Source organism: Pseudochaenichthys georgianus, chromosome 13 (genome assembly GCF_902827115.2).
Source record: "Pseudochaenichthys georgianus chromosome 13, fPseGeo1.2, whole genome shotgun sequence".
Lineage (NCBI taxonomy): Eukaryota > Metazoa > Chordata > Actinopteri > Perciformes > Channichthyidae > Pseudochaenichthys > Pseudochaenichthys georgianus.
In genome coordinates, this window is record NC_047515.1 from 15,444,446 (window position 1) to 15,990,311 (window position 545,866).

At 42.0% G+C, this 545,866-nt stretch overlaps 8 protein-coding genes across 13 annotated transcripts; 4 read left to right on the plus strand and 4 right to left on the minus strand.

Annotated features, from left to right (window-relative positions):
• Nucleotides 1–14,365: 14,365 nt before the first annotated feature.
• Nucleotides 14,366–44,103, minus strand: foxo1a (forkhead box O1 a). Its single transcript, XM_034097036.1, has 3 exons — nt 43,075–44,103; nt 19,107–19,298; nt 14,366–18,514 (listed from the first exon to the last, which is right to left on the minus strand). Exons 1-3 carry the CDS (start codon nt 43,762–43,764, stop codon nt 17,327–17,329), a joined length of 2,070 nt encoding a protein of 689 aa, XP_033952927.1. The 5' UTR covers nt 43,765–44,103; the 3' UTR covers nt 14,366–17,326.
• Nucleotides 44,104–44,912: 809 nt separating this feature from the next.
• slc25a15a (solute carrier family 25 member 15a) lies at nt 44,913–51,493 on the plus strand. The gene is made up of 7 exons (XM_034096722.2): nt 44,913–45,225; nt 46,208–46,286; nt 46,719–46,977; nt 47,646–47,786; nt 47,877–48,052; nt 48,159–48,317; nt 50,177–51,493. The coding sequence occupies exons 2-7, from the start codon at nt 46,226–46,228 to the stop codon at nt 50,296–50,298; spliced, it is 918 nt and encodes a 305-aa protein (XP_033952613.1). The 5' UTR covers nt 44,913–45,225; nt 46,208–46,225; the 3' UTR covers nt 50,299–51,493.
• A 13,935-nt stretch (nt 51,494–65,428) lies between these two features.
• stoml3a (stomatin (EPB72)-like 3a) lies at nt 65,429–68,186 on the plus strand. The gene is made up of 7 exons (XM_034096849.1): nt 65,429–65,474; nt 66,172–66,275; nt 66,650–66,722; nt 66,857–66,939; nt 67,096–67,299; nt 67,780–67,914; nt 67,998–68,186. The coding sequence occupies exons 1-7, from the start codon at nt 65,429–65,431 to the stop codon at nt 68,184–68,186; spliced, it is 834 nt and encodes a 277-aa protein (XP_033952740.1).
• Nucleotides 68,187–70,222: 2,036 nt separating this feature from the next.
• Nucleotides 70,223–108,058, minus strand: mtus2b (microtubule associated tumor suppressor candidate 2b). Of its 2 annotated transcripts, none has more exons than XM_034096842.1 (15): nt 107,945–108,058; nt 102,074–104,052; nt 97,141–97,330; nt 96,242–96,400; nt 92,732–92,839; nt 88,742–88,834; nt 87,555–87,751; nt 73,618–73,684; nt 73,051–73,265; nt 72,838–72,943; nt 72,678–72,751; nt 72,496–72,594; nt 72,241–72,360; nt 71,650–71,747; nt 70,223–70,728 (listed from the first exon to the last, which is right to left on the minus strand). In XM_034096842.1, exons 2-15 carry the CDS (start codon nt 103,889–103,891, stop codon nt 70,521–70,523), a joined length of 3,552 nt encoding a protein of 1,183 aa, XP_033952733.1. In that variant the 5' UTR covers nt 103,892–104,052; nt 107,945–108,058; the 3' UTR covers nt 70,223–70,520. The 2 variants fall into 2 exon arrangements, with proteins under 2 accessions (XP_033952733.1, XP_033952732.1); XM_034096841.1 differs by having other exon boundaries at nt 71,650–71,750.
• On the plus strand, nt 78,789–80,918 carry LOC139434966 (transcription factor Adf-1-like). The gene is made up of 3 exons (XM_071205241.1): nt 78,789–79,061; nt 79,635–79,788; nt 79,954–80,918. Exons 1-3 carry the CDS (start codon nt 78,929–78,931, stop codon nt 80,582–80,584), a joined length of 918 nt encoding a protein of 305 aa, XP_071061342.1. The 5' UTR covers nt 78,789–78,928; the 3' UTR covers nt 80,585–80,918.
• Nucleotides 108,059–108,691: 633 nt separating the features above from the next.
• Nucleotides 108,692–144,483, minus strand: LOC117457402 (high affinity cationic amino acid transporter 1-like). Of its 3 annotated transcripts, none has more exons than XM_034097473.1 (12): nt 144,306–144,483; nt 116,175–116,582; nt 115,931–116,089; nt 115,665–115,836; nt 115,440–115,573; nt 115,138–115,360; nt 114,119–114,258; nt 113,315–113,417; nt 112,603–112,808; nt 112,366–112,517; nt 111,108–111,216; nt 108,692–111,014 (listed from the first exon to the last, which is right to left on the minus strand). In XM_034097473.1, exons 2-12 carry the CDS (start codon nt 116,542–116,544, stop codon nt 110,842–110,844), a joined length of 1,941 nt encoding a protein of 646 aa, XP_033953364.1. In that variant the 5' UTR covers nt 116,545–116,582; nt 144,306–144,483; the 3' UTR covers nt 108,692–110,841. The 3 variants fall into 3 exon arrangements, with proteins under 3 accessions (XP_033953364.1, XP_033953365.1, XP_033953363.1); XM_034097474.1 differs by lacking the exons at nt 114,119–114,258; nt 144,306–144,483 and adding exons at nt 113,646–113,782; nt 129,372–129,465; XM_034097472.1 differs by lacking the exon at nt 144,306–144,483 and adding an exon at nt 129,372–129,465.
• A 6,561-nt stretch (nt 144,484–151,044) lies between these two features.
• On the minus strand, nt 151,045–245,311 carry gbe1b (glucan (1,4-alpha-), branching enzyme 1b). The gene is made up of 16 exons (XM_034096973.2): nt 245,009–245,311; nt 235,992–236,161; nt 233,532–233,647; nt 231,303–231,428; nt 229,927–230,062; nt 227,247–227,337; nt 225,248–225,457; nt 214,835–214,950; nt 213,671–213,798; nt 213,276–213,374; nt 198,817–198,927; nt 198,563–198,734; nt 186,670–186,854; nt 178,105–178,235; nt 165,910–166,027; nt 151,045–152,118 (listed from the first exon to the last, which is right to left on the minus strand). The coding sequence occupies exons 1-16, from the start codon at nt 245,104–245,106 to the stop codon at nt 152,056–152,058; spliced, it is 2,070 nt and encodes a 689-aa protein (XP_033952864.1). The 5' UTR covers nt 245,107–245,311; the 3' UTR covers nt 151,045–152,055.
• Nucleotides 245,312–356,127: 110,816 nt separating this feature from the next.
• LOC117457898 (cell adhesion molecule 2-like) lies at nt 356,128–530,424 on the plus strand. Of its 3 annotated transcripts, XM_034098162.1 has the most exons (11): nt 356,128–356,420; nt 482,456–482,482; nt 499,810–499,959; nt 508,758–508,910; nt 509,496–509,633; nt 521,672–521,830; nt 522,128–522,218; nt 522,428–522,606; nt 526,469–526,495; nt 528,353–528,475; nt 528,586–530,424. In XM_034098162.1, the coding sequence occupies exons 1-11, from the start codon at nt 356,360–356,362 to the stop codon at nt 528,702–528,704; spliced, it is 1,227 nt and encodes a 408-aa protein (XP_033954053.1). In that variant the 5' UTR covers nt 356,128–356,359; the 3' UTR covers nt 528,705–530,424. The 3 variants fall into 3 exon arrangements, with proteins under 3 accessions (XP_033954053.1, XP_033954055.1, XP_071061343.1); XM_034098164.1 differs by lacking the exon at nt 526,469–526,495; XM_071205242.1 differs by lacking the exon at nt 482,456–482,482.
• The last annotated feature ends 15,442 nt before the right edge of the window (nt 530,425–545,866 follow it).

Genomic DNA, 545,866 nt, shown 5'->3' on the forward strand with positions numbered 1-545,866 from the left:
GAATTCCGCAGGCTCCCACCGTCGCTGCTCCTTCCAAAGCCTCCGACATCCACTACCCTGATGAGGTACTGGGCATCCACTACAGCCAGCAGTACCAAGGAGTGGGTGGACTTATAGTTGAAGTACAGGGACCCAGAATTTGCCGGAGCCTGGATCACCACGTGCTTCCCATCAATGGCACCAACGCATTTCGGAAAGTGTACACAGCGGCGTGCGTTGAAAGCTTCATCATTCACTTTGAATGGGGTGACGTTTCACCGAACTGCATTGTGGGAAGCGACGCAGAGCTTTGCTGGCGTGGCTCACTGCAAAAGTTGAGAAATGTTCAACTTTTGAAGCCTTGGCAGAAGCGTCAGCCAATCGAATCATATGCCAGTACAAGCTCTAGCCAATCAAACCGCTGCTTGTGTGTCAGGGGCGGGAGATTCATGTGATTGGTTGTTGGTCGAGTTTCAGACACACCCGCCGGCAAGCTTCAACGCACGCCGCTGTGTAAACTATAGTGAATAGAGAACCGCAGTGACGCGTCGTAAAACCCGGAAGTAAACTTCTTCCGGTTCTTTTGTGAAAAACCAATGCAAATTCTCCATAGGATTTTGGAAAATAGCTCGAAATAAGGTCTGTGGTTGACACACATTTAAGAGAGGGATCACGTTTTGTTCAGCCAGATAATCTCCACATGTCTACCCTACTTTTATAATTTTTGAATCATAAATCTAGTCGCCAAAAGCGAAATACTAACGTTATGCTATAAACGAACTACAAGCCAGTACAGCAGCAGGGTCGCACGACTTCAACGTCACGCCAACTTAAGATCGTTTCAACTGACTTGCACTGAAACTGCACTTTGAACACTTTAAATATATTAACATTTTAAACTGTATACCCCGTTTATCTAGGCCCTTTTTGTTTTGTTTTATGTATACATGTCACACTGTGGGAAACGATATTTCGATATTTCTGGATGTATAACACATCTTTTACAATAAAGCTGACTTTGACTTCCGCGCGCTTGCATATTTTAACAAAGCTTTTCATTTTAGCCACACTGAATTTAACTAGAAGTCATGGCTGTGTCAATTACCAGTCTGATATCGTTTTACAAAGATGACAAGAAGAGTGTAGATAGAGGAGAGAACCACTACAAGTCAGGACACGTAAAACAGTGCAGCCTAGATGAAGGTGTGCTTACCGGTGTTGTCAGGGCTAGCATGAGGGACAAGGTTTATAGAGTGTCGGTGAGTAGTAGTGATAGCAAGAGTACCGTTAACCTAGAGTTAATTTATTCACATTAATTCCCATCAACAAATCCATTTTATGTGTCACATGAAATCTTTATTAGGCAAGGCAAGTTTTTTTATATAGCACTTTTCAACACAAGGCAATTCAAAGTGCTTGGCATTTAAAATTAGTCATTAAAAAGAAAAGCTAATAAAATAAACATTAAAAGAAAAAATACATGGATAAAAGTTACAGTGCAGTCTAAGATATGAATAGTTCAATTAAAAGCAGCGACAAAAAGAAAAGTCTTCAGCCTGGATTTAAAAGTAGTCAGAGTTGCAGCGGACCTGCAGGTTTCTGGGAGTTTGTTCCAGATATTTGGAGCATAATAACTGAACGCTGCTTCTCCATGTTTAGTTCTGACTCTGGGGACAGAAAGCTGACCAGTCCCTGAAGACCTGAGAGATCTGGATGGTTCATAATTTAGCAGGAGGTCAGAAATGTATTTTGGGCCTAAACCATTCAGTGCTTTATAAACCAGCAGCAGTATTTTTGAAATCTATTCTTTGACACACAGGAAGCCAGTGTAAAGACTTCAGAACAGGAGTGATGTGATCCACTTTCTTAGTGTTAGTGAGGACTCGAGCAGCGGCGTTCTGAATCAGCTGCAGCTTTCTAATAGATTTTTTAGTGAGACCTGTGAAGACACCATTGCAGTAGTCCAGTCTACTGAAGATAAAAGCATGGACAAGTTTTTCCAAATCCTGCTGTGACATTAGTCTTTTAATCCTATATATATTATTTAGGTGATAGTAGGCTGAATTAGTAACTGTTTTAATGTGACTGTTGAAACTCAGGTCAGAGTCCATGACTACACCTAGATTTCTGGCTTTATCTGTTGGTTTGAACATTGCAGACAGAAGCTCAGTGCTAACTTTTAAACGTTCTGCCTTGGCTCCAAAAACCATTACCTCAGTTTTATCTTTGTTTAATTGGAGAAAGTTCTGACACATCCAGTCATTGATTTGTTCAATGCACTTACTCAGTGTTTGAATTGGAGCAGTCTCCTGGTGAAATGGTTACGTAAATGTGTGTGTCATCTGCATAGCTATGGTAACTTATTTTGTTGTTCTTCATTATCTGAGCCAGTGGTAGCATGTAGATGTTAAAGAGGAGAGGCCCCAAGATTACAAATATTACACACCAGAAAACACAGAAATATCCATGAAATAAACATACAGTAGGCTATAAACAATTAAAGGGATAATTGGGAAGGCATTACAAATGTAAATATAATTTAAATAATAAAACAATCCCACCACCACCACAGGTATCTACAGGAGAAGAGGGAATTCTCTCCACAAAATGTGAATGCCCATGTGGAGAATGGAAATGCAGTCATGCGGCTGCATTAGCCATCTTTGCCATCCACAATTTCAGCCACACTGACACCCCCTGTCAGTGGAAGAAGCCAAAGGCAGCTAAACGTACGCATTCAGTGGAGGAGCTATTTCCTCCAACCAATAACTCATTCAACCCGCTGACAAGAGAGCCCACCTCCGAAGGCTGGGGGCTGAGGGACAGACTCAGGGGTAGGTTCTCAGGAATTTCTTGGCTTCTCTCCCCCGAGCCAGAAAATCAAATCAAATCAAATCAAGTTTATTTATAAAGCACATTTTAAAACAACTTTCGGTCGCGCCAAAGTGCTGTACATGAACAAAAAATATACGGAACATATTGCAATTTGTAGCATTTAAGAAGAGGAACACTACACACTACAGCTTGGAAACACTTACTGTTCCTGAAATTCTCAAATCTGTTGGGCATCAGGGACCTGAGGCAATTGTGTTAAAAAATTGTGAATTGTTTTTAATTTACATTTACTCGCCTTTGCAATGTTGTGGTTATTAGAGTGTTAGGCTTCCTGTCAGCTCGTCTGTTGGGAAGATATAAAATATTAGTTTCATGGAAGTCATACCGTCACATATAAGAGCATTAAGACTTTCAGTACATAGGCTAAAACAAAAACATCTAAAGATATAACCTTGCACTTTGTCTCGTGAACATTTTCACTAGAGATGTCCCGATCCCCGGATCGGATCGGCCCCCGATACTGGGTTTTAAGGTGGATCGGCAGATCCAATTAAATGTCATGGCCGATCCATATTTAATATTTCCCATGATTCCATTGTTACGTTGTTTGTCGTTGTTGTTCTATTGCATCAGCCGCCATTATCGAGTTGGAAAAGTGGAACGGACACATATCGTTAGTTAGTTAAAATGTCTGCAGTTTGGCATCATTTTAAAATAACTACAAGTGAGTCGCCGACTGCGACATGCAAAGTCTGTGGTGTGGAAGTCTCACGAGGTGGTGCTAACAGGGTCTCCTACAACACCACAAACCTAATAAAACATCTTAAAAAGCACCACCCCGACGAACACGCCGCCTACTGTAAAGCGACAGCGATCCCCTGGTGTGTAATGAAAGACTAAAGTGAACCTGACAGAGCTGCTTACCGCTCGCAGTGGGTCTTCTTCTGCGGCTTTTGCGGCTCCGCCACCTGGCTCCCGGCTCCAGTGGACACACACACACACACCTTCTGGATTGGAGTTATTCTCCCCGTCTCTGGATGGATTTTTCAATGGTTTACAACAAATCCCTGGATTAGGATATGGAGTGATTCACAAAAACACAGGAAGTAAAGCTGCAGACACAGCTGAGGCCTGCTTCCACCTGCCCTGCTGTTAGCTACCTGCTAGCTAACCAACCTGTTAGCTTGCTGGACTACGGACTGCTAACCTCTGGATAACCACGAACTATCGATATTATATACTGATACCAAGGACTGTTGACCTCTGGGTGAGTGCTGCTTCCTACCTCACTGGACTAACAATGGCTAATCTCAAACTGTAGCCTACTGCTTTTTCTTTGCGTTATTCGCCGCCTCCCCACCCCCTCCTGCACATAACAAATGCAAACCGACGCACTTAACATCAGCAGTGCTGCCCACCTGCGTAACAAACTGTATCCTTACAGTAGGCAGAGACTATGACTCGTTGCTGATATTCAGGTTCCTTGGGCTAACACCAAACATAAACTCTGACACCATGCCACTACTATCTTGTGTGATTATGAGGTCTCTACACAAGATGATTACATTACATTCCACTGTCATTGTGCGCACAAAACAAACTAGACATTGTGACTCACTGCTAGCTCTTGGCCGTGCCCTGATTGTATTATTACTGATGATATCGGGCAATGTGCATGTTCATCCTGGACCTTCTATTGTATGTAGCCCTAGTTCTGACCTGTGCCTTGATGTCAATTTTTGTCACAACGATCTGAGTTTCCCTGACTTCTGCTCTCGTAAAGCTTTAGGTTTTCTACATGTAAATGCTAGAAGCTTACTGCCAAAAATTGACCAGATAAAAGTACTCGTTCACAGCTCAAATCCGGAGGTGCTTGTCATCACTGAGTCTTGGCTGAAGAAGAATATCCCAGACTCTGATATCGGCATCGCTGGTTATAATGTATTTAGGCAGGATAGATCATCTAAAGCTGGTGGAGTAGTCATATTCACAAAGCAACACCTCCAGTGTTCTGTCGCCACAAGTAAATCTGTCCCCAAACAATTTGACCTACTTATCGTAACCATTAAACTGGCAAATAACTCTACACTGACAGTCGCTGGCTGCTATCGCCCACCCTCTGCCCCAGCATGTACCCTACCTACTCTCAGCACCCTCCTGGCACCCCACACTCATTCTGAGATTGTACTACTGGGGGATCTAAACTGGGACATGCTCAACCCTCCTGCGCAGGTCCAAAAACAATGGGACTCTCTTAATCTCTCGCAGATTATCCTTACTCCTACACGTATGACACCAAAAATCCAGAAAAAGCCACCCTTGATGTCATCCTCACAAATAACCCTGACAGGTACAAAACTGGCGTCTTCTGTAGCGATCTCAGTGACCACTGTCTTATTGGCTGCATTCGTAATGGTGGCATAATTAAACAGCCAGTTCTTACCACTCACAGACGAATACTGAAACATTTCGACGAACAAGCCTTCCTCTACGACCTGGCTGCTATCAAGTGGGACAGAATTAGCTTGATCCCTGACATCGATGCTGCATGGTCCTTCTTTTATGACTCCTTTAGTATGGTAATCAATAAACATGCTCCCATAAAAAAAAATGAGGATAAAAAACCGATGCAGTCCTTGGTTTAACCGAGATTTAGCTGAACTGCTTCACCTCAAGAACTCCACCTGGCGCAGGGCTCGCCACTCAAAATCCCACGACGATTGGCTATCATTCAGGAAAATTAGAAATAAATCTATACAGGCTATCCGCAAAGCCAAGGTTGATTACTTCCATAATCAATTCAACCTCTGTGGATCCAATCCAAGGACATTCTGGAAAACAGTGAAAGAGATGGAGAATAAACCCCCATCCTCTCATCTCCCTAACTCCCTCGTTATTGAGGACACAGTAGTCACCGGTAATGAACGCATAGCAGAGCTCTTTAACCAGCACTTTGTTAAATGTGGGAACCTATTTGGCTCTATAGCGCCTCCTAAGCCCCCCACCAACACTCTGCCACCCAGCCCCTCTAGCGCAGCCCCACGTCACAGCTTCTGCCTACAGGAAGTTAGTGAGAACGATGTGCTGGAGGTCCTTAGCAAACTTGACCCCAACAAACCTGCAGGTCTTGATGGGCTAGACCCCTTCTTTTTTAAAGTTGCAGCCCCGATTATTGCAGAAGCTATCTCCCACCTTTGTAATCTGTCCATACAGACAGCAGTGCTACCTTCTGCCTGGAAGGCAGCTTTAGTGCAACCTTTGTTTAAAGGGGGAAACCATGCTGACCCCAACTGCTATCGTCCAATATCCATTCTACCCTGTATAGCGAAAGTGTTCGAAAAGTTAGTTTGCAAACAGCTAACATGGTTTCTGAAGACTTACAACATACTATCTGACATGCAGTCTGGGTTCCGTGCAGGACATGGGTGTGAGACGGCGACTCTCAAAGTCCTAAATGATATCATCAATGCCCTTGACTTCAGACAATACTGTGCTGCCATTTTCATCGATCTTGCCAAAGCCTTCGACACTGTAGATCACCAACTGCTTCTGGGAAAGCTTAGAAGCATTGGTGTCACTAACCAATCGATAGCCTGGTTTGAAAACTACCTGTCCATGCGCACCCAGTGTGTAAAATCTGAAAATCTGATGACACAGCCCCTATCCATCTCTAAGGGAGTACCACAAGGCTCTATTCTAGCACCCATCCTATTCTCAATATATATAAATGACATGGAGAAATCAGTGGGCAACTCCTCTATCCACCTATATGCTGATGACACAATTCTGTACACTGCTGGCCCTTCCCCGGATACTGTCCTGACAACTCTTCAGGATAGTTTTTCAGAGAATCCAGTCACATCTCTCTGCCCTTGGCCTGGTCCTGAACACCACTAAAACCAAGATCATGTGGTTTGGCCGCAGTGGTGCCTCCCAAACTGGCACTATTGTGACCGCCGATGGCCGGGACCTCGAAATAGTTAAATCTTATAAATACCTTGTATTTTGGATTGACAGTAATCTGTCATTCTCAGAACATCTCTCCAAAATTCAGACCAAGGTCAAAGCTAGACTCAGCTTTCTATATAGGAATCGCTCCTCATTCACTTCATCTGCTAAACTCTCTCTGGTCCAGATGACTGTCCTTCCTCTGTTCGACTACGGTGATACCATCTACCGCTCGGCGTGTAAAGGAGCTCTCGATCATTTAGACGTTCTATATCACTCCGCCATCCGCTTCGCCCCCTACAGGACACACCACTGTGACCTGTACTCTCTGGCTAACTGGCCCTCTCTTGAGACCAGACGCAACATCCACTGGCTGATGTTTGTTTACAAAACACTCCTAGGCCTCACTCCCTTCTACCTCACACAATTACTGCAACTCCGCACACCCCCAACGCACAACACCCGGTCAGCTACAAGCATTCTGCTAAAGATCCCCAAAGCCCATACATCCTTTGACCGCTCCGCCTTTCAGTTTGCAGCGGCAGATAGCTGGAATACCGTTCAAAAAACATTAAAAATTAAAACCTTTGTCTCCCCCCGCACCTTCAATGTCACTATTATTGACACCCTGGTACACACATGTAGCTGCTTTGCCTGATGCTGATTTTAATGACTGATTGAACCACAGCAATATTGTTTTAGAGTTTTTATATGTTTAACTGCTATGCCTGTCATCTTTGCTCTATGTGTTTGTGTTGTCTCCTGGGTTCTGTAGTGCCCGGAGTGTGTCTTTTTATTTCCTCCCAAACCCCATCCCCTCAGGAAGCCTTTGCCTCCTGTCAGGTCATCATTGTAAATAAGAATTTGTTCTTAATTTTCCTGGATAAATAAAGGTTATACTACTACAACTACTACTGCGACTGATGGACTCCACAACAAACACTGCGGGACAGCTTGAAACGAAAGGATTTACTTCCTCGAGACTCCGAGAGATTTCGCAAGATTACTGAGCTGATTGTGGAGTGCATAGCAGGGGACGACCAGCCAATTTCACTTGTGGAAAACTCTGGTTTTTGTCGTCTAATAAATTATTTGGAGCCGCGCTATGGGATGCCATCCCGCCATTACATTTTTGAAAAAGGCATCCCAGGTACACACCAAGGTTGCACACCAAGGTGCGTGAACAAGTGCAGCGGCACCTAAAGGAGGCTACATCAATCGCCCTCACCACAGACCTGTGGAGTTCAGGTGTAGCCCCGATGTCGCTCCTCAGTCTGACCGCCCACTGGATAGACTCCAGTTTTACTTTGCACAAAGTGAGCTGCGTGGCTCTCACACTTCAATGCGTATCCGGAATGCTATAGAAGAGATGCTCGCCAAGTGGGACATCGATAATGACAAGGTGCATGTTGTTATGAGGGACAACGCCGCCAACATGAAGAAGGTAAGCCTTCTTGTTATTGACCACTGATGTTTAGCTACGCATTACCCACGTCAGTAAAGTTCATGCTAATTCCGTCAACAGCATCTTTTAATAAATGGTCATGGTAAATGTTCCCTATTCCCAATTATAATTATGTGTGCCCTGGATTTATTTAAAATGATGTCTAGATAACGTGTCTTTTAGACGGCAACCACGTCAACAGGCTAGCAGAAAAGTTAGCCTAGCTTGTTGTCAGCTAACTCACGTCAGTTTAGCCACTAGCACTAGTTGTTATTGACTGCGGTCAACTCAGCCGTCTCTCGCATTTGCTTGGTCAAATGAGCAGCGCTTCATTTTTGAGTGCGCGATTAATAGCGTCTTTACGGTAATCGCCGAGAAGTGGCGTTGACGGTAGTACAAGTGCTTATGCTATATTTGATCAATCAATCAATGATATTTGATGAGGGATAAAATGATATTTAGCCATAAGTTCTTAATAAAAATAAAAGTAGTCCAAGTAGTACTGAATCCAACAGTACCAATTGCATGAAGAACTTATTGCACGAAATCATTTTATCTCATCAAAGATGGCAGAAAACATGCATTATTGTACTCTGGAGGGGAGTTTGACAAAGGATTACTCAAAAAGTACACAGTAAAAGTACTTGATTGATTGTAGTCTAACAAGTACTGAGTCCAACAGTATCACTTTTATTAAGGATGTATCGCTAAAAATCATTTTATCTCATCAAATATAGCAGAAGTTGCATGATTTTGTTCTCTGGAGGGGAATTTGAGAGTATTACCCAGAAAAAAGACAGTAAAAGTACTTCATTTTATTGTACTGAGTCAAACAGTGTTAGTTTTTTTAAGAACTCATGGTAAAAATAATTTGTATCGCATGAAGCAGAAAAAAACATGCATTCTTTTACTCTTGCGTTAGTGCCGCTTCTCAGCGATTACCGTAAAGGCGCTATAAATCGCGCACTCAAAGATGAAGAACTGCTCATTTGACCAAGCAAATTTGAGAGACGGCTGAGTTGACCGCAGTTGTTATTGCGACAGCAAAGAATTAAAACGAAACATTAATATCCTGTTTTATGTCTTATCTAAGACTACAGGCTTTCAATACGTGTGTTAGACTTGGAAGTAGCCTACCATATTAATGACAAAACAGCTAGTTTTGAGAGGCTACCTATCAACAGGAAAAATATTCAGTGCAACTTTTGAGATGTTAAAATCTCAAAAGTCCCATCAGATCATAATGGTTTGGAGGTATCATGCAGATGGTGGACCATAGTGTATAAATTACTCACAAATGTTATGGACATTTCCCGAGATTTGTTTAATAAGTTAAGGAAAGTCCAGAAATGTATGTAAGTCAATGAGAGGTAAAGACGTTACCTCTCATTGACTTACATACACTGCTATCAGTTTTTCAACCAGCAGATGGCTGCGCTCTATTTGATACTATTGTGACATCGACTGCTTATTTTCCTCACTGACCAGTATCAATAGGCTATTGATATTCATCTATCTATCTCTCGCCATCATCCTCTCTCCCAATCTCTCGACTGTAGGCATTTGCAGACATGGGGGTGCAGAGCCTGGGCTGTTTCGCTCACACACTCCAACTCGTGGTCATCCAAGGCCTTCTCACCTAGCGAAGCATCATCGATGCTGTCGCCAACGCACGGAAGCTTGTGGGTCATTTTAAGCATTCCCCAAAGGCCTACTCCATCCTCGAAGACATTCAGGTGGTTATCATTTTATTATTATTATTAGTAGTAGTAGTAGTAGTAGTATGTTATCTTTTTAGTAATTGCACTTTCCCCCCTCCCTGTCATGTCATTGTAAAGCAATCCATCATTAGGCTACACTAGTGTTGAAAGGATGTTAGCCAACAAATAATTAACCTAAATATAGAAGCATTTTGAGTGGCCTACTAGAAAAGTGATACACACAGCGGATTTATTTTAATTATTATCATTATTATTACTTTACAGAAAGACCTGCACATGCCAACACAACGACTCCAGCAGGACGTGTCAGTCAGATGGAACAGTACTCAGTACATGATGCTGGTAGGCTATACGGATGGAAGGAATGAATGCAAAGAATGAATAGATTTTTTTACATGTGAATCAGCCTAAATAAATACATTTAGATGCGAGGTATATAGTTCTACTTGTATTTTACACATGAATGTTAAACTAACATTTATTTACTTATTTTGCAGAGCCTTCTTCAGCAAAAGAGGCCGCTCAGTGTCTATGCAGCGGACCACGACCTTCCATTCATGCCCTCTGCCAACCAATGGGCGCTTATGGAGAAGGCAGTTGTGGTATTGAGTCCATTTGAAGAGCTGACAAGGGCAGTGAGTGCTGCGACTGCGAGTGCCGCGGATGTGATCCCTGCAATAACTGTCCTCAAGCGTCATCTTTCCCGTGAAGAGAGCACAGATGCTGGAATCAAGACTATGAAGAGAACACTTCTTGAGGCTGTCACTGAGCGCCTCGACTACGCTGAGACTGAACCAATCTACTCCGTTGCTACATTGGTTGACCCAAGATACAAAGATAGGCAAGTCCTGTTTGATTCAAAACTTATTTTGCGATATATAATTGCTCAGGCCTAATCAATTCACCACTTGATTATTAATTATCAAATAACATCAAAATAAATGTTCCAAATGTTGTTCTGACATTGACAACAATAACTTTGATATGCTAAGGGAACGACAAAATATGTTACGAAACAAATAATCCTTTTTAACTAAATGAAATTCTATCCATTTTCAGATTCTTCACAAGTCCAGACCACCAGGAGCTTGCCAAGGAGGCTCTCATTAGAGAGGTGGAGATCATGGAGAGAAAGAAAGGCTGGCAGTGAGGTGTCTGCAGAAGAGCCTCCAAGAAAGTCACCACGTCGAGGTGGTGTAGGCTGTGCAGCTGCAAACAGCAGCTTTGTCAGTCCATATGACGAGATCTTGGAGGGGAATGTGGTGGAGTCGAGGCCTGTGAGTACGTCAGCAGTCGTCACTCAGGTGAAGGCCTACCTGGCTGAACAAACCATCCCAAGGTCAGAGAATCCTCTACACTACTGGCGGGCACATGCTACACAGCGACCCGCACTGGCTGATACAGCCATGACATTTCTTTGTGCACCTTGTACATCGGTGGACAGTGAGAGACTGTTTAGTGCAGTGTCAAATGTCCTTGATGAAAAAAGGAACCGGTTGACAGCCGATAAGGTGCAGGTGTTGGTTTTCATTAAAAAAAACCTGCACTACACTTTGAAGAAGTCAGTGCAGTAGATTAAGATGGAGGAAATAAGGAGCTCTATTACACTGTAAAAATGTTTATGTTTAAGTTTAGTGATTACATGTCTCTGAGATCCCTTAATTACCAATACTGTGAAAAATAATAAGTTCAGTTTACTTGAAAAAAGGATGGAAACTTGTTGTCTCAAATAAGTAACCAAAACTTTGTGTATGTTATGTTTACTTTATGTGTACAATTAATGCAAAGATTTTTAAGTTATGGTAACTTACTTCCAAGAAGTAACGTTTAGTGAAGCTTACTTGTATTTACTGCTGTTAAATGAGTAACCTTTTGAGTTATTACCACTTATTTGTGGTAGTGATAGAATAAAAGCTATTGAGCACAGCTTGGGTGCCTGTCTATTTCTTAATGTATACGAAATTAAATGCTGTTTGCCAACACAAAATGTGATATCGGAAATCGGTATCGGAAAACCGGTATCGGGAAATATCGGGATCGGATCGGAAGCTAAAAAATGAGATCGGGACATCCCTAATTTTCACTATTTCTGACATTTTTATAGATGAAAATTGAACTAAAGAAATAAATGGTAGATTAATCCATATTGAAAATAGTTGTCAGCTGCTACACTAATTATAATAGTTATATTTCTTAATGAATTAAGATAAGATATTACTGTATTGATCCCTATTTGGGAAATGTTTGTGTTGCAGCAGCATAACAAGAAAAACAAAATATAAGTTATTATATATACAAAAGTATGTGAGGGATGGAATATTAAATTGAATATAAATGTAAAATGTACATGTGATTTTACGTCCAAGAGAAGCTATGGAGCAGAGAGTTCTCTGCCAGCCAGAGGTGATTTGTTATTAGTTCAATATGTCAAACTGATTTCCCTGACTACAATCTTTAGTTACATGGTGAAACGTTATGCTGCTTGTACTAATTAGACTTATCATATAAGCCACACGGGTTTTAATAGGATGTATTCATTATCTTTACTTATGTTGCGGTCTTTTCAGCAGCGCCATCTCTAAAACTGCGATACAGTCACTACCCATAATTTACATTTCACCGTGACATGGACAACAATGTAACGTCAGCTTACCTCATGGCACGAATCCCGACTCTCCTTTGGAAAACATTGGGAAACGATAGAACGAGCACGTTTCATGGGAAGACCTGTGGCTGCAACCCAGAGCAAAGCAACAAACCATTGCGTAGCTAACTAGTAGCGTTAGCTTTAGCTAACGTTAGCTAACGAAACGAACTGCCGAGTAAAATTGGAAAACACTGGTAATTAATTATTCTATAATTTGTAAAACTACGGTGTTAAAAACGACAATTTCAAAAATACAGATTATAATGGTCAGATATAGATATACAGATACTAAAGACAGGCAGGGGGAAACAAACTTAGCGGGAGTGTTTACGTGTTAGGCGTAATGACGTACAACGGCCTCGACAATTTCTGTAGTCCTATTCAGCCACTCGGTAACAACCATCGTTTTTCAGACACGTAAACTCTTCAAAAATCACCAGTGGGGTCACTGCTGATGTATTTAATGTCGTAGAACAAAACGTGATTTATCTCTTAAATTTGTGTCAACCACAGACCTTATTTCGAGCTATTTTCCAAAACCCTATGGAGAAAATGCATTGCTTTTTGACGAAGGAACCGGAAGTGCTAAAAATGCTAACTTACTTCCGGGTTTTACGACGCGTCACTGCGGTTCTCTATATCGGCCGATAATGACCGGCGGGGCTCCCCCCGTTGACAGTTCACTGTCTTGCACTGGCTTCGTAGTGCACTGATCGATTAGGCTAAGCTAACCTGTAGCTACTCCCTCCACACTCACAACAACAACTTCATACAGACATAAATAAAGCAGCTGTATTCGCCATACAGGAAACACACATCTAAAACGGTTTTGCCTGCCGTTTTTGTGTACACAAGCATTCATCAATGGTTCGGAAAGTGGCGCTGTACCTTAATAATATAAAGGCTTGTATTTGCGTGCATTTCCTGTTCGGAAAGTGGCAATGTACTGAGAGTGGAGGTGTCCTGACATTAGCGCCTGCAGGCAGGCTCCATGGACCTGTCAGCTCCGGACAGCGCAAAATGCGTACATGAAGCGCTACGTCATGAACGCAAGAAATCATACCCCAGAGCCCTGGGCTCTGTCATACCCTCGTGGGGTGCGCTCATGTGATTGGCTTAGAATTGAGGAGATATTTGATTGGCTATATATAGAAAAAATTACAAATACGAACCGGCTGACCGTCAGGGGAGTCTCAAAAAACCCACACACAAATGCACAGCGATCCGTGCACAGAAAGCGGTTTATGTTTGCAGGTGCAGAGGTTTTAAACGGAAAACAAATATGTGAGGATCAAAAATACATACGTAAAACTTTTTTCTGTATTTGGATTTTATTTACATGTATATGAAACGGAATACATTTGTGTGTGCATTGAAAAACACAAGTGTGGATCCGGAAATACAAGTCTGAATCCTTTTGCGGATCATGAAATACAAGTGTAAATCCTTCTGTGTGCATGTGTGTATTATGAGACTGTTCTGAGTGAGTCCATATTTTTACACCACCGCTGCTTCCACAGATGATTTTTTATTTTTTTTAAAAATGTATTTATTGTCAAAGCATTTAATGTATTCATTGCTATCGGGATGTTAAGAGCATTCCATGGAAAATAACAAAAACTGTTTCTGAAGTGAATTACCTACCCCACCTTTAATTAGAAAAAGTACATGTTATATATATGTATGTATCATCTATTGAACATATTTGTAGCAAATTGAAACTCCAATGGACCAATAGAAACTTTTGCATGCATTATTTGTGTTGTTTTTGAATGAGAAATCTGACGCATCTTTAACACAGAAGTACATTTATTCAGGTCTTAATACATTAATATTGAACAAGTTACATATTCTTATTGATTGCAAATCACACAGCAAAATTCAAATGTACTCCTGTATATGAGTTCAATGTAACAGAGCTTTATTTTAAAATATGTATTGGGAACACTTCCTCTTTTTACGAGGATATGTAAGTGACAGTGTGATATCTCTCTATCATAAAATTACAAAAAGAATTGTCCAGAATTTTCTCTGACAGAGTAAATGTTTTGTTTTTCATTTAAACAATTCAATATCTCTTTCCATTTATTTTAGTAATTTGCTTTTTGATGCTATTTTCTAAAAACGTTATCTAAATACAAGAAATACAACAATGTCAGTTTACAAAAGCTTAGCATATTAATTACTGCATCATCTATTTTCTAAATAAACTTCATTTTTTCCCATATAACTATTTGGAACATAGAGTTTTGACAACAACAACACCATAATATCTCACAGCGCTATGTTACAATAAAATATCTCTGTCATAAGTTCAAAGAAAATGAAAAATATAACAATAGCAACATAAAATTAAGGAATACAATGCATAGATTCAATCATTTAAAAATGTAAAGATATAATTTACTTAGTACAGCTCTTTAACTTTAGAGTGAATCCTGTGATACTGACTACATGGATTCATTACAGTTTATCCTGGCTTGAGTGACCGGCACAAATATATATAAATCATATCACATGATAAAAATGATCAATATATCACTATGACTTCAAAGGCAAATTTGGCTATAGTACATTATGGCATGTTTGGGTAAGAAAAGGCAACACCTGGCACAAAGCCAAACAGCAGCTTCTTAAAACAGCCTTTTGAAATGTTTCAAATAATATCTATTTTTTCTTCTTAAACCTGCCCCGCTCGCTAGCTTTCTTAGAAATCTACGTCAGTAGTGTAAGATCAGGTGCCATTACTGCTCTGGAGTACACACATTTTCATTTCAATCAAACACTCAAACTAATTAAAGAGATTTCCCCTGGTCATTACTCCAAGTCATTAGTGCTTGAATGAAAAATCGCATACTCAAGAGCCCTTGGCGACGTGATCAAACACACGCTGATAGATGTGGTTTCTGGATAAATAATGCAATTAGCATTAATGTAGAGTAGGCAGATTCAGTTTGTTATTTTTAAACCAGCAAGACTTCATTAGGAGCGCTCATGTCATCAGACAGCATCTTCACAAAGGTAAGCCACGATCTTGTACACAATTTGTGACTCAGCATAAAAGTTCACTGAAAGGCTGACAAGCTCATTGTTAGTACATCAATAAGTGGGAAAAGCAAGTCAGAAAATGCAAATATACACGCTCAATAAAATACTTAACACTTAGTGGCGCTTTTCAGGGGCAAAAAACAATCAAAATAGACTTGTTAAGATGATTTGAGATATGAAGTCACATGTTATATTTATGTAATGAGACTTGTAGATGGGTAGAGGTAGGAGGGGCAGAGTGAACGTGGAGTCTCATAAAAATCAGTAAAGCTGATCCAACTTATAGCATCAGACAGCTTTTTGGACACAAAGGAATCACATTCCACTACTTTAAATCAGTCACACTGACCTTATGAGACAGAAAATGTAAAAATAAAATAAGTTCTGAAAATGAACAGGAGACAGGCTGGATACTGTCTTTGAGGACAATCTCTGGCAAGTCTTGGACTCAGCCCCGGTATGAAAACAACAGCAGCACTGACAAAACATTTTACCCAGCGACCTGCCTTGACCTTTAAACATTCACAGAGCTGCGAAGCGTTCAGGAAACCTTAGCGATAACAATGTACAGTCCCTCGTTTCTTCATGACTTTTAAAATCAGAAAAGTGGGAGCTTAAAAAAAAAAGAATGCACCATACTTTTCTTCAAAACTGCTGGATTTGAGTATCTTCTGGACCGTAGACATTTACAATATAAAACCCTTCAAGCTGCAGACGACATCTCCTTTGTTAGGCACAATAAATAGGCCCCTGTGGTATTAAGGTTCAGAGTGACAGAGACTCAGAACAATTCTAAGTGCAGGTTCTGCACCAGCATATATCTATAATAGCCACAAATAATTTAGGTCTCAAATATATACTAAATCCAGTAAACATCCACTACATCATTTTAATATACATTCTTAATGTATGTACAAGAAATCTAAAAAGTGTGTTATCATTTTTACAGCCTGATAGAGAAGAATCTTCAAGCACAGATCTGTCCACACAATGTGTTTGAAAGAGTCCGATTCAGTTTTCAACGTTTTCAACGTTCTGCTGCCTTGACTTGTTTCCGCTCTGTAAACAATATTTACAGTCTAAAATAAGAGGCCTGATTTTACAAACTGTATGATGACATTAAGTATATTCAGGCAATAACAAAGTGAGTCATTTTGTAACATCATCCTTGAGAAGTCTCTCTCTCAGTCCACAAACCCATGATCCAGATTACCTTCATAATTCTTCTGTAATGGTTATTAATTATCACTGCACTGTACATAGAAAAGTTTGATTGTGGAAACACAGTAAACATCATGGGTTGAGCTTGTGCACTTCTACAGATTGTGCTGCTGCTGATGAGATGTAGTTGGCAGTGACAGAGACACAACCACAGTATAGCATCTGTGACCTTGAGTAAACTAGAGAGGTGTGTTTCAGTTTGGCTCTTAGTTTAAGGCAAAACATGTTTGGCACTTAGTTTGTACAGGATATTTTATATTTCAAAAAAATAATTCAGATATTATCTTCACCAGTTCCGGGGTTCTCACGCTGATCACGGCCAGTGTCAGTCTGCAGAATTTATCACAAAAGTGTTTTTCGAAAAACAGAAATGTTGATGGTAGAGCGGCTGGAGTTAGGCTGAGGATGAAACATCCTGACATACACTTGTTTTGTGTCAAATTAGTTCTGGGTGTGCCTTTTACCAAAAGAGCAACAGCACATCTACCCTGACACCCAGCTGTGTGTGGTGGTCTTCACTCCGTGGGGGAAACCTTGCTGGGTCACCATTGGTTCGAAGTTGAAGTCCAGGGAGTCCCCATCCATCAGAGTGTCATGGAGCACCGTCTCCATGTCAAACTCAAACTTCTCGATGGACATGTCGTCCAGGTCGCTGGGCAGCTTCTCCGGGTGCAGGGGCTGTGGCATTCCCTGTCGGCCGTATCCGTTGGTGTTGAGGGGGCAGAAGCCCCCCGGCATGCCTCCCACACTGAGGTGGCTGGAGAGACCGTAAGGCATCTGCATGGGGCTTTTGATTGTAGGCAAACGTGTGTTGCCCCCACCGTGGCTCAGGGACATGAGCAACCTGCCATTCATAGCTTGTGACGTGACCGGGGCCTGGCTGTGCACATTGTGGGGGTGAGGGTGAGAGTGACCGTGCGGATGTACACTCCCTCCTCCCATGAGTTTGGCTGCATGCTGGCTGCTGCTGTAAGGCGGCAGCATGCATCCTCCGCTGGACTGAGACACCACGGTGTCCACTGACGGCATGAGGTCTCCGTGCTGGTCTGTGTCTGACGTCAGCAGCTCCTTCAGGAGCCCTGCGGGGCAACTGTACTGACCCATACTGGGCCCGAAGCTGGGCTTACTCTCAGGCAGCGTCTGCATAGACATGGACGACATGCTGTTCATTCCTGCTTGGCCGTACACACACTTGCGGTAGTCCTGCTGAGGCTGCGCGGCCATGCTGGGGGAGCTGTAGGCGGGGTACCCAGGGCTCGGCTGCATCATCGGAGAGGGGGAGGACTGGGAGGATCCGGGGGTTGTCACCCCGCCTCCAACCTGAGAGTTGTTGGGCGAGAGCAAGTTAAGGTTGTCCAGAAGGTTCTCCATGACGTTCGCAGAGCTGTGTCCCAGAGAGCCCGTCATCTCTGTGAGACTGGGCAGCGTGGCAGTCATCTTGGCTCCGGCGGCTCCTGGGTAGCCCATGTGTACGTCTGCATCCCCGAGCTCGTCCTCGGGCATGAAGGGCGACAGGCGGCCGCTCAGAGTGCTGGCGTTGGAGCTGGTCCGAGGCCTGAAGCTGTTCCACGCATCAAAGTCGTCGTTGCTGTGGGAGTTGGGGCTGCCGGGCCACTTGGAGTAGGAGCCGGGGCTGTCTGCGCCTCCGTCAGGTCCTCCCTGAAGGGACAGCTGGGGGGGGGGGGGGAAGACTGTCAGTGTACCGGATAGACATGCTGTATTTTATATGCCAGAGACGTGTCAGCAGTGTCACATATGTGTATGTCAGACGTCATTTGAAAAAATACATACTAAAAATAATCTTAAATAGACAGAGAGAGAGTGTGGAGACAGAATGTAGTCTTGTTAGATGTGCCAAGAGCAAGGACTGTCTTCGGTAAGACAGCTTTTATGTGCGCAGCTCCACTTGCTTGGAACAATCTTCAGCAAGAATTGAAACTGAGCAATCTCATTCCTCTGCATGTTTTTAAAGCTAGGGTAAATGAAATGCTTGCTGATACAATGGGCACTTGTAAATGTCTATAACTATGTATCCTGTAAATATAATATATAATGTCCTTTATTGTTTTATGTTTCATGTGGAATCTATATGCTGCAGGTCTCCCTTGAAAAAGAGATCTATGATCTCAATGGGACCAATCTGAATAAATAAAGGTTTGAAATGAAATGAAATGAAAGAAATAAAACTAAATCCTGGTTAAAAAAGTTAAACATCAGCTATGTAGTACCACAAAAGCCTGCGCTGGATTCTCTATGTCTTTACCTTTTTCTTAGCTGCTCTTCCTCTGCTCTTGGTGAACTTGCTGTTGTTGTCCATCGAGGCGGCTCTGCGCCGCGGGGACTTGCCGCTCTTCCCCCCCTCTGGGTTCAGCATCCACCACGAGCTCTTTCCCGTCCCCTCATTCTGGACACGAATAAAGCGGCTGTGCAGTGACAGGTTGTGTCTAATGGAGTTCTGAAGGAAAGGGAGAAAGCGAGAAGCAGGGTGAGTACAAGCAGGGAGATGTGTGTGTGTGCCCTTTTTCAAAAACACCTCAGATCTGCTTTAGCATACAAGTACAAATCCATCAGTACAGGTGGCTCTCTTTAAAAAAATGTGGCTTGACAGTTAAGAAAGGGGGGAATTTAAGGTCACTCAAACAATCGAAAGCCTAATAAACTCATGTGCACTCACATACGCAGTACTTTTACTCCATGAGCAATACATCCAGAAAGAACACAGTGTACAGTAAAGTATAATCTTATCTCCAAATATACTCTATATGTGGGCCTTTGTTTCCTTTACAATAACAGAGGGGCCCATTGTAAAGCACAATTAAACCAACACTCACATTCCACCTGACTACGTGTCTTGTCTGAACCAGGACTGAATCAAAGGGAGGAAACAGACTAATCTTTCCTCCTTACAGACACATTAATAGTGCGCTCTAACGTTGCTTAGTGACGCCCCCAGTGGAAAAACTCATTTTTGTGCAGGAAGCTAGTGAAGCATTATTAAAACACGGCAAACAAGAGCGGGAATATTGGGCAAACGTCTGCTAAGCAAACCACAGAAAGTGAGACACTATTTCTGTCCTACTTTACTGGAACACTTCATTTGTTATCATTTTCAAAATAGAACAACCTGTTATTAAACGGACTATTTACGTAATTTACACTGTGGCTCTGTATCGAGTCAGGGCCATAACATGAAGTAATAAGCCCTTTGTCAGCACATTACTGTGCATACGTAAAGCTTGTTGTTTTGGAAGAAAGTCTGGAACTCCCAGTGCACACACATGCAGAGCGTGCATAGTGGCCAACGTCATCAGGCCTGTTCCTGCTGTGAGTCACTGCTTCACATCTGGTTCCCAGTCTGCCCTCTGCTGTGCCTTCACCTCTGCTTCTCTTCAACTCTACCACCTCTCATTGATAATTATTTCTCGACTTTAATGGTTTGTTTAGTTTATTTATAGCCTACTTTTCCAAGTAATTTCTTCAAACTTCAAAAGAAGAGCACATTCTTACACATGAAAAGATAGAAACAGTGGTGGCAATGTAGCCTTTTTTCCTAATAAAGAAGGAATTACTGTACTTCCATAACATTGGTAGACCTGCATGAGACAAAACATTTAAAAAGAGGAAGAGACTGGGATATCCAGCTTTCAAGTCTCTGGTATTCAAACTCTTGAGAAATGACATCCTACATTTTCAATAATAGAGCTTAATATTGTAGTTTATCATATCCCCCTGTTAAATGACGACACTTTTAATACCCCACAACCTCTCTGTGTGTGTCAATTGTAAGTGTCATTTAACCCTAGTGACATGACGATGACATCATCAGGGTCATTTTCTCAAACTATGGAAAGCTCCCTCTTGAGTCACAGAGGACATTATACAACTGTTTGAGGAGAGCAGTCACGAGTATCTGGACCATGAGTGGATGCATGTGTCCTACTGTGTGCTGCAACTACTTTCTTCGACCTCTTACTGCTTGTCACTGGAGGACCTCAGGCACTAAGGCACCTGGGGGCTGTCTGAAAACTGGACCTTCATAAATGAATGACACTCTGACTCAAATGACCTGACTGCCTCAGCCAATCGTCTCGGGGCTGGTTTGCATGATCTGAAGGACGTGACAGCCCTTACCTGATTACCCCCCCCCCACCTCCTCGTGCACATCGGTAGCTATGACAAAATGCAGGGATAAAAGTCTGGTCATGAGCCTCTCTTTCCCATGACTGGTAAGAGTGCTGGCAATTTCAGCTGTGCTGCAAAAAGGAATGACTGCAATGTGAGAGCAGACACCGGGATGTCCTGTAACGGCCCTATATCTTCCTGATGACAGGAAGGAGAAACTTGCAGCTAAAGTCACTTTAGAGGGTCTGTTTTCTATGGCTTATGTCACAGGCAATACACTGGTTGTTGTGATGATGCAGAACGTTTAAAAAAACAGGTTCAAGTCTTTATTTAAGTGTAGGGTCATCAAAACTGTTCTGATGGGAAATACCAAAACCTCGGCAGAACTCCGTGTGGGGAGTGTGGCTGAGCGTGTCTAGTTGGGCCAATGGAAAAGCCTCGTCTCCCACTGTGTGTGTGTGTGTGTGTGTGTGCGTGCGTGTGTGTGTGTTTAAGAGCCAGCTCATGTTTTTAGATCAATGGCAGCAGTGGAGTATGGTTTTGATTGTGTTGCTCTCTCTACTGCAGCCAGTCCTATCGACACGCGATTTGAAATGAACACACGCACATGAACACAGTCATACACTGAGTGACACTAACACACTCTTGGACATGTATGAATGAAAAGTTAGGATAATAGGCCTTATATACAATAGGTGCTTCTTTAAATTAATATATGATTTAAAAGTTTCTTCTACAAAATACTTTCTTTCTTTTGGAAGCGGCGACTTTATGTGACATTGATATATCTCTGGCCACAGTACACAGGAATCTTAACATTCCAACTAATCACTGTGTGCAAAGTTCAATCGTAATCAGAGCCGACTTGTTAGTATCTCTTAGGAAACAGTAAAGGCAGGATTCCCAGCCAGGCAGCCATCACAATCAACATTCTTCAGCAGGTTACAAAATCTCCTTCTACCGTGGCTCGAGGATGGTCCTATCTGGTGTTGTCTAAAAATATGACGACATTGTCCCATCTTAAAAGTAGAGTTATTTTGTTTTTTTAAACAAAGAAAAGACAGTAATACAGTGTTGGAAAGAAAACAGAAGATTGTGGACAGACAGTGATAACTTTTTGTTGCACTGAGGAATGTAATCATAAAAAATGTTGTGAAAACAGGCAGTAACTTGACATTACTCTGTCTCTGAAAGCCAGAGGTCATAAAAAAAAATGTTTGCTCTGTTCTGCCTGAACCCACCACCAGGAGCAGCAGCTCCGTATTCTGAGTCAGTAGAACAGAGCAGCTCTGGGAAAACATGAGGAAGTGACCACATGAAAGAGGACTGTGACAGGAAACAGAGCTGACTTCCTGCCTCACAGGAAACGCGGCGGTCGTGAGGCAGAGTAAAAAGGCATGGAATGCGAAAGCCGCAGCGCTGTGGGCCAAATGGATACCACAAACTCAACCCCCCTCCCTCGCCCCCCACTAGCAGAGAGTTTATGTTTATCTCTGATGTCATGCATACTATATTTATTAAATGGAAGTAATGTTCGCTTTGCCGGGGGACTGCTGAAACTGAAATACGTGACTGGATACGTCATGACTCAACAAGTGGCTGCAGTACGGACGTCTGGGTGGTGTGTTAGGCAGAAGGAGAATGTGTTTTTGAGTCTAGGCTATTTAAGAAATAGAGAAAGAGAGGTTGTGTGTGACAGAGTGGGCATGGGTCAGTACACACTGTGCTGGTATAAAGTCCCTTACTGGCAGCACTGCTGAAAGGCCACAGTGTTCAGTGCATCACCCTCTCCTCTCCTTCCTTCTCCACTTCTATTACTCCTGTTTTTTTTCACCTCCTTTCATCTCCTCTCTGCTATTCTCTCCTCTCCTTTTATCATCTTGTTTCCTTGTCTTCTACCAATTTCAACACCTACAGTATATCTCCTCAGCCTCGCATCCTTCCTTAAAGTATCCTCTCCTCACACATTTTCCGTAGCAAAGTACCTGCAGAAAACTAGAGAAACAGACTGATGTCGACACATGTCTGCAGGGTTGTCTCTTAAATGTCAAATCGGATAAAAAAATCCCCCAAAAGAGAGCTACACCTCCTACTTGCAGGGCTGCTTTCAATCGAGTGAAGCCACAAGTGAAACCTCATCTGCACAGCCTGTACAGCTATAGGTATGAAGCATCTGCAACAATGCTCCATCCTCACAGACTGAAAGCATGCAGCAGGTTTAAACTCACACGGCAGCAGTTCTCTACGAGGTTTCACAAACATTTACCAGAGATAGGGAACCAGTGGAAGTGAACAATGTGGTTTCCCTGCACTATTTCCACAGAACTCATTAGAGAACCGGTGCTGTCCTCAACACACTCCTTCACCTTTCATTAGCTATGTTTTGAAAGTAGTTAGGTAGGTGTTCTGTTCTAGCACTGTAACTAGCTATTTTCTGTGTAATGTCTGCGGCTATGAAGAGAACAACCTATAGAGCATAAGGCGCAGCATTTCTAACCACTAAAGTAAGTAGCCCTAAAGCTGTTGCATGGTCATGTCTGGAGCTTTGTGCTGAGTCTGGCTGAGTTAGAGCAATGTGGTTCAGACAGAAGACCTGTAAACCTGTTATTAGCCTAACACCAGCTCAGCAGGTCTGCCAGATTAACAACAGCATAAGGCTGAGCACACAGCTCCAGGTGAGGTGGTGGGGCGACAAGTGACAGGGAGCTACTACTCACTGGGATCAGAGAGTATTCAAAACACACACACTAGCAGGGTTTTCCCCTTCATGTCAGATGCACAAAGTATTCTGTGATCCAGAGAGCGACAATAGATTCCAATAGATTATGAAAGCAGGTTTACCTAAGGCGGCACATTGAGGTTAACAGGCAGTAGAGGCCGATCAAAGTGATAACACCTCCAGCTAGTGAAAGCTTACATGGGCAAGAGGGAGGATGTCATATATCTTTTATATTGTCAGTTCTGCCTGGTTGTTTAATGGTGGGGATTTCTTATTTATTGGACATAAATGGTCAATGAAGACAAGATCAAAGGTCTTTCTGACCCCAGTTCCCAACATGTGCCGAATTATAGGATGTTAAGACTTGGGTATTATGGTTGAAGCTGATTTAGCATAAATAACAGTATTTATACAGGGGGATTGTTTTAGTGTTGTGTTTTATGAAAATGAAAGTTGACTGTTGTATACTAACAAACAAACAAACACACAGAAAATATAGCATTACAACTTCGCATTACCAAATTCACAGAGCAATCTGAATAGATTGTGATGACTTCATGTGTTTGCTGTTTGATAAGTTATCATCAGCACCAATATTGAACTGGTCGGGGATAATCACTGACCTATTTACTAAAGTCAATACAGCAATGATCATAAAAGGCAGTGGATATAAAGAGCAGAGCACAGGAAATGTGAAGCCTCGGGCATTTTATTAAATTATTTATACCCTTGGGTTCATTAGGCAAGGCAAGGCAAGTTTATTTATATAGCACCTTTCAACACAAGGCAATTCAAGGTGCTTTACAAAAATGAAAGACATTCAGACAAAGGCATTTAAAAACAGTCATTACAAATAAAATAAAATAAAAAACATTAAAAGACTGTCAAAGTGTTCCCCAAAACTAAGAAAATACCCATAGACGTACCTAGTAACCCACTATAAGATAGTCGTACCTTGTATCCTACTATACAGCTCACAATAGTTTTAGTAAAACTAAGAAAATGTACATATAGTCCACCCTCGAACTATAAGATCCTTTAGTTTTTTCCGAAACTAATAAAACTGGCCTCTAGTTTGACCCACAAACCATTTAAAAGTACTATAGCTAAGTTTACCTGTGTCTTTCTAGGACTCCATTAAAAGAGTACGGAAAAAATAAAATTATTGTTGTCATTCATGTTGCGTAGCAGCGAGCAACACAGCACAGCGCCGCAGATTGTACTGGCTGTGAACAGATAAATGTGTCACTGTTAACAGTGGTATACAAATAAGCCTCTTTAACCACAATTTCTATTTTTTTAAGCAGACCCAGATTAAAATAAAAAATTGACATGATTCAACCAGAAATAGACCATCGCTGCCCTTTCTCTCCATCTCGCCCCATTCCTAGTCTTCTATTCTTCCCTTGTCCTTTTCACATGCTCCTCTGGGACATCGTGCACATACACTTCTGGCCACAGCTGATCACACACTCATGTTGCAGCAAAAACTGTCCCTTTCTTACCGGCTGACGTCAACTTTCAATCATTCAAAATGGCATAGAGAGTTGAGAGAGGAGGCCAGGACACATGCAGAGCGCTTAGAGTGGAGTCCTTCAAATTCAATTCAGAGTTCTACTGTATAAGCCCAACTAGGAGTCTTTGACCTATAAGAAAGAACCTTGCCAAAATGACCATTGTGACACGCTGAGTTATATGACCATCATAAAGCACAGATGGAAAGGCAGAAAACACCCGTCATGCAGAAGCAAATCTGTCTGCAAATGTATTTACTGACGGCCTCTTGGCAGGACTCCTTTTCACAATCCTTTGCAAGGAATCTGAGTGCAACCAACCGCCCTCCCCCTGAACACACACACACTGCTGAACTTGGAAGCCTGAGCGGATGATGATTGGCTAAGCTTAAGATTGCGCGGTCTCACAAACGCTGCAGACAAATGATAAATAGTCTGCGAGTTAGTTTAGCGCATAAGGCGAGAAGCAGCAAAGCTACTGACACTCCAGGATCATTCATCGCCGTATGATAGTGTGAAACGAGTGGTGGAGTGGAGGGGCTATTAGAGAACTTCCTGCTGCATTGTATCCGCACAGGAAGAGCTGGCCAGTCCTGATACTGATCCCACTGATGCCTTTGGTTTCTCTGGTGCAAAACACAGCAGAATGAGGCCATGCTTGGTGCAATGCAAGGGACTGGCTGAAGCAAACATTGGGTTAAGAGCCACCACTTCCTAATCAAAACTCTGTAGTCTGACTGGGCAAACAAACGGAAAAAGGAAAGAGGGGGCCCTTGTTCAGTTAGGCTTTTCCAGCAGGATTACAATGGAGGATAATGTTCTTACTGTACATTTTAGTACAGTTCCCCACTTATGATTTGTCCTCATTATGTATCCAAGCAAACACAACTTGGTAAGAGAATAATGAATCGTCTGCCATTTCCTCTGGCTGGGCCAAGGTTTGACATTTGGAGTAATTGCTCAGAGAAAACATTGCTATTATTGATTGAATAAAGAAGGCAGAGTTGTTTGTGTTTGTTAGCTGCAAACCTTAAAATCCAATATGGCTTTTGCTTTTCTACTTTTTTGTGTCGTCAGGCCATGTAGAGAAGGCACATTCCTTGGCAATTACCATTTACTAGAGTGTTGCAGGAGAATTGTAGGCATCAGTAGTTATGAAAAAACAAAACAATAAAGAGTGTATCGCTGATTTATCCTATTCTCAAGCTATTGACAGGCTAGGTAAGCTTGACCATAACTAGACAAAACGATATATGTTTATTTCATAACAACGGCCAAGTTGTATTTTTAAAAATGTGACCTTTTTCATGAAGAAAATGTGGGATGTAATAACTCCTGTCTTCAAAACATATGTTTTTTAAGGTTTTGTTTCATTGCTCACCTGAAACATTAACTTATTTTAATGCTTAAACTTCAAACACCACTTCATCTTCAACTAAAACTCTCAAAACATTTAAAGATATTTGAGGATTCTTAGTAGTTCTCTTTAGGAAAATATTGTTAAATGCTAAAGGGAAAAACATGCATGTTGTTATATTGATGGATTTGCACTCTCCTTACTGTCACCTACACTGCTCGAAAGGTTGGCTGCATTAGTGGCGAGTGACCTACTGAATGATTCACATTACATTTTCTATTTTCTTCAGACTATGCATATGCTGTTTATGATAACTGCTACACATACCTTCAAATAATGTCCCAGCAGCATGCTAACGGCAATCTGTGTTTACTAATTTCCTGATTCAGAATTAAGCAGCACACAGCTCATGTGTACAGACAGGGACCGGGTTGTGCTGGCTAAGCTTAACATGCTGAAATATGTGCATGTGTTGCTATGTGCGACACAATGTGAGTCTGTAAGTGCACAGAGCTGTGTCTGTGGAGCTGGGGTATTTTCTGCCTCTGATCAGCAGAGCGGCTGGGCTGGGCCTGCTCTGCTGGGATAAAGATGCAGTGTGTGGAGCACTGCTGGGTGCCTGTGTAACGGCCTGAGCCCACCATGGGAGGAGTGTTAGGGGGGTTATATTTAAACGCCTGTTACCCCAGTTCAACCTGGCAAACATGGGGATATCCCCGGGCTGTTTTTATGGTTGTGTGTTGATTCCATCAATAAATCTCCTTACGGCTTCAGAGCTGAGAACATTTCTCATTAGTTCATTTATTTGATGTGTTTTATTACACTGCAAAGCACTGACATAAATAAGTGCAATTATAAACTGTACTCATGAAAAACGGCCAACACTGTTTGTAATTGGTTAAAATTGGCAAATTGAATAAAAACGACCACCCACGCTTTGAATACGGACTGTTTTCATGCAGCTCTTAAATGCCTTTTTCTGAGATCCTCCCTATATGAATCCACATGATATTATTTATCTTTTTTAACCTTCTTTCCTTTAAACTCTCCCTATATGCATGATGTCCATGAAGCCATTTGTACGTGTGCACGTTGGGCTGTAATGCACTTACCTGTTTGCCGGCTCTGAGCTAGCATGACTCACGCTCTGCCACGGAGAAAACAACTTAAAAGAAAACCTTATGAGATGTAGTAGAGCCATTACAGTCCTTTTATCACAAAGTAGTTTTTTTCTCCTACGATGGGCTCATTCAAAAAGATAATAACATCAATCATCACTACAAAGATATACTGTATATGTGAAGGAGTGCCAGGGGACTTTATTCTAGTAAACTAGTGTTTTAACAGAATCTGTCGACTAGATAGTGACTTGGCTCCCTTTTTCACATTTATCTCAAATCGCAAAACAGAGTTTGTTTATAGCAAAAGCATATTATTCTGTTTAATAGTTTAACATATCTTAGTTTTTAATATTATCGCCCGTGTCCTTGTTGTATAGCATTGTTGCTATCACAAGTCACACAATCAATATATTGTTAGTGTGTTACAATGTTAAATAAAACGTATTTTGTGAGAGTACAGCTGCATTGTGCTACTGTATTATCTATACATCTATCCATCTATTATTTTACAGGCTTAAACAAGTCCAGGGATTACTTAGATAACAAAATGGTTGTTGGTGTTATGATTTTGAACTTGTAGATTGAGCTGTATGAGCCGCACAACATCCATATCTCCTCAAATTAATTCAATATCAATGGTGAAGGACAGTAGATATGAAGTGTGACATTATACAAGGGCACCAAGACCTGCACTTGGCACCCCAGAGGCGCTACTATCAAGCTGGCACCAGTACAGGACAGGAGCCACACATGAGTAAACCAAAGTCTCACTCCAGCATTTACTTTGGCTCTATTCATCTGATGTCATGCAGTTTTATTTAGCTGATAACGTCATGTGAAAACCACAATATTTCAAATGACAATTCAGAGAATATATAAGAACAATTTAGAGGAACGATAAACAATCACACCGATTCCTTTTATTTCCCAGCCCTGAGTAATGCAAAGCGGATGAATTTAAAGAAATTAAGGATATACTGAAAGAGGAAGAAGCCACAGAATCTGCCATTATGCTCAGTGTTGCTTCCTCCGCTAATGACATCAGTACCCTTCTGCTGCATACCTTGTACTGCTTTCAAAGCACCCACTTCCTGTCAGTCATGGGCATATATTTGCATCTCTTGAAAGTGTGTGTCGCAAGTGGAGGAAGAGAGAAGTAATAGATTCTAGAGAAGAGATAATTAAAGCAATGATGGCAGACAATTATATCATTAACATAACTAATAAACTAGACAGGGAAGGCAAAGGACCATTTGTTTATAACATTCATAATGTGCTACATTAAATTAACAATTTTTCATGAGATCCCATGATTCAGGTTTTTTCTCTCAAGAAGGATGGATTGTATCAGTAAGAGTTGGGATAGCTACAGTATGGCGATGCAAAATTGTCACTAATTGTAATATTTCTGACATTTAGGTAAACCTCTGATAATTACAAGTTAAGATTAATCTGAATGAAATTCCAATGCCAGTATCTTTAAACAATGAGAATATTGATGAATGCATTCTCAACATGACCTCAAAAAACCCAGTGACGCATTTCTTTAGCTCTTTATCTCGCCTGTCTATTACTTCAATCAGAACATGAAAGACTCCTTGAGAGAAAAATGAGACGACATGTAGTTACATGTCCGATCTTCCAGATTGGTACTGCTGCACTTCCAAGAATCCAAAACAGCCACTTGGAAACTTAAGATGCCGATCCCTGAGTGTACAGGACAATATAGCAGTACCACGAAGAAATATAAATAATCTCAGGAAAGCTACATTTTGTCTGTCCCAGCTATCAGTCAGGATGATAAAATAAGAACATCCCAGGCTGAAGCAGTTATCTTACACTGGTACGCACTTTGACCTTAAAACAAACTATTAGTTCCCGTGACAACAGGAGCAGGGGACCAGCTGTTTGACGCACAGTCATAACCGTGCTTCTGATTAAAGTGCGCATTTAAATTTCCACCCATGCCAGCCAGCTACAGGGCTCTCGTGAGCACTCATGGATGTGAACACAATCACACATGCCTGAATGCATGTGTGATTGTGTGATAATGCCCGGCCAGTCTGACAGGCACCGTGCATACTCGCTTTAGGGCGGGAATTGCACAACAATGTGGGTCTGGGTAATGCTTGTGGTCTGGGGCCCTCGGCAGTGAGCAGTCCCATAAAAGTTTTGCTCTACTCACTCCCTCGTTTTTTAAGAAAAATCTTTCTTTCACTTCTCATTTGAATGGCGAAATGATTCAAAATCAACACAGTTAGGCTTCTCACACTGTAAAACAAAGCTGCGTTCTTCCTGTTAATCCCAAAGGGATCATTTTCAAAAGGTTCTGACTGACAGGAAGTTGTGTTGGCAGAGAGAGCAACAGCGTATTCTGTGAAACAAACTTCAGCGCCTGAGCAAACCCTCTGCCAAAACAGACCACCACGTGCTCTCGGCTCGCTACTACCAAATCCACACTGAGGAAAACAAAACAATCTGACTCATCCCCAATGACTGTTTACCTGACCGTGCCGCTGGATGTCAACTCAATTTAGTTCTCATTCATAACACTTCGTTCGATGTCTCACTATGGGATGCGCCTCATTGCGGAGCAAACAGAAGCATCAATCTCATTACGCCAATCCTGATTGGCTGGTGATCTTGACGTCAGCGTCAGGGAATCCACCCCCTATAAGTAGCTTGCGCTACGTCGCATGCGTCATTCAAACACCTCTTCTCGCTTCAGAGCACATCTCGATGGTAGCCGGGCTAGCTTAACAGTCCACAGACTGAACCCAAAGCTAACTTTCGGTCGACGGGCGCTCACCGGCTACTCTTCTGCTTTGCACGAAGACTGTTAATGCTAACACACCAATTAGTATTATAATCGACCTCGCCGTTTCTTTCCTCGGAAATTAAGGTAAAGGTTTTGATTTTTTCAAGCTAACAACACACCTGTTGCTAGCTTGCTTTCCCTCACTACCGACACCACGGTAGCGAGGACGTTTTTTCTTTTTCTCTCACAGAGGAGGAAAAGATTAAAAAATATTAACGAGAAAAAAGATCTACACCGTTCTTTTTTTCTCCGGATACCTGTTACGAGCGGGTCCTCTTCACACCACGCGGCGAACAAGATGGACGCCTCTCTCCCTCACACCAGAGGAGTCAGGAACTTGGAGGCTCGGCTCTGCGGCTGCGGGTTGAAAATATCAGGCACAGACTCACACCAGGTCTGCTCGTCCTGCCTCGGGCTGGAACACGCCCAGGAGGCTATTGACAACCCCGGCTCGTGCGGGCATTGTGCCCGCTTCACCGTAAAGAGCCTCCGCCGACGGTTAGCACGTCAAGCTAGCTTGTCGGGACAGGACCCCCTCATGTCAGTTGATTTGCCGGCTGGTAATCAAGACGCGGGGGCGTCCGCCGCAGAGATTGAGCCCCGCACTGTGTCGGTCTGGGGCTCATCAACAGCGGCAGCTGCAGAACCGGAGTCCCGCGCCGTGTCAGGCTGGGACCCCGTGGCGGCAAGAGACGCGGGAACGGAGCCCCACGCTTTACCAAGCTGGGGCTCCCGGCTGGACCTCACCATGGTTTCGCCTGCGGAGGATGTCCTGGAATTGGATTATATGGAGGACGAAGAGGGTGCCTCTGAGTTCCTCCTGTCTGATTCGGATGAGCAAGAAGACGATATCTTCATGTCATCGGCTCAGGCTGCAAAGCCGGGAGCGATGGCTGCTCTCCCGGGCGATAGCACACCAGCTTCGCCCTGTCTGAGCATGGACCTGCAGGCCGTGTGTCAGCGTCCCGCTTCCAGACTAGACATCCCGTGGCCCGAAATGGCCAAGGAGACCTCCAGGTCCCGTTACGAGGGGAAACATTTTCCCCAAGCAACGAGGACAAAGAGGCAACTCCTTCCGGTCTTCCCGGAGATGTTGGATGAGGTGTCGGTCTCGTGGAGAGACCGGCCCTTTAGCAACAAGGCCCCAATCCAGGGTGCCTCCTCCCTAGACTGTGACGGTATGGAGAGGCTCGGCCTGCTCCGCATCCCGCCTATGGAACCGCTGGTGGCAGCCCACCTACTACTGAACCCCACGCTGCCAGCGAAGGCGGACCGATTCCAGTCGACCATGACTGAACGGTCCTACCGAGCCGCGGCGTTGTCCGCCAGGGCTTTGAACGTTTCCTCGCTGCTAACCGCATACCAAGCGGAGCTCTGCGAGGATCTGTCAAGCAATCCTGGACCGGCCGTTCTGGACGAAATGGCCGCGATCACAGACATTTGTCTTCGTGTTCAACGCTGCGCCGTCCAGAACACGAACATTGCAAGGCAATGGGGATCATGGTGGTGCAGGAAAGAGCTAGATGGCTCAACCTCACCAACCTCCCAGACCGGGAAAAGGAGAATGTGCTAGACATGCCCATCGTTCCCGAGGGGATTTTCGGCTCTGCTCTCGCCTCCATGCAGAGGAGATGCGAGTCGAAAAAGAAGGAGGACGAGGCCCTCCACCTCGGTCTCCCTCGAAGGGTCCAGCCGCTGCCTTCACAGCGGCAGTCCTACGCCCAAGCTGCCTCGAACCCTGCTCGGTTCAAAGTACCGAAACAGCAGAGGTCGCAGCCCGCCCCGAGTCCCCAGCCCAGGCAGGAGACGAGGGCGAGTTGGCCTAGAAAGTCTCCGGTTCCGGCTGCAGCCCAGGCGCAGCCAACCCAGAATTTCGGCCAGCAGTCGAGGAAGAAGAAGCGGGTGGCCTGACAGCCCCTCCTTCTCCCCTCTGTGACAGAGCTGGAAGTCCACGGTTCCCCAGCTCTAGATGTGTTCCCGCTGCCTCGAGAGATGCCTCAACACCATCCTCAAGTCCGCAAAAAACACATGTCACAATATTGTTGTTGTTTCTCACATAAACCATTTTCCGCTGACGCATCCAGGCTTCAGGCCAAGGGCGCAGCTCAAAAACATGAAAAGAAAAACAATAAAAACAATAAACAGTCTGTCAACTGTTCCCCTTCTGAGAGCAGCTACGGCCTCTCTCAAAAGGCGGATAATAGACGGGTCTGTGAAGGCACCACAGTCACGCGCATGCGCAGTGCCGGCTGGGGTTGTGAAGGCACCACCGTCATGCGCATGCGCAGTGTCGGTGGGGATTGTCGAAATGGGGTACCACCGTGTTCAGACACTAGAGGGCCCCATAACACAACAAATAGAGACCCAGAGGGTAAGAGACGTGACATCTCCGCTGGCTCTAAGGAGCATACAGTGGAAGATGCTCACAACATCTGCTTGGGTTTTCAAGACAGTAACACGGGGCTACAGACTCCAATTCGCTGTCACCCCCCTTCGCTTCTCGGGCATTCTGTATTCACAAGCCCGAGGAGAGTCAGCCCATATTCTTGAGAGAGGGATCCTCTCACTTCTAGAAAAGAGGGCTATATCTATAGTACCCGCCGAGCAGAGTCAGAGCGGCTTTTATTCCAAGTATTTCCTCGTTCCCAAACGGGGAGGGAACGGAATTCGGCCAATACTGGATTTGAGGGTTCTGAACACATATCTAAAAAGATACAAATTCAGAATGCTCACTCACACATCTCTGCTGCGTCTCGTGCGACAAAACGACTGGTTTACATCAGTCGACCTGAAAGATGCGTATTTCCACATCCCAGTATATTATCCACAAAGGAAATATCTGAGGTTCGCATTTCAGGGGATCTGTTACGAATACAGAGTACTTCCCTTCGGTCTGTCTCTCAGTCCAAGGGTGTTTGTACGGTGTACGGAAGCCGCGATAGCCCCGTTGAGACAACAGGGCATTCGCCTGGCGACCTACCTAGACGACTGGCTGCTTCTCGCACAGTCGGAGCAGGAGGCTGTTACGCAGACAAATGTCCTCGTAAAGCACCTGCTCAACCTGGGTTTCATAATAAACACAGAGAAGAGCATGTTGTGCCCCGCGCAGACTATACTCTTCCTGGGTTTACACCTGAACTCTGTGCCCTTTACAGCCCGCCTGTCAGCGGAAAGAGTGAAAGCTTTCAGAGCTTGTCTCGCTCATTTCCAGCTGCGCAAACATGTTCTCTTCAGATCATGCCTGCGGTTACTGGGGCTCATGGCGTCAGCCATCCTGGCCGTATGACTGGGACGCTTACACATGGGGGAGTTTCAGCGCTGGATAGCCGCTCTAAAACTAAACCCAGAGTAAGGGTTACTGCAAAATGCGTAATGGCACTGCGCCACTGGCTGCACCCGACTTTTCTAGTACGGGGCGTGCCTATGGGTGCTGTCCTTTCACGGAAGGTGGTCACCACGGACGCATGTCTGACAGGTTGGGGAGGTATTTACGAAGGTCGTCCGGTGAGGGGTCTCTGGAGCAGAGACCTCCAGCGGGCGCACATAAATTACCTGGAGCTTTTAGCGGTGTTCCTCACCCTAAAACGCTTTCTGCCTTTTCTCAGAGGACAGACAACACGACCACAATATCGTATATAAACCGCCAAGGGGGTTTGCGTTTTCTCCAGTTATACATGCTGGCACGCAAACTGATCTTATGGAGTGGCGGACGTCTCCTCTCTCTGAGAGCAACGCACGTACCAGGAGTGATGAACCTCGGGGCGGATCTACTGTCCAGAGGTGCACCACTATATGCAGACTGGACTCTACATCCAAGGATTGTGAGTCAGCTGTGGGTGCGTTACGGCAGAGCCCCGGTAGATCTGTTTGCATCGAAAGAAAATGCTCAATGTCAGCTGTTCTTTTCAATGCGCGATTTAAACGCTCCGTTAGGCGTGGACGCGCTCGCGCACGTTTGGCCTCCGGGCCTTCTGTACGCGTTCCCACCCCTGGCTCTGATACCCCCAACTCTGGCCAGAGTGAGGGAACAACGCCACACACTTATCCTGATAGCTCCGCACTGGCCCGCAATGTACTGGCTGGCGGATATATATCAGCTGCTGTGCGGGCAGCCATGGCAGCTCCCACTACGCAGGGACATACTGTCTCAGGCGGGGGGGCGATCTTTCACCCACACCCAGAGTGCTTGGCACTATGGGCCTGGCCCGTGAGTGGTACAATCTGAATACAGTGGGGCTCCCTCAGAAGTGCGAGAGCTTCCTCCACCAGCTCTTTCTATGACTGTAAGTGGAGGGTGTTTGAGGAGTGGTGCCTTCAAAAAGGACACATCTCTTTTCAATGTCCTGTCGGGGTGATTTTATCATTTCTACAGGACTTGATTGATAAACACAGAGCTTTCTCTACGATCAAAGTGTACCTGGCTGCTATTGCTGCATGCCATGTGGGCTTTGAGGGAAAGACGGCTAGCCAACATCCTTTGGTCTGCCGTTTTATGAAAGGGGCTCGCAGGCTCCTCCCTGTTTCCAGGTCACTGGTGCCCTTATGGGACCTGGCAGTGGTTTTAGATGGACTCACTCTAACCCCATTTGAACCCCTTGAAGAAGCTGACATGAAACACTTGTCACTCAAGACAGTGCTGTTACTGGCTCTGGCATCTGCCAAGCGAGTCAGTGACATTCATGCACTATCTGTACAACCTTCATGCACTCAGTTCGCCCCAGGGCAAACGAGAGTGTTGTTGAAGCCCAACCCTGCCTTTATACCTAAGGTGGTTGGTTCATGTACCCCAATTGACATTGCGGCATTTCCTCCGCCGCTGTGTTCCTCCGGGGAACAGCAGCCGGATTTGCTGTGTCCAGTCCGTGCTTTACGCACCTATATGGACAGATCAAAAGAGTTTCGTCATAATGACCAACTCTTTGTGTCCTGGGCTAACCCTCAGAAGGGCAAGCCCGTTACTAAGCAACGGCTTATACGAGTCAGGGTTTGCAGGCACCTTCGGGTCTGCGTGCTCATTCGACTCGTGGTCTGGCTACATCCTGGGCTTTGTTCAAGGGTGTTTCCATCCAAGACATTTGTGCAGCAGCGAGCTGGTCCTCGCCGCTCATTTTTGTCCGCTTTTACAGGCTAGACGTCTCTGCTCCTAGTGTGGCCCGAGCAGTGCTGGGCACCTTGTTGAGTCAGAGCTCTACCTGTTAAGTTCTGGTTGGTTTGGTGAATTTCGAGATAAGCTTGTCTGGCAATACGGGAGCTACAATATCCCATAGTGAGACATCGAACGGAGTGTTATGAATGGGAACTATAGGTTACTTACGTAACCCCATTCCTCAGAGTAACATGTAGTGAGATGTCTCACCAGACGGCCCTCCTTGCTATGGTGAAGCGAGAAGAGGTGCTTATTTTGAATGACGCATGCGACGTAGCGCAAGCTACTTATAGGGGGTGGATTCCCTGACGCTGACGTCAAGATCACCAGCCAATCAGGATTGGCGTAATGAGATTGATGCTTCTGTTTGCTCCGCGATGAGGCGCATCCCATAGTGAGACATCTCACTACATGTTACTCTGAGAACTGGGGTTACGTAAGTAGCCTATAGTTTTCTACTCCAGAGCCTGCGTGGGCACCTCTCATCTGCCCTATTAAATTAGGCTTTACTCTCTGCTGGTAGCTTTTCTGCATATCACTTCCACCGTCTGTGCAGTCACTGGACTCTAAACTCACTGAATGATCTGTCCTCTGTTGCACAGCCAGAAAAAGAACCGACAAAACACTGGCAGGAGTGCTGCACGGTTGTGTGATGCCAGTATTTGAGGTGGGTGGAAAACACCCGTGTACACTCTTGACATGATTTGTTTGAATTCACTAAATGAAAGAGGCACTTTATTGTGGTTTATCCTGGGTTCTTTCCCGATAGTTAAAGGCTCTTTAATGGTGAAGTAACCAGCTGTTGAACCAGCTGTGACACTAAGTTAAAAAAAACTAAGTATGTTCAACTTCATTTTCATCTGTTTTAGAGAAATAGTGTAGAGATCTGACAGTGTGTTTCATTTGGGATTTGTTTCCAAGCCCAAGCTCTGATCCAAGCAATTTAAAATTAAACTGATAATGTAGAATAGTGTGGATAACAATGATCAATATCAACTCTGAAAAGATTAACATTCAACAGCTGTATGATGGACCTAAATGTTATTTTTCTGCAATAACAAGTGCTGAAAGTCATTATAAGGCATTTATAACAATCATTAAACGTATGAATGAAAGGTGTTCTTGTTTCAGCTGTCTAAAATGATCATTGGTGGCTCAGATTGGTGGAGGCAGAATGTTATTTGATGCACGAGAATAATGTTTTGAAACAGCAGAGACCAGAAATCTGAACTTGTAAAGACTTTTAAACTCAGACAGACAGACAGACAGACAGACAGACAGACAGACAGACAGACAGACAATCAATAGTCAATACTTGTTTGAAGTTGGATTAGTGTGGCTTTATAGTTACGACGTGGCTAGATCCGTAAATAAACGTGTGCCACACACAAGCAGAAGTCAACATAATTTGATATCTCAGCTGAGCCACGTTGACCTGCTTCTTGCCTCTTTTTTATTTCAGTCTGTTGAGGTTTGAGGCGTTAATATTCTAACATTTTCTTGGCAGTGGGAATGAGAGACAGACAAAGACGAGACGTAAACAAATGTGGAGCGGGTCAGAAGGACAACATGACGTTGTGAAATCATGTGTGGGGCTATTAGTTTCACACGATTGCCAAATCAAAGTTTGGAGGGGCACAGTAACATCACTTCAAACATGACAACAATTGTAGGCTGTGTAACAGCTTATGGATCAGCATAACATGATGATTATTTGAGTCATTCATAAAAAAGACAAACATTTAAAGTCACTTCGCAAATTCCAGAAATGTATTTGTTTTATATAAATGAAAATGTAATAGTCTATGTGTTTTAAAATTTGAAGATGTCACTTTCGGTTTTGGAATTTCAACTCAAAATGTGTCCATTTAAGGAAATAAATAATCAATATATTTACTAATAATAAGAAAATATTCACTGTCCAAGTGTCTATCAAGAAGTCTTACACAGAGAGTTTACCAATACTCACAGCTGCTTTATGACACTGTGTAGGAGGCAGGGCCCTAGTTCATCCCTATGGCAGTGGCTCATTGGCACATGAAGCCAAACATTTTTGACTTCTGAGTATAAAATGACCAGAGTGTTTCGCATTCAAGAACCCATAGAGCACACACACTGGCGTTTACTTCAACCCCTTCTCCCAACAGTTCTGCCTCAGGCTCCATCACATGTGAACGACAGCACTAACACTTGTAAGGAGATACTGGATTAAAATCAGATGGGGAGAGAAGGAAAGTCATGATATCACACCGCATAACATTTTTTAAATAAAGTATAAAAGCCTGTGCAGGAATGTTCCTTGTGTTGGCCTGTCTGTCTGTCTGCCATCGTGTCTATGCATCTGCCAGCAGCAGGGCTTTAATTATGAGGCCCAGGTTACACACACACACACACACACACACACACACACACACACACACACACACACACACACACACACACACACACACACACACACACACACACACACACACACACACACACACACACACACACACACACACACACACACACACACACACACACACACACACACACACACACACACACACACACACACACACACACACACACACACACACACACACACACACACACACACACACACACACACACACACAGGAGACTAGCGTCCCACATATCTCTCACACAGTGCCTCACAGTTCCGCTGACTAACCAGTGGCACCAGACTTTGGCCTGCGGCTCCTTGATTCCAGTAAATGTCGTGTTATGCAACTCCTAACAAGTGTCACCCAGTCTGAACTTAGAGCATTCTGGGTCTCTGCAGCTCTCACTCTTTTTCTTTCTTTATCTCTTAATTTTTCTCGGAAGACAGTAAGTGGTTAGCGCCTTGGAGTTTGACTGAGAGGGGGGGAGGCAGTGACTCTACACAACACTAAGTGTGCCCTGCTTTGTGCACAGGCAGAACACCAGGAATGGAGAGGCAGGAAATGGGGAGGCGGGTGAGGAGAGCTCCTCCAGCTCTTTGCCTGAGAAACACAGCTGCCCCTCATGTCTTGGGGCAATGCCAAGGTTAGAGTCCTCGAGGGGGGTGAGAGGTGTGTGTGTTGGACGAGTAGGAACAGGAGGACTGATGTTCTTTTCAGTTCCCTGTCCTTCTTATACACAGTCAGACACAAAGAAACTCACAGTTTCTGATCGGTAATTAAGTACAACAAGCTTTGTGATAAGTAAGGAATTAAACGTCTCAGCTTCTGTATTTCTTTAAGATTTATTCCTAGAGTTTACAGGCAAAAAACATTTAAGATAACACACAGCAATTACACCTCCACATGTATAAAGAACAACAACAATGTGTCAAAAAGGTACACCATCTCAAAATAAGCTAATAAAACAAAAACAGTAGTCTTATGTGACGCGATGTGGCGCTATCTTTGATGCCATAGCACAAGAAAGATTTCTCACAAATATGAATGCAACACGATTTGTATTCTGAATATAAATCACCAGAGAGAATCATAAGAGCAATTTCCTGTCCAGTATCCCACACCCATCTCGTATCCGGACCCTTTCGGTGATACCTGCAGTGTTTACTGTAAGACTGAAAGGGATTGGAGTCATCGGGTGCATTTACATGGTAACGACCCCGGTGTCACTCGCTCTACAATCAGCTCGGACCTGCGTGTTTGTCTGTACCGGCACAGTTTGTTTTGAGACCCGTGGGAGTGTTTACCAGTGGAGATTGAGGAATGTCAGTTCAAGAGAGCGTCATGTACAGAGAAAAACCTCCGACCAAAATTGATCCCGACACTGACATCAAAGAGCACCTGAGCCTGCAGCTCCACTGGCTGAAACCAAATATTTATCTTGTGGTGACGTATGTATACTACAGAAATACAAGGAAGAACTGATTTTTGGAAGCTATGCAAGGAAGTGTGCATAGTATATTATAATGCAAGGGTGATATTTGAACCACATACAGTAATGCCATCTTATGGAGTGAAATAAGGAAGAAACCAGAATGGGACAAATATAAATAACAGCTCCGCAGAGAGGTTTGATGATACAGAATTTAGGCCATCTGTTCTTCTTCCAGTTGGACGGGCGTTCTGTCCAGTCCACTTTGAGAGATTCTCCAAGCTGGTCCCACCTGGCACAACTGTCCTCAAAATTCACACTGTTGCAGACGGCCTGAGAAGTGTGGAGGCTGTCATGACTCAGTTCAAACACGACCGACTGCGGAGGACTGCCTCAAACAATTACAAGCAGACAGCCTTAATCATAGATTAATGAAAACGACATGTGCTTTAGCCCGTTCCCTTCAGGAGAAGGAGACCCATCTGTTCAGAGAGATCAGTCACATGGACAAATGATCCCTGGTTAACTTCAAAAAGACTGCACTTACTGTTGAACAGTCAGAGGTGCCTGGAAACCTAGAAAGCATTGGTGTTAAGACTTTTGTCATCCTGATTACCGTGTAACAGCACAGAAGAAGCCACAACATAACAATTACAGAACATGTATGGTTTTCTTTCTATTTGTTTTTGTCGTCTTGAAGGTTGATGGAGTTAAAACCAAAGGTGGATTGTTTTTTTGGTTTTGAATATTTTTGTCATTTTTGCAAAGTTGTCTTTGGAATGAGGTCACATTTTGTGTTTCCAATAAGTCATGTTGTCTTAGTCGAGTCAAAATGTAATAATGCAGTCAGAGATGTAAACAATCTATCCTTGAGAATTTCAAAGAATATAGATGTCTCATCAAATATGAAATGGAGAGATTTAAGCATATTACTACTGATTGATTAACTGTCTGTAGGTCATTCAAGAAGAAACAACTCAACCAAAAACACATGTCTGGCCACTAAATTACCATTTCACATTGTTATCTTTCCTCACCTTCTCTCTTGCCTGGCTCATAAGTAAATCACTCCGAAGAGACAATGTGTGATAGCCCCCCTGTGTGGAACCGAAGGGAGCTCTATGAATAACTCCCCTCGCAGCAATGAATGGCACTTTGCTTTCCCACAGTATTACTCAGTCTACACCCCCAACATGGCAGGATAAGCAGTGAACCCAGGCGGTGGCTGAGCGCCTCTCTCCAAGCCGCCAATCACACAATAACTATCAAGGGATTGAACAATACTGAGAGACTTCACTGTTTATTAAGGAAGCCATTAATTAGGCCTTAATGAAGACTAACCAACATGTTCACAGTGTTTGAATCTATTGCATACTTGGCAAAATATAAATATGTACTAGTGTACATAATAATGCAGCTTGACTCACAGTTAATGATCTACATAATATATAATAATAATGACATGAGTACAGGATAATCATCCTATTTTTAAAGTCAACATCAGTTAACATTGTATTTATATGCTGCAACCTCAGACGCTACTAACCCTCTGTAGGTGTTTTTTGCCTGTGATAAAATGTACATTTATATTTGTGTGAGTTGATATGGGTATAGAATCTCATTTTGACTTTAAGAACTCAGCAAATATATTGTTGTCCAAATAATCAATTTAATATGGTATCATGATGACAATTGTGAAACTGTACACCACAAGCTACATCTTGGGATAAAGGTCGCTTCCCTTTTAAACGTACCCTAACCCTTATCACTGACCCACAATTGGCTTTTATCCTCAATTGGACAAGCCGTCCACCATGATTAACTGGAGGTTAGTCAACAATGTAGTCAGGAACACACACACACACACACACACACACACACACACACACACACACACACACACACACACACACACACACACACACACACACACACACACACACACACACACACACACACACACACACACACACACACACACACACACACACACACACACACACACACACACACACACACACACACACACACACACACACACACACACACACACACACACACACACACACACGTAATGTTGTGATCAGAAAGGACAATTCAAGTTAAAAGCACCATACACAGAAACCTGAACCTTTTAAAGTATCAATGTAAATCATGATATATTAACTATATATAGTATCCACTATATGATTTATCCTAGAGGACCTACTTGAATAACATCACCGCCCTAGCAACACATTTATCCAGTACCTGCTTTGTTTATTGTGGGTATTTCACCACACTCAAGGGTTTTTTCCTCTCATTTTTCTGAAAGGGCTATTTGACAGCTCAACATGAGTCTTGGGCTTGTTGTAAACACTGCAGTCAAATTGATGATTTCAGAGTGGGCATTGCTGTTGTGCTCTGTCAACTCTAAACCAGTGTAAAAAAAAAGCTTCTTATTTTTATAGTTTTTTTTAATCTATCTATGTTATTCAATGTAAAAAAAAAAGTCTCACTTGAAATCCTGTCACCTCTCAGCACATGACTCAACCATGGGAGCCTGCTCTGACAGGGGAAGACATAACCCCCCCACAACTGCTTTACATTTCATCGGCAACCCAGACATACTATAACAGAGGGAAGCCGTAATAAATCTCTCAATGTGTGACTACAGGCTCAATATAATTTCTCGCTGAGAGAATAGACTGTCATCAATTTATTGTCAGACACCACTGAAACTATTTGTCTCCAAAGGGAGGTGTACGCCCTTCAATAGTGTTCAGTGGGAGGGCCTGCCACACCACATCAGACATTTTAAGTCCCTTCTTGTGTAACACTTTGGACTGTTTCCAGGGAACATGAATGCTTCTGGTATCTCCTTACGACATAGACGTCCAAACACAACTTCATTCAAGAGTCTAATGTGGAAAACTGTGATTTAGCCTTAAAATCTATCATACATTTTCTAGTGACAGCTGACAGAGGGGAACTTTCTTGAACACAAAACTCACAGCAGTTTTGAAAAGCACACGAGGGAAGCAATGAGGCAAAGAGGGTAGAAAAAAACCCTGTTGAGTCAGCAGACTCATATAAATCACATACAGCAGGGAGAAGTCAGATGACTCTCTCAGGTCATGGTAGCAACTGGCCAGTTTAGTCTAAATGGCTATTAACTGGATGGATGACAATGCAAGGGGGGGGGGGGGGGGCATGGTTTCATAAGGCCATGCTGGACCAAATGATTAGCAACTTTACAGATACTTAACTCCTCATGAATTCTTTTTTGTAAAAATACTTGTGGGGAAGACCCTGTGCAATAACAGTGACAACCATAGATGATGGTGATAAACAATAAAGCTCTGATAAAAAAAAAAGCTATATATTCACAGTAGACTATTCAACGCCACAGAAAAGTCAGCAATCCCTAGGGGAATATTACAGTGATACCATAGTAGATACAAAAAATTGCATAAAGAACAATCAATACCCTGTGAGAACTGCAGACACACAAACTGGCACAGGCTGCTGTTTTATCAGGCACAAGCAGCAGTCATTCGCCATTCATGCTATAGATGACAAAGATTTACGCACACTGTATCTCCTGGATAAAAGTGCCAAAAAAGAGAAACGTACCTTCCAGCCTGCAGAGCTGTTGCTGTCTCCTTTGTCCTTGAAGTAAGGCACACTCTTCACCATCCAGTCGTAAATCTGAGACAAAGTTAGTCGGTTCTCAGGGGAACTTTCGATAGCTTTGGTTATAAGGTCTGCATATGACATATTCCCCCATGCGTTTCGCCGGGAGGAGCTGCTCTTTCTCTGGGCAGCGGCGGCAGCTGCGGCTGCGGCGGCCGAGGACGAGGAGCCTACCGGGGAGGAGAGCAGAGGCACCTGCTGCTGCTGCTGCTGCTGCTGCTGCTGCTGATGCTGCTGCTGCTGCTGCTGCTGCTGCTGCTGATGCGGGAGTTGCGGGTTCTGGTGCTGCTGCTGCTGCTGCTGCTGCTGTTGATGCTGCTGATGCTGCTGATGGAGCTGCTGTGGAGGTTGTTGGTGGACACAGTTCTCCTGACATTGGAAATCGCTGCAAAGGATGACAGGCTTCTGCTCCGTGAAGTCCTCGGTCTCCTCGAGCAGGCTGAGGTTGTTGATGAAGTCGTTGCCGGTGGGCTCCTGCTTCACAGACGGCACCGGGGAGGACGTGTTGGAGTCGCCCGGGTTGATGAACTCCGGCCGGGGCAAAGGCCAAGTGCATGAACGGGGCCGCGACAGGGGCTCAAAATCCGGGTCGATTTCCACCAGGTGTGGCTGCTGGGCCGCTTCCGCCATGGTCGAGAGGTGACGGAGCCAAGTGTTACAATGTCAGGTAAATGTGACGAACCTGTCGCCTGTAAAAAGTTGCAACTTTGCCAATGAAATTCGATCGAATACAGATCAATCTGTCCGGGGAAATAGTCCTCCGCCTAGGCGCAAAGTCTGCATGAAAGTCACATCCCAGCCGGTTAAATTTGTGTTAAAAATAATACAAAGTTATGTTTTCTAAAAATGATTTTCCTTTGAGCAAAAGTTCTCTGAGTGTCCTCGGTGTGTAAACCTACTGCTTTGTTTTTGTTATCCAGTCGTACTAGTGATATTACGTCTGCGCCCCGTACAGCCTGTTGACTCTCTGCGTTGTACATGTGAGGACTTACTGGAAGTATCAGCTGACGCCGCCCATATTGGATTGACACCAGGAGAGCGCCAATGAATGGCATCGAAAGAGTTGGAATACAAAAAGACCTTGTTTTCATTCTTTCAACAGCCCATAATCACAAAGTGTAGTAATCTAAAGTATAGTTTATAAGCCTATAAAGTAAAAACAAATACCAAATTAAAATGTTCTCAAACATTAGGATAATGCGTAGATGAATAGGGAAACATTTGAAAAAATACGGATATCAACTTTGTATAATATCAAAGGGAAATATATAAGAATATGTCTATTTTTAAAGAAGGGGAAAGGTGTTTTCCTCTGGTAAATGAAATGATTCTGGCAGGATCTGTACTACTTGTTGGGCCAGAAGTTGTTTTGGTTTTTTCAGCCAACTATGGGCTGTATTGACATCTTGTGGCTATTGTGAGGTATGACAGCATGACACAGCCTGTATGCATCAGCCAGCATGTCATCTCTTCCGCGTTAAACTGTATTCATAGAGAGCATTATTTACTAGCTGCCTAAATGTATCATCTATCTCAAAAATATTGAGTGACTTTTTTTTCTTCCAACAGGACAACAGTCAGTGTCAACCAAGTCCGAGGTTTTAACATTTAAAACTGTTCAGCATTGCCAACAGATTGTACATTATATTAAAGTCAGGAAGTAGCCTACATCGATGTAATGGTCTAATGATACACATAGGCCTACTTGTCATGTTTTAATGTTATGGGGTATTTCTCCTGTTGTGTTGTGCCGTCCTCTAGACAGCTTGATGCAACTCCTTTTGCGTAAAAAGCACACTTTTACGTACAGCAGGGTCGACCGCCAATGGATTTAACAAGATGATGCTTTGAGTGCGGAAGTAAAGTAACATATTACACTCCCACTGTAACGCCCTGGTATTACTGGATTGAAAGGATTCTGAACACTGTCCTGCCTTCCCAGAAACAGGTTTCATTTTGCGAATTTAGATGGTTGTTTGGGTGTAGGTCTATGGGAAAATACCTCGTATAAAGGCTCATCTTGTGCCCACTTGGACTCGCCTATTTTCAAAGTTGCTGTCTTGGAGAGAAACAAAGATTAAGAGACTAAGGGTGAGTATGCATGTCTGTCTGGATTGGCTTCACAGAAATGTGACATGTTCTTTCTTCCTTCAAACCCACATCTTAAATTCAGTGATGGAAGAAGTATTCAGATGATTTACTTGGGTAATAGTACCAATGCATTCGTGTCAAAATACTTCATAACAAGTGAAAGTCCTGCATTTATAATCTTTATAATCTTAAATACAAAAGTAAAATTAGCAAAATTTACTTAAAGTATAAAAAAGTGAAAGTAGTCATCGTGCAGAAAAATTGCCTTCATGTGTGTATATAATTGTATTTATATGTGACATTTCTAGATTATATTGTTGCATCAAGTATAATTGTTGTGTTGTAGAGTCGACAAACACATTTCTGATGGTCTTTTTGTAAAATATTAAAATATTTAAAAAACTTTTTTAAACTTCTCCGACTTAAAGGTGGGGTAGGTACATTTGAGAAACCGGCGCGAGATCGCGAGAATTTGAAAATACACAACCGCAGAAAATCTGCCACTTCCTTATAGAGCCCCTCCTCCCTACTTTTTTTAAAGGGGCTTTTCAAAAAGCTCTTTATTTTTCTCATACTGTCTGTGCTGCAGCACCTCTTTTCACCCTCTGTCTGAAACTAGAGCACTGTCTGCTCTGATTGGTTAGCTGGCCGGCTCTAATGTGATTGGTCAACATTTTTTATATGGGTCCCCCCTTATATTACATTTAACTTTTTTGATAAGGGTCCCCCATTATAAGAATTATACTTTTTTGATAAGGGTCCTCCCTATTATAAAATGTAATTTCTTTGATAAGTGTCCCCCCTTATAAAAATTGTACTTTTTTGATAACGGTCCCCCCTTATATAAAATGTAACATTTTCTAAGTGTAGCACTTGAGTAAATGTATTTAGTTACTTCCCGCCTCTGGCTAAATTATTACAGTTAATCAATTTCTATGTTGAAGAGATGATGCCACGGTTGATAAATAGATTCAATTTTCAGTTTTACAGAATCATATAAATGATCATGGCTCCACATCCTATAATCCAGGCCATCATCGACTTCTCAGCTGGAGCAATGGGTAATGTATCTTCTGCATAATCAAACATGCTGTGTGTGTGTGTGTGTGTGTGTGTGTGTGTGTGTGTGTGTGTGTGTGTGTGTGTGTGTGTGTGTGTGTGTGTGTGTGTGTGTGTGTGTGTGTGTGTGTGTGTGTGTGTGTGTGTGTGTGTGTGTGTGTGTGTGTGTGTGTGTGTGTGTGTGTGTGTGTGTCAAATAATGGTATACTTTCATTTATTTGACATCATCATTTAACTGTGATCCATGGTAATACAATTATTATTTATAGAGTAGTGATGGTATGGTAGTTACATTTCTGAAGGTGCATCTTACCCTTGGTGGGTCTGTGTGCTTCGACACTACGATGCATGACAATAACAAAGTGTTCAAAATGCTACAACACCCTGCTCTGATGAGTCATGTCTTCTCTCTGATTACATAATGTGTTCCCCAGGGGGTACAGCTTGCGTGCTGAGCGGTCAGCCCTTTGACACAGCAAAGGTGAAGATGCAGACCTTCCCCACCCTGTACCGCGGCTTCATCCACTGCTTCACATCCACTTTCAGACAGGTGGGCTTACGTGGTCTCTACAAAGGAACATCCCCAGCCCTTATAGCCAGCATCAGTGAGAACGCTGTGCTCTTCCTCAGTTATGGTCTCTGCCAGGATGTGATCCGATTTGTGTCCAGTATGGAGAAAGGGGCCCATCTCAGGTTTGACATTGACATTTCTGTCTATTTGTTTGTGTTCACCGCTCTCTGTGGTGAGCAATATTTTCTATAATTCAGTGGTCCCTCCAGCTACACCCTGCATGTCACCTTGTACTATTGAAAATTAACTGAGAGATAATCTCTAAAAAGATAATCCTTGGTTGCACACTAAAAAAGAACTTCATAACAGTGGTACTGCATGTACAAACATAAATGTTAACAATTAACCTTAAACCAATACATTGTTCTTTATTCTGTTAACCAAACCACTTTAATATTCTTGATTGCTGCGACTCTGCATGTCAAACTGTGAGCAGCATGAGAACAGATAGTATAATATGACAAGGAATGCAGTGCTCATTGTAACTGGATGCAACAATATTACTCTCAGAAACTTTGTTGGAAAGTCATATCAGGTATGTACCCAGTAGCCAGTCCCTTGATATTTAATAACAGGTTGACTTTGTGTGCTGAACACTTTTCTTCGATAAGTAAATATAACCCTCTTAGAAAATTATCTTAGGTACATTCCTAAGGCCCTTCTCCATTTAATGCACGTTGTTTTCAAAAACATACTGTGTATGAACAGATGATTTGATCTTAAAAGGACCTGACTTATCCTGAAGACCAAGGTTGATTGTTTATTATTCTTATTTTATTTCTTTTCACAGTGATATTCAGAAGGCATGCGCAGGGTCTATATCCTCCATCTTTTCCTCCATGGCACTTTGCCCCAGTGAGCTGGTGAAATGTCGCCTGCAGGCCATGCACGAAATGGAGGCATCTGGCAAGATAGCAATCGGCCAGAAAAGGTTGGTGTGAAAAAAATGACATATTGTAGAGAGCACAATATATATTTGAAGCCAATACCCTGTTGAGTGTTTTTTTTGGTGTGACTTCAGCACTGTGTGGACAGTAGTGAAGACTGTGTTGAAGACTGATGGCCCCTTGGGTTTCTACCAAGGATTCACATCCACCTTAGTGAGGGAGATACCAGGTTACTTCTGCTTCTTTGGGGCCTATGAAATGTGTCGGACTAAATTTGCGCAGTATAAGGGCACGGACAAAGATAGTATAGGTATGATAATTATTGGTCATTCATCTTTCATGAGTTGTTTCATTATTGCTGCATGTCCTTTTGTTTTTGTGATCTGCCCCCATGAACATAATGTTGGTCTTTGCAGGTATTCTTCCCCTCATGTTCAGCGGTGGATTTGGAGGAGCTTGTCTCTGGTTGACGGTTTATCCCATTGACTGTGTGAAGTCCAGGATCCAGGTTTACTCTTTAGCTGGGAGGCAAGAGGGCTTCATGAAGACCTTCATGGGTGTTATACGCACTGAGAGTAAGTTTTGAACGTACATACTCAAATAGAAATCCTTCAAGTTGGGTATGATTCTGAATGGCTGAAAAGTTATTAAATTCTCCCATTGATCTGTTGTCTTCTTAAATATAGGTTGCAAAGCTGACTGTTTTACATCATTATAATCAGTGTGCAAAAGAAAACAACTGTATCATTTGGCTTTTTGTGAACTACCGGTTCTGTAGAGAAAAGTGTTGACTCAAACACAAAACAGACTCTAGACTCTTCTCTCATTCGGTTCATAACCAGTTTAGAAATTCAAATCAGAAACAACCTCTTCAGAGACATAATTCTGCCCTTAAGAGGACAAAAAAAGGATTATCGAACTTTTGTTTTAATGCTGTTTCATTCTCTTATACAGTACCTCTGGGAAAAACAATGTTCTTTAAACACAGTGAGACTTGTGGTTTTACATTTCCAATATGCACTTTATTTTCTATACTGATAGAATAAACCTTTCAGGGAGTTGTTTTAGGTTGGCATTTTTGAGAGAAACGACGGAGTGACCGGCATCTGAAAGTATTACAAATTATTTACGCAGTATCTGTTCATGGCTGTAGTGTCTCATGTTGCAAGTAGATGTACATAATAAGAAAAAAGCTATCTGGAAATATTCAAATCATCCAATTGACACACATCAGATTTGTTAGACTTGAAAACGACAATGAAGACACCATTGCATAACAAGTCGTAATACATGAATATTAGTATGTATAAAATAAAGGTTGTCCAGCATAAGAAGAGAATAGCTTGCGGATGTAGAGATTTGAATATTCTCCATGTACAACAACATTACAGCTGTAAAAAAGTGAAAAACAAGTAAACAAGAAAAAGGTAAGATTTATGAAGGAAGTGTACATGCTTAATGCACTTAGTCACAACCACATGCACTACCATCTGCACCATCTGTTGCCATGATGTGGAGGAAAACTTGGCGTCAGAGTGTATGAAACACGTCTAATAATTGATTTAGTACATTTAGAAGACAATACATTAAAAAGGCCAAAGCTTGACACTGTCATGATTATTGACATGTCACAAATGAAACTACCCTTACCAATCACATGGATGGAGCTATAGGGAGGGCACTTCAATCAAATGTCACAATTTCTATGTGGGTTTTTGCAATATTGTTCGGGTCAAATCTGACCGTTTTACTACTCTCATCAATCATAAAAATATTGTGTTTTACACTTAATCGATTAAAGGCTTTATGATGTCCTCCACAGTAGGCCTTTGGACATGCACAATTGCTGATCACCACTTTCACAGAATTTTGAGTGGTTAAATCAACTTTCTTAATCCTATTGTGTCAGAAACGACAGCCATAGGGAATAAATTATGTTCATCAATCAGATGGTACACACCCACAAATCGACAACCATGTTCATTTTGGAATACATTTTCAGTGTCTATTCTATGTATTTTCACTGCAGTTGTTCGTGTAAACCAGTAGTCGGAGACATTATTCACAGCTTTAAAGGTTGTTAAATAAAATGTAGGGATGGTTATTTTTATTTTTTTGTTAATCTCAGAGCAGTTGAAACAGACAGGTCAAATTGGACCGGTCACCCCCAGAGGAAGGGTAGAGAAACGAACACAACAGGAGAGTTAAATAGTGGCAAACGTTTACACTTCAAGCCTCTTTTTGTAAGCAAAAACTATAAAACTAGCTCTGAGTGTGTTAAAAGGAGAGCTGAAGAGAAAGGCTCTGAATGCACCACTGCTGGTATAACTGACACACTGTAGATGAATCTTGTTTCTAATTGGCCCGATTTGGGGGCCTGACTCCTCAGCGGGGAATGACCCGTGTGGCTGCTTCTCTCTCTCCTGTCCCACAGGCTTCACTGCTCTATACTCAGGCCTGACTCCCACCATGATACGCACCTTCCCTGCCAACGGAGCCCTCTTCCTGGCTTACGAGCTCAGTCGCAATTTTATGATGGATACGGCTGGTTACTGATGTGTCTCCACACACAGAAAGTATTGTGCTCAAACACTCTCTCGTCCTTATGTCTTTTTTTTAAATGAAATGACTTAGATTGTGTCTTAATGTTTGATTAAATGTCACTTAAAAATACTGTACTGAATATGATAAACACATTTTGTGCAGTGCTGGCCACAGTGATTTAAAAAAATAAAGCTTTAATCAGTATATCCACATGTGTTAATGTAGTACTTTCCCTGTGAATATGTTTCAGTGAGGCCTGGTTTATACCTCACCACACATGATGACCTGAAGGCAGTTCAAGCCGTTCAGCTGTTCTGCTTGGCCATATTAATGATTACATTTACTCTAGAAGAACTCTGTTAACCTGACTAAAAGCTCATTATTTTTCACCTAATGTTGAGTTGGAATTCTATGGAAGCCCATTTCCGCCACTTTAAAAAAATAAAATCACCATGAAAAGTCATAATAATGAGATAAAAAGTCATAATTATGAGATAAGGAGTGCGCATGCGCTGCAGTGGCGCTGTCTTCAAAGGTCCCTTCATCACCTTGCTGCTCTCCACCATGCAAATGGCATCTAGTCCTAAATAAGGTAACTATTACAGGTGACTTTTGTAAATGTTAGATGTTACATAATAGCCTATATTGCAGCTAAACTACAACAATGCAGTTCAAAGCTTTGACATTACCTGTTATGAACTATAATGTATATGCCTATAGTTTTGTGGTAACGTTCACGGGTTAGAGTTAGGCTAGCAACTCACAGCAGCAGTATGCCTACACTATTGTCATTAGTGGCGTGAACGTTCGACTTTCTTATCTCATAATTATGACTTTTTATCTCTGTGACGAAAGTAACTTTGTCACTGATGGCTTCGGGCCTTGCATATGTGCACATGTTTATACAGTTTATATTATTGATTGATGTAGTGTTTATTGTATTTTATTTTGAAATGGGTTCCCCTTTCCCATGTCTGTTGCCATTGATTGTGTGCACCTGGTGCTCTGTGGTGTCTCCTCCCCCCTCACCTGTGTCCTGTTGGGTTGATTGGGTTGGGCATTTAGGCTCTGGGGTTTTGCTGTTTGGGAAAGAGTGTGTGTGAGATCCTTGTGGCTGCAGGCTGTGGTCAGGGAGAAACAGCAGGATTGAGGCTGTGTGTCATGTGTTCCTGACGTAATAAATGCCCACACCGGGTTGTATTTTGGACGTTCTGCCTCTGCCTCCTTACTTGGTCGGGCCGCTCAATTATCAGCGTCACAATCTCATTATTTCGACTTTCTTATCTCATAATTATGACTTTTTATCTCATAATTTCGACTTTCTTATCTCATAATTAGGACTTTTCATGGGGATTTAAAAAAAAAAATGTAAGTGGCGGAAATGGGCTTCCATAGAATTCAATACAAAACGAGCAAAAAAATGAGATGCAATACAAATCTGACTAACAATGAAAGCATGTGCACACAATCTCTTTAGCATTTCTTCTTGTTTTAACCTTCTGTTAAAAAGACTTCCTCACCACAAAAGGGTACTGTTTGCACTAACATGGAGACCTCTAGCAACAGGAAAAAACATGCATGCATGTCAAATATCTGTTCAAAACCATACCTTTGTTACATTAATTGTAAATTATATTAAGTTGTATTTTAGAGTTTGGAATAAAGACAAAAAGCTCTTAAACGAGGCTGTGGCCTGACATGAAGTTTCGTAACAGTAAAACTACGAAAAATAGGAGTAAGTGATATTCTTTCTGGAAATAAATGCAGCTGCTAAGAAATGATGGTGAAATCTACAGTATAACACATTTGGCTTGAGAGCTTTATAGTCTTTATTCAGCTTTTGTTATTTTTTCCCATTTAAAAAAAACTCACAAATTGATCAAGATTGCACCAAACCCATACACTTCCATACATTTTACAAGAGGTCAAAGTGAGCCTGTTGTCTATTGTGGTGAACAACTGAACCAGATTCACATGGGCTGAAGTCGAATAGTCCATTTAGTTTAGGAACCTTCCTAAAGGAATGAAATGACCCGGAAGTAAAGAGTAAAAGATGTTTGAATGGTGCTATACACAGTGATAGATGTTAAGGACTAACGTTTATAATAAATACATTTGTATTGATTTTAAGATCTTTAGTTCATACAATCATACGTATTGGGATCATTGGTATTAATGTGGACCGGAGGGAGAGGGTGACGAGCATAAGTTTCACTTTCCTTTTTTATTTCAATTCCAACTTTGGTCATGAAGAATATGTTTCTCTGTTGTCCACGTTCATAAAGCAAAGCAACAGCATCAGAGCACGGTGCAGAGTCTCTAGATGAGTTTACAGTAGTCCCTCGTTCTTATTAAACATCCATGTTGTAGTCCGCTGTATAGAAAACTGTAGTTTCCATAGTTCCCCCACAGCAGCAGACGCACATTCATGACGTCCGCTGGCGTATCATAAACACGTCGGATAGTGAAAGTGCATTCGGATTCTCTAAAGTACCGCAGTCTCTTCTCCTAAGTCCTTTTGAATTCTCCTGTCCACTATCCCTTAACCCCGTGACGTTTCACTCAGAGGTCAAGGAATAGACGATAGGGTTAGAACTTAGGAGCTGATCTTTGGACTATTCGACTGCAGCCCTGGACTCATCATAAAGCCTACTGCAGTGTGTAACTGTCATGTGATGAAGTATCATGTGGTGGTCCTTTAAAGACACCTCACTGAGAAATGATGGTAACCAGCCAACCCAGTCTCATGGCATTTCGTGTTCACCAACACGATTTTTAATCTATTGATTCGTGTTCACCAACACGATTTTCCCTTTTTTTTCGTGTTGCACAGCACGATTTTAAAAGCAATGTATTTCTACTGGTAATGTGTTTCGTGCCTGCAGGCTGCAGCATGTCTTTTTCTCCGGTCGGGTCGTGGAAGACCGGAAGCTGTGTGGTTCATAAAAACATGTTCTTACTCAATATCAAGCCACAGTTATTGCTTTTATTTTAAATCGTATAATTTCGGACTTTTGTTGCCGTCTGTGAGGAAAATAAATGGGGCTCAGAGCCTCAGAATACTGAAATCTGTATTTTTTAAATCTTTTTTTCCTTCTAATTTGTTATTCTTTTCAAAATAACACACTGTTATTTACTCACCAATAACACACAATTATCCTTGCTTTTATTTATTGGTTTAATTCCATAATCTCTGGCTTTTTTGGCGTCCATCAGGAACTGAATTTCAAAATAAAAATAACCGGAAACAGACGTAGGCATTTCGAGCGATTACCCAAGATCCTCAGCTATGGTTTTAAGCTCGCTGATTGGATGTTTTAGCCGCAATGCATGCTGGGATTTGGTGTTTATATGATATGAAATCCGGAAAACATTTTAAAAGAATAAAATAATAATTAATTCCGAGTGCTCTTGATTTTCTCTTTGAAAGTCATCACATAACGGCATTGTAATACACGGTTCGGCTGCATTACATATTACAGATCTGCCGTAGTTCTTTATTTATAGAGCCCTGATGAGAAGACCTTTGGAAAAACTGGAAGAAATGCCGCCGAAACTGAATACTTGACGTGGATCATAAATATATCAACAATTAAACAACATCTTCAATTTCTCTTCACACAATACGTCTCCTTGCTGTATCAACACTAATTCGGCTGACTTTTACATTTGATCTAATTCGTAGATAGGCTATATTTACACCATAACGGTGCACAGCTGATATAAAAGGGCTGTAGTTTTTAAAGATATTACTGATTTTCTTTGAATGTAAGAATGTAAATACTGAGTCTGAAATAGTATAGCAATATGCTGTAAAATTATGTGAAAGCATGCATAAAACTACACATCTTCAGATGTTGTACATACATAAGTGTCCTACACCAATAATACAAAGTTATTATGGCTGTGTGTACCTTGTGTGCACCTCCTAGTGGTTAAAGCACGTTATTGAATTATTGTTTTTATGTGTTATATTTGATTAAAAAAATATTAAGAGTACATACTTTCATGGGGGAAAGTATAAATATAGAAATATAGAATATAAAAAATCAAGAAGATACTATAAGTGATCTCTACAATAAAACAGTTTAGTGCAGGATGTACAAAGATATTAATAGGAGGAGGTGCAAAACAGAAACACGAATTAACCTTTATTTAAACATTAAATAACAGATTAAGGTCTTCTTTTAAATAAGAAAAAAACTTTGGGGGTATCTATCTACAGATAAATATTAAGCCTGACAAAGTACTTAACGTCTAATATATTGCTTTCCTGCAATGTATGTTGAAGCACTTATTTTAACTGATATTACACATATTAATTATACTCTTATGTATGTAGATAGAATAAGAAATGTGCAGAATATGACAGTTTAATGGTGGAGGTACACACATATTGATAGATGTCTTGTAATGCACTGTTGAGGAACCTGTGACCCAAGTTGTTCATTCATTGCATAACTACACTGTAGTTGTGTATATGATAAGTCAATGAACCTTTGAAAATCTTGAAAGGAATGTGCAAAATAGCCATAATATACAGTCTTTAATTAACTATTAGTAGAGAATAACGAGTAATGAATATACTTTATTACTCGTTTCCATTCATGTCAATTGCAGATACATGTTTAGTCTTCTCAAGCACCAACTATCAAATATCTCTCCTGATTGTTGGCACTTGACAATCACCTTACCTGAATTTTACTCAGGTGTAACTAAAGTATGATTTAAGGGTTGTTTATATTTCACATCATTAATCAGAATCTGCAAAGTAACTCAAATAAATGCAGTGGAGTAAAAATACCAGGTTAACCTCTGAATTGTCGTGGAGTAGAATTACAAAGTAACAATGAGCTGTCATGTGGGTATATATTAATGCTGCGCATTATGGACACAAGCGATTTTCACCCATTTATTACGTATATGTTTTACCTTTGATAACACCAATGTGTTTAATACTGGCAACTTCTAATTGTGGGAAAAACGAAAACGTTCAGTAGAGACGTCCCATAGAACATTTTCCGAAACACAATAGCCAGCATGTGTAGTTCTCGGGGGGCGTTCGATTCCAGTTTTGGATAGTCTGGCGTGGTTTCGTTCCATTTCACACAGCTGTTTGACGCTCTCCGTAACCTTACGGGGACTGTAGTCCTAAACGATAGCTGGGGATTGTGGATAGTGTAGTGTCTTCGGCCATCCTAAACTCAGAAATGTTGACAATCGCAATGATGCTCGAAATGTCCCTTATAGGCCATGTCTGTTTCCGGTTATTGTTATTTTGAAATTCAGTTCCTGACGGACGCCAAAAAAGCCCGAGATTATGGAATTAAACCAATAAATAAAAGCAAGGATAATTGTGTGTTATTGGTGAGAAAATAACAGTGTGTTATTTTTAAAAGAATAACAAATTAGAAGGGAACAAATATTTAAAAATACAGATTTCAGTATTCTGAGGCTCTGAGCCCCATTTATTTTCCTGACAGACGGCAACAAAAGTCCGAAATTATATGATTTAAAATAAAAGCAATAACTGTGGCTTGATATTGAGTAAGAACATGTTTTTATGAACCACACAGCTTCCGGTCTCCCACGACCCGACCGGAGAAAAATACGTGCTGCAGGCAAGAAACACATTACCAGTAGAAATACATTGCTTTTAAAATCGTGCTGTGCAACACGAAAAAAAGGGGGAAATCGTGTTGGTGAACACGAATCAATAGATTACAAATCGTGTTGGTGAACACGAAATGCCATGAGACTGGGTTGAACCAGCAGCTCACATGTCAGTTGTTATGTCTCCACAACTCCATTAGTACAGTACAGCTTTACATCAGAGAAATAAGTTATTTTGTCTGGCTGTTTAACATCCTTTATTTAAATATAGACATTATGGAAGGAGGGGCTCCAATGTTCTGCTTCCTTTTCTGGGGAAGCTCTGCAGCAGCAACAGCAGCAGGGTGTCAGCGCTTTTGGGTTAAAGTTGGCACCTGGAGAAGGACAGCAACACATGAGAAAAAGTCAGGTTCCAGTAAACATCATTAACATACTTTTATAAACTCAAAAGAGGAGCATTTACATCAGATACTCTGCAGAGGATTGCTTTGTCAAAATAAAAGGATCTTAAGGAGTGCATTGAGAACAATTAGAAAAATGTAATGTGTCACCTGGTCATCTCTGCAGCCTGGACACCGTCTGGAGGCTGCTGGTGGATGTGGTCGCTGTTGAAGGCTGAAACTGGAATAAAGACTTTTGGACTGAGGCTGCCGTTACTGATTAAAAACAAAATAATTCATCAAATATGTGACATCTTAAGAATAATGTCATACAGTACAGATATCCTTCACCTTAAACAACAATACTTAAACTTACACCACGAAAAGGAAACTCAACAAAACATAAACTACATTATTTAAACCTTAAAGGGGACCTATCATGAAAAATGCACTTTTTGATGTCTTTTATACATAAATATGTGTCCCCAAATCTCTAACAACGGGGGGTACAACGGAGCTGATATAGATTTGCGTCCGATATGACGTAATATCGGAAATGTGGACCCACGGCGCTATCAGAAACTAAGCTATCAGAAACAATGCCCAACGTTTTTTTTGGACGTAATATGGTCTTTGTTTACATTAGCAAGCATCACTAACACTCAGAGCTAACCTGTACTGGAGATAGTATCTATAAAAAGCAGAAAATAAAAAAGGAACTCACCTTGTGGTAAACCTGCAAGAGAGAAAGCATTTGAGCTCCATACTGTTTCAGAAATAATGTGGTTTGGAACATGATATGGCGTTTAACACTAGAACCGCCAGAGGTCGCTGTATACCTATATCCGCCAACGGGTAAAGTTTACCCGCTATTGATTTCCAATGGTACAATGTACCATACAGAACGGTGAGTTTTGATCGCACAGGGATGACATGTATACCAATATAATCTGTGGACTCTCAGTTTTTCATATTATATGTGACCCGCTCTATCGAAATCAGTCGGAAGTCGCAACGGCTCATTTCAGAATAAACGTGGATTTACGTAAAAAAACTATTTGTTCAGGGTTCGGGTGTTTTGTTTGATTTTAAACAAACAAAGTCTTGGCTTTCAGAATATGAAACTTTTATTTCCAAAATCACACGATAAATACATTTTTGAAGCTTGTAAAGGTACGAAGACAGGCACCTCTCACTCGCACCCTGCTCTTCCAGCAGCGCCGTCCCCCCTCCCTCCGGCTGAAATTATGAACGTAAGAGTATAGTAATCATAGATAACACGGCAGGGTCCGTTACAGTTTGTTTTCATCTGATTTAAATTAAACAAAGTCTTGGCTTTCAGAATATTAAACTTGTTTCGGCAAATTCAGATGATAAATATAACTTTGAAGCTTGTAACGGCATAAATACAAACGGAGAACGGAGTAATTTAACATCACAGCAGGCATAACAACAGCCGGTGTTTCTTGTGAGGGTTTTCTCTGGGAAACAAACACAATACACACAAACGCAAAAATACACAAACACACACCTATACACACACACACACACACACACACACACACACACACACACACACACACACACACACACACACACACACACACACACACACACACACACACACACACACACACACACACACACACACCACACACACACACACACACACACACACACACACACACACACACTCGCGAGCTTCCACTCCAAACGAAAATATCTTCCCTCCGTAGTATTTTGATCATTTTGATCGCGAAATCAATAGCGCGAGGAGCGCTGCATTTCTATGAGGTAAATATTACCCGCTGGCGGAAATAGGTATAAATATCAATTTTTTTGGCGATTTTTTCAATCTGACTTCATATTGACAATTTTTAACAACACAGGGTGTTACATAACACACTTTCAGGAAAAGTCACGGACTGGGAGACGTTAATACTTTATTGAAAAAAAGTTACATACAATAAAAAAACAGCTGCGGGTAAAATTTACGCGTTGGCGGTTCTAGTGTTAATCACGGCAGCATTTAGCTGTATCTCGTCAAATTCTGAGCAGGCACAAGCTCCCCTTTTCTTTCAAGCTAAGGACCCAAAATCAGCGTTTCTCTAACAGGGCTGAAATAGAGGGATATGAGGGATGTCTAAAATGCATGATCTGTTTGGTATTATGAGCAAAACACATCATAGACATGTTTTTTTATATATTTGTATATATCTGAGAACCATAATATATGCCTAAAAATAGCATGATAGGAGACCTTTAAAACTATAGGTTACTTACGTAACCCCAGGACTCGGAGTAACATGAAGTGAGATGTCTCACTATGGGATGCGCCTCAACGCGTATGCAAACAGAAGCATCAATCTCAATACACCAATCCTGATTGGCTGGTGATCTTGACGTCTACGTCAAGGAATCCACCCACCCTTTAAGTAGCTTGCGCTACGACGTAGCGTCATTCAAAGTAAGCACCTCTTCTCGCTTCGCCTTAGCAAGAAGGGCCGTCTGGTGAGACATCTCAATTCATGTTACTCTGAGACTGGGGTTACGTAAGTAACCTATAGTTCTCATTCATAACACTCCGTTCGATGTCTCACTATGGGATATTGAAACTCCCGTATTGCTAGACATGCTTATCTCGAAAATCACCAAAAACAACCAGAACTTAACAGGTAGAACCCTGTCTCAACACGGGGCCCAGCACTGCGCGGGCCACACTTGGAGCAGAGACATCTAGCCTCTAAAAGCAGACAAAAGTGAGTGGTGAGGACCAGCTCGCTGCTGCACACATGTCTTGGATGGTGTGATGCCCCTGTGGGTCCATCAGTAGAGAGGGTGTGGCTGTTCTGTCTGTGCTGCATTGGCTCCAGTGATTGCATTGATTACAGTAACTCAGGGCACCTGGGTCTGGTGTTCTGCAGCTATTTGAAGCCTCTCTGCTCCTCTCTGTTCTCGCTCTGCTTTCCCCTGCAGACACCTGGGTTTTGGTTGAGTATGAAGTACGGGTTTTCTCAGTTGCTCCACTTTGTTGCACTCTATGAATCTGGCTAATTTGAATGACTTTCTTTAATAAACATATTTTTCTACCCGTTGACATGTTGTGTCTCCTTTTTGTTGTGGCCTTTTGAGCCAGGTCGCAACAGATGGAAACACCCTTGAACAAAGCCCAGGATGTAGCCAGTCCACGAGTAGAATGAGCACGCAGGCCCGTTGGTGCCTGCAAACCCTGACTCGTATAAGCCAGAGCAATCGCTTCCACAATCCAGTGGGAGAGCCGTTGCCTGGTAACGGGCTTGCCCTTATGAGGGTTAGCCCAGGATACAAAGAGTTGGTCATTGCATCGAAACTCTTTTGACCTGTCCATATAGGTGCGTAAAGCACGGACTGGGCACAGCAAATTCGCTGTTTCTCAGAGGAACACAGTGGTGGAGGAAATGCCTCAATGTCAATGGGGGTACATGAGCCAACCACCTTAGGTACAAAGGCAGGGTTGGGCTTCAGCAACACTCTCGTTTGCCCCGGGGCAAACTGAGTGCATGAAGGATGTACAGAGAGCGCATGAATGTCACTGACTCGCTTGGCAGATGCCAGAGCCAGTAACAGCACTGTCTTCAGTGACAGGTGTTTCATGTCAGCTTCTTCCAGGGGTTCAAATGGAGGTCGAGTGAGCCCATCTAAAACCACTGCCAAGTCCCATAAGGGCACCAGTGACGTGGAAAAAGGGAGGAGCCTGCGAGCCCCTTTCATAAAACGGCAGACCAAGGGATTTTGGCTAGCCGTCTTTCCATCAAAGCCCACATGGCATGCAGCAATAGCAGCCAGGTACACTTTGATCGTAGAGAAAGCTCTGTGTTTATCAATCAGGTCCTGTAGAAATGATAGAATCACCCCGACAGGACATTGAAAAGAGATGTGTCCTTTTTGAAGGCACCACTCCTCAAACACCCTCCACTTACAGTCATAGAGGGTCCTGGTGGAGGAAGCTCTTGCACTCTGAATAGTGTTTATCACCTTCTGAGGGAGTCCCACTGTATTCAGGTTATACCACTCACGGGCCAGGCCCATAGTGCCAAGCGCTCTGGGTTTGGGTGAAAAATCGTCCCCCCCGCCTGAGACAGTATGTCCCTGCATAGCAGGAGCTGCCACGGCTGCCCGCACAGCAGCTGACATATCTCCGCCATCCAGTACATTTCAGGCCAGTGTGGAGCTATTAGGATCAGTGTGTCGCGTTGTTCCCTCACTCTGGCCAGAGTTGGGGGTATCAGAGCCAGGGGTGGGAACGCGTACAGAAGGACCGGAGGCCAAGCGTGTGCGAGCGCGTCCACGCCTAACGGTGCGTTTAAATCGCGCATTGAAAAGAACAGCTGACATTGAGCATTTTCTTTTGATGCGAACAGATCCACCGTGGCCCGGCCGTAACGCACCCACAGCTGACTCACAATTATTGGATGTAGAGTCCAGTCTGCATATAGTGGTGCACCTCTGGACAGCAGATCCTCCCCGAGGTTCATCACTCCTGGTACGTGCGTCCCTCTCAGAGAGAGGAGACGTCCGCAGCTCTATAAGATCAGTTTGCGTGCCAGCATGTGTAACTGGAGAGAACGCAAACCCCCTTGGCGGTTTATATACAATATTGTGGTCGTGTTGTCTGTCCTCACGAGGACATGATGTCCTCTGAGAAAAGGCAGAAAGCGTTTCAGGGTGAGGAACACCGCTAAAAGCTCCAGATAATTTATGTGTGACCGTTGGAGGTCTCTGCTCCAGAGACCCCTCACAGGTCGACCTTCGTATATACCCCCCCAGCCCGTCAGACATGCATCTGTGGTGACCACCTTCCACGATAGGACAGCACCCATAGGCACGCCCCATACTAGAAAAGTCGGGTGCAGCCAGTGGCGCAGTGCCATTACACATTTCATAGTGACCATAACTCTCCGAGCGCCATGACGCGCGGGGTCCAGTCTGAGGGCAGCTACCCAGCGCTGAAACTCCCTCATGTGTAAGCGTCCCAGTCGTACCACCAGAATGGCTGACGCCATGAGCCCGAGTAACCGCAGACATGATCTGAAGAGAACATATTTGCGTGGCTGGAAATGAGCGAGGCAAGCCCTGAAGGCTTTCACTCTCTCTGCTGACAGGCGGGCTGTAAAGGGCACCGAATTCAGGCGTAGGCCCAGGAAGAGTACAGTCTGGGCTGGGCTCTTTTCTTTGTTTATTACGAAACCCAGGTCGAGCAGGTGTTTTACGAGGACATTCGTCTGTGTAATAGCCTCTTGCTCCGACTGTGCGAGAAGGAGCCAATCGTCCAGATAAGTTGCCAGGCGAATACCCTGTTGTCTTAACGGGGCTATCGCGGCTTCCGTACACCGTACAAACACTCGCGGGCTGAGAGACAGACCGGAGGGAAGTACTCTGTACTTGTAACAGACACCCTGAAAGGCCAATCTCAGATATTTCCTGTGTGGATAATATACAGGGATGTGGAAATACGCGTCTTTCAGGTCGACTGATGTTAACCAATCGTTTTGGCGCACGAGACGCAACAGAGATGTGTGAGTGAGCATTCTGAATTTGTATCTTTTGAGATATTTGTTCAGAGCCCTCAAATCTAGTATAGGCCGAATCCCGTTCCCTCCCCGTTTGGGAACGAGGAAACACTTGGAATAAAAGCCGCTCTGACTCTGTTCGGAGGGTATTATAGATATAGCCTTCTTGTCTAGTAGCGAGAGGATCTCTTGCTCTAGAATATGGGCCGACCCTCCCCGGGCTTGCGAATGCAGAATGCCCGAAAAGTGAGGGGGGGTGACAGGGAATTGGAGTCTGTAACCCCGTGTTATTGTCTTGAAAACCCAAGCAGAATCTGTGAGCATCCTCCACTTTTCGCTTCTTAAAGCGAGTGGAGATGTCACATCCCTGTCGTCTGCCCTCTGTGTCTTTATTTGTTGTGTTATGGGGCCCTCTAGTGTCTGAACACGATGGTACCCCGGGTTGACAACCCCGGTCGACACTGCGCATGCGCGTGGCGGTGATGCCTTCACAGCCCCGTCCATCGTCCGCCTTCTGAGAGAGGTAGCAGCCACTCTTAGAAGGGGGGTAGACGTCAGACTGTTTATTGTTTTTATTGTCTTTCTTTTAATTTTTATTGACTGCGCCCTTGGCTTTAAGCCTGGAAACGACAGTGGAAAATGATTTATTAAAAGACAATATTGATGACATGTGTTTGTGTGACTTAAACGAGCAGCGGAGCTTGCTGTCGTTGATGTTAAGTCCATTTCCCTCATGGCGCGAACTTGAGGATGACGTTCTGACATCACTCGATGCGGTGGGAAGATGGGGGCATGGTTGCACCCTGGAAACACATGAGCATCTAACACTGGAACGTGCTCTGGAGCTGGGGAACAGGGAACCTCCAGCTCTTTTATCGAGGAGAGGAGAGGAGGCTGTCAGGCCGCCCTCTTCTTTTTCTTCGTCTGGTGGCTGAAAGTCTGGGCCGGCTGTGCCTGAGCGGCTGCTGCCGGAACCGGAGACTTTCTTGGCCAGCCCGTCCTCGCCTCGTGTCTGGGCTGGAGACCCGGGGCGGGCTGTGGCCTCTGCTGTTTCGGGATCTTGAAACGGGCAGGACGTGAGGCAGCCTGAGCGAAGGACTGCCGCGGGGCCGTTGAAGGCGGCGGCTGGACCCTTCGGGGAAGACAAAGCTGGAGAGCCTCATCCTCCTTCTTTTTGGACTCACACCGCTGCTGCATCGAAGCTAGAGCGGAGCCAAATATGCCCTCGGGAACAATAGGCATGTCCAAGACGTCCTCTTTTTCCCGGTCTGGAAGGTTCGTCAGGGTAAGCCACCTGGCTCTCTCCTGTACCACCATTATCCCCAGTGCTTTGCCCGTGGCTTGGACTGCACAGCGCTGCACACGGAGACAAATGTCCGTGATCGCTGCGATTTCGTCCCACACGGCAGGTTTGACCGACCTGTGCTCGCAGAGCTCCGCCTGGTAGGCGGTCAGCAGCGTGGAGACGTTGAGCGCCCTGGCGGACAAAGCTGCGGCTTTATAGACTTGTTTGGTCATTGCCTACTGGAAGCGGTCTGCCTTTGCCGGTAGCGTGGGGTTCCTGCTTGGTGCCGAAGCCAGCCGCGGTTGGAGGTGGGCTGCCACCAGCGGCTCCATGGGCGGCATGCGGAGCAGGCCGAGCTTCTCCATGCCGTCACAGTCCAAAGAGGAGGCACCCTGGATTGGGGCCTAGTTGCTGAAAGGGCGGTCGCTCCACGAGACCGACACCTCGTCCAGCATCTCTGGAAAGACTGGGAGAAGCTGCTTCCTCATCCTCGCTGCTTGGGGCAAGTTCTTCCCCTCATAGCGAGATCTGGAGGTCTCCTTGGCCACTTCAGGCCAGGGGATGTCCAGCCTGGACGCAGCCCGTTGGCACACGGCCTGCTAGTCTATACTGAGGCAGGGCGAAGCTGGTGTGCTTTCGCCCGGGGGAGCGGACATCGCCTCCGGCTTGGCAGCCTGGGCAGATGAAACGAAGATGTCATCTTCGTGCTCATCCGAGTCGGATAAGAGGAACTCAGAGGCATCCTCTTCATCCTCCTCCATAATCCAGCTGTAGGACATCCTCCGCGGGTGGAATCACAGTGAGGTCTAGCTGGGAGCCCCAGCTTGACACGGCGCAGGGCTCCGATTCCGCGGCTACCGCCGTTGTTGAGCCCCAGCCTGACACAGCGCGGGGCTCAATCTCCGCGGCGGTCGCCACCATGTCCCGATTGCCGGCCGGCGAATCAACGGACATGAAGGGGTCCTGTCCCGACAGGCTAGCTTGGCGCGCTAGCCGTCGGCGGAGGCTCTTGATGGTGAAGCGTGCACAATGCCCGCACGAACCGGGGGTATCGATAGCTTCCTGGGCGTGTTCCAGCCCAAGGCAGGACGAGCAGACCTGGTGTGAGTCCGTGCTCGAGATCTTAAACCCGCAGCCGCAGAGCCGAGCCTCCGAGCCTCCGAGCCTCCGAGCCTCCGAGCCTCCGACTCCTCTGGTGTGAGGGAGAGAAGGGTCCATCCTCGTTTGCCGGGGTGTCGGCGCGGAGGACCAAGCTAGTAACAGGTATGTTACAGAGAAAAGAAATCCAACCTTATCGTTATTCCGAAAGGAAAAAACGAGGGGGTAGATTTTTTTCCCAAAAAATATTAACTGGTGTGTTAATATCTTTCTTATCTCCGTCTCCTCTGGTGTGAGGGAGAGAAGAGTCCGTCCTCGCTCGCCGTGGTGTCGGCGCGGAGGGATAAACTAGCAACAGGTATGTTACTGTTTGAAGTCAAATTCAAACCTTACCGTTATTCCGAAAGAAAAAATGGCGGGGCAGATTACAATATTAACTGGTGTGTTAATATTTGTTCAATTCTTCTGCAAAGCAAAAAAGTAACTGGCAAGCGCCCGTCGACCGAATGTTAGCTTGGGTTCAGTCTGTGGACCGTTAAGCTAGCCCGGCTACTGATATTCGAGATGTGCTCTGAAGCGAGAAGAGGTGTTTGAATGACGCTGCGTCGTAGCGCAAGCTACTTAAAGGGTGGGTGGATTCCCTGACGTAGATGTCAAGATCACCAGCCAATCAGGATTGGCGTAATGAGATTGATGCTTCTGTTTGCATACGCGTTGAGGCGCATCCCATAGTGAGACATTGAACGGAGTGTTATGAATGAGAACTACAAAACGTAAATAAATAACAAAACCATGAGAAAGTAGGAGAGCATGATCACATCTCCTTGTGCCTGTACATGCGCTCATGTTTCACGACTTCGATGCTACTTATTGTTTATTCATAAGCTGCACTCAACAGGTGTCCGACTCAGACTAGGCGTGAAGGTTAGAGTATAATGGAAGAGCACAGGAGCTAAACTTTGAACTTTCAAACACAGGAGCCATAGACTGGTTTGGCTCTGTGGTTCATGTTACCAGTTGGCACTACAAGGTGAGTCCAAGAGTCACACACCAAGTAGGTGGTATGAGTTTACGTGTGTGTCAGATGATGAGGGGAGGGGCCAGGCCACACCCAGCAGGGAGAACAAACAGGTAAACAGGCGCTGCGCTGTTTCACTTGATCCATCACTCCGACAACAAACTCACTAATGACCTCAACAACGTCCAGCACAGCGGAGATGGTTACACAGGGTAAACTTCAGATTGCTGTGGAGAATGTGGAAGGTAAATACTTTTTATTATCCATCAAAAAAAAAATGAGTCTGTGACTGTCATTAAATGAGGATTAAAATGCCAGGGATAGCATATTGTGCTGTATAGGGATCAAGGAGGGATGTCACTGTTTATTAGATAATCAGAGATGACACAATTCTTTGGCACAAAACTAACTTCAATTGTTTAGAAAGCGTTTAATTAAGTTAAATTCCATTTCCCATTATTATTCCAAGTCTTTGTTTGTATTGGTGTTTCTATATTTTGTCTTTTTGCACACATTTGCAAAATGTTGATGTTGAATGCAATTGAATTGTTTTGCATCTACTGTTTTTTCTTTTTAATTAATAAATTATATATCAAGAAGAATATAATCATGATACTATAGATTATTAAAATGAGTGTTTGTTGCAGCCCTATACTGACTGAAAAATCTACCCTCAGACTTTGAATGCTTCCTGTAATATCCCGTCTGTAACTAAATGAGACAACTACACCACAGTGTGATTATCAGGATGGTACATCAATAGTTCAGCAGCTTACCCTGTCACTCCGCTAGATAAGAAGTAACATGACTTCCGCTCAGATATTAATTACATTGTTAATGAAAAATGAGAAGGGTGGAAATGACAACAATACATGAGGAACCAAGGTGCCATGACAACTATGCAAAACACTTTTCCTCTCCTACTTTTTTCTCTCTGTACAGATAAAAACTCAAGAGGTTTGGGATGTTTCGGCTGGCTGTTGGTCCTCATATTCCTCCTCTTCGTTACAGCAACCTTCCCAATCACATTGTTCATGTGTGTTAAGGTATAGCATATTCTCAGTAATGTACACTAGTTTAGAAAATGTCAGTTGTGTAAAAAATGTTGGTAGGTCAGAAATCCTAAAGCTAATGCTTAGTTGATGACACAACTCTAGTAAATGTGTAATTTCAGAATATCCCTCCTCCATTTTTGTATACCAGACACTGAGGGCACCTAAATACATATACTAGCTAAGACAGGGTGACTGACTAACAGCATATTTTTTTTTTTTTTATTATTAATCAAATGTGAAGATGGTATGTGTTACTGTAGCTCGGGAGAAATCATGATTTGATAAGATATCAATTCTACCTTTACGCCAATGGTTTTTCCCTTTGTTATGTTCTCTATATGGATGGCTGTGTTTCTAACATACAGATAGTGAAGGAGTACGAGCGAGCCGTCATTTTCCGACTCGGACGGATCACAGACAGGAAACCTAAAGGGCCAGGTTTGTCACTACATGAATACACAATATGGGCAAAATGTTCTTAAAACATTCTTAAAAAATAGTTACCTTGCTATGATCTAATATACTTTATCTACAACCTTTACAAACTGAGCATGGTCTTTATTTCCTTCCAGGTCTGTTCTTTGTTCTACCCTGCACTGATACTTTTGTGAAGGTTGATCTGAGAACAGTGTCTTTTGACATCCCCCCACAAGAGGTACGTTGTTTTGTTCCACTCATGACCAAATGTGAGAATATCAGTTGTGTCTCTCCTGTATCACAGCTCCTCTCCATCATTAATGAAATCTGTCGACCATCTTCCTGTGTGATCAACTTAGTAGCCGCATCATAACTGCAGCTTTGCACCTCTCAGATCCTCACCAGAGACTCAGTGACAGTGTCCGTGGACGGTGTGGTGTACTTCCGCATACACTGCCCCATCTCCTCTGTGGCCAATGTGAGCAACGCACACTCATCCACACAGCTGCTGGCTCAGACCACCCTGAGGAATGTACTTGGGACCAAAAACCTGGCAGAACTGTTATCTGACAGAGAGGGCATATCACTCAGTATGCAGGTGAGGAGTGAGGATTTTACATAGTCACTCTAAAAAGATATCAAAGTAATGGTTGAAAGAAATGGAAAATAGTCATTTATGTTCTTGTGGCCCCTATATTAGGTAAAAGAGACAAAGTAGGCCATTTCAAGTATTTAAAAAAGATGCCATTAATGAAATCATAAAACATACTTAAAATATCATTAGGATATCAAAACATTTACAGTGGCATAAAGAACGTCGTAAAATATGTATTTAAAAACTGCTTATATAGTAAGTCAGAAAAAGGTTACAATTTGCCTTAAAAAAATCAGAGGATATTATTTCATAAAACAGATTTTGAAATAACAGATACATTAAATACAAACAATCAGTACAATAGTATGTTATTAAAAAAAGTTGATAAAAAAACATAACTAAAATAATTAAATAACTAATTTCTGGAGCTAGCAATATTTAGCAACGTGGGCCAAGTATTTATTATTCTTTATTCCTCTGCAGGGATCTCTGGATGATGCCACTGACGCGTGGGGTATTAAGGTGGAGCGAGTGGAGATCAAGGATGTGAAACTGCCCCAGCAGCTGCAGAGAGCCATGGCAGCCGAGGCAGAAGCCAGTCGGGAGGCCAGGGCCAAGGTCAACAGGCGGAAGATTTATTTTCAAATGTTCCTCTAACCGTGAAACATTTGTAGAACTAATCTTGTCTGTCTGCGTTTCAGATCATTTCTGCAGAGGGAGAGATGAACGCTTCCAGGGCTCTGAAAGAAGCCTCCCTGATAATCGCTGAGTCACCCTCTGGTCTCCAGCTGCGATACCTGCAGACCCTCAACACCATCGCAGCGGAGAGGAACTCCACCATCATCTTCCCTGTGCCCATAGATATGCTGCAGAACTTCATGAAGAAGTAATATTTATATCACTACTCTAGTTATTTTGACTGTTATAAGCTTTAGTGGTATCTCTTTCAGATACTGTACACTTCGTTATTACTTCCTATTGAAATGTTCCCTTTAAGATTGGCAAAATATAGAAAAGAACGTCATGCAATCAAAGATGTATCCACACTGGAAATAACTTTTAAACAAATGATGTTCTTATCGTGATTTAATACTTAAATACAAAGTGCAACATATACAGTGTAGACATACATTTCTCATCACTAAACACAATATTTTAACCAGCTAAGCTACAGTTGCGGTTCTGAAGGAGGTCAAATAAATAAATAAATAAATAAAACAAAAGCACAAGAAAAGTAAAACAAAGAACAATGCACAATGACCTTATAAAGACATGCTTTCATATAAACCAGAGCCTCAGTTTCTGATATACTGAATACAATCTTAACCGTAAACAATCAACAGAAGTACCCACATCCACGTGAAACACCAACTTTTCTATAAACTGTAAACAAAACCTCATATCTAGTGTCAAACAAACATTCAGTAAATGTGTAAAAGGTCATGTCCACGGGACACAGAGGCGATCAGTGCAATCGGAGAACCTGATGGAAGGCCATTTCCACTCCACAGAACATAGTAAAATTAATTCTATATCTGCCTTGCTGCTCATACATAACACAAGTCACCTGCAAACATATCACTGCATATTTCCACATGTTGGGGGCCTAGGGGATCTGATTTTTGTAGTATATTATAGTATTAAAGCAACATTTCTTCAATGTATTTGTACATATTTGCTGATTGCACTTTGTATAACATATTTATACATATTCTGTACATTCAAATCATATCATTCAATGGACTTCCTGCAAAACAGACATTTGAGCTTGGTGATTATGTAAACATGAGCAAAAATAAAAATGGGATTAATACCAACAGAAAAAGATATGGCAGTTTCTTCCCTTTGCTGATTAATTATTCTCCACAATACCTGAGATTATAATCTAAAATAATAAATGAGGTAACCGCTTGCAGTTTTCGAGGATTGTTCTAACTACTTTAGATACATTTGCTCCCTAGATAAATGTTGGTTTTTACCTCTCAATAGGGTTTTTGCCAATTTTGAAGGTTCAAAAAGAGACATTTTGTATAAATTAGATTTTCACTTTATACAGTATTTGTTCGCAAAAAAGTGTACAGCAACAGATAGAGCAACAATTCAAAAGGGAAATAAAAATAACTGTACAAATTCAACATGATGAACATATATTGGATATATGTGTTCAGGTCAATACTGTACATTTTGACAGCCATCAATTATAGACCACAATACAAGGTGGACTGCTGTGCTTAACGGCTTCCTCTTTGGTGGTATCTGCAGATCCTGCACTTGTGTGGGAAATCATTTTCTTTTCTTAACCTAACTGAAGCCAATCTCACATTCAAAAAAACGTGTATAACACCATGATATATTTTCTGTCTTCATTTGAATACATCCTGGTGAGTTTTATTAAGAATAAGAGGTTACTTGTGTTGCCGTCTACACATTTCCTGCCATATTGTCACACTCTAGGTGACCTTAAAATAAAATGCATAACTGGAAGACAGAACATGCTTTAGAGAGAGCAATACATTTACACGCTTCTACAAACTTATAGTCAATAGTATAGTTGGCAGTTCAATGGATTTACGAGTTGTAATCATACATTTCAGGGTCATCACTGATATCTAGTTTCTAGGAGAGAGAGAGATAAGGTAGGATTGGTAGTCATTCATACACTCCTGATATATGAAATATTTCAGAATGAAAATGTTAACATACCCCAGAGAAGAATCCACACTTTGAGAGTAACCAGGTAGTTCTGTGATTTTACTCAAAGTATTGCCTGTGCCTAGATAGAAGTTGCTGGTTGGAGAGAATGGACGGAGAAGGCGCTTCTTGTGTTTGTCCTTGCACTTGTGATGTTGGAAATGTCTTGTACATACATCATCCTGAGCGCTGGATGAGAAGGTGGTGATGTGGGGGGTGGGGGGGGGGGGCACGGTACTTTTATCCTGCTCTCTGAAGTCTAGAATGACTAAAATCCCCTGCAGTCCCACAGCACGTCTGTTCAGTCATTTGGAATAGAGAAAGAGGATTCCCTTCTGATCGTTTATACAATTCTTTAGGTCAGAGTTTAAAAATCCTCGGGGTTGACTTTGGAAATGCACCACACCTGTCATCATGTCCGTCCATCAACATACTGGTAAATCCTTTAAACATTCAGGAAGAGTTTTAAAAAATCATGGTTTCCGATGCCAGAAACAAGAAAGCGTTTGATACGATAGCCTCCCTGAAGGGTGTCATTGATGGTAGGAGTGAGGGCGGGCCGGAGAGCCTGGTCCAGAGAGGGGGCGATGGAGGGGGGAGGCGCTGGGGGACATGTGAGGGCTCAGTTCGCCTGTCTGAAGACGCCACAGCAGCTCCTCGTTGTTGCGACTCAGACGTTTCTTCTCGTTGCTCTCCTTCTCCACGTTCACCTGCAGGTGAGCATTATCCTCAGAGAGTTGCCTGAGGAAGAAAAGCGGTAGGAAAAGGTCAAAATACAAAAGACTAGCAATGCAATCCTTTCAAATGCAGGAGTCAGAACTTTCCAACTGCACGGTCACAGCTTTAACAGCTTTTCCCACTACTGTGTTTGTCTAAAAAGGTTCTCTCTCTGTGCACAGACTGTATAACCCTTGAGCACTATATTGTACATATACATATTTCTAAGTAACATTTGGAGAAGTTCAACAGTTTTTATGACAAGATGCTGAATTTTGGCAGCAGAATTAAAGATTTCTGTAACTAATGTGCCATCTTAAGTCCACCTACATTCACTTCTACAGGTTAGAACTAGTTTTAAACATGTGTGGGAATTAACTAAGTACATTCACTCAAGTACTGTACTTAAGTAGAATGTTGAGATACCTTTACTTTACTTGAGTATTTCCATTTTATGCTATTTTGTACTTTTACTCCACAACAACTCAGAGGTAAATATTTTACTTTTACTCCACTAAATGTATTGTGTACCTTTAGTTACTTCTCGGATTTGGATTAATAATGGGAAATATATTCAACACTTTAAAAATACTTTAGTTACACCTGGAGTAAATTCACAAGCTACCCTGCACTATACAAAGTAAAAGAAACGGCACCTTTACCAAATTTAATACACACATTAATGCATCAATAATTATAATCAAAAGATAAAATATAAACTATTCTGAAATGGAACAATATGCATAATGAGTATTTTTACTTTGGGTACCTTAAGTATATTTTGTTAATACTTTTGTATTTTTACTTGAGTTACATTTTGATTGCAGGACTTTTTACTTATAACAGAGTATTCCTACACTCTGGTACTTCTACTTTACTCAAGTACAAAATCTGAGTTCTTCTTCCACCTCTGGTTTTAAATATGCACTGGCATGCTTATCTGACCTGGACATGGCAAGGTTCTTGTCAATTCTCTCCTTCAGGTCCTCGTTCTGCTGCTGTAACACTTGTACTCTCTCCTCCAGGTACACATTCTTTTCAGCCTGCTCGAAAACACAGGAGAAAGGTGCAGCACATTAAATTCTTTAAATGAGGTATGACATTATATTTCAGGTGTAACATGATGAAATGACAATTCGAGACAGAGACATTTATATTTGGGTTTATAGTAGACTAACAGCCTATAGCAACAAATTATATTATATTATTATATTATATATATTATAATATCATTATATTGTATAGTAGGCCATACAATGTCATAGTGTAGTATGTCATAAAGAAAGTTACAAGTATATTATGTGATTCAATGTATTATAAAATGTTGTCATACAAAGTAATTGTATAGTATGTCTTTAAATATGGTACACTATATGGTATATAGTATAGTATGTCATACATACAAAAAAGTCATAGCAGAGTATGTCATGACGATGTTTTCCGTCATTTGATATCTTTATCTTAAACAACATTTGATGTGTTATTCATAACTACAGCTAAATCAAACAGAAGCTAGACATCACATTTGAAGCCTACTATTTTCTCCAGTTCTGAAATCTTTTGTTCCTGTTGATGGATTTGTTGATTCTTCATCTCCAGCACTTCTTTCAGACTCTTCAGGTCCTCATCAATATGTTTATACGGGGCCAACGCATCCTGACAACAGCAGACAACATGAGTCAAAACCAATACCAGTCTTAAAAACCACTTTACAACACCAGCAGCTCTTATTCAGCAAATGTGCTCAAAGCAGTCAGCACATGGTCCTGTACTGTTTAATGCAGCGGTTACCAATATCTGCTCATCGGTGCTCTTGCGTAGAGCTTCTTCAAATCGCTTAGCTCGATCTCTCAGGCTGCGATTCTGAAACGTCAGCGTGTCCACCTGATCCTGGTGACCAGACACAAATTAAAAGGTTAGTTACTATAAATAATGTATTTTCCCAAACGTTTTTTTTAGGGAGGCCTGTTTACCTGCAGTGACAGTCTGATCTTGTGAAAGTCTTCTTCTAAAGATTTGGTCTGCTGTTCATGGGCCATCTTCAGATCTGATTTAAGTAAAAAATATGATATTATTTCTTTCAGCAGTGTGATTCAGTAGAGGAGATCAACAGGGTTAAAACGTGGCGCTTACTCTTCACAGTCCTGGCATGCTCCTCCTGCAGAGTGGCAAGAGTGTCGTCGTGAGCCGTCTCCATCTCCATCAAGGAAGCCTCGTGATCTTCACTCATCTCCTCAATCTAGAGTAGGCACATGAGGAATTATCTTATTTTGGAGATTAGGTTTTCACATCACATTTAGACACAAGTGTCCATCTGATATCCAGTCTTTATCTAAGCACACACACCTGCTCTCGCTGTTTTTTCCGCAGCTCCTGGAGCTCGGCCCTCTGATTGGCCTGCAGGCTCTGGGCCTCGGCCTGGTGCTGTGCCTTCAGCCGCTCCTCCAGCACTCCCAGCTCCTTCTGCTGCTGAGCCCGCAATCCCTGCAGCTCAGATTTGAAGCGGCGCTCCAGTTTCTCCTTCTCCTGCTGCAGTTGCTCCCAGTGTGCAACACTGAAAGCTGGAAAACAACATAGAGCTTCAGTTCGTTTCACCAGATCCAAGTTCAGATCACAAGTGACAAGAATATAAAATAGGTTAGAGATTTGTGCTATTCCTCCAAATGTTTTCTCTGTTTGCCCATATTTGAAAAATGTTGGTAAAATAATTCAATTGAAATCCTGTAACATTCAGAGTTTGTTTAACGTTTGATATGAAGCAATGATAACAGGGCTATATTTCACAGTGTCTGTTTTATGGAGTTATGGTTAGCCTTCCATGAGCAGAGCTAATTCCTCCCTTCCCTGTGTTAGTATACTGTATAACACGCCATGCAGAGAGCAGTGAGTGAGTCATTGCTGTATCCCACTTACCCACTTCATCCCGGATTCTGGCGAGCTCCAGGGACAGTTCCCTCTCCTTCACAACGGCACTCTCACTCTGAAACACATAAAGTATTGAACATCTCAGAACTGTATGAATAAATGTACGAACACCTACAGTTACAATGTAAGCCTGACAGCTTAAAATGTATGTAACATAATTAACAAGAATGTTTTGGTTGATTATAATTAGTTAACAGGTTTGTGGTACTAGTTACAGGGATGCAAACTCATCAGGTATGAAAAAGGTGACAAGGACCCGAGCCCCCGACCCCACGGAATATCGGCTTTAAAATGAGGAATAACAGAGGATTTTAGCAGTCAGAACAACTAAAGCAGCAGTGTTAATAATAACAGAAACGCCAAAGAGTCACATCTAATAGATATATATAAAAGCATTTATTTGAATTGTGTAGCAGTCAGTTTATAATTTTGGCTGTTGAGCATTTTGAACAATTATTTTCATGCTTGTGCAAGGGTTAGTCTTTCTATCTGTATAGCCTCCACTACATGTATTTAATACCTTTAGTTACTTTACAGATGTGGATGAATGATGAGAAATCTAATCAAGTGTTAAATCAGACTTTAGTTCCACCTGGAGTAAATCCACAAGCTATCCTGCAGTATACAAAGTCATTCAAACTAGCTGCACCTTTACCAGCTTTACTGTCGCTACTTTCACTATATTTTGATGATAATACTTTTCTACTTTCACTTGAGGAACATTTTGAATGCAGGACTTTTACTGTAACAGAGTATTCCTACACTCTGGTACTTCTAGTACAAGACCTGTGTACTTCTACTTTTACTCAAGTAGGCTACAAGATCTGAGTACTTCTACTTTTACTGTCGCTATTTTAACTATATTTTGATGATAATACTTTTCTACTTTCACTTGAGGAACATTTTGAATGCAGGACTTTTACTGTAACAGAGTATTCCTACACTCTGGTACTTCTAGTACAAGACCTGTGTACTTCTACTTTTACTCAAGTAGGCTACAAGATCTGAGTACTTCTACTTTTACTGTCGCTATTTTAACTATATTTTGATGATAATACTTTTGAGGAACATTTTGATTGCAGGATTGTTCCTACACAGGGTCGGCTCTAGAACAAATCGAATGGGGGGGGCAATCATTAACCAAGGGGCACACACTGCCGTCAACAACCAACAGACAAACACCAACGCAACTTCAATTTAAAAAAACATGCTGTAAAGTCTATTGTCTTTCGCACACATTGCAGGAGTGTAGTGCTATTTTATAGCGCACCTATGACCTGTGCATGCATGCACGGTTGTGGCACAACCACCAACACAGAAACATATGGACAATCACTGCTAAATTAGATAAACTCACACAAACGTTTGAGCGCTTCCTGTTTCTAAGATGATTCACCGCTCTTAATCTATTACCTATCAACACAGATATCGGCAAAGCTACTGGCAAGCAGGGCCCCGGCATATCCTGGAAAGAGTTGAGAATGCCATACGCCCTTGAGCCTGGACCCAGCACATATCAGTAAGAGTTTGTTTTGTTTTGTACACACACATCCTTATCAGGCTTCGGAGACTGCAGATGCTTTCTTGAAGGGAGGGGAGGTGGTTGACGTAGGCACGGTGATGGAGACGGGGGAGATGGTGCGGGGGTAGAGGACATGCTGCCAGGGGGGGGAGGTGGTTGACGTAGGCGCGGTGATGAGGACGGGGGAGACATAAATGGTGACCAAACCGTTTGAGACCCACTGAGATAACTTACACTAAAGTGAACTATCTAAACACTGAGAGAGTCCTTACCCCACTGAGCTGAGGTTATACGATCCTCTCAGTCTGACAGCAGAGGACTCTCCTCCATATCCGTTAGCATAGCTAGCTAACCAGTTGCTAACAACATTCCACGTTACCGCTCGCGCACTCACAAAATGCGCTCGTGCCACACACACACAGAGCCGAGCTTGAATGAAACACAGAGACCCAGAAGTAGGCTACTTGTACTGTACTGCATATCATATTATTTTCGATAGCTTTACTGTATAATCAGTGTAACAGATGAACAGATCGCCACTGGGCTTTCATCTAAACACACAGCCACGTAATGATAACAAAACAAAAGTCGGGGGTCATTGGTCAAGCAACACACTAATCAGAGAGCAGCAGTGAGCCCACCCAGGGTCGGCGTCATGGGGGTAGTGTAGTGTCTTCGGCCATCCTAAACTGAACACATATTTGTTTCTCCGAATCGAAGGGGAAAATTACAAAAGCATTGTACACAATTTAAACCAATCAATGTTGTGTAATCAACAAGGATAATCTGGTGTTTTTGAGTTGATGAGTAGTGCAGATAGCACTGTAAAATCAATCGACAGTAAGGAGAATACTTACTTCCGGGGTAAAATCCTCCGTTATCCAATGGGAATGGATGCTCACATTGCTCTCCGTAATACAATAAAGGGGACATGATCAAATCGGAATATAATGTTCTTTTAAAAAACGTTAACTAAAAGGGAACAATCTATGTGGCACAGCTGAAGCTCTGGCCTTCCTTAAAAACTAACTAATTTAATAAAAATCACAGTTGTATTACACACAATGCACTGTTTTTTGAGAACAAAAATTCGTAACTAATGCACCATAATACATTCTGACGAAAAATTTAAATTATTATGAATACAAATAAAATAAAAGAAGCCTCCCGTGAGTTACTACAAGCTATAAAGTAGATTTTAAAAACGTTTTATAGAATAAAAGCTCACTGCAGGACGTTGTAGAAATGCGTGTGTGCACCACGACAAAAGAGCCTCATTCACTTTACATTGGGGTTGTGTGCGTGGTGCAGACACGTACATGTAACAAAGTTCGTGAGTCCACCACGCAATGCGGTGTTAAGGAGTCGTGGTGGAATCACGCATTCTGGTGAGATCAGGTTGCACTTTTCTGGCCGTCTCCGTAACAGACGCCTACTTCAGCCCGAGGTGGCGCTGGATCTGTGTCACCCACGCGGAAATCCTCGCCTGGGAGACAGTGACGGATGCGCACAGAATGAGCGCCGTGCTGGCCGCCTTGCTGATTTCCTCTGCCTCGGTGGTGGACCGCTCTACCAGTGTTCTCACCCAGTTGGAGAGCCGCGCGATGTTATTCGCCACCGCGCTGTGGTGACGGAGAGGGGGAAAGCATGTTCGGCCGCCAAGCTGGCACCCTGCTCCGACTCTGTCTCCCCCGTCCGGGGGAGAGGAGGGAGGGGAGAACCGAACGGTGAACTGTGGAGGGAGGTGGGGCAGGAGTTGCCTTTTTCCTCGGACTCCTGCCCGGCACTCGGCCCCAGGGACACGAGGCCCGTCCAAGGGCTCGTAAGCCTGGACGGGCCAATCGTCCTCCTCGGTCACAGCAGCAAGAGCGTCCGCTCTCCGATTCCCGTCGCCCGAGGGGAGACGAGCACAGTGTGTGCATACCTGCTGGTTTAGAGCCGCGTACGCGTGCTCTGACCCCCGGCAGGATTCGCATACTGCTTTTATCTCTGCTGCTCATAACTCATCGGCGTGCGTTGCCGCTTGGCGGTGGGCGTGTCTTGAGCTTGGGGAGTCAACGCGAGCAACGCGACCAACAACCAATCACATGAATGTCCCGCCCCGGACATACAAAGCAAAGCATTAATGCTACATCCATGCTGGCTAAATATACTGTCTATGCTTGCTAGCTGTCCATTCAAACGAAGTACACTGGATATAAACTCCCCAAACAGGCGAAAACCTACCAGTTTCACCCACTGTCTCTGCCTCCTTCCTCCATGCCTGGCTCCTCCGGTTTGTATCCCTGTATGTAAAGAGGGACTGGTCATAGAGTACCGGGTGATTCCCTACCGCCACGATCATTTTCTCCTCCATTTTTTGACATATGGGAAATAACTGCGGTCTGGCTCTCCCAACATACACACGGTTTGATTGGCTAGCGCTTGTACTGTCAGATTTACATACGAGGGATTTGATTGGCTGACGCCTCCGTCGAGGCGGCAAAAGTATAACATTGCTCTACTTTTGCAGCGAGCAACGCGAGAGAAGCTATGCTTTGCTCCCACAATGCAGTTCGGCGAATCGTGACGTCACCCCATTCAAAGTGAATGGGCAGAAGCGTTGAAGCGGCAATGCACGCCGCCGTGTGTAGGGGCCATAACAGAGCGTCCACACGACAGCTTCAAAAAAAGCTTGGAGCTGGGCGTGTCTGAAGCTTGGGGATTTTATTCAAGCAACGCGACCAACAACCAATCACATGAATCTCCCGCCCCCGACATACAAAGCAAAAACCACCGGGGATTTTATGGGAGCAATATATATATAAACTCCCAAACAGGCGAAAACCTACCAGTTTCCCCCACTGTCTCTGCCACCTCCCTCCATGCCTGGTTCCTCCGGTTTGTATCCCGGTAGGTGAAGAGGGTCTGGTCATACAAAACCGGGTGATTTGCTACAGTGATAATTAGTTTCTCCTCCATCTTTCTTTGAAATATAGAAATGAACGGCGGGATATCTCTCCCAGCTTAGACGCGGTTTGGCTACGGCTTGAGCTGTCAGATTTTCCGAAATGGGATTTGATTGGCTGGCGCTGGCTACTCCGGCGTCTCCGGCGGAGACGGACCGCTATGCTACCCACAATTCAGTACGGCGAAAAAGCGAGGCAACGTGACTTCACCCCATTCAAAGTGAATGGGCAGATTGAAGCTGTCGACGCTGTAGTGTGGACGGGCTGTAACTGTGCTGGTTGGTTAAGAAAAGAGGTAGCAGATTGCCGGGCCCCCTTCCTATTTATACCGGAAGGAGGCCCGAGGGTGGGGCCCACCTAGCGGGTGGGCGTGTACTACAAGTGTTTCAGTGCTGCGCGGGGGCGCAGAGGGATAACCCAATAGCGATAGCCTTACCCCCTAAACGCACCAGGAGCGTCTGCGCCGCGTTACGGCCGCGTTACGGCCGCGCCGCGGCGGTCGTAAGGATCGCGGCCACTCTAGTCAATGGGTGCTGTTCCACCACACGCGCCGCGTTACGGCTCAGACGCGTCCCAGAAGCGGCTCGGCGCAGCGGCTCGGCGCAGCGGCTCGGCGCAGCGGCTCGGCGCAGCGGCTCGGCGCAGCGCTTCTCTAAAATTAGGATGAATCCTATTTTTGCCGCGGCGCAGCCGTAAGGTAAGGTCGGGCAGGCAGCCCCCCCCTCGCAGGAAGTGGAAAGGTGAGCATCCGGGCCAGGCCCATCCCGCGTATATACTAATTTAGCAGACCCCCCTCCTTCATCACAACACCTCCACTACGATACGCACAATGGACGACGAGGTGTTCATAATGGAAGTGGAGAAACACACAATTTTATACGATGTAACCAATGCTTTTTACAAGGACAACATCAGAAAGGACAAGGCCTGGTTTTTAGTCGCTGCAGTTTGTGGAGTGGAAGGTAACAACTACATATTAATGTTTTAAAGTTAATTAATACTTGTAGGTACAGTACAGAGCCATTCAGTAGTTTAACATCTTGTGAAAGTCGTTAAAAAACTGTTCAGTAAACTTGCATTTCACAATAAAGTAAGATCTTATTTCCTATATCAAGATTATAATATTATTATATTATTATTATTTTGTATTTATATTTTTATAAATATTGTTTTTTTAACTATACTTTATCTTGTGAATTTCGCCCAGGGATCAATACAGTTGTGTTTAACTCTTTATAATGATATTATATTTTTGTATTATAATTTGTTTTTATTCATGTGTTATAACAACTACCCAAAATACTCTCAATAATGTTTAAATACAGTATGCTGTGGTGGAAAATCTTGCATTTATAGTCAGATAAATTGTGAGGACAGACAAGAATAATTTGGCAGTCATTTGTCAGACAAAACCATTTATTATAAATTGTATTACATACACAGTAGCGCATCCTAGGCGATAGCTGAATGCTAAAAAAAAGCAAAGAAAAATATGTGAAATCATGTTATTAATCTGAATCTATTCTTTGTTTCAGTCGACATTTGCAAGGCACGATGGAAGTCACTCCGGGATGCTTTTGTTAAAAACAGGAAGAAATCTCTCCCAAGTGGATCTGCAGGCGGCACGCAAAAGGGCTGGAAGTATACAGACATAATGTCCTTCCTTTTGCCCTATGTACAGCAAAGGAGGTATGTATGCACATATTTTAATTTATATAATTTTGTAATTTGTGATGATGTATTGCAAAGGGTATGAAAGACTTTATTTTAAATTACATAAATATGTTCCTATTGCATAAATTAATCCCCAGAAAAAAGGTTTTAATTGTTTTCATGTTGTTTCTTTTCATATAGTTCAAAAAGCAGCTTGAGCAATCCTTCCCCTGTAGAAGACATGGAGAGAGCATCTACACCCCTGTCATTGGAAACAGAGGAACATGCCAGGACAGCATGTGGATCTCCAGCCCCACCACCTCTGGTACCCACAACCTCTGCAGAGAGGCAAAGGCCCTCTAGGTCCCGTAGCCCCAGGGATCCCATTTCCACACCAGCAGCGGCCCAGCGTTCCACACGGGACACAAGGAGGAGGCCACAGAGCACAGACCTTGGAGAGCAGCTGATATCTCTACTGCAGGAACCTCCAACTGCACCACACATGCCAGACTCAGAATTAGAGGAGTCATACTACTTTGCTCTCAGTCTTGTGCCCATGTTGCAAAGACTGGACAAAGACAGAAAACATCAGGCAAAAATCTCTATTTTAAACACCTTCCACAACTTGGAAAGAGACACCCAACACCAGCAACATTGGCAGCCCATTGACCATCCCCCCGCCACTCAACATTCCATTCACACCTCCAGGCCAGTAGCCTTTCGGCCAAGTGTACCCCAACCCCCACGCGCCCAATCAACACCTACAGGGCCATCAGACATGCTGTCCTCCAGCAGTAGCTCAGCTTGGCAGGAGTCTTTTTACGAACAATAGTTGAGCAATTGAGTTCATTGTTTTTTTTACTGTAAATAGTTACTTTTTTTGTGTTGATTGTTTATATTTGATGTTTCTGTTTAAAGTGTTGTTTGGGGTGAAATTGTTAAAAAATAAAACCTTTATTAAATTTGTGGTCAGTGATGTATTGTCTGTGAAATGGGCATTTGACCTAAGTGCAACAGCCAGTCTCTGCTTGGGTTCAATGGCAGCTCTGTAATTTGTGGATTGTCTGGTCAGTTCAGGGCCCAGGAGGGACAGCAGTTCATCCATCTGCTCTGCACTCATCCGAAAATATTGGTGATGTCGTTGGCTGTCCAGCCTCAGCTCAGCCACGAGGTGATGAAAATCACCTTGTTGTCTCCTTTGCTGGTTGAGGGGGTGCACCCAAAACCGGCGCCCCCCATCCCCCCGTAGTCTTTCAAGTAGGAGAATACATGCCAGCGTTCTCCTCCGGTTTACAGGCACTGTAAATTATATATATATAGAATAATTATGATGATGAATGCATATTTTTTTACCACTAAAATACAGCAACACATCTTTGATTCATGTCGTTTATAACTGGAATATTACAATTATTATTAACTGTGTCTGTAGTCTACAACACAACAACATAGGAAATAACAACAATAAACCCGATTTAAACAGACACAAACATAAACTATTTAACTACGTAGCCTACTTACTTGTAGAAGTACAAATGTCCAGGAAATATTCCAAAATCAACAACAACTGCGAGGCTAACATCAAAGACATTTATACCAGATACAAAGGGAAGTGGGAACAGGAAGCACTCGGGGAGTAGTAGAAGAGAACAGAGCATTAACAGCAGGATAACATTGGGTCACTCTGGATTAAACTCATCACTGCATCTGATTGGAAAACATCCAAATGGCAATTGTGATGGTTGCCAACAACCAGAGACAATACATCATGTATTTGTTAGCTTCCCGGAATATACAAGGCAAAGACTCATTCTGAAAACTGCAGTGGAACAACTCAACATCAAGGACATGGATTTCAAGTCAATATATGTAAAGTAAATCAAGAAATGAAGCAAACAAGCTGATCTTCAAATTCCTCAAAAGCACTAGTTTGAGGATAAGGATTTAATATGAACATTTAATAACTCAACAGTAGGTGGCGATATATGCTCCAAGTGGAAGCGATTCGCCATTAAAGAGAAGAAGAAGAAGAAGAACTGCAGGCTGCACACACGACGCTCCGCTTCCGCAACGTTTTGAAACGCGCCTGGTGTGTTAGGTCGCAGGAGGAGGTCGTAGCGCGGCGCAGCCACAACGTAACGCGGCGCAGACGCTCCTGGTGTGTTTAGGGGGTTAGAGGGCGAAGCCATATACGAAATAGAACAGGCTGACATGCCACACAAACAATGATGCCGCGCCCGCGGCCCAGAAAATCTCACACACACGTGCGAGAATTGTGCCTGCCCTGTCAACTGAGCGGTCCTAGTGCCCTTCGTATACAGCACACAAACACACAGGCACGCAGCCAGACACACTGCATTGCGCGCAAACAGAAACATATATTTTTATTTTTCCCTTTACACGGGAGTCCGCGACAAACAAAGTCCCGTACGGGACACGCCCCTTTTGGCTCAAATACGGGACGTCCCGGCTAATACGGGACGGTTGGCAACCCTACTGGACACAGAGCCACTGTGCTACACTTTAAATAATCCAGCATGAAGAAAAGAGAGAGTCTGAGATACGGTATTTGGAACCCAATATGTAAGCAGGAACATGTGCATTAAACAGGACTAAAGGTCACATACAGCTCCGGTCTACTGTACTTTTGATAAGATTTAGATAATTAACAATGTTGTGCTGTCTGGTGCTCGCAAATCATAATTGAGCAAGACCCATGAGTAATGACAGCAACATGGTTTGTATTATTTATGTGTATAATGAGACCTGCATACAAATGACTTTCTCGGAAACACCACAATTTGACATCAGTGTATCATCTAGTTCACCACGGATCAAAACAGTTAAGGGTCTCATAATTCAAGGCAAGTTAGGATTGTTAAAAGTGAGGTTGTTTAAGGTACTTTTCCATAGTAAGTGTATTAAATACAGTAGATGACAGTTGGCATGTTAGAAGAAGCAGACAGTAGGAGCAGGGAAGCAATGCACTACTGTGGAAGTCACCAGAAAGAAAGCCTAGCAGCCGGAACACGGTTGCTGGTCTACTGCTGCCTCAACTGGTTATTTTCTTTGTTATTCTGTGAATTTGATGTTTTAAAGAGTTACTTCAGATGAATCAATGTCACACAATAACACACACACACAAATGGATTGATAGATCGTGGACGTTTAGTATTCTTTGAAGGAATATTACTATTTTGTATCATGGCTTCTGTTCCCTGTCAGATATGACTTCCAAACACCAATATAAAGCAATGAAAATATTCTAAATATAGCGTATAATTAGTGTACTATACTGCTGCCTCCATTTCACAGCAGTATGCTGTTTTGAAACCGTACTTTGGTTTGTGGGGCGTGCCGTACTGACTGTGTAAAAAATACTTCATACAACCCCACTTCAAAACATGCAAACTATCCCCCTGTGCTTACAATACATGCTTTATGGTAGCCTGTAGGAGTCAACTATAACATTGTTGAAAAATGATACTCTGAAAAAACCCATTATACATGATTTGCACCTCACAGGTGTACACTGTGGACTCGTAATATGTGACACCCTCAGAGCACCTATTACTCACAGAGGAAGACACACCATACACTAAATGGCTATTGATCTTTTAAGTTATGCACACTGTTGCTCAGTGACAGAGCAGTGCATACGAGAAACAAAGAAAGAGAGAAACAGAGAGCAGAGGGTAAAATATGTATGAGAGACTACACAGTATGTCTCAGCAGTAATGATGTCATCCTTTAAGAGGTTTTACTTGGAGCATACAATCATCAGGGAGAAAATGCCATGACCTCATGAGGGATGAAGGATGGTCAGTACGTTTTTTTCCATGTATTACTCCTCAGCTCCACCTTTGCTCCTACCCACCATTCCCTCTGTCTGCAACGCCCCTCCAATTTAGTTCTACAGGGAGTTGTGTGACATAAAATCAAATGTTCCCATCTGATATTCAGCCCTCAAAGAGGTACCTAAATAAATGATCAGGGCTGCAACAGATTATTGTTTCATTATCGATCATCTTGTTGATTATTTGTGTGGTTCCCGATCAATTGTTAGTTTAGTTAATGTTCTAGCTAATGTTTCTTTGATTCATCACCAATTATAAATGGCTTGTCAATAGTGATGTTTATCTTTTTGTGTCTATTGTCTAGAGAGATTTGAGTGTCACTTTCTGGACAGCAATAAACATGGCTTTTTATTCTAACGGTGCTCATTTTCCATGAGATAGTGTCATGAGTTAATTAATACATAGATCCAGTTTCAGTGGAACCATAAAAAGCATCCCAAAAGTGCATTTGCTTTTTTGTTTGGACTTAACAAAATTCAGGCTCCAGTGAACAAACAGGAAGCTGAAACTACATCATTATTCTAAAAAGAGAACCTGAAAGATGATTTCCTGTAGAGGATAAATTCAGCAACTTCAGGTAAACATGTCACTTAGACATCGAGAGGATGAGCACCCCTATACATTCAATAACATGTAATCACCCAGACTACTCCAGCACATACAGTTAAGACACAATGTACACAGCGAAATAGCAAACAAGTGTAAGGTTATAGCAGAGCATTAATAACATGTTATGTAATGCCTCAAACTCTGAGGAAAAAGATAGAGGGACAGTGTGACACACAAGCCTGCTTTGACTCAGCATAATCATGCACAGCTTTACTCTCTGTTCTCCAGCTCTGTCTCTAGGTAACAACTGAATGTAACGCTCACATAGACAGACTACTCAGATCCCCCCCCCTCACTAAACACACATGCCCACAACCGCAAATATAGAAAGGAATCCTCGGTGCTGAGACTAGCCTGCTGCCTGTAGAAGATGTACTGACTTTACCGTTCGGTCCAGGAAGCACAGAGGGAGGATAGGGAGCCTACAGCAGCAATGGCCCATTCCAGGCTAGCAGACAGCAGCATCCCCGAGCCCAGTGAGGAGGAGGCAGCAGTGGCAGATGCGAGTGCCAGAAAGATACAGAAAGAGAGACATAGGGGAGGTAACCAGGCAAGGGATGGGGAGGGGAGGAGAGAAGGGAAGACCGAAGCCTCACCTCGTGTCCTGGTTTGCGACCAGCGTTTATCCCTGCTGGAACAAAGACTGCCAGCCCTGCCCAGATCTGCCTGCCCTCCCCTCAAACCCCCACCAACACGCCCAGAATTACATTTACTCGCATGGCAGCGAGCAACACACACACATGCAGGCTTTTGCATCTTTGAGAAAAAAACAAAAAGAGTGGAGCCGGAGAAGCAGGGGGAGGGAGATGATCAATAAGTGACCAATTATCTGCACTGTTACTCAGATTGGAGAACACAGCTGCACGCAGACATTTTGATACATACAGAAAACACGCTTAATCAATATCAAAGTACGGACTGAAGCAAAGTGTAGCTTTGGATGAAATGTTTTTGTTGCAACAAGAACACTTCCCATGTATTAGCAACATATCAATACTATAATGATAGTGTGATATGAGACTTAAAGGTGGGGTATGTAATTTATTTCAGAAACACTTTTTGTTATATTCCAGGGAATGCTCTTAACATCCCGATAGCAATGCATATATTAAATGCTTTGATATAATACATAAAACAATTTAATCTGTGGAAGCCGTAGTACTGTAAAAAGCACGACCAATCATTTTAGCCGGCCCGGCTAAAGTAACTGGATGGCCTACCTGCCTGTCAGCCTTCCATCTGTGCACAAACTTATCTCCTGCCCTCATTGGTCATGTGCGCGTACGGGTGTGTTGGAGGAGGGGCTCTGTAAGGAAGTAGCAGATTTTTTCCGGTTGTGTATTTTCAAATTCTAGCGCACTCGAGCTGGTTTCTCCAAAATTACATACCCCACCTTGAATGTTGTCTTACATTTCGGATATCGTTATGTAACATAGTGTCTCTGAAAAGCTGCATTACAGTAAAGTGATGTAATACAATGAACTGTACATACTGTCCTAGCTGTTATATCATTTGCTTTGAACCACTTAGTCATTTCATCCACATAAATACAATTAAAATGGTTTTGTGTTAGTATTTTGTGAAAGCAAAAGATGTTGAGGTATTTGATGTATTTGATACTATAGAGTATAAAGCTATTTCTTTGGTATTCTATTTCTCTTACACACTGAACCTTCTAAAGCCTCATCAATATGTTATCACTGCTTGTAAACATCTACAAATTCTGAACAGAGTCAACCAGTACTGATAAATAGTGGTGCTGGAGGAGAGGCTACAGGAAGACATTGAATACATTGGAAGACATTGGACAGTATTTAAGGTCAATACATATAAAAGACCATCTACACTGTCCTTTAATCATTATAAGGGATTCAAAATCCAATTAAAGGAACATTTTAAAGGGGAGCCTAGCTGTCTTCCCCCTCCGACCTTAGAGTACTCTTTCCATTAGACAATCACTCTCAGTCATAGCACCGCGAGGCACAGGCTGGTAGCTCTAATCTCATATCATCTCCTACTGTAGAGCAGAACGCGTGGGTGGTGCTGGGAAATGGAGGCAGAGGACCAGGAAAGGGCAATAAACAAGAGCTTCATCCATACTCTAGATCAGTGATTCTCAAACTGTTTTCAACTCCCTTTGAAAAAAAAATAACTCTCACGTACCCCCTGCAGTACTCCAACGTACCCCTAGGGGTCCACGTACCCCCATTTGAGAACCACTGCTCTAGATGCACAACACACACCAACAACAGAGATCATCTTATACAACAGCAACAGCAACATACACTTGAGACGTACCAATTCAGATATTATAAATGTGTTTGTTTCCCATTCACTAGACAATTCAGCAGTTTTGGGACAGACCTGACATGAAAGGCCAGCCAGCTCTATTGAATACATTCTAATTTACTCAATGAAGATATGAAAAGCCATTGTACATCAAACATAATTTCCCTTTGAATGAAATGGAAAACACCATTTGTATTTCCCCTCATCTTCCTCACACATTTTACTGACACATCCTTCTGCTTTGTAGGTATTCCCAACGTATTAAAAGTGACAGGCTATGTGAACAAAGTAAAGCTGACATCAAAAGCTAGATGCTTCAGGTGTACTTGGTGCGTAGTGCTTTGTAGTTGCATTCTGACGCTTGCAACAGCTTTCCCTTCCGGGTGTATTAGCCCAGAACATGTCTGCAACAGCAGGATTAACTAGCATGCACATTTTTGATATGGACAAAAGATAAAATATAAATACAGGATTCTGCATGACACTGCATGACATTTCTCTACCCTCTGTAAATAAGACATTCCTTTATTCTTTATTCTAGAAGCTTCACTTCAGTGAACCCCTTATGTTATTCCTTGTGGCATGAAAACCAACGAGTAACCAACCAGCAAAGATCCATCCATCATGATGCATGTCAAATTCAACTTATCAAGTTATGCTTTTGTTCCACAAAATGTAAATGCAAACAAGGGCTGTTTTGACCTTGGCTAATTACAAAATAATTGATATTAAATATCTTTAAATCTCTCAAAATGCATCCTTTCTGAACCTCCAACTTTCTAATCTTGGAATTGATCAAATTCATGACATTAATGAGTTAATTTTTCAGAAATGAAAGCCTGATTAATATCTTATAGCCCTGTGAATGAATGACTTGTCATAGCTTCCTTAAACAGAGCTAAGAAGGAAGGGGACTGGCTGTTTTTAATGTAGGATTCATTCAGATTTGGACTTTAAAACATTTAATGGGGCTCTCAAAGTGATGGCAAGACCAATATTGCTTACAGGTCAACCCGGTGGAGGTCACAGAGCTCTGCTGTAGCCTACCTTGATACAGAAATGCTGGGTAGTGATGCTGAAAACGTCCAGACACAGAGAGGCTTTCTTTAGCTGGGCCTGAAGGCTCTGAACCTGCAGGTCCTGCTGCTCACAGCGCTCCCTCAGCTGCTGGATCAGAACCTGGTCCATCTCCTGGGCCCGCTCAGTCCGAACAGCGCCGTGAACTGCTGCCGTCCGCCCCCGAACTAAAGAAACAAAGAGCAGGAGGACAAAAATAATATGATGAAATATTTTCACTCATAACAAACTTAATGAAATACAGACACAATAACCAAGTATACCATATGTATTTTATTAGAACTAATCAACCATTTCTTCTTAAATAATGAACCAGCAAGTAAAGATCGAGAGTGAAAATTACAGACATTCCAATAAGTCATGTAAAGGCCAATTATTAGCTAGTTTCATTCAGAGTGTTGTGTTATTGTTATTTTTATATCAATTCAATTCAAATATTGTGTTTTGTTTTGACTAATACTCCACCTCTTATTTTTTTACCTTTAGTAAATAATTAATAGACAAAAACAACATTAACATTGATCAATATCCAATAGCAATACTAAAAGGCAGATTTATACTGCAGATACTAGCAGTTGGTACTCTCGTAGCTGTAGCAATAAAGCGCTGATTGGTTGGAGCCACAGTGGTTTATATCCTCCCACCTGGTGGAAAATGGTCTTTCTGTTACTCAAGTCATCTCACTGCTCATCAATGAGCTGCCGTTTCCTCCTCATATCTTAACAATCATAGTGGGAAAACACGAGTGCATCATGTGAGCAGTAGAGAAATTGAACTGTAACTCTACCCAGCTGATAATCTGTCTGTGTGCTCTCTGGGAAAAGGACAAATGCTGACTTGTTGTGGTAATCTGACCCAGCAGGGTTTTCTACTGAAAGAGCCATCCCAGCATTACTGCTCCTGTAGCTTGTTGCTATGACAACAGCAGGCTGCCATGGGTCTTGTAATGAAGCGTTGAGAGAGAGAGAGAGAGAGAGAGAGAGAGAGAGAGTGAGTGACTGTACAATTTAAAGGTACAGTAGCAACTGATGGTGCTGCATTATTGCGACTGCTGCTTTACTCCCGATGTAGCACTAAACTAAACATACCATATCAGATACATACTGGATGAGCATACAATTTGTATTCACATTAACATTAATTATTGTAAGACTCACCAGGGGACTGTGGCTTTGGCGAAACCACAGCAAATCTTTTAGGAGAGGACTTTGGTGCAGCCTCCATGTCCTTCTGCATCTCTCTCCTAGAGGCTGTGCAGTAAAGAGACAGGTTCATATGTTATATTATATATTTGAAACAGGAGAAATACACTTGTTTTCTCTCATAAAGATTTTTTCATAGATAGATTATTTGTCACATGAGTTACAGTTGAGGTATTTAAAGTTATCATTATAGTATTTTCTATTTCATGAACACCCTTTTATAAGACGCCATAGACATTTAGGTCTTATCTCACATTTAAGATAACATGCAAAACATGAAGGTTTTAGAAGGTCTCCCTTGAAAAAGAGATCAATGATCTCAATGGGATACACCTGGGTAAATAAAGGTTTGAAATGAAATAAATGGTTTCCTATGTCTACGATTATTTGTTGCACCTTTTCAAAGAAAATTAAATTAGGTTCCATTTGATCTGCTGCAGAAATTCAAATGTTGCTTAAAATGAAAGGGCCACACATAATTGTTATTCAGTAAAACATGAAAACAAGGTAGTTTTTGTGCTATTTTGGAAAATTAAAGTATTTCTTAAAAAATCGTATATACGTATATAAACAAGATAAAGATGAGGACAATATGGTACTGTAATAATCATAATATGGTACTGTATGGCTACCATCAGTGTGGTAGCCATAATGTACACACAAGATTATTTCATGTATTACTGTAAATCGGTATGAAGATGAAAAACATGATATAGTAAAACAAAAAGCTGTTATTTTTTAAACTTTCCAATATTTGATTTCGACCAGGGACACATACACATTCTTCTTGCCTTTACAATATTCTATTGAATTCATCTGAGAAGGTGAAATCAATCTTTTGTCTCAAAGTTGAAAACCAAAAAAGGTTGGGAACAACTGTAACCCACAGTTGGGGAAGGGTCTGAGTGAGGAGCAGTGTGTAGTACTGTGTACAGTCAGTGACCACCAGCTGGAGTCGCTGCTCCACTTGTTCACACAGGCTCTGTGGCAAGAGGCTGAGATGCTCCTGGCTGGATGCTCCTGGCTGTACTGTATGAGTGTACTGTACTGTACTGTACTGTGTGAGTGTACTGTACACACTCTGTGCCACTGGATGGTGCTGATACTCTACATTCACTGTAAAGGTGCTAACCATACAGTCTATGGTGCTAACACAGGCCACAAGGTGCACCAACCAACAACAAAGACGCCTACATCAGCAGAGAGGGAGTACTAGATGATACTGTATCACTGATGTGTTGCAATACAAAGCAACAGTAAAATACATTACAGCAGGGCTCACTTTTATAGGTTGATGTTGTTTCATGTTGCATTGCTTTTTTCAACCTAAAATAATATCTCTCACTGGGAAAGGGAAATGAACACTGGGTGTGACGCGCCTGTCAGGAGGAACAATCAATCATGTTGTGGTGCTATAAAATCTTTATCACCATGAAGATGCTTTGTGGTTCCACATCAGCTTCAAATTCGTCCAGCTCATTTTAGAGGTTTTATTTATTTATCAAAACACATGGGGGGAAATAAAAAGAGGATTCCTGGTTTTGTCTGTAAAGTCCTTTAATGACTATTTTGTGCTAAGATACATAATTCTAATAATCATGTTTAATTACATGCAGAGACAACCAGGCTACTAATTACATTACATGACATGTTACTTGTTAGACGCTTTTATCCAAAGCGACTGTTACGTGCCGCAGTGTTTGTGTGTGTGTGTGTGTGTGTGTGTGTGTGTGTGTGTGTGTGTGTGTGTGTGTGTGTGTGTGTGTGTGTGTGTGTGTGTGTGTGTGTGTGTGTGTGTGTGTGTGTGTGCTTCAGTTACAGCGACCTCTCCTGGCAAAGTGCAAGGCTGCAGTGGGTTTAACGTATCTTTGCCTTGAAAAATATTCGATGCACACACACACATACACACACATACACACACACACACACACACACACACACACACACACACACACACACACACACACACACACACACACACACACACACACACACACACACACACACACACACACACACACACACACACACACACACACACACAGGAGGACAGTGCTGCATCCTGGGCACCGGCTCTATCCACTGGGCTATCTATTCTTTAAACTATTGAAGTGTTTTTATAGTAATTATTGTCTTTTTGTTCACAACTTCTCCACATTTCGAAGTGTTTCACGAGCCAGAACGACCTATCTTTCTTCCTGGCTTGCTCTATAATGATCCAATTAAAATGCAATACCAACAACTCAACACAACAACGCAAACTACGACAACAACCCACACATTGTGCATTGTTTAGAGTGGTTATGAAGTGTTGAAGCGCTCAAATTCGAAACCGTTTCAACCTGTCACCTGTCAGAATCGAGACGAGGCAGTGCATTGAATCACCTGATTGGACGGCAAACCAGTGAGTTGATTCATTCAGGAAATGAAGCAGTTGCTGCTTCGGACGTCATATGTCACGTGATTTGAAGCAAGCTTCGAAGCACTGCTTCTATGGAATAGAAGAAGTCCAGGGTTGAAGCTCCGTTCGAAGCTTCAGTGTCAAACTGCCATCACTAGATGTGCTCCTGGATATGGGACACTAGTTTAATGTGCAAGTTAGCTGGTGAGCAGCCCGTGTTCTTTTTTTGACTATTAAAAGGCCTGTTCGTGACTCCAGAGAATGGTTTCCTCTCTTTTTTCTCATGCCTGATCAACATTGTGTTTTGTTACTTCCCTTGGTACCCCTAGATTTAGAGGGAACGTAACAGCGACTTACATTACATTGCATTTAGCTGATGCTTTTATACAAAGCGACTTACAATAAGTGCATTCGACCAAGAAGATATAAACTTGAAGAAAACATAATCATATAAGTACATCAGGTTTCATAGAGCTAAAACATTTCAAGTGCTACTCAACTGGCTTTAGATAAGCCAGTCCTTTGTTAGTATACAAGTGCTTTGATAGTAATTATGTCGCTCGAAGTGGAGTTGAAAGAGATGAGTTTTCAGTCTGCGCCGGAAGGTGTGTAAGCTTTCTGCTGTCCTGATGTCAGTGGGGAGCTCATTCCACCATTTTGGAGCCAGGATAGCAAACCCACGTGTTTTTGCTGATGGGAACTTGGGTCCCCCTCGCAGCGAGGGTGCAGCGAGTCGTTTGGTTGATGCAGAGCGGAGTGCACGTGCTGGGGTGTACAGTTTAACTATGTCCTGGATGTAGGAAGGGCCAGATCCATTCACAGCATGGTACGCAAGTACCAGTGTCTTGAAGTGGATTCTAGCAGTTACTGGAAGCGGTATGGTGTGGGAACATTTTGGAAGGTTGAAGAATGCAGCTGCATTCTGGATGAGCTGCAGAGGTCGGATGGCACATGCAGGTAGACCAGCCAGGAGGGAGTTGCAGTATAGGCGTGAGATGACGAGAGCCTGGACCAGAACCTGCGTCACTTTGTGTTACATACTCAATACTGTGGGCAATCCCCACAGGAGCAATTTGGGGTGAAGTGTCTTTCCCAGGGACACAACGACATGCTGACTGCAGTGGGACTCAAACTTGCTATCCTCTGATTCAAAGATCAGCACACTACCCCACTGTGCCACAAGCCTCCCATAATTCTCTGAACGATTCTCAGGGAGGCAATTAATGAAATGATGAACACAAATTAAAATGCCCTGACAAAGACCAAGTGTGTTCGATTTTCGTAAAGGGTGCAAGACTATTTACTTTTCCCTCGTGGTTAGAATCTCACAATTGTATTTTGAGAATAAATAACATACAGATAAGAGACCTTGGAAAAACTCACGGCCATTTAGGTATCATTTGTCAAGGGTCATGTGATCACAGGACAGCATAACCTTGATTTGGGTGTTGTTGAAACAGCAGCATAAGGATGTTATCTTTAATATTACACATCCACACACATAACAATTGAGAAGCGGACCCATGTTTCCAAAGGCTACGTACCGAGCGGGGAGCAGCCCTGCGGGGGCAGACTGCGGCGCTGCAGGCTGGGGGCGTTGGGAGGCTGAGGGGCGTGTTGGTGAGGTGTGTCATCGCTGCCACTGCCATGATCTGAAGAGCAGGAAGGGTGTGAGGATTTTTAAAAGTTACCAATTACATTACATTTTTCAGTTTGGTGCATGAGAAAATGGGGGTATAAAATGTTCAACATTAGCCGACATCACAGTGCGTTATTGAGAAGTGAAGCATTTTGAGTATTACTTGGCTGCATACTCAAAAGACGTTCCTTCTAACGGTACGTGACAACACATCAAATGTATGTTTGCAACTTGGCTTGCATTATCCACATCATTATTCACATTCTCATGAACAAAGCTTGGTTTGTTAAAACCCCATGGGATGGAAGCATTGTGGCATTAATTAGTCATGTTTTTTGTACATGTGTTGTTCAATTAATTTATATAGTAAATCGCTTTTGGAAATTTAAAATATATACTGTATATTTTGTCACTGTTATTGACACCCCTGGATCATCGGACCTTTACTCCTTGCATTTACATTTCCAGGATCAAGGATGGGCACGTTATCGACTTTCCTTAGAGAGTTTTTCTTTCCTTAACTGCAGAAATTAATTAAGACTAGCAAAGCAGCGGCATGTTGCAAACATCTCAATTATTCATAACAGCTGTTATCACACCCCAAGCTTTCTGAAAAAATGAAAGGCTTTGATTCGTAGAAAAACTGAGGCTGTACAAGGGAGAAGTCCAACAGAAACACATCACCAAGATGAAAGCTTTCCATCACGCGTACAGTACAGGGAGATCCTTGTTGTCATACATTGGTGTTATATTTGATAACATTCCGGATAAACTCTGGATTCAAGTACTATTTAAAAAAATCTGCATTTAGCTCTCCTTTGTCAGTAAGTGAAAGTGGATCGCTTACTTTTCATGAAATATTCAGCTCCTCAATCGATAACACTGCTGCTGACACATGCTGCACCTACAGTATAGGTGCCTCAGCACTCTCAAAGAGGAAGGAAGGACAGGTTTGTGCCCTTGAAATAAAATATATATTGTCAAAGGATGAATAAGTCATAGGATTGTTTAATGATGCTGAAATCACAGATGAAACAATACACTGTTGTAGCAATATATAATTAGACTTCAAATAAATGAAGTCATTTTTGATGACAACATGCCCAGTACCTGTGTGAAACCTCATGTGGGATCACTGTAGCTCTCCTCTCTGCAGCATATTCACCTGGGAGATTCAGATGATGCTTTTTTCCAAAGGCGTCTTACTAAAATGAGGCTGAGCCAAGAAGTGGTTTGTCTGAAGGACACGGCTGGAGGCTGACTCACACTGCTGAATGCTTCTTTTAACCTGCATATACAGTACAAATCCATCCCTGCTGCAAGCCTCCTGAGATCAGTGTTACACCACCAGCATGAAGCAAGAAGGACATGCTCTGCTGGTGACTAACTCAAGTGAGAACAGACATTTTAAGTGGATTGAATACAGGCATTTTGCTTTGGATTTGCAATCATGCTTACCTTTATATCTACTGTGCACTTCTCATTTATCATTTCTCAATTATTCCTCTCAATCTAATTTAGAATAAGCTTTTTTTTAATTGAGATGTCTGGCCTGTGTTGTGCAGTTTCAGATTGATATTACAGGAATATCAAGTGATTAGTCGTTTTTATCATGTTGTCAGACAACATTATTTTTGTTTTTCAGTGACAAAACAACTGAGTACCATTGACACACACACTGTAGCGCAAACACAGTCAACATAACTATTGTATCTTTCCTGCAGTGTAACTGCACTCACTGAGCTAACTGAACATTTCATTTGATACGTCACCAGCATCCTGGTGCTCATAATGGAGGGATGTACTCACTCTCAGTCAAAATATTTTGTTAAAGTGCATCTCCAGTTAATGTGGCTTCATTCAAGGCATACAGTGGCATTATAATGAAGCATCTCAGTCTGCAGCTATACCTGAAGGGGAACACCGCCGTGCAAGCTGCCAGTCTAATATCAGGTACTTCCATCTATTTACTAAAGCAGCTGATAACAAGCAAATCTGTACCCAAGATAAAACAGAAAAAAATGGCAATAAAAACTGAGTAGGCCACATTTACATGACTACAGGTTATCATCTTACGCTGTGCTTGTTTTATGACGAATCAGTGTTAGAAAAGTACAAAAATAACCCAGTAAAGTATACATTGGAGACTTGAGGGGAATCTAAAGCAGAAAGACCATTATCTCACTTGACTTCAATGAACGTTTGTGGAGGAGATCCATCAGCAAGAGAGAGGTTGGAAGTGTTGGAGTAAAAACAGCTTTAACAGATTATCCTGTCATACCCTGCCTCTCTCTTTTTGACACATACTGCAGCTGCCGCTGCTGCCGAAACATTTTAATTTCAGAGATTATACATAAGGAAATCTGCTACTCGCTAGGGGTCTGCATCGTGCATGAGACACCATCGTTTATATTTCTTTCCCAGTGTAAGGACCCTACCTGAACAAGAAGCTGAAGGAGTGTCTGAATCCAGCAGTTCAGAATGATACAGTAAAAGTGAAGGGCAGGAATGGCAGCAGTCAGCGGTTTAAGGCTGAAACAAATGTGGTGACACTCAAGCGATGACTGCAATAACTCATCATCATATCAGCACAGTCAGTACAAATGCCACCGGGACACTTAAGCTTAAACAATTGCAAGCTTATCTAGACAATGTTTTGAATAAACTTTGTCTTGTTCTTGTTTCTTTGTACATTTGATATTCATAGTAAAACCAAGGTAGCAGACAGTAATTAAGCAAAGATTGAATCAGTACAGCTGTTAGAAGTGTCACTTTGTGTGGGATCATGGGATGAATGGAAAAATGAAGGAGGGAAACACTTTTTTCAGATATTGCTTGGTACAGTATGAGTCAGCAATATGAACAAATGATTCTGCAGTAGCTCTATGTTGTAACATAACACATTTGGACTTCTATACATATAATCATTAAAAGCTGTAAGTAGCTGGAAACTCTTCAGCTTGTTTTGAAACATTTCTTACATCTCGGTCAAACTCAGAGATAGGCCTATAAGCTTATCCAGTGCATTTGAGCAGCAAAGATTTCCCTAAATCAAGAATAAAGTATATTGAAGGATAAAATGTTGCAGTGTGCAGCAGGGGGGGAGAGCAACTTCAATATTTCTTCATCGCAGCTTCGGTGGTGCAGCAGCTTTCAGCGCCTACTTGTGATAAAATGCATGAAAAATGAAAGGAAGTGAGCGGTGGTTACTATAGTAACAGAGGATAGCAGAAGCAGCCTTGACTTCTGGTAAACTAACGAGGAGATGTAGACGTGATAAAACCTAAACCTGGAAAACCCGGCGGAGCACTCTCTGACGTCCGAAATATCTTTGTGTGGATCACACAATTTAAAATAAAGTAGTGAAAACGGTTTAGCCCTAATTCATATTCATAATATGTTGAGTGTGACTCACGCTCAGACGGTCGGCAGGGATCGCTTTGATTGCTGTCGTTTGATTGGTTGCTGGACACAGATGAGGCACTGGAGCTACGGACAAAGCCGAGGGTAGCCAGACGGGAATTTGGCAGGGCGGAGAAGCCTGGAGGACGGAGACCAGACCTCTTCTGATCTCCTGGAGGTTCATGAGGAAATATGCAATATTAGTGGGGGAGCCTTATGAGATATGGTACACACATTCTGCGTCTATTACAAACTTACACATAGGGAATGTAGAAGTAAAATTAGAAATATGATTTTGTCAAATTCAATATTGAAACTGATATTCCATGAATGACATTACACTTGGCAATTGTAGGTTAAATACTTGTGCCATCCCTGATTTGTTAGTGTTACTAAAGTTCTTGACAGACCTGAATTAAAATAACTGACTTGGGATCAGGATTATTTTTCACAGATGCAGATGGTGTAAGAAGACCTTTCTCATTGTTGTGAGTGAAGAAAATATGATTTACTTACATAGCACCACATTCAACACACATATGACAACTATCATTCTGATTAAATTGGACATAATAAGAGACACCATATGTGGAAGCTGACTATGTATGTGAGAAGGTAGAAATATGCAGTGCAAGTGGGTAGGATGTGTCTGTTACATTGCTTTCAAATGGTTTGCACTTCAAAGAGTTTAGGTGCAAAAAGCCAAGCCTCATCTAACGCATCACAGGGGGGGAAATAAAATAGGTGAATCACTCAGCGTGTCAACATTTTTCTCTGCAGCTCGACTAGAGGAGGATGGGACGGCACAGAATAGCAATGTTTGCAGATGAAAAAGCTCTAATTATATATATTCCCACAATGGTCTTTATGTTAAACATGTCCACCAAATTGGCCAACAGACCACCGTCTCACCTGCAGGGTCCTGGTTGCCTTGGTTGGACGCTCCGGCTGGCTGAGCAGACTGGCCTGGGACTGGGGCTGACCTCTGACCCATCTGAACTCTTGTCTTGGCTGCAGGCTGCCTGGTGACCGCTCCTAACCCCAGCTGAGGCCTCAGAGCTCTGGGTGAGCGAAAGACACTGCATCCATCCTGGGAAACATTCTGAGGAGGAACATTATAAATGTCACTGTCATCACATCAAATATTTAATCAGACAGGAAATATTATGGTTATGATGCAATTATAAAGTAGATTATTTCACTCATTACTACATGAAAACATTGCAAATGTGTGAACAATGTTGGCATCCTTAATCAAAAGATGAGGCTGCATAGGCCAACCCGGTATCACGGCAAGACGTGAACATGTGACGATTTACCATGCTGGGAGACGTGAAGATGTCACGATTGCGTCCCTTCAAACGTGACAGTTACACGGTATTGTTAACATTTGTTTAGTAATGGATATTGAATATGGAATAAAGGTTTTGATAAGACCTGGTGTAACAATAATCAAAAAGGACATTAAAAGAGCTCCAGATGTTAATTATCTGTTTTTGCAAAAATAAAGTATACAAAGTTGATTCTTGACTCTTTAAACACTGAGGTGATTATTGTTACACCAGGTCTTGTCAAAACCTTTATTCCATATTCAATATCCATTACTAACCAAAACAGCACACCTGAAATGTATATTTAAATACTTTATTAAGGGTAGTGAATACATTTTTTCTGTATGTTTTTCAAATCAGTGTTATAAGTGTCATAGCTTACATTGCTATTATTATCCTTAAAATATATGTAAAACAAAACCACTTATGATCTTTTTATTTGAGTGGTTTACTAATGACAGTTAATTCTGTTTTTGCTATTGATGGTTTCATTTTTGTCCATCCATCCATCTTCTCCCGCTTATCCGTGGTCGGGTCGCGGGGGTAGCAGTTCCAGCAGAGAGCCCCAAACTTTCTTTTCCCTGGCGACATCAACCAGCTCTGACTGGGGGATCCCAAGGCGCTCCCAGGCCAGCGAAGAGATATAATCCCTCCACCTGGTCCTAGGTCTACCCCTTGGTCTCTTCCCAGCTGGACGTGCCTGGAACACCTCCCTAGGGAGGCGCCCAGGTGGCATCCTAACTAGGTGCCCGAACCACCTCAAATGGCTTCTTTCGACGCGAAGGAGGAGCGGCTCAACTCCGAGTCCCTCCCTGATGACCGAACTTCTCACCTTATCTCTAAGGGAGACACCAGCCACCCGGCGGAGGAAACCCATCTCGGCCGCTTGTATCCGCGATCTCGTTCTCTCGGTCATGACCCATCCTTCATGACCATAGGTGAGGGTAGGAACGAAAATGGCCCGGTAGACAGAGAGCTTTGCCTTCCGGCTCAGCTCCCTTTTCGTCACAACGGTGCGGTAAAGCGACTGCAATACCGCTCCCACTGCTCCGATTCTCCGGCCCATCTCACGCTCCATTGATCCCTCACTCGAGAACAAGACCCCGAGATACTTGAACTCCTTCACTTGGGGTAAGGACTCATTCCCTACTTGGAGTGGACAGTCCATCGGTTTCCTGCTGAGAACCATGGCCTCAGATTTGGAGGTGCTGATCCTCATCCCAGCCGCTTCACACTCGGTTGCGAACCGATCCAGTGAGTGCTGAAGGTCGCAGACCGATGAAGCCATCAGAACCACATCATCTGCAAAAAGCAGTGGTGCAATCCTTAGTCCACCGAACTGCAGACCCCCCCCCCCACGACTACGCCTCGAAATCCGATCCATGTATATTACAAACAGGATTGGTGACAAAGCGCAGCCCTGGCGGAGGCCAACCCTCACCGGAAATGGGTCCGACTTACTGCCGAGGACCCGGACACAGCTCTCGCTTTGGGAGTACAGAGATTGGATGGCCCTGAGTAGAGACCCCCTCACCCCATACTCCCGCAGCACCTCCCACAGTAACTCCCTGGGAACCCGGTCATACGCCTTCTCCAAGTCTACAAAACACATGTAGACCGGATAAGCGTACTCCCAGGCCCCCTCCAGGATCCTTGCGAGAGTAAAAAGCTGATCCGTCGTTCCACGACCAGGACGGAATCTGCATTGTTCCTCCTCAATCTGAGGTTCGACAATCGGCCTGACCCTCCTTTCGAGTACCTTGGAGTAAACTTTCCCGGGGAGGCTGAGTAGTGTGATGCCTCTGTAATTGGCACACACCCTCTGATCCCCCTTTTTGAAAAGGGGGACCACCACCCTGGTCTGCCACTCCTTCGGTACCGTTTCCGACTTCCACGCAACGTTGATGAGACGTGTCAACCATGACAGTCCCTCAACACCCAGAGCCTTCAGCATTTCCGGGCGGATCTCATCCACCCCCGGGGCTTTGCCACTGTGGAGTTGTTTGACGACCTCAGTGACCTCCCCCCGGGAGATTGGCGTTGATCCCCCGTCATACTCCAGCTCTGCCTCTAACATAGAGGGCGGAGTTGTCGGGTTCAGGAGTTCCTCAAAGTGTTCCTTCCAACGTCCCAACACTCCATCAGTTGAGGTCAACAACGTCCCATCCTTACTGTACACAGCTTGGATGGTTCCCTGCTTCCCCCTCCTGAGGTGTCGGACAGTTTTCCAGAACAACTTTGGTGCCGCCCGAAAGTCCTTCTCCATGTCTTCTCCGAACTTCTCCCACACCCGCTGCTTTGCCTCGGCCACGGATGAGGCTGCTGCCCTTCGGGCCTGTCGGTACCTTGCAACTGCTTCGGGAGTCCCCCGGGATAACAAATCCCTGAAGGCCTCCTTCTTCAGTCGGACGGCTTCCCTGACCACCGGTGTCCACCAGGAGGTTCGAGGGTTACCGCCCCTTGAGGCACCTAAGACCTTGAGACCACAGCTCCCCACCGCGGCTTCGGCAATAGAGGCTTTGAACACCGACCACTCTGGTTCAATGTCCCCAACCTCCACAGGAATGCCCGAAAAGCTCCGCCGGAGGTGTGAGTTGAAGGCCTCCTGAACTTGGGCCTCCTCCAGACGTTCCCAGTTCACCCGAACTACACGTTTGGGCTTACCAGGTCTATCCAGAGGCTTCCCCCGCCACTCGACCCAACTCACCACCAGATGGTGATCAGTTGACAACTCCGCCCCTCTCTTTACCCGAGTGTCCAAAACATACGGCCTCAGGTCCGATGATACGATAACGAAATCGATCATGGACCTTCTGCCTAGGGTGCTCTGGTACCACGTACACTTATGAGCATCCTTATGTTCGAACATGGTGTTTGTTATGGCCAATCCATGACTAGCACAGAAGTCCAGTAACAAACCACCACTCCGGTTCAGATCAGGGGGGCCGTTCCTCCCAATCACGCCCCTCCAAGTGTCTCCATCATTGCCCACATGTGCGTTGAAGTCTCCCAGCAAGACTAAGGAGTCCCCTTCAGGAGCCCCATACAGGACTCTTTCCAGGGTCTCCAAGAAGGCCGAATACTCTGAACTGCTGTTGGGTGCATAAGCACACACAACAGTCAGAGTTTTCCCCCCCATAACCCGCAGGCGTAGGGAGGCGACCCTCTCGTCCACTGGGGTAAACTCCAACAACGAAGCACCTAACCGGGGACTTGTGAGTATCCCCACACCCGCCCGGCGCCTCACACCTTGAGCAACTCCGGAGAAGAATAGAGTCCAACCCCTATCCAGAAGTAAGGTTCCAGAGCCGACGCTGTGCGTAGAGGTGAGCCCAACCATTTTTGTGAAAAATAATAAAATGTATTGTGTGAAAAGAAATGTAAGAAGTTGTTTAATTGCTGATATATTTATGATCCACGTCACGTTTTCAGTTTTGGCAGCAGTCTTCCTGTTTGTCTAGAAGTCTTCTCATCAGGGCTCTATAAATAGAGAACTACGGCAGATATGTAATATTTAATGCAGCCGAACCGTGTATTACAATGGCGTTATGTGATGACTTTCAAAGAGCAAAGCAAGCACACTCGGAATAAAGTATTATTTTTAACATTATTTATTTCACATCGCATACACACCATATCCCAACATGCATTGCGGCTAAACCATCGAATCACCGAGCTGAGGATCTTGCCTACGTCTGTTTCCGGTATTGTTAATGACGGATATATTTTGTTATACACACATTCCTTCACATTTACAATTTAATTTACATTAAAGTATTTCGTGAGGCCTTCTAACATGTTTTTAAATATAACTACGGTTGTAGTTGAAGAGTTTGTAAATTAACATGAACCGAAGCTGTTGCCTGGCAACGCAATCGCACAACGTCACGTCCGTTAATTCTACATCCACACACATGGATTAACATCGATTTAATACATTAATGTAGCCTTTGTTTCTGCTAAAAGAGGTGTCGACCAGCTGGGGCAACAAGAAAATCGGCGTATCGAAAATCGAGTGTGACTATTAAAAAATAAATCAACAATAACAACCGACCGTCGGGGTAGCATTTGCTTGGCATTTCCGGTTATTTCTCCACTGGTTAACATGGGTTAACAATACCGTGTAACTGTCACGTTTGAAGGGACGAAATCGTGACATCTTCACGTCTCCCAGCATGGTAAATCGTCACATGTTCACATCTTGCCGTGATACCGGGTTGGCATAGACTGTATAGAATGTGTTAGCCACATCAAAAAAGATACAAGCAACCTAAAGAGATTTTATCAGCATTTAGCAACTGTGACATTTATCGTTAGCATTACTGTTTGGTAAGATAGTAACAGACTGTACAGAACTTGTTTATTTACTTTCAGAGGGTTAAGGAGAGTTCCAAATACGTTTAAGTTTACTTTTTCAAGCTTTTGTATTACTTAGATATTTTGTAATTTGCATGTTATTTTAATGTATTGGTTTCAACAACTAATAGCACCTGTTCTTCTTATCAATGACTCACCTCCTGGAGTGTTTTTTCTGGAATATCCTCATTAAAACTGCCCGACTTCCCACTCAACCTTTGAGGAGCGGTGTTGCCTGGAGGTTTTACCCCAGCAGAAGCCATGCCTGGAGGATGGTAACCTGACTTCGGCATCTCCTGTCGATATTTGTCAAACAGCAGGTTGGAGGAGCATAGCACCGGCGAGGATTTAGGTTGAGTACCAACCTTTGCATCTTTCTGAGCTGGTGGGCTGGAGTAAGAGGATATTCTTTGTGGGAGTGTAGAGCCTTCGATTGGTACTTCTGTCCCTTGCGGTTTAGCTTGAGGATTCTTTCGAACATAGGTGATTATTTTGGGTCGGACATTTTTAGGCTTCTGGGGAGGAGAAGACCTCCTGGGTTCAGGCTCTTTCTGCTGAGAAGAGACAGGTTTGGGGATGCAGCTGCTCAGACCTGTCTTACCTGGTGGTCTGACAGTTGGACCCAAACCTCTCTGAGGGGAGTCGCTGCGCTCGAAGCTCAGAGACCTGATGCTCTGGACCTTCGCTGGAGACCCAAGCAGTCGTCTCTTGGGGGAACCAAAAGTTATTTTAGGGGAAGTAGGAGTTGCTGGTCGACTTGGGCTTCCCCATGGCTTCCTCCTCTCCAGACTTGAAGAACTGGAAGGTACTGTGTTCTCAAAAGAGCCCTGCTTGTTGAAGGTGTTTTCAAATGATGGCTGCTTCTTTAAAGTAGTTTCAAACGATGGCTGTTTTTTGTAACTCCATTCAGGAGGGTATTGTTTTTTCAACGAGTTGTCAAATGATCCTTGTTTCTTCATGGCTTTGGATTCAAAGGATGACTGATTCCCCTTTGTACCTGTTTTTGACGGGCTGAAGTTCACATCTGGGGCCTCGTCAGCTTGTGTGCTTTTATCCATTTTAATGTTGCTTTGTTCGTGTGCTGTTTTTGTTGTGGGTATACCCTTGTGCTCAGTACTTCTCCTTTTATCAAATTCTCCCTCTACAAAAGCATTGCCTACTTTATTTATCTGGTTATTGTTCTTCCTGTGTTCATCAAAGGCATCCTTACACATAAAAACTCCATTGCTGACTTGTGCCTCTGATACCAAATCCTCAGATTGAACTGTTGAATTCAAATTCATGTCCACATCTATCCCGTGTATTATGTTTTCTCCTGAGGGGAGGGGATGCTGATCAGCTCTCTGAGAGACCTCGCCTCTCTCGGGGACATTGTCAGTTGTCAGAGTCAAGTCTTCTGAGATGGTTGAGTAAGGCCCAGAGGCAATGTGCCAGGAGTCTGTTGTCTGGGATCTGACAGTAGTGTCCATAGCAGTGTCCATGCTTGAAATGGTGGACAGACAGGACACAAAGACATCCGTTTCTGAACTTAACTCAGCCTTGGACAACTCTCTGCTCTCAGATTTCTGAGAGGCATTGGTGTCCTGCTCACCGGCTTCATGCAGAATAGTCTTTATCTCTCCCCTGCTCTTATTATCCGTCACATGGTCAGCTGAACCTTTGCTGCGGGATGTATTCGGGTCTTGACGCCTTTTTCGCTCAGCAACCCCGGCAAAGTCCTTGCCATCCTCCACCACGTAGGCCTCCAGCTCCTGACACTCCAGCATCTCGAACTCGGCCAGGTCGGGGTCCTCACACTGCGAGTCTGTACCCCAGATGATGACTTTGTCCTGCTGTACTGTTTCAGTCATAGTGCCAGATTCAGCCATCATCCGGCCATCTTCTGTCCGGATCTCATTGGCGTTGGCATCACCGTCAGCCTGCTGGTTGCTATTTCTCAACTCCCCCTCACGGAAGGGCTCTCCTCGACCGCTCATTTTGGAAACAACTCTGAGTTTAGAGCGCCACAAGAGCACTTTAAAAATCAATCCTCCATGGCATCAGCAACAAAACCTCTTTCCATTACATCAATAATCGGAATGTTGAATATCATGTCTAATTCGGAAGACGGATCTTCATGACATCTGTGGTCCTTATCCTGTATAAAGACAAAAAATTACATATTTAAATATCAACAAATGAAAGATGACTTGAACATTTTCAGGGTATAATACATGGGATTTCAATTGTCTGCTCTCCTGCCATACATGTTGATAGACAAGCTTCAGAAGTTGATTTACAAAAGGAAGCTCAACCCCAAAAAAGCGTTTCTTTTCTGAATTCAAGCTTGCCGAACATACCAGGAAAATACAATAAATGTAGGTTTTTAAGAACAACAACATTGTATTCAAGAGACAAGAGAGGAGAAAACGCTGCAAACGCTGTCCTACTGTATATTCTGACATTCCAATTATACCTAATGTTTCAATTCTAACTGAGTTCCTCTGTTTAAATAATCATCTTTGAATAATCATCTTGCAGCAGTACTGGACTGCCTTCAAATGAGCAAGAAGTATCTGCCTTAGGAAAGGATTTGTTCCATAGCCAAAACAATGAATTTCCCTCGCAAAACTGTGAATAGTCTCAGGGCACAAGCAAGTTTTTTATAGCACCACATTTACATTCTGCAGCAACTGTGATTTGGCCTGCTAGATTTCCCCCGTCACTGCTTACGGTTGCCTTTGCTGCTTTAAAAAGCCTGTAAACTCATAAATGTTACCAATCCCAGATCATGTTCTCAACAGGTGACAATGATACAACAACATGTCACTATTTGACATGAAAATAAGCATATTTTTGTAATTCTTGCAGAGGAGCTGTGTTTGGGGGGGCATTATGACAGCATGCTGTGCTGTGGGGCATTTACGTCTGTTTTCAACATTTGCTATGAATGGGTATGGGTACACAAGTGTTGAAATGATATATCTGTAATACAACGTGGGATTGACTTTCACTATTGATACCATCGCAGGGAGTTTAAGACTGTCAAATAAATGTAAGGTTTCTGTGCAGATGGCACCACAGTATGGCTGTTACTGATTATTATAGCTGTATTTACTGTTTAACAACCCAACAATTGTGACCTGTCAGCAGATGTCTTCACTCTTCTCTATTTATCAGATTAGGACTTAACTATTAATCAGAATAATCAATTTGTGGTACAATGCTTCATCTAAGCTGTTTACCTTCATGTCTTTTGCAAAAGCACATTATAAAGGTCTGCAATTTACCTATTTTACCTATAGTGGCTTTGCACTTGTAGAGTTCAGAGAGCTTCAACAGACCCTCACAGGAACACGTTCAACTAGGTACCATGAAAACACTTTTTTTCCACTTAAGTAGTCTTTTGTCCAACCCGGTATCACAGCAAGATGTGAAAATGTCACGTTGGTCCACACTGGGAGACGTCAGGATTCGCGATTAGTATATTGCAGTGATACCGGGTTGCTTTTGTCATATAGTAGTAGCAGTAGCTTCACAAAAACCTGCCTAAAACCAACTATAAGTTTGTTATATTGTTCAACTCATCATCCAATAGGCATTTAACCTGGATTACTGCTCCACCTCATCTCTTCGATCACCATGTATGTCCTTTTACTGTTAATGCCTACAGAGCAGGAAATGTCTAATAGTTTCCAATGTGTGATAATAAAGTTCGCTGCATGTTTAGAGTAAGGAGGGGAAACTCCTTTGGTGACATACATAATGATACTATGTGTTGTACTAGTGATGTAAAGAGGGCCCAAAGACATACGTGTTTTGTTTCCAGTACAGGCAAACACACTGCACTATGCTGTGTCAGCACCTGCACTGCAGACACCAATACATCAGATTCCCTTACACCTACAGTAACTCTCCCCCGCCTCCCTATCAGGTCTCTAACAATACTATACAGTTACTGTGACTCTATTAAACTGATCCAGCTCTGGTTAAAATCCCTCCATGTAGCATGTTGCCTGACAAGAGATGTCAAATTGGACAAATGAAGTCCCGTTTCAAGAGAAAACTGCATTCTGTTCGCTAACAAGATTTCTTCGGCTGGAGCAGAGATTGCTTCTCCATCTCTTAAATTGATTTCCGTCTCCAATTCAGTGCATTGCAGAGTGTACAGACAAAGTACTGTACATATGACACTCACTTGAACAGGGAGTGACATGTTGAATATGGCCAGGAAATAACATCAATGCTAACATTAACATCTAGATCTCATAAAACCTCTCTTGTTCACCTTTTTATTTTACCCTACTTGCCCTTTTTTTGTGAGTAGAGTTTGCATTGTATCTGTTAATTTTCTGCTTCACAGTCTCTCATCCTGGATGAATTAAAAGTATCACAGAGATGATTAAACTTTTTAATTCATTTCAACCTCTTTCTCTTCACTAATCTCAGAGGAGCTAGGAGTCTGGAGGAGACTGATGGAGAAAAAAAAGGGTGCTGCTGGTTTCACTGGCTGAAAAAGTGCAGTTATAATACTTGGAGTAACTGAAGTGACACTCTTCCCTTCCTTTATGACCCCATTGCCTTATCCACCCAAACAGCACATACTGTAACACAGTGCACGTAGGCTCTTTCCTTCATTGGCCCTGTCGCTGCCACCCCTTTTTTCCGCACCCCCTTTTAAATGACATTCCCTGATTGCTTTCTTCTCATGGTGGCAACAGCCGATAATGATCCTGCGGTGACATTAAGGAGACTGAGGAAATGTATGTTCATAATGTCAACATGCTTCCCTGAGCATGTTTCCCCATCCCCCCATTGTTCAGCAACTCCCCCCGCCACCACCTGCCTCCTGATATGCAGCATGATGGCGGGACTTTCATCGGGGCCTCTAATTAAATCTGTGCATTCTAGAGCGAGTGCTTGTGTGGGAGTGTGTGTGTGCTCAAACCACTGTTTCTCAGGGAGACAGAATCTCTTTCGTTGTTAGCAGTCATACATCTGTAGCAGAGCACAGAGATCAAGGCCTTCATTTGTCCATCAAGCTTCACTAAATGCTTAATCTGGAATCCTCATGAAATATTGAGGATGGATGAAGATGGAGGCACCGGTCTCCCTCTCTTTTTCACGCCTCAGTGGCCTTTACTTCTTTGTGTAACCAACAAAAGCTCACAGCTGATCTTCTGTGACTTAAGCACATTGAGAAAGCAAGAGAAAGTGTGTGCCGCTACAATCTACAAGTGAAGACACAGAGGGTGAAGAGGCAACACACATGCTGGAAAAATGTTGATGTGGCATGCACATGTAAAATAATTATGTTGTTGATATTTTAAATCAACACCTTACATTACGTTACATTTGTATAATCACCAGCTATTGCCAACAAAATTGAGGCTCCTGAGCTTCATTGTCACATCTTACATTAAGTAACAACTGTGGTCACCACACACACACACACACACACACACACACACACACACACACACACACACACACACACACACACACACACACACACACACACACACACACACACACACACACACACACACACACACACACACACACACACACACACACACACACACACACACACACACACACACACACACCAGCAAAAATATGTAATTTCTCTGTTCCTGATGCTCACGCTGCCCTGTTCCTCATTTTACAGCTTCTAAAAATAAAGGGCATCAACAACACATGATCCCTAAACAGGAAGGAAAAACATAAGGCGTTGTTGCATTTATGACAGACACGGGAGAAAAAAAACATAGAGGTGAAAAAACATCAGAGGGGCTGACCCCACTAAACACACACACACCCACATACTGAGGTGAGCCCCTTTCTAGCTCGAGTGCATGCAACAGCAAAGATAATTTATCATGGCAACAAGACTTGTAAATTAAATCGGTAATAAAAACACCTCCAAAAGCAGGACGTCTCCCTCCAGCAGATGCAGCAGTGTCAATAAATCTACTTCTCAGTGGTGCAGATCTGAGGATGACAGGGAGGGAAAGCAGAACACACCCGGTGTGAAATGTAGATCTTACCGTTCAGTTTCAGGTAATCCTCTGGAGAACAGCTCGACAGTGAGGACGAGGAGAAGCGAGAGGGAGGCATCCAGCTCTCGCTGTGATGAAGAGGAGACAGACTGTACCGTCGCTGAAAACAGGGAGGAGAGGAGGCTCGACCATGGAGGGCTCGACGCCCATAGCAACACGGGCTTAGGTCTCCCCCTGCTGGTCCATTAGTGAATTACTCTATCAAATATTTAGAGCAACAGTACACTGGCAGCAGTCGCAATGTTAGAGACGAGGAGAAGGGCCACATGAGACAAAAATGTTGGATGTGACCAAAAGTAAAACAAATGTAACCTTTATCTCAGAATTCTTTCTGAATTTCTTTCCTAAAATGTTTGAAATCAGAACATAATTGTTTTCTTTACTCATGGTCAAATTCCCAAAATATTTTCACCCTAATCCACTTATGTACAATACATTGACTTAAGTAGAAAAAAAATTCACTTCCAGGTTTTTAAGTCTAGATGGATAATAGCTTCATTTGTTTTTATAATTCGAGGCGGTTTAATCATCCACAAAATATAGAGCACTTTATATTCTTAAAAGTTGTAGTCAATCAAAAACAAAACAAGTCTTTTTTCATAAATAAAAAAAACAATCTGAACAGAACTAAAAGAGTGTGGAAAAAACATAGTACCATTTTCTATGTGAGGCAAACTATTATGTAACATGCTGTTGTTATGGGTGTGCACATCATTTTCACAAAAATCAAAGATACCAAAGTCTATGGCTCTAACCTCGAGCAGTATTTATTTACAGCAGCAACTATACAAACCCCAACCAATTAAAGACAACACATGCTGAACAGCTGACTTCACCACTCTGATACACTGTAAACACATTTATACCTTTTGATTTTCAAGCTTCACAACAGTTTTGAAACAGTGCAACATGCAAAAGTTTACATCCATTACAAACTAAGGCTGATGGTATAACCTATTGACTCAATTTGTGCTTTCAATCTAACATGTTCAATCTATTTATAGTCAACAGCTGTTGGCACAGTTTGTCACCATTTTACTTTACACAATGCTTTCAACGATATATTGTAGAGGTCCAAGGAAAAACATGTAACATTGGCAGTAACTTTAAGCAAAATCAAAACAGTATTTACAAAAACAGACATTAACTGTTAGAAAGAGGTAATGATGAACGTAATAAAAAACTGTATACTTCATAATATCCCACTAATTCAAAATCTCCCAGTTTAAAAAAAGGCTAGTTGTGGATGGAAAACAGTAACTTTCTGCATCATAATCATATCCGTCAATGCTGCTTCAATATCTTAAAATCAACGTGAGACATAATAGTAATTAGTTACAAAGCTATTTAGTACTTAAACTTGTAGACTATTTCAATGTCATTGATGAAAAATTGCAAAATAGATGAATTGCAATATTGTTTTAACTCGTTATCCAAATAAATGTAACAGAATTTGGCTCATGGTTAAATCATTAGTTTCTCTCAAGGGAACATAAATAGCTAAACAAATCATAGTTTTCACTTTTAAAAAAGGACTCAATAAGAATACCGTTCACCTTGTTGCATTTTCAGTCCTTACTAAACATACTTTAATGCTTTGTTTTCCGATTTTAGCTGCCGTGGGAATCTGCACACACTTACAATCAGCTTTACTCTCCATAATCAATAAATAATGTCCGACTGTCAGAGACACTGTGGGTTAACAACTGATGGAGGAGCACTGTAACGTATGGTGTTTCTGATCATTATGGGAAACTCCATCCCATTCTGATGTATGTTAACTAAAAATAGAAAACTAAGGTGACATTTCTCTTATATATTATAAATATACGCTTTTAAAAAGAGTACATTATATACAAACATTATGCAATTCACACTAACTGGTACAAGAGCAATATCATACCTCCTTAATAGTTTAAAATTCATTTAGGAAATAGGCACTTAAAATACATCGCCTGAAGTATCTGACAGATCACTTCACGACGTTAGCAGCTTTTCTTTCTTTGGCTGATTAAAACAGTTCCCTGATGTAGCACACACTGGTGTATTTGTTTTCTGGTAAAAGTCTGCCATGACGAAACCATCTATCTGACATGGAGGTATATTGATCACAAAGTATTATTCCAGGATATTCACAGCACCATTACGCATTATTTCTCACATTTTTCTGTACGGTTCATCCCAGTAACAGAGTTGTACTTGTTATACTCAAGAACAACACATACAAATGTGTACCTTTTGAGGGAAAATAACAACACAAAAAGGCACTGAAGATACAGTAACATTCTCAGCTGAGTTTGAAAAGGTTTTATCTAAATAAATGCAATTAATTTAAAAAAGGTGCGGAATAAGGGATTTTGGATATAAAAACTAATTTTCTCTGGTACAGAGGCACTGTGTATTTTAATGCAGCATGACAAGGGCCAAACATTTGCAAAGATATCCGTCAAATAAATGAAAAAAAAAGTCAAAAGTCAAGTTCAAGTATGCTTTTACAGAAGTAAAAGATAATAAGGGGCTTTTTTTCTGATTGACTGTGGATTAAGGAGCCACAATTAGGGTTACAAATAGATATATGTACAACAGGTGCATTACAAATCTACTTGTTCTCTGCTTTTTAACACATTTAATTGTGCAAAATATATCAAAATATAATTTCCTCTAAACTTAAATATTGTTCTTTTAGATGAATGGAGTTATATTTAATCTTTATTTCCAACTAGCCCTTTTACTTTTACTTTACTCAAAAATGTTAGCAGAAACAAGGAAACAACTCAATCCTCTGACTGGAGGGAGGCATTAAAGTCTCCGTGTATTTCCAATGCAGCTATTTTAGAGAGTTCAACAGAACAGAAATATGGTGGCTTAGTGAACCTCCTGTCTCCTCATGAATCTTCATCGTCGTCTCCCATGTTGTTTGGTATTTCGTGTAGGAAGGCTTCCTTCTCCGGGGCCATGGGGGCTCCCTTTATTGAGCACGCTGGAGCGTAGGCGTCAGACCTGGCCATTGATGCCTCTACACTGTTGCGAATACCATAGCCGAAGTAGATAAAGAAACCTAAAAAAACATTGTGGCAGGGAAATTAATTAATTGTCAAAGCAAAAACAGCAGAGATAATATTTCAGATTGTTAGCAAAATATCCAAATTACCTAAGACCATCCAGATGGCAAAGCGTATCCAGGTTCCTCTGCCGAGCTGCATCATCAGATACACGTTGATGAACATACTCATGACTGGGAGAACGGGCAGCAGGGGAACCTGTGAAGAGAGAGTGTGTTTATTTAATGCAAATATTAAGAGAAATATGGACTCAACGCATACAGTAATGGGTGACATGAACCTTAAGACTATTGTCTGGATGTGATGGTGCAGGGAAATCTGTCTGTTCTTAACAACACTGAAAACTAAGCAAACTAAAAACAATTAGCTAAGACTTCAACAAAATAGTGCTGATGATACACATTTCCTAAAGAAACTAAAATAACAAACAACCGGATACCAAATATATTCTCTCAATGCTTGTTAAAACTTAGAACAAGAAGCTACAGCAACATGTGTTAGCATTGTTTTATACACATGTAGAAGACTCTTACAACATCAGCATGGTTTATTTCTGTAAGCTGGATGGGCTCGGACAGTGATATAATAAAAAAAAAGTTGCCTAAACTATTTCAAAAGCCTGCCATAAATCTAAAGTTAGTTTATGTTTTCTAGGCAGCCATTGGCTTTAATTCAAATCCTATTTGAGTATTTTCATAAAATGACATATCCAATTTCCCCTCTCAGCAAGTTAATTTGAATCATGAATCAAAGTAAATAAATCGCAATCAATTCAATAACTAATTGTATACTTTGTAAATATCTGGCAAGTATGTTAAGAAGTACACGTAATTCACATTGTTTGCATACACATAAGAAGTCGTTTAGCAGGTTAAGAGCAACAGTACAATCTAAAGACAAACTCCTCATTTGATTATGTACAGTATGAATGCAATAGGGAAAGTGCAATTTGATTATGTATGTGCAATAGGGAAAGTTCGGTACCTGTATGCTTCTTGTTGTTTCTTTGCCATGTGATATATGTGATCTCTGTTCTGTATCTATGACTGATTGACCTGAATGTTTTTTATGTGTATTATCTCGATGCCCAAGACAAATTTCTCCTAAGGGAGACAATAAAACTCTATCTCTATCTCATCTCCTCCCCTTCCCACCGTTTGCTTGTTGTGGTTTGCTCTGTCTCTGTGTTTCATTCTAAACAACAATAAAGCACATTGCTGTAAATGCTCATTATTGCAAATAGCAGAGTCATTTACCTCAAGCTTATCACGTTTTGACAATGTCATCTTGTACGTGTGACTATGAAATAGTGTGAAAAGAACTCTTTGGTGAAAGAACACCCTTTACCTTAAAGGCGAGCTTGGTCTTGCTCTGCGGCTGTCTCCACACCACGACGGTGACGATGATACAGACCAACACTATGATGCAGAGCACAGACACTGACCAGGCAGCCAGCCCTCCATGAACAGCAACAATGCTGAAAACAAAGACCAGAATACCTACGGGAAGAATAAAACCATAAGTAGAGGTAATTGGTTTTGCAGTATTAGTATTAGTTTTCTCTGGGCTTTGTGTTCATCTCACCTAGTACGCTGGTGCAGATGTTGACGGCGAACCCTGACGTGTTGGACGGCTCTGTGTTCGAAGGGTAGAGCACATTCCTGATGGTGAGGCGATCCTCTGCTTGTGCCAGTACGTCAATGCTCCCCTCGTTATAAGACTCAGACATATCAGGGTCATCCTGAGTGTTGGCCATCTCATAGGCGTTACTGGGCTGTTCAGGCTGGTACCTTCAGATGGAAAACACATGGTCAAAACCTGACTTAAAAACCTAAGGCTGTAAACTAAGGCTGAGAACACACCATCATGTTTTTTTGCGAAAGTAAAGAAAAACTCATACATTATGATGGGGTTAACCAAGGTTTCCCTTCTGGTTAATATGCTATACATGATTTTGTTGATTCAAAACCGTCGTCCAATATGCATTTAATACATGACGTGAATAAAATACGGTAATCTAAGTAGGTTTTTTATAGTTTTTATAGTCTAACTTACATTTGGCCTGACTAGCCTATAACCAAGGATTCTTCATAACCCTCATAATCCTTTAAATACATATTTGTGTGGTAAAGTATGCTTTCACAGGGTTTTTAATTAACTTATTTCTCTTTCCTTATATTAATATATATATACAAAGGAATTATACTCGACTATTGATTCTTTTGTTTGTATTGTTACAACACCTATTATTATTATTATTATTATTATTATTATTATTATAAGCCCAGATGATTACCTGAGGACCAACACACAGGCAGCCACCAGAGTGTAGGCCAGCAAAGTGCCAATGGACATGAGGTCAACCAGGTCCTTCAAGTCGAACAGGAAAGCCATCACAGCTGCAGGAAACACGGGAGGAAAACAACAAGTCAGCAAGAAGATAGATTATCACACTATGACAAACAATGTAAAATGACTTTTTAACAACAATATAGTGCAGATATTGTATTTCTATACAACATACAAAAGTATTAACTTTTACTCTACAGCTCTATGTATTTATGTGATTTTCCATCATCCTCCGTCCCCTAGAGGGCACTGTTGCCTTTGGCCTCATCTGAACCTACCCGACATAAGCCCTGCCACAAACGTGGAGACGGTGGGCGTCTTCCTCTCACTGACATGTGCAAGACACGAGAAGAGCAGACCATCCCGAGCCATAGCAAAGATAATGCGTGGGAGTGGAAACATGGAGCCAAGGAGACTAATCCAAGGATGAAGGAAGAAGGGAAGGAGGAGGCAGATATATGTTTTAAATAAAATGGTTTGGGAACTCTGGTTTCACACAAGGCCTCAACTGCAGCCATGCCCAACAGCCTGATAAAGTACACAGGGTGCTGTACTCAAGGTGTTTCTGTGACAGATTTGTAGACTGCAATAATTGACGATTTATAACATTTGCAGGACTACCTTTAGGCAATATTACCATCTTGGATTTGGTCATGTGCTTGTGTTGAGCTCATGTGTACCACAAGTGTCTGGTAGGGTTATGGGGGTATATTGACCCCAACCAGTTAATAGGTTTAGATCATGACCTCACCTGCCACAACACCTGATGTTACAGTAGCTGTTAGGGGGGTTTTGGTTCGCGGGCTGATTGAGGCCAAACATTTGAAGAGCAGGCCATCTTCTGCCATGGCCCAGATCACTCTGGGCATTGGGAACATGGAGCCTAGTAAACTAGTAGGGGAGAGAGAGAAAAAGCATGCCGTGCAAGTCAATGCACACAGTTAGAAAGGCTGATGGCTAGCTGCTGGAAGCACACTGCTGTCTCAAAGGGTTTTGCTATTGTAGTGAGATGTCCAAAAACTTAGCTCATGGCCAAAGCCAATACAAAGTATAGACAAAAAGTAGGAATTGATGACCATTGCACATAAGATTAGGTAAGGTTTTTTGAAGACTGTTGGCCTCCCATCAGAAAAGCTCTTATTTTACTTAGGCACATTTTCTAGATGCCATAAGTAAAGGTAATTGATGATGTTATTTGATAACAATAGAAAGTCAACATGTAGGCCAAGATAGCCTTGTTAATTGATTGACATTACTTTTGACTACACCAAAGAAAATCATCGGCTGTAAGGCAGGAAAAGTGGGTTAAACAGTAAAATTCCTAAAAAAAAGACTGCATCTCTGAACTATCTCTTTAATCACACGCAATTCGATTTTTTGTGTGTGATTTTTTTGTAATAATTATTGTACCATGAAGCAGTTCGGAGTTTGCTGGTAATGCCTGCGTTAGATTTTGAAAACCATTAGATTATTAAGGTAGCATTAGCTGTTCGTTAATTTGCTCTTAAACACACACATGCAAACATTTCCACAATACATTCTCTGTATTCTTAACAGTGGTTTCACACTATTCCAATGATCTACAGGTCCACAAAAGAATGCAAACATTTAAAAATAAATGTCCACAAAAAGCTAACTTAAACAAAAAGGAAAACATATTTTAAATTCTATATGAAGTCTATTGAACTTGAATTATTTATTCCAAAAATAAGCATGCACATATTTACAAGTCCTCTATGACTTGCTGAGAGGAAGTAGGAGAGCTCTTACCTGGTTGACAGGGCACATAAAGAGCCAATGGCCACTGCATAATTGGCTCCCTCCCAGCCCACATACGTAAAGGCCACTGGCAGGGGGCTATTCTTATCCAGCAGGTAGTACGGCATCATCATAGTGAGGGCTCCGGACACACCGAAGTATGCCACAAAACAAATTAGGAGTGATGCCACAATCCCGATAGGAATGGCCCTCTGAGGATTTTTCACTTCCTCTCCTGGGGAGGAAACATAACTGGAGTTTTAAGAGGGTAGGGGCACAAGTGTTGCTTATTCATATATTTGATTTCCTCTCACCTGTCGTGGCGATGCAATCAAACCCTACAAAGGCATAAAAGCAGGTGGCGGCACCAGAGAGGACTCCACTTATACCAAAAGGCATGAAGCCGCCTTTACCAAGATTTTCTTTTGATGGTATGAAATCAGTTGAACTGGATGCAAAAAGGAAAACAATATTTGCTCAATTGATACACAACACATTTGGAACTTAAATATTGGGAAAAAGCTCTTTATTTCACCCACTTGGAGCTAGAGTTGTGGGTGGCATTGAGGATTTCGTCAGGGTTCAAGTTCCAGTTCTTTATGTCTCCTTTGACCAAGCCCGAGATGACGACAAACAGCAGCACCAGTACATTGACGCAGGTGAACACCTTATTAACCATGGCTGACTCCTTTACTCCAAATGCAAGCAGTCCTGCAAGTGGTTAAAAAGACAATGTGAAATATGAGAGCTTATAGTCAGAAAGAGAAATTAAAGAAAACAGAATACAGTGCGAGGAACTCCTTACCTGTCAGAATGATTATGATTAAGACCGCAAATATGTCCGGATACTCTGCCAAGTAGCCTGGAGCTTTCATAGTCATGTGATTTCGGCAAAAGACCTCGATGTGCTTTCCAATCAACTCATCAAAGGTTGCACTCCACGCTCTGGCCACACTTGAAGTTCCTGATTAAAGGAAAGTATTCATGTAAACTGAACAATATGAGGCCTAGCAGCCAACTCCTTTTCATCCTCATTTAAATTGGCTCACCAATGACATAAGAGAGGATGAGGTTCCAGCCTGTGATAAAAGCCCAAAGTTCTCCAACCGTCACGTAGCTGTAGAGGTAAGCCGAACCAGTTTTGGGGACACGGGCTCCAAACTCGGCGTAGCACAGACCGGCCAGGACGGAGGCGAGGGCCGCGATGAGGAACGAGAGGACGATGGCAGGTCCAGAGTTTTCCCGGGCCACGGCGCCAGCGAGGACGTAGACTCCAGCACCGAGCGTACTGCCGACGCCAAGGGCAACCAGATCAAACGTGTTGAGGCATCGAGACAGGCGGGAGTCCTCTGTGTTACAGTCCACCACCTTCACACGCAGGAGCTGCTTCCCAACGTCCTTTAATGTTGCCAGAATCATCCTGGCTGCCACCAAAAGCTCTACAGAAGATTATTTACCTGTTGACATAACAAGACAGAAAGGACAAAGCACTGAAATTAGTATGTGATGAAACAGACAAAGAAGTTAGGAATCTCTTAAAACGAGTCAATATTAGGAAGGCCCCAGGTCCTGACCATATTTGTGGGCGTACACTCCAGTATTGTGCTAGCGAACTCTGTGGTGTTTTCCAGCATATCTTCCAATTGTCACTTGAGAATAGCCAAATTCCTGATATGTGGAAATCCTCAACCGTAATTCCCATCCCTAAGAAGCCTCATCCTTAAAGGTGACATGTCCTGCTTTTCCGGTTATTGCCCATCCCCTTGTGTGTTATGAAGGTTTTTATGCATGTAAACGGTCTGCAGAGTTAAAACCCTCAAAGTACACCATGTAGGGAGTAAAACTCTAAAACAGAAAATACCTCCCAAAAATGCCTCATTGGAGATACGTCACTGTCCATTTGATTCTTCCGGGTACATCATGATGTCATGTCGTCCCCGGAACAAAATGGACCAATCCGTGGAGCCGTTATGTTAAGCCCCCGCTGATTGGTTCAAATTGACCAATCCACGGACTTCCTCACACACTCAGTGCATGCAGCTCTGCTGATCTCTCCTCCCTGGCTGCAGGCTGATAACAGACAGTTGGGATCGCAGCGAAATTCTCTCTGCAGACCCATTCTCACAGCGTTTATCAACCTTTTTCTTACTCAATATCAAGCCACACTTATTGTTTTTACTTCGGCTGTGACTTTGTGTGTGCTCAGGGTGAGTTTGGCTGTGTTTCGCTGTGTATCGCTAAACAAGGAAATCACACCTCCACGGAGCTCAGCGCGATTCACAACGTCCAGACCAATCGGAGCACACTGGGCTCACAGGGAGGGGGGGGGGCAAGAGATGCAATGAGCCGTTTAGTGGAGAGAGTGAATACACATACTTTACAGAGATGCTGTATGCGAAACCAATGTGAGTTTGGAAAATTGCACAGTATAAATCTATTCTAGTAGACCACAACAATGGAATTATGATCAGTGGAAATGGCCATGACATGTGACCTTTAAGTCCTAACGACTTCAGACCGGTGGCTTTAACGTCATTGGTAATGAAAATGTTTGAAAAAATTGATAAAGGCCTTGTCATGTCAGTAGTAGGTGGTGAATTTGATCCACTACAATTTGCGTATTAGGCAGGGAGAGGCGTAGAGGATGCAAAGCTTTATATACTGCACACCCTCCACAAACACCTTGAAAAGCCACAAGCCCATGCCAGGCTTTTGTTTGCTGACTTTTCTTCAGCATTTAACACGATGCAGCCGCATCTCCTGGTGGAGAGCCTATTATGTCATTTTAAACTGCCCGATCAACTTGTTTTATGGATTTTAAACTTTCTAACTAATAGAGAGCAGAAGGTGTCTGTCAATGGACGCCTCTCTGACTCTGTCATCACTTCCACGGGCTCGCCTCAAGGATGCGTTCTTTCGCCCCTACTTTTTATAATGTACACTGATAAATGCAGGAGCATGCAAGACAACAGCTACTTGGTTAAAATCTCTGATGATACTGCCCTCTTGTCCCTCCTTAGTGGCTCAGAATCAGGCCACGAGTGTGCTCTTGCCGATTTTATTTCCTGGTGTGATGACAGTTTTCTGGATTTAAATGTCTCTAAAACCCAGGAATTGATCATTGATTTTAGACGTCACAAGGATGTTCCTAAGGAGTGCATCATACACAATGACAAGGTAGAAATGGTCACATCATACAAATACTTGGGCACCCTTTTCGATGACCACCTCAAATTTGATGTGAATACTGAGTGTATTGTGAAGCGGGGTCAACAGAGAATGCACCTTCTTCGCAAACTGAACTCTTTCTCTGTCAGGCCTTTCATTCTTTGCCGTTTTTACCAAGCATTAATTGAGAGCCTTATTTGTTTTTCTTTTATCTGCTGGTTCCATAGCCTTACACTGAAAGACAGGAACAGCCTGAACAGCATTGTTAAAACCTGCTCCAAGATCATCGGCGTGAAACAGAGAGACTTAAATTCCTTCTGTAACCAACAGATTCTGCGGAAAGCCGAGAGCATTCTGAACTCTCCAGGTCATGTACTTTCACATGAATTTCGTCTGTTGCCATCAGGGCGTACTGCGAGATGGAGTTCATGACTTTATGAGCTGTTCATGAGCACTCATGAAACATTCATGAACAACTCATTATATGTTCACTTGTCATGTTCATGAACCAAAATTCTTAAAATGCTCATGATCCATTTAAAGAGCAGTTTATGAAATTGTTATGAACATTGTTCATTCATATAAAGTTCCTGTTTTGCTCATGACAGACTTTTATGAGCAATTTATGAACTTTTCATGATCCAGCCAATCACAAAAGTTTGCATGAGCATTTCATGAACTTTTCATGACTATGAGCATTTCATGAATTTTGGATGATTGTGGCAAGTTCATAATATTTTTGAATATTCATGAGCATTTTATGAACTTTTGATGATCAGTGTGATGATTTTAAAGACCTCTTGAATATTCATCTACTATTTGAACATTTCTTTATTTTTTAAAACTTTTAATCTTAAAACAAAACAATAGTGAATTTGAAACTGAACATTATCTGTATTTATTTTGGTGACATTCATATCAATCAATGTTTATTTATATAGCCCAATATCACAAATGTTACATTTGTCTCAGTGGTCTTCACAGTGTGTACAGAATATCAGTATGACAATACGATTCATATCATTTTATGGTTTATCTGTACTGTTTGAGAAGCAGTACGAGTAGTAGGGGCCAAGGTGGAACCTTTGGCAGGTGAGCGGTGACATCTGGGTTATCTTAGGGGGGGACACTTCCGCCCCCTCCTCAGAAGCAATCCAGACCATCAACCGGATCCTGTGTATACTTATTGCTGCTGCACTTTTCTGTTTTCTACAGGTCAGTACATGATGAAAATGATCGATGTTAACTTGTGTGAATTAGATATGATGTTGGAGATGTTTAGGAGAGTGTGTCAGAAAGATTTGAGCATGTTTGACATAGTAACGGTATTTTAAAAATACTAAACTGTCGGCAACAATAGATGGCATTTTCGCGGGCTTCAGCCGCGCCTGGGTAAATGTGACCTGAGCGAAGGCTCGCAGGCAGGTTAGCTGCTGCGCACGGGTAATATGTTTGGTTTACCTGAGTGGAGTCTTGCAGGCACATTGCCTTGTTTTTTGTTTATTAACATTGACAGTGTATTTTTGTGATCTCCATAATATGTTATATTTGGTAAAGATAGATATATTGATAGAAAGTATTATTTGATAGAGTTATGTGTTTATATTGACTATGTTGAATTTCTCCTTGAGATACAGTAATTGACTGTGACAGACGGATAACTTAAATGGAGAAATGTGATGTTTGTAAAGTACAGCTATTTGAATGTAACTGTGTACTTTGAATTTTGAATAAGAAGCAATCCAGACGATCAACCGGATCCTGTGTATAATTATTGCTGCTGCACTTTTCTGTTTTCTACAGAAATCATTTATTGTTGGTACCCAAGCTTTTGGGACCCGTAACACATTTTTTTGTGCAGCTGAGTGTCAAGAACTGTGCTTCAAATAGTGATAGGATTAATTGTAGTGCTCCACCTGTATGTTTGTATGTTTGTTTGTTTGTTAATTTGAGTGAAGTTCCATTGTGATTGACATAATTGTTGTTTTCTATGGTTGCCAATAGGGGTGCAACAACTAATCAACTTAATCGATTAAAATCGATTACCAAATTAGTTGCCAACTAATTCAGTCGTTGATTCGTTGGTGACGTCATCACGCGCCGTTAAGCTCCAACGTTATTGGTCTTTTTATCGGTACCGGAGACATTTAAAAAATAAATGTCATGTATTATTGCTACATAAGCATTATATCGCAGTCTTAGTGTTGCCAACTCGTTTCTAATATGCAAAAAGACAAACAAATGCGTCTATGATGTATTTTCGATCTTTCCAATCCAGACGAGAGATCTTTCTCTCCCCCGTCTGTGTGCGAGGGGGCGGGGCAGTTCACACACACGCAGCTGCTACATGCAGCAACACACTGCGGAGATGGCGGAGAGAACTCGCTCCGAGGTGTTGTTAAACTTTACCCGTCTCGATGCTCGTTGCAAAAAGTGCAATAAGAGTTTAGCATGTAAGGGCGGTAACACGAGCAATTTGTCTAAACATTTAGCAAAAGTGCACCACATTCAGACGGAGGAATGCACCGGGTTCGACTGTCTTTCTAGCAGCTCTGTAGCCCCATCCACGAGTAACGTTTCCACGTCAGGTAGGCTATTATGTATGCTAGCAGCAATACACAGAGTTAACTCAATTATACAAACATGGGTTAATGATTAGAGGTAACTGAGTTATTTATTTTGTTAAAGTTTCAGCTATTCTGTTTACAGTTCTGTCATCACATTATTTAATACGATTTAATACACTGTTGTTTATTTTGATGTGAAATATTATTTATTTAATTTAAATAAAAAGCCATGTTAATTTTGTTCAAAATGTGTTTAGTTAATTTAATAATATGTATTTTTGAATCAAGTATTCATCTTTATTGTCTTCATTGTTAGTTTCCACATGCCTAAAACAACCTCAAGCTAAATCTAAAAGTTGATGGCTAAATAAGAGCGTTTGAGAAATTGTGCAAGGCATAATAGTCCGAATAGTCGATTAATCGATTATCAAATTAGTCGTTTGTTGCAGCCCTAGTTGCCAATTGACCCACAGTCAATGGTTCATGAACAGTTCATGTACATGAACAGTTTATGAACAGTTCATGAACAGTTCATAGCCAGCCATTGAATTATATTCGGTGACTGGGCAGTGGCGGCCGGCCCATAGGGGCGCCGACCCACCTCTTCCCACATCCAAATTTAAAAAAAAAAAAAAAATGTAATTAAAAATATATATAAAAAAAAAAAGATATATATTTTTATTTTTAATGAACAAGGTAAATATCATACAATTGGTATCACTAACATGTATAATCTACAATCAAATCTCGTTTAAAATTGTGTTACGATGTCTAAAGTTACTGATAAGTCACATGTTTCCTGCCTGGCCTTGCCCATGGCATTAGTTTATCATTACCGGGCGGAGCCCCCGAGCCAAATAGCAGCAACCAGCACGTTGCAAAAGTCTCAATAGTAAACTGTGCCGCCGAAACATAATTTCAGCCAATCAGCGCCGTCAAATATTTTGGTCACGAGGGCGCTCACGTTGGAGCCCACGTTGGAGCCCACGTTGCTTACGTGAGTTGTTGTTTAGACTCGTGAGTGACCAAGGTGACGCAGTAGTTGGATGAGAATGGTGTGCAGGTGGAGTCGGCGGACCTCGGTCCGCACCCAATTCCGTGCAAGAGCTACTCTCCAATCCTTTCGAAAGGAGAAGTTTGGGAGATAAATTGATACTTAAAGACCTTGGACCGGACCAACCCGATTTGTATATATCACAGCAAGCTCGTGAAAAAGACAACGTATCAACAAGGCTTCTCACATGGCTAGCTGGATGTAGTGTTGCACGGTGTACCGATACTTGAAAGGTACCGCGATACCCTGCCGTTAAAAACGGTACGATTCCTCCGTTTCATTAGTATCGGTACTTTAAGAATGACGGGGAAAAGTACTCCCGTGAAAAAGCGCCGTTTTAATAAGAGCCGTGTGTGTTCAGCGCTCTGTTTCCACTCCCTGCACTGCAGCTGTGCCTGCAGTCCCGCTCCTCTCAAGCACGCTCTAAGTCCCTCCCCTCTCTCGTGCACGCGGCCACGCGCTAGCTGCCAGAGCATGTGAGAAAACGAGAAGCATGGCTGCAAGTGGGAGTGCAACTGCCGCTGCGCCTCGGCTTGTTGACAAAAAAGACGCCAGAAGTCTGTGAACGGGCCGTTCAGGTGTTCAGAGCAGAGCTCCCTGTCGGAGCGCAGAGCGTGATGTGCACTAAAAAGTGTTTCTGTCGCAATATTATCGTTGAGCAAACTTAACTAGCAAACTAGCATCACTATCTGCTAACGTTAGCTTTAGCCTTCGTTTTCTATTAGTTTTTTTCATAGGCTATAAACGGAGGTGGTATAACAGGGTATATGCAGGAATCCTGAAGTCAAATTTAATACCTTTTAAGACCTTTTTTAAGACCCTTTCCATACATTTTAAGACCTCATCGCAACTTCGAGTTCTAACCGGTTACATTGGCGACACACACTTTACCTCACATTTACTATATTGATTGTAAGATAGCACAACTAAACAGAGTGCAGACAGACTACTGAAGCCTCCTCTCCACATGAACTTCAACCTCTCTGTGAAGGTCAGGTTTAATGCAGTATGTTGCTTCTGTGCTCTTTCATTTCAGTAAAGCTCCTCAGAAACCAGTAGAAACCAGTATTTGACCAATAAACAAAACAATTGACAAAACTTTGAACCTATGAAATATATGAAACGTTGGTGAGCTTCAGCGGGGTAATGGCATATAGGAGCTCCCTCACAAATACCCAGGGGTTAAATTGGGCTGGGGCTGTCCGGGGCTAAGCCCGGCACATGGGACGATGCTCTGACGTCATCACCCTCACACATTTGTCATATGTTTACAAAAAACGATATATATGTTAAGACTTTTCTCATTCTTAATATCTATATTTAGGGTCGATATGTGTTGACCTTACTTTAAAATAGCAGATCTCTGTGACTGGATATAGTTTGGCTTAGACCCCGGCCCCACGAGGACGCATACAGTAAAACGCATTCACACGCATTCGATTCATTAACGTGTCCGTTCACACTAGACCGCTGGAAACGCTGTAGTACATATGCCAGGCCTGTAAGTGGCGCTGCTTCCGCCACAAAACACACCAAAAGCAGCGAAGAAGACCCCGGAGCATGGTTGCCCTTCTGTTTATTCTCCGCGGTGGACGGCGTGTTCTCCTGCTGTATATCTCTCAGGTAGTCCACCAGCAGATAAAACCCCCACCTCCCCACAGAGCGGAACAAGGCAACGAAACTTAAAATAAGAAGCAGCATTTTATGGCACGCTATGCATGGGGCCACCTTGAGGGGGTTTCCCGACGTGTTGTTTCAGTAAATTAAAGGGTGTTTCATGTTGTCGTTGCTGTGGACCTTCTTAATACCTTGGAAAATGCCGTTTAATACTTTTTAATACTTTTTAAAAGCCTTAATTTTCGCTAAATTGATTTATCAACTTTTAATACTTTTTAAGACCCCGCGGACACCCTGTATAAGTATATATCTTGTACTTGAGTAAAAGTAGAAGTACCCAGGTCTTGTACTTGAGTTAAAGTAGAAGTACCAGAATGTAGGAACAATCCTGCAATCAAAATGTTCCCAAATAAAAGTACAAAAGTATTATCATCAAAATATAGTTAAAGTAGCGACAGTAAAAGTAGAAGTACTCAGGTCTTGTACTAGAAGCACCAGAGTGTAGGAATACTCTGTTACAGTAAAGTACTGCATTCAAAATGTTCCTCAAGTAAAAGTATTAAAGTAGCGACAGTAAAAGTAGTCATTGTTTGATTGGTCCATTTCAGAATAATATATATGATATGTTTTATAATGATTGATCATGAAAGTGTTCTCAAAACTGGTGAAGGTGCAGCTAGTCTGAATGACTTTGTATACTGCAGGGTAGCTGGTGGATTTACTCCAGGTGGAACTAAAGTCTGATTTAACACTTGGTTATATTTCACATCATTCATCCAGATCTGTGAAGTAACTAAAGGGATTAATATATGTAGTGGAGTAAAAGTACACCATGTACCTCTGAACTGTAGTGGATTAGAATTACAAAGTAGCAAAAGAAACATTGAAATACTTAAATAAAGTACAAGTATCTCAAAATTGTACCCAAGTAGTACTTGAGTTTATGGACTTAGTTACTTTACACCAGTGGCTATAAAGATAGAAAGACTAAGTCTTGCACAGAGGCATGAAAATACATTTTCAAAATGCTCAACAGTGCTGCCAAAATGTTAAACTCACTGCTACACAATTAAAATAAATGCTTTTATATATATTTATATTAGATGTGACTCTTTGGCGTTTCTGTTATTATTACCTGCTGCTTTAGTTGTTCTGGCTGCTAAAATCATCTGTTATTCCTAATTGTAAAGCCGATATTCGGTGGGGTCGGGGGCTCGGATCCTTGTCACCTTTTTCATACCTGATGAGTTTGCATCCCTGATAATATTTAAGACTGTTTCCCTTTTTTTAAGAAAAGTATCGAAAAAGAATCGGAATCGCAATTCTTGACTTGGTATTGGTATCGAAACCAAAATGTTGGTATCGTGACACTAGCTGGATGCAAACGATGCAAACAGGTAAATGCTATCTTTTGTTTCCCATGCTTGCTCTTCAAACAGCCGGGGACAGATACGATCTGTTCAGAAACTAGACAACAGTTAAACAAGTACAAACCACAGACTGTCTGTGTCATGGAGAATACAGTCGCTGGTTTATTTATGTCTGTAGGCCGTTGTTGTGAGTGTGGACGGTCGGATATAACCTTAGCTTAGCCAAGCTCCATTCAGAAAACAAGCATTCTAAAAGGTTTTTCGCCTGCCGTCTGTCTGCAGACTTGTCAAAGCATTAATTCATGGTTTGTACTAACCGGTATCAGTATGTTGTTACGTCGGCATCATTCAGAAACGTGTATTACAATTTAATCACGGTCAAATATGTTCATTTTGTTGTAGTTGTAGCTCCCGAGCCAGCGCGTCTTGTTTGAATGATGCGAGTAAACACAGCTGGCAGCCGCGGTGAAACTCGAGCGACTAGAGCGATGCGATAGGAGCGTTTAGAGCGAAGCGAATATTCGCATCGCGTCCGGTCTGAACGCAGCATTAAAGCAAGCTCCGCGCTGCACTGGAAACGCGCCATTACATCACCAGAAGTCCTAATTTAAGGGGTCATTTCTCACAATCTTTTTTTTATTCACTATATCAATAGCCCCACCAAAAATATTTTCCACCAGCCGCCACTGTGACTGGGTATGAACTAGTGCTGTAGCGACGCGTCGACAACGTCGACTTCAAAATATCGTCGACGACATATTTCCGCGTCGACGCGTCGCTACACACACACGTGGGTCACCCAAAGCAACAAGCAGTTCGCAATCACACTTCAAACACAATGGAGACTGAAACGGCTACCACCTCCTCCTCACAGGATTGCGCACGAAGCCCTCAAATGAAAACATCTCGCCCTAGGTCTTCAAAAGCATGGGAATATTTTAAAGTTAGTCCAAAACGCAAAGATATTGTCATTTGCAGTCTTTGCCAAATGGAGTTGGCATATCACACAAGCACAACGGCTATGTTGGAACATTTAAAGCGGCAGCTAGCTGTGGTGGCTACCATTAGCAGCTAGCATTTGCTCTCCGATTTTTACATAAAAATGGAATTATGGATTATAAATTCAATCATTTTTTTATACATAGACGTTAAAAACCTATGGATTAACCGATTCAGCTGCGTTTTTTTCTCATTTTAATGCCATAATGTCTTTTGATCAGATTGACAGCTACGGTGGTGAGACGATCTCCAATAGAAGCTCTGTAAAGGTATGTGTTGTGATGACTGTATTTGCTTCCCCTGTCGCGAGTCCGGATCACTCAGTGATGATACTATACCTACATAATCTGTGGAGTCTCAGCTTTAATCGGATATCTTGTATGTGCAGCTACGATGAGTAATAAGGGTACTTTTATCTTGAGTTCTGTGCCAATGTCCGTTAGCATTTTTCGCTCATGGGTCATTTAGATGCTTCTTATGAGACTTGTGTTTTGTTTTGGTAAACATGGTTTGTATCGTCAGTTAGCTGAGATTATTTCCGTTAATCTGGTATAACACATTAATAGGTTCTTAAATATTAAGATCCCCTGAGACACAGTATCGTGTTTTTTTTTTTACATTACGTTTTTTTTACATTACGTTTTTTATGAATTGAACAACAGAAACATAATCGTTAGATTAGTCGACTAATCGATCAAATATTCGCCCGATTAATCGTTTTCGAAATAATCGTTTCCCCCCAGCACTAGTATGAACCAGGGCTCTCCAACACGTCGATCGCGAGCTACCGGTAGCTCGCGGGCAGCTTTTCACAGGAGTTTCATGAGTAGTTCATGAACTGTCCTAGTGCCATTTAATGTTCATGCAAATTTCATGAACAGTTCATCAACTTTGTTATGAGCTGTTCATGAATATGGTTCACTGATATTCCATGAACTTTTCATGACAAGTCCATGAACAGTTCACTATCATCTCACTGGGGCGATATGCTCTACCTCAAGGGTTCCCAAACTTTTCAGCCCGCGACCCCCAAAATAACAGTGCCAGAGACTGGCAACCCCCCACTATCACGTGGTGACTGGAAGAAAAATAAAAACGTGTGCACAGGACACACGCACTAATAGGCGTATCCAAACACGCGCATAACGACAACACACAAGAACAGAACAGCCTGACAACCATGATATGATTTTACATAGCAATTTAATATAAGATAACAGCAGAACTCGTGAGTCAAAGTAATCTCCATGTAAATTAGGAGAACATTGTTGCGGTGTAAACTTTAAAGACATAAACTGTAGTAAACATATGAACATTGTTGCGGTGCATATTTACATTGGGGAATAGTTCTACGCTATGTTTCAGCGTTAATCTCACCTAATGACATACTTGCCAACCCTCCCGATTTTCGCGGGAGACTCCCGATTTCATAGCCCTCTCCCGATTTCCTCTCGAGGTCATATTTCTCCCGATTTCTGACAAAATCAGATTTACTCAGGACTGTTTCCACTCGGACTTTAATACACCTACACCATTGTTTGCTCCAGCGGGGTGCAAAACAGCATGTCCTCGTCAAGTTTTCCATCAAAACTGTATCTGGCGAAAACAAGCAGTTGGGCAGAGTTTGACATATCTGTGGATTCGTCTAACTGCAAAGCATATTTCCCTTTCTTCACTCTGTAAATCAGCTGACACTTGATATCCTGGGCCATGTCCGTGATGCGCTGGGATATGGTCCCGTCAGACAGCGGCACTGCTTCCAGCTCCCGTGCCTGTTTATCCCCATGCATTGCCCTACTCATAGCGATAGCAGCAGGTTTAATTAGGGTTTCCCCGATTGTGTGTCGCTTTTTTGCCTGTGCAATTAAATATGCCACCTCATATGATGCCTGTTGAGCCTTGGTAGGGATTGTTGCTTGGTTAGTTATAACTTTCTTTTGGCCTTGCAATTCTCTCTGCTTTCGGCGGAACAAATCTGCTGGTTTAGTAGCAAGAGAGGGGTGCTTCGTGTTTAAATGTCTGAGCATTTTTACGGGCTTTAAGCTCTCATGTGCAAGAACCTAAATGCACACTACACATTGGGGATGTTGTGCTTCATTGATAATGAGTCATGTGAATCCGTACTGGATGTATTCCTCTCGATACTTGCGACACTTGGATGAAGGCTTGTCTGACTGCTTATGGACCGCCTTACGGTTGTCGTCTCCTCCTCCTCCTCCTCCTCCCCCCGCGCAAGAAGTCGACAGCCTTTGTGATGGCGGCTCTCCGCTCTCCTCCGAAGCCTTTTCCGCTGGCCTGTCTGCCTTCTCACTAGTTGGTATTAACCAACGTTTCATTTTGAAAAATGTATTAAAGATCTGTTCAGAAGAACTATACTAGTATAGTTGATGTGTGTTTTACTGATATTTACTGTGGTGCTGTAAAGTGACCTTTGAGCTGCAAATGACTGTCGTAAATCTGTCAGAATCAAAATTCCTTTATTTGTCCCGCTTACCTATTAAACAGACGTACATAATACAAAATGTCTATGCACACGTTATTATTATTATTAATACAAATAATTATTATTTAAAAATATATTTTAATTATTATTATTATTATTATTTTTTAAACACCTCAGGGGTCACATCAAGAGGATTCTGAAAACAATCCTGCTCTACCTGATCAAAGGACTAATCGCTTTTCTAAATCATTCATCCCTTCTGCACTTAAATTCTTGAAAAGGCTTTTAACTTGATTATTTATTTATTTATTATTGTGATGCTTTGAACTATTTATAGTGTAAATTGGAATTATCCACATCTGTGCTCCCGGGTGTATCTGTGTGTTTTCTTCTTGTATGTTCCTGCCTGTGTATATGACATAAGCTGCTGCTAATAACCAATTGCCCTTTGCGGGATTAATAAAGTTGTTGATTGATTGAAGGACAAATTGTTCCTGGTTAGAATTATGAGCTTAGTTATATACGTAAGTAATACATATACACTGTAACCAAAGCTTGTAACCCATTGGAATTAAAGGTTGAGACAAACCCAAATTCCTCCAGTCATCCACTTACGTTTTCTGATCTGTTGATGATTACAGAGTACAGTACATACTAATGGTTAGTCCTGAAGACTGCTTACTAATTTGTATTGATAGAATAGATACATTAAAAACAAATGTTATGCATGCTTCTTAGTTAACATTAAGCTCTTTTCTGCTGTAACAAGTACATTTCTCCTCTGTGGGACGAATAAAGGTATTCTAATTCTGATGCAATATGAGAACCACAGTTTGTACATTTGCACAAGGTTTAAGTTTTTTTAAATCAAACAACCTAAATCCTATTGTACATTCACATTTGAAAATCCCACAGTCCCAACACAGTTTAATTGTAATGGCACGGACATACCCTAGCATGCAATGTGAGCCTCTTCTCAAATAGCACAGCAGATATGGATCTGACAGACAATCCAGACAGGTACTCACTTGCACGCAATAGAAAAACAGGATCTGTTGTCTGTAGCAGTAGACTCAGTTCCAGTCAGCTAAGGATGACTCGAGCTGAGAGAGACGTTTACAAGTGCTGGTTTCACACGTGACACAGACGCCTTTTTCCTGTACAAACCATTCAGGTGTCCAGCTCACAAATAGAAACACACATGGCAGCTATGACGATTCCCCCCCCCCCCCCCCCCCCCCCCCCCCCCCCCCCCCCCCCGGGGTTTAGACTGACTCACTCTCACATTCTAGTCATTCTAGTAAAACAAGGAAAACGTGACTTATTGGACTCTTTTATCTCCTTTTAGCAGATAAACAGCAATTTTACATAAATAACCACTTAGTACTAACAGCTTAGATACGCTCAACAAGTAAGGTTGTTGTATTTGAAGTTAGATTTATATTGTTGTTCTTTTTTGTTCTTTGCTACAGCATATTAGGGAGATAGGATACATCTAGATATGTCTACAGTTAGATGACAAGATTCAAGGACAGCTGCTGAACACCTTTGCATTATCTGTCTAAGTTATGGTGACCTGAACACTTACAACCAGACATTTCAATTGGCTTAGACCAACATACAGAGGCTAAAACAACTTACTACCGTAGAAGAACACAATAGCATGCACAAGATGTGACATGTCGTGGCTGAGCTAAAAAAGGAGATGGGCAGAAAGAGCCCTGCCCTCCTCTCAGCCAATCACGGAAGACAACACCTGCTGGTGACGCACAAGGGGCTTGTGGGTGTATTTCACACAACACTCAATCACATGTTCTCTGCTATTTGGCCTCAAGCTAAATACTTTTGCTACTTCAAACATCTTTCATGTGACATTGCATGGAGAGTCAGCTAAGTCCAAATAAATCTTTGATGAAACAAAAAGTAAAATCAAATCTTATTAGTTTAACCTCAAATGACAAGCCACCTCAGCACAGTATTTGTATAGATCTGGTATTTTGTATAAAGAATTATAAGACTTTACATGGAGATACAAAAATATACATATACATAAAGGTTCTCTATGTATATACATTTTAGAGCTACAACTACATAATTAAAATATGGTATGTTCTAACTGAGGCAACAATATTGGACCTTTTAATCTGACATGGCGAACCAGCTGTATCTTGGAAAACACATTGTCTTAAGACTCAATTACAATTTTCCCTGCATGAATTTGAAAGTTGACAAAAACAAAGAGCTAATTTAAGGACCACTGAAGTCCTACTTGACATGTGAAGGGTATTTAGCAGCACTACAAAACAGCACACCTGCTCCTCTGGTCTAACTGGGGATGGAGAAAGCAACGTGCAATGTGAGGGCGATCATAAAACAAACGTTCCTTTCCAGGGATTTAGGCCTTTGTGACATCTCTATGGTCACATTGCCCTTGTAACAGTGAAGCTACAAAGAACAACAATGTAACAACAGCCATTAGAACACAGAACTACAGGTTCGACTTTTAGTTTTGCTGGTCATACCTTCACAAAAGGAAGACCCAGAGCGGGTGGTGAGGTACTGTTTCTTCCCCTTTTAAAAAAATAAAATAAGAAGTGAATGTCGTAAAAAAACTTTAGAAAATAACCCAAACTAAAATGACCCCTTTCATGACACAGGCAGATTAATCACAGCGGTCTAAAGTTCACAATTATCAGTTTTATGCCTGAATGTAACACATACTCACTACAGCCAATAATAGGATTATCCATGATGTAAATGAGAAATGTTAACACCTCGTTTAAAGCCAGGTGCAGAGTCAAGAGCAGTCCTCCTGTTGGAGATCAGCTGACATGACCTTGAAGGCTTCCCACTGATTCAATGTTTACATCATGTGGCTTCCTCATGGTTTGTACTTGAGACCCAGGGACACCAAATACACTCTCGTCTCTACACAATAACTTTCCACAACAAAGCATGCACGACTGCCGTTTTACCAAATATATCTTTAGGCATGTGAGAATTCACATAATCAGTCCTCAGTGTAATGTGCTTTAATATGCTGCTCTAACTCCACTTCAAACCACATGTTCTTTATAAGGGGGAAACAAATCAAGAAGTTCTTGCAGCAGAGATAAAGCACATTATGACTTATGGACAGGTTGACTGGATGAGGTATATAACTTTGTGATTTAAACATGTGGGGAGAAGTTGTATAAATATAAATAAAAAAACCAGCGGCCAGGATAATACAGGATTTGAATAAAATTGTTTTTGAATTTTCTGTCATTCAATATATGGCACTATTTTCTTGAATTCAACGTATTGCTTGGTCTGTTTCAGTAAATTCTGGAATTTAATTGTATACGTAATATATAAATTACTGGAGGCCAGATCAAAGAAATGCAGAATTGTGTTTGGCTTCATGTCTTCCAATTTAAAAAAATTGTGCTAGAGTAGCGCAAAGAAATAAGTGCTTACTAAAAACAAAGCAACTTTCAAAGACATTAATTTGGCTAGACCAACTGAGACTTCTGAAGCCTCAAATCAACTTTGGATTTATATAGATGCATTTTACTGACAAAATCATGAAAATTAGACAAGCAGTCAGTTTCTCGGTATCAGGTACAGAAAATGTGTTGTCCCTGTGTTCACCTAAAGTCAATTCAGACTAAATGCTAAAGACCTGGAAGACATTATTCAACATCTGAAATCCTCCTCCTGTAGCCTCAATATTATCCCGAAAGGATTTTTCAAAACTGTTTTTCATTGCTTGGCCTCAGATATACTACACATAGTCAGTGGTGAACCGTCAGGGCCTTCAAGGTATTCAGAGAATACCCTGGAACACTCAGATAAAACAAAATAAATGAGAATCATATCTGTGTTGTTGATCTGTAATATTACAGTGTTACGTTGATTTGTTTGTCCTTCTCGGACCATGCACTACGCATTTCAGTGGTTTTGTGTTAGAAAAGAAAGCAACCAATCGGATCTTGTTCTGGGTCTCAGGGTAGAATATCCTTCAACCAAGGTATTCTACATCCTTGATCGAATGCCCTGGCCGTTGCACTGAATGAGAGCGTACGTTTGGACTGACAGTTTGATCAACCAATCATATACTGATTTGTAGCCAATGGGCGTATTCTTTCAGAGTTTCCCTCGGTTCCAGGGTATTCTAGAAGGCCCGCTAGTTAACTGGCTCGAGACAGAGGATCTAGATGAATACGACGAAGCAATTCATGCCGTTTTATTGTTTTTAACGTTGAAATGACAAGTGCAACAGGTGAAGATGAAGTTGTTGCGGAATTGTTGCGAGTACCCTTTTCAAGACGTACATTCAGTGAAAAGACGGACATTATAATGCCACGGCGGCGGGGGGTGTGTGTGTCTACAGAAGGTCCAGTTGTGATAGACACGGTTCGCCACTGCACATAGTAAACAAGTCTCTCCACTCGGGTGTATTTCCACAGGCCCTGAAAACTGCAGTAATTAAACCACTCCTAAAAAAGCATAACCTAGACGCAACCGTAATGAATAATTACAGGCCAATATCAAACCTTTTCTTTTCAAGCAAATTGATTGAAAAATTTGTTTTTCAACAGTTGAGTAATTTCATGTTTTTAACTGACGGTTTTGATGTGTTTCAGTCGGGCTTTCGACCAAACCACAGCACTGAGACTTCTCTTTTTAAGGTCTTAAATGACATCCATTTAAACACAGACAGTGGCAGAATATCAGTGTTAGTATTATTAGATCTCCGCGCTGCCTTTGATACTGTTGACCACAACATATTCCTAGACTGTCTAGAAAACTGGGTGGGAGTTTCAGCAACAGCTCTAAATTGGTTTAGTTCCTACTTAAAGGACAGAACAAACTTTGTCTCAATAGGCAATTACAAATCAAGCCTGACAAATATGTCATGCGGGGTTCCTCAAGGCTCCATCTTAGGACCTTTGCTTTTTAATATCTATATGCTACCTGTGGTGTTCACTTCATATAACTTGTAAGGTTAAAATACTGCTTGCAGCACCTATCAGGTGACTTTTAACGTTTGTTTATTTGACACTGTTCATAAACTTATTTGAATGTATCACTTCCTTTCAATCTTGAATCACTTCCTGTCATGCCGTCAGAAAATGGTAGTATCTCAAGGAAGCCACATGTTTAGGCACTGTTAGGATCTATTTGCATCTGCATGAAAAGACCGATCAATCAATGTCGTAAGTGATTACATTTCATTGTTAACATGTTGTAGTTCCTATATCAATGCTTATTTGATGGAAAGATGTTTAAGAAATAAGAAAAATGTAATGTTATATTGTATACATTTACAATGCAACCAAGGGTGTTTGAATAGAAAACACAAGACTAAGACATACTTGCCAACCTTGAGACCTCAGAAATCGGGAGCATTTCAAAACCGGGGGGTGGGCTAGTGGATCATCGCCGGAGGTCTATTAGATTAACATTAACATGCTTATTGTAGTGGTAAGTGCACTGCCTTGCGGCCTGTAGCACCATCCTTGATGGAGCATATGTGTGGGGGCTGGACAGGAGTGAGCAGAGGGTTGTGTTGTCGATTCTTGTTCAGTTTTCTGTGACAATCTTCCTCACCCTCACCCTCAGCCCTTTGAGTTGCGCACGCTGCTAAAGAGACGCGCAACCATGGAAACCAAACAATGGTGTAGCTGTATTAAAGTCCGAGTGGAAACAGTCCTGAGTAAATCTGATTTTGTCTGAAATCGGGAGAAATGCGGGAGAAATATGACCCGGGGAGGAAACCGGGAGAGGGCAATGAAATCGGGAGTCTCCCGCGAAAATTGGGAGGGTTGGCAAGTATGGACTAAGATAGTTTTGCATTCTGTATTTATTGTTACAGTTTTCACTCCATGTCATGCTGAAGGAGTTACCAGTAAAGTTTCCCCAACTACGACGACAACTCTTTTTCTTCATTTTGAGTGGAGTTTAACTTTGTGTTACGTCTGCGGCTCTTACGTCCGGATAAGAACATTATACTACCACTGGCTCAAATTATTAAAAACAGCGATCTAAGCTATCACATCTATGCAGACGACACCCAGATTTATTTTGAAATTACACCGGGAGACTACTCTCCGATTAGAACACTGAGCAAGTGCATTGAGCACATCAATGACTGGATGACTCAGAACGTTCTCCAATTCAACAAACAAAAGACTGAGATCATTGTTTTTGGAGCAAAGAAGGACCGATTAAAAGTAATCGCAGAGCTTCAGTCGGCAGACTACAAAGATGGACTTTTATTAATCCCTCGTGGGGAAATTATTTCTCTGCATTTGACCCATCCTAGTGTTAGGAGCAGTGTGCTGCCATTTTGAACGGCGCCCGGGGAGCAGTGTGGGGAACGGTGCCTTGCTCAGGGACACCTCGGTAGCACTTGGTCTTGCCGGGACTTGAACTGGTGACCTTCCAGTTCCCAAGCCAAGTCCCTATCGACTTCACCACCAGGTTGGAGTCGGGAATCATAGCCATAGAAGCCCGGCTCCGCATCTTAGAAAGTAACTCAGCTACAGTAAAGCCCATGTTAGCCGGTGCGGACCGGCAAAAGGTAGCTCCTATTAGCCGTCCCCCGGCAACTCCCGAGCAGCAGGGAGACTGGGTGACTGTTCAGAAGGGGCATAACGCGAAACCCGCAGGTCCCCACCAACCCGTTCACGTATCTAACAGATATTCTCCACTCAGCGAGACACCCGCTGAGAAGCCAACTCTGGTTATTGGTAGCTCTATTATGAGACACGTGAATTTAGAAACCGAAGCCTCCACAGTCACATGCATTCCGGGGGCCAGAGCGGGCGACGTTGAGGCGCATCTTAAACTGCTGGCTAAAAATAAACTTAAATACAGTAGGATTGTTATTCACGTCTCTGGTAATAATGTTCGTTTACGCCAATCAGAATGCACCAAACTTAATGTGGAGTCGGTGTGTAGTTATGCTAAAACAATGTCGGACATCGTAATCTTCTCTGGTCCCCTCTCCAATCTGATCAATGATGACATGTATAGCCGCATGTCATCATTTCAGCGCTGGTTGTCTTGGTGGTGCCCAGCAAACAATGTGGGCTTCATAAATAATTGGACAGCCTTCTGGGGAAAACCTGGTATGATTAAGAGAGACGGCATTCATCCTACTTTGCAAGGTGCAAATCTCATTACGACAAACATTTCAGGGCTTTGTGGACTTAATCCATGACAAACTGGAGTTGAGACCAGGAGGCGGAGTCGCAGTCTTACACGCTTCTCTGCCCTCTCTCCTAGGCAGTCATCTATAGGAATCCCGAACCCAATAAAATACCCAATATTAACGGTGTGTGTGTCTGCCCAAGGACAATTTAAGGTAAAACCTAATAGAGGTGTCATACATAATAACCTAATAAAAGTAAATGTAACAACTACTACAGTGCAACAAAACAGGAAGATTAAATGTGGTCTCTTAAACATAAGATCTCTAGCATCTAAAGCAATATTGGTAAATGATTTAATATCAGATTATAATATTGATATATGCTGTCTCACTGAAACTTGGTTGAGAAGTGAAGAATATGTCAGCATAAATGAGGCCACTCCACCCAGCCATATCAATACTCATATTGCCCGAGGCACAGGCCGAGGAGGTGGAGTTAAAGCAATCTTTGACTCAAGTTTACTTATCAATACTAATACTACCAAAATTAAATTATACCTCCTTTGAAATCCTCGTTTTTAGTCTTACGCATCCGACCTGGAAAACTTTGCAGCCAATCTTATTTGTTACAGTGTACCTTATTAGTTTTTATCAACAGATAGAGTAATTATCGTAGGTGACTTTAATATTACTTAAATATTTAATATTTTAACTTTAATATTTGGAAAAGGGACCACATTACTCCTGTTCTGGCTGCCTTACACTGGCTCCCTATAGAACACAGGATAGAATTTAAAATTCTTCTTCTCGCCTACAAAGCCCTTAATTAGAGATGTCCCGATCCGATCACGTGATCGGGGATCGGAGCCGATCACGTGATTTTCAAAAGATCGGGGATCGGGAGAAAAAAATCGGAAATCGGGATTTTTTTTTTTTTTTATAATTTTTTTTTTTTTTTATTTAATGTTACAAAACAAAAATTACCATGTTCACGTTTTAAAGTCATCCTGAGGACTTAGTTTTGGTTTAAAATTACACAACATCATGTATGTGTTGCTTTCTTTGGGCTTGTTTTCATAGACCTGGTTGCTTATTTCTCTGAAATCTGGCAACAGAGTGGGCGCAGTGTCTAATAGTAGCAGTAAGCTAACGAGAGGCTACGTTCAGCTGGTGACTCGGGAGTCGGGACAGAGAAAATGTCAGGAGTTTGGAAGTATTATAAAATTGAAAGCGAAGGCAGTGTAACAGCCAGATGCAATGTTTGCAAGGCGGAGGTTCCGCGTGGTGGAAAGAACAGAGCTACGTTCAACACGACCAATCTAATACGCTACCTGAGAAACAAACACCAACAACAACACGGCGAGTACACAGCGGCCACTCAGGTAACGGCACTGAAACAACCGACACTTTCAGAGACTTTTAAAAAGGAAAGAGAAACTGCCCCAGAACAGTGAAAAGGCCAAACAAATAACTAGATAGCTGAATTCATCGCATTGGAGGACCAGCCGTTATCTGTTACCTTTTTCTTTTCTTAATGCATTGCATAAAGATCGGATCGGGAAAAATCGGTATCGGCAAATTGTCAAAATCAAATGATCGGAATCGGATCGGGAGCAAAAAAAGGTGATCGGGACATCCCTACCCTTAATGGGAAGGCGCCATCTTACCTTAAAGAACTCATTATACCCTACTGTCCTACTAGGGCATTGCGTTCCAAGAATGCAGGGTTGTTGGTTGTTCCTAGAGTCTCTAAAAGTACAATGGGAGCCAGAGCCTTTTCTTATCAAGCTCCACATTTGTGGAATCAGCTTCCAGTTTGTGTTCGGGCGGCAGACACCCTATCCGTTTTTAAGAGTGCGCTTAAGACCTTCCTTTTTGATAAAGCTTATAGTTAGGGCTGATTAGATTCAGCCCCTAGTTTTGCTGATATAGGCTTAGTTTGTCGGGGGACATCTTACTTCTTCTTTCTTTCTGTCTATACCTGTGTACTCCCATGTTCCGATTAACCCAGCTTCCCCAAATGTCTTTCTTTTTGGTGTCTATATACGCCGGGATCCGGAGTCATGGATGATCCTGCGGTCCTGTGTCCTGGATTGCGAGCGCTGGATCTTGAGTCGTGGCTGTGGTCCTGGATCATCGGTCCTGGATGGATATCCTTGTGGATTCATCTTCCTATTATACACACATGCATTTCCAAACATTTGGACTACCTATGTTGCAAATGTATTATCTTTTCAATTTACACACGGCATCTATTGCACGTCTGTCCGTCCTGGGAGAGGGATCCCTCCTCTGTTGCTCTCCCTGAGGTTTCTCCCATTTTTCCCTTTAAACTGGGTTTTCTTCGGAAGTTTTTCCTTGTACGATGTGAGGGTCTAAGGACAGAGGGTGTCGTATTGTCATACTGATATTCTGTACACACTGTGAAGACCACTGAGACAAATGTAACATTTGTGATATTGGGCTATATAAATAAACATTGATTGATTGAATATTCATGTTGACGATGATAAAAATAGCCTTACTGTTGAATTTAACTCTACATTAGATTATGTTGGTTTTCGTCAGTGTAAATAAACCAACCCACTGCTATAATCACACTCTCGACCTTGTTCTGACTTATGGTATTGAAATTGAGCAACTATTAGTCGAACCGCATAATCCTGCTTTATCCGACCATTTCTTAGTAACTTTTGAAGTACTGTTACTAGACTACAAAGCATTAGTCAAATTTAAGGAAGAGATTCCACCAATACTTAACTCGATAGCATGTCTGCATGTAAGGGAGGAAACTTATACAAAATGTACACCACCCCAAATTGATCATGTTGTTGATAGTGCTACAGATGCGCTGCGAAATAAATTAGACTATGTTGCTCCTTTGAAAAAGAAGAAAATAAAACAACATAGATTAGCTCCATGGCATAATGCCGAAACCCGCAAAATAAAGCAAAAGTCGAGACAACTTGAAAGGATATGGCGTTCCACTAAACTTGAAGAATCTTGTTTAATTTGGCATATTACTCTCAATGAATATAAGAAAGCACTGCGTAAAGCGAGAGCAGCCTACTACTCTTCATTAATAGATGAGAATAAGAATAATGCAAGATTTCTTTTCATCACTGTAGCCAGGCTGACAGAGAGCCACAGCTCGATTGAGCCTTCTATTCCCATAGCACTCAGTAGTAATGATTTTATGTGCTTTTTTAACGATAACATTGTTACTCTAAGAAACAAAATTAACGACCTCTTGCCTTTGATCAGTATAGTGTTATCAACAGCTCCCGGAAACGTAAGTTCCAATATTACACTAGATAGTAAACTAGAATGCTTTTCAGCCATAACCTTGAACAATTAAATTCAATGATTCTCTCTTCTAAACCATCAACGTGTATGTTAGAACGTCATCATTTAAGTTGTGCTGACGGCCGACAGAGGGCGACAGCGGCCGCTAATGCAGTTGTGTGGTTCTTAATTTTTATCTGTCAAATAATCACACACGAAGAAGAAAAAAGACCGGGTGGCTGCACGAAGAGAAGGGATTAGACTCCACGGCAGACAGGGTGAATGAAAAAACATGGATACAAATCAAAGAAAACGAAAAGAAAAAGGTGGGGCCGAGAAATAAGAGAAAAAAAGGTGAAGTCACTCGCAGGTTAAGCATATAAATGTCGCAAATGGACAGACCTTTTTGGCAGCAACGCTGCTACAGTACAAGCACTATCAGCAGCAGCTTAGAACAAGTGCAAGATGATGAAGAGAATGATGAGGGCGCGAGTTCAGATATACAGCCAGCCTCCTGCGTTCATGATGAGGGACAGAGTTGAGCTGGTGGAAGAACCAGCTCAACTGGCACATACAAGTGCAGGGTCAGAGGTGGGTGAGAATTATCCCTTGAACTCAGTGGCGTTTTCTCCTCGAGGCCAAGGGAAGCCAGGCTTCCCCTGTTTTTTTGGATTGTAGTTATAATTTTAATAAATAAATAAAAACACTTTGTTTAGTTTCGGTAATTATTCTGCCGGCCCATCTCTCCCCCATTCTCATTGAGTATTTTACAAAGAGTGAAACAGCGCCCCTCTAGATGTTATTGTGAAACAGTAGATTGCACTCTCTGTTGCGAGAGGAGGCTGACCGAAATTGGCTTCCCTTGGTGAAAAAAAAAAATCGAGGGATTGGCCAATCGAGGCTCACGTCATGCCTCACAATCCAATCCAATCACATCAACCTCAGTTCGTACTGTAACTGTCATCACCGCCCTTAAAAAGTAGCAAGCGACTGAAGCAAGTGCAATTATGGAGGGTGGCGATTTGGAGTATTTCATCAAAAATAATTTTACTAAACTTCCGCTACAGCAGCAATTACAAATGAGATCTGATGACAGGCCAATGCCCAAACTGGAGCTGTGTACAGAGAGGAAAAAAGGAGCGAATCGGACGTAAAACTTTAAATAATAAACAGCGGATTTCTAACATTTGACATTTCATGTGGCCGGACTGGGTCAGGTTCCAGGGCTGAATTTTAGTCCCAGTCCGCCCCTGTCCAGGAGTCTCAGGTCCTCTGGGACGGGTCTGCTCTCTGTTCCAAGAATAAGAACTAAACATGGAAAAGCAGCATTTCGCTATTATGCCCCGACAATCTGGAACCAACTGCCCGAATCTTGTCCTCTGAAACACTTCCTATTTTCAAATCCAGACTAAAAACATATCTATTTGCCGCTGATTTTAATTGAGCTGTTCATACTCACACTGCAGTATGCCTTTTATTCATGTATTCTGTACCTGCTGTGTTTGTTTGTTTATTTATTTATTGCCTTTAGCAACAGCAAGGCATGTAGACTGTAAGTATGGGTCTTAGGGTGTGTTCACACCTGCCTTGTATAGTCCGGTTGAATCGAACCCTGGTGCGTTTAGCCGCTTGGTGCGGTTCATTTGGGTCGGTGTGAACGCAGTCCGAGACCTCTTAAGTGAACTAAACAACCAGACTCTGGTCCGCTAAAATAGGTGGTCTTGGAGCGCTTGCTTGCGAACTCTGCAGCGGTTCATTGCTGCTGTGAATGCAGTCCGCACCAAAACATAGGAAGCGCAGTATTTACGTGTCACAAGAACGCGGATATCTTCAAAAATCTTTAGCGAAAGAGTCTTTCAAGACATCCGCGGTTGTTTAGTTAAAGAGAAAAGCAGAATTAAGTGTTGAACAGTGTCGTATAAAGTAAAAATTCTCCATCAGCTACATAAAAGTAAGAACACCTGTCGTCGGTGAAACGCCCCTCCTCTGCAGAACGTCTCTCATGGATAAGCAGGAAAAGAACACCGACAGGCTGATCAGGAGCCCAACGCGAAGCGGAAGGATCTAGATCGGCATGAAGGTGTTCTTTTCCCCATAATGACCGCGCTGCTGCACATTATCCCGCTTATTACATGGCCACATTCTCAACAAAGTAACGACATGATGCCCAATATTAATTTAAATGCTTTTGTGGATTTAGAAAATTATTTTATTGATTTAAAAAATAGTTGTATTTAAATTGACATGCATCCGCTAAGAAAAATAGTCCATTGTTACTGTTTGAACTAACGTAGCAACGGCAGGAACTGCTTCGATAGCGTTTTTGAGGAGCTTTTTGATTACAGATTTGAAAAAATCGTTGCTTGCTTTAAAAGTAGCACAATTCATTATGTCAAACCTTGGGAAGTATCTAGATATCCCTGCCCTAATGCCAAAGCAACTGGCAACTGAATATGTGTCGCCGTCTGACCTATGTCTGGACCGCTGCGTAAAAAGGAGGGTTTCTGCCCGTTACTTCTCCGCTGTTTTCTTGTCGCTCTTGTCTTGTCAGTTAGTTTCAGCCAAACTGTATACAGTTAAATCGAACGGACTTCTCTGTGCAGATGTGAGCGTCCTTAACAACGGTCAATAAATCCTTGACAGCGGTCTGTCTGTTCTGGATTAAAAACGTGTCACGTGTTTTGAATTGACCAATCAGAATCGATGCTGCGGTTTTTTGAAACCGATACCGATACCGATAACTTCCTGCTTCTCAAGAATGATACCGATAACCGATAATAAAAAAATAATTTACGCCACTAATTATTTTAACGCGATTAACGCATGTGTATTTTTTTACCTTGGCCGCCCCGTAGTTTCAGAGCGCATCGAGTTTAAAATACCATCTACAAACTGATGCTGCTGACAGCCCCGCTCCTGCCGACCGCTTGTGGCAGACCACACTTCCACGCTCACCGGCAGGCACCGACTGGCCATCTGGAGGACCGGGAGGGTGTGTGTGTGTGTGTGGCCCGAGCGAGCGAGAGAGAGACCTTACGTGCATTGTTGTTGTTAGCATCTGTGCTAGCTAGCTGCGCTAACGGATATAAGGAGCTGTTTAAATGAAAACAGAGGAGCGACATTTCGCCACAACTGCGCCGAGCACTTGACTTTATGCAGGAAGCCAGACAGCGGGACATTGTACGAGAAGTCAGCACACTCAGCAACATGATTGCAGCGTCCAGGCAGCTCCGGTTCGAGCATATGCCTTGAGTTGCACGTAGCTCCAACGCGCGCGCGCAGACACACACACACACACACACACACACACACACACACACACACACACACACACACACACACACACACACACACACACACACACACACACACACACACACACACACACACACACACACACACACACACACACACACACACACACACACACACACACACACACACACACACACACACACACACACACACACACACACACACACACACACACACTTTGTATTGTATTATTGTCTTCGTACGCTTTTAACACACCATCGTAGCGATGGCGATGTTTCAGGTGACTGATCAGGTTCGAAGTATTAGGGAGCGCTGGATTTGTGAAGAACTCCCCTCTTCCTAAACCACTAATACCACAGTACTGGCAAAACGGGAGGAGCCGAGTGAAAAACAAGCGCCCCTCATCCCAATCCACCCACACCGCAGTATTTTTTTCTTTTTTTTTACCCAAAAAATATATTGTATATTATCGGGGCTATTAATACTGTTATCGGGTTTATCGGGATGACGTCATAATTCCTAATATCGGACCGATAATTATCGGGCCGATAATTATCGTGCATCCCTAATAATCATGTCTGTTGATCTCCAGACTAACAGCAGCATGAGAATAACCTGCCGAAAGTGCAGATGCTCCATGGCGGTGGCTCCGCTAGAAATTGACGGGATTTGCGTTTGTACCCCCTTAATGTTTGACCAATGGTTGAACAGCATTTCCGAGCACATGACTTGTGTTTAAAGTTTATAGTCCGTTTGAGTTTTGCCTGTGTGAACGCAAACCGAACCTTCTGAAAAATGAAACAATCAATGTAACAAACTGTCGTCTGGTGCGCACCAGAGAGCGGACTATTAGGTGTGAATGCACCCTTACATTATAATCGCATTAGAAACATATCTCTTTTTAGCCAGGATAGACGGGGAAACTATTTACAGCGATCAACATGTCACACTGTTTAAGAGTAAAATATGAATGCAAACTAATCCCTAACATCAGCTTTGTAAAGCATACATTAATCATAATATTGAATGAAGATACACATCATGGTTCTTAACTGATTATAATAATTCATTGGATTTAGTTAGTTTCTAAGGTGAGACACTAAAGTAAAATATACGTTTTGAATGCATTGCACATCATTTTGAGAGTTTGGGATATTTTGCTTCACAACGTGTTTTCATTAAGTTGAGTTGATTCTACTACACTTTGTCGCAGTAGAATTATCCTAAATCCAGACATTAGAGTTACACAATGTGTGGTTTGTTAGTTGCATTCACATCTATACTAAAGGTCCTTTTTACAGAGGGGGTATTTGTATACATTTTCCATAGACTGATTTATATAGCATTTTATTCTTAACAAGTATTGATCAAATTGACCTTTTATGGCTGTTGAAAGTAGTTTAAGGAGTCCGACATATCCACATTTCTTATTTAAATGTATAGCCTGTAATACAACAAATATGTGCATTAATCAAATAAAAAGGGAAGTTATAGTGATAAGTTCAAATGTTTACCATGGCATACTCACCTGTAGTATGTTCCCTTAACTCTGCACAATTCATGCTAAACTTACATAAAGACATATGTTTCAAAACGTACAAATCATAACTATAGGCTTGCATGAAGTTTTACAATTTTGAAAGATGTTTGGAGCAATACAATGCCAACTGCTCTAGGTTGATACACACTCACAGCTCATCATAGTGACTAAATGCATAATGTAATCAAAGTCTTTTAACCGACGTTAATTCCGTCTTTCCCTAATTCAACTGTTTATTTAACCAGAGGAAACTTGCTAAGAAGGATGATGAAAAATCTGCACGACATGTCCTTTATTTAAACTGCGGGTTCATGCGAGTTCACGCGAGTTCACGCACAGCAGCAGTGGAAATGGCACTCTCTATAAAAGGCAATGCTCTCCTCAGGCTCACCGCTCAGGCTTTTCAAACTGCTAACATCCACACAAAACGACTCCTGATCCACTTCTATATTCTATGTTTCATTAGTGAAGATCTTCGAGCCTCACTGGGCTACTTTAACTTCTGCTCTGAAGTACAGCAGCAGCTCGACCATGCCTTATATTGCATCAGCCGGACGGTTTCTTCCTCCTCTCAGACCATGTGCACTTCCAGGACAGGATACGCATGGCTGAGAAGCAACCACGCTGTGCATACTTTCACTAACAACTGCATCCCGTGCAACATGGGTAAATAACTGAACCTTAAGAAGAAGTCAGAATGATACACTTTAAACGTCTTACCTTCTTTGTACGCCGATCCCTGATATATATTCTGTTTATTGCAGTTTACGCGTCACAAGTGTGGACAAAAGTCGCGTAAAATCGGTTTTTTTCTGCAAGGAACTTGTGACAGATGGTTTGTTTTGGCCACACACAAATACACGCGTGTAACAACGGAAATCCAGCTAACACACCGACACTGGGAGGTCCGCCCAGCTGTCCATGGCTCCACCCGACTATTATTAGCTGAATATCAGATTATAATTGTTTTCTCGCTGCAAGCACCACCTTTAACCACCAGATGGCGCTCTTTACAAGCAAATCACCCTCCCTCCAGCCCCTCCTGGGTCTATGAGGCATCCATGCTATCAGAAACATAAACACACTCTATAGTCAATTAGTCATGTCTGTAATTTACATTTGGCACTATTATGATTTGTCCACATCTTTCCTGATGCTCCTTCCATCCTCTCATGGTTGCATATGCAGTCACAAGAACACAGGATAAATATGGATTTCTTGAGGAGTTGCAAAAGTCTCAGCGGGGAAACAAAGCTGTTACGCTCCATTCTCTGAGTTTCCTGGTGTGGCTGTGGAGCAGAGCCATGTTTGTGATCCTCTTATTTCAGCCCCATATATGCCCAAAAACTACACCGGGATTTATAATGCAAAGGAGATCCTTACAGACTGCTCAGCATACAAAAGGAAGCCACTCCAGTCATGACTAAGCTCCATCCTGCTTGAGATGGAGAGATTCCTTCCAACCAGATCAGTTTGAGGCCCTGCTGTGCTGAAACTTTCTGCAGAGGCTGTTGAGATCAGTGTGAAACTGGGGCTGCTTCATGATTACTTTCTTTGCTTTGACTTGCCCGTATACTGTATGTATCTAAGCTCAATAAGATCTAATTGGTAAGAGAAGTGCTGTATATGCGGCCTCATCTGACATTTCTAGATTTATGGTTGACTGCCGCTCACCCTGCGGACCAATTGTGGATAGCCTTGATAAATGGGAGTCAGTGCACTTGGTCATTTTGAAGTAATGCTGTTCCTGTGGGACCAGTAGAAGGAAGCATGCTCCCCCACACCACATATTGCTGTATTTTGCTGCTTTAAGATATTTGTACATTTCTGGTGGGGAATTTCTCACCTCATGAATTTAGCTCTGGTTCTCTGGAGCTGGAGTACTGATGGTTTTCAATCAAGCTGTTTAATGAGGAATGAATAGACACTAGATACCAGGAGAATGCATTTAATTACCTTGCACAATAGAAAACAAGTGGCACTCTGGGTCCCAGAGATCTCCATTGGACCCAGTCTCTGCCAGTGTTGCATAAAGATGAAGAACGAGCTGTAATGACAAAAATAATCTCAGCACATTCACACTCTGCTTGGCCAGACAGCAGTCCCTTCTCCTTTGCCTCCTGCCAGAGTGCTCCACTCAGACGCCCTGGCACAAATGATATCAATCACAATACAAGTAAAGATTCAAATCGGTTTGACCCAGGAGGGACAAGGATTCCTCCTTAAGCATTTGATACTAACACTCCAAAGAGAAGATTGATATCAGTTTTCATCTTGCTTTCAGAAAGTTGCGTTTGTGCCTCTCATGTATTACATTTGCAATCCAGACAGGGATAAGATCCTTCCTCCAGAAAAAATAAATAGTAAATAGATACTGATACTGTAGTGATATTTGAAAACACTCTATCCTCAAATACTCCTAACCATCTAGATAACATATCATAAACCATAAAGATGTTTGACCCTTTTCCGAAGTTGCTGCACCATTGCAAAATGGAAATACCTATCATGCTCTATCTCTAGTGTTGTTACAATATATATTTGTACATGTATATAAAATAACTTTTTATATTTTTCTCATAAAAAGAGCAAGGAAATTCGGTTTGGGCTGAATAATTGTGAATTATGTGTTAAATAAAAATAAAAATGTATGGTTGACTTAGCTCCTTGACTCCAATGTTATGGTAATCCATTATGCTGGTTGCATGCAACACAATCAAATAGCCATTGTGCCCTCATTGGCTCAATTTGCCATTGTGACTGGTGTGACCCCATTGCAAGATGGTCTCTAGTTTCATTGAGTGCTTAGTGTCACTAACGCAACGTTTAAACCACAATGTTGAGATGCTCGAGTCTTCAAAAATGGTCCCATCTCAATGTCTAACAAACAACCCAATAAATACTATCTTTAACCATATTATAGGAGGCTTGAATATGGATTGTTTTGCTATTCTAGAAAAAACAAATAGCTGTTTTGAAAAAGCACCAGCTTCCATAATGCGTGCCCCAGGTGCTCAAACCTGCAGGAGGTGATTGTTCTCTAAAACCACAGGCATTCCTCGACACAGACAACGATGAAGAGTACAACTGCTTTTCTTGACTATTCACAAGAGGAAAGAACAAGCACCTGCATGTGTGATCTGAAATACAATACTCAGAATGAGCTCAAAGCACAGGTGAATAATAAATTAAGACATTATATATATATTTGAACAGGGAATTTAAACACTTCACATGTATGCAATTTCTGTCATTCTAATACAAAAGTTTATGAAATGTGTCATTCAAATCCAAGTGTCTTATAGTCTACTTGAATTCGGATTTCAACACCAAATGGCCCTGTGTTTTTTCCTGTAATGGTTTATTTGTATTTTCCCCCAAAATGTCACGTGACCTAACAAACCCACTTATCCCAGACCTTTTACTTGTGACTACCCTTTTTTTTAATACTGTTTTTACTATTCATTCTACCGTGTGCTGTGCTGTTTTATATTGTTCTATGCTTATTGCTTGTAACACTTTGGGATTAGTCTTCAAATATGAAGTGGGTTACAAATAAAACACATTATTATTATTATTATCTTACGGTGCAATGTCATTTATTGTACATTTATTTCTAATTTCTAAAGTGTTTGTCTACCTAAGTCAGTATTTCTTTGGAAAGCTAAAGTCACAGAATAGAACATAATCACATTGTATTATATTAAAGCTGAAGCAGCGTGCATGGAATCCCTTCCCGACTCGTGCAGTCTCCTGGGTCAGACCCCCAATTCTGCTGTCGACATTGTCTCGTTCTCCAGGACGTTCCCTGAAGGCATCTCTACTTGTGAGCTCATAACAAAAAACCAAGCGTGTTTAAACAGAGGATGTCCTCCCATGGTTACCTCTTAAATAAAGCACATTATGTATGTCAGTTATCTCATGGCAGGTATATCTACAGGGATGCACTCACCAAATAAACACTTGTAAAATTCAGTGCAATATTGAAAATGGTGAGGCTTGCAGTTGAGTTTGCTGTACCAGGTGTTGATACAGTGGTGTTGCGTTTTGCTTTAGTGTTTCTGTAACTGTTTGTACAGTGTGAACACATTTGCATGGTAATTGGATTGAAATGCATTATATTGTATACGCCATGTGCCATCACAACCCTATTATCTGTTCATTATTATCAGTGACAATGATTGTTAAATGGCTGAGAGGAGACATATAATTACTGCAGAATTATGAACCCGAATAAAAATAGCATGTAAATACAATATGGTATATAACTAAATCATGTACGTTTACATTGCAGCACCCTTATACCATTTTAAATTGATTACTGAATTAACAAACTATAGCTTTTAAAATAACATCATATGATGAAATGAACAATACACATACTATATATGCTCCTGTGTACCATACACTCATGGACACAACCACATATACATGGTAAATATAGATAATGGGAATATTACAGTATTAAGTATAATGGTATACCTTAAAGCTGTTTCAGCCCTAGAGAAAAAGCATAAGTGGCAAATTAGTGATTCAAATCAAATCAAGTTTTATTGATATAGCACATTTATAAACGATTTTTGGTCGAGCCAAAGTGCTGTACATATAATAAAAATAGCCTACAGTAGAGACACTTTACAGCAAATACAACAGCACAGATTGTTCAGAATATCAGTATGAGAAAAACGACACCCTCTGTCCTTAGACCCTCACATCGTACAAGGAAAAACTTCCAGAGAAAACCCACAGTTTAAGGGGAACATGTGAGAAACCTCAGGGAGAGCAACAGAGGAGGGATCCCTCTCCCAGGACGGACAGACGTGCAATAGAAGCCGTGTGTAAATCGAAGAGACAATACATTTTACAGCATATAGACCGAATGTTAGGAAATGCATGTGTCTGTAATAAGAAGATGAATCCACGAGGATGTCAGCTACAATCCTGTGGAAGCCATCAGGGAAGCAGCATGACGAGACCCAAGGCAGGACCGCAGAGACAGGTTCAGCCACGACCCGAAGTCCACGACTTAATCCAGAACTCAGGATAGAGGATCCAAGACACAGGACTACAGCAAGAGGATCAGCCTCGACTCCGGATCCCGGCGTAGATATAGATACAAAACAAGAAAAAAGATTTGGCTGGGTTAATCGGAACAAGAGAATACACAGACACAGACAGAGAGGGAAAAGGTCATTGGATAAAAGTTATTCTTGATAACCCTCTAGAAAGATCTCATGAACTTCCCCACTCAATCTATCAAGACCCGAGCAGTTCTATTAGAAGTCCAAGGTAAAGGCACAGGCCGGCGCATACCGCTCATGGAATCCCTCACCATATGAACTCTGACCCCTCATGTGTACAAGTGAAGAGACACCATGTGTCAGCTCCTTTTTAGAATAGTATTTCTTCTCTTCTCAGAGAAACAAGGGTATGAAAAGAACAGCCAGAAACAGAGGAAGAGAGGCAGAACGTGACTACGTAAATGCACTCTCCTAAATATTAAACGAGTAAGAGGTGAAGAAACACAAAGCCAGAAATTGAAAAGAAAAGGCACTATCATGCTTCCCCTTAGAATAGGGTGGAAATTATGAAGACCCAAATTATAAAGAGGGGACATGGGATACTAGTGAAGACGGACAACAGTGAAAAAGCCCAACGTATCTAACGTACTAGCACTCTCCAAAGAGACAGAAAGTCAAAGTATACGCCGAGAGGCACAACGTGACTACGTAAATGCACTCTCTCATGTAAATTAGTTCAAGGGAAAGAGGGTGAAAAACTAAACTGGTCAAAAGAAGGAAGTAGAGAGGCCTAAATGCCCTCTCCTAGATTCAGTTAAAGGAAAGAACTGGGGAACAAACACGTACAGGAGGAAAGGCCCAACGAGTCAATGTCAACACACTCTCCTAGAATAGTTCAAGGTAAACGGGGTAGGAAGAATATAGTAAGAAACAGAGCTGAAAAGGCGTCCAAGAACGCTTTCCAGTCCAGGGTGAAAATGTAGGACAAGAAACAGAGATAGAGAGCACATCTCTTCGTCAGATGCACTCCCCCGCCTGGATAAGCGACTCTGTGCCCCATCCCCCTCTACCGGACCTTAGATCCGCAGAGGGAGAGGGGAGGGACCAAGCCCAAGGGGGGGGTTTAAAGCATTTGCCTTTATTTGATTATTAATAGTGACCGGAAACATTGCAGAAATGTACCATACCTGTAACCCAACCAAGTGAGCTGCAAAAGATAGGTAAATAAAATGTAAAAGCTGCTGACAAGTTTCAGACAACCCAGGCCAAAAAATTATCAAAAATAATATTCCAACCACTCCAAAAATGCAGCCGAAAGAATGACTAACGTATTGAATCACCACCTTTGTTAAACAGCTACACTGAGCATTTTTCAAACTGCATTTCATGTTGCAGCTGCTATTCAAAAAAACTACTGGTATCAATGCCAGTGTATGAAGTAGCACAAAAGTGAGGATGCCTGGCAAATGGAAGTATTATGGTCTGATGAGTTGTCTTGCATACCCCTTACATCATGTTGTTGGACCCACTGAGGCGGTTCCTCTGTATGGTCCCGTAACAACATTTCACAGCCTGCTTGGTCACCAAATGGAAACTGAAACTTTATGTTCAGAAGGCAAGGTAGACTTTTTTTTTAAGTCTGGTCCAGTATTCTCTTGTAGTTCACAGGACCCATTCATGACCAAAAAAAACTATGTATCAAATGCTTGGTGTCAGAGAACAATACATCAGCAGAAGAATGTGATAGGAGAGGATTAGTAGTCAGACGGCACATCGAGTTCATCCAGATTTTCCTCGTGGCCTGACAGCCACTGATTTATTATCATTAGTCATAATGGAAGAAATATGCAGCACTAGTTACTGTGCATCAGACATCAATTTTCACTTCTGAGAACAAATGCATTTTGGCAGTAGTAAAACGACAATGACATTAGGTCAGATGAGGGATGATTTAACACTCCACTTCAGTCTCACAACTTCGGTGTTTGAAATGTATTCAGACGCATTCTGTCTGTACTTTTTGAGAGGTGGAGAAAAAGCATTTTTGAATGCTTTGGTGCTACACAAAAAGAAATGACATGTTCATGATACTTTTGGCTAAACACAGAATGATGGCCCTGCATATAAATGTGTTTCTTTCAGCTGCAGGGAAGGCAGATCAAAACCTGCCATATGCTACAATACACAGCTTAAATGGCTGAGAATCTGTATTAATGCACTAGGTGTGGATCACAGAATTACAATATCCATGGCAGTAAATCAAGGCATTAGCTTTATCTGGGTCGCCTAAACTCAGGGCAGTTCACAGTATTGCTTTGATAAAACGTGCAGAGAATGATGAAAGTTCGCCAAAAGACATCCTTTCACGTGGCAACAAGGGACTTTTAGAAAAAGAACATTAATTATAACAGTCATTTGAAAAACATAACTTCAAGAAATGAAATCTCATGTGGACGGCCATTTTAATGAAATGTTGTGTTGATTTCAGCAGTCACAGTATTATTTGAGTATAACTCTTCCAACTGTAAAACACATGACGTATACTTTAATGGATAAACAGTAGGAGAACACCATTCATAACCCTTTTTCGTTAGGTGGACAAAAAACTGTGTAATTCAGTTAAACATGTAACTAGTACATTATGAAACACACTGATATTATTAGGTGATGTTATCACTTTGTTTTAGCTGCAAATGACTGGCTTCATAACAGGGCCGTAAATAACCACATAAATGCTCCCAGTAGCTGAATTCAAACATTACAACACAACTGGTTTGGATACACATTCAAAGTATAATTATTCAAAGCAGCTCATTACTTTGTGCAAATTGCAATATTTTAATACGTACAAGGTCCCAAAATGCAAATTAACAAAGATGGATCACCAATTATATGAGACTTTCTGATTTTCAAGTGCTGGTAATACTTTAAATCTCTTTGTGTCTTTGACACAATAATATCATCTTTATTAAAATATAAAATGATTGAACCAAATGAAATACATTTCCACATACAGAATATTCAAAAAGATTCCATTTTCTCTGAGCTTTTTAAATGTTTGAATGCTTGCTGTATTGCTTCCCACTACCACACTCGCCAGTCATGTGTTTCAGATGACACGCCAAATTCGGCAGAGCCTATAAATGGCTGCTGGCTTGTGGTGGATTGACTCGGCAGGGTTTTAAGTTTTTGCATCTAGCTGCTGGTTAGGTTGGCTGCTACCCAAATGGACCAATCTGTAGTAAATGGGGTTACACTGCTTCTATGGTTGCAGATGGTGTTTGAAAGCACCCAAAGCTTTTATTACAATTTGGAAAAAAAGAGTTGGACACAAAAAGTGGGTTTGGGTGGTGTGCAAGGTTGACACTTTAAAATGAAGGTGATTGTTAACACTCAGTTTGAGGTTGGAATCCATTCTCCATCCTGGTCTCTGCGGAGACAATCATCCTCTAATAACAGTAATCTATCTCCTCGTTGGCCAGGACAATAGCTGTTCTGCAGGGGATGTAGACCTGAGAGAGAAAGAGAGACAAAGGGAGGGAAGAAGGGAGGGAGAAACGTGAGTTGACAATTGAAGATTAATGACGGTAACGAGATCACCAATTTCGCTGATTATTGAATCTTCACGTTTTTCCTTCCTTAGAAGTCAGACGTGGAGACACTTGGTGGTGCCTTCATGATCATTGCTTCTCACAATCAAGGTCGACATGACGGCTTTGTGAAGGGAAGGGAAGGGGAAGGAGTGAAGAAGAGGAGAATGGGGATGGTGGGGTGTAATCAGAGAAATATTCAGATCTGAACAGAAAAATAACTCTTCAGAGGAGACAGTAGACAAACACCTTAGCTTTGATCAAAGAGGATTGTCAAGGTTAGAGAGGTGTATAATCAAAGTGTGACAGAGACCTCTGGGTGGCAGTGGAGTCAGCACATCTGGAGCTTGTGCCCGTGAGCTCATTCTGTAGCTTCTCATTTCAAGCTCTGCGCTGTGGAGAATATGCATCCTGCCATAGCTGGTCCTGAACATTTCTTGATCAGTGACTTAAACTGTCTGAAATTCATTAAACACTGCATTCAAAGCACGTGCATGCAAATGAGAAATCCCACTTTAAGTGGGGGTGGAGAAATAATCATAATTTTCAATTCTGAACTCGGCAATCAATGCAATTACTGTGCATTTCATCATCTCCATATATTGGCCGTGCTTCATCTGTAAACTATGGATTCTGTGAAGATACATCTGCCAGTGGGCATAAGCCGAGCTAAAAGAATCTCCAGAGTTTTGGTGGACTGAAGAAACAAAAAAACATGTCAGCAAAAAAAAAATAAGCACACCATGAAAAAAAAGAAAAATAAACCGAGCCTGGAAATGTCAGATTCCATATATATATATATATATATACACACACACACAGTACAAATACATCCTAGTGAGGGTGTTCGTTTGGAGCGGTGTAGCTAATAAAGTCTTTGATCAATCCTTTTGATATTCAGAGTGTCGCAAGGAGCCACTGTGTGCCATTACTCATTTCAGAGTTATGCCAAAGGAAAAGCCAAGCAGACATAAATGATGCTATATTTCCCAACAGAAAAGTGAAAAAGAGCGCAGGACTGTAAACAATTCAATCACCCCCTGAACTTGTCAAGACGCCCCTTGGCATCAGAGGATCTGAGCTCGCTGTGGATGTGTTTCTTTGGCAACAGTTTGTCACCGAGGGAGTCGGGCAGCGCGGTGCAGAAACACTGACACAGGCATTGGTGACTAATTAAACAGTCACAGTGGGAGAGTCTCATGCAGGAGCACTTCCGAGAGAGGCGAAGGCAGAATGAATCACTGCACCTGTTAAGACAAAAGCTACCACTGCGCCTAACCTGGAATATGTCAACAGCTTTTAATTCCAACAAATGGATAGCAATAGTGACAAATTCCAAATCACTCTGCGAACAAAGCACAGCGGATAGTCCCAAATGTTGGCACTGTAATTAGTCGAAGATGTTCTAATTAACATGATAATCCTTGCAACATGAAGGTGTTATAAATTACAAACATTCATGCTCTAAATACTGAAGGACCTGCTACGCATTCACACTTATAATTCAGGGTAATCAAAGAGGGAAAAAAAAGGGTGATATATTTCTTATCATATCAAATGTAGTCTTAATTATTCGAGGTTCCTGGTGTATCATATACGTAAATGTAAGAGCTGTACCAGTGACTTTGTAGATGTTAGCCCATCTACTGCAAATATTTTGACTTTATTTACAGCTGACAATTTTGCTGCTGTGACCTAGACTTTTTAATGCATGCTTTTCAATTCTCCAGAAGAACATACAACATTTAAATCTATTGGCGGACCCCTGACACGTTTTGTTGCCGTTTAAAACTATCATGATGACTATCAAGGGTTGGACCAGTTTTTAGTTTATGCCTTCTAATTTCGAGCTCCCTTCCATTCATCCTATATTCATTCAAAGTTTCTCAGGCATAATGTCACACAATCCACCAGTTTAGCGCAATTTCTGCTGCTTAAAAGCAACCCAGTTTTTCTAGCTTTGTCTGATTACAGTTTGTCCAAGCCTTAGCTGCTTTCTGATGAGTCATTTGGTAGGTAGGTGTTTATCAATTCTCCGACAGACATATATGCATGAAGCAGATTGCAGATCTAAGCACCAGCAGTCACTACCAGCAGCCAGATCCAAGAGCAGTAACAGTAAAACAAAACATTGTGTTCAAATCAGAGCTGAAACTAAAATTGGGGGAAGAGAAAGTGAAATAGTTTGTTTTCAAAGTACATGTATTGTATTAGTAGAAAGTAAGCCAAGGCCATGTTTTAAAAAAAACGTATTCTGTCTTACGGATGTTCTTGCGTTGCCTTGTATCACACTCATGTGAGAATTTCTACTCACTTCAAGAGCTAAGGCTAATACTCAATATGATCAATGTTCAAACACACTGACGAAGGATTCATGAGGTGCTTCTCAGGAATATATCATCCACTTGGTGCCTGAATCCAGACCCGGGCTGCTGGCAGGAGCACAGCCCGACACTCTGTGAGCTTTGAGTCTCCAGAGGCCTGGGGCCTATACTACGAATCAAGATTTTCGTTTAGCAAGCTAACTTCTGGGATTTCCGGTCCTACGAAGCTGGTTCACTTTTTAGCGGGCTAGATAACTTATTCTGAACGGCTAGCCTGCGCCGGAGCAGGATAGGTTCCATGATAAGAGATCAACTGTGGAGTTCTTCTCCTTCTTTGCTTTAATGGCTTCCACTTGGAGCATATCACCACTATACTGTTGATTTATTTAATGTATAAACTGCCCATATTGTTCATGTAGAACAGTGTTCACGTAAGCCTGCACATTGATTTTATTTTTCATTGAATGTAACCGTTTCAATAAGGAAACATCTATTACAGGTTGAGGTAGAAACCATGGTGGAACAGCTGATAACAACAGTGTGCAAAGTTTAAAGCGATCAAATCATATTACTGGATAAAGGAATTACAGTTTAAACTGCCGTTGCAGTTCAAATCACCGTCTGTGTGAACGTGAAAATTAATAGAATATCACCTCCCATCTTCAGAGCAATCTGACTATTATAATATTAGCATTAAGAAAGCTTAATTAAATATCAAAGTAACATTACGTTGCCTACAGTCCGCGGCACTGAGTGCAGACGTCGATGTGTCCCATTATCATTCATATCACATCATAATGTATCATATATTTCCTTATCTGAGTCAGCTGAGCCGTATCTGGCCGTGCAACACTCAGTGTCGCATACTGTATGCAGAAGTATTATTTTAAGCAACACATTAAGTTGACGAAACACTCGAGTCAAATGTAATTAAAATCAGATCGTGTTTTAGACGGGGCAGTGATATCATAAACCTGTTAATGTACGCATTCAAACTTTTTATTTGTATTCACCTAGCAGGTGCAGCTATGTGGCTTTTATCCTGGATAAAGTGCTTAAATCATGGATGTTTAAAGTTTAACTTCTTCATATGTCTAGTATTAAAGTTGACTTTTCATTCAGGAAGTATGACGCTGCGCTGTCAGTATGCTTGTCCATGTTTGTGATTGGTCGAATGCTCCAGATACCACCCCTTTCATGTGAACGCGCACCTAACTAGATAGGACACGGCTAGCTTGAGCGATCCACTTGATAACCAGTGTCGTAGTACAGTTTAGCGAGAGCGCGTATGTTTTGGATTAAGCCAACCGGCTAACTCAAACATATCCAGGTTAGGTTGGACCAGCTTCGTAGTGCAGGCCTCAGGCATGTCTCTGTTTGGATCCATCACTCGCTTAACAAGGATCAACCCCTGTAAGGACTTGTGTGCATGCATCTAAGACTCTAGGTAATAACATGACCCAGACTTGGTAGGTTAACAGAGTCACCAACTGATTGAAGGATATTATCGGTTTCCGTTTACAATTTTTATTTATTTTTGTAGTTTTAGTTGTTTTGTCACCATGTTCCGTGATCAGCAGTTAATTTATTGTTTTTTGTCCTCCATAGTCACAATAAACTAACATTAAGCTCCTGAACAAAGGAAAAAAAAGTTCTAAAAATAAGGACGTAACAGAATTGTAACTTTCTGAGCCAACAGCATCTCAGTTTACAATACAACTATTGAATAGAAAACTTTTAAATTGCGTTTCTATATCCCGACACACAATAGATACATGCAAATACATTGAAATGCATTGTGGATCTATCAGTACAGTATATTTGTACGTGCAGGTCCTGTCAGTTTTATTCTGTAAGTTCACACTTCAACATCCACCCTTAGATGTTTCTGATGGGAATGTACATCTTTTGATCATTTTCTAGAAGCCTGCTTCGTTTCCCTCACTTTCTTCCTCACTTCAGCTTAATTTCTTTTTGTGAAACTGTCAGAAGAGACAACCGCTTTGATGCATGCAAAGTTTATCAAAAGGTTTTGAAGCGGCTAATTATTCATCAGTGTTTCTTAGCGTAACGTCTTTGACATTACAACACTCCAATAAAACTATAAATGTGACAAATACAGCACGTTTTTTTTCACTCTGAGAGTTTGATTCTCTGACTACACTACATTTTCGCCTTGCTAAATTAATAAATTGTAATCGCTCAATCGCTGTAATCCTAGTTGTTGATGTGTGAGATTCTCATGAAATGCCCTGCTGAGTATATCAAGCTGTCAGTTCACTCACATGAAGGCTTACAGTAGCGGCAACATCTTTTTATTTACACAAAGGGAAGAGTGCATTTTCCATACTTGTATTCGGCTTCATTGCAAGCGGTTCACAAATCTACACTCTTCATATTGCTCGGGATGAAATGAAATAAACCCTGATTCTTTTGTTATAAATAACAAACCCTACTTTAAAAAAACAAAACGATTAAAGGACGGTAAGAGTGAGTTTAAACTGTACATTAACTGACAAAGACAAAATAATAAGCTATAACTCACCACTCACATTTCATACATGTTATTTTAAGTTATAAGCCATTTTGAGCTCAATAATATAGACCCCTACTCAATCCCTCAGAATAAAAGATAAAATAATTGTATTACAATGAGCTTGTATTTAATGCAAAGAAGGATAAACAAGATAAACAAATAAAGCCTACAGGCATTTTAATGGGACATGTGTGCCTACTGTGTATGTGATGAGTGCAAAGCCCCGGGTCAGACGGGTCTGACTGCACTGACAGGCTGTTCCTTGTTTTATTAGACACTGGGGATGAGAGTCAGCTAAAACACACATACTGTAAATGTTAACACTGAGAATTGATAGCTGTCTTCAACAAGCTACCAAAGCTGTCCGTTAAGTTGTTAGCCAAGAAGGGTTACTGTAGGTCTGATTTGAGTTCTGTCGGGTTCAGATTCAGGCCTCTCAGACTGGGTTTAGGCTACAGATGGATCAGCATTTCTTTGAGCTCGGTTTACTGAGCTAAAGCTTTCCATCGCTAACTCTGACAGTCACTGTTTATCGAATAGTGTTTATTTTTTGTCTCCATCTTCACTTTTGCTGAAACAATTTTGTCACGTTGCATGTAAGTTTAGTTTTTTTTTTGTTATAGCACCTCCTAAAGGCACCTGGCGTGATTGCAGCCTTTTCATGCTATTTTTGGATGTAGGTGTTTTCATTGGTCAGTAGATGTCACATTGCATGGTCACATGACTGAGTTGAAAGGTCAGTGGCCATGTTTTTCCAGCAGAACAGCTAGAGTGCCACATGTTATTGTACCTCCTCAAACATCTGGCTCCATCTGCTCATGTGGACCTTGGAGAGGCATTGTTTGTGAGTTGATGATTCATCTATGTTTATGGATTTCATTTATGTTTGTATTTTATAGCATTTCATTGTATTGATTGCAATGCTTTGTGCTTTTTACTTTCAGTTTCACAAGATTTCAACAATAAACTGTTTAACTATCTGGCGATGTGTACATCATTGCTACGTGCCCAGGGGCCAGCATAGTGAAAAAACAGCATCACAGCGGGTTCTACACAGCAGACGCCTTCGTAAACAAGAGAGGTTTCTTCAAAGCAACTTCAACTCTGCCAGACTGATATTCCCTTAAAGCTACATGATTGATGCTACACCTCACGCAGAAGAGCAACAGGCGGGTCCATCATCAGACAGGAGCTTTCTTATCAGGTCTGCAGCTGCTAGCTCAAGTTCCCAAAACTCTTCAGCTAGCTTAGCTGCAGCTAAAGCACGAGCTAAAGTTCTAGCTGCACGAGCCTGTGCAGCTTTCGTTCAGAAAGAAAATGAGCTTTTAATGGAAAAGGCTCGGATTGATGCAGCTCTTGCTACGCTAAAGCTAGACAAAGAGATTGCAGCAGCAGAAGCAGAGGCTGATGCCCTCGAGTCTGCAGCAGAACAAATAGACGGAGGCTCCAGGGCCTCAAACCTTGGATCTCTTCCACATCAATCTCCTCACGAAAGAACTAGCGAGTACGTTCAGTGTCATTCTAAAGCTGCCTCGCAGCATGCACTCGTAGATCTTGCACATCATCAGCCTCAGCCACACAATCCTACTGCTCTCAATAACGTTGCCTTTGATCACTCTGAGAGCGCCCTTAACAGGAAAATAACACATATGCTACCATCCCAGCTAATAAAGCCGGATGCTAACCCTGATGGATCCTACCCCATGGGCTCACATCAGCCACTCTCCACAATCCAGCTCCACAAACTCTCTCTGTTGACCGCTCAGGGTTCGGTGATGTAGCTAGATTTCTTGCTCGACGAGAACTGCTTACCTCCAGTCTCACCATTTTCGACGACCGACCTGAAAGCTACTGGTCATGGAAGTCAAGCTTCCTGAACTGCACTAAAGGTACAGATCTTACATGCAGTGAAGAGCTTGATCTACTAATAAAATGGCTTGGCCCCCAGTCTTCAGCACACGTTAAGAGGATTCGAGCTGTCCATGTCAACGACTCAGCTCGAGGCTTAATTATGGCATGGTCTCGTCTTCAGGACTGTTACGGGTCACCAGAAATGATCGAGAAGGCTCTCTTCGACAGAGTGGAGCAGTTCCCTAAGATCAACAACAGAGATCCTGTGAAGCTCAGAGAGCTTGGCGATCTGCTACAGGAGCTAGTATCAGCACAGCAAGAAGGCAACCTACCTGGGCTATCTTGCTTAGACACCTCAAGAGGCCTGAACCCTATTGTGGAGAATTTGCCATTCAACCTTCAGGATAAATGGATGTCTCATGGGAGTATGTACAAAGAGCAGAACCATGTGCATTTCCCCCCATTCACCTACTTTGCTGACTTCGTCTTCAGAGAGGCCAACATCCGTAACGACCCAAGTTTCTTTCTGTCTTCTTCAACTGTTGCAATAGTGAAGCAAGATAACACAGTTAAGAAGATGGACAGCTCTAAGAACTTCATCTCCTCGCACATGACGGAGGTCTCTTCTATGTCTGACTCTGACAATACAGAGACTTCCAGTGTCAAGCCCGATGTTGAAAAGCAATGTCCTATCCACAAAAAGTCTCACCCTCTTAAATATTGAAGAAGCTTTAGGACCAAGACACGAGAAGAGCGCAAGGCATTTCTTAGGCAGGGTGGCATATGTTTTAGATGTTGTTCTTCTAGCAAACATCTTGCAAAATACTGTAAGATTGCAGTTCAATGTAAAGAGTGCAACAGCAACAAGCATATAGCAGCTCTTCATCCTGGGCCAGCTGCATGGCATAACCAGAACCCTGAGTCAGAGAACGGCGGGGAGGATGACACTGAGTCATCTCCGACAGTGAACTCTAAGTGTACGGAGGTCTGTGGAGAAAACAACGGCCACGTTCCTGCTCAAAGATCTGTCTCATCACAGTGCATCCTAAGGGACGACCTCACAGGTCAGTGAGACTCTACGCTATCCTTGATGACCAGAGCAATCGATCACTCGCCAGATCAGAGTTCTTTGACCTCTTTGGCGTTGAAGGCACAGATACTCCCTACACACTACAGACATGCGCTGGTCTCACTGAGATTTCTGGAAGGAGAGCCACAAGCTTCATTGCACAACCTTTAGATGGAAGTCTCAGCATTAATCTCCCGACTCTCATAGAATGCAACTACATCCTGAAAGACAGGTCAGAGATACCTACACCAGAGGTGGCTGAATGTCACACTCACCTCCACTCCATTGCTCAGCATATTCCACAACTTGATCCAGAAGCTCAGATCCTTCTTCTCCTTGGGCGGGATGTCCTACGAGTCCACAAGATGAGAGACCAGCACAATGGACCCAATGAGGCACCATATGCCCAACGCTTGGATCTTGGCTGGGTCATCATTGGTGAAGCCGTCTAGGCTCAGCTCACAAACCCAAAGATGCAAGTGTGTTCCGCACTCACATCCGCGAGAACGGGCATCACTCTCACTTCATGCCCTGTCTGAACCATCTTACTCCGAAAGAGAAACTCGCTGAGAATAAACATGGGGTCCGCAGTTCTTTTGATGTAGAAAGTTCACAGCTCGCTAGTGGTTCAGCTTGGCGCACCGAAGACGACTCACTGGGTAGTAAGATCTTCCAACGTACAGAGGACAACGTGGAAACATCTTATGACCTCATAGAGCCAGACTCTGACGCAGAAGTTCGAACTCAATTCACAGAATGCAGCAACAGAAACCGAGGCTCTCAGCAATTTGAGAGGTCTTCAACTTGGCTTCATCCCTCAACTCTTCAGAGTCGCTCAAAGTGGCAAAAGAGCCATCACGACATTAAGCAAGGATACCTGGTTCTTCTTCGCGATACTCAGGTGAAAATAAACCAGCACTGGCCCATGGCACTGGTTACAAAAACTTTTCCTGTAGGCGATGGTAAGGTCAGGAAGTTGGAAGGAGGGGCCTCAAAGACCTTCATCCGTCCCATCACAGAGGTGGTGGCGCCTATTGTCCCCCTAGGGGTCACACGGACTGTTTCTTACCTCCCAGTAGTTTGTTCTCCAATAGTGCTATTGTGTTCAATACCAGGCGGGGAGTGTCACGTTACATGTAAGTTTTGTTTTTTTGTTGTTATAGCACCTCCTAAAGGCAACTGGCGTGATTGCAGCCTTTTCATGCTATTTTTGGATGTAGGTGTTTTCATTGGTCAGTAGATGTCACATTGCATGGTCACATGACTGAGTTGAAAGGTCAGCGGCCATGTTTTTCCAGCAGAACAGCTAGGCTGAAGTCGAATAGTCCATTTAGCTTAGGAACCTTCCTAAAGGAGTGAAATGACCCGGAAGTCCCTCAGTGGCAGCCATGATAAGTGCCGTTCGAATTCTCTAGAATGATGAGAATGGTAGGAAAGGAGGTTTCAAACTTCCTTTATAACCTCCTTTAGCTTAGGAACCACTGGACCTCCCTAACCGACAGGAGAAGCAAAAATGCTGCCCCACAATGCCTTGCAGCCGCAGCATTTGCCGTCACTCAACAGTCGGCCGTTCACGGAAACAACCGATTATGACGGAGAAATGATATCATGAAAGTTACGGTGCTTATTAAGCTTTTTAAAACATAGGTGGTAAGTTGCCAAAGTGCTTTGTTTTGAACGTTCATCAGTATTATAATCAAAAAGAGAAATATGAACGTTAGTTTTCACTGAAATTATCAAATAAAGTCAACATTTCAGTCTTTACTGAGCTGTGTGGGGTTTGTTCAACTTTTAAAAGATGTTTGAATGGTGATATACACACTGATAGATGTTAAGGACCACTAATGTTTATAATAAATACATCTGTATTGATTTTAAGATCTTTAGTTCATACAATCATACGTATTGGGATAATTTGTATTAACCGGAGGGAGAGGGTGACGAGCATAAGTTTCACTTTCCTTTTTTATTTAAATTCCAACTTTGGTCCTGAAGAATATGTTTCTCTGTTGTCCACGTTCATAAAGCAAAGCAGCAGCATCAGAGCACGGAGCAGAGTCTCTAGATGAGTTCACAGCAGTCCCTCGTTCTTATTAAACATCCATGTTGTAGTCCGCTGTATAGAAAACTGTGGTTTCCAAACTGTGGTTTCCCCACAGCAGCAGACGCACACAATGACGTCCGCTGGCGCATCATAAACACGTCGGATAGTGAAAGTGCATTCGGATTCTCTAAAGTACCGCAGTCTCTTCTCCTAAGTCCTTTTGAATTCTCCTATCCACTATCCCTTAACCCCGTGACGTTTCACTCAGAGGTCAAGGAATAGACGATAGGGTTAGAACTTAGGAGCTGATTTTTAAACTATCCGACTGCAGCCCTAGAGTGCCACATGTTCCTCAAACATCCGGCTCCATCTGCTCATGTGGACCTTGGAGAGGCATTGTTTGTGAGTTGATGATTCATCTATGTTTATGGATTTCATTTATGTTTGTATTTTATAGCATGTCATTGTATTGATTGCAATGCTTTGTGCTTTTTACTTTCAGTTTCACAAGATTTCAACAATAAACTGTTTAACTATCTGGCGATGTGTACATCATTGCTTCGTGCCCAGGGGCCAGAATAAATGTCAATTTCCCCTCTGTGGGAGGAATAAAGGCATTCTGATTTGATGTGTTTCAATTTGTCTGCTAAATATCCCTTCCCACTATGTTTAACTCACTCCTCAATTATCTCAGCATCTACAATAAATTCAGATTATTTCATTTTAGATTTGCGTGGTACTTTAACTACTTATTAACCTAATAGCAACCAATAAACAAATGTGAAATTTGAATTATTTGCGACAATTTTGTATACTACTTCTAATAAGGCACTTTCTATTAACTAATGTTTTATTTACCATATCAAAATCATTAGTTACAGCTGATACTACATTTGTAAAGGTTGACTTAGACTTTTGAAGTGGGGAATCAAATAAATCTAAATACGTTTTATAGCAAGCCATGTAACAGAAGAAGCATTTCATGTAGTATACTTTAAAATCTTATACATTTATTCATTTGTTATCAATTGAAATATTATTATGTTTGTCTTTATTGATTTGAGTAAAGGAGAAAAGAATCGAAAAAGCTAAGAGATGTAACACAACAACAGTTCAGCAGCACATTGGTAAACACGGTTCTGTTACATGATGTCAGCCTCCCGGGCCACGGGGATGCTCTCAGCTTCTTCCAATTATGTGCAGTCTGAGGAGTGTTGCATTCTTGGAGGGTAGGAAAGTTTGTTATTGCTCAAAAACGGGGAAGCTGGAGAAGGACGGACCCATTAAAAAGACAAAAGAGAGGAAGTTTTGCGGAGACTTTGAAGCAACAGTTGTTAAATAAAACATTGACGATGTGGGCAACTTGCGCTGCCCCCACAAAGGCCTTCTCTGATTATTCTTATCATAACCAGGTAGGTGTGAGGAGGAGGAGGAGGAGGAGGAGGAGGAGGAGGAGGAGGTGGTGAAGCATTTGTATGCAAGACTACAGTCTCTATTTGCAATCAGGGTGCCTGTGAAGGAGATACAGTATCCACAGAAGGGTCCCCACCCTGCCGACTCCTTCCACTGCCTTTCATCCCCCATTAGTCCATTAGGGTGCCAACATTTGCAGATGACTTGTTAACTAAACTTCAAATCTTGGCCAAGAGGGACGTGGGTGAAGCAGTGGTGTTTGAATTAATAAGAGATTTAAGAGAATGTAGAAAGAGTCCTTATCTGATGAAACCTAAGCTAATACGATGGAGGATAAGTGTCTGTGTGAAAGAGGCAAAGGCTTTTTAAGGTTAAATAATGTTGAAACGATGCTCTAAATAATTAGAGGTTTTCCGAGCAAATTATTTAGGCTTCAAAGTGCTCGGTCCAACTCCTAATATACAGTTCATGTAGAGTGATAACCTTCATCCATTAACTGCAACACTTTAAGTATTGATCTGAGGAGGTTCAAGTTGAGTTCAGGTAAACAAACACCTTATCAGGTGCTGTGTCAACTCTAGTAATAACTGTAGCAGCTTAAGTGCACTGCATGGAGATATTTATTATTTGACTTAACAACCTAAAAAAAACAGCAGGGGAGACGAAGGCTTTCAGACCACTTCCCAGACATCACTGTCCCCACACACTAATCGGATTCATTAACATAAGATCTAACACATGCAATCAGCCCAGTTACAGTTGGAGTGTCTGGGTATCAGTGTCGATCCTCACTAATTCATTCCTGACCTTATTCATAAACATCTTAGGGCCTTTCAGCATTTAATCAAGGAAAAAAATTACATCAGGAGGCAAAGATGAGGAAGATTTTCGAGCACTCTGCTTAACATGCACATCAGTGTGTCTTTCTATATCTCAAGTACCGACCTATTTCATGCTATTAGCCTAAAGCAGTCCCCATGATTGAAGCCCAGTGGTCTGTTCTCCGAGATATGTCTCTCCCCTCTGTGGGGCCTTGTGAGTTTAAGAGGCATTCACATAAAAAGGTAAGTTCTAACACAATGAATAATGCACATTGTTTGCTGGAAAATCTGAAAGGGCTGTAGATATCAGACTCCCATAATACCTCAATGACTCCAGGATAACTGCCAACATGAGTAGGAATGCAGATATCATATTCATAAACAATGGATACCATCCCCTGATAGCCTTTTCTTTTAGAGATGCAGCCACATTTGCTCATTTTCTGGATTCCGCATTAAAGGCTGACCATATTAATGAGGAAGATACTAAATTATAGAGCAGTGGTTTTGCTGAGAGGCCCAGACCAGGGAGATGTTGGCTGTTTGCCAGAACAGGCAGCTCTCTTTCATGACAGCACACTTAAACCTTATTAGAATGGCTTCGAAAGGATCCTCTCACTACAAACTCCATTTCAAGCTAATTAAATTGATTTGTGAAATCAAACACGAAACATAAAAGGACAACACATTAAAACACTGACAACCATTTTGTCATATTTTGTAATTTCTACAAGCAGGTTGAGTGTACACCTCTTACCCTGCACAAAGAAAAACACTAAACCACTGCAAACCAACAAAACAATATCCACCTGATCAATGAATAGAATAACTGGCAAGTTTGAGGGCATTACTTGTTATAAACTAATGGCAGTGCAGCAAGGAAAATGTTATGATATTTGATGTGAAGTAAGCTCACTAAAGTACATTTAAAATGGTTAGTAATGTTTATAATATGTGAGACTTTCGGCTTCCGATACATATTTATCCTAAAGATACACCCTTGCATTTGTAGCTCTTATGAGCATTTTGTGTAACATTAATTAAGGAATTATATTAAAGTGTACCAGTGTCAGGATCCAGTTTCTCATTGGTTAATGGCCTAAATCGAAACAGTCTGCAAATACCACACGTTTCAATGCAGCTAGCACAAATTAAATGCACCTTTCATCCAATTTGTAACAATACGAATTAAAGCCAGACATGCGAGTTGGTAAAGCTATTGGCAGAATACATAAGAGAACAACAAAATGCTTGTCCACAGTTTTAATCCATCTTTTTTTCTCCAGAGATACTCATGAAGCTGTCTCATCACCACCCACAGCTGCTTTTGATACTTTTCAGCTGTGAGCAACTTCTTCATATGGGTACTGCGTTGAGGGAAAATGGCGTCAATCAACTGCACACTCCAAAATCATTTAGTATGCACACTGACATTTTGAGTACACTTCATTTTGTCACTTTTTGCGGTGTGAATGTGCAACGTCCTCCACTGTTAGAATTAGTATGCAGAGTGGGATGGTGATACAGCATAGGTTATTAGAAAAGTGGCAGAGAAAAGGTAGTCGACAACAATGGCCCAGGACTTCTGATTGGAGTGCACTCCATAATAGTGAGGATAACAAGAGATGACCTTTGATAAGTCAAAAAAGATTTACCTTTATGGAGTTTTGGCGTCCATTGAATCCGTGGGCCTCTGTGAAGAACTCTGTGTTGTGGTTCAGCCGTCCGTGACCTCCATACAGATGCTCATCCGAATCCAGCTTGATTTTGTATCTGACAGAGATTGATGTTAAGGTGCAATAGCAGTGGGAAACTAGATTATAAGATCTAAGACATAGGAAGCACAATAGAAGGTTTTATCACCGGCACGTTTGCCATTCAGATTTGGTTTAGCAGTGTTCAGCAGGTTTATATTCATTGAAGTCTTCGCATCCATCAGCATTCTTCTCCCCTCCGCAGCACCACAGAGTGACGGAGCGGAGCCCAAACAGATGAAGAGACCGCTGCCTAAAATGAACATAAATTCAAAAGTGATTCAGCCATGGCCTAGACATCCTGCCTGCCTTCATGCCTGCATAATCGATCTAATTTACTGCATAAATAATGAAATGCATCAAGTGTTCAATAGGAAAGCAGAAAATACACTGTCCTTAAAACATATTCATTCCTCAAGGATTCTTTTCATGTTTTGTTTTTTTAACAGTGTAATCATTTTGCATTTTCACATGGTTTTAGATATTGAAACATTTCCATACTATTTATTATACTCACATTGATATTTAGTGGAGGCACCCAAAGGCTTTTCTGCATTCGGGTCTGATGTTTACTTATCAAAATCAGCTTTTTACATCCACTGTATACTTTGTGTGGAATCTTTCTATGATTTGTGGTACGATAAAACAATGAAACGTGCCAGCAGTGTGTGGGAAAGAATCAGAATCAAGTTTATTGCCAGGTACGTTTACACATGCAAGGAATTTGCGTTGCTATCTGGTGGTGTGAACATAAACCATCCAAAAAAAAAATTGCAAAGTAGGTAGAAAAAAAAAAGAAGGATAATACAAGATAAGTATTTTTAAGAAACAATTTAGCATTAAAAAAGTATTTACACCAAATGTAAATGTAACTATACAAATAACCTTAAAAGCTAAAAAACTAAAAATCTTAGGACAATGAGTATGGCAAACTACAGTGTATTATATTATATATTTATTATATTGTAAAGGGGTGGAGGCGTGAGCGAATGTCCCTTGCTTTCCGCTGTGCTTTTGAACAAGGATGCTCAGACAATGAAGAGCTGTTTGATGGCAGTTTCCATAATAAGGTTGCCAGAGTTTCATAAAATATGTAAATAAAGCCATATGCTCCAGTGAGCGCTTTAGCATATATGCACCTTTTACATAATTACATATATCCCATAACAAATTATGCCCTCAGGCAAGGGATTAATAGAGTAATGATTATTGTGATATCTAAATTGTTAGGAAAGAGCTCCCAAAGTCTGTCTAAATAAAATATGTCCATGCTCACTTTTGGAAAACCCCTCCTGCTTCTTTAAACTGCTTGACATTATTATAGTGCCCATCTAGTTGCTTGATTTAAAAACATAAAAGACAGAATCAGTTACAAAGACGTTATTAATGTCAGAGGAAATATTGAAGACATTTTAAAAGCCTGATTTAAAATGCAAGAAAGTGCATTAATATATGTGAAAACTTCTCTCCAGCCAAATAATTTCAAATCTCATGCCAGTCAGAAATGCTAAGCAAAGCCTACATGTGCACCCTTATGTCTAATATATAAATACTTCTGAACAGGAGCGCAATGCATTATTTACTCTACAAGTACTGTAACAAACACAAGGGAAGATGAGCAGACATGTAAACAGCCTTTTTATTGGCTGGCAGAATAATCATCTTATCTCCCCAAAGGCATTATGGTGAAGTGTGATGGGACCCTCAAACACTACCACATTGTGCCCCAGAGCTGGAGAAACTCTGCTTTGCTGCCTGCTTGTAGTATTTGATAGTGATGATTAAAAAGAAGCTGCTCTGTGCATTGTTCTTCCTGAGGAAGAAGATTTCCCCCCCCCCCCCCCCCTTCACACCTCCACTGTTCTACTCCCCACTAGGGTGTTTTTTTGACAGAACAAAGTCCCTCTGCCCCAAAGGCTTTACAACAAGCATCAGAAGAATGTAGAAATATTCTCTCAGGGGTTTACCATGCTTCTGGGAAACTGAAGATATGTCATTTCAAAGGTTAATCCTCCTAATACAAACAATAAAAACCTTGACATTAAACATTCAGAAGGTGCTTGGAATACCAATAACATGTTTCAGACGTGATGTGAGTGTAGTGTAGTGTAGTGGTGTTCCACTCAGCTTGTTGTTCTTTTCCAGTCTTGTGGATAGCATAATGTAAGTGTTCAAGTCTGTGGCACGCACAGAGCATTCTGGAAATAAGGCATAGTTATAGTAATTCAGATTCCCTGGCAAACTTCTCAGTAAAGGAAGCGAGGACCAGCATAAATTGGTAGTTGAAAGCTTTGAGCGATTACATCTTTGTTAGTGGCTGCAACAACAGCTTGCAGTTCAGCTGTAAAGTATTGTAATCCATACAGCCTTTGTGAATAAAGGGGAAGGATTTAAGAACACGATCCATTTTGCCCAATGAGCAGGACAACAAAAGGCAGTCTGCAGCTTGATCATTAGAGCCATCGGTGAAAACAATCTGGCCACGACCATGATTGCATGCAGGCTGTGCCACTTAACAGCACCCTGATGTGGGGGAGCAGGAGCTGAGCCAACTGCCAATACAAGTCTGAGGAATGTGGCATGGCCTTGCAATCAAAAAAAGATAAGCATCATTTAAGGTAGTACATATGAAATGAAAGTGTACCTATTAAATATAACTAGCTATACATTTGAACAAAAAACCCCATTATTGTTGGAAAGGGCTCACTGCTATGTATGGCTGAGTATAGGCAGTGGTCAAACCAATAGTTGAATACCATATTGGTCTTTTACAAAAGAAAAAAGGTAAATTAATCAGTCAGTAGTCCTTTGAAGAAATACATCACGGTTTATATTCTGATTTATTGGACCATCTTCGACCTAACGCTGGGATGGGAGGGATTTCATCGATCAAGGGTTGTTGCTGATGATTTTTGGATGTCAGATTACAATCCTTTTGGGCGTTCATTGTCTGATCCATTGAACCACACCAATTATTTCAGTTTAGAAAGGGAGCATGATTGTGTTGATCTCTGGTTGGTGAAGTTTGTACTTATATGGAGATGTTATTGTTGTTGACGAGCATGCTGGTTTTTGGTGTGGTTCATGCTCTAAATTCAATGATTTATTTAGGAGTTTTGAGTGTAGCTGCAGATAATATTCGGTGCATCAGATATCTGCTTCATTTACTGGAAATGAAGCCTTACTGCTTTAAAAACACTCAACCCTCACTCAATTAATGGACTCACTCCATGGAAATGAAGAAGAGGGCTATTCTTCTCAAGTAGGACTCTTATAGATGTTACAAAGCTGTTCCGTCATGTGGTTTATTTAACCTTCAATACAACTTTTCTATAACATACATACATAACATAACCATGTCTGCAAATGAATGAATTACTTTATGAAGTAGTTGTCATTCCTTTAAAGCAGGGGTTTTCAAAGTGTGTGAAGGTGAGCCTCCCCTCAGAGAACATAAGAACAGCCCCCCCCCCCCCCCCCTCCCTCCCAATTATTATTATTGTTGTTGTTGCTATAATGCAGGGGTATTCAATTGCTTTTCAAAGAGGTCCAGTAAGAGAACATGTCATTAAATGCTCTGTTTTCGCTGTCTACCTTTCTCTTTTTTGAGCACACCATTTGAAATTACTTACTGACTGCACCGATTTGATTGGCTGAGTAGCGTCACCTCCTTAAAACATTAAACAACAACTTTTGAAAAACTTTTTATCTTTTAAACTTTTTTTTAAAACATTTTTAACATTTTCAACATCGTGGATGAATCCTTATATGCTCCCGGCAACACACTGAACGTCAACTTTGCCTCCTTATTACACTCACCCCTACTTTAGTGGCAGTGTTGGGAAAGTTCACTTTATACATGAACTAGTTCAGTTCACAGTTCACACATTTTAAAATGAACTAGTTCAGTTCATAGTTCATAATTCAAAATGTTGAACTAAAGTTCATGGTTTCAAAAATGAACTAATTTATAGTTTATAGTTCTTTTTTCAATACGTTGCTGCGAGCTATTATTTGTCTCCTGTACGATGTTAATAGGATTTGGGTGGTAGTGGATCTGTTTTGGCGCTCTTTTTTATTCGCCACTCGCACATACCGTGAAAGGCTAGTCGTGTGCTTATTCTCAATGTGCCGTTTAAGGTTTGTTGTCGACGTCGTCGATGTACGGACTTGCTTTTTCAAACCGGGCGGACACAGTTTACAGGCAAACGTTAGATTTTTCCGTCCGAGTCAGTACTGACTTTAACGTAAAACTATTTAAAATGATCATACGCCGACGTCGTAGAGCAGGGGTCTTCAACTAAAATTCAACGAGGTCCAGTTAGAGAAAATGTCCCCATGCAAAGGTCCGGAACATCAAAATGTCTAACTTGCTTCATGAATTAGTGTGATATATATTGAAGTAGCCTGTAGCTTTATCAACATCTGTATGTAATCAACAGCTGACTGCCAATCAAATAAAGAAAGTACAATTCAAAAACAACAATATATATTGTCAATTAACATTAAATACTGTGGATATGTGTAATGTTCCTCTCGGGCTGCATTTACAAATAAACTAGAGAAAATAAATAAAATAGCTTTTGAAAATATATGCATCTTAAAAGTGCTTAATTTGAGATAAATACAATAAAGTGTAGCAGCAGCTTGAGTGTCCCTTTTTCTTTGTTAACCGTTTCACATCATGACTTAACAGTTTCAGCCGATTATAGAACAATATCAGTCTTTACACATCATAACAATTGAACAGTTTCAAAGTTTCTCTTTCTGTCCCTCTTATATTGCAGTCCCCCACTCACTTTTGTTAAATTCAGTGTGAGAATTGAGCTTGAGCTTGTCCTGCCAGGAGTTTGTAAATCTGGGCTGACATGGAGTCAAGTTGTACTTTTTACAGTATTACGGCTTCTACAGATGACGTTTTTTTTATGGATTTTTTGTCAAAGCACTTAAGCTATTCATTGCTATCGGGATGTTAAGAGCATTCCATGGAATATAACAAAAAGTGTATCTCGAGCCGGTTTCTGAAACTTACCTACCCCACCTTTAAGTTAAAAATCAAGGGTTTTTATTATTATTCACAGCAGGGGTGGGGAACCTTTTTCCTTTCAATTTTTACAACATCCTCCGAGGGTCGTACAAATTATTGAACTCAACCTTTGCTTAAAATATTGAAGTTAAATGCATCAATCTGGTACACTTTGAGAGCAACATTAAGAGATCTATGGATACATCTCTCAACACCCATATGAAACAGAACTGTAAGCATATTTTTCTTTTTGGATATTTTACAAATCACTCCCCTTTTAAACTCTATTCTTGTTATTTTTAACAACTTTTTTGTTACTGTCATATAGTATTTTATACCTGTTTTTCATTTAGTCTCATTAATAACTATAATGATCATATCAAGGTGTGCCTTAACCTCACTGAGCTGAGGATATTTGACCCTCTCAGGAGAGCTCTCTTCCACCTGGCTGTAGAAAAGCTCTTTAAATCCGTTAGCATAGCTAGCTAACCAGATGCTAACAACAACAGATCGCCACTGTGTTTACAACTAAAGACACAGCCACGCAAACACTGCGGCATGTGTACGGCTCCTTGTGGATTATTATCCTTATATGCAATATTTTAAGGGCTGGAGCGGCGTTCCGGTGCTCAGCACTCCTTTCAGACGAGACATATACCACGTGAAGACAGGTTACGCTCGTGTTGTGTTCAATGAACCTGTCCTTGGCCAGGAAAAACAGGAACTCGCTTGTTTAATTATTTTTGCGGTCTAGATTTCTTCTTCTTTTGTGAAGTGAGAAGTTGTCCGTCAGTCGAAAACTCTTCGGTTCTCCACGAATTACACAAGTCACCCAAATCAGCGTTAAAAAAGCGGGAGGCGCCGAAAAATCCCCTATTAATGTATTGATTATAGCTCGGGTCCGTATAGGTCGGCGTCTGGGTCCGGATCCGGACCGCGGTCCGCCTGTTGCCGACCCCTGCCGGAGAGTCTCTGAGCAAGTGCTGCTGCAGCTGCTCTCGGCTTCGTCCATACTAATTCATTCATTCATTCAATGCACGCCGGTTCCGCGGTTCCACATTGTTTGTTGTGAGGAGTCTGATATATTTATTATATTATATTTTAGTGCGACAGCCAGGGGTGACAGGCGCGTACGCGTCACAGGCAGCTTGCTGTTGCCAGATTGGGTGGTTTTCCGCATTAGTTTGAAGCCTGTTTACGGTGTATTTTAACTGGGTTTTCGGCTGAAAGGCATATGAAATCTGGCACACTTTTGAACGCCGTTATAATACAGTGCTGAGAATGAACGCACTTTTGAACGCCGTTATACAGCGCTGAGAATGAACGCGTTCTCAATTACGTTCATCTAGCGGAAATACAGTACGTTCAGTTCACGTTCGCCCAAAATATGAACGCGTTCATGAACGATCGTTCATTGAACGCGTTCAGGTACATCACTGTTTAGTGGGAACAATGAGTCTGCGTCTTTGATGCGCACAGACGGATGACGCGGGGATGCAATGTAGACAGGAATAAACGCAGATCATTCTCTGGCTTCAGCCTTGACCGGTACTTGCTTTTGATCAAAGTAAGTATTATTACAATTTAAATAAAGGGCGGTGCCGGCCGTCAGCAGACTGGCCGTTCTGTGATTCTCCAGAACACACAGATGGCCAGTCTGCCCCTGCCAGGACCGGTCCATGAAAATCCTAGCTTCAAATAATCGTGGTCATAATTCCTCCGTTTTCTGCCAGACGCTGTCTCCTCTCTCACTTCAGGTAACTTCACTAAAAATCGATCCATGTTGCCGCTCGCATAAAGTCAGCTGAAGTTAACTAGCTAGATTTCACTGTTTCTCGTTATTCTTTTCTCACGCTGCGCCTCCCCTGAAGCTCTCTGGCGCACCTCACACTTTGAAAACCGCTGCTTTAAAGTATTGTATGTGATCTTATATATTGTGCAGTTACAAAAATAGCTAAACAGGCGTATTTACAGAAATATATGTACAACATCTCTGTTATTATAAGGACTACAAAATAATTAGCTCTGGAGAAATGTTGGTAAAAACTACAAAAATAAGACCGAAGTTATAACAACATGGAGTGTCCCTTAATTCCTTAAAAAAATGCTTCTCCTATTTTTGTCATTTCAAACAGACAAAATGTGTATTTCAGATTAAGCCCCGGATTGATGAGGATGCTTGTGGATGATATCTGGTAGAGTTACAACCCACTGAGAAAATAAATGCTACTTTGTTTATGCAATCCATCTTGATGCATCATAAAGATGGCTGTGGTTAAAGAAAATAGATGCATATTTGCCATTTTGTAAAATAACATATCCTGTATATTCTGGATAATCAGATTCAATTATTGTCACCTATGCACGACTGCTACTTTATTCCAGTTAGTTAGTGTCACGGCACCTGTGATGAATGATTCAAAACGGCATTCATGGAACGACACAGACAGAGAAGAGAAAGATGACCTGACATAATCTCACCTGCCTATTGGCACAGTGTAAATCAAAGAGCAATCTTCCCTGACAGCTACAGCTTTCATGACGGGATCCAACTGGGATTTCAGATACTCTAACCAGTCAGATAAAGCCTAGTGCCTGAAGAATGTGTCCACCATGAATCAGAGACAGAAAATATTAAAAACAACATTGACGGTTTGAATGCCTGTCGGAAAGCTGATGCATTTTAATGGCCAACATTTTGGGTGAGGTGCTCTGCTTCACTTTCTCTCTTGTTTCTCATGGCGGGAGGAATAACAACCCATTCAAAAGAGGACTAAAGCTAAATAAATTATTGTCACTGTGCATCAAACTAAGGAATGGTGAGGAAGGACTGTGTTGAATTTTTATGTATTAATCTTAAAGAGGCCCTATTATGCTTTTTGCTGTTGCCCCCTCCTGTCGTGTGTCAAATAGGTTTTTGTGAATGTAAATGGGGTGCAAAGGCTAACATCCCAAATTTCACGACAGAAGGAATGCTCCAACCCATTGTACATGAAAGGTTAAGGGGCGGGACATCTCTAGGCGGTTGACCAATCACAACAGAGCTGGCTAGCTAACCAATTAGAGCACACTGGGCTCTGGTTTCAGACAGAGGTTGAAAATAGGTGCTGCAGCAGTATGAGAAAAATAAAGACCTTTTTGAACATTAAAGCATTTAAAGATGTCACAGTAGAGGCACTAAATACAATTTTAACCCTGAAAATGAGCATAATATGTCCTCTTTGGACCCCCGCGCGGGAGAGGAAAAAAAAAAACCAGACCAATGGAATTCCGGTTTTTCTTTTTCTGGAACATGTAATAATAGCAGCATTGCAATAAATTCAATAAATAAATAGCCTACTTCAGGTGTGCGCGCATCACGCATCTTCAAATAAATGCAATGGCAGGCACTTTAGAACAATAGGCCTTACAATTCGAATTTCGAAGTAGTTCCACGAGAAACTCTTCTATGAACGTGCCGCTTTGTTCATCTTTAGTCGTGTTGTTCTCACTGTTCTGTATATCGCCAATAAATCAATCGCACGTGTGACGGAGAGGGGGGGGGGGGTCGGTGTGTTGCAGGCAGCAGCAGTCTGCACAGCCTGCCCTGCTGGCTTCCTCCAAGTTTACAATAAAATAAACTGGTGGTGTGACCAATGGCCATTTACAATTATTAATATGACTATTATTAGCATTAGTCTATATTTTGGTTGAAACTAAGCCAGGAAAAAAAAGAAAAACATAAATAATTATAAAAAAATATATAAATAAAATCGAATTTTAAAAATAATTTTTGTTTACTGTATGGAGACTAACGAATATTCGCAAAATCGAATAATCACTGGCATCCCTAGTTTCTATGTATGATTAAAACAACAAAACGATGCAAACTGCATGCCTTTTTAACAGGGCTCCAACCGGGCAACATTCTGCCAAACTCAGATGTATCCACACCGACAAGCAGTCCACAAAAGGTAACTTATATCCATAGGCGGAGTGGGCAAACTTTTTTTACTGACGTCAGTACACAGCAATAAAGCCAGCGTTCACCGCACTGAGTATGACTTTTCCACATACAAACACAACTCGTCCCGTCATGCACGCCTCATGCCCGCCGTACACACACACTCATATGGAAGGGGCGGTCTCTCCCCCCAACAACAGTGCATTACATAACTGTAAAACGTATCATAATTACGATATCCCTTGGTTACTTGAACACGCTACAATATTATTAACCAGTGTCCTACCTTATTAAAATATTGATATACAAAATATTTGTATTGGAACAGTTTTAGACGCAGTAATGCTGTAACATATTTCAGCCACTAGGGGGGCCCCTGCCCCCCGCAAAATCCGCCTATGCTTATATCCGTTCTTTGCTGCAGAAGGACATCCTCTGATATGATATCCGTCTTGCCACATTGCCAAAGGAAATAACACCCTGTATTGGATCCATTTTCAGCGGTGCCCAGCATGGTCAGCCGCTTCCAGCTATTATTTCTAGATGGAGCAGTTGTGTGTTGCTCCACTGTGACATCCCTGACCCTTGCAGGTAGTAGAAAGTGTAAGTATATGACAGCTGAGTGTAATGAAAAACCACTTTTAGACTCTTTGAGCTCATCTTGTTTACCTTCTCTGCCTCTGAGTGGCACTTTCATCTGTCTTCGCCCCTAATTGGATCCTCTGCACACATTCCCATCGGAGAATCTGCATCTCCTCATGCACACGGCGCATTTACCTTCCTCACACACACAGCAGATTTGCCTTTATGTGTTTACTGCTTCTCTATATAATGACAGCCAGAGCTTTGCCCTCACATTTATTTGCATTTCCTCTCAACCCACCCAGTGTCTGAGGCCGCTTCTTAGACATCAAAAGAGGCACCAGGAGGAAAAGATGTGGTTCCATCTAAATGAAAATAAACCCTCGAAAACGGTGTTACAGACACTGTGCAGAAAGGCTATTAGTGGTGTGCCCGAGATTCACCCCATCAAGGCAGAGCCGGCAACACGAGGCAGAAAGAACAATTACTGCACATCAAACAAGCTTATAATTAACGCATGATGTTAAGGGGGTTGCTACCGTTATATTTTAATCATTAAATTAACTTGATTATTGTTCATCAGGGTCACTATTTACAATCAACATGTTTTTGTTGTTTTTTGTGGATGGTGATTAACACTAGCAAAACATATTTCTATATTGTTCTTCCGTCAGTGACATTATAACCTAAATATCTATGTAATAATTGCCAGATAATGTAATAGAAGCAAAATGCAATATAATTCCCCTTAACTGATTTCAATGTTATAAAGCATACCGCTTGTTAATATAATGATATCATCTTGCTGATACTTAAATTAGGGCTATTTCATTACATGTTGTCAGTTCTTTTTGTTTATTTTAATTATAAGAAATACTTAACTTATCTTCGCCTTAACATTTAAATGACACAAAGAAACTAATGTTGGAATCAAAAGGAACCACTGCTGCTTAACAGCCTTATTGTCAGCCAATCGAATCATCATCATTTGAGAGTAAATTGCTCGTGTAGAGCTTTTCACCACAGGCATCCAGAGGAAACTAACAAACTCACCATCATATTATTTTAGTCATAGCTGAAAAAGCATTGTATCCAGCCGGGAAACTGTTGGCGGTGTCCGTTATAATAAATACAAATCAGTCAGCTTCCTGTCCCCCCTTCACATCCCTGATCATTAAGCCTACTGCAATCAAGACTGTAGGACTCATTAAATTCCTCCGCGCTGCTCGCTGCGAAGACAGACGCCAAATACCGCTAAAGAAGCCGCTTTCTGAATCACTGGGCTCTGCTATTATTTCCCTCTGATGGCATTACCACACTAGATCAAACCACTGACCTGTTCCGTACCACAGTGACTGCTTAGAATATATCGCTAAAGTATTGGCTTCAAAAATAATACCGCCATTACAATTCCTTGTGTTCACAAGTCATATTTAGTTGAAATAAGTCAGACATATTGTTTAGATCCCTGGTCCACATGTCAGTGCAGAGCAATGCATATTCTCAGAGATTTTTAGCATCTTCAATGCCCTTTAAAATGTATTAGTAGATTCACTTTGAACCAAGTCGAGCGTTCAAACTCATATCAGCAATTAAAAGTGAAGATGACTGGTGAAACTATATAAGGGAAAACTCATGTACAGTATATGTTACTGCCTCAGGGACCAGTTAAAGTGCAGCTAAACTCCAGTGTCTGACGGACAGCTATGTATTCAAGTAATATTATTTTATTGCAACTCATCTTACTCTAATATGTAATACTAAAATAGGAGTTAAACACACTTGCTACGTCCTAATGGTTTGTTTTTTAGATCATGTTGTTAAAGTTGTGGACTAAAATAAATGATGACTTTTGGTTTCACACAGGAAAGGATAAGTTACTACTGTAGGTTATAGCTTGACCTGCAAATGTGTTATACTGCAGATCAAAACTTAATAAGAATATATATGTTTATGGGAGCATAACATTCTGTATGCCTTTTCCCTTGGCTTTTTTTGTAGACGTTATATACAGAATATTGCTACTCTTATCATTTAAATGTCTGTGCAGCCACAGTAGTGGCATTGTAATGTTAGCAAATGCCGATCTGATCAGAATGTGGCCACTAGCTTTGGTGCTGGAAGAAAGTAAAAGAAGAACTAGAGTTGATAAGATATATCCAGTGGGGACTATTAATGTATTTACTAAAAAGTTGTTGACCTACTTCATCTCACTCGGGCCCAAAGCTCTGCACATTCCCAAACACATTAACAACTTTTTCTTAAGCTTTGAAAGTGTTAGTGTGCACACTGCACATAGATCATACTTCCCACCTTACCATTGCTGCCCTTCTGGAGTTTTTAAAGGACATTTACTGCCTCTGTTGAAATATTTAGCAGTTAGCGATTTTGTCAACCCTAAAATATTAGTCACGTTGTTGTATAGAAATAAATAACAAAGACCTCTTTACTTTAAGAGGCCTTGAAAGTGTGACAGAAGAATGCCAATTCCTGAATATTTAAAGGAAAACAAGCGTTGCCATGACAGACGAAAGCTAAAGGATACGTTCCTGGAGTTTCTACAGCCACCCTGTAGTCCTGGAAGCTCTTACTGGCGTTGAAGTTGAAGATAAAAAGCACACGTCCCCGCTCAAACACAATGACCTTGTCCTCTTCATGCTTGGCGCTGACAAAGGCCTGGAGGGAAAAAAGAGAAAAAAAAGGCTCATAAATTAGTTTGTCATGAATAGTAACCCCCTTCCCCATCTTGAATTTGGAAAATTGACACGTGGACTATCCTGAAATAGGCTGAGTAACGTTCCTACATCACATTTCAGGTGGCACTCCTTAGCAGAACGTGGCAGTCCAGGACAGTGCGAGACGCACACTGTCAGCTCTAGACAGCTGCACATTATGAAGCCACCACTCTCCTGTGGAGCGGGCTAATGTTAACGTGTCATTAGCAGAGATTATCAATGTCACCCAACCCCCTATTTTTAGTGCCTTGTTCCTCGAGCCAATTTCAGGGCAGCATATTCACGGCTGAACAAGAAGATAAGCACCCCAGCAACTAAATCTGCAGAGAGGATGGAGGTTAGGGATGAGCTGACAGTCTGGAGTCTCTCACCAAGTCCATTTCCAGTCCACACATTTGGGGTAATGGGGTAACCTGCATCCATTGAGTTGTGACCCAAGGTAAGGAAAATATGCATTCTCACCTTAATAATTGTAATTACATTTGGAATCTGTTCATGTTTGTTAGTTTCTATTGTTTTAATTACCCTGCCTCCAGCATAAGTCTGACCTGAAACAGCACCTTTGGGTAAAATCTTGGCCAATCAGAGAAAGGTAAATGCTTACAGCAGCACCATTTGTGACCTTGTCACTGAAATCCTTTTGCAAAACCACAGTTGGAATGTAATATTTCTACAACCCTCCTTCCTGGCTCTTTTTTTCCCACTGGATTGTAGGTTAAGACCGTTGCCGGTGGAAACAGCACAGTTGGTGGAAACATGGTGATGAAGTCTCTGCACTAACAGGAGCTGCAGTTCATGTCCAGAGTTCGGCCTTTTGAAGCTCACAGCTGCACATTTTCAATGAGGCGTTCACAAAAAACACTTTTAAGCAAAGCTTGCCCTGCATGTTTTAAAAGCTCTTAATGGTTTGGGACCGGCCAACATTACAGGCTCTCTCTGTCATTTTATAATCCGGCAAAAACTCTCAGATCTTATGCTGCTGGGTTATTAAATACACACAATTATACACACAGGAAATATTTTTTTTTTAATCTATGCTCCAAAACACCCTACCAAACACCCTACCAAAAGCTAATAGAGAAACTGGCTCTATTAACTTTTTTTTAAAGATAAAAGCCTCTTGATTTATTTGGCTCATAATTAATGTAATTCTTATTCATTTATAAAAACATTTAAATCAAAATGTGTTTTTAATAAAAATAAACTTGACATTTTTTAATATTTTTGTATATACATTTTATTATTATTATTATTATTATTATTATTATTATTATTAATGTTCCCTCTTCTCTCACCTGAAAAAACCCTCATCTGCTGCTCATTTCAACTACATAACACCCTTGGGTCCTCCCACCTCAGTGTATTATTGAACCGAGCTTAAAAATATTCCCACTAAGCATGAACTCCCTGGCAACGTCATTGAGAAGCAGAACAGAGGACTCAGACTTATCTGGTTATTACAGCAAAATGTCTGAGCAGTTATTACCGTAATCTGTAAGTGATGTTCTACAAAGTATTTTGTGATATTTGATCAATTCCTGAATAAGCCATTTTTGTCTCCACTGTCAGATACCGGAGCACAGGGTCAGCCACAGAAACAGATTTATTATGTATTGCTTCACACTGCTTAGGTTTTACAAAATACGTATATTAATATTTGCGCTTACCTCACCCCCGATTGTACCTTCCAATATAGGATTTTAAAAATATATTTCAACTCCAGCTGGTCTTTTGGCACCAACAGTTTACAGTGCTATAAGCTGATTATTACATTAACAATACAAGTATGTCAAAAACATTGTTACCAAAATCTTTACTTTATGATCATAGTAAAACTATAGGTTACTTACGTAACCCCAGTTCTCAGAGTACCATGAAGTGAGATGTCTCACTATGGGATGCGCCTCATCGCGGAGCAAACAGAAGCATCAATCTCATTACGCCAATCCTGATTGGCCGGTGATTCTTGACGTCAACGTCAGGGGAAATCACCCCCTATAAGTAGGCTGCGCCACGACGCATGCGTCATTCAAAATAAGCACCTCTTCTCGCTTCACCATAGCAAGGAGGGCCGTCTGGTGAGACATCTCACTTCATGTTACTCTGAGGTCTGGGGTTATGTAAGTAACCTATAGTTCTCATTCATAACACTCCGTTCGATGTCTCACTATGGGATATTGTAGCTCCCGTATTGTCAGACGAGCTTATCTGGAAGATCACAGATCAACCAGAATTTAACAGGTGGAGTCCCGACTCAACAAGGTGCCCAGCACTGCTCGGGCCACGCTTGGAGCGGAGACGTCTAGCCTGTAAAAGCGGACAAAAGTGAGTGGCGAAGACCAGCTTGCCGCTGCACAGATATCCTGGATGGAAACACCCTTGAACAAAGCCCAGGATGTAGCCAGGCCCCGAGTCGAGTGAGCCCGCAGACCCAAAGGTGCTTGCAGATTCTGACTCGTATAGGCCCAAAGCAATCGCCTCCACGATCCAGTGGGATAGTCGTTGCTTAGTAACAGGCTTACCCTTGTGAGGTTTAGCCCAGGACACGAAGAGTTGGTCATTAAGACTAAGCTCTTTTGATCTGTCCATATATGTGTGCAAAGCCCGGACTGGACACAATAGATCCCGCTGCTGCTCCCCGGAGGAAACCAGCTGCGGAGGAAATGCCTCAATGTCAATCGGGGTACACGAACCAACCACCTTTGGTGTAAAGGCAGGGTTGGGTTTCAACAACACTCTCGTTTGCCCTGGGGCGAACTGAGTGCATGAGGGATGTACAGACAGTGCATGGATATCACTGACCCGTTTAGCGGATGCCAGGGCCAGTAACAGCACTGTCTTGAGTGACAGATGTTTCATGTCAGCTCCCTCCAGGGGTTCAAATGGGGTCATTTTGAGCCCATTTAAAACCACTGCCAGGTCCCATAAGGGCACCAGCGACCTGGAGACAGGGAGGAGCCTGCGCGCTCCCTTCATAAAACGGCAAACCAAAGGATGTTGGCTAGCCATCTTACCCTCAAAGCCCACATGGCATGCAGCAATAGCAGCCAGGTACACCTTGATCGTGGAGAAAGCTCTGTGTTTATCGATCAAGTCCTGTAGGAATGATAAAATCACCCCGACAGGACATTGAAAAGAGATGTGTCCTTCTTGAAGGCACCACTCCTCAAACACCCTCCACTTACAGTCGTAAAGAGACCTGGTGGAGGAAGCTCTCGCACTCTGAATAGTGTTTATCACCTTCTGAGGGAGTCCCACTGTATTCAGATTGTACCACTCACGGGTCAGGCCCATAGTGCCCCGCGCTCTGAGCGTGGGTGAAGGATCGCCCTCCCCGCCTGAGACAATCTGTCCCTGCGTGGTGGGGGCTGCCAGGCTGCCCGCACAACAGCTGATATATCCCCGCCAGCCCGTATATTGCGGGCTAGGGTGGAATCATCAGAGTAAGTGTGTGGCGTTGCTCTTTCACTCTGGCCGGAGTTAAGGGGAACAGAACCAGGGGTGGGAGCGAGTACAGAGGACCCGGAGGTCAATCGTGTACGAGTGCGTCCCCGCCTAACGGTGCGTTTAAATCGTGCATTAAAGAGAACAGCTGTCATTCAGCATTTTCTCCCCTTGCGAACAGATTTAACGCAGCTCCGCCGTAACGCACCCACAGCGGACTCTCGATCCTTGGATGAGGAGTCCAGTCTGCATAGAGTGGTGCACCCTTTGACAGTAATTCTGTCCCTAGGTGCATAACTCTCGGTACCTGTGTCGTTCTCAGAGAGAGGAGACGTCTGCCGCTCCAAGGGATCAGTTTGTGTGCCAGTGTGTGTGACTGGAGACAACGCAATCTCCCCTGGCGGTTCATACACGATATTGTGTTGTCTATCCTCACGAGGACATGGTGTCCTCTGAGAGAAGGCAGGAAGCATTTTTGGGTGGGGAACACCGCTAAAAGCTCCGGGTAATTTACGCGTGCCCGCTGGAAGTCTCTGTTCTAGAGACCTCTCACCGGGCGACCTTCGTAAGTCCCCTGTCAGCCCGTCTGACCTGCGTCCGTGGTGACCACCTTCCGTGAAAGGACTGCACCCGTAGGCGCGTCCCGTACTGGAAAAGTCGGGTGTAGTGCCACTACGCATTTCATAATCACCAAAACTCTCCGTAAGCCGTGGTGTTCGGGGTTTTGTTTTATTATGAGGCCCATGTTTAGTGGGTGCTTTACGAGGACATTTTCCTCCGTAATCTGACTCTGCTCGGTGGGCATTATAAATAAAACCCTTCTTTCTAGGAGAGAGAGAACCTCTCTCCAGAATGTGGGTTGACTCTCTCTGGGTTTGTGAAAACAGATACATTATAACTGTTTTGAGAAGCCCAGGCAGACATCGTGAGTATCTCCTGCTGTATGCTCCTTAGAGCCAGCTGGGATGTCACTCTTATGGCTCCGACCGGCACTGCGCATGTGCGTGACGGAGGTGCCTTTTCAGCTCCAGCCGGTACTGCGCATGTGTGTGCCGGTGGTGCCCTCACGGCTCCAGTCGGCACTGCGCCTGCGCGTGCCGGTGGTGCCCTTAAAGCCCCGGCCGGCACTGCGCATGTGTGTGGCAGTGGCTTCACGGACCCGTCAATAATCCGTCCTTTGAGAGATGCCGTAGCTGCTCTTGAAAGGGGAAGGATTGACGGGCCGTTCTTTGCAGCTCTAGCCGGCACTACGTACGCACGTGGCGGTAGTGCCCTTAAAGCCCCAACCGGCACGGCGCATGCGCGTGGCTGTGGTGCCTTCACAGACCCGTTTATTATCCGCCTTTTGAGAGAGGCCGTAGCTGCTCTCAGAAGGGGATTTATGGTTAACGGACTGTTTATTGTCTTTCTTTTCATTTTTTTGAGCTGCGCCCTTGGCCGGAGCCTGGATGCGTCAGCGGAAAATGGTTTATTCAGACAATAACGATGTGACATGTGTTTTGTGCGGACTTGAGGATGGCGTTGAGGCATCTCTCGAGGCGGCGGGGACACATTTAGAGCCGGGGAAGGAACTTCCAGCTCCGTCACGGAGGGGAGAAGGAGGGGCTGTCAGGCCGCTCGCTTCTTCTTCCTCGCCTGCTGGCCGAAATTCTGGGTCGGCTGTGCCTGGGCTGCAGCCGGAACCGGAGATTTTCTAGACCAACTCGCCCTCGTCTCCTGCCTGGGCTGGGGACTCGGGGCGGGCTGCGCCCTCTGCTGTCCTGGTACTTTGAACCCAGCAGAGCGCGGTGCAGCGTGGGCGAAGGGCCGCCGTTGCAAAAGCCGCGGCTGGACCCTTCGAGGGAGACAAAGGTGGAGAGCCTCGTCTTCCTTCTTTTTCGACTCGCACTTCCTCTGCATGGAAGCGAGAGCGGAGCCGAAAATCCCCTCGGGAACGATGGGCATGTCAAGCACATCTTCCCTTTCCCGGTCTGGGAGGTTGGTGAGGTTGAGCCATCTAGCTCTTTCCTGCACCACCATGATCCCCATTACCTTGCCCGTGGCCTGGACGGCGCAGCGTTGGACACGGAGACAAATGTCTGTGACCGCGGCTATCTCGTCCAGAGTGGCCGGTCCAGGATTGCTCGACAGATCCTCACAGAGCTCCGCTTGGTATGCGGTTAGCATCGAGGAAACGTTCAGAGCCCTGGCGGACAATGCTGCGGCTCTGTAGGCCCGTTCCGTCATGGTAGACTGGAATCGGTCCGTTTTCGCTGGCAGCGTGGGGTTCCTGCTTGGCGGCTGGCCCATCCTCGGTAGGAGGTGGGCTGCCACCAGCGGTTCCATAGGTGGTATGTGGAGCAGGCCAAGCCTCTCCATACCGTCACAGTCAAGGGAGTGGGCACCCTGGATTTGGGCCTTGTTGCTAAAGGGCCGGTCTCTCCACGAGACCGACACCTCATCCAACATCTCCGGGAAGACCGGGAGGAGTTGCCTCTTTGCCCTCGTTGTTTGGGAAAAAAGTTTTCCCTCGTAACGGGACCTGGAGGTCTCCTTGGCCACTTCGGGCCATGGGATGTCTAGTTTGGCCGCAGCGCGCTGACACACGGCTTGTAGGTCAATACTGAGACAGGGCGAAGCTGGTGTGCTGTCGCCCGGGGGAGCAGCCATTGCTCCCGGCTTTGCAGCCTGAGTCGATGACATGAAGATGTCGTCTTCCTGCTCATCCGAGTCAGACAGGAGGAACTCAGAGGTGTACTCTTCGTCCTCCATGTAGTCTAACTCCAGGACATCTTCCGCGGGTGAAACCGTGGTGAGGTCCAGTCGGGAGCCCCAGCTTGGTATAGCGTGGGGCCCCGTTCCCGCGTTTATTGCCGCCACCGGATCTCGGCCTGATATGGCGCGGGATTCCGGTTCTGCGGGTGCCGCTGTCGGTGAGCCCCAGACCGCAGTGAGGGGTTCCACCTCTGCGGCAGACGTCCCCGTGTCTTGATTGTCGGTCGGCGGATCAGTGGACATGAGGGGGTCCCGTCCCGACAGGTTAACTTGTTGCGCTAACCTTCGGTGGAGGCTCTTCACGGTGAGGCGGGCACAATGTCCGCACGAGCCGGGGTTGTCGATGGCCTCCTGGGCGTGTTCCAGCCCGAGGCAGGACGAACAGATCTGGTGTGAGTCTGTGCCTGACACTTTCAACCCGCAACCGCAGCGCCGAGCCTCCGAGTTCCTGACTCCTCTGGTGTGAGGGGGAGAGGCATCCATCTCGTTCGCCGTGAGGCGTGGAGAGGGTCCGCTCATGACAGGTACGTTCGAGAAAAAAATGTTTACCGATCTGTCTTTAATCCGGGGGAAAAAAGGACAGCGTGGGTCTTTTTTCTCTCAAGGATATTACCTGGTATGGTAATATTCCTGTAATCCTTTTCTCCTCCGTGGAAGAGAGAAGAAAAAAGTGTCCTCGCTACCGTGGTGTCGGTAGTAAGGGAAAAAACACAAGTTAGCAACTGGTGTGTTGCTAACTTGAAGTCAAAACCTTACCTTACTCCAGAGGAAGAACGGCGAGGTTGACCAATACTCTTCTGTGAGAGAATCGGGTAGCCGGCTAACGTCCGTCGACCGAAAATTAGCTTTGGGTTCAGTCTGTGGACAGTTAAGCTAGCCCGGCTACCGTTCGAGATGTGCTCTGAAGCGAGAAGAGGTGTTTGAATGACGCATGCGTCGTGGCGCAGGCTACTTATAGGGGGTGATTTCCCCTGACGTTGACGTCAAGAATCACCGGCCAATCAGGATTGGCGTAATGAGATTGATGCTTCTGTTTGCTCCGCGATGAGGCGCATCCCATAGTGAGACATCGAACGTATGCAGATCTTCTCTGGCCTCCCTAATCTCTAACTGCCCTAATTTGGTTTTATGCTCAAGGACTGTTCAAAAGAATGGCCTCTTGAACAACAATAATACTCAAAATAAAAATCTAAGAATAATAAATCAATCAAAAATCTAAATAACATGAAATCTTAAGAATATGGTGTAATCCTCTATATGATTTCACATATTGAAGGCATATAAACACCACCCTATGTGTAGCAGGTCAGCACTGCTGCCAAATGTATGCGTCTTCCCTGCCAGTAGCATCCTTTGGGATCTGCCTTTCCTTTCATTCCCCCAACAGGGAGCTCAGAAACCAGCCAGGTTCTGCTTTCTCTTTGCCTTACCTCCAACACTCTGTTTAATCCACTTGTAAAGGGTGTTAGTAAATTAGAACACATTTGTCATTGATGTACCAAGGTACAGAAATTAAACATGTGAAAAATACTAATTATGCTCTGTGATACATTTCCTTCTGGGCAGCATTCGTGTGTCTGTCAGTGACAAATACGCAGGTCAGAGTGTAACGCAGCAAGGGGAAGTATAGCTCTGATCTGAGGACTCATTTCCAGGTTTTGAGGGAGGGTATTTTTTTGAATCAATTACACAGACTCACTTCTAATCCCTGTCAATTTAGCCACACTCTCCATTTGCATTATCCCATTACTTTGCAACCAGCCCCTGAAGAGAAAAACACTTATTTTTGTATTCCATAGACTTCAAATCTAGGCAAAGAGAGAGGCTGCAGGATGAGAGAGAAATCTATTACTGTTCACCTTGACAGCAGCCACTGGGACATCTACAAAATGAAGTCTTTATGGAGCATTTATCTCCACCTGAGTACTCTCCAATATGAGAAATTGTAAAGGTGTGTAAAGATGGGGGACAGGAAATACATTTATCCTAAAAAGAAATAATCATATATAGGTTTAATCATTCATAAACAATTGGCTTGGACACCAGAAGTGTTTACAAGGAATACATATCCTGTAAGAGACTGAAGAATGGTGCCTTGCCAATATATTTTTATGGGGTTTTGTCACTGAGAGTGTCAGCACAAAGCCTACTGTACGGTGAGTGTGTGATGTCCTTACCGGGGGGGCAGCCAGCCAGCCGTACTTGTCTTCAGTTAGGTTCATGTCTCGGTCAAAGACGAAAAGCTGATGGTAGCGCAGGTTACCCATATCCAATAGGTTAAACTGCCGTCGGGCATAGTGGTAACTCTGATCGTTCCCCTCTCTTGGGAAATCCAGCCACTCAGGATGGCCGAACTCATTCCCTGCAACACAGAGAAGGTTATTAAAGAATGTACATAATGAGGGGGAAGGCGCACAGTCTGTGAATTTGAAGACTCTATCATGCCATGTTATGTGAGGTTCTTTTCAGATTTTGTGCAATTTTTAACAAGACAAAAAGAGAACGATCAAAGAGACAGGAGTCTGCGACAGTTTCCGACCTTCTTGTAACCCCAGCAGAGGTTAGTCATTTCCATATTAAAACAGAACCACGATGCTTCTGCCACTGCAGCGTGCCAACCTTCCAGTCACCCAGGATCATGAATAAAACTTGCAAACAAGTGAAAACATTGCAAATAAATCCCATAGCTTTCATTTAGGTCTCGTATATTCAACAAATATATGCAAATATTATTCACCAGGATATATTTATATATTATTTCTGCATAACAGAGAGCAAACTAGAAAGCAAATGGGTAGAATTTCCAGAGAACTATTCATATGTCCGACACAAAGAAGGACTCTCTCTAGACATCTCCAAACTGTTGTGTAATTCATATCTATTAAAGCATTTACTTATTTCTTAAATATTCGGTCACCTCAGAACTACCGACTACTCAGAAAGATCTTAGCTAAACATGTTTGTATTACAAAGGGAAACAGGAAGTGTTACAGTAAAGACTTTAGACGGGCAGCTTGGAGCAGAAAGGGTTACACAGTCCAGATGTAAAGCTGAATGCGTACTGCTGTGGGAAACAGCGGTCCTGTTTCTACAATGCTGTCACGCTGGGAGATGAGATAATGAATCCGTCATCGGATGTCACCACAACATCATAAAACAACAGCCAGGATAATTGAATTCCCGGCAGAGGAAGAAACACACAGGCGAGAAGCAGAGGAAGATACATGACAAAAAGAAGAAGAAAAAAATACAGGCTAGTTTTTTTTATTTGCTGCTAAGAGCCCCCGCCTATTAAAAAAAAAAAAGAGTGATGGGATGAAGTGGAAAAGACAGGGTCTGACAGCGGATTCTAATGAAATACATTATGTATGTGTTAAAGAAGTAGCAAACAATAAGGCATGGACTGCCAACTGAACAAGCCCACTGCAGCACTGAATTAGGGCAGCAAAGACAGGCAGAGAGAGCTCGAGAGAGAGGAGAGAAGGAACGAGAGAAGGAGAGAACCTTTTCTTGTGACATCTGCATGAATAACAAGCCTCCCACGCAGCTGAACTTCAAATGCAAAGGAGAAAATTACACCTCAGACTTGCAACACTTGCAGTCAGAGGCAGGTTTTCTTCCCTGCACTCCAACAAGAGCAATGTGTACACTACACATTCATTGTGCACACTAAACATTCATTGTGCATTGGAAATGACTGTTTTCAACAAGCCTCATCGTGCACAGGACCCATATTTGTTTCTAGATTTGTGAAAACAAGTTAAAATTGTACACCTCACACATTTAAATACTGAGTGGATATGTCAAATGTCAAGCGGTTTCTTCAGAGATCTACCTAAAACACAGAGGCCAAGTCCATAACATTTTAACGTTAAACATTCTTAAATATAAAACGTTGATTAACTTTCCTTATTTTTTAAGTTGTAGTCACCACTATTTTTCTAAAATAAAGTAGAAGACCAAAGTTGAAGGAGATGAGTCATGCATTACATGTTGCAATCGAAAAAAACTATTACAAATGACTGTTATTAAATAAGGGCAATACAGCATGTATACAACAAAAATGAAAAAAGCTTAGAAAACAACATGTGTGGCTGTGTTAGTACCAGACCATTAGATGAGAATGTTTTCTTCATAGGTCATAAAGTCAGAAAAATAAATAATATACTTGTCAAAAGTAAAATCTGATATATTTGTGAGACCATTAAAGGTTTAGCCAAGAGAGAAGGTCAAAAGATCAAAACCATTCGGTGTGTTCTTTGTGGGAGTTTGAATCGATACTGTATATTATCATTACACCATGTGACCGTTCATTTTGAGTGAGATGACGGTTGCACATTGCACATGGATGTGTTTCGAAGTGAGAACAAATATATTTTAACGCACACCATGGTGTTTTATGGATAATAATGCTGCTTTGGATAGCTCTGGATCATTTGGTGTGACTATCTTAATAGTTTCATGTTGCCTACAAAATAAATTAGAGGATGTAATGTAGTTCCGTTTCCAGAGGGCTGTATTCCCAATTCCTAGAAATAACCACAGACTGTAATTAGCCTGCACTGCGTTGGTTCAGCCAATCACAATGGGTCTTTCGAACACTATTGGACAGACCCATTTCCAACACTATTGAATAGACCCATTGTGATCCTACAGGTTATCTAACCAGTGTCACCTCAGTGCCGAGCACGCTGCAATTAGGACCGAAAACAACTAAGAACCATATGCTAAGTCATCAGATGACAAGAAGAACATTTGCAATTATAGCTTCCAACACCTCGTATAAAGAAGAGCTCTCACAAACAGGATGGACAGGAAAGAGGGACGTTATACTGTAGTGTGGCAGCAGTTATGCAAGGCAGCACAGAACCTTAGCGCTGTGTAAGCAGATGAAGACAACTCCGTGATACTTGGCAGGACTGAAGACAATGCCCTTTCTGAAATGTCGGTGAGAGTTTCACAGTGTTCTGAAGTCTAAGAACATCCGCAGTAAGCTGCAGCATTGTTGGTAGAATCATGGCAGGAGTCGCTTAAAAGGTTAAAGCTGCCAGATTAGACCGAGTTGTTTTTGTTCCTGCCGTAGCAACACAAATGAGCAATTTCACCACGGATGTTACAGCCGCTGTGGGCTGTGTCACGGCCCTGACCACCAGTCAGCAGTTTATATGTCTAGTAGGCATGGCTGCCCTCAAGCAAAAAGACAATGAAGTTCTCATGAGTGTTCTTCCGTCCCCAGAGGGTGTCAAATGTCAATCTCCCTGTTGTCCTCAGAGCCCAGAGGATGAAAGACTCCACTTCAAGAAGCTTCCTCAGCTGTCTGAATCATCCTCTTTCAATAACAACAACACCACTGTGCGGAATCGTTTGGTTACTAATGTGTATTGACCTGAATGTCTTGTATTGAACAATTCGACGCCCTTTTAGACAGTGGAGGCAAGTAACAAAGTACCTTTACTCAATAATTGTACCAAACGAATGTACGATACTTCTACTTACTTAAGGGTTTAATTAAATAATGATTTCTATTTTAATCTGCTCCATTTCAGAGGTAGTACTCTGTGCTTTTTACTTCAATACTTTTTAATCCCATATATTACTAGATAATTTGCAAAAGAAAGATCCTACATTATAATGAGCATTTGCAATACAATGTGTTGTTATACAGTATAATCAACCACACACAGTAGACAACTAGTAAGCCCTTTTGCAACCAGTTACATCAAATGCATCTTCCATGGTTCTGCATGGATAATAATAAACTAAAATATGAATGAGTTATTTTACCCTCATACTTTAAGTAGATTTCCTTAATTTTACCTGGGGGTTTTTCTCCATGTGTGCTTTGCCCTGGGTGCTAGGAGTTTGAACACTTGTAAGATGTGAAAGTTTGACAGTCTTTGTTGAGAGTTTTGTTCTATACAACCTCCTTATTTTGGCCGTTGCAGGCTTTCAAATATATAGTATGGCTAAGGACATGCAACAATTTGACAACCTTCCTTCAAGAAAAAACAAACACATGTTCTTGATTTTACTTCCTTTTTTACAAAGGCAGTCGTAGTAAGCTGCTATTCTCTGGATTCAGTTGCTTTCTCATGATATCAGGATCTCAAGAGGGAGCAATGGCATACAAGAAGACTCTCAAACACAGTGCTAGAGGCTCCTCCCTTTAAATAGCACCTAAGGAATAAGCCCCATTATTACCTCGGGGAACACAATCTCAAGGAGAATATAAATCCACATTCAGATACTCTTTCACTGCCAGGCATCAATATGAGATGCTCGATGCATAATTTACTGTTTTGGTGTATCTGCCCCCAGTCTGACTCGACAACATCTACAGTACGTTTGAGTTCCTTCATTTCCCAGAATGACTTTCGACACGCCCTAGGGAAAAGGTCTCTGTGTTGCACTGTGTTGCATGTAGCAGGTGAAGGAGCGCTCACTCACACTAGTAATAAACATTTAATGATTAAGTCAAAGTGAGAGATGGATCAATGTGTGTAATGCACTGTTAAGACTGCAAATGATATGGTTGTAATTCACACGACTGACAACACAAACATGAAGGTGTAAGGCAGGGGTGTCAAACTCAAGGCCCGGGGGCCACATTCGGCCCGCGACTTCATTGTATGTGGCACCACAAGAGCTTACAAAGAATATAATATATTTATTATACGGTTACATGCTACAGAAGCACGTTGCTCATAAACTACATGTCCCACAATGCATCTCAAATATGACTTTTTTTTCTCAGAATTTGCCTTTTTTTCTCAGAATTTGCCTTTTTTTCTTCAAAATATGCATTTTTTCATAGAATTCCTTTTTCTCAGAATCAGATTTTTATTTCAAAATGTCACTTCTATTTCTTTTTTCTCCAGAATTTGGTTTTTCTTTTTAAATCATTTTGGGACATACGCACTGAAAAGACTTGCAATTATTTGCCCTAGACTTATGCTTTCAGACAGTTAATTATGAAGTTATTACCCTATCCGATGATAATCCAATGCAGAGGCAATGATGTAATATAATACATTATTTTATATATATGATATATTTATATATGTATTTTTATATAGTATTAAAGTTACAACCGGCCCTTTGAGTGCAACCATAATGCTGATGTGGCCCGCGATGAAATTGAGTTTGACACCGTAAGGGCTGCGTCCCATTTCCATGCAGGTTTTGAGGACGGATCGTATTGATATAAGAATGCTAAAACTACTTTGTCAATATGCTGTTCATAGACTAGGGAACCCGTGGAGTAACTCGCAGCTGCAAAAACTAATTTGGGATGGTGATAAAAAGTCTCAGAGAAAACTTCACAAAACAAACTAACAAAAAACTGGAGAAGCTGTTTGCTTTCTCTTGAAGTTTAACAAGCTGCAGTTTTCCAAAGCGGAAGCTTGATTGACATCTGTCTGCACACGTTGTTTCGCCTCTGGGAAAGGAGCTGTAAAGTACTTTGATTTCTTATCATGAAAATTGAAAAAAAGGATACTATGAAAGTTTATATAAAGTGCGCACTGTATACAATTTGTGTGAGATTTGGCGTTTGTTTCTGGGAGCTTTGTTTATCCAGCCAAAGAATGCAGCGTGTGATTTTGACAATTTACTACAGTCTCTACTTTCTGGTTGAAGATTCTCGTCATTAGTAATTGGGCTCAATTGAACTAAAACTAGCATTTAACTCTCAATGACACATGATAACCGAGCAGGCGAGGCATTGGTTCCCTTGCACTACAATGGCCTGTGGTGCGTCACCCTCTGATATGTTAGAAAGGTGAGAACGCTGGCTTGTATTTTATTGCTCTTCTGATTATGGTTCACAATTGTATCCAATGAAATAATGGCTCCCTTCTCTCTGCTGTCTCCAGCCTTCTTTCTAGTTATATTCTGAACTGCTGCTCATGACCTTTCCCTTTCTTTCAGCTTTTTTGTGACCACCGGGAAATAATTAAAGACTTCAAGCGCGCATGAACACAGCGTATCTTGCCATCGGTCACTGAAATACATCTTGTTGAAATGTTCCCATGGGCCCACGTAGCGCTGATGATGCAGAATAGGTCACCGAAACTGTCCGAGTAATGAGAGTTACTGTACTTGTCAGTGTACGTGATTTTTATATTAACAAATCTTGCCTTGTTTGTAAAAAGTCGGTGTGAACCCAAGAACCAAAAAGCAGCATTGGATCTTTTGTTTTCTTTGGTTTAGAAACCGAACAACAAAAAATAATGAGCATTTTAAGAAACTGTTACTGTTATAAGATACATTTATCTACTGGTCCAAACTTGACCGGCGCAAATAACAACACAAACACATGACAAACGGTTTTATGCCAACAGTGTGAAAACTGTGTTTCCATTAATGGGCTTTTCCTTATTATCCGAACTCTCTGCGAGTGTGTGTGCGGTGCGGCACATCGAGGCAGGGAGGCCATGTTGTTACATACACAAATGAATCTGAGTGTAAGTTAAATCAGGATGACTATCTTTGCACTTCATTTATGAGCAATCTTCTTTCTCTCTCTCTCAACTGCCACTCTACAAATCAGCCGATATTCATTATTTTACTTAGAATACCCGTAATTTCATCCAGCCAATCATATTGCTTCTGTCAAACTCTGAATATGTTCTCCTCCCTTCAGTCACCTGCCATTTTGGGGTAAAATGGCTGCACCCCATTAACTTCATCACCTCCAGTGAACAGGTGGAGGTCTTCAGAAGTCATTCATAATCATTTCCAGATTTTCAATATTCTCATCATCCTACTACTACCACCAATGTTTTTCCCGATGAGGGAAAAGGTGTCCTTTAAAACATAAGGCGATGTGGTCTAATCTCCCAAAACATAATCTTTATATGTTTGTTCACATAGCGATACATCAGATATGTTCAATGAATTACCTTACGATTAAAATGAACATACGCAATAAGTGTTGGAAAGAAATCAAAACAATGTCCAAAACAGTGTGGCCAGATAAGCTGAAGCTTTGATAAAAGCCCTCAAAAGAGCTACACTTCATTAACCATGCAAGTACATCAGCATCTTTCCTCTGTATTGACTTTGAGTTTCCTAATGTTATTATTTTATAAAGTCTAGCGGAGATGATTGATTTCCTGTACACGTTCATTCAGTGCCCGTGGAAGACTTTGACTCTTCTTTTCATTTCAGCTTTAAAGAAACACATTGGACACACCTCCATTAGGTGATCATTTCCCTCTCCTCTACGATAACACGGCAATGTCTCTCCCATATGCCTGCATTAAATCACCATAATAATAATAATAACCTTCCTCTGCCTCCTCGCAGCTTAAATAAACCAGATGGCACATTCTGTAACAAGGATGAAATATGATGGATGCTCACCATAATACACACATGAATAAAAGCATGATTTGTGTCATATCTTGGGCACTGTTATCTATGATAAAGTACTGTTAGGAGTTCTACTCAGAAATATACAAGGATAGTTTTATAAAATCAATCATTAAAGGCTTATTGCAGTTTTTTTTTTACAATGTTTGACTACAACAAAGTCAGACAGGTCAAGAAAAACTAGTCAAGATAATGAGGTTGTAAACAAACCTACTGTAAGCCAGAAACAGCTATAGACTACAGTTAGTAGTGTAAGTGAGTAAGTGTTTTACCCTATAGCCACATGGCTTTGTGGTTGGCAATGTGGGTAGGTACATCTAAATGACTATTGGATGTATTTCCATGATATGTAGTCATGGTCTCCAGAGGATCAGAGACTTGGGTGATCCTCTGGATTTCCCTTTACTGCCATCAGCTGGTTTACATTTATGTTTTTTAATTAAATGTCTCATTAACAAAAAGTTAGCATTGAGCTCAAATCACATTTGTGCCTCTATCTCACACAGCAGCTAGGTTGGCTTTTTCTTTGTTTAATAAATAAATAAAAATAAAATACAAATTGGTTATTACTAGAGAAAATAAGCACTTTTCTTATAGTAGAGATTATATATAAGGGATTGATAAAAGGAGCATTCATAATATATAATAATAACCTGTATGATCTTTAAAATGCATGTTGCCCCGTTGGTCTCTGTCCTTAAGATGTGACCACATTCCCTGATTTCAGTAATTAAGGTGTCAAATTGATTTATATCATAACCAATGATAAAGGCTATCTGAAATACAAAAAAAAGGTTATGGCATTTATTTTTATTTTGTTGCACTTTCTAGATTGATCATCCATGGTAAAGGGTGACACAGTAACTAAATGTGTGTTGGAAAACATTGATGCTTAAACGTATGGTGCTTCCAATAAAGATATGATTAATGGGGGGAAACCATGTTTACACAAGGTTATGTCAGACAGATTTTCAGCAGGCACATCCCATTACTCTCTACACAGCCCTGCATCAGATAAGGGCCCGACAGTGACACAGTCCCCTCAGTAATTAGCAGCACAAGAAGGAGCCAAGGATCAATTTGTTTTCCATTGAAGGGATTTCGGCAAAAGAAGATCAATGACGGAATCAGAGGGGAAGGGAAGGAGAGAGTAACAGGTTTTAGGGGAGTGCCAGGAAGAAAAAACACATAAAGCTGCAATCGTGATGCAATGATTATTTGCACTTGCTTGATTGATTTCTTGTTACTGTGTTAATGTACTCTCCCGCTCATATTTGCACATTAAATAAGCATTACTGGTCAAACAGCAGTGGTGGGAATGCCTTTTTCATCTAACACCACAAGCCTGAAAGCACAGTAAGCTCTCTGTGAAATTATCCATTTGAAATGTATGAGGACGAAGCGCTGGTTTTCAATTCATTGGCCAAGGCTGCAGCATAATGGCTGCCTGTTGCATTGTAGCAAACATGAATACAGAGTGCAGGGAGAAGTTTTTTAGCTCAATGATTTAGACTGTAAAACTGCAAGGTTATCTTAAGTCTCTGTGAGCCCTGAAAGTCAGGAAGTGCGAGTGCTTCCATTCTGTCCCTGCTGATGTAATGATAAAACCACTGAGGCGTTTCATTACTGCCACGCCACTTGGTGCTTTAATGTCATTGACACTCCAACATCCTTTACAGTATCCATCTCTCAGCAACTCAAATAAGGATGCTCCCTCTGTCCTCTCACTTGGTGGTGGTCATGAGTAAATAAATGGGTTTTTCTAGGCAAGGCACTTCAAATTGAACGATTTGCTCTTGCTCAGCACTGACTAAAGGACTCCGTCGTCATTGATCCATTGACATGGCATGTCATCTCAGATCGCCTTGATTGTCCATTTCCCTAACGCTTGCCCAATGGCCTGGACACAGGGATGAACTCCAGGGTGCTGCGACTTTGTGGATTTTGAAACTTTTTTTCCAGCTCCCTGATTTTGTGTTCTTCAGAGAAAAGCTTTTAACTTTCATCCTTTATTACCGTTATCAAAAGATGATAGCGCCATTCTCTTTGTCAGCTAGACAGCGATTCTCGAAAAAGAACAATATTCCTCCTTAATAATAATACCGGTCTCCTGTACATAGCTGCTGTTCAAACCACTGACAATAACCTGAAAGAACCAGACAAACTCGCAATTCAACTTTAATTTAAAGACTGATTTGCGAGTTAATTTGTCTGAGTAATTCTGACAGCTTTGATTTGAGGTAATGGAGCACAATTAGGTGTAATTGTTAAGTAATTATTTTTAAAAGGCTGATTTAATTGTATTTTCTTTGAGTTCTTTTAATGTGCTCTGTTCATACTACAGATAACTTTGAATTGACTATGATACAAACAGCTACAAACAATAACTGACAGACTTGATGCATGAGAGGTTTCTACAAAAGTAAAAATGGAAAGTTGTAATTGTCTGTTTGAATAAAAATCATAATTGAATTAAATAATTATTTACATCGCCACTTTAAAGAAATGAAAATAACAGAGGGAGTGGAGGAAGAAGCATGTGTCATAGTATCTTGAAATACAAATTGGTAATAAAAGGCTTGCTGTTCAGACCGGGGAAACTGCATGACGCAGGATCATTAACATCTTCCTGTGTTTCATTTTAACCTCTCTATTTGTACTTAATTTACAGGATAATAATACACACAAAGGTCTGATTAAAAAAATGCAAATGAAAGTATTTACAAATGTGATGCCAATGAGAAGTTTGAACAAATGTACTACTACTTAGACAATACTTTGACTATAATTATTCTGGTTACAAATCTGATGTAGCCTTGCAAGAGAAAATGCTACTACTGAACATTAAGCAACTGAACCTCAGCTAAGCTTAATAAATGCATTGAGGTTTTACAATGAGTTAAGTACCGTTATCACGCTCTATTATTATTGCCTTATTTCGCCATATTGAAGCATTTTAATATGTTATTGACAGGTTCAGGGCCTTTTCTAATGTGTTGACTACATGTAACAATACTGATTGGCTGCGAGTCAATGTGGCTCCGAATCCATGAGACACGAACCACCAAGATTACAGCAGAGTGTTCCTTTAAGCTATACACCAGCGAGAGAATCAGATATAATTAGGATCGACTGTCCAACTGCCCACATGGGGTCTCCGACATCATGTTCATTATGAGCTGCCCTGTTATGATTGTCCATCGAGTACATCTGCTTTGATTGTATCCATCCTACCCACACCGAGCAGAAATTCAAAGCGTGCTTCAAACTCTTTCATCAAATAAGGCTGGACATTTGTGAATACTGAATAATAATGAATCCAAAGAGGCAGCACAGGCATTGTAGAACATATTTAATTGTTTGGACTCAGATCACCTAGTCACCAGGTGGAGCTAAAATGCTGTATATCAGAGTGGCTCCTCCGAGGAAATACGTTCCATCAACCAAAGTCAACTTAATTAATTATTATTTTATTATCTTTACCGGCAGGCCTCCATAAAGCATAGCACAGATGATGTGTTGAAAATGAGAAGCATCTCAACAGAAACTGAGAATAGGGATCAATTTGAGAAGAAAAATAAAATGAACACATCAGGTCTTTGACTTAGCCGTCTGTATTTCACCATCAGCTCTGGAAAGTGAGTAGCCTACTAATGTCAACCTCTCTTCAAATGGTTCCATTGATGCTTAACATCAGCCTTGACTCATTGGTCGCAAGCTACTCCAGAGATATATCCATTAAATAAAAATATAACAACTGAACCAAAAAGAAAATTAGTGTGTATTCAAGCCTTTTTGAATGAGGATACATTTATTATTGCAGAGTCTTACCCTGAAGCTGATATGAATAAAGATACACGTCAACATGGCACAAAAGATAACACCACTAACAGTAGTGCAAATGAACACAGTAGGGATAGCTCATCAATTCAACATTTAAAGTGAAGCCTGTTCCTGCCGGTTGCCTGTGGAGGACGTGGATGGACAGGAGAATACATGCGCATTTATATCTGTTCTGTGAACACTTAGGTTTATTTTTGTTTCTGCCTGAGGGAGAGGATCAAATTCAGGAAGAATATATTACATGAGAGGGATCTGAAATGAAGACATTTAACAAAAATGCACCAAACAGGAAGATCATACCCGTTTCTAAACCGCTCAATGTCACGCACAATGATATATTATCACTTGACCACAACATTTGAATAGGCATGGCATATGTATATATATATACATACATATGACACACGATATGACACAGCTGAATCAACAAACACAGTATGTATATTGTAAGATAAATTGGAATTGGAATGTCTGTTAATAAAATGCCCCTATGCAAAAACCTAGTTACAGTATATAATGTATACGGTATATTTTTACTACAGGCTTATTTTTTTAATCATCATTTAAAAGAATATATATTTTTTTTTAAAACATAAAATTACATAATTTACAATTACAAACAAGAGTGAAAATTAACAATTCGTCACATTTTTGCCCTCCATGTAATTAAAATAGGTAATACATTGTTATGGATGATTTTTTGTCAATGGATTAATTGTCTTAACACAGAAATGTCCCTCAGGACTTCTTTACCTGCACTGGAGAAGGAACATTATATGTTTCTAATAGACTGCTAAATATTATGTATTCTATATGGTATACTTTTAGGTGTGTGTTTCCATGATCACTCACCTATGAAGTTGAGGTAGCCTTCTCCTCCCAGACCATGAGTGAGGAGGCGGATCATTTTGTGCAGCTGTATGCCGCGGTCGATGACGGGTGTCATGGGAGTCAGGGAGCTCATGTTGGTGTACATCTCCTTGTCCATCAACCAGAAGGCCAGAGTCTTATCCCCAACCAGAGCCTGGAGAGGAGGGACATGTTTTATGACCCACAGCAAGATAATCCACACTCTATGAAATGGGATCTTGTAGAAAATACCTTACCTGATCATGACTTTCTGCGTAGGCTATGCATTTCTCTCCATAGCGCCTGTTGGTCAGTGTGTGGACGATATTGCCAATATCCCAGTCCTCATCCTTACACTCCTTCAGGATCTACACAGTGACAGAGAGGGTTTATTGAAAAGGCCATGATAGATGTGTAGCTGAGAGATCCATCCAGGCTCTGACGGATGTCTAAAGCTTAGTATTTCAGTTCTGGCACTCTTTCCACCCGTCTTAAGTTTACTCTGGGTTACACTTCTGTCTCAGATCAATCTCTGCTTGACATCTCTACATCTGCACTGTGAGTTATGTCTACCTTTGAATGGTGGTAATGGAGTTTTTAATAACTTCACTACAGCCTATGGGTAGTATGGCATCAGCCCTCTCCACCTGAGATGGGCAAGGTCAAAGCCTCTCATCCAAACGGAGGGATTCAACAGGCTGCAGCGGAGACGCTGCGCACAGCAGATCGACAGCTGGGATACAAACCACCAAATACAAAAACATAATTTAGATCCAGTCGTCATGACTCCACTCCGGAGGGATTCCCCGATTATTTCTTACAGTTTCTCATCAAGGGGGTGTCTCCTGTCCCCGGTACAAACACACTGCCTGAGGAAGGCTACGTGTATTTTTTTTGTCATGAACCTTTTTCGGACCACTTATTTATTTATTTTGGTGACGATCCGACCTCCATGCTGCTACTCTGGTTCAAACTGCATCCACCAAACAATATGATTTATCTTCACCTCCCCAAAATAACCAAAATCTTGCACGGTGTGAGATGTCTTTTTTAGCTGTTCTGTCGTCATTTCCTGCGATCTTCTTCATGCAGTCAGTCAAAATGAATGAATGAATGGGCGTTTCTTTTATAGGCAAATATGGGCGTTACGTGAAGCCCGCAAAAGCTGCACCGCATTTCGAGTCGATTGTGATTTATAAAGGGAAACGTAGGTGCTGTACGCACTTTACTCGCCGGTACGCAATGTTTGGTGAATCGGAAAATGTCGGAACATTTCTATATCTATTTTTTGGATTTCTACTACGTAAGCAACCTTCCCACGTGAATCCTACGCACTGCGTTATAAATGAGGCCCCTGATCACTCAAAGTTAAACAAGCAAATAAGAGCACAGGGCACAGTAAAGGTAACCACACGGAGATTATTTAATACGCGAGAGATCAGAGTATCAAGAGCATTCCTGAATGGAAAAAAACAGAGTTTATGCCCTCCAAGAACCACTGATGATTGACATGCTGGTTGGTGGGGGAGTTGGAGAGCACATCTCAGTGACAGGCTGGAATCTGCTCAGTGTAATTTGTTGTGACAGTTGATTGACATGGCAGGAAACCTTTATATTACTCGCAGCACCATAATCCTCTGAGGAAAGAAGGTAATTGTCGATCAATATGTCTGAGATGAACTGGCTGGTCCACCTAAATGGAGGCTCTCCCGCTCTATATATCACCATCTGTTCACATTCACTCTGCCTAACCTTAGCCTTGTGTGGCCATATTAGTCATTGCCAATGCCACCAGACAACCTCAGCGAGGCACATCTCATCTACATGTGCTGCAAATTCTCGGACCTTTTAACTCCGTCTGAGCCAAGGACGTGACCAGGGCCAGGCTGTTTTACCCTGAGCAGCAACCATTCGCCCTATATGAGCTGGAAAGTTCAATTGTTGCTTTTTTGATGGCATTAAGCCAAATTAAACCATTATCTAATTGGAAAAATGTTTGAAAAGTGTGCCTCTTATTGTGCTTTCCCCCCCTCTCTTTTGGGCAAATGAATAACACTTGAATATTAATGTAGGCTTTTTTATCCCAATTTTGGTGGTCACTACAAATGTTATGTTAAAGACAGATGCTAAGTTTGATGCCACATTTTAGGAAACAAATTCAGACAGTAAATACAATAAACCAAATGTAAAGCATGACAATAGCAAAGGGGACTTATGTAAAATATTTCCCAAGAAGATAGTAACAATGTGATGTACATAGATCAAATAAAAAAACAATATAGTATTTATTGAAAAGGTAAAATACTTAGCATATAAGTAAGTTAAATGTGTTAAAAAAATTGAAAAATTATATTTTACAGTTAAAACTCTATATTAAATGTTAATGTATATTGGTAAAGGGCCGTATTACAGAGAGGTCAATAAAAGTCTTTGCATATCTAGTGAAATATGAGTCAAGGTTGGAAAATCGATTGAAAAAATGATAGAAAAACGTAGGATTTGCTCCTGTGGGTATTGTCCACAGTACATTTATAATACCAATGTGTACTTGTAAAAGCGCCTCGATGACCTCGAGGCGTGAAGATGGACGGTGTGGCGCAGTGCGCTGTGCAATGATCATCAGATCAAGGGGTGAAACCCGCCGCTGCAGTGTCTGTAAAGCCGGTGTGTCCTTGGGCAAGACACTTCACCTGAACTTGCTCCTGTGGGTATTGTCCACAGTTTCTGACCATTGCATGTATGATATATGTGTAATGTGTGTATATGTAAAAGCGCTTTGAGTCATTGAAAAAGCGCTATAATAAATGTAAGGAATTATTATTATTAAAGTAGCTACAGCCAGATACACATAACCCCAAATATGGTGGAATAATATCACTGGGAATAGTACGAATTAATAATCAAGGCCGGATGGGTTGAGTAGTTTCTATTCTCAAGACAATTCAAAATGAAAAGTATTGTGTTAAGGTACTGTAGACTCAGTTAGTAGAATTATGGACCATCTATTCATATAACAGTAAACATGTGCATACATTGAAAGCGTTTCTTTCCTGCAGATAAACTGAAAATGCTACAATAGCTGAAAATAAATCAATCCTCTAAATGCTGCCTCCTATTTTCCCCAGCAGTTCCAATATAAAAGCCAAACAACTGAATCTGCAGGCTATACCCCGGAAATCATCCCTGCCGCCTCCACGTACAATCAGACAATTTACACTTCCTTATGAATCATTACAATTCAATTCAACCGCAAAAGTGGTCTGGGAGCAATTAATCTGGGAGTGGGACTGTCGGAGCGGAGACAAGAGCGACTGGGTTGACGACTTCCCTACCAGAAGCTCACCCACATCAGCCCCGACCAGCCGAGCTCCCTGGCACCACTGACACTCCACTTCATCAATGATAATGAGCAGTGCACAAATCTTACTTTACAAGCCTGCTGTCAGGAGCCAACCAGAGTGCCGGGATTAATTAGGCAGAGCCAGAAATAAAATAAGAAAAAAATCTAGCCGAGCTGGATGAGGTCATCTCGCTGCCACTGACATGCTGTGGCTGCTTGAAGAGCCCATCTCTGAACATCACATGGTACTGGGAAGGATTCAGAGTCTGTTTGGTGTAAAGCTCTTGTTTTACATTCAGTGGCTGGCCCCGAGCATCCTTCCTCTCCTGTCTTTGCAAACACAAGTACAGGTGCTGTGTTTGCATTGCTATGGGGACATCCTCCTTTCACGTATACGGTACTGACCCCAGAGATGAGCAGTGGGCGACCCTCAATCCCACGGATCAAGATAATGTCTCCCTATATTTATATTTTCAAAGGCTTCTTTGGAAATTAATGAAAACCCTGGCCATGCAGATGTCTCCGCCGGAGGCTAAAAGTCACTCCTTAGCTCACCTCACAATTTTCCTGTAAAGAGTCTTAATCCCGCAGTTCGAGTTAAGAGCATACACGGGAGGTTTCAGAGTGCAATTAGCTAATAAAAATAAAGCGGGATGAAAACTGAAATGCTGCCTTTACAGGAGTCAAGGGGAGGGTGACTTTGGCCGAGGGGGGTCAAAAAGAGTGAGCGAGCCTCAAAGGCTGCCGATGAAGCAGCCGAGTTGTTGACATAAACAAGCTGGAGTCCATCATTGCCTGCCCGCAGCCTGAATTTTATTAAGTCATGTTAATTGAAAGTGTTTCCAGTATGATGGACAGAGCAAGTGTGCGGACCAGAAATTGATTTCCCCCCCTACATATAATAAGGAGAGAGCTGTGCAGACTGATATTCTCATTCAATTAAAAATAAATGGAGGAACAGAAACACAAATCGGGACAATTGACTCGGAGGTCACTCAAGTTGAAGAGAGAAGCGGAGAGATACCGGCGAACTCTCGGAATCGCCTTCTCCTTTCCGTGCCACGACCAGCGAGCCCTCTACTTCCTCCTACTCTAATTGTTTCCATTACATCTCAATCTATTGTAGCTGGAGGGAAGGGTGCTTGTTAAATTAGAGGGCTTTTGTAACATTATCCATTAGGAGTGACAGAATGTTATGGCCATAATCAGATCGAATCATCCAAACGTGTGCTCTACGCCTTATCTGGTCCTCATTAGGATATCTTAATTTCTCACAGCCTGTTGTTCCCAACAGCCTTCTGCAGCCAGAAAATTAGTCATATCAATCAGTCATGCTGGGGACCAAACACAGCGTGAGGCACTACTTGAGGAAATGGGAGAGATTCATCGGTGCGCACATATGGATTACATTACATTGCATTTAGCTGACGCTTTTATCCAAAGCGACTTACAATAAGTACATTCGACCAGGAAGACACAACCTTGAAGAAAACAGAATCATATAAGAACATCAGGTTTCAAAGAGCCAATCGTTTCAAGTGCTACTCAACTGGCTTTAGATAAGCCAGTCCTTTATTAGTATATAAGTGCTCTGTTAGCGGTTCTTTGTTAGTCATTCTATCGCTCGAAGTGGAGTCGAAAGAGATGAGTTCTCAGTCTGCGCCGGAAGGTGTGTAAGCTTTCTGCGGTCCTGATTTCAATGGGGAGCTCATTCCACCATTTTGGATCTATAAATAAGCACACATCCATGTTGCTCTTTCTCTTTCCTTCTGTTTCTTCCTGTCTGTCCGTCTGTCTTCTTGTAAGCCTTTCCCTTCTGGCTCCATGTCTCCTTTTCTGCAACAGACCTCTCACTGGAGGCTCCACTTCAGCCCATTCAAATCCCTCCCTAATTGACACTCTGAGAGAAGAGGCAAGGCTAGTTCTGAGTGCACTTCACTGACTACGCCAAGACATCTTCATACGAATGCTCCCCTGCACGGAAACACATGCATTTTTCAACCTCTAGCTCGCCGTCCTTCCAGCCTTACAGTTGATGTGACGTCATGTTTCCGCAGGGAGTCCACAAATGTAATTGAAAAATAAAACATGGGACGACGGGAAGTATCTAAACGAATATTGCATAGCAAGCAATATTGTTTGAAAAAGTAAAAGCAGCAACCTCTCCAGAGGCGTCCCGAGGAGAATCCTATGAAACCTCTGGATATGGTGGAGGAGGCTGCGTCTCACAGCTTTCGCAGGCAACACAGAGGAAGGTCAAGTCTGGGACTATGCCTCCCTCTCCACCTCTCCCTTCCTCTGCCCCTCTCCTCTCCTCCCTTCATCCTCGCTGCCGAGTAAAAACCACCGCTGTGAGAGACAGACTTGATTAACGATGCACAGACATCCCCCATTGAGAAACACAGGAAACTGTAGTGCAAGAGGATGCACGCGGCGCCGAGGTCACACACTCTGCTTTCTCACAAAAATAATCAGTAAATATAACTTTTAATATGGGCTAGTGTAAAAATAAATTGCCCAGCTTTATGTAAATCGTAGAGAAGATAACCTATTTAGGCCTTCTACAAAGAGTATTTCCCCTCACATATCAAAAGTCCTCTACTTGCTCCACACATACACAGACACACTAAAAAACATTCCACTTTCCAGCCAGCCCAAACAGACAGACACATCTCCAGAGATAAACTGCTGCTTGCCGGCTTTGCTACAAATGTGGTCTCTAAAGTATTACTTGCTTATTTTATAAAACCACAGTGTTTGGCGACGAATGTGTGACATTTTACTAACACAGGCTTTGGGGAAACACCAAGGGGATCAAGAAAATAAATTAGGAGTTGAACCGATCCAGAGCACAGCAAATCCATGGAGTTCTCCAATAGAGGCAAACATTGCTCCAAAACAAGGTCGTAAAAAAGCTCTACTCATGTACGGCAGGGCATTAGACATTACAGCAAGTTTCAGATAAGGAAATACATGTTATATTCTTTATTTATTTCTGCATATATGGCTCAGTATGAATGCACTTATGTCTGTGCTACTCCTCAAAATCAGCATCACACAAGTATGGACTTTCATATCTGGTGGCTGCGCAGTTATCAACAATGTTTTCCCATTGTGGGCCATTAAATACTTTCACAGTGGCAGCTTGGGCTGAAGAGCGAGCTAAAGGGTGCTTCAACTGTTGTCGTTGAAGGACGGGGAACATTTGGCGCCCAGAATTTCCCATCTAGTCTGAAGCAGCGGTGGATATAAACGCATCACCGATAATAAATATTCAAGTTTTTCCTGCTGTTAAAAAATAAATGTATTTGTACTATTGTCATTAATACTGCACGATACTGGGACCGCCATGTAAATGTTCTAAAACTCTCAGGTATTTAGATATTTGATATGTACGTATATACCCCTGGTTTACATTGTATCTGATATAGAGCGGAGTGAAGAGCTGCACCGAATGCTGTGTACACCATAACTGATAACCTTGAACAAACAGAGACAAATTGACAGTTAATAAAACTGGTCAGCCCAAAACAGCATGTACCTATAATACTTCACTCTTCCAAACAGGTTTGTCCCAAGTACATAGTCTACAATATAAGTTGAACTCAAGGTAAAAGACCATGTTATTAATATGTCAAACAGTTCTCATTCATAACTCTCCGTTCGATGTCTCACTATGGGATGCGCCTCATCGCGGAGCAAACAGAAGCATCAATCTCATTACGCTAATCCTGATTGGCTGGTGATCTTGACGTCAACGTCAGGGGAAATCACCCCCTATAAGTAGCCTGCGTCACGACGCATGCGTCATTCAAACACCTCTTCTCGCTTCAGAGCACATCTCTAATAGTAGCCGGGCTAGCTTAACAGTCCACAGACTGAACCAAAGCTAATTTCGGTCGACGGGCGTTAGCCGGCTACCCTATTCTCTCACAGAAGAGTATTATAGTCAACCTCGCCGTTCTTCCTCTGGAGTAAGGTAAGGTTTTGACTTCAAGTTAGCAACACACCAGTCGCTAACTTGTGTTTTTTTCCCCTCACTGCAGACACCACGGTAGCGAGGACACTTTTTTCTTCTCTCTTCCACGGAGGAGAAAAGGATTACAGGAATATTACCATACCAGGTAATATCCTTGAGAGAAAAAGACCCACGCTGTCCTTTTTCCCCGGATTAAAGACAGATCGGTAAACACTTTTTTCTCGAACGTACCTGTCATGAGCGGACCCTCTCCACGCCTCACGGCGAACGAGATGGACGCCTCTCTCCCTCACACCAGAGGAGTCAGGAACTCGGAGGCCCGGCGCTGCGGTTGCGGGTTGAAAGTGTCAGGCACAGACTCACACCAGATCTGTTCGTCCTGCCTCGGGCTGGAACACGCCCAGGAGGCCATCGACAACCCCGGCTCGTGCGGACATTGTGCCCGCCTCACCGTGAAGAGCCTCCACCGAAGGTTAGCGCAACAAGCTAGCCTGTCGGGACGGGACCCCCACATGTCCACTGATCTGCCGACCGGCAATCAAGACACGGGGGCGTCTGCCGCAGAGATGGAGCCCCTCACTGCGGTCTGGGGCTCACCGACAGCGGCACCCGCAGAACCGGAATCCCGCCCAATATCAGGCCGAGATCCGGTGGCGGCAAGAAACGCGGGAACGGGGCCCCACGCTATACCAAGCTGGGGCTCCCGACTGGACCTCACCATGGTCTCACCCGCGGAAGATGTCCTGAGTTAGACTACATGGAGGACGAAGAGTACACCTCTGAGTTCCTCCTGTCTGACTCGGGTGAGCAGGAAGACGACATCTTCATGTCATCGGCTCAGGCTGCAAAGCCGGGAGCGATGGCTGCTCCCCCGGGCGACAGCACACCAGCTTCGCCCTGTCTCAGTATGGACCTACAAGCCGTGTGTCAGCGCGCTGCGGCCAAACTAGACATCCCATGGCCCGAAGTGGCCAAGGAGACCTCCAGGTCCCGTTACGAGGGAAAACTTTTTTCCCAAACAACGAGGGCAAAGAGGCAACTCCTCCCGGTCTTCCCGGAGATGTTGGATGAGGTGTCGGTCTCGTGGAGAGACCGGCCCTTTAGCAACAAGGCCCCAATCCAGGGTGCCCACTTCCTTGACTGTGACGGTACTGAGAGGCTCGGCCTGCGCCACATACCACCTATGGAACCTCCTACCGAGGATGGGCCAACCGCCACGCAGGAACCCCACGCTGCCAGCAAAGACGGACCGATTCCAGTCTACCATGACGGAACGGGCCTACAGAGCCGCAGCATTGTCCGCCAGGGCTCTGAACGTTTCCTCGATGCTAACCGCATACCAAGCGGAGCTCTGTGAGGATATGTCGAGCAATCCTGGACCGGCCACTCTGGACGAGATAGCCGCGGTCACAGACATTTGTCTCCGTGTCCAACGCTGCGCCGTCCAGGCCACGGGCAAGATAATGGGGATCATGGTGGTGCAGGAAAGAGCTAGATGGCTCAACCTCACCAACCTCCCAGACCAGGAAAAGGAAGATGTGCTTGACATGCCCATCGTTCGAGGGGATTTTCGGCTCCGCTCTCGCTTCCATGCAGAGGAAGTGCGAGTCGAAAAAGAAGGAAGACGAGGCTCTCCACCTCTGTCTCCCTCGAAGGGTCCAGCCGCGGCCTTTGCAACGGCGGCCCTTCGCCCAAGCTGCACCGCGCTCTGCTGGGTTCAAAGTACCAGGACAGCAGAGGTCGCAGCCCGCCCCGAGTCCCCAGCCCAGGCAGGAGACGAGGGCAAGTTGGTCTAGAAAATCTCCGGTTCCGGCTGCAGCCCAGGCACAGCCGACCCAGAATTTCGGCGAGGAAGAAGAAGCGAGCGGCCTGACAGCCCCTCCTTCTCCCCTCCGTGACGGAGCTGGAAGTTCCTTCCCCGGCTCTAAATGTGTCCCCGCCGCCTCGAGAGATGCCTCAACGTCATCCTCAAGTCCGCACAAAACACATGTCACATCTTTATTGTCTGAATAAACCATTTTCTGCTGACGCATCCAGGCTCCGGCCAAGGGCGCAGCTCAAAAAAATGAAAAGAAAGACAATAAACAGTCCGTTAACTATAAATCCCCTTCTCAGAGCAGCTACGGCCTCTCTCAAAAAGGCACTACCGTCACGCACATGCGCAGTGCCGGCCAGAGCTGTAATGGACAGCCCGCCAATTCTTCCCCTTTTGAGAGCAGCTACGGCACCTCTGAAAGGACGGATTATTGATGGGTCCGTGAAGCCACCGCCACACACATGCGCAGTGCCGGCCGGGGCTTTAAGGGCACCACCGGCACGCACATGCGCAGTGCCGGTCGGAGGCGTAAGAGTGACATCCCAGCTGGCTCTAAGGAGCATACAGCAGGAGATACTCACGATATCTGCCTGGGCTTCTCAAAACAGTTATAATGTATCTGTTTTCACAAACCCAGAGAGAGTCAACCCATATTCTGGAGAGAGAGGTTCTCTCTCTCCTAGAAAGAAGGGTTTTATCTATAAAGCCCACCGAGCGGAGTCAGATTACGGAGGAAAATGTCCTCGTAAAGCACCCACTAAACATGGGCCTCATAATAAAACTAAACCCCGAACACCACGGCTTACGGAGAGTTTTAGTTATTATGAAATGCGTAGTGGCACTACACCCGACTTTTCCAGTGCGGGACGCGCCTACGGGTGCAGTCCTTTCACGGAAGGTGGTCACCACGGACGCAGGTCAGACGGGCTGATAGGGGACTTACGAAGGTCGCCCGGTGAGAGGTCTCTAGAACAGAAACTTCTAGCGGGCACGCGTAAACTACCCGGAGCTTTTAGCGGTGTTCCCCACCCAAAAATGCTTCCTGCCTTCTCTCAGAGGACACCATGTCCTCGTGAGGACAGACAACACGATATCGTGTATGAACCGCCAGGGGAGATTGCGTTGTCTCCAGTCACACACACTGGCACACAAACTGATCCCTTGGAGCGGCAGACGTCTCCTCTCTCTGAGAACGACACAGGTACCGAGAGTTATGCACCTAGGGACAGAATTACTGTCCAGAGGTGCACCACTCTATGCAGACTGGACTCCTCATCCAAGGATCGGGAGTCCGCTGTGGGTGCGTTACGGCGGAGCCGCGTTAAGTCTGTTTGCAAAGGGAGAAAATGCTCAATGACAGCTGTTCTCTTTAATGCACGATTTAAACGCACCGTTAGGCGGGGACGCGCTCGTACACGATTGACCTCCGGGTCCTCTGTACTCGCTCCCACCCCTGGTTCTGTTACCCTTAACTCTGGCCAGAGTGAAAGAGCAACGCCACACACTTACTCTGATGTTTCCACCCTAGCCCGCAATATACGGGCTGGCGGGGATATATCAGCTGTGGTGCGGGCAGCCTGGCAGCCCCCACCACGCAGGGACAGACTGTCTCAGGCGGGGAGGGCGATCCTTCACCCACGCCCAGAGCACGGGGCACTATGGGCCTGACCCGGGAGTGGTACAATCTGAATACAGTGGGACTCCCTCAGAAGGTGATAAACACTATTCAGAGTGCGAGAGCTTCCTCCACCAGGTCTCTTTACGACTGTAAGTGGAGGGTGTTTGAGGAGTGGTGCCTTCAAGAAGGGCACATCTCTTTTCAATGTCCTGTCGGGGTGATTTTATCATTCCTACAGGACTTGATCGATAAACACAGAGCTTTCTCCACGATCAAGGTGTACCTGGCTGCTATTGCTGCATGCCACGTGGGCTTTGAGGGTAAGACGGCTAGCCAACATCCTTTGGTTTGCCGTTTTATGAAGGGAGCGCGCAGGCTCCTCCCTGTCTCCAGGTCGCTGGTGCCCTTATGGGACCTGGCAGTGGTTTTAAATGGGCTCAAAATGACCCCATTTGAACCCCTGGAAGGAGCTGACATGAAACATCTGTCACTCAAGACAGTGCTGTTACTGGCCCTGGCATCCGCTAAATGGGTCAGTGATATCCATGCACTATCTGTACATCCCTCATGCACTCAGTTCGCCCCAGGGCAAACGAGAGTGTTGTTGAAACCCAACCCTGCCTTTACACCAAAGGTGGTTGGTTTTGTACCCCGATTGACATTGAGGCATTTCCTCCGCAGCTGGTTTCCTCCGGGGAGCAGCAGCAGGATCTATTGTGTCCAGTCCAGGCTTTACACACATATATGGACAGATCAAAAGAGCTTCATCTTAATGACCAACTCTTCGTGTCCTGGGCTAAACCTCACAAGGGTAAGCCTGTTACTAAGCAACGACTATCCCACTGGATCGTGGAGGCGATTGCTTTGGCCTATACGAGTCAGAATCTGCAAGCACCTTTGGGTCTGCGGGCTCACTCGACTCGGGGCCTGGCTACATCCTGGGCTTTGTTCAAGGGTGTCTTCGCCGCTCACTTTTGTCCGCTTTTACAGGCTGGACGTATCCGCTCCAAGCGTGGCCCGAGCAGTGCTGGGCACCTTGTTGAGTCGGGACTCCACCTGTTAAATTCTGGTTGATCGGTGATCTTCGAGATAAGCTCGTCTGGCAATACGGGAGCTACAATATCCCATAGTGAGACATCGAACGGAGTGTTATGAATGAGAACTATAGATTACTTACGTAACCCCAGTACTCAGAGTAACATGAAGTGAGATGTTTCACCAGACGGCCCTCCTTGCTATGGTGAAGCGAGAAGAGGTGCTTATTTTGAATGACGCATGCGTTGTGGCGCAAGCTACTTATAGGGGGTGATTTCCCCTGACGTTGACGTCAAGATCACCAGCCAATCAGGATTGGCGTAATGAGATTGATGCTTCTGTTTGCTCCGCGATGAGGCGCATCCCATAGTGAGACATCTCACTTCATGTTACTCTTAGAACTGGGGTTACGTAAGTATACTATAGTTATGACTCTAATGCATATTATAGGACAAACACAACTAAATTGAAGCAAATAAAAACAACGATAAGGTAATTTAAGAGAGCAAAAGAATAAAAGCAATAAAAAGCAGACTTCACATTATATTCTCATAAAAGCTTGTCCATTTCAGCGTTATGTACTGCTATGATGTATCTTCGTGGAACAAACTAACAAAACTCCATTCACACCGAGGTGAACACAGACTGTAAAGCCCCATAAAATTAGCACATATGTTCGGTATAATAACCCCTTCACAAATAACACTGTAAACATTGATAAGTTGAAGCCACTAAATGAATGTCTGGATTTTAGGACTATAAACTGTCCTTCTCAATTGCCATTCAATATAATATATTCATGTCAAATTCATAATGTTTCAATTTAAAATAACATTTTCCAAATGTCTCCACAGCTTACTGTGCCTGCTGTTAGAGTGGAAAAGTTGACCCTTTATTCTTGAATGTCATTATAGCTCAAATGATCCCCTCTACTCGTGAATGAGTGGAGTCTGATAAACGTTCAGGGAGGTCAGCTGTTCTGATTGTCTAACTGGTTGGGAACAATTAACAGAGCATTGAATTCAAACTCCATTATGTAAAGGCACCCCAAGGACAGACATTACAGACGGAAATGTGAATCAAAGTGAAATGTAAAAGGTGAATGTCAGCCTATTTAAATCATACACAAAAAAAATACAACATTACATTTCATCTTGGAAGAGTGACAAGATGACCTTTAAGTTAACATGTGAGGCTTGTCTTTTTTTACTGCTTTTATTTTTAATAACAATTGTGTCTCTTCCATCATTTATTCATAACTCTGTGTCTGAAGGGATACATAATGACCTTCCCATTGCATACACAGCAGGTAGGATTAAGAAGGGGAAACAAGAAAAAATAAATTAGCACTGCTTTAGAAAAAGCACAAAGACCTTCATCAGTTTGATTTAAAACAAGAAAGAGCTATTTAATAGCTAAAGATGTCAAGGAAATAAATGTGGCCCGTCTATATCTGTGATATGATTAACTGTGACATCATGACTGTAGAACTAAAGGTATTTTTTACACGTTTCTTTGAAATGGAATTTTGTTAGCTCCAAAAAATATAGATATATATCACCACTTTTTTCATAGTCCTTGTAGTCAGTATCAATCGGTTTGGACTTGCATTATATAAAACCTTTTTTTATTTATTATTCTACTCTAAATATTATATTTTTATATGCGATTTTAACATTTATTTTTAACTTATTACTTAAATATAATTTAATGTGAAGCCTATTGAGCAGTTGAGGCAGGTACAAGAAAATGAAAGTTTTATATTATAGAACATCAGAGTTTAACAAGGCAGTCCACAAATATTGTAACATAGGCGTGTGGCGCAGTGGACTAGTGCGTTGGTGTTTGGATCAGGGGGGCACAGGTTCAAACCCCACTGCAGTTAGCATGTGGTTCTGTCCCTGAGACACTTCACCCCAAATTGCTCCTGTGGGGATTGCCCACAGTATTGAGTATGTAAGTCGCTTTGGATAAAAGTAAAATGGAATGTAACACATACAGTTTTAAGAAATTTAAGAAAATTATTAAATCTAATATGTTATAGTATCTTTATTATTGAACCAAAGGAATTCATTGCAGTACAGAAAGCAATCTATGCCCAGTACTATCAATGTTTAAATGTAGTGAACGCTAAATAAAGTAGTCAAACACCTTAATATAATATTATAAAATATAATGCAAGCTAATGCAATAAAATCACCCACTACAAGTTGACATAATTGAATATTTCGTTGGCAAAGAGTAAACACAAAATGAATATTATAAGCTTCACAAAGATAGTCCATGATTGTACCGTTCAATAATCAATTCAGATTATTATGCAATTTAGTCCATTGTGCAGGTTGTTGTAGTTTCTTGTCAATGACAGTATTGTGCAGGTGTAAAGAAGAACCTTAAGGGATAGAAGAACCTCCTCCTGTCACTATATTCCTAGACATGTTATGCTCTAGTCTTGATAGCTTCTTAAAAAGGCTCAAAAGCTTAGCAACTGGCTCAGTTGTAATATAGCACAAGAGTGTTTAATGCCTCCTAACATGCCCCGTTATTGACTTTGTCTTTCATCCCTGTTTACAGCCTCCAGTTTCTTCCCTGCGGTATACAATGTTTTGATTCCTTTCATCGGTGGCCCTTTTACGGACTTAAGGAATACAAATACTTGAAAGATTGACACATATTTGAACTTAAAAGACCCCTTCAAAAAAGGTAGGGAGACACCACTTTTTTCTTCATTTTTACCATGTCATTAATCTGAACCAGTTACTCTGCTGCGTAAAATAAACTGAATGATTGAACTGAGGAGAATCTAACCAGTGTGACGGTATTCACAAAAGTTATATGGAGCCCAAAAGTTTGACGGTATGTCTGTATTTATGAAACTTTTAGATATTAAATAAACTTGGAGCATGAATAAGAAGTAAATCATGTTACCTGAATCCACTTGTCAGGAATGGCCATAGCCAGTCGGTAATCGAAGCCAAGTCCTCCCTCCTCCACTCCCCTGCAGAGAGCAGGCATTCCCGACACATCCTGCAGAGAAGTCACACTATTTAATTTCACATCCTCCCTTTATGTGCACACGTTTTTTTCCACCATAAGTCTGCCAAGATCACACCAACACCACTCTATAACTCACACATTAGAGGGCAACACATCCTACATCACAGGCCAACAAAAGAGTGACATCCCATTTTATTTTGCTTTACTTCTTAATTACACCTAAGAATAAGTAAGTAATCTATGCCTAACTAATAAGTGCTCTTAATTAAGAGTAGCTTTGGGCAGTGTCATTGCAAAGTAAGTGGATGCTGAAGGTGTGTTTTTACCTCTGCAACAGTGATGCAGTCGGGATACAGCGTATGAAGTATGTGATTGGCAAGCATCAGGTAGACCAAAGAGTCTTCATCCACCTGTAGGCCAAAGTACTCGCTATAGTCCCCTGAGAAGCCTGCGCCTAAGGAGTAAACACCCACACATTCAACACTCATCATGTGTTCCACTTCTAAAAAACCTTCATTCTTTTTTTTCTAAGTGTTGAAACTGTTTTACTTTCTTTCTAAAAAGTCCTCAACAATAAATCATAAAAGTAATGCTCTTTCAGTTTAGAAACTATGCGTTGATTCACTCTCCTCTCAAGTGCTGCACAGTAATATGCCACTTTAGAGGTCGTAAGCACATACCAGTACCTGTACATAATACAAGTACTTGTAGGATATTAAAAGAGAGTTATGATACAAACATTTACATAAAACCTTGAGGATTATTTCAGGTGTTTTTGTCCCTTTTTATATATCTGTTGCTCCCAGAACAAGAATACAAAATGTATGCAATCACCACAATGCATTAGGTGCATCAAGAAGACCTGACATACATGCTCAATGCATTTCCTTGCAAACAAATTCATAATAAAAGTTGAACATGTGTTATATATACTTGAATCCATGTTAACATTAACAAGTTGTCTTGATTGATTCATCCTTTTGCTGGGACATTGCTATGCCAACAACTGTTCATCCTTTTAAAAACATGAAATCATCGCTTCATTTGATTGGCTTTCCTCAATGAATAATTGCTAGAAATATGTCAATCAGACAGCATTGTAGCAGAAGAAATGGCACACTTCAGTCAGAAAATCAACCCTATTCAAAATACTTTTTAGGAACAAGGCTCTAGTGGCTGTTCTGCCTAGTTTATTTTTTATTTTGTTTCACTCAACTGCATTTATATATAAAATATAACGTTTCTAACTGTGGTTAATTCATGGGGCGACAGTTACACTTTTGTGACCTTTTATTTTTTATTGAAGCAAGATGTTCATGCATGATGTCTGGGAACTGTCAAACCTCTCAACAAAACTCCTTATTCTTAAGTCTCTGTCTCTGGTACATACGACACTACATGTTTCAAAAGAGAGGATGATGACATGCTTTACACACACACACACACACACTTCAGTCTTGAAATACAAGAGGCAAACAAACCAAACTTACCCATGCCATGGTGATGGTACAGCATGGAAGTAACGCCATCAAATCTGAAGCCGTCAAAGCCGTACTCATCCATCCACCATCGCAGGTTTGACAGAAGGAACCGCAGCACTTCCCAGCTAGCAAAAAAACAGGCACACACACAAACACTCAAGGTCAGATCAACAAGAAGCTGTGAATTATTCACACACCAGAAATTAATTTTCACCGCTACAGGACATTCCCATATTGATATCCAAAGCTAAATTATGTTGGAGATGGAGTGTCAGTGACAGGAGATGGTGTTTTCATTAACTACACCATAGAGAGGGCACCGTCTGTCACGTATCCTGTTGTCAGGATTAGTAAATCAGTGGCTTATATTTCAAGTTTCCCGATTTCCATCAGACCACTCGCATGACCACTGGGCAATCATTTAGTATAACCCAGCCCATCCTGAGGTATTTGAATTGATAGGATGTTATGCTACAGTTGGGTAAACACCATGCAGGGGATTTGAGTTCCCTGTCCTGAGGATGAAATAAATCAGATGCTTACATTCCCTTTGGCAGAGATGGCAAAAGTACACACAGCCTTTATTCAAGTAGAAGTACAGATACTCATTTAAAAAGATACGCTGGTAAAAGTAGAAGTACTGACTAAACGTCTTTACTCAAGTAAAAGTAAAGAAGTATGGGCTTCGAAATGTACTTACATAAAAAGTACCCATAACTACAGAACCAGCTGTTTTAAAGAGTACCTGACCTCCCTTTATATTAATAGAACAATAATGTCATTGTTAGCTAATGAATGTTTCCATGCTGAACAACGGCAACGTTTCCATTGGTCCCTCTTCTTTAGAGAAGACCAGGAAATGATGGATACACGAATCGTGTTCAAATCAATAGGCACGCAGTGACTCTAAATAATAATGATCATGCCACTAAACACACATTCAAACTAAAGTAACAAACCTGTTGTAAATGAAAATGTAAGAAGTAAAAGTACAGGTATTAGTGTTAAAAATGTAAGAAGAAAAAGTAAAAAGTCGTCAGAAAAATAAGTAGTGGAGTAAAGTACTGATACCAGAAAAATGTACTTAAGTACAGTAACGAAGTATTTGTACTCTGCCGTTTGGCAACCATCTTCAACGTATGACGAGCTCCCCTGTTCTTCAAGAGAGAGCGCAAATGCTCCAACAAACCAGAACAAGCTACCTTAATATGATGGTGTCATTTCATCTGGGGTTTCTATGGCCCATGGTGTTCTAAAGATCATGAAAATGTTCTCTCTCAACCTGTTGGCTGTGCAGCGCTGGAGGAGGCGGATTCCATAAATGGCTCTGGCCCCCGTTTCTGAGCAATGGGAGAGTCATCGGGATGTGAGCAGCCACTCAAGGCAAAGTACACTACGCACCTCACCTCTTCCCGCTTTAGTGGTGGGTTGCTATGGAAACACCATTAAAACTTAAGATTTGGTTGTCTCTCTGCAGTGTGTGTAATGAGCACCAAATTAAACATTGTACACATGGACGCCGTGCTGGAAAGCAGCAGCGAGGCACAGTGGTTTCAGGCCAATGACACATGCATGACACTGATTCAACTGTGCTCTCCGTACACTCAGCTCTAACCATGGCTGTAATGATGTGTGTCTGGTGTACCTGGATGTATCGAAATACATTTTCTATTTTTGTGAGAATATGCTACCCATGGCATGTCTATGAAAAAAATAAAGGATCAGTTAAAGCAATACAGGACATGGAACCTTAAGTTATTTCTCACAATTTATTTTTGATGTGACAAAGTCAAGTTGAGGTCTTTCTTGGAATTGCCTTATAGGAAATTGTGAAAACGATTTGTACTATGTACTCTCCGTGCCAAATATAATGGAGGGGTCCACAAATGATGCTGTTGAGAAAAGGCTACATTTGAATGATTTGCATAATTTTAAATGTAAATTGATAATGAATGATTTTTTCTTGCTTCTTGAATGTAATTGTAGCAATTTACAAACCTCATTCAGACCCTAAATTACAAAAGTTAGACACAGAATGTTATTTAGGTTTATTTTTTTCAGACACCACACTGAGGGGCAATCCAACACGTTTTGCTTCAATGATGCAATTTCATCATGTCAGAAAGTCGGTGAAGCAGCGAGGAGTCCCAGATTCATGCTTCAACAACGCTTCAATAACATCTCAAAGTACAAAAATCCATCCAAACACTACACAATCCTCGCTCTCAATAACACCTCCTCTTTAAATTGATTCCCCCCTCTGAATGCTCCGACACTAAATGCTAAAGATTACATTCTCCATGGCAAAAGACAAAATCCCATGTATTTTTGTCCGAGTAAGCCGTGACACAAAATACATATGAATGCTTCGCCTCCTGTGCTCCATTCCTCAGGGATGACCAACCTCAGCACTGTTTGACAGGTGTGAAGCTGCATGTTACATTGGCGCTTCTTCCTTCCCTTGAGGAAGAGCACAAGGGAGCCTGCTATGATCCGATATAGCAGCCTGGCTGGGTGGTCACGCAGACCCTGTGATAAATAGATTAGGTCCTCCACTCCACTGCGCAGAGCCAACAAAGGCTCAGACACAATGTATCCTCATGGGATGGAGATAATAGCTAGTGAGAGCCAGAGGCCCAGGATGAAACCATACTGCCACATTAGGACCCACAATGCCATTCATCATCAAGTCCAATTACAGTGGGAAAGTTAGATCTTTATACTCGATGCAATACGCTGCTTATCTATGCAGCTCAATGAAGTTATCATCCGGCCTGTGGTGTTGATACAAAATCAAATTGTATCTTACAGTGTCCTCATGCTAAAGCACAGTAATGACAGTGCAACCTGGTTAGGGAGCTCTAATAGAGTAAAGCTCTAATATTGCTGCTTGTAGAGTAAAATAATGTAATCTATCATACAGTAGGTGTCGTTGTTTTTTTACTGCAAGTACACACGACTACAAAAGCCCCTGACAAGTCAATACAAATAACACGATTTGTTCACCTCACCTTCATGCTTAGTTGCTCCTTATCAGAGCTCATTTCCGCCTCCAGCTGAACATGACTGTGACCCATATTGTGGTATATGTGTTCTGTTGCAGCAGAGCAGATATGGAAGCATTCTGCCTTTCCACAATTCAATTTTGCATAAGGGGTCAAGGCATTTGTCATGATGGCAGAGAAAAAGATTTAAGTCCCCATTTTCACAACATCACAGGTAACTGCAGATAAGACCAAATAATTTAAAGAACCTGACCGGTCATTCCACAAGAAATGTGATGCTCAAACAACGATGCTCGACAGCCAGATGGATGGTGTGCATTTGTTGCACCAAAAAGGACAAATAAGGTGCCTCATTTAAGGCATTACAAACTTTTCTCCAATCCCTGAAGCTATTAAGAGGACAGAGAAATTGACAGGAGCGACACCTGAAATGAATTTGCATTTCTTGGTTGAGGTTTGAATTCTTTATTTATTCAGTCATGGAATAATTCATCCAGCTTGTGGTGGGTACATTAAATACACATATGCCGCACCGCAGGTCCTTGAAGGATATGACTTGCTGATGTTGTATAATGTCTTTTCTATTACTTTTGTGAATCAAGGTAGACATTTTAAAATCGTGTTAGGTGTCACATATCCTTCCTTTAAATCGGCCTTAGTCTGGTAAAACAGGGTTCCTTCATCCTATCAGCAACTTGTGTCTTAAAATACAAATATGTATAAGAAAAACTGCTTTATACGGCTGTATCACATAAGCAGTGCTGTAGGCAGTCTGGTGATGCTGGCTGCCTGGCAGGGAAAACTCTCATCTAGCTTCCTGACAGACTGTCGCTGTGTTGCAGTGCTTTGTGTCAGATATCTGCCATTTGTCTGGCATTCTTAAGGCTGCCTGGCATCTAGTTGCTTTCGCTCGGCATCCTGGGATATTCTGCTGCCTGTGAGACTGTTTGTTTAGCAACCTGTAATTAGTATCAGCTTGTACTTGCTGCCTTCAGAATTAAATTGCAGTGTGGCAGGCCAATTCTGCCCCCACCGAGTTTTCCCTGGAGGGCCATATTTTAGTTTTGGAGGATATCTTTCAAGGTGGATGTTCTCAGAAAAACATCTCTTTTGAAAAGGAATGACCACTTTATGATATAATAATCGGTATGTATCCAAAAAATTATTAATGGACATTTAGTTAGATGGATGGTAAGGGTGACCAAACCCTTACCCTTAAAGTATTTTATCCCCTGTGCAATACATATAATTATACATTATAAAAGCAGAATAATGGCATCGGGAATCACTTGCTGTTTATACATGTATGTGCTTTCTTTAATTATTTATTTGTTTTATTGGCTTTACCTGCCCATTCAACTTGTGTATCTTGTATTCTGTATATTTGTATTTTTTGTGTATTGTGCCTTTGCTGTACCTGAGCAAGGGGTACAACAATCCCTCCGTATTTCCCCCAAAAACTTGACTAAAGCTGAGATTTGATTAGCTATAGCCAAATAAAACAATACATACTGATTGTTATGAAACATGATTCTAGTGTTGCCTACATATAAGCATTAGTATGTATAGAACACATATTGTATGGCTGTTGGACAGTACTGGATTATTATTTGTACTACGCCCACCATGGCCAGATGACCAGACCCACCATGCAACTCCCCGGTCCCAAATTTCACTCATTCTCATCTGGTCACCCTATGGCTGGCTAACACCACCATCTCAAGTTGCAATATGCCAACAATTTGCTTAATTACAAAAAGGGATGGATCAAAACCTTCTGGTCATGTGGGCGGGTGCAGCCTTACAGGCTCAGCTGAGGGAGTAACAGCCGGTTGGTGAAATAGAAGAGCCACAGCAGATAACATTTCAGTATTCGTGGTTATTGGCTTCCAGTAATTGCTAGAATCTACTTGTGTACCATGCTGTGAATGGATCTGGCCCTTCCTACATCCAAGACATGGTTAAACTGTACACCCCAGCACGTGCACTCCGCTCTGCATCAGCCAAACAACTCGCTGCACCCTCGCTGCGAAGGGGACCCAAGTTCCCATCAGCAAAAACACGTGGGTTTGCTATCCTGGCTCCAAAATGGTTGAATGAGCTCCCCATTGAAATCAGGACAGCAGAAAGCTTACACACCTTCCGGCACAGACTGAAAACTCATCTCTTTCAACTCCACTTCGAGCGATAGAATTACTAACAAAGAACTGCTAACAGAGCACTTATATACTAATAAAGGACTGGCTTATCTAAAGCAAGTTGAGTAGCACTTGAAATGTTTGGCTCTATGAAACCTGATGTACTTATATGATTCTGTTTTCTTCAAGTTTGTATCTTCTTGGTCGAACGCACTTATTGTAAGTTGCTTTGGATAAAAGCATCAGCTAAATGCAATGCAATGTAAAATAAAAAGTGGTTGGTATGGGATTTGAGGCCAATTGAAGTCTGCTTGCTTTCTAGCTTCATTATTTGGCAATAAAACATTCACTAGCCAGATTTTGCAAAGCTTGAAAACCATGTAAAAATAATTTCTCAGTATGATAAATGAGAAAATGACTGATTCAACTTTGGCTCTTATCTCTCTCCACTGAAAATAAATCTACTTATTTAAGGTCATTGCCTTGTGATTAAAATTGCAGTTAGCACTTAAACATGTCTTTATTGAAAATATAAAATGTATTTTCAAGAGGTAGTTTATTTCATCTCAAACGCTGAGTGCAGAAAGGTTTTTGCACATATTACTGAATGGTACTTTTTTGCTATTTGTCACATAGTTTTAGAGGGCTGAGGGGCATGAAGGTGCAAAGCTGCTATATGTTCCTATCCACTGACTCCATCCAGCACCTAGTGGAAGCACCACAGGGAGCTCCAAGCAGCCACCATGCACACCTCCAGCTAAGCTGAGCTCATTAGCTGGAGCTCACCAGAGGGGAAAAACAGATTTTCTCCTTGCTGTGTGACTTGATGGGGCAGGGGGAATAACTCATGGGTACTAAATACTCAAATGACTGAATTCGGAATGAGTTGACATTTCAAATGTGAGTTTATTGACCGATAAGACAGCAGCCTGGCCACAACTACAGTCCAAAGTTGGCCCAAGTATGGAAGGTCCAAAGGGAGGAAGCGATCAATTTTCTTTAAAATTAAATCCTGACATTTATCATTTTGAAGATTCTTTGCTTTCCATAAATGACAGTTTTATTATTTATATCTATCTAAAGACTGTTTATCTGGCACACTGTAGGCCCAAAATCTAAGAATAAAAAAAGAAATAGTTCTCACACCGTTAAAAGTTATGCCAATGACGAAATATCTGCTCCATAATTTGTTCTATTTAAGATCAACTTTATTGTACTGTAAAACAAAGACTACAATATTATACATGACTAGCTTTTCATAATGAAATGTATACCCTGGGATAAGATCCTTTTTATAGGAGTGAGAGTAGGGTTACATAGACAAACATGTACCATGAGCAACGGATTTAGCACAATGTCATACATGAGAGAACATAAATAATTTGATTCTGCTTTATTTGAGCCCTCATACAGTATAACATACTTTCAATCCAAGCAGTGCTAATCTCATTCAGTGAGTGTCTATAAGCTATCTTTTGTCCTCATTCATTTAAAATCAAAGGCAGCACAGACTCACAGAAATATTCACTATCTATAATGCCCCATCCCCACATCATTAACAAATATTTGAACATAATAAAAAGACACGCATAGAATAATCTTGTCAAAGAGAGAATGATTGCTCCTTGGTCCTCAAACTCAGAGCTGATGTGTCAGCATGAGAACACGGAGCCTGGCCCTGGGCCTATTTTTCATATCTTAAGAATTCACACAAAGATTGATGAAAAATGGATGCAAAGGATCCTGAGAGAGGTGGGAGGATTACAGAACAAGCCCACATCAAGCTTTTTAGAACCCACACATCTGAAGGCCCTGAGCTGCAGAAAGGCTCGGCTCCTCTGGCTGCCAACCCCGAACACGCCGAATCAACCACTGGCTCCATTCACTCGGTCACCGTCTCAAGGTGACTTTCACAACTTTGAAAAGGTTTATGAAGGAAAAGGGTGCTAACAAATAGTGCAAATACCCATCTGTTTGTTTTGTGCATATCCTCATACGGAAATAAAAAAGTATTTATCCAATGGCCAATTGATTTACAAGTAAAATACCCTATTATGTTTCAAGGATATTTTTCAGCTGAAATGCTCCAAACAAATAATGTATTACCTAGTCCTCTATTATACCAAATGATTCATCCATTTAAACTATTTAGTTAGCAGACACAAATGCTCCTTATGCCTAGAACCTCCTGACAAACACCAACCAAAATGGCAGCAAGGGTAAACGCCTGCAGCATGTGTCCTAAAATGCAGACACATTTCACTCAGGCAACTCCAGGTACCAGTTGGATAGCAGGCCTCTATCTAAACAGCATTCTCTACAGAGTGAGCTGAATGTTTTATGAGGCAAAGTTGAAGAGAAACACATACAAGTGAAAGTGGAGCAGAAGAGGCAGCATCTTCGCCTCGATAGCCAGTATCAGTAAGCTTCTGTCAACCTAATAAGAACATCATGGTCGGACTGTGATGGCTGATAGCGCTGCTGCTTGATTAAAAGAAGCCTGTGTTTCACACTAGCATCAGGGCTACCCTCTGAGGTTCATTTCCTTCCAGAGGGGGTAGCAGAAAATCTTGACACAAACGACAAGACCAAACAAGCGGTGAGAGGCAGAGAAGACAAATGAACCGGCTGTGACATTGCAGCGCCCCTTTGGGCTTTTACAAATGACTCTTCATATGCCTCCCAGTCGCGGCACACGTCTGCTTCGTATCTAATGAGTGCTTTGGATATGAGGAGAGTTCAATAAGTAATGAAAGAAGAACCTTGTTCTCTTATTATAGCCCCCTTGCCTGACACTAAACATTGTATAATGTATTAGAAACTGCTGCACCACGACACACGCTTATTAAAAGCGAGCTTGAAAAGAGGCATTTGATACACTCAACAGTGGCTGTTCCTCTTTAATGTGCACCGGGATCATATTCTGGGTACAGAGGCAAGAGAAGAGATGCTTAATTAACAGGGCCTACAACAACAATCAATAGTTTTGGTGTACACTAGGCACCAGCAGAGCCTGCAGACTTAAGGCCTTTCAAGTTTTCCCTCACACTTTTCTAAATTAGCTGAAAATATGAGCATTGCCAAAGACTGCCAACACTGAAACATCAAACCATTACTCATAATGCATTAACATTCAACACCTGTCTGGACCAATGTGTAAAAGATAAAATCAAGAGCATTTGAGGAAACTTACATCCACCATTAATAACCCATTCTACGCCTTAGGAATATCAGATTAACAGCGAATCTGACTGCATGGCCATTTTGGTGAGCGATGTAATCTGTCATTTTTAGATCATGTCTCGCTTTTGACCTTGAACACATCACGCTTTACCAGATAGTCTGAGTGAATATAAAGAGTGGTATGTCTTCTCCTATCTGGCCTCATTTATCAATCTCTTCATATGTTGCCAATACATTTTTATTATAAATTGTGAAGCCCCTAAATATTCATACTCATTCATCAGCCTTGTTTTCAAAGGTAAACACATCTGATGCAGCAACGGTGGCTTTTTAAGTATCTTTCATGAGTTTAGTATCATATGCAGGGGTGCACATAACTGGTACGCTGGTACGCAACAATCTGAAATGCGTACCGTCACTTGTGTCACAAAGTGCATTTGCGTACCGACGTACTTGTGAAGCTTTTCCAGAAGGCGGTTAGATCACCGGACGACAGAGTCGGTCTCCGCGTGCACAGACAGGGCTGCTGTTAACGTCGGCCTGTACAAAGGAATTGTGCCAAAACTACGCCAACTGGCTGCGGAGGGAGACTCCCCCCCTTCACTGGAGAACTGCGCTAAAACAGCTGATCACAAGGTTCAAGCTCTGTGGTCACGAAGTACTCCACTAGCCCCCCCCGTCGACTTTCCTGAAGTACTCCACTAGCAACCCCCCACCCCCGTTGACGTTCGCGATACAGGGGGCTTCATCAAATAACTTTGAGTGGAGCCAGAAGTTGGAGTACCAAACACTGACTCCAGGTACTCATCCGAGTGCCTCACTGAGAAAGCTATGTGCACCCCTGATCATATGCAACATTTAAATGCAGCTTTTAATCCCCACAGTATAATGTGGAGTTGAACTTGCTGTAATCAGTGGGCAGTTTCCTGGCTTTTGTATTCTGGACCCCACTAAAAGGCTCTGAAAAAAACTGAATGTCGGATTTAATTGCAATAAAATTAGAGTAGAATCAAGTCAATACAAAAGGAAAGAAGTCCCGCCGTGCTGGTGTAATGCAGGTGTACAGTGACTAACAACAGATAAACAGCAGGTATGTTAGAACTGCTACTGTGAAGCAGGAAGAAACTAAAATGTGATTTTTTTTACATACATGTAGCACAACTTTCTGTATTACAAAAGAACTTATGTAATAAGAAACTTCTATAAAAGACTTCATGAATTGTTATTGCTCAACTTAAATTGCGGTTTAAAATACTAATGCCATAAATAGACTTCATGCAAGTTTAAACCATGTGCTTTGATTCAAATCACCAAACCTATCCATGCACAATATGTTTTGATGCAGATACCTAATGCTAAAACTAACAGTTGGTGTTGATTATACATCTTAATGTGAAGTATTACATGAATAAATGTCTTATTACATTTTGACAAACATATCTCATATAAGTTTATTTTAAAGTTCAACCTTTTAAAAGGTCCCCTATAATACTGTTTTTCTTCAATATATTATAGGTCTCAGATATATACAAACATGTCTTTGAAGTGTTTGGCTGAAATACCAAACAGATCGTGCATTGCAGCATTACCCATAAACCCCTCTGTTGCAGGCCTGTTTAAAAAATGCTGATTCTCTGTCTGTTACTTTAGATGAGCCACTCCCCACGCCCATCTGCGTTTAAAAGAACACAATGGTGCTCTAGGTGGAGATTCAGGTGATAAGGTGGGGGGGGGGGTGTTACCTTGGTTGGTTATTAGCTAATGGTTGCATAAGCCAAAAAATCGTTATGACATCATAAAGTGGCTAAAATCTGATCAGCTTATTTTCAGACAGGATTTTATATAAATGGATCAGGACAAAAAGTGAGCGAATATTTTTTCCTGAAACATTCAGAATCTCTTTACGCAGAGGGGAGGACACATGTTTATGGATAAAAGACAGGGAAAGGTGGATTTTGCATAATAGGTGACCTTTAAGGACTGAACCTTGTGCATGCAAACCAAATCCATACATACTGTACGGTACACTGCAGGGATGCATTTAAACAAACCTAAAGATGACGTCACAGTAAACTGTTGAATCAGACGGTGGGTACCTTGAGTAGTTGAAGAGGCGGCTGTCCCACAGCTTGTGCTCCCCCCTGGGTGGAGAGTGGAAGAAACACGAGTCGGAGCCGTCAAAGTGGTTCAGGCCGTCCTCCGTGTTCTGTGAGGCGTGGCTGTGAACGACATCCAGCAGCACCACGATGCCCATCGAGTGGGCCACATCTATCATCTGCTTCAGCTCCTCCGGGGTGCCGTAGCGACTACAGATACACACATACACATATTTGTATTAGTCCTTAAACCCTCTCCATTTCTTGGCCTTAACCTCAAACATACCTCTAATCCTTTTCTTGACCCTATATCAGAATCCTCATGTCAGAGTTACCCTTAGAGGATGAATGGACGACCAACTTCCTGACAACACATAACCACTCTATTTCTAAAGCCTAACCAAAATACTAGACCAGAATACCTCACCTGTCTCCTAAAATAAACCTGGTTTGTCACTTGTGCAAGGTGATGACCTACACATATGTCCTTGGCTTTGAGTTTATTTTTCATTACATTTGCATCACAGTGACAACATTATTGGATAAAATGCAAGGGCACCCGCTTGATTTACATGTTGTCATTAATATGCATATTTTCCCTGGATGTGGATTCAAATGTCTATATTCAAACAGAATATTATTCTGCAAATGTGATCTTCCTTTTAAATCATTTTTTAGTTATCCATTCTTTCATCATCATTTTCAAAATGTGTAGATCTTATGTTGTAATAATCATCAATTCAACTTTTTGATTCAGTTTACATGCTTTTATAATGTGTACAGATTATTCTTGCTTTTTAGACGTGCATCTGCTAATTGCCCAACTGGGAATACGATTAAATTAAATTATAACAGTAAGCATTTTATGGATTTCGAATAATTTGATATCACTTCTATAGCATTTAAATGTACAGTGTCATAAGAAACACACTATTGAACTCACGATACACTCCACAGAGTAACAGTATGTATATTCACCTCCATATACTAACCTACATATCTTTGTGTACACTGCTCATATTGTCCAAAAAAAGTAGGTCTGTCATTCCGGCTATCATTATATCAGCCTTCTTGCAAAACAGGACACAGCGACAGTATTACCCCGCTTCCCGGTATTTGGCTGCTCGGGTTTTAAATGACACCGAGAGATCGATCATGTGTGAAATTACACTATATACATTACACTCTGGGTTTAGGCTCGACTCTAAGCAAGGGAGGAGCAATCTCTGAGAGAAGATAAATACTCAGACTAGTCCACTTTTATCTACTCCTTCCACTCTCTGGATTAACAGCAAATGTATTTAGAGAGAGATTATTGCTGGTGTCAGACTTCCTAACCTTGATTTGAGGTGACTATTTTCTATAAAGTTGGAAGTTGCTCGCTCAGTTTTTAAACCTCACAATAACACACCCATTTATCTGGAACCATTTATATTAAAGGGGCATTTACTGCAGGTAACAGATGTTCTGTATAATTATACTCCTGGTTAAGAAGAACGGAATCATCTTGTTACGTTGTTTCAATAAAGAAGACCAGAAACGATGTCTCCCGGCACGGTAGCACTGAACTCCTGATGGAATGTTGCCTTTCATAGAATTTAAAATGCACACTGGCTAAAATGTACATGCATTGTTTCTTCTGAATCTCTCGATTTTGGTGAAGGAATGGCGGACTTCACCATAAGTGTTGAAAACTATATGACTTTTACATTGCATTTAGCTGACGCTTTTATCCAAAGCGACTTACAATAAGTACATTCGACCAGGAATCATATAAGTACTTCAGGTTTCATAGAGCCAAGCATTTCAAGTGCTACTCAACTGGCTATAGATAAGCCAGTCCTTTATTAGTATATAAGTGCTCTGTTAGCAGTTCTTTGTTAGTTAGACTTGAATGGCTCACGCTGAAAGAAAGCTTTACACATTCTATTTGTACATAACAACTTTGCAATCAAGAGTGAACAACATATATTAATCAAACAGAATTGTACACAGTTACCTGGAAGCAGCAAAGAAACTTGTGATCTGATAGCCAAAGCTTGCATAGTAGGCGTGCTCCATGATAGCCATCAACTGAATACAGTTGTAACCTGCAAACAGAGTAAGGAGGGACATTAAAAAAATATTCTTATTCGTCTAAAGACTTCCCTACTAGAATATTGTGACCTGACTTTGTCTAACTTATTGAAACATTCAGATATTACCCATGGCTAACCAACTAAATGATCATAAAATATGTGTTCATAACGTGTGGCAGCATGATACAATGTAGACATCTTGGTGTTTTGTGTTTGTTATTTAAAGCATTGTATCCTTTCTATTTGGATAACCTTATTTCCTTTATTAACTGTTATTCTCATCATCTTCTCTTTACTTAAGATTTTTTTTTAGAAGTAGATGGGCCCACCCCCACAAAGGCAGTACTCGCAACAGGAAAATATTGCATGTTTCCGCCCCTTTGATTCAGATTCCCTGCAAACGTTTGTTTCATCCCACAAGTTTGATCAACATCAGGTCATTAGTACATCAAGTACGCTGTTGTTAGACACAAAAGCTAAACAAATAAGAGCAATATGTTTATAAAAAATCGGTTCTGATGTGATTTGTCTCATTAATGTGATACAGCCAGCATGTGGTAACCGTAGGACTCAATACGATTTGACCAGTGTCAGTCATACTGTATAAGTGAGCTCCAGGTGTCCTTTTTTGACACAAGCTCTAATACCCTAAAGACAAGCAGCAGCTACAGGGAAACACCAGCTATCAGAGTCAGGAGGTCATGTACAACATTTCAAACAACCCACCAAAACTGCTTCTATGAATAAGAGAACAACAGGCTTTTAAACTCTCACTGAGCACTCCATAGGGAGGCCCTGCGGTTCTTCACTGTTGTGTGGAGCACATTTTTATATATATATATATATATATATATATATATATATCGCATCTTCTTTTCAGGCTGGAGAGACAGAGAGAAAGAAACGCTGGCTTCTGAAATGGTGTGACAAAGCACTGGGGTGAGCTGAAGTTTTTTATATTTATATATACAGAGCGTATATACTTCACACTGGAGAAAATGGAAAGGCAGGCAGAGGCAGCCGTCACGAGAGACAGTGGAGTTTAGCCTCCTGGAGAATCCTATTGTGCAGATTCGCTCAGCTGCTGCAGGTGGATTTTTCGACAGAATTTACTCTGGCAGTTCTCTTTCCCACAAAACAGGATGACACTGCCAAGGAAACAGCATTTATCAGATTGCTCCTGGTTTGCTATCTTTACTTTTTAATAATGTGTGTACAGCAGGCTGCTTTAAATGCTAAATAATGCCACATCTCATAAGAGCAAGATTGCAAACCAAAACAGGGATATTTTCCTTAAGGGTGAATTCACATTTAAATCTTGAGCTTTAAGGAAGTTGAGTAGGTATTAAGAAAATTGATCACACATCAATTGTTTTACTCCAAGTCAAGTTGAAGTACATTTATTGATTTAGAGTTAACTATTTTAATCTGCAGGATGCAATATGGAGCCTATCGTTGAACATGTAGCAAAGTATTTGTGTTCAGTCAAATCTTAAACATTCTGTCTTCAAATCAGTTTAAAAAAATGAATAGCAAGACAAGCTCACAATTATGTTAACATTTTAAGTATAATTATAGCAGCAGCACTCATGAAACTTTTTAACAATGTGTTTCCAATTCAAGCATAATTTCAATCCGTTTATTAATGCATGTTCTCTATATATTAGAATTTAACAAAGATGAGATAAATATTATCCTGAATAAATATGTAGGAAAATGTTTATTTAGTTGAGTTTATGTTCACAATCGCCTCATGATAGTTTTTTTTTCATCTGATAAAATTCAACTGAGTCAAAATGGCAACATTCAATACATAAAAAAACAGAATTTGACATTAAACTGAGAACAGCTGTAACTGTCAGTCATTGACATATTTAACAGATGTTACACCAAACAATAGGCTCAAAGTCAAGTCCAGACAGCCAACATCTCTGAAGGCTATACTGAACTAAAGCAGATAAAGAAAATATATATATATTAACAGACAAATTGATTGAAAAAAACAACAATTGTCATAATCCTTTTGTAGTCACATTTTCCAGCCCTAAGTACAAGTCTAAATGATGCTCTCTTCTCTTGGAAGATGGAAAGTAGACAGATTGTAAATAATAACTTTGGTTTGGTTCTTTAAAAAACATTGTCCAATCATCAGTGAGCCCTTCAGGTCATGCGAGTAAAAAGGATGTTGACTTGCTGTTGTGGCTTTGTGGGAATGTGACAGCTCTACCATACATACAACTACTGTACAGGAGAAACGGCTAAGGACCAGTGTTGACAAAGATGGCACAGGACACTGGTTATACAACAAATGGCTCTCAATCTCCTGGAATAGGATTTTTCAAACTACATTGCTGGCTCTGATTTAATGTGTACGGAGGACCTCACAAACATCACCTTTATGGTTCACTTACTCTTCGTACTTGACTTGAGAAGGTATAAAATGTTCTCAAGTTGAGTAAAAAGCAAAAGCTCTGGCTGACACTTATATGAAGGGGATCAGAGCAGGATGATGTTCTTGCAGTTTTTAAGGACTTGAGTAGCCAACTAAATAATAGGGAAGTCAAAGGGAAGAGAGTAATCTCAGGTGGTCTTATGTCTTACCGGCGTCTCTTATATGAGGCAGCACGTTGGTGGTGAAGTTGGTGTACGTGGCAACCTTTCGCTCGGGTGAAGCGATGCCCACGTGAGCCTCATAGATTCTCAGGCCCTTGGGCTTCTTTGGCCGAGGGTGGATTTGCTGGAGAGGGATTCAAAATCATGACAGCCATTTCCCTAAAAGTACCTTGAAATACAGTCCATGTTATGAGTAATCATGAGCAAAAAGGTCAAAGACACAGTGTGGGTTTTCTGGGTCTCATCCGGTCTCATCCCACCACAGAGGCTGGAAATGGTTGTGCACATGTTCAAATGTCTGATTTAGCCTGTCTCTGTTACACAATAGGAAAATGATTTGTTTTATACATAGACCAAATGTCCTGATGGCTACCCACCAGACCTTGTGAACAGGCTATTTGAAGTACATGATTGAGCCACTTGTAAATAAAAAGGGAATAAACACCCAGTAAGAGGGCTTCTCTAATTAAAATGGTGCCAAATAACAAGCGATAAAGAAAGTAAATAGCCTCTTATTATTTTGCTTGTCGACACTTGTGATGAGGGCATCTAGTAGCATTGAGTCACATTCAGACCCTCTCAGCATCAAGCAGCCCCATTAAAGTAATACTTTAACCACAAATAACCTTTCTCTATCAATTACTCACCCTTTGTTACCTAGAAAACTGGAAGAAAACGCTTTTCATGCACTTATCCGGAGAATGTTATGCACACTAAGCGGAGGAGTCTTGATGAATGGAAGTGAATAGGGTCTGCGTTTAACAGTAGCACATTAGTATCAAATCAACCCTTTTAGTATGATCCAATTGTGATTTATTCAGTATTATGGTCAATACTTTCAACCCATGTTTGCCAAAATCTTTTGCATACACAGGCATTCAGGTACACGTTTTCTTTAAGAAATCAGGGTATCAAAGGGTTAGTAAATAATAAACATATGGTCATTTTAGGGATGAAGTATTCCTTTAAGAAAAGGCAACAACAGTATATGATATACAATGCTGATTTTTAATGTTTAAAGTGTTTGTTCCACACTGTAAGAAATTAATTGATTGAACTTTGTTACCATCAAACCAAAAAAGTTTTGATGAGGTTTTTAATATGAAGCCTCAATGTTTTCACCCCCCACAAAATCTGCTCAAATTGTTGTCAATGTTGGCAGCTCAGAATGCTCCTACCAACAAAACATGAAAAATAAACCAATCGCTCTAAGATTGATTGCACAGCACTGGTGTTTTTCAAATTCAGAATATCCCCCAGGGGTTTGTATTTTTTTAGCTTGTTCTTTTCAGAATAAAACAAATTGAAATATGAATAGAAATTTAAAACGAAAAACATAAAAAAACATTCAAATCAAAACTCACAGTGTAGGGATTAGGTGGATCCCAGTGAACCCAGTCGTAGATGACAGATTTCTCATCTCTGGTCACATATTTAGCCCAGGGCGAGATGCGGTACAGACGTTCACCTTCCTCCGTGTGAACCACCACCTGGGGAAAGTAGACAAATGAGTGTTATGTTGTGGTAAGGGAACTTAAACAATGACAGAGAGAGGGGACACTTTACATAAGAGGAAGGTCACACACACACACACGTTGTCTAATAAGCAGAAAGGATAGGGTCCGCAATAAACATCATAAAGGATGGAGGACTAAATAAAAATAGCATTCAACTGAAAAAATATGATTGCAATAATGCAAAGAATGTATCATCATTGCAAACTAGTTTAAGAGGCCTAGCCACAAATCAACAGACGCTGCGATGTCTTCTGGGTCTCCTGTGTGTTTCAGTCCCTGGACATTTTCGATTTTAAAGTCAGCATTTATTTACATCTTCCAGCCATGAAATGCTTACATCATAAAACTGTGCTGCTCCTCCCCATCCATTACACAGAAAAGATGGTGCAGATCGCTCAACCAATAAACCAAACATCTTTCAAAAGTGCCAACATGAAAACCACCCGTCTTCCAGGAAGCTGCTCCCTGCTCTCAAAACTCAAACCTATGCTCCCATAGAGCACCGAAGACGTGATATGGTGTAGAGGACAAAAGGCTACATTCAATGGTAATTATGGATTGTTTTCTCTTTTTTTCCTGTTGGTTTCAACACTGTCGGGGAGCCAGGAAGCAATTTGAAAATCTAAATCATTATCCTTTGCCTCTCATCTATTATGTCTGCAATTTAGGATTGGAAGGGGTTCAAATAAGAATAGTTTGCACATCTAACTGAAAAGTTACTTTCCCTCCATCAGTCAAATAAGAAAGGAGAAAGCCAGCATGAGAGTTGGAAATACCCGGCTAGAAATCGACCCTGCAGTGTTACCCACAGTATGTGTTCGCTCCGTTTGGTCCCCTGCAGAAACAGGCATTAGAAGAACACAACTAATTCTGGCCATACCATTGTAAAGTAATGACCGCTCCAATGCCAGACCCCCCTCTGGGTTTTTTCCATTATGGTCAGGCCACCTGGGGTTTGGCTGCCTGGCTCCCCTTATGACATGCTTCAGAGTTTATAGGATTAAGAAAAGATAGTTGGATAAATGGACTGGCAAAAAGCCGGACAGAGTGGTGGTCCTTCAGACAAATTGACCAGCATTAGGAATATTAAAGACAAAAGAGACTGGTGCGCAAGCAAGGGGGGGTGCTTGAACAGGAACAGCCAAGCACTATGCGAGAAGTAAGGTGTGAATTAAAAAAAATAACAAAAGGGAGCGAATTGTTTAGATAACACCGCGGATCTCTAAAATCTTGCACGCTCTCAACAAAAGTAGCTCATTGTTAATACTGGACCCAGACAAATGCTTGTGTATGGAGATAAATTGGACCCTGAACAAAGGGGGATAGAAGGGCAAGCTGCTCTACATGAGAGTGATTGGAGCTAGGCTTGTGCTTCCACGAGGGAGTGCTGTGGAACTAATTCTAAAGTGGAGCTCACAGCAAGACAGCCATTCACAGGCAGCGGGGGTGCACAAGGAAAGGCCAGGTGCCAGCTTTTCCATCTGCTTCTTATCGTCCTCAGACTGACCTCCGCTGACAATGGGAGCCGGGCAGCCTGTCCAGGGCGCAGAGGAGCGCCAACGATGACCCGGTCCCAAGGAGACTGGTGCCACGGTGCCATCCATCCCACGCCTGGCAACGCATGTCAGGATTAATTCTCATGCACACCGTTTGCTTGGGAGACAATGCATAATGGGGAGGTGTATCTTTTGCATTTTACCCTGATGAATTATTACAAGAGCTAAAAACCAATCATGTACCCCCACAGCGGGGAGTGTTCTGCTCAGACCAACGTGGCACGATGTCCTGAGGGATACCTGCCGCAGACAGGAGATGAAATAACTGCCATATGTCGGGCTCTTCAGGTGTATCTCCCCTCCACTGTGCACCTTGTGTACATACAGTCTTCTCCCCTGTGCGCGCTGTAAGTATGACATGCTGTTGACGGCGACTTGCCAGGTTTTCACTTGGTCCATAAGACACCGTACATAACAGGGAATCTCCCTCGCACATTGCGATGACAATCCCTGTCGCACCACGGCAAGATGACACCCTCTGAGTGTGTGAAACTAGGCACAAAGATGTTCACTTCTCTACCTTGAGTTTGGAGTTGTGATCCACAGCTGGAGAGTTGTCATGCTTCGGAGGTAGAATCAGTTCCCACTTGCCAAATTCTTGCTTGGTGTAGGGATGGGCGAATTTCTCCCAGGCATCTGTAGGGGAACACAGCAAGGAATTAATCACAGTGAATGTATTGGTTTACAACTTTGTCAATTAGCTCTGAACTGAGCTCTAAGCTTTGGTATCCTTATAGGAAATAATCACAGATTTTTTTTTATAATTAGTTGTTTTTTTCTATCTTGTTTATTACCTTGCGAGTCATGAGGTCTTGACCCCAGGATGAACACAACAATTTCTTGTCTCCGTTTTATACTGCTAATTTGCTTATAAGCCTGGCATACTTTTTTATATAAAAACAACAGCTGTGCTGTGGGCAACATACAAGACTTTGGCATCAAAAGCATTTTTATTTTTAAGTCTGTAGTCTGAATAGTGTTGACCAATAACAATTGAGCATATTTTGGTTGCATGTCGTACGACTTAGCTTTTTGGGTCAACAGTTCTAGTCACCACAGTGGCTCTATTTCAATATTCTCCTGTGGGCCTCTTTTTTTTCTGACCTCTACACTCCGTCTTTACACAATGTCTCCCTCTCTCTCTCTCTCTCTCTCTCTCACATGTTGTTTTTGTAGTTTTGCAACAGCAAGTAAAGCACCAGGCTCACTCATCTAAAATTCAAACTTAGCTGTTCATTGAATTGTATCTCTGAGGGAATAAACGAATGGTTTGCATTCATAACCTGCTGATACTGCATTACCAATTTTGATTAACTGACAGGAATATATCAGACATTAAAGCAGACGGCTTAGCATTACAATTTAGGATGTCGTTTTTTTTCTGCCAGCCATATCTGTTTGCTATTCATGAGCAAAAACAACAGCAGGACAGAAAATGAATCACAGGAGATGCTCCAGGAGTGACCGGGCACAACACCAACACTTTTTACAGGCAGGCCAAGTCATATTTCTTCACAATTTATTTATCTCCCTTTGCTTAAACAGTGCATTACGCATCCAACTTTCACCGTATTCATGAATAGGGCTGCTGGGCTGTTTCCACATTTACTATGAAATTGAAATCAAATAATATGACTGAGCCGTGTCAAAATGTAATCTCTCGCAGAATTGAATGTTGGAATTGAGCTGCTGCCCAAGGTCCTCGGAAAATAATTAAAAAGGGAAAAGGAACAGGAGAAATATGGAAAGAGGGAATGGCAGCAACAGAACTAACTAGCACAAAAAATGTGTAGGGACAATAAACAAATTGACAAATCTCCAGTTTGCACACAGTATCAATCTGAAGGTATTAGAATTTGCTTTCCTTTATCATCACCTGCAGGGCGCCAGTTCAGAAGGGATGTGGCACAGAGGCAAGTGTGTGTGCACTGCTGTGGCATGGCCAATGGAATCTGAGTTATGTGCACAGCTCTGAATTATTTCACCAGCCTTTTGTTGTTCTTTTTTTCTATTTGTTTTGTTATTGTTGTTTGTCTGTTGAGGGTAAAATATTACTAGTGGCATGTGTAATAGATGCATTAATATATTTGATAAAGGAAATAAATGACACTGAGGGCTTGTATTACCTGGTACAGTATGTATATTTGATATGTGAGGGCAGGTCTCATTTAATCTTGGTAATGACGACAAAAATAAATGATCTTGCTGCATTTTCACCACCGATATTAACTGGAAATAACACTCAAAAGACTATTAACCTGAAATTACTTTCAAAGTCGGGGCCGAAGGGAATAAAGATTTCAGTGCAAACACAGAGGTTGCACTCTCTCAATAACTTTGCAGGCGATGATGAAATAACCAGCTACTAAAATATTAACAAACACATTCAAAAAGAACGCCCTTCAGTATGCAAGTTTATCCTTAGTAATCAATATTTTCCACATTTTCTACTCCCAGGTTGGTTCATCAAAAGGGCTGATAGCCTTGCACCAGGGTTCTCTACGCCGTTTCTTAAGCCGTTTCTTAATTTTTTGCCCCTTTGTGTTCAAGAGTTCAGAAATTTCACATTTCTTATTTAGTGCACTGTGAAGATACGCAACATGTTCGCAAGGAAATGTCTTTGTCCATTTTGGTCCCAACAGCGTACGTAGCTCTATATTAAAGTGTCATTTCCTTTTTAGTTATCCGATTCAACTCTGCAATTTGTTTGCTATTATGCAAGAAGGCATATTTATGATCTATTAGCTTGCTGCATGCTTGTTTTAAAAACACTTGCTGTGCCAAAAACAAATTTCTTCAAGAAAAATAATCACTATTTTCTAAAATATTACCTGAAAAAAATATCCGTGGGAGGTTTAAGCTTTAGTTTTAGGGTGTTATCAACAACACCTTTCGAAGGAAGTGTAACTTTAACCAAAGAAAATGCATCCGACTGCCGACATGTTGTTCAGGAGCCGACAGCTCTTCTCAGGATACTCACTGAAGTCGCCGGTTAGGAAAAGGGCCTCTGCAGCCGGAGCCCACTCCCTAAAATGCAGGCTGTTGTCTGGCTGCCGCTGCACACCGAAGGTCTTGTAGCTTTGTGTGAACTGGTCATAGCCTCCTTCTGTCTCCTCCAGCTTGGAAAGCTGCTTCTGAAGCTGCTCATACCTTCAAACCACAGGGAAAACACACACATTATGAGTTAAATGGAAACGCCACAGGTGAATACACAATCTGTACAATGAAGTCTAATTGATTTAAGTAATTGGCGTTTTGATGACCCCCTGAAGAACCTATATTGCATTTAGGTCTGTCTGTTACACATGGGGGGGGGGGGTTGATTTAATACGCAGCTTTCTTTCCAAACTGTATATATATCAGGCCAGTGAGTTCAGGATTTGATTTAGTTCTTATAAGAAAAAGATGATATGATATTGTGAACTATTATAAAGTATAATAGCTCACATCGACACATATGGTACGCCAATCGCGTTTGCCTCTTAATAATTGTTAATCTCACACACACACACACACACACACACACACACACACACACACACACACACACACACACACACACACACACACACACACACACACACACACACACACACACACACACACACACACACACACACACACACACACACACACACACACACACACACACACACACACACACACACACACACACACACACACACACACACACACACACACACACACACACACACACACACACACACACACACACACACACACACACACACACCACTCATTAACAGCTATTCATATCAATGCAGTTCGATAACACTACCATGTCATCCCAACACAATCAGAAATCTAGTGTGATTCATTATTTCCACTCATTTCTGTGTCATTAACTGTGTTAAATTGAAGGGCTTGCCCATTTTTTTTTTAAATAGTTATGACATTTTACAGTAGAGTTTTCTTTTAAGGCAATAACTAATAATCAATAAAAGTGATTTATCTTCAATAATGATGATTGGAGCAGGCTTTCTAAACTGAATGGATACATATTACTATAAATAAGCAAGTTTCTGATAAATGTAGTATTTGTGTCTCATAATAAAAATAAGTCACAAAGATTTTGAAACAAATTCAACTGTATTTGTTTTCTTTTTGTCCGTGTTGGAAAATGGTTCTTAGTTTGCACACATTTAAAACGTTTCCAGAACTTTGATGCACATTCGGTGCAGCAGTGTTTGGTAATGTGTCCACACTAACGTTATCTCTAGGAGGTCCTTCCTCGGGATGCAAACCTGCCTCCTTCCCTCAAGAATGTGTGGCTACAGGCCTATCCTGAGAGATAAACCTCTGTCTGTTACCTTCAACTGAGAAGGATAGACTAACTACTTTGCAATTTATCTCACTTAAGTTCCTGCAGCCAGCTGGTGTCCATATCAGATTCCCCCAGGTACAGAAAGCCTCTTTCTGCCAGCTGAGTTAAGTGCACTCTCTCCCCTATAGCCCTGAAGCCAAGCTCAGACTGGCCTGTGAATGCCCTGTGGCTGGTGATGATGGGCTGAAGTAACAGCGCCATTTCTCAGCAGCTGCTCCCTGTGTCGAGCATAGTGGATACAGACAGAACTTGCCAAATGTAAACCTTTAAAGTCCAACCAATGGTGCCACATGCTTCCTTTGCCACCATTTCAAGAATATGCTGAAAGGAAGGACAGTGGGAGGATGCGCATAAGGGCAAAACACCGCTGCCACAATATGAATAGGCATGAAAGTCATGCCTATGATTATAACAAGTGAGTTCCAGAAGGTTGGACCATTGGGAATAGTGAGACAAATCCTGTAAAGCTGCAGCAAGCAGGCAGGATGAGATCACACATCAATTGTGCCAAAAAGAAATATCATCATTGTGATGACAATGTTAATTGAAAAGGAAGTATCAGTAGGAAACTGCACTTTAAAAAGCAACTATTATTGCCTTTTGTGTTCATTTTTTATTTCTTCAATGAAAGAATATTTTAACAACAGCAATAGGATGTATTTAAGAGTGCAGCAGAAAGGTAGAACATAATATACTTAAATATCTGTTTCTTTATCTCAAAAATACCTGTTGCAATACCTTTTGCTTTTTTTCCTAATTTAGCGCAGCCCAGAAGCTATTCATTTCAGGAGGGGTGACTTGACCAGTTAAAGCACATTATAGTCTAAACTGTGATTTATTTTCTAATTATTGATGATCGGACAGAATCTGTCTTCAAGTACACTTTCCTGTGCCTATATTTGGATTTTTTTTTATTATGATGAAGTTGTCACTTATTTCTTTCCTCCATGCCTGCACTCTCAGTTTACAGTTTTCAACAATATCAAGCGTGGCACTGCACATGGTATCCATAGGCAACCTTTGGCTGTAAAACACTCTCCCATCAAGCTGCAGAGAGCAGAGTCTCAGAGTGTGACCATTTCATCACATATGGCAGGCCTTTTTTCTCAAGCACTGGCTCTGAATACCTAATAGAAGCAGGACAATGTTAGAATAGAATAGCAGAACAGGAACTCAATACAAACCTGTTCTCTTCAGTTAGAGAAGAATAGAAGGCAACATGCACACCACAACAAAAATGTTCTCACTAAAAGTTGTGTTTTTGTCCGACTGACTCCAATTTGCTTTCTGTCAACTCCTGAAGAAAAAATATTTGCACTTTAGCAAAATGAGTCACTCTGTTAACCGGCTTGTTGCTACTGTGTCTGTCTGTCGTTTGGAGCTGGGTCAGAAGCCTAAAGTCGGTTCATCAGAGTTTTTTTGTTGAAAATAGCTGCCTGCTGTGGCTATAAACAACTCTGCAGAAAAACGTTACTCGAAGAATACTATACTGTAAAACCAAACAATCTCTAACATTCCTTAGATCTGAAAGGAACATCACTACAAGCTACTCCAAATGTTCATAATGGCAGATGTATGAAATACACAAACGTATAAGATCATGACCCAATGTTTAAAAAGAATGATCTTATCCCCACTTATTTATGGAACAAAGCAATTATTTCAGTTTCACTAAAAACACTGCTGCTCATCGTCAGGGAATGCACGACTAGAGACACAAACAATCCATGTAGCCAAAAATTACAATATAGTCTCGTCCTGTTCCCTTTTCAGTGGTAATAGAGCGGCAGGAGATTATAGATGTGACTCACAGATAACAGTCCTGGCTCTCTTATCTCAGGTTTGGAAAACTGTTCATTATCAATGAAGATAGAAAAATATCATGTGACAGAAATAAGATATTACCCTTACAGATATTATTAGAAACAGATCAATTGTGTGACATAACATCTAGAAACATTTCTGCTTCTTCTCAAACTATCAAGGTAGCCCAATATTCCTTGTAACTTGAAGACAGTTCATGTTTATAATACACCATTGTTTTACTTCTGTTTGTTCCATACACATAAGATAAGGAGAAGTGACTGAAAGTGGGACTTGTGGAGAAAGCTCAGGTGACACTATTGAGAAAGCTATTTAGTTAGCAAAAGCTCTCCTGAAAAATCAAAGCTTGGGAGGGATGGTTAGTAAAGGTCTCATTGATGATGAGAAAGCTGGAGCTCAGGAGGGGGCTCAAGATAGCAACCCCGCTGGGGGACACCCTTTGGAATAAGAGAAATATGGCTCAGTAACAGCTGGAGTTCTAACTTCAGTTCTGAAGCACGGTGAAGAACAGAAGAAGATCCGACAAACAAACTCTGCAGGAGACAGAACTGGAGAGAGAAAGGAGGATCAACATGACGTCCAAGTTCTTTCCATGCCTGGACCTGGCAGTAGAAAACCAGAAGTACTTTCCATCCCTAACCTTCAGTGGCAGTAGGATCTGTGTTTTCATCCAAGATCTTTTGTAGATTACATGTAGTGTTCGTTGAGAAGTTTTTCTTTCCCATGATTCTTACAAAACATGGGCTGGGTTGAGCATCTTCATTCAATGGATGTCTTTAAAATTGGATAAAAAACATTCTTGACTTAATAGCCTACAGTCAGACTCATTTGTCTTAAAGTGCACCTATCGTGCTATTTTAAAAAGGGATATATTATGGGTCTCAGGTATATAAAAATATATAAAAACATGTCTATGATGTGTTTTGCTCAAAATACAAACAGATCATGCATTGTAGACATCCCTCGTATCCCTCTATTCCAGCCCTGTTAGAGAAACGCAGACTTTGGGTCCTTAGCTTGAACAAAAGAAAGAAAAGGAGTCGGAGCTAATGCCTGATCAGAATTCTACCAGAGATAAAGTTAAATTCTGCTGTGATAAAATGCCATCCTGTTCCAAACCACATCAAGGATTATTTCTGAAACAGTATGGAGCTCAAATGCTTTTTCTTGCGGGTTTATCACAAGGTGAGTTCCTTTTTTTAATTTCCTGCTGTGCTCTCCAGTACAGGTTAGCTCTGAGTGTTAGCGAGGTTTGCTAATGTAAACAAAGACGAGATTACGTCCAAAACACGTCAGGCATTGTTTCTGATAGCAACTTTCTGTGGGTCCACCATCCGAAATTACGTCATATCGGCAGCAAATCTGAATCCGTTCGTTGTACCCCCGTTTTTTTAAGATTTGGGTACGGAGGAAAAGAGAAAGCGTTTTATTTTCTGACGCTGCGTGAGTTCCCCGACGCACCGGGGACACATATTTACGTATAAAGACATCAAATAGTGCATTTTACATGATAGGTCCCCTTTAAATCAAATAATGCCTGCATATCATTTCCTACATTGTTCCTGAAAAGTGCAACGGCTGATGTATGGAGGGAAACTATGAAACTGTGGTGATTAGGAGCAAATAAATATAAGGTGTTGCTGCACTACAGAATATAAGCATGTTACATTTCTAAGCTAATACAATACATAATCGAGCACAATGAGGCAAAACTCCAACTCGGATTTTTCATCCACTGTAAAACTATGTCCGAAGAAACTTTTGATTTGCATGGAATTCCTCAGGTCAACACAAGTTCGCGGAATATAGACTGGTCAGTTTCAGCCAATTCATTGAGATGCCACTCAAACTTCAGCCAAAAAGGGATGTTTTTCTTCCTTTTTCACAAAGTTCATCTTATATTCAACAGATGTGAAAGGAAACATTTTGTTTTCTTTTACATAGCTTAGTTATATAACATTTGGTTATGGTTTACAACTGGTAATGAGAGGAGATAGATATCAAAAGTGAGTCCAATAGAACTTTCAAGGTCACTGTACATTTTGCAAACTAGATGAGAAACACTTGTATGGAAATGTTGGGACCTCATTAATCAAATGGATGGATTTGAATTAGAACAGGCGGATAAATCAGAGAATATTTGTGTCTGTCCATGTTTATATCTTTCAACTTTAACTCTTCTACAGCATGTTTGAATGTTAACAGCAAGTTAATTGTAACTTTAAATTGGTTTCGATAAATGTATTGTTCAGTGTTGGGTTGTAATTGGCTCCACCTTGTCCTGTCACCTCGAGTTCCAAAAAGGTTTGACAGCCAAAAACGCCAAACCTGAGTCAAATAAATGACGTCAAGTTCACCAATATATGTGTATATAAAATGTGAATATTAAAAATATCAAATGTGTTAAGGCTATATGAAATGTGAATATTAAAAATAGTGCTGATATTTCTCTTTAATTTTGTTTTATATACCCACTATTTAAAATTCCTCCCACATAGCATCTGAACTTTGTAACCTGTTTCTACACTAAGTGTTAGACAATCGGGCATCTATATTTAGAGTAGGGTTCAGGTCTGTTGCTTTGTGTGCGACTGAGGGTGACAGCTGAAGCACAGAGGTGCCAGCACACTGTACGACAAAGTTTCTCTCTCTCAGTTCTCAGCTTGCCAAAAGGGTTTCTGGATGACCTAGCAACAAGGTGACTTTCAATTAATGCCATTAATGTCCTTCATTAATGATGCTAACGAGGGTACTAAACATTGAGGTTAAAAGATGAAAAGCTAAAATTCCCTGCTAACCTTCAATATTTGTTGACCCTCAAGCAAGGTGAATCATACGGCCAAGGCTACCATAAAAGCAGGTTCCTCCTATGAAGGAAATGTAACATACTTCTTCCACTTATCTTGAATTCCTGTATTTTAGCTTGTTACTCGTCAGAGCATGTATGGGCAGTCATAATTTCCAAGTCAGTAATCAGTTTTGCTTAAAATATATTGCATCACCTTCATGACTCATTGACTTATTGCTGTAAGTTTACTTTGAAATGACATACTCAAATCTTTGCTAAGAAAACTATATTTGCAGTAATAAGGGGCAGTCTCAACTCTCGCTTTTTTCATGTGGTCCAATTCAGGAGATACACGGTGCCATAAACTGCAAAATCCTAGCAGCACTTCCTGCCGTTTGCGCAACAGGAAGGGTAAATAATGAAGCATGTCAACAGAGCACGGCTCACTGGGGCTGTAACCTGCGTTCAGCGAAAAAGGGTTGTTTTCCATTTCAATCTGAAACTACCATCCTGATTAAATCAAATAAGGGCTGTCTACAATCATGCACTAATTTATTAAAATGGGAGGCTTTCAACATATGCTGGAATCATTTCAACAGTCCGTCCATACCGGCTATATATGGTCCGAACCAAAGTTCAACAAACCTGAGATGCGGGCAGCCTTGAGCAATGACATGGCGGTTAAACCTAAATAATCTTTATTTTTGGTCAGAGGTCTCTTTCTGATAGGCCAGCTGAATTCTTAACACTGTGCAGCTCGGCGAGGGGACTCAGCGTGGCACCTTAGCCTGAGAAAGCTCACGATTACCATGCCTGTGTTGGTGGTGTGGTGTTTGGGCTCAGGGCCTGAGGACACTGGGGGCTTATCAAGAATTAACCTTCACACATCAGTGCTCCTATATGCAATATCATGTATGTGCAACTTTCATCAGCGTGACAGGTGTTTGAGACACGTCTGAGGCTCTGTGAAGCCCAGCGATCCCAAGCTGTGTCTGAGTTGGAACTGACACGCTAATCTCTCTGGAAGACTAGAGCCCTGCTCACATGCTTCAAATAATAATAATAATATATTAATTTTATATAGCGCTTTTCTGAACCCAAAGACGCTTGAATAATAAATACATTTATAAAATACACTTACCTTCAACATTAGAGATAAGATCTGACATGGAACGATATGGCCCCTGGGCAGAGCTTTTTTAGGCCTTGATTTGGAGGCTGCTCAACAGTGAACAGATACTGTAAAAAACTCTAGCAATGTGGGCTGTAGATCATTATAACTATCGGTTTGCTTCCCTTTTTTTTGTTTAATGTGATATAAAACTGAAAAAAAATGAAAATCGAATAATCATTGGAGCTTTTTTTTTAAGGGCACCCCTTGACTTTGTATCAGGTTAAAACAAGTTAAAACAACAATTTACAAAAATGAAAAAGACCAAAGAGATAGTATCAATAAAAAAACTGCACAATCTATTGACTTGGAGTGTTTATTTACTTTTGGTGATTAGACCAGGTCAATACAGTTAAGGACATGTGTCAGGTATTTGTAGGTCTCTGTAAGGTGCTGCACTGATTTAAGCATATTTGGATTTCAAATGTGTTTCAATGTTCATAATAAGTAGGCAAACTTTCCATACCTAGTTTCTTGTTAATATTCCCTGTATTCATTTGAATACCTTTGTTCTACAGAAAATTAAAGGACTTGAGAAAATCATGTTCACATTTGGTTTCTATTCAAATATGTGGGTAATGGTGGTGAGCCACAATATCTCTCTACTGCTTACATATTTAACAAATCATGTTACAAACAGGGTTACAAAGAAAAATCTTAAACATGTATAGGACAACTTAATATAAAGGGAATACACTTATATAGGCTCTAACATAAGTCACTTTACGATACAAGAAGTGTTTTGATCACAATGGTTATCCTCTCAAGTAGGAGTGTTGTTCATTCAGGCACTGTGCGGCTCCCACTGACAATAATAAGAGGGCTGTTATATTATTTATCAGAACTTCCCGCTTTGGTTTGTGCATTACTGGCATAAACACTTCACTCAATTAGGAAGATGCATCACGGAAACTTCTGGTCTGGTCACAAAATCTTGGAGCCTACTTCTGCATGTAGTTTGATACCATCAACCATCATTCTTTGGCAACTGCAGATAAAGTGATTGCAATTTGTGCTGGACATAATCCCAGATTAATAATACCCTAGCCCCATACAAACAGATAAAATCGGCTACTTAATACTTCCACCCTAAGAATGAATTTGTTTGGAAGCCAAATAAAGGCTGAAGGGGGAAATCATACAGCATATGAGTGCTGCATAAAGTCAAGTATTGTCTAAGGTTATTTGTGTTGCATTGCCTTTCACACAAAACAAACCAATCACTGTCCGAGTTGGAAACGTCCAATGTTGGATTCAAATCCAATTTTGAAACATATTTTAGTATAACTGATGACACGATAACAACCAGGCACAACGGAAAACTCATAATGAAGACCAGAAGGCAAAAGGCTGTTGATGCTGGACCACCGCAGTGCACAGGCTCCAGCATCCCAAAATACAACAGGCGTGGATCAGACAGCGTTTCAGCCCAAAGCAGCACCTCGCGACGCACTGTACACGTCATCTGACTGCGAAACACATGGCCTACTCCTGAACTGTCAAACGCAGGAAGTTGAGACCACACGATTTGACTCTTCAGCAACTTGTAACATAAAATGGTAGCGGTTCATTAATGTTGCATAAACTGAACCTCCGCCCAACACTTGTTATGCAGAAGGCAGGAAACAGGGAGGCAGTGCATGAGAGGGGAAACGCAGCTTCAAATGCGACCTGTCCTCATACAATGTCAAACCTGAATCCAGAGGGCGGTTGTCTGTTGTGTTGCAAAAAACATCGCTTTGTATCTGTTAGTTGTGTGTTTTTAGTTAAAGACACGAGTGCTAGCATAAACATTTCTTCTAATAGCTTTAGCAGGGACTGATTTGGGGACAAGCCGTGCAGAAAAGCGCCGTTTAAGCCGTGTTTTACCTCCTCTTGAAGTCCTTCTCGAACGGTTTTAGATAGGGATCCATTTGGACTAGGTTGCTGAACTCAGGAATTGCAACATTATCCTCTAGTTCTGCCATCGTTCCTCCAGACCAAACCAATCGAGCACCGACTGCTGCTGGCTCTGGCGCACTGTGTCAAGAACAGAGGACACTGGAGCTCGGTGCGACCTTTTATTGTCCGGAGAAAACAACTGTGTCAAGCCCGTCCCATCATAACATGCTTTGTTTCCAGTGTGTCAGGGATAATAAAAAGAGTCGGGCATTGCTGTGATACAGTGTAACTTTAAGATGACAGCAGAGAAGCATCTGGCGCGTCAGAGGAAGATGACTTGGATTTGGATGAAGATGTGCCGATTTCCAAAACTCTGCTGCCAGGATTTAAATTCGGACATGACACCGATCTTAGATTACTTACAATGACATCCTCAAATCAAGTTATTTTTCAGATCTCCCTTCCTGCACCGTGAGATCCTCGAATAGTGTTAATTATTATTAATATATTAATGGATTTTCAATAATAGGTGAATTATTAGATAGCTTACACTCATTATTGCTCATTTCATTACATTTAGAACACCGTTAGCGTTAGGTAGTTAATACTTGCCAGAGGGGTTACTATAGTGTCATTTTATCTTAAACTGTACATAAAATATAATAATAATAATAATGTAATTGTTTATCATATGAAGTATTTACCTGAATCAATAAAGTAATTATGAACTAAATAAATAAATGTAAGATCAAAACTGTCTTTGATCGACAGGTCCATGACCTACAGTAACCTGAGACTCACTGGCTAAAATGTTGTGAACTATAAATACTCACAGTCCCATGATGATAAATTATGATGATGTTAAATGTACTGCAACTTCACTCTCCTAAGGGGATAACCCTTTTTGATTAGAATGACCACTTAGCTGTTCATCTTGTGCTTCTCACAGGACCTTTTCATCCCATCTGTTAAGGCTCTAACAAATTAATTTCAATTAATTATTCATTCAGTGTCAGTTTAATATTAAACACATGGCTTACTACAAAACTAGTCTCAGTGTTATATTTAAAAACCTTTTATAGGATAGACGAATGTAAATAAATGATTGAAAAAATGACTTGAATGTGCAATAGAGAATTGTTATCAGAACAAACTGCATTGATTTATGTATCTTTTTATTCAGTAAAAAAAGAACTTTGGTAATACATGAGGGGAAACAGACGTCATGAAGCAAGACCCCATTGATTCGAGCAAAGTTTAATGCAGACAAAGTTTGTTTAATGTCAAGGCCTGCTGTCTGTTACACAACTGGATGAAGCTGCCTTTATCACTGAAGCAGACTGTGTGTGTGTGTGTGTGTGTGTGTGTGTGTGTGTGTGTGTGTGTGTGTGTGTGTGTGTGTGTGTGTGTGTGTGTGTGTGTGTGTGTGTGTGTGTGTGTGTGTGTGTGTGTGTGTGTGTGTGTGTGTGTGTGTGTGTGTGTGTGTGTGTGTGTGTGTGTGTGTGTGTGTGCGTGCGCGTGTGTGTGTGTACGTGACAGACTTCGTTCCTTTCAATATGCACGTCTGTCTAAAATGCAATGCTTTGATCTTATTATCTTCTTCACCGCAGTGGCAGAAAGAAACTAACTTTCCTTCTTCTTTTTTAAAGTTTTTATTGGTGACAAACACAAACCCTCAATAAACAAAGAGCCCTTTTTACAAGTACGTTTTTTTTACATTTTCTTTTTCCCACCCACCCTTCTGGCAGAACTAACTAAATGACTTGGAGAAGGATAACCTTGCTTACATTTAGAATGAATCCCTCCTGGTAAAGGCTGATAAATATTCATGCTGACTGAAGGAAGTGTGCGGCTCTTGAAAGGGTTGTCCTTGTCAACAAATAAAACTGTCCCAGACAAAGGTCACAAAGAGATTGTCATTCTAAAGAGCCATCTGTTGGTAATAGATGAAACAAGTGTGTTACCAGAAGGTTATGTCAATAAATGCTGTCTGTGATTCACAGCTAAATAACAAAAGGGGTGTGTGGAAAGACAATGCCCAATGATAAATGCTGACAAAATACATTTCATTTTATGTAATGACTGTTATTAATCTAATGAGCTGAAGGAAGTAGTTTGTTGTGTTTATCTCTTAGCAATAAGGAAAAATGAGCAGCAACTACAATTTATATTACCCAGTCAATCTGTTTGATTCAGTTAAACCATCTCCTCAGCTATAATGCATGACATTCAGCAGTATTATAGATATTTGTTTACATGCCAGAGGTCAAAGACAGACCATTAAATCACACCGCTTGTCTTTGATCACAGTCGAGTTCATATATATTCGCTTTACAGTTGTTGTAGATTATCAATCAGTCCCTAAAAGTTAAGATCCCTCTGAAATTACTCAAGGGCTAACATATATTAGACTCAAAAATGTACACAAGGCAGTTCAGCTGTCAATTAGTTCATTAAGGGCTCATTCACACTTCCCTGATGGTACATATGAGTGACTGCATAATAGTTAACTCAACTATAGGCTAACAGTTTTAGTTAAGTTGCCTACACCATTCTCAATGTAATTAACAGGCAACGCTTCATGATATATCACAAAAACATACACAGATACAAAGATGGATAATATAATATTGAAGGCAACATTGCTATAAAAGAGGTCAGGCAATATGATCTTTATGTTGTCAGAAAATATATATATGTATATATATATACATATATATATGTGTAAAAAGATATATTTACACTGTCAACTGTGTGACGACCCCTCCCCCCTTCTGCCTGGCTGTGCTCCCTGCCTTGCTGTCCTCTGGCAGGTACTGGGAGTGTCGTCCTGTTTGTGCCCGCCCATCTAGAGGCGGAGCCACAAGAAGGTATAAAGGTTGCCCAGCTGCAAGGATCACTCTCTGATTCAGATCCTGTCATGCTGCAGCAACCGCAGCCTACAGCCTGTGCTAGGTTTGATGCACCCTCCAACATGCTACAACTAGTGATGGCGAGATGAAGCCTTATGAAGCTTTGAAGCTTTCCAGCCAATTGGTTCGCAAAAGGGTTCATCTCATGAGGCTTCATCATGGGCTTCATTTGAACACAAACCCCCCTGTTGGTCAAAGTGTGTAAAACAGGCCGATTAGACATCTCAACAGTGTGCTCTATCTCATACCGAGTTGCCAATGAGTAAAGCCTTAGAATAACTCTAAACAACGAACATTAAATCATATTTTCATGTTAACAATATTGTATTTATTACAGTTTAATGATTGTGATTGAAAAGCCTAAGGAGGCTGGTAAACATTGCAAAGAGGGATTTATATTCCTTAACAATATTCGTAAACTTAACCATGTTGTAGCCTGAGAAAGGCTAAACCATATCAAAGAATACATTTATTAACTACATTATCTCATTTAGCTGTAGCTTTTATAAACAACAAAAAAGACGGATTGTTCAGTCGTTGAACCAGGGACCCTGCGGTCATGAGTCAACTGCTTTCCAGCTGAGCCACAGCACACACACTAAAGCTCCCTGAAAACACTGCAACATATGTATTCCTGTATTTATTGATGTTTTTATTCCTACATTTATTTATGCTTGTATCTATTTATAGCCTACTTATGACATGTTCCGACCTCTATATGAGTGAGGGTCTGAGCTCTCTTGATTCCATCGTGTCACCGGGCCCGGGTAGAGGAGGGGTAATATGGTTCTTATTATACATCCATGGGTATTATGAGCGTTGTGGTTCAACGGTTCAACCGATCTGAATCGCTTCCTGAAGCAGTCACGTGGTATCGACAGGCAGCGAGGCTTCGTTTGTCATCGGTGACGTCACTGGCCCAAAACGATACAAGCCTCGGTACGTGCTTCACAAAAAGCTTCGGGGATTACTCGACACACGCTCCGAAGCCTCGGCGCAATACATAACATCACTAGCTACAACACCCTTCCACACACTCACACACTACTGACAGTCTGATTCTTACATACATTATTCATCAGAGGTGTTCTTCTATAACCTGTTAAATAAACATATATTTGCCATTTACTCTGTGTGGCCTCCCTGTTTTTAGTGATGGCGAGATGAAGCCTTATGAAGCTTTGAAGCTTTCCAGCCAATTGGTTCGCAAAAGGGTTCATCTCATGAGGCTTCATCATGGGCTTCATTTGAACACAAATCCCCTGCTGGTCAAAGTGTGTAAAACAGGCCGATTAGACATCTCAACAGTGTGCTCTATCTCATACCGAGTTCTCATTGAGTAAAGCCTTAGAATCACTCTAAACAACGAACATTAAATCATATTTTCATGTTAACAATATTGTATTTATTACAGTTTAATGATTGTGATTGAAAATCCTAAGGAGGCTGCTAAACATTGCAAAGAGGGATTTGTATTCCTTAATAATATTCATAAACTTGTTGTAGCCTGAGAAAGGCTAAACCATATCAAAGAATACATTTATTAACTACATTATCTCATTTAGCTGTAGCTTTTATAAACAACAAAAAATACGTATTGTTCAGTCATTGAACCAGGGACCCTGCGGTCGTGAGTCAACTGCTTTCCAGCTGAGCCACAGCACACACGCTGAATCTCCTTGAAAACACTGGAACATATTTATTCCTGTATTTATTGATGTTTTTATTCCTACATTTATTTATGCTGGTATCTGGTAATACTTATGACATGTTCCGACCTCTATAAGTGAGGGTCTGAGCTCTCTTGATTCCATCGTGTCACCGGGCCCGGGTACAGGAGGGGTAATATGGTTCTTATTATACATCCATGGGTATTATGAGCGTTGGGGTTCAACGGTTCAACCGATCTGAATCGCTTCCTGAAGCAGTCACGTGGTATCGACAGGCAGCGGGGCTTCGTTTGTCATCGGTGACGTCACTGGCCCAAAACGATACAAGCCTCGGTACATGCTTCACAAAAAGCTTCGGGGATTACTCGGCACACGCTCCGAAGCCTCGGCGCAATACGTAACATCACTACCTGTTTGTTCCAGCCTAAGGGAAGGTTGTAACAACTGGAACTGAGCAATAGAGGTGGCTTTTTTTTCTTGATGTTATTTTGTCGACCACCTAAAATTGCTTGGTCAAACATCGCTTGTAAGCTTAAAACTCTTTTGAAACAGCGACTGAATCAAACTGAGATTTGCAGCTATTAAAAATACAATCTGTGAAATCATTACAGATTTCTGTGCCAAGCCTCCAGTCCTCCTACCCTATTCATCAAAAATCTCACCCCTACAAATGCTGCCTTTTCTCTGTTTCCCAAGACATCATGGTTACAGCCTACTGTAGGCTGGCTGTAATTTATTCATTCAGAAGAGTTTTGGATGATGTTGATGATGATGAAGTTTTAAGCATCTCTCCCTGTGGTACTGAACCTTATGTTTCATCTGCAAAATCCTGTTATACTTATAAAAACTATGACAGATGCAAAACACAATTGAAATGCAAGATTCAACTGCCAGTGTGACTTTAATTTAAGCCGACACAAACAAGCTTCTCGTATAACTAAATTGATCCAAGGATACAGTCATGCTACACTGATATTGTGTAATGAATAAATACAATTAGTATTTCAATACCTGTGATAATTATTCATCAAAGGATTATAATGCATCCAGGCTGAGAGAATAACTTCCCAGAATGTTCAATCAAGGCAAGGCAAGGCAAGGCAAGTTTATTTATAGAGCACTTTTCAATGCAAGGCAATTCAAAGTGCTTTACAAAAGAAAAAAAAATGAAAGACATTAAGCATTAAAAAAGAAAAGCTAATCAAATAAACATTAAGAAAAAAATACATGGATAAAAGTTACAGTGCAGTCTAAAATATAAATAGTTCAATTAAACATTACAAGAAAAAGTACATGGATAAAAGTTACAGTGCAGTTTAAGATATGAATAGTTCAAATAAAAGCAGCGACAAAAAGAAAAGTCTTCAGCCTGGATTTAAAAGTAGTCAGAGTTGCAGCGGACCTGCAGGTTTCTGGGAGTTTGTTCCAGATATTTGGAGCATAATAACTGAACGCTGCTTTACCATGTTTAGTTCTGACTCTGGGGACAGAAAGCTGACCAGTCCCTGAAGACCTGAGAGATCTGGATGGTTCATAGTTTAGCAGGAGGTCAGTAATGTATTTTGGGCCTAAACCATTCAGTGCTTTATAAACCAGCAGCAGTATTTTGAAATCTATTCGTTGACACACAGGAAGCCAGTGTAAAGACTTCAGAACAGGAGTGATGTGATCCACTTTCTTAGTGTTAGTGAGGACTCGAGCAGCGGCGTTCTGAATCAGCTGCAGCTTTCTAATAGATTTTTTAGTGAGACCTGTGAAGACACCATTGCAGTAGTCGAGTCTACTGAAGATAAAGGCATGGACAAGTTTTTCCAAATCCTGCTGTGACATTAGTCTTTTAATCCTAGATATGTTCTTTAGGTGATAGTAGGCTGATTTAGTAACTGTTTTAATGTGACTGTTGAAACTCAGGTCAGAGTCCATGACTACACCTAGATTTCTGGCTTTATCTGTTGGTTTGAACATTGCACACTGAAGCTCAGCGCTAACTTTTAAACGTTCTGCCTTGGCTCCAAAAACCATTACCTCAGTTTTATCTTTGTTTAATTGGAGAAAGTTCTGACACATCCAGTCATTGATTTGTTCAATGCACTTACTCAGTGTTTGAATTGGAGCATAGTCTCCTGGTGAAATTGTTACGTAAATTTGTGTGTCATCTGCATAGCTATGGTAACTTATTTTGTTGTTCTTCATTATCTGAGCCAGTTGTAGCATGTAGATGTTAAAGAGAAGAGGCCCCAAGATAGAGCCTTGAGGAACCCCACATGTCATATTTGTCAACTCAGATGTGTATTTACCGATAGAAACAAAGTTGTTTCTGTCCTTTAAGTAGGATTTAAACCAATTTAGAACTGTTTCCGAAAGTCCCACCCAGTTTTCCAGTCGGTCCAGTAATATGCTGTGGTCAACAGTGTCAAACGCAGCACTGAGATCTAATAATACTAACACTGAAGTTCTGCCACTGTCTGTGTTTAAGTGGATGTCCTTGATACACCTCCAAGGCAAAGAAAAGGTAGGTGTAAGATAAAGGAAAGCATAAGTTAATGAATACTAAAACTGTGGTTCTAAAAATGTTTATGAGGAACATAGTGTCATATGAAAAAACAAAGAATGGTGAAAAGCAACGTACTGCATACATCTCAGCAGCACTTTATTCTAGATGCAGTGGCTCCAACATTGACCCCATGCAATCGTATACCGAAGCTGGGCAAATCCCAAAAAGAGCATATTCAATCGATCAATCAATCGAAGTTTATTTATATGTCCCAATATCACAAATGTTACATTTTGTTTCAGTTGACTTTACAGTTTTTACAGAATATGAATATGACCTGTCCTTAGACCCTCACATCGGAACAGGAAAAGCTTCCAAATAAACCCCACAGTTAATGGGGAAAATGGAAGAAACCTCTGGGAGAGCAACAGATCAGATGTGCAATAGATGTAGTGTATACATTTAAAAGATAATACATTTACAACATAGGTAGTCTAAATGCTTGAAGATGTATCAAGGTGGATTTCAACAATCCTGTGGGAGCCATCACATTCCCTCTGCAGTAACTGGATAAATACAAAGGAAGATGGAAAATAACAAGAAAGTACAAGAAAACAAATAATGATGACGATGATGATCATGATAAAGCTTTGAATTTTCACATATTTTTGTGGTGGAGAAATTATTAAATGTTGAACTTATTGTCTTGCTGCATGTGAAATGTGTTGCACACTTTTTTCCATGTTTTTTTTTTAAAAACTTAGCAAGACAAATATCTCATTCATTTTGAAAATATGCCTTTTATGTATTATTCACAATATCTTTACAACTGGGAAGTTGACAGGTTGATGTTGAAATGAAATGCTTAATCATGTGCAATATTATTTAGGGTAATTCGAAGAAAATGTAATAGGCAAGCAAATGAGCAGAGAAAATAAAAATAAAACCTACAAATAATTGAAAAATTAGACCAGCAGTTATACTGTAAGACCCTGATATGTGTTAATGTATTTATAAGATAAAATAAGTGAGAGCCATCAGTTGTTGTAACAACAACACAATCTATTTCCAAACATCACGTCACATGTCAAAGCAAAGATGGTAGATCAATATGATGTCAATATCCATGAATAGTGGACACCTCCAATTTGATTCCCTGGTAGAACAACGTGCTCTGAGGATTGCAACAGTGATTCTGTATGCACAGTACTTTGAGATTAAGTTGGTGTATTTGTTGTTCAGGGAACAACCGGTTTTAATGCAACAGTGGACACTGCGTCACAGCAGTAAGTACTGAGGAAAGATAATTTATGAGGCAGCTTTTTAAAACAACAGACATCTCCCAGTTGTCAGACAGGAGTAGACTCAGTTCTTCTGTTTGTGAATTGAAAAAGGAGGATTTATTTACATCAATGCAAAATAGATCAATCAAACCAATCAAAAGCATCAGGCAATAGTTCTAAAACTGCATCCATCCAACAGCATAATTAGTCACATTACCTGTGTCCCAAATTGCTCTCGATTTTCGAGTCTGTGAAACCGAATTTTACCTAATTCCTTATCAGACAATTAGGTTCAGAGAGTTGAGTGGTTTATAGTCCATTACACCTTAAAATATGCACTTCACGATGCGCTTTCTTTGGCACCAATTCCTCTAAAATTGAGCTGTATAAATGAAACTGTAACAGGTTTCAGTGACACAAATGAAAATGTATGATAATTGAAATATATTAAATTAGGTATAGCAACATGATCCAGGGACAACCTCTTTCTGTTGGAGTTCAAATTATATGTCAAGGATAAGTGTGCTGAAATATTGCAACTCATAATTCCTCTGACAGAAGGACATCACTTCTCAATGAATGCTACCAAGTGAGAAGGTTAACACTGGCAATAAAGGGAGCCAGACAGAATGGGAATGAAGCTAATGAGAGGCGATAAGATTCACTCCAGCCTTCAATTTCAAGGATGGAGGAGCTGGGATCTCGGAAAGGACCAGAGACTGACACACGAGAGAGATCTTTAATGAGAGACATTAGAGAAGGCGGAAGCAGTGATATCAGTCTGCATGTGTGCGGCAGAACACACAGTGTGCTGACTAAGCCTACCACCAGGTAGATAAATCGTCTTTATAGAGTTTAGATTTCAACATGTCATTTTAGCTCTATCATGACTCCTGGTATACAAATACCTATGTGTACTGAAACTGAATTATTCAAAGATTCAACAACTGGTAAACGCCAGGCAAAGGACTCGAATGCATGACTCAGGATTTTGGTAAAAGGTCACACTCTTTACTGGCCAAAACAGAATTCGGTACACAGGTGGTCAATCAGAGAACAAGCAATCAAAATTCAGCAGGGATATGATAAAGACAAGGTCCAGTAAACAGGGAAGATGAAAAAAAAAACATGTACACATAAACAGAAGGAAAATGTTCAGGTATTTTTGAAAAAAGTGTTTTTTCTCTTTCATTCTTGTGAGAAAAAAGCTGTTTACACAGGCCCTGTCAAAAATAAATTACCATCCAAATTAAAATGCAAAAACATAGTTAAAGCTTTACTTTATTTAAAAGGGTTGAGCCAAACACCTACAGGTTTAACCCCAAATGATGACGGGGTCTGTATCCTGCGAGTATTGTATTCCCCCGCTCACAAATTAGTGAGATGAAAAAAGAATCCTGTCATGTTGTTAGAAGCAGCATTATGTTGGCCATGTCTGCCATTGCACAGACTGTCGCCTCATTTGTGACGCAACACAAAGGCTATAACAAAGCGCATGTCTCAAGCCAAAAACAGTCAGTTGTGAGCAATTACATATAGAAACATTCTTGTTATAACGAATTACAGCCGCCAACCATTTCAACACATAGGAGGAAGTGTGTATCTATGGACAAGAGGTATAGGCTTATGCTCATTCTTCAGCAAATGTAGCAAAGTAAGAGTACAAATAAATCCTTAATAAAGCTTCTCACAACAAGGTTTGTGGATTGTAACCAGCTAAGATGTCTGGAAGAAATCCTTGCGGTTTAGATTTTCTAATTATTATTTTTTTAACAGATTCCAAGTGCCAGTGCCAGCATATATGAGGTATCCCTTATGGTTGACGTCATAGGTGCTTACATAGGTTGAGGACACGAGGAAGTAGAACCTTTATTGCCACACTCAGGCATTCCAGGAATACTAATTTATGAATTTCAGATTTGTCAGCCCCTTCAGAAGTGGTGGATTGTTAACACCTGACCTCACCATATAACAGGCCAAATGGTTTAAATCAAGCAGCTGAGGCTCAGGGGACGGCCTCAAAGAAAGAGGGTGAAGAGGGCACATTTCTGCTGGGAAGTCAAGGCCCTTTTAACAGAAACAAGTAGACGATTGTCAAATAAGGTTAGAGAAAAAGTAATTACACCGCCCTCTCAATATAAAGTATAATTAATATCCTGATGACTAAGTCAGTACCTGCTGTGTTCATTATTAACTTGCAAGGCACACTATGAGAATAAAGTCTCCCTCTTGGCTTCAGTACCTTGACAAACACAATCCTAGCATGTCTGGAACTTGCAGATGGCTACACTGTCTCAGTGTGTTACAAATAAAAAATGCTTTGATCAAGTTTAGTTATAATTACATTACATTACATTGCATTTAGCTGACGCTTTTATCCAAAGCGACTTCCAATAAGTGCGTTCGACCAACAAAATACAAACTTTAAGAAAACATAATCATATAAGTACATCAGGCTTCATAGAGCAAAAACATTTAGATAAGCCAGCCCTTTATTAGTATATAAGTGCTTTGTTAATAGGCTATACCTAGTTGATATCAGGCTAAAATAACTTAGATAAAGTATATTTGCTCACTAACATTTCAACCCAGTCTCACGGCATTTCGTGTTATAGCCACAACATGTAATCTATTGATTCGTGTTCACCAACACAATTTCCACCTTTTTTTCATGTCAGACAGAACGATTTTAAAAGCAATGTATTGCTATTGGTAGTATGTTTCATGCCTGCACCACATCTTTTTGTCCAGTCGGGTCTTGGAAGACCAGAAGCTGTGTGGTTCATCAAAACCTTTTCTTACTCAATATCAAGCCACGATTTTTGTTTTTATTTTAAATTCTGTAATGTTGGACTTTTTTTGCCGTCCATGAGGAAAAGAAATGGGGCTCAGAGCCTCAGAATACTGTATGTATTTTTAAAATATTTTTTTCCTTCTAATTTGTTATTCTTTTCTAATTAACAAACTGTTATTTACTCAACAATAACACACAATTATCCTTGTTTTTATTTATTTGTTTAATTCTATAATATCGGGCTTTTTTGCTGTCCGTCAGGAACTGAATTTCAAATTAAAGTCACCGGAAACTGACGTAGGCCTATACAGTATATGGGACATTTCTAGCGTCATTGCGATACACACCCACTGAACTGATTACCCAAGATCCTCGGCTATGGTTGAAGCTTGGTGATTGGATGTTTTAGCCACAATGCACGTTGGGATATGATGTTTATCCGATATGAAATCCGAAAACATTTAAAAAAAAAATAATAATACTTTGATCCGAATGTGCTTGCTTTTTTCTTTGAAAGTCATCACATAACGGCATTGTAATACACGGTTCGGCTGCATTAAATATTACACATCTGCCGTAGTTCTTTATTTATTATAACTACTGATTAGAAGACTTCTAGACAAACTGGAAGAACTGCCACCGAAACTGAATATACAGCTCGCTGCACCCTCGCTGCGAAGGGGACCCAAGTTCCCATCAGCAAAAACACGTGGGTTTGCTATCCTGGCTCCAAAATTGTGGAATGAGCTCCCCATTGACATCAGGACAGCAGAAAGCTTACACACCTTCCGGCGCAGACTGAAAACTCATCTCTTTCGACTCCACTTCGAGCGATAGAACTATTAACAAAGCACTTATATACTAATAAAGGACTGGCTTTTCTAAAGCCAGTTGAGTAGCACTTGAAATGTTTTTGCTCTATGAAACCTGATGTACTTTATGATTCTGTTTTCTTCAAGTTTGTATTTTGTTGGTCGAACGCACTTATTGTAAGTCGCTTTGGATAAAGGCGTCAGCTAAATGCAATGTAATGTAATGTAATGAATATGTGACATGGATCATAAATATATCAGCAATTAAACAACATCTTCCATTTCTCTCCACACAATACGTCTGGGAGTCTGATCTTCTTGCTCCGTTTCTTTGCGAGAGCCGTTCAAGAGCCCCCCTTTAAGGGGGGAAGGGTTACTAGGTTTATCTGCAAAATATACCTTTTATAATTCAATCAAATTTAGCCCTGTTTTGACTAATGATTTATATGTGTACACATATATCACTTAAATTATTCAATACATCCTTTGTACTGAAGTATTCAAAAGTAAAAATTGCATTTTTAATATAAATGATTTGCTGTGGCCAATTGTTTTCATTGCATTTACAGACCCTTGCAACTCTCTGATTGTAGGACCACGCAAAAAAAATCAGATAGCATGACCTATACAGACTGACAACAAATCTTTGCTGAGCCTAAAAATAATCATAAATAAATAAGATGAAATAAATATATTGCAATGCTCAAAACAGCAGCATCCAACTGTCTCTAATCATAAAAAAAACATGATACAAATAAATGTATTGCAATGTGCAAATCAGCAGCATCCAACCGTCTCTAATCCTTGGATATTACATGTCACTGCATGCATGCACGGAGCACCCGTAGCGCGGAGATTATCATATCATTCCGTCTTGTATTACTTAACAAAAACAAAAAAATGGCTCGTTGGCGGGCTTGTTGGCGGGCGCGAGCCGGCTCCCGTCGTTCACTTAAAAGAGACCGACACATCACTAGAAAGTAGAAGGTCAATGATAGAAATATAGAATATAAAAAATCAAGAAGATACTGTAAGTGATCTCTACAATAAAACAGTTTAGTGCCGGATGTACAAAGATATTAATATGAGGATGTGCAAAACAGACAAACTAATTAACCTTTATTTAAACATTAAAGAATACTTTAGGTTAAGGTCGTCTTTTAAATAAGAAAAAGGCTTTGGGGGTATCTACAGATAAATATTAAGCCTGACAAAGTACTTAACGTCTAATATATTGCTTTCCTGCAATGTTAACTATGTTGAAGCACTTATTTTAACTGATATTATACCTATTAATTATACTCTTATGTATGTAGATAGTATAAGAAATGTGCAGAATTTGACAGTTTAATGGTGGAGGTATACACACATATTGATAGATGTCTTGTAATGCACTGTTGAGGAACCTGCGACCCAAGTTTTTCATGAATTGCATAACTACACCATAGTTGTGTATATGATATGTCAATAAACCTTAGAAAATCTTGAAAAGGATGTGCAAAATAGCCATTATACAGTCTTTAATTAACTATTAGTAGAGAATAACGAGTAATGAATATACTTTATAGGGATCTGCAGATAAATGTTTAGTCTTTTCAAGCACCAACTATCAAATATCTCGCCTGATTGTTGGCATTTGACAATCACCTTCCCTGAATTTGATTCAGGTGTAACTAAAGTCTGATTTAAGGGTTAAGGATTTACTCATTCGAATCCTATTTTGGATAGTCTGCCGTGGTTTTTGAAGAGGTGTTTGACGCTCGGCGTAACCTTGGCGCACTGCCACTCCAACATCCAATCACAGAGCTTGAAGACTAATCACAGGGTTTGTCAAGCAAAGACACTGTAGTCCCAAACGATAGCTGAGGATTATGGGTAGTGTAGTGTCTTCGGCTATCCTAAACTCAGAAAAAACTATTTGTTTCTCCAAATCGAAGGGGAAAAACACAAAAGCATTGCACACAATTTAAAACAATCAATGTTGTGTAATTAACACGGATAAACTGATGTTTTTAGTGACAGTGAGGGGAATACTTTTCGGTTTTACCATGAAAACTTCGAGACTAGAAATACTGTTTTCACCCCAAGCTGTTGCCTGGCAACGCCATTTTGTTGATAGTTTATTTTGAAATTCAGTTCCTGACGGACGGCAAAAAAACCCGAGATTATAGAATTAAACAAATAAATAAAAACAAGGATGATTGTGTGTTATTGTTGAGTAAATAACAGTGTGTTATTTAGAAAATAATAACAAATTAGAAGGAAAAAAATATTTCAAAAATACATATTTCAGTATTCTGAGGCTCTGAGCCCCATTTCTTTTCCTCACAGACGGCAAAAAAAGTCAGACATTATAGAATTTAAAATAAAAACAATAATCGTGGCTTGATATTGAATAAGAACATGTTTTTAAAGGTCACATGTCATGGCCATTTCCACTGATCATAATTCCATTGTTGTGGTCTACTAGAATAGATTTATACTGTGCAATTTTCCAAACTCACATTGGTTTCGCATACAGCATCTCTGTAAAGTATGTGTATTCACTCTCTCCACTAAACGGCTCTTGCCCCCCCTCCCTGTGAGCTCAGTGTGCTCCGATTGGTCGGGACCAGCGCCATATAGATAGAAGAGTTACGACAACGGAAGTCCAAAAACGGTTATCGTCACGTGGTTCATGAAGACGAGGATCGTTCCCCGGAAGTTCATGGCGGGCAATGTGAATGCATTGATAACAGGAGATAGAACGATTTTTGGTAATTATTAGTGAATAAAGGTTTTGATTTGCAATATTTATACAACAAATCGATATGTGTATGTATTTACATCAATATGTTTTAAAAAATAAAATAGAATTTGCTAATATTAAGTGATAATATTAGGATTAGTGTGAACAACTAGTTTACATGTTAGGCTAACAGTGCCTTGGCCTGTTGCTCTTTATTTATAGCTTTGAATTCTTTAAAACCAATATTATCTTCTTAAACTTGTATGGTAGTCAGGAGCATCACTTTCTAATGTTTATTGATATATTTAGAGGGAGGGGATCTAAAGTAATGCTTTAAAATTCAGATTAGATTCATTTCTACCATTTTCTTAAATTCATGGTAGTTTCAGTAATCCCATGGTAATTGAGGACACAAGTTATCTAAATGACTAATGTCATCTTTATGGCTTTCAGAAAGGACAGGAGACCGACAGGTGACTATCAAAGGACTAGCAGCAGCAGCAGCAGCAGCAGCAGCATGATGATGATGTTAAATGTGTTGTTTTAGGAACATCCATTGCAAATACATGGAATTCAATAAACATTGAATAGCATATCATGCAGTTTGTCTGTGCCTTTTCCTCCGTGTTGTCCTGGTTTGCTGTGCTGCCTCCTAGTCACCACCATGGTTTGCTGTGCTGCCTGGGGATGCTCAAATCGCTCCGAGAAAGCTGTACGAATGTACGGCTTCCCCACTGACACGGAGTGGAGGAAAACATTTCTGGCTCAAGTCAGCAGGAGCAATTTCACGACCAACAGCAAAAAAATATGTGATGTAATTATATACAAACACTGCATTTTCACTTTTTCACAAAACGAAAACCACACCATTGGGAAAGCTTAATGTTTTGTTTAATACAAAAAAACAGGGAAATGCTTGAAAAACACAGAGTTGAGACTCAGGGTGCAGGGTGAGGGTCTCAGTGCAGGTATTCAGGCTCCATTGAATCCCCCTCTGGTTCTTGTGCTGAAAGAGGGAGTAACAGACAGGAGAAAGGGTTATACACACCTATATAGCACACCTATTGGATGGGAAATTGCCTTGGGGAGATAAGGTGTTTACTTATATAAAACAGTAGTATTAAACTTACCTTGTGTTTTCACTCTCACTTAAGTCCCTCTCCCTTTGCCATCAATCCAAAATCAGCTGAGCTGCAACATTATACAGACAGGTAATAATCAACATAATCACAAGGACACAATATGGCTCTGCTAAAAACACTCACTCTTACACGCACCAAAGTTATATTTATCTAATATTTAACTCCCTCCACCCCCGCATACAATCCCGTTTAGAAGCCCCTCTTCTCTAATTCAACAACGTTGGACGAAATGACATTAAGAGAACGGAATTTACAATTGAAAGGCTGTTAGTTTAGTCAATTTAGTTTAAGTTTAGTTTCAACGTGTTCAACGTGTGTTGCTAACTTGCTTCGGTATCCTAGCTTAATCTGTTATCTGTAAACGTTCCCTAAATCTACTAATTTAGGGATAATCCACTGACATCCTTTAATGCACATGTTAATTTGAATCAGATGTACTGATAATATCCGCAATATAAATCTTTAAACGTCTTCTTACCTTTAAAAGTCCGTCACGAACGGTCTATTATGCTGCAACTCTACAGCTCTGCTAGCCTTGGCGCTAACTTCCGGAGAACGATTGAGAGGCTCCACGATCCGCCATTGCTGTAAAAAAGTGGTCCATTGGAGTGAACGGAGATGTCGTAACTCTTCTATTATATGGCTCTGGTCGGGACCAGTCGGGACGTTGTGAATCGCGCTGAGCTCCGTGGAGGTGTGATTTCCTTGTTTAGCGATACACAGCGAAACTCACCCTGAGCACACACAAAGTCACAGCTGAAGTAAAAACAATAAGGGTGGCTTGATATTGAGTAAGAAAAAGGTTGATAAACGCTGTGAGAATGGGTCTGCAGAGAGAATTTCGCCGCGATCCCAACTGTCTGTTATCAGCCTGCAGCCAGGGAGGAGAGATCAGCAGAGCTGCATGCACTGAGTGTGTGAGGAAGTCCGTGGATTGGTCAATTTGGACCAATCAGCGGGGGCTTAACGTAACGGCTCCACGGATTGGTCCATTTCGTTCCAGGTACGACATGACATCATGATGTACCCGGAAGAATCAAATGGACAGTGACGTATCTCCAATGAGACGTTTTGGGGAGGTATTTGCTGTTTTAGAGTTTTACTCCCTACATGGTGTACTTTGAGGGTTTTTACTCTGCAGACCGTTTACATGCATAAAAACCTTCATTATACACAAGGGGACGGGCAATAACCGGAAAAGCATGACATGTCACCTTTAAGAACCACACAGCTTCCGGTCTTCCAAGACCCGACCAGACAAAAAGACGTGGTGCAGACACGAAACATGCTACCGATAGAAATATATTGCTTTTAAAATCGTTCTGTGTGACAAGAAAAAAAGGGGAAAATCGTGTTGGTGAACACGAATCAATAGATTAAATGTCGTGACTATAACACGAAATGCCGTGAGACTGGGTTGAACATTTAGACCTTAAACCCTGATGAAAAAGTATATTCGATTATTAAACGTGTTGTCACAATCTGTCTGTGTTTTGTTTTGTCTTGTCTTTTTCTGTCTTTGTTTTCCTGTTTTATTTTGAAAAGTGTTCACCCCCTGTCTTGCCTGTTGCTTTCTGTCTGTGTTCCATCCTGTCTGATTACCCGATTGTGTTCACCTTGTGCCCCTATGTTTTCTCCTCCCTCCTCACCTGTCTCTTGTTTCTTTGATTAGTCTTGTGTGTATTTAAGTTCTGGTTTTTCTGTCTGTCTTTGTTAGTTCCTTGTGTGTCTTGACGTTGTTCACGGGGAAGAGTTCTGTTTTGTTTCATTTAGCCTTGGAATAAAGGTGTTTTTTTTGTGAAATCTGCGTTTGGGTCCTGCCTGCTTCGCTCATCCTTGACAGAAGGAACTAGCCAGAAATGGACCCAGCAGATGATCCATTTGAGGTGGAATTACAAAATGTTACCTTTTTATTGGCTTGCTGCTTTGATTGGTGGAAGGGAGCGTCCAGTGTTCTGCAGAAGGAGGCCGCTCTGGTAGAGGCGCACCGGTTGGCAACAGTGAAACCATGTTTATTGAAGTTCTTACCTGGCTGGATTATGGACTTCCTCCAGACATGTGATTCCCGGCCTGCTAGCTCCAGGCGTGTTAGCGCTACCCTGCCTCTCAATTCCCAACCTGACACCATACTGTACGTCTCTGTGTGTTCCGTCTGGAGTCAACCCCTGCTTCTTCCCCATTTCCTGCTCCTGTCCAGGAGCCGTTCTTGGGTACTCGTCTGGCTTTTGGAGGTCCACTGAGCCTCAAAAAGGCTCCTAAGAGAAGGAGTCGCAAGTCCAGGCTAGCAGCCCGAGCCCCAGAAGCCATGCTTTGTGCTCCAGTACAGGCCCACACAGCCATGGTTCCAGCCCCAGTTCTGCCCACAGCAGCCATGGTTCCGGCTCCAGAACCGGCCCCAGTAGTCATGGTCCTGACTCCAGTTTCGGCTCCAGTACTGGCTCTCCGGCCGACACCAGCTCCCCGTGTCCTGTTGGCGTACCGGCCGACTCCAGCCCCTCATCTCCTGTTGGCTCTCAGGCCGACGCCAGCTCCCTGTGTCCTGTCGGCGTACCGGCCGACTCCAGCCCCCCATGTTCTGTCGGCAAACCGACCGTCTCAAGTCTCCTCTCGAGTCCCCCCTCGAGTCCCCCCTCGAGTCCCCGCTCGAGTCCCCTCTCGAGTCATCTCTCGAGTTCCCTCTCGAGTCTCCTCTCAGGTCCCCTCTCGAGTCTCCTCTCAAGTCATCTCTCGAGTTCCCTCTCGAGTCTCCTCTCAGGTCCCCTCTCGAGTCTCCTCTCGAGTTCCCTCTGGAGTCCTCTTTCAAGTCATCTCTCGAGTTCCCTCTCAAGTCACCTCTCAAGTCTCCTCTCAAGTTCCCTCTCAAGTTCCCTCTCAAGTTACCTCTCAAGTCACCTCTCAAGTCTCCTCTCGAGTTCCCTCTCGAGTCTCCTCTCGAGTTCCCTCTCAAGTCCCTACCCAATGTCCTGGTCCGTTGGAGGTTCCGCTGGGGGTCCTGCCAACTCTATGTCCTGTCCCGTTGGGGGTCCCGCCGACTACTCTTCTGCCGGGGGTCCTGCCAACCCTATGTCCTGTCCCGTTGGGGGTCCCGCCGACTACTCTTCTGCCGAGGATCTTGCCAACCCTATGTCCTGTGCCGTTGGAGGCCCCGCCGACTACTCTTCTGCCGGGGGTCCTGCCAACCCTATATCCTGTGCCTATGTCCTGTGCCGTTGGAGGCCCCGCCGACTACTGTTCTGCCGGGGGTCCTGCCAACCCTATGTCCTGTGCCGTTGGTGGTCCAGCCGACACCTGTTTCGTCGTGGGTCCTGCCAACTCCATGTCCTGTGTCGTTGAGGGTTCCGCTGAGAGTCTTGCCAACCCTATGTCCTGTTCCGTTGGGGGTTCCGTTGGGAGTCCTGCCAACTCCGTGCCCTGACCTGTTGGGGGTCCCGCCGACACCTGTCCCGCCGGGGGTCTCGCCAACATCTGTTTCGTTGGGGGTCCGGCCGACACCTGCTCCACCGGATTTCCTGCCAACACCAGATCCTGTCCTGTTAGGTGTCCCACCGACACCTGCTCCGCCGGGTTTCCTGCCAACACCATATCCTGTCCTGTTGGAGGTCCCGCTGACACCTGCTCCGCTGGGTTTCCTGCCAACACCATATCCTGTCCTGTTGGGGGTCCCGCCGACACGTGCTCCACCGGGTTTCTTGCCAACACCATGTCCTGTCCTTTTTGGGGTCCCATCGACACCAGCCCTTGCTCCGCCGTGGGTCCCACTGACACCAGCCCATGTTCCGTCCAGGGTCCAGTCTACACCTGACCCGCCAGGGGTTCCACCAGCTCCTGCCCGTCCTTGTGCCCAGGCCCCCTGAGTTCGCCCTTTATGAACTCTGCCTTGCCCCCGGGCCGTCCGCCTGAGACCCCCACCACAAACTCTGCCTTGCCCCTGGGCCGTCCGCCCGAGTCCCCCTTCTCGGCTTCTGCTTTGCCCCGGGATGTCACGTCATGCCTCACAATCCAATCAAATCGCATCAACTTCAGTTCGTACTGTAACTGTCATCACCGCCCTTAAAAAGTAGCAAGCAACTGAAGCAAGTGCAATTATGGAGGATGGAGATTTGGAGTATTTCATCAAAAATAATTTTACTAAACTTCCGCTACAGCAGCAACTCAAAATGAAATCTGATGACAGGCCAATGCCCAAACTGGAGCTGTGAAAAAAGAAAAAAAAGAAGCGAATCGGTCGTAAAACTTTAAATAATAAACAGCGGATTTCTAACATGACATTTCATGTGGTCGGACTGGGTCAGTTTCCTGGGCTGAATTGTAGTCCCATCCGCCCCTGCTTGTGCCCCTGTGTTTTCTCCTCCTCACCTGTCTCTTGTTTCTTTGATTAGTCTTGTGTGTATTTAAGTTCTGGTTTTTCTGTCTGTCTTTGTTAGTTCCTTGTGTGTCTTGATGTTGTTCACGGGGAAGAGTTCTGTTTTGTTTCATTTAGCCTTGGAATAAAGGTGTTTTTTCTGTGAAATCTGCGTTTGGGTCCTGCCTGCTTCGCTCATCCCTGACACGTGTCATATTCACAATTTGTTCACAATATAAGTTTGTGTTTACACGACCTTGGAAGATCAAGCCATGAAACAAAAACTAAAATATTATTTAGGCAAGTGGATCCACACCTCATTATATGGGAGCTAGATGCTTTTAATCAGAGTCAAGGGTTCACCAAAAGTAATCAAGTAACAGATCTACGTAATTGTTCCTGCATGCTTTCTTTTTGTCTTTTTACAATAAGGACATAAATAGAAACCTTAGTGTGGATGGGTACATACTAATTGGCAGCCTTCTGATCATGTTGATACTCGAAAAATTATCTTTCATCTGTGTTTTCAACTGTTATGTGATAATGCAGTAAAATGGTAAGGCAGTTTTTCCTTCATTGTTTCTTTACAAGGTTTTTTTTGCTTTAAATGAATTCAAAAATGTAGGAACAAGCACATAACGTCCTCCATTAGGTTGAATGGAGGCTTGATTGCCATGATAATACATCAATTGAGTAGAGTGTCCATAAGAACGCGGCCATTAATATGCTGTATAAGCTACTTCATGACCTCTTCAGTTTGAGGCAACTGTTCCGACTCAAAGCATATTACTCCTATAAATAAGGCTCCCTCTACATTTGAATATTTCATATTACCTGCCACACAAAGGGAGAAAATGGTGTATTACCATGATTCAAATGTACCATTAAAGGAAATTAAATAAATAAAAGTAATCCAGATATTCAATTTTCTTGTGTAGAGGGATCAATCAGTTTGAATGAGAACTGCAAAAATGTGCCTAATTGAATGCACATTACACATCTGTGCCGATTCTCTTCACAATGACATAATATTGTTGGTGTTACTTATTTGCACATAAAAGTGGAGAACTCGCCTTTGCTTTTTTGGATTAATTTTGAACCAAGATCAGACATATTTCATATTCATCCATCGGGTCGGTCTGCGTACTGATCATTGGCTGTCGACTTTGGATTAACAATTTATTAATTTATTTTGTAAAGTTGAATTTAAACTACCATGCATGTATCTTCTGTGAGAATGATGCAGTTTTACTTTTTCAGTTATTACCAATCCCCTTGTGTATTATGTACTGTAGCTTGTTATGCATGTAAACGGTCTGCAGAGTCACAAACCCTCAAAGTACACCCTGTAGCGAGAACAACTCTAATACAGAAAATACCTGTCTATGCTGCCCCAGAACGCCTCGTTGGAGATTTTTATTTTTCCATTTTTATCTTCCTGAGTATAGTGACGTAACGATACCCAGGTCCAAATGGACCAATCCGCGGATCTCCGCACACACACACACACTCACATCCTGGCTGTGAGTGTGTGTGTGCTCAGGCTGAGTTCCGTGGTGTCTCGCTGTCTCGCAGAACCCACGCAGCAACCAGGAAACAACACCAGTAATCCAGCTCACACTGTCCGCTCCTTGAGCCTCAAGGGCGGAGCAGCGAGCCCCGCAACATCCCGCCAATATACGGCACCCAGACCCCACGCAGCATTCTCATCTGTTTGTCATTACTGGTGTCATTTTCTGGTTCCTAACAAACGCCATTATAACACATACACACTGAAGTTTTTCCTTGTACGATGTGAGGGTCTAAGGACAGAGGGTGTCATATTGTCATACTGATATTCTGTACAAACTGTGAGGCCACTGAGACAAATATAACATTTGTGATATTGGGCTATATAAATAAACATTGATTGATTGATTGATTGATTGATTGATTGATTGATGTTCCGCTGTAACGTTGGTGGACTCATCAGAACAGAGTGGGCGAGTTGACCAATCAGAGCACAGTGGGCTCATAGGGAGGGGGGGGGCAGGAGCTCCAACAAGCCGGACAGAGAGTGAATACTATACAGAGATGCTGTATGAGAAACCAATGTGATTTTGGAACATTGAACAATGTAAATCTATTCTAGTAGACCTCAACAATGGAATTATGATCAGTAGAAATGGCCATGTCATGGGACCTTTAAAATGATGTGTAATTGTTCCATTATCCAACACAGGATAGAATGATTCCTGTTAGAAGTATTGCATTTAAAAAAAAAAGGTTTAAATCTTTACACATTTTAAAAACTGTACTTTTCATGTATGTAGTTTAATATCTTAAGTTTATGTTGCTTTAGTAGGCTCCACATTGTTGTATAGTTTAACATACATTTTAGCTGCATTAGTCTATTAGATTTGTTGTAGTTCTCATTCATAACACTCCGTTCGATGTCTCACTATGGGATGCGCCTCAACGCATATGCAAACAGAAGCATCAATCTCATTACGCCAATCCTGATTGGCTGGTGATCTTGACGTCAACGTCAGGGAATCCACCCACCCTTTAAGTAGTTTACGCTACGACGCAGCGTCATTCAAACACCTCTTCTCGCTTCAGAGCACATCTCGATTTATCAGTAACCGGGCTAGCTTAACGGTCCACAGACTGAACCCAAAGCTAACATTCGGTCGACGGGCGCTTGCCGGTTACTTTTTTGCTTTGCAAGAAGACTGAGCAATATTAACACACCAGTTAATATTGTAATCTGCCTCGCCGTTTCTTTCTGTCGAAATAACGGGAAGGTTTGATTTTTTCTTCAAGCTAGTAACATACCTGTTGCTAGTTTTTTCTTCCCTCCACACCGACACCACGGTAAAGAGGACGTTCTCTTTTCTCTCTCACACCAGAGGAGACAGAGATTAAAAAAAGGTATTAACACACTAGTTAATATTCTTTAAGGAATAAAATCTACACCGTCATCTTTTTTCCTTTCGGACTAACGGCAAGGTTGGATTTTTTTCTCAATAACGTACCTGTTACTAACGTGTCCACTCCACGCCGACACCCCGGCGATCGAAGATGGACCCTTCTCCCCCTCACACCAGAGGAGTCAGGGACTCGGAGGCTCGGCTATGCGGCTGCGGGTTTAAGATTTCAGGCACAGACTCACACCAGGTCTGCTCCTCCTGCCTCGGGCTGGAACACACCCGGGAGGCTATCGATAACCCCGGCTCGTGCGGGCATTGTACCCGCTTCACCATTAAGAGCCTCCGCTGACGGTTAGCACGCCAAACTAGCTTGTCGGGACAGGACCCCCTCATGTCCGCTGATTCGCCGGCCGGCAATCAAGACATGGTGGTGTCCGCCGCAGAGATTGAGCCCCGTGCTGTGTCAGACTGGGGCTCAACAACAGCGACAGCCGCTGAACCGGAGCCCCACACCGTTTCAGGCTGGAACCCGGTGGCGGCAAGAGCCGCGAGAGTAGAGCCCCATACTGTGTCAAGCTGGGGCTCCCAATTGGACCTCACCATGGTTCCACCCGCGGAGGATGTCCTGGAATTGGACTATATGGAGGACGAAGAGGATACCTCTGAGTTCCTCCTGTCTCACTCGGATGAGGATGACATTTTCGTTTCATCGGCTCAGGCTGCAAAGCCGGGAGCGATGTCCGCTCCCCCGGGCGAGAGCACACCAGCTTCGCCCGTCCTAAGCATGGACTTGCAGGCCGTGTGTCAACCCGCTGCGTCCAGGCTGGACATCCCATGGCCTGAAGTGGCCAAGGAGACCTCCAGATCTCGCTACGAGGGGAAGAACTTGCCCCAAGCAGCGAGGACGAAGAGGCAGCTCCTTCCAGTCTTTCCCGAGATGCTGGACGAGGTGTCGGTCTCGTGGAGAGACCGTCCCTTTAGCAACAAGGCCCCAATCCAGGGTGCCTCCTCCCTGGACTGTGACAGTATGGAGAGGCTCGGCCTGCTCCGCATGCCGCCCATGGAACCGCTGGTGGCAGCCCACCTCCAACCGAGGCTGGCTTCGACACCGAGCAGGAACCCCATGCTACCGGCAAAGGCAGACCGGTTCCAGTCAGCGATGACCGAACGGGCCTATAAAGCCGCAGCTTTGTCCGCCTGGGCACTCAACGTCTCCTCGCTACTGACCGCCTACCAGGCGGAGCTCTGCGAAGACATGTGGAGCAAACCTGAGCCTGCCGTGTGGGACGAGATCGCAGCGATCACGGACATTTGCCTCCGTGTGCAGCGCTGTGCAGTCCAAGCCACGGGCAAAGGACTGGGAATGATGGTGGTACAGGAGAGAGCCAGGTGGCTCAACCTGACCAACCTTCCAGACCGGGAAAAAGAGGATGTTCTGGACATGCCTATTGTTCCCGAGGGCATATTTGGCTCCGCTCTAGCTTCAATGCAGCTGAGATGCGAGTCAAAAAGGAAGGGAGACGAGGCTCTCCAGCTCTGTCTCCCCCGAAGGGTCCAGCCGCCACCTCCAATGGTCCCGTGGCAGGCCTTCACTCAAGCTGTCTCACGTCCTGCCCGGTTCAAAATACCGAAGCAGCAGAGACGCAGCCCGTCCCGGGTCCCCAGCCCAGGCAAGAGGCAAGAGGGAGCTGGCCAAGAAAATCTCCGGTTCCGGCAGCTGCCGCTCAGGCGCAGCCGACCCAGGTTTTCAGCCACCAGGCGAGGAAGAAGAAGCGGGCGGCCTGACATCCTCCTCTCCTCTCCTCGAGGAAGGAGCTGGAAGTTCCCTGTTCCCCAGCTCCAGAACACATTCCAGTGTTGGATGCTCATGTGTTTTCGGGGTGCCACCATGCCCCCATCTTCCCGCTGCCTCGAGTGATGCCAGAACGTCATCCTCAAGTTCGCGCCATCAAGGAAATGGACTTAACATCGAAGACAGGAAGTTCCGCTGCCTATTTAAGTCACACAAACACATGTCATCATTGTTGTTTCAAATGTTCCACTAGCGGCTACGGCCTCTCTCAAAAGGCGGACAATAGACAGGATTGTGAAGGCACCACCGCCACGCGCATGCGCAGTGTCGGCCGGGGTTGTCAACCTGGGGTACCACCGTGTTCAGACACTAGAGGGCCCCATAACACAACTTAATAGAGACACTGAGGGCAGACGACAGAGCTGTGACATCTCCGCTCGCTTTGAGAAGCGAAAAGTGGAGGATGCTCACAGATTCTGCTTGGGTTTTCAAGACAGTAACACGGGGCTACAGGCTCCAATTCGCTGTCACCCCCCCTCACTTCTCGGGCATTCTGTATTCACAGGCCCGGGGAGAGTCGGCCCATATTCTAGAGCAAGAGATGTTTTCGCTACTAGAAAAGAAGGCTATATCGATAATACCCGCCGAACAGAGTCAGAGCGGCTTTTATTCCAAGTATTTCCTCGTTCCCAAACGGGGAGGGGACGGAATTCGGCCTATACTAGATTTGAGAGCTCTGAACAAATATCTCAAAAGATACAAATTCAGAATGCTCACTCACACATCTCTGTTGCGTCTCCTGCGCCAAAACGACTGGTTCACATCAGTCGACCTGAAAGATGCGTATTTCCACACCCCAGTATATTACCCACACAGGAAATATCTGAGATTGGCCTTTCAGGGTGTCTGTTACGAGTACAGAGTACTTCCCTTCGGTCTGTCTCTCAGCCCGCGAGTGTTTGTACGGTGTACGGAAGCCGCGATAGCCCCGTTCAGACAACAGGGTATTCGCCTGGCAACTTATCTGGACGATTGGCTCCTTCTCGCACAGTCGGAGCAAGAGGCTATTACGCAGACGAATGTCCTCGTAATACACCTGCTCGACCTGGCTTTCGTAATAAACACAGAAAAGAGCATGTTCTCTCCAGCCCAGACTGTACTCTTCCTGGGCCTACGCCTGAATGCGGTGTCCTTTACAGCCCGCTTGTCAGCAGAGAGAGTGAAAGCCAGGGCTTACCTTGCTCATTTCCAGCCACGCAAATATGTTCTCTTCAGATCATGTCTGCGGTTGCTGGGGCTCATGGCGTCAGCCATTCTGGTGGTACGACTGGGACGCTTACACATGAGGGAGTTTCAGCGCAGGGTAGCTGCCCTCAGATTGGACCCCGCGCGTCATGGCGCGCGGAGAGTGATGGTCAATATGAAATGCGTAATGGCACTGCGCCACTGGCTACACCCGACTTTTCTAGTACGGGGCGTACCTATGGGTGCTGTCCTATCGCGGAAGGTGGTCACCACAGACGCATGTCTGACGGGCTGGGGGGGGTATATATGCGAAGGTCGACCTGTGAGGGGTCTCTGGAGCAGAGACCTCCAACGGTCACACATACATTATCTGGAGCTTTTAGCGGTGTTCCTCACCCTGAAACGCTTTCTGCCTTTTCTCAGAGGACATCATGTCCTCGTGAGGACAGAAAACACAACCACAATATCGTATATAAACCGCCAAGGGGGTTTGCGTTCTCTCCAGTTACACATGCTGGCACGCAAACTGATCTTATAGAGCTGCGGACGTCTCCTCTCTCTGAGAGCGACGCACGTACCAGGAGTGATGAACCTCGGGGCAAATCTACTGTCCAGAGGTGCACCACTATATGCAGACTGGACTCTACATCCAATGATTGTGAATCAGCTGTGGGTGCGTTACGGCCGGGCCGCGGTGGACCTGTTCGCATCAAAAGAAAATGCTCAATGTCAGCTGTTTTTTTCAATGCGCGATTTAAACGCACCGTTAGGTGTGGACACGTTCGCGCACGTGTGGCCTCCGGTCCTTCTGTACACTCTGGCCAGAGTGAGGGAACAACGCCACACACTTATCCTGATAGCTCGGCACTGGCCTGCAATGTACTGGCTGGCGGAGATATATCAGCTGCTGTGCGGGCAGCCGTGGCAGCTCCCACTATGCAGGGACATTGTCTCAGGCGGGGGGGGCGATCTTTCACCCACACCCAGAGCGCTTGGCACTATGGGCCTGGCCCGTGAGTGGTACAATCTGAATACAGTGGGGCTCCCTCAGAAGGTGATACACACTATTCAGAGTGCAAGAGCTTCCTCCACCAGGTCTCTCTATGACTGTAAGTGGAGGGTGTTTGAGGAGTGGTGCCTTCAAAAAGGATACATCTCTTTTCAATGTCCTGTCGGTGTGATTTTCTACAGGACTTAATTGATAAACACAGAGCTTTCTCTACGATCAAAGTGTACCTGGCTGCTATTGCTGCATGCCATGTGGGCTTTGAGGGAAAGACGGCTAGCCAACATCCTTTGGTCTGCCGTTTTATGAAAGGGGCTCGCAGGCTCCTCCCTGTTTCCAGGTCACTGGTGCCCTTATGGGACTTGGCAGTGGTTTTAGATGGGCTCACTCGACCTCCATTTGAACCCCTGGAAGAAGCTGACATGAAACACCTGTCACTGAAGACAGTGCTGTTACTGGCTCTGGCATCTGCCAAGCGAGTCAGTGACATTCATGCGCTCTCTGTACATCCTTCATGCACTCAGTTTGCCCCGGGGCAAACTTTATACCTAAGGTGGTTGGCTCATGTACCCCCATTGACATTGTGGCATTTCCTCCGCCGCTGTGTTCCTCTGAGGAACAGCGGCCGAATTTGCCGTGTCCAGTTCGTGCTTTACGCACCTATATGGACAGGTCAAAAGAGTTTCGTTGTAATGACCAACTCTTTATATCCTGGGCTAACCCTCAGAAGGGCAAGCCCCTTACCAGGCAACGGCTCTCCCACTGGATTGTGGAAGCGATTGCTCTGGCTTATACGAGTCAGGGTTTGCAGGCACCAACGGGCCTGCGTGCTCATTCTACTCGTGAACTGGCTACATCCTGGGCTTTGTTCAAGGGTGTTTCCATCCAAGACATTTGTGCAGCAGCGAGCTGGTCCTCGCCGCTCACTTTTGTCCGATTTTACAGGCTAGATGTCTCTGCTCCAAGTGTGGCCCGCGCATTGCTGGGCCCCGTGTTGAGACAGAGTTCTACCTGTTAAGTTCTGGTTGTTTTGGTGATTTTCGAGATAAGCATGTCTAGCAATACGGGAGTTTCAATATCCCATAGTGAGACATCGAACGGAGTGTTATGACGTTACTTACGTAACCCCAGTTCTCAGAGTAACATGAAGTGAGATGTCTAACCAGACGGCCCTTCTTGCTAAGGCGAAGCGAGAAGAGGTGCTTATTTTGAATGACGCTGTGTCGTAGCGCAAGCTACTTAAAGGGTGGGTGGATTCCCTGACGCTGACGTCAAGATCACCAGTCAATCAGGATTGGCGTAATGAGATTGATGCTTCTGTTTGCAAACGCGTTGAGGCGCATCCCATAGTGAGACATCTCACTTCATGTTACTCTGAGGACTGGGGTTACGTAAGTAACCTATAGTTTCACCTCGGCTGTCAGCTGTGTTTACTCCTGTCAGACCGCGCTGGAGAGGGGGCGGGGCTTATTTCCATGTAAATCGTGTGGTGGAAACCAACTACGACAAAATTAACCTATTTTACAGGGATTTAATTGTAATACACGTTTCAAAATGATGCTGAAGTAACTACATACTGATACCGGTTAGTAAAAAACATGAATTAATGCTTTGACAAGTCAGCAGACAAGACGGCAAGCGAAAAATCTTTTAAAATGCGTGTTTTCTGAATGGATCAATCAGGTTAAACTAACCTGCAGCTGCTCCGTCCACGCTCACAACAACGTCCTAAAGACAGAATTAAAGCAACGATTGTATTCAGTTTCTGAACAGAGTTGTGAGGAGTTGATTAAAGAGACTCTCCACACACACACACACACACACACACACACACACACACACACACACACACACACACACACACACACACACACACACACACACACACACACACACACACACACACACACACACACACACACACACACACACACACACACACACACACACACACACACACACACACACACTTCACTGTGCACTGCTGAATGATTTATGTGCAGAGTTTGACCCTTGAAGGCTGTTTCTTCTGCTCTGAAATATGTTTGTTACATATTAATAGAATTTTAGATGTATTGATTTGATTTTTGATTTGTGAATGGGAGAAGTAGATGGAAAACATACCAAACACTAATTATTCAAAGTAGAGTATTTTATTTTATATAGGGTAATACTAAGGAGGCATAGGCCTATAGAATGATATAATGTTTGACATTATTGATATTAAAAAAGTGAATTGTTTTCCATGTCATTCATGTGTTTTTCTTATCAAAAAGTGAAGTTATTTATTTGTAAGCTCCAAATCCAAATGTTTCCCTCAATGGCCTTTGTGACCTGGCATGTGGCCTTTGCGCCCTGAAAAAATGTGTGACACCAAAGGCCAAATGGCCTTGCCCCTAAAATGACGAAATTCCAAGCCTGATGCTGCAATAACAAAAAAAATTCCTAAATTGGGATCAGGTACATTTTATGAATCTAAAAATAATTGGAATCGATAGGTGAATCTTTAATTATATTGGATTGCCAAAAAACTGTTACAAACAAGTAGACTAACGTTGCAATACATCCTATGTTCCACCCATGAGTGTGTGGCAGCACTGAGTGCAGAGAGCAACAAACATGGCACAGCCACCTGTGTGCTTTAAGAGATATACTCACTTTTTGCAAATTGGCAGGCTGTTTGAAATGTCACTGTGTCACTCTACCTGATCTGGATTTTATTCATAACAGTTGCTACAGCTACTGGACTCTAATGCTGCTTTCAACACTTGCTGCTAACCAGTGGAGTAACAAGGTTGTGATTGTGCCCCCCCGCCCCCCCATCACCCCAAACATAAGCGCGCGCTGATGCGCTCACACACGCACGGACACACACAACCACTCATAAGCGCCACATGTAGGCTATCAACAACAGCCTGCCCTGGCCTCAGACCACCACAGCCTGACAACGGCACAGCGAACTAATCACACGATCACTTTACAGAATTAATCGAGATTTGGAGGACGATGTATGACAACAAATTATATCTAATTTCATCAGTTTAGCCGTTACATCTCCTTATTCTCTCTTGTCCTTTCTCTTTTGAGTGCTGCTCTTGTACTTTGGTTTACTTTACATTATAAATGCAAGCTATTACATTTGTTATAATGCTGCCAAACTTGCTGCTTCTAGCTACAGTACCTATAACTTTTGAGGTTGATTAAACGGTTCGCTTGTCAGGCAAGGTATCACATGACATGAAAGGGAGCAAGGTCATTGGACAAACAAATTACAAATTAAAATAGGTTGCTTGGTTACTTTGAAGACTTGGTTACTTTGAAGACTTTGCATGGGCCACTGGCCAGCTCTGGGCCCCGGTGCGTTGCATCGGCTGCACCGTCGATAGTTACGCCACTGCTGCTAACATTGTTGATGCTGCTGCGTTTAATAAACTAGCTCACTTGCGGATAGTCGAACCATTGGGATTATGATGCTTTGCTTCAGGGTGTATCTTTGGGGGAAATGATCCTGCGTGTAGCTCCCTAAAATGTTTAGCCCGGTTAGTCGACTGTTTCTTACGAAGCCCCCTAGGGGACATGGAGAAGAGAAACAAATAAATAAATAATGTTTTGCGAGCTATCGCAAAACTTTTGCGAGATCTCGCAAAACCTTTGCGAGATCTCGCAATACTTTTCATTTAGCTCAATGTACTTCCTGGTTAGTTCGGCTGCTACGGCAACATAGAAACCACAATAATGGAGTGGTTCATCGATTTTACTTTGAGCTTGGCCTTAAATATAAAGATATAACATCAGTGCTTGGCAATAGACAAATAAAGTGGACAGCTATATATATATATATATTAATTTGATATAAAAAAATGACATTAATTCTAGGAGTGCAATACTTTTACAAACACTATAGTAATAATATGCATTCATTATGACAATATCATACTATTACTATAGGAGTGTTCTATAGTGTGTTCAAAAAACAACTACAGAAACACATATTATACTATAGTAGTACAATTTAAAATAATATAGTCTTAATACGGAAACACCAACAAAAACACTATAGTAATACTTTTACAAACACTATAGTAATAATGTGCATTCACTATGACAATATCATGCTATTACTAGGAGTGTTCTATAGTGTGTTTAGAAAACAACGACAGAAACACTATATATTATGCTATAGCTATACTATTTAAAATAATATAGGAATACTACAAAGATCTAGATACATAGTATTACTATTGAAATATTATAGGGCTACTATAGCTAATAAAATGGCACTACAGAAAAAACTATAGGAATACAATAGCTGGTGAAAAATACTACAGAACACTACAAACTTACTATAGGACACTATACAACTCTTATAGTATACTATAGTAATACTATAGTTCATTTATAGTTCATTTCGTAAGGGAGGTGCATACAGCAGACAGTAGCTAGCAGTTTTCGACAGATACAGCCCACTCAAAAAAGGCATCCACCTCCACCGCGAACTGCCGTTGAGGATCTGGGATGGTAAGTATTGGAGCTGTTGTGAACACTTTTTTTAACTTCTGGAAAGCTTGGTCTGCCTGTGGGGTCCACACAAACTGAACAGAAGGAGAGGTGAGTACATGCATAGGTGCCTCAATAGAAAAACAATTCCTAACAAACTTCCTGTAGAAGTTTGCAAATCCAAGGAACTGTTGGGCTTTTTTCCTGGAAGAGGGTGTGGGCCAATCAGCCACAGCGCTCACTTTAGCAGGATCCATCATTATCTGGTCAGGACCCAGGATGAAACCCAGAAATGAAGTGGAACTTACGTGGAACTCACATTTTTCAGCCTTTACATAAAGTTGATTGTCCAACAACTTTCTTAATACTTGGCGAACATGCGGAACGTGTGAATCCTCATCACGGGAAAAAATCTAAATATCATCAAGATAGACAAAAACAAAATGATTCAAAAACTCCCTCAACACATCATTTATGAGAGCCTGAAAAACGGCAGGTGCGTTTGTTAGACCAAAAGGCATTACCAAATATTCATAATGTCCGCTTGGAGTGTTAAAACCAGTCTTCCACTCGTCCCCCTCCCGTATCCTTACGAAGTGGTAAGCTTTATGCAGATCAATTTTGAAAAAACTCTAGCACCTTTCAAAAGTTCAAACGCTGAGGCCATAAGCGGGAGGGGGTACCTGTTTTTGATGGTTATGTCGTTTAGGGGGCTGTAGTCGATGCAGGGTCTCAGGGATCCATCTTTCTTCTTGACGAAGAAAACACCAGCTCCGGCGGGAGATGACGAGGGACGGATGAGGCCCGTTTTGAGAGAGCCGTCTATGTACTCCCTCATAGACTCTAGGGAAGAATGTACTCTCTCTCTGCTCCAGAGAGAGAGCAAGGGGGACCCAGGCAGGAGATCGATGGTGCACTCATAGGTGCGTGTCAGTGTCTATAATGGGCTCTCTAACAGTTTCAGCAGTTTTACCCCTGAAACACGAATGAGAACAGTCGCTTCCCCATTCCAAAACTTTACCAGTCCGCCAATCAATGTGAGGGTTATGTCTACACAACCAGGGATAGCCCAGAATTACTGCATGTTGTAAAGAATCAAACAGATGAAAAGTCATATGCTCTGTGTCTTCATGGTCAATAGTTATTTTAAGAGGCATGGTTCTATGAGTCACTTTGCACATGAGAGTACCGTCAAGAGCGCTAGCCTCAAGTGTCTGAGTCAATGGCACGGAGGCAATTTTCAAACGTTTAGCTAACCCCCAGTCCATAAAATTAGCATCAATCCCTGAATCTACAAGTACTTTCAAACATATGATGTGCTCATTATTACTAACCTCAACTTGGGTCATGGAACGTGAAGGGAAATCTGCGGTTGTCAGTCGGCTCACCAGCACCCTCCGTCTTACATGGTTAAACCGTACACCCCAGCACGTGCACTTCGCTCTGCATCAGCCAAACGACTCGCTGCACCCTCACTGCGAGGGGGACCCAAGTTCCCATCAGCAAAAACACGTGGGTTTGCTATCCTGGCTCCTAAATGGTGGAATGAGCTCCCCATTGACATCAGGACGGCAGAAAGCTTACACACCTTCCGGCGCAGACTGAAAACTCATCTCTTTCGACTCCACTTAGAGCGATAGAATGACTAACAAAGAACTGCTAACAGAGCACTTATATACTAATAAAGGACTGGCTTATCTAAAGCCAGTTGAGTAGCACTTGAACTGATTGGCTCTATGAAACCTGATGTACTTATATGATTCTGTTTTCCTCAAGGTTGTGTCTTCCTGGTCGAATGTACTTATTGTAAGTCGCTTTGGATAAAAGCGTCAGCTAAATGCAATGTAATGTAATGAAATTCGGGTCGTCGTGGAGATCGTGCAGGAGGTGAGCTTCCTCGTTTAGCTAGCGGAGGTGACGCTTTCCTGGCTTTCTCCCTCCGTCGCTCTTGCAGCCGAGTATCTGTGCGTATAACCAAGGCGATCATGCTGTCCAAATCCGGCGGAAGATCAAGAGGAACAAGAATATCCCGCACACAGTCACTGAGTCCGCTGAAAAACACATCATATAGTGCGTCTTCATTCCAACCACTGTCCGTGGCCTAAGTGCGAAAATCAATGGCGTAGTCAGACACACTCTGATTATGCTGGGAGATCTGTGTCAGGGCTCTGGCAGCTTCTCTCCCCCCTCTTTAGTTATGGGAAACGGACCCACAAACCTCGGAGCCAGCTTCCTGGAGGCCACATATAGGGGTAGATCTCTTGTAGATAGCAACACCTTCTGCCCGGGTCTGTAGGCAGGTGCAGGACGACGATGTAAATCTGCTGCCTTCTTCATGCGAGCAGCACTCTTCAGGAGAACCTGGCGAGCTCCTGCCCAGACTCTGCGACACCGCCTCACCAGGGCATGTGCTGATGGTACAGTCACTTCCTTCTCTACTTCTGGAAAAAGAGGAGGTTGGTAACCATAGGCGCAGTGAAAAGGGGAGAGACCCGTGGCAGATGTAAGGCAAGGCAAGGCAAGTTTATTTATAGAGCACTTTTCAACGCAAGGCAATTCAAAGTGCTTTACAAAAAAAAAAAAAAATGAAAGACATTAAGCATTAAGAAAAGCTAATCAAATAAACATTAAGAAAAAAATACATGGATAAAAGTAGGTTGGGTGTTGTGGGCATACTCCACCCATATCAGCTGCTTGCTCCAAGTTGAGGGATTCTGGGACACCAGACACCGTAAACACGTCTCCAGTTCCTGGTTGATCCTCTCTGATTGACCATTAGCCTGTGGTGGTAACCAGATGTGAGGCCGGCAGTGGCTCCTATCAGGCTGCAGAATTCCTTCCAAAACTGGGAAACGAACTGCGGCCCACGGTCTGACACCACATCTCGAGGAAAACCATGCAGCCTGAAAACATGAGATAAGAGCGCTTCTGCTGTCTCTTTAGCAGAGGGCAATTTAGGTATGGGGCAGGGTTTCCGTTAGCCGGTAATTACCGGTTTTTAGCTGGTAAAATTTATTAAAAACCGGTAAATTCGAAACCTGACGGTCAACATGTCTGGTAATAATTAGGGAGGCTCCGATCGATCGGCCGCCGATCATTATCGGCCGATATTCACTCTTAATAGTTTGATCGGTGCTCTCTATAAAGGCCGATCAGGAGAGCTGGATCTGATCGATATGGACATAAACGCGAGTGAAGTGTAACCGGACGCGAGAGAGAGATCAGATCAGCTGCTGAGTCTGACCGAGACACGCAGCTCTGCAGAATCACCTGAAGCCCCACCCTCTGTTTAGCGGGCTGCAGGAGCTGCTTGAGAAACTGACGTGCTGTCAGGAGAGAGAGAGAGAGAGAGAGAGAGAGAGAGAGAGAGAGAGAGAGAGAGAGAGAGAGAGAGAGAGGGGAAAAGAGAGGATCCGTTTCTCCCGTGTTATTATTCAAATGTAATGTAAACTTTTGAATAATGTACATTATCTACTACAAGTAGTTTGTTTGAATGTAATAATTATGTTGTTTGTTGTTTGTGGAATCATTTATTGAAAAATGAATCTGAATTTTTCGATCTGTTACGATTATAAACTGAAGCAATATAAAAATGAGCCCCGTGAACTGAGTTTTAAACTGAAGCATATCTGCTCATAGTCCGGTGATTACCTGCTAACGGAAACTCTGCTACACAACTCTTATTATTATTATTGAAATATGACCGGTAAGTTTCAAATTAGTCCGGTAAAATAAATTCTGCCCGGACATTTGACCGGCGAGAAAAAATCCTAGCGGAAACCCTGGTATGGGGATAAAGTGAGTCATTTTGGTAAATCTGTCAACAACAGTGCAGATGGTGGTGTTACCTGCAGAGGGCGGCAGTCCAGTGACAAAATCCAGCGAGATGTCAGTGGGCGGCTTGGAATGGACAAAGGTTGCAGTAGACCCATTGGAGACTGGGTAGAGGTCTTATTCCAAGCACAGGTAGTGCAGGCTGTCACATACTCAGTTACCTCCTTCTCCATTTTAGGCCACCAAAACCTTTGCTTTATCATGTACATAGTTATTTTGATACCTGGATGACATGTTAGTACAGATGTGTGAGCTCAGTGAATCGCGTCAGAGCGGACAGATGGGGGAACAAAGAGGCGGTTAGGGGGGCCACCGCTGGGTACAGTATTTCCCTCTAAGGCTCGATTTACCCTAGCCTCAATTGGCTATGTCACCCCTACTATCACCTGAGTGGAAGGTAAAATTGATTCGGTCTCCTTGGAAAGGGCCTCTGGGTCAAAAAGCCTGGATAACGCGTCTGGTTTGGCGTTCTGTGAGCCAGGACGGTAGGAGAGAGTGAAGTTAAACCTATTAAAAAATAAGGTCCATCGTGCCTGTCTGGAGTTTAACCTCTTAGCCTTGCGTATGTACTCCACATTTGTGTGGTCTGTCCACACAATAAATGGCTGTTCTGCCCCTTCTAGCCAGTGCCTCCACTCATCCAGTGTTACCTTTACGGCTAATAACTCTCTATTGCCTACATCATAGTTTATTTCAGCAGCAGTCAACGTACGTAAAAGGTAGGCACATGGATGGAGCTTACTGTCTTTCTCTGCCCTCTGTGAGAGGACCGCCCCAATGCCCTCGTTGGAGGCATCCACCTCCACCGCAAATTGCCGTTGAGGATCTGGGATGGTAAGTATTGGAGCTGTTGTGAACACTTTTTTTAACTTCTGGAAAGCTTGGTCTGCCTGTGGGGTCCACACAAACTGAACAGAAGGAGAGGTGAGTACATGCATAGGTGCCTCAATAGAAAAACAATTCCTAACAAACTTCCTGTAGAAGTTTGCAAATCCAAGGAACTGTTGGGCTTTTTTCCTGGAAGAGGGTGTGGGCCAATCAGCCACAGCGCTCACTTTAGCAGGATCCATCATTATCTGGTCAGGACCCAGGATGAAACCCAGAAATGAAGTGGAACTTACGTGGAACTCACATTTTTCAGCCTTTACATAAAGTTGATTGTCCAACAACTTTCTTAATACTTGGCGAACATGCGGAACGTGTGAATCCTCATCACGGGAAAAAATCTAAATATCATCAAGACAGACAAAAACAAAATGATTCAAAAACTCCCTCAACACATCATTTATGAGAGCCTGAAAAACGGCAGGTGCGTTTGTTAGACCAAAAGGCATTACCAAATATTCATAATGTCCGCTTGGAGTGTTAAAACCAGTCTTCCACTCGTCCCCCTACGGTATCCTTACGAAGTGGTAAGCTTTATGCAGATCAAGTTTTGAAAAAACTCTAGCACCTTTCAAAAGTTCAAACGCTGAGGCCATAAGCGGAGGGGGGTACCTGTTTTTGATGGTTATGTCGTTTAGGGGGCTGTAGTCGATGCAGGGTCTCAGGGATCCATCTTTCTTCTTGACGAAGAAAACACCAGCTCCGGCGGGAGATGACGAGGGACGGATGAGGCGCGTTTTGAGAGAGCCGTCTATGTACTCCCTCATAGACTCTAGGGAAGAATGTACTCTCTCTCTGCTCCAGAGAGAGAGCAAGGGGGACCCAGGCAGGAGATCGATGGTGCACTCATAGGTGCGTGTCAGTGTCTATAATGGGCTCTCTAACAGTTTCAGCAGTTTTACCCCTGAAACACGAATGAGAACAGTCGCTTCCCCATTCCAAAAATTTACCAGTCCGCCAATCAATGTGAGGGTTATGTCTACACAACCAGGGATAGCCCAGAATTACTGCATGTTGTAAAGAATCAAACAGATGAAAAGTCATATGCTCTGTGTCTTCATGGTCAATAGTTATTTTAAGAGGCATGGTTCTATGAGTCACTTTGCACATGAGAGTACCGTCAAGAGCGCTAGCCTCAAGTGTCTGAGTCAATGGCACGGAGGCAATTTTCAAACGTTTAGCTAACCCCCAGTCCATAAAATTAGCATCAATCCCTGAATCTACAAGTACTTTCAAACATATGATGTGCTCATTATTACTAACCTCAACTTGGGTCATGGAACGTGAAGGGAAATCTGCGGTTGTCAGTCGGCTCACCAGCACCCTCCGTCTTACTGGTGAGCCCCGTCTTTTAACGGGCAGGCTCCCAGGAAATGTCCCTGCTTCCCACAGTAGAAACATAAACGCTCCCGGAAATGCCGCTGCTTTTCCTCGGGAGACAGCCTGGCCCTTCCGAGCTGCATGGGTTCCTCTTCTGTGTTCCACGAAGCAGGTTTCACGGTAGAGGAGGGATAGTGGGTACGAAATTCGGGTCGTCGTGGAGATCGTGCAGGAGGTGAGCTTCCTCGTTTAGCTAGCGGAGGTGACGCTTTCCTGGCTTTCTCCCTCCGTCGCTCTTGCAGCCGAGTATCTGTGCGTATAGCCAAGGCGATCATGCTGTCCAAATCCGGCGGAAGATCAAGAGGAACAAGAATATCCCGCACACAGTCACTGAGTCCGCTGAAAAACACATCATATAGTGCGTCTTCATTCCAACCACTGTCCGTGGCCAAAGAGCGAAAATCAATGGCGTAGTCAGACACACTCTGATTATGCTGGGAGATCTGTGTCAGGGCTCTGGCAGCTTCTCTCCCCGGTGTGGTTCGGTCAAAGATTTTTTTTATAGTCTCAGTGAATAGTTGTAGTGATTTACACACCGGAGACTTCCGTGCCCACTCCGCCGTAGCCCAGGCTTCCGCTCTTCCCGTGAGGTGGGACACAATGAACGCCACCTTGGTTGGATCGCTGGGGAAAGCAGCAGGCTGGCAGGTAAAATGCAGGTAAAATGCAGGTCACACTGCGTTAGGAAAGGACTGCAATTACCAGACTCGCCTGAAAACTTTGCAGGAGGAGCAAGACGAATCATGGAAGTTGGCATGGGAAAATCAGTTGTAGTATCTGGGGCTGGGGCAGCCACGTCGGAAGGAGCAGCGGGCACACTATCCAAACGTGTGAGTACATTATGGAACTGTTCAGCCAGGTGATTGATCTGCGTCGTAACCGCGCCACGAAACTCACTCTGGCTGTTAGTCAGGGTCATCACTCCCTGGTTTAAGGCCTTCATGTCCTCCTCCTGTTGCCACAGGCGTTGAGCCTGAGAGCAGAGTCGGCTGAGTCCATTTGTTGGCCAGATCGTAATGTTACGACTGGAGCACACAAAAATGATAGGACCCAAATGCACGACTCCAGACAAAAGATGATTCAAAAAAGGATTTTACTTGTGGTGATAAGCAAGGCAATACAATCACTCAAGCAGAGCTAGGACTCCAAAAAATGACTTTATAAAAAACTAACTTAAATTCACAGTAGCTCAGATAACAAACTTGGCTGACAAGTATCACAAGGTTCGAAACGATCTGGCACTTGGCACAGGGAACACACAGAATAAATACACACACAAGGGACTCTAAAGGTGCAAACAATAAGGGCGGGGCAGGTAATCAAGGTAGAAGTCGAACTACCTGAAATGAGAGAAGAGATAACAAAGTAAAACAGGAAATGACAGACAACAAAAAAGGGTTAGCAGACGCGGACTTGACAATATAGACTAAACAGAGAAATAATACTAACAAATCTGACGAGACACAACACCTTGGAGACAAAATGCTTGTTTAGCCATTGCTTATTATTTCTAATATTATCTTTATTTGTTTAAAGCACGTTTAATTGTAATTGGTTATCACTTCCGGCTATTGTCACAGGGGTGTGGTTTATTGGTATTTAGGTCACCTGTTGGATGCCGCATTTGTGTTTGATGCAGAGGGTGAACTGCTCTGACACTTTCTGTTGACCGTGTTCCTGACTTAGATATTGTTTACTTTTGCTTCTTTATTAAACATTGTGAACTCTGACTACAGTACGGACTCTTGTATGGAACGTGTCAGTAAAGAGCAAAATTGAGCCTCTCAGCGGCATAACTCATTGGGAGTTTTGCCGCTACAGTGGTTATTAACTTGACAGTGGGTGAGTTAGTTTGTTTTTCGGTCAGTGCGTCTGTTGGTCATCATAGCTCATTTGTAAGGTCTCATCCTAATGTAGCCGACCATAGAGGTAAAACACTTTTCGGCCACCATGGTATTGCGCCACAGAGGTACCGCCCACTTCCGCATTCCCTTCACTTAGTAAACAATATTTATACAGCTGATACCCGATAGTTCTTTCCCGTTCGACCAAGACATTTCCGGTAAGTCTCCACAATTATCGAGTTAGTGGCATGTTAGGCTCTAATACGCTTGATCAACTGGCCTCAAGTGCCTAACGAAATACTGGCTATGGATTTCTCTTTCTTAGAGCCTGCTAGGGATGGGAGAGAACAAGTCTTGGTAATGACTGATGTGTTCTCTAAATTTACCCAGGTCATCCCTACTCGTGACCAGCGAGCTGCTACAGTGGCAGAGGTGCTTGTTAAGGAGTGGTTCTACAAGTATGGTGTCCCAGCTCGACTGCACTCTGACCAGGGTCGCAGTTTTGAGAGCACAGTCATCCAGCAACTGTGTGATCTCTACGGCATTAAAAAGTCGAGAACCACCTCTACCATCCACAAGGTAATGGACAATGTGAACGTTTTAATAGAACTCTGCACAACCTTCTACGCACCCTGACCATTGAACAGAAGAGCCGATGGCCAGAATATCTCCAACAGGTCGTGTTTAGCTATAATACCACTCCACATCAAACCACAGGTCAATCTCCCTTCTTTTTGATGTTTGGCCGGGAACCCCAGCTTCCAGTATATTTCCTATTAGGTCGTGTGGAAGAGCCTCGACGGCAGGAGAGGTCTGTGTGGTCGGGAGCATCAACAATGGCTCCAGGTAGCAGTCGATGGTGCCCGTGACAGGATGAGACATGCAGCAGCCCAGCGAAAGGAGAGAGCAGATAAACAAGCCCAGGAGGATTTGTTACCAGCTGGACAGCCTGTCTACCTGCGGGATCATTCCCATAGAGGAAGGAACAAAATACAAGATGCTTGGGCCCCTCAAGTCTTTCAGGTGGTGAGACCTCCTGAGCCAGGAGGTGCAGTGTATGCTGTTGCACCACAAGAGAGGCCAACCAAGGTACGTTGAATTCATCGCTCTATGCTTAAGCCCGTTCCTGGTTGTCATCCTGCTGTGGAGGAAAGAGCCACTACTTCACGGACACGGAGTATCGAGGATGAAGAGGAAGGAGACCTGGTGGTTGTGGTTCATCCTGCTGTTGGGGAAAGAGCCCCTCGTCCTCTTAGAAGGCAGACCCTGCCCAGGGTTGCCTCAATGGCTTGTCCTTCAACACTGATGGCAGCTCCAGCTGTGGCAACTCCTGCAGAGTTTCCCCATGTAACAATCGCTGGCCCAGCCCCCAGTCCTGATGTGGCAAGGAGATCTGCACGTGATACGGCTGGTAGACACTCTAACCCTCACCATTTGTCAGTAGGGAATAGAGCAAGTGGGGCTACAGCTTCCCAGTTACCTAGCACTAGCAGTTCTACCTTAGCCTACTTTAGACCTTGGTTTTAGTCAATTGTCGGCCGCCAATTTAAGAACCTGGGGTAGAATGTAGCCGACCATAGAGGTAAAACACTTTTCGGCCACCGTAGTATTGCGCCACAGAGGTACCACCCACTTCCGCATTCCCTTCACTTAGTAAACAATATTTATACAGCTGATAACCGATAGTTCTTTCCCTTTCGACCGAGACGTTTCCGGTAAGTCTCCACAATTACGAGAGTTAGTGGCATGTTAGGCTCTGGGTGTTTAACTTTTACACATTACTCCCGCAGACTGTAGCTTTGCCCGTGACGGTGATAAGACCGGCGGTATTGTGTGTGTGAGGGGCTGCGCCGTCTGAGGGACATAAGATTGTCCGCCATTGCTGTTTTGTTTTACCGTTCTGTTCCCTTATTTTGGTTTGTTATAGTTGTTCGTTTTGATGCTTTTGTTTACATTGTTGCTTCAATTCCTAATCTCCCAAGAGTATTAGTGTGTTTACTATCACAATGAATTGATGTACTATTGTGCTTTGTGTCTTTTGTTGAGGGATCCAGCACCCCTGACGTGAGCGGCAGCCTTGGGAGTTGGGATTCAGCGGTGTTAGGCCCTCATGTGCACTTCACTGCCCCTTAAGTGTGTGTGTTTAGTTAATTTTGCACTTTTCTTAATTTATCACTTTCTTTTCAGTTGCTATGTCTGTACAGGGCACGTGTGAGTGGCGGTGAGTAGTATTCAGATTTGACCTGCTTGTTTCCCCCTCCCAACAGTAACTGTCTGCGCTCATTTAGTCTGTTTTTATACGCTGGATACCATTTTAAATAGCATAGTAGATGAATTCCTAATAAATTGTTGTTGTTTTTACTGGTTAAAATATTGTTTGTAAATGTGTCTATTTGATAATAAATGTCATACTCTTGGGAGAAAATTCTTGTCTTAAGCCTTTTTGTTGACTGCCAACTGTATCGTGTTCTCATTCATAACACTCCGTTCGATGTCTCACTATGGATGCGCCTCATCGCGGAGCAAACAGAAGCATCAATCTCATTACGCCAATCCTGATTGGCTGGTGATCTTGACGTCAGCGTCAGGGAATTCACCCCCTATAAGTAGCTTGCGCCACGACGCATGCGTCATTCAAACACCTCTTCTTGCTTCAGAGCACATCTCTACAGTAGCCGGACAAGCTTAACTGTCCACAGACTGAACCCAAATACCCATTTCGGTCGACGGGCGCTCGCCGGCTACTCCTTCTGCTTCGCAGGAAGACGGTATTACTAACGCAGTTAGTATTAAAATCGACCTCGCCCTTCTCTTCCGAGAAAGTAAGGTAGGTCAGATTTTTTAAGCTAGCAGCACACCTGTTGCTAGCTCGCTCCCTCTCTACCGACACCACGGTAGCGAGGAAGTTTTTCTTTTCTCTTCTCCACGGAGGAAGAAAGGATTAAAAAAGGAGCATACTGTCACACCAGTCAGTATTCTCCAGGAATAAAAGACCCACACCGTCCTTTTCTCCGGATTAAGGACAAGGTGGTAACGTCTTTTCTCCCATCCTACCTGTCGAGAGCGGGCCCTCTCCACGCCACGAGGCGAGCAAGATGGACGCCCCTCTCCCTCCAGAGGAGTCAGGGACTCGGTGGCTCGACTCGGTGGCTCGACTCTGTGGCTGCGGGTTGAAGATTTCGGGCACAGACACACACCAGGTCTGTTCGTCCTGCCTCGGGCTGGAACACGCCCGAGGTGCTATCGACAACCCCGGCTCGTGCGGACATTGTGTCCGCTTCACCGTAAAGAGCCTCCGCCGGCGGTTAGCACGACAAGCTAGCCTGTCGGAACAGGACCCCCCCATGTCCACGGACCCGCCGGCCGGCAGTCAAGACACGGGTTAGTCCGCCACAGAGAGTGAACCCCTCTCCGTGTCGGTCTGGGGCTAATTATCTGCGATGGCTATAGAACCGGAATCCCGCGCCCTGGCAGGCCGGGACCCGGTGACGACAAGACACCAAGCTGGGGCTCCCGGTTAGACCTCACCATGGTCTCACCCGCGGAGGATGTCCTCGAGCTGGACTACGAGGAGGACGAAGAAGAGGATGCCTTGGCATTCCTCCTGTCCGAGTCGGATGAACAGGAAGAGGACACCTTCATGTCACCGGCTCAGGCTGCAAAGCCTGAGGCGAGGGCTGAACTCCCGGGCGATAGCACACCAGCTTCGCCCCGGTCTGAGCATGGACCTGCAGGCCGTGTGTAAACGCGCTGCGGCCAGACTCAACGTCCCGTGGCCTGAAATGGCCAAGGAGACCTCCAGGTCCCGCTACGAGGGAAAACATCTTCCCCAAGCAGCGGGGAAAAAGAGGCAACTCCTTCCGGTCTTCCCGGAGATGTTGGATGAGGTGTCGGTCTCGTGGAGAGACCGGCCCTTCAGCAACAAGGTCCCAATCCAGGGTGCCTCCTCCCTAGACTGCGATGGAATGGAGAAGCTCGGCCTGCTCCGCATACCGCCCATGGAACCGCTGGTAGCGGCCCACCTCCTACCGAAGGTGGGCCCGTCACCGAGCAGGAACCCCACGCTACCAGCAAAGTCGGACCGTTTTCAGTCAGCAATGACTGAAAAATCCTACAAAGCTGCAGCGTTGTCCGCCAGGGCCCTGAATGTGTCCTCGCTGCTAACCGCTTACCAAGCGGAGCTCTGCGAGGACCTGTCGGGTAACCCGGGGGCAGCCACTCTGGACGAGATGGCAGCGGTCACGGACATTTGTCTCTGTGTCCAACGCTGCGCCGTCCAGGCCACGGGCAAGGTAATGGGGATCATGGTGGTGCAGGAAAGAGCGAGATGGCTCAACCTCACCAACCTCCCAGACTGGGAAAAGGAGGATGTGCTGGATATGCCCATCGTTCCCGAGGGAATTTTCGGCTCCGCTTTCCTCTCCATGCAAAGGAAGTGTGAGACGAAGAAGAAGGAGGATGAGGCACTCCACCTCTGCCTCCCTCGAAGGGTCCAGCCGCTGCTTTCGCAGCAGCAGTCCTTCGCCCAAGCTGCCTCGAACTCTGCTCGGTTTAAAGCACCGAAGATGCAGAGGTCGCAGCCCGCCCCGAGTCCCCAGCCTAGGCTGGAGACAAGGGCAAGCTGGCCTAGAAATTCTCCGGTTCCGGCTGCAGCTCAGGCTCAGCCAACCCAGAATTTCGGCCAGCAGTCGAGGAAGAAGAAGCGAGCGGCGTGACAGCCCCTCCTTCTCCCCTCCGTGACAGAGCTGGAAGTTCATTCTCCAGCTCTGAATGTGTTCCCGCCGCCTAGAGAGATGCCTCAACACCATCCTCAAGTCCGCACAAACACATGTCACACATTGGTTGGTTCTTTTGTCATAAAACATTTGCCGCTGACGCATCCAGGCTTCAGGCCGAGGGCGCAGCTCAAAAAAATGAAAAGAAAAACAATAAAACCAATAAAAAGCCCGTCAATTGTTCCCCTTCTGAGAGCAGCTACGGCATCTCTCAAAAGGCGGATTACTGACGGGTCTGTGAAGGCACCGCCGCCACGCGCATGCGCCGTGCCGGCTGGGGCTTTAAGGGCACCACCGTCACGCGCATGCGCAGTGCCGGCTGGGGCTGTGAAGGCACCACCGTCACGCGCATGCGCAGTGTCGGTGGGTATTGTCGAAAAGGGGCACAACTATGTTCAGACACTAGAGGGCCCCATAACACAACAAATAGAGACTCAGAGAGGAGGAGATGTGACATCTTCACTGGCTCTAAGGAGCATGCAGTGGAAAATGCTCACATCATCTGCTTGGGTTTTCAAGACAGTAACACAGGGCTACAGACTCCAATTCGCTGTCACCCCTCCTCGCTTCTCGGGCATTCTGCACTCGCAGGCCCGAGGAGAGTCAGCCCTCATTCTGGAGAAAGAGATTCTCTCACTCCTAGAAAAGAGGGCTATATCTATTGAACCCGCCGAGCAGAGTCAGGGCGGCTTCTATTCCAAGTACTTCCCCGTTCCCAAACGGGGAGGGAACGGAATTCGGCCAATACTTGATTTAAGGGCTCTGAACAAATATCTAAAAAGATATAAGTTCAGAATGCTCACTCACACATCTCTGCTGCGGCTCGTGCGACAAGATGACTGGTTTACATCAGTCGACCTGAAAGATGCGTATTTTCACATCCCAGTATATTACCCACACAGGAAATATCTGAGATTCGCATTTCAGGGGATCTGTTATGAATACAGAGTACTCCCCTTTGGTCTGTCTCTCAGTCCAAGGGTGTTTGTATGGTGTACGGAAGCCGCGATAGCCCCGTTGAGACAACAGGGTATTCGCCTGGCGACCTACCTGGACGACTGGCTGCTTCTCGCACAGTCGGAGCAGGAGGCTGTTACGCAGACAAATGTCCTCGTAAAGCACCTGCTCAACCTGGGTTTCATAATAAATACAGAGAAGAGCATGTTGTGCCCCGCGCAGACTATACTCTTCCTAGGGTTACACCTGAACTCGGTGCCCTTTTCAGCTCGCTTGTCAGTGGAGAGAGTGAAAGCTTTCAGAGCTTGTCTTGCTCTTTTCCAGCTGCGCAAACATGTTCTTTTTAGATCATGCCTGCGATTGCTGGGGCTCATGGCGTCAGCCATCCTGGTCGTACGACTGGGACGCTTACGCATGAGGGAGTTTCAGCGCTGGGTGGCCGCCCTAAAACTGAGAGTGATGGTTACTGTGAAATGCGTAATGGCACTGCGCCACTGGCTGCACCCGACTTTTCTAGTACGTGGTGTGCCCATGGGTGCTGTCCTTTCACGGAAAGTGGTCACCACGGACACATGTCTGACAGGTTGGGGAGGTATTTATGAAGGTCGCCCGGTGAGGGGTCTCTGGAGCAGAGACCTCCAGCGGGCGCACATAAATTACCTGGAGCTTTTAGCGGTGTTTCTCACCCTAAGACGCTTTCTGCCTTTCCTCAGGGGACATCACGTCCTCGTGAGGACAGACAACACGACCACAATATCGTATATTAACTGCCAAGGGGGTTTGCGTTCTCTCCAGTTACACACACTGGCGCGCAAACTGATCCTATGGAGCGGTAGACGTCTCCTCTCTCTGAGAGCGACGCACGTACCGGGAGTGATGAACCTCGGGGCAGATCTACTGACCAGAGGTGCACCACTTTATGCAGACTGGACTCTACATCCAATGATTGTGATCCAGCTGTGGGTGCGTTACGGCAGAGCCGCGGTGGATCTGTTCGCATCGAAAGACAACGCTCAGTGTCAGCTGTTCTTTTCGATGCGGGATCTGAATGCACCGCGTGGATGCACTCGTGCACGATTGGCCCCCGGGCTTTCTGTACGCGTTTCCACCCCTGGCTCTGATACCTCCAACTCTGGCCAGAGTGAGAGAGCAACGCCACACACTTATTCTGATAGCTCCACACTGGCCAGCTATGTACTGGCTAGCGGAGATATATCAGCTGCTGTGCGGGCAGCCATGGCAGCTCCCACTACGCAGTGACATACTGTCCCAAGCGGGGGGGGCGATCTTTCACCCACACCCAGAGCGCTTGGCTCTATGGGCCTGGCCCGTGAGTGGTACCACAATTGGGGGTGCTTCGTCATAATGACCAAGCCCCCTGTGTCCTGGGCTATCCCTTACAAGGGCAAGCCTGTTACTAAGCAACGGCTCTCCCACTGTGGAAGCAAATGCTGTGGGGCCCGTACGAGTCAGAGCTCGCAGGCACCCTCGGGTTCGCGAGTTCTCTTGAATCAGGGTCTGGCTGCATCCTGGGCTCTGTCCAAGACATTGGTGCAAGCCGCGAGCTGGTCCTCGCCGCTCACTTTTGTCCACCTTTTAACAGTCTGGACGTTCTACTCCCAGTTTTGACTCAAGCAGTGCTGGGCACCTGGTTGAGTCGGAGCACCTGGTTAAAGTTCTGGTCGGTTTGGTAATTTTCGAGATAAGCTCGTCTGGCAATACGGGAGCTACAATTTCCCATAGTGAGACATCGAACGGAGTGTTATGAATGAGAACTATAGGTTACTTACGTAACCCCAGTAGTCAGAGTAACATGAAGTGAGATGTCTCACCAGAAGGCCCTCCTTGCTATGGTGAAGCGAGAAGAGGTGCTTATTTTTAATGACGCATGCGTCGTGGCGCAAGCTACTTATAGGGGGTGAATTCCCTGACGCTGACGTCAAGATCACCAGCCAATCATGATTGGCGTAATGAGATTGATGCTTCTGTTTGCTCCGCGGTGAGGCGCATCCATAGTGAGACATCTCACTTCATGTGACTCTGAGTGCTGGGGTTACGTAAGTAACCTATAGTTTTCTTTAAATTGAATCTGTGGAGTTTCTGCTGTTTGATCAAGTTGAGTCAGAGGGCAACTTTGATCAGTAGAACAGCTAAACTGTAGGGCGTGTGCGCGGCCGCGGTTACACTAACATCGTTGGTATCAAATCAAAATCACATCAAATCAAGTTTTATTTATATAGCACATTTATAAACGATTTTTGGTCGAGCCAAAGTGCTGTACATAAAATAAAAATAGCCTGGAACACATCCATCACTCGACAGAGTGAACGCTGGCGCACTTAGCTGCCGCTGCTCTCCAGCTACTTTTAGTTTTATGTAGCCTAATGCAAATTATCGCTCACTTTGATGACTTTGGCCATTATAATATGCTCTGGATGTTTCTGCCCAACGATCGAATTAACCGGTGTACGTATATGCAGTGTGTGTGTATTTTGGACTAACATCAACCCTACCTGCTGTGTGTCGGGGCCACCACCCCTCACCTGGCTGCTTCCGCGACGTGAGGTCCATCCTCTAGCCAAACATCACCGACAACTATGTGGACCAACGAGCTGTTTGTGTGGTTTTTTCTCATCTGGACTGCCCTGTCGTTCAACCTAGCGACAGCGGCACTCCAATACACAGCTGCGATTCCACCTGCCCGACACATCACCGGCATTGCACCTCTTTCTGGACATCGCTCGTCATCCTCGTCGGAAATATATCCACCGTGGTTCCCGGCGAAGGTTTTACATCGATGACTCCAAATCCATACAATCCATCTGGTCTTCAACTCGACAACACCCAAGGAACTCCGCACGCAAAGTTGACCACACTGTCTTAGCCAGCTTAGCCAGGTCGGCTAACGTTAGCGCTAAACATAAACACGCCCACACTGATGTCAACTTTGGACTATTCAATATCCGTTCTCTTACGACCAAGGGTCCTCTTCTCCAAGATCTCCTGACTGATCGTAAGTTTGATTTTCTCTGTTTGACAGAAACGTGGCAACAATCTAATGACTTTTCACAGCTGAATGAATCTACTCCTCCTGGGTTTGTTTACATCTGTCAACCCCGTGCCACCGGCAGAGGGGGAGGTCTCGCGATGATTTACCGCGAGAGTTTGAAAGTCTCGTCTGTATCTGTGCCTATTCACGGCTCATTTGAATCAATTGCCTTACAACTCAATGGGCCTATCCCTACCATAGTTGCAAGCGTCTACCGTCCACCTAAGCTCAATAATAAATTCATAAACGAATTTGCTGCTTTCCTCACACATCTCTGCTCACTCTCACCTAACATAATAGTGCTGGGAGATTTTAATATACATATGGATACTGTCAACAATGCTCTCACAAAGGACTTCACATCTTGCCTGGACAGTTTTGGATTACAGCAACATATCGATTTTCCGACTCATTCCAAAGGACATATTCTGGACTTGATCTGCTGTTCTGTTGTCACTCCTCTTAAATGTACTGCAACTGATCTTCCCATTTCTGATCACTCATTAATATCCTTTACTGTCACCTTAACACTGTCCAAACCAAATCTGTCACGTGTTATTTCCTTCCGCAACATCAAGGATATTAATGTCACTACACTCTCCAGCGGCATTGACAACCTCCCCAGCATAAATAGTTCATCCCCGCCTGATGAACTGGTTTCTCATTACAATAACAATCTTCATAAACTGCTCAATACCCTGGCTCCTTTAAAAACCCGGTCTGTTTCCTTCACCCATTCTGCTCCTTGGTTTACACCTGAACTACGCCAACTCAAAACAAAAGGCTGTCGATTGGAACGCCTCTGCAAAAAAACTGGACTTGTCGTTCACAAAGAGATGTACAATAACCACATCCTCCACTACAAGGACACTCTCTCTACAGCCAAATCATCGTACTATGCAGTTCTCATCAGCTCTGGCGAAGGGAACACACGGGTCCTGTTCTCTACAGTGAAGAACATTCTACGACCACCGGACTCTCTTGCACCTCATCAGTATTCAACTGCCTACTGTAACTCCCTCATGTCATTTTTTAATGACAAAATAGAAAACATTCACCAGCAACTAACTCCTAACACCACCTGCAGTGTATCTCTCCCTGTTTTCACCGACCCTCTCTCTCATTCTCTTTCAAGTTTCACACTTCCCTCTGCTGTTGTAATATCTGACCTCATCAGTAAATCCAAGCCATCTACCTGTCAGTTAGACCCTCTTCCTACCCCCCTGGTAAAAGCCTGTCTACCTTCATTGTCCTCCCTTATAACTGTCATCATACACTCCTCCCTCACCTCTGGTCTTGTCCCCTCACTTTTCAAATCAGCCGCCATCACGCCCATACTGAAGAAACCTGGTGCAGACCCCAACAACTTTAATAACTACCGTCCCATATCTAACCTACTATTTCTCTCAAAAATCCTGGAAAAACTGTTGCATCCCAAATCCATACCCACTTGTCTGACAATAGCCTGTACGGACAATTTCAATCTGGTTTTCGCCCCCATCACAGCACAGAAACAGCACTGGTGAAATCACTAACGACCTCCTCATGGCAGCTGACTCCGGACTATTAACCATCCTCATCCTCCTTGATCTTAGTGCAGCTTTTGACACCATTTCCCACAGCATCCTCATTGACAGACTGACCTCCATCGGGATCACTGACACACCCCTCCTTTGGTTTAAATCATACCTCTCTGGCCGCACTCAGTTCATCTAACTCAAAACCTTCAAATCACAGCCACTTCCAGTCACGACCGGTGTTCCCCAGGGCTCTGTCCTGGGGCCTCTTATTTTTATCATCTATTTACTTCCTCTAGGCTATATCTTCCGTAAACACAACATCCACTTTCATTGCTATGCGGATGACACCCAGCTCTACTTGTCCTCCAAACCAACCACCATCCTCCCTCCATCTTCCCTGTCTGACTGATTACAGGACATAAATCCTGGTTTTCCTCAAACTTTCTCAAACTTAACGACAGTAAAACCGAGGTTCTCCTCATTGGCACAAAATCCACCCTAACCAAACCTGACAGTTTTTCAATTACTATAGACAACTCTTCAGTCTCCCCCTCCCCTCAGGTTAAGAGTCTGGGTGTCATCCTCGACGGCACACTTTCATTCAAATCTCACATCAGTAATATCACTCGGTCTGCCTATTTCCATCTACGCAACATCAACCGCCTCCGCCCGTCCCTTAACCCTAAGACCACCGCCATTCTTGTTCACACCCTGGTCACTTCCCGCATCGACTACTGCAACTCCCTTCTCTTTGGTCTCCCTCTCAAATCCATCCACAGACTTCAACTGGTTCAGAACTCTGCCGCCCGCATCATCACCAGAACCCCCTCCATTAACCACATCACTCCTGTTCTTGAGCAACTTCACTGGCTCCCCGTCAAATCCCGTATCGTTTTTAAGATTCTGCTCCTCGCCTTTAAGGCCATCCATAACCTCACTCCTCTGTACCTCTCCGACCTCCTGCACATCAACACACCCATCCGCACACTCAGATCTTCTGCTTCCCTCAGCCTCACTGCACCCCCCTTCCGTTTAACCACCATGGGGTCTAGAGCCTTCAGCCGCTCTGCACCCCGCCTCTGGAACTCCCTCCCACCTGACATCCGCAACACTGACTCTCTCCCCATTTTCAAATCACGCCTCAAAACATATCTCTTCACACTCGCATATCCACCCTGATCGTTATCCATCACACATCCTCTGTTTTATTTATTTGATTTGTTATATACTGCATTGTCTTGTTTATGTTTCTTATGCTGGTGTTAGGTATTGTGTATCTTGTTTTTATGTGTTTGTACGGCGACCTTGAGAGCCTTGAAAGGCGCCTATATAAAATAAATGAATTATTATTATTATTATTTACAGTAGAGACACTTTACAGCAAATACAACAGCACAGATTGTTCAGAATATCAGTATGAGAAAAACGACACCCTCTGTCCTTTGACCCTCACATCGTACAAGGAAAAACTTCCAGAGAAAACCCACAGTTTAAAGGGGAAAAAATGGGAGAAACCTCAGGGAGAGCAACAGAGGAGGGATCCCTCTCCCAGGACGGACAGACGTGCAATAGATGCCGTGTGTAAATCGAAGAGATAATACATTTTACAGCATATAGACCGAATGTTAGGAAATGCATGTGTCTCTAATAAGAAGATGAATCCACGAGGATGTCAGCTACAATCCTACAAGGTATAACAAAATAAAACATAAATGTTAGAGATAATGCACCGTCATTCAAAGACAACAGTTTTCCTGGCAGCCGCTGCATGTGTTATATCCCTAATATTTACAAAAATGTACACAATAGGTGAATATTAATGTTATCTTAACGGGCCGGTTAAACCTCTACAATAACTAGGAATAAAAGGTAATAAAGTGATCTTGAATGGAAGAACACGATCAAACATAGGAAGAATAACCATCCTAGGTCTGTTTATATGTACATAATATTACTAATAGTTAAACATTGTGACCAATTTTTGATAAAAAGGAAGCTGTTATTTCATAATTTGTGAGAACACTTGTAGGAACATTAATTATTCATATGGTTGGTTAGGCAAATAATTCAAATGTTATGATTTTGCATAGTATAGTTTGCAAAAAAGGTTTGTCAAAGTTTGATGAATGGATTTTATTTCTTCTTTAATCTTCTCTGTTATGTACTAGGACAACTTAGAATAACGTTCTTGCTGCATACAGCATGTTCATAAAAGATCAGAGGAATATCAATAGCTTTTACTGCTACATTTTATCCCATGAATATTTGAACACCTGTACGCCAGTTTATCAGTAAACTTTGTTCTAGAAGTACATGTTGATAGCCTCATTTTCTTTTTTGCACTGTTTTATCAAAAATGTTCTATTATTGTCATTTGTTTTTCATATGTAAACCAAAATTGTCTCTGTCAGATGTGTTGACAGCGTTTGTCAATCATCAGGACATTATTTTGTAGAATGCAAAAAGCCTCTCCAACAAACCACTATGCTATGGTCTCTATCAGATATGAAGCAATGATGCAGGAAGTGTCCTGGTGTGTTGTTATTTAGCTTTGTGTTGTATGAGGTTCCTGCAGATCAGTTGTTCCAACTGATAAACTAAGCAATAGGGTTTTGAAATGTTTTTATTTACTAACAATAGAACTTCTGAATGCAAGTTCATAAATAGAACTTCAGAAGTTTTCTAAATGGTGTAACTTGGAAATAAACACATTTACAGTATGTGATGATGAGAGGTCAAACATTTCATTAAAACAATTAAATTAAACACTTTAATGAAAAACAATCAGATCAGTTGAAATCCCTTAAACACTTGTCCGCATATAGACATAGAGGGTTGTATGTGAGTAACTGCTAACAGCGCAATTAAGGGTGATGCCATTGTTCAACAGACGAGGTGAGAGCAGCCCATTAGATGTCAGTCTGACTTTGCCTCCTCCTCACAGTGCCCTGATAGGGCTCTTTTCTGTGCAGACCTTGTTTTGGAGTAATGCCACAGATGGTGATGAGCCTGTGTAATCCCTGTAGATTTCCACGGTTTATAAACAGCAAGACAAGCAGCAGGTCCCTCCGATCTGAACAAACACTTCTAAATCAGGGCTGTTTATCATGCCTGTTTGGGGTGGAGGTTGTAATTATTGCAAACAAGAGCAAACATGCAAAGAGAAATGGATTTCACAGATCTAATTGATTGAGGGAAAGAGCAGCCGGTTTAGATGCTTGTAGCCCACCCCCCTGCGTGCCACAGTGCTGCATTAGTCTATTAGATTTGTTGTAGTTCTCATTCATAACACTCCGTTCGATGTCTCACTATGGGATGCGCCTCAACGGGTATGCAAACAGAAGCATCAATCTCATTACGCCAATCCTGATTGGCTGGTGATCTTGACGTCAACGTCAGGGAATCCACCCACCCTTTAAGTAGCTTGCACTACGACGCAGCGTCATTCAAACACCTCTTCTTGCTTCAGAGCACATCTCGAATTATCAGTAACCGGGCTAGCTTAACGGTCCACAGACTGAACCCAAGCTAACATTCGGTCGATCGGCGCTTGCCGGTTACTTTTTTGCTTTGCAAGAAGATTTAGCAATTATAACACACCAGTTAATATTGGAATCTGCCTCGCCGTTCTTTCTGTCGAAATAACGGTAAGGTTTGATTTTTTTCTTCAAGCTAGTAACATACCTGTTGCTAGTTTGTTCTTCCCTCCACACCGACACCACGGTAAAGAGGACGTTCTCTTTTCTCTCTCACACCAGAGGCGACAGAGATAAAAAAGGTATTAACACACCAGTTAATATTCTTTAAAGAATAAAATCTACACCGTCGCCTTTTTTCCTTTCGGACTAAGGGCAAGGTTAGATTTTTTTCTCAGTAACATACCTGTTACTAGCGTGTCCACTCCACGCCAACACCCCGGCGATCGAAGATGGACACTTCTCTCCCTCACACCAGAGGAGTCAGGGACTCTGAGGCTCGGCTATGCGGCTGCGGGTTTAAAATTTCAGGCACAGACTCACACCAGGTCTGCTCGTCCTGCAGGAACCCCATGCTACCGACAAAGGCAGACCGGTTCCAGTCAGCGATGACCGAACGGGCCTATAAAGCCGCAGCTTTGTCCGCCAGGGCTCTCAACGTCTCCTCGCTGCTGACCGCCTACCAGGCGGAGCTTTGCGAGGACATGTCGAGCAGACCTGAGCCTGCCGTGTGGGACGAGATCGCAGCGATCACGGACATTTGCCTCCGTGTGCAGCGCTGTGCAGTCCAAGCCACGGGCAAAGCACTGGGAATGATGGTGGTACAGGAGAGAGCCAGGTGGCTCAACCTGACCAACCTTCCAGACCGGGAAAAAGAGGATGTTCTGGACATGCCTATTGTTCCCGAGGGCATATTTGGCTCCGCTCTACTGTAGCTTCAATGCAGCTGAGGTGCGAGTCAAAAAGGAAGGGAGACGAGGCTCTCCAGCTCTGTCTCCCCCGAAGGGTCCAGCCGCCACCTCCAATGGTCCCGCGGCAGGCCTTCACCCAAGCTGTCTCACGTCCTGCTCGGTTCAAAATACCGAAGCAGCAGAGACCGCAGCCCATCCCGGGTCCCCAACCCAGGCACGAGGTAAGAGGGAGCTGGCCAAGAAAATCTCCGGTCCCGGCAGCGGCCGCTCAGGCGCAGCTGACCCAGGTTTTCAGCCACCAGGCGAGGAAGAAGAAGCGGGCGGCCTGACAGCCTCCTCTCCTCTCCTCGATGAAGGAGCTGGAAGTTCCCTGTTCCCCAGCTCCAGAGCACGTTCCAGTGTTAGATGCTCATGCCCCCATCTTCCCGCCGCCTCGAGTGATGCCAAAACGTCATCCTCAAGTTCGCGCCATCAGGGAAATGGACTTAACATCAAAGACAGCAAGTTCCGCTGCCTGTTTAAGTCACACAAACACATGTCATCATTGTTGTTTCAAAATAAATCATTTTCCACTGTCGTTTCCAGGCTTGAAGCCAAGGGAGCAGTCAATACAAATGAAAAGAAAAACAATAAAAACAATAAACAGTCTGTCGTCTCCCCCTCTTTTGAGAGCGGCTACGGCCTCTCTCAAAAGGCGGACAATGGACGGGATTGTGAAGGCACCACCGCAACGCGCATGCGCAGTGTCGGCCGGGTTGTCAACCTTGGGTACCACCGTGTTCAGACACTAGAGGGCCCCATAACACAACAAATAGAGACACTGAGGGCAGACAACCCAGTCTCTCACAAAAAAACGTGTAATAACTACGTTGGTCCACAACGTAGGACGTAGTATTTCTACAAAAACGCCTCTGAAATTGTAAGATCCCTACGTTTTTTTTCACCATTCATTCCAATGGCTGGCGTCTATGTCACGTGATCTTCACATTTCTCTCTGCAGAAAAAAAAAACATGGCCGAACTTCGTTTTATTCTCGGTGTAAAATGCCTATTTTAAAGTTAGTTTGACCATTAAAATGCGTTTTGATATCATTTGATGCAAGAAATATGAGTTGTTATTTCAGATTATGTGTGCAGTGGATGTACATGATCTTTAGTTTGCTAGTTATTACGAAGATTACTTCAGGAAATGGTGTCTATACAATGTTTTCATTGTTACCAAGGTGGTTGCTAGGGACGCTGCTATCGATATTATTTCTGTTATGTTGTGTCACTGTTTAATGGTGTAATCTTTATTGCTACCCCCTTCCCCGTCAAAGTATAGTGTTGGTCCACAGCGCAAACATATTAGTTTAACAAAATCCGCATCTAAAGATACGTTATTTTCCCCTGTGCAATTCCAGTCTCACATCTCACATCACATCGTCATTAACAAATACCGGAAACAGACTGAAAATACTTTATTCCGAGTGTGCTTGCTTTTCTCTTTGAAAGTCAACACATAACGGCATTGTAATACACGGTTCGGCTGCATTACATGTTACATATCTGCCGTAGTTCTGTATTTATAGAGCCCTGATGAGAAGACTTCTAGACAAACATGAGGAACTGCCGCCAACACTGGAAACGTGACGTGGATCATACATATATCAGCCATTAAACAACATCTTACATTTCTTTTCACACAATACGTCTCCTTGCAGTATCAACACTAATTCGGCTGACTTTTATATTTGATCCAATTGGTAGATAGGCTGTATTTATACCATAAAGGTGCACAGCTGATATAAAGGGACACCTAGTGGTTAAAGCATGTTATTGAATTTCATTATTTTTATTATTAGATATTAATAGGATCCCTATAAAGTATATTCATTACTCGTTATTCTCTACTAATAGTTAATTAAATACTGTATATAATGACTATTTTGCACATCCCTTTCAAGATTTTCTAAGGTTTATTGACATATCATATAGGCCTACACAACTATGGTGTAGTTCTGCATTGAATGAAAAACTTGGGTCGCAGGTTCCTCAATAGTGCATTACAAGACATCTATCAATATTTGTGCATACCTCCAGCAATATTAACTATGTTGAAGCACTTATTTTAACTGATATTATACATAATGTATTATACTCTTATATAAGATGTATGTAGATAGTATAAGAACTGTGCAGAATAGGACAGTTTAATGGTGGAGGTATACACACATATTGAAAGATGTCTTGTGATGCACTGTTGAGGAACCTGTGACCAAAGTTTTTCATCTCCGACCTTGTCAGGTATTGAACAATCAATAAATAAAGAACACAGAATTATTAAATATAAAACACAGAATTTGTGTGATTATACTAAATGATTTACAAATAAACACCACTGCATATTTACAACTATACACATGCTGATGTAACGCAAATGTTTCCAACTTGGGATCAATAAAGTATATCTTATCTTAAGATGATCGATGGCGACTGCCATATTTGCACAATGTGCCTCTGAACCTTGACAAGTGCATGTTTCAGGCTCATCAATGAACAACAGGAGGGGTCACAAACATACTGTAAGACCAGCTGTTAAATAAAGCTCTTCTGACCTTAGCTGGCATGTGTGTATATATATTAATGCTGCCCATTAGGGCACAAGCAATTTTCACCCATTTATTAATTATATGTTTTAAATTTGAGTGTTTCCTATCCCCTAAACCTCCAGGGATGTACACAGTTTAATACTGGCAACTTCTTATTATGGGAAATACGAAAACGTCTTTTAAAACTACAACTCCCAGTAGAGACGTGCCATAGAGAACATGTTGCGAAACACAATAGCCAGCATGTGTAGTTCTTGGGACGGGTGGGGGGGGGGGGGGGACGCGGTGGACCCGTTCAAATCCAGTTTTGGACAGTCTGCCGTGGTTCCATCCCATTTCAAGTGCTGTTCGACGCTCTGCACACTCTCCAATCACAGAGCTTGAGGACTATCACGGGGTTTGTCAAGCGAAGCGAAGAGAATACTTACTTCCGGGTGTAATATTCTGTAAAGCAAATGAGCTGCTCCGACCCTCGGTCCTGACGGACTCCAACTTGTGTTTATTAATCAAACAAATAAATAAACACAAGGATAATTATGTGTTATTGTTGAGTAAATGGAGAATTGCACAGGGGAAAATAACATATCTATTGTGGTGATTGACATTATTCACCCACGGATCTATGGGGTATTGTTCTGCACGGATATTTTAGTGAGCCGGACTTCCTGTCTCCGCCGGTCTTCGCTTCCCGGGCATGAAGCTGTTTACATGTGTTTTGAGATGCTAAATAAAAGTCTAGCTTGTACCTTTGATACCCCGCCTCCAACTCCCATCACCACACTATGCCACAATTTTAGATGCGGATTTTGTTAAACTAATACGTTTGCACTGTGGACCAACACTATACATTGACGGGGAAGGGGGTAGCAATAAAGATAACACCATTTTACACAACATAACAGAAATAATATCGATAGCAGCGTCCCTAGCAACCACCTTGGTAACAATGAAAACGTTGTATAGACACAATTTCTTGAAGTAATCTTCGTAATAACTAGCACACTAAAGATCATGTACATCCACTGCACACATCATCTGAAATAACAACTCATATTTCTCGCATCAAATGACATCAAAACGCATTTTAATGGCCAAACTAACCTTAAAATAGGCATTTTCCACCGAGAATAAAACGAATGTCGGCCATGTTTTTTTTTTTCTGCAGGAGAAATGTGAAGATCACGTGACATAGACGCCAGCCATTGGAATGAATGGTGAAAAAAAACGTAGGCATCTTACAATTTCAGAGGCGTTTTTGTAGAAATACTACGTCCTACGTTGTGGACCAACGTAGTTATTACACGTTTTTTTATGAGACTGGGTTGGGGCAGACGACAGAGCTATGACATCTCCGCTCGCTTTGAGAAGCGACAAGTGGAGGATGCTCACAGATTCTGCTTGGGTTTTCAAGACAGTAACACGGGGCTACAGGCTCCAATTCGCTGTCACCCCCCCTCACTTCTCGGGCATTCTGTATTCACAGGCCCGGGGAGAGTCGGCCCATATTCTAGAGCAAGAGATTTTCTCGCTGCTAGAAAGAAGGCTATATCGATAATACCCGCCGAACAGAGTCAGAGCGGCTTTTATTCCAAGTGTTTCCTCGTTCCCAAACGGCCTATACTAGATTTGAGAGCTCTGAACAAATATCTCAAAAGATACAAATTCAGAATGCTTACTCACACATCTCTGTTGCGTCTCGTGCGCCCAAAACGACTGGTTCACATCAGTCGACCTGAAAGATGCGTATTTCCACATCCCAGTATATTATCCACACAGGAAATATCTGAGATTCGCCTTTCAGGGTGTCTCTTACGAGTACAGAGTACTTCCCTTCGGTCTGTCTCGCAGCCCACGAGTGTTTGTACGGTGTACGGAAGCCGCGATAGCCCCGTTGAGACAACAGGGTATTCGCCTGGCAACTTATCTGGACGATTGGCTCCTTCTCGCACAGTCGGAGCAAGAGGCTATTACGGAGACGAATGTCCTCGTAAAACACCTACTCGACCTGGGTTTTGTAATAAACACAGAAAAGAGCATGTTCTCTCCAGCCCAGACTGTACTCTTCCTGGGCCTATGCCTGAATTCGGTGCCCTTTACAGCCCGCTTGTCAGCAGAGAGAGTGAAAGCCTTCAGGGCTTGCCTCGCTCATTTCCAGCCACGCAATTATGTTCTCTTCAGATCATGTCTGCGGTTACTGGGGCTCATGGCGTCAGCCATTCTGGTGGTACGACTGGGACGCTTACACATGAGAGAGTTTCAGCGCTGGGTAGCTGCCCTCAGATTGGACCCCGCGCGTCATGGCGCGCGGAGAGTGATGGTCACTATGAAATGTGTAATGGCTCTGCGCCACTGGCTACACCCGACTTTTCTATGGGTGCTGTCCTATCGCGGAAGGTGGTCACCACAGATGCATGTCTGACGGGCTGGGGGGGTATATACGAAGGTCAACCTGTGAGGGGTCTCTGGAGCAGAGACCTCCAACGGTCACACATAAATTATCTGGAGCTTTTAGCGGTGTTCCTCACCCTGAAACGCTTTCTGCCTTTTCTCAGAGGACATCATGTCCTCGTGAGGACAGACAACACGACCACAATATCGTATATAAACCGCCAAGGGGGTTTGCGTTCTCTCCAGTTACACATGCTGGCACGCAAAATGATCTTATGGAGCTGCGGACGTCTCCTCTCTCTGAGAGCGACGCACGTACCAGGAGTGATGAACCTCGGGGAGGATCTGCTGTCCAGAGGTGCACCACTATATGCAGACTGGACTCTAAATCCAATGATTGTGAGTCAGCTGTGGGTGCGTTACGGCCGAGCCGCGGTAGATCTGTTCGCATCAAAAGAAAATGCTCAATGTCAGCTGTTCTTTTCAATGCGCGATTTAAACGCACCGTTAGGCGTGGACGCGCTCGCGCGCGTTTGGCCTCCGGGTCCTCTGTACGCGTTCCCACCCCTGGCTCTGATACCCCCAACTCTGGCCAGAGTGAGAGAACAACGCCACACACTTATCCTGATAGCTCCACACTGGCCTGCAATGTACTGGCTGGCGGAGATATATCAGCTGCTGTGCGGGCAGCCGTGGCAGCTCCTGCTATGCAGGGACATACTGTCTCAGGCGGGGGGGGCGATCTTTCACCCACACCCAGAGCGCTTGGCACTATGGGCCTGGCCCGTGAGTGGTACAATCTGAATACAGTGGGACTCCCTCAGAAGGTGATAAACACTATTCAGAGTGCGAGAGCCTCCTCCACCAAGTCTCTCTATGACTGTAAGTGGAGGGTGTTTGAGGAGTGGTGCCTTCAAAAAGGACACATCTCTTTTCAATGTCCTGTCGGGGTGATTTTATCATTTCTACAGGACTTAATTGATAAACACAGAGCTTTCTCTATGATTAAAGTATACCTGGCTGCTATTGCTGCATGCCATGTGGGCTTTGAGGGAAAGACGGCTAGCCAACATCCTTTGGTCTGCCGTTTTATGAAAGGGGCTCGCAGGCTCCTCCCGGTTTCCAGGTCACTGGTGCCCTTATGGGACGTGGCAGTGGTTTTAGATGGGCTCACTCGACCTCCATTTGAACCCCTGGAAGGAGCTGACATGAAACACCTGTCACTGAAGACAGTGCTGTTACTGGCTCTGGCATCTGCCAAGCGAGTCAGTGACATTCATGCGCTCTCTGTACATCCTTCATGCACTCAGTTTGCCCCGGGGCAAACGAGAGTGTTGCTGAAGCCCAACCCTGCCTTTATACCTAAGGTGGTTGGCTCATGTACCCCAATTGACATTGTGGCATTTCCTCCGCCGCTGTGTTCCTCTGAGGAACAGCAGCCGGATTTGCTGTGTCCAGTTTGTGCTTTACGCATCTATATGGACAGGTCAAAAGAGTTTCGTTGTAATTACCAACTCTTTATATCCTGGGCTAACCCTCAGAAGGGCAAGCCCGTTACCAGGCAACGGCTCTCCCACTGGATTGTGGAAGCAATTGCTCTGGCTTATACGAGTCAGGGTTTGCAGGCACCAACGAGCCTGCGTGCTCATTCTATTCGTGGACTGGCTACATCCTGGGCTTTGTTCAAGGGTGTTTCCATCCAAGACATCTGTGCAGCAGCGAGCTGGTCCTCGCCGCTCACTTTTGTCCGCTTTTACAGGCTAGATGTCTCTGCTCCAAGTGTGGCCCGCGCAGTGCTGGGCCCCGTGTTGAGACAGAGTTCTGCCTGTTAAGTTCTGGTTGTTTTTGGTGATTTTCGAGATAAGCATGTCTAGCAATACGGGAGTTTCAATATCCCATAGTGAGACATCGAACAGAGTGTTATGAATGAGAACTATAGGTTACTTACGTAACCCCAGCACTCAGAGTAACATGAAGTGAGATGTCTCACCAGACGGCCCTTCTTGCTAAGGCGAAGCGAGAAGAGGTGCTTATTTTGAATGACGCTGCGTCGTAGCGCAAGCTACTTAAAGGGTGGGTGGATTCCCTGACGTTGACGTCAAGATCACCAGCCAATCAGGATTGGCATAATGAGATTGATGCTTCTGTTTGCATACGCGTTGAGGCGCATCCCATAGTGAGACATCTGGCTTCATGTTACTCTGAGAACTGGGTTACGTAAGTAACCTATAGTTTATAGCACCTAAAGTATTTATCATATCAATTGAGATGTTTTCAAAGCAATACAGGGTGCATTTCATTTCCTAGGGCTGAATTTGAGAACCTTAAGCACAGTTGGAAATGGCTCATTGCTATGTACTGCACAGAAAACAACAGATTTCTGGCTCATAATAGCAGAGACCATGAATCTAATCCGGCATGCACAGACAGGCAGAGTATATGGATTATGGATATCTGACAAGTTCCTCTGCTAAATGAAATGCTGTGCACGCTGAAAGCAACATCAATGTTTTCTCTCTGTCTGGCAAAAGAATCACTGCATTTTGATGTATTGCCTCACCCCTGCACAAGAACACATTCTTTTTGTCAGGTGAATTTCTTCCCAATTTTCCCAGCAACAATTGGAACATAGGGAAATGTGTTTGATCCGTGATATGTTGACATTTCATTTGGAAAAATCAACCAAAATCGGCCAAAAAAAAAGAAGCATGAAATGTGTCAAATGCAACTGAGTTTTACAGGAATGGTTTTGGAATATCTATCAACCAAGTAAATGAGATATATCAGAGCGCCACACAAATCACAGGAGAACTAATCAAGTTTTGTTTCCCTTGCACTGTCAGTGAGAGGTAATACCCAGGGGAAATTATTATTATCTGCAAGGCTAGTTGTGTTTTCTGATGCTTTAATGTGAAACATTTAACTGTACGAAAATACAAATTGGAAAATCTGTTTTGATCGACAGTATATGACATTAAGAATCCCTTCATTGGCCGTGTATAGCACTAAAATGCAGGTTTTATGGTGTGCTTTTGTTGTTGTGCTCACCTTGTTTTACATGTACAGTCAGCGACTACAGAGTCATCTAAAATTAGCAGCGCAGTTTTGAGAAACAGCAGGTAGTGCACCCTACTAATAGAGTCTAGAGGTGAATTAGCCATTAGCTGAAAAAGGCTTTTTCACCTCTAAAGCAGATGTTTTTGTGACGGTGAATAAACTAAATGGAACACTGAGAGAAGCGCTTAGAGGAAAATGTATTGATTGGACCAGACTGAATGAACAACGGTGTAGTAAAGCCTCTGTTCAATATTTCACTTTTGAGTAAATGTAATGTATATGCCCAGATGTGATAAAGGCATATTTAAGGCGATAGAAAAGAGATGAAGTTAGACTTAAAATTGTAAGTCAAGGTGATTTTCTTTCTTTTGATAATTCCCAGTGGGCTTTTTGCCTGGCATGAAGCCACCCTGTCCTCTCAGGCATTGCGGGCCTGCATGGCCCCTTTCTTTAGTCCAAAGAGGACATATTAAAATACTCTCTTTAAAGAAGAGGTGCAAATACATCCTAATGCTGCTGCCATGACAGCTTTCATGTGAACACTGAGCCATAGTTGGCACAAAGCAACAGAACCTGATCACCCGCTGTGGTGTGACATCTACAAGTTTGGAGTGCACTTCAAATTCTGGATGAATGTAAAAATCTGACCATCAGCAGGCTGGTATTATATACTCTATTAATTTGTCTTCGGGGTAGTTTGCTTGACCAAAAACATCATTATACAACTGAGCCTGAATGCATGTTTCCTATGTACCATCATTTATTTATATCAGTTTATTTGACTTTGATGTGAGCAAAGCTTGTAATTGCGTATAACTCAGTCATGATGTTTCCTTGATGAACATTTCATCTGTGTATGAATTATGTATTAGTTATGCATAATGCATTGATGGAATCCAACTTCTTCTACAAAACAAAACTTATGAAAGTTCATTTATTTTCAATTGAACTTGTTACTTCCATATGTGTGATGCTTGTATTTAGCAAACTTACTGAAAGCCTTTTTCATACACCATGATCATATTTGCAATAACTCTCATTTGAATGTAGCAGAACAAGCAGACCTTTCTGGTAAACGCGTTGACCGCAGTGCATTGCTGCGCCCACATCACTCTGTTTGGGTTGAGATGTTTTACAGCAGACTTTCACTGGTTTGCAAGTGTGTTAGTCATTCCTTCTGAAAGCCTTAGGCAAGCAGTAGAGTTCTTAATACACAGGAGCGGATACTGGCTCCAGTAGAACATGTGTGGAGGCCTGTCAAGAAACAGGTGCAATAATGTGCTGTGGGAGAAAAAAAGTTGTGTTTTAAATTAGACAACATGCAATCTTCTTTGGCACAGACAAGAGAAATATTGTGCCTGCAGAGAGAGAAATGTGTTCTCAGCAGTCTACATGGTGCTGAGTTGACACACATCAGAACTTGGTAATGGCTTTTAGCCAAATTATGATAAACCTGATAAAAAGGGCTTGCATAGAGCTACATTTTGGGTATAATTTCGTTTTAACAATAGGCTCTACAGAATGTAGCACTTATCACTGGCACCATTATTTATTTCCCCTGCATTAAACTGCTCAGTAGTAGGATAAAATAGTTTTTTAAAAGGGAAGGCAAAGGAAAATGCTGATCCAGTTTTCTGACTTTGTTACAAATTGACATTTCTGTCTATATAGTCCATACAGTCTTTTCCAGGGACAATGAGTTAATTATTGCATGTTTCATGGTAAATGCAATCATTAATAATAATAATAATAATAATTAATTACATTTATTTAGCACTTTTCCAAGTGTTCAAAATGCTTTATATTACATTTGTTTGTTATTCATTATAATTGTTTATTTACTTTTTTATGAAAATCGTATCATGATTATATTTATCATGTTTAACATTATTTCCAATAGTAAAATAATATAATTTTGAAAATATGATTCATACATCTTACTCATTGAAGGGTTGTTTTTCCATTATTGCTTTAAAAGCTTATAAATGGTCCTTTTAGATGTATGGTCCAAACAATGTTTAATCATTATTCATGTTCAAGAAAATGAGTTTTCATTTTTACATTACAGTGCCAGATGCCAATTTCTGAACAGTTCAAGATGTGTGACTTAAATCACATACTGCAAATGCCATACTGCCATACTTATCAAGACTTCTGTTTTGCAGCTCTATTAAACTTCAGAGATGTGTGTGTGTGTGTGTGTGTGTGTGTGTGTGTGTGTGTGTGTGTGTGTGTGTGTGTGTGTGTGTGTGTGTGTGTGTGTGTGTGTGTGTGTGTGTGTGTGTGTGTGTTTGAGAGAGTGTGTGTGAAAGACAGAAGGATGACAGCAACAGAGAGGGAAGGAGAGAGGGAGAATATGATATCAATTCTGAGATTGACTCAGTAGGGAGAGGAAGTAGAGGTAGAAGCTGGCACACTCAGAAGATTGGCAGCAGGGAACAGATGGTCAGGAGGAGAAAGGAAACATGACCAGGATGTGTAGTTATGCAAAGATAAGCAAAGGAGGTGCTGAGAGTGCTGATGAGCTACTGTATGAGACGCTGGCATCATAATTCTGTGTATAACACAGCCATCCAAGTATCAAAACTTTTGCTAGCACTTGCCGTGTCAGACTGCTAAAGAAGTCGTGCAAAGCTTCTCAATGGTGTTACCCATCACTTCTCATTTGGTGTATGATGAATAAAGCTGATAGACACCAGATGTGGTGATTTTTTTTGTGATTGATGTATGGATGGAGCTCTTTATGCTTCATATATTTGCAAGTAGTGCATCATTATATTTGACAGATTTAACTAACATCAGTAACATTAAGGTGTGTGTTATAACTGCTAAATGTTGTATTTCCTTTCTTTGAAGAATGCAAGGCATTGAAGTGGAATCTTATTTTCTTCAGAAATCACAAGATTCATGATGTCGGAGTTTGAATCTTCAATTGAAAATATGAAATGGCTTTATGGTAATGAGACATTTCTTGTCAGGGAAGCAAAATGACAAAAACGGCAGCAGCACGTAACGGAACTGAGACTGGGGTCTTAAAAATCTCACTGTTAATCTTTCCCAAGTCAAAGTGATTCTGGCCCCAATAACCAATTGAGAAATCCACCACGGGCAGCTAAATCCTGAAATCAGCCCATTATCCATGCAGTGGTCTGTGTGAACACCAGCTGCTGCAGGCTATTGTGGACGTGAGCCCTAACACAAAGTACTCTACTCTGCATAACCAGGGCACCGGGGTTTGTTTGTATCAGCAAGGCGTGAGAGGTGGAGTGAGGAGCGCTTGAATATGCCTCCGTACGGGTCCCAGGGGGGCGGTGTGTGCCCTTGAAGAGATGCCCAGTTTGTAAAGTCAAGACAAAAGGCCAGCATTATTGAATTATTACAGCTCCAAGCTCTTGGAAGTGTGCGCTAAGGAAACAGTAATTACCATGCACTTCGCCTGGCACAACGATGACTCATCTTTTAATAATAGTAGGAAATAGGTTGGGGGGGTTCTGTTTTGTGTCAGTGTTTATTTAACTTTTCATTTGCAATTAATGAGCCATACTTAGGTTCTGCCTGTAGTTCTGTGATGTGAGTAATACAGCAGTGCACTGTGGTTCTGTGCTGGGGAAACTTGTAAGCACTTCTACATTAAATGGTGCTGAAATGTTTTACTCGAGCGCAGAACACCCTCACAACCAGAGCTGTAATATATGGAAGATAACTTAAAACTGAGGGCATAATAGGGCTGCTAGGGATTATTGTGCACATTTTATACACCAGTATGGTCCAAGAAAAAATCGCAACTTTCATTATATATTAAAATACCGTTTGAGGTTCCATTTTCAAAAGTGATATTGAGCAGCAGAGCGTTCTGTTATTGTTTGAGTAGAGGACATGGTTGTCTTGGGGGTCTGTTTCCACTGACTAAATTACCCAGATAACTTTCTGACTAAAACCCAGAATTTCATGGTAGTCCAGATGCCAGAGAGTGATCATGTTTAGGCCTTAGTTTATGATCTGATTTGGGAGTCCTCCTCCTCAAAATGTATTGCACTACAGATTAGATAATTACTAATTAGTTATTTAGCTATGATGTTTTAAACTTATGGAAACACGTACAGCGGAGGATAACAACAGCTACTTTGTAATGTAATCAATTACAGGAGTTCTGCTAGACCCATTTGGGACCTACGACCCCCCATGTTAAGTTGTAATTCAGTCACATAGCATATACATGCATATTAGGGATGTGCATCTCCATCACTGAGGCCGATGCGATGCGCATCTCGATACGTTGCCACGATACGATACATTAACGATACATTTGAAACACCAGGCGATGCGATACGATACGATTCACCCCTGTTGCGATACAGTTCGATACGATTTGATTCAACATTATGCGATACGGGGCGATACGATGCGATTCAACATGATGCAAAATAATGATACTTCAATATGGTACGACAGAGGATTTTTGTTTTATTCCTTCATATGCAGCAAATCATAAATTAAGAAAAAAGTGCTTTACATATTTGGTTCTCTCTACTAGTACTACACATCCCATCATGCTGTTTCTTTTTTACCTTAAAAAACTCTCCAGAGTAAAGTACAATTGTATAACACCTCACAGTTAAACAATTTAAGGATGCATTGCCTATGATTAACAATGTGCAAATAACAACTACCATAGTGCAATGCCCATACAGCTGCCAGCCTGATGTGCTTAACACTCATCCATAGGCCAGTGGTTCTCAAACTTTTTCTGTCAGGCCCCCCCTTTGGAGAAAAAAAAAAGTCGGGCCCCCCCAACACAAATAGTCAGGTTCAGTGGCGGCGCCAGAGATTTATTTTGGGGGTGCTGTGGGGTAACTTGACGTTTCATCGAGGGTGCTCAAACATTTAGGGTTTCCCATTAATGTACCGGTCGCTACAGTGGAGATTTCTACTGCAACAATCCCCACGCATATACACAGTGTACCCGCAACTGTTACAATGAAGGCTCGATAATCAGCTCACGGCATATAGGTGTAAGCAGGGGTAAAGTGCTATTTTTATAGGTGGTATGTGGACCTCACATAGGGGGGTCCGTGGGCAAGGTCCCCCGGGAAGATTTTTAAATATTGAAGTTAAATGCATCAATCTGGTGCACTTTGAGAGCAAAATGAAGAGATCTCTGGATACATCTCGCAACACCCATTTGAAACAGAACTGTAAACAGATTTACTATTTCTTTATGGATATTTTACAAATCACTCCCCTTTTAAACTTTATTCTTTATTAATGTCATATAGTATTTCATACCTGTTTTTAATTTATTCTCTTATTTTTTTATAACTATAATGATCATATAAACGTGGAAATAATTGTTTACATTAATGGTGACCAAAACGTTTGAGACCCACTGAGATAACACTGAGAGAGTCCTTTAGCTCACTGAGTCTCTCAGTATCACAGGAGAGGACTCTCCTCCACTTTGTTGTTGAAAAAACGATAGTTACGGCTGTAACTACGGTTCTATGAGTCTCGGATGACCGCCAGAGGCGGTGCTTTAGCACTGGATATGTCCATCGCGCGCATGCGCAGCTCGAGTACCAATAACAACAAAGTCACCTGTGACCCACGTGACACCGGCTATATCAGCCGGTATTGTCAGAGGATCTGTTCCCCGAATCTTCTCGCGAGCACACAAGAATTCTGAGTGACAGGGAACTCTGGCGGTCATCCGGGACTCATAGAACCGTAGTTACAGCCGTAACTATCGTTCTATTTCGTCCCTACTGACCGCCAGAGGTGGTGCTTTAGCACTGGATGACTTATACCAACAATGTCATGAAGAATCCAAGCCCTTGCTCACCACTGGAAGCAGCGGAGCTCGGCAAAAGGACCACGCCCAAAGAATGGGGAGTGGCGACATTGACCTGATGACAACTGCAGAATGTGCCAGAAGACGCCCACGACGCCGCGGCGCAGATGGTCTCCAGGGGCACCCCTCTCAGGGCAGCCCAATATGTTGAGATGCTCCTTGTAGAGTGGCATCTCAGCCTGATGGCAGGGGGCGGCCACTGGCCCCGTAAGCCTGTGAGATGGTATCGACAACCCAGTGGGGCAGCCACTGGTTAGAGGGCCTAACCTCCTTTAGTGCCGCCAGGGCAAACTCAAGAGTTGCTCCTCCTGCCGTATACAGGCAGTAGCCTTGATATACGCCCTTTGGGCACCCCCAGGGCACAGCAACTTCGATGTGCCGTACTCCTGAATGTCAAAGCGTGCCAGCTGGGCAGGCTGATTGAAGTGAGTTTGTGGAAGGACCCCGGGCGGGAATGCCACATTTGCCCAAAGGGCAACGCCTGAGAGTCTCACCTCGGGAATGTATTGTTTATGGAGAGGACATGCAACTCCCCGACTCGCTTCCCTGAGGCTATGGCAAGCAGAAATGCTGCCTTCGTGGGCAGCCACCTAAGCCCCACCTGGGCCAGGGGCTCGAAGGGAGCAGATGATAGGGCATCCAGCAGCAAGGGCAGGTCCCAAGCCGGAGCCCTCGGGGTGCAAGGGGGACGCTGCCGTAAAGCCCCTCTCATAAAGAGGGACACCGACCTGTGGTACCCCGCCGTGGCGCCGTCGACCCGAACATGTCGGGCAGAATCGCAGCCACATAAATTCAGAGTGGAGTGAGAACGTCCACTATCTAGAAGGGACTGTTGTCTAAGCAACAATGTACATGCTGTCCCCAAGGAACACGCACATTCTTGCCCCCCAGTTGGGGTAGAAAGTGCGTGAGTGCAAGCTGCACGGCCCGAAGCTCTAGCACGTTGACCCGGCGCGCACTCTGCTGGGCAGACCGCTGACCCTGAACGGTCCTGCCCTGCCGCACTGCACCCCACCCTGAGAGACATGCACCTATGGTGATGGTCTCCTGGCGGGATGGGATGGCGCCCATGGGCACGCCTACCAGGAGATAGGCCCCTCCAGCGTGACGGAGAGTGGAGCAATGCTGCGACACCCTGACTTCACTGTGCCTGTGCCACTTGGCGTCCAAGTGAAGGCTGTTCAGCCACATCTGCATGGGGCGCAACGACAGCGGGCCTAAGGGCCCAGCGGCCGAGGCAGCTGCCAGTCTGCACAAGGGCCGGAGGAACTGAATATAAGGCAACCTCTTGCCCGGCCCACGTGGAAGTAGGCATCCCTCGGTTGAGAACCACTCCACCTGTGCGTATGCAGTAGTCAGCATATAGAATGGCAGCACCTTCAGGAATCTGTTGATTCCTCTGAGGTCCAAGATCGGGCGAAATCCGCCGACTTTCTTGCTCACGAGAAAGTATGCCGAGTAGAACCCCCTGGCTAAGCAGAGGGTCTTACTGGGTTGATTGCGTCCTTGGACAAAAGGACGGACAACTCTTGGCCCAGAGGTAGGGCCCCTGCCGGATCGCTGACTACTGTCAATTAGACCCAGCCGAAGGCTAGGGGCCGGAGCTGCGGTCCGTACCCCGGGGTTAAGGTGAAAACCACCCAAGGGACGGAAGTACAGACTGCCCAGAAACTGAGCTGCTGCTGGGAAAGCAGCCACCGACCACCCCCGGGATTTCAGAGCCCAGCCCCCCGGACCCTGGAGCCTCTTGGGGGGTTCCGGTAAGGCACGAGGCCGCCTGGAAGGCGGGCGACATGGGGCACGAAAGTCATTGGGAGGCGGTTGAGTGGGCCGCTAAGACCTCTGCAGACCACCCCTGTAATCCGGCGGCTGAGTGCGGCTGCTAGAGCGGCCCCTGGGCCTGCTGGGAGTGGGCACAGGTCTGCGAGGACCCGAGTGCTGCTGCCTGGTCTGCCTAGCTTGGGCGGCACGCTCCAGTGCCTCCAGGGCAGCTGATCTAAACAGCTCCCCTGGCTCGACTGGTACGCCACGGAGGACTCTCCGTCAACCGAAGGAGGGGCGTCAGCCGAAGGAGGGGCGCCAACCGAAGGAGGGGCGCCAACCGAAGGAGGGGGGGGGGGGGGGTTAAGGCGGCCCGCTAGCAGCCCCTACACCGGGCCCAGGCTGAAGGGCCAAGAGGCGACTTCATCATGCCCCTATCGGCAGCTAGCCGATCCACTTTAGAGGACAGCCTGTTTCTAGTCCTTCTATTGGGGGGAGCACACATAGCCATCGCTCCCTCAAGTCGCCGGGAACGGCCGAATTGATCTGGAGGAGGACGTGACAAGGAGAGGCGTCTGTTGGCTGCTGCCAGACGTTCCACCTCAGTGATTCTAGCCACTCTGAGCACCCGAGGCATGCGGCTACAGCTCATGCAGGCGTTTACCGTGAGAACCTCCCTCAGATGCTCGAATTTCGTCCCCACTGACCGCCAGAAGCGGCCGAGGCAGGAGGCTAATGATAGCTCGGGCACAACGCCACAAGCAGAACTTTCAAAAGAGCATAAGGGCAACTTTATGGGAGAGGAAGCGGGAACACTGTCGTCACCAGAAAGTCTAAGCCACAAACAATAAGACGGTAATCAGGACAACTTGGCTGGGAGAGGGTGTGGAAACACAACCATCACCAGCAACAAGCTGACACAAACCTGTCTGTCGAGGCTCTGCACAGCGCACAGCCGGCCACAGCTCCTGGAGGACGCGTTTAACGACCCGTAGCTCCGACTGTCAGTCGCGAAGCTGCACGCGGCCAGCTGTTTGCAGAGAAATCCCTCAGATCAAACGTTCAAACCTGAACGCTGTAGGCTACAAAAACGTAGCCACGGTACCCTCGCGCAGCAAGAAGATGAAAGGAACAGATCCTCTGACAATACCGGATGATATAGCCGGTGTCACGTGGGTCACAGGTGACTTTGTTGTTATTGGTACTCGAGCTGCGCATGCGCGCGATGGACATATCCAGTGCTAAAGCACCGCCTCTGGCGGTCAGTAGGGACGAAATAGAACTCCTTATATCCGTTAGCGTAGCTCGCGAGCACCAGAAGCTAACAACAACGATCTCCAGTACTGGTGCACTCTCTCTCTCTCTCGCGCACGCACACAAAATGGCTCGTTCCACACCAACACACTCTCACTCCCTAAGCGTCCAATAGCGACGTTTGGTCAGTGTCCGTGGCGTCCATTTGTGACGCTCCTAGGCTCCTTCAGCGTCATAAAGGGACGCAAATAGCTTTCAACTGATTGCAATGTATTCCCATCTGCGTCAGGATTTGACGCTCATGGAAGCACGGCATTCGTTTGTGTCGGCTGCCCTTAAAGGTAATGTGAGCGTCCATTCCCATTGGATAACGGAGAATTGTACACCCGGAAGTAAGTATTCCCCTTACTGTCGATTGATTTTACAGGGATATCTGCACTACTCATCGACTAAAAAACACCAGATTATCCTTGTTAATTACACAACATTGATTGGCTTAAATTGTGTGCAATGCTTTTGTATTTTTCCCCTTCGATTCGGAGAAACAAATATTTTTTCGGAGTAAAGGCTGGCAGAAGACACTACACTACCCAGAATCCCCAGCTATCGTTTGGACTACACCATGTGCTCTGTTTGACAAACCCCGTGATAGTCCTCGAGCTCTGTGATTGGAGAGTGTGCTCCGAGGGTTAAGCCGATTCTCGAACAGCACTTGAAATGGGATGGAACCACAATTTGTGATTTTGAGGTTATTTCGGCAGACTGTCCAAAACTGGATTTGAACGGGTCCACCGCGTCCCCCCTCCCCCACCCCGTCCCCAGAACTACACATGCTGGCTATTCTGTTTCGCAACATATTCTCTATGGCACGTCTCTACTGGGAGTTGTAGTTTTAAAAGACGTTTTCGTATTTCCCATAATAAGAAGTTGCCAGTATTAAACTGTGTACATCCCTGGAGGTTTAGGGGACAGGAAACACTCACATTTAAAACATATAATTAATATATGGGTGAAAATTGCTTGTGCCCATTATGGGCAGTATTTCTATATATACCCACATGCCAGCTAAGGTCAGAATAGCTTTATTTAACAGCTGGTCTTATGTTTGTGACCCCTGTGATAACATTACATTACATTAATTGATAAGCCTGAAACATGCACTTGTCAAGGTTCAGAGGCACATTTTGCAAATATGGCAGTAGCCATCGATCAGCTTAAGATTACATTACATTACATTGCATTTAGCTGACGCTTTTATCCAAAGCGACTTACAATAAGTACATTCGACCAGGAAGACACAACCTTGAGGAAAACAGAATCATATAAGTACATCAGGTTTCATAGAGCCAATCATTTCAAGTGCTACTCAACTGGCTTTAGATAAGCCAGTCCTTTATTAGTATAGAAGTGCTCTATTAGCAGGTCTTTGTTAGTCATTCTATCACTCGAAGTGGAGTCGAAAGAGATGAGTTTTCAGTCTGCGCCGGAAGGTGTGTAAGCTTTCTGCTGTCCTGATTTCAATGGGGAGCTCATTCCACCATTTTGGAGCCAGGATAGCAAACCCACGTGTTTTTGCTGATGGGAACTTGGGTCCCCCTCGCAGCGAGGGTGCAGCGAGTCGTTTGGCTGATGCAGAGCGAAGTGCACGCGCTGGGGTGTACGGTTTAACCATGTCCTGGATGTAGGAAGGGCCAGATCCATTCGCAGCATGGTACGCAAGTACCAGTGTCTTGAAGTGAATTCTAGCAGTTACCGGATAAGATAAGATATACTTTATTGATCCCAAGTTGGAACATTTGCGTTACATCAGCATGTGTAACAGTTAAATAAGCAGTTGTGTTTATTTGAAAATGATTTAGTATAATCACACAAATTCTGTGTTTTATATTCAACAATTCTGTGTTCTTTATTTATTGATTGTTCAATACCTGACAAGGACGGAGATGAAATATCTACATACATCTTATAAGAGTATAATACATATGTATAATATCAGTTAAAATAAGTGCTTCAACATAGTTAACATTGCTGGAGGTATGCACAAATATTGATAGATGTCTTGTAATGCACTAATGTTGCAGGAACCTGCAACCCAAGTTTTTCATTCAGTGCAGAACTACACCACAGTTGTGTAGGCCTATATGATATGTCAATAAACCTTAGAAAATCTTGAAATATTGAAAGGGATGTGCAAAATAGTCATTATATACAGTCTTTAATTAACTATTAGTAGAGAATAACGAGTAATGAATATACTTTATAGGGATCGTATTAATATCTAATAATAAATAATAATTAAATTCAATAACATGCTTTAACCACCAGGTGTCCCTTTATATCAGCTGTGCACCTTTATGGTGTAAATACAGCCTATCTACCAATTGGATCAAATATAAAAGTGAGCCGAATTAGTGTTGATACTGCAAGGAGACGTATTGTGTGAAAAGAAATGTAAGATGTTGTTTAATGGCTGATATATTTATGATCCACGTCACGTTTTCAGTTCCTCATGTTCGTCTGAGGTCTTCTCATCAGGGCTCAATAAATACAGAACTACGGCAGATATGTAATATGTAATGCAGCCGAACCGTGTATTACAATGCCGTTATGTGATGACTTTCAAACAGAAAAGCAAGCACACTCGGAATAAAGTATTATTATTTTTTTTTTTAAATGTTTTCGGTCTGTTTCCGGTATTTGTTAATGACGATGTGCTGTGAGATGTGAGACTGGAATTGCACAGGGGAAAATAACGTAGGCTATCTTTAGATGCGGATTTTGTTAAACTAATATGTTTGCGCTGTGGACCAACACTATACATTGACGGGGAAGGGGGTAGCAATAAAGATAACACCATTAAACAGTTACACAACATAACAGAAATAATATCGATAGCAGCGTCCCTAGCAACCACCTTGGTAACAATGAAAACGTCGCGATTTCCTGAAGTAATCTTCATAATAACTAGCAAACTAAAGATCATGTACATCCACTGCACATATAATCTGAAATAACAACTCATATTTCTCGCATCAAATGACATCAAAACGCATTTTAATGGCCAAACTAACTTTAAAATAGGCATTTCCCACCCAGAATAAAACGAAGTATGGCCATGTTTTCTTTTTCTGCAGGGAGAAATTTGAAGATCATGTGACATAGACGCCAGCCATCGGAATGAATGGTGAAAAAAACGGGGTTTGTCAAACAGAGCACATCGTGTAGTCCAAACGATAGCTGGGGATTCTGGGTAGTGTAGTGTCTTCTGCCATCCTTTACTCCGAAAAAATATTTGTTTCTCCGAATCGAAGGGGAAAAATACAAAAGCATTGCACACAATTTAAACCAATCAATGTTGTGTAATTAACAAGGATAATCTGGTGTTTTTTAGTCGATGAGTAGTGCAGATATCACTGTAAAATTAATTGACAGTAAGAGGAATACATACTTCCGGGTGTACAATTCTCCGTTATCCAATGGGAATGGACACTCACATTTCCTTTAAGGGCAGCCGACATACACGAATGCCGTGCTTCCATGAGCGTCAAATCCCGACGCAGATGGGAATACATTGCAATCAGTTGAAAGCTATTTGCGTCCCTTTATGACGCTGAAGGAGCCTAGGAGCGTCACAATTGGACGCCACAGACACTGACCAAACGTCGCTATTGGACGCTTAGGGAGTGAGAGTGTGTTGTCCACACACACACAGAGCCGAGCTTTAATGAAACACAGAGACCCAGACGTAATCGAACTGTATCATATTATTTTCAATCAATCATTTTTCAAAATATGATTTTTTTTCTTTTTAATCTTTAATCACCATTTTTCCCCCTGGTCTCTCGTGCCCCCCCTGTCATGCCTCTGCGCCCCCCACTTTGAGAACCACTGCCATAGGCTAACTCACCAGTGAGCAGAAAGCAGTGGTTTCTATATGAACAATAACAAATACAAATAACCTTCCACAAACAGGTATTTCATAACTGCTTACAATTGTGACCTGCTCTATCGAAATCAGTCGCATTGACCCGAAGACACATTTTGAGTTGTATACACATTTGGAAAGAGGAGATTCCTAGCTTTCTAATGATATCTGGATTGTTGTTCTACTCCAAATATTAAGCAAAATATGTCACATTATATTATGACTGTCACAGAGTCATAATTTTGAGAAAAAGGCCTTCAAAGTTTTCTCTTCTCTGGAATCCATCGATCTGATTGATTATTAGCAGAGCAAATTATCAAAATACTACGGAGGGAAGATATTTTTGTTTGGATTACTGGAAGCTCGCGAGTGGTGTGTGTGTGTGTGTGTGTGTGTGTGTGTGTGTGTGTATACGTGTGTGTATACGTGTGTGTGTAATTTTGCATTTGTGTGTATTGTGTTTGTTTCCCAGGGAAAACCCTCACGAGAAACACCAGCTGTTGTTATGCCTGCTGTGACATTAAGTTACTCCGTTCTCCGCTTGTAATTATGCCATTACAAGCTTCAAAGTTGTATTTATCATCTGAATTTGCTGAAACAAGTTTAATATTCTGAAAGCCAAGACTTTGTTTATTTGAAATCAGATGAAAACAAACTGTAACGGACCCTGCCGTGTTATTTATGATTACTATACGTGTACATTCATAATGTCAGCCGGAGGGAGGGGGGCGGCGCTGCGGAAGAGCAGATTGCGAATGAGAGGTGCCTGTCTTCATCCCTTTACAAGCTTCAAACATGTATTTATCGTGTGATTTTGGAAATAAAAGTTTCATATTCTGAAAGCCAAGACTTTGTTTATTTAAAATCAAACAAAACACCCGAACCCCGAAAAAATAGTTGTTTACGCAAATCCACGTTTATTTTGAAATGAGCCGTTGCGACTTCCGACTGATTTCGATAGAGCGGGTCACAATTGTAAGGAAGACATTTAAACTATTATTGGCAGTCATTGGCTGCTGTAAACTAAACACCACTCTCTCTGACAGAACACCTCACTGAGTGATTTAACTCATATGTCTAACTTTCAGGTTTTACTTTTCAGCCGCAGACCCCATGTCGCCTCTTTATGTGCGCCGCTAAGTTCCTCATACTACTTGTGTACTTTAAAGCCGCACGGCATCGTTTACAATTTGCGAGCGATTTTTCAAGTTGACCGTCTTTCTTGAAAAATCCGAAGTGTTGCCAAATGTTTGATTTGTAGGTATTTTTCGGTACACTGTGTTTCTCTTTCTCCTCGACGTCCATGTGTGTTGATAACTGAGACTCTCGTTCTCCATAGTGGCGAAGCAAAGATCAAAGATCGTCTCTGCTGAGTGCTGACAGGATGAGAGGATATTATATGAATGAATCGTTTTTTACCGATGCAAAGACGCTACAATCGATGCATCGCGAGTTCAACCCAAACTGTAGCCGATGTGCACTCTTTCAACCGGTGCACTCGGATCTTGAACGTTTATGGTGGTGCACCGATGCGAATCGGTGAATCTTAAAATCCCTAAATTGCATATACAACATCGTTTTTTCATTTTTGTACCTATTATCCATAATAGGATTGCATCTTTAAAGGTAATTTGGGATATCAAAACGGTATAATGCTTATCGGTGAACCAGGCCTGGCCTGTTAAGTGGCCTGTTGGCCTGAGGATTTTTGTTGTTGTTGTATGTAATGTGAACGTAACGCTGCGCAAATGTGGGTCTGACTCTGCCTCACAGAGGGTGCCTGGCTGTCTACATGATGTGGCCTGCCGACATGGCCACTTTCATACAGATCATACACTAAAGCCCTAGATTGGTCTCTGTGTGTCATTCAAGCTCGGGAGGGTGTGTATGTGTGGCGCGAGCGAGCGAGAGAGAGAGAGCGTGCACACCGGTTACGTGTATTGTTGTTGTTAGCATCTGGTGCTAGCTAGCTGCGCTAACGGATATAAGTAGCTGTTTCAACAACAAGGTGGAGGAGAGTCCTCTCCAGTAAGACTGAGAGACTGATAACTACAGCTCAGGTGAGGTAATGGACTCTCTGAGTGTTTAGATAGTTAACTTAGTCTAAGTTATCTCTGTGGGTCTCAAACGGTTCGGTCACCATTTATGTAAACACATATTTCCATTTGAGGGAGAGTAAAATATGCATGAATAATAATAACAAAATGTTAACTGGGTGAAAAAAGGTAAGATACACTTTTAAAACTTGTTGAGAGCTAAAACTAGTCTTTGCTTCTGCCTCAAAGAGGAGCAGGGGGAGAGGAGGGAGACAGGAGACACACTCACAACTACTGTATAAATGAACCAAAAACAAATAAATAAACAAGTTTCAATGTTTTTTCATATTGGATATGGTATGTTATTGCTTATGGCCATGTCCTTATGATTTTATGATTATTTAAATGTATACAGTTCTGTTTCATATAGGTGTTTCCATAGATCTATCTCTTTATTTCCCCCTCAAAATGCACCAGATTGATGCATTTAACTCCAAAATAAAATAAAAAATCTTACCGGGGGGGGCATGCCCCCGGACCCCCTAGGATTTGATGTCCACCCCCACTTAAAATATGTTCACATGAATAGGTTCCTAAATAGATTTGAAATATTAGTAACCCATGTCCATATGTTTATTTTTGGGTAGTATAAATATTGACAAATAAATCCAGCAGAATGGCACAAAAAAAAACCTATAGGTTACTTACGTAACCCCAGTCTCAGAGTAACACTCCGTTCGATGTCTCACTATGGGATGCGCCTCATCGCGGAGCAAACAGAAGCATCAATCTCATTACGCCAATCCTGATTGGCTGGTGATCTTGACGTCAACGTCAGGGGAAATCACCCCCTATAAGTAGCCGACCTGCTCTATCGAAATCAGTCGCATTGACCCGAAGACACATTTTGAGTTGTATACACATTTGGAAAGAGGAGATTCCTAGCTTTCTAATGATATCAGGATTGTTGTTCTACTCCAAATATTAAGCAAAATATGTCACATTATATTATGACTGTCACAGAGTCATAATTTTGAGAAAAAGGCCTTCAAAGTTTTCTCTTCTCTGGAATCCATCGATCTGATTGATTATTAGCGGAGCAAATTATCAAAATACTACGGAGGGAAGATATTTTTGTTTGGATTACTGGAAGCTCGCGAGTGTGTGTGTGTGTGTGTGTGTGTGTGTGTGTGTGTGTGTGTATACGTGTGTGTATACGTGTGTGTGTAATTTTGCATTTGTGTGTATTGTGTTTGTTTCCCAGGGAAAACCCTCACGAGAAACACCAGCTGTTGTTATGCCTGCTGTGACGTTAAGTTACTCCGTTCTCCGCTTGTAATTATGCCATTACAAGCTTCAAAGTTGTATTTATCATCTGAATTTGCTGAAACAAGTTTAATATTCTGAAAGCCAAGACTTTGTTTATTTGAAATCAGATGAAAACAAACTGTAACGGACCCTGCCGTGTTATTTATGATTACTATACGTGTACATTCATAATGTCAGCCGGAGGGAGGGGGGCGGCGCTGCGGAAGAGCAGATTGCGAATGAGAGGTGCCTGTCTTCATCCCTTTACAAGCTTCAAACATGTATTTATCGTGTGATTTTGGAAATAAAAGTTTCATATTCTGAAAGCCAAGACTTTGTTTATTTAAAATCAAACAAAACACTCGAACCCCGAAAAAATAGTTGTTTACGCAAATCCACGTTTATTTTGAAATGAGCCGTTGCGACTTCCGACTGATTTCGATAGAGCGGGTCACAATTGTAAGGAAGACATTTAAACTATTATTGGCAGTCATTGGCTGCTGTAAACTAAACACCACTCTCTCTGACAGAACACCTCACTGAGTGATTTAACTCATATGTCTAACTTTCAGGTTTTACCTTTCAGCCGCAGACCCCATGTCGCCTCTTTATGTGCGCCGCTAAGTTCCTCGTACTACTTGTGTACTTTAAAGCCGCACGGCATCGTTTACAATTTGCGAGCGATTTTTCAAGTTGACCGTCTTTCTTGAAAAATCCGAAGTGTTGCCAAATGTTTGATTTGTAGGTATTTTTCGGTACGCTGTGTTTCTCTTTCTCCTCGACGTCCATGTGTGTTGATAACTGAGACTCTCGTTCTCCATAGTGGCGAAGCAAAGATCAAAGATCGTCTCTGCTGAGTGCTGACAGGATGAGAGGATATTATATGAATGAATCGTTTTTTACCGATGCAAAGACGCTACAATCGATGCATCGCGAGTTCAACCCAAACTGTAGCCGATGTGCACTCTTTCAACCGGTGCACTCGGATCTTGAACGTTTATGGTGGTGCACCGATGCGAATCGGTGAATCTTAAAATCCCTAAATTGCATATACAACATCGTTTTTTCATTTTTGTACCTATTATCCATAATAGGATTGCATCTTTAAAGGTAATTTGGGATATCAAAACGGTATAATGCTTATCGGTGAACCAGGCCTGGCCTGTTAAGTGGCCTGTTGGCCTGAGGATTTTTGTTGTTGTTGTATGTAATGTGAACGTAACGCTGCGCAAATGTGGGTCTGACTCTGCCTCACAGAGGGTGCCTGGCTGTCTACATGATGTGGCCTGCCGACATGGCCACTTTCATACAGATCATACACTAAAGCCCTAGATTGGTCTCTGTGTGTCATTCAAGCTCGGGAGGGTGTGTATGTGTGGCGCGAGCGAGCGAGAGAGAGAGAGCGTGCACACCGGTTACGTGTATTGTTGTTGTTAGCATCTGGTGCTAGCTAGCTGCGCTAACGGATATAAGTAGCTGTTTCAACAACAAGGTGGAGGAGAGTCCTCTCCAGTAAGACTGAGAGACTGATAACTACAGCTCAGGTGAGGTAATGGACTCTCTGAGTGTTTAGATAGTTCACTTAGTCTAAGTTATCTCTGTGGGTCTCAAACGGTTCGGTCACCATTTATGTAAACACATATTTCCATTTGAGGGAGAGTAAAATATGCATGAATAATAATAACAAAATGTTAACTGGGTGAAAAAAGGTAAGATACACTTTTAAAACTTGTTGAGAGCTAAAACTAGTCTTTGCTTCTGCCTCAAAGAGGAGCAGGGGGAGAGGAGGGAGACAGGAGACACACTCACAACTACTGTATAAATGAACCAAAAACAAATAAATAAACAAGTTTCAATGTTTTTTCATATTGGATATGGTATGTTATTGCTTATGGCCATGTCCTTATGATTTTATGATTATTTAAATGTATACAGTTCTGTTTCATATAGGTGTTTCCATAGATCTATCTCTTTATTTCCCCCTCAAAATGCACCAGATTGATGCATTTAACTCCAAAATAAAATAAAAAATCTTACCGGGGGGGGCATGCCCCCGGACCCCCTAGGATTTGATGTCCACCCCCACTTAAAATATGTTCACATGAATAGGTTCCTAAATAGATTTGAAATATTAGTAACCCATGTCCATATGTTTATTTTTGGGTAGTATACATATTGACAAATAAATCCAGCAGAATGGCACAAAAAAAAACCTATAGGTTACTTACGTAACCCCAGTCTCAGAGTAACACTCCGTTCGATGTCTCACTATGGGATGCGCCTCATCGCGGAGCAAACAGAAGCATCAATCTCATTACGCCAATCCTGATTGGCTGGTGATCTTGACGTCAACGTCAGGGGAAATCACCCCCTATAAGTAGCCTGCGCCACGACGCATGCGTCATTCAAACACCTCTTCTCGCTTCAGAGCACATCTCTAATGGTAGCCGGGCTAGCTTAACAGTCCACAGACTGAACCAAAGCTAATTTCGGTCGACGGGCGTTAGCCGGCTACCCTATTCTGCCTCGCAGAAGAGTATAGTACTAACACACCAGTTAGTATTATAATCAACCTCGCCATTCTTCCTCAGGAATTAAGGTAAGGTTTTGATTGTTCAAGCTAGCAACACACCTGCTGCTAGCTTGTTTTTTCCCTCACTGCCAACACCACGGTAGCGAGGACGGATTTTTTACTTTTTTCTTCCACGAAGGAGAACAAGGATTAAAAGGATATTACCACACCAGGTAATATTCTTTGAGAAAAAGGACCCACACCGTCCTTTTTCTACGGATTAAAGACAGGTTGGGAACTATTTTTTCTCTCGACGTACCTGTTAAGAGCGGGTCCTCTTCACGCCACGCAGCGTATAAGATGGACGCCTCTCTCCCTCACACCAGAGGAGTCAGGAACTCGGAGGCTCGTGGACAGCGGCAGCCGCAGAACCGGAACGGGGCCCCACGCTTTACCAAGCTGGGGCTCCCGGCTGGACCTCACCATGGTTTCACCCGTGGAAGATGTCCTAGAGTTAGACTACATGGAGGACGAAGAGGATACCTCTGAGTTCCTCCTGTCTGACTCGGATGAGCAGGAAGACGACATCTTCATGTCATCGGCTCAGGCTGCAAAGCCGGGAGCGATGGCTGCTCTCCCGGGCGATAGCACACCAGCTTCGCCCTGTCTAAGCATGGACCTGCAGGCCGTGTGTCAGCGCACTGCGTCCAGGCTAGATATCCCGTGGCCCGAAATGGCCAAGGAGACCTCCAGGTCCCGTTACGAGGGGAAACATTTCCCCCAAACAACGAGGACGAAGAGGCAGCTCCTTCCGGTCTTCCCGGAGATGTTGGATGAGGTGTCGGTCTCGTGGAGAGACCGGCCCTTTAGCAACAAGGCCCCAATCCAGGGTGCCTCCTCCCTTGACTGTGACGGTATGGAGAGGCTCGGCCTGCTCCGCATACCGCCTATGGAACCGCTGGTGGCAGCCCACCTCCTACCGAGGCTGGTCCCGTCACCAAGCAGGAACCCCACGCTGCCAGCGAAGGCGGACCGATTCCAGTCGACCATGACTGAACGGTCCTACCGAGCCGCAGCATTGTCCGCCAGGGCTCTGAACGTTTCCTCGATGCTAACCGCGTACCAAGCGGAGCTCTGTGAGGATACAACAACAACAAAATGAGCATATTTTACCGTGATTTAATTGTAACACACGTTTCAAAATGATGCCGAAGTAACAACATACTGATACCGGTCAGTACAAACCATGAATGAATGCTTTGACAAGTCTGCAGACAGACGGCAGGTGAAAAACCTTTTAAAATGCGTGTTTTCTGAATGGAGATCGGCTAAGCTAACGCTGTATATGCTCCGACCGTCCACACTCACAACAACGGCCTATACAGACATAAATAAGCGACTGTATTCGCCATGACACAGACAGTCTGTGGTTTGTACTTGTTTAACTTTTGTCTAGTTTCTGAACAGATATGAGGAGCTGTGCGCTCTGAGTGCTAACAGCTAACGGCTGATGTTGATTTTGTTGTTCGCATTGAAGATGCCCCTGGCTCCGCCTACACTGCGTTACCATAGTTACTGCCCCGGCTACTAAACTGTAATGGAAACGCAGCATAAAGTGAGCCTGGCCTACCAAGGCCTAACTATACCGTACAAAGCTGTGCGAGGCCCTGCAGTGGAAATGCACCATTATTATCCCAGTCCAGCACTGGGGTGAACCATGATTAAATCCAATATTTGTACTCACCCTGCTGCCCCACTGCTGGACAACTCAATTGTTTTTTAAAACACTTTGTTAATTCCCCTAAGATTATCAAAGAGATGCAATAGTCATGGAGTGATGCATTAGCCATAGCCCTAAAACAAAATGATATCTTTGGGAAGCCCACATTTTTATAGAGTATATGTGTTTCAAATTATTTCATCTGTTAATCAGAGGTATGCTGTATGATGCATTATCATGTGTATCAATGTTCACAGAATTTGTACCTGTTCTAGTTGCTTTTCTTGGAATTTTAATAATGACATACAAGTCAACTAATTAAACCTTTTCGAAAGGTATTTCTCAGCGGCATTGATATCCTTTATAGAAAAATGCGAATGGTTTCATGAACATCTGATGAAGCCAATTGTAATACTCCCTGTGTTCTGGCTGTTTAAGGCCTAATGTTACTAAAGAGGCTTGGTTTGCCTTCAGCTCAGTCTGTGACATTGCCACACACAGCCGAATCACTTTTGATTTTACTGTCACTCATCCAGCTGACTGATGCCTCAACTTGTTGGCAGCATATGGCTGATATAAAGAACACATTTTTAGTGTAGATAGCAGATCAGATTAGAGGAACATATGGCATTCAATTGTATTGGAAAGCAGCCGTCTGTCAAGGAGAGACTCTGAGGCATGAACTCAATTGCACGACTCAGATAGTGTTTTCAAAAATAAAGACTTTACTGGAATTTAGCACAGTAATCAAAACAAGGAAAACAAATATACTCTTTCGAGGAAAACTAGCAAGTGATCAATGAGGTAGATCCGTGGGAAGTCCGTGAGGTAATCAGGAACGTGGGTCATAGTAAGACAACGAACTGACAATGAACAGGAGGAAGCTACCACAATATATACACAGGTAAAGGGGACACAGGTGGAAACAATCAGGGCGGGGAAAAACATAAAGCACAGGGCAAAGGGACATGACAAAACTAACATAAAGAATAAACTTTCACTATTAGTTTCCTAGACATGACAGTACCCCCCCTTCTAGGGACGGCTCCTGACGGCCCAGGCTCCTCTGAGTTGAGGCGGTCAAAATCCTCAATGAGGCTTTTATCTATGACGAAGCGGGAAGGAATCCATATCCGCTCCTCAGGACCATAACCCTTCCAGTCAACCAGTAGCTGTCGCCCTCTACCCCTTTTCCGACTAGCCAATATCTTCTTGACGGTGTAAACCGGACCTCCATCAATCATCCGGGGGGGCGGGGGGGGTTTGGCGGTGGGAACCATAGCGCTCTCCTTCAAGGGTTTTAGTTTCCCTACATGGAAGGTGGGATGTACCTTCATGGACCTGGGAAGCCGTAGTCTCACTGAAACCGGGTTGATGACCTTGGTGACGGGAAAAGGACCCACAAACCGGGGAGCCAATTTACGGGAGAGTACGTGGAGGGGAAGGTCTCGTGTAGAAAGCCAGACTTTTTGGCCTGGCTGGTATACAGGAGCTGGTCGGCGTTTTCGGTCTGCTGCTCTTTTCACCAGTTGTGAATTCCTGCAGAGGATCTTCCTAGCCGCAGCCCACACGCGCCGACAACGCCTGACCAGCGCGTGGGCAGACGGGACCGTGACCTCCCTCTCCGTGGCTGGGAACAGTGGCGGCTGGTAGCCATAAACACAGTGAAATGGGGACAGGCCCGTGGCAGAAGTAGGGAGGATGTTGTGCGCATACTCAACCCAGGTGAGGTGCTCGCTCCAGGAGGATGGATTCTGGGACACCAAGCAGCGCAAACAGGTCCCCAGTTCTTGATTTAGGCGCTCTGTCTGGCCGTTAGACTCCGGATGGTATCCTGACGAGAGACTGACCGTGGCACCGATGAGGCAGCAGAACTCCTTCCAGAAGCGTGACACAAACTGGGGGCCCCGGTCGGAGACAATATCCTTTGGGAAACCATGAAGCCGAAACACATTATGCATCATGACCTCAGCCGTTTCCTTCGCTGAGGGCATCTTGGGCAGAGCAATGAAATGTGTCATTTTTGAAAAACGGTCCACTACCGTAAGAACTGTGGTTTTACCTCTAGAGAGGGGCAGGCCAGTGACGAAGTCCATGGAGATCTCTGACCAGGGTCTGTTGGGAATAGGGAGTGGTTGTAATAGTCCTATTCGCGCCCTGGAAGAGGTCTTGTTTCGAGCGCAGACAGGGCACGCCTCCACATACTCCTTCACCTCCTTCTCCATGGATGTCCACCAGAAACGTTGTTTTATGATGAACATATTTCTCTTGACTCCAGGGTGACAGGTGAGCAGCAAAGTGTGAGCCCAGTGGATCACCTGTGGTCGCTCGGCCTCCTGAACGAAAAGCCGGTTAGGCGGGCAACCCCTTGGTGCAGGAGCTCCAGCATTAGCTCGTATTACCTCCTTCTCTACTGACCAAGTCAGCGCTCCTACCACCCGGTTTAATTGGATGATGGGTTCCGGCTCCTTGACTGCAGGCACAGGGTCAAACAGACGGGACAGAGCGTCAGGCTTGACATTCTGAGACCCCGGCCTGAAGGAAAGAACAAAGTCAAAACGGTTGAAAAACAAGGTCCACCTAGCCTGGCGGGAGTTCAGTCTTTTGGCCTTTCTTATATACTCCAAGTTTTTGTGATCGGTCCAAACCACGAAAGGATGCTCGGCTCCCTCCAACCAATGCCTCCACTCTTCCAGTGCCAGCTTCACGGCCAGCAACTCACGGTTTCCCACGTCGTAATTTCTCTCTGCTGGGGAGAGCTTCCTGGACAGGAAAGCGCAGGGGTGAAGTTTGTTGTCCTTCTGTAGTCGCTGGGAGAGGACCGCTCCCACCCCTTCGTTGGAGGCATCCACTTCTACCACAAACTGACGAGTGGTGTCCGGCAAGGTGAGTATGGGAGCAGAGGTGAACATTCCTTTAAGCCGAGAAAAAGCCTCCTCAGCCTGAGGAGACCACAAAAAAGGCACTTGAGGGGACGTGAGGACATGAAGAGGGGCTGCAATAGCACTGAACCTCCGCACAAAACGTCTGTAAAAATTTGCAAAGCCTAAAAACTGCTGCACTTTCTTACGAGAGTCAGGGGTAGGCCAACAAGCTACTGCGCTAACCTTCTCTGGGTCCATCCTAACCTGACCTGGCGAAATGATGAAGCCCAAGAAAGTGACTGTCTCTGCATGGAATTCGCATTTTTCTGCTTTGACAAACAACCTATTCTTGAGCAGCTCTTGTAGAGCCTGGCAGACATGTTGTTTATGGGTGTCAAGGTCAGGGGAGTAGATCAGAATGTCGTCAAGATATACAAAAACGAAACGGTTCAGAAACTCTCTCAACACGTCGTTGATCATAGCCTGGAACACAGCAGGAACATTTGATAATCCAAATGGCATTACACGGTATTCATAGTGGCCTGAAGGGGTGTTGAAACCCGTCTTCCATTCATCGCCCTCCCTGATCCTGACTAAATGATAAGCGTTACGCAGGTCTAACTTGGTGAAAACCTTGGCTCCCTGAAGCTGCTCGAAGGCTGACGAGATGAGAGGAAGGGGGTACCGGTTTTTAACCGTAATGTCATTGAGAGGTGAGTAGTCAATACAGGGCCTAAGAGACCCATCCTTTTTCCCAACAAAAAAAAACCCCGCTCCTGCTGGTGATGAGGAAGGGCGAATAAGGCCTGTTTTGAGGGAGGCATCAATATAGTCCTTCATGGCCTCTTTCTCAGGTCCTGAAATAGCATATAGTCGACCCTTAGGAATTGTAGACCCAGCAATCAGGTCGATAGCACAGTCATAGGGGCGGTGAGGCGGAAGAGTCAGAGCCTTGGATTTACTGAATACTTCACTTAAATCGTGGTAGCAGGAAGGGACTGCAAGAACATCAGGAAAATATATTTCTGGGATAGTTCCCTGCCTAACCCTCCCAGTGTTACCTCTTCTGTCAATCTCCGCTACCTGCTTAACACAGTGATCTCTGCAATTATTTCCCCACCCCTCCACCCTCCCAGATTGCCAATCAATGTGAGGGTTATGAAGTTTCAACCAGGGAAACCCCAAAATGAGTGGATGTTGGGCTGAATTAAACAAGTGAAATGACATTGTCTCGTGATGGTTATCATCACATCTTATTTCTAAAGGCTCTGTTTGGTGAGTCACTTTAAACAACAGCCGCCCATCGAGAGCACTCGCTTCAAGAGGCTGGGGTAGAGGTTTAGTTTTTATGTCCAATCTTTTAACTAAACCCCAATCCATCAGACTTTCGTCTGCCCCTGAGTCAATGAGTGCACCATGAGTAACCACATTGTCTCTGATTTTTACCTGGATGCGGGTCAGGGTGCGAGGAGGAAAGTCAGAGGAAGAGATCCGGCTCACCAACGTACTCCTCTTTATTGGTGAGCCTCCTCTTTTACCGGACAAGCCGCTTGTGGATGTCCGCGCTGCCCGCAGTAGAAGCACAGACCCTCCTTTAATCGACGCTGACGTTCTGCCATCGAAAGCTTGGCGCGGCCCAACTGCATTGGCTCCTCCACGGAGCCAGGGGGCGCTGTTGTCCGGAACGCAGGTGAGGGGTGACGGGGCCTCCAAGAAGAAGTAGTATCCAGCGGCAAGCGTCTCCTCTGGGGAGGCGGATCAACCGCATCCTTGGATTTATTCCTTCTCCTCTCCGTCAAACGATTGTCTATCCGTATTGCCATGGATATGACAGAGTCCAAGTCAGCGGGCAGATCGAGAGGCGCCAGCTGGTCTTGTAGGGAATCCGAGAGACCGCTGACAAAAGCGTCAAACAATGCAGCGGAGTTCCAGCCGCTATCGGCTGCCATAGTCCGGAACTCGATGGCGTAGTCAGCCACACTCCGCTGATGTTGTTTCAGCTTAATCAGAGCCCGAGCTGCTTCCCTGCCCGGCGTGGTTTGATTGAAGATCTTTCTCATAGTGTCTATGAAGTTTTCCAGAGACCCGCAGATGGGGGAGCCTCGGGACCACTCTGCCGTAGCCCACGCTGCTGCTCGGCCGGAGAGATGGGAGATCATGAAAGCCACTTTGGAATTGTCCGTGGGAAAAGCAGCCGGTTGGTGGTGATAGTGTAACTCACACTACACAATGAACGTCCGGCAGCCCTCCGAGTCTCCGGAGTACTTTTCGGGTGGAGCCAGACGCATGGAAGTACTGTGCGGCTCAGTAGACCGGTTGGGATGGGAACCGGTCGCCGCCGGAACCGGGGGAGTCGTGGGAGGAGAAGCAGCCTGCAGGTGAGTGAGCACACGCTGGACCTCAGCTGCCAGCAGATTCACCTGGGTTGTCACCGATGATTGTAGTTCCCCGTGGCTGTTGGATAGGTGCTGCACTCCGTGCTGTATGGCGGCCATCTGCTCTTCTTGTTGCCCAAGACGTTGTCCCTGAGAGCGGATGGCGTTCTTTAGCTGGTCTGAGTCAGCTGAGTTCATTTTAATGGTCAGTTCGTACTGTCAAGGAGAGACTCTGAGGCATGAACTCAATTGCACGACTCAGATAGTGTTTTCAAAAATAAAGACTTTACTGGAATTTAGCACAGTAATCAAAACAAGGAAAACAAATATACTCTTTCGAGGAAAACTAGCAAGTGATCAATGAGGTAGATCCGTGGGAAGTCCGTGAGGTAATCAGGAACGTGGGTCATAGTAAGACAACGAACTGACAATGAACAGGAGGAAGCTACCACAATATATACACAGGTAAAGGGGACACAGGTGGAAACAATCAGGGCGGGGAAAAACATAAAGCACGGGGCAAAGGGACATGACAAAACTAACATAAAGAATAAACTTTCACTATTAGTTTCCTAGACATGACACCGTCGGAACCTGCATGTACAGCAATCATGACATGGCAAACTACGTAAAGGCTGGTTCCATCCATCCATCCATCTTCTCCCGCTTATCCGTGGTCGGGTCGCGGGGGTAGCAGTTCCAGCAGAGAGCCCCAAACTTTCTTTTCCCTGGCGACATCAACCAGCTCTGACTGGGGGATCCCAAGGCGCTCCCAGGCCAGCGAAGAGATATAATCCCTCCACCTGGTCCTAGGTCTACCCCTTGGTCTCTTCCCAGCTGGACGTGCCTGGAACACCTCCCTAGGGAGGCGCCCAGGTGGCATCCTAACTAGGTGCCCGAACCACCTCAACTGGCTTCTTTCGACGCGAAGGAGGAGCGGCTCAACTCCGAGTCCCTCCCTGATGACCGAACTTCTCACCTTATCTCTAAGGGAGACACCAGCCACCCGGCGGAGGAAACCCATCTCGGCCGCTTGTATCCGCGATCTCGTTCTTTCGGTCATGACCCATCCTTCATGACCATAGGTGAGGGTAGGAACGAAAATGGCCCGGTAGACAGAGAGCTTTGCCTTCCGGCTCAGCTCCCTTTTCGTCACAACGGTGCGGTAAAGCGACTGCAATACCGCTCCCGCTGCTCCGATTCTCCGGCCCATCTCACGCTCCATTGATCCCTCACTCGAGAACAAGACCCCGAGATACTTGAACTCCTTCACTTGGGGTAAGGACTCATTCCCTACTTGGAGTGGACAGTCCATCGGTTTCCTGCTGAGAACCATGGCCTCAGATTTGGAGGTGCTGATCCTCATCCCAGCCGCTTCACACTCGGTTGCGAACCGATCCAGTGAGTGCTGAAGGTCGCAGACCGATGAAGCCATCAGAACCACATCATCTGCAAAAAGCAGTGGTGCAATCCTTAGTCCACCGAACTGCAGACCCCCCCCCCCCCCCCCCACGACTACGCCTCGAAATCCGATCCATGTATATTACAAACAGGATTGGTGACAAAGCGCAGCCCTGGCGGAGGCCAACCCTCACCGGAAATGGGTCCGACTTACTGCCGAGGACCCGGACACAGCTCTCGCTTTGGGAGTACAGAGATTGGATGGCCCTGAGTAGAGACCCCCTCACCCCATACTCCCGCAGCACCTCCCACAGTAACTCCCTGGGAACCCGGTCATACGCCTTCTCCAAGTCTACAAAACACATGTAGACCGGATAAGCGTACTCCCAGGCCCCCTCCAGGATCCTTGCGAGAGTAAAAAGCTGATCCGTCGTTCCACGACCAGGACGGAATCCGCATTGTTCCTCCTCAATCTGAGGTTCGACAATCGGCCTGACCCTCCTTTCGAGTACCTTGGAGTAAACTTTCCCGGGGAGGCTGAGTAGTCTGATGCCTCTGTAATTGGCACACACCCTCTGATCCCCCTTTTTGAAAAGGGGGACCACCACCCCGGTCTGCCACTCCTTCGGTACCGTTTCCGACTTCCACGCAACGTTGATGAGACGTGTCAACCATGACAGTCCCTCAACACCCAGAGCCTTCAGCATTTCCGGGCGGATCTCATCCACCCCCGGGGCTTTGCCACTGTGGAGTTGTTTGACGACCTCAGTGACCTCCCCCCGGGAGATTGGCGTTGATCCCCCGTCATACTCCAGCTCTGCCTCTAACATAGAGGGCGGAGTTGTCGGGTTCAGGAGTTCCTCAAAGTGTTCCTTCCAACGTCCCAACACTCCATCAGTTGAGGTCAACAACGTCCCATCCTTACTGTACACAGCTTGGATGGTTCCCTGCTTCCCCCTCCTGAGGTGTCGGACAGTTTTCCAGAACAACTTTGGTGCCGCCCGAAAGTCCTTCTCCATGTCTTCTCCGAACTTCTCCCACACCCGCTGCTTTGCCTCGGCCACGGATGAGGCTGCTGCCCTTCGGGCCTGTCGGTACCTTGCAACTGCTTCGGGAGTCCCCCGGGATAACAAATCCCTGAAGGCCTCCTTCTTCAGTCGGACGGCTTCCCTGACCACCGGTGTCCACCAGGAGGTTCGAGGGTTACCGCCCCTTGAGGCACCTAAGACCTTGAGACCACAGCTCCCCACCGCGGCTTCGGCAATAGAGGCTTTGAACACCGACCACTCTGGTTCAATGTCCCCAACCTCCACAGGAATGCCCGAAAAGCTCCGCCGGAGGTGTGAGTTGAAGGCCTCCTGAACTTGGGCCTCCTCCAGACGTTCCCAGTTCACCCGAACTACACGTTTGGGCTTACCAGGTCTATCCAGAGGCTTCCCCCGCCACTCGACCCAACTCACCACCAGATGGTGATCAGTTGACAACTCCGCCCCTCTCTTTACCCGAGTGTCCAAAACATACGGCCTCAGGTCCGATGATACGATAACGAAATCGATCATGGACCTTCTGCCTAGGGTGCTCTGGTACCACGTACACTTATGAGCATCCTTATGTTCGAACATGGTGTTTGTTATGGCCAATCCATGACTAGCACAGAAGTCCAGTAACAAACCACCACTCCGGTTCAGATCAGGGGGGCCGTTCCTCCCAATCACGCCCCTCCAAGTGTCTCCATCATTGCCCACATGTGCGTTGAAGTCTCCCAGCAAGACTAAGGAGTCCCCTTCAGGAGCCCCATACAGGACTCTTTCCAGGGTCTCCAAGAAGGCCGAATACTCTGAACTGCTGTTGGGTGCATAAGCACACACAACAGTCAGAGTTTTCCCCCCCATAACCCGCAGGCGTAGGGAGGCGACCCTCTCGTCCACTGGGGTAAACTCCAACAACGAAGCACCTAACCGGGGACTTGTGAGTATCCCCACACCCGCCCGGCGCCTCACACCTTGAGCAACTCCGGAGAAGAATAGAGTCCAACCCCTATCCAGAAGTAAGGTTCCAGAGCCGACGCTGTGCGTAGAGGTGAGCCCAACCAGATCCAACTGGTACCGCTCCACCTCCCACACAAGCTCCGGCTCCTTCCCCCCCAGAGAGGTGACGTTCCACGTCCCCAAAGCCAGCTTCTGCCGCCCGGGTCTGGTCCGTCGAGACCCTCCGCTTTCACTGCCACCCGTCTGGCAGCGCACCCGACCCCATCGATGTTTCCCGTAGGTGGTGGGCCCGCGGGACAGAGAAGCGGAGGTGTTGCCCACGTTGCCTTTTCGGGCTGGGCCCGGCCGGGCTCCGTGGCAAGCCCGGCCACCAGACGCTCGCCGACGAGTCCTCCTTCTGGGCCTGGCTCCAGAAGGGGACCCCGGGCTTCCTCCGGGCCGGGTATCCTCACTTCTTGTTTTTCTTTTCATGAGGTCTTTTGAACCAATCTTAGTCTGGCCCCTTGCCTGAGACCAATTTGCCATGGGAGACCCTACCAGGAACACAAGGTTCCAGACAACACAGCCCCCAGGTTCATCAGGGCACACAAACCTCTCTACCACGGTAAGGTGCTGGTTCTTCAGAGAGGTAATCATGACATGGCAAACTACGTAAAGGCTGGTTGTGTATATTTAATGCTAAAAATGCCGGAGGTGCATGCATCTCCACCAGACAACATATTTGAGGAGTTCATAATTTTGCAGCATATACTGACATCCATAGAGTGCTGAATTGCATGATCTTTAGTACAGAAAATCCATTATCAAACGGATAGCACTTCCCAATGTCCCAACAATAAGGCCATAAATGGATGACATTGTATTCTCATTAGCCGTCAATAGCAAACATTCTTACAGGGATGAGGAAAGAACATCAAGCTCTCATTATAACAGGTTGTTAAAGTTCAAGCTGTACAAAGCTTTAGAGAGCAGGTGTTATTTCCCAGTGGAGCACTGACATTTTAAAAGATGTATGTGTCAGAAACACTGGATTTAACTGGCTCGTACACTCTAAAAACAAATGCATTAAAACAAGTTCTAATGAAATTGTCTTAAAGCAACACAGTTATTTGAATTGAGAAGGCTTTTCTTCTACAATCAGAGGTGTTTTTAATTACCACTTACTTAATAATTGGTAGCATAAACACAAGTTTTGAAGTTGATTACTCAAAAGATTAAGTTGTTCCGACTAGTTTTACCACATGATTTAAAAGGAATTTTAAGTTGTATGTACTTAATTACCATCATTGTGAACACAAGTTTTTAAGTTGACAACCATTTATAAATTAAGTTGCTCCAAATATATTGTATTCAATAGTTTTTTTTTTTAGCTTTTTCATGTTTTTGCCTTTAAAGAAAGAAATTAATTGATTCCACAACAAAAATATTAATCAATTCACTTTTTATTTTGAACTGCAGTTGTTTATTTCAACACATGATATTTCAATCAGGAGAGAATTCATTTAGTTTGAACATTTATTGACACATGCCATATGATAAGGTGCATGAACACCTGAAATCACAGCTGACTGCAGGAGAGAGGAGAGCCATGTTATAGTTTGGCTGCAGCACGTTGATTGGCTGCTGGAGAATGAGGTGAAATGTAATAGGTTAAAGAGAACACCTGTGATGAGCTGATTATATGCAGCTGCGGAGTGAATGTATATACACCCAGTCTTCCTGAAAGAACTTGCGCTGAGCTTCATTTCAATCTTGAAAAAAAAGATAAATAACACACATTTAAAATGCCCCACAAATAATAAATAAACACATTAGCCATATTACCATGGGAAATGGGGACACAGCAAATAAATGCTGCCATCACATCGAAGTTAGAGGCCTTTGCATGTTTAAAACCAGTGGCAGATATGTAAAATCTGTAAAGTTTTTGTAAAACTACAGAAACAAACTCTCAATGGCCACCAATCTGCAGATCACACACATACATTTGACAAAAGATGTAACAAAGATGTTTACACTGCCGACAGTCATTAGTTCAAACAGTATGAACCCATTTAACGCAGAATGCTTGCTCATTCATTTGTTTCCCTCGACTACGATGGTTGCCATCGTATGGTCAGATCCTGGGGTGGACCGGTCACTGATGAAGGCGATATTCATGTCCTTTTGAAGCACATTAAATAATAGGTTAGCGCATAAGAGATAATGAATTAGGTAACTGCATACTTTTTAAACTGTGACTCTTAGCGAATTCAGAGCCATTATTAACAGCTGCTAAAGCAACGCGTATTGTTTTCACCTATTGAGTCTGCATATGTGTGTCGTCATGGCAATGTGGTCCTGAAGACACACAGAGGTGCTTTTGAGTACTTTGCCTAGTGTTTAAATGCATGTGGACAGATTTTGTCATTCACAACCGTGCAAGTTTTAGTGTACCTTCTCATCTGTTTTGCAGGTTCCATACAATATTTGAACTGGTTAAGTGAAGAGCAGAAGCCACTTCTCAAATGTTACACAATCCTTTTCCCATGCCATTGCTCTCAGCACCTATCCATGCTGAACGTTGCAAGATATTATTTATTGGGGTGTGGCCAAAACTGCAATATGCTTCAAAATGTAACTGCTTTTGTCCTGTGCCCGTGGATTTTATTTTATTTCAAGATTTTTAATTACGTCGCTAAACTCCTTGAAAATGTCCTCTTCCTTCAATTGTATTGTGCTATTTTTGAAAAAGGGAAAAAAGAGAAATTACCTAAATGAATATATTCTGAATGGGTGACTGCATTCATTTCCAGCCTGTCCTCCTACAAAAAACGACCATATAGGTCGATTGTTCAGCAGCTAAATACGACCCAGAGACACGTTTTAAAGTGTAGCCCCTCTAGTGGTCGTGTAAGAAACAACATGCTCCTGTCGATTGCAAACGCTCTGGAGGGTCGTTTATTCACAAATAACCCTCTCTGGAAAATCCTAAATTGTGGAATAGTTTGGCCATTAAAATGCTTTTTTATTAGATTTCTAGCGAGAAGTGTATATTGTACTTTTATAATCCACGTCCAGTGGATGTGTAGGATCTACAGTTTGATAGATATACGAAGATGATTTGAGGTCTCGCCAGGAGAACGTGTATATGGGGCAACTTCCATGTAAAGTGGGTGAAAACAGTATTTCCGGTCTCGAAGTTTTCATAATAAAACCGGAAGTATTCCCCACACTGTCAAATGATTACGCAGTGATATCTCCATTAGTCATCCACTAAAAAACATCAGTTTATCCTTGTTAATTACACAATATTGATTGGTTTAAATTGTGTACAATGCTTTTGTGTTTTTAACCTTCGATTCGGAGAAACAAATTGTTTTTTCGGAGTTTAGACACTACAGAGTTTCCGAAGACACTACACTACCCAGAATCCCCAGCTATCGTTTGGGACTACAACATCCGCCTTGCTTTACAAACCCCGTGATTAGCCCTCAAGCTCTGTGATTGTATATTGGAGTGGCAGTGCGACAAGGTTACGCTGAGCGTCAAAGCTCTTTGAAATGGAATGGAACCACGCCAGACTATCCAAAACTGGACTTGGACGGGTCCAGCCCGGCCCTCCCCCCCAGAATTACACTTGCTGGCTATTGTGTGTTTCGCAACATGTTCTATGGCACGTCTCTACTGGGAAATGTAGTTTTAAAAGACGTTTTCGTATTTCCCACAATTAGAAGTTGCCAGTATTAAACTGTATACATCCCTGGAGGTTTAGGGGACACGAAACACATTGGTGTTATGAAATTTAAAACATATAATTAATACATGGGTGAAAATTGCTTGTGTCCATAATGGGTAGCATTAATACCACATGACAGCTGGTCTTATGTTTGTGACCCCTCCTGTTGTTAATTGATAAGCCTGAAACATGCACTTGTCAAGGTTCAGATGCACATTTAGCAAATATGGCAGTAGCCATCGATCATCTTAAGATAAGATACTTTATTGATCCCAAGTTGGGAAATGTTTTTGTTACAGCAGCATGTACTACTTTGTTCTACTCCACTACAATTCAGAGGTTAACCTGGTATTTTTACTCTACTACATTTATTTTTGTTACTTTGCAGATTCTGATTAATGATGTGAAATATAAACAACCCTTAAATCAGACTTTAGTTACACAATTCAGCCTTATCAGTTTGTCTGTTTTGCACATCCTCCTGTTAATATCTTTGGACGTCCTGCACTAAACTGTTTTATTGTAGAGATCACTACAGTATCTTCCAGATATTTTCCATTCTATATTTCTATCATTGACCCCTATTTTGTATGTAGGCTACTCTTAATATTTAAATGTTTTCATCAATAACTAAATAAATATAACTTATTCAACAACTACATTCAATAACGTGCTTTAACCACTAGGAGGTGCGGTTTAGACCAGTGGTCTAGTTAATAAAACATAATAATATCGTACATAATATGACTATTCACTTTATTGTGAGTTTAAAACAGAACGGTAAAGGAAAATACAGTTTCAGTCTCTCGATGTGAAGCTTATGCATTGTACCATGAACCTGTATAGACCTGTAACAGTCAACTGCATGAGGAGTTGGAAAGGTAGTTCAGAAAATCAGTAATATCTTTAAAAACTACAAAAAAGTCCCTTTCTATCAGCTGTGCACCGTTATGGTGTAAATACAGACTATCTACTAATTGGATCAAATATAAAAGTCAGCCGAATTAGTGTTGATACTGCAAGGAGACGTATTGTGTGAAAAGAAATGGAAGATGTTGTTTAATTGTTGATATATTTATGGTTCACGTCACGTATTCAGTTTTGGCGGCATCTCTTCCAGTTTGTCAAAAGGTCTTCTGATCAGGGCTCTATAAATACATATCTAGGGCAGATATTTAATATTTAATGCAGCCGAACCGTGTATTACAATGCCGTTATGTGATGACTTTGAAAGAGAAAAGCAAGAACACTCGGAATAAAGTATTATTATTATTTTTTTTAATGTTTTCCGATTTCATATCACATAAACACCATATCCCGACGTGCATTGCGGCGTGATCAAAACCTCTGAAAAAAGAAATGTGTCTCTCAGAATCGAAAAAGAGAAAAACCTATGGGAAAAACACAAAAGCATTGTACACAATTTAAACCAATTAATGTCGTATAATTAACTAGGATAAACTGATGTTTTTTTAGTGGATGAGTAGTGCAGATATCACTGTTAAATCATTTGATCATTGGTTTTATTATGAAAACGTCGAGACCGGAAATACTGTTTTCAACCCGTAACTTTACATGGAAGCTTGCCGCATATACACGTTCTCCTGACGAAATCTCAAATCATCTTCGTAATATCTATCAAAGTATAGATCCTACATATCGACCGGACGTGGATTCTAAAAGTACAATATATACTTCTCGCTAGAAATCTAATCATAAAGCGTTTTAATGGCCAAACTATCCTACCATTTAGGATTTTACAGAGAGGATTATTTGTGAATAAACAACCCTCTGTAACGTTTGCATTCAACGGGAGCACTCGAGGCCGACAATTTTCAAACGTAATTATAGGTCGTATTAAGCGCTTGAACAAACGACATATTTGGTCGTAATAAGGGCTTAAACAATCGACCCATTTGGTCGTATGAGTTGGAGGACTTGTTGTGCATTTCAATGACAACTCTAAATAACGATCCTACCTCAAGAAGCATGTCCTTGATCTGCTTCACGAGATTCATTTTTAATAAAAGGCGATATCACAATAGTAACCAAAGTATTTTTACTCTCACAGTAGCCTCTACTTTGTATCCTCTCACAGAACTATTCACAGTTCAAAGGCTGCTAATTTTGGTCAAACAGCAATTTGCCTATACAGTGCAACTAGGCAATCTACTGTATTTGAATGACAAAAGAAGACACTCACCTTAAAATGTCCTTTGTATATTTCTATTTGTCTTAACTGTCGGAACTTGTCCAGGCATGTTAAGTGGGAGTGGACTTGAAATCCTTAACTCAAGGTGTAGAACAATTAAGTTATCAAGCCGATTGCATTACTTACTACAACTTGAATTTTGTTTTAAATCAATTAACGCATAAATCAGAGTTCAAATTACACACAATATTAAGTTGATGTAATTACCAACATTATTACGTCAACACAACTTATAAACTAATGTTTGCAACTTCAAATGTTTATCTAAATCAATTAACTCACACTTTTATTTTGCAACCATGCATTTAATTAAGTGGAGGTGAAAGGTCGCCTGAATTCGTTTTTAGAGTGTATGTAGATCATTGTGCTACCTTCAGTGCAGTGGCGGAAAGGCTCAGTATTACTATTATTACAACCTTAAATTAAAGTAATTGTGTACAAAAATGCATGCCATGGCGATCTGCTGTTAAACAAGTGATACAGGAAAGATATAATGTATTCAGAGAAATGGTCTAAATGCTCCTTTAATGCTTTGTCTGCCAGTGTCTTCATCAGCTACACATGCTGCACACATCATTACACAGACGCATGATGCAGAACAATGACAGTAATTTGGATGTGGACAGACATATTAGGGATTATCTCATTGTGATGAAGTGGCTTAGTGCTTATTAAGATATTCTATCTTTCTTAAGCATGCAGTCATTTGCTTCCTCTTTTACATGATCAGGCATATTAAAGTCATCTTCAAATTAAAGGGATATATTGGCCAAAAATGCCACAGTGAACTCGCAGGTAGAATGTTATGCATTTGTGTTAAAACAAAACTTCCTGCAAATGTACCTCGTCCCTGTTAAAATAAAATAACTTGCTTAAAAATGTGTCTGATGAAAAATAGATTCAAAAGTTATAATCTCAGTGATATCATTTGCATAATGTATCTATTACCAAGGGATAGGAGGTTGACCAGCCTCTCCCAGTGATAATCTTTGTATTCCTAATGTATAAAACATAACCGAAAGAACCCCTCAAGGTGAGGATCAAACTTCAATCTGTTTATGAGTGATATGTTTTATTGAATCTTATAAATGCATTAATAAAGCATCGTTTGGGAGCTCATTAGTAAGAAAACTGAACATTTTAATCTTGGTATTTTTTCATGTTTTTTAATCACAACAACGTGCAAGAATACTGGGAACACTTGGTTTAAAACAGCATTTTAAATTATGCTAAGGACTTTTCCTGTTCAAAGCAGGTGGATTTAAAGTGATATTTGTCAAGTTGCCCAAGCAGAGCTTGGTGAACTTAAACCCAAAGTTTCCATGTGTAATTGGTCTTTGTTTTTCTGTTCCCTGATTAAAACTGAATTTCAAATGGGAATGTGTAACAGCACTGACAGGGTTAAAGCTGTGTTTGTCCAGTGCTTCTGCTCATGAGGAAATTATATTAATTATAGATGTTAGAGCTCAACCATGACTGGATGTTTTTATGCTGACGCCAATATAAATATGTGAGGGTTAAAAAGTCAGATAACCATATCAGTCGAACATCTTTTATTTAAAGGGGACCTATCATGCAAAATGCACTTTTTGATGTATTGTAAACGTGTCCCCGGTGTGTCGGGGAACTCACGCAGCGTCAGAAAATAAAACCCTTTCTCTTTTCCTCCATACCCAGATCTTTTAAAAACGGGGGTACAGCGAGCGGATACAGATTTGCTGCCGATATGACGTAATTTCGGATGGTGGACCCACAGAGAGTTGCTATCAGAAACAATGACTGACGTGTTTTGGACGTAATATGGTATTTTTTCACATTAGCGATTGTAGCCGGTGCTACTGTTTTCTAGATTAGCTGTCAGATAATTTCTTCATGTGGCTGGGCCGCCACTGCCCCTTTAAGACACACCCCCCCTCTTTAGTCAGCTGGCCCTTCCATATAAGGAAAACGCGCAGCTGTAGGTAGTTCAGCACCTCCCGCCACACTTTAAATGCCCACTCACTCCTCACCCAAATCAGCTGTGACTATTACGAGTGTTCTTGTTCCAGTTATCGTTGTCTGGCTGATAGGAGTGTATTCCCCCTATACGAGGTATGTGAAGCTGCTGTTAGGACTTGTTAGAATTAGTGATGGCGAGATGAAGCCTTATGAAGCTTTGAAGCTTTCCAGCCAATTGGTTCGCAAAAGGGTTCATCTCATGAGGCTTCATCATGGGCTTCATTTGAACACAAACCCCCCCTGTTGGTCAAAGTGTGTAAAACAGGCAGATTGGACATCTCAACAGTGTGCTCTATCTCATACCGAGTTCCCATTGAGTAAAGCCTTAGAATAACTCTAAACAACGAACATAAAATCATATTTTCATGTTAACAATATTGTATTTATTCCAGTTGAATGATTGTGATTGAAAAGCCTAAGGAGGCTGGTAAACATTGCAAAGAGGGATTTGTATTCCTTAATAATATTCATAAACTTAACCATGTTGTAGCCTGAGAGGCTAAACCATATCAAAGAATACATTTATTAACTACATTATCTCATTTAGCTGTAGCTTTTATAAACAACAAAAAAGACGTATTGTTCAGTCGTTGAACCAGGGACCCTGCGGTCATGAGTCGACTGCTTTCCAGCTGAGCCACAGCACACACACTAAAGCTCCCTGAAAACACTGCAACATATGTATTCCTGTATTTATTGATGTTTTTATTCCTACATTTATTTATGCTTGTATCTATTTATTATGACATGTTCCGACCTATATAAGTGAGGGTCTGAGCTCTCTTGATTCCATCGTGTCCCCAGGCCTGCCGGGTACAGGAGGGGTAATATGGTTCTTCTTATTATACATCCATGGGTATTATGAGCGTTGTGGTTCAACGGTTCAACCGATCTGAATCGCTTCCTGAAGCAGTCACGTGGTGTCGACAGGCAGCGAGGCTTCGTTTGTCATCGATGACGTCACTGGCCCAAAACGATACAAGCCTCGATACAGGCTTCACAAAAAGCTTCGGGGATTACTCGACACACGCTCCGAAGCCTCGGCGCAATACGTAACATCACTAGTTAGAATATTCAGTGTGCTACTAAATTGTTAACATGTGGCCTGTAAACGCCAGGCTTCTTGACGGCCACAGCAGAGACTGTAGAGAATCACCGTTGCGGAGGTGTCCAGTGAGGTGATTGAGTGAATGCGTTTGCATCAGAGGTAGGAGATTAATTGTATGTACATTGAAGGACATTCATATAAGTCTTTTATACAGGTTCTAATCTCCTTTCTCCATTTATTTTAGGATTAGTTTGCTACCGTTTTGCCTACCTTCTATGTTTTACTTATTGACTAGTTTGTTGTACTGTGTACAAACTAGTAATTTAAAGCTACAGCACCCTCCTTGTAACGACCCACCCTGTCCCACAAGGTCTAATACTGTCATTTTGCTTATACTTCTTCAGTGACGATCCTGGCCATACTGTGGAGTGGAGCATGTGGTTTGCTGGGCACTTTTTGCATGCAGATATGAGTGATTTGCAGTGAGTGTTGATTGAATACAGCTACACAAGGCCGGATTAACCATATGGGCAACCTGGGCAAGTGCCCAGGGGCCCTTGAGCAAAGAGGGCCCTCAGTGACAAGATTTATTTATTTATTTTTTTTATTATTATTTTTTTTTTTCGGGCACAACCTCACTCATCATAGATTGTTTTAAATGACACTCACTCTTCGCTATAAATAACACAGCTTTTCTATAGGGTCAAATTAATATATTTTCTAAACCGTCTCTGTACTGTAGGTCTCACTATGTATGCGCTCAACTTTATTACTACGCGGTGTATAGCCGACTCACAGCCCCACCCTCACTCATGTCACATTTTGTCACGTGAGCAGAAATCATGGATGGTGCCGGTAGCCAAACGCCCAGCGGGGCTGCGAAAAGAAAGAAAAAGAAGAGAGAGTGGCGGCTGCATTAAAACATTTGCCAACAATAAATTGCTTTTTCAAAAAAGCAAAAAGTGACGAAATAGTCCAGCAACAACCACAAGGAACAGTGGCGGCGGTCATGGAGGATGTTGTTGAGCTAGCGAGCAATGTTAGCCTTGAACCTAGCATGCTAACGCAGCAGCGGGTAGAAGAGGAGGAAAAAGATGAAGACGAGCCTGACGAGGACGTCACAGAGCAGGGTGAAGGTTCGAGTTCATCGGAAGTTCCCTGTGTCTCTCAGGACCCTGCTTTTGACAAATAGGTGTGCGATTTGACATGCCAGATTGACTGAAAATTCTAAATATTGGTCATGTTGGTAGGATTGGGTAGGCGTGGTGTTACTTCTTGGTACGTGGGTTGGGGGAGGGGCCCATGAGCGCTCATTGCCCAGGGGCCCCTGGAGGTACTAATCCGGCCTTGCAGCTACACGTGGTGATATTGTGATTTTGGGGAAATCCTCAGCAGTTGGCCAGAAGAATCACTTTTTAACTATTTAACTATCACTTTATTTGTGATATTGTAATTATTCTCTCCTTGTCAGAGCCAGCCTTCAATTGTGGAACTTAGGTGTGTCGACTGGGAAAGCTGAATAAATTGTATAATTTACTTGATTATTTATATAATAAATGTTTTTAAACATTTGAACTTGAGGCCGCGTCCCTGTCCATCCTTTTGTTCTTATCTGCGTGACTTGTCCTAAGGGCTCGTATTGGGGAACCCAGGTTAGCGTTAAGTATCCTAACCCCCTTTTATTATCGCAGCCCCCCCCCCCCCCTCCCTGGTGGGGCAGGTCACACAAGCATCGCTAACACTCAGAGCTAACCTGTACTGGAGAGCAAATGTGTTTAAAAAGCAGGAAATAAAAAAAGGAACTCACCTTGTGGTAAACCTGTCAGAGATAATAGTTTGAGCTTCTACTCAGATTGGTGTGTCCCGCACCGTCGTGTCTTTTTGGCCGTGCCGATACCTTTTTGGCCGAAAACCTACCGATTCTACATGTCGAATTGGTAGGCAATCGGCCAAAGGCTGTTGGTCAAATAAATCACTCTGATTGGCTGTTCAGCTTAGCGAATCAGTGCATGAGAAGCGAAACGGAAGTGAGGGACCCAAACAAACGATTGAGAAGGCACATCTGAGATTTCATTTAACTCCAGCTCTCGACACAGATTCGGGAAAGCCCCATGAGCTTCTCGTTGTAGAGTGAAAATGGAACGCACACATGCTATTTGTTGTTTGTTTATATCACGCAGTCTGTTCTTCTTCTCTCGGTGTATCACGCAGTCTGTCTTCCGGTTGTTGCCTCTTTTGAATCACGAATACACACTACCGCCGCCTGCTGGTAAGGAGAGTTATTGCCACTCACGCATGCGCAGTTCGTACGTGCTACTTGTCCGTCAACTGAAGTCTTTGCGGTGTGTTCCAGTGCGACTGTTGGCCAAGACGCAGGAGACGCGAGGCGACACAACAGTCGGGTCCATCTGTGTCAGTTATTTGGTGTCAGCCTAACAGGGCTGGAATAGAGGGATATGAGGGATGTCTAAAATGCATGATCTGTTTGAATTTTGAGAAAAACACATCATAGACGTGTTTTTATATATTTGTATATATCTGAGACCCATAATATATGCCTAAAAATAGCATGATAGGTGCACTTTAAAGCCCTTATTCTTACCAAATTATCTAAGAATGTCTACCAAGATAAGTACAGATCATAACATTTCGCAGGCCAGCACTGTCTCATTGACAACGTAGTTTATGCTGCAATGCCTGATTGTTATTAAATTACCTCTACATAATTGGATGTGGAGTTTTTATTTATAGTTTCATAAGATATAGGAATTTATATTGTCTTCAAAGTAAGAAAAAGGCAATATCCTGTATTTTTCTCTAAATCTTGATGTTACAAAACATGAGGAGTTATTTTTAAATCATTGTAATTTAGGTTTCATTGTAAGATCGTTAAATGTTTACTCTAAGGATAAATGTTATCCAAAATGTTAAATCTTGTAAGTGGATATGGTATTGTGAACAATATTTATAAACAACAAATATATTGACACAGCCCATGTACTGATCCAGTGTGCAGCACTTCATCACTCCCCATTTACATAAAGCATTCAGCCTTCAAGACTGCTGTCATTCAGGCCCATCCTGAAATGGATTGTGCACCAAGTTTGTCCGGATGAGTTGTTTTTCAATCAGCAAAGAGGATTAAATGCTATCAGTGACAGGTTAATGCATATTAATGTAATTCACCTAAGCCGAAAGTATTGTCTTTTGCTTTTGTTTGGATTCTTTGTTGGAATTAAACATAGCGTTTTATATTTTAATATCAAATGGAAACTATTGAAATGATTAATTCAATTTAAAAAAACTGTACTGTGAATTGTGACCTTGTTAAATTTAACAAAGCACATCATTCGATATTATGACACAGAGTAAAAGAGATAAATGCAAATGATAACAATGCTCCTCTGCATTACAGATCGGTGTCATCACCCCGAACCTTTCTGCTGAACCCACATGGTCAATAAATGCGCACTTTTTAAAAGGGACATAAGTGGAATTCTACTCTCAAATATCTAATGAAAGGATGAGAAAGTGACCTTCATGACACACATGGGATTTATTCTTTAGCACCATCCTCATGGTAATTGGCTTTGTATAGTTCTGCTCTGAATTATAAGTCGTTTTATTGAGAATGTATGACACACAGCAGTGCTCAGTCCTTCAGGGTTTACAGTTCACAAAGGCAACAAAGGTTTCCCAGGGAATAGAGATGTGTGTTGTTCCAACCCAGTCTCATAAAAAAACGTGTAATAACTACGTTGGTCCACAACTTGGGACGTAGTATTTCTACAAAAACGCCTCTGAAATTGTAAGATCCCTACGTTTTTGTTCACCATTCATTCCAATGGCTGGCGTCTATGTCACGTGATCTTCAAATTTCTCCCTGCAGAAAAAAAAAACATGGCCGAACTTCATTTTGTTCTCGGTGGAAAATGCCTATTTTAAGGTTAGTTTGGCCATTAAAATGCGTTTTGATGTAATTTGATGCGAGAAATATGAGTTGTTATTTCAGATTATGTGTGCAGTGGATGTACATGATCTTTAGTTTGCTAGTTATTACGAAGATTACTTCAGGAAATTGTGACCATTCAACGTTTTCATTGTTACCAAGGTGGTTGCTAGGGACGCTGCTATCGATATTATTTCTGTTATGTTGTGTAACTGTTTAATGGTGTTATCTTTATTGCTACCGTCAATTTATAGTGTTGGTCCACAGCGCAAACGTATTAGTTTAACAAAATCCGCATCTGAAATTGTGGCATAGATCTACGTTATTTTCCCCTGTGCAATTCTCCATTTACTCAACAATAACACATAATTATCCTTGTGTTTATTTATTTGTTTGATTAATAAACACAAGTTGGAGTCCGTCAGGACCGAGGGTCGGAGCAGCTCATTTGCTTTAGAATATTACACCCGGAAGTAAGTATTCTCTCCGCTTCGCTTGACAAAACCTGTGATAGTCCTCAAGCTCTGTGATTGGATGTTTGAGTGTGCTCCGAGGGTTACGCCGAGCGTGGAACAGCACTTGAAATGGGATGGAACCACGGCAGACTGTCCAAAACTGGATTTGAACGCGTCCACCCCGTCCCCCCCTCCCCCACCCCGTCCCCAGAACTACACATGCTGGCTATTGTGTTTCACAACAAGTTCTCTATCTATGGCACGTCTCTACTGGGAGTTGTAGTTTTAAAAGACATTTTCATATTTCCCATAATAAGAAGTTGCCAGTATTAAACTGTGTACATCCCTGGAGGTTTAGGGGATAGGAAACACTCAAATTTAAAACATGTAATTAATAAATGGGTGAAAATTGCTTGTGCCCATAATGGGCAGCATTAATATATATGCCAGCTAAGGTCAGAAGAGCTTTATTTAACAGCTAGATGGTCTTATGTCTGTGACCCCTCCTGTTGTTAATTGATAAGCCTGAAACATGCACTTGTCAAGGTTCAGAGGCAAATTTTGCAAATATGGCAGTAGCCATCGATCATCTTAAGATAAGATACTTTATTGATCCCAAGTTGGAAACATTTGCGTTACATCAGCATGTGTAACAGTTGTAAATATGCAGTGGTGTTTATTTGTAAATCATTTAGTATAATCACACAAATTATGTGTTTTATATTTAATTACATTGCATTTAGCTGACGCTTTTATCCAAAGCGACTTACAATAAGTGCATTCGACCAACAAAATACAAACTTGAAGAAAACAGAATCATATAAGTACATCAGGCTTCATAGAGGAAAAACATTTCAAGTGCTACTCAACTGGCTTTAGATAAGCCAGCCCTTTATAATAATTCTGTGTTCTTTATTTATTGATTGTTCAATACCTGACAAGGCCGGAGATGAAATATCTACATACATCTTATAAGAGCATAATATGTATAATATCAGTTAAAATAAGTGCTTCAACATTGTTAACATTGCTGGAGGTATGCACACATTTTAGGCGCATTCACACCGCAGTACTTTTCCCACAAAGGTTCATGAGAACTCTTTAGTTCTCATGAACTAAATACAGATCGCGTTCACACCGGAATAAATTCCTGGGGGAGGATTAGGCAAATGAAGCCGCTGACGTCACTTCTTCTTCTTCTGCTTTGGGTTTACTGGCAGGCCGCAAACCACTTCACGGCGTATACAACCTGATCTCACCAGAATGCGTGACTCCACCACGACTCCTTAACACCACAATGCATGGTGGAGTCACGAACTTTGTTACATTTGTGTCTGCACCACGCAAACAACCCCAATGTAAAGTGAATGATGCTCCTTTGTCGTGGTGCACACACGCATTTCTACAACGGCCCGCAGTGAGCTTTTATTCTATACAACGTTTTTAAAATCTACTATAAGCTTGTAGTAACTCACGGGAGGCTTCTTTTATTTTATTTGTATTCATAATAATTTTTATTTTTCGTCAGAATGTAAAAATTACATTAGTTACGAATTTGTGTTCTCAAAAAACAGTGCATTGTGTGTAATGCAACTGTGATTTTTATTAAATTAGTTAGTTTTTAAGGAAGGCCAGAGCTTCAGCTGTGTCAAATAGATTGTTCCCTTCAGTTAACGTTATTTAAAAGATAATGATCATGTCCTCTGTATTGTATTACGAGCGTCCATTCCCATTGGATAACGGAGAATTTTACACCCGGAAGTAAGTAGCCTATTCTCCTTACTGTCGATTGATTTTACAGTGATATCTGCACTACTCATCGACTAAAAAACACCAAATTGTCCTTGTTAATTACACAACATTGATTGGTTTGAATTGTGTGCAATGCTTTTGTATTTTCCCCCTTCGATTCGGAGAAACAAATATTTTTTCGGAGTTTTAGGATGGCCGAAGACACTACACTACCCAGAATCCTCAGCTATCGTTTGGGACTACACCATGAACCCCGTGATCAGCCCTCAAGCTCTTTGATTGGTTGACCTCCAACTGCATTCCATATGAAAAAAAACGTTTCGGAAAAGAGAAAATCATACTTTATTCAGCAGTGCTTGCTTTACTCTTTGATAGTCATCACATGAATGCATTGTAATAAATGGTTTGGCTGCATTAAATATTACACATCTGTCTTAGTTCTTTATTTATCTACAGAGATCGGGCATCAGAATAGACCGGAAACTATTCTTTTACCGTTCTGTTTTAATTTCACAATAAAGTTAGTAGTAATATTTTGTTTTGATATTATTGTTTTTTTATTAACTAATAGACGACTGGGTCATGTTAAGACCATCTTTTTTTGGTTGCTATGGGTTTTTTCCATCGCTTTTGTGTTACAAATATCAAAACAATAACAAAATAATATTCGTCGTAAACTAAACCGGAAACAGCAGTATATTTTATTTTGTTAACACTGTAAACTTGACAGCCTTTTAACCTATGCTTTTAACCCAAACCACCTACTGGTTAAAGAACGTTATTACACATTTAGAGTAATTGCAATGCAGGAAGATTGTGTTGCTTTTTAATGACTGTTTAAAATGCCTTTTTCTTAATGTCTTTCATTATTGTAACGCACTTTTGAATATGTTATATTTTATGAAAACATTCAAATATTAAGAGTACATACAAAATAGTGGGAAAGTAGAAGGTCAATTATATAAATATAGAATAGAAAATATCAAGAAGATACTCAAATGATATCTAGAGTAAAACAGTTTAGTGCCTGATAGGAGGATGTGCTAACTAATAAGGCTTTATTTAAAGAAATGTGCAGAATACGACAGTGTAATGGTGGAAGTATACACACATTGATAGATGTCTTGTAATGCACTGTTGAGGAACCTGTGACCCAAGTTTTTCATTCATTGCATAACTACACTGTTGTGTATATGATATGTCAATAAACCTTAGAAAATCTTGAAATCTTGAAAGGGATTTGCAAAATAGCAATTATATACAGTCTTTAATTAACTATTAGAGAATAACGAGTAATGAATATGCTTTAAACGGATCTGCAGATACATATTTAGTCTTCTCAAGCACCAACTATCAAATATCTCGCCTGATTGTTGGCACTTGACAATCACCTTCACTGAATTTCATTCAGGTGTAACTAAAGTCTGATTTAAGGGTTGTTTATATTTCACATCATTAATCCAAATCTGTAAAGTAACTAAAATAAATGTAGTGGAGTAAAAATACCAGGTTAACCTTAAAGAAAGCCCTCAGGATTATAAAAGACCACCATCACCCCAGCCACAAACGGTTCTGTCTGCTGCAGTCTGGCAGGCGGTACCACAGCATTCGGACTAAAACCACCAGACACAGAGACAGCTTCATCCCACAGGCCAGAAGACTATTAAACACCTGAACTTAGAAATAACATTCATCTGGCTGCTACTTAGAAATTATTTATCTAATATATCATATTCCAATCACTTGTATATAGACTCTTATTGCACTATTTCACTATTTTTTCTGTGCATCTGTTTTATTGCGTAGCACTGTTGGAGGAGCCTGTGACTGTGTGAGGGGGGGGGGGGGGGTAGGATACGTTCGATTCCTGTTTTGAATAGTGTGCCGTCGATGGGTTTCATTCCATTTCAAAGTCCCTTTGGAAGCTCTGTGTAAACGTCTCGCATCCAATCACAGAGGTTGAGGACTGATCACGGGGTTTGTCAAGCTAAGCACATGGTGTAGTCCCAAACGATAGCTCAGGATTCTGGGTAGTGTAGTGTCTTCGGCCATCCTAAAACTCCGAAAAAATATTTGTTTCTCCGAATCGAAGGGGGAAAATACAAAAGCATTGCACACAATTCAAACCAATCAATGTTCTGTAATTAACAAGGACAATTTGGTGTTTAGTTTAGTCGATGAGTAGTGCAGATATCACTGTAAAATCAATCGACAGTAAGGAGAATAGGCTACTTACTTCCGGGTGTAAAATTCTCCGTTATCCAATGGGAATGGACGCTCGTAATACAATACAGAGGACATGGTCATTATCTTTTAAATAACGTTAACTGAAGGAAACAATCTATTTGACACAGCTGAAGCTCTGGCCTTCCTTAAAAACTAACTAATTTAATAAAAATCACAGTTGCATTACACACAATGCACTGTTTTTTGAGAACACAAATTCGTAACTAATGTAATTTTTACATTCTGACGAAAAAAAAAAAATATTATGAATACAAATAAAATAAAAGAAGCCTCCCGTGAGTTACTACAAGCTTATAGTAGATTTTAAAAACGTTGTATAGAATAAAAGCTCACTGCGGGACGTTGTAGAAATGCGTGTGTGCACCACGACAAAGGAGCCTCATTCACTTTACATTGGGGTTGTTTGCGTGGTGCCGACACCCAAATGTAACAAAGTTCGTGACTCCACCACGCATTATGGTGTTAAAGAGTCGTGGTGGAGTCACGCATTCTGGTGAGATCAGGTTGGGCGTATACTGCCGCCGGAAGTCCCCGGCCGGAAGTCCCCGGCCGGAAGTCCCCGGAGTTGGGGACTGGCTTCAGTAGAAGCTGCTGGGACTCCCAGCAGCTTCTACTGAAGCCTTCCGAGTAAATCGCCAGAACGCCGACACCTCCTCATCTCCACCGCTCCCATGTTTTATTTTGTGTTGCTATAAGTTAGTCTCTCTGCGTTTCTGCGCTGGGCTAATGCTAATGCTAATAATGCTAATGCGAGGATAATAAAATGGCGGCTTCACAAAACTTTTTGGGAGTTTTACGGGGCGTGGTTTGCATTCCGCCCAGCCAATCAGAAATAGGAACCTTTTTCTCCCACGAAAGTCCCTGCTCTCTAGCAGGGACGGAAAAGGGGGTGAAAAGGTTCTCATGAACTAATTTTAGTACCGGCTCTTTTTGGTGTGAACGCAACAAAAGAGTTCTCATGAACTAAATTCTCATGAACCTTTGTGGGAAAAGTACTGCGGTGTGAATGCGCCTAAAAAAAAAAGGTTCCTATTTCTGATTGGCTGGCGTTTTTGTAGAAATACTACGTCCTACGTTGTGGACCAACGTAGTTATTACACGTTTTTTTGTGAGACTGGGTTGGTTGTTCCAAGTTAAAAGGCTAAAACGCAACATCAGCATACGAAAGTGAATGAGTGCACGTCTTGGTAAAAGGCCCTCTATTGGACCCATTCTGATTAAAAGCTGTAATGGATTAGAATACGCCGAGAACCGCTGCATTCATTTCTTGGTTGGCAATGAAAATGAGTGATCCAGCTGATTGCTTGTTAATGACCGGCCAAGCTGCACATGTCACTTACATGTATTCCTACAGCGAGAAATCTGGGGGTTTTAGCAGCCTGGAATATATATTTTCAGCAGCACAGCTTTTTCTCAGGTGGTATAGCCAGGTCAGCAATTTGATTTGAAGTGGAAGTGGCGTGGAAGGCCACAGTGCAAAATTGAACCAAATTCGACCGGCAGCATGTTAAACCATGTGTAAAATCCCTGCGATGGGCTTAGAAAAAGACCCCTGGCTGCAGCCGCTGATTTCCCCCCCACCTCTGTCTTTGATGGTCACACTCATTCCTGTGCACCACTCATAGGAGCCTTTGAAGGAAAAGGGATGTCCAGGAGCCCATTAGCCTCCTCTTGGCCTGTGCACTGTTTTCCTGACACACACCCAAACACCAGGTCGCAACCTTTGGGAAAAGCTTCCTTTTTTTTTAATACAAATATAGCATGTCTTCTGTTTTGCTTGCGTCCCTTTGTATTGTATTTCCAGGACTCTGAGAAAGATACTCAGTGTGTGGATGTAAAATGTTCCAAGTGATAATGAGTGTCAATTTTGCACTGACACTTATTTTAACTTGTCTTGTGTTGACTGCAGGCTCATAAAGCTGTTGCGGTTCAAAACTGTCTAAAAGTGTAAAATTAACTCTGCTAGCTGTGGGCATATTTTAATACATTAAATTGCTGTCGTGGTTTTTGTTCTGCTCTCTCAGACTCACACTGTCAAATAATATAAAACATTGGAGTAGAAAGGATCATTATTGCTTAATTTTGTTTGCCTAGATGGAGAGGGTTTGTGTTGGGCCCTCATGACCTTTTTATATATTTTATGATATTGTTACGATGGGTTTAAGCTATTATCCTGCAGGGGCATTTTGTTCTGCTGTGACATTTTCTAAATGATCCTCCAAAAACCGATCAGAGAATGATGTTCCCTCTCCAAAGTTCTGTTATAAAGTGTGTGACACGGTGCATTTGTGTTGACAGTTTATCAGAGATCAGAACTATTTCTAGGTGTTCTCCATTGACAAAGCGTCTTCATTAGTCAAAAAGCGTGGGCGGGACTCTTGCTCTCTGCAGCGAGTCAAAGAGAAAGGCAATAAAGGGAGGCAGGAGCTGCACTTTGTCGACGAGCATCTCTGCCCTCCTGCTACATGGTAACCACTTCCCCTGGATCTGCGAACATACACAGCGACTTCTCTGGAAGAAAAAGGCAGAGTTCATCAATGTAACTCCGGTCTGTCCGAAACTGCGCCGTGTACCTGGATAAGTCCACCCCGAGGAGAAGAGACTGAAAGAGGACAGAAGAAAAAAACGGAGCGGAGTGTCGACGTAGAATTGTGAAGGAAAAAAGAGAAGAATATGATTTTCAAGCAGCACTTTGTCTTCATCCTTTACAGCCTCTGTGCAAGCGTGTTTAAAGGTGAGCGCTGGTGATGCTGCTGCTGCTGTGTGGACGGGCGTGGTGCGAGGTGGTGGCTGCATGCGTTAAGTGTAAACATCATATGTGATCATGTCACACGTGAGTCCAAGTGTTCCATAGAAAGAGTGTTGCCCTAAAATGTTGTGCTTTTGGCCGGGGGACAGATGTCAGAGCCGGCTGTACTGGAATGCCTGGAAGTTGAATTGTGCGGCGCAATGGGCAGCAGAATGCGGCTGCAAGTTTTTGTGTCGGAGACAACTTGAATGATGCCCTTTCTTTGGAATGAAGTGGCAGATAAAACACCAGGCTGCAGATGAGTTCTCCTGTTTGCATGGTCATCCAGTTATGTCCCCTGTAGCGGACACATGGGTGCACGAGAGGTTACAGCAGCTGGTGGCGTGCGTCTTTTTTATTATGTGACCGGTCCGGTATCATTGGGTGGATCATTTTAAAGTCATAATGTCTGCTCTATTTTGCCTGTTTAAGTCATTTCACAAATGACTTTCAATCAGTGTGATACTCAATATTCGATGGCATCATTTGAGTTGAGCTTTTGTCTCGAGCAGTGTGTGCGCACTGTGTTTATAAGTGTTGACATGATCTGTGTGCGGACGCATTTTCCAGGACTGTCGGTATGCAAGCCATGCAAGCCATGCAGTTGCTCATTCAAAGTTGGGCTGCTGCGATCAGACGCAGGTAGGGTTGCGTACAGTATGTGAAGCCTCTCTGCAGCCAGGCATCAGTCCCTTCCTCATGACAACTCCCTCAACTCCACACAGACCGTCCCGCTCTTGGACATGCTTGCGCAGCCACCGCCCTGTAGGCAACCAGTGCGCAGATACATTAAGCCTATATAGCAGGGAGATTCCTGGCAGGAACTACCAAATCAAAGCAGAAACAAAACATCTCTGCTGACTCCAATTTCCCAAGATTTGTGCCAGGTGTCATCATGGGAAAAAACGTTTTCTCATTGCTGAATCAGTAAACTGTAGAAAGGAGACAATAGTATTGAGAGTGACCTATGACCGGAGTGTTAAAGATAATTATATTGATTGAGAATTAATCTAAAGTGCTTCTGTTGAGGACATGGCTTTCAAAACCTTATAAAACCAGTAAGAAGCATACAGGCAGAGTCTCTATGGCTGCTCAAGTTATTCCCATATTCCATCCATAAAATCAGAAATCAACTCTCAAAATAATCCTTTCGTATCAGATTTTCAACCACTTGTTTTTTAATCCGAGTCCGACCATTACTTAATGAAGGAAACTCCAAGTTTAGTTTAACTCAAATAGCAGCTTAATACGATTTAACCATGGGATGTTTTTTGAAATCCTATACTTTTCCCCTTTTATGGATGTTGATTTTGGCTATCTTGCCAACTATCCCTTTGGTTTCTTTCAACCCGACACATTCATTTAATCTCAATGAGCAGTATATCCATCTGCGACCTGATGACACATCCATGTTGCGCCATGCCCTCTCAACACGTGCCCCTCTGTGGAGTGGATTGTGGTCAGGGTTAAATGATCAAGCATGTGTAATAGGCTATTAACTATAAACTGTGACGACGTTGCACAACAGCTAATCTTTTTGGGGGTTTATATGAAAAGCCCAACATATCTTTTTTTAGAAGATTTCTTACTACCTATAGTCGTTATAAATGAACTTACAAATACATGTTACTTGCATTAAAGATGTTTTGGATGCTTTATTCAAGGAACCTCCATTATCTGGGAAAATGATAATTGGACGTGAAAATTAATATCACATTATAAGGATACAAGCGGCCGAGATGGGTTTCCTCCGCCGGGTGGCTGGTGTCTCCCTTAGGGATAAGGTGAGAAGTTCGGTCATCAGGGAGGGACTCGGAGTTGAGCCGCTCCTCCTTCGCGTCGAAAGGAGCCAGTTGAGGTGGTTCAGGCACCTAGTTAGGATGCCACCTGGGCTCCTCCCTAGGGAGGTGTTCCAGGCACGTCCAGCTGGGAAGAGACCAAGGGGTAGACCTAGGACCAGGTGGAGGGATTATATCTCTTCGCTGGCCTGGGAGCGCCTTGGGATCCCCCAGTCAGAGCTGGTTGATGTGGCCAGGGAAAAGAAAGTTTGGGGCTCTCTGCTGGAACTGCTACCCCCGCGACCCGACCACGGATAAGCGGGAGAAGATGGATGGATGGATGGATGGATGGACATTATAAGGAAATATATTAATACAACAGTAAATATAAGTGATATTAAAAGGATGGGAAGGTAATTTGACTGCATAACACGTTTGTTGTTTTGCAGCAGCCCATGAGCCCATCGAAATGTTGCTTCTTTCCTATAGCATTACCACACAAATATAACAAATAAATGGACTTCATTAAGTATATGTTTCCAACTGGGTCTGCCCAGATGCTCCATCGCAGTTTTATCTTGACTGAAGAATAAGTTTCCACAATAATGAATGAAATATATAACAAAATGTTATATTTAAATGTCAGATGCAAACCTTGACTTTGGAATGAGAGCAGAAACTTGGAGTCTCCCATCTGTGCAGACTGAAGGTGGCTTGCTCGTAAAATGGACAGCATAGTTTATCGCTGTGCTCAACTAATCCCTTCACCCTCTTTATGCCTTTTAGTGAACATTATAAAATGCTGCATTTAATTCCTCTTTCAACATTTGGTTGTATCAGATGGCTGTGCCAAAATGGTGCACTCCTGCTATAAATACTGTAACTTGGACAGCAATAGTTTCAAGTCTGCAATGACTACATGTTTGCTATAATACTATTAGCATTGTTAGCTAACACAACAGCGTGGAATATAAATGGACAGTAGAAAGCTTCATTTCGCAACATATTGACATTCAGGACATCCTGCCAGAGACATGAGGCACAGTGACTTTTACCATTTATTCCGAAAGCTGTACAAAGATGGTCTCCATTTCAAGGGCAAATTTAAATATTGATGCTATGTGGCTTACTTTTTGACACATTAGGATCACCAGTACCCCTAAATAATGTGTAGCAAGCAGCACACCTCCAACAAGCGTGCACAATCCTTCAAATGTGCTATAAAATGGTCAGAATGCATTACAATCAGGGGCTGCTGCAAAAACACAGAGGTAGAGAATGATTACACATTATCTGCCAGATTACATTTTTTACACAAAGGTCAGTAATTTGAGAGAAGCAAGGATTTGAGGCCAAATATAATTTTTTTGCAGGGTTAACACCTCCATTTAATAAACTACGGATGCATCTAGATCTATTTGAGATATTGTGTTCACCAACAGACATACAAAGCACCTAATGGGCCTGAAAACATAACCTTCCCGGCGAAGGTAATAAGGTCCATGCGTCTTCGGTGTGATCACAGCCTAATAGACGGTTAAATTGCAGTGTGCAGCATCCCACACTGCAGTGATACTGTAGACAAGACCTCAGCCTCAGCAGCTCTGTTCATGCTCCATAATTCTGAGCGTCATTTCCTGCAGGCTCATCCTTCTTAAAACAACTACACTATTAGTATTTTGCCTAAAAGCATTGCTGGACTCTTATCTATAGTTGCAGCCTATGGAGCGCTTCATTGCCTACATGTTTAATATGCTGTAGTGACAGAATAGATGTTTTGTTATGTAGAGTTACTGTAAATCTATATTGTCTCCTCTCTGAATTGTAAATACCCTTAAACATGACATGGGCCCCATTTTGAACTCAAGCCCCTGTGTGAGGTGATGATGTTTACCTGCACCAGAGTCATCACAACATATTTCACCAAAGGCAGCTGATGCTGACACCCGACAGGCTGCCAGAGCCAGTTAACAGGTTAATTGGCAGCAGGCTAGTAATGCTAATTAGCCACGTGCAGGAGGCTACATTTGGTGTGTTTGCAGACCGGTGGGCTGGTTGCATCAGAAATGTAAATGGTATGATCTGTGTTTTTTTCTTTGTTGGCCACAGTGTCTATGGTTTGGTCTGACATTCATTCTACTCAAGTGTTTCATCACCTTCCCTCTTGCGGAGCCCAAAAAGCTCCCATAACGCCAAGGGAACTTTTCTTTTGTTTGAGCACGGAGCCTTTCATCATTTCTTATCTCGTCAGACTTTTTGGCAAGTACAACCTGCAGGTGACATTTGAGCATAAGTGTGTGTTTGACCATAACGTGTGGGGGCAGTTATGAGGGCAAAGCTGAGAAAAACGAAAGTGACTCTTTTTTGTTACTAATCTGGTATCAAAACCAAAGACATCAAAACTACAGACAAAGAGTCAAGGATGTTAAAGATAAATAATTCCCTCCTTCATAATATTCATGAAACATTCTTTCTTGATTAAGGAGGGATTTGAGGTAAGTCATAAAAAATGCAAAAGTGCCTTGTGAAATGTTTAATTTTCCTTCAAATATTGGCCCAAAAGCATACCCATTCGCTGTTATGGTTAGGACCCTTACTCTGTTTATTAGATTGAATTCCTGAAGGACATTTCTTCATGTGTATGCCACTGTCGAAGGGTTGGGAAAGCTGAAACATAAAATAGGCTATATGATTTCTGTCCAGGCAAGAAAGCATAAACGAGACACTTTGATTCTTGATTCATGAAAATATTGTAAATGAAACTGTTTAAATGTCATAATAGAAATGTGATCAAACAACTGCAATTCATATATATATATATATATATATATATTTTAACAGAAAGTCAATGTCGCAAACACTGATGTGCTGGAATCCTGAAAGGTCTTTAAAAAATAAGTATGCACTATACACACATTCAGATTAATGCATATATATCACACCATACAATGTGTTGCATTATTTAAATGATTTCATTTGAATTCATCAGGATGTAAATCCCAACAGATTAGCAGAATAAGCTGAATGTATATGAATTCAAACACTTGTTCTGCTCTGTATGCATGGTTAGCGGATTGTGAATATTATGTGACCAAATCCAATCAGTTTTCACCAGCATAACAAAAGTTTATAATTGTCCGAAAGCCTTAAGCTTTTTAGAGTCTGGTCAGAAACCACAAAGCTTATTATGGTTTTCACTTTTAGCGTTTTATAACCCTCTGACAGTGGACAGACATGAAGAAGTGTTTTACCTGCGCAGTGGATTTGTCATGTTGAGTGTATTACAGGATGGCAGCTGGTGCCTCCCTGCTCAGTTATTTTATATAAAATTGGAGTTCGGTTTCAGTTTGAATCTGAGTCTATTGAACATTTCTTTAAATGAATACGTATTGCACCAAAGAAAAACCACAAATATCACATATTAGTGAACACAGGGAGCCTGTCAAATCTATGCATGGGTGCCTTTCCTGTGGGTTGGAATAATCAGGCTGCAGGAGCAAGCTGGCAGAGCTGAAGGCAAGGTATGGCAGAGGAAGTTGGTTCACACTTCACAGTCAAGGATACCCACTCCTCTCTGCTGAGGGTTAGCTTATCCCTGCAGAGCTTCTCCCAGCTGCCACGCGCAGGCCTGGGTGCTGTGCTGTACACCACTGCAAATAAATAATCCAGTAAAGGGGACAAATATGCTCCAAAAGAGCCACTGCTGCCCAGCGTGCTTCTGTTGACAGATATACATCTGTAGGGATAAGCCTCAAGCCAGAGGCAAATGTGCTCAGACAAGTGGGGAGCGGGCCTATAGATTAGCTTCACGCTGCCCCAACTACTCGGTGTGCTGTCAGTCTCCCTTCGCCATGCTCTTTGTCATAGCTCTCTTACACACCATGCCCCCTCGGAGTGGGTATCAGCTTAGCAATGATGCTGAAAGACTGTGAGGGCAATTACAATATCAAAGATTATTTCGACCCGTATGTGAGAAACAAAAGAGGAAGAGATTTTGCTACTTTCCCAGAAGCCTGTCTAAAGATACCCATGATAAGTTTAATGCCAGAATTGGTCGCGCTGAGAAGTGGAAGACACTGCTTTAAAGCAGTGCTTACATCAATCTGAGGCTCGGAGGCACCTGTGTTCACACATCTTAAAGGGGAAATCCACCATAAAACAGAATTGACATGTATTCCTCTGGTCTCGGACAGCTGAGTCAATATTTCTACATGAGCTGCCCAAAATGAAACACACAGAGCCGAGTTAGTTATTTGTCATCAAGTAGAAACAGAAGACACTTTTTTTCTTACAGCACAAGGAAAGCTTCTGTTCAGTACGTTTTGACCCAGTGTGACTGAGTTAATAGTTTGGGTGGGATTACATTATTTCATTTTGCAACCACATTGATCCAAATTACCCATGAATGGAGGCTGATTAACATAGTTGGAAATATGTAATGCTGCTAATTGTGAGACTGTTCATGATGAATATATTTTCATGTATTTCAGGACTTTCTATTCTTGTATTTTGTTTGTAGGCGTGCAAACTGGTGGGGATCAAAAGGAAAAGAGAATAAAGATAATAAATCATGACTATTGGTAGTTAATTTTCTTAAAGAATAACAAAAGATTATTTTATGATTTAAAAAAAATAACATTCTTGAAAAAGTATTATTACATTAATGACAACAACTTACTTCTGTTAATCCTGCAAGTGTACTGTATATGAATAATTGCAGCCATAATTCATTGTGCTTAGAACACAAAACACTGCAGTTGTGAGTAAAATAAATGGGAATTATATAGATACTTTTATAAATAGCACTTGAGTGAGCCAGAGTTACTCACTGTATTGAACACCATTATGTATCTTTTTGTGTCAGTATTTGTTTGAAAATGTCAAGGGTTTACCATTTACTCTGTGTCAATCACCTAACTTCCTAACATGTTGATGCACATGTAATACGTAGCCCATCACTTAAGGGTTAAAGGTCATTTAAATAAATCAATAGTCTTTAAATATGCAGTAGAATTGATTCTACTTAGGATGTACTGTTAAGAAATGTAAAACAATCTAAACATGGACGTACAAAATAATATGCAATGAATGAACTAAAAGACATTTCTAATTGAAGTTTGGATGACTGAGATTCAGCTGTGCTGTCGGAAAGGTGGTGGGCGTTTGTACCGTGAGAGGTTTATGCATTGTTCCCTACATTTTGGTATTGTGCCCGAAATGAAGCCTATGCCTCATTTTATGCCCGTTTGCAGAGTTGCCCTTTACCAATCTCTCTTGGCCCTCATCTCTGTTGAAGTGGGCTCTGTGCCCGATTATGGATGAGCCTCTGAATCTCTTTTAGCCTGTGTGATGGTCTCCATTTTCTCCTCTTGCTGCAGCCTCTATGAACAAAGTTAATATTCTTTGTTCAGAAATGACAGCCATACACCATTCCCTGACCCAGCGGGCATGTCATCTGTTTGAGTCGTTCTTTCTGAGTGGATGTGTCATCTAGAAGTTATGCCACCTTTTTGTTTTCTGTGTTGTTTCTGGGGAAGTGGAAGGCATCTTCACAGAAGTAGTCCTCATTTTGCTTAGAGCAAAACACAAGTTTGCTATGCAGGCCAGTGATAGAGAGTGTTGAGATTGTAATGTTAAACATGAAATATTGGAGGCAATAGTATGCGTTTACCGTTATCGATGTCATTTTCTACTTCTGCTGCAAGTGTTTGGGAGGTTTCCAAGAAGAATGATCGAATATTGAGGCACGGAAACCAACACCTGGCAGCCTGACCAGGAGTGACTGTGTTGTTTTGAATTATGTCAGGGTCTTTTGCCATTGCACCAACCAATATTAAGTATAACCCATTAAGCCTTTGTTTAGTGTTGTTTTTACATTACATTCAGATATGGTATCGACATGCGCTTTCAGTACACACAACCTTTCCTTTCTGTGGTTTTGTCTGTCTGAAGCTTCAGTATTAAGGAACATAATTCATTACATTACATTACATAATTCCTCAGTGAAAAGGGAGCTGTGGTCAAGCTTTGGAAAATAACACTTGTATACAAAAGTATTCATAGTTGATACATATTAATGTGGCAAATAATGGTGTTTTAAAATGTTATGAATGTGTTTATGTTTTGTATGCACTTGCTCTCCACCAGTTTAAATGCAATCAGTCTCACTCAGGCCATATATTTTGCATCTCTGGGTTGCTGTGCTCATAAAGGCCCTTCAGTCAGGCTGGACCTCTGAGCTCTAGATAAAGGAGACTCTGTTCATCTTTGGAAATGTGATAGCTTGCTCGAAAAAGTCATGCATTTTCATGGACTTGTAAGAAGCAATTCATGGCAATGTAGTTATTTATTTCTGGGTGTTTGGCATTTATGGCTATGTGATTTGATACATATTTTTGCACAAAATGAAAGACCCTAAAAAGAAAACTATAGAACACATTTGACTTGTGAGAAGAGAAGAGATATGTATATCAATATATATTTTGAAGATACGTCATATTTCTAACTTGCTGAATCCATCTGAGGGTCATTTGGAGCTGTAGTCTATCCCAGAACACACATTATAGAATGAAGGCAGGTGCACCTGTCACAGAGCCTCATCATCCACAGACTCACAATGGCATTCATGTTGTAAGGCAATTCAATGTCTACGGTCCTCAGACTGTAATTTAAGTCCCTTAAATGTTAGGAAACCTGCATTAGCTTAGAAAAAAGGATGCATATCAGACACCATAAAACAGGAAGCTAATTTAAAGTGACCTTAACTCTGGCAGAATGTCAGAGTATTTCGTGACATTTGACCAAGCAATTAGATTTGACAATGGTGTCGAGCAAACTTTCTTGTAGTTGTTAGTAGACTAATGCCTACTACATGCGCTGTCTGGAGGCAATAGAAAACACAACTGATTATCTGCATTATTAAAACAGTTCCTGAATGTTTTTGTTGTTGTTGGCACAAAAAATAAAACCTTGTTTTGAGCATCATGTTGCATGGCTACTTTCCACATACTTTGTATCAGAATATGGATGAACTAAATAAAACACCTATATTATGCTGGATACACCGGTATATCATGTATTTAAATGTACACAAATTTGCAAAAGTAAATGCATTTTCTCATAAGTGAAGATATAGAGCTTTTGCTTCAATGTAACAACTGGAAAATTATCTGGTTTGCCATAGCCGTCCAGAAAAGAGGTAACTTTGGAATAAAGACACAAAAAGCACAAACTTAAGCTCATGCGTGTTTATACAATTGTATTGACTTCCTCTTTAAAGGCTTCCCACGGGTCTCTAAAGCTGGAGTGTAGATACTGAATGCAGGCATATTTGCAAGTGAAGGTGGGGGATAAAAGCATTGAAACTCATGTCCTCATAAAGAGGGATCAGCAGTCTGAACGGGAGCTGCATACCGATGCAAGAGATGCCAGTGCTCAGAGCCAGAGAGCATGCTTTGCTCGACAGAGAAAAAAAAGGCCTTAAAGCCGCTAAGCTGAGAGCAAGTAGGGGAAAGGAAGAGAAGGTGTGAAGCAGGGACGCACACAAACCGTAAGAAGCAGAGGATGTGGGTCTAATGTGAGATATATCTGCCATTTCCTTCACCTGCTATGATGGTAAACGTAATAGGGGTTAATGCAGCTTTAAAATAAAGGTTAAACCATAACATGTATGATAATAGCACACCGTCTTCTTCACACAGATTTACCTTTTAATTGAAGACATAAATCCAAGTCGCAGTGAGTTCCCTGTGAGAGGATTAATTAGTAAAGATGACCTCCTCTTCAAAGAGACTAAGTGCATTAGGGGTGTTTTTTATGGGAAGGGCTTCACCACCTGCTGACTGCTGCATTAGCGTGACATTCTGAAGGTGTGTTCACACACGGTTTGGATGTGCCGGGCTGTATATTCCAACCTAACAGCATTATTGTTTCAGTTGTGTTTATTATTCTAGGCAAGAACTGTGCCTCTCAACTGCAGGTGTGCAAGTTAAGTAACCACTCTGATAATTAAGGTGCAGTCATAGTACAGCATGATGCCTTGCATGATTTTTGTGAAGCAGGAACACGTTTTTATCTTCAAAAAGGAGTCGGAAAGGATTTTACATCCATTATCTTCATTTGATAGGACTTTTCTTAAAGGGTACAATGAAAACATATGTATCTTTATTTCAGTAAGCACTACAAAAGGCTAGTGACGTAAACATATGTGTAGGAAAGATAAGTCAGATAGCAGACTTTCCAAATAAGAAAGATTATCTTTCATTTTCCCAGAATTCATCGCAGCATACCTGACTGTATATGCGTGCGTGGTTGTTTTGTCAATTGCAGCCTCATGTTCAACAGTATTTAGGGAACATTTGGTCTAACACCCTGGAGACTATAATGATACATTGAATTTACTATGTACACTGAAATAAAGAATAATGGTTACAGATGGGTTAAATTAATAAGGCCCACTTTAGTTAAAGTGTTACTGTATGCAGTTAATTCAATTAATTGCATATTCTCTGACAGTTTGCATTATGCTAACTTAACCTGCTGATTTCCAAACACAATTGTGTCCGTTAAGTAGGCTCCATGAATTGAAAACATTTTGTATAATTAAGGAGGCAATTAGCATCTTGGTTTGGATGTTCAAACTGCAGGGTCAGCGTTTTAAGTAAAACAACTCCAAGGGTTGCTACTTTCTCTTGAAAATATAAAAAAATGCTTCTTCTTTTTTTAGAACATTTGACTTAAAATGACCAAAGATACCCAAAGCCTTCATGGAGAGTATACGAAGAAAATTCATTGTCACAGTCAGACCTGCTAACACAAAGGCTATTCTTAATTGATCACTGCCCCGGATAAACATCTGGCACTTTCAAATGTCTCAAGATGCCTGGAACACATACACCACTGGATGAGCAACAACTCCCTCCAACTGAATAGCAGCAAATCAGAGGCCATTCTGATTGGAACACCACATCAAACACAAAAAACTGATATCCCATTGATCAGTATCAATGGCCACTCCATTCCCCTCTCCCCACTTGTAACGAGCCTAGTTGTGAAACTGGACTCATCCCTCTCATTCCAAGCACACATAAAGACGGTCTGCCAAGCCTCATACTACCACCTGAGAAACATCTCCAAAATTCGACACTCCCTCACCAAACCGGATGCAGAAAAACTGGTCCATGCCTTCATCACCTCCCGCATTGACTACTGCAATTATCTGCTTGCAGGCATTCCAGCAAAAACCACTCTACAATATGTACAAAACTGTGCCGCCCGGATACTCACAAAAACACGCAAATCAGAGCACATCACCCCCATCCTTCACTCACTCCACTGGCTCCCTGTAACACACCCGATCAACTACAACTTCAACACCATCAACCACACTGGCCCCACCTACCTACCGAAACTGCTAACCAGAAAACATTCCCATACCTCACGCACACTCAGGTCAGACAGCTCCAATCTCCTGGCTGTTCCACGGACAAAACTGGTCACCATGGGAAACCGTGCTTTCTCCTCCCTAGGTCCACGTCTGTGGAATCAGCTTCCAGAGAACATAAGGACCTCGGCATCACTCTCAGTTTTTAGGAAATGCCTCAAGACCCACCTGTTCCGCACAGCATTTTACTGACCGTCCTTTATTTTATTATTATTTTTAAACCTTTTATGCTCTTAACCTTTTATTTGTATTTTTATATTACCATATTTTTTTCAATATGCTCCTTTAGATATATTTTTATTTTATTTGTTTTATTATTTTCTCCTTATAGCTTTGTGAAGCACCTTGAGATGACGTTGTCTTTAAAGTGTGCTATATAAATCAAATGTATTATTATTTATTATTATTAATAGTGCTGGTTTCAGGACTAGTTTAAACAATAAGACCACTGAGAAGAGAAGACAGTAGTTTCACTCTCAGTATGAACTTTAAGCCCAATCCTGCCTTCACCATAGTCAGCTATATGTCTGCTATCAGTTAGAAAATGCCACAGGAAGAGATGTGCTATTTTGGATGGTGCTTCTGAAATAGCAGGATATAGAGGTAGGATGGACCCTACAAAAGGTCTTATAATGACCAGGCTGGATAGACACTGCATTTTGTGGGCTCAGGGATGATTACACATTTAGTATCCTCCAGTACTCCAGGAATGTGAGGATATTCGGTGTGGACCAGGTGACCTTAACAACTGGAGCTGTAGCATCCCCCAGATAATGACCACTCTAAACCCCAGGAGCAGGCCTCATCACCCCATAAATACAGGGACCGTATGGACTCACCGTGGAAAGCTGCCGACAGTCACTTTTCAAATGGACACACACTTGTCGGAAGCCTTTGTGCTGTGAAAAAAGACTGTTGGTGAGACTGATTTGTGGAGGCTGTGGTTTAGTTACAATGGCCAAACGGCAGATGTCTCTGAAAGTGTAATGCAATTTTTCAGTGTGTTCTCATCCTGAAGTAAACAATACAGTCAGATACACTGACTACAGCTTTTGTTGTTGTGGAGTATTAAAGTGCTTTGAGGGCACATTCAGGGAAATTGTGTAACGGATAAAGTCTTATTTCTATTTTCCAACAAGGTTAACCAATCTGAGTTTGGACACATCTTTCACAAAACCAGGGTTGCCAACTTTGGGTATCTGCCTGGAGTGAGATTTTGATATCATGGGTTTAATTACACATATGCGCACTAAATGACTGCTATCGTGTCAGTAGCGGGACCTTAGCATATATATAGGATACATATACAATATATACAAATACACAATATTGGACACAAACTATAAAGGGCATAAAGTTTCATTCACTAATGAATGTCAAACACATGTTTGTGTTAGAACGGGGTACAAAAATACTGGACTCAAATGCGACGGCTCAGATTTTAATGAAAAAATAAAACAAAGTTTTAACAAAAAATCACTCAAGCGAGGACAAAACAAAACTTCTCGCTTTCAAACAAACAAAACTCTTCTCTCTGGTTTTAACGCTGGGTCTCTGGACATGGAAGCACACTGAAACAAGACGAACTGGCACAAGACAAAGGGAGACAAGGACTATTTATACATGAGGGAATAGGGACCAGGTGGAAACAATCAGGGGCGGGGCAGACGCTGACGATGACGGAAAATCACCCAAAGTGAGGAATTAACAGGACCTGAAAGGAAAGAGGTAAGTACAAAATAAAACAGGAAATGGGAAAACGAGACATGACATGAAATAGACAGACAAGACATGAAGTAACAAGAAAACCTGACTCTACATAGAAACCTGACTAGACTTGGAATTACATACCTGACTAAACATGAAGTGACAGACATAAAACAAACACGACTAACACAATTGACGAGACACCACAGTAGAGACGGGCACCAGAGGACTCTCTCTTACAGGCTTGACCTTCCCCACATGAAACGTCAGATGGACCTTGAGCGACCTGGGTAGACGTAAGCGCACAGACACTGGGTTAATCACCTTAGACACCTGGAAAGGACCCACAAACCTTGGGGCTAGCTTTCTGGACATGACATGAAGGGGTAAGTCTTTGGTAGCCAGCCAAACGCTTTGTCCAGGCCTATAGGATGGAGCAGGTCTGCGATGCTGATCCACCACCTTCTTCATCTGGCTGGCACTGCGCAGGAGAGCACGACGAGCACCTGCCCAGATCCGGCGGCACCGACGGACCATGGCGTGTGCCGACGGGACCGTGACCTCACCTTCATTGGCAGGGAACAAGGGTGGCTGATAACCATAAACACACTGGAAAGGAGTAAGTCTAGTAGCTGCGGTGGGCAGTGTGTTGTGAGCATACTCGACCCACACCAGGTGCTTGCTCCACGATGCCTGGTTCTGGGAAACGAGACACCGCAAACAGGTCTCCAGCTCCTGGTTGATCCGCTCTGATTGGCCATTGGACTACGGGTGGTAACCCGAAGACAAGCTGACGGTGGCACCCAGGAGATGGCAGAACTCCTTCCAAAAACCTGAGATGAACTGGGGGCCTCGGTCCGATACGATGTCCCTGGGAAAACCATGAATGCGGAAAACTTCACGTAACATGACCTCTGCCATTTCTTTGGCAGAGGGGAGCTTGGGTAATGCAATGAAATGTGCCATCTTACTGAATCTGTCTGTTTCTCTCGGAAACGGGTAATCCAGTGACGAAGTCCATGGAGAGGTGTGACCATGGACGATGTGGAACAGGAAGAGGCTGCAGCAGACCCATCTGAGCTTGTTTGGAGGTCTTGTTTCTGGCACAAACGGTGCAGGCTGCCACATACTCTGCCACCTGTTTCTCCATAGCCGCCCACCAGAAACGTTGCTTTATCATAAAGATTGTGCGTTTAACCCCCGGATGACAGGTGAGCAAAGACATGTGAGCCCAGTGAATTACCTGTGAGCAAACTGAAACAGGTACACACAACCTATTTTGCGGGCAACCACTAGGAGCCGGGCTCTCACCATGTGCTTGCTTCACCACAGATTCTATTTGCCATGAAACTGCCCCAACCACACAATGAAGTGGAAGGATGCTTTCAGGTTTTTTGGCAGCAGGTTCAGGCTCGTACATGCGTGACAAAGCATCTGGTTTCACATTTTGAGAGCCTGGTCTGTATGACAAGGTGAAGTTAAAGCGACTAAAAAACAATGACCATCTAGCCTGGCGTGGGTTTAGTCTTTTGGATTTTCTAATGAATTCCAGGTTCTTGTGATCAGTCCATACTAGAAATGGTTGTTCCGCCCCCTCTAACCAATGACGCCAGTCTTCTAAGGCTATCTTTACTGCCAAAAGTTCCTTGTTCCCCACATCGTAATTCCTCTCTGCGTCTGTCAACTTCTGTGACAAGAAAGCACAAGGATGGAGCTTGTTGTCCTGAGCAGACCTTTGGGAGAGCACCGCTCCGACGCCTTTGTTCGAGGCATCCACCTCCACAATGAATTGTCTCTGCGGGTCAGGCACTGTGAGGATTGGAGCGGTTGTGAACAACGTCTTAAGTCTTTGAAAGGCTTTCTCCGCCTCAGTGTTCCACTTAAAAACAACATGAGAAGAGGTTAGTGCATGTAATGGCGCCGCAATGGTGCTAAAGTTTCTTATGAACCTTCTGTAGAAATTGGCAAAGCCTAAGAATTGTTGGAACTGTTTCCTGTTTGTGGGAGTTGGCCAATTTTCCACAGCACTAACCTTTACTGGATCCATCTGAACATGGTTAGCGGGGACAATATAACCCAGGAAGGAGACCGTCTTGACATGAAACTCACATTTCTCAGCTTTGCAGTACAGTTGATTCTCCAACAGTTTCTGGAGTACTTGGCGGACATGTTGAATGTGAGTTTCCTCATCCGGTGAGAAAATTAAGATGTCGTCAAGGTAGACGAAGACAAACTTGTTGAGTCATTGATCATACCCTGAAAAACACCTGGAGCATTGCATAAACCAAAAGGCATAACAAGATATTCATAGTGGCCACTCGGAGTGTTGAACCCTGTTTTCCACTCATCCCCCTCCCGAATTCTGACAAGATGATAGGCGTTTCTGAGGTCCAGTTTGGTGAATACTTGGGCATCGTGCAACAGTTCAAACGCTGTAGACATTAGTGGAAGGGGGTATTTATTCTTGACAGTTATTCCATTGAGTGGACTATAGTCTATGCATGGACGGAGGGAACCATCTTTCTTGCCCACAAATAAAAAGCCTGCAGCCGCAGGTGATGACGACGGTCTAATGAGTCCAGACTTAAGGGAAGAGTCAATATACGTCTTCATGGCCCCTCTTTCTGGTGCAGAGATGGAGTAAAGCCGACCTCTAGGGATCGGAGCTCCAGGCAAAAGGTCAATAAGGCAGTCATAAGGTCGATGAGGTGGTAGCGAAGTAGCCTTAGTCTTGTCAAAAAGCTCTTTTAAGTCCACATAACATGCAAGCACTCTGGACAGGTCAGCATACTCTGACTTGATGTCAGTGGTAACTCTATTGGGGATGTCTGTCTGATTAACAGACTGTCTGGAGTTCCCAGGGGAGGCTAAGCAGGTTACTTTACAATCAGAGCCCCAGTTCTTAATGTTTCCCGACCGCCAGTCAATATTCGGATTGTGCCTGAGGAGCCATGGAAGTCCCAAAACTATAGGGTGAAGTGCAGAGTCAAATAGGTGGAATCTTAATGTTTCTGTGTGAATGTCATCTATGGTTACTTGAACGGGTTCAGTTATATGGGTTACTCTGAATAACAGCTTGCCATCTAAGGCACTGGCATCTACAGGAGAAGTCAAAGGAACAGTAGTAATGCCCAGTCTTTTAACAAGACACCAGTCCATCAGACTTGGGTCCGCCCCTGAATCCACTAGTACCCCCTGAGTCATGGTGTGGTCACGTAACTGTAATTTTACCTTGGTCAATGAACGTGGAGGAAAGTCAGCTGCAGAAAATCGGCTCACCAGCGCCCTCCGTCGCGCCGATGAGCCTGTCCTTTTAACGGGCAGGAAGATGCAGCATGGCCATGTTGTCCACAGTAGAAGCAGCATCCTTCACGGAAACGGCGCTGTCGCTCCTCTGCCGTGATCCTGGCTCCGCCCAGCTGCATTGGTTCCTCGGATGATGTTGTCAGAGGTGTATTGTTTATCCATGGGCGTTGTGGGGCAGATGGGCGCACGCTGGTCCTTAACCTTTCACTGTTCCTTTCATTAAGTCTAATATCAATGCGGGTAGACATTGCAATGATAGAGTTAAGTTATGTTTGTAGCTCCAGGGGTGCTAATTGATCCTTAATAGAATCCTTTAATCCATTCGGTGGGGGCTTAGAGGCGGGCACCAGAGGACTCTCTCTTACAGGCTTGACCTTCCCCACATGAAACGTCGGATGGACCTTGAGCGACCTGGGTAGACGTAAGCGCACAGACACTGGGTTAATCACCTTAGACACCTGGAAAGGACCCACAAACCTTGGGGCTAGCTTTCTGGATCTGACTAGACTTGGAATTACATACCAAGACTAAACATGAAGTGACAGACATAAAACAAACACGACTAACACAATTGACGAGACACCACAGTTTGTTTCCACTGTTTTATTGTGTGCATAGGCCTGTCGCGATAAGCAATTAATTGACTTATCGTATGATAAATAAAAATGAACTCGATCAATTTCCATTTACATGAGGATGTGACCAGCAGTTTGAAAGGATGTAGCCTACTTGAATTATTATTATATATTATCATTATTATATTATTATATATTATCATTATGTCAGTGGTCTAAAATTTTCATACAACGGTGCCGACAATATTATCGTTTATTGCAATAATTTCCGGTAAATGTATCCAACAAAATTAATTATCATGAGAGGCCACATCCGGCCTGCCAGTCATTCTCATCCGGCCCGCACGACGGGGGTGACTGCGGCATGGTTACTGCGTTCGCAGTAACCACTGTGTGCAGTACCAGAGTCCAACAGAGAGGCAGCAGCTGCGGGACAGTAGACTGCGTACTGCAAAACCTTCCCTGCCTTGAAGAAGAAGTGATCATTCGTTGTGAAGAGTCTGGTTTGTGCGCTCCGCACCACAGCAGTAGCCCTGCTGCGACAGAGTCCAACAGAGCTGCGGGACAGTAGCCTAGAAGCAGGGTTGGGTTGTAACGGAATACATGTAACGGCGTTACGTAATCAGAATACAAAAATCAAGTAGGCTAACTGTATTCAGCTGGCATTACATTTGAAAAACGAGTAATCTGATGACAGTTACTTTCGTAAACCTGAAGTGAATACATTTTGGAATACTTATTGGAATTATTGGTGGAAAAATTTCCTCACAAAATGTAATGTTCATTACCGGCAGAGCTGTGTGCACACTGCACGGTGCTGCAGCATGTCTGCGAATGGATCTGGCCCTTCCTACATCCAGGACATGGTTAAACTGTACACCCCAGCGCGTGCTCTACGCTCTGCATCAGCCAAACGACTCGCTGCACCCTCGCTGCGAGGGGGACCCAAGTTCCCATCAGCAAAAACACGTGGGTTTGCTATCCTGGCTCCAAAATGGTGGAATGAGCTCCCCATTGACATCAGGACGGCAGAAAGCTTACACACCTTCCGGCGCAGACTGAAAACTCATCTCTTTCGACTCCACCTCGAGCGATAGAATTACTAACAAAGAACTGCTAACAGAGCACTTATATACTAATAAAGGACTGGCTTATCTATAGCCAGTTGAGTAGCACTTGGAAATACTTGGCTCTATGAAACCTGATGTACTTATATGATTCTGTTTTCTTCAAGGTTGTGTCTTCCTGGTCGAATGTACTTATTGTAAGTCGCTTTGGATAAAAGCGTCAGCTAAATGCAATGTAATGTAATAATGTAATGTCTGTGAGCGAGAGAGAGATGCAGCGTGTCTGTGAGGCCCCGCCCCCGCACGCAGATGAGAGAGAGATCTCTTTTAAAATATATTGAAAGTTAGAAACGGAGATGGTTAGATAAAATGTGCAAGATAACGTTTATGTAGCATTTCTTTATTGTCGAAATGATGACATTTCATAACGGGATCAAATAAAAGTGAATGGCCTGCTGCTGCTGAATGCATGGGGCAAGTGACTGGAAAAAGTTTTAAAAGTTATAACATCGTTTCAGATAATAAATAATAATGATAATACATTCTATTTAGGGGCGCCTTTCAAAGCACCCAAGGACACCTTACAATTCATAACATATTCTAAGGAAAGGTTTTAAGACAGTACAAAGAATGCAGTCCGGGCGATGTTTTTTTATGTGTGGTGCAGATGAGAGGGAGCTGTCCAGAATGACACCAAGATGTTGTGTTTGAGTTCTTGATAAGCCATTAAAACAGTAAAATATGTGTCTCCTGTTCACCAAAACATACCCATCTGTTATGGAAATATTCTAAAAGTAATCTGAATACGTTAAAGTAGACCCGATTCCAACGTTTAAGACACGTATCTGTAACTGTATTCTGATTACTTTCAGAGCCATGTATTCAGTATTTAGTAACTGATTACAGAACACTCAATACCCCCCCCCCCCTATATAAAAATTGCTGGCCCGCGATAGTATCTATTGGATACATTTTGGCCCTTGGACAAATGTAGTTGGTGATCCCTGGCCTAGTAGAACAATAAGCAGCAGACTTTTACTTTTTTATCAGTTCTACTGGATCTTCGATCTACGTATGCGCAATACGGGTCGGGATTGACCAACCGGCTCCCACTGCTCTCTGTTAACGTTGTTAAGAGTGGTGGGGGCGGGGAGGGAGCGGATCGACAGCTTGAGCAGCTGTCAACTCATTGTAAATAGAGTCACGCCCATCTACTTCCGGTCCATGGGACCTTATTTCGGAAAAATTATGTATTGAAGTCAATGGAGAGAGAAAACTTATCTTTCGATCCCGTTTGAATTGTGCCATGAATTACACATATGTTTTTCAATCTTAAAAAATTATTTCCTTCCTTCCAAAAAAGTCACAGTTTGTCGTAAAACTGTTGAAATATAAGACGCAAAAAATACGCAACTAGAAAGACTACAAATCCCAGAGTCGCGTGTGACTTCGCGTAAGTGATGTCACAATTGTTTTCCTCCACTAAGAGATAGCTAAAATCAGCGCCATATAGATATAATCTATCTATATGGCGCTGGCTAAGATAAGATAACTTTAACAAGATGCCTGTGTGCTTAGTACCTGGTTGTTATATACCAGCAATGGGTCTTGCTCGTTCTTTCGCTTCCCGAAACTACTACGACTCAGGACTGTTTCCGGACTTTAATACAGCTACACCATTGTTTGGTTTCCATGGTAGGGCGTCCCTTTAGTAGCGTGCGCAACTGAAAGTCTGAGAGGGTGAGGCAGATAGTCACAGAAAACAGAACAAGAATCGACAACTCTACCCTCTGCTCACTCCTTTCCTGAAAAATACAGGTCCAGCCCACACATATGCTCCATCAAGGATGGTGCTAAAGGGCGCAAGGCAGTGCACTTACAACTACAATAAGCATGTGTAGATGTTAATCTAATACAGCCACTAAAATAAAGTGTATGGAGTGTTATCTATCCATAGATTCAGCCCTGATTCAACAATCACTATGTGTGAAGTAGCTTGATGTTGAAGTAGACTCTAATGGCGCATTTCCACTGCAGCGGGGTAGCCCTGTTTAAGTCCCTAATGGCGCGTTTCCACTGCAGCCCTCGCTCGGCCTCGCTCGGTTTGGTTAGGCCTTATTATGCCCGGCTCACTTTAATGCTGCGTTTCCATTACAGTTTAGGAACTGGGGCAGTAACTATAGTAACACAGTGTAGGCGGAGCCGTGACGTCATCTTCAATGAGCGCCCCAAAAAACAACACAGCCGTTAGCTCTTAGCACTCAGAGCTCACAGCTCTTCATATCTGTTCAGAAACTAGACAAAAGTTAAACAAGTACAAACCACAGACTGCCTGTGTCATGGTGAATACAGTCGCTGCTTTATTTATGTCTGTATAGGCCGTTGCTGTGAGTGTGGACGGTCGGAGCATATACAACGTTAGCTTAGCCAAGCTACATTTAGAAAACACGCATTTTAAAAGGGTTTTTCGCCTGCCGTCTGTCTGCAGACTTGTCAAAGCATTAATTCATGGTTTTTACTAACCGGTATCAGTATGTTGTTACTTCGGCATCATTTTGAAACGTGTATTACAATTAAATCACGGTCAAATATGTTCATCTTGTTGTAGTTGTAGCCCCCTTGCCAGCGATCCTCTCTCTAGTTTAGCATACTCAGCCCGACTCAGCCTGGTTGTTCCTGGCCCTAGAACCACGATTTAGTCGGGCCAGAAAAAAGGTGAAAAAGTAGCCCCGGGCCAAAACTAGGCCAAGTGGAAACGCAACCAAAAACGGGGCCCGCACGGCTCGGCACGCTTAAAGCGAGCTACCCGCTGCAGTGGAAACGCACCATAAGCGTCCTCGCTCAGGCCTCGGGCTGCCTCGCTGGCCGTCCGAGGCCGTGGCGCATTTCCATTACAGTTTAGGACCTGGGGTAGCAACGCAGTGTAGGCGAGGCGATTGGCTTTTTGGGCGGAGCGACGCTGGGTGAAACTGCAGTAGCGTCATCTTCAATGCGACACAACTCACAAAACACACACACCAATGGAGGATGTGGAAGCGATCATTTACTTGTTTCTGGTGAAATCCATGCTGTGCTCTGCATAACCTCTGCGAGAGTCATGGAGAGGACTATGATGATGGGTGGAATGCACCAGCAGCAGGAGAACCTGGGGTAGCAGTGGCTCAAGGTGCAGAGGAGGAGGGCACTGACATCAGAGAGGGTTTGATGCGCTACCTGAATACCTAAATATGCATTGTATTGTATTCATTGTATTGAACATAAATAAATCTTTTTTTTTCATATACATGTGTTTGTCAAATGTTTTAAACAAATGTACAATTGAATATTTAGTAAATATTTGAATTTCAAGCACCAGTAAGTACTGCCCCATAATAAGAACATTTGAGGAAATATCAGATCATGAAAAGAAAATCTTTCTAATAAATTAAGCGAATATCAAAGCCAACTATAAACATAAATACTAAAGTGTAAAACACAGCAAAACTATATTCATAAATGCAAGTGTAAAATAGTGTGGACAATTGTAAACATGGATGGAGGCTAAAGTATCCACAACATAAAATAATATATTAAAATATAACCTCAATCTTTCTTCTAGACATGTTAAAAGCTTGCTTGAATGGGTTATAGGTTTCTTTTGTTCTCTCGTCTTTGAAATATATAAGGAATGTGTTGTTTGAGTCTAGTAGAACGAGGGTATTACAATTGAGCAATTTCTACATGTATTGTGTATTTATCATGTATTCTTAATACTATTACAAAATAAACATGTAATAATGTTTTAGAGGAGGACCTCAAGCTAGCAAACTCAATCTCTTGCTTTAAATCTCTTAAAACTAAGGGGCTTTTTCCTAACTGATAGTGTTTGTTATTGCTTTATAAATTCATGTATGTTTATATCTTCTCTAAATCAAGATTATGTGAATCTGATTTTTTTCTGTTGGGTGCAATTCATTATCAACAAGAGATAAGATAAGTCAAATAAGTACTTTATTGATGGCAGTATAAAAATACAAAAAAAATGTTGTATCAAAAAGGCATGCCATTAAACAATACAAATAAAAAATGTAAAACTGTATTGCAGCCAGCATAAATATACATGACATTGTAAAAATAAATATAAAATGAACATTTTAAAGAAAATAAATAAACAAGGAAGTACAAATGTTGCATTAAAAAAATTAACTAGATAACAAATATATAATATGTACAATAACTATTAAGGTTATTTGAAGTATCACGGAGGAGACGGGCCACGTCGGCTGCACAGTCATGGTGCCGTTCCTGCTGGGCCCGATCCTTTCCTCCTCGTTTCCTCTTGCCTGGGTGACAATAAGATACTAATTAGCAATAAGGAAAAAACACAGGACAGGTACAGGTCACACAAGGATATAAGAATAACATGTATAAACAGAACAACAGTAAGGTGAACTAAAGAAAGTTCTGGCCCTAGATGTTTACAATGATTGTGAAAGTGAATTACATTATGTCCAGCCTGTTGATAATGAATATAAATATATGTATATGATAGGATGTCACACACAACTGTACTAGCTGCTTACTAGCTAAGACTTTACTTGTAACAGAGCATTTCCACACAGTGGTATAGCTTATTTTAATTACTGACGATGGATGATCCAAGGTTTAAAAAAACAAAACACAATTCCAGTCGTTTTGCCATTTCTATTTCTTACCTAGAACCACACGCTGCGGTGTCGTGATGGCACTCGGTGTTGGTGATTGAGTTGGTGTCGATTCTTCGGCTGGGGTCCGTTCTGGATTCGATGTGGACGGAACACTGCCATCAACCGTTGTTCGGGAATGTTCCTCCTCACGAGTCCCAATGTAATCATCTAGAACAGCAAAATGACTTAATTAATTAGTTAATTCCACAAACTACTGCAGCACAATACTAAATAGCAACAACAACTATAGAAAAGAAAAACTGAACGTAAACAATGGCACATATGGTGTTAGCAAACAATAGCGTACCGTGAGCGTGAGCGTACCTTGCAGGGACTCCAGTAAAGCCGTTGCAGAGTCCAGGCCTCCCTCCCTCCCAACGTTGGCCGGTCTATGGCCGTAAATCTTGTCCAACAAGTCGAACCACTTCTATTGTTTGCGACCCGCACCACTCGTGTTGTTGTTGTCCTTTATTATGTGACATTCACTCTTCATCTTTTTCAGTTTTTCCCTACACTGCAGGAAAGTCCTCGAAAATCCACGTTCGGACATCTGTGCAGAGACATCCTGGAACACTTTTACATTTCGCTCCCGCTGTATTTTATCATCCCCGATGAGATGAAGGAACGTCGTCACCTACGTCGACCACGGTGTGCTTTTCTTAAAAAACGTAGCCATTTTTGTAGCTCCTCCGTTTACAAAATGCTGTTTATAAAAATGCTGCAAGCTTGCTTCTAAATATATATGCGAAGCTAGGGATGAACTCGCGCACGATCTTGTGACGATTCTCTCTGACCAATCAGCAGTCGAGAGTGTTGACGTCACAGCCCTGGCCTGGTCTGATAGAACCACGATTTTATGGGGCCGGAAAAAGAGGGAAAAAGTACCCGCTAGCCGGTACTAGGCTATATGGAAAGGCCACCAAAAACTGGCCTGGCCGCTTGACGACGGTTAAGGACGCTTAAACGGGGCTACCCGCTGCAGTGGAAATGCGCCATAATTGCTTTTTGTGATTTACACCAACCAATTCTGCAATGCTGGTCTTGAAGCACCCGATATGATTCAACCAGGGATTACCAATCTACAATTTGAAGGTTGCCTCATATCTACAAGGTCCCTGAAGATGCCAAGTTCTTTATGATATGAGGTGAATTACAAGGTTTAACATTGATACAATTTGGTGTATTTTCTTTACTTGCATTAATATCAAGTTTCTACATTGTTTTCATGAAGGATATTATTACATGACTATCATTCCACCACAAATAATACATACAAAGTTAATACTAAACACAATCTTGACAATCATTAACATTCCTATAATTCACATTTTGGGATCAGTTTATTTAAGGAGTTAATAAAGGACAGAGATAGGACATACTTCACGTTTGCATGTGTGAGCGTCTACATTGGCATCTGTGTCATTTTGGCCGTGTGTGTTGCAGTTTGTGCATTGTTAGCAACCTGGATAACATCACAGCGACTGTAGTCAAGCTTACATTATTGATGTAACCTTGTGCTCGACTGAACACAATGCAAACTGGATGCAACAGTGCGACAAATACACTCTCTCTGACCTTGTTTACACCTTCATATATCTGGATTATAATATCTGATCACAGTTTTTTGCATAGCCTACCCCTGGATTAGTGTTATAGATTGTGCCTACACTTTGACTAGATTTCAATGGGATATCAAGGAAGCAGGGGCTTGATAAACATGGCGCGTCCCACTTTTCATGGCTTTGAAATATCTTAAGGGCAACAAGAAAATGGAAAACAATATATTTCATCACTGAGATTTATCAAATGAAAAAAAGCAATAATGTGAACAGTGCAAGTGTAACTGATGATAGTTGTAATTGTGTCTGACTTTAAGCCGTTTTTGGTGCTGTACTTTTCTCGTTTTTCAAACACAATCAGTGAAACACAATCAGGATATGTTAAGATATTATTTTTTGAAAACTGCACCAGGCTGATCCTGAATTACTTACACATTTGCCAATGGCAATACAGGAGCAATAATAGGAAATATGGGTTTTCATGATATTCTTAGCTCCACAAAGGCTTTATCAAATCCCAGATTGACAGGCTCCAGTGGGATTTGTACATGCAGTAGCAACACTGAGGCTCCGACCCACTGTCATTTCTTCATGAGACCAGGATTAACACAGAATATTGTATTAATCTGATACATATTGGAGAAACATACGCCTTTCCGAGGCTCATGGAAAGGAAGGTTTGAAATTCAAACACTACTACATAAACAGATGATAATATTTCCAATCTTAAAGCTGAATACAGTCTTTGCACAATCATTTTAAATAGTCATTTAATATCTAAAGGGAGAAAAAAGTTCCAATTTCTGATTGGCTGGGCGAATTGCAAACCACGCCCCGTAAAACTCTGAAAAGTTTAGCTGCTTTCACACCAAGTACTTTGCCGTATTTAGTGCCGGCACTTAGTCATCAATCAATCAATGTTTATTTATATAGCCCAATATCACAAAGGTTACATTTGTCTCAGTGGGCTTCACAGTTTGTACAGAATATCAGTATGACAATACGACACCCTCTGTCCTTAGACCCTCACATCGTACAAGGAAAAACTTCCGGAGAAAACCACAGACTGTATGAGAAAACCCACAGTTTAAAGGGAAAATGGGAGAAACCTCAGGGAGAGCAACAGAAGAGGGATCCCTCTCCCAGGACGGACAGACGTGCAATAGATGCCGTGTGTAAATTGAAAAGATAATACATTTACAACATAGGTAGTCCAAATGTTTGGAAATGCATGTGTATAATAAGAAGATGAATCCACGAGGATATCCATCCGGGACTCATGATCCAGTGGTTTGCAATTCGCCCAGCCAATATAAATTGGTACTTTTTTGGTACCACCTCTCAAGCAGGCACTAACAATGGGGGTAAAAGTAGTGCTCTTTTTGGTGTGAACGCGACATAAGGGGTACTAACGGAACTAAACAGGAAAAGTACGGGGAAAAGTACTTCGGTGTGAACGCGCCTATGTATTTGCTGGCATTAGCATTATTAGCATTAACATTAGCCCCGCACACCAACGGAGAGAGAATAACTTATGGCAACACAAAAAAAAACATGTGAGCGGTGGAGTGATGAGGAGGTGTCAGCGTTCGGGTGATTTACTCGGAAGGCTTCAGTATAAGCTGATTCTACTGAAGCCAGTCCCCAACTCCGGGGACTTCCGGCCGGGGACATCGGGTGGAGAGTAATAGTATACGCCGTGAAGTTGTTTGCGGAATGCCAGTAAACCCAAAGCAGAAGAAGAATAAGTGACGTCAGCGGCTTCATTTGCGTAATCTTCCCTCAGGGATTTATTCCGGTTTATTACATGGTTTAGTTGAATACTCGATTCTGATTTCTCAATTCAGAACACGTGACACGTTGTTAATCCAGAACAGACAGACCGCTGTCAAGCACTTATTGACCGTTGTTAAGGACGCTCACATCTGCAGAAACAAGTCCGTTCGATTTAACTGTATACAGTTTGGCCGAAAAGCAAACTGCATGCAGTTTGCTTTTCTAACTGACAAGACAAGAGCGACAAGAAAACAGCGGAGAAGTAACGGGCAGAAACCCTCCTTTTTATGCAGCGGTCCAGACATAGACATCAAACGGCGACACATATTCAGTTGCCAGTTACTTTGGCATTAGGGCAGGGATATCTAGATACTTCCCAAGGTTTGACATCATGATAGAGAACCGCAGTGACGCGTCCTAAAACCCGGATGTAAACTCCTTCCGGTTCACCAGCGGGGTCACTGCTGATGTATTTAATGTCGTAGAACAAAACGTGATCTGTCTCTTCAATTTGTGTCAAACACAGACCTTATTTGGAGCTATTTTCCAAAATCCTATGGAGAAATTGCATTGCTTTTTATTGAAGGAACCGGACGTGGTAAAAATGCTAACTTACTTCCGGGTTTTAGGACGCGTCACTGCGGTTCTCCATTGTGCTACTTTTAAAGCAAGCAGCGATGTTTTTAAATCTGTAATCAAAAAGTTCCTCAAAAACGCTATCGAAGCAGTTCCTGCTGTTGCTACATCAGTTCAAACGGTAACAACGGACTATTTTTCTTAGCGGATGCATGTCAATTTAAATCAATATACTATTTTTTAAATCAATAAAATCATTTTCTAAATCCATAAAATAATTTCAATTAATATTGGGAGTCATAACGTTACTTTGTTGAGAATGTGGCCATGTAATAAGCGGGATAAAAAGAACATAACGTTACTTTGTTGAGAATGTGACCATGTAATAAGCGGGATAAAAAGAACACCTTCATGCCGATCTAGATCCCTCCGCTTCGCGTCGGGCTCCTGATCAGCCTGTCGGTGTTCTTTTCCCCATAATGACCGCGTCGCTGCACATTATCCCTTACGTGAACCTTTATACAGTCTATGGTGTGAACGCGACCGGCTCTTAGTTGCATGGGGGAACTAAGTGCTGGGAACTAAGTGCTGGGAACTAAGTACGGCTAAAGGTACTATTTATTTATAATCTTTGTCATGTCTTATTTTAAATTTTCAAATATTCTGACACTTTGTGAGTCTCGGGGACACATATTTATGTATAAAATACACAAAGTGCATTTTGCATAATAGGTGACCTTTAAGTTAAAATATGTTACATTATATTCAAGCATTGGATGTAGTAAATACACATATACGTTATGGACATTAAATTGGTATCATACTGTTGTTACAAATAAGCTCCACAAGGAGACAATTGTGTTTGAGATAACTACTTTTCTGTAAAGTTCTTGTTCCTGTTAATTGAATTCCCAGAGCAGAGGCACAACATCAAGGTATTGGTTTTATCCTGAAGTACACACAGCTCCCTGCTGTTTGATATGCCTGGTAGTAATGATGTGACATTTTAGGAGGGAGAATTACATTTAATGTATGGAAAGCAGCTCATGTTGACCTATAGTTCCAAGTAGCAGGGGGTGGTCTATATTGCATTCATATTGTGGCCGTTGCAAATTATTAAAAGCCGTCAAATGTTTTGTTTTAAGAGGGAAATAGAGTTGATGCATTATTTCTGTGAATTAACAGAAACCATGGAAACAGTCCTTGTTAAATGCTGTCATGAAGTCAAAGAGCACAGCTCTTAGAATCCTTTCCAATAATTGGCTTAATACTTCAACATTATAACACATCTCTCCAAAGAACAGAGATCAACCACAAGCACATCCCTGCTGGAACCAACACACTGTTGGCTTTCATTATTCACTGTACCGTTATTTCCACTTAATTGTGTGCCTACATTCATGCCATACTGACCCAATCATGCTTTGAATGAATACAGTAGATTTAATATTGAGCTTTGAATTATTTGTAGGCAGAACTCTCAGTTTCAGTAATTGGAGATGTTGAGCCATAAGGAGCTTTAAAGAATGATAAGACTACTAATTTGCATTCAAAGGACATTGACTTTAAAGTGAACTTCTAATTGTTGGAAGGTTTGAAAGAACAGTATAGTAAGTATGCAAATAACTGATAAAATCATAAAGCAGAGATGCAACAAATTCTCAAAATAAGGAGGATGAAAGAAATACAACAGCCTTTTTCCCACTTCACATTTTACACATATAGCAATAATTAGAATGATGGGTATGGACTGTAATGGAAAGGGTATTGAAGTAGAATGTTATTGCACATTGAAAAACAAGAGATTGGGGCTGTCATGAAACCACAAACATAAAACCGTTTTTTTGCTCTTTTCAAAATTGACACAGTAAGTAATCTTTCTCTAAGAAGGGTTATATCTTTACATTTATACACCACATTGAGTTAAATGTAGCAGCTTTGGTTTGATGGCCGTTGTGTCGTACCAAATGATAGCACATAGATATATCACAACATGCCTGATTAAATGAAGAGTTGAATAATGAGTCTTTTCATTTTCTATCAAAACTATTAATTGTGTTCAAGTTATTAACTAGCACTTTATGGTGTGCTTGTCTTAGAAATACAGTGCTTTTGTGAAAATACATACGAATAGTGTGCAATTAATTGTCTACAAAGCTACTCATTTCTTTATCATTTCAAAACCTCTTTGTGATGTATTTATTGCTATTTGGTATGAATTGCATGTGAATATGAATATTAGATGCCTCACGGGCATGTCTCTCTTGATACGGTTTCTGAATGTTTAAAACACAAGGGCTTTGAGTTTAAAAACAATCCTTTCAATGCGTAGTCAGCAGCATACTATCTGGGTTATGCGTTATGCTTATCATCAAACCAACCTGATCACACCAGAATGCGTGACTCCACCACGACTCCTTAACACCGCATTGCGTGGTGGACGCACAAACTTTGTTACATTTGCGTGTCGGTACCACGCAAACAAGCCCAATGTAAAGTGAATGAGGCTCCTTTGTCGTGGTGCACACACGCATTTCTACAACGTCCTTCAGGGAGCTTTTATTCTATAAAACGTTTTTAAAATCTACTTTATAGCTTGTAGTAACTCACGGGAGGCTTCTTTTATTTTATTTGTATTCATAATAATTTTTATTTTTCGTCAGAATGTATTATGGTGCATTAGTTACGATTTTTTGTTCTAAAGAAAACAGTGCATTGTGTGTAATACAACTGTGATTTTTATTAAATGAGTTAGTTTTTAAGGAAGGCCAGAGCTTCAGCTGTGTCCAATAGATTGTTCCCTTTAGTTAACGTTTTTTAAAAGAACATTATATTCCAATTTGATCATGTCCCCTTTATTGTATTACGGAGAGCAATGTGAGCATCCATTCCCATTGGATAACGGAGAATTTTACCCCGGAAGTAAGTATTATCCTTACTGTCGATTGATTTTACAGTCCTATCTGCATTACTGATCAACTCAAAAACACCAGATTATCCTTGTTGATTACACAACATTGATTGGTTTAAGTTGTGTACAATACTTTTGTAATTTTCCCCTTCGATTCGGAGAAACAAAGATTTGTTCAGTTTAGGATGGCCGAAGACACTACACTACCCAGAATCCTCAGCTATTGTTCCGCGTTGCCTCAAGCTCTGTGATTGGTTGACCTCCAACTGCATTCCATATGAAAAAAACGTTTCGTAAAAGATAAATCATACTTTATTCAGCAGTGCTTTCTTTACTCTTTGAAAGTCATCACCAGAGATGGGGTCGTTACTAAAAAAAAGTAATATATTACATATTACATATTACTTTAAAAAAAAGTAATATATTACACTACTTCGTTACTATCTACATAAAGTAATTCGTTACTTTACTCGTTACTTTACTCGTTACTTTACTCACAGGGCCGGCCCGCCCCTCCCTACAGGCAGATCACGCAGACTGCTAAAGTTTCAAATGTTCTCTTTAGTTCAGTTTCCATTGTCGCATAAGACTGATCCAGATAGCTCCTGAATGTTTTCCTATCTCACCATGGCTGTCCTCTGTCTCCTGCTATCTGACCGTGGCTGTCCTCTGTCTCCTGCTATCTGACCGTGGCTGTCCTCTGTCTCCTGCTATCTGTATATTTTGCGCAGTCTATCTCTGCTCACGCTGTTGCGTCAGCGTGTTCTCCTGCGTGTTGGCCATGTGTTGCACTGGAGCCAGACTTCAGCCGAGCACGTACGAACTGCGCATGCGTGAGTGGCAATAACTCTCCTTACCAGCAGGCAGCGGTAGTGTGTATTCGTCATTCAAAACAAGCAACAACCGGAAAACAGAGAAGAAGAACTGTGTGTGTGTGTGTGTGTGTGTGTGTGTGTGTGTGTGTGTGTGTGTGTGTGTGTGTGTGTGTGTGTGTGTGTGTGTGTGTGTGTGTGTGTGTGTGTGTGTGTGGTGTGTGTGTGTGTGTGTGTGTGTGTGTGTGTGTGTGTGTGTGTGTGTGTGTGTGTGTGTGTGTGTGTGTGTGTGTGTGTGTGTGTGTGTGTGTGTGTGTGTGTGTGTGTGTGAGTGTGTGTGATATAAATAAACAATAGCTATGTGCGTTAGCTTCACCGAGCATGTGTTCTTTGCAGGTGTTTGTTGAGGTTTGATTATGACTGATTTTAGAAAGTAACGAAGTAACGCGTGTCGGGGCAATGTTAGTAACTGTAGTGTGATTACTGGATTATAAAAGTAGCGCGTTACACTACTCCGTTACCGACAAAGTAATATTATTACAGTAACGCGTTACAAAGTAACGCGTTACACCCAACTCTGGTCATCACATGAATGCATTGTAAATAGTACACATCTGTCGTGGTTCTTTCTTTATCTACAGAGATCTGGCCTCAAAATAGACCGGAAACTATTCTTTTACCGTTCTGTTTTAATTTCACAATAAAGTTAGTAGTAATAATTTGTTTTGATATTATTGGTTTTTATTAACTACTCATGTTAAGACTACAGAAAACGGTGTTGCTGTGGGGTTTTTCCATCGCTTTTGTGTTACAAATATCAAAACAATAACAGAATATATCGGTCGTAAACTAAACCAGAAACAGCAGTATATTTTATTTTGTTAACACTGTAAACTTGACAGCTTTTGAACCCAAACCACCTACTGGTTAAAGCACGTTATTACACGTTTAGAGTAATATTGAAATCTTGAAAAGGGATGTCCAAAATAGCAATTATATACAGTTTTTAATTAACTAATTAATTTGTAGAGAATAACGAGTAATGTATATACTTTATAGGGATCTGCAAACAAATATTTAGTCTTCTCAAGCACCAACAATCATTACATTACATTACATTTAGCTGACGCTTTTATCCAAAGCGACTTACAATAAGTGCGTTCGACCAATAAAATACAAGCTTGAAGAAAACAGAATCATATAAGTACATCAGGTTTCATAGAGCCAAACATTTCAAGTGCTACTCAACTGGCTTTAGATAAGCCAGTCCTCCAATCAAATATCTCTCCTGATTGTTGGCACTTGACAATCACCTTCCCTGTATTTTACTTAGGTGTAACTAAAGTCTGCTTTAAGGGTTGTTTATATTTCACATCATTAATCAGAATCTGTAAAGTAACTAAAATAAATGTAGTGGAGTAAAAATACCAGGTTAACCTTAAAGAAAGCCCTCATACTGACGCCGTGTACAAGAAGGGGATGAACAGACTCTATTTTCTGAGGAAGCTGAGATCCTTCCACGTGTGCAGCAAGATGCTGGAGATCTTCTAGTCTGTTGTGGCCAGTGCACTCTTCTTTGCTGCGGTCTGCTGGGGGGGCAGCATCAGAGCCGGTGACACCAGCAGGATCAATAAACTGATCAGGAAAGCTGGGTCTGTCATCGGCATCAAGCTGGACCCCTTTGAAGCTGTGGTGGAGAGGAGGACACTGAACAGGCTGTTGTCCATGATGGATAACCCACCCATCCTCTCCACCTGCAGCTGGACAGTCAACGGAGCTCCTTCTCCAACAGACTGCTGCAGCTCCGCTGTCACAAGGACCGATACAGGAACACATTCCTATCCACTGCAATAACTCTGTACAATAAATCACCTCTGGCTGGAAGAGAACTCTCTGCTCCATAGTTTCTCTAATACAACATCGCTGTACATTGTACACATATATAATCTGTTCAATATTTGATATTCCATATTCCATTGTCATATATTTTTGAATATGTATATTTGCATATATAATATCTACATGTATATTTTTTATTTCAACACGTAGCCTATATTTTCTATTTTCTTTTTTTTCTATTCTTGTTTATTCGTGGTTTTGTTTTATTGTAAAATGCCTTGTCTTTTATGCTGCTGCAACAAAAACAATTTCCCAAATTGGGATCAATAAAGTACCATCTTATCTTATCTTATTTTATCTTACATCCGGACTAAAACCACCAGACTCAGGGACAGTTTCATCCCACAGGCCATAAAACTATTAAACACCTGAACTTTGAAATAACATCCATAGCATTAATCTGGCTGCTACTTAGAAATGATTTGTTTAATATATCATATTCCAATCCCTTGTATTGACTCTTATTGCACTATTTCACTTTTTACTATTTTACTAATTTTCTTTTTGTATTGACTTGCACTATTTTTTCTGTGTATCTGTTTTATTGTGTTGCACCGTTGGAGGAGCCTGTGACCTAAGGGGGGGGGGGGGTAGGAGACGTTCGATTCCTGTTTTGAATAGTGTGCCGTCGATGGGTTTCATTCCATTTCAAAATGCTGTTTGTCGCTCAGCGTACACTTCGCGCACTGCCACTCCAACATCCAATCACAGAGGTTGAGGACAAATCACGGGGTTTGTCAAGCAAAGCACATGGTGGAGTCCCAAACGATAGCTGAGGATTCTGGGTAGTGTAGTGTCTTCGGCCATCCTAAACTGAACACATATTTGTTTCTCCGAATCGAAGGGGAACAATACAAAAGCATTGTACACAATTTAAACCAATCAATGTGGTGTAATCAACAAGGATAATCTGGTGTTTTTGAGTTGATGAGTAGTGCAGATGGCACTGCAAAATTAATCGACAGTAAGGGGAATACTTACTTCCGGGTGTAAAATCCTCCGTTATCCAATGGGAATGGACGCTCACATTGCTCTCCGTAATACAATAAAGGGGACATGATCAAATAGGAATATAATGTTCTTTTAAAAAACGTTAACTAAAGGGAACAATCTATTGGACACAGCTTAAGCTCTGGCCTTCCTTAAAAACTAACTAATTTAATAAAAATCCCAGTTGTATTACACACAATGCACTGTTTTTTGAGAACAAAAAAACCTAAATAATGCACCATAATACATTCTGACGAAAAATAAAAATTATTATGAATACAAATAAAATAAAAGAAGCCTCCCGCGAGTTACTACAAGCTATAAAGTAGATTTTAAAAACGTTTTATAGAATAAAAGCTCCCTGCAGGACGTTGTAGAAATGCGTGTGTGCACCACGACAAAAGAGCCTCATTCACTTTACATTGGGGTTGTTTGCGTGGTGCAGACACGCAAATGTAACAAAGTTCGTGAGTCCACCACGCAATGCAGTGTTAAGGAGTCGTCAGGTTGCATCAAACCTTTTAAAAAAACAAAGCATTTTAAATGACCAGAAAAGTCGAGCTTCCTGTCATGGCAGATGAAATACTGTTAGCATGGGTGTGAGAGAGAGAAATAGCACCTAAGTCCGTCCTAACTTGTTTTTCGCAAGATCAAATGATCTTTTAATTTACACTAATTTCCCCTGCCTCTGCAAAATACCACCCTGTAAGAGCTGCAGTCTGCTGCTTTCAACTGCTCAAACTGTAACACTGAATGGAAGCTTTCAGCTGTCATTTGTTTTCCACTTACCAAGAAAATGGTTAGTTGTTTAGTTTTTATAAATGTATATTTATTAGGGCTGTCAAACGATCAACATTTTTAATCAGATTAATCACAGCTTAAAAATTAATTAATCATGATTAATCACCATTCGAACTATGTCCAAAATATATATATATAAATGAAAGAAGGCGGATATATCCATTTAACATACAGTATCTATGTTTATTATAACATTTTTCTGTGTGTCAAAATGAAAGACAACCCACACACCTATCAATCATCAAACCGTTGGGTCTTAATTCATTACGTGTTGATTTCTATCAACGGGGGAGTACTTCAGGAAAGTCGACGGAGGGGGGGGGGGGGCGGCGGCTAGTGGAGTACTTCGTGACCACACAGTGTGAACATTGTGATCAGCTGTTTTAGCGCAGTTCTCCAGTGAAGGGGGGGGGGGGTCTCCCTCCGCAGCCGGTTGGCGTAGTTTTGGCACAATTCCGTTGTACAGACCGACGTTAACAGCAGCCCTGTCTGTGAACACGGAGGCCGACTCTGTCCTCCGGTGATCTAACCGCCTTCTGGAAAAGCTTCACAAGTACGTCGGTACGCAAATGCGCTTTGTGACACAAGTGACGGTACGCATTTCAGATTACGCACATAACCTGTGTACCAGTTATGTGCACCTGTACTACAGCAAACGTATTCTCCGTCGGGACTTCCTGCAACAACACCACGCCGTTATCTTGATTCTGATTGGCCAGAAGACATTATCAAAGATGTTCTATTGAGAAGACGATCACTACGTGACAAAAGTTTTCAAAACCGTGGCTACTGAAATCAATCTTACTAACTGCTGTCTGTGCAATTTACTCCGCGCGAGTTGGCAGACTTTACTTTAACATCATTTTTCATGGTGGGGCTAAGCCATTTCTTGGTATGGGTGTAGCCTACCCCAGCCATACCCTGGCGCTGCCACTGGTGGCACGTATGGGACGGGCCATTCTGCACATGCGTTAAATGCGTTAAATATTTTAACGCAATTAATTCAAAACATTTATTACCGCCATTAATGCGATAATTTTGACAGCACTAATATTTATATAACCATGCTAAGAAAATGATGTCATGGTTATTCCATGACATTTGACTAACGGCCCGTCTACACTACAGCGTCGACAGCGTCGAAAACTATAGGTTACTTACGTAACCCCATTACTCAGAGTAACATGAAGTGAGATGTCTCACTATGGGATGCGCCTCATCGCGGAGCAAACAGAAGCATCAATCTCATTACGCCAATCCTGATTGGCCGGTGATTCTTGACGTCAACGTCAGGGGAAATCACCCCCTATAAGTAGCCTGCGCCACGACGCATGCGTCATTCAAAATAAGCACCTCTTCTCGCTTCACCATAGCAAGGAGGGCCGTCTGGTGAGACATCTCACTTCATGTTACTCTGAGGCCTGGGGTTACGTAAGTAACCTATAGTTCTCATTCATAACACTCCGTTCGATGTCTCACTATGGGATATTGTAGCTCCCGTATTGTCAGACGAGCTTATCTCGAAGATCACCGATCAACCAGAAATTAACAGGTGGAGTCCCGACTCAACAAGGTGCCCAGCACTGCTCGGGCCACGCTTGGAGCGGAGACGTCCAGCCTGTAAAAGCGGACAAAAGTGAGCGGCGAAGACCAGCTTGCCGCCGCACAGATATCCTGGATGGAAACACCCTTGAACAAAGCCCAGGATGTAGCCAGGCCCCGAGTCGAGTGAGCCCGCAGACCCAAAGGTGCTTGCAGATTCTGACTCGTATAGGCCAAAGCAATCGCCTCCACGATCCAGTGGGATAGTCGTTGCTTAGTAACAGGCTTACCCTTGTGAGGTTTAGCCCAGGACACGATGAGTTGGTCATTAAGACGAAGCTCTTTTGATCTGTCCATATATGTGTGCAAAGCCCGGACTGGACACAATAGATCCCGCTGCTGCTCCCCGGAGGAAACCAGCTGCGGAGGAAATGCCTCAATGTCAATCGGGGTACACGAACCAACCACCTTTTGGCGGTGGTGGCGAAGTCGATAGGGACTTGGCTTGGGAACTGGAAGGTCACCAGTTCAAGTCCCCGAAAGACCAAGTGCTACCGAGGTGTCCCTGAGCAAGGCACCGTTCCCCACATTGCTCCCCGGGCGCCGTTCAAAATGGCAGCACACTGCTCCTAACACTAGGATGGGTCAAATGCAGAGAAATAATTTCCCCATGAGGGATTAATAAAAGTTCATCTTAATCTTAATCTTAAAGGCAGGGTTGGGTTTCAACAACACTCTCGTTTGCCCTGGGGCGAACTGAGTGCATGAGGGATGTACAGACAGTGCATGGATATCACTGACCCGTTTAGCGGATGCCAGGGCCAGTAACAGCACTGTCTTGAGTGACAGATGTTTCATGTCAGCTCCCTCCAGGGGTTCAAATGGGGTCATTTTGAGCCCATTTAAAACCACTGCCAGGTCCCATAAGGGCACCAGCGACCTGGAGACAGGGAGGAGCCTGCGCGCTCCCTTCATAAAACGGCAAACCAAAGGATGTTGGCTAGCCGTCTTACCCTCAAAGCCCACATGGCATGCAGCAATAGCAGCCAGGTACACCTTGATCGTGGAAAAAGCTCTGTGTTTATCGATCAAGTCCTGTAGGAATGATAAAATCACCCCGACAGGACATTGAAAAGAGATGTGCCCTTCTTGAAGGCACCACTCCTCAAACACCCTCCACTTACAGTCGTAAAGAGACCTGGTGGAGGAAGCTCTCGCACTCTGGGAGTCCCACTGTATTCAGATTGTACCACTCACGGGTCAGGCCCATAGTGCCCCGTGCTCTGGGCGTGGGTAAAGGATCGCCCTCCCCGCCTGAGACAAACTGTCCCTGCGTGGTGGGGGCTGCCACGGCTGCCCGCACAACAGCTGATATATCCCCACCAGCCCGTATATTGCGGGCTATGGTGGAATCATCAGAGTAAGTGTGTGGCGTTGCTCTTTCACTCTGGCCGGAGTTAAGGGGAACAGAACCAGGGGTGGGAGCGAGTACAGAGGACCCGGAGGTCAATCGTGTACGAGTGCGTCCCCGCCTAACGGTGCGTTTAAATCGTGCATTAAAGAGAACAGCTGTCAACGCAAACTCCCCTGGCGGTTCATACACGATATCGTGTTGTCTATCCTCACGGGGACATGAAGTCCTCTGAGAGAAGGCAGGAAGCATTTTTGGGTGGGGAACACCGTCCCGCACTGGAAAAGTCGGGTGTAGTGCCACTACGCATTTCATAATCACCAAAACTCTCCGTAAGCCGTGGCGTTCGGGGTTTTGTTTTATTATGAGGCCCATGTTGAGCGGGTGCTTTACGAGGACATTTTCCTCCGTAATCTGACTCCGCTCGGTGGGTTTTATAGATAAAACCCTTCTTTCTAGGAGAGAGAGAACCTTTCTCTCCAGAATGTGGGTTGACTCTCTCTGGGTTTGTGAAAACAGATAAATTATAACTGTTTTGCCCAGGCGGACATCGTGAGTATCTCCTGCTGTATGCTCCTTAGAGCCAGCTGGGATGTCACTCTTATGGCTCCGACCGGCACTGCGCATGTGCGTGACGGAGGTGCCTTTTCAGCTCCAGTCGGTACTGCGCATGTGTGTGCCGGTGGTGCCCTCACGGCTCCAGTCGGCACTGCACCTGTGCGTGCCGGTGGTGCCCTTAAAGCCCCGGCCGGCACTGCGCATGTGTGTGGCGGTGGCTTCACGGACCCGTCAATAATCCGTCCTTTGAGAGATGCCGTAGCTGCTCTTGAAAGGGGAAGGATTGACGGGCCGTTCTTTGCAGCTCTAGCCGGCACTGCGTACGCACGTGGCGGTAGTGCCCTTAAAGCCCCAACCGGCACTGCGCATGCGCGTGGCGGTGGTGCATTCACAGACCCAGCAGAGCGTGGTGCAGCGTGGGCGAAGGGCCGCCGTTGCAAAGGCTGCGGCTGGACCCTTCGAGGGAGACAAAGGTGGAGAGCCTCGTCTTCCTTCTTTTTCGACTCGCACTTCCTCTGCATGGAAGCGAGAGCGGAGCCGAAAATCCCCTCGGGAACGATGGGCATGTCAAGCACATCTTCCTTTTCCCGGTCTGGGAGGTTGGTGAGGTTGAGCCATCTAGCTCTTTCCTGCACCACCATGATCCCCATTACCTTGCCCGTGGCCTGGACGGTGCAGCGTTGGACACGGAGACAAATGTCTGTGACCGCGGCTATCTCGTCCAGAGTGGCCGGTCCAGGATTGCTCGACATATCCTCACAGAGCTCCGCTTGGTATGCGGTTAGCATCGAGGAAACGTTCAGAGCCCTGGCGGACAATGCTGCGGCTCTGTAGGCCCGTTCCGTCATGGTAGACTGGAATCGGTCCGTTTTCGCTGGCAGCGTGGGGTTCCTGCTTGGCGGCTGGCCCATCCTCGGTAGGAGGTGGGCTGCCACCAGCGGTTCCATAGGTGGTATGTGGAGCAGGCCAAGCCTCTCCATACCGTCACAGTCAAGGGAGTGGGCACCCTAGATTGGGGCCTTGTTGCTAAAGGGCCGGTCTCTCCACGAGACCGACACCTCATCCAACATCTCCGGGAAGACCGGGAGGAGTTGCCTCTTTGCCCTCGTTGTTTGGGAAAAAAGTTTTCCCTCGTAACGGGACCTGGAGGTCTCCTTGGCCACTTCGGGCCATGGGATGTCTAGTTTGGCCGCAGCGCGCTGACACACGGCTTGTAGGTCCATACTGAGACAGGGCGAAGCTGGTGTGCTGTCGCCCGGGGGAGCAGCCATCGCTCCCGGCTTTGCAGCCTGAGTCGATGACATGAAGATGTCGTCTTCCTGCTCATCCGAGTCAGACAGGAGGAACTCAGAGGTGTACTCTTCGTCCTCCATGCAGTCTAACTCCAGGACATCTTCCGCGGGTGAAACCGTGGTGAGGTCCAGTCGGGAGCCCCAGCTTGGTATAGCGTGGGGCCCCGTTCCCGCGTTTCTTGCCGCCACCGGATCTCGGCCTGATATGGCGCGGGATTCCGGTTCTGCGGGTGCCGCTGTCGGTGAGCCTCAGACCGCAGTGAGGGGCTCCACCTCTGCGGCAGACGTCCCCGTGTCTTGATTGCCGGTCGGCGGATCAGTGGACATGAGGGGGTCCCGTCCCGACAGGTTAACTTGTTGCGCTAACCTTCGGTGGAGGCTCTTCACGGTGAGGCGGGCACAATGTCCGCACGAGCCGGGGTTGTCGATGGCCTCCTGGGCGTGTTCCAGCCCGAGGCAGGACGAACAGATCTGGTGTGAGTCTGTGCCTGACACTTTCAACCCGCAACCGCAGCGCCGAGCCTCCGAGTTCCTGACTCCTCTGGTGTGAGGGGGAGAGGCATCCATCTTGTTCGCCGTGAGGCGTGGAGAGGGTCCGCTCATGACAGGTACGTTCGAGAAACATTTTTTTACCGATCTGTCTTTAATCCGGGGGAAAAAAGGACAGCGTGGGTCTTTTTTCTCTCAAGGATATTACCTGGTATGGTAATATTCCTGTAATCCTTTTCTCCTCCGTGGAAGAGAGAAGAAAAAAGTGTCCTCGCTACCGTGGTGTCGGTAGTGAGGGAAAAAAACACAAGTTAGCAACTGGTGTGTTGCTAACTTGAAGTCAAAACCTTACCTTACTCCAGAGGAAGAACGGCGAGGTTGACTATAATACTCTTCTGTGAGAGAATCGGGTAGCCGGCTAACGCCCGTCGACCGAAAATTAGCTTTGGGTTCAGTCTGTGGACTGTTAAGCTAGCCCGGCTACCGTTCGAGATGTGCTCTGAAGCGAGACGAGGTGTTTGAATGGCGCATGCGTCGTGGCGCAGGCTACTTATAGGGGGTGATTTCCCCTGACGTTGACGTCAAGAATCACTGGCCAATCAGGATTGGCGTAATGAGATTGATGCTTCTGTTTGCTCCGCGATGAGGCGCATCCCATAGTGAGACATCGAACGGAGTGTTATGAATGAGAACTCCAATCTGCCCATTCACTTTCAATGGGGTGACGTCACGTAGCCTCGCTTTTTCGCCGAACTGAATTGTGGGTAGCAGAGCGGTCCGTCTCCGCCGTCAGAAGTTGAACATTGTTCAACTTCTGACGCCGGAGACGCCGGAGTAGCCAGCGCCAGCCAATCAAATCCCGTTTCCCAAAATCTGACAGCTGAAGCCGTAGCCAATAAAACCGCGTCTAAACTGGGAGAGATATCCCGCCGTTCATTTCTATATTTCAAAAAAAGTCGGAGGAGAAACTAACTATCGCCGTAGCAAATCACCCGGTTTTGTATGACCAGACCCTCTTCACCTACCGGGATACAAACCGGAGGAACCAGGCATGGAGGGAGGTGGCAGAGACAGTGGGTGAAACTGGTAGGTTTTCGCCTGTTTGGGGAGTTTATATATATATTGCTCCCATAAAATCCCCGGGGTTTTTTGCTCTGTATGTCGGGGGCGGGAGATTCATGTGATTGGTTGTTGGTCCTGTTGCTTGAATAAAATCCCCAAGCTCCAGACACGCCCAGCTCCAAACTATTTTTGAAGCTGTAGTGTGGACGCTCCGTTATACTCAAGGTAGCCCTTCTCTTTGCGATACATCAGAGGGAAGATTTTTTTTTTTATCTTTCATTAAAGATAACAAATCCTCCTCCTTTTCCTACTTGTACCGGAATAGCACCTTATACCGTAAGAGAGGAGTATACTTTTTCAATGTGGGGCGCTCAAATCCTTCTTCAGGTTACATTATAATCTAATCAAGCATGTATTTCTTTTAGTATATCCTTAAGCAAGCTGGCAGGAAGGATTTATTTTCATAATCTCTTGGCAAGTAATCACGTTACACCTCTCCTTCCATCCATCCTCCATCAGAAACTTTAAAGATAAACTGATTTACCTGGAAGCGCCCCACGTTTTATAAAATACATTTACAGTAATGCACTCTAGTGACTTTTATTCAACTGCCACTGTGAAGGGGATGTTTTCACTCCAGTAAAGACATCTTCCATCCACAATTAAAGTTGCAACATTTGCAGAAATGTAAATTCTCAAATTGGATTACATCTATTTTCATATCTGCTCACAGTAAGGCAAGGCAAGGCAAGTTTATTTATATAGCACCTTTCAGCACCAGGCAATTCAAGGTGCTTTACAAAAAATGAAAGACATTCAGACAAAGGCATTTAAAAACAGTAAAAGATAATAAAATAAAGATTAAAAGAAAAACAAAAAATGAAAGACATTAAGAAAATGGCATTTAAAATCAGTCATTAAAAAGAAAAGCTAATAAAATAAACATTAAAAGATCAAAGTTACAGTGCAGTCTAAGATATGAATAGTTCAATTATTTCGGTGCTTGATTTTTAATTTATTCACAGAACCTCCCTTTGGAAATCCGAACATTTCCGTCCCAATTGTTAATTTAGACTGATTGTTTTCACCATGTTATGCTCGCATGACATCCACAATCGGACCCTCAGGAGGGTGTACTAGCCCCCTACTCTGCTTTGCGTTCCATAACAAAGTCTTTAAGTGTTACCTGAACACCCCGTGTTACCAAAACACTATTTTTCACCCGTCGGTGATGTGATACTTGTTCCTCAGTACAAAGTAAACGTTCCACTCTGAAAACGATACCTCTGAAAGTTCTGATGATCCTGACTTCGTTCTTACATTTACACTGGCCACCCACATGGCACTTTGGGTCGGGACATTTACTTTCTTATTGGCTTGTTCAGGAACTATCTTACAGAAAAGAGAGAAACCCTGCAAGGAGAAGCAAACTCTGTTGTGGCGAAGCTTTTAGAACCAAGGAAATGGTTATAAAAGCTTTCCACAATTGTAACATTATTCTTAAATGTGGGTTTCTTACTGGAAGTGCTTTTCGCTCTGACTTGCATCGTCTCAGAAGCTGCACAGTAGCTGCCTTATAGGCCTGCATTCACAACAGATTACAGTGGGGTGCCTGTTGCTTGCGGTTTTCATTCGAAATCCAATCCAAAAATGTATGTTAGCCCTAGATGTGGGGATTCATAATCATCATAGTTAGAATTCTATGAGGTACTCGAAGGTTTTTCTTTTTCCGGGAAGAAGTCAATCAATGTTTATTTATATAGCCCAATATCACAAATGTTACATTTGTCTCAGTGGACTTCACAGTTTGTACAGAATATCAGTATGACAATACGACACCATCTGTCCTTTGACCCTCACATCGTACAAGGAAAAACTTCCAGAGAAAAACCCCACAGAAGTGATGATTAAATGATATGTTTTTATTGTATCATAGACTGATGTTGCTTTTTAGATCAAATTATATAATCCAAACATTAGTGCCCATCACATCATAACTTGAGACTACTGTACAAGCTAGTTCATTTTGAAGACACATGTTTTTCTCTTAATTTTCTCTTTCACACTTAGCCAGCATTCTTCAGAATCTATAGAAAACACTTCCAAACAGATCAATGTTAAAATAATGGCCTCATGATTTTTTTATTTTAGATAGCAACTTCCTGCCTCCTCTAACCCACTCTGTGACAGAGTACACATACACCCGATCACATCCAGTAATAGGATTTGATTACGATTGTTTGAGAGCACTCGAGTCGGCAATAATAAAACGTGATTTGAGTGACATCTCAGAACCACAGGAAATACTCTTAATCTGGTTGCTGTTTCATGAAGGAGATTTGCAGGCACAATTGCTGCCTCACAATTCACAAACGATTGTCTCTTCTGGAGTTCAGATCGTGTTCTGCGTACGTCTGGCTTGCAGGTATTGCATTTGTTTAAAAAAGTGAAATGCTTCAAAAATAGTTTAAGATGAAATGATGTTGCAAAATCGAAACTTGTTGAAATTGAAATGGCCCATGATTAACAAATGGACACAAATTGTACAAACAACAACTAGATGGTGAGTTTGGCTCTAACTTAACACAACCTAGGGAACACTGAATAGCTTGAGTGGACACAATCAGATTGAACTAGATATGATTCTGCTGCACCCGTTACGATGTGTGAAGTAGGTAAGACCCAAATGCAGATTAACGTGAAATTCCTTTATTTCAAGGCTATAGGCTACTGACAAAGACAGAACAGAACACTCACCGAGGACAAGCCAAATCACAAGACGAACCGACAATATACCCAGAGGAAAACATGACAGGGAGAACAGCAAAACACCCAAACCAAGACATAGAAAACGTGACATAACACAATAATCGTAACAGTATCATTGGCAAAAATGTGCTTACCTCATACATGCGGGTAGTATGTTGACCAATAGGTCAAAAGAGATCCTATCCAAACGGTTTGTTAAATGCGTTTATGCTGGACACAGACAGTTTTATATCTAAATTGAGTGTTACATAAACTGTATTGAGGGTCGTAGAAATTCTCAGAGCAGTACCCATATTCCTATGCTTGTTATTGCGACTCCTCTGAGTTTCATGAGGGTGCTTACGCTTATCAAAGAGTGAATTATCAAGCATGACATAAACAGGCATAATTAGACCATCAATCAAGTAAATTAGTTATGGATTATCCCTCTGTAATTGACCCCTTGGTATTACCAGGTTCACAGTGAAACCTTGAAGATTGAAAAAGTGAGTTGGGTGGCAATGATTTTTTTTTTCTTCCTGCCTTTTTTTAATATAGTAGAGGTTATACTTTTGTATATGCTCATTCAAACCCATCAAATGCAATTGTTACCGCATTGTTGGTAATGTGGCTTTAAATGTGGCCAAAGGCTTACAGAATTGCTTGAGAAAGAGAATGGATCAACCCTGGCGTTTAGAAAAATAAACGATGAGATCATGAAAAGGGGAAGGAATCTGTTTTAAGTGATGAATCATAGGCTGAGACTGTGAGATGTATATATGCCAATATGAAACTTTCAGGATCCTGTAATGTAAATGCTTTCTGGCCGGGGTTCTCTGAGATTTCTAAATAAACTTGACATACTGTATCAGAGGAGATAACAACAAAGGAGCTGCCAATGTACGGACGTGATTTGCATTGAGGCACTGCTGGGCCTTCTGCTATACCTGAGTGAGCTCTCAGACAGGTTTCCAGACACCCTTTGGTGTAGCAAGCAGCAAGCCAGTGATTGTGATGTCTTGAGATGTTTACTGCAGAGCTGAGCCGGAGGAGGTGGGGTGCTGGTGTGTCTCATCCTTTGTACAGCCGCCATGTGTCTGTGACCACTGTTACTCCAAAAATCACTTGACCACAAAGTTGAGTGAGCAGCATTTTGAGATTTGGGCACCATTTTATTTAAATGTCACTGTGTTTTTCCAGGTGTGGTGGATGTTGAGGTTTCTGTATATCCCTGGTACACATTGAATCGACAAAACATGTTTTATATCACAATAAGCTTCATATAATGATATAAAATAATACTATAATATTTATAAAGCACTTTTCATACAGCACGTGCAGCTCAGTGCTTTACAAAATGGCACACATCACAAGTTAAAAACAAACAACAAGAAATTCCCCTCAGATCAGATTGTTAAGACCTTTCAGATACATGCATAAGTATAAGTAACAAAATACACCCTTTTAACACGTTAAGAGACACATTGTGGTAAAAGATAATACAAATAAAATACAATAAATAATGATTCCTCTCACAAGAAAAATACACAATACTAAGTGAATCGACGAAACAATATAAAACCCTATAAGATCAAAGTAAAAATATATTTAAAAAAAAGATAATAATAAAATATTCATAATTATAATAAAGGTTAAACCATTAAAAGATTAAAAGACCAACTTAAAAATAAATGTTGCTATTAAAACTGTTAAATAAAAGTGCGTATACCATACATTTATTTTGTCCAGATCAGTTCATATTTGGGAATCTTTGTTTGACATTTTTCACCTTAAATTGAAATTCTCCTCTAAACCATCTTATTGAATTTACAGCTCAATGCCATTTCACCAGGGAGCAAAACAAATCTAAATTTGGAACACAGAGGTCAGGCAGAGAGGATTTAAGGTGAGCCAGCAACCATCAAAGTGGAGTTTAACAGCACGAGACACCTATCAGTCAAGAAAACACGACCCCCGTCACCACTCTTAATGCATTAACTTCTTCAGAAAAGAAAAAAAGGCAAAGTAGAATAAATGCTATTAGCTATTCAGAGCCTTACTTCTGCAGAGAAAACTGAAAAAACAGTTGACTTTGTACTCAAAGAGATAAGTTGGAATGTTTCCCATTCACTTCAGAGCCAGCATCTAGCAGCCATCAGGGAGCTGCATCTTAAGGCACTTCCACATTCATTTCAACATTCATGGTTCCATGGTTGTTGTTGGCGCTCTAGGCTGAGTACGGCATCTGTGGACCTTGGCATTTCTTATTGTCCTACCACAATTACTGAAAGCCTCAAAGTTGTGTGCTTGGGCAAGATGTTTAAATGAATGCATTGATCATTATTGTTTTTTCCCCCTGAATTTTAGCTGCATTTGCATCATTTTCACAGTGGACAATATGCCATATTTGTTTATGCGTTAACCTGGATTTCAAATGTTGGGCTTGAGTTGCATTTGCACAGATGTTCAGTGCATAGAGGAGTAGTTGTTCTTGTGTTTGTTACAAATATTCCCCTGGAATTGTTTCTCTGTATCAGTGTGTGGCCTGATAATTGTGTTACTAGAAAATCTACAAATCATATTTAGACGTAACAGTAGCAGCAGGAGCGAAATCAAAAGTAGTGCAAGGCTGCTCCAACATAAGCTTCTTTGTTTTGTTTTCAACAATATGCCTTAGTGTCGGTGTTTTAATTATTGTCATTTGTTTTGCTTGTCATCCTTTAATAAATGCATGCCTAAACAAAACGACTCTATCAATCAGATTTTCAGTGCCATCGGCAAAATCAAGCTCTGTTTTTCAGCATCTGAGACACTGTCTGATATTCAAAACCAAATGGCATGAAGATAACATTAGAAATGTGTTACTCGTCATGATGCATCTGTTTTAGGAAGGTAATGCGTACATAAATCAGAATGAATGCCTCAATAAAACCCACACTGAACACTTTTCACATCTGTTAAGACTGACCTCAAATAGACAGAAGACAGAACCCAGTAATGACAAGAAGGTCTGACAGATGAACCACAACACAAAACCTATGATTTATATTTCAGACTTTCTTGTTTAAAAACATTAATTTCAAGGTGTGACCTATTTTCCATTGTTTAACCATTGCATTAATGTGAGGTGATAGTGGACCACCAGTGTCTACAGTATTGGATAACTGCTGTCCTGTGTTCCAGTTATCTGCGTAGTGATGTGATGGAAGGGTGTTCAAGGTTCAAGGTTCTTTATTAGTCATACAACGGTGTGTGTGTGTGTGTGTGTGTGTGTGTGTGTGTGTGTGTGTGTGTGTGTGTGTGTGTGTGTGTGTGTGTGTGTGTGTGTGTGTGTGTGTGTGGTGTGTGTGTGTGTGTGTGTGTGTGTGTGTGTGTGTGTGTGTGTGTGTGTGTGTGTGTGTGTGTGTGTGGCCTAGCATTACTATACTTGTGGGGACCTAAATCTGTTTACACAGTCATGTGTGGGGACTCACCTCCCTTATGGGGACAAATTGGAGGTCCCCATGAGGGGAATCATTAATTTTAGGGTGAAGACTTGGTTAGGTTTAGGATTAGGGTTAGGGTAAGGGTATGGGTTAGGGTGAGGCAGGTGTTGGTTATGGTTAAGGTTAGGATAAGTCCCAAGGAAATGCATGTAAGACAATGTAATGTCCCCTGAAATGATGTATACATGGTGTGTGTGTGTGTGTGTGTGTGTGTGTGTGTGTGTGTGTGTGTGTGTGTGTGTGTGTGTGTGTGTGTGTGTGTGTGTGTGTGTGTGTGTGTGTGTGTGTGTGTGTGTGTGTGTGTGTGTGTGTGTGTGTGTGTGTGTGTGTGTGTGTGTGTGTGTGTGTGTGTGTGTGTGTGTGTGTGTGTGTGTGTGTGGGTGGGTGGGTGGGTGGGTGGGTGGGTGTGTGGGTGTGTTCAGAAGCCTGCAGGGAAGGCCCATGCTGCGGATATCTGTCACTCACGTATTTCAAAGAGCTTATCACAGAGGGAACATTTTCTGCTCCACCAGTTATTTGAATTGAGTTTTTTTTTCTGTCCGTCTGCGTCGCACAGATTCTTACAGGATGAAATTGACAGTGTTAATATGCAACCTCATATTGTAAGAGATATTGAATACCAGATGGGTCGTCATTTCAAGTAGAAATACCACACTATTTAAAAACACCTCACATTTGTGAAAAGCATGAATGAACGGATGATGTCGGCTGACCTAGGCAGGGCAGAAGGGATTCTAATTTTACAGCATAATGAAATGGCACTTTTCAAAGGTTACAGTATTTATAGAGCTAAATTAATTTTCATTTTTGCATTCAGTGTAGTTGGCATAGAGTGAAATGCTTTTGATGTTTAGTGTTCTCACAGTGGGCATTAATGTCAAAGCCGGGTGTAGCAGATGGTAAGGAGATGCCTCAAGTGAAAGTCCCTTAAAGGCTTCTGTTAATTGTTTTTAAAGACGTAACACAAGTTGCGGCTCTATGCAGAAGCTTTTATTAAGGGTGACATCTTTCTGAGTTTGATTTTAAAGTAATATCATTTGACTCTCTGATTGAACATCACATGCAGTCACCAACATCCTGTGCATTATAATTCAAGTTTGGACTGTTGTTCTCAGGTTTAAACGTTGACTTTGGGATTCTATTCGACCATGTTTTGATATAATAGTAATTATTTTTGTTCATTGTCTGTCTGAATATTCCTTTTATTGACCCTAAAACTATATGGCCTGTCTCTTGAAGCCACCCCAGTGTTTCCTGCTACTTTGCTTCTGTGCTCTTGCCGTCTCTGCACCAATATTGCAGCCATGGGAAATGACTGTAGTGACACCTATACAGTATATGTATAGTTATGACTTCACAAACCTTACAAATCTGTTCTGCCTAGACCTGCTTCAAAAATTGGTGGACTGAATGTGTGCTGATACAACAGCATCATGATCCTGATATAATATTAAAGAAGCATGTTGTACTTGGTTTACACAGGTTCCTAAATGTCCTCTTGTAAAGTACAAATCCACATGGTCATTTCAGTATTATGCTCCCTATGTTATGTGGTCTTAATACAGTATGTTTGTCAGCTTAATATTCTTTCAGCAACAAACTTTCTAACTAATTAAAAAAAAAGCTTATAAATGTCTCTAGAGTTCATCTGATATTCCTCAAAACATTTTAACAGTGATGAAATAAGCTGCCTGCAGGTCATCACCCATAAATGCATGAAAGAGGTAAAAAAAAAAACGGCTTTTGAAGAATTGTCAGATATGATGTCTGTCAATGCAATATCAACCCTTACTTGTGAGATATTTTTGTCAAATAACATAAAAGCAGTATCAAATTGCAATCTGACATTCATAATATGTGTATTTGACTTCCCACTGCTGCTTTAATTCATTACCTGCCTCACATTGATTTGGCCTCTGTTTGCACTGGCAAGCCCCATACTAATTCCTCAAGTAAGATATTCAGCCATTGCCCTTTTTAACAGCCCAAAGTTTCCTGACCAACTTTGCGTTATTAACCAATCGGCCCCAGAGTCCAGTGTTGTTGTTGTCTGGAATTTATTTGTCCTCCCATAAATTATTCAGTATTTTGCATCGACTAACTGCCATACCTTTAAGGTTGCATACCAAGACCTTGGCACACCTTGCATGTTAATATGGCCAGACTCACAAGGTGAAAGACAATCCCAAAATTACCAACGCTTTAGTAGAGTTATCCAAAGACTCTTGGACAGAAGTGTTGTCAAGCATCCTGATTGTGTGGCAACTTCCTGTCGTGCCAGGAGATCTGTACATCCATTTGTATGTCATGCTCTAAGCCTGTTGCTATCTGAGCTGCTCTGTAACAGCTTGTTTGGCACAACGTCCATTATGGCACTGTGAAAGGATCCTTTGTTGTCAGGCCAACATAGTGTGAGGAATCATGGCCTGTCACCATCAGGAGGTCAATGCAGATCCTCAGTCCATCTGTCTATACACATCTACTGTGAGGACACATCCCATTCCCTCTGACACCCAATGCAATTACAAGCGCCTGGCAGATGAATGGCAGCCAGCAGTCGAGATTAAACAAACTCACAGTGAACCATATTGCTTGCATTCGATCCCGCTGCTATTCAGGAAATGAAGTTGAACCTGTGCATTGCAGTTGTCATGTTGTTGTGGGCACCTCGGATAACCATCTCAACTTTCCTTTTCTCAAAGGTGCAAGGCTATTATAGTCGCTGAAGAAAAACCTAAGACAGCATCTGTTTTGCTTGAGGAGGAAGTAGACTTTAGTGTAGAGAATAGTGCCATTCTCTTCATGCTTAAAAAAGAAACATGTACAGTAAAGTGAGTAGGAAGTGTTCATGGCAGCCTTGTAAAATTGATAAAAGTAAATGTTCGTTCTGTGTCTCTCTTGATCTTTTGTTTTGAGAATTGTTGGAAAGGACACGATTCAAGATTCAATAAGAAGGCTAAATAAAATGCACTAAAAGCCAGCCATCAGAATAACTATTTAGGTGAGTAAAATATTCATTACACAATTACACTGCTACCATTGGATGAAAATAGAAAAACAGCATGGATTTTGTACACCACAATTTGGATCCTCTAGATTTGACCACAAAATCAATTTGAATCTTTTTCCAGACAGCTGCTGTCACAACAGTACAGCTAAAATATTCCTATTTCAACAGCTACTAACAGGAAATATTCTAGGTCAGGGTAATATGCAGTCATGTTAGATAAGTGGTAATGAAGACCTTCAAACTTTCAAAAATGTAAATGGCTATCTCCTGCTACCAGAGAGTGGAGTTTTCTATGTGACGTAAAGACCAACCAGCAGGTAAGCAGTGCTTTGGAGTGTTTTCACCTAAGCCATAGCTGTGAATGTACAGTAAGGTGCTGATTGAGTTATTGTACACCTGTGTATGTGTTCTACTTTAGGAAGGTGAGGTGATGAGACACTCTGAGTGTAAAGAAATTACACACCTCAAATTACATCACAGCAAATTAGGAAAACGCTAGAGTTCCGGCTTTACATTTGTCACACAGTGGGATGTGAAAATGTTGTTTTGTGTTTGCTAAAGTCTTTCAAAATGTGGAATTACCATCTCTTTTATTTCTATGTTTTCAACAAATAACCAACTTGCTTAGTTGGAAACACTTCCAACAAAAAATGACCTTTAACTCTTGTTAATTGTGGCAAATTGTATTGATTATGTGAGATAAAGCAAGACATGGCAAACTATTTGTAAAAGTATTTAGTGAAAGTGTTAAAGTTTAGATGAGTTTCTCAGATCCAAATTTGATTATTTTGTAACAATAATTACAGGTAACAGTATGGCAGAAATGTGTTAATATAGATTATTGCTTTAGACTGTTGATTTCTCGAGAATAATTACAGCATCCAGTAATTCAGTGTGCTGTGTGAATACATGTATACTGGAGGAAAAGGAATCCTCTAACTTTGAGAGCCTTTAAATGGAACTAGTGCAAGAGTATATCTGACTGACCATTTGCAGGCTCAATGTGCTGACATCAGCCATCTTGCTTCTTTAAACTGCCTATTAGCTTAGGTACAGCAGTGCTGAGTTGCAGGCTTGTAAGTTTTTCAGACCAGGATTGCAGCTCACGCATACTCACCTCCACTCGCTCCAAACCACTAAACACCTGGGAGCTGCCCAATACAACTTCAGTCTTAAACTACTGATCACCGAGCAGCTTCTCAGGAGCAGTACAAGGTTACGTGCCTTGCTTAAGGGCAGCTCGAAGGTAATCATTAAGCCGATTTCCCCAAATGATACCTGGATTTCAACCAGTGACCTTCTGCTCATAAATCTGCCACTGTAGTTTTAACCTAAATCTTATCCTATTTTAACTTGATATTTTCTCATTCTGGCAATTGATGAAGCACAAATATGTTGCTTGGTGAAATGTCATCATATTTTCCAAAACACTTTTAAGTGTTATCTAGGTTGCAGTTTACTTCAATAGGATGTAAGGAAGCATTTAGCCGAGACCCTTTTAAAATGTTTGTTGTGATCTCTGGTGGACTCACAATTCCGTTTTGTGTTTATGAACAGAAAGGTATAAGAGATTAAATAACAAAGGCTGTTGGTGGATTATGATAAGTGTAGCATTAGATCAGGGGTGTCAAACTCAAGGCCCGGGGGCCAAATCCGGCCTGTGACTTCATTTCATGTGGCCCCACAAGAGCTTGCATAGAATATAATATGTTTATTATACGGTTACACGCTGATTTACATAAGCACGTTGCCCATAAACTACATGTCCCACAATGCATCTCAAATATGCATTTTTATCAGAATTTTACTTTTTGTTCAAAATGTTATTTTTTTCTTCAACATTTTACTTTTTTTTCAAAATGTCACTTCTTTTTTTTGATTTTGACTTTTTTTCCAGAATTTGACTTTTCTTTTAAAATCATTTTGTGACATTCTCACTGAAGAGACTTGCAATTATTTTCCTTAGACTTCTGCTTTCAGACGTAGTTAATTAGGAAGTTATTACCCTATCCGATAATAATCCAATGCAGAGGCAATAATGTCATATAATAAATTATTTCATATATATTGAATATATATTATATATATTAAATATGTGTATTTTTATATAGTCTTAAAGTTACAACTGGCCTTTTGAGTGCATCAATAATGCTGATTTGGCCCGCGATGAAATCGAGATTGACAACCCTTCATTAGATGAATGAAAGGTCTGAGGATCACCAAAATTACTATGATTCATCCCGAGAAATAGGAATACCTCATTGAGATTTTGTGACAATGAGACTGTTATTGCGAATTATGTTTAACCTTGCAGTTAGCTCACATGGTAAAAATAATGTTGTGTTTTTTTCCCATTCCACTTGGTTTATTATCTTATGTCATCAAAATCAGACTACAGCTGCCAAGTCAGAGTCTCTTTTGATGGTGGTACTTAGAGCCTAGTCGTTCCATAAAGCTTTAAAGGGCCAGTTTTTCTTTAAAGATCTAAACATTTCCATTTATTGCTAGATAGCAGGAATCTTTCTACAATCACGGTAGTTTTCCGTGGGAAAAAGTATGACGGATACAAACTTATTTTCACCTTCACTGTGTCTGCATGACTGCATATTGTTGGCGATAACAGAGAAAATAGATGATTTTTGTAATTTAAGTGCGTTTTCTCCGAATTATTTGAACTTTTGCAGAATCTCCTGAGGCCTGGATGTGGAGTATAGCTGCAACTCATAATCCATGTATGTTTGCTTGCCTCTGCATGCCACTGCCAGCTTGTACAATGTGTTAAACAAGATAACCTACAACAAATTGCAAATAATCCCCACGGGAGACCAGAACTCGGCAAAGAATCACACTTCCTCAGATAATAGGAAGTGTTGGAGGTGGCAAGCAAAGAGATTATCAATTACATCTGATCTCTCACGCTCAATCATTACAGTGTGCATTCTCCTGCACATTGCTTTGTAAGAATCACTTCAACTCAGGAAGAAAATCATTATTAGACAGTTTGGGCATACAGGCTTTTTACTATTAAAGATGATAAACCATTAGAATGGGACATTTTCAGCAATTAGAAAACTTTGCAACTGATGGAAATGGGGATTTGTAGGCCTTACACGGCCGACCTAACAGGGAAATGGGGGATACAGAAGGATTTACGAACAATTCAGACAACTTGAGGAACTATAAACTACTCTTTGAACTTTCTAAACAAGTTTGGCACTCCTCCAAACATACTTATCCTCACAAGGTTAAAAACTGGATGGATTTAAAGTCAGGCAAAAAGCTGCTTTTGTTTTCTGCAGATGTGATTTTGTCTCCATTTTGCAGCACCGGCTGTGAGCTCCGGAGTTTGCTCAAGCAACCTTCAGCACTATTAAGCGCATAGTGCCTTCCGTACTCGAAGCGAAGGACAGTTTTTGAACAAAATAGGCAGGTCTTTAGTATTTATTCTACCAATAATTATGCAAAACTGAACTCCAGACATACAGGGTCTGATTAGCTCTTAACCAGCCCTCATTGGGCTCATAAGAGCTGTTTTATCTGTTGTGACTTTGCTCATGCTGCCCTTCTTGGCCAGGTCACTCTTGGAAAAGAGATTTGAATCTCAATGAGTCTTTTACCTGGTTAAATAAAGGATAAAAGTATTAATTGGACATCCAGTATCCGACTACTGTGTCAAAGAATAAGCATCATGTATCTATAAACATCTACCTGCAAGGCTTGGCCCATTACAGGGGGTTCATATTATGAAGTGATGAGTGTTTATTTGATCACTTGAATAATATTTGTAATATATTGTCAATCATTTGGGATTCATTTTGTACACCTCTTGTTGTTTTAATGTGAGAGATGCTGAGTCTAGGAAACCCCAAAATACATGACTTGGGGTACAATGTAAATGACCTGAGGATGAAACACTCGATTACCATTTATTTCACCATTATCAGTTACCAATATTATAAAATAGCATCAATGCAGTGGACAACAATGGGTTAAAACAATCCTAATGTATTTGTAGTATACCTAGGCTTTGCTATTCATATGATTTACAGCTGAAGAGGGAATATATGGGAATACAATATAACGTGTGGAGGTAATATTCAAAACTATGGAAGAACTGTACTCCGGTTTCAAAGTGCGAGAGTGAATAACGCTTCCTGCAGAATGAACAATTACAGAATCCTACATCTAACAGTTCTATGGACTAAATCATTACGTTACCACTCACAGTACTCATTTTCTAAGCTAAGGTTTCCTCATCATCTCTGAACCAAACAGTCGTTATACAAAAATCTAGGATTTTAGGAGTGCACAAAGTTTTCCATTCTGTAACCTTGGCCTCCATCAGCGCCTAAAAATCCCTGTATAATCCCCCATAGTTTACGTTAAAGTTAAGTTTTATCAAAAAGATGAGCGTAGTGTGAGTAATGGCTCATCCCGATGCCCAATAGAGCAGTCCCTATTTCTGTTGAAAATAAAAGTCTTGCTATGCACAATTTCAAATGTGTACTTTATGTCTGAAAGCCCGGTCCCACCCAACAGTGCCAGTCCATATCAATTACACTTCACATTGACAATAAATATCATTTCATTAGGGCTTAGACATTATCATCAAATATTAAAAGGGAGTTATTCAGTGAGCACAAATGCACTCGCAAATCCTGTTTCAGGCTCCAAACTGCTGGCAACGTAAACTCTACTCCCACACACATACTGTACTGTATAGTCGGTATATGAAATGGCTCTTAAAAAACTGGTTCAGATGTCAGAGCGGGAGTGAACTCTGTAATTTATATCATTTATTGTCTGCTCTGTTGAAATGTTTTAGTTTGTTTTAATAACTTAAAGCATACATTATTATACAGATATAGTAGTTTCATCAAAACACAGATGTGAAGGTCTATTTGTTATACTTTTGTGGTAGTGCCAGGTTGATAATATCTACAGACTAAGATATGTGAGATGTAACTTTAAATGATTACAATTTCAAATGAATTTAAAGAAATTGTATTTGGCGTCTTTCTTTGCTCGTCTTACCTCAGTGTGTATGACATAGTGTTAGTCTGTGCTGTAAACTCAGGTAAGCTTTCTAGGAATATGTATGCAAAAAGCACGGCTGTATAATTAGGTCTCATTAGCATTTTGATTTAATGTAAATGTTGTTATTTGTATAGCTTCCTGTGCATTATACATATCATAATGTAATCACAATAAGTTTTCTTCTGTGATGATGATGACTGATAGCATTGATTAAAAAAGAAACCTTGTATATCAGACATTGCTATGGCAGTGGAATAAAAATGAGATCAGTGTTGTGCTGCGGGTTTATTTAATAGAATGTTTCAAGCTAAAGTTGTCAAAGTCATCATGGTAGTTGACTTTAAAGTGAGTGAATGGATACATGAATAAAGAAAAAGAACTCAAGTAAATCATTATAAAAAACAAAACAGGAGGAGCCAAACAATGAAATGCAAAGTGATAAAAGAGAATGTCAAAATAATATTTGATGCACATTATATAAATATCTTAAAACCTAAAATCACATAGGCATCTACAGGGCTAACTAACTCAGATAGTAAACCACATCTCACAGGATGCTCTGTATACTCACCTCTAAACAGCACCTAAGGCTGAGACTGGCTACATGTTAGACAGTTGCACATTCGAGGATGAAGTTCTCTCTTTGTGCTTATTCTACATTTTGGGTGAGACTCTCTAGGCTGCAGAGTTTCAGCTAGTGTGGAATTCTTTGCAAACTTTTCACATTGCTTCAATATTTAACAGTGGTGTGTATTGGGAGTTTCAACAATGTTACATGAAGCAGCCACTCCCAAGCAGGGAGTTGCCAAACACCACACACTTATTTAATATTTCACTGTGAGACTGTCAGAAAATATAGCACTTGCAGTAATAATAAGGGTTATGTGTCATTGTATAAAGACAAATATTGTTAGCTGAGCTGAAAATCAATCCTTAATGCATATGATTAATAAGTCTATGACTATACACATCTGCTGGAAAGAATAAATAGCTGTGATGATGAGGCCAATCTATTCATTTGAAATTCTAATCTTAACACCTGGTTAAGTCTTCACCAAGTTGTTGCTTCATTAAAATGGTTAACACTTGTTGTTATTCCTGCACATTATAACTTTTTCTTTTTCACCAAGTTGTTGGTATACAATTCACTATTTAAATTACGAACATTCTGTTTAGTTAGTAAAGCAATGTTTAATGTTGCCGTACTTAAAGAATGAGCTACTCTCTGTCACACATTGTGCAACTTACTAATTTCCCACCAGTATCGGTTATTTCCTCAGATCAGGTCTGTGCTGATAGCCAAAGCCCAGTTGATAATATCAATAGCTGGCCTGACAAAGTGGGATCTGTGCATCCCTAGATACAGTCCTAGTTTCACAAGTGGAAGCCCCCTCCCATAATGCCCCGTTCAGCTGTCAGATAATTGGATAGTAAACTAGTTGCGGATAAACAAGATTATTTTTTCTCTTTTAATTTGTCATGCTTCTCTGTGGTCAAAGTCAACTGAACTGTCAGGAACCTAGGAGCTCATTTCCATATTGTTTGGAGTTGTATAATGACTCAAAATTAGCTTCTAATTAAATTTGAGGAATTCACACTTCAGTGCAGACAGTGTGTGTGTGTGTGTGTGTGTGTGTGTGTGTGTGTGTGTGTGTGTGTGTGTGTGTGTGTGTGTGTGTGTGTGTGTGTGTGTGTGTGTGTGTGTGTGTGTGTGTGTGTGTGTGTGTGTGTGTGTGTGTGTGTGTGTGTGTGTGTGTGTGTGTGTGTGGGGTGGGGTGTGTGGGGGTGTGTGTGGGGGGGGGGGGGTGTGGGGGTGTGTGTGTGTGTGTGTGTGTGTGTGTGTGTGCAAACGTCTGAGTGTGTGAGGCGTCCACTGACATTCATTTAGTAGTTCTTCACGGAGGAGGCAGAACATAATGGGTGATACACTCAAGCGAAAACACATCATCAAGGATCAGGTTCACTTTGAGCGAAGGTAAAAGTTATTTATCAGATAAAGATTGAAGCTACAAGAATAACATTATTTGGTTCGGCAGTTTTTTCACAGAACCAGTGACTGATTTTAATGTGATCACAATAACTCTAGGTAATAATTCAATGAAACTTTTGTAAGTTTGCCCAAAGCCACCTCTGTCTGACAGTGAAATACATCTCCTACTTATTTGAAAACCAGTTTACAAGTTCGATACAAAGAAACTGTGTAGCCAGGTTTTAGTTGTATCGATTCGGTTGTTTCTACACCCTCGGCAATACAAATGTGTTTTTTCTCCACTGTGTCATAACCTGCCAGCTATACTGTGAGGTGGCTGGTCTGAAAGATGACTTGCAAGTTAAACATCACCAACAATGTGGAATGCAGCAAAGCATTCCACATGTACAGATTCAGTTTATCTTTTCCTCTCCTCGTCGTTTCTTATATGCAGACTCTAAATTGCATTGTTCACTATTCAACTAGCTTCTGTTGTCCCGTTTTATTTATCTTCTTGTTGATTGTTAATTGCACTTTAAGCTCATAGGCAGTTTGCTATTGTACTGCACAATGTAAGTGCATTCCTGTAAACTATTCAGCGATTTCGTCTTCACCGAGGCAGATGGTTCCATTTGTATGTGGTCGTTAAACCACATGTCCTCCTCGCCAATCGGTTATTTGAATTTGCATTTAAATGTGTCTGACCTTGAGACTTTGCACACGCCACCTCCTCTGTGTTGCTTCACACCTTTAATTGGCTAATTATTTGTTGGGTTTTGTGCTCAGCCCGCTTCATTATACTTTGTGTTTGTTTTTCTTTCTCACGGGTTGCTGGTGAGAGGTGAGTATGAGATTTGTAAGTGTCGGATTTTCTCAGTAATTGTGTTTTCAAAGATTGCGTGAATTATCTTCAAATTTGGCAAACAAAGTCAGAACTGTAACTTTTGATAAAGTGGTTGGTCTGGTTTTGGCCTGCCCTGCTGTAACAGTAATCAGTTTGGAAGATTACCATTGTCTAAATTGACAAACTGACTGTAGTCTTTTGGAATTAAACAAATATAGTAAAAAGTATTTTAGAAAGTCTTGAAAGGGCTCACGGCAGATTAGTTATTGCAGTTGACCACTGATTTCAGCCGAGACAGAACAGGTTGCAGGTAACAATGTGAGCCAAGACTGAAAATGCTGTGTGAAATTAAACAAAATTGGTGCATTGATGTCTATGTTAACATAGGCTTTTGAAGCTTTGGAGGCTTTATAAAGCTCTAAGAGGCAGAGGTGCTTTGTTTGCTCATCAACAACTCGAATGTGTCAAATGTTACTCACAGTAATTGACAGTTTGTGAAACATACTCTATTCATTTGGTGATGTAGCTGATGGATGATGACATTTTGTCTTGTACATAAGATGGAATTGCATGTGACAAATCATGCAGGAAGAGCCTGTAATGAAGAAACATGTAGAAATACAGAAAGATACCTTGTAACCTTAAAGCTCAGCATTATAGCATATCTGTCTGAGTTACAAAGATGAAGCCATTTTAAGGGAGAACACAAGTGTATACTTGTTAACTAGGGCACAGGGACAGTGCACTGACTATATACGATGTAGTTGGATACAACATCATTCCATAACACTGCCTGAACATAAATTCACTCCATAATCAAGTATAACTGCACCAATGAACAACTGAAAAAAACTTAATTCATTGTAAAAAAACATTGTGGCCCACCTGTCCTTCGGTTCCCCTACACAGAAAGACACCCTTTCAATGATTAGCTTGTTGATGCATCTATGTTTTCTGCAACGAATGACGTTTTAATTCCACATCAATCAAGGCTTTTGAGTTACCTTGCAAGCGATCTGCTGCTTCCCATCAGGAACATTAGCATGCGGTGATGACCCCTGCAGCCTTATATGCCTAATGCCATTGAGCTTTCGCATCACAATAACAGTTTGTCATTTTGATCAGCCAGCCTTCCACCTGGCATAAACCATGGCCGCAATGAGAGCTGTTTACATCCCAGTAAGCCGAGGACACTGATGAGAAGGCGCGTAAGCAATCAGGTTCGTTTTAGGTAACATACATATTTGAAGCAGATGGAAATTGGCCTCTCGAGGATCAGTGATGAAAGCGTTTGCAATGGCTAAATGCAGTTCAGGGGGAACAGGTCTCAGTCAGATATAGTCTTTTATACCCATCATATCTGTCTCTCTCTGAGTAAGATCTGAGCACACAATACTGGTTTGCGGAGCTTTCAATGCATATGTTCTGCTTTTACCGACGATAATTCCTACTTGATTTAAGGCCATACAAACTGGTCTGGGCCGGTTGGTTGAGTAATCAATCAAACGTGTCATCTTACTGTTAGTTTGTAGGACCTTTAATCAATTTATGTGAACAGCTTATTCACATGGCTGTTAAAGCCTATGTCTTTTTTATAGATTAAATTGCTCAAGTGTTTTTTAGTTTAACACCAGTTAATAATCTGAATTCAAACTTCTATTTAAACATCAGGGATATGAGTTGTTCCTGCTAACATCCCTTATCTACATGCATGCACTGTGTCAAATCTTTCATATTTGTGTTCAGGTGTTATTTCGGATTTCCTGATAAGGTGCTTACATGCTACAGCTTTTGAATTCAGGATTTACAATAAGAATTATAGAAGCAAATCCCTGCTCTGTGAAGGGGATCCTTGGAGGCAGCCCACAGTTAAACAGCACTCTGCTTGTGTTGTCCACACGGGTCAGACTTGACTATTACACAGATATCACGAGGTTATAATTTGCATTTAAATATGTTCATTTAGGAATTAAAATGCTAATAAGCAGTCTTTATGGTGGCTAAAGGACAAATGTTAAACCTTCCCCATTATGTGAGGAAAGCCTGGTGAAGAATAACTAAAAATGTGAAATGTCAAGGCACCTCTTCATCTTATTTCGGCTTTTATTAGACTTTTATTAGAAATCCATCTCCTGAAGGATGGCAATTTCCAGCTGCATGGAAAGTCCTCTCAATGTTGTCTTTTAGTTTGCTGTGTTTTGTGTTTAGTATTCTGATTGTATAGCACATTGTTGCTTTCTTAAGGCTTTATGCAATACAGACAGGATATCATCATCAAGGTAAGGATGCCTTTGATAGATTGGTTGATGCATTCAGACCGAGCCTCTTCATCTTGTTTACTTTCAATGCTTCTCAGTATGGAAGTGAGACCATCTGGTTGTGTGGTAACACTAAACGGCTTACCTTTCAGCAATTCAGGAAGACTCCAGGAAAAAAACAATTACAACTTTCAGAAATTACTTTTCACAGACAGCTGACTATATTCGAATGTTTCAGATTTTGATCCTAATTACACCACATTTTAAATGATGTTTTTACACCCTGAAATTCAATATTTGAGGTTTATAACCTTCCCAACTTATAAAAGCGAGTTTAGTTACGCTGCAATCTGTTACAAGTGGCACAGTGGAAGATGGCATTTAGTGGCTTTAATATTTAGCGCCTGAGATAAAGTTAAATAGAGGAGGACAGACATCCAATATAATTAGAATCATTGCCTGACTTAAAATCGTGTCGGAATCTTGATTTTGTTCAGCGTTCATGATTTTTTTTATTAATACTCATCCAGTGATATAAATCATTACAGCTACTGGCCCCTGCGCTGTCATGCTTAATAATATAGGAGTGAATTTCTCTCAAAACAGGGAAAGAATGTTCAACACTAAGAACTGTGATGAAATGTAATAACAAAAGAGTGATCGATGTGTAAGACAAAGCCATGTCACATCTCCACATGACCATGGAGGAGATGCTCTGTGCCTCTTTCTGCACCAGGTACTGTATGAAGAAAACATTATACTTCATTTCAATAGCCTTTGCCCTACCTGCATTTTGGTGTTGTGTTATCGCAACAATAAAAGGTGCAGACCGTTTTCTCAGAGGATCCACATCCACAACATGAAAAAATAATGAGTTCAGCTCCTAAAAAGGCAACCACAGCAGAGCAGCAGTAGGAAGCTGGGCCCACCATGGATACTGGCTGCTCTTTAAGGCCAGCGTCGCCACTCTGAATCCCAGAGCTCTTTATTCAAGTGAATGTAAAGGATTAGCAGATGAACACAGCCATATAATAATGTCACATGTGCTGAGATACACAAAGCCCACTCTTGTTTATGAGATCAGCTGGTTGTATGAACAGCTGGGTTGTTGTTACCTTTTTAAAGAGAGTAGAATCGGACATGAAAAAGATCTTGAAGAATCAATAGAAGTAAAAAGGGGTTCGGAAAAATGTAAGAAATGTTGGAATCAAGATTCATATCATCTAAGATTCTGCAACAATCCATTCACCAATCCACATCTGTGTCAACAGTGTTCAGTTTTCTAACCCTAACCCTAACCCTATTATAAAATGCAACTACCCCCCGTCTACACACATTTTTTTATGTAGCATATTTTTTGCAGTATTACAAGTAATCTAGTAGCTTATCATCAACTAGAATTGTCTGTCTTCTAGATTTTAAAGCAGTACTCAAGCATTACAAAAGCTTTACCAATGTAACTTTTGTTGTATTGTTGTACATGATAAAGAGACACTGAAAACTGCTTGAATTCTTTGTATTATAGTGTCAGAGGTTGATGGCTAGCCAAGTCACAACAGGTGCGATGTGTGCTCTGAAATAAATCTGATGTAGCCAAGTGAATTATTGGTTTGAAAAAATGGGGAAATGTATTTTTTTTCTCCACATGATATTTCTTTAAGTATGTTCCACAGTGGCTTTTTGTGAAATGGTTCAGAAAAAAATAAAGTGCCGACCTCCATCGTCTCTTGAATTATTTCCTGTTACCGTGTACATATTTGCACAAGGCGTGCATGTAATTGTACCCTTACAGCATTGATGGATGAGACGCAAGAGTTAAAGTCTTATAGATCTTGTAGGTTTGTGCGTTGTTATTTTAGCACTCTCTTCCGGCTTTCCCTGTTCCTTTGAGTAGACGGATGAAGGTAGGTATGGGCACAGAGAGGCCAATGGAGTGTGGCTTGCCTCAACCCTGTCACTTTGATAGAGTGAATACATTGTGGAAGATAATGGAAACTTTCTATTCAGCGAGGGCTGGAATAAAGAGAGCCTTCCTACTCATTCATCAACATTGATTACTGTACAGCTCATGGCCTGGAAAGAGCATGGGGGCACTACTTCTCACAAAGACTCTGCTGAATTGCAGGTAGAGGAATCAGAAAACAACAAAAGTGCCATACTGGCCTTTTAAGAAACATCACCCCAATTTGTTTTAAGGTGAAACCCAACCAGATCTATGACGCTGAGCTTTTGGTGTATAAGGTTGTACTGTATAAAGCATTGCGGAACAACCTGTAATCATTATTGCTACAGGTATTTATAGGCAAAAAAAATTATTAAATATATCTGCGCAGCATAGGAGGCCAAAGTTCATTTATTGCATGACACCATAAAACACTGATACTATATTATGTTAATAAAGTCACAGAGAACACATTACATGATATTAGCACTTCAAACCAGTGATAGCTGCTCTGCCTATTCCATCATTGAGATCTTGACAGTATAGTATTCACATTAAGTTTTTAAGATATTCTTGCCCTAGATGACTTGTTACCAACACACATTTGGCACTTTTGCTTGATAAATGACCAGGGTGGATTTGTTTTCTGCAGATCTTTTTTGCACCGTTAGTCCCACCAGCAGGTGACACAGTTTAGACATTTTTAACTCCCAATGTTTTAAGCCCTTGTATATGAAGGCTCGTGTGTTGCAACCCTCGTGTCTTTCACTTCAGTTGGTCTCCTTTCAAGCAAATTGAATAAGTTGGGTTGCATTCAACTCTTGTAGTGGCGTGTGTGGGGGGCTGGCAATCTGAGCTGCTGAATGTGAAGTACTTCAAGTTTCAAGTGACAATCACAAACAATCTGAGGACATTTTTCTCCTCTGCTGTTTGATGAAGCCAAGGCAGCGGTGATAATTGTCATTACATTTGAGGTGCTTAGTTTCGTCGACACGCTCCATGGTGCTTGCTTGTCAATATTTTCCTCCTCCACCTCACAGTAGCAAATACTGTTGGCTAGAAGGCTCACCCTATGGCTGAGCCCGCTGTTCCGCACCTAATTTAGAATGTGTTCCGTCAGCATTACTCAGGTGTCACGTCATATCAAACTGCGAGCTGGTTATCCCCTAAAAACTGTTTAAGCTAAACAGATGTTGTTTCCTTATTCATTTGTTTGGGCCCAAGACGACAGAAGCTGACTGCTGGCAAAGCCTGCATCGGTGGGCCGCCCTCTCAACTCCCCCTGGGTGATGTTTTTCAGTCCATATCCTGTTATATTCAGTGGAAGTAGTTGAAAAACATGGTAAAAGAAAGATAATAGCATGTTTATTCACACATTACACCACTAAACCCCTCGGCACACAAGGACTTTAAATTAAATTAAATTTCTTTTAGCATACTACAGTCTAAGGAATTGCTATTTTCTATCGAGTGGCAGTTAGTTTGATAACAACCTGGTATGTTAGCTTAATATAATTTCACCACAGTTGTCTGGAGCATAGTGAAGGCTATTCTCCGCCACGACTCTATGGCCAGAGGCCTGTGATGCATACTGAACAATTCAGAGAGCAACGCTATGAAAATACAAACAGGAATTCGGGCAGTGCTGTGAATTAAAACAAAAGAAAGAACCACCATCACTCTTCCTTTATTTCAACAGTTAATGTAAAAGGTGCAATATAAAAATATGCACGTGTCACATTCATTTTGTCCAGTTTGATAAATGTTGTCAAACTGTTTCATTATTACAACTCTAGGCTTTGTTTGTGCTGACTCACTTCTTATTGGATAAATTAAAGTACAGTACTTATGCTTTCAGCATGTAAAGGCTAGTTCAATCTGCATTTACAATGCAAGGCTGGCCTCGACAGATATAATTACACAGAGCAGAAACTGACAAGAAAGGATGAATGAAAGCTACATACATTTCTCCCCCTGATTTACTGCATGGATTTAAGTTCCAAAGCTCCAGACTCTGCGAGGTAAAAGTTTTATTGGTGACCCGTGTAATGCCCCTATAATAGTTAACAATCAGAACAATAAGAACACTTGATGAATAACCTGTTGTGTGTTCGAAGGAGATCAAGACCCGTTTGCTCAACCTGTTGAGCTGAAGTCTCAGCATGATGCCAGTCCATTGGAAAAAAAAACGTTCAGTTTTTCCAGGCAATTCTTCAAGATTCTTTCATTGCTTTTCAATTGAGAGGTATGGCAATCTCACAGCAGCATAGTTAAAAAATAACAAAGAACAGTACCAAGTACTATGGACCCTAAGCTACAGTACAGTTGGATTATTATTTATTACATAATTTAACTATTTAAAAAGCATAAATCCATTAAATAAGACCAAGTGGTCGCACATTTATTGAAAAGTCCTTGTTTCAAATGTCTCTGAAATATCTGAATAAGGTACAAGCGCAAACCAGCAGGCAGTGCCCTCAGCAAGTAAACAAAGCCGTGAATATGAAAATCAAGAATGATCTCTGTTAACAGCTGGTACAATGCAGTACATGCATCGGCCTGATTGGTTTGACTGTTCAGCATAATGCATGTACTGCAGTTGGCAATTCCCCCCTCCATGAAATAGTTTTAGAGGAGATTTTGGCCAGATGTGTCTCACCAAGCATCCTGCATATGCAAAGATTTGAATGAGGCTCTGGCAAAGTGGATGTCCGTTTCCTTGCACAAAACCTTTTTTAAGGTTTAAATCTCAAAAACATACCTTTTATTGAGAGCACCACAAGCACTCTCAGCTTGCACGAGTTAAGCCAGATTCCAAATATCTCTCCCTTCGGCACAAGAACACTCTGCCGCTGTAGTTTTTCCTGCCATCCTTGAGATGATGTTGTGATATTAAGGAGCAGAGAGAGATATCTTGCTTCCTGTTCCTCTATACGGCTCAGGCTGTGATGAACTTATGAAGTCTTATCTGGATCACCGGGATATAGAGATCAACTTGCACTCTCTGGCACGATGACATAAAGAATTGCATTTGACCTTCAACGTGTGGGAATTGTTCTCAATCCAAAATGGAGTCAAATTCATTATAGATCAGTCTTAATGTTAACTCATACACTGTTTATCTCAACACCAATAACTATTTGAAGTCCTTGTGTGTATCATTGATCTTTATTATTTGATGGAATTGCAATAACAGGCTGCATGATTTCCAATAGCTAGTGAACGGGGGTGCTGCAGTCAAATTTCAGCAGGCTGCTCCGGGCTTATTAAACATGTTAGACACTGGGTGGGTAGACACATAATGTCCTTCACACAGAGGATTAGATATTATCAGCTTGTGTTTCCCACAGGCAGCCCAGCCCACTCAGTGTACACCTCAGACCACACAGTAAAGCAAACAGAGAAGCCTGGAGTCAGGCGTGGCTGCTGGCAGGCCGATGAGGAAGAGCAACGAGGACGCTGGTATGCAGGTAGAGAGGGCAGGGAATATTCCTGTTTATGTAGCCTGTTTTGATTAAGTCCTGTCTCTGTGTGTGTATGTGAGAGAAGGAAACACTTTTAGATCATAGCTGTTGTATTGATTTGTTTTTCCCTTATGTGGATCACTACTTAATTATTCATACTGAGTTCCACCTTCATTTTTCGTCAATATCATTATTTACATGTTGCCGTCATGATTTTCTGCCATAACACAGGTTTCTCACTCAAACAAGATGCCTTAAACAAAAACAAGTATACTACTAACAACACAGTCTATAAAGTGCTTTGTTTATGAAGCAGAACGGCAAATGTTTGCAATTTTACAGACGTCACGAGTTACACCTATTATTCCCATTGTTTGTATATGCAACATAAAAACACACTCTTGCATTTATCTGCTAACATTTATTTTGAGCTAATCACCTGCACTTGAGCCAACCTCACAGTGGATTTCCTGCAATTCGGTTGGCCAGGAAACAAGGAACTGTAATTGATGGAGCAGGTCATCCAATCTGGGTAGCAAGCTGGGCTAGTCTCCATAGATAGCAACATACGGCAAGCGCACTGCAGAGTTAATCATGGCATTGTGGATGTTTGCTGGGCTTGGTAAAGCATTGCTTTGGACATATTTTCAAGGTTTGCAGATAGTACTCCTTATATGTTTTCAAAGGCAATTAACTCTGAGTGAACTATCATTTAAAGGTGGGGTAGGTAAGTTTGAGAAACCGGCTCGAGATCGCTAGAATTTGAAAATACACAACCGGAGAAAATCTGCCACTTCCTTATAGAGCCCCTCCTCCAACACACACGAACGCGCACATGACCAATGAGGGCACGAGATAAGTGTGTGCCCCGATGGAAGGCTGACAGGCAGGTAGGCCATCCAGTTACTTTAGCAGGCCCGGCTAAACGGATTGGTTGTACTTTTTACAGTATTACGGCTTCTACAGATGACATTTTTTTATGCACAGTGCAAAGCACTTAAGATATTCATTGCTATCGGGATGTTAACAGCATTCCATGGAATATAACAAAAAGTGTATCTCGAGCCGGTTTATGAAACTTACCTACCCCACCTTTAATTACAATCACTCATCAGGTATCTAACCATTCCATTACGAACTGTGGATTGACCTTGCAGTGAACTGGTTATACTGAAGGTTGAGAATGGTTAGGCTTTTACTTTTCTATCGCTGTAAGAAAACAAGCAATTAGAATAATCAAACCTGAAAGCTATATTTGACTTCCACCTCTTCAACCAACTACATAATATACAAACTCAAATAATAAGCCTCATTATAAAAATCGTTAATCAATATTAAAAATCCTGTTAAAAAAGCAAATAGCAATAGAATATGAATGATGTATTCTTTTGGGAGTCAATATTACAGACTTTTTGTTGTTTTTGTATTGATTTTGATTTAGATGTTTGGCAATGATTCCTTTTTTTTTAACGTGGTTGTTTCAGTGGTGTTGTGAGTACATGCATGATCGGTTAAGAAATCAGAATACCTGGATAATGGTGTGGGTGACAGGTAACAACAAGGCCAAATTATACTTGAAGTTGATTAATACACTTTTTGTGTCTGCAGGGCATGGAATTACAGAAGGTTCACCGCAGGGCTTTTTTTCTTTCCAATTAAGTTTGTTTGTTGCGGTGGGATCTAGGTCTTGCTTGTCATGACCACCCACTGGAAATGAAACTTGTCATACTCTTTTCAGTTCCACATCCACTTGATGAGATAACAAAATAGAGTGAACGTAGGTTCAAAGACTTGCTAAGATAAATCTGTCTGAACTCTCCCATTATGTGCCAAGTGGACACAGTGATTAAATCTGCAGTTGACTCGTGGGTTTATCAGCAGTCACATTGCCCTTGGCGAGGATTCCTGTTGCTTGACTAAAGCACCGCTTGTGGCAATGTTTGTCTTTCTTGAAAATATATTAGCCTCAATAATTGAGATGGTATACAGTTGGCAAACAGGCTCTGACGTCCTATTTCAAGGCTATTTCCCAGCATTCCAACAAGCAAATTATATTTATTTCCAAAACTTCATAAGCCCTCAGCTTTCAATCTTGAAAGGTGTGTATTACATACACTGAACAAAAATATAAACGCAACACTTTTGTTTTTGCTCCCATTTTTCATGAGATGAACTCAAAGATCTAAAACATTTTCTATATACACAAAATAACCATTTCTCTCAAATATTGTTCACAAATCTGAAAAGATCTGTGATAGTGAGCACTTCTCCTTTGCCAAGATAATCCATCCCACCTCACAGGTGTGGCATATCAAGATGCTGATTAGACAGCATGATTATTGCACAGGTGTGCCTTAGGCTGGCCACAATAAAAGGCCACTCTGAAACGTGCAGTTTTGCTTTATTGGGGGGTCTGGAGGGGTCCGAAAACCAGTCAGTATCTGGTGTGAGGGGTAGGGTTAGGGTTAGGGTTAGGGTAATGTTGTGAATCGAGTAGCCGATGGTGGTGGTGGGATTATGGTATGGGCAGGCGTATGTTATGGACGACGAACACAGGCCACTATTTTTGTTCAGTGTACTAATGTATTGTAAAATGACACTTACCCTACCAGGTATGGGTTTGTCGGTTGCTGCACGTTTTAGCTTGTCTTCCATCAAGTTTAGATTGCTGCACTGTTTGTGTAGACAGTCAGTATACATATCAACACTAGCTGATATATTTCCTCTCTCAAACAACTCTTGAAAGGTATTCATGATTAAGTTCATCAGTCTGTTTTCACTGGCTTTAGTCATTTCATTGCAGAAATGATTGTTGTTGAGAGTACAACACTGATATAAGGTTGGTGGCAGACAAAATATGACATCTATCTTACCTGATTGTTGGAAGCTTGTATGAACAACCCCATTATAATCAGGGAGATTGAGCAAACTTTAGATTTGTGTTTGCTCTGCTGCTGTAAGTTCTGTCTTTTATTAAGTGTGCAGTTTGACCTGAAAATCACCAAAAATCAGGCTTCGAGGGCTCTCGAAAAGCTCTGAAAAACATGTTTAATTTGAAGAAGGCCGCTTCTCTACAGCTGAGGTAGAGGTGCAGATCTTTATCGACAGAAGAACTGAAAGGAATATGACTTTGTATACAAATATAGCTTCACCATTTTCACACTTAAACACTTAAAACACTTAAAACACTTACAACTGTATCACATTGATGGTCATTTTCGCACTCAAAACACAGTATCATTTGCATTAACATTTTAATAACTTATTTGTACTTAAACTGAATTGTTCATAGTCCATAGTTAAGTTGGAGAAATGGAGATAGATGCAATGGTTACATGATCACTCAAGACAAAGATGTTGTTGTTTTTGTATATTTTGCATCAACAATATATATTTGTTTCATTTAACAAAGACCAGGCTATATTGCACTTACTGGAAATGGGTCTCCAAAGCTGTGCACTTTTATGCCGTTTTTCCAGCACAGTTGATGTAATTAAATGATATTGTGATGTTCTTCTGTCTTTATTGCTGCTGGGCAGTCTGCTGGCAGTCCAGTGATGAAGCAGACAGTTTTGAGATGAAATCACTGTGCAGAACACCACTTTATGTTCTGAATTTAGTTATCCAACTCCGGCAACATGACATCGCTAAGGCTCTGCTCTCACAAAGTATATTATTATCTGTTCCATCTATATTTTGCCAGTGTCTTAAACATGTGCCAGAGAGTGCATCTGTATGTGCCGTCTTATATTTGGATATAGTGGCTGACAGTTTAGTTAGAAGGGCACTACAGCAGAGTATCACTGCAACCCTTTTCAGACCAGGCAGATGTCATAAGCCAAAGATTATGCCAACCAGCAGTCTATGAAATGGCAGATGGGTGGACATTTATGAGCATCTGATTGGCTATTTGCTATAACTGTTGTATTCCTAATTACTTATTCTCTAGGATCATTACAACCTGATGTTACCATTGAGCAATAAGTGCTATTGATAAATGACTGACTGCTAGAATTGGTGTTTTTTTATTTAAATGGAACCTGATTTACATAATATTACATGAATAAAAAAGTCAATAGTTGGTTGTTTATAGCCTGATATACATCACATTGTATTAAATTAGACTATTCAAATAAATGTATTGCATTTAACTGATGTATGTTTGAAACCCCTTTTGGATTCCTTATTCAATTATGGCTGAATTGTCAGGGGCTATGAGAGAATGATACTCCACTGATGTTGAATAATTAGCTTAAGACAATAATAGGATTCAATATATTTCTTTGTCCTCTGTGGCAGATATTTTAATAGGAGTTGAGACCCTACCAAGCCATTAGCCAGATGGGTGAGAGTAACTTAATCTCCAAACAATGTCTTCAATAAAGCTAATGACCTAATTAGCTTCATAATACAGGACACTGTACAGTGAGTCACAAATGATATGTTTTATTGCAGTTCTCAATTAAGTGTAATCATACTTTTTTGTGTGACAAAAGTAAAACAGTGACACTTTTAATGAGAGGCCAAATGACACATCCTGTTAAACAAAATACACACATGTATGAAATATTGATCTGAACTAGGAGGACTATTCTAGTTGATGGCATTATGATCTGTCTGACAAACTCTGTCAGTAAAGATAAAAGCCTCTAAAATAAACCTCTTGAATTAAATTGTATAAACGATTTCAAAATAAGACTGATTACGAGGTGATACCCTCCTCAGTTAATCTCCCTTCTCTGTGTTAAGTGATTTTGAAAAGGAGCCTTTTCCATAAAGCGTCTCGAACCCCCGTTGGTGCCATCATGGAGTTTGCTCATCTGGCGACGTAACATGGATAGTTTGTGTTGAGAATGATACAACTGATTAGCTTTTGTTTACTGAAATGTAGTCTGCTTTGACATGCTGCTCTGTTGATTCAGGAAGTAAAGTGTGATGGGCTTGGCACATGGTGGGAGACGGGAGAAAGAGCCTGACGATGTCGAGGTTTTGAAAGAATCACAGTCAAGAATGACTCAAATACAGCCTCAGAGATTTTACTGGTCCAAAAGACTGGCGAGTAGACCAGAGGCCTGTACTACGAAGCCAGTTCAACATACCCTGGTCTATATCTGGCTTAATTAACCCTAACAAACGCGATCTCGCTAAACGGTCCTACGATGCTGGTTATCAGCTCAGTAACTCAAGCCAGGTTTTCTGATTTCGGCTAAGAGCTCGCCGCGTTCACATGAAAGGGGCGGGGTTAGCAACATTTGACCAATCAGAAACCTGGAGAAGCGTACAGACAGCGTCAACTTAATGTGTTGTTTAAAAAAACTTCTGCTTATTTAGCTGTACAGTATCTGGCCGTGCAACACACCGGAGTCGTGCACTTACAGTTAACCCTTAAGTAACCTCTCTAACCCCAAATCCTGCTTCGTAGTACAAGCCTCTGGCTAATAACAAAATATACTCCAACAAATAAACTGGGCTGCCTAAAAAGTGAGGGACTAATAATAGGAACACATGAGCAGGAGGTCGACTGAGTGCAGGGTTAACGAGGGACAGGTGAAACTAATCAGGGCAGAGCAGACAATTAAAACTGGCGGGAAACCACAAAAGGTCAAGAAGAAAGGGGATTGGAAATGATACCAGACGTGAGTCACAAGATAAAACAGAAACACTTAACATGAATGACTGAAGCAAACAAAACATAACCTAAGGGCAGTACTCATAATGACAAATAGCAATTTGCTGCGGTTTTTTAAAGCAGCCTGAGCATTGCTAGTTGTGCTTGATAAACACGCTGGTAAATGATTGTTTGTGAAGTGTCTGAGATCTAAGTAGAAGAAAACAAATACAGAACAGACCAAATATCCTATAATATAATGTACTTATTGGTAACAGGTTGTTTGAAACAGAAATGATCAGAAGGTGAAAAACGGTGTACCTTCAAATGTTCACATACCATGCAGTCTGTTAGTATGATTTTATTGGGGCATTGTTGCCTTTTTTTGATATCGTTAAAGCAAACAGGAATCATGGGGGGAAAGAGAGGGGTTAACATGCATCAAGTCCCTGCTTAGACACAAACTGGGAACGTTTCACGTGTGTCACTCAGGCCACTAGGTGACAATGGCACTGTTTTCCCCCTTGTTTTATAAGATTATTTACTGGAGAGGAGACTTGGCCTACTGTGTGTTAACGCCTTAATGTGTCCTTGAGTTATACTTGCCACAGCCATTTGAGTCAAATACCTATTTAGAAGCAAACATCCTCAAACAATAACTTAAAAACAAACAAAGGGGTGAACAGATGCAGCAAACTTTTTTTCTAGATTATCAAGTGATATACCATCAGGTGTCGTCGGAATGAGCTCAGCTTTAATTGCAGTTATCCAATTAAAACACTGGAGGTGCTGCAGGACGCATCTGTTCTGTACATCTGGAGGAAAAGCAGTAAAGAAGAGATAGTGTGCCTGTGAGTTCTGCAGCTAACAATCAAGCGGCTTACAATGACTGTGATGCTAACTGACAGTGGCTATCTATCCCATTTATGAGCAGAAAGGATTGTGGGAATTACACATCTTTACACTCCCCTAACAAACACCCACAGCCTTGTTTGACATCACCTTGTGCGCCTTGGTGCTAGTTAATGAATTATGTTTAACTGGGGAAATGGCGGTTACATTTGTGAAACATTTGTGTGGAGACATTATTGGGCCTTGCGGGCAACCTGGATGCTCACAGAGTAGGTGTCCTTTCCAGTTGAAGCGGCTATTGTGAGATGCTTTTATATCCCTGTGGATGCTTTGTGATATCAATCTCTGCTTCTGTCTAACAAGAGAACAGCTGCCCAAAAGATATGCTGCAATTAACAGTTGTTTCTTTATCAAGGTACTACAAACAAGTGCCATAGACGAGAAAGTTATACAAAGCTGACATAATTGAAGTACTATTTAGGTTTGAGGTTAGTCAGGTTTAAGTCATGCTTAAGTTAAGATCATTTTTTGCTAGGTGTTCATTTTACATTTGCCGATCAGAGAAAATGAAGAGTAAATAAATATGTTGTTTCATTTGAATTCATGTCTCATCATGCTTTGGTATTTCCCTCATATATTGAAAGCACATGCAAGCCACATCCTTTGCCCTTAGGCATAAATATAAAATGATTGTCTGTTGAGGCCCTTTAATTAACTGTTGAGCTGTCCGTCTTGTTTCCCCGCCTTTTGTTTAATGGGTGCGAGGATTGTCCCTGTGACCCTGAATAACAATACGAGGGTGAATGAATTATCTTATTTTATATCATTCATTTTCACATCTGGATAAACCAGCTATGTACATAGCAAGCGCATTTTGGAAATGATGTATCATCCTCGCAGTGAATGACAGGACCTCCTTTTCAATCCCATTAACCAAAGTCCGTGACTGATGCGTTGGCGGTTGGCAAGTAAGCTTCTTGGATGTGTGTCTGTCTTTCGTCCTACTTCATTCTTTAGTGTGCCAAATCTGTTGTTGCTATAAAATGAGACATCTAATTGTATGACAAAAGGCTGCAGAGGTGTCACCTTAAAGGTTCCCTATTATTCTCTTTTTCAACAATATATTGTAGCTCTCGGAGATAATACAAAACATGTCTCTGAAGTGTTTGGCTCGAAATACCAAACAGATCAGATCATTGTAGCATCCCATAAACCCCTCTGTTTCAAAAGTGCTGATTCTGTGTCTGTAGCTTTAAATGCAAATGAGCTGCCACTCCTCAAGACCCTCTGCCGGAGGAGATTCAGGTGATAAGGTGGGGGGGGGGGCGGGGTTACCTTGGTTGGTTATTGGCTAATGGTTGCACTACCCCAAAAAACATTGTGACATCACAAAGTAGTCAAAATCTGATCAGCTCATTTTCATACAGGTTTTTATATAAATGGATCAGGACAAAAAGAGAGAATATTTTTTCCTGAATCTTTATGAATCTTTAACACAAAGGGGATATGTATTTATGTTTAAAAGACTTGAACGAATGCATTTTGCATAATAGGTGAACTTTAAAACGGACCCTTCACTACAAACAAAACACAGTTCAGCCCTGACATTAATCATTGTTTTTCTAGGGTCCATTGAATTTGTCTAATTTATATTTAAAAATAATTTATGAATACATTTACATTCTTCCCTTCTACAGTGTGAATGTTGTCCCCCTTTTGAACAGTCATGTGTGTAAATGCGCACAAAATGAAGCTGTTGAGTGTTATTGCTTAAAGATACTACGTGTTAGAGGTTATTTGTATTGTTTGAATGGCTTGAGCATCATTATCCTTAAGGTTAAAACTTATTATCTTTGTAATGTATATTCTGCAGTTTGGGATAATGCCATATTTTATTACTGCCAAAAGCCATTGATGTTTTCTTTCCTTTCACTTTTTGCCCATAAGTAAGATTGCTATGATTGTCCCGCTTATGTCTGTTGAGATTCCACAGTTTTTTTGTATCAATGTTTGCTCTTTATTCTTTTATTCCAACTATGGATCATAAGTTGTTTGTTTATATATTTATTTATTTCGAAAACACGGTCTGTTTGTTTTGACAGATGCTTGTTCTGGGGCTGCGGCCAACGCTCTGCGGGATTTTCTGGATTGTCACGGAAGACTTTGTTTATACTTTGTTGTCGGACAAACAAAATGTTCATTTGGCACATCGGTGGATATGTATCTCTCCTCAAAGATATGTATTTCTTCGACTTGTGTTGGTTGGTTGGGGGGGGGGGAATCGCAGGATCGCAGGACACTAATTTCTGTCTGGAACAGTGCTTTGGCCTACTTGTTACTTTGGCTGTGGAATAAACCCCAGATGTAGCTCTAGTGCTGTTTTTATGTTGGAAGGCCACTGCAGAAAGATGATTTAACTTTGGATTCCCGGGATGTTTGGATGAGATAATAACAGTAGGCATAACTCAAAGATATTGAGGACGTTTTCATTTTCTTTAGGGCGCATTGGTTTAGTTTATGTGTCTGAGCTGATGTTTTGTTTGGAGCAGAAGAATGACTTGTCGGAGATTTAAGCTGGCCGATCAGGAAGAATCCCTTAGGATTTGACAAGTCATGCCCTTCATGCAGGGGCTGTTAATTATGTGTTTAATCATTTAGGATGTCTTTACTTTCAATCTTAATAACTCACCCTTTCCCCTCAAGCACTTAGCAAATGCAGTAGATTAGCAGTCATGTTCAGAGGTATATCTCTAAAGGTGACGGCAATGTCATTTTTCACCGGGCAGAAAAAGATTTTGTGTGGACTTACAATGGAAGCAAAATGCATGTTATTTACAAAGTGCAAAGAAAGGTAGAAACAAATCTATTAAGTGTTGCTGTGACAGCCCCGAGTGATCAGATGTAATCCTCTCAGAGAGCTAATGAGCTTTTATCACAGAAGAGGTTTGTTCCTTTCTATGTGTGGGGATGGAGCTGCAAACGAGTATGCTGTTCTCCTCACTGACAAGAGTGTGTTCATTCAACTGTTTAACATCCATGCAAAGGTCCTGCCTGCTCTAAAAGCCTCCTCACAGAGCAACTACGCACACATGAGTTGATTGAGCCTTAAAATTAGACCGATTGTTATTAATTCCCATTTTCATTATATTTCCGCAATTAATATTACCCTACTAAAATCTGAGTTCATTAGTCAGGGGGTTTATCTTCTTCATACTTTAGTCAAAACTCAAATTTGAAGTTACCCCAGAGAACATCCAGAAAATGTGTTGCAGTGTGTTCCCCCTCATTTTCAGACAGAATGCTGCCACATCGTTTGAGCTGTATTTTCTTAGCTTTGATAACGTTCTATTGCAGCAAATCTTTTTATCCACGCAGATGTTTGCTTCAGTAGTTAGCAGTTCACACAGCCCTCCTCCAGCAGCTGGCTTTACCTCTGAGGACTGGTTCAATCACAGGAGGCTTTCATGTGTCAAAGAATTTGAATAGTGACCTCTGTGACTCAGTGGCACGCTGGAGATGTGTTCTGCAGGTTACAACGCTAATCTTGGCTGAAGTCTAAACAGGGATTTATTAGCATTGCTGAGTACATGCATAACAAATTCCCATCTCTGCCACTTTTCTAAAGCTTTTGAGTATTCCGGAAGTGTCGGAAGGATATTTGGAGGTGAGTTTAATTAGAGCACAACTCCCCTCTGCAGTGCTGGAAAAAGAATGCATAATAGCTTAAAGACACAAACCTCTTTATAAGCTTGTCATGGTTGTGATTTATTTACTCTTTACTTCTTCACTGTCCTAGAGGATGTGTGTAGAAGCTCAATTTGTTTTTGAGGAGGACAAGACATTTAATAGAATTGTTCACTTGTCGTATAAGTTCACTTCAGGTCTCCCTCACTGTGTTTGGCTTGTATATAAATGCGGTGTTCAAATGTGAGTGAAAGCGATTGATTTTTCTTTTCCTCGAGGATTCGGGCCAACAAGAGTCTGCAGTCTGACGACACAAAGGATGGGTAATTGTTGGTGTTACGTTCCCTTGTAGAGCTAGGGGTACCAAGGGAAGTAGCGACACACCAGATAGCCGGACGAGAGAAAAAGGAGAGGAAACGGAATGCTGAAGGAGTTTAAGTGAGGGTTTAATCCGTCAATAAGTAAGGCGGCTCACCAGCCAAATTACAACACCAACGTACAATAAACAACACACAACTATGCTGGGTCGTACACAGAGACAGGCTGCACACATGCAGCCAGACGAGAAGGAGAGAAAGAAGGGCCTCACTACCGTCCTCCTCCGGTCCTATATGGAATCCTTGATTGTAAATTAGGAGCACCTGGGAAGAGGCTGCACCTGGGGACAATCAGAGGGAGAGAGAGGAAAACACACACACACGCCCACACACACACACTACGGCACGTAACAGTTGGTCACATATATCTAGCCTAAATGTTGGCACCTCAATCCTCACTTCCAAGTAATGGAAGTGGCCAAATAATAATAATACATTATAATGCAGCTGCCATAGTCATTGCAGCCATGACCTTATGTTAATATAGAAACATACACATTGCATTTTGAAATGAGTTCAAATAGCAGTAAATGAAACAAGAAAAACAAATGTCATTATCTGAACAAGGTTATTACCAGATTAAAGAATAATTAGTGTTCGGTGTGAAAGTAGGTGATTATAAATGTTCCCACCTGTTTTTAGTCACAGTCATTTGCCCAGCCCTCACAGAGCAGCGTTGTTTTAACTCTGAGCTCCACTAAACACCGATAACTGTGGAGATTGAACATGAGCATGGAGAAGATTTCCCTGTTGAAGACTGAGCAATGAGTGTACCTGTGAATGGAAATCATATTCCCAGATTAATCAGTGAGGATTATGAGCCCCTTACTGAAATATTGAGATAGTAGCAGCGTGTCGGTTAGATAGAACAGTCTATTTCTGCACCGACACCATTGTAAGCTCTCTGTCACTGTCCTGATGTGTGGCTCTTTTTAAATAAACAGTGCTGTGAGATTTTCATGATTAGGTGTGAGAATCAAGATGTTCTGGTTATCTCTCGGATTAATCAAATATCACAGCCAAGGACATCATTTTGTTTTGCCACCTCTTCTATTTTAAAATATGAATGGTGCATTCAGTGCTATTTCTTCCAGTGTTCTTGGCTAGGTCTTAAGTCACTAACACATACCTTTTCTGGTAGCTTCTCCTGGTTATGATTTCTTAATTGTTCATTTTTCAGGACTTGCTCAGGTCTCCTCTCCAAAGCAAACGGACCTGGTGATTAAAACCGTTTACAAAAACCATTGCTGTAACATTTTTAGCAACATTTCTATTTCCCTTTATCCAACATGTATAAGTTATACATCACCTGTAGAAAACATGTTTCTGTCTTATCTCTACTGTAAACAAAATACCAGAGTATGGAAACAAAAAGGTGTTTAAATGTAAAATATATTTCTGCACCCACATATATGTATTTTTATTTTCTTCTAAGACGTATGCCTTATGAAGAGAACTGATGCTGTATTGTTTCCTTCATTGTTATAATGGCGATACAAATGAAATGATAAAAACCGGAATTACATTTTTTCTTTCTTTTCTAAATGTATTGTTTGCAGTTTCCCTGGAAACATAAATGAGCCACATGAGGTAAATATAAATCCAGAGGACCTTTTATTCTCAAGTCCTGTGTTTGACAGGTTTCCAAATGCTTTATGTTACATGTAACTCATTTTGAAGGGGGATTGAGAGTGTTTTTGTCCTCCGAAGTGAAACTCAACATGGAAGCAGAGCAGAAGGGTGACCTCTCTCTTGATGTGGCGTTCAGGTATGAATCAGACAGCCAGCTGTGAAGGCTGATCATGGAAGCCGTCAGCCAGAGAACTTTTCAAGGCAGTCCAGGTTCATCACCAACTGTTCCAAGCCAGATTGATGCTGGCGCTGCATTGAAGGATTGCTCTCTGGTGCAGTCATTGGGCACGGAGATTGAGGCTCACCCATGGCAGAGCAATGGTGACATGACTCATCACCGGAGAATTATATGGAGAGAAGGGAGATGGAAAACACAAGGCTCCTACTCAATCAATCTGGTTTACTGGAAATTCTGAATGAGCACCAATGTTGAGAAACAGTGTACAGTAAAACAGGAAGCACCCAGCTGACTTGCTTTTATATTCACAACGCTTCCATTTGTTCTACTCTAATGTTTTTTTAACTGAACGTAGCTTGATGTGCTGAATTGCATAGCATCCCAGTGGTTCACAAACAAACCAGCAAAAATAAAGGCTTAAACAAGCAACAACAAAGCCGGAATTCCCAATGGATTTGACTATTTTGTCCAACTATGGACAATTGTAAACCCTCGTTACATTCTAGGGATTGAGAAAAACAATCAACGGGGCTTAAAAAGATGCCTTTCAGCACAAATGTGGCAGAGTAGCAGAAACAGGATTCGGATGCATTTGCTCTCCCCATCAGGCTTGTTTAACAGTGCGTGGTATGTGGTGGAGTGCTGCAATGTCATTGTGCCACAGAGAAATGTCAAATGCTGTGTTAATATTTGGTTATGGTGCATCCATTATGGGGCCCTTGATAAGAAAGGCATTTGTATTGCCATCCTCAGACTGATACAGTTTGTTGTGCGACTTTTATTCAATAACTATCTTTCATGAAAGATAAAGGTGTTGTCATTCTGTACCGGCGTAGTTTAAAAAAAATGGCACAAAGCCATATTCCTAGCTTCATTTATTTTATGTTCCATCATTCATTACTTTCATCCCCCTATCGTTTTATTTGACTTCACAAAAGTACCTCGTACCGAATCATTTTTTAGAGATAGTCTCTCCAGACAATTATTTTACCAACGAGTGAACGATTAGCTCTCCAAACAAATTCCTCTACCTATTCCCACCAAGGAGGACTGAAGGTCATCCATCTGTCTGGCTCTATTTTTCCTGTGCGTTGTTGTTGAGTTGCTTTTCCAATATGTGAAGCGAGTCATTCCGTTCAATACACCGCCTGCCTCGGCACTCCTTCTCGGCACAGTGATAAATCACAACACAGTGAAACAGAACTTTATTTGCATTCAGCTTCCGTCCACTTCTGAAGACGTGGATTTGGAATTGAATTTTTTTCCCTCCCAGCTCTTTCTTTCTCTTCAGTAAGCGGCTATGATCTCAGAGCTCTGAGCTCTCCAGCTTGTTTTGGGAAACCTGATTCCGCTTGAATCTGTTAAAGCACAGAAAACATTTGCATAGCAATATAAATGCCACTTGCAGGTTACCGTGTTCTCGGCTCAGTGGCAGGAAATCAGTTAGAATGGTCATGGTCATTTATGTCGCCACAAATTACGGAGATTATTGTAAGAGGAGAGAGCGGCGGGGGCAGGCCTAGAGGATGCAACCCGCCACCAGATTTAGGAAGATAAACAGTGGGGCATGTGGCAGGATGTTGACTGGCTCCCTCCTGGCTTTTCAGAGCTGCAAAGGGAATGTATCACGTTAAAGAGGCCATAGCCTCCAGCACACACCAGATTGCTCCCTCTGCATACGTACTCACACACACATACACACTCTCACAAGTGAGCCTGCTCAAGGGCTGGCCCCTTCCACTTGACCGCTCTCGGTGGCAGAGAGGGTCTACTCCCTGTGACAGTGGCACTCTGTTGTCCTCCTGGAGATGGAGCTCATCCCCTCCAACCTTCCTTTGCTGCAGAGAGCGTGTGCACATCTTGCCTCGTGTGCTGTGACCTTCATGTCATACAAGCAGAGGTGAAAGCTGAGGCATCCTGGCACGACACCTTCCATCAAGCCTTTGGCCGGACGCTGTTTCCTCTATTTGCTTTTCCTGAACGAATTAGAGATCATTTTGCATTCATCTGTGAGTCAAATGAGTGAACGATGTCGCGGGTGTAGAGCCAGGTTAATCTGCTTTGCTCGATCCTGTTTGAAACAGACTGACAAAGTGCTGATAAAGCCTGAACAGATTCAAAGCAGGTTAATCTGAAGAGGCCGCAATATTGTTCCCACCGGATCCCATTTCAGTTTGAGACACCGTTTGGACATGGGAACGCTGTGATCCCCGATGTGCTAACCTCTTTAAAGCTTACACCAGGACTCATGCAAAGAACATGCCCTTTATTTCTCTAGTTTCATATTCACCCAGCGTTGAAGAAGAACTCAATTATTAAGACTTCATAAATGATTTGAAACATAGAATATTGCATCATGTTGAATTAAACATCAACAATAAAAATGGTGAACATTTTAAAAGAGTGGATATATCCACACGTAACTGAATTGTAGCTATTGCTCTTCATTGTGCCACGTATAAGCTGCATACAAAGTTGAGGGACTTCCCCAATTCTCAAGAGACGTCTAGCTTTGAAACTACACACTTCCGTGGCAGGACTGCACTTTTGTCTGCTGCATGGATTTACATTATATCACCACTATCAAGGACAGAAAGTTTGGAGCAAATGTTTAGAATTACGAATACAGAGGGCTTGAAAGATTGGAGGTAATGCCAAACTTTTATGTTCTTGTTTTCTCCACTTTTTGTGGATTTCAATATTGGGTTGTTCATGTGAAAGGAAAAGCATCCAGCTCAGTTTTTAACCATTGGTTGTTTATTTTATTTGGAGTAACACCAGTGGTCGGTGATCATTAGGATTTTGAGAAATCCCCTAATTGTCATTTCAACCATTTACTGTCTCTTACAGCTGAGGCAATTTATGTTGTACGTTGAAGGATGTCAGGATGCTTCACAGAATCATTATAGAGGCATGAAATCAGTCCGACAGAGGAGTTCATGGTTTGGTGTAATTACCACTCTGAAAAGTTTCTGGATAGGATTCCCCAGTCTCAGCACAGTAACACTGGTTATAGGACAATTACTTAAATCTCTACCTTCACATGCATGGTTGTATGCACTGCTGACCTTAGCACCATTAAATACATTAAGCTAGTCGTGATTAGATCCTGAGTGAAGGCATTATGTGAACAATTGATTTGATCCTTTGAATAATCATTCTAACTCTGTTTAATATAGTCAATACAGTGGGCAGTAATGAGTAGCATGCAGGATTACATTAGAGGTCCTTCGACATTTCACTGGGTCCAAGATTGCTTTGGGCACAGACATCCCTCCTTGCTAGGCCTAATGAAGCATTGTGCACTCCTGTGGCAGCCTACTTAATCTCCCCACCATGGCTGCATTGTTTAAGAAGAAACTCTGTGTTGGGAGGTTGGAGGTGTGAGTGCGAGCCCAAGTTCCCACCAGGAGTCCACAGAGTCGATATTAAGCGCCGTCTGTTAAGGTGTTCAGTTCAGTCAGAGGTGCTTTAGTTGTTTCTGATTGTTGAATTATGTCAATACTTCTCAAACTAGTGCAATTTTAAAATATGTGAAATGTGTGTGTTTGTTTTCTGCTGCCTAAATGTTATTATTGAAGCATTGATGGTACACAATATGGAAAAATATAATTTTGGAAGACTTGATAAGGAGGTACATTTAAAAGATTGTATTTTTAATATTTAACAATTTAACTAAAGTAGTTTCTTCTTGCCATTTTTCAATCAGCAACGCTATTCTTTTTATTAATACAGTATATAGTCAAACGCAACTGGATTTGCCTAGATTATCAAAAAGGCAAATCTTAAATACGAACACCTATTGCCGCTTTAAATATGTTCCCTCTTCAACCACTAAGATTAGGCAGCACATATAGTAGTATTTTGAAAGAAAAAATACAATGTACTTTCAATTTTCTACAATATTTCCCAGTGTTTTTGTGTAAAGAGAGTACGCTGCAGTGCCAGTTGCAGCACTGGAGGATAGATGCAGCAGGGTCTTCCCTGAGAAGAAGGAATTGGTATTGATGGCTACCCTTTGTAGGGTTGGATCTGCTCACTTGTCACAGTTTGCCTCATTGGAAGCCAGCAGGACGCATCAAGAAAAAAGTTTGACACCTCCTTTGTCTCTGAAAATGCTGACGCCTTGACACGGCTGCACAACTACTGGTTTTTCTTCCTCATGATTATAGACTCAGCGAGTGCTTACCCAGATGTCATCACACTGTTCTGTTTATGTTGGCATGTTGAGGGGTGAAACATTGTTATTATAGAAATGCATTACCACCCTTCATTAAACTGAGACCAAGCGCAGGCAGGATTATGTAAATGAACCCCGATATGAGAATCACTATGCCCAGGACATAAAGCCAGCGGTGCCAAGAAGAGCTGGCTGGGACGCTCTCACTCGGAGCCAAGAGTCTCTGGCTCCAGCAGTGGAGAGCATGTGTTGGTCCCGATGTTGGAGTTACTTTGCATTTTTGCTCCTGACAGTCTTCATCATCCTTTTGGAAATCGTCAGGGTAATTGGAGAATATGTCAGCACCGTCAGCACAGAGATACAAAGGTACTCATTAACTTTTCTTGGAGAAAGCCTTTTTTTTCACTCATTATTGTTCGACACAATTCAGTGTGATGGTCCCTTTTTAAGAACAATCACAATTGTAATCAATCAAGTAACGACCTCAGCCAGTGCATCTCCCTGTTCTTTTATCCCATCAGACTGGCTGGTTACAATCATTTGGCACACATACACTCAGACACAGAGAGGGAGGGTGACACCCAGTCATTAGCAGCATATTTTTGGATAAATCACTTCTGTTCTGTTTTTGGAACTGTTGCTATTAATCTACACGGCTTGTTATCTCAAAAAGTCTTTGTGATAAGTGGAGCTGCATACAAAATGACCTTAAATACATACTTTTAGATGCAGCTGTATTGGACAATTCAAACAGACTCGATCAGTATTTTACAATAACATTTAGTGCTCTTCGTACACTGAGACTAATCCCGCCAGCTCAGGAAAAGAACAGTACATTCTCATTAGCTCCAAGAGTCTGTTCACATCCCCACACAATAAAGATGAGACGGCTTCCTACTGTAAGTGTGCCCCACCAGGCACATTTTTAATAGTGTTGCCATAAGGAGGAGCCTTCATAAGAAGCATCAGAATCTCTGAGTTTGTGGCTGCCCAGGGAAGTAAAGCTCCACAGGGCTGAAGGTGATGGCCATATTGCCTGCAGCTCTACCAGGGGAGGGATGAATGTTGCCGGAGGCCACTGTCAGGAGAGGACGGCTGAGCGCAGTACTTGTCACGGCTTTGAGATCCCTACCCCAACAGAGAGCTTCCATAAGTATTGGCGGAGGAAAATCCTGCTGATTTTTACCGTTGCCACCACAAAGCTCTGGTGCCTCCTCCGTGAAATGATGACAGCAGCTGGAGACATGCTCCGGTTTGAAAATTAGACCGTATCAATTATTCAAAGATTCACCTGGCTTCTTTGCTTTCCGGGCCCTAAGACTCAGTGACACTCCTTTCAAATCTCGTTGGGATATTCACAGCGTGGCAGAGGCAGCTTGTATGGATGGCTGTGTAAAACAAGAACAACATTAACTTTGACTGATGTCCCGTGTATCCATAATTAAACCGAACATCATCCCTAGGGCTAGATATATATCAGAAAAGATGAGTCAGGCTATGGGCCTGTGGAACAGCAGGAAATAATGCCCTTGGCTGTTAGCACTTTGTCATGGAGCCACAGATCACAATGTGCAGACCCCATGGCACCGCAGACCACCACTGGGCAGTGGACATTATTACGGAAAGGCCTGTGGTTCTAATGCGATATATAATTTACCCTGAGGGTGTGCTACACAGACAGAGGAGCTATGTTTCCTTTATGGTCAGTCTGTCAGTGATATTGTACATCATTCTAAATGAGAGGAAATGTGTGGCTTTCTTTAATAGCCTTTAGCATCACACAGTGCTTTACTGATGTCTTTTTAAGTGCACAGGCTCTTTCAGTTCCTTTGATATCAAATTGTGTGTTTGCAGGTTTGTGATGAAAGCCAAAATGTATCCCATTACATTTCAAGTCGTTTTGTCTCCGCCACGGTAATGGCAGCATGCATTATATTCAATATATTTAGGTTGTTTGCAGGTGGTATTTACAGTTTGTCTTGATGGGGACAAACTCATTGCCTATAGCATTAGAGAAGGAGAGAAAATGGTTTTGATGGACGCATCACAGAGAGCTCCAGAGTTCTGTCTGAGCTCTCTGTGAGGGGATTATACAGAGGTTAGTGTAAGAGGTGCTTCTCTCGTCAGCAAAGCACTTAAGAGACCGAGTAAATGTAGTAGGATGTATGTACATTTTAATCACAGCAATATTGGCCTGCTCTTTTTAGTTTTTGCAATGCCGTTGTCAGATTTCATCGAACCTTCACTCATTATAGCATTAATAAAAGGGCTCGAAAATCCCTAGGGTCCTACCATTTATTAATATATGAATGGAGGCATTTGGCATTGAGAATGACAGCTAAATCTAAGGTCAATGAGGAGAAGGAAGGGGAAGCTGTGAATTTGGTGCAGCTGAACACTTATACCCGATGCCAACATATTGGGCAGCTCTGGTTGCTCTTTCTGGAAGTCTCCTGGGCCCCTCCCGGAGAAGAAACATGATCAGATTTATAGGGCAACAGCTGCCACCCTTCTTTCTTCAAGCTACTTGGCTGCAGAGAGATTTGTTAGTATTCACTCTCATTACTGATAATCTGATACCCATCTTTGACCCGGCAGTATAATGATGATAACTCTTAAGAGTGTCAGCTTATCCCTGGCTGCTTCAGTAGACCAGTTAATTTAGGAGTGTGGCTTCCTACCCTCATACAATAGAAAGGCGCACAAGTGTGCAAGAGAATGTGTGGGTGTGTGTGACAGTATGGATATCCTTGATGCAGCAAGAGGATTTGAGTATAGGTGGGTGTAAAAGCGCGGTCACACCGTAGCAAACTTGAAGCACATTGATTTGTCTCCGCAAGGTTCATTGACTGTACGTTTTTTCACATATAAGTCTGTTGTTGATTCGGTAGAACTGGGTGGCGTTGTGTTTCAGTCAATCCATACACTGTTTTGTCTGTGAAAGGAGATCAGACACTTTCAAAGCAAACTTCAGAATGTGTTCCTGAAGCCATCAAGCTTTTCAAGTCCTGTAACTTCGAAGCCATACTATTTTAGTCTAACTGTAATACATGTGTTTCTACTTTAACTTTCTTGATTGGCTTCTGTACTTGTCCCCCCTGCCTCTTGTTGTGTATGCTGTAATTGCAACCATACATTGAAACACTCAACTCTGCCACCATATCCACCATATATTGCACTATAAAAAATCATTACACATTTTTTAAATGTGCATACAGTTTAATTGCCACCAACAAAAACTAGACTATTTACAAATTAAGGGTGTAAAAAAATACAAAGCATATTATCACCTTGTCGACTATGATGCATTGCTTTTTTATCCCAGTGCCCAACATTACATGATGTACAAATGTGCCTTTCTAATAATACATCCTACTTACACATTAATCACTTTGTTATAATCAATCAACTTGTTTTATAATTATGTTATATAACACTCAATTCCAAGTTTGAGAAAGACTGACATAAGGAAAAGATCTCAACACTTCTTGTGGTTGTGCACTTGTTAGTAGAAGTGATTGGACATAGAATAGCAACAATTACAAATCCCTTCAGAAAAGTGCTGTCAGCCTCGCAGAAGGAGGTCTGAGTGTAACCCTCACATAGAAGTTCTCTGAGTGGTCTGTATGGTTGGAGAGCTTGAGGACTTGTTGTAGGGAGTCACAGCTGTGAGTCCTGGGAAGCCAAGGCTGGATAGTTTCAGTGAAAGAGAATGTTCACGCTGAGCCGATGTACAGTCGACTGAAACTCCAGCGGTTTCTGTGCTTCTGTCTTCTGCCTGTGTTTCCTTGCCAAAATTGGATACTGTCCTCCTGTCATGAGTCATTGGTTATTTTCAGAGATGTTAAACCTGTTCAATCTGGCTTCTTCTCGAGTGTGGATGAAATTCAATGAACAGAACATTGGTTTGCCTAAGTGATACTGTAGCTCTACCCGGAATGATATCCTTGTATTGTGAATAGAAAAGTAAAAAAACAGTGTTATTACCCAAATGTTGCTGGTTGATTGAAGATAAATAAGTCTTGGACACTTTTCACCTGCCTTGATCCTCCTCACACGCACTACTGATGTGGTGTTCTCCCAGTCCCGAAGCCTGCCTACAGCATATCTAAGACACTCATTAGCTCTTTTTTTCAGCATGGATCCTGGCCCAGATGCAAATTATGTAGTAGCTATTTCAGGCTAAGCTGCTGGTGTCAGAAATAATGGTATTGTAGGTGTGTGGGTAAGAATAGTGCGACAAGTGCACTTTCTTTCGCTCCAAAAGAGGAATAATGAAGTACATGGTCCGCGTATCCCAGGGGAGATGTAATTTCGTTAGCACACCTGACAATATGTGATGTGCATTCCTTTCTCAGGAGCACAGAACATGATGTATTTGCTCTGCTATTTTTGTCTGACCTAATTGGACATTATTCACATCACATCAATGACAGGTGTAAATGTATCCAAGGAATTTCAAAGTTAAAAGGGCTGAAAATATAGACGTTAAGGCTTTACTGTATGAAATACTTTATGTTTGCTGTCCTTGGTAAGTGTTATATTTTGAAGTGCTGTCAGCTGAACCATGAACACAGAATCATGAATTAACTGTGAGACAACATACTGTAGATAGAGACAGACAAATATTGTGACAAATTTCATCTCAGCTTTGCACCTTTTGTTGAGCTCGATCGCTTGATCCCGGCACCCTAACCATGACCACATGTGGACGGATAAACTGATGTTCTGTCACCTGTGGCAACCAATCATTGTAAACTCACGGTCCTCTTTTGATGGTTCCGATGCTGTTCCAACCTTCACTTTTACGTGTAGTTCATGTGTAAAATGTTATTTGAACAGCAATCTGCGGCCCAATATTTGCTGCCCTGTAAAACCAGAGCAATCTCTCCTGCAGCTCGGTTATGGGGTCTTCATCTCACAACAGATGTGACAGTAATATGGCCCAGATACGTGAGCTGCTGCTATTATAGGCTGGTACACTGAGTCCTTGTAAGTCACGCTTAACGTCATCAGGGAAATCTATTACCAACTCATCTTGTGACAATGATTTAACTTCACTTAGAAAATATATATTATAGGGATAATATATACTCCAAAATAAAAAGTATAATTTTTGGTGGAGGGAACATTGAAGCAACCACTTGAATCGGGCATGTCTTTGTACTTTGCTAGGTTCACTATTTGTAAAATTGTGTTGGTACTTAAGCCCGTCTTAAGCTCCAGTGCTCAAAAAGTGTTTTTCTTTTCAACAAGGAGAAGTTGCTATCCTATTATGTGCAATACATTCAGCACAAACCACTTGCTCAACAAAAAAATGTCTTTTTATATTTCGAACAGATTTATTACCAGATTGGATGAGTAACATCCCCTTACAGTTTATATTACACTTTTCTTTCTGTTCGTGGCTAGGTTAGTTAAAGCCCCATTAATCATTGCATGTTAACACTGAATCAAATTACATTGTGAATTGAACACTAACAGCCATCCTCTTCACATAACCAAGAGGCTTATCCCCTTATTCCCTTTTTTTTTGGCTCGCACCTTTCGTTTTACACCACATGTGTTGAAAGGGTTTAATCTCAACACTCACATTTGTCTTATTTCCCACTCATTTCAGCAGCAAGGAGAGAGGTTTTTTCAGCAAGAAAAATATGATAACTGCCAATTTAGCTGTAAAGCAGACATATATAAAGTGTTGATATAGTCAGAGTTCAGCAACATATGATACTCCTCAACAACAGAAATGTTCACTCTGACCAACATAACTTGATAGAATACTTTTAATCAAAATCTACGGATTAAAAAAGGGAAGGTAATGATTTTATACAAATAATGTTGCTCTGTTATCTCAGCTCACCTTAAAACAACAAATTCGTTATATAAATTATCCATACAAGGCCCAATATAAGATTTATCATCTTCAGGATGTTTTGCAAAAAAATACACTTTAACTGCCTTATTTAAATTGTGTTAATTTGTAACCAAGAGCTGATCTAGGTTTATGTAAATCTGTGAGGATTTGTACCAGTGTTTCAAACTGGCCTGAATGGAAGAATAACTTCCATCACTCCATTTTGTAATTCGATAAATGTTTCCAATCTGAAAATGCCTGTGAAGTGAATTGTACCTCTTAAATGAAATCAAACATTAACAAAATCTTTGATGTATCATCAATAATGTATAAAAATAGAGAAATGTGTGGGGCACTTACTGCTCTTTATTTCCTGGATATCCAGCTGCAGTGTGTATGTGGTTGGTTCATGTTCGAGTGCTGAATCCTGGCAGTTACTGCTCTGCTGAAGATGTGAATCCATGCAGACTGCATCCATTAGGAATATAATAGGCTATCATGGAAGAGGCCATCATCAAGTATTGCCATTTATTATATGATACAGATGACATGAAACTCAAGCAGGTTGAGTTTAATTGATGCACGATCAGTAGTTAAACTGTATAATAAAACATTGAAGGCCGTCTCAAGGCTGAGACGTGATTATGTTGTGATGTTCTGCTGAATTCCAGTGGAAATTGGCAGCTTTGACATTTGGAAAATAAGAGGGATGAGCTTCTGTTTGACACTTTCCTGTTGTCAAATCATAAAGGAAACTCTAAGTCTGTGAAGTGGAAAGCAAATAATCAGAAATGTCATTTATGTTTACCAAGCTTTTCCCCCCCCTGTTTTGGTGGTGCTTGGGAGGGGTCGGGGTTACATCATCACTTAGACACTGTAGATTGTAAAGGGGCAATATGAGCCACTTTTTAATCTTACTTTTCCAAAAGAAAAGCTAAATATAACAAAAGTTTATGTAATAATAATAAATTATATTTCTATAGCGCTTTTCTTGAACCCAAAGACGCTTTACATTTGGGAGGGAGGGTAAACAAACAAAACAAAAACCAAAAACAAACAAGGAAACAAAACAGAAAAGCAGTCAGGAGGAAGTTGGTTGAGAGGGGGGGGGGGGGGGGGGCTTATGGATACAGAGTTGAAGAGGTGGGTTTTGAGACGTTTATGTGTCGCTATTCTCTTTCTGGTCCTAAAAGGAGTATTAGCATACATGTTGTAATGTGCGAACTTCAGCACTCACTGGATCGGTTCGCAACCGAGTGTGAAGCGGCTGGGATGAGGATCAGCACCTCCAAATCTGAGGCCATGGTTCTCAGCAGGAAACCGATGGACTGTCCACTCCAAGTAGGGAATGAGTCCTTACCCCAAGTGAAGGAGTTCAAGTATCTCGGGGTCTTGTTCTCGAGTGAGGGAACAATGGAGCGTGAGATGGGCCGGAGAATCGGAGCAGCGGGAGCGGTACTGCAGTCGCTTTACCGCACCGTTGTGACGAAAAGGGAGCTGAGCCAGAAGGCAAAGCTCTCTGTCTACCGGGCCATTTTCGTTCCTACCCTCACCTATGGTCATGAAGGATGGGTCATGACCGAAAGAACGAGATCGCGGATACAAGCGGCCGAGATGGGTTTTCTCCGTTGGGTGCTCGGTGTCTCCCTTAGAGATAAGGTGAGAAGTTCGGTCATCAGGGAGGGACTCGGAGTTGAGCCGCTCCTCCTTCGCGTCGAAAGGAGCCAGTTGAGGTGGTTCGGGCACCTAGTTAGGATGCCACCTGGGCGCCTCGCTAGGGAGGTGTTCCAGGCACGTCCAGCTGGGAAGAGACCAAGGGGTAGACCTAGGACCAGGTGGAGGGATTATATCTCTTCGCTGGCCTGGGAGCGCCTTGGGATCCCCCAGTCAGAGCTGGTTGATGTCGCCAGGGAAAAGAAAGTTTGGGGCTCTCTGCTGGAACTGCTACCCCCGCGACCCGACCACGGATAAGCGGGAGAAGATGGATGGATGGATGGTTGTAATGTAATAGTTATTTCTTTAAAGAAGCCATATTCACATTTCCAATTCATGTTTTATTTTAAGTTTGTGAAGTGGCTAAAAAAGCGGATTTACATTTAATTTTAAACTACTTTTGAACTAATTTGTTCATCTCCAATTAACCTAATTACCTTACATATTATATTTATTAAATATGGTGTAAATACCTAACAGATTCAAACTACACTGGACGAAGATACAACCTTACATTTCCAGGCTCACAAGGTTAACCCCTGCTAACTGTGAGCAATCCATCTTTGCAGAGGAAGAGTATTCTGTCTGTCCATCTTGTGAGGAGTGTGATGAAGGGTTTAGCCAGGAACATCACTTAGCCAACACCACACCCCGACTCTGGCCTCTCTACAGAGGCTGAAATGATACTTCAGCAGCTGTGTGTGAACAGCCCCTTCCCACACCATCCATCCATCACTTCAGACACATAGCAATCAAAACACATTAGTCCAAGGGGATTTTATTTTAATTGCGAAGAGGTTGCTTTGAAGGGGGGGTTAATAACAGTAGGGTAAATGCCACGGCATGCCTTTTCTTTGTCACATTGTAAATAAACGCAGAAAAAATAGCCTGCATCAGGGAGTGTTTTGTGGTCAAGGGCATTCAGTGTGGCTTGACTGGGATGACTGCTGAACTGACAATGCTGACAATTTCTGTCAACATGGGCACATGAACAAATCTGATGATTGCTGGTCTATGAAGGAACTATCAGCAAGACTGTCATGGATATCAGTTATGACGGTGCAATATTACACGTTGCACAGGAGACAGACAAACGGGAGAAGGAGACACTTGTTTGGACAGGGGGTTCAGATAAGAACATGTTGGTGGTGTTGTTTTGAGAATGTGAGAAGCTTGCCCTGGTAACTTCAGTCAATAGTAATGTATTTCCTGTTTCCTCTGGAAAAAAGAGTAAACCCATGAATACATAAGCAAACAAAGGCCAAATAATCTAGTACAAACAAAAACACCTGTTAGACCCATTAGTGTGAGCTGCTTGGGCAAACCAGAAAACTAACTGCACTTTCTTTACTTTAGCTAATGGTGCTGCATGGAGAATAAGATCTTGTGGCAAAATAAAATGCTCCTAAAGCAGAGAGTGGCTTTCTAATAGATATCTTTCTTTAATACTAAAACGTTTCCATGTGAGTGCAATCATGAACAAGCCTTATCTTAAAGCAGTGTCTTCACCCTTAGTCCCTGGCAAGTGGTGGATTAGAGAGCTATAATTATTGAACATGGTGAGGGAAAATGGTATTTATTGGCATTATCTCAGTTCATGATGTCAGCCTTACTCGATTAACTCCTCGAGTGAAGAGTGAATGAGGTTATGAGCCTTATCAGGTGGGATTGTGCCTGTGAGCTGTTTGCTGTTTGGCTGTTTGCCTTTGTCAGTCATGAAGACCTACTTATTGATGGCTGGGGTCCGGGAGGCTAAACCGATATTACAGTTTTTAATGGCAGCCGTGCAGATAGTGTGCTCCCAAGTACAGCGCAGTGAAACCTTTTCTTCTTCCTGCCTCTAAGCAAACGTCATTTAATCAACTTCAAGGCTTAGTGCTGAAGAGTAGCTTTAGTTATCTGTTAATGAAAGCAATGAAAATACACATAACCTGGGTCCATAGGCAAGGACTGACACTTTAACACATTCTAAAAGATGTTTGCAAAGCTATCATACCAACTACTTATGTCCCCTCTCTAGTGTCGGCATCATCTGAGGTGGACAAGCTGAAATGGAGCAACAACACAACCCGATGACAGATGAGGTGTTTGTTTCCTAGCTGAACATATCTGTGGCCATCTAAGCAAAAACAACAGATTACAAATGATGGATGAACGGAGTTGGATGCCACTTGAGTGCAGGCTAGCAAAAAGTAGAAAATCCATTTAATAAGGATTCTGGAAAGTGTCTTCTTATCATGGGGTGACATATTATGAAAAGCAATATTGTGTGGAATTTCCCTGTATTAGGAATGCTACAACACACCTATGCTGGAGTGATGCATTAGGAAGACACAACTATGGCAAATAAGTACAAAACATTTTCAAAAAATAGATGTTTTGCTGGCGACTCATGTGCAGGACGGTTCATTCCGCAGAAACAGGAATAATAATGACGGCAGATATCTCCCTGTAAGGATCCTATGTGGTGAGAAATAAACAGCTGAACTCAGCTGTTGGATGCCCCGGGTTATCTTCATACATATGGATCTCTCAGCTACTTCAGACAGCATTGTTGTGCCCATTTGAATCATTGTCAGCCTTTCCTTTCCATGATTGGAATAGTTTTACTCCTGCTGGGAGATAAGAGGAAGTTTAGCTCAGTGTGTGAAAACGTGGTTTGAATAAATAAATCATTTGTTAATCATCAAAATAAATGTAAATGTGTCCTTGCGGTTAGCTAAGAGAAATGTCAGCCTCTTGATTTCATGGGTCATTCCAAGCTATATCCTTATACAACTACTTTCAAAGACCTTTCAGTAACTTGTGTCATTTCTCTTTCTATTTGCTGTGACACTAGGGTCCTACCATTTATTAAATATGAATGGAGGCATTTGGCCATTGAGAATGACAGCTAAATCTAAGGTCAATGAGGAGAAGGAAGGGGAAGCTGTGAATTTGGTGCAGCTGAACACTTATACCCGATGCCAACATATTGGGCAGCTCTGGTTGCTCTTTCTGGAAGTCTCCTGGGCCCCTCCCGGAGAAGAAACATGATCAGATTTATAGGGCAACAGCTGCCACCCTTCTTTCTTCAAGCTACTTGGCTGCAGAGAGATTTGTTAGTATTCACTCTCATTACTGATAATCTGATACCCATCTTTGACCCGGCAGTATAATGATGATAACTCTTAAGAGTGTCAGCTTATCCCTGGCTGCTTCAGTAGACCAGTTAATTTAGGAGTGTGGCTTCCTACCCTCATACAATAGAAAGGCGCACAAGTGTGCAAGAGAATGTGTGGGTGTGTGTGACAGTATGGATATCCTTGATGCAGCAAGAGGATTTGAGTATAGGTGGGTGTAAAAGCGCGGTCACACCGTAGCAAACTTGAAGCACATTGATTTGTCTCCGCAAGGTTCATTGACTGTACGTTTTTTCACATATAAGTCTGTTGTTGATTCGGTAGAACTGGGTGGCGTTGTGTTTCAGTCAATCCATACACTTTTTGTCTGTGAAAGGAGATCAGACACTTTCAAAGCAAACTTCAGAATGTGTTCCTGAAGCCATCAAGCTTTTCAAGTCCTGTAACTTCGACGACCATACTATTTTAGTCTACTGTAATACATGTGTTTCTACTTTAACTTTCTTGATTGGCTTCTGTACTTGTCCCCCCTGCCTCTTGTTGTGTATGCTGTAAATTGCAACCATACATTGAAACACTCAACTCTGGCCACCATATCCACCATATATTGCACTATAAAATCATTACACATTTTTTAAATGTGCATACAGTTTAAATTGCCACCAACAAAAACTAGACTATTACAAATTAGGGTGTAAAAAAATACAAAGCATATTATCACCTTGTCGACTATGATGCATTGCTTTTTTATCCCAGTGCCCAACATTACATGATGTACAAATGTGCCTTTCTAATAATACATCCTACTTACACATTAATCACTTTGTTATAATCAATCAACTTGTTTTATAATTATGTTATATAACACTCAATTCCAAGTTTGAGAAAGACTGACATAAGGAAAAGATCTCAACACTTCTTGTGGTTGTGCACTATGTTAGTAGAAGTGATTGGACATAGAATAGCAACAATTACAAATCCCTTCAGAAAAGTGCTGTCAGCCTCGCAGAAGGAGGTCTGAGTGTAACCCTCACATAGAAGTTCTCTGAGTGGTCTGTATGGTTGGAGAGCTTGAGGACTTGTTGTAGGGAGTCACAGCTGTGAGTCCTGGAAGCCAAGGCTGGATAGTTTCAGGTGAAAGAGAATGTTCACGCTGAGCCGATGTACAGTCGACTGAAACTCCAGCGGTTTCTGTGCTTCTGTCTTCTGCCTGTGTTTCCTTGCCAAAATTGGATACTGTCCTCCTGTCATGAGTCATTGGTTATTTTCAGAGATGTTAAACCTGTTCAATCTGGCTTCTTCTCGAGTGTGGATGAAATTCAATGAACAGAACATTGGTTTTGCCTAAGTGATACTGTAGCTCTACCCGGAATGATATCCTTGTATTGTGAATAGAAAAGTAAAAAAACAGTGTTATTACCCAATGTTGCTGGTTGATTGAAGATAAAATAAGTCTTGGACACTTTTCCCTGCCTTGATCCTCCTCACACGCAACTACTGATGGTTGGTGTTCTCCCAGTCCCGAAGCCTGCCTACAGCATATCTAAGACACTCATTAGCTCTTTTTTTCAGCATGGATCCTGGCCCAGATGCAAATTATGTAGTAGCTATTTCAGGCTAAGCTGCTGGTGTCAGAAATAATGGTATTGTAGGTGTGTGGGTAAGAATAGTGCGACAAGTGCACTTTCTTTCGCTCCAAAAGAGGAAATGAATGAAGTACATGGTCCGCGTATCCCAGGGGAGATGTAATTTCGTTAGCACACCTGACAATATGTGATGTGCATTCCTTTCTCAGAGCGCACAGAACATGATGTATTTGCTCTGCTTTTTTGTCTGACCTAATTGGACATTATTCACATCACAATCAATGACAGGTAGTAAATGTATCCAAGGAATTTCAAAGTTAAAGGGCTGAAAATATAGACGTTAAGGCTTTACTGTATGAAATACTTTATGTTTGCTGTCCTTGGTAAGTGTTATATTTTGAAGTGCTGTCAGCTGAACCATGAACACAGAATCATGAATTAACTGTGAGACAACATACTGTAGATAGAGACAGACAAATATTGTGACAAATTTCATCTCAGCTTTGCACCTTTTGTTGAGGCTCGATCGCTTGATCCCGGCACCCTAACCATGACCACATGTGGACGGATAAACTGATGTTCTGTCACCTGTGGCAACCAATCATTGTAAACTCACGGTCCTCTTTTGATGGTTCCGATCTGTTCCACCTTCACTTTTACGTGTAGTTCATGTGTAAAATGTTATTTGAACAGCAATCTGCGGCCCAATATTTTGCTGCCCTGTAAAACCAGAGCAATCTCTCCTGCAGCTCGGTTATGGGGTCTTCATCTCACAACAGATGTGACAGTAATATGGCCCAGATACGTGAGCTGCTGCTATTATAGGCTGGTACACTGAGTCCTTGTAAGTCACGCTTAACGTCATCAGGGAAATCTATTACCAACTCATCTTGTGACAATGATTTACTTCACTTAGAAAATATATATTATAGGGATAATATATACTCCAAAATAAAAAGTATAATTTTTGGTGGAGGGAACATTGAAGCAACCACTTGAATCGGGCATGTCTTTGTACTTTGCTAGGTTCACTATTTGTAAAATTGTGTTGGTACTTAAGCCCGTCTTAAGCTCCAGTGCTCAAAAAGTGTTTTTCTTTTCAACAAGGAGAAGTTGCTATCCTATTATGTGCAATACATTCAGCACAAACCACTTGCTCAACAAAAAAATGTCTTTTTATATTTCGAACAGATTTATTACCAGATTGGATGAGTAACATCCCCTTACAGTTTATATTACACTTTTCTTTCTGTTCGTGGCTAGGTTAGTTAAAGCCCCATTAATCATTGCATGTTAACACTGAATCAAATTACATTGTGAATTGAACACTAACAGCCATCCTCTTCACATAACCAAGAGGCTTATCCCCTTATTCCCTTTTTTTTGGCTCGCACCTTTCGTTTTACACCACATGTGTTGAAAGGGTTTAATCTCAACACTCACATTTGTCTTATTTCCCACTCATTTCAGCAGCAAGGAGAGAGGTCTTTTCAGCAAGAAAAATATGATAACTGCCAATTTAGCTGTAAAGCAGACATATATAAAGTGTTGATATAGTCAGAGTTCAGCAACATATGATACTCCTCAACAACAGAAATGTTCACTCTGACCAACATAACTTGATAGAATACTTTTAATCAAAATCTACGGATTAAAAAAGGGAAGGTAATGATTTTATACAAATAATGTTGCTCTGTTATCTCAGCTCACCTTAAAACAACAAATTCGTTATATAAATTATCCATACAAGGCCCAATATAAGATTTATCATCTTCAGGATGTTTTGCAAAAAAATACACTTTAACTGCCTTATTTAAATTGTGTTAATTTGTAACCAAGAGCTGATCTAGGTTTATGTAAATCTGTGAGGATTTGTACCAGTGTTTCAAACTGGCCTGAATGGAAGAATAACTTCCATCACTCCATTTTGTAATTCGATAAATGTTTCCAATCTGAAAATGCCTGTGAAGTGAATTGTACCTCTTAAATGAAATCAAACATTAACAAAATCTTTGATGTATCATCAATAATGTATAAAAATAGAGAAATGTGTGGGGCACTTACTGCTCTTTATTTCCTGGATATCCAGCTGCAGTGTGTATGTGGTTGGTTCATGTTCGAGTGCTGAATCCTGGCAGTTACTGCTCTGCTGAAGATGTGAATCCATGCAGACTGCATCCATTAGGAATATAATAGGCTATCATGGAAGAGGCCATCATCAAGTATTGCCATTTATTATATGATACAGATGACATGAAACTCAAGCAGGTTGAGTTTAATTGATGCACGATCAGTAGTTAAACTGTATAATAAAACATTGAAGGCCGTCTCAAGGCTGAGACGTGATTATGTTGTGATGTTCTGCTGAATTCCAGTGGAAATTGGCAGCTTTGACATTTGGAAAATAAGAGGGATGAGCTTCTGTTTGACACTTTCCTGTTGTCAAATCATAAAGGAAACTCTAAGTCTGTGAAGTGGAAAGCAAATAATCAGAAATGTCATTTATGTTTACCAAGCTTTTCCCCCCCCTGTTTTGGTGGTGCTTGGGAGGGGTCGGGGTTACATCATCACTTAGACACTGTAGATTGTAAAGGGGCAATATGAGCCACTTTTTAATCTTACTTTTCCAAAAGAAAAGCTAAATATAACAAAAGTTTATGTAATAATAATAAATTATATTTCTATAGCGCTTTTCTTGAACCCAAAGACGCTTTACATTTGGGAGGGAGGGTAAACAAACAAAACAAAAACCAAAAACAAACAAGGAAACAAAACAGAAAAGCAGTCAGGAGGAAGTTGGTTGAGAGGGGGGGGGGGGGGGGGGCTTATGGATACAGAGTTGAAGAGGTGGGTTTTGAGACGTTTATGTGTCGCTATTCTCTTTCTGGTCCTAAAAGGAGTATTAGCATACATGTTGTAATGTGCGAACTTCAGCACTCACTGGATCGGTTCGCAACCGAGTGTGAAGCGGCTGGGATGAGGATCAGCACCTCCAAATCTGAGGCCATGGTTCTCAGCAGGAAACCGATGGACTGTCCACTCCAAGTAGGGAATGAGTCCTTACCCCAAGTGAAGGAGTTCAAGTATCTCGGGGTCTTGTTCTCGAGTGAGGGAACAATGGAGCGTGAGATGGGCCGGAGAATCGGAGCAGCGGGAGCGGTACTGCAGTCGCTTTACCGCACCGTTGTGACGAAAAGGGAGCTGAGCCAGAAGGCAAAGCTCTCTGTCTACCGGGCCATTTTCGTTCCTACCCTCACCTATGGTCATGAAGGATGGGTCATGACCGAAAGAACGAGATCGCGGATACAAGCGGCCGAGATGGGTTTTCTCCGTTGGGTGCTCGGTGTCTCCCTTAGAGATAAGGTGAGAAGTTCGGTCATCAGGGAGGGACTCGGAGTTGAGCCGCTCCTCCTTCGCGTCGAAAGGAGCCAGTTGAGGTGGTTCGGGCACCTAGTTAGGATGCCACCTGGGCGCCTCGCTAGGGAGGTGTTCCAGGCACGTCCAGCTGGGAAGAGACCAAGGGGTAGACCTAGGACCAGGTGGAGGGATTATATCTCTTCGCTGGCCTGGGAGCGCCTTGGGATCCCCCAGTCAGAGCTGGTTGATGTCGCCAGGGAAAAGAAAGTTTGGGGCTCTCTGCTGGAACTGCTACCCCCGCGACCCGACCACGGATAAGCGGGAGAAGATGGATGGATGGATGGTTGTAATGTAATAGTTATTTCTTTAAAGAAGCCATATTCACATTTCCAATTCATGTTTTATTTTAAGTTTGTGAAGTGGCTAAAAAAGCGGATTTACATTTAATTTTAAACTACTTTTGAACTAATTTGTTCATCTCCAATTAACCTAATTACCTTACATATTATATTTATTAAATATGGTGTAAATACCTAACAGATTCAAACTACACTGGACGAAGATACAACCTTACATTTCCAGGCTCACAAGGTTAACCCCTGCTAACTGTGAGCAATCCATCTTTGCAGAGGAAGAGTATTCTGTCTGTCCATCTTGTGAGGAGTGTGATGAAGGGTTTAGCCAGGAACATCACTTAGCCAACACCACACCCCGACTCTGGCCTCTCTACAGAGGCTGAAATGATACTTCAGCAGCTGTGTGTGAACAGCCCCTTCCCACACCATCCATCCATCACTTCAGACACATAGCAATCAAAACACATTAGTCCAAGGGGATTTTATTTTAATTGCGAAGAGGTTGCTTTGAAGGGGGGTTAATAACAGTAGGGTAAATGCCACGGCATGCCTTTTCTTTGTCACATTGTAAATAAACGCAGAAAAAATAGCCTGCATCAGGGAGTGTTTTGTGGTCAAGGGCATTCAGTGTGGCTTGACTGGGATGACTGCTGAACTGACAATGCTGACAATTTCTGTCAACATGGGCACATGAACAAATCTGATGATTGCTGGTCTATGAAGGAACTATCAGCAAGACTGTCATGGATATCAGTTATGACGGTGCAATATTACACGTTGCACAGGAGACAGACAAACGGGAGAAGGAGACACTTGTTTGGACAGGGGGTTCAGATAAGAACATGTTGGTGGTGTTGTTTTGAGAATGTGAGAAGCTTGCCCTGGTAACTTCAGTCAATAGTAATGTATTTCCTGTTTCCTCTGGAAAAAAGAGTAAACCCATGAATACATAAGCAAACAAAGGCCAAATAATCTAGTACAAACAAAAACACCTGTTAGACCCATTAGTGTGAGCTGCTTGGGCAAACCAGAAAACTAACTGCACTTTCTTTACTTTAGCTAATGGTGCTGCATGGAGAATAAGATCTTGTGGCAAAAATAAAATGCTCCTAAAGCAGAGAGTGGCTTTCTAATAGATATCTTTCTTTAATACTAAAACGTTTCCATGTGAGTGCAATCATGAACAAGCCTTATCTTAAAGCAGTGTCTTCACCCTTAGTCCCTGGCAAGTGGTGGATTAGAGAGCTATAATTATTGAACATGGTGAGGGAAAATGGTATTTATTGGCATTATCTCAGTTCATGATGTCAGCCTTACTCGATTAACTCCTCGAGTGAAGAGTGAATGAGGTTATGAGCCTTATCAGGTGGGATTGTGCCTGTGAGCTGTTTGCTGTTTGGCTGTTTGCCTTTGTCAGTCATGAAGACCTACTTATTGATGGCTGGGGTCCGGGAGGCTAAACCGATATTACAGTTTTTAATGGCAGCCGTGCAGATAGTGTGCTCCCAAGTACAGCGCAGTGAAACCTTTTCTTCTTCCTGCCTCTAAGCAAACGTGCATTTAATCAACTTCAAGGCTTAGTGCTGAAGAGTAGCTTTAGTTATCTGTTAATGAAAGCAATGAAAATACACATAACCTGGGTCCATAGGCAAGGACTGACACTTTAACACATTCTAAAAGATGTTTGCAAAGCTATCATACCAACTACTTATGTCCCCTCTCTAGTGTCGGCATCATCTGAGGTGGACAAGCTGAAATGGAGCAACAACACAACCCGATGACAGATGAGGTGTTTGTTCCTAGCTGAACATATCTGTGGCCATCTAAGCAAAAACAACAGATTACAAATGATGGATGAACGGAGTTGGATGCCACTTTGAGTGCAGGCTAGCAAAAAGTAGAAAATCCATTTAATAAGGATTCTGGAAAGTGTCTTCTTATCATGGGGTGACATATTATGAAAAGCAATATTGTGTGGAATTTACCTGTATTAGGAATGCTACAACACACCTATGCTGGAGTGATGCATTAGGAAGACACAACTATGGCAAATAAGTACAAAACATTTTCAAAAAATAGATGTTTTGCTGGCGACTCATGTGCAGGACGGTTCATTCCGCAGAATACAGGAATAATAATGACGGCAGATATCTCCCTGTAAGGATCCTATTTGGTGAGAAATAAACAGCTGAACTCAGCTGTTGGATGCCCCGGTTATCTTCATACATATGGATCTCTCAGCTACTTCAGACAGCATTGTTGTAGCCCATTTGAATCATTGTCAGCCTTTCCTTTCCATGATTGGAATAGTTTTACTCCTGCTGGGAGATAAGAGGAAGTTTAGCTCAGTGTGTGAAAACGTGGTTTGAATAAATAAATCATTTGTTAATCATCAAAATAAATGTAAATGTGTCCTTGCGGTTAGCTAAGAGAAATGTCAGCCTCTTGATTTCATGGGTCATTCCAAGCTATATCCTTATACAACTACTTTCAAAGACCTTTCAGTAACTTGTGTCATTTCTCTTTCTATTTGCTGTGACATGTTGCAAGACTGGATGCCCTCAGAGCACAACTTCGATGATAGCTTGTGATGGCCTGCCCAGGTGCAAGAATAACATTAGACTTGCCGGACAGGTGGCAATGTGAGCAAGGAGGGCTTGGAGGCTCAATAATGAGGGCTATGCCAGCTAGCCTCCCATCTGTTCCCATGCACAGAAACTCTGATCCATTAAATTGCGGCATACTCAAGTTTTGTCACAGATGAGAAAATGGCTATTCCTCCAAGGTGTGATCTCAGGGTTTCTAGTACCTTGAAGCCATTTCAACTCACCTGTTAAAGCACATATTTTAATGGGACATTTTGTGTCGTTTAGCTGAATAATGTTTGCATTGATAATTTTTGTACTCATGAAGAATACCTTCATTTGAAAGCCACAGTATTATTTTTAACATAGAGCATATCATTTTGTTCTACCCATACTTGCCCTGCAGGGAAGCTTCTTGAAGATCCCACTCTGCCTGTGTACTCACTAATTAGAATATGTGGCAGTGCTCAGAGGGAAGGTGCCTCATAGGCAATGAAAAGCAATGAAGCAAGAGATAAGAACTCCTTAAAAACACTTAATATCAGTGCTTCTCCTCAAACCCATTTTTCTTCTTAGGATCAGTTCACCCAGGTTGCAACAACCCCATTAACTATGATGCAGGTAATAGGGTTTTCTTTTTTGGTGCTCACAGCTTTGGTCTAGCAAAAATATTTAGATTATTATTTTATTTTATTAATATTAAAAAGAAAGATCTCTTTTCACACTTAGTTTATTAACCTGTATCAGCATATTTGTAGTTACGAAATGTGCTTTATAAATTAAGTATATTATGTTTAGTATATTATTACTTTTGGTCATCAACAGAATACTTTTTAAACTGTTTCAACATAATTCAGTAAAGATGCACACGAGAAAGCATATTTCAAACCATCAGCATATACAGTAATACCAAAACGGCATGTCTGCCATTTGGAGAAAATGTCATTTTTTCTCATATGGATATATTTATTTATATATATACACTGAACAAAAATATAAATGCAACACACAGGGTTAGGGTAATGTTGTGAATTGAGTGGCCCATGGTGGTGGTGGGGTTATGGTATGGGCAGGCGTATGTTATGGACGACGAACACAGGCCACTCGATTCACAACATTACCCTAACCCTACCCCTAACCCTAATCCTACCCCTCACACCAGATACTGACTGGTTTTCGGACCCCCCCAGACCCCCCCAATAAAGCAAAAATGCACGTTTCAGAGTGGCCTTTTATTGTGGCCATTCTAAGGCACACCTGTGCAATAATCATGCTGTCTAATCAGCATCTTGATATGCCACACCTGTGAGGTGGGATGGATTATCTCGGCAAAGGAGAAGTGCTCACTATCACAGATTTTTTCAGATTTTTTAACAATATTTGAGAGAAATGGTTATTTTGTTTATATAGAAAATGTTTTAGATCTTTGAGTTCATCTCATGAAAAATGGGAGCAAAAACAAAAGTGTTGCGTTTATATTTTTGGTCAGTGTATATAAATACTGTATATGGCATATACTGTAATAAGAACTGTGTCCAACCAAACGTGTTTCCCAAAAACACGAGAAAAACACAAGATTCTTCTGAAAAAAGCTTGAAAGAAATCCTGCTATGAATTGCCCACCTATAGACGAACATTGAAGCGTGTAGGTCACGGGGGGAGATTTTGCACATCATAGTGAATACATCTTTGAGCGGATACATGCTCTTTATACTGCTTTTGTCACTTTGTAAATCTACTTTGACGATTACACTGAGGAAGTGTCATGAATAATCCACTGTATCCATATGGAGGAATGTGGATAAGTACTGCCTTGGTTGAACACAAACAATCTTTTCCTTGAGCGTTCTTGTTTTTTGTTCCATGTTCTTCTCTCCTTTTATTGCACTAAATCCAGCAATAAACCTAAAAGGGCTGTTACAGAAAAACAAGAGGCTTGTGTTTTCTCTCTTTTGAGGCTCTGCTTAGATATTGTTTTGTAAGGAAATGAGAGACTCTTCTATGGATTAAGAGTAAATTGTGGCACTGGGAAATCAGTTACTGGGAATCATCCTGTTTATGGGGATGTTTGAGAGGTGAGCAGTTTCCTTGGATTTCCCACTCTCAGCAAAGTGGTTGCCAGATCTCGAGGTGTGCCTGGTGTCAAAAGAATTCCCAAATACCCTTTAACAAAACCAGCCTGGGCACTGCACTCAGTCCATCTTCTGGCTCATTTCCAGCAGACACATCGTCTTGTCCACAGCAGGGCGTGTCTCTGGTCGCGGTGGTTATTACCCCTCACATCTCCTCTCATCCCTGAGCTGACTCCACCAAGATCTGGGTGGAATGGTCTGTAGCGTAGTCGTTACTTGATTTTCCTCAAAAGAAGAGGGAAACATATTTTCTATGTATGTTATCAAAACAGTGACATTATGTCATCATCGCACTTGAGTATTGATCAAACTGCTGCATAATGGACCAGTTTGTGTCACAACAATAAGTGAAGAGAGTTTCTAAGTCGGTCTCCTAAAGCAACAGTCACATTGGCAGTGACTCAAAAGGGGAGCTTGAAAAGAGTAATAAGGCTTCTATATTTAAACCAAATTGCTTTTTTGTTAGCTAAACTCCACAACTGCTTCAAATATTGGAAATCCCTAAACCATACCATTACTGTTTGGGGTGAATACTAGATATTATTATTATTATTATTATTATTATTATTATTATTATTATTATTATTATTATTATTATAATAAACAACAGTTGATTCTTAACAACTTTCTAAATTGAATAAAAGGAACAGGGCAGGAAAGGTAATAATTATAAGAAAGAAAACATTACAAAAAAATGCAACCTCTGACCACAATAATAATTAAATTGTTTGTTTGTTCTTTGGTGATAATGGCTTAATTCCTTTAAACTGTGCAAATGTTTATACAATTATTTGACCCATGTTGTTCTCACTGCATTGACATACCTGTCATTCACCAATAGCTTATGGAAATATTGTGAAATAATATTCAATCATAATAATATCAAAATATATAGTGCCACCATAAGCATGACTAATGGATTTTAGACTGGGGCCACAGTAGCTGTTAATTGCATTACTTAGCCTAATGCCGTAAAGCATTGACATAAATGAAGCCATTAGTTTCACCAGGTTAATTTGTTTTGGTGTCGTTGAGAAGCACCATCTTTTTAACAAGGAGGATAACGGTTTATTAGAAATGTCTTCATTCAGAGACACAGATAGCATAACTGGCATGAGGTGAGGAGATGAGGCTTTCTCACCCTCAGACTAGGGCTGCACGATTTGGGGAAATAATGTAATCGCGATTTTTCTGACAGATATTGCGATTCGATTTGCGATTTTGTTTTTAAGCGACCCAACCGAAGTTTATTGTAAAATGCAACCATATCTCCGGCTAGGGAAGTCGTATCAACGTGCTCCCGTCTCTAGCACCCCCGCAGCCCGAGCTTCGAGTGAAAGAACTAAACTTACATGAAACTTCCTTTGGGTTGCTTTAAAGTCAAGCTTCAGTTTAAGATTCACCCTGTAATAGATGTAAAACATGTGATGGAGCATTACTAACCTGACTCAGATGGTTAGTTTCACCAAACCATCTAGGAAAGCTCCATTGGAAGCCGTTTGGAAAGGGCAGGCACTTTCAAAAATACTTGGCAGGTTATTGGATCAATCTGTCTATCACCTTCTATCATGGGCCACTTCTGATTGGTGTGGAGGACTGACACACAAGAAAAAAAGAAAAAAAATAGCAGGCTTTGCGATTTAATAATTGCATCATTTAAAATCGCGATTTCGATTTAAAATCGATTAATCGTTCAGCCCTACCTCGGACCACAGAAAACTAGAAATTTGAAAAATAAATCTTTAAATTAATCATAATCATAATGAATAGTAGTTGTATGAATGCTAACATTCTATAAAGTATCCTCGATACATCCAGAAAACTCTAATTACCTCGTTGGCTTTGTCTTTTTTTAGCAAGGGAAAAGCTAATAATAATTATGTGAAATACTTTGTGAAAAACTAAAATATTTAAAAATGGGCTTCTAGGTAATTTTACAATTCTGTTGCTCTATCAAGTTGATCTAATAAGCATTGCTGGCACCTTTTGCTGAGTTCAATGTAACTTATTTTTTAAAACTAGTCGGGGGAATTTCATCTCTGACTTATACAACTCTAAACATGCTTAGAATTCTGTAATATTAGTCCACATCAAAATCATTTTTACTTGATTTAACTTTCATCATGTGTTGCTCAGAGAACAGACATCCATCACTGTCATGGACCCAGTTTCTGTTTCTCCTGCCACCATCCTCTGGCGGGCCACTGGTCCAGCGGCAGCTAAATCTTGTTGTAGCCAGGTGAGACCAGGTAACACGCATCATTGATCCAAACAGCCTCCTAATTTGCTCCAGCTGCAGCTTTTATAGGCTGTGTAAAGAGATTTCAAACGGGCACAAGATGTGCTGAATGATGGACCGTTTGCCAAAGACCTGATGTCAAATCTTATTAGAAAAGTGAAAATGTTTAACTTTAAGATTCATTTAGGTTAGTCCCGAAAAATAAACATATATATATGTTCTAACTGATTTTAAAGCAAAATAAAATCCTGTTGTTTAGGTGTTTGTGTGCTAATCTTAACTGTGAACAGATGATCAGATATTTGGTTTGTTTTTGTCGCCATAGCCTGGACATAAAGTATTTAATGACTTCCCTAATAATCACACTAAGTTTATATAAAATTAAGAAAACGGTATGCACCCTTGTGGTCTGCATTATTCACATTAACTAGATATTTAAAATGTGTTTTTTTGAATGTTTTCCTAATTGTATTTTGTATATGTATGTATATACTGTATACATATATAGGTATATTCATATTTGTTCACTTTGGGACGTTGAGAAACGGCATTTCGGTCCCCCTGTTTGTACCACACACATTGATAATAAAGTTCACTCTGCCACTCTTCACATAGCTCCTGTTTTAGTTTAAGTAGTCATTTTAGTTTAGTTGTGCTTGTTATTACAATTGTGTATGGCTGCGGGCCCTAAAGTATACTATGTGGTTTCATTATGAAATTGTGGAATTTCTGGAGTCTGGCTTTTCGCGGACAGATTCCTTTTTATTTAACATTTTAGTTATACGGCTTAGAATAATAGGTAATGATTCTATACTGTATAACCTTTTAGGGTGTTTTGGATGAGAAGTTGTTGTGATCCGTTATCTCAAAAGAAATTGCACATTGTTCTTTAGGACCTGGAGAGCAGATAGCTGTTAGTAGAGAATAGGGATATGAAAAAGAGATAAGAGATTAATGTAGCCTGATAAATATGTTTGCCTGAGCTTGAGTTTTATAGCCATTCCTATAAAATAAAACACAAGTGAGAAAATGTGATAATATTAAGATTTTGGAATAGCTCTGTTACAATGGTGCCAAGTCAATAAAAGGGCCTTTGAGTAGAAAGTCACTGAAGCAACTGCGGGGCCTTTCATTCCACTTTGCCCATAGAATGCTCCTGGTCAGCTTCCCTCTCGCCTGGAGCACCGCCATTAGACAGGTGACCACCTGCCTTAAATCCTTCCCAACAGGCTCTCAGGTTTTCTCCTGCAGTAGGAATGGTTGACTTGTGGTCTTAATGCTGAAATGTTGGATATCAGGCACTCTTTGAAAAGCGTTCACACTCAAATTGTTTGGGCGCCGAATCGCAGAGCCCATGTCAATTTGCCCCGAATCAGTTTCTTTAGTCAGTGAGCTACAAAAATGATCAGCAAATGGAAAATAAAATGTAATTTTAACTATGCATCACAAGAAAAAGTATGGTTTCTCTTCTAGGGAAGATGCATGAATTAAATGCCATTGGCTTGTTTACATGTTGGCTACTTCTCCACTAGCAAAACTAAAGTTGTTTGTTTGCAGTATTTCATGGGACTCTTTTAGTATTTGAAATTCATATGGGAACCTCACATGTGGTTACACCTTACTCTTCATTTTATTATTCGCATGTTTACTCACCAGTGCTGTCATATAGACATTTGTACATGAATGTTTTGAATATGAGCTCTTCCTCACTAAAACATTCAGTGAGGCATGAGAAGAGGTCAACCCCCCCCCTCTCATTATATAGGATATATTGAAATCACTTCCTCCACCCCTGATCTCCAAAATGCTCCTATTCCCAGCCAAGAATGACAAAAGATTGTTTTTTAAAAAGCTTATTCACTAGGTGGAAAATACCCTAAAAGAACAATTTAAATAGAAAGTCATTGAGAAAATTATCAGAACTGGGAACACCTGCCCCGAGCTCGGCTGAGTGGCAACTGGGAACACCTGAGGAAGGCGGAGCCAGGTGTACCTGCACAGCAGAGAGAACAAAGAGGACAACAAAAGGGGGGGAGTACGTAACAGATGCATTCATCAAATACTGATGGCGTTTAATGGCAAAACATATTTTTGGTTTCAACAATTGTCATTCTTCTTCAATTCTTCAATGCCACTGTGATATTGTTTGAATCCAATTTGTATTGCCAATGTCAAAAAACAAAGTCATTATTCTGGCCGCAGTTTCAATCTGCATTTCTATCTTGAAATACTTAAAGTGTTAAGTACCCTTCATTGTAGCATCTCCAACACATCATATTGTCATTCTCAACAAGTTTTCCATTCAGGCTGATGTTTCCTAAAGAACAACGGTGTTTGCGAGTGGGGTGATTTATGAAGCATCTATTTCATATTGAGGTGTAAGTCGATGACTTCTAAAGGCTTTAGGGTGACACTTTGAGACTGGGAACAGATTCATCAAAGTGGATTATCTTTGCCGCCCAAAGTACTCTCCAGAGGTTGACCTTCTTTAGAATTCCATCACTGGGACATAGAACACCAGTGTGAGTGTGTTTTGAAAGAGAAGGGACTGATATGCCAGGAGGGTGATGAATTGAGTGTATGTGCAAGTGCTCCTCACATGTGCTTATGTTGTGACATAGCACCATCCTCAAAACATTTGTATACGAATACATTTAGTGAAAAGGTTCGTAGGGCTACTCGATTATGGCAAAAATCATAATCTCGATTATTTGGGTCAATAATTGTAATTGCGATTATTAAATGCGATTATTCATTGACTTTGAAAATATCCATTTATTGGAGAAAAAAATGTGAACAGTTGATAACCCTGAACTTTAAAGGAATGGTCCACTCATTAGATAATTAATCAAAACTTCAGTATTTAGTGAAACGTTATGTTTAAACCATACCCTGAAGAAATCAGCGATATTCCCCGGTAAATAATGATTTTATAGCTCTTTTTTATCAAGACCTGTATATTCCGTCTGGCCGCCGCCATGTTTGCCATTTTCAGTAGTCACGTGATGGTCGTGACGTCATCCATGCGTTCACTTTGTCAACACACGGAAACATGGTGGAGTATTTCAGTTCGGACTCGTCAGCAGAGGAACAAGTTTTGACCAATGTGAAGAGATTGGATGGGGGAATTCAGCCATACATATCAGTATGACAATACGACACCCTCTGTCCTTACCCTCACATCGTACAAGGAAAAACTTCCGAAGAAAACCCACAGTTTAAAGGGAACATGGGAGAAAAACCTCAGGGAGAGCAACAGAGGAGGGATCCCTCTCCCAGGACGGACAGACGTGCAATAGATGCCGTGTGTAAATTGAAAAGATAATACATTTGCAACATAGGTAGTCCAAATGTTTGGAAATGCATGTGTGTATAATGGGAAGATGATATAAGATACTATATGTATGCATGTAGTACCACCCTTGCTAGCGATTCCCTCTCTAGTTTAGCATACTCAGCTTCGTTGTCCCTGGCCATAGAATCACGATTTTATGGGGCCGGAAAAAACTGGGGTAAAATACACACTAGTCGGTACTACGCTATATGGAAAGGCCACCAAAAACTGTCCTGGCCTGGATGCTAAAGGACGTTAAAACGGGGCTAGCCGCTGCAATGGAAATGCGCTATAACATATCTTATTCTTACTCCGAGCACTACTTCTGCTCCTCCGTCGCTTCACACATGCAGAGGGCGATTTCTCAACTGGCCGAACTGGTGTCCTGGTCGGTGATGACACCAGAAAGACCGATGGTACTGCATCTCCATTGAGTAATGGTTGTTCTTTAAATCCCATGTTATGTTTGATCATACTCTCAGAGTAGTCGTCCGGAAATGTGAAATGTTCGCTGCATACATGAGCCTGTAAATCTCTCGGTTCGGGCCGGCCACATTTCGCTAGCCACTGCCTCCGAATGTACTTCTTATACTTACCTTTTGGCAACAGATGGAACCGAGCATTCCGTGGATTGTTCCTATCCGAATTATGGCAATATTTCGCGATACAGTGAGGCATATTTGAATAGAGAAACTACAGTAAATAACATGGAGATCAACGTGTCTTCGAAAACCAAACGCATGGATTACGTCACGTCCGGGAAATGGCGGCGCCCACAGTTATTTCGGTATATAATCAGTTTAAAATCACTGATAATGTCATCGGATTAAAAAAAAAAAAAGAGAGAGACTGGCAGAGACTGGTCTGTTTTATCGGATGATAATTTTTAAAAAATGAGTGTCATGAGCATACCATTCCTTTAAGTATAATTCAACTGAAAAACCAAAAAAAAAAAAATGTATTTAAAAAGAAATAATAAAAAAATAATCGTTGTATTTCGATTACGTTGTTTTCGTAATCGTTGCAAGCCATAATGTTAATCGTGATTAAAATACGATTAATTGAGCAGCCCTAAGGGTTCGTCACAAATGACAACCTGCTCTCTCCCAGCTTTCTGGCATGTAATAACCTGGAGAACGTCAGCTCCTCTTCGTCCCTCTTTGCTATCTGTATTTTTTACCACCAAGGCAGGAGACCTGAAGGCAAGCCTGACACCACACACCAGTGGCCAATCTAAAGTGAACATGCTTGACCCAACAGTTCATTCAATTATGCATTTAAGTTCCCTCAACACGATTTCCATAAATGGGGCGAAGCCTGCGAGCTAGTTCAGGCAGTCAACTCGAGCACTTATGCTGCATTCATACATAACGCCACTTGCCACTCTACAACCAACCAAACAGAGTCTCCTTAATATGCCGCTCTATTTAACCTGCCAGATCTCTCTCCATGCATTGCTTGCTGCTGCTATTGCCGCAGCAACCTCTACGTCGCTGCTGCTGCTTGCTGCCCCACCACCACCCCAGCTTCCACCTGTAGGCTCGGGGGTTAGTTATTTGATCATCACTCATCGTGCTATGTATATCTATGGAGTGATGATGCCCGAGCCTAGTCGCCAAACTTATATGCTGCTTCTAATAAACATGTTAAAGAAACACGTGAGTTGTCTGACTGAAATGGCTTCAAACTCACTTTTACTTGGCTAGAAACACTTTATTCAACTAGGTGAGACCAATCAGTCAGGCTTCCTCCAGGGTTTACACTTTATGTAAACACCTTCAAGTAACTAAAGCCCACTTTCACTCTCAGCAAAGTCAGCTATAAGCAAAAGTGGTTATTTCTTTGTTATTTGTGTACAATTATAACATTAATGGATCCGATTATTGATGCACACCACCCGCTTTTTGCCTGTATACTTATCATAAGGTCCAATTCAGACTGAATTATCTCTCAGAATCAGTGCATCCCAGTTGTGCACTTCTATAGTCAAAGTTTAGATTGTTTGAATAGTCTTGAGAAATAAAACATGTAATCATATGTGTTTACATAACCTTTTCCCAACATTAATGTTCCACGTTCATTCTAATATTGGGGTTTGGATCTATCCAGTACCCTTGTGTGTTATTTGAAATCTGACAGTGGCGCCATCATTCTATCTAGACTGAAGCCAGGGGAGTGTGTGTGCCATTTTCCTGGGGATTGGCAGATAAAGACTTGGGAGGTTTGAGTCCTGGATAGCCTTGAGCGGGGACCATCATCTGCATGCACAGGGCTTCTGCGAGCCAATGGTGCAGCCACATAATGTCAAGCAATTTTCTGTAACACAAGGATATTTTATTTCTAGTAGAGCGGGGAGTAGAGATGGACGCTCCAAAATCACTTTGAAACATCTGAGTTTAAATCAAATACAGCTCAGCTGGACTGAAGCGTATCCTCATGGCATGGTATCATGCACCCTGCAGTGCGCACTACACAAACCGTCTTACAGGTAATGCCAAGTAATGGAGGAACTGCATGCACTGTGGTTGTCTTTGTTGTGGTGTGTTTACCTTATCAGGACAGCTATAGAAGTAGGGATTTCATTGGCTAGCATATAGGGTTCGAGTTATAATCTGAGCTTTATGGGGGTCTTTAAAACTAACGTCCACACACACACACACACACACACACACACACACACACACACACACACACACACACACACAGCAGCCCTTTACTTGCTACAAGCTTAAATATGAAAAGGTTCAACTACGCACACCACATAACACATCATCTCAGTTTGCGCAGCACGCTCACAGGCATAGATTGCACAATATTGCACACCTTGGAGGTAAAGTGCAGGATGATGTAATTCAAGAGAGAATACGATGCCAAGTTATTTTGGAGAACATGTTTTTCTTTTAGCCTATTTACCTCGTTAATGTAAATAATACTCATTACATTGACACATGCATTATTTGTGATTAAAATAATGGCTGTTGATAATGTATTGGCGACCCCCACAGATGTATGATTTCACTGCTTTCATGGGAGCTCAGACCCCTCCTTATGGGAGCTCAGCTCCCATTGGCTCCCACATAACTCGAACCCTGCTAGCATACATGGAACACATTAGTGTAAAATATAACTTCTATCTGATTAGTATGATGGGAAGCTCATGTCTTTTAATGCGTCCACTTTGAATCGTGCATCTAAACTTCATATTCCTGTGGGTGTTAGTTTGTTTTATTAGGCTCCTTGAAATGAACAGACACAATATGAAATGTCAGCATCGTTTAGCTTGAAGTACGGACCAGAATTCAGACAATACTGTGTTTATAAGTTGCATTAATCAGATTTTAGCAAAATAGCACTTGTTATGTTAGATAAAAGTAGTTTAGCAGGTTGTTTTTTTATTATGAAAAGCAAAACAGAAGTCAATCAAACAAGTAAATTGGTGTCATTGTGGTAAATATTTTGGGTATTTTAAAGAAGGCCATTAAGTGAAGTAAATGTACACTTGTTGATATCAGGAAGCAGTTATATAAGAAAAAAGGAAATAACATCTGCCTACAGTTCAGGTTTCACTCACATTATACATTACGTGCGAGCAATGTTTGTTACATTTATCTTTTACAAATACCAGTGTGACATGTAGTGGAAGGTCTTATTCATTCACTGCTGCTGCATGTGACAGCAGCGTGAAAACAGGTTTTCTCAATTACTCTGGCTCGCCTTCCTATGTTTGTGTTGCTCTAACAGGAGGGCCACTCGCAGGCTTTCGTTACACGTAGTGCTCCGATGGAAACACAGTAGAGACAAGATGAGAAAATTGAAGAATGAATTGGTTTGGGGCGTTGTCGGGAGGTACACTATTTGTGTGCCTGTAATGTTACATTTCACAGTGCTCTGGAAGAGTGTTTAAAGTGTGGTGTTCTCATTGGGTCAGCAGCAGAGATGCAGGCCTCTGCTGCTGTGTACGCTGCCAGGAGAACGGAGCGCCTCTGTTTGTGGACGAGTTGGCTCTAAATTGGGTTATTCATTCTGTTTTACCTCTGAAAAAACGAACAGCTCAACCTCCAACCAATAATAGATTAAACAATGAATAATTAACAGAACTCTGGACACAGTAGAGCCAGCTGTGTCACCTTGTGTTCAACACTTTGAAAGTCTAAAGTTGCTACTTAGGAAACCAATTACAGTTTTTTGTTAATCTATTGTGCTGAAACATTTGAAAATATAAAGTCAATCCTCCCTCACACAAAAAGCCTATTTTTAATTCAAGAGCTACGCAAAGTGGAAATAATACTGTTACTCTATTGTAAGTCATATCCTGCACTGGATTTGCACCTCTTTTACTAAAATATAATATTCATATTCTCCCTCTTTGCTCTAATAAAATGCCAGTGTTCACTATATAAATCTTCGGTTGTATAAAAGGTTTTGCATCAAAGTGATGCTGGAACAATTGTTTAAGTTATTAGTTGTTCAACGGAAAGATAATTAAATGTATTTTGATAATCCATTGGTTGTTCAAATCAAAACAATCATTTTGAAAAAGTTTAGGGAATTGTGATTTGTTTGCAATGTTTATAACCCATACAGAGAATAGTAATAAAACCAACAGATTATTAACAGTTTAAGTGATGAAAAGAATATATTAGATCAAACATAAACTCCATCTAAAGAGGGCAGATTTTCCTCTTTGAAGCCAACCATTTCAGTTACTTCTGTTTAAGGGCCACCAACATGCACAGCCGCCCCGAGCTGCTATTTAAACTGCCTTGTGATTCCACTTGTGGGTATGTTTGTGTGTGAGCTGAATTTGATGAAGTGCTTCCCTGTCAAAGGGTTACTTACAGCCGGCCTGTCTCAGGAGAGTTAGTCGTGTGACATTGGCAGAGGGAGAGTGCTGACCCCTGTGATGGCCAGCTGAGGGACAGAGGCCAGCTCTCACTGTTAGAGGACAAACACCTCGGTGGTCGGTTAAACTAATCACCACAGGGACCCGCCTATATTGCTTTGTTACAGGCCTGCATCCCCACTTTAGAAATACGCTTGATAGATAAATGAATAGACTTCACTCCTCTGCACTCTGAGCCTCACCCAATGCAAATACAACTAACTAGCAAGCTTATCGACTGCCTTCATTTATACCTCTGGCGGCCAAACTGTCCGAAGTCCCATCGCCATGCCTCGTTGTGTTTCTCTTCTTCTTAATGGTATTGTATCTCATTATCGTTGACATGCGTTTATCCATTTCATTATTTTCATTCTGCACATATTGCACCCAACCCTGTTTATCGTGCATATGGTGTCTTCCATTTTATTCAGCTAAATGCAATGTAATTATCTAAACATGTTCTGCTTGTCTTTACTGAGGTTGTTGGGTAACGCTAGGCCTGCTATTCTTCCCTGGGCTTTGCTTGGTTTGTTATGGAATATTTTGCATTGCCTCATTTTTTTGTCAGTACATTACACATTATTATTGGAAGTATGGTTTGTGAAATCTGGTCACCAGGGGCGTCGCCTGGACCTGAAAACATTCGGGGCTTAGCCCACAGTGGCGGCGGCGCTAAAGTGGATTTTTTTTACTGCAACACTCCCCACACGCACACACACAGTACAACCGCGACTGTTACAATGAAGGCTCGATAATCAGCTCACGGCATATAGGCAGGAGGTAAAGTGCTATTTTTTTATGAGTGGGGGGTGGACCTCACCTCTTCTAGGGCGGTCCGGGGGCATGCTCCCCCGGGAAGATTTCTTTTTTAAATATTGAAGTTAAAAGCATCAATCTGGTGCACTTTGAGAGCAACATTAGGATATCTATGGATACATCTCTCAACACCCAGATGAAACAGAACTGTAAACAGATTTACTTTTTTTCTTTATGGATATTTTACAAATCACTCCCCTTTTAAACTCTATTCTTGTTTTACTGCCATATAGTATTTCATAACTGTTTTTCCTTTATTCTCTTATTTTTTTTATAACTATAATGATCATATGAAGGTGTGCCGCGGAAATAATCTTTTGAATAATTTGTGACCAAACCGTTTGAGACCCACTGAGATAACTTAGACTAAAGTGAACTATCTAAACACTCAGAGAGTCCTTTAGCTCACCTGAGCCTCTCAGTCTGAGAGGAGAGGACTCTCCTCCAGCTTGTTGTGGAACAAACAGCTCGTTATGTCCGTTAGTGCAGCTAGCTAACCAGATGCTAACAACACGGTCCCTGCTGGCACCGGTCCCTCTCTCTCTCTCTCTCTCTCTCTCTCTCTCTCTCTCTCTCTCTCTCTCTCTCTCTCTCTCTCTCTCTCTCTCTCTCTCTCTCTCTCTCATATGAAAAACCATTGTTTTTCTTATTCCATTACGGTTGTTACTTATTGTATTCAGGTCAGGTAATCATAGAGCAAAAACAGGAAGGTGTTTTCAGGTAATTCTACGTAGGGTTGGATTTATTAAATGCACTCATGCATTTAACCATGCGATAAATGTGTTACGCACATTTACATTCTCACAGAGAAATGTTGTTATGTGCCCTGCTATTGATTTTCAGTGAAAATCCTCTTAGGAATGTCAAAGCGTTATACTTTTCAGATAGAATATATTGATATGCTTGCCATGTGCTTGCAAACATTTCCAGTTCACCGCAAAGAGAATCTTATCATGGTGTCTGACTCTGTCAACACTATTACATTGAGAGGGAGTCAGAGATTAATAACTTCAACGTAAGGAGAAATAGGAATGCAGGCTTGGGAGCAAAGAATGATTAATGAGTGTCAAAAACAAAGAATTTACAATTAGGTTAAAGTGTGGCATACATTACTTGTTAACCCTCACCAGTTTCCCCATTTGATTAGAGCTTGTTTTAAACATAAACATGTTGTTCATTGTGTGGACCTTAGATGAAGTCTGACCTATTTCAAATCAGAGATAGTTTTCCACAAAGCACATTCCCTCCTCAGCTATGGGTGTTGAAATGAGAGGCGTGATCACTATCTTTATCGACTGTTTCATTTCATTTCAATTTCATTTCAAACCTTTATTTATGCAGGTGAATCCCATTGAGATCATTGATCTCTTTTTCAAGGGTGACCTGCTGCAAGTAGGTTCCACATGAATACATATAAACATAACAGAAAAACAAAAAGGACATCATACAGCATATTTACAGCGGCTACAGTTTATATAGCTAGTAACATTTACAGGTTCGAACAGTTTCCGATTGACTAGCATCTATCCTTGCTTTAATAAACATTTAGTGGAACCAAATTGCTCAGCTTCCATTCCTTTTGCAGACTGTTCCAAGACAGAGGAGCTGCGCATCTAAAAGCTATCTTCCCTAAGACAGTCCTAGCAGTTGGCACATTTAATAAAACCACAGCATTCGATCTCAGGCAGTAGCCACTTACAATTCGCCGTGAGATCAGGGAGCAGATGTAGATGGAAGTTTCCCTAACATGGCTTTGTATATAAAAATGTACCAGTGACTGAGCCTCCGTACAGTTAGTGAAAGCAAACCTGCCCTTGCATACGGGGTACATTGATGGGTTAATAAGATTAAGATGAACTTTTATTAATCCCTCATGGGGAAATTATTTCTCTGCATTTGACCCATCCTAGTGTTAGGAGCAGTGTGCTGCCATTTTGAACGGCGCCCGGGGAGCAATGTGGGGAACGGTGCCTTGCTCAGGGACACCTCGGTAGCACTTGGTCTTTCAGGGACTTGAACTGGTGACCTTCCAGTTCCCAAGCCAAGTCCCTATCGACTTCGCCCCCACCGTAATACTTTACAGTTTGTCACAAATCTCAGTGCACTGTGATACATGGCATCTAACTTGATCAGGTAATGGGCAGGTGCATTCATATAGATCAGATCACCATAGTCCAGTACAGGTAAAAAGGTCACAGTGACTAGCCTTTTCCTGGCCTCAAGCGAGAAACAGGACTTGTTCCTGTAGAAGAAACCTAGCCTAACCCTCAGTGTTTTAAGCAGGTTATTGACATGAAGTTTAAAAGAGAGACAATCATCAAGCCAGATACCAAGGTATTTGTTGATACGATGGGCTCGTAAGAACTCAGATGCTCGATTCTGTTGCTTGGTAATAGTCTTTATTGGACAGAAACCAAAGCTATAAATGACTTCTAGGTTCTACTAGGACTCTCCATGGAATCACTAGGTTCTACTAGGTACTGTAATCTCGTTCTCTGGTAAACAGGCATGGATCTAACGATAACACAAAACGAACCAACACCAGACAAAGGGAGAGAAGGACTAAATATACATAATAGGTAATGGGACACAGGTGGACACAATCAGGGGCGGGAACAACAATCAGTCTAGCAGGTGCCACACGAACAGGAAGTGCCGACACCTGGAGAGAGAGAGAGTATAGTAATTATCAACAGACCGATAGACAAGACACTAAAACACAACAGCATACAGTATACTAGCACTAAACCCTGACAGTACCCCCCCTTTTACGGACGGCTCCAGACGTCCCTGAATAGTGAGACCCTAATCTGTCAAAATCTGTGATAAGGGACTTGTCGACAATGAAGCTGCCCGGGATCCAGCATCTTTCCTCTATTCCATACCCTACCCAGTCGACCAGGAACTGTCTCCCTCTACCCCGCTTTCTTTCTGACAGAATCTTTTTGACTGTATAGACGATACCTCCGTCGATGACCCGGGGAGGTGGAGGTGGTGTGGAGGGGGGAACCAGTCTGCTCTCTAAAACTGGTTTCAGCTTGCTGACATGGAACGTGGGGTGGACCTTGAGGGACTTTGGGAGACATAGGCGAACAGCAACAGGATTAATAATTTTTGAAATGGGATATGGACCAACGAACCGAGGAGCCAGTTTCCTGGAGGGGACGTGCAGAGGAAGATCTTTGGTGGACAACCACACTCGTTGACCGACCTTGTATCTAGGGGATGGACGTCGCTTTCGGTCAGCCAACCTCTTCATGCCGGTCGCACTTCTCTGCAGCATCTGGCGAACTCCCTTCCATACCCGGCGACAGCGGCGAACCAGAGCATGTGCTGATGGTACGATAACTTCCTGCTCGAGCTCCGGGAACAATGGAGGCTGGTATCCATGGACACATTGGAAAGGAGAGATTCCAGTGGCTGATGTGGGTAAGGTATTGTGTGCATACTCAACCCAAATCAGATGTTTGCTCCAGGTGGTAGGTTTCTGGGACACCAGGCATCTCAAACAGGTCTCCATTTCTTGGTTCATCCTCTCCGCTTGGCCGTTTGACTGGGGATGGTATCCGGACGTCAGGCTCACAGTGGCTTGGATCAGGCGACAAAACTCCCTCCAGAAACGTGAAACGAATTGTGGGCCTCGGTCTGAAACGACATCGTTTGGGAAACCATGGATACGGAAAACATGGGACAACATGGCCTGTGCTGTTTCTCTGGCCGTAGGCAATTTGGACATGGGGATGAGGTGTACCATCTTGGAAAAACGATCAATGACTGTGAGTACTGTGGTGTAACCTGCCGAAGGTGGAAATCCTGTCACAAAGTCCAACGCAATGTGCGACCATGGTCTGTTGGGAATGGGCAGAGGTCGGAGAAGACCTGCCACAGCTTGACGAGACGTCTTGTTCCTAGCACACACAGGACATGCTGCCACATATTCTGCCACATCTTTCCCCATAGCAGGCCACCAGAATCTGTGTTTCACCATAAAGAGGGTCCTCTTGGTTCCAGGATGGCATGAAAGAACAGATGTATGGGCCCAATGAATCACCTTAGAACGAAGTGTCCCTGGAACAAACAGGCGATTCTGAGGACACCCTTTAGGAACAGGATTCCCGCTGTTAGCCTGTTTGACCTTGGCTTCAATGGGCCAGGTCACACTCCCTATCACTCGGTCTGGCCGCAGAATGGGGTCTGGACTCTTGGGGGATGGCTCAGGATCATACATTCTGGAGAGTGCATCAGGCTTTCCATTCTGTGAACCAGGTCTATATGACAGAGTGAACCTAAATCTATTAAAGAACAAAGCCCATCTGGCCTGCCTAGAGTTCAAGCGTTTGACCTTCCTGATGTATTGCAGGTTTTTGTGATCCATCCAGACCAGGAAATCCTGCTCCGCTCCCTCCAACCAGTGCCGCCACTCCTCCAAAGCAATCTTCACCGCCAATAGTTCCCGATTTCCCACGTCGTAATTCCTCTCGGCAGAAGATAGCTTACGGGAGAGATATGCACACGGATGAAGTTTGTTGTCCTCCGCTGATATCTGGGACAGTATAGCTCCAACGCCGTCGTTGGAGGCGTCCACTTCCACCACAAACTGTCGGTGGCGATCAGGTACCGTCAGGATGGGAGCTGTGGTGAACCTCCTCTTCAGTTCCAGGAAAGATTTCTCTGCCTGTGGATTCCACACAAACTGAACATGGGGAGAGGTAAGGGCATGGAGAGGAGAGGCAATAGCACTGAAATTGCGTATGAAACGTCTGTAAAAGTTAGCAAACCCCAAAAATTGCTGAACTTTCTTTCTATTGTCTGGTGTTGGCCAATTAGCCACGTCACTGACCTTAGCTGGGTCCATTTCCACTTTGTTAGGGGAAATCACAAAGCCCAAAAATGACACTGAGTTGACATGAAACTCACATTTTTCGGCCTTCACAAACAAATGGTTAGCCAGGAGTCTCTGAAGAACAAGGTGCACATGGTTAACATGAGTTTTCTCATCTGGAGAAAAGATGAGAATATCATCGAGATACACAAAACAGAAAACATTCAGAAAATCTCTTAACACATCATTAATGAGGGCTTGGAAAACAGCAGGTGCATTACAAAGTCCAAAAGGCATCACCAAATATTCGTAATGTCCCGTAGGTGTATTGAAACCCGTTTTCCACTCATCGCCCTCCCGGATGCGCACAAGGTGATAAGCATTCCTTAAGTCAAGCTTGGTGAATATCTTAGCTCCCTGTAACAGTTCGAATGCCGTAGAGATGAGTGGAAGGGGATATCTGTTCTTAACTATGATCTGATTTAGCGGACTGTAGTCAATACAGGGCCTCAATGTCCCGTCCTTTTTCCCCACGAAAAAGAAACCTGCCGCTGCTGGGGATGAAGATGTCCGAATCAAACCAGCTTTGAGTGAAGAATCGATATATTCCTTCATGGCCTCCCTTTCTGGCCCAGAAAGTGAGTACAACCGTCCCTTGGGAATAGTAGAGCCTGACAGAAGGTCTATGGGGCAATCGTACGGTCTATGGGGTGGCAAAGAAGTAGCTCGTGTTTTATTAAACACCTCCTTGATATCTAAATAACACGCCGGAATTTTAGCCAAATCAGGAAAGTCAGAAGGCTTAGAAAAAGTGTCAGTGTTATTGCCTGACCCCTGCTTAGAGTTACTAGATCCATGCAATTTACTCAACCCTGTTTTACTTAAACATGAACGAGAGCACTCAACTCCCCACCCTTTAACCTTTCCTGTCTGCCAGTCAACGTGAGGGTTGTGTTTAACAAGCCAGGGGTACCCCAAAATGATAGGATGTTGAGCAGAGTTAAATAAATGAAAACTTATTTGCTCACTATGTTCCTGATCTATGACTAATACCATGGGCTCCGTGCGATGAGTAATAGTACATAAAAGGCGTCCGTCCAAGGCACTAGCCTCTAAGGGTTGATCTAAAAGAACGACCTTTAAGTTTAAACTTTTAGCCAACTCCCAGTCTAACAAACTCTCATCAGCCCCAGAATCGACTAATGCATCCTGAGTCATAGTATTATCACCAAGTTTGATTTGTACCTGCATTAATTTTCTGACTGGAGAGTCGAAGGAAGTCACTCGGCTCACCAGCGTCCTCCTTCCCGCTGATGAGCCCGATCTTTTACTGAACAGGCTGCCGAAACATGACCCTGCTGGCCGCAGTAGAAGCATCGCCCTTCCCGTAGACGGCGCTGACGCTCCTCCGGAGTGAGTCTGGCTCTACCGAGCTGCATCGGTTCCTCCGCGGCGATAGGGGGCGCTGGTCGCTCTGGAGGTGAAGACTGGGAATTCCTCTGCCAAGCGTTGTATTCCCTCGGTAATTCCTGTCTGAAAGGTGGAGTGGATCCTGTATTCCTTCTTTTCTCCCGCTCTCTTTCAGCTAGACGTTGATCAACCCGGATAGCCATGGCGATGAGCGAGTCCACATCTTCAGGCAGCTGTAATGGAGCCAACTGATCCTTTATGGGATCCGATAATCCATGCAGGAAGGCATCAAAGAGAGCCGCTGAGTTCCACCCACTCTCCGCTGCCAAAGTACGGAACTCGATTGCGTAATCCATCACTCTCCTCTGCCGCTGCTTAATGTTCACCAGGGCTCTCGCTGCCTCTCTCCCGGGTGATGTCAGATCAAAAATCTTGCTCATGGTCTCCAAAAACAGTCTTACTGACTGACAAACAGGCGAGTTCCGGGACCACTCTGCTGTTGCCCAGGCTTCCGCTCTCCCCGTCAGATGAGAAACAATAAAAGCTATCTTAGCTTGATCGGTGGGAAATGCTGCGGGCTGGTGTTTGAAGTGGAGATCGCACTGCACCAGGAAAGGACGACAGTTTCCAGATTCTCCGGAGAATTTCTCTGGCGAAGCGAGGCGGATCGTAGGCGAATGTACGGGGACTTGAACGGGAATATCAGCAGACCCGACCCCCGCTGGACCGGAAAACTGTGCCGCAGGAACACCAGGATTTGCCACGAGATGAGTGAGTACTTCCCGCATCTTCTCAGCCAGTAGGTGTATTTCCGTTGACACAGTAGCTTGAAGGTTGTCTTGACGAACATTCAAACTCTGGACCCCTTGGTTAATAGCTGACAGCTGTTCCTCATGCTGATGAAGGACTCTACCCTGCACCTGCAGGGCCGTCTTTAGCGTTGTAGAATCGGCTGAGTCCATCTTGTTAGGTTGGTTCGTTCTGATACGATGGGCTCGTAAGAACTCAGATGCTCGATTCTGTTGCTTGGTAATAGTCTTTATTGGACAGAAACCAAAGCTATAAATGACTTCTAGGTTCTACTAGGACTCTCCATGGAATCACTAGGTTCTACTAGGTACTGTAATCTCGTTCTCTGGTAAACAGGCATGGATCTAACGATAACACAAAACGAACCAACACCAGACAAAGGGAGAGAAGGACTAAATATACATAATAGGTAATGGGACACAGGTGGACACAATCAGGGGCGGGAACAACAATCAGTCTAGCAGGTGCCACACGAACAGGAAGTGCCGACACCTGGAGAGAGAGAGAGTATAGTAATTATCAACAGACCGATAGACAAGACACTAAAACACAACAGCATACAGTATACTAGCACTAAACCCTGACATTTGTAACAGGTAACCAGTTCAAGTTTTATTCCTTGCGTAGTTACAATATCTAAAACAGGCTCTGTGTCTTTTTAGCTTTTGAAAAGAGCATTACCTTGGTTTTATCAGCATTTAAAAGAAGCTTAAGCTCAGCGAGCTGAGTCTGAATAATGTTAAAAACAGCCTGTAATTCAACAACAGCCTCCTTAATGGAGGGACCTGCACAGTACATCACGGTATCGTCCGCATAAAAATGTAAGGTTGCTCCATCGACATTTTCACCTAAACTGTTGGAGAATAATAGCCTAAAACAGAACCTTGAGGTAATAATAATAATAATAATAATAGCTTGGATTTAATAGCTTGGATTTTTCCCTTGAAAGGACCCAAGGTCGCTTTACAAGTAATAGGGCAAAAACAAACATAACAAAACAAAAGTCAGACAGACAAAACAACAGATCGATTTAGGGGCCGAAAGCCTTGGCAAACAGATGGGACTTGAGGACCCTTTTGAAGGCGTCAAGTGTGGGGATGTTGCGAATCTCCGCAGGGAGAGCGTTCCAGAGGGTGGGGGCTGCCACACTGAAGGCTCTGTCCCCGAAGGTTCGCAGTTTGGTGCGGGGGTGGTAAGCAGGCCAGAGTCTGAGGACCGCAGGTTCCGGGGTGCGGCATGTGGGTGAAGGATGTCCGATAGGTACTGGGGGGCAAGGGCATGGAGGGACTTGTAGCTAAGGAGGAGGACTTTGTAGGATATGCGGGACTTGACCGGCAACCAGTGTAGGTGGATGAGGGTGGGAGTGATGTGCTGCCACGGCTTTGTGTGCGTGAGTACCCTAGCACAGTGGTTCCCAAACGGTGTGCTGCGGCACACTGGTGTGCCGTGAGGCAGGTCCGGGTGTGCCGTGGGATTTTGTGACAACCTAGCAGCACAGTTTTGGACATACTGGAGCCTGTCCGGGGTTTTGTTGGGAACCCCGAACAGGACACCATTGCAGTAGTCCAAGTGGGTGGTGACAAACGCATGCACTAGACTAGGGTTTCGGCAACCGACTCCGAGAGTGACGGTCGGAGTCTGGCAATGTTCCTTAGGTGGTAAAAGGCCGATTTGGTCACAAATTTGATGTGGGAATGGAAGGAAAGGGTGGAGTCGAGGATGACACCCAGGTTGCGGGCTTCAGGAGATGGGGAGATGGAGCAGCCGTCGACCTCGAGGACGAAGTCACCAACCTTCTGGAGCAGGGCCTTGGGTGCCACAACCATGAGCTCTGTTTTATTGCTGTTCAGCTTAAGATAGTTGGAAGACATCCATGTTTTGATTTCATGCAGGCAGTTGATGAGAGACTGAGGGGGGAGCTGGGAGGATGGAGTGGTGCTGAGATACAGTTGGGTATCATCAGCATAGCAGTGGAAATTGAGTCCATGATGTCGGATGATCTGGCCGAGGGGGAGCATGTAAATGGTGAACAGGAGGGGGCCAAGCACAGAGCCCTGGGGTACACCGTGGTGGACTGAGGCCGGGGGTGAGTACACCATTAGTGATGTTTAACCATTCAGAAGACAGCCCATAAAAGTGAACACATTGGGACCTTTCAGAGAGGTAGTTCACAAACCACCCTACTGCATGGCTGGATATGCCAATACTGAGTAGCCTCTGCTTTAAGATGCGATGATCGACAGTATCAAACGCTTTGGACAAGTCAACAAATAGAGCTGCACAACTCTGCTTATTATCTAAAATACTCGTAATATCATTTACCACTTTCATTGTGGCAGTGATGGTGCTATGTTGCTTTCTGAAGCCTGACTGATGTTTAGACAGGATGTCATTGTTACATAAAAACACATTTACCTGCTCACTCACTAGGCATTCAAGAACCTTCGCCAGAACTGACAATTTAGAGATAGGCCTATCATTATTTAATAAGGTGACCTCCCCTCCTTTTAGTAAAGGCAGGACATAAGCTGACTTCCATATTTTTGGAATTGTGTTTGTGCTGAGGGAGAGGTTAAAAAGAGAAGTGAGAGATGGAGCAATACAATCTGCAGCTATCTGTTTGGCCTGGCTGTGTAAGAAATGCAAAGATGTGTCACATGTAAAGTTGGTCTCGTGGAGGCTGGTTTATGAGAAAAAAAGACAGATTGCAGGACTATCTTTCCCACCAACATGTAAACACACACACATACAGAATGTCAGTACTACCACACACACACACACACACACACACACACACACACACACACACACACACACACACAGAGAGAGCCTTTCAAATTTCAAAGCCTTCCCTTCAAACATGTCATTATTGTTATGATGGATGCCTAGCATTTCCTAACTATGTGTGGAAAAATGAATCTAGCATTGATGAGGATGTTGAATACAGATGCAACTTCGAGCACTAGAAAGATGTTAAGATGCCAACATTTGACAAAAAAACTGAATCAAATGTGGTTTGCATAGTATAATAATAATAATAATAAAAATAATAATAATAATAATAATAATTATAATAATAATAATAATAGTACATTTGATTTTTTAGGCGCCTTTCATGACACCCAAGGACACCTTACAATTTGTTAATAAAATAAAACGCTAATAGGCTACAGAACATGATAAAAACACAAACAGGAAATCATGGAGGAGACATTCAAGTGGACACAAATGAAACATATAATGGGGAGCACTCATAGACGGGAGTGCTACAGTGAGTAGGCAGATTTGAACAGGTGGGTTTTTAATTGGGATTTGAATATGGTGATTGTGTCTGACTGTCGGATGTGCGGGGGAGGGAGTTCCAGAGTCTGGGAGCAGTGCAGCTAAAAGCCCGAGCAGACATGGTGACGAGACGTGGGGTGGGGACGGTCAGCAGACCAGCAGAGGAGGAGCGGAGGGACCGAGAGGTGGTGTACTCCTGAAGAAGGTCAGCCAGATAGGGGGGGGGGGGTGGGGGCAGGTTATGTAGGGCTTTGTAAGTGAGCAGTAGGTTTTTGAAGTTGATACAGGATTGAACTGGGAGCCAGTGGAGTTGGATGAGGATGGGATGTGTTCTGAGGCCTTGGTATGTCTGTATGTCACTGGAAGGGTGTGACAGCTTACTGTTAGACATTTCCCACAATAGGCAGAGTATGTTAGCACACAGTGCATTGTAGACCAGCAGTGGAAGAGGGGTAAATACTACAAGAGGAGCTTATTTCTCAAGGAGCTGACCGGTGCTCTTGTCAGTCAACCTCTGGATCCACAAGAAACAGCAAGTTGTGTGCTTCCTGGTCCGTTCAGATTTGGTCAAAATTGTTAAGGAAAATTCCAGTCCTGTTTCTCCTGTCAGACGCTAAAATCGAGGAGTGTAGCCATATACTGGCATTAACGTTAACTATAATAATTAATACATTAAATATTGATACCATGATAATGATATACATATGATTATATTGTGTAAACAATCTATTACCTCTTTAATCATTCATTTTTCTTCTGTTCTAACTTCTCTCTTACCCCTGATTCCTCCTAATGGACCAAAATGTGTGTGTGTGTGTGTGTGTGTGTGTGTGTGTGTGTGTGTGTGTGTGTGTGTGTGTGTGTGTGTGTGTGTGTGTGTGTGTGTGTGTGTGTGTGTGTGTGTGTGTGTGTGTGTGTGTGTGTGTGTGTGTGTGTGTGGTGTGTGTGTGTGTGTGTGTGTGTGTGTGTGTGTGTGTGTGTGTGTGTGTGTGTGTGTGTGTGTGTGTGTGTGTGTGTGTGTGTGTGTGTGTGTGGTAGTACTGACATTCTGACATAAGCTGAAAATAATTAACAAATTGTAACAGACATATATTGTATTATATCTGGCAAAAAACAAACAATACAAACGTAATGAAATAAAACAAATAATGGTTTAACTTTAAATCACAACATATACTAGTGTAGATGTATTGAAGGACCATAATACATACACACCGGCTAAACATTTATAGAGTAATCAGGAGTGTTCAGATGTTATCTGTGATAGACTTAAACTTCCCCTAATGTGAATGTGTAACATCTGGAGTAAATGTTGTCAGCTTTGAATAACTTGCATTCCTAAAGAGTCTGATCATGAAGTCTTTAGTGTTTCCATGATTTATTTTTTGTCCGTACAAAAACCAAGACAGAAATAAGTATTCTTTGATGTGGAGGGTGCTTATTTGATCCTCCTCCTCTCATTTTGTAACCTGGGGAAATCCAAATGTCAATGTTGGATTTTGTCTTAGTGTTTAACTTCTTCCTCCTGGTCCTTTGTTTGTTTTGTATTTTTTGTCTTGAGTGAGGCAATACGATAATCTCTCTCCAGATTACAATTTCCTCTTGTGAACAGACACCACGGTTGAAAAGGAGTGAGTGCGTTCTCTTGGGTATGTCGAGCAAGACATACATTTCCAATTGTTGTATCCATACAGTCTTGATAAATCACCTCTAGTTTTACACAGGACAAAAACGGCAATCTCCTGGTCCAGTTTTGTTAGACCCAACTATACTTGAACTTTTTTCCAACGTGGACTTTCTATGCTCTTTATATTTCTCCGTTAACAATTCTATGGAATAAATACAAATTGATTTTGTGGGATGATCAAGAATTGAAGTGCAATACAGTTTGCTGGTAGAGGTAATGCAGACGCCTATTTTTAGAATTTAAAGGGGGGGGGTATGTATTCATGTATTCTTATCTCATTTGAGTCCTGTGCTGATGCATTTTATATGTCATGGCATGGTAATGTATGAATCCTGACTATACTAATCCCATTTCCACGCTTATAACATTTCATATTACACTTCATGTTACCATTGGTTGAGCAAATAATTATCATGCTATCAATGTGGATCCTTCATACTGTACTGTCTAACCTGCTGTTTCCTTGCTCTACCCCCTCATGCTATCAGTGGCTGGGACAAAAAGCAAAGCGAAAGGTGAGTTATTGCCTCCATTTTCTTGCTACATGATTTATGTTGCACACAGTTCCCAATAAACAATGTTTTGATCGCCCTTTTATCTCTCCCTAGAGCCTGGAAAGCATTAACATACACTGCTTTTTGGAAAGCTTTTCTGGGCGTTTTTTTAACCTTTATTTATCCAGGAAGGGTCCGATGAACATGCTTGATATTTCTCAGATTCAACCTGCTTCTGCTTCACATAATGTATAGATTCACATGTTCTCACCAGGGAGCTGCCTGCCTCACCCAGCCATGCCTTTCCTCTATTTGGCCGCTGTGCCGCTCCACTGGAGCCGCTTGGGGGTTGTCCCTGGTTCAAGGACACCTCAGCGGTAGATGAGGGAGGAGAATATTTCTCATTTGCTTTCCCATCCCACATTTTCCCAGACACACTGTGCAGGCAAACTGAAGACCTTCTGACAAGCCTGCTTTTCATACTTTTTATTTTTCTGCTGCCCTTCAGTACTTAATGCTTTGTCCTGATATTTGGTGGCGTAGGTTTCCGCTTCATTACCATTGAATATTATCTGTTTTTAGATTTGTATTTTCATTATGCAGTGAGTGGTGAAATCATAGGAAGTTTTGTATTGCCACCCACCATAAAACATTACTTCTACCTTTTGAAAAAAAGAAAGTATCCTGCCAGACAATATTTGATTCATACACTGTCTCTTTCTTTCATGTTTTATATGAATGTTCTCTTATTGCCCATGTTCTTCCTGGCTGACACTGTAGCATAAATACCAAAGTGTCTGTATGGTTACAGATGCCACTCTTAGTGATCTATAAAACAAATATACATGCTAGCTGCTATGGCTTGTTTCTTCAGATGTGCCGTTTTTAAACTGTTAGAGACTTGAAGAGCAAGATTTAGCTTCCTAACAACCCTAACATCATAGACTCTGGCATTTTTTTGGGCAGTGTTGTTGTTTGTTGTTTTTGGAAATGACTTGAACCAAACCTGATTATCGCTGCTAATGTTCATGAATGAACGCAGATGTTTTTTCCTTTATTATCCCCACTTTTTGAAAATGCTGTGTTTTGTAATTACAGGAGTAATTAGTGGGCTAGTTTTTTTAATTAACAGAAGATACACATTCAGCATCCCCACCTCTCGAATCTCGTTCCACATTGAGAAGCCTTTTTCAACAGCACTTTCAGCACTCTAATTACAACTAATAACTTTTATTAATAGCTATGAAGATAATGAATTGAACCACATGTTTCAGTCTTGAATATTGATTATTGGGTTCTGTCAACTTTGCCAGTGCATGCTAATAATTACTTTGTCATAGTGAAATTACTGATCAAAAAGAAATTGAGGAAAAAAGATCATCCAACACTTTAGATGTCATTAAAATGGGAATCATGCCTCTGAGTTTATTTGGTGAGACATTACACATATATTTCTTTCCATCTCTGAGGACTCACCTCAGTGTATGAAGCCATGATTTGACAGCTGCCAGTGCAGAGAAAATGGTATTTAATCTATTCAAGTGTAAGCGCTGTAAATGAAGGTAAACTGCTCGAGAGAACTTTTCATGGTCATCAAAATGTTTTTCAGATCGAAACAGCAAGGCAACTTGTTATAATGATTTTTCTTTTTTTCTTTTGCAAATGGGAGAATCATGCAGCTACTTTATTAAACCTTAATTACCAGAGGTACAGCAAAAGATGAAGATGAAATGAAAGAGTTTCATTTGTAGAACTGTGTTATGTAACCATGAAATTCATGTTCAGGCAGTTTGAATGTAAATCAAACAGCTTTTGTGGATGAGGTCATGATACAGTTGCAAGAAAAAGTGTGAACCCTTTGGAATTACCTGGATTTATGCATAAGTTGGTCCTAAAATGTGTTCTGATCTTCATCTAAGTCACAACAATAGACAAACACAGTCTGCTTAAACTAATACCACACAAACAATTATATGTTTTCATGTTTTTATTGAACACACCATGTAAACATTCACAGTGCAGGGTGGAAAAAGTATGTGAACCCCGAGGCTAAAGACTTCTTCAAGAGCTAATTGGAGTCAGGAGTCAGCCGACCTGGAGTCCAATCAATGAGACGAGATTGGAGGTGTTGGTTAAAGCTGCCCTGCCTTATAACAAATACACACCAGTTTTGAATTTGCTATTCTTAAGAAGCATTGCCAGATGTGAACCATGCCTCGCACAAAAGAGCTCTCAGAAGACCTACGATTAAGAATTGCAGACTTGCATAAAGCTGGAAAGGGTTATATCTCTAAAAGCCTTGATGTTCATCAGTCCACGGTAAGACACATTGTCTATAAATGAAGAAAGTTCAGCACTGTTGCTACAGTGGCCATCCTGTAAAGATGACTGCAAGAGCACAGCGCAGAATGCTCAATGAGGTGAAGAAGAAGAATCCTAGAGTGTCAGCTAGAGACTTAAAGAAATCTCTGGCACATGCTAACATCTCTGTTGACGAATCTACGATACGTAAAACACTGAACAAGAATGGAGTTCATGGGAGGACACCACGGAGGAAGCCACTGCTGTCCAGAAAAAACATTGCTGCACGTTTGAAGTTTGCAAAAGAGCACCTGGATGTTCCACAGCACTACTGGCAACATATTCTGTGGACAGATGAAACCAAAGCTGAGTTGTTTGGAAGGAACACACAACGCTATGTGTGGAGAATCCAAAGGGTTCACATACTTTTTCTTGCAACTGTGCATTTAAAGAGGATAGGGCAATGATTTTCAGTGTGATAACGGTTAAATTAAAACATATTTTTGACCACATTATTCATTGGGCTTTCTGGAGATGGAACATGAATGCATATTTGTCACTGAACAGTTTGTAATATTTAAAATGGTAATCTATACTTGTGGTTATTGCAAAACATATGCTGAATAATTCACAATCAAACTTATGTTTCACTGAATTCCCTTCCATTAAAGCATTTATCAGTCTGTTAGCATTTTCTAGAGTTGGGTTGATCACTATTATGAGCAGGGCTGTCCCTGGCCAATATGAGGCCCCACGCAAAGTTATATGATGAGGCCCTCTGTTTCGCCAGCGGTGACGGTGAGGAGGGGAGGGATGTGCTAGTGGAGCCTCGTAGCGGCGAAACAGTTCCACGCCACACTAACTGCGCCGCATAAGCACATAGGTGCGCCGCATTTTCGGCTCAGTTGAGGCACCCTCCTCAAGATGAGGCCCCCTCCGCAAGGTGAGGCCCCATGCAGTCTGCACGATCGGCCTGTAGGGAGGGACGGCCCTGATTATGAGCATTTCTTGCTGAAGTTGTCTTAGTGTTGCCATTTTTTGTAACCGTGTAGACTTTATGCTTATTAGTATGTTTGCAAGCACCAAGATTTGACAAAACAACATAATCCCAAAGTTTATTTAAGGGCACATCACATGCTCAGTCGGATAAGTAACACCAGTTGAACGTGTAATTTCCTGTTCCACCTGGAGATAGAACTGACCCACTTTCTAAAGCTGATGTATTGCCACTTTCGTGTTCCTGCACAACGGGAAAAAAGAAAGCAGTGCTTAGAGTTTCCCCCAGTAAGGATATTTATTGCCAGTCCTGTGTATTGTCCACACATTGCCTTCCCCCACTGTGGCAAATCACAGGGGAGGATGGCACTCAGTACCACCTCCCAGTCAGGGGAGGTTCACGTTTGCTCAGGTGTTACTCAGTAACAGGCACCAAATGTCCTTTTTGATACAGGGTAAAGCTGACAGACAACTTACTCCATCTTGGTTATTTCCTCTCTAGCAGGCTTCATCGGGCCCCGTAACAGCTCAATCAATTGACTGCATCATTTAAGATCACACCATTGGTACCGAATATGAATACAATGCAGAGCTGCCACTCAGTTGTCATGGGTTGGGTCTTCCCAACATGTGCATCGTGTCCATCTGCTGTCCACTGCTCTTGTTTACAGCTGATAGAAGCGTTGAGGAAAACAAATATATTCCCAGTGCAGATAAAGGATGCATGCAGCCGGATGTGTCTTGATAAGATTAAACAAAAACCCATTTAATGCAAGAAAGATTCAATATTAGATTTGAGAAAAACCCACGAGAGCCACCAGGAATGAAACCATCAGTTGAGGCAGAAACTTCAGCTGGATTGCATCTGCAATTTAAGAATATTCACGAACGAGTCGACACATATTGTCTCCACCAGTCTCTTTTGCAGTCGCATTTGTTCTTTAATGCCTGGTGCAAATGGGTGCGAAAGAGAGTGACGTGGAGTACATTTCTAATCTGGACAAAAGTAATCACAGCCTTTGCTTTTACCATAATTACATATGGATTTTCTATGAATGAATGAATTGTATTATTGGAAGGCCCTGTATTCTAAGATTTGAAATGTTCCCTGATGATTTTAAATTGTGACATTATCTGAAGCTGACTGAGTTGGAACCAGTAGTTGCTCAGTTTCATGGATCACTTTGGACAGGTCATTTATAGATTAGCTGCAGTAAATGGATCAGATCTAGATTTAGTGCTAATTAGCCGCTGCCCTTAAATAGTTGCTTAAATATCTGTAATCAACTTGGCTGATAGCTTTTAAAATACCCCCAGCTTATTGAGTGCCTCAGATCAGCAGGTCTGCCATGAACATAAGAAGAATTTGTGTTGGTGTTGAACCAACAGGGCGTAAATTACACTCAGCGTAAATGATCGTTTTTGGTGACAGATGTGACCTTTCTGTCATTGTCGAAATAAATTACAAGAAACGTGTTTTTGCCCATGTTTCGACTGTTCCGAAAAGGTCACTGAAGGTGAAAACAATCAGATATGAAGGGGTTACTTCACGGGCCAGTTGATGAAAGAAAGCAGCCTGTCTTATCTACTCTCATTCACTCTCAAAGCCTTTTCCTTTATCAACACGTACAGCTTAAAGAAGTTAATGAATGTGTCAGAGAGCATATTATATTATTCAAATGGCGCCTTGATCAGATTCATCATTCTGCATCATCTCTTTATATTATTTTTAATGTGCATGTATGCATGAATATCATTTCATTCCTAAACTTGTAATGTCTGTTTAGAGAGGACATACTATATCTCAAGTTCATACGGTTTTTGTTTTTATCTATAAGAACATGTTTTCATGCTTAAATGTTCAACAAAACACATTCTCATGCTGTCCGGCTGCATCTTTCTGTCCCTTCAATCCCCCCCCTCGAAGACATGTGTGCTCTGATTGGCTGTCAAGAAACGTATGACCTTTGCAAAGGTAAATCTTAGGTAAAGGTCAAACTTTAGCTGATATTAAGATAGGGTGTGATATATTCTGAAGAACGTTTGTGATATTGGAAGGGCAGACAAATCTGTATGGCTTGTTAAATCTGATGTTTCTGTCTGAGGCCATGTCATCTTATTTTCTTTTCTTGTTTATTTCAGATAGACACATATATTTTGTAATTTTGTTCACATCATTTCCTCACTTGCCCTGTTCACAGATGCTTTACATATTCGATCACATGCCCCAAATAAATTAGTAATTACTTCCAGCTTCTAACAAAGCTGTTGCAATCTCAAAACTATTTAAAATGACGACAGACAGTAACCACAAGAGGGGTTTGCATGTATTAGTGTTGTGCATACTTGCAATATCTGGTGGTTTTATTTGGACTCTAGTGAATGGAACATGTTGTCTACATGATATGCTTCAAAGAGTGTTGGTGCACTTCAGTTGCAACAGTATAGAATATTAATGTGCTGAAAAATGCAGTATTGCTCTCTGTTTCCACCAGCAGATAAGCTGGAGGCAGAGCTGCCGTATAATGTTTTTGTTTTGAAAGTAATGACAAGAATTAGACAGTACGAATTCTTGAGAGAAGAGTAAACCATTGTGTGAACTGATTTAATTGAGTTACAATGGAGGGTTGTTTGAATTTTTAGTAGTCACTATTAATCTTAGACATTTCACCCCCTTTGAGGGATAAGCTGTATTAGTTTTGGCAAGAAGACCCCATACATAGTATACTAAGCAATAATACCAATGCCACTCTGGAGAAGGGTGTGACTGCCAGCCATTATCTGGACAGCTCGAGACAGACACTCTCAGGACTGATTATGGGTCTTTTTCTGAGCTACTGCTAATTTGTTATTAAATGTTCACTAGTTCCTGAACATGGACATATTATCCTCAACCCCTATGAATCAGCCAGGTCTCTAGAGTTTGCATTTCTGTGAGAGAGGAAACACAAGTCACAGTAAGTCAAACAAACAGAAAATAAGCTGCTATTAACAGGGAGGAACACATTGAGATTATCACGGTTGAATCCAGTCTGGCTCTGTGGCAACAAAAACGTCCAACAGTGAACTATCAATAAAGCCAAATCAAAGTGTAGGGTTTGTTCATTGAACAGCTTTTCATCATTGGGCTTCTGTGAATTGAGCTGTAGAGCAAAGTCCTCCTAGACTTGACCCAACATTTTATTATGAAGTTATATAATGCCAATATAATGTTCAGCTGGTGATGTATATTGGCCAGAAAATCCTTAGAAAAACATCAATATTAAAACAGCAAAAATAAATACAGCATTGCATGCACTGTACTAATATATTTTCATTGTATTTTAAAATGTTGAAAATTGTATACAAACTGTATTTACAACAGCACACTTTTTTTAGTCATGCATAGTTTGAACTACTTTTACATTTGGAAAGTAGAATATCCTAAATTGTGCTGTGAAAACAGGAGAAATTAGGAGCTGCACATTTTGTTTACTGTTTATGAATGTGTATTTGTTCTGATTTAAACTTGCTTCAGCTTGAATTTTAAGTAAAAACTTGACTGTTTAAAATTGTATTTTCCTCAAACGGAAAGAAACATTTTGACAATTTTCACACCCTTACCTCAATGTTTACCCAGCACCTTTCTACTTTTTTAGATCCCAAGTTGCCAAAAATAAATAGGAGTTTATCTGCAGCGGGCAGTTTGATTGAAAAAGATTTGATGTGTTACTTCAGAAAACGTCTGCAGCAATTTGAGGATATAGAAAAGCATTTTGAAATGTCCTGGTATATTGGTAATACGTTGACATATGAGCTAAACTTGGAAGCCACGTATACACGGTGTCTCCTTGTTAGTTTCACAGTTCCCTCTGCTTGCCCTCATGTCGCTTGTTTGGAAACAAATGCCAAAAGCTGGAATAATGTGCTTATCAGCAATTATTTCCCTCGACATACCTGCTTTTGGCAGAGTGCCTGTACTGTAGACCTACTCTACCTTACACTGTTATGTTTTATTTTGTGTGTAATATTGTTTACTGTTCTACAGTAGCAACAGCATTTCAAAATAGTACTTCAAATATTGTTGCTGATGCATTCACTGCTATTTCTGCTAACATAAACCAAGAATTGCTTGCAAAACAAGCAATTAAAACAATTACAATTTGAATCTGAAAATGAGCTTCTGCACATTTAGGATTTGAGGGGATGGATGTTGCTGATTTAGCAGTCAGAGCCTGTCTGGCAGGACATTTTGCAGCGTAGGTGTCCTCAGTGAAATCCAGCCATCTTTCATCTTGAGCCTGGACCTTCAGCAGCCAGCAGCCCTGCCTGTGGTGTCAGAGCTGCTCTCTGACTCAAAAGGTCAGAGATAGCTGGGGGCAAGGCCTCGACAAACCATGACAAATTATCAATAAAATCTTGATATGAGATATAAAAAGAAAGAATGGCTGCCAAAGCGGGTGTCATGGCTCCTTCACTTAGACCTGGCCAAAAGCCTGGCTGGATGTCGAGTTGTTTGCTAAAACTGGAAGAAAGTCATGTCAATGTTATATATACATGCCAATTCAAATGTTGCCTAAAGTAGGCATTCTTCTTTACACCATAGAAAGAAAGCATGAAAGTGATAAAAAAAAAGAAGATGTAATAGTAATAATAAGCTATTTAAAAGATATAAAGTTGTACTCTCTGCATTAATAAAACAATTTTATTTTCTCAGGATTCCTATGTTGAAGAAAAACCTGGCTAAAATGAGGATTTGCCGCCCAACATTCAAACTTTAATTGACGGTAGAAGGTTTTTTAAAAGAAAGTCCACCTTGTTAGAGTTTAAATACAGAATATTATAGTTTGTTTTTGTACTAACATATAGTAGAGCGCTATCACTAACGTAGTGTTAGAAGGATCTATCCATGATTCTAACTTGTAATTGAATGACAATAAAACTGGCCTTAAGTCTTGGTGTACCAAATGTAACTAAAGATGAGAAGGAATGGGTCATGTTTCAATAGAAACATTTCATATTTTAGTTTCACAACAAGCTGGAGTAGGCCTATTACCAAGGAAGACCACTTTTCTTCAGTGTCGCATCTCACATAAAATGTTTCTTACATTTTAGCAGGATGTCTTCAGTGCTTGAGGAAATAATTGGAAATGTTCAAATAAATGTTTATTTAATAGCACTTGGAATGTCTTAATTATTTTTAATGATCTCTTGTTAGATTCTTTGAGGAAAATAACGGGTATATACTGTATGTCTTTAGTTAGTAAAGAAGGTTGAATCAAGGTTGGGTTCCTTCAGAAAAGGCTTCACTGGATTGTAAAATATGTGACATTACCATTATTCCTGAAGCAATTTACAGTGGTGTTACAACCTATGTGACCTTTTGAAGAATTTAGTAGGTATAATGTTGGCTGAACTGATCTAGGAGTCATGTGTGAAAGTGTCTATTAGTCCTTGAGGAGAAAGTGACTGAGCCAAGTGAGGATAAGTTAATCCAACACAAGTGAAAGAGGAGTCACACTGGGAATCCAACAGGATATTGAGAGCAAATTGTAAGGCACACTTTTACAAAACTTTTATACTGAGTTGGAACTGAGAGCTGTCTGTACGCAGTAAATGTATCTGAGTAAAATTGACTCAAATAAAAATATATTAGTACAGTATATGTACTGCATGCAATGCTGTATTTATGCTGTTTTAATATTGATGTTTTTCTAAGGATTTTCTGGCCAATATACATCACCAGCTGAACATTATATTGGCATTACACGCAGTAAATTTATCTGAGTAAAATTGACTCAAATTGAAGACAATTTTACTCTAAAAATATTATATTTGGTCCCAACCTATATAGAGTAAAATGTACTCTTTGTTCAGAGTTGTATTTTTAGAGTTCATTTTACTCTATTATGTGCTTAGATTTGACTCTGCTTAATGGTTATTTACTCTATGTAGTGTATATTAAAAACAACTCTACTGCCATTTTACTCATAATAGAAGGTCATTTTACTCCCAATCGAACGTCATTTCACTCCAATCGAACGTCATTTCACTCCAATCGAACGTCATTTCACTCCAATCGAACGTCATTTCACTCCAATCGAACGTCATTTCACTCCAAATAGAATGTCATTTTACTCCCAATCGAACGTCATTTCACTCCAATCGAATGTCATTTTACTCCAAATAGAATGTCATTTTACTCCAAATAGAAGGTAATTTTACTCAGAATAGAATAATGAACCATAATGATCTTTATAATAAAAAAGGTCAATAAACCAAAGTGCTTAAGTAACACGAGTGGGCGTGTGTGAAGCTGACCATTGAGCGGCCCGACCAAGCAAGGAGGCAGAGGGTTAAAATACAACCCGGTGTGGGCATTTATTCATCGCTGTGGTTCATGATACACATCCTCAATATGACTGTCTCACGTGAACACAGTCACCACCAGCAACAAGGACCTCACACACACTAACAGGAAAACAGAACCTAAATACACACGGGACTAATCAAACCAACAAGACACAGGTGAGGAGGGAGGAGAAAACACAGGGGCACCAGGTGAACACAATCACCAGCAACAGACAAGACGGGAGGGGGAACACTTTTCAAACTACAACAGGAAACAGAGACAGACAAACTAAAACATAGACAGATTGTGACAAATAGATGCATACATGACATAGATGTATGCTTCCTGTGCAATGTTTTAGCGTGGAACAAAGTAATATACTTCGCCAATAATGAAGCTATATAATATAAGAAACCGAGATCTACGGCCCCAAAGATCACCTCCGTTACAGCGTGGTCATGGTTTGACTCCAATAGAATTGACTCTGCATTTTTGATCGCACTCTAGAAGCTATGAGTAATAAATACACTCCAAAATGATTAAATATCACTATCTCAGAGCAAAATAGTAATTACTCTGGAAAAAATACTCACCAATATTTCCTGTGTATTTGTCTCACTTGGGAGGCGGCAAGCTCCATTATTTCTTGTTCCTTCCACCAAGGAATGCACACCACAAGAGGATTCACGTTTTAATTAAATGGAATATTTATACACTGCAGATGTTCAACTTCCTTTTCTCCCAACATGCTGGCAAATAGGCCACGGCGTAGTAAGCCAATTAATTATTATTATTAATTTTGTCAACTCATAGTAATTTCAGTGATTAATGACTGTGTTCTCAAGAGTATATTGTCTCCTTAAATACCTTGTGACCATTATTGCATTATTATTAATACAGTTTTCCGTTTCACAAGATTTACTGTGCACACAAATGAGAAATGTAGTTTGGATAAGATTTAGCATAATTAACAGACAACCATGAAAATAATTACGCATATGTTACTGTTACTGTTCACACGAGATTCAAGATACTTTTCAAACTCTATCCAGAAAAAGGAACCTTTATGTAGAATAAAGTCATTTTATTTGTAGGTATATCAAAGCCTACTAATTTGTTATTGGGAATAAAACACATTTAATTCATTTGCATTTAAGAACTTTCATCCATTCATGTTTGTACCTTACTATTTAGTTTAAGGAACATAATTAAAATAAAACTCAAGACATGATTTCCATAGGTATTACCTAAATGATCAAGTCAACAACGTATCAGTCTTACTGTATATGAGACAAATATGTACGTGCATTTATGTTACACAGTAATTTATTAAAATATCAATGGAGCCCTATGTGAACGTATTGGCAGCTTTGTCATTGCAATACCAACAAATCAATTTCCAAAGTGAGTTTTCAGTGTAATATGTTTGATTTGTGGGAGACATCTTTTGTCATTTCCCGGCACCCTATGACATTGCCATGACTCATTAGCATGCAGAAGGGAGCTCAGAACCTCCGACATCTTTGTTTGCACTGATGCTGTCGTAGAATCAGGCGCCAGAGGTGAACTTGGTTTGATAAACTGCCTCAAATTAATTTCATATGAATATTAATAATTGTTATTTATCCATAATGAATGGAGGCATTGGCTATTTCTTCAACTATTTTCTGAGTTATTTGTTTTCTTTGTATCCTGCCTGCAGTTTACAGTTTATTCTGCAGTGGTGTGCTTGACTGCTCTCCAGCCATTCATCAAGGCACTGCTTTCCATTATTTGGTGCAGTCAGCTGAAACTGAGAAAGGCTTTTGTGGTGGTATGGCTCATTCTTCCTACTCTCTGTGCTCCTCAACAGAGATGTTCACCTTACCCCCTGGATCACTGGTCATTAGAGGAGTCGGTTAAATGATGTATGCAACATGGTTTTAAGACTGGCTTTCCCAGCATGCCTTTATTTTCCATGGGATCAAAACAGAACCAAAAGATTTCCATATCATCATCAATAATAATAAAGCACTCTATTCACATTCATCGGCCAGCTCTCTTAATCCTCCCTTTAAGATTAGTCATAAAGATTTATATCACAGTCAAATTCACATTCATACAATTCCCACCCAGCAACTATGAAAATCAATAACCTAAGTATCGTATTATTGGCTTCCAATATTGTCAGACTCAGATTCCATCAGGCTACGATCTGTGCTGCATTCTGATAACAGCATGAAGAGCGGCTGGTTGAGATGAAAATAAAATAGTTTATCACTAATGCACATACTCAACAGCCAGCCATTCTGGACATCTGTATTCATATTTATACTCTACACCTGCTGCACATCCCACGCTAAAATGTGCAGAGATGAAGGGCGGACAATTACATCTAGCCTTTGTTTTAGCGGACAGCTGTGTCTGTGGTTTCCCCTTGTAAATCTAATCAAATCATTAAACATGTGTTTACAATGGAGACGCTATCCTCTCTTCCCAAGTTACATTTCTACCTCATTTCAGCTCTGCAGGTACATATTTGATTCATGAGGCAGTGTCACTTGATTCTGTATGAAAGTTAATGTCACAGTGTGGAGATGTGTCAGCAGCATTCTGACTGTGAAGCACAGCAAACAACTTGACTAATCTCATCTGTGCTGACATTGTGACTGATGATCAGCGAGCTGGTGGCCCACCTGAATGTGCCGGACCATAATCTCCCGGCTCAGGGTGATATTGCCAGCCTTCACTGGAGTGGGCTTTTAGCTTTAGCACTAAGAAGAAGAAAAATACAGCAGCTCTCAGATCTATGTGACCGTCATAAAAAAGAAAAACATTGTGAAAGGGGAAAGCACTGCCAAGGGACCAATTATAGCTTTAAGGCTTAGGCCGTAAGCAGGCTGATGGTGGAAATGTTTTGATTAAAAGCACCTACAGTACACACAAAAACAAATTGATTAAAAGCTTCGAGTTTAATTGATTTACTTCCATTTATATGCAAAAATAAGTTCATTTTGAGTTCAGTGTTCATCAATGTTTTATTATTTACCTCCGATTCCTCTAAAGCCATAGGGATGCTCAATTGAAAAGAGAAAGAGGCAGAGAAAATACTTATGTGACTTATCACACATATCATTTTTTTTTTACTAAAGCACTTCATACTGTAGGAGAGTTACCAACATGAAAGAAAAAAAAGCAAATGGTATTCATGTTTCAGAGTGCACCCGCAACTTTCATCAAGATATCTCGGGTTATTCAATCCTCACCTCAACTATTCACAGCCTTGGCATTTTCATGGCAGGCAGGTTGAATGTCTAAAAGCTGTCTGTAAATATGCGCACGCTGGCAAACAGTACCTGGCCTTGATGGAAAAGAAGTAGTTCCCTCTTATTCAGTATAATACATCTAAGTGCATGAAAGCGATACAGAAATGCCCAGCATTGAAGTCCTTTAATGTGTAGAACTGATATGCTTTGTGTTTTAGAGTTGGCAATATGCCCTCCCCAAAGGCATATTGCAAAAGTGCAGGTTTATTCCTCATTACATCACTGCACTTCACTGAGTCGTCTTGGATCATGAGTGGAGCAGACAACCTTCATACCTCCATTATTCGTCAGAGATGTTTGTTCCCTTTCACTGGCAGGCTCTTACAGAAATCACAGCCATGGCTCAACATAATCTACATGTTTACTTTGAAGCTTTTATTGTATCTTTTCTGGCCATAAGTATTTATTGTTTTTGTCACGGTTAAGCCACCATGTATAGTCTTTATTTGTATATATATATATATATAAGCCAATAGTTTTCTTTTGTAAATAAATTAGACAATCCAAATGTCAATCGGTGTAGAAATGCTCAAATCACACATTTAGCAGCTTTCATTTAATAGGCAGTGCCCGTTATTTAAAAATGCATCTTTCCTTTGTGGAGGACATTGTATTGCATCTTAAAAGCAGTTTATAATACACCTCAGGTATGAAAAGTTCAGTATATCTTTCAACAATAGATATGGCAATTGTTAAACACCAAAATGTATAATCCTAAAAGTGCCAAGATAGATGTCAGTCAAACAGTCTGCATGCCCACACATTTTAAAACAAGTAAAACGCTTGTGCAGGTGTACAATGTAAGATCTTTAAATCATTATTGATTCATTTTTAGGTTATTTTTGTATTATTGTTCTAATGTTTTTTTACCTATATCACTCTGTTACTGGAGTAAAGCACCATTACAAATACTTTTTTTGTTATTACAAAAATATGATCTAGTTATTACCTTTAATTATGGCTTTACCCCGTACCAAGATAATACAAATATATTATCCTCTGATTACAGAATGGTAAGTCAATGTAGCACGTCTTTTAGTAAAAATATGCCACAAGTTAAATTGAATATTGTCAGTGAAATATCCTTCCTTGCCGAACACACCTGAAGATATTTATATTTAAGTGAGGTCAGAGTAGACGGTCACACAGCACTACTTATGGTTATGTTTCTTTCTGGAATATTGTTTTGTGCTGTACTGTAGAAGTAAGGCCCTCCAATCATTACATTATTACATTACATTGCATTTAGCTGACGCTTTTATCCAAAGCGACTTACAATAAGTGCGTTCGACCAACAAAATACAAACTTGAAGAAAACAGAATCAAAAAGTACATCAGGCTTTATAGAGCAAAAACATTTCAAGTGCTACTCAACTGGCTTTGGATAAGCCAGCCCTTTATTAGTATATAAGTGCCCTGTGGGTCCCTTGGGTCACCTCGAGCGATAGAATTACTAACAAAGAACTGCTAACAGAGCACTTATATACTAATAAAGGACTGGCTTATCTATAGCCAGTTGAGTAGCACTTGAAATACTTGGCTCTATGAAACCTGATGTACTTATATGATTCTGTTTTCTTCAAGGTTGTGTCTTCCTGGTCGAATGTACTTATTGTAAGTCGCTTTGGATAAAAGCGTCAGCTAAATGCAATGTAATGTAATGTAATGTCCCCTTCGCAGCGATGGTGCAGCGAGCCGTTTGGTTGATGCAGAGCGGAGTGCACGTGCTGGGGTGTACGGTTTAACCATGTCCTGGATGTAGGAAGGGCCAGATCCATTCGCAGCATGGTACGCAAGTACCATTGTCTTGAAGTGGATTCTAGCAGTTATCGGAAGCCAGTGAAGGCAGAGGAGGAGCGGCGTGGTGTGGGAGAATTTAGGAAGGTTGAAGACCAGACGAGCCGCTGCATTCTGGATGAGCTGCAGAGGTCGGATGGCACATGCAGGTAGACCAGCCAGGAGGGAGTTGCAGTAGTCTAGGCGTGAGATGACGAGAGCCTGGACCAGAACCTGCGTCGCTTTCTGGGTCAGCTGGGAACGCATCCTCCTGATGTTGTAGAGCGTATATCTGCAGCAGCGGGTTGTAGCAGCGATGTTTGCAGTGAAGGACAGTTTGTTATCTAGGGTCACACCCAGATTCCTTGCAGTCTGAGTCGGGGAAACAACAGAGGGGCCAATGTTGATTGTTAGGTCAAGAGTGGGATAATCTTTTCCCGGAAGGAAAAGCAGTTCAGTCTTGTCAAGGTTGAGCTTGAAGTGATGATCAGACATCCACTGAGAGATGTCAGCTAGACAAGCAGAGATGCGTGCGACGACCTGGGTCTCTGAGCGGGGAAAGGACAGAATTAATTGGGTGTCGTCAGCGTAGCAGTGGTATGAAAAACCATGCGGGCTAATGACTGATCCGAGCGAGTTTGTGTACAAGGAGAAGAGGAGGGGATCAAGAACAGAGCCCTGAGGGACCCCTGTAGTTAATTGACAAGGGTCGGACTCGGACCCTCTCCAAGTAACCCTGTAGGTGCGGTCTTTGAGGTATGAGGTGAGGAAGGAAAGTGCAGAGCCTGAAACTCCAAGTTCTTGGAGAGTGCGAAAGAGGATCTGATGGTTCACCGTGTCGAATGCAGCAGACAGGTCCAAAAGGATGATGACAGAGGAGAGGGAGGCTGCAATCACCATCTCAAATAAAAATGAAATACAGTCTGTAGTCGGCGCTGGGGATTATGTTTCCACAGAAAGGACAGCATTTGCCACACTCTAGGCTGCTACAGAATGTCAAGACTGGAATGTCATGAATGTATTAAGGGAAGCTCAGTAAGCTGCAGTGCACTGTAACCTGCACCGACACTTCTTTTCAAACGATGCTCAAGACATCAAGACAGGGCCTTGTGACTGATTATGTGAACAGCCTTTATTGGCCTCGCAGGGATAATTACATGGAATTTAAAAAAGCACTTTTTAATGAAATCGTACATACCCTGACCAAAACTTGAAGGATTGTGTAGTATATTCCAACCCATATTCGTGACTCTTTGGGTTTTTACCTTTTATTTCTTGCCGTGAGCCGTATACACTGGAGACAGGCTGAAGAGATGGTCGGGTAGATGATATGACAAAAGAGTAGAAAGTTATGCAAGAACTGACAACAACACCTCTGCATAGTTCTCCACATACAATTAATTCCCATCCATTTCCCTTTTTAAAATGACATGCATAGCTGATTTTGCACGACAATTTACTGATCCAGCCAACTGCATTTCAAATATTGTAATGATGACAGGATGAAATGTTTTTTGTTGATGTGATATTGTGTGATTATATGTAATGAGCAGATAAGTAAGTACCTTCACCAATACTGTAGCTGACAATGGTCTCCATCAGGACAATGAAGGTCAAGGAAGGTCCACAGACCTCTGGCTGGCCCAATCTCCTCTGCTCCACCATTTGAGCTGGACTAATGAGGCAGACAGCTGCTCCCTTAGTTGAAAAGTCCCCGTGGTGAAGTGTACCTGGGAGAGGCAGAGACAATGTCACCTTCATATCAAGGCACATTACAAGAGGAAAACAAAGCAGATCTGTGAAATCAGGAGAACACATGATCAAAGATTAGCCATGGTCAGTGATAATGCAGCGGATTTAGCCTCAAGCATGTACTCAAAAACTCTAACACGGTTGCTAATAACTGCTGTTATCCCTAAAGAGGCCTTTCTGGTCAGCCTCATTTTAAGCCTCACTTGTGTTCGCACAAATAAAGAGTATTGGTTTTAGACATCTGTTTCTGAAGCTTGCCAGAGTTCAATAAAACATAGGCAGGAAACTCTTCTACAATGTAATTAGGGGACTTTGCTGAGGCGACAAGTACAAATGTGGAATAAGAAGGTAAAATCCAGCAAGGCTGGGTGATTAGGCCTCATTTGGATGTCTTCTGCACACTGTGACGAGCGGCTGTTTCAGGGCAAGACAGTCGCTCGGATCGAAGGCCCACAGTGTCTAGGATTATGTGTCAATTTACCACCCAGCTGCAGCTCTAGACTCTACTGCAGAACATGACTACCTCTAATTAGGCCATGCTACCAATTAGGGCCCTGCAATAAGGCAGCGAGGAAGGCGCTCTGGGAGAGTAAAACCTACCATTGCCTCCATTGTAAAAAAAAAAAAAACACCATTGTTTTCTAGCACCAACAGCTGTCCAAGGCTGGCGTCCATGTCAACCCAGCCTCCATTAAGTTATATTTGGTTCACAGAGATGTAATGAAGACATCATCTAATTGGGCGAGAGGGTGACGGGAAATGAACATTGAAATATATCAAGTCTGAATGGTACATTCATGTGATTTAGTAAAAAGACAACCAGTCCAACACAGCAATTTATTCACATCATGGTCATGACCTCAGACTCTGTTTTTATGATCCAACAGGTGGACAAGGTCAGTTCCCCATAACTCAGAATGTGACCGTGGTGGAGGGGGGCTCAGCCAACATGACCTGTCGTGTGGATTACAATGATAACACTTCCCTCCAGTGGTCAAACCCTGCACAACAGACCCTATTCTTTGGGGACAAGAAAGGTGAGTAATATTCCTGAGGATAATGGCTGTAATGATAAAATGACGAGATATGATAAAGACGTCTTAACCACACTCCATTACAGCAGAAGTCTTGGAAATGAAATTTGGAATGAGCGAAATTGTCTCTGCCTGCCTGTGAGCACACAATTTGACTGAATACAGGAAAAAGGCAGGATAAGAGGGAAGACACAGACTTTTAATGAATGTATGTCTCCATTGATGTCCCAGGGCACACACTAAACAGAAATACGCTGTTTTTTAATTGAACTTTTGTAATCATGCAACACTGACAGTGTTGTCTACAACACAGTAACGCCTGTGGATTGTGAGATGATTTAGCTTAATTAGCAGTTTAGCTGCCCTACATTTGTATTGCTGTTTGGATGTCACTGGAAAAGGACAAAAAGAAGCACACTGTTGCAACCTCGTGAAACAAAGACCTAGCCAGAATTAATTATAATGTTCTCTCACCAGCCAAACCCAATTTAAAGGTGACAAAAGTCTGGAGGTGATAAATTGGAATTGGGGTGAAAGGGAGTATAACAGTGGACTGGTCTTGTAAGAGTTGGGTGTGTTCATATTTCAGTGTTTCTCACAGCATATTACCCATTTCCTTTATGCTGTAGCTGCTAATACAATATCATTGGTTCAATGATTGAAGATTAGCTTTTCCTTTGAATGACAATTGATAGGAGAGAGAGACGCCAGAGTGAACCAACAGAAAGAGACTCACAGTCTGGTTTGAATAAATTCTTTCCCTCTCTCGCAAGTGATTGGATTTAGTAATGAGGTCTAAGGTGTTTTATTAGAAGACATTACTTCAAAATACAATTAAATGAAAGTTAACCAAATCTTAAGAAACTCTTATGTGAATGGCATGTTAAATGTGTCCTAAGCATCTGGATTCAAGCCAAAATCCTTATTATATTTACGTAGAATCGATAAAGCACATATTTGACTTAACACAACCAGTTTTAAAAATCACTCAATTCTATCACAAAAAAACGTCTAAAAAATGTAACACATCATTCAAATAACATTGTTTGGTTGTTTCATTTGCCTTCAATAAAGCAATCTATCTTTGCTTTATTCATATTTCTCATCTCCTGAATGCAAAGTCATAATCTGTACCTTTACCCAGAATGCCGCTGTAATAAGCATTTTAGGAGGGTTTGGAGAGTATGTTAGAGCCACTTCGCCCTTCTTGGACAGCCATTTATATTGCATGATAGATTATTTTTTCCTCAGCAATATGGATGACAAAAATAATGTAGTCTACTCAGCAGAGGTTGCCAGGGCTAAGTATTGGAACACTTCCTCTCGATCTCCTTTTAAACAGCCAAATGAAAGGCTTTATTGGCACAGTGAATACGATGCTTGTGAGGCCATCAGGAGAAATGGGAGGTGTGGAACAACAGGCTTCATGTGGGGAAGAGAGTGGGACACCTGGGAAGAAATCTCTACTCTGCCAAATCACCAGTTAATTGCTTGGCAAAGGGCTGCAACTGTCCTTCTTCCCCCATTTGTTGTGCCTTCTTGTAGAAGCCAATGAGAAATGTTAGAGTCACACTTGTGCTAGCTCTCAGTCCAACAACTAGCGGCAGACTGCTTGAGGTTGAGGCAGGCTGTTTCCTCCCTCTGATGAACATCTGGTCATAGACGGCTGTCAGTGAGTAGATTAGATTAATGCAGCTATGTTGCATTCTCTTGTTCTCAGTGTTTAGATGTTGCTATCTTTTTTTACCTGCTGTTTAGATGCATCCTTTCTTTTCCCTGTGCTTGTTGTCTCTGTCTGTTGTCTTTGTTGTCCACCTCTCTGCTTACAACATCCCCATGGGTGTTCATAACAGCGTGGCCATATGTTAGTGTTTGATGCACAACTTTCTCTCATTCTCTCCCCACAAAGGTAGGTTGTCATTGTGCATGCGTGACCCCAAGGAAATTCTACTAATATACTAAATACTCTAATGTGTGAGTTCAAATGCTCAACATATACTGCACAAGTAATGAGGATAGACATCTGATTTTCTGTCTTAAATTAGACTAAATGCATTGTAAGGCATTTTTTTAAATCTATTCTCCCTCAAGCTAGGTATTAAAGATAAGGGGCATTTGTCTGGATGGGATTGGAGCATGAATGAATATAGGATGGAAGGAAAAGACTATTAAAATGAACTTTTATAGTAAATTCATTTAAACAGCTGTGAAGTGGAGTAAAGAGAAACATCTGTAAGTTTCATATTATATATTGGGTCTGACAGCTGCTGGGTAAAGTAAGACAAAATCTGATCTTTGCCCTGACAATAATTTGCTCCATTTGAATTCAGGTCTGACAAATGAGAATATGAAAAAGCCTATTGGAGCCAAGGACAAAAGGGGTTTCGGTGTCCTTCTAGAATTATAATGACCCTGAATACCTTAAGTCTACTTCAGTGTATCAATAAGAAAAGCAAGCATGTGTATGTTTTGCATCAAACATTATTCATACACAAGTGCCAGTAATGCAAGCTTTAATACCTGATGATTGGTTGTCAGTGCTTTTCAAAGCTGCCCATTATCTGATCTGCCAAAATGGTTTGGTTACATTTCGGCCACTTAAGGTACCTGAATAATGTTTGGAAAATAGATTGGTAAAATAAGCATTGACAATTGGAAGGGGAGCGAAAATGAACTGCTGATGCCAAAATCTTTCTGGCAAGGACAATGTCCAGCAATGACAATGCGACTCAATTAACCTTTTTTAGTGCATGTTGCAATTAAATTACCATAAGGATCACAATGCTGCACTATTAGTTTGTAAGCCGCTGGGACTCCTCAGGTAGGTAAGTGTATAACATGATCCCAGCAGTGCGTCCTACAAGTTGTGACCTTTAATTTGTCTACACAGCAATGTCACATCTCATGACAGACGGGGAACTGGGATAAGAGTTGTGGTTGCAGGTGGGAAGGAAATGGTTGGCAGGTAACAGCTTAATGTATCTTTGGTGTGATTATAAACGGTGAGAAGGACCTCTATATCATCCTCTACCAAAAGAGGATCAGTCAAACCTTGTGGTGCTCCAAGAGAGTGTTAACCTTGCTGGATTCCCAAAGCCGATCCATATGGGTTGGACTGTCTTCGCACATTTGTCTAAAAGCTGAACACAGCCCTCCTCTTATATCATGCCAGCTGGCTTCTTGGCACGTTCCAGCTGATCCATTATGTATATCTGAGTCTTGGTTGATTGTTTCCACCTCAAAGGCTTCAGACTACAATATGGCAAAGACCATAATGCAGATTCCTTCAAACTACCACCACAGATCTGAGAAAACAGAGATAGATCACCTTAACAGCTGGGGCAACACATCTTTCATACATTAGACCAATTAGCGTGGACTGTCGAGGAAGCGGCTCTTTGCTGGACTGCCACGTTGAGGAAATCAATTTGGACCATATGTCTTTTGTAGTATATGCCTTTTATACGTTGCCGGGGTTATGAATTATTATTACTGAGCAGGACAAATTAGATCAGAGCTGTCCTTTGCTGTCTTCATTATGAATTACTTCTCTTTTGAGTTCTATGGGAAAATAATAAAACGTATGTTGCAATGCTGCAGAGAATGATAATGACATCCTGAAGGCATGCAGGATGGGAGCAGATAATTTTGTCGGATACGAATATGATATTGATATGAATAATGCAATTAATGGGAAACTACTAACGGTTACATGTCAAAGGCAGATAACAAATTGCTCATTTGAACTACGGTAAGTGTTTGGAGCAGGGATATAGAGCCATATACATGTACATGATGTGGCAACTAATATAGCCTTTTTCATCATCTCAATTCAATCTTGCAGAGGTTTATGGTTCATCATTCATGACATTTAATTGGGGCATTCAGCTTGGACCATAAAGGTCACGAAGCAAAATTGATCTTAATTGGCTTGTCGTCATCAAAATGCTGTTATGTGCTAAATGAATGCTCTAATGTGAGCATTAAAACATTCATTAGCTTGAGAGAATGAAAGATAATTACCAAGGACAAAATTACTGCACTGAGCACCAATGAAAACACATTTTAACATCCATTCTAGTAAACACACAACATTTGATGGTGGGTCTGTTTGAAGCAAGTGGACGTGAGTTCAGTCTCAAGTATCTCTATTTAATTATCTTTTCCGTTCTAAAAATTATTAGTAATATTATATAATATAATATATATTATTACCAATAGTGTTATTGTTGATGTTTATGTATGTGGCATCCAATTTTACATTGGTATTTTATACATATATCTAGAAAGCAAAAATAACAAGTCATACAGTATACAGTAGACAACAACTCTAATACAACAAATACATATACGTTTTTTAACGTTCAACACACTATGAAATTGTTTTATTTAATGGATTTGCTTGGCCATGCTTTCCCACACATTCTTCACATACCTTTGGGGGAAAAAACCTTACACAAAAGCAATGCTAAAGGAACATTACACAAGCTGCAAGTTGTATTCTCAAGTAGTTACTTTTCAGTCACTATTTTTACTGGAAATAAATGTAAATGGCGTCTCATGGCAACACCTAATGTCTTTCTTCAGGTAGTAATGGGCTTTTAAGTGTAGTGGGTTACCTCCAGCTTCACTGAAATGTGAATCGACCATTATGGCACACACTGGGTTTATTAGCACTAATGTGAAAACCTGCTCTTTAATGTTCTATACTCAGCTCTATGCCACACTGCACTTTCATTTCTAATGTTTATTAAAATAATGAAGAATATGGTGTATTGAAATTACTGTAGAAGGTTGAGACCCACCTGGATGTTTAGCCATTGGTTTGTGCTGTTCATTAATGTGTCTGGTGTATGAGTAGAGCTCATTTGAAACCAACAGGAATATGTTAACCTACTAGTATTACATTTAGAGTGTTCGTATTGTATGAAAAAACGGAGATCAAGGGCAGAGAGATTTCCCACAGTGAACACTCTTATGTCAGTGGCTTGAAAAATGGACAGACAAAAATACATTCCGTCTCATGAATTACTACTTAAAGAAGGGACAGAGCACTGCTGCTGGGAGAAATCCTCCTACTTTCCTTCCCTTCTTTAAGCGCTGAAAATGAGTCAGTCTCAGTAGCATCTGCTCTGTGGGATCTCTGAGAGGGCGGGCAGTAACAATGGCCCTCTGGAATAAGGCCCTTTCCTTCTCTTAATTGCAGCCACATGTGCGGTGGAAAAGAGCCCCCTGCCTGCACCACTAGCCCTGGAACACATCCAGAATCGCCCACACAGTCACTGAGTGAGCACTGCCAGCAGCAAACACACTCTAATTGCAAAGAGTGGAGCCCCTGGCTGGAGAGCGGGGGGGTGCGCCAGGACCCTGAGTTCTCGCTGAAGGACAGTTGGTGCTTTCACATTCCAGGACTGGCTCAAAGTGGTTACAGGCCATACAAAATATGTCCAAATGGGGACACTATGCGTTGCGGATGAAACATATGTTGGCTGAACCCGAGAGCCAACAGCTGGTTTCAAAGACTAATGGATACAGTAGAAGTAAAATCTCCTTTCTCTATCTGGACTGTCACGAGATACTTCATCGTTTTGGATTAGAAACATTGGTTAACATCTGTCTGCTGCTTAACGGAGTGCGGAAGTGAATGCCATATGATAAGTGCACTTCCAGTTCCTCTGCCTTCAGTTTCATCTGAGGACAGAGCTAACATAGCAACCAAACAGACTGTCAGCTCTTCTTTTACACATTAAAACAATGCAGTGCAAGTTGTTGAATCCATTGGTTTACATGTTTGAACAGGTTATTGGATACTTAAAATTCAGAGAACTCATAGCAAAACTGACCTTGGTTGTTAAATCTGAATCTGACAAACTACAGTATTCTTGGGAGACTTCAAACTGGCCTTCCTCTGACATGAGGGGTAGTGCAAAGGGATGTCAGAAAAACAAGGCAAACATTACTTTGCATTAAGGGGCCATAGCAACAGTATTCCTTGCCCTGAGGGGGAACCGGTGTCAGTTTGGCTGATTTGAGACAGCCTTGGTAAGGCCTCCATCACACGAGATCTACTGCACATTAAGCTGCCATGCTGCAAGGCTGTAGCATACACAAGGTCATGGTGCCGATTTATGCTTTCTCCTAAGCAGTCTGAACAACGCAGGAGCTATGTGGGGAATGAACCTTTTCATCACATTGATTTCCTAAAGCACCTGGAAAAAAGCTTTGTCAGCCGCTGGCATTTGGGTCTGATTGTGACAGATCTGCCCACAAACTGGGCCTCTAGCCTGGATTGGATGCTGGTATATGGTTTCCTGGTCATGTGCTGTTTGAGTAATAGAAAGCACTTGTCTTTGGGTTATTCAAACCTTTGTACAGCTCTTTCTATCAATATGTCATTGATTCACGTGCTGTAGTGCCAGTGGCTGTCTAAAAGATGCATCAGTCAAGTCCATCTTTTGTTAAACTGTCTCAGCTACTACCACTGTCTGAATCAGTATTTGAGCTACTGACATTTAGATTTACTGTAGCTCTGTTGTCATGGTAATGTGATATTGTTGAGCAGATAGAAAAACAAGGTTGAAGCTCATCTAATACTTCAGAAATGTCACTTTAAATCATCAGTGATCTGTACTATTTGGTCACTGTTTTGTAGGGGTGCAAGGATCATAATTAATATGTTATCGATGTTATCCATACTGAATGGTTGATGGTTTACCCTGTTTGTTTTCTTTATACAAAATCTTTATATTTTTTCTTTCGGTGGAATATAACTTTAACCAAACATGTCTGATTTCCCTCAAGAAATCCTTCTTAAGAAACCGCCAGAACATTTATCGGCATCTCGGAGATGTTTGAGCTTTGAGGTTAAGAAGAAGAATAGTTGGCCTGTTTCTCCTCGTCTTTTCTTTGTGCGATGCAGAGATGCGCAGGGGAAGTACAGTATGTCTTCTTGTCCAAAGCTTTGAACTTCTCAGCCTGCACTTCCATATCTTTTGAGTTCCTGTACGATGTTAGTTTAGACCCCATCACCTTTCCAATGCATCCACCAAAGGCATTGCTGTTTTCCGCCAGAGCCTCTGGGCATTTTCAAGCTCTGCAGTGAGGATGCTTAACTACAAAGAACATCAGGCAGCTTTGTTTCAAGATGCAGTTTTCTACAGTAAGACTAGTTTGCATTAAGCCCCATAGCACATAATAAGCTGCTTCTCTGATGGCAAAGCTTGTTGTTAAATTTTAATTCTGGCTTGAAGATTGTTTTTATTTACTCTTTATAACAAAGAGTCCCTTCAGGGAAACTTCTTAGGGGCATCAAAATCTCCTTTGCCAATTCCTTTTTAGCATGCCTGTGATTAAATGATAATGATCATCAATTGATGTGGTGTAATTGAAGCTTTGCAAATAAAGACATATGTCTGAGTAAATCTAATAATCATTTCCACCAATCTAATTTAGCTGTGTATCACATGGCTGCTGTGCATGTTCACCGCTTACATCACATACATTGGAACAAAGCAGGTGATTAATGATTTTCATAGAGATTTATTCTTTATCTGATGTGATTTTACATTGGTTACGTTGATTAAGTCCTAATCAACACCCACCACTTCTGCTGCATTTTGACCCGTGTTGTACAATCCAATATAGTTAAAATTGCTATAGATGAAATAAGTGTCCAGGGAGAGAGCTGCTCAGGCCTGGAGGGAGTAAAGATTAAGAATGTGTAATTTATTCAATGAAGAGCACTTTCCTCCCTGCCCTCTGTGGTTGGTTGCATGTAGGAGTATGTGATTCTCAATTTGAAATTATATAGAAGATGACAGGTGCGAGATTAGCTTTTTCCAGCTGTGCTGCGTTGTTTTCCCAGGTTTACAGTGTTACAGTCTGAATGAGCAGTGGTGAGTGTGTCCTAAGAAAACACTGACATGTTTTATTTCAAGCTGTGTTTGAGGAAATTCCCATTGTGATGGTGATAAACTCGCAAGTCTTAGTAGGAGAGTTTCATTTGTTTTTTCCGCTACCAGATACTAGCAGTATAGTTTTTGTGTTTTACCTTAAATTTGCGCTGAAGCTAGGCAATTTGGTTGGAATATATACTTAAATATTCACAAGAATATTTTAATAATATTGATGCTTAACAATTTGAATCTAAAATAATGTAATTGAGGTCCAATACAAATAAACTGTGTTCAATGGTTATGTATTACGTTTCTATTTTCTTAGACTTTTATTAAAACATCCTTAAAATATCATGTTTAGACAAATGACATACAAAAAACAAACCACACAATGTCATTATTAATACCTCTTTGAAATACTACTCTGCCCTTATCTACACTCTATTATGTTAGCCTACAGTTGCAGTGGAAAATACAAACATGTGGTTTGAATGAGACCAGGGTATGCTAGAAGACCCAACCCAAAGTCAGTTGCTGAGTGAGTTTAAAATGATTAGCTGAATTTGTTGTGGTTAGCTAAATATATATTTTATTCTAAGATTATAGGCTTGATTTGCTTTGCTAGAGCATAGCAAATAATGCTCACTGACTTTAAATAAGACTGGCTGCAAAAATATAAATGTAATTGAATCCATTGGCCCCAGTGTGTGTTTGCTCCATTTAAAAAAGATTTGAAATAAAAGAACAATGCTTTCCGCCTTGATCTAGTAGGAGTCATCAGAATTACAAATAGTATTTCTACAAGTTAATTGCCATTACTGTATTCAGCGGGAATTTGCTCATTGGTAACTCACTTGTCTGTCCTTTTTCTGCTCGCTCCGTAACCTTGTCTGTTTCTTTACACAGCTCTGAGGGACAACAGAATCGAGCTGATACGAGCTTCGTCGCAGGAGCTCACCATCAAAATCGGTGACGTCTACCTTTCAGACGATGGCCTGTACACCTGCTCGCTTTTCACCATGCCTGTCAAGACCACCAAGGCCTTCCTCACTGTTCTGGGTGAGCATGTCCATTTTGCACCAGCCTCCAAAACTGTGGCTTACTTTACACATTCTTACAGCATGAATACAGGCACATTTTCAACTATGGTAGTTTGCTACACCAAATCATTGGTGCTTCGTAAAATTCTTTTATTTCTGCATTACATTTGACCCTTATTTACCGAAATAAAGGATCACAGCAAGCCTGCAAGCTAGTAGTGTTACTGAATGTAGATGTCTGCCAGTCAGGACAGCCACAAAAAAAAACTCAAAATCACCTCTACGATGACCTTCACACACATACACATACATGCATACATACATTTGCCACAGTATTGTAAAAAAACGATATTGGATATTATATATATTATATCATATTTTCCTTTCTTTAATTATGTTTAGTTTCCCATGCTTTGTTTATTCTGCTGTTTTTATCATACCTTTTTTTCCTGCCTTGAACATCGTCAAAATTATGTATTATTATGCTACTGAGAAAAGGAAGCATGAATATCTGAATAAAATAAATTATTCTCAATCTTTTTTTGTCACAGCCTAATTCATGTATTCAGTATGTTCTTTACATTTATATTTCCATGTTTCACAGGTGTGCCAAGCCGACCAGAAATCACAGGATTCACCAAACCTGCCATGGAGGGGGACATAATCACCCTGACATGCTCCACACTGGGCAGCAAACCAGCCGCCAATATCCGGTGGTTCCGAAATGACAAGGAGGTTCAAGGTAGGCATGCGGTGTGGATTCCACAGAGCATTGTATCCTCTGTTACCTCATGTACCCTCTCTGAGACATCATTACTGTCAAGTCAATCTGCTTCCTGCGTTCCTTTGTGCTCCTGCATTGTTCACTGGCCGGGGGTTTAGCACTGCCTATCAGCCTGGCTCACAGCCAGCATTGCTGCTGACTTTGGAAGCTGTCCAAAAGTTGCTGGATTGTAGCAGAGCCATCCACATCTCCCTACCTGACCAAGGTGAAGACATACACCTCTTATTGATTCAAATTGTAAGGTCAAGTGTACATCCACAACAAAATCTGCACAGCATTCTGGTTTCACTGTTCGTGGCAATGAAGCAATGATATACTCAGCTGGTTTCAAAAGTTTGCATCTTTTACATTTACAATGATGAAGAAGCTACGAGTCCTCACAATTTAGAAGGTGAGACCAGCAAGTGTTTGATACTTTTGCTTTGTAGAATGACTTAAACCTTTGATTTGTTAGAATTGTGTATATTTAGTTTTCTGTGGATTAGACTCAGTGGCGTAACAAGGCTGTGATTGGCCCCGGTGCAAATATTGTTTTGCGCCCCCCCATCGCCCCCAAACGTAAGCGCACCCTGATGCGCTCACACACGCACGGACATACACTCTCTCTTGTCCTTTCTCTTTTGAGCGCCGCTCTTGTGCTTTGGTTTGCTTTACATTATAAATTCAAGCTATTAAAAAATGTTATAATGCTGCCGAACTTGCTGCTGCTAGCTACAGTACAGTACAGGTTGATCAAACGGTTCGCTCGTCACCAGTGTTGTGCTAGTTACTGAAAACCAGTAACTAGTTACCATTACTAGTTACTTCATTTCAAAAGTAACGCAGTTACTTTACTGATTACTTACACCAAAAAGTAATGCGTTACAGTGAAAAGTAAGTATTTTTGTATATTCTTTCTCCAGGTAGTTGGAAAATGTTTTCCGTCCCATATGCCGTGTGCCGCCCGGACATGCTATCATGCTAACTAGCTCCCTGAAAGCGGGTGACTCCACTGTAGCAATAGCCTGCATGTGTTCTACAACATACCGTGCAATGGCTTTATCGACTTTTCCCTGGTGAGCAGTCCCTTGGTTAAAATCCAGCCGCTGTTGCTTAGGTGGAGGTGGAGTGGCGTCGGCTGAGTCTCTGTGGTCTTAGCTACTAGCTTCGTCCCAGCATGTTGTTTTTGCAGATGTTTTAAGATATTTGAATGACTGGTTTGGACAGTAGATAGGCTCTTTGATCCGCCAGGACACAACTTACATTTAACTAAAACGTTCTTTTCTTTGTGCTCGACAAAAGTGAAATAGTGAGAATATCTCCAGGTGGAGAAACTAGACTTGAGCTCCGCCGCCGCCATGACAGTCTTGTTAGTAAACAACACAAACACGCCCACAGCCCGTCTCCGCATGTGACACAGGAAGTACAAGTACTAAAGTACATTTACTCAAGTACTGTACTTAAGTACAGTTCTCATCTCTGTTCACCTGGCTGTTGACTATATAAAAAAACTAACGCAGTAACGGAGTAACGCACCATGTAGTAACGGTAACTGAGTTACTGAATTTAAAAAGTAATGCGTTAGAGTACTAGTTACTGCCAAAAATAACGGCGTTACAGTAACGCGTTACTTTGTAACGCGTTAGTCCCAACACTGCTCGTCACGCAAGGTATCACATGACATGAAAGGGAGAAAGGTCATTGGACAGACAAATTACAAATTAATGTAGGTTGCTTGGTTACTTTGAAGACTGCGTGAACCGGTCAATGCCATTGGGGCCCCAACATTTTTTTGAAAAACAAATATATATAAAACATATTTTCTTTTTTTTCCCTGGGCCCCTGGCCGGCTCTGGGCCCCGGTTGCACCGGCTGCATAGTTACGCCACTGATTAGACTCAAGGCCAAAGGGTACATCAAAATGAGGAGTCTGGTTTCTGAAGACAGCTATCCTTACAGTGCTATGAGTGGATAAAGAAATAGCTGTATGTTGTTGGAGACTGTGTTAAGGAGGTGTGTTTCATAATTGTTCACCTTCAAAGAAACACGGGTGTTAATTAAACCGTATACAAATCTCAGTACCTTGGAACTGTTTGCATGTGATGAGTTGATCTTGCTGGGCATTTGTTCCGCAGGTGGCTCTAAGGTGCTTTATTTTTCAAACAGCCGCATTAGTCAATTGAGTCAAGGAGGATACAAGAACGCTCTAGAATGTAAACTCACAGAGGCCACATAACTAGCTTCACCCAGATGGAAAGAAAAAACATTGACAGAGACAATGCATTAGGCAGCAGATGGAGCAGCGTAATGTGCACTGATAACACTAAACCATGCAGCTGAAGTATTGTTGTGCTTTCTCACAGTGTGCCTCACAAGCTTACAATTTCTTGTACACCTTTATTTCAAACTGTCTGAAGCTCCGTACTTTGTGTTTTTATAGAATGTATCATCGTCTTATTTATGCTTTAGAAAATTCACAAGAAGACAAAAACATTAAAAAAATAACGGAATGGGATGTTTTTACTCAATATGATGGCAGTGGTAAGCTGTGTGGAGCTCTTTAATGTAACGGAGCATGCTGCAGAGACTCGGTGTGACAGTTGCTCTTTATTGAAGATTTGCACCAGAGCTTTTCTTGGTGGTTCTGTCTGTGTCTGCCCAACATGGCATGATGATTGATGGGAGAAGGGCCAGGATATGAAGTTTTCTTGTTGAAATGACATGCACGTAGATCCCTGAAAGGCCAGTAGAGAGCTTGCTCACAGCGTCACGACCAGACTTGCTGTCCATCTCAAGAGGCACTGAGATTATCTTTTTTCTGTGGTATGTCTTGAGGTAAACTTCGAAATACAACTTCAAAGCTCAATGTATAATATTGACATGCACATAAAACAAATCCCAAAACATAATATAGCAGAGTTTAAGGGGTGGCACGAATGTACTCAAGCTACTGTATTTCTGAGGATAAAAAACGAAAACGTAATACCTCCATCCTGTTCCTAGGACGGCAGAAATCACAGCAGTGCATAAAGAACAATTAAAATTAAGGCATGATACGCTACTTTTTCATTTAATGTATCTTGTGAACAATAATCTGTTTGTTCAAATTCCATATTTATATTTAAAAAACCCAAGTCTGCCCAAAACTGCTGCCTGGTATTTAAATGTGCTTTTATTAGTTTTACCTGCACACAGTGAGGTTTATTAAGTCGCTTGGGCAAACACACCCAGTGCGACGCATCTGCAAGTCAGAGAGATGCAGAACAAAGCAGAGACTGGAGGGCTTGACTAAGAAACTTCATTTCCATGTCAAAGTGTCAAAGAGGAGGAGTGTCAATCAGTGCCCCTGATCCAAGTCTTTTGTAGGTGTTTCTTTAATGCTTTCTTTTGTGACTTTGTGCTGGGAGCAGCATGTTTTGCCATTGGTTCTTCTGAGGTAGATCATTGCCGCCAGTGTCTGCTGTCAGTCAAATCTATCCCCTCTGGGGGACCAGTCTACAAGGCTCCAAGATAACAGCAGGTGTAATAGCAAAAACATGTCATATTTATTTCATGCTCTGATGATTTGTTTTTCACCAATTTATATTAGAAGCACACACCATTACCAACCTCAATATCCTACTGTCATCCAGTGTCAAGTCATTTGTTTGCAGAGTATAGAGCCATACAAATGACGTGGGTCGCTGAATGACAGCTAGGCTTCAAATGATAATCTATTGAGGAATATCCACCCACTGACACTCTCTTTGCATACATAAAGTGGCCTATATATTCCTATTCACAGTGACACAAAGGCACATTCAAATCCACAACAGCTCCAATATGGGGACACATTTTCTATTCAGTTAGGCAAGATATCAAGACATTTGAACCTAGAAAATAACTTTATTGTTATTAGTTGAAGTAGAAATATCTTTATAATTATCATTATTTGAGTATTAAAGGTCCCCTATTTAACTTTTTTTCAACAATATATTAGAAGTCTCGGATACATACAAAACATGTCTCTGAAGTGTTTGACTTGAAATACCAAATGGACAATGCATTGTACTATGCCAAAATACGCCTCAGTTTCAGCCCTATTCAAAAAGTGCTGATTCTGTGTCTAGCTTTGAATGCAAATGAGCTGCTGCTGTCCACGCCCCTCTGCAGAGTGTTTAGTTAAAATAACACATTGGTGCTCTACGTAGGAGGAGATTCAGGAGATAAGGTGGACGGGTGTTACCTTGGTTGGTTATTGGCTAATGGTTGCACAAGCCAAAAACACATTGTGACATCACAAAGTGGCCAAAATCTGATTATTTTGACTGAAGTCAACATCATTAATTCTCTTGGTCTGCTGACTTTTTAGTAAATTAGACGGTGTTCCTAGTTTGTTCTCTTTTTCTGAGGTTCAAATCGTTTACTTCAGTTCTTCAGTTTTATGTTATCATCCTCATCAAGGCCATGTTCAAGTGCCTCATTCACTGAGGAGCTCCGCGTACTGCAACATTCTTTCAAATATCAGTCGAACACCTATTTCATTTCAAACCTTTATTTAGACAGATAAATCCCATTGAGATCATTGATCTCTTTTTCAAGGGAGACCTGCTCAAGTAGTTACACATGAAACATAAAAACATAAATAGAACAACAAAAGGACATCATACAGCATCATTTACATAATTATCCACATAAACAGGTACCAATAGCTTCCGATTGACTAGCATCCAACCGAGCTTTAAAAACATTTAGTGGCACCAGATTGTTCAGTTTTCATTTAATTTGCAGACTATTCCAAGACAGAGGAGCTGCGCATCTAAAAGCTGTCTTCCCTAAGACAGTCCTAGCAGTTGGCACATTTAATAAAACCACAGCATTCGATCTCAGGCAGTAGCCACTTACAATTCTCCGTGAGATCAGGGAGCAGATATAAGATGGAAGTTTCCCTAACATGGCTTTGTATATAAAAATGTACCAGTGACTGAGCCTCCGTACAGTTAGTGAAAGCAAACCAGCCCTTGCATACGGGGTACAGTGATGGGTTAATGCTTTACAGTTTGTCACAAATCTCAGTGCACTGTGATACGCAGCATCTAACTTGACCAGGCAATTGGCAGGTGCATTCATATACATCAGATCACCATAGTCCAGCACAGGTAAAAAGGTCACAGTGACTAGCCTTTTCCTGGCCTCAAGAAACAGGACTTGTTCCTGTAGAAGAAACCTAGCCTCAGCTTTTTAAGCAAGTTATTGACATGAAGTTTAAAAGTGAGACAATCATCAAGCCAGATACCAAGGTATTTGTAACAGGTAACCACTTCAAGTTTTATTCCTTGCGTAGTTACAATATCTAAAACAGGCTCTGGTGTCTTTTTAGCTTTAGAAAAGAGCATTACCTTGGTTTTCTCAACATTTAAAAGAAGCTTTATTTCAGAGAGCTGAGTCTGAATAATGTTAAAAACAGCCTGTAATTTAACATCAGCCTCCTTAATGGAGGGACCTGCACAATACATCACGGTATCATTCGCATAAAAATGTAAAGTAGCTTCATCCACATTTTCACCTAAACTGTTGATGTAGATGGAGAATAAAAGTGGACCTAAAACAGAACCTTGGGGAACACCATTTGCAATGTTCAACCACTCAGAAGACAGCCCATCAAAGTGAACACATTGGGACCTTTCAGAGAGGTAGTTTACAAACCACCCCACTGCATGGCTGGACATGCCTATACTGGCTAGCCTCTGCTTTAAAATGTGATGATCGACTGTGTCAAACGCTTTTGAAAGGTCAATAAATAGAGCTGCACAACTCTGCTTATTATCTAAAATACTCGCCACATCATTCACCACTTTCATTGTGGCAGTGATAGTGCTGTGTTGCTTTCTGAAGCCTGACTGATGTTTAGACAGGATGTCATTTGTACATAAAAACACCTTTACCTGTTCACTCACTAAGCGTTCAAGAACCTTAGCCAGAACTGACAACTTAGAGATTGGCCTATAGTTATTTAATAAGGTGGCCTCCCCTCCTTTTAGCAAAGGCAGGACATACGCTGACTTCCACAATTTTGGAATGGTGTTAGTGCTGAGGGAGAGGTTAAAAAGAGTAGTGAGAGGTGGAGCAATCAAATCTGCAGATATCTTTAAAAAGAAAGGTTCTACGTTGTCCGGGCCAGCCGGTTTCTTAGGATCTAACTTGGTTAAAGCTTCACGAACAACATCAACAGTAAAAGGGGTAAAACTAAAAGGGTTTTCCAACACACGTTTTTCAGAGTCACATACTATAGTGTTCACAGAAGCAGAGTTAGTGACAAAATCAAATAGAGAACCACAGGACACAAAATGCTCATTAAAGCAATTGAGCATAGTAGCCCTGTCCGATATAGTGCCAGATGCTGTGGTAATGCACGGAGGTAGCTCATTACGGATATCACCGGTGGATAACGATTTAATGGCTTTCCAAAATGTACCAGGATTATTCAGATTCTGTGTGGTTACTGACAGATAGTACTTTGATTTAGCACTTTTGATATGTGAAGTGAAGCTATTCCTTAGCTGCCTAAAATGCAGCCATTCTACCTCTGAGCCTGATTTCCTAGCCTTTGCCCAGGCCTTGTTTCTCTCATGAAGGAGACTGGACAGATTAGCAGAAAACCAATGATTGTCTCGTCCCTTCACTCTAAATGTACGCAGAGGTGCATGTCTATCAATGATCTCCATAAAACCAAGATAAAAAATAAGACCATGCAGTTTCAACATCAGCACAAAGATCGATTTTACCCCAATCAAACCCAAACAGATCATGCACAAAACCCTGCTCCACAAAATGTTTTTTGTCTCTCTTAATGATAATGTGAGGTTTAACCTTTTGGACCTTAGTGTCCCTAATTGTGGCTACAACAGAATGATCGCTCAGATCATTTGCAAATACTCCCACAGATGAATATTTATGTGGAACATTAGTTAAAATGAGATCAATTAGGGAGGATTTATTTGGGGACTTAATGTTAGGGCGAGTAGGACTGTCAACTATCTGAGTAACATTCAAAGAGATACAAAGGTTTTTAAAATACTCTGACACTGCAGTTAACCAGTCCCAGTTAAAATCTCCAACTAGCACTATTTCCTTGTAGTCTAGTTGTGATAAAAAATTTGCTAGTGAAGACAAGGAGTCTTTGACAGCTGAGGGGGGTCTGTAACAACTCACTACCATGACCTGTTGACCCTTTGCCACTTCTATATTTATGGCTAAAAATTCAAATTGCTTACTGATCGATTTGGAAACTAATGTGGTTACATTGAACTTATTCTTAACATAAATGGCAACGCCACCACCTTTATTAGGCCGGTCGGTATGATACACATTAAAACCATTTAAGGCAATGTCAGAGGCCAAAATAGACTTATTTAGCCATGTTTCTGATAAGACAATGACGTCAGCGTCAGTCGAGCTCGCCCAGATACGGACAAAATCTAGTTTACCTAACAGACTGCGCACATTCAAGTGGATGAAACCCAACCCAGACCTAGCTTTAAAATCAGCAGGAGTAGCGATCTGACTACTACTACTGGGCGGACCAGGGTTAGGTTGTACATTTCCTGACAGTAATAATAACAACAAAAACAGGCATCTTTTCCTCTTAAACGACACACATAAAGTCATCTACTTTAGAAACACTGGAAAAGTCTGCAAGAGTGTGATTAGAGCTTAAGAAGCAGTCCTGAAGAACCATCATCGCAGGAAAACAAAAAAGACAAACATATTTTGTCGAGCAGATTGTCTGTGACAAGGCAACCGGTAATTGTTTGAGCAACACATCCGAACCTTTGCAGGGGATGCCCACTGCGGGTGGCAGAACAGACCTGAATACAGTAGACTTCTCAGAATGACTAGAGATCTTCTCATAGTCCAAAACAGTTAACAGGCACAGCAGAATCCCGATATGGGCCATTTTCCCAGACCAGCACACAGTATGCGCGATGTTCCTGGAGCAAAATCAGCACAGCAGCAAAGGACAGGCGAAAACAGCAGCGTGGAAGCGCTCCGGTCCCTCCGTGGTATCCCCGGGGTGAAAGCAGGCCTCTGCAACAGCAGAACGAGGACAGGTGGAAAGCAGGCCCCAGCGGTGGTAAAATCCTCCTCCGCACAGCAGCACATGCCCGATGGAAGCAGGCCAAGCCCGAAGCGTAGATCCACTCCGTCTCTCCGCGACGACTCCGGGTTAAAAACCTCTCCAGTACAGCCGTATTCTACAGGTGGAAGCAGGCCTCCGTAGATCGCAGATCGCAGGCAGCAACAGGTGGAGCCGCTCCGTCTCTTCGCGACGAGCAGGCCTCCGTAGATCGCAGGCAGCAACAGGTGGAGCCGCTCCGTCTCTTTGCGACGTCTCCGGAGGAAAAACACCTCAGTACAGCCGTACTCGACAGGTGGGAGTAGGCCTCCACAGATCGCAGACAACTAAAACTACTACTTGTATAAGCAGGGATGGCTAAAAGTTTGTAAGCAGGAGAGCTAGATGCTAACAGATTCCAGATGCTAACAGGTAGTGGGAGCCTGTAGAAATTGCGACTGCCTCCAATGACAGTCCTATGGACCTAACTTTAAGAAATAACCCCCTCCATTTTTTCTATAACTTTATATACTACTTCTCTCAGTTTTAAGACGGGGGGGGGGATTCTGCGAAATATTGGAGGATTATAGAAACACATTACAGGAATATACATGCTGCAGGACCACACAGTGTTTTCTCACATGTATTGCCTAAGATGGTTTGATGTATTTAGACAATACACACTCACTCTTCCTGTACAGTATATCTGTTCATCCCCTTCATAACTTTGTTGGAAAAACATTAAGAAACCAATAAAGTTTAAGAGCCTTGAAACTGTGGAGGAAGTTAAAGAGAGTTATGGATAGTTTATGGATTTTCACATACTGTAGAGTGGTTAAATGGAAGATACAACTTGTTATCAACCGCAGCATTGTAACAAAATAAATGCTAAATAACCCTGGGAATGTATTTGGGTCATTTAAACAGCTCTGTTGAATTTATTTTAAAACACATGCTAGTCCCAGATACACTCTGCAATGATTTTCATAACTGCAATACAGCACCCAAGGATCATATGCTTTAAAAAGGGACCTGATCTCAATACACGTTTCTGCTCTGAATATATGAATCGTGATTTAACATTTTCAGCCATTTGTTATAATGTGCACTGTGATCTAAAATGACAGTGAGACACTTTGTTTAAAACCGTGTCCCCTACTCAGCCCACTTATGTGCTTATGAGAACATAACAATACAGTACAGATATGTGCATATAGAAATATATAAACAAACATTAGATTCATTTGTTAAAAAGTAATGATTACAACTAATCCACAGACAAAAATAAAATGTTTTGTTTTAGGCCTATTTATGAAGCTATTCATCTAATTTAATTTGTATCAGTAACAAATTGTACATTGTAACATTTTTTTTCCTGTTCCGGGCTTGTTGTGGTAGCTACTTTGATGTTTATTTTAAGTTAACACTGAAATATAAAAGCCTGCAGGGAATAATCAAGGAAGCTATTTAAAACAGCTGTGACAACTGCTTTATCAAATAAATATGTTACAGGCATCTAATAAAGGCTTAATGAATAAATAAACAATACCATCATAGGCTATTAGTTCCAATGAGTGGATTAAAACCATGTGTGAGCATTGATAGTGTTGTTTATAAATCTTTAAGTATTTTACTGCCAAAAACAACATAGATTGGTCGAAAATCAACAGTTTTTACAGGAAACATTAAAGAACATTTAGTGTGCAATTATTGCATAGTAAATCTTTAGAGACAGGTGCCTAGAAGAGGGATGTCAAATGCAAATTGGCTTCTTAACACCGTCCTATTTGCAAACAAACTAGATCCTGATTAGGCTTACCATATACAAATATATTTTTTCAAATTAGACAGTGTGGAGGAGCCCCTTTGCACCTTGAGAAGGTAGTTATTGGTCAGCAGGCAGTAATCTGCAAATGGCACTCAGCAGATGGTTATGGCCTTTAAAGAAGCACAGTCAAAAATAACTGCTTGAGAAAAAAAAAAATCACATTTTGTTGAATGCCTCTAAAGCCTTAATAAAATAACCAAAAGCTCAGATTGTTACACACCTATTTCCACAAGGCTGAGAGCAACTTGACGCAATGATCAAACAGTAATAATGCATCTGAAGTGAAGCAAAAAACTAAGCATTAATCATGGTATACCGTAATAGACGCACACTTTTGGAAAAATAGGATTCTGCCACTGAGGTTCCTCTTTGTTAACTCAGATGGAGACGTGGTGATTACAGGAGCGCCCCCACTCGCCTGAATGTAGATCTGCTTGCCTTGTAGGGTTCAGGTTCAGAAGAGGTGCACCTGAGCACGTTCCCATTCTTATGAAAAGTGCCTCTGCATGCTCTCTGGCGATGCTAGCAGCCGCCTTGAAACACATTGACAGCTTCTTTTACCACAGCTCCAACGCTGCAGGCGACTTGATGAACGAGAGAAAAAGCTGGAGAGATTTGTGTTTGTCGCCACAGAGAACTATCTCCCTTTGTACTTCAGGGAAAAATGCATGGTATATGAATTTCCTGTTTGTTTAAAATCATATATTTTGTTTGAAATTAGATCTCAAAATGAATCGTATTTGTGTTGTATTCATCTATAGAAGTGGCATGTTTTATTTTTACAATTTTCTATTAATATTAATACTTTTTGTTCTACACTTTAGCTTTTATTGCATACAGAATACTTTAATAAATAATATAACTCAGATTCAGAATGAAGCGCATACAAAAAATTCAACCAACATTTCCCATATAGCATTACATGTAACCTATAAATAGAATAAAACAGATTAAAGATGAATAATTAATTTGGTTGTTATACTGAAGAAGAATTATCATGAAACTGCCGTTAAATATTAAAAGCAAAATAAAAATGGCAAAAGCTGTTGTAGTAAAAGCAGTCATAGTAATAGAAGTGGTTCCAAATGAAAAGAATAACCACTATAGTCATAACAAAACCAAAGAGAATCAAAACAGTGGAGCAAATGGCACGGCCCAAAGAGATGATGATATCGCTGTTCTGGATTTCATTGCAAAGGGCTTTTTGTATTTAATAGACCAAGTGATTGAACAATTTGTATGCTGCGTGTGTGTGTTTGTGAGTGAAGTAGTGGAGTGTGAACATACATATGTATTGATTGTTTGCAGTGGATGGCAGAACGTCTGAGGAATGGAAGAGGTAGAGGGGGGAAGATAGTGCCTGCAGGATCTAAGGCGGTGAGAAGGGTAGAAGCTCAGTGAAACTCGTTCTGACTCTTTCCTGAAGTAATGCCTTTGTCCTGTTTTGCCTTGTTCAGGTGCATCAGTAGCCTTATGAAGCTTTCCTGAGAAAAGCGATGCTAACACAAAGCGTTGACAGGAGAGCAGCAGCAAACCACAAAGAAATGCTTCCAATTATAAGTTAAGAGGTATCTCTAAATGAAGATGGCATTGCAGGGAAGGGACAAAACAAACAAATCACGATCTGAAGTAGTATAAAAGGGTGAATGTGTGGGCATGAAGACAAAAGAGAGGAGAGAAAGGAAAGGTGTCACTTCAACTATGGAAACTCTGCACTGTTGGAGAGTTTGTGTCTGTTTGTGTTGACTGGGATGTTTGAGAGATGGTCCTGGAGGAACAAACACACCCAACCAACCGAGTCAATGCTCACACTGCTCTCCCTCACTATTCACTCTACTTTGACTTGACTTTCAAAGGCCAAGGATTCTCTCCCTCAAAGGAGATGCAGAGAAAAACAACAGCAACAACAACAACAACAACAACACTGCAGCTGTCTATGTCAGAAAAGCAACATCTCCATGTTTCTCATGTTTTAGTTAACGTACAAGCTGATTTCAGTTTTTCACTGTCTTTCTAAAAAAGGAAATTGTTTTGTACTGATGGAACTGAATGAAATTAGTAATCCACACATGTTCATTTTCTGACTCTCTACAGGCAGTAAGGAGCTGAATGCCACAGGAAAATCCTTCACAGTGCGGAGCAGTCTCCAGTTCCAGGTGGACAAAGGGGAGGATGGGGTCGCCTACACCTGCAGCGTGGAGCATGTGTCTCTGTCCAACCTTTACACGACAACCGAGGTGCTGGAGGTCCACTGTGAGTCATACACCCTGCAAAACTGGATTAGGTGTGAGATTAGCAATGAGAAGAAAATACAAGGATTGAGATTACCTTTATGTCTGCAGGTTTAGCTTTGCATTTGCTCAGGATTAGCGCATGATTAGTTTGCAGGTAAGGGATTAGTACCAAAGTAGAACAGGGATATGGGAGCTGCCCAGTGGGTAAAGAACTAACTACTGTGGTACTTTGTCAGTGTTAAATTAAAAGACTCATACTTAGATTTATATTCAGTTCTGTCGTACCATTGGATATTTTTTGTTCCCTTCTTTACAGATGCTCCGCGTCTGGAGATCTCAAAGCCACAGATAGATCCACTGGAAGGGCAATACTTTAAACTGGAGTGTGTGTCCATAGGCAACCCAATGTAAGTTGGCATTTATTTACAAAATTCTATTTGATGGTGCTTTCTTGCATGATAACAAAATAGGCAGAAATTACATTTAAATGGGATTACAGAATGTCCATTTTCTTCTATTTTTCCTTCTGTATCACTGTTTATTAATTGTTTTAAAATTAAGAAAATCATTTGCAGAATGATGAAAAACAACCATTGTTTGTATTTTTCTTGACCAGACCTGAACCAGTGCTGTGGTCTAAAGATGGAGGAGAGCTGCCAGACATTGAGCGTATGATTGTGGAGGGCAGGGAACTAACCATCACCACACTAAATAAAACAGACAATGGCACATACCGCTGCGAGGCCAGCAACCACCTGGGGACCAGCACTGCTGAATACAAACTGTTTGTATATGGTGGGTACAGTAATGGTTTGTCTTGTTATGGATGATCAGTTTTGCTGTTGCTTCATGCTCAAGGCTTTGCAGCACACTGTGTGCTTACTCAAAGAGGGTTAGTGTTCATTACAAATACACAAAGCCAGCAGAGGGCTCGTCACTCCGGCAATTTAATTGCTAAATATTCAGATATCATAGATTAAAAAGATTTCTAATTAAAAATAACATTATACCAAAGTAAGTATGGCTACATAAAAAATAAAAGATTTTCAAAAGAATCAAATAGCATGTCCTCGAACCACAATGTTTCTATTCCTATCAAAAGGCCTGCTTCAAATCATTTTTGAAAATATGGGAACAAAGCAGTACTATTATCGCTGTAAGACCATGCAGTGTAAGTGCAAAATGATTTCATTGCATGACCTCACAGAAATACTGAAGTTTCTCAATGCCAGATTGATCTCTATAACATTTTCTCATTGTTAGTGTATGTTCTGGCAGACCCATTATCCTTCTGTTTTAGAGGGAAAACACTCTGGCTTGTTTGTAATGCTTTAAACCAACCACAAAGGTCTTGGTTGATGCTAAGCACAAAATGCAGCAACAGTGCCATGCCAAAACACACTGGAAAAACTCAAGCGTTGACTTGAATTAAATGTATTATGGCAGCAAATTACACATGATTGAACGTTTCAGTTTTTTCAGTGTAGTAACATGAAGACAGCTTAATGGAGGCTGTACGGAAATACAAAAAACATCTTTATTAATCATCATATAGCCATATATTCGTTAGAAATACATGTCCACATTGGAGAAATGAAGGCTAATGGCAAATCTTGCTTTGGAACTGTGAATAACTCGGTTTACCTCAATGCACTGTACGTTTTGCCAAAGGTTTAATTTTGGTCTCCTCCTATGAGGAAACTTCCGAGAACAGCCTGGGAGAGAGATTAGTTAATCCAGAGACAGGAGCATCTGAGAGAATAAAGACAGCATGGCGTTGGAAACGGATTATTAAGGCCTCTGCTGCACAAACATGTATAAAGTTTATCAAATACAGCCAAGTAAAAATACAAAACAAGTGCTGAATATTAAAATTCAAAATGGATTTATTTGTTCTCTTTTCTTGCCAATTAAACAGTCCCACAGTTTGTTTGGGAGCGACTTATCACTGCTCAGATGCTGGACTTTTTTAAGCTCACAGGCAGTTAGTGGACGCACTGCAGCTTCTTTGTTCGAAAGGCAGAGGGTTTTGCCTTTCTTCATTGAGAAAAAAAGCGGAGGAAAAGAAGGATGACACATTCGTCCTTACAGCTTTTGTTATGTCAGGTGTCGGTGTGTAGGTGGCGGTGTCAGACTTGTCCATATCATCCTGTCATATCTGGGAGCCAATTGCTGGACCAGAAATTCAATCCTTGCATTTCACAGTCAGAATTGTTTTAAGAGAAACATTCAAATGTGTTGATTCAACCTGGGTTTTGAAAGTCATAGTTTATACGTATATGTGCTGGTAGCTGTTTGAAATTATTGGCGGATTAACAGAGGAAATAACTACATTTAAAAACCCTTGGCAGCCCTCTCACTAAATACCCATGTTGGTGGGAAGTATGAAAAATGTAGTCGAGCCGGTAAAGGATGTGCGAGATGGGCTCATTTCCAGCGATGACGACAGTCATTCTTCAGAGCTACATCGTGTCTGGCTGAATACTAACCGGGTCTCACCGGATCATCTCAGCCTCTAAGCGTAATTTGCTAATGACAGCAGAGCTGAGAAGCAATAAATGTCATCGCTTCACCGCAATTTATCACTGTCTGCAATTATGCTCCTTAGTACGCTGTATTACATAAAGCAAGGAACCACTGTGTGAATTGCTCTGGGTGAGATGTAAGGGAGGTAGTAGTAGATAGTCGTTTAGTTAAATACATTTAAGAAGTGACTGAATCTGATTGTGAAACTGCAGCCCTCATATTTTACTTCTTTATCACACATGTTTACCTCAAGCAAGTTCTACATTCCCTGTGTGTGGCCAATTTACCAAGCATCATCAATTGCTTTGAAAATGAAATAGATGTAAGACATAATGAGTCCTTTGTGTATGACTCATCCTTTTACCAGAGATATTGCTGAAAGAATCATTCAGAGCTCAAGTCATTTGTGCTACTGTATGTCATCATCTCTGCATTCGTTTTCATTATTTGGCCTGTATTCACTGAGCCGATGGACCAGAATGAACCACTGCGCTAGCCACGTGCAGTAATTGATTTGTGTTGTTTATTTTTGCTTTAAGTCTTCTCATATTGAGCCAGTTCCCCATGGAGAGGTTTGTTGTTGCTCCCCCGCTGTTCGTAGTGCCTCCATCTTCTGCTCCCCTGACTCCCTCTCTAGCCTCTATTCTTCCAGTACGCTAATGCCGACATTCGCCCATCAGGCATAGGCAGTCACAGCTGTGTTTGCAGGTACGCCTGCAGCCCCTCCATGGCCCCGCCTCAACGCTCCATGCACTCACAAACATGACGCTGAACACACAGTTGATGATTGATGAGCTAACAACTGGGCTTTGAGCTAGAAAATAGCATTGTTTTACTGGATGAATTCAATACCCTGTCACATTTTTTTCTCTGTCCTGTTTTTTTCAAACACAGCTAGCTGTTCTTATTATTTGTGGAACCGTTTCTGATTAGTTATTATTATTGGTAGCTGACAATATGCAGACTGTGTAGGAGAACATTACCACACTAGGTTGTCACTGCACAGATTACCATCTTCGCAGAAGCAGAAAATAGAAAGCATTAGTGTTTATACTTTTATTCTTAGGCTGAACGATTTCTACCATTACAACCAAACAATAAGAAACATGCACTTACCTTTGAATACTATTAACCAAAATCGCACACCCCATGTGTTTACTCCATGAGTTCATCTCCCCTAATGGAAAACCGTGTTGTAGTGTTTGTATGACATGTATCCACATTGAGCCTTAAGAGCACTCCGAAGCATGCTAATTGCCTTAACAGTCCTAACAGACTCTTGTGATGGAGAAGAGAGAAATGTTACTTTAGATTTGGGTTGTCATTTATTTTGATGATCAACATGACATCTAAAGGTGACCCGTGGCATTGTTATGGTAATTTAGTGTTTCTCACAGAAACAAATCATGTGGACCCTTGAGCTTTAGCAAACATATGCAATGTGTTCCTTTCAAATACTTGAAAAGCCCTTTTTGTGTTAATTTAAAATCTTGTGTTGTTTACATTCTTATCATAAAAACGATGCTCTGTATTATTACTGGTGATAACAACAACAAAACGTACTCAGGGTACTTTTCAATTGTAAGTACCTTGCTTTTAAAAGCTGTGACTCAATATTGCAAACACCTTTGCTATTTGCCTATCCTTCATTGTAGACTGCCCAGTATGCGTTGTTAAGAACTCTGCTGCTGGTTTCATTTGCCCAGATTTTTAAAATATTTCTCTCTGAGATTCAAGCTTCAACCTATAAACCAATGTTGGTGACCAGAACATCACATCTATTATCAAAGCATAATGAAAGTAACTCTTTTTTTTAAAACAAAATGTGTTTCATTTTTTGGTGAACTGACACATTGAGGATTGAAATAGCCTTTTTAAGACACTAATAATTATCTTTTGGAAAGCTGTCCTTCAGCTTGTCTTGTCGATGTATCTTGTGCTCCCCCCCCACCCCACCCGCGTCCATTTCCAGTAAGTTCGGTTAGGCAGGTTTATAACACGCTGTCAAAGTAAAAAAAGACCATGCTAATTTCTCATGTTTCCTGCAAACTTTGTGGTCACGTTTTTTTATCACGGTGTTGTCCCCCTCGTCTTCCCTTACTGCTGTCAATGTCTGCAACCATGGCAACAGCCAAAGACTTTCCAGGGCCTACAACAGGTAAATATCCCACTGGACGATCATTGCAAGCCAGATTTACAGTGTGTGATGCTGGATCAAGATCTGGGTCAGGACACATCACAGCCTCCACACAGCATGAGCCAAACCATCACCTTGCATGGATGCTCACTCTGCTGCTCTCTCCAGCCATGTCACAGGCTGCATAAGTTATCACACAATATGTCTCTGGTCTGCCTTGTCTTTGCACAACGAAATAGACAGAATTATCTGAGTGGAGCTGGGCGGCAGATTGTATTCAGGCCAGTGTGTAAATATTTAATTTCAGATCTTGTGATTCTGTAGAAATGGAAGGGAAAGAAAAAACTATTTTTGAGCGATCTTTCACTCTTTTGATTACATGAAAATGTTTCTGTTTACCGTATTTTTCCAGTTATGTTCATGGTTTATTCTATTTTCATAGCTTGTGTTTGCTGCAGTTTAGTTAGATATGGTATTTCTGAGATATATTGGCGCCAATATATCTCAGAAATACCATATCTAACTATATATATATATAGGGTTAGTCATAAGGTCTAAAGAACATGAAGTTGTATATTTGCAGACTGGATGGAAAAAGGATGGAAACAATATTCATATTTCATGTTGTCGTAAAGTGGTTTGAATTGACTCATTGATGCCTCTGTCTGCTGCTGTAATATTTATGATTTTTAGTTCCTGACAGTGTGTCTAGTTTTTACGTGGCAACCTAATGTTAAAAAAAAAATGGTTAAAAAAAATTGAAAACAACAGATTTGACATTGGAATTATCAATATATTTATATTGGAATTGAAGCTCAAAAATCTGTATAAATACTCCTTTTGTTACACTTAGAGGGGGAAACGTGAATAGTAAGGTGTTTTTATGAATATACGTTCAGCTTGTCTCTTTCCTGTGTGCAGCATGCACCAGCAGAGTGTGATATGAAAATTGCTATGCTCCTTGTTGACAGTGAAGTCACCCATACAGATCATTATATCCATCAACATGCAACCAAAATTGATTAATTCAACTGTTGTACCAAAACAGTTATCGCTTCAAATTCTGAAGTGCCTGCCTGTGACCCCCTAAAAAAATTAATTATGGTTCTATTCTGCATGGAGTTTAATCAATTGCATGTTTCACAGTCACATCTCTTTTTATTTTTAACATCCCACACGGGGTTGCTGAACATGAGGGTTGCATTCTGTTAAGAGAGGAATATAACAAGGTATGTAGGGAACATTGCCGCCGTCATTTTCCAGGGTCACTTTGCAAAACTGAGCACAAGCCATGGCCATTCATCAGCTTGAGATAATGAGAGCACACGAGGTGCACAGAAGAGATACAGCCACTTACAGGTTATTACAGGGTGACACAAAAACATGCTCTTACCTGGGAGACCTTCAGCTCACTGCCCGGAGGAGGCCTTGTGTTAAATAACACTTATTTATAAAAAACCTGATCCTCAGCAGCAGAATGTTGCAGTGGATTAGGAGTAAACAAAAGATAGCATGTGTTAAGACTTTGGTGAAATAATAAAAAATGTCAGTTGTCTGACATCTTGTCACTGTTGCCAATGCCACATTTTATTGGAATTACTACATTACATCTTTTAAACCTACATAAATGCACTTCAGAGCAGTGATATCAAGGAGGTGGGTCTACATTTGACAGAAGCTTTTTTGAGACCGTTCTGCTTTGTTCTTGTGTTTTACTCTTAAAGCAACATGTAAAGAAATGTCTCATGACGATTGCAGGAATAAAATATTCAAATAGCTTTTCATTAAATGTCTACACATGCACTAGACAGAAGCGAAACATCTTGCAGAACTTTTGTCTCTTTACTTTTTCCTCCATTTCTCTCTGTCTTGTTTCAGATCCTAATGCTTTAGGACAACATGGACCTGACCACGCTTTAATTGGCGGAGTTGTTGCAGTCGTGGTCTTCATCACCTTGTGTCTGATAATAGTTCTTGGACGATATCTGGCTAGACATAAAGGTAAAAGAGGTCACTTGAGCTACGTACCATGAATAACAATGTTCTAGCTTGAAGCAATTGTAAACCTATGGCATGTAGATAACTTTCTGTATCGCTCCGTGTGTCTACAGGGACGTATCTAACACACGAGGCCAAAGGAGCAGAAGATGCCCCCGACGCTGACACAGCCATCATCAATGCTGAGGGAAACCACCTGCATGCAGAGGAAAAGAAAGAGTACTTCATTTAGACCTCTTTTTCTTTATTTCATGACAACTCTTGACAGCAGACATGCAATTGTATGCTGCCTCAGCGTCACTACATGATCTGTTTTAGTTTATTTATTATTATGTCTACTTCAGAAAGCTCATGTTTGAATTATGCTTGTATTCAAAGCATTGTCTGACAATATAGCTTTCCCTATTCAACAATGTAAACCATGTACAACAGGACCATTTTCCATTTTAGTTTTACGGTGTCTAAATGCTGTATACTTCTCTGCAGTTCTATCAACGCTCGCATTACTTTTTTTATTTAGTCATTTTTTCCACTTAATTTACCTGCAGATCTTTTGAAATGTTGAAACACAAAGAGTTACATTAAATCAAGTTAAATGTTTTGGTTTAAGAACAGTATAGGTATCCATTTATCTAACTCTAAACAGGATAACATTTGGTTTTGGATGTTGCCTGAAGCTTAATCCATAACAGCCATACATGAAAAAACATAAAACTGACAAAATACTTTTACAAAACATAGAAGCACAATCTATGTGATTGTCTCTAGATAAAATCAGATCCCTCTTAGCTCTGTCTGTATATTTCTGCATTGAGTTACTTGCAGTCATCGCTGATGCTGTTGATTTGTACCAACGGAGAACAAGTTAGAAAATTAAAGCACAAAGTCTGAGGACTAACACGGAGGGATAACACTTGTCTCGGGATTCAATATGAGTCTAGTTGGAGAGATGGTGTCAGACAGGAGAAGACTTCAGTTATGGTCGTGGATGGTTAACTTTCATTTGTGTTGCCCAATTGATGTAAGATCCAAACTGAATGAGTGGAACCTTGTGGGGGTTCATTATTTATGTTGACTTTTATTGAACAACTATGCTCAATGTGTGGATATTGCTGTAAAATACTTTGCTAACGTGAATTTTGGTGACCAATATTGTTGAAACTTTGGATCCCTGACATTACAATTTGTATATTAGCATATACAGTACTTAAAATATTCCACATGTCTTCTTTTTCTTTCTCCCATTTATCTAACAAGAGGTTGTTTTGCCAGGCGGTATGTAAATAATGTGTAAGTATTTAAATTTAGTAAAAGATAAAACACTGGTTATAGCTTTTAATTTCAGGTCTGTTCAGTCCCCATCACTTTGATGAGATTCTTTTCATATTTTTCAAGGTTTTTTCAAACAGGGATTCTAATAAATTGCTTAAAATGTAAAACAAGAAAGAAGAAAAAAGGAATTCTGGTCTAATACTGTATATGTATTTATTATTATGATTGATTGACATTTATTATACTATATTGATTGATATTATTGCTGTTATTACTAAAGTAGTTGTCTGACATTAACTTTTCCATTTTTTAATTCTGTAACGTATCATAAAAAAAACAATATAAGGATCACCGTTATGGCCTTTGAGTTTGCTGCAAACAGTACTAATGACATGAGGCATTGGTGAATCAGACATGCCCTCACTGTACTGTATATAGTCACTGTATCAAAGACATTGAACCACATTGCCAATGCTCATACACGTTATTTTGTTAGTTCAGTATAATGCTATAAATAACTCATTTTGTAAAAAGTCTTAATCACTGTAATTAATTTGCTTTTTATGGGGGATGTGTGAGGTTTGCTTTTTTTCTCAGTATTGAATATTCATTTTTCAATTATGCCACTGTAAAAAAAGAGAGACAAAGTGCGGATTAAAATATGAACAACTTCAAAACTGCCCTTTTGTTGTGACTAGGTTTGTACTTTGAAATGCACTCAAGACTAATGCGTTTTGCCTGAGAATTACAGCGCTATTAACAACAGTCAAAATATGAGTCTGCATCTCGACAGTTATAAAACAGGAAGCATAATGTTGATGGACAGCACTATGGAAAAAAGCTGCAATGTAATTGTTATTCCATGAAACTGTTGAGTATTACACAGCCTTTAGAGTTAATAATATATGCAAAGTGTTGAAGGATTAAAAAACCATGAAGCTCCTCAGGAAGATTGCCCGAGGCTCTCATGATTTGGGCATTAATACCGGGCGACAAAAGGAAGTCTTGAGTCTCCCCGAGTCCCTCCCTGTCTCACTGGAGACAAGTTCGATAAGCTTGAAGAGGCTTCATTAGCTTCCGTATAGATGTCAATGCAGCAGGCTGCTGTTGCCTTTGTTTTAACAAAGGCAACAGGAAGTGGGCGGGGAGTGGAAAACCGGAGGCAAACCACTTTGTGAGTTGACATTACGGTCAGGGATGTAGCTGTTGGCTTCTGCTGAAAGTGAAATGATAACACTTAACATAAATGTTATTGATCCCTGTGGGGATATTTTAAATTGGAACATTGACAAAACAAATAGTAAAAGCAGGAAACACGAATGGAATAAATGTACTAACAAAATAAGAAGAAAACATCCGGTAAGAAGACTGGAGCATTAAAATGAATGGGATATAAGTTAAGCAAATTGTGCCAAATATGGAAGGAGAGCATGGATCACTGAGAGATAGGTAGGTAATACTATGCATGTTTCCTTATTTACATGACATAAGTATACATGCATGATGTATATGTGCTAAGAAATGTGCTCATAAAACTACCATGAATATTTCAGGTACCTGTGGGAAGATTTGAAATGCATGTTTTCCATGAACATGGAGTGCAAATGCATTGTACATGCACAGGGCTAAATGTATGGACATGAAGTGTAATGGTCTGGGGACGAGCCTTTTCAAAAACTACACATTTGACGAAAACAAATGTTGATTATATCTTACATTAAATAGTTATCCGCACACATACAGTAAACCCTAGCCAGAAAGCACCTTTTATGATTCATTATCACTGCTTCAGTGGCACTGAGGAACTTCCTGAAGTTTTAGGATGAGTATGATAGCCTTGTGCAGATTACTGAGCTCATATTAAATATCTTGACCTCCTTAAAGGGAGATCTCGTTCCAGCACATGGCCATTATGATCCTCCATTCTTCAGCTCCGATTGACCTTGAGCATAATGTTGCCTCCCAGACTAATGTTGCCATTATCAACACACTGTCCAGCCCGCCATCTGCCTGCTTCACACAACGCTTCACTCTCTCTTTCCTCTCACAGAGACAGTTCCCAAAGCTCACTTCATAATCATTACCACCAAAGCTCAGCCAGTTCAAATAAACATCAGCTCCCACTATCACCCTCCTATGCGTTATTAAAAGCTCAGTGCTTTGTTAAGCTATGTAAATTGAGATAGAATGTCTTGAATAATGGCTGGCAGAAAGTATTGCTTGAAATCCATCATAATATAGTAATTGGATATGGAGTGGGGGAAACATGGCATCTGCAATCGTAAATAGTGAGTAGGAAAATGGATTTTGTGTTTACCCTTGAAATGTGAGAACCAAACCCTGGGCAATGTTACAAACTCAGCATGACCTCTGAAGAGGCCGTGTAAGTCTTACTTAAGTGATGAAACTGATGCCCACTGTACCCTGTAGGCAGGGTCCATATCAGTCCTCCAGCTCACAATAAGCTCTTATCATAGCACAACAGAAGTCTCTGACAAGTCTCTGACAAAATCCTGGAGGGTTGAATTGATATCTATACAAAAAAAAACATTAATAAACTCAGATCTTCAGCACAACTTAAAATATCAGTCCTGCACAATTGAACATTAGGTCTGGGTGTGGTACTCCATGAGCATTTGCATTTTTTTCTAGTCCAAACAACAAGGCTCTAGTTTCCTATTTCATATTAACTTGTGGATTAGTGACAACTGGACTTTGCATGAAAAGCCCCCAAACCCTGACACAAATAGTGATCCTTCTTTTGGATTAACAACACAATATTTCATGCAGAAATAATATTAGGTCCACTTGTTTTCACTATCCAAGCATGTCAATTGCCTTGTTTAAATCACTGGGCGGTTTGCTTAGGAAGTGAAAGGATAAAAGGATTTCAAAGATGTGGTAGGTTTTCAAGGCAATGCCAAAAAGTGATGAATACATTTTTGTTCTCAGGATCATGTTTTTAATTCCTGATTTAATAAGTATTAGGGACACTGTGAAGTTACCCAATGATTAACTCAAATCTTTAGTCAGTGCTGTATTTACTGATAACAATAATCATTGTATTCCCAGATGGAAAAAATCCCTCCAACTATATACTTTTACTTTTATAATACTGTGTCATCTTTCATATTGCCTGCCAGGCAGAACAAATATTTGGGGAGAGTTTACTTGTAATCATTGCTGTGCACCAAAAGATGAGGTGCAAAGAGCAGTCAGTGGAAGATGAAATTCACCATTTTTCAATATCCTCCTTTTCATTTTCAGAACTTTGTGTTGGGAGTCTGTTATCATTGCCCAGAGAAGCCCAGGGTTGCATTGTTTGCATAAATAGTTTTGTTTTTGATTGACAGCTCATTCTAATGGAGAATCAAGGAGAATAATAATGGCGTGTTTGCAACACAGGTGCTACCTCTGAGAAGAGCCATTGCATGTACACCTTTAAGATCCAGAATATTTCAAAATGGTCACAGCTATATTAGCTAAATGTTGTCTTACTTTTATATAAGCTCAAACAGCACATTACATGTTAAGCTAATAAAGGTGGAGTGCAGCTGAGCCTTCTGTAGCCCCTATTGACTCATAGCTTCCACATTTACGCATCATCTGTATTAATGCTGAATCACAGGGCTGTAAAATATTATCTTGAGATGTGTTTTGCCTAATCATATTTGATGAGATTAAACAGATCACTCACACTTTCACTTGTGACAGGGCCGAGTACAAGTGAGAAGGAGTCAAATGATATGGAACAAAGAACATGAGCTTGTGTATCCCCCTGGATGCATCACCATGCCATTAGTCTAGATGAATGTGTACAGTCAGATACAATTCCCTTGTTTGCTGCATGAGGGCTTCCACTTTGGAAGGCTCCGCTGTTTGAATCAGGCCACATGCAGGCCCGCAGATTGATGACTGAAACAGGGCTACCCACTGTATTTTAAACTCATTCATCCACACTGACTCACATTCTCTGTGGTGCATCTTTAAATAGCCTGCCCTGGGATTGACTGTCTGCCATTTGATTTATTCTATATTGTATTTTTAGATCTAATTAAAAACAAACTTTTCTACATTGTTTGGCGGAATTCTGAATCTTACAGGCCCAGGAGATTACATAAAGAGAAGTCTTATCTTGGATAGTCTTTTTTTTGGAGAGGGAGAGGTAGTACCTGTGGCATAAGGTGTGCAATAAATAGAGTGCTATCTGCTTGGATTGAGCACTTGAGATTCTTCCAAGGAACTCACCAGAGACTTAATTAAAGTTGGAATATTACTGAGTGGGAGACTGATGTTTCTCCAATTAAATGACAGCTATAGAAATCTTAGCGTTAGTTTGATAACAGAGATTTTTCTTTTGAGAGTGAAAAGATAGTGTTGCACTTATCCTTAGAGAACGTCATAAGATATGGTTTCCATGCTTTTTACCAGTGGTGTCTTTGTAGCCGTTCAATCTGTTAAAGTTCTGCATTTATTTATTTTGAATCCTGGAAATCCATTTATGCTAGCATGGTTTGCCATTTCCAACTGCGCACATCAAATGGAAGAACAATAAAACATGTTGGATGTAGAAAAATAAGTGCTTTTGGCTAAATTGTTAATTAGCCAGTGAATAAATTAAGGTGCGTATTTGGGAAAGAAAATCTTCCATTGGCTTATTGTTACCAAAATAAATAATACCTTACACTGTTGGAAAGCTTATGTTGTCAAAAATGTTGTGAAGGTTTCTGAAAACTCTAGTTCAACATCCTATCTGCTGTCATACACTTGTATAATTTAACAATTGCTTTATTACTGCAGTTAGAAGCATGTTTTTCAATTGATGCCCTTTGATACAAGATGATTGTGAGGTTTACATGAATTTGTCCGTGCAAAGAAATCTAACAACTGGATGATGTCCAGACAACATGACAAAAGATAATCATTTGTTTTATGGACAGGACAACAGTTACTATTAAGGAATTTAAAATAAACAATTACACCTACATCATTAATCAGCATACCACTACGACATTATTTCTCCTGTGTATTGTATTATAGATATTTCATCTTCAAATAATAAACACGGTCCGATGCAAACAGAATAATAATGTGTAAACAGTGTATTTAAATAGTTCTGACAAACGGCTGTGCCTGCAGGATGCAAGCTGTCTAGATGTGGGTGGACATCAGGCGTTGGCATCAGCCTCATTACCATCAAGATCCCCCTCTCCTCCTCCGCTTCTTTTTTTCCACTATTTATAGTAATGGCATAGGAGAACATCAGGTTAAATTCTTCTGGTTTAAATAAGTGTCAGTAACACAACGTATGCTTTGGCTCAATACACGGCTGTCAGTTGTTGCAATACGCTGTTTATAATGTCTGTCAAAGCCAGTATTTTCCAAATCTTTAAGCAAACACTACTGTTGATGCTTGTAATGCACACATGGTTTCTATAGGAATGCAGCTGCGCAAGTGAGTTTTTCTTCCTCATTTAATACACTTGACCCTAGTCAGTTTTACATGTTTCATTTCAAACATGAAAACATGTTGGATGTCAACAACAGTGCGCCAAAACTATATAAGAAAATCTCTTCAGCATGGTTTAGAGCAGGGGTGTCCAAACTACGGCTCGGGGGCCATTTTGAATCGGCCCTCAGCTATTTCAAAAAGTATAATGAAATATGGCCCACACATTAAACTTGTGCTTGTCTTATATTGTACTTCTCAAAAATATATTACACAATATTCATGTATCAAATTTCAATTAAATTAAAGTTGAAAACATTTTCTAACAAATCTAAGTTGATAAGAAAAAAGCCCAATAACTTATTTACATAGTAAGCTTGAAATATACGCTTCATATTTCCCCTTACCATAAGCAATCGGAGGCTTCTGTTGTTAGGAATGAGCTGCCAACAAAATAAAAAATGAAACCCTCTGGCAAGCTGTGATGTAGGCTGTTATTTTCTTAAAGCATATTCAAGTATAATGCATAGTTTATCTACATTTGATTGATTTTGTTAACTTATAACTTAACTTATGAGGCAATATACCTCACCTCTAGCGAGTGGCCCAGCCCTTTGCATGTTTTTCTGTGGCCCTTGGAGAAAAATGTTTGGACACCCCTGGTTTAGAGGGAAGTGTTTAAAGGGAAGGAAATAAGCAGAAAACAAATCTCACTTCTTTAACCCTAATATAAATATAAATCTGTATTAAAGGACTTTGCAAAAATAAATCACACTAGCACACTGCAAGCATATCAGGAAGAACTTCCCTTGATTTGTATGGTTGTCGCTGTTAAAGAGTGCATACAAAGAGGGGGGGGACCAGTGGGATTGCTATGGCTTGAATACTTCCTGAGCAGCGTGCCAGTCATCACGATGCCAGTCAGTGTGATGGTGAGCCTCAGGGATTACTGCAGACAGACAGCTCAGTAAGACAACTGATTAAATAGTGAGAAGAAAATGTTTAATTCAGCCATATTTAGTATTCATGGGATGGACAGCCATACAAGAGTTCACCTTGAGGGGTCATCAGGGGAGATTGTCCAGAATCCCAAAGAGCTGCCAGGCTAAGTTTTCCCACAGCACTTTGAAACACAGCTGATTGTGTTTTTAATTGCTCTGATTATCAAGTTTACTTTGGCAGAATTGAAAATGGTAATGCAACACATAGCGAATTAAGAGACTGATATGCTCTGAAAGGGAGTTCTGCTGTGCAGCTCCTGTGAGATTGTGATAGATTTATCAGCAGACTTCAATGAAATAATGCTTTTCTCAAACGTTGGATCCACTGCTTTAAAATATTAAAGTTGTATGCATGTGTGCATGCTTTTGGCATAATATAGAGTATGTTACAAAACTAAAGTGAAAGAGTGTGACCCTGTATTTCAAGCTTTACGCAGTTATATTTTATTTTAAATATAATTGACGGCTTATGTCACCACAATTATAATATCTGCTACGAATAACTTGTGGAGGAGTAGAGTGCAAATGTTCAACATTTAAAGACAGATGTTTATCCAGGAGTCTCAACTGCCCATTGTTTGTCTTATTTGCAACAGGGTCAAAGAAGAATTATTATTGCTCACGTTGGCTACAAAACAATGTGGGATGAAGCCACAGCGGTGTGCAGAATTCTAAGCCTACGTTTCGGAAATTTTAATTCTCAAAACCTTCGGCTCAGTGTTTGCAGCTTCAAGTAATTCAAAACAATACTATTTATATTAGCTTGGCTCTGTGAAAGAGTGCCAGCTATGGAGACATGACGAAATCCCTCTGTTGAAATACCTCACCATGACGTTCAAAACTAATTCAATTATATGCATCACCAGTTCAATAGACCTACAGAATCGGGGTTATTGTCTGAAATGATGAGAAAAGAAAATACCAGTAAATCCTTTGTGAATGAAGTTTAGTGTAAAAATTATTTCACAAAGTGTTGCCAAAATGGGCCTCAAGAACAAGGGATATGATTTCTGCAGTCATTTACCAAGATGTTACTTTCTGTGCATCAACCACAGAGCTTTTGGGTCTCCAAAGGTAGCCCTATATCATTAAGCCTTCATAAGCATAATACAAATATTTGATACATGATTTATATCAAACTTGAATGCAGTTTCAATCAGATATATAAGTGTTTGTTATTAAACACTTACATAGCTGCTTCCCCTACTGGGTTATAACCCATGTATTCAATGTTTGTACTTCGTCATACTAAATGAGGCAAAACCAATTAAAGTGTCACCAACATGTTGAAGGGTTAAGAATGGGAACACACAGAACAAAAGGTTCACAGCAAATTGGAATCTATTTTAGTTGTTATGTCTCATCCACATGTGCAGTTTTCCTTTATTGCTGCATTTAATTGTATAAGAAATAGCTATACATCATACACTGCTCTAGAGGAGGAAACATCCCATAAATAGACATTATAATTGCTTATCATACTGTTTAGGCTGGCTCATTTAATCAAGGCTAACATTTTTAGGTTTTGATCGATCGATCGACCATCTCATTGCATCAAACATGGGGTGAGTATACATCTGTGGAAAGTCAATAAGGGTGATGAGATCCAGGAGAAATTATGTCAGTGGGAAAACGTCTCAGTTGATTGATTTAGAAGCTGATGTCATTTTTCTCACTCTTTTCATGATTCTGCTCCTCAATGACACCAGAGCAATCCAACGAGTGATTAAAGTATACAATGGTATCACCAACAGTCTTAGCAATTTAAATACAGGGGTGTTTCCCACTTTCGTTCGATGTAAATATATGTATACGCCATAAAACAAATTAACAATGAAAGGCTGTGATGCAGCACCGCCTTGCATCCTTTGTCCCTGCAGTTTTGTGATTATGACGTTAGAGTCGCAGAGAACCCTGATCAGAGGAAACGAAAAGCACTCAAGAGATTTCCAGATACTCTGAGCCAAACCTTGATCTGCAGAGTGGTCTTGGCATACTTCCATTAAACTATCAATGAAACTACTACACTGAACAAAAATATAAATGCAACACTTTTGTTTTTGCTCCCATTTTTCATGAGATGAACTCAAAGATCTAAAACATTTTCTATATACACAAAATAACCATTTCTCTCAAATATTGTTCACAAATCTGAAAAAATCTGTGATAGTGAACTCCTTTGCTGAGGTAATCCATCCCACCTCACAGGTGTGGCATATCAAGATGCTGATTAGATAGCATGATTATTGCACAGGTGTGCCTTAGGCTGGCCATGTCAAGCTCAACCTTGACAAGACTGAACTGCTTTTCCTTCCGGGAAAAGATTGTCCCACTCTTGACCTAACAATCAACATTGGCACCTCTGTTGTTTCCCCGACTCAGACTGCAAGGAATCTGGGTGTGACCCTAGATAACAACCTGTCCTTCACTGCAAACATCGCTGCTACAACAGATACACAGATACACGCTTTACAACATCAGGAGGATGCGTCCCCAGCTGACCCAGAAAGCGACGCAGGTTCTGGTCCAGGCTCTCGTCATCTCACGCCTAGACTACTGCAACTCCCTCCTGGCTGGTCTACCTGCATGTGCCATCCGACCTCTGCAGCTCATCCAGAATGCAGCTGCTCGCCTGGTCTTCAACCTTCCTAAATTCTCCCACACCACACCGCTCCTCCGCTGCCTTCACTGGCTTCCGATAACTGCTAGAATCCACTTCAAGACAATGGTACTTGCGTACCATGCTGCGAATGGATCTGGCCCTTCCTACATCCAGGACATGGTTAAACCGTACACCCCAGCACGTGCACTCCGCTCTGCATCAACCAAACGGCTCGCTGCACCATCGTTGCGAAGGGGACCCAAGTTCCCATCAGCAAAAACACGTAGGTTTGCTATCCTGGCTCCAAAATGGTGGAATGAGCTCCCCATTGACATCAGGACAGCAGATAGCTTACACACCTTCCGGCGCAGACTGAAAACTCATCTCTTTCGACTCCACTTCGAGCGATAGAACTATTAACAAAGCACTTATATACTAATAAAGGGCTGGCTTATCTAAAGCCAGTTGAGTAGCACTTGAAATGTTTTTGCTCTATGAAGCCTGATGTACTTATATGATTCTGTTTTCTTCAAGTTTGTATTTTGTTGGTCGAACGCACTTATTGTAAGTCGCTTTGGATAAAAGCGTCAGCTATGTGCAATGTAATGTAATGTAATGTAATGTCGGCCAGGGGTGTAGAGCTATTTGTTTAAGCACCGGATTGGCAAAACAGGAGAGTAAACCAGTCTGCCTTGATCTATGAATTCATGTCCGGGACCTCACGGTATGTGCTGCCCACAGCTGTTTTATAGAAGGAAAACCTCCTTCACTTCATGAAATGGCTGCAGCATCAGGAGGCAGCGGGACGTGTACTCCGCCTCTGAGAAGTGCAGCACCAGCGCGCCGAGAGCTGTGCCTTTTTACGCACCGCCTTCGCTGTGTTTACCTTCATCAGAAGAGCTTAAGAGTGACTACAGGCTGCTACGTGTTAACCACACACACCTCTACCCACATCTCTACACACATCGAACTGCCCGATTACTCCCCCTTTTATTAGTTTTATGAAGGAGATGTCCAGTCACCAAGGCGCATGATGTGTGTGTGTGTGTGTGTGTGTGTGTGTGTGTGTGTGTGTGTGTGTGTGTGTGTGTGTGTGTGTGTGTGTGTGTGTGTGTGTGTGTGTGTGTGTGTGTGTGTGTGTGTGTGTGTGTGTGTGTGTGTGTGTGTGTGTGTGTGTGTGTGTGTGTGTGTGTGTGTGTGTGTGTGTGGCCCTTTCTCATTTCATCAAATCCCCCTCCTCGACTCCTCGGTCCTCCGGCAAGGCAAGGCAAGGCAAGGCAAGGGAAGTTTATTTATATAGCACTTTTCAACACAAGGCAATTCAAAGTGCTTTACAAAAAATGAAAGACATTAAGCATTAAAAAAGAAAAGCTAATAAAATAAACATTAAAAGAAAAAATACATGGATAAAAGTTACAGTGCAGTTTAAGATATGAATAGTTCAATTAAAAGCAGCGACAAAAAGAAAAGTCTTTAGCCTGGATTTAAAAGTAGTAAGAGTTGCAGCGGACCTGCAGGTTTCTGGGAGTTTGTTCCAGATATTTGGAGCATAATAACTGAACGCTGCTTTACCATGTTTAGTTCTGACTCTGGGGACAGAAAGCTGACCAGTCCCTGAAGACCTGAGAGATCTGGATGGTTCATAATTTAGCAGGAGGTCAGTAATGTATTTTGGGCCTAAACCATTCAGTGCTTTATAAACCAGCAGCAATATTTTTGAAATCTATTCTTTGACACACAGTAAGCCAGTGTAAAGACTTCAGAACAGGAGTGATGTAATCCACTTTCTTAGTATTAGTGAGGACTCGAGCAGCGGCGTTCTGAATCAGCTGCAGCTTTCTAATAGATTTTTTAGTGAGATCTGTGAAGACACCATTGCAGTAGTCGAGTCTACTGAAGATAAAGGCATGGACAAGTTTTTCCAAATCATTAGTCTTTTAATCCTAGATATATTCTTTAGGTGATAGTAGGCTGATTTAGTAACTGTTTTAATGTGACTGTTGAAACTCAGGTCAGAGTCCATGACTACACCTAGATTTCTGGCTTTATCTGTTGTTTTGAACATTGCACACTGAAGCTCAGCGCTAACTTTTATACGTTCTGACTTGGCTCCAAAAACCATTACCTCAGTTTTATCTTTGTTTAATTGGAGAAAGTTCTGACACATCCAGTCATTGATTTGTTCAATGCACTTACTCAGTGTTTGAATTGGAGCATAGTCTCCTGGTGAAATTGTTACGTACATTTGTGTGTCATCTGCATAGCTATGGTAACTTATTTTGTTGTTCATTATCTGAGCCAGTGGTAGCATGTAGATGTTAAAGAGAAGAGGCCCCAAGATGGAGCCTTGAGGAACCCCACATGTCATATTTGTCAACTCAGATGTGTATTTACCTATAGAAACAAAGTTGTTTCTGTCCTTTAAGGATTCAAACCAATTTAGAACTGTTTCCGAAAATCCCACCCAGTTTTCCAGTCGGTCTAGTAATATGCTGTGGTCAACAGTGTCAAACGCAGTACTGAGATCTAATAATACTAACACTGAAGTTCTGCCACTGTCTGTGTTTAAGTGGATGTCATTAAAGACCTTTACAAGAGCAGTCTCAGTGCTGTGGTTTGGACGAAAGCCTGACTGGAACACATCGAAACAGTTATTTAAATGCAAGAAATTACTCAACTGTTGAAAAACAACTTTTTCAATGATTTTACCTAGAAATGGGAGGTTTGATATGGGCCTGTAATTGTTCATTACTGAAGCATCTAGATTATTCTTTTTTAAGAGCGGTTTAATGACTGCAGTTTTCAGGGCCTGTGGAAAAATACCTGAGTGAATAGATGTTTTACTATATGAAGTAGATCTGAGGCCATGCAAGGCAAAACATCTTTGAAAAATCCTGTTGGAATAATATCAAGGCAGCAGGAGGAGGACTTCAGAAGTTGTATAATGTCCTCTTGGTTTTTATCATTAATCTGATGGAATTGTGTCATGATGTCTGAATTGATGTTAAGTGGACACAGAGACAACACATTTGCTGTTCCTGATGCAGAGGCACTGACTGCTTGTCTGATTTTCTGAATTTTGTCAGTGAAAAAGGAGGCAAAATCATTGCACGCCCTGGTGGATAGAAATTCAAAGGCTCTGACACTGGGGGGTTAGTTAGTCTGTTGACGGTAGCAAACAAGGCACGTGCGTTGTTTTTGTTTTTGGTAATGATGTCAGAGAAGAACGATTGTCGTGCGTTTTTCAATTCCAAATTATAAAGGCCAAGTATCTCTTTATAAATGTCAAAGTGAACCTGGAGAGTTGTTTTTCGCCACCTGCGTTCAGCTTTTCGACATTCTCTTTTTTCTGTTTTCACGGTCATGGCCTTTCTCCATGGAGATATTTTCTTGCCAGACACTTCCTTTACCTTACCGGTAGTGACCCGGAAATGAATTTCAGCGTGCCATGTTGAACGACATCTAATTTCTCTAAATGCACTTCGAGGACCGAGCATCGAGCGTCGAGGAGGCTCTCTGGAGGAGCTATAACCGAGGAGACACTGATGGGTCCTCCACGGTCCTCCAAGGCTCCTTCGTGGATGCATTTCCGGCAATAGAGATGTTTCAAAGAGTCGTGACGCTCGGCCGGACTTATCTCAGCCAATGACAGCTCTGCATGCGTCCCCTGGATATTATTTTATTAACTTCTTTCATCGCGACGTGATGTTATAGAACAGCTGTGAGGTCCGTGCAGAAAGCAGAGCAGTGTGTATATATCACTCAGTATAACAGGCCTACTCTTTTTATTTGCTTTAGTTTAGTAGATATCTACAAACAAAGAGTCGATATTTTTCTAAAACCATTTAGTGCTTCACAATAAAATACACAACGGCTGTAGCCTGTTTTAGGAACTGTATGTGCGTGTGTGTAGTGTAGGTGTGTGTGGTACAGTGTGTGCGTATGCAGCAGACAGACAGGTCCCAGTTGGTTTGGTGTCCTCTGCTTACTTTTAATACTTGTAAATAAAACCTTTGGCCCATAATTTATTTTCCTCATTGTAGCGACCAGAGGGGAAAGGGGGGGGGGGGGATATATCCAGTCTCTGATAGTGTGTGTGTGTGTGTGTGTGTGTGTGTGTGTGTGTGTGTGTGTGTGTGTGTGTGTGTGTGTGTGTGTGTGTGTGTGTGTGTGTGTGTGTGTGTGTGTGTGTGTGTGTGTGTGTGTGTGTGTGTGTGTGTGTGTGTGTGTGTGTGTGTGTGTGTGTGTGTGTGTGTGTGTGTGTGTGTGTGTGTGTGTGTGTGTGTGTGTGTGTGTGTGTGTGTGTGTGTGTGTGTGTCCGCATCTGTAGCCTGTTATTGTCTCATTATACCGCTGGGCTGCTGTGCCTCCTGTCATCATTAATGGACGTCTCTTTAAAATGACCGCTCAGAGGAGAGGAGTTCTCATTTCTCTAACCGCCTGCTGCTTCCCCTCCTCTCTCTTCGGTTCCCCTCCTCGGCTCCTCCGCTCGCATCTCCTGCGGGCGGGACTTAGTATCGATGATAGGAGTCGAGGAGGGGAGTCGAGGAGGGGAGTTAGAGAAATGAGAAAGGGCCACTTGCGACCGGACATCTCCTTCATAATGCGCCTTCTCCTCGTTTTCCCAGCATTCACTGGATTATCCGTAAATCATACAAACAAAAGCAAAACGTTGATTTATCTGTTTTCCCGTTTTGGTTTAAAAATTGAATAACGTCGGTTTTTTGGTTTTCCGAAGACCAAAAAACGACACCGGTTCTTTTTTAAACGTTGTTAATATGTTTTGGATGCATATTGTTCTAGTATTTGTTCAGGCTGTTACATACAATTAGCCTCTGTTGCTACCTGCTGGTGGTGAGTAAATATTAAAATCAGTTAAAATTGACAACCGGTCCGCGATTTTTTTTTTAATGTATCTGCCGGTCCTTGGCACAATAAAGGTTGGGAACCCCTGGGCCCTTTCTCATTTCATCAAATCCCCCTCTTCGACTCCTCGGTCCTCCGGTAGTGACCCGGAAATGAATTTCAGTGCGCCATGTTGAAGGACATCTCATTTCTCTAAATGCACTTCGAGGATCGAGCATCGAGGAGGCTCTCTGGAGGAGCTATAACCGAGAATACACTGATGGGTCCTCCACGGCTCCTTCATGGATGCATTTCCGGGAACAGAAGAGGCTTCTCAATACTCAAATTTCCCCTCCTCGACTCCTCGGTCCTCCGGTAGTGACCCGGAAATGAATTTCAGCGCGCCATTTTGAAGGACGTCTCATTTCTCTAAATGCACACCGAGGATCGAGCATCGAGGAGGCTCTCTGGAGGAGCTATAACCGAGGATACACTGATGGTTCCTCCACGGCTCCTCCGCGGATGCATTTCCGGGAACGGTGGAGGCGTGACGCACGGCCGGACTTATCTCAGCCAATGACAGCTCTGCATGCATCCCCTGGATATTATTTGAGAACCTGCTCTCATCGCAACGCGATGTTTACAGTGAGAACAGCTGTGAGGTCCTGCAGAAAGCAGAGCAGTGTGTATAATAAATATCACTCAGTAGAACAGGCCTACTCTCTTTATTTGCTTTAGTTTAGTAGATATCTACAAAGAGTCCATATTTTTCTAAAACCATTTAGTGCTTCACATAATAAAATACACAACGGCTGTAGCCTGATTATGCTTTAGCAGCTGTAGGTGTGTGTGGTACAGTATGTAGGTGTGTGTTGTACAGTGTGTAGGTGTGTGTTGTACTGTACAACACACACCTACACACTGTACAACTTGTACAGTGTGTAGGTGCGTGTTGTACAGTGTGTAGGTGTGTGTTGTACAGTGCGCAGATGCCGCGGACAGACGGGTCTCAGTTGGTTTGATGTCCTTACTTTTAATACTTGCAAATACAACTTTTGGCCCGTAATTTCAATTCCCCATTTCAGCGACCAGAGAGAGGGGGGGGGATATATCCAGTCTCTGATTGTGTTACGTTATTATGAGAGTGCTCTCATACTTTAAATTGTATATATTTATATAAATATATTTGTGTGTGTGTGTCCGCATCTGTAGCCTGTTATTGTCTCATTATACCGCACTCTCAATTAATTCAAAGTAAATATGTGGGGGAACGATGTTCAGCTGATCTAACAGAGATTATAAAATATGACGAAACACTCGACAGCTGATGCAGCTGTTGCCACGTAATAATGAACGGACGTCGCTTTAATATGACCGCTCAGAGGAGAGGAGTTCTCATTTCTTTAAACGTCTGCTGCTTCCCCTCCTCTCTCCTCGGTTCCCCTCCTCGGTCCTCCGCTCGCATCTCCTGTGGGCGGGTCTAAGTCTCGAGGAGGGGAGTCGAGGAGGGGAAATTTAGAGATGTTTCAAAGAGTCGTGACGCACGGCCGGACTTATCTCAGCCAATGACAGCTCTGCATGCGTCCCCTGGATATTATTTTATTAACTGCTTTCATCGCGACGCGATGTTAGAGAACAGCTGTGAGGTCAAGCAGAGCAGTGTATATCACTCAGTATAACAGGCCTACTCTTTTTATTTGCTTTAGTTTAGTAGATATCTACAAACAAAGAGTCAATATTTTTCTAAAACCATTTAGTGCTTCACATAATAAAATACACAATGGCTGTAGCCTGTTTTAGGAACTGTATGTGCGTGTGTGTGTGTGTGTGTGGTACAGTGTGTGTAGATGCGGCGGACAGACAGGTCTCAGTTGGTTTGGTTACTTTTAATACTTGTAAATAAAACTTTTGGCCAGTAATTTATTTTCCTCATTGTAGCGACCAGAGAGGCGAGAGGAGGGGGGGATATATCGTCTCTGATAGCGTTACGTTATTATGAGAGTGGGCTCTGTTTGATTCTGAAATTGTATATATAAATATATGTGTGTGTATATGTCCGCATCTGTAGCCTGTTATTTTCTCATTATACTGCACTGTCAATGAATTAAAAGTAAATATATAAGTCATCATGAACACATTTGTCCATCAGACAGAGGGCTGCTGTGCCTCCTGTCATCATTAATGGACGTCTCTTTAAAATGACCGCTCAGAGGAGAGGAGTCCTC

Coding starts and splice junctions, on each gene's coding strand:
- LOC117457898 (XM_034098162.1), top strand. CDS start 356,360: ATGATTTTCAAGCAGCACTTTGTCTTCATCCTTTACAGCCTCTGTGCA. Junction 356,421..482,455: donor CTGTGCAAGCGTGTTTAAAG/GTGAGCGCTGGT, acceptor TCATGCTATCAG/TGGCTGGGACAAAAAGCAAA. Junction 499,960..508,757: donor ATTCTTTGGGGACAAGAAAG/GTGAGTAATATT, acceptor TTCTTTACACAG/CTCTGAGGGACAACAGAATC.
- stoml3a (XM_034096849.1), top strand. CDS start 65,429: ATGGTTACACAGGGTAAACTTCAGATTGCTGTGGAGAATGTGGAAG. Junction 66,723..66,856: donor CAGGAAACCTAAAGGGCCAG/GTTTGTCACTAC, acceptor ATTTCCTTCCAG/GTCTGTTCTTTGTTCTACCC. Junction 66,940..67,095: donor TTGACATCCCCCCACAAGAG/GTACGTTGTTTT, acceptor TGCACCTCTCAG/ATCCTCACCAGAGACTCAGT.
- LOC117457402 (XM_034097473.1), bottom strand. CDS start 116,544: ATGATTCTGGCAACATTAAAGGACGTTGGGAAGCAGCTCCTGCGTGTG. Junction 115,837..115,930: donor AATCATAATCATTCTGACAG/GTAAGGAGTTCC, acceptor AACCACTTGCAG/GACTGCTTGCATTTGGAGTA. Junction 111,217..112,365: donor AGACCAAGCTCGCCTTTAAG/GTAAAGGGTGTT, acceptor CTCTCTTCACAG/GTTCCCCTGCTGCCCGTTCT.
- foxo1a (XM_034097036.1), bottom strand. CDS start 43,764: ATGGCGGAAGCGGCCCAGCAGCCACACCTGGTGGAAATCGACCCGGAT. Junction 19,299..43,074: donor ACAGCTCTGCAGGCTGGAAG/GTACGTTTCTCT, acceptor CCTTTCCTTCAG/AACTCCATTAGACACAACCT. Junction 18,515..19,106: donor GAAGAGCAGCTAAGAAAAAG/GTAAAGACATAG, acceptor CCCCCCCCCCAG/CTGTCCCTTCAGGGAGGACC.
- slc25a15a (XM_034096722.2), top strand. CDS start 46,226: ATGATCATGGCTCCACATCCTATAATCCAGGCCATCATCGACTTCTCA. Junction 47,787..47,876: donor ATAGCAATCGGCCAGAAAAG/GTTGGTGTGAAA, acceptor GTGTGACTTCAG/CACTGTGTGGACAGTAGTGA. Junction 48,318..50,176: donor GGGTGTTATACGCACTGAGA/GTAAGTTTTGAA, acceptor CCTGTCCCACAG/GCTTCACTGCTCTATACTCA.
- LOC139434966 (XM_071205241.1), top strand. CDS start 78,929: ATGGACGACGAGGTGTTCATAATGGAAGTGGAGAAACACACAATTTTA. Junction 79,062..79,634: donor TGCAGTTTGTGGAGTGGAAG/GTAACAACTACA, acceptor TCTTTGTTTCAG/TCGACATTTGCAAGGCACGA. Junction 79,789..79,953: donor CCCTATGTACAGCAAAGGAG/GTATGTATGCAC, acceptor CTTTTCATATAG/TTCAAAAAGCAGCTTGAGCA.
- mtus2b (XM_034096841.1), bottom strand. CDS start 103,891: ATGAGCGGTCGAGGAGAGCCCTTCCGTGAGGGGGAGTTGAGAAATAGC. Junction 87,752..88,741: donor GCCAAAGCCACAGTCCCCTG/GTGAGTCTTACA, acceptor TTGTTTCTTTAG/TTCGGGGGCGGACGGCAGCA. Junction 72,944..73,050: donor GGAAAAAACAGCGAGAGCAG/GTGTGTGTGCTT, acceptor TGCCTACTCTAG/ATTGAGGAGATGAGTGAAGA.
- gbe1b (XM_034096973.2), bottom strand. CDS start 245,106: ATGGCAGAACTAGAGGATAATGTTGCAATTCCTGAGTTCAGCAACCTA. Junction 236,162..245,008: donor GAGAAGGACTTCAAGAGGAG/GTAAAACACGGC, acceptor TGTGGTTTGAAG/GTATGAGCAGCTTCAGAAGC. Junction 213,375..213,670: donor ACTGCATCACTGTTGCAGAG/GTAAAAACACAC, acceptor ACTTCTCTGCAG/GATGTGTCGGGAATGCCTGC.